This window comes from Callithrix jacchus, chromosome 5, assembly GCF_049354715.1.
Source record: "Callithrix jacchus isolate 240 chromosome 5, calJac240_pri, whole genome shotgun sequence".
NCBI lineage: Eukaryota > Metazoa > Chordata > Mammalia > Primates > Cebidae > Callithrix > Callithrix jacchus.
In genome coordinates this window covers 130943020-131484122 of record NC_133506.1, presented here as the reverse complement: position 1 = coordinate 131484122, position 541103 = coordinate 130943020, and the positions used below count along the sequence as shown (strand labels likewise).

At 48.9% G+C, this 541103-nt stretch overlaps 19 protein-coding genes, 4 long non-coding RNA genes, 5 other non-coding genes and 7 pseudogenes across 133 annotated transcripts; 18 read left to right on the top strand and 17 right to left on the bottom strand.

Moving 5' to 3' along the window:
• Positions 1-10172: 10172 nt before the first annotated feature.
• On the bottom strand, positions 10173-58984 carry LLGL2 (LLGL scribble cell polarity complex component 2). Of its 4 annotated transcripts, none has more exons than XM_035301754.3 (26): positions 58856-58984; positions 41460-41564; positions 28558-28655; positions 26270-26351; positions 25883-25998; positions 25305-25463; positions 21218-21380; positions 20934-21066; positions 20604-20658; positions 19898-20052; positions 16308-16525; positions 16152-16219; positions 15864-16017; positions 15669-15773; positions 14737-15029; positions 14496-14646; positions 13881-14031; positions 13212-13328; positions 12953-13119; positions 12024-12285; positions 11732-11882; positions 11390-11418; positions 11116-11163; positions 10884-10926; positions 10709-10770; positions 10173-10506 (listed from the first exon to the last, which is right to left on the bottom strand). In XM_035301754.3, exons 2-26 carry the CDS (start codon positions 41532-41534, stop codon positions 10499-10501), a joined length of 3063 nt encoding a protein of 1020 aa, XP_035157645.1. In that variant the 5' UTR covers positions 41535-41564; positions 58856-58984; the 3' UTR covers positions 10173-10498. The 4 variants fall into 4 exon arrangements, with proteins under 4 accessions (XP_035157645.1, XP_035157644.1, XP_054112468.1 ...); XM_035301753.3 differs by lacking the exon at positions 58856-58984 and adding an exon at positions 42065-42306; XM_054256493.2 differs by lacking the exon at positions 10884-10926.
• Positions 58985-59895: 911 nt separating this feature from the next.
• TSEN54 (tRNA splicing endonuclease subunit 54) lies at positions 59896-68743 on the bottom strand. Of its 4 annotated transcripts, none has more exons than XM_078374658.1 (11): positions 68628-68743; positions 68324-68488; positions 68159-68222; positions 67993-68076; positions 67590-67688; positions 65902-65954; positions 63106-63207; positions 62274-62902; positions 61283-61343; positions 60651-60967; positions 59896-60367 (listed from the first exon to the last, which is right to left on the bottom strand). In XM_078374658.1, the coding sequence occupies exons 1-10, from the start codon at positions 68693-68695 to the stop codon at positions 60652-60654; spliced, it is 1641 nt and encodes a 546-aa protein (XP_078230784.1). In that variant the 5' UTR covers positions 68696-68743; the 3' UTR covers positions 59896-60367; position 60651. The 4 variants fall into 4 exon arrangements, 3 of the variants coding, with proteins under 3 accessions (XP_078230784.1, XP_002748826.1, XP_017828327.1); XM_002748780.6 differs by having other exon boundaries at positions 60851-60967; XR_013535991.1 differs by lacking the exon at positions 61283-61343.
• A 968-nt stretch (positions 68744-69711) lies between these two features.
• CASKIN2 (CASK interacting protein 2) lies at positions 69712-84956 on the top strand. Of its 5 annotated transcripts, XM_054256492.2 has the most exons (21): positions 69712-69848; positions 71011-71499; positions 71797-71894; positions 77137-77188; positions 77692-77789; positions 78234-78379; positions 78470-78565; positions 78652-78782; positions 78951-79059; positions 79424-79532; positions 79677-79771; positions 80252-80513; positions 80633-80754; positions 80843-80903; positions 81017-81108; positions 81266-81376; positions 81468-81569; positions 81677-81815; positions 81949-83427; positions 83516-83738; positions 84044-84956. In XM_054256492.2, the coding sequence occupies exons 6-21, from the start codon at positions 78236-78238 to the stop codon at positions 84132-84134; spliced, it is 3366 nt and encodes a 1121-aa protein (XP_054112467.1). In that variant the 5' UTR covers positions 69712-69848; positions 71011-71499; positions 71797-71894; positions 77137-77188; positions 77692-77789; positions 78234-78235; the 3' UTR covers positions 84135-84956. The 5 variants fall into 5 exon arrangements, with proteins under 5 accessions (XP_054112467.1, XP_008995995.2, XP_035157642.1 ...); XM_008997747.3 differs by lacking the exon at positions 71797-71894; XM_035301751.2 differs by lacking the exon at positions 71797-71894 and having other exon boundaries at positions 69712-70290.
• LOC144582712 (uncharacterized) lies at positions 79827-82079 on the bottom strand. Its single transcript, XR_013535992.1, has 2 exons — positions 81924-82079; positions 79827-81787 (listed from the first exon to the last, which is right to left on the bottom strand). It is a non-coding gene; the product is annotated as an uncharacterized LOC144582712 (long non-coding RNA).
• A 172-nt stretch (positions 84957-85128) lies between the features above and the next one.
• TMEM94 (transmembrane protein 94) lies at positions 85129-134596 on the bottom strand. 50 transcript variants are annotated; one of them, XM_078374632.1, is made up of 35 exons: positions 134480-134596; positions 120688-120778; positions 114152-114248; positions 112260-112321; positions 111033-111162; positions 100238-100357; positions 99792-99919; positions 99385-99521; positions 97333-97535; positions 96528-96679; positions 96064-96166; positions 95763-95849; positions 95405-95521; positions 95002-95058; positions 94608-94712; positions 94294-94458; positions 93856-94065; positions 93036-93351; positions 92725-92898; positions 92222-92324; positions 91899-92116; positions 90996-91177; positions 90769-90907; positions 90395-90510; positions 90150-90249; positions 89721-89829; positions 89330-89519; positions 88998-89075; positions 88609-88694; positions 87361-87442; positions 86892-87040; positions 86679-86773; positions 86497-86590; positions 86140-86310; positions 85129-85960 (listed from the first exon to the last, which is right to left on the bottom strand). In XM_078374632.1, exons 5-35 carry the CDS (start codon positions 111054-111056, stop codon positions 85888-85890), a joined length of 4083 nt encoding a protein of 1360 aa, XP_078230758.1. In that variant the 5' UTR covers positions 111057-111162; positions 112260-112321; positions 114152-114248; positions 120688-120778; positions 134480-134596; the 3' UTR covers positions 85129-85887. The 50 variants fall into 50 exon arrangements, with proteins under 50 accessions (XP_078230758.1, XP_078230759.1, XP_078230763.1 ...); XM_078374633.1 differs by lacking the exon at positions 120688-120778 and having other exon boundaries at positions 114152-114349; XM_078374637.1 differs by lacking the exon at positions 120688-120778 and having other exon boundaries at positions 90996-91174; positions 114152-114349.
• Positions 116698-118700, bottom strand: LOC100396540 (protein fem-1 homolog B pseudogene; annotated as a pseudogene).
• A 9743-nt stretch (positions 134597-144339) lies between the features above and the next one.
• On the top strand, positions 144340-144446 carry LOC118154213 (U6 spliceosomal RNA). Its single transcript, XR_004744105.1, has one exon. It is a non-coding gene; the product is annotated as a U6 spliceosomal RNA (small nuclear RNA).
• Positions 144447-177529: 33083 nt separating this feature from the next.
• Positions 177530-262344, top strand: GRB2 (growth factor receptor bound protein 2). Its single transcript, XM_002748733.6, has 6 exons — positions 177530-177743; positions 191590-191798; positions 250490-250587; positions 255569-255691; positions 258215-258383; positions 259900-262344. Exons 2-6 carry the CDS (start codon positions 191721-191723, stop codon positions 260083-260085), a joined length of 654 nt encoding a protein of 217 aa, XP_002748779.1. The 5' UTR covers positions 177530-177743; positions 191590-191720; the 3' UTR covers positions 260086-262344.
• Positions 195344-206694, top strand: LOC144582914 (uncharacterized protein C9orf85-like; annotated as a pseudogene).
• LOC118154147 (U4 spliceosomal RNA) lies at positions 205134-205274 on the bottom strand. The gene has a single exon (XR_004744044.1). It is a non-coding gene; the product is annotated as a U4 spliceosomal RNA (small nuclear RNA).
• A 13958-nt stretch (positions 262345-276302) lies between the features above and the next one.
• SLC25A19 (solute carrier family 25 member 19) lies at positions 276303-291313 on the top strand. Of its 2 annotated transcripts, XM_002748730.5 has the most exons (8): positions 276303-276338; positions 277233-277306; positions 278275-278444; positions 278618-278773; positions 282020-282190; positions 286030-286213; positions 286874-287004; positions 290659-291313. In XM_002748730.5, the coding sequence occupies exons 3-8, from the start codon at positions 278313-278315 to the stop codon at positions 290845-290847; spliced, it is 963 nt and encodes a 320-aa protein (XP_002748776.1). In that variant the 5' UTR covers positions 276303-276338; positions 277233-277306; positions 278275-278312; the 3' UTR covers positions 290848-291313. The 2 variants fall into 2 exon arrangements, with proteins under 2 accessions (XP_002748776.1, XP_002748777.1); XM_002748731.5 differs by lacking the exon at positions 282020-282190.
• Positions 291253-292194, bottom strand: LOC100387966 (uncharacterized; annotated as a pseudogene).
• Positions 292195-293359: 1165 nt separating this feature from the next.
• Positions 293360-298245, top strand: MIF4GD (MIF4G domain containing). Of its 8 annotated transcripts, XM_078374623.1 has the most exons (7): positions 293360-293408; positions 294307-294438; positions 295043-295168; positions 296323-296432; positions 296583-296738; positions 296853-296945; positions 297511-298245. In XM_078374623.1, exons 2-7 carry the CDS (start codon positions 294357-294359, stop codon positions 297736-297738), a joined length of 795 nt encoding a protein of 264 aa, XP_078230749.1. In that variant the 5' UTR covers positions 293360-293408; positions 294307-294356; the 3' UTR covers positions 297739-298245. The 8 variants fall into 8 exon arrangements, with proteins under 8 accessions (XP_078230749.1, XP_002748775.2, XP_008995990.2 ...); XM_002748729.6 differs by lacking the exon at positions 295043-295168; XM_008997742.4 differs by lacking the exon at positions 295043-295168 and having other exon boundaries at positions 293360-293463.
• Positions 298091-302826, bottom strand: MRPS7 (mitochondrial ribosomal protein S7). Its single transcript, XM_035301746.3, has 5 exons — positions 302487-302826; positions 301761-301952; positions 301582-301645; positions 300919-301086; positions 298091-298762 (listed from the first exon to the last, which is right to left on the bottom strand). The coding sequence occupies exons 1-5, from the start codon at positions 302567-302569 to the stop codon at positions 298541-298543; spliced, it is 729 nt and encodes a 242-aa protein (XP_035157637.3). The 5' UTR covers positions 302570-302826; the 3' UTR covers positions 298091-298540.
• Positions 302827-302853: 27 nt separating this feature from the next.
• Positions 302854-321642, top strand: GGA3 (golgi associated, gamma adaptin ear containing, ARF binding protein 3). Of its 9 annotated transcripts, none has more exons than XM_078374613.1 (18): positions 302854-302925; positions 311336-311420; positions 311539-311614; positions 313351-313432; positions 313928-314026; positions 314772-314895; positions 315176-315279; positions 315427-315507; positions 315844-315981; positions 316602-316683; positions 316782-316898; positions 317237-317482; positions 317881-317951; positions 318183-318490; positions 318710-318906; positions 319193-319362; positions 319537-319647; positions 319892-321642. In XM_078374613.1, exons 5-18 carry the CDS (start codon positions 313943-313945, stop codon positions 320000-320002), a joined length of 1944 nt encoding a protein of 647 aa, XP_078230739.1. In that variant the 5' UTR covers positions 302854-302925; positions 311336-311420; positions 311539-311614; positions 313351-313432; positions 313928-313942; the 3' UTR covers positions 320003-321642. The 9 variants fall into 9 exon arrangements, with proteins under 9 accessions (XP_078230739.1, XP_078230740.1, XP_002748770.1 ...); XM_078374614.1 differs by having other exon boundaries at positions 302854-303579; XM_002748724.6 differs by lacking the exon at positions 313351-313432.
• Positions 321643-322258: 616 nt separating this feature from the next.
• Positions 322259-360770, bottom strand: NUP85 (nucleoporin 85). Of its 6 annotated transcripts, XM_054256472.2 has the most exons (20): positions 360662-360770; positions 352479-352576; positions 350235-350328; positions 345399-345561; positions 343276-343346; positions 341139-341182; positions 338458-338527; positions 336353-336474; positions 329973-330107; positions 329744-329866; positions 329377-329508; positions 329063-329169; positions 326111-326194; positions 325917-325982; positions 325578-325729; positions 324644-324761; positions 324454-324554; positions 323191-323342; positions 322798-322899; positions 322259-322436 (listed from the first exon to the last, which is right to left on the bottom strand). In XM_054256472.2, exons 3-20 carry the CDS (start codon positions 350293-350295, stop codon positions 322335-322337), a joined length of 1905 nt encoding a protein of 634 aa, XP_054112447.2. In that variant the 5' UTR covers positions 350296-350328; positions 352479-352576; positions 360662-360770; the 3' UTR covers positions 322259-322334. The 6 variants fall into 6 exon arrangements, with proteins under 6 accessions (XP_054112447.2, XP_078230745.1, XP_002748772.2 ...); XM_078374619.1 differs by lacking the exon at positions 343276-343346; XM_002748726.7 differs by lacking the exon at positions 352479-352576.
• Positions 360771-364236: 3466 nt separating this feature from the next.
• Positions 364237-365240, top strand: LOC144582711 (prohibitin 1 pseudogene; annotated as a pseudogene). Its single transcript, XR_013535990.1, has one exon. The product of XR_013535990.1 is annotated as a prohibitin 1 pseudogene (transcript).
• An 18095-nt stretch (positions 365241-383335) lies between these two features.
• On the top strand, positions 383336-397118 carry SUMO2 (small ubiquitin like modifier 2). The gene is made up of 4 exons (XM_035301742.3): positions 383336-383491; positions 385101-385232; positions 390744-390815; positions 396466-397118. Exons 1-4 carry the CDS (start codon positions 383471-383473, stop codon positions 396526-396528), a joined length of 288 nt encoding a protein of 95 aa, XP_035157633.1. The 5' UTR covers positions 383336-383470; the 3' UTR covers positions 396529-397118.
• Positions 397119-415941: 18823 nt separating this feature from the next.
• On the top strand, positions 415942-431406 carry JPT1 (Jupiter microtubule associated homolog 1). 3 transcript variants are annotated; one of them, XM_002748723.5, is made up of 5 exons: positions 415942-416124; positions 421349-421491; positions 422508-422605; positions 423460-423478; positions 430093-431406. In XM_002748723.5, exons 1-5 carry the CDS (start codon positions 416069-416071, stop codon positions 430239-430241), a joined length of 465 nt encoding a protein of 154 aa, XP_002748769.1. In that variant the 5' UTR covers positions 415942-416068; the 3' UTR covers positions 430242-431406. The 3 variants fall into 3 exon arrangements, with proteins under 3 accessions (XP_002748769.1, XP_054112444.1, XP_078230738.1); XM_054256469.2 differs by lacking the exon at positions 430093-431406 and adding an exon at positions 428822-428976; XM_078374612.1 differs by lacking the exon at positions 415942-416124 and adding an exon at positions 416239-416453.
• Positions 431407-433897: 2491 nt separating this feature from the next.
• Positions 433898-435457, top strand: NT5C (5', 3'-nucleotidase, cytosolic). Its single transcript, XM_002748722.6, has 5 exons — positions 433898-434135; positions 434402-434502; positions 434587-434647; positions 434828-434942; positions 435047-435457. The coding sequence occupies exons 1-5, from the start codon at positions 433962-433964 to the stop codon at positions 435199-435201; spliced, it is 606 nt and encodes a 201-aa protein (XP_002748768.1). The 5' UTR covers positions 433898-433961; the 3' UTR covers positions 435202-435457.
• On the bottom strand, positions 435449-449634 carry ARMC7 (armadillo repeat containing 7). Of its 2 annotated transcripts, none has more exons than XM_002748721.6 (3): positions 449134-449634; positions 448906-449049; positions 435449-437288 (listed from the first exon to the last, which is right to left on the bottom strand). In XM_002748721.6, exons 1-3 carry the CDS (start codon positions 449222-449224, stop codon positions 436927-436929), a joined length of 597 nt encoding a protein of 198 aa, XP_002748767.1. In that variant the 5' UTR covers positions 449225-449634; the 3' UTR covers positions 435449-436926. The 2 variants fall into 2 exon arrangements, with proteins under 2 accessions (XP_002748767.1, XP_035157631.1); XM_035301740.3 differs by having other exon boundaries at positions 436509-437288; positions 448970-449049; positions 449134-449628.
• On the top strand, positions 445555-445879 carry LOC118153877 (large ribosomal subunit protein P1 pseudogene; annotated as a pseudogene).
• Positions 449635-453407: 3773 nt separating the features above from the next.
• SLC16A5 (solute carrier family 16 member 5) lies at positions 453408-469677 on the bottom strand. 11 transcript variants are annotated; one of them, XM_017972823.4, is made up of 6 exons: positions 469392-469677; positions 468144-468297; positions 463854-464100; positions 459285-459428; positions 456748-457557; positions 453408-455591 (listed from the first exon to the last, which is right to left on the bottom strand). In XM_017972823.4, exons 3-6 carry the CDS (start codon positions 464050-464052, stop codon positions 455359-455361), a joined length of 1386 nt encoding a protein of 461 aa, XP_017828312.2. In that variant the 5' UTR covers positions 464053-464100; positions 468144-468297; positions 469392-469677; the 3' UTR covers positions 453408-455358. The 11 variants fall into 11 exon arrangements, with proteins under 11 accessions (XP_017828312.2, XP_017828311.2, XP_017828313.2 ...); XM_017972822.4 differs by having other exon boundaries at positions 468144-468334; positions 469539-469677; XM_017972824.4 differs by having other exon boundaries at positions 469539-469677.
• Positions 469678-477570: 7893 nt separating this feature from the next.
• Positions 477571-487093, bottom strand: LOC100386533 (tripartite motif-containing protein 16). 6 transcript variants are annotated; one of them, XM_035301735.3, is made up of 8 exons: positions 487021-487093; positions 486826-486870; positions 485588-486264; positions 483090-483179; positions 482658-482891; positions 480584-480746; positions 480317-480379; positions 477571-478164 (listed from the first exon to the last, which is right to left on the bottom strand). In XM_035301735.3, the coding sequence occupies exons 3-8, from the start codon at positions 486074-486076 to the stop codon at positions 477734-477736; spliced, it is 1470 nt and encodes a 489-aa protein (XP_035157626.2). In that variant the 5' UTR covers positions 486077-486264; positions 486826-486870; positions 487021-487093; the 3' UTR covers positions 477571-477733. The 6 variants fall into 6 exon arrangements, with proteins under 6 accessions (XP_035157626.2, XP_078230733.1, XP_035157625.2 ...); XM_078374607.1 differs by having other exon boundaries at positions 477596-478164; positions 483090-483416; XM_035301734.3 differs by having other exon boundaries at positions 477596-478164; positions 483090-483185.
• Positions 477815-495520, top strand: LOC103793376 (uncharacterized). Its single transcript, XR_620384.5, has 3 exons — positions 477815-477931; positions 488651-488784; positions 494943-495520. It is a non-coding gene; the product is annotated as an uncharacterized LOC103793376 (long non-coding RNA).
• LOC144582710 (small ribosomal subunit protein uS11 pseudogene) lies at positions 491938-492749 on the top strand (annotated as a pseudogene).
• A 300-nt stretch (positions 495521-495820) lies between the features above and the next one.
• Positions 495821-511193, bottom strand: KCTD2 (potassium channel tetramerization domain containing 2). The gene is made up of 6 exons (XM_035301739.3): positions 510816-511193; positions 509097-509205; positions 505613-505704; positions 501919-502014; positions 499416-499541; positions 495821-498663 (listed from the first exon to the last, which is right to left on the bottom strand). Exons 1-6 carry the CDS (start codon positions 511152-511154, stop codon positions 498634-498636), a joined length of 792 nt encoding a protein of 263 aa, XP_035157630.1. The 5' UTR covers positions 511155-511193; the 3' UTR covers positions 495821-498633.
• On the top strand, positions 510807-516976 carry ATP5PD (ATP synthase peripheral stalk subunit d). Of its 6 annotated transcripts, none has more exons than XM_054256464.2 (7): positions 511427-511483; positions 512024-512098; positions 512542-512672; positions 513545-513641; positions 515632-515703; positions 516564-516626; positions 516771-516976. In XM_054256464.2, the coding sequence occupies exons 2-7, from the start codon at positions 512060-512062 to the stop codon at positions 516900-516902; spliced, it is 534 nt and encodes a 177-aa protein (XP_054112439.1). In that variant the 5' UTR covers positions 511427-511483; positions 512024-512059; the 3' UTR covers positions 516903-516976. The 6 variants fall into 6 exon arrangements, with proteins under 6 accessions (XP_008995981.1, XP_054112439.1, XP_078230737.1 ...); XM_078374611.1 differs by having other exon boundaries at positions 512024-512146; XM_078374610.1 differs by having other exon boundaries at positions 512024-512238.
• Positions 516977-522070: 5094 nt separating this feature from the next.
• Positions 522071-523671, bottom strand: LOC108591864 (uncharacterized). Its single transcript, XR_004743548.3, has 3 exons — positions 523538-523671; positions 523334-523418; positions 522071-522209 (listed from the first exon to the last, which is right to left on the bottom strand). It is a non-coding gene; the product is annotated as an uncharacterized LOC108591864 (long non-coding RNA).
• On the bottom strand, positions 522264-522336 carry TRNAR-UCG (transfer RNA arginine (anticodon UCG)). Its single transcript has one exon. It is a non-coding gene; the product is annotated as a tRNA-Arg (tRNA).
• On the top strand, positions 522951-523023 carry TRNAR-CCU (transfer RNA arginine (anticodon CCU)). The gene has a single exon. It is a non-coding gene; the product is annotated as a tRNA-Arg (tRNA).
• A 107-nt stretch (positions 523672-523778) lies between the features above and the next one.
• Positions 523779-523851, bottom strand: TRNAR-CCU (transfer RNA arginine (anticodon CCU)). Its single transcript has one exon. It is a non-coding gene; the product is annotated as a tRNA-Arg (tRNA).
• Positions 523852-524661: 810 nt separating this feature from the next.
• Positions 524662-525520, top strand: LOC108591863 (zinc finger CCHC-type and RNA-binding motif-containing protein 1 pseudogene; annotated as a pseudogene).
• A 4018-nt stretch (positions 525521-529538) lies between these two features.
• On the bottom strand, positions 529539-539358 carry MRPL58 (mitochondrial ribosomal protein L58). 2 transcript variants are annotated; one of them, XM_002748718.5, is made up of 6 exons: positions 539156-539358; positions 535856-535892; positions 531029-531088; positions 530405-530487; positions 530143-530312; positions 529539-529881 (listed from the first exon to the last, which is right to left on the bottom strand). In XM_002748718.5, the coding sequence occupies exons 1-6, from the start codon at positions 539339-539341 to the stop codon at positions 529797-529799; spliced, it is 621 nt and encodes a 206-aa protein (XP_002748764.1). In that variant the 5' UTR covers positions 539342-539358; the 3' UTR covers positions 529539-529796. The 2 variants fall into 2 exon arrangements, with proteins under 2 accessions (XP_002748764.1, XP_008995976.1); XM_008997728.2 differs by having other exon boundaries at positions 539243-539358.
• On the top strand, positions 538793-540678 carry LOC118153876 (uncharacterized). The gene is made up of 3 exons (XR_013535989.1): positions 538793-539008; positions 539826-539949; positions 540483-540678. It is a non-coding gene; the product is annotated as an uncharacterized LOC118153876 (long non-coding RNA).
• The last annotated feature ends 425 nt before the right edge of the window (positions 540679-541103 follow it).

Genomic DNA, 541103 nt, shown 5'->3' with positions numbered 1-541103 from the left:
GCCTTTTTTGCTTAACAGCGTAACCTGGTGATTTCAAAATAGTACCATAAAGACCCAGTCTGCTTTCCTCCCTCCTCCCTTGCAAATAAATGCACCATGGTTGAACCAATTCCTTATTGATAAGTTTTTACATCCAAAGTGGATCCTGACCGGGCGAGGTGGCTCATACCTTAATCCCAGCACTTTGGGAGGCCAGGGTGGGTGGATCACCTGATGTCAAGAGTTCTAGATCAGCCTGGCCAACATGGTGAAACCCCGTCTCTACTAAAAATGCAAAAATTAGCCAGGTGTGGTTGCGCATGCCTGTAATCCCAGCTACTCAGGAGGCTGAGTCAGGAGAATCGCTTGAACCCGGGAGGCGGAGGTTGCAGTGAGCTGAGATTGCATCACAGCACTCCAGCCTGGCACCTGGTGACAGAGTGAGACTCTGTCTCAAAAAAAATAAAAATAAAAACTCAGCGCCTCTTCAAATTCATTTCTCTTTGAAAATAAGCAGCTCTCCAGCTCTGAGAGTCACTTTGCTTCCGTTTCTAAAACCTGTCTTTTCTCACCCTTCCCTGTCTTTCTATTGGATGTGAGCAGGTCTGTTTCTTTTCTGAGACAGAGTCTCCTTCTGTTGCCCAGGCTGGAGTAAGTGGCACAATCTCAGCTCACTGCCACTTCTGCCTCCAGGTTCAAGCGATCCTCCTATTTCAGCAGCCTGTAGCTGGGATTACAGGCCTGCACCACCATGCCCTGATAGTTTCGTATGTTTAGTAGAGACGGGGTTTCACCATGTTGTCCAGGCTGGTCTTGAACTCCTGGCCTCAAGTGATCCACCCACCTTGGCTTCCCAGAGTGGTGGGATTTCAGGTGTGAGCCACCTTGCCCATTCAGGATGGTTTTTTGGTGGTTAGACTGTTAAACCTGGGCAGGATTTATGAGGCTACTCGAGGACCCTGGGACAAGGCAGCTGTGCAGGGGCAGGCTCAGGGGACCACGATGGAGCCAGATGGGTTGTCCAGACTGGGCCTGTGACCTACCCCACAGGGACTCCCATGCCCCCACTGACCAGCTTGCTGTGGACTTTCCTCACCAGGAGCAGCAATCAGCACAGAGCAGAGGAAACGATGTTCCACACTGCAGCATTTCCCTGGGAATGTTCTCATCAGCCTATGCCTGCCTTACACCCATCTCTCTGCACACCTCCTAGAACCAGCCTCAGACCTGGGTGCAGCTGTTGCCAGTGCCCACGTTGCCCAAGAGGGCTGTTCACAGCCCAGAGGCCTGGTTTGAGCAACAAGTTGACAGTGACTTGGCCTTTGCAGTCTGCGTTCTCAAGGAAGCAGCTTTCTGGAGAGGGAGGCAGCTGTTACACCAAGCTCAAGGGTAACCTCAGTCTGTAGATGTCCTCAAGCTGTTCACCCCCATCACCAGCTCTACAGAGAGCAAAGGATGATGACATTCTGAGCACTCGTTTCTCCTGCAAGAAGCAGAACGTGGGCAAAGTATTCACCCAGTGGATTAGTGCACAGCACCGAGAACTGTCTACAGCTGTCAGCAACAACGTGGATAATCATGCAAGCGTGGCGGTGAGTGAAGGAAGCCAGGCATGAAAGAGCCTCCACTGCCTTCTACTTATATAAAGTGCAAAAACAGGCAAAGTGATTTACAGAGTGGTCTCCCCAGGGTCAGTAGTGACTCAAAGGGGACACAGGGAACCCCTGAGATATGGGTGATGCTGTTTCTTCAGTTTTTTTTTTTTTTGAGACAAGAGTCTTGCTCTGTCACTCAGGCTGGATGGAGTGCAGTGGCATGATCTCAGCCTACTGCAACCTCTGCCTCCCAGGTTCAAGCAATTCTGCCTCAGCCTCCTGAGTAGCTGGGACTACAGGCTCATGCCACCATGCCCAGCTAATTTTTTAAAAAAATTGTAGTAGAGATGGGTTTTCACCATGTTAGCCAGGGTGGTCTCAATCTCCTGACCTCGTGATCCGCCCGCCACAGCCTCGAAAAATATGCTGGGATTATAGGTGTGAGCCACCTCGCCCAGCTTTTGTGTGTGTGTGTGTGTGTGTGTGTGTGTGTGTTGGGGGGGCGGGATCTAGCTTTGTTGCCAAGCTAGAGTGCAGTGGTGAGATCTCGACTCACTGTAACTTGGCCTCCCAGGTTCAAGCAATTCTCCTGCCTCAGCTTCCCGAGTAGCTGAGATTACAGGCACACTCCACCATGCCTAGCTAATTTTCGTATTTTTAGTAGAGATGCGGTTTCACCATGTTGGCCAGGCTGGTCTCAATCTCCTGACCTCGTGATCCATCCACCTCGACCTCCCAAAGTGCCGGGATTACAGGCATGAGACACCGCGCTTGGCCTGTTTGTTCAGTGTGTGTGGATTTGCTGAGTTGTTCTCCTGTGACTTGTGCACAATTGGTTCGTATCTTTTTGTTTGTTTGTTTTGTTTTGAGATGGAGTTTCACTCTTGTTACCCAGGCTGGAGTGCAATGGCTCGATCTCGGCTCACTGCAACCTCTGCCTCCTGGGTTCAAGCAATTCTCCTGCCTCAGCCTCCCGAGTAGTTGGGACTACAGGCGTGTGCCACCACGCCCAGCTAATTTTTGTATTTTTAGTAGAGACAGGGTTTCACCATGTTGACCAGGATGGTCTCGATCTCTTGGCCTCGTGATCCACCCGCCTCGGCCTCCCAAAGTGCTGGGATTATAGGCGTGAGCCACCGCGCCTGCCCAATTGGTTTGTATCTTATAGCACAGTGGGTGGGGCATGGAGGCTCACAAATGTAATCCCAGCATTGGAGAAGCCAAAGATTGCTTGATCCCAGGAGTTTCAGACCAGCCAGAGCAACACAGCAAGACCCCCTCTCTATAAAAAATTCTTAAAAATTAGCTGGAGGCCACGCGCAGTGGTTCACGCTTGTAATCCCAGCACTTTGGAAGACCAAGGTGGGTGAATCACCTGAGGTCAGGAGTTCGAGACCGGCCTTGCTAGCATGGTAAAACCCTATCTCTACTAAAAATACAAAAATTAGCCGGGTGTGGTGGCACATGTCTGTAATCCCAGCTACTTGGGAGGCTGAGGCAGGAGAATCGCTTGAACCTGGGAGGCAGAGATTACAGTGAGCTGAGATCATGCCACTGCACTCCAGCCTGATTGACAGACTGAGACTCCCATCTGAAAAAAAGAAAAAAAAAAAAAAGAAAGAAAATTAGCTGAGCATGGTGGAACATACCTGTAGTCCCAGCTACTTGAGAGACTGAGGTGGGAGGATCACTTGACTGGGCGGTAGAGGCTGCAGAGAGCTGTGATTGTGCTACTGCCCTCCAGCCTGGGCAACAGAGCAAGATCCTATCTCAAAAAAACAAAACCCACAAAAAAAAAAAAAATTAAGGTAGCATAGAGAAAGAGCTCACTGTTTTGCCCTGGATAAATGATGACAATACTAGTAGCAGTTAGCTAGCACCTTAGCATTCTTATGTGCCACACATGTCCTAAGCACTTTTCTATGAATTCATTTAATGCTGAAAGCACTGTAAGAGGAAGGTGCTATCAGGATGTTCATTCTAGGGATGATACATTCCATGGAGGCACACAGCTAGGGGGGTGTCAGAGCTGGGATGCCAGCTCAGGCAGTCTGGCTCCAAAGGCCCACTTGGAGAATGGGTGTGAGAGAAGTGTCAACAAAATTACAACACATTTAAAAGATCTTCACTGGCAGGCTGGGTGTGGTGGCTCACGCCTATAATCACAGCACTTTGGGAGGCCAAGGCGGGAGGATCACAAGGTCTGGAGTTCAAGACCAGCCTGACCAACATCTCTAGTAAAAATACAAAAATTAGCTGGGTGTGGTGGTGTGCACCTATAATCCCAGCTACTCAGGAGGGTGAGGCAGGAGAATCCCTTGATCCCAGGCAGTGTACGTTGCAGTGAGCTGAGATTGCACCACTGCATTCCAGCCTAGGTGACAGAGGAAGATTCTATCTCAAAAGAAAAGATATTCACTGGCTTTTACTTCTGATTCTAGAATCAGGCAACACCTCATTCTATAAAATAGAATTCTAGGCAGTGGTGTGTGTTGTGGAAAAAAAAAATAGAATTCTATGAAATAGAATGAGCATTCTCATGAGCCAAGCAGAAGAAGCTGTCTGGAGTGCAGTGGTGCGATCTCAGCTCACTGCAACCTCTGCCTCCTGGGTTCAAACAGTTTTCCCGCTTCAGCCTCCCGAGTAGCTGGGACTACAGGCGTGTGCCATCACACCCAGCTAATTTTTTTACTTTTAGTAGAGATGGGTTTCACCATGTTGGCCAGGCTGGTCTTGATCTCTTGACCTCATGATCCGCCTGCCTTGGCCTCACAAAGTGCTGGGATTATAGGCATGAGCCACCACGCCCGGCCTGAGGCTGGCTTTATAGACAGAAAAGTCTGGCTTTATAGAAAGAAAAGGGGTGAGGGAAGCAGACACAGAGAACAGAAAGCAGACGGGTGGCTTCCTTTTTATTTATTTATTTTCAGATGTAGTCACTCTCTGTTGCCAGACTGGAGTGCAGTGGCACGATCACCACTCACTGCAATCTCTGCCTCCTGGGTTCAAATTGTTCTCCTGCCTCAGCCTCCCAATTAGCTGGGATTATAGGCGCATGCCACCACACCCAGCTAATTTTTGTATTTTTAGTAGAGATGGGGTTTCAACATGTCGGCCAGGATGATCTTCATCTCCTGACCTTGTGAGCCACCCACCTCGGCCACCCAACTGGGCTGGGTGAGGTGGCTCATGCGTGTAATCCCAGCACGTTGGGAGGCCGAGGTGGGTGGTTTCAAAGTAACTTTCCTTGTAAATGTTAACACAGGGGACTTCCTTATCATGCTGTCTAAAACTGGCCTGTTTGGGGATTTGACTGCTATCTCTCTTGATTTCTTGGCAGGTCAAATAAACAACTTAATTTCGGTTTGGTGGTGTGGAACTTGAGCAAGAGTGACTCCATTTTGGTTTGGTTTATTGGGTCTAGTGCAGGAGCTCAGTACAAATCAATGGTTAAAAGTTTTATTTAAAAGGAGCTAATAGCCAGGTGCAGAGGCTCACACCTGTAATCCCAGCACTTTGGGAGGCTGAGGCGAGTAGATAGCCTGAGGTCAGGAGTTGGAGACCAGTCTGGCCAACTTGGTGAAACCCCATCTCTACTAAAATACAAAACTGGCAGGGCACGGTGGTGCATGCCTGTAATCCCAGCTACAGGCTGAGGTGGGAGGATCACTTGAACCCAGGCAGTGGAGGTTGCAGTGAGTCGAGATCGCCCATGGCACTCCAGCCTGGGCAACAGAGTGAAACTGTGGCTCAAAAAAGAAAAAAGGAGCTGACATCACTGCAAACAGAGCTCCAGTTTCTCAGTGGCCCCAATATCATGCTCACAGGGTAAGAAGCCTGCCATGCCCACTGAGCTGAGTGAGATACAAGCCTCAGCCTGGGTTAGCAGAAAGAAGAGGAGGCACCCAGGATAGGCGCAGTAGCTCACGCCTGTAATCCCAGCACTTTGGGAGGCTGAGGTGGGTAGATCAAGTTCAAGACCAGCCTGGCCAGCATGGTGAAACCCCCAACTCTACTAAAAATACAAAAATTAGCTGGGCGTGGTGGCACACACCTGTAGTTCCAGCTACTTGAGGCTGAGGCAGGAGAATCTCTTGAACCTGGGAGGTGGATGTTGCAGTGAGCGGAGATTGCGCTGCTCCACTGTAGCCTAGGTGACAGAGCAAGACTCTGTCTCAAAAAAAAAAAATTATCTGGGTGCGGTTGCACACACCTGTAGTCCCAGCTACTCGACGGGCTGAAGAGGAGAATTGCTTGAACCGGGAGACGGAGGTTGCAGGGGGCCAAGATCACTGCTACTGCACTCCAGCTTGGGTGAGAGTAAGACTGCTCAAAAAAACCCCAATAGCTTAAGGACACATAACCAGTAAATAAGAAATTGTGGATCAACCCCAGGCCCTCTGGCTTTTAATACCCACTCTTCTTGTGTTTTTTGTTTTTTTTTTTTTTTTTTTTTTTGAGATGGAGTTTCGTTGTTGTTACCCAGACTGGAGTGCAATGGCACGATCTCGGCTCACTGCAACCTCCGCCTCCTGGGTTCAAGCAATTCTCCTGCCTCAGCCTCCTGAGTAGCTGGGACTACAGGCGTGCACCACCATGCCCAGCTAATTTTTGTATTTTTAGTAGAGATGGGGTTTCACCTTGTTGACCAGGATGGTCTCGATCTCTTGACCTCATGATCCACCTGCTTTGGCCTCCCAAAGTGCTGGGATTATAGGCTGAACCCACACTGTGGAGCTCCGAAGCGCTGCTGCTGGAATCAACTTCATCCCCTATCACAGCTGCACTGCTCCACCTCCTGGCTCTATGACCTTCAGGGAACAGCTTGGCTAATCTTGACATGGGTGAGGGGGAGATCAGCCTCTGCTTCCCCACTGCCTTCCTTTGCCTGCTTTGCTCACCAGTATATAGTGAGCTCTTCCCTGGGTCTGTGTGCCAAGTCCTCTTTAGACTTCCTTCCATCCCCCTCCTCTGGAGCCCTCTCCTTCTCTCTTGGCCTCACTCACCATCCACATTAACTTTCACCTCCTAGGGTTGGGTGTTAACTAGGAGTCAGGTGTGATTTTACGGGCTCTCATTTAATTCTTTACAACCCTCTGAGGTAGTTCCTATTATTATCCGTCACTTTACAGTTAAGTCAACTAGGAACAAGGTCATGCACCCAAGGTCATGCAGCCAGTCACCGGAAAGCCAGTGTTCAAGGGCTGGATCTGCCTGGCTTCAAAGGCTTAATGAACACCAGGTCTCCACCACTTTGAATGCCAGAGACCCTCATGTCTGAATCTCCAGACTGGTCGGGTGTGGCAGCTCCTGCCTATGATCTCAACACTTTGGGAGGCTGAGGCAGGATTGTCACTTGAGACCAGGAATTTGAGACCAGCCTGGGCAATATAGGGAGTTCCTGTCTCTACAAAAAATTTAAAAACAAAAAATTGGCCAGGGACGGTGGCTCATGCCTGTAATTCCAGCATTTTGGGAGGCTGAGACTAGTGGATCACGAGGTCAGGAGTTCAAGACCAGCCTGGCCAACAAGGTGAAACCCTGTCTCTACTGTAAATACAAAATTAGTGGGGCATAGTGGTGTGTGCCCATAATCCCAGCTAATTGCTTGAACTGGGACCCAAGAGGTGGAGGGTACAGTGAGCCGAGGTCGTGCCACTGCACTCTAGCCTGGGCTACAGAGCAAGATTCCATCTCAAAACTAATAATAATAATAAAATTAAAAATTAAGACAGGTGCAGTGGCTCATGCCTGTAATCCCAGCACTTTGGGAGGCCGAGGCAGACAGATCACGAGGTCAGGAGATTGAGACCAGCCTTGCCAATACGGTAAAACACCATCTCTACTAAAAATACAAAAATGAGCTAGGCATAGTGGTGTGTGCCTGTAGTCCTAGCTACTCAGGAGGCTGAGGCAGGAGAATTGCTTGGATCTGGGAGGCGGAGGTTGCATTGCACCAAGATCATGCCACTGCACTCCAGCCTGGGTGACAGTGAGACTCTGTCTTGAAAAAAAAAAATTAGGCCTGGTGGCATGCACCTGTGGGCCCAGCTACTGGGGTGATTTGCTCCAACCCAAGAGTTCCAGACTACAGTGAGCTGTGATCACACCACTGCACTCCAGCCTGGGCAACAGAGCAAGACTGTCTCTAAAATCAATCTCCATGGCCAGCCTCAGTGGCTTATGACTGTAATCATTTTGGACAACTGAGGCAGGAGGATTGCCTGAGCCTTGAAGGTCAAGTTTGTAGTGAGCCATGATCATGCCACTGTACTCCAGCCTAGGTGATAGAGACCCTGTCTCTAAAAAACCAATAAATAAAAATAAATAAAGCTCCAGACCATGAATCCAGTTACCTGCTTTACACCTCCCAGCCCTTGGAGGCAACGGGTAGCGCTCACACTCACTCGCCTCCTCCCATCTGGCAGCCAAACTGGTCAAGACAACCCTCGATGCCTCTATTTCGCCACCACCATCACCTTGCCCCTGGGTGGCTGTGTGGACCCCAGCCTCCTCCAGTTCACTTTCGAGAGAGGAGGACGCCACGTCTTTCCATTTGTGCACATCCATCAATAAAAATTGTTCATCTCACACTCCCGGTAAGAGAATGTTTTCTTAAACTGAAATATGCAAACCAACATTAGCTAATACTTCAAAGCACAGCTTACTTACAGCAAAGCTCAAAGCTCAGCCGGAATGAGCATGGAAGTAAGTCCATGTTCGGAGTCGTCCTGATATTTTCAGGGCTGTGTGTTTTGGACCTCTTGTTCAATCTCATCAGCGAGACCTGTGTTGTGGCCACCAGGCTCCTCTGTGCCACAGAAATGCAGGTTCTGCCGTTTTCTTCTGATTCACTGGTACTTGCATTATCACCATTATCTTTTTTTTAATTTTTGAGACGGAGTCTCACTCTGTTGCCCAACCTAGAGTGCAGTGGTGTGATCTTGGCTCACTGCAACCTCCACCTCCCAGGTTTGTGATTCTCCTACCTCAGCTTCCCAAGTTCCTGGGGTTACAGGCACCTGCCACCATGCCCAGCTAATTTTTGTATTTTTAGAGGAAACAGGGTTTCACTATGTTGGCCAGGCTGGAATTGAACTCCTGACCTCCAGTGATCCGGCCTCCCAAAGTGCTGGGATTACAGAAATGCACCATTATGCCCAGCCAATTGTATTTTTAGTAGAGACAGGTTTTCACCATGTTGACCAGGTTGGTCGTTTTTATTTATTTTTTTATTTTCCAGACAGAGTCTTACTCTGTTGCCCAGGCTGGAGTGCAGTGGCGTGATCTTGGCTCACTGCAACCTCTGCCTTCCAGGTTCAAGCGATTCTCCTGCCTCAGCCTCCTGAGTAGCTGGGACTACTGGGGCATGCCACCACACCCAGCTAATTTTTGTATTTTTAGTAAAAACGGGGTTTCACAATGTTGGTCAGGCCGGTCTCAAAACTTCTGACCTTGTGATTCCCCCAGCCTCCGCCTCCCAAAGTGCTGGAATTACAGGTGAACGCCACCACGCCCAGCTAATTTTTTTTTTTTTTTGAGACTCTATCACCCAGGCTGGAGTGCAGTGGCTTGATCTCGGCTCACTGCAATGTATGCCTCCCAGGTTCAAGTGAGTCTCCTGCCCCAGCCCTCTGAGTAGCTGAAATACAGGCACGCAATGCCACAGCCCAACTAAATTTTGTACTTTTAGTAGTGACGGGGTTTCACCATATTGGTCAGGCTGGTCTCGAACTCCTGACCTCAGGTGATCTGCTCACTGTGGCCTCCCAAAGTGTTGGGATTACAGGTGTGCGTCACCATGCCCAGCGATTTTTGTATTTTTAGTAGAGACAGGGTTTCACCATATTGGCCAGGCTGGTCTCAAACTCCTGACCTGGTGATCCACCCACCTCCGCCCTCCAAAGTGTTGAGATTACAAGCGTGAGCTACCGCGCCCAGCTTACCTCTTGTTCATTATAGCAGTATGGGAAGGGACTAATACAGGTGTCTCAGGTGTCCCCCACCCCTGTGGCTGGTCTCTGCCAGGCATCATCCCTTCCCTACTTCCAGCACGGCACTCCTCTCTCTTTGGGGAACTGCTCCCCCACATCCTCATAGTCCTCGAGTTGGTCATCGCAGAACTCCTTCTGCACCCTCCCAAGGGGACACAAGGGGTGGTTACCTGGCCATCTGGAGCTGGACATGGCCAGATGGAACACCTGGTGCCCAGCTCCTCTTGATGGCCCTTTCCCCCCTTAGGCTGGGCAGTCACTTGTCACACACATGACAGCACCTGACTCTCAATGGACCTCTGTAGTCTTGGCTCTTTTTCAGCCCTGCCTGCCAGCCGCCTTCAGCTCTCCACCGCCTCCCAGGGCAAGCGAGTTCCTGGAGTGCTGCTGACCCCTCTTGTCCTTTCTCTGGACCAGTCTGCCTGCCTGCCATACTCCCTGTCAATCCGTGGTTCTCTCTCAGGTCACCCCCCAGGTGCTTTTCTCCTGACGTGGCCCAGGCCAGGGCTGGAACCTCGGGGGACAGGCAAGGTACTGGCTCCCACTTTCCACTCACATGGAAAATCTACACGATTGAAATATTAAAGTAGGTGGACCAGTCGAGTCAAGAGGTAATAGGTGTTTATTAAAAACGTTTTCACCCAGAGGCAGTTAAAATTTATAACTTAAAACCCAGCCCACTACAAAAAGGGATGGGAGCCATAAAAACTGTGCAACATTGACTGAAGGATCCAGACAGACAGGCCTGGAGGGGCAGCCCCAGAGGCCGGGGTCTCTCCTCTCCCAAGGCCCAGAGCAGCTGCAGAGTGGAAGCCGGGGTGCCCCCAGCCCCTGGTGGGGCCCTGTGCACCAGCCTCTCCTGTTGGGCAGGGACCCCGAAGGCCACCAGTAGTAGTGTGTGCTCACCACGCAGCCCGGATGCCCAGCTACTCACTCTGCTAAAGGACAGAGAGGGACAGCTCAGGATCACCCTGGGCAGGACGGGGTGCCCCAGTTGCCCACCCTGAGCCCAGACATGGTGCCTTCCAGGTCATCAGGGCACACATCAGGCCTGTGGGACCCAGGGGAGGTGGGGCAGGGTTCTTTCTCCCATCCCTTCCCAGCACATCCAGCAGCTGCACCGGAGCCCAGAGCTCCCACCTCCGCCATTGCTGAGGCTGCACTCCACGGCCGCTCGAGGCGAGCACCAATTGCCACAGCTCCTGCAGGGCAAAGGCAGAGGAGTCACAACCTCAGGGGACCTCCACTCTCAGCACTCCCCTGGGCCCCTCGAAGAGCCTTGGGCCCACCCCAGCCGGCCTGGGCGGTGCCTCACCCTCGGTCTCCCTCCAGTGTGCTCTGGATTTCCTTCAGGACTCCTGCAGGCCGGGTGGGAACAGAGGCCCACTGAGGCCCTTGGGCAGCCAGCCATAGCCCTTCCACCCACTTTCACCAAGGGAGTGGGATAGATCAGCCCCCACCTCAGAGCAATGGCCTGTCCAGCCTCCCTGACCCTGACCCCTTTCCCCACTCCTTCTGCCAGCCCCACCCTCTTCCACCCGACTCACTCTCATCACTCAGTAGAGCTCGCTCCATTCCTAGGCCCGGCAGCTTCTCTGGAAGGTAGAGGTAGGTCAGGGAGCCCCGCCTAGGCCCTCCTTGGCCCAGCTCTCTCCTCACTGAGGTCAGGATTTGGAAGCCCAGGGTGCAGGGCTGGAAGAAATCCTGTCTCTACTCCCAGCCTGAACACTACCTGCTCACTTGGGACCCCTCCCGTCCCGTCCAGCCGGAGGACTGGCCTGGGTGTGGCCAAGGAGTGCATGGGCCCAGGAGGCCTCTTACCTTCGCCATCACTCTGGGTTCCTGAGATCCTGTGGGGGAGAGACAGTGAGGATCAGGGCCCCTGGGCTCCCTGCCCGGCTCTGAAAGCCCTGCTCCCGTGAAGAACAAAGTCAACTGCCGCGACCTGCCCTGAGCAGCAGCGCCTGGGAGGTAAACTGAGCCCAGCCCTGGACTGCCAGCTTGCATGGAGGCGTGGGGCACGCAAAGAGGTACAAAGAGCTGGGGCCTGGGAGGGTGGACTGAGCTGTGGGGAGATGCCTCCGGCCAGGTAGCGCTGGGAGCCTCAGGGTATCTCAGAGAGGGCAGGGAGGGGCGGGAGAAGCCTCCAGCCCTTTCACTCACCTGGCTCGGCTCGGGGCCTTCTTGGGGCCTGCCCTGTTACCAGGGCAGCGGTTCTTGGTTTCTGCTGAATCCACTAGACACCGGGGCTCCACCAGCCACTTGGTGGAGAGAGAGAAGCGCTCGAACTCAGAGGGAGAGATCAGGTAGAAGCCTGGGGAGTGGGGGCAGCGCTAGCAGCCTGGCTTCCGCTTAAGGCCCATCCAGTCTGTCTGTGGCCACAATAACCCTGGCCACCTTCCGCCCTGCCCCTGCAGTGTCTGGGCCCCCACCCCGCCCAGCCCGGCTCAAACACCTTGGCCGTATTTGGTGAAGACGCAGGAGGCGATGCCGCTGACGTCCTCCCGGCGGATGCAGCTGTAGCGCACCTGGGGCTTGAGATGGGGCAGCGAGACCACCTGGATGTCGCCCAGGTTGGTGAGGACTGCTAGGTGATGCTCCCCGTCCTCGGCTCGACGGCTGCCGAAGTGGGCCACGCTGACCCGCCGCACCCGTGAGCCCTCTAGGGCTGTCAGCTTCAGCTTCAGCTTGGCACTCACTTTGGGCAGTGTGAACACCTGTGGGCACAGGATGGTCGTTCATGCCCATGGCCAAACCACAGTTCTCCTGCCCCATGCTGCTGTTGCTGCTGCTGGGCCCTGCCCTCCCCCATGCCTCCCGGTATCCTGGCAAACCTGGCTCTCAGATGCACAGTCTAGGAGGATGCCGAGGTCACTGAATTTCCTGTCTGAATTTTATTTTCCGAGACAGAGTCTTGCTCTGTTGCCCAGGCTGGAGTGCAATGGCATGATCTCAGCTCACTGCAACCTCTGCTTCCAGGGTTCAAGCAATTCTCCTGCCTCAGCCTCACAAGTAGCTGGGATTACAGGTACCCACCACCATGCTGGGCTAATTTTTTTGTATTTTTGGTAGAGACAGGGTTTCACCATGTTGGCCAGGCTGGTCTCGAACTTTTGACATTGTGATCTGGCCTCCCAAAGTGTTGGGATTATAGGTGTGAGCCACTGCGCCTGGGCCCCTGTCTGGATTTTAACCCTTCCACAGACATAGGTCCTGCCTCAGTGTCCTCATACAAGCCCTCCCCGCCTTATTTCCTGAGTTTCTGCGGCCCCTCAGACACCAACTGCAAACAAGCCTGAGTCCCAGCCATCATTTGTGCCCAAGGTCCAAGTCTCCTGGATGTCCTGAGAGTCCCAGGGAGTCCCGCCGCTGCCAGTGTGGCACCTTGAACTGCTCCTCTGACACGACGAGCAGCTGGTGGCTCCCCTGCATGTCTGGACTCTTCGACAGATCATGGGCCACTTCTAGGGGCTCGGGAAGGGGTACGCTGTGTCCGTCGAGCACCAGAATGCCTACCACTGGCGCACGGTGCATCAGCTGGATCTCCTTGGCTATGGGAAGGAGGGGGTTGTGGGGCTGGAGCCACTCCCGGCCCCAGTCCAGGCAGCCCAAGCACCCTCTGCTCTCCCTGCCCAGCACTCACCCTGCTCTGCCCGCACAGGCTCATCCATTCTCCGCTCGGCAGGGGGCACACGTAGGGAGAAGGCATAGATGGTGCCCCCGTTGGTGCCAGCCCACAGTGAGGGGCAGTGACGGGAGCCTGCCGAGAAGCCACGTGTGAGTGTCTGACCCTTGGGAGGCAGGTGGAGCTGAGCAACCAGGGCTTATTCCCAGGTTTTCCCTCCTGGGAGAGGCTGGAAGGCTCTTTGACAACCACACAGGCCCCAACATAGGACCCCAATCCTGGGTCAGCTCAGCCCTTGCTGAGATACAGCAGGGGAGAACCCACCAGGGAAAGGCACACCCTCTGGGGACCAGCAGGCTCTGTTATCCCTGATTGTCACAACTGCTTTAGGAGGAAGCTATCATTCCCTCATTTTACAGAGGGGCAAGCTGAGGCCCTGAAAGGCTGAGTGACGGGTCTGAGGCCATGCTTCTAAAGGATGCTATAGCCTGGATAGGAAGCCAAAGCAAGCTGACTCCAAGGCCCAGGCAGGGGAGGGGAGGAGGCAGGCAGAGGCTGCAGTCTGCCCCTGCTCACAAGGGAAAACCGTCTTAGGCCCCACCACCCATGCAGGCAGCGGCCCCTGCATGCCCCCAGGTCAGGAGGTGTCTGCTGCTCCCCCCTCCCAACTGCAGGCTGGCCACTCACTGTCCCTCAGGTAGGTGTCAGCAAAGTACAGGGTCCTCACGAAGCCTGTGAAGGAGTCCTCTGCCGAGCGAGCCTCAATCTTGCGCTGCACAGGCGCCAGCTCCATGTTCTGCAGGCCTGGACGCTCAGCCTTGGCGCTCCCCTCCTGTACCTGTGGGGGGTGGCTGTCCTGAGGGTCAGCTCCAGCCTCCCCTCCCCAGGGACAGTGCTTTGGTCAATGCCGATCCTTGCATCGGAAGGCTGGCCACAGCCATGCCAGCCACCTGCCAGGCCTGCGTCTAGGGGGACCCTTGTCCAAGTGGGAGATGCCCTGGGGGGAGCCTGCTTGGGCCCCCAGCATGTCGTAGAGAGAAAAAGAAAATCACTAATGCTTACTGGGGATTGCCTCTAGGGTAAGTGTTACAGTTACTGCCTTTCTGCTCCGGAAGCTGAGGCACAGAGAAACAGCGGGACTTGTCTGAGGTCACACATGGTGGCAAACTCATGCTGTTTGGATCCTGAGTCTTGTTTGTAGCCCCACAAGCCTGGGGAGCAGGGGCTGTGTAGCCCTCCCTGCTGGCTACTCTAAGCTGAACCTGGGCCTATGGCTGCTCGCAGCCTCGCCGAGGGCCTCACCTCTCCTGGGGTGCCAGCAGGGAGTCGCTTCCGGCTGGATACCCGGCTCCGTCGCATCCGGCGGAATGACTGGCGCAAGGACTTCTTGAGGGACTTGACGCGGGACAGTGGGCCCTCCAAGGCCAGCTGGTCACTGGGGTGCAATGTGCACCTTGGGGAGATGGCAGGCTATCAGTGTGGCCAGGTCCTGGGGGTCCTCGTGGGCCCCTCTCCCAGCCCCGGGTCCCAGCGCCCTGCTCACTTAACAAAGACCTGCCGCTGCTGCTGGTGGTCGAAGAGGCCAAAGCCATGGCTGGTGCCGAAGGCCACGAGCCGCCACTCAGAGTGCAGGGCCAAGGAGGTGACCACAGCCGGGGGCTGGCACTGCACCAACACGAAGGGCTGAAAGCCAGGCTCGAAGTGCACAGGCCCTGAGCGGGCTGTCAGGCGCTCGTGGCCCTTCCAGCGGTAGCCCTCCTGGTCCTGCAGCAGGTCAGCCTCCACCTGCTCTACAGTCTGCTCTGCTGCCTCATCATTCAGCTCCAGCACCAGCACCTGGGCAGGGCGGCAGGCAGCTCAGCAAACCCTCAGCAAAGGGATGGCAGGGCCGCAGGGTGCTACCCGTGGGGACAGCAGAGGAGCGGGGACCCAGGCCAAGGCCCTGGGCTCAAGCAGGGCCAGAGGCCTCTGTCCAACCCCAGCCCTTAATTCTTTTTTTTTGAGACGGTCTTTCTCTGTTGCCCAGGCTGGAACACAGTGTTGCCATCTGGGCTCACTGAAACCTCTACCTCCCAGGTTCAAGTAATTCTTCTGTCTCAGCCTTCCAGTGGCTGGGATTACAGGCGTGAGCCACCATGCCTGGCTAACTTTTGTATTTTTAGTAGAAATGAGGTTTCACCAGGTTGGTCAGGCTGGTCTCAAACTCCTGACCTCAGGTGATCCACCTGCCTTGGTCTCCCAAAGGGCTGGGATTACAGGCGTGAGTCACGGTGCCTGGCCCAGCCCTTAATTCTGATTTCTGCAGAAGAAAAAACCATCCCAGGGACTTCCTGCCAAGAGGACTAAGCCACCTCCATCCACTGGAAGAGCACAGGACACAGAATGTGTGTCAGGCAGGTGGCTGGCTCCTGTCCCTGCTGTCCCCAGTTACCCATCACTCCTCCCTGAGTCCCCTTCCCCGGCCTAGCCTGCTACCTGCCCTGCCGTGCCTGCCACAGCCAGGTAGCCACTGTACTTGCAGAGGAAGATCTTCTGGATGCCCAGCCGGGGGTCATCACTGTAGGGGTCAAAGGAGCCCACCTGGCAAAGGAGAGGGGCCCTGTGAGCGGCCATGGGGAGCGGGACCCAGCTGGTCTCTGCCCTTCCTCGTTCCCAGGCTCCTGGCCTCACCTTGCGGAGTGGAGGCCACTCATCCTCGCCCTGGGTATTAAGGTTCTCGTTGGGGTCCGTGTCGGTGAGGAACACGTGCACCGTGCTGAGTTTGTAAAGCAGCCGCAAGCAGACACCCGAGGCATCCCAGAACCTCACCGTGCCATCCTCATGCCTGTGAGCAGAGCCCACCTGCCAGATGTGAGAGGGATGCCAGCCGGGGCACCCAGGGGCTGGCTTGTCCACCTCAGGGCTCTGCTCCCACCCCACATATCCTGCTGGGAAGAGGAAGGCATCAAAGTCCCTTACCCTGTGAGCAGCAGGTCCCTCTGGGGTGGGGCTGGGGTTAGACTGGTGCCACCGTCAATCGGCCACTCCTAGAGAAAGAGACCAAGAAGTCCATGGAGAGTTTGGCCTGGGGTGGGGGTGGGCTGGGCCTGGGGCTGGGGCCAGGGTCGGACCTACCATGGTGGAGAAGTGTGAATTCTGCCGGCTGCCAGCGGCGATGATCCGCTCCCACAGCTTCAGGGGGATGTTGGAGACGTGGTGGGAGCAGGTGATGGCGGAACAGTGCAGGGAAGCCAGGTAGGGCAGCTGGACCGGTGGCCAGCCTGCTGTCTGCAGGTCAATCACCACCAGCTCCTCCTCAGCCAGCACCACCAGCACGTAGGGGTCGTCAAAGGCTGGGGTACAGGCCAAGGATCAGGAGCTGGGGCTAGGAGGAAGCAGCCCAGCCCTGTGGAATCAGAAGCTCCAGGGTGGGAGCCAGGGCATCTGCAGACCCAGAAAGCCCTGTTCTTGGCTGCTTGAACAAAGCCTTTCCACTCCAGGAGGGCAGGAGGTGTGGGCAGCAGCCCTACCTCTGTGTGCAAAGTGGCTGAGAGCTACCTGGCACAGGGCTCTTGAGGGGGGGGCATACCTGGCTGGAAGGCAGGGTTCCAACCAGGACAGGCAATGGAGCTGTCCTGCCAACCCTCTTCCCTGGTTCCTCCTCCACGGGGCCTGCTCCCTGCTCAGATGTGCCTGCCCAGCCTCTCCCCACAGGCAGCAGCAAACCTGGTCTTCAGCACACCAGCTGCTAAGGGTGGCATTTTCTTACTGCACGCAATCACCTTACCTCATTCAGGCCTGGCTCCAGCTAGCACTCAATAAACGTGCACTGGATGATAACATGATTTCTCTTTTTTTTTTTTTTTTTAGACAGGGTCTTGCTCTGTTGCCCAGGCTGGAGTACGACCAGCTAATTTTTTTTTTTTTTTTTTTTGTAGAGATGGGGTTTCACCATATTGGCCAGATGTTCTCCATCTCTTGACCTTGTGATCCACCCACCTCAGCCTCCCAAAGTGCTGGGATTACAGGCATGAGCCACCACACCTGGCCTCCTTTCTTTTCTCTCTCTCTCTCTTTTTTTTTGAGACAGGATCTCACTGTTGCCCAGGCTGGAGTACAGTCGTGCGATCTCGGCTCACTGCAATCTCCACCTCCCCATTCAAGTGATCCTCCTGCCTCAGCCTCCCGAGTAGCTGAGATTACAGGTGTGAGCCACTATACTTGGTTAATTTTTATATTTTTGGTAGAGATAGGGTTTTGCCATGTTGCTCAGCCTTCCCGTGGCTTCTCTTCTGTGTTCCTCACCACCTGGGAAGCCTCATCAGGGCCCCTGGTCTCACATCTCTCTCTAACACTCTTTTCTTTAAACCTCAAAATCACTGAGAGCCTTCACACATCTCTGCGTGGAAGACTCCAAACAGACACCTTCCCAATTTCTCCTCTGAACTCCAGAGCCATAGACCCCAGTTGTGTATTCAGCATCTCCCTCATGCCTCTGGAGTTCGGAGGAGAGATTAAGTTCCCAAACCTGACTCCCACCCAGCTGAGCTTGCCACACCCTCTCACCACTGCCTTCTCCGGGATTCCTGGTGCTCCCAGCAAGATCTCACATCATCCTTGAGTGATCTCTCCTCCCTTCACTCATCTCTCCCTAGACAAGGGGCCAAGAAATTACAGCCCGAGGGCCAAATCTGGCCTCCTGCCTATTGTCAATACGGTTGTCCTGAAACACAGATCCGCCCCTTGTCTTGGCTGTGGCTACATTTGCTCTGCAATGGCATTAGACTGAGTAGCTGTGGTGAAAAAAGCTACCCGGCCCTTTACAGAAACAGTCTATGAGCCCTGACCTGGCCCCTCAATGCTGAATGTCAGAAAAGACAGTATAACCCCAGCCACTCTCACTGGGCCCTGTCTGCTCCACTCCATGTTCCTCACACCGCAGCCAGACACATCGTTTTGGAGCAGAGGCTAGGTCATGGCACCCCTGCTGGGGGCTCTCATCTCCCTCAAATTAAACAGCAAGTCCTGACCGTGCTTCCTCAGCTCTATATGATCCAGCGCTGGCCACAACTGGCATCATCTCCGCAGCCATTCTGCTTCTTCCGCCCCTACCTCAATGGAGCAAGCCAAGAGCTCTCCCAGCTCAATCTGCACTCCAGGTCCCTACAGGATGAGCCCTCTCTCAGATTGTTCCTGTGTCTATGCAAATATGTCCCCTTATCAGGGAGGCCTTGCTAATGCTCGTCTAAACCAGTGCTGCTGTCCTCTGCCTGGCTTTTTTCTTACCTCTGATGTTATTTGGCAACCTGGTCACTCTCTCCCCAAATCAGATCTAAGTTTCATGGGAACAGGAACCTCATCTGTTTCTAGAATAGGGCGTGGCACGTAGCAGGTGCTCTTTAAACAGGAAAGCCTTCCAGGGACAGCTGGGTCAGAACCTGGCAAGCCAGACCACTATGTGGGAGCCTAAGGGTGCCCATGTCTCATCTGAGGGAAGCACCCCTCATCAGGTACCCATCTTCTGGCCTGTGGGACTGTGGGGAGTTAGGTACACAGAGGGATAATTGCAGGAAGGTGGCCTGTCCTAGAAAGCCCAGCAGTCTTGAATTTGTAGCTCAGCAAGTTTCTCCCCTCCCTTCCTGACCTTTCCCCTGGGAATCTGGTTAACTCAGCCCAGGGAGTGTGGCCACCATAGCCCAGGAGGCCCCCGCTCTGTGCTGGCATGGCCTGAGTGCTGTGGAAAGAGTGGAGCTGGGCTCTGCTCTTAGCATCCAGGGTGTGAGGAGGGAAGAGAGGCTAAGAAAGAAGGAAAAGCAGGTTTGGGGTTCCCCTGAACAGGGTAGAGGCTGTGAGAACACAGAGCAGGTGTCCTGAGCAGCCCCGCCCCCTCACCTTTCAGCCTCAGGCCCTTTCAGGCTGACATCCTTAGGAGAGGGCCCTCCCTCCTGGAGCTCCTGCAGGCCTCCTCTCCAGGTTTCGACATCAGCCCTTTCTGGTCTTGCCTGTCACACTATTTACGAGGCTGACTCAGGGATCTGCCGGTCATGCTGGAGCTCCAGGAGGCCACACAGTCACTTTCTGCCCTGACCAGAAGGCAGTCTTTGCCATCCCTAAGCCAGGACCCTCTTGCCTCAGCCAGGTGGGTATTAAATCTAACAGTCCAGATCAGCCCCCTGTGGGCTAAGTTCCATTCCAGTCTGGAAAGGGCAGAGAGCCCAGGGCAGGCAGGAGATATGGCTGGTCTGAGTCTCCAGCTGGGGAGGGTGGCAGGGAGGCAGAGAAAGGAACTGCAGGCCTTGGTGACACTCCACCTTGGGGTGTAGTGAGGCTAAGGGACTCAGGACAGTGGCAGGCTTAGGAACAACTGTGCACAGCCCATCATTGTTTTTTTAAGACTCGGTCTGGCTCTAACACCCAGGCTGAATGCAGTGGCATGAACTTGGCTCACTGCAACCTCCACCTCCCAGGCTCAAGTGATCCTCCCATCAGCCTCCTGAGTAGCTGGGACTACAGGTGTGTGCCACAATACCTGGCTAATTTTTTTTGTTTTTTGTAGAGACAGGGGTCTCCCTACGTTGCCCAGGCTGGACTTGAATGACTGGGCTAAAGCAATCCTCCTACCTTGGCTTCCCAAAGTGCTGGGATTACAGGCAAGAGCCACTGCACCTGGCCCTTTCTTTACTGATGGACCTGCCCCATGCCTCCCACACTCGAAGCTCTCCTACCGGCTGTGGGGTCTGCCTCTGTGAGGACAGTGAAGTCGATGACCCGGGAGGTGAAGTCAAAAGCTGTCTGCTGGCTGTCGTGGACCACCGAGATGCAGTGGCGGTCCCCGTAGCTGGCCCGAGGCATGCCGCCCTGGAAGATGATGAAGGGCAACCTGGCAGGCACAGAGGAGCAGGGGTGGGCTGGGTCTCCCGGCATGGCCTCAAAGTCACAGGTTGGTGATCAAAGAGATCACTCAGTCAAGTTCCCCAGGAGCAGATGGAGCTGGACCCCATCTCCTTCCAAATGCAACAGCCCAGGAGAACTTGGGGGCAAGGTGGGAGCATCCAGGCTGGGGGCTCGGAGTCTCGGCAGCCACTCCTGCCTCAAGCTGGGTACTCCCCCCAAATCCGTTTAAACATCATCCAGAGTGATTTTCGAGAAACAGGGCTGCCAGTAAAGGGGGTTGAGACCTGCAGCTCAATATGGTCTCTCTGGGAGGGTGGAAGGAAGGAGCGGGAATGAACTTGGCAAAAACTGGGCTGCTGACAGACATGAACAGCATCCACCTACTCTCCCCTCCCTGGCATCCAAGACCCCAACGTGGGACCCGAGAGTGTTCACTAGGCACTGTCTTCCCAAGCAGAGGCCTAAGTGACCTTTCCAGCCTTTTCCAGCTCTCCAGGAAGGCTCTGGAGAGGGAAAAGGACCAGCACAGATACCTACCCCTGCCTGCTGGTCAGCCAGAGGATTTTGGTAATAGCTTTGCAAGGAAAGGGACCTGCAAGGAAACAGATTGGCTTGAATGGATCCTCCAGCTCTCAGACAAGCGTCAGTCCCCACGGGCACAGATCCCTCAAGCTCATGCCCACACCCACATGGCAGACCTGCTTGGGACTCTTGCTCTGAGAAATTCCCCAAGAAACTGGGTGACAGGAACCCTGCTGTGTGGCTTTGGACAAAGCCTTTCCCTTTCTGGCCCCAGAGTTTGCTTGAGTTGAGCATCCTGCACCTGAATCCAGGGGGTGGGCCCTGCCTGGCGGGTGCAACACTGACCATAAGGCACGAGGCTGCGGAGGGGCTCTGGTTGCTGGGCATCGCTGGACACGAGCCACTGGCAGTAGCTGCCGTCGGAGTGGCAGCTGACCAGCAGGAGGCCATCCCGCTGCCAGCAGATGTTCTCCAGTTGCTATGGAGGAGGAGAGGGAGAGAGGGCAGCAGGCTGGGACTGAGGCAGAGTTCCCATCGCCTGCAGCCCATGCCTCTGCACAGAGCATGTACATGCCATGTGGGGCCCGGGAGAGCAACATGGCACCTGCCATGTCCCGGGCACTGCCTACCTGGCTGCTGAGGAAGTGGTAGAGCACACGGCTGCCCTGCAGGTCCCAGATAACAACGAGGCCTCGGCTATAGCCGATCAGGATCTGGTTGGGATCTCGAGGGTGCTCCTGCAGCGCCTCCACCATCTCAAACACCCTCCGGTGGCGGGCCTCCTCTGGCAACCTGGGTTGTCATAGAGGGGAGTGCTATGAGCCTCTGATGCCACCGCCAGGGGTATGGCCCCAGCATGGCACAGCCCCGGGGTTCCCCATGCAGAGGTGTCTGCTCCATATGCCTGCACGGAAAGATGGCTACGGACTGGGCGAGGTGGATGGCCAGGTACAGTGGCTCATGCCTATAATCCCAGCACTTTGGGAGCCTGAGGTGGATCACTTGAGGTCAGGAGTTTGAAACCAGCCTGGCCAACATGGTGAAATCCTGTCTCTATTAAAAATAAAAAAAGTTAGCTGGGCATGGTGGCATGTGCCTGTAATCCCAGCTACTCGGGAGGCTGGGGCAGGAGAATCGCTTGAACTTGGGAGGTGGAGGTTGCGGTGAGCCGAGATCACACCACTGCTCTCCAGCCTGGGTGACAGAGAGAGACTCTGTCTCAAAAAAGAAAAAAGAAGGATGGCTAGGACAGGTCACCAAGAGAAGAGGAACAGCATGTAGAACAAGGCAGCGACATGGAAACAACCCTAGTGATGTGAACACAAGCGGTACAACTGTAAGGCAAGGCAAGGCAGTGACTTCCGGAAAAGTCAACGTGGGGGCCGGAGGGAGCCTTGACTAAGAAGGTGTTGGGCGTCAGTGTTCTATTTCTATGCCTAAAGTGTGGCTGCAAGGATGCTCTACAAGAACTGTTCTACTGTACATTCATATTCAGTGCATTTTTGCAAAAGGGGATATTTCATAAGAAGCAAATTTTTTAGCCCTATCAAACAAAACTCTATATGAGTTGGCCTGGCCCTGGAACCTTGACCCTTCCCCCATCTCCAGGCCAGGAATGCTGACATGAGGGCTGGAGGTGTTGCAGCTAACAAAAACCACAAGGCAGCAGGCACGGGACCAACAGCCAACAGCAAGGATATGGGGTGGGAAGTGGACCCAGCCTGGACCCGAGCCACACTAAACCCAAGTTCTCCGCATTATCTGTACCCGGCACATCCACTACTGGCACTGACCTCAATGACATTCGAATTTGAATTGAGAGTGAGAGTTGAAGGGGCCTTTAACCACATCAGTAAAGCTGCATTTAATTTTTAATGTTTTTCTTTGAGACAGTCTCGCTCTGCCCCCCAGGCTGGAGTGCAGTGGTTCGATCGAGGCTCACTATAACCTCCACCTCCCGGCTTCAAGTGATTCTCCTGCCTCAGCCTTCTGAGTAGCTGGGATTACAGGTGCACGCCACCATGCCTGGCTAATTTTTTTTTTTTTTTTTGAGACAGAGTCACCCAGGCTTGAGTGCAGTGGCACGGTCTCAGCTCATTGCAATTTCCGCCTCCTGGGTTCAAGACATTCTCCTGCCTCAGCCTCCCGAGTAGCTGAGATTACAGGCATGTGCCATCACGCCCCGCTAATTTTTAGTAGAGATGGAGTTTCACCATATTGGTCAGGCTCATCTCAAACACCTGACTTCATGATCCACCCGTCTCTGCCTCCCAAAGTACTGGGATTACAGGTGTGAGCCACCTCACCCGGCCTAATTTTTAATTTTTTTAAAAGACAGGCTCTCACTCTGTCACCTAGGCTGTAGGGTAATGACCTGATCGTGGCTCACTGCAGCCTCCAATTCCTGGCTCAAGTGATCTTCCCACCTCCCAAGTAGATGAGACCACAGGTGAGTGCCACCTTGCCCAATTAATTTTTATTTTTTGTTGGGGGAGATGGAATCTTGCTATGTTGCCCAGGCTGGTCTCGAATTCCTGGCCTCAGGCAACCCTCCCACTTCAGCCTCCCAAAGGGCTGAGATTACTAATCCCAGCCCTTTGGGAGGCCGAGGCAGGCAGATTACCTGAAGTTGGGAGTTCAAGACCAGCCTGACCAACATAGAGAAACCCCCTCTCTACTAAAAATACAAAATTAGCTGGTGTGATGGTACATGCCTGCAATCCCAGCTACTCGGGAGTCTGAGGCAGAAGAATTGCTTGAGCCCGGGAGGTGAAGGTTGCAGTGAACTGAGATAATATCACAGCAGTTCTGCCTGGGCAACAAGAACAAAACTCCGTCTCAAAAAAAAAAAAAAAAAAAAAAAATACAAATACTATGCTTACACAGATGAAATTGTTAGACAATTAGTCAGCTTCCAACTTTTTGCCATTAAAAACAGCCCTACAATGATCTTTTTTTTTTTTTTTTGAGATGGAGTCTCACTCTGTCACCCAGAGACTGGGGTCCAGTGGCACATTCTGGCTCACTGCAAACTCTGCCTACTGGGTTGAAGCAATTCTCCTGCCTCAGCCTCTCTAGTAGCTGGGATTACAGGTACCCGCCACCATGCCTAGCTAATTTTTTTGTATTTTTAGTAGAGATGGGGTTTCTCCATGTTGGCCAGGCTGGTCTCAAACTCCTGACCTCAAGTGATTCTCCTGCCTCAGCCTCCCAAAGTGCTGGGATTGTAAGCCACTGTGACTGGCAGATCATTCTTATTCTGTATCTTTAGGACAGAGACTTCTCAGAGACAGAGTTGTGAGACTAAGGGATTAGATGTTTTAAAAACTCAGATAAGTGTCATCAAGTGGACAAGAACTGGCGAAAGGGGCTGGGCGTGGTGGCTCACACCTGTAACCCCAACACTTTGGGAAGCTGAGGTGGGTGGATTACCTGAAGTCAGGAGTTCGAGACCTGCCTGGCCAACATGGTAAAACCCTATCTCTACTAAAAAAAAAAAAAAAAAAAAATTAGCCGGGTGCGGGTACCCGTAATCCCAGATACTGAGGAGGCTGAGACAGGAGAATTGCTTGAGCTGGGGAGGTTAAGGTTGCAGTGAGTGGAGATCCCGCCATTGCAGTCCAGCATGGGACAGAGGGAAACTCTCTCTCAATAAACAAATAAACAAACTGGCAGGAGGGGCTCTCAGGACACTTGGATCTCCCTGCTGCCCTGCAACTAGACTCCTACCAGCTAGCTACAGGGTGAAGCTGGGTGCTGGTATGGCCGTCTGCTGGGGTGCAGGTCTTCCTGCCATCCTGCCCACAGGCTGTAACCCACTGTGCCACCTGTAATCCTGCAAAGTGTTCTGCTCTGACCTTGGGCTCACTGCCCCAACCCTGCCCTGCTGAACAGGAAAGGAAGAGGTATGCACTCGGAGGGACACAGCTGCAAGTGGGAGTCCTCCCAGCCCAGCAATGCGCTGCCCTAGGCAGACAGGCCCTGCTTCATCACCACCACCCATGGTTGGCCAGCCCGCTGGCCAGTTGCAGGAGTGTATCCTGGGCCCAGTCCAAAGCCCTGCAGGGCCAGGGGCCTAGCACCCTGGCCTCCTCCTGCCCCTTGGAACCACAGATCACTCTACCACGACTGACCCGGCCCCCACATGCTCCTGTCAGACGCTGTCTCCTCTCTTTCTTTGGGCCCCCCGTCCCCCACTTCCACACCTGAACCTGCTCTGACTCCCTCTCAATAAGGAGCAAAGCCTCCAAAATGATCTCCACAGACCCACGCACCTGTGGTGGTCAAGGCTTTTTAGCCATGGAGCCTTCGAGCAAATGGAAGCTAGGCAAAGTGCCCACAGCTCAGGGCAGCACCAGGAGCTGCCCCAGCGATGTAGGGAGGTTTGAGCCCAACTCCCCCACTGCGTAGTCCATGGGGTCTTTAAACCCATAGTGCAAAGGACACTGGACTGAGTCAGTGATATCACACAGTCATTTGGGGTCTTTAGATGAGGGGCCCCTACATCCCCCTTTTCAGTTATATGATGCTAACCTACGATAAGGTGTTAGATTCTCAGGAGGGGACAGGTAGGAAGCCAAGAGTCTCCCCTGGTAGCCCCATGGAATTCCCAGCAGAAAAATTACAGCTCCTGAGAGACTCCTGGGGACCAAGGGGAGAAACCATGCCTAACTCGAGGGGCTGAGGTTTCTAATAGCAGCCGGGCTCTGGGCTTACCGCTGCAGCACCGCGTCCGAGCTGATGGTCCGGTCTTCCAGCACACGGAAAGCTGGCAGCTGCACCACAAACACATTGCCACTCTCGGTGCCCAGGTAGAGCAGTTCGCAGGAGGAGTGTGGCAGGACCACAGTGATCTGTGTGGCACTGGGGGCAGCCCTGTGACGAGAACAGCTGCCTGTGAGCTGACTGCTGCCTGAGAGGGGAGACCCCATGGTCGGGGTCCCCTGACTCCTCAGAAAATAAGCCCATAAGGCCTTTTAATGGGGTTCACAGCATTTCGGGCCAAACATTGGTCACTTTATGCCAAGACAGGAGACTGATAGCAGAGAGCCTGGGCTAGGAGGCAGGAAAGACACCAGGGACCCTCCAGTGTGACCTGGGGTGTGGATGGGGAAGGCGGGCTGCAGCCCTACCCACTCCACTCAGAGCACCTGAGCATGGCGATGCGTCAGCTCAAATGCATGCCAGGCACTGCCAGGGGCACAACAGGGCCCACAAAGGGTGAGTCCACTCCAGAGGTGGGGCAAAGGTCAGGCTGGGCCGGGAGTGGAAGGGGATAGGGATTGAGCCCTTACCCTGGGGGCCCACGAAGTGTGAAGCTCTCATCCTCCTGCAGCTCCGAAGCCCCACCCTTGATCTTCAGGCTCCAAAGGTGCAGGCTGTTGTCATCCAGTAGGGTGACCAGTTGGCACTAGCAAGGGAATAGGGATGGGAGCATGTGGTCTTGCTACCCGGGAAAGGCCTTTACATACTGGGGCCACCCAGCCTGGGCTGGTTGTTTAAAGACCCCTGGCCACTACCAGGGTGGCCCATGAGCCCCAACTGTGGAAAGGGAGGGGGCCCCAGGTTTTCCCATAAGCACCAAACCGAGGGCCAGTGAATGCTCCACAATAGCCCTGCTGGAAGCAGTGTGGGCAAGGAGGGCATGGAGGTGGCTTCCTGTCCCATACCAGGCCCCTCACCTGGCCGGGCAGGAGGTGGATCTGCGTCACGGTGTTGTTCTCCCGGTGCAGCCCCATGAACTCCACGCCTGGGGCTCCGTAGCTAGGAGTAGGCTCAGGAAATCTCTGGGAGGCCAGACACCATTCCCTGCCCACCTCGGGGCCCATGTGCAAGGAACACAAACACAGAGGGGTGCTGGGGTGGGGAAGAGTTACAGCAGCCCTGGCCCCAGGGCACCAGGCTAGTGACCGGACCCCTGGGAGATTTTTCCCAGTCAGGCCAGTGGGAGCAACTCCACAGAAAGGTGAGGCCCAGCCGGGCACGGTGGCTCACGCTTATAATCCCAACACTTTGGGAGGCTGAGGTGGGCGGATCACAAGGTCAGGAGATTGAGATCATTCTGGCTAACAGGGCGAAACCCATCTCTATTAAAAATACAAAAAAACAGGGCATAGTGGCAAGCACCTGTAGTCCTAGCTACATGGGAGGCTGAGGCAGGAGAATCACTTGAACCCAGGAAATGGAGGTTGCAGTGAGCTGAGATCGTGCCATTGCACTTCAGCCTGGGCAACAGAGTAAGACTCTGTCTCCAAAAAAAAAAAAAAAAAAAAGATGAAGCCCTACCATGGCAACTGTCAGGTTGCTACCCTGAATCTGAGCTGCAAGAGACACATCGGCTGTGGCTTGGTGGCACCTGTGAGAACACACAGCACCCGCCAGCCTGTCCCCAGCAGCCTCTGCCCATGAGTCTCAGCACCAGGGTTTGGTAACCAGAGTCTGGCTGTGGCCTGGCAATGATTAACCAGCCGAGGGAAGGCTGAGCCAGCAGCAAGGCCCTGGGCCCCTGTGTACATCAGCCCAGCCTGGAATTCCAGTGCTCCATACCCCTCCCCCACACTGGGCAGAAGGGAAGAGGGAGGTTGGGTTCTGCTGGAGGTGCCAACCAAGCTATTGGAGGTGGTCCCCCATCTCTCAACTCCTTTTGGGCCCTGGCTTGGGAGCACAGATTGGATTGGCAGGGTGCCCAACCTGATCTGGTTTTTCATCTCTGAAAACACCAGGAGCCCCCAGTTGGCCAGAACCAGTGCTTTGGATAAAAGATGACCCAACTGGACGACGTTCAGCCTCAGGCTGGGGAAAGCTGTCCCTGCCAGGCGGAGCCCTCTCTACTATCTGCTGCCTGTGGGGGTGGGGATGGAATTTGGAAGGTGGCTACCTGACCCCCATCTCTGCTTGTGGCTAGGGCCCTGGGGCCAGTCCACCTCTGATTGTTATCGGGGAAGAAGGTTTAAAAACAAAACTGCGGCTGGGAGTGGAGTGGCTCACGCCTGTAACCCTAGCATTTTCAGAGGCCAAGGCCAGAGGGTTGCTTGAGCCCAGGAGTTCATGACCAGGCTGGGCAAGATGACAAGACCCTGTTTCTACAAAAAAAATTTTTTTCTTTTGATACGGAGTCTTGCTCTGTTGCTCAGGCTGGAGCGCAGTGGCGCGATCTCGGCTCACTGCAACCTCTGCCTCCCTCTGCCTCCCAGGTTCAAACGATTCTCCCATCTCAGCCTCCCAAGTAGCTGGGATTACAGGTATGTGCCACCATGCCTTGTTATCTTTTTTGTACTTTTAATAGAGACGGGGTTTCACCATGTTGACCAGGCTGGTCTTGAACTCCTGACTTTAAGTGATTCACCCTCCCAAAGTGCTGAAAAAAATTTTTTGTAACTACAAACATCCCCAACGACAAGACGGGTCCCTGTAACTTGCTTTTCTTGTGGGGAGATGGGGAGCTGAGGGAAGCAGGGGCACAGAAGGGCCAGGCCTTGCTACGGACCCACCAGCCAGCCACTCATTTACTGAGCAATGGCTGAGACTGGCGTCAGGTCCTTCCCCCTGGATCCCCCAACACAGCTCCTGCAAAACAGGTTCCTGATCCCCGAAGTGGCCTTTCCCCCTGCCCAGGGAGTCCTGAAACTTCCAGCAACAGGTGAGAAGGGGAAACTGAGTACAGGGAGGAGACCACATGAACCGTCGTGAAAGGACACAGGGGATGAAATAAACCTGTACCTCTTCGGTCAGTTTCAACCTCACTGTCCTCCTGCAAAGGACAGGGTCACATCCCACCATGACCAGGTCCCTGTCCTGCCATAAACCATACCTTCCTCACTTTGGAATAAAATCATGTCCAGAGCTAGAAATTCAGGAAAGTCCCTCATTTTATCCCAGCAGCCCTGGGCAAGGAGGGAAAAGATGTCCTTCCCCAAATCTCATCCACCCCGAGGCCCCACCCAGTTGGGAGTGAGGGGACGGAGGATACAGCTTGATGGCTCCAGAACGGGTGCCAATGGCCAGGATGCGCAGAGATGGGCTATAGCCGAGGGCGCTGGGCTGGTGCGGGAAGCCATGCTCCACGGTCTGCAATGAGAACCACGTGGTGTGAGCCTGTAGACCTGTCCCCTTCACACCACCATGGCTGGGGGAGCTGCAGCACCGGACCACCCCAGCAGGAAGCAGGGATTCCATACCTTTCAGGTTCCTCCCAGACACCTGAGTGTTGAAGCCTAACCCAAATTTATCAGGCCCCACCCCCAGTCCCTTTGTGACTCTGCCCTTGGCCTCATGGCCACCTCTGCAAGCTCATCCTCCCCAACACCACGCCAGCCTCGTGATGCTCTCCAGGCATGGACTCGGTGCCTCTACCACATGTGCCCTGCATGATGGACCCTGCCCTCCTCAGTGGCATGGGGGCCTTATGGGATGGGGAAAGTAGGGGAAGTCTGGCACAGTGAGGCACTGGTCCCTCAGGGGAAAAGCCTGGTGGTACCGCAGCTCCGGGCCCACCCAGAGGCCTAGAGTACTCAGAATACCACAGAGGCCCTGTCTGGCTCCGGGCTCCTCCAGGCCCCTGTCAGCTGCATCTCACAGGCTCTCACTGCCACGTTTCAACCATCTTCCCAGAAAGGGAATTCCTGGAGCGTTGTTGCAGATACAGGCTTTTTCATTTCTTTTTTTTTTTTTTTTTTCCTTTTTTGAGACGGAGTTTCACTCTTGTTACCCAGGCTGGAGTGCAATGGCACAATCTCGTCTCACCCGCAACCTCCGCCTCCTGGGCTCAGGCAATTCTCCTGCCTCAGCCTCCTGAGTAGCTGGGACTACAGGCACGTGCCACCATGCCCAGCTAATTTTTTGTATTTTTAGTAGAGATGGGGTTTCACCATGTTGACCAGGATGGTCTCGATCTCTTGACCTCGTGATCCACCCGCCTCGGCCTCCCAAAGTGCTGGGATTACAAGCGTGAGCCACTGCGCCCGGTGCTTTTTCATTTCTTATAACAGAATACACACACATTGTGAAGAACTTGGGAGGTATAAAGATGTTTAAGAACAAAAATTACCCAGACTCCCACAACCAGAAGTAACCCTTGCTAACACCTCAGCGTACGTCCTTTGAGTCTTCTCGCTTGTGAATGTTTGCACGTGTCTATATTTAAAAAGACATAATTGGGATCATGCCACATGGATATACGTATATAAGATCATGTACAGGTATAGCTTTGTAGCCTGGTTTCCTACTTACAGCCAGCCCAGGTTGTTAAAAGCTTGAAAATGACTTTTTAAAAATTTTTAATTAATATATATGTATTTTTTGAGACAGGGTCCCACTCTGTTCCCCTGGTTGAGTGCTGTGGAGTGATTTTGGCGCACTGTAGCCTCGGCCTCCCAGGCTCAAAGGATCCTCCCACCTCAGCCTCCCAGGTAGCTGGAACTACAGGCACACGCCACCATGCCTGGTAATTTTTTGTAGAGACAGGAATTCGTCATGTTGCCCAGCCTGGTCTTGACCTCCTGGACTCAAGCAATCCTCCTGCCTTGGCCTTCCAAAGTGCTGGGATTACAGGCGTGAGGTCACTGCCACCTGCCTAAAATGACTTTTTGTTTTGTTTTGAGTCTGAGTTTCACTCTTGTAGCCCAGCCTGGAGCGCAATGGTGCCATCTCAGCTCACTGCAAACTCCACCTCCCAGATTCAAGCAATTCTCCTGCCTCAGTCTCCCCAGTAGCTAGGATTACAGGTGCCCACCACCACACGTAGCTAATTTTTGTATTTTTAGTAGAGATGGGGTTTCACCATGTCCTGACCTCAGGTGCTCTGCCCGCCTCGGCCTCCCAAAGTGGTAGGATTACAGGCGTGAGCCACCACATGAGCCTAAAATAACTTTAAAAACAGGGCTGGGTGCGGTGGCTCACGCCTATAATCCCAGCACTTTGGGAGGCCGAGGCGGGTGGATCACAAGGTCAAGAGATCAAGACCATCCTGGTCAACATGGTGAAACCCTGTCTCTACTAAAAATACAAAAATTAGCTGGGCATGGTGGTGCGCGCCTGTAGTCCCAGCTACTCGGGAGGCTGAGGCAGGAGAATTGCTTGAACGCAGGAGGCGGAGGTTGCGGTGAGCCGAGATCATGCCATTGCACTCCAGTCTGGGTAACAAGAGCGAAACTCCGCCTCAAAATAAATAAATAAATAAAATAACTTTAAAAACAGCAAAAGAATGTTCTTTACCTGGAGGTGCCCTAACTCACCAGGGCTTCATTGTTTGAGCATTTACTTGGTTGCTAGAGGGTTTGCAACTGACAACCATGTTGATGGCATTCTTGGACTCCTATCTTTGTCTACAACACTTGAGTATTTCCTGGGGCAGATGTCCCAGGGATAGAATTGTGGGTTAAGAAAGGTATGAACGTAAACGCTACAAATTTAGAGTGACAAACCATCTTCAAGAAGGTTTTTGGTTCAGTTACTTAATCAGTTATCCCAATCTGACCCCCACCTCCCACTGCAGGGGATACCGGCTCTGCAGAGCTGGGTGAGAACAGCACAGAGCAATGCCATGTCAACTGGTTGCTTTAAAGACTTAAAACAAAAAACAACCACAGAGACTCTGCCCTGCAGAAAAAGGCCCCAGCAATGAGGCAGCCTCCTTAGGCCCTGGGCTCTCCTACTTTGCAGCCCTGCAACCTCAAAGCAGCAGATTGGGAGAAGTCCCTGGTGAGATCTGGCAATGATAGCTTAGTGAATCCAATTGCTACCTGCCTCCCCCATGTTAGTCTAGTCTGATGGCTCTCACAAGGAATCCCATGCTGAGATCAGACAGGGAGGAGAGCTCCAAGTGTCTATTTGGGGGTACACCTGGGGATAAAAAGGTTGGGGGGGGTGCCTCAGGCCTGGCTCTTTGCCAGGAACACATCTGCCCTGCAAATGGTCATACCTGAATGGGATAGCCAGGGGGAGACAGATGGGGCCCAGCAGCGGCCCCCAGGCCAGCCCAGGTCCCTGTTCAGCTATGTGAAAAATGCAGAGCCTGGAGAAGCCCTGGGTAGAGATAGCTGAGTGTCTGGAATGTAAACATTTCCCAGGAAAAGGGGAGTAGACTACCGGATAGGATGTGAAGGACAAGCTCCCCCAGGGGCCCCACCAGACCTCAGCCAGCCCCAGGTTGCTGGGGCCTCAGGATCCACAGCCAGAGCGGCCCCCTGGGACAGCAGCACTTTCCCAGCAGCAGAGGCAGCTCAGGGAACAGCCTCTGGAATTTGGAGGACTCTGGCAGAAATGCCCCACAGGAGCCTGCTGGCCTGGCCAGGAACAGGCCCCACGCCCCAGGCTGCACGGAATGGTGGCCATGAGCCCCAGGTAGCCACCAAGCGCTTTCAGTATGGCTCATGTCACCAAGGAGGATTAATTCAGTTCTTGGAAACTCTTCCAGGTATGTCTGGAACAACTTGCGTTCTAGAAGAACAGGGGCTGGACTCAGGCAGACCATGCTTCAAATCCCCTTTTTCTACTATAAATCATCCAAATTCCAAATACAGATCTAGTACTTCCAAAAAAGACTGAATGTCTGAATTGAGATGTGCTCTAAGTGTAAAATACACCTGGACTTCACAGACTCAGCATTCGAAAAAACAAACTGAGAAAATATCACTAGTAGTTTAAATTAGCTACATGTCAAAATAGTTTGCATATGTTGGATTAAAGGGAATATATGATTATGATGATTATGATTATTTTTGAGACAGGGTTGCGCCCATCACCCAGACCGGAGTGCAGTGGCACCATCTTGGCTCACTGCAACCTCCGCCTCCCCAGTTCAAGTGATGCTCCTGCCTCAGCCTCCAGAGAAGCTGGGATTATAGGCGTGAGCTACCGTGCCCGATCAGAATATATGATTAAAATTAATTTCACTTGTTTAAATAATTTTATAATGCAGCTTCTAGAATTTTTTTTTTAAGCTGGAGTCTCACTCTGTCATCCAATTGGAGTGCAGTGGTGAGATCTCAGCTCAGTTCCACCTCCCGGTTCAAGCAACTCTCCTGTCTCAGCCTTCCCAAGTAGCTGGGACTACAGGCATGCACCATCATGCCCTGCTAATTTTTGTATTTTTAGTAGAGATGAGGCTTCATCACGTTGGCCAGGTTGATTTCAAACTCCTGACTTAAAGTGATCAACCTGCCTTAGCCTCCCAAAGTGCTGGGATTACATGTGTGAGCCACGGCACTGGGCCAGAATATATAATTAAAATTAATTTCACGTGTTTAAATAATTTTATAATGCAGCTTCTTGAAAACTTTAAATTACATACGTGGCTCATATTATATTCCTACTGGCCTCAACAATTCTGCACATCAGCAGGAAAGTCAGGCCACAGAGAAAACAGCCTGCAACTTTTTGCTGGGCTCTCAGGCCACATGTCATGGGCAGTTCTAACATTTCACCTGAGTCTCTCCTGCTTTGGCTCCATATCTTTCCTCTAAGCCAGAGGAAGACAAAGAGGATGAGCCCTTCCTTCAATCACCCACATTCATTCCTCATTCCCTTCTAGCCTTGGAGATACTGTGGCCACCCCTCCCTCCCATCTCTACTTTCTTTTCCAAAGGCTGATTTAGAACAGGGGCTGAGTCAGACCCACTAAGCTCTGAATTCCTTCCTGCCATGTATGAGGCATCTGGTAGTGGGTGAGCCACTGGGCCTCCCTGAGCTTCGTTTCTCAGGTAATAAATGGGATGGTACTGGTGACTGTGCTGAGCAGGGCTGTCCTTGGATTAAACCTGATGGACCTGAGGCCACCTGGTGCGGCTGGAAGGCTCAGCCACCCCACAGCACACACGGGCCTCTGCTTCCTTCCAAGCCTTGAACTGTTCCATGGTATCCCCTTGGGCACTTCTCCAAGTTAGCAACTCTAGAGGGACCAGGGCTCCCCAAAAAACCGAAATAAAGGCAGTGACCTTCACAGGGACTCTGCCTGGGCAGGCCCAAGAGAGTCAGTTCACCTGTAAATGGCATGGTTCCCCAGGGACTCCCCAGGTTGAGGAGGGGAGGCATTGCTTCAACAGGCAGCATCCAGCCCACCAGGCCCCACCCATAGATGACACCTGGCTCAGGTTACCTCTGCCAAGGGAGAACAGAACAAGGAACTCTTTTGACAGGGGTCTGGGCAGTCCTATGAGGACAGGGACTCGGGCTGGGCAGAGAGGCATGGGAGCCCTAGCTTAGTTATGAGAAGCTAAAGGGATCTTTTTGGAAACAGGGAAGGGATTGAGATTTGGGAACAGGACTAAGAGCAGCTGATGAAGGGACAGGGAGGAGCTAGAAACCCAGGATCCAGTGTCCTGAGGAAACCAGTCAGGGAAAGAACCATGGGCACCTCTGGTGTGCCCCAGTTGCCCCCTACTTTGTGTGTGTGTGTGTGTGTGTGTGTGTGTGTGTGTGCTTGAGACAGGGTCTCACTCTGTTGCCCAGGCTGGAGTGCAGTAGTGTGATCTTAGCTCACTGTAACTTCCACCTCCCAGGCTCAAGTGATACACCTCAGTCTCCCAAGTAGCTGGAATTATAGGCATGCGCCACCATGCCTGGCTGATTTTTGTATTTTTTTTGTAGAGATGAGGTGTCACTATGTTGGCCAGGCTGGTCTTGAACTCCTGGACTCAAGTGATCCACCTGCCTCGGCCTTTCAATGTGCTGGGATTACAGGTGTGAGCCACTGTGCCTGGCCTGCCCCTGACTTCGGTGCCCTTCCCACCCCCAACTCCTACCAGCCTTATAAGGCTCAGCTTCCCTGCTGGTGAATAAGGTCTAAATCACATGGGTGGTGACTCCCCCTTGTTAAGGGTTCAGGAACAGTTCCAGGTCCCTGTTAGAGGGAGTGCCTATGGCCTCCCTGAAAGGAGGCACCCACCTGAGCACAGAAGGTTGGGCTCAACCCTGGGGCTGTGTTCCTGCAAAGGCACACACAGCAACCCTGAATCATGGCTCTATTCAGAACACACGGTGGGACAGGGCGCAGCCCCTGGGAGGTCAGGGAATTCCAAGACCAGTCCTCCCAGCTATTCTAAGACCACAGCTATCTATCTTCGGATTCAAACTAGGAGGCTGACCAAAGCCTGGCAGCCACTGGGGCCTCCTGAGCACAGCATCCAGCCTACCTGGCCCCGCCCACATCTGATACCTGGCTCAGGTGACCTCTGCCAAGGGAGGAAAGAACAATGAACTCCTTTAACGGGGGAGGGGGGGTTGGGAAAGGAGAGCAAAGATTTGCAGAAGCCGCCAGACTGCAACATTAGCCTAGAGTGGGAGAGAAGGCCCTCTCCAGGTCCCAGAAGGGGAGGGAGTGAGGTAAGGCTGGTTGTCAGAGACAGTGGGGCCTTCATCCTGCTCACAGCCAGGGAGGACCCTGCCTGAGGGTTAGAACCGAGGAGTCCCTGGCACTCCCCAGGAGGTGGGAAGGAGGGAATGCCAGGAACCAGGTCCTTGGAGGCTGCACAGGGCGGGGTGGGGGGCACACCCGCCTAGCTGGGCCGCTCTGCCCGATACTGGCTGGGTGTGGCCAGCTCAGATTCCTGGCAGTGGCAGCAACCTGGCCCTCCCAGTGTGGCTGCTATCACCTGACACCAGGGACCCAGCCATGCAAAAGTCAATACAGAACAACCTGGCCCTCCGCAGGGGCTGCTGGGTCAGAAACACACTGTTTGTTCAGGACCTAAGGGGACAGGGAGAGTGGGCATGGGAAGGGAGGGCCCAGGTAGGTGCTTCTGCGGCAGCCCTGGCAAGTGCAGCGGCCTGTTTGCCCTTATGGGTGCGGCTGCTTGGGGTGTGCCTGGGATTGGCCGTGGCGGGGCAAGGAGACTGCGGGCAGTTGTCTAGGAACGGGTTTTACCCTGACTTTTCCTCCAGCAGCACTCCCTCCCTACTGAAGTCCCATGGTCCCCTCCCCTTGGTCCTCAGTGGCCCTCTCCTGGCGCTGCAGCTGACTTGTCTGTCTGTCCATCCCTCCACTGGCCTCAAGGGCCCACCACATACAGCAAACAGTTACTTCGCTGGTGAAAGAAACTGAGGTGTGAAGAGAGGTGAAGCCACCACCCTAAGGCCACACAGCCAGACAGCAGGTGGAACCAGGACATCCTCATCCCCAGCCTGTGCCCCCCATGATATGCTCCAGCTGTGCAGGCCCTGGAGGCCTTAGTCTCCTCCCTGGCAGAATGGGAGCAACACCCATCCTGAGTTGTGGTGAGGATGACGCCATGACAAGGCAAGGCCTGGTAAGGCATCCACCTGCGCCAGGCACCATTTGAAGCAATTACACTCCCGTAAGGACCTTTATGATGCTATTGGGGCTCAGGACATACCACTCCAAAACAACACTGTAAGAGACCAGAATGTGCTACCCCAAAATATACTTTGTCTGGCCTACTATTTTTTTTTTTTTTCCAGACAGAGTCGCTCTGTCGCCCAGGCTGGAGTGCACTAGTGCCATCTCAAGTCACTGCAACCTCCACCTCCCAGTTCAAGCAGTTCTCCTACCTCAGGCTCCTGAGTAGCTGGGATTACAGGCACCCACCACCATGCCCAGCTAATTTTTTAAATTTTTAGTAGAGATGGGGTTTCACCATGTTGGCCAGGCTGGTCTCAAACTCCTGATCTCAGGTGATCCACCTGCCTTGTCCTCCCAAAGTGCTGGGATTATAGGCATGAGCCACGTCGCCCAGCCACTTCTTTGGCATAATTTGAGCTAGTTATTCTTAGAAAGTGCAGACATGAGAGTAGTTCTGGAAAGCTGTCCTTTTGTTAAAGAAATTTACATCCACAAAGGAAATCTACATTAGTCAAGTACAGGCTGAATATCCCTCATCTAAAATGCTTGGGACTTCAGTGATGGGCAGCTATTAAAACAAACAAAAAACGAAATTAAAGAAATAAAATGCTTGGGACTAGAGCATTTTGGATTTCAGAACCTTTTGCTTTTGTAATATTTGCACTATACTTACTGGTTGACCATCCCAAATCCTAAATTTCAAAATCTGAAATGCTCCAGTGAGCATTTCCTTTCAGAGTCATGTTGGCACTTCAAAAACTCAGACTTTGGAGCATTTTGGATTTCAGATTTTCTGATCATGGATGCTCAACCCATATTTGTATCAGGAAGAGGGCTGCTCTAAGGCAACTTTTATTACCCAGGAGACCGTCTCTGCATACATAAGACAAGCTTCATTCACCACACACTTCCTCCCCTCACTTTCCCACAACCTGGTCAACCTGGTCACAGCCTATCCCAGTCCCCCCGCCTTTTCTTTTGAGACAAGGTCTCACTCTGTCACCCAGGCTAGAGTGCAGTGGCATGATCTTGGCTCACTGCATCCTTCACCTCCCCGGTTCAACATTCTCCTGTCCCAGCCTCCTGAGTAGCTGGGACTACAGGTGTGCATCACCACACGAGGCTAATTTTTATATTTTTAGTAGAGATGAGGTTTTGCCATGTTGGCCAGGCTGGTCAGTCTCTAACTGCTGACCTCAAATGATCCACCCACCTCAGCCTTCCAAAGTGCTGGGAATACAGGCGTGAGCCACTGTGCCCAGCCTCATGTCAATTCAATTCCTGGCTCAGCCAAAGAACCTAGAAGGCTGGAGGGAAGCCAGTTTTGCTCCCCTACAACGCCCATTTTACGGATGAGGAAACTAAAGAACAGAGAGGCTAAGTAACATGTCTGCTGTGTCTTACACAGCAAGGAAGCAACAGAGCCAGGATCTAGACCCAGTGCCAGCATCTAGACCCAGGCCATGTGGCTGCAAAGTCCCTGCCCCTAACCACTACCCAGGCCCTCTGATGCCTGGCACGTAGCCCTCAGTGAACTGGAGTTACTGCTCTGACAGCCAGCCCTTGGCAGAGTTCAGAGACTGTTCGCAATCACAGATCCTCTGCAGGTACTGAAGCCAAAGAAACAGGACGTCTCATTCTCGGGGCCCCCAGGGCGATGTCCTTGCTCTCTTTGAAACATCGGGCTTGGTGTGGGTATAAGATAGTTGAGCTGGAAGGTGTTGGAGAAAAAGGCTGGGACTGGTTCGGAAGCCAGCGTCTACAAGCAACCTGGGGTCAAGCTGTGATTGACTGTACTGTGTCCCAGCACAGTACCCAGCAGACTGGCCTTCCAGGACCACTGGAAAAAACATAACCTGAGAACTGCCAGATGTGAACACTCTCTGGGGCTGACCCTCTCCTATACCAACAGCCCACATGCCACTCCAGGCTCTAGCCCGGGTATCACACCATCTGCTGGAGCTGTCCCAAGGCTCCCCAGCTCAACCTCAAGCCACAGATGCTGCAGTCACCAGGTGTGGCCTTCAAATCACACAGAAACTCATGTAGTCCTCATATCAACAGCACGGATGGAATGGCTATGAGTATCATGTCTATCTCTGAGGCATGTAACCTGCTCAAGGTCACACAGCTGGTGAGCCCAGCAGTTAGCACCACTTACCACTGGGCAAGCTACCTCTCCATAAATGGAGAGCACTGTTGTTGTGATTGTGTGCAAATCAAAACAATAAAAAAATACTACTTTTCCCCAAATCTGCTCTTCGCCACTCCTGGCCTGGGCTCCCCCTCCCAAGGCCTGGCACCACCACCCACCCAGGTCAGAGACTCCATGGTCATCCTGGACACCCATCTTCCCTCCCATCCCCCCCACTTTTTTTTTTCCCCAAGATGAAGTGTTGCTCTGTCACCCAGACTGGAGCGCAGTTGCACCATTCCAGCTCACTGCAACCTCTGCCTCCCGGGTTCAAGCAAATCTCCTGCCTTAGCCTCCTGAGTAGCTGGGACTACAGGTGTGCACCACCATGCCTGGCTAATTTTTGTATTTTTAGTAGAGACGGGGTTCTACCATGTTGTTCAAGCTGGTCTCTAACTGATAACCTTGTGATCTGCTGGCCTTAGCCTCCCAAAGTGCTGGGATGACAGGCATGAGCCATCGCCTCCGGCCCTTTCTCTCTTTACTGCCCCATCAGCAGGTCTCTGCAATCGGATGCCCTGAATAGTTCTCTATTCAATGGGTCTCAAACCAGGAGCGATTTTACCCCTCAGGAGACACTCTGCAATGTCTGGAGACATTTTTGGTATCACATCTTGGCAGGCTGTGTATATAGGACCAGGGACACTGATAAATAGTCTACAGTGCACAGGACCACCTCCACAGCACAGCCAGCCTCAAGTATCATCCGTGAGTGCCGAAGCTGAGAAACCGTGCGCAACTCATGCCTTGTCTCCTAGCCCCTTCCTTCTGGGCTCTATCTAGTCACTGCAATGTCTCCTAATTGCTCTGAGCTTACCTGCTTTGCCCAAAGAGTAAAAATATCTCCAGGTTTATCTTTCCTACATTGTTAATGGGACCATTACTCACTCCCTTGCTCATAACCCCCCAGGGCTGCAGGGTCAGTCAGTTCAGGCCCAGATGCCAGCATCCAGCATCCTCCCTGCCTCCTCAGCCTAGGCTGTGGAGGGGCAGACCATCTGGGATCCCAAATCCTCTGGGATCTGGTCTCATCCTTCAATCCCACCCTGCTCCACAACACTCCCCGAGCCTGGATGAGTCTACAGGTGGCTTCTGAGTCCCCCAGGCTCTCCCCTTCCTTCTCTCTACTCCCAAGGCCTGAAATTTCAGGCCATAAGCCTCCTCCTTCCTGCAGACTATAAAAGTGAAGGGAAGAGGCCTAATCAGATTCCCACAGCCATGGGCTGTGGATCTAGTAAGTACTCAATGCATGCTTCTTGCATATGAATGCAAAGAGGAAGGCAGGGGAGGAGGAGACCCAGGAGCCTCCCTCTGCCACCCCCAGGCCTGGGAGTGGGCCAATCAAGTTTAGGAACCACTGCTGGAGAACAGGGGAAAGAGGGAGGGACAATTCCTCACCCCAGCTCCACCCCAGTTGCACAGAAAGAACTTTGGGAGCAGGGGAGGAGTTCAGCCCCGTTTGCTGAGCCTGTGGGTCAGGTTTCTGCCACCTTTTCAGAGTGAGAGACTGAAGGCAGATAGGGGTCACCCAGCTCCCTTCCATCCCCTGTGGACACTGAAGCTTTGAGACCCAGCACCCATAGGCTACTCCCTCCAGAACAAGAGTAGCAGGCTCTAGGGGTCCTGAGATCTCCCATTCCCAACACCTGCACCCCCAAAAGCGAGCTGGTGGGAGGTACGCTGGTATAGGAAAGCCCTAACTCCGGAGGCAAATGTCCTTGTGGCAAAGCTCCATCAGGGACACCAGCTTCTCCCACAGGCTAAGAAACCCAGAAGAAAATGGCAGGGCACGTGGGGAGCGCTGACCCACCTCTCCCAACAGGGAGGTCAGGGAGGTCCCCTCCACCCCACAGCAGCAGCCAACCTTCCTGGGCCACTATCCTGGCACTTGTTACCTCATCCCACGTAAGCCCTTAACAAGCCTATAGGTTGGGTGACAGGCACACGATCATCCAGCTCCTACGTGGCAAAGTTGAGTACGCACCTGGACAAGCTGACTTCTGCACTTCTCAAATCAACAAACAAAATACAACCAGGTGGGTGCTGTGGCTTATGCCTGTAATCCCAGCACTTTGGGAGGCCCCGAGGTGGGCAGATCACGAGGTCAGGAATTCAAGACCAGTCTGGTCAACATGGTGAAACCTCATCTCTACTAAAAATACAAAAAAAATTAGCTAGGCGTGGTGGTGAGTGCCTGTAATCCCAGCTACTCGGGAGGCTAAGGCAGAAGAATCCCATGAACCCAGGAGTCAGAGGTTGCAGTGAGCCGAGATTTCGCCACTGCACTCCAGCCTGGGCAAAACAGCGAGACTCTATCTCAAAAATAAATAAATAGGCCAGGCATGGTGGCTCACGCCTGTAATCTAAGCACTTTGGAGGCCAAAGCGGGCGGATCACCTGAGGTCGGGTGTTCGAGACCAGCCTGACCAACACGGTGAAACCCCATCTTAAAAAATAAATAAATACAACCAAAGAGAATTCCTCATTCATCACAGGGAGACATCCCTTTTCCAGACTGCCTGGTCTTACATGCACTGCTTCCTTTTAGGGGCAAGGGAGCCCAAACAGAAGCCCCCAACAAGAGCCAGACGTCCAGCCCTCAGCATGCTGGGAGGCTCCTGGATCCCCGGGGCAAGAGCAACACAGTGTCCTGGTCCCTGCAGCCCACCTTCCCAGCAGAGTGAATCAAAGCACAGGCGATAAGGCCCCACACTGGTCGGTGGCCCAGGAGCTGAAAAGCCACATTATACACCTCCTGTGCACTAAGGCCTGTCCTGACCTTCTCAGGCCCCAGGCCCCTGAGGGGAAGCCCCATGGGGCTTCTGCTGCCCCAGGTACAGGTTTGGGATTGTAGTCCGAGGCCAGTTCTGGCTCATTCTCCTGGCACCTCTCCCCACTCACCCAGCTGGAGCCTGCCAGAACGAATCACGTGCTCAGACTGCAGGGGAGCTGCATTTTCCTTCAGGGGCAATTTGAGAAGGGATAAACAGCCATGGCCTGTGACTCCAGGGCCCCAAGGGACACTGTTACCCCCTTCAGAGTTCATCTTTTCATCACGCACATCCCCAAGCCTCCTTGACAACCCTGTGCCAAGGCAGGCAGGGCAGATCGTTTTATTCCCATGATACAGGTAGGGAAACTGAGGCTCGATGAGGTGGGGTGACTTGCAGAGGTCACATAGCCAGTGAAAGACTTGGGATGAGGAGTCATGAGGGCATCCAATTCCTCTTTCCTATAAAAACCCTTTCACCGGGCCCCATTTCCAAAGTCAGAGTCCCAGGAGGCATTGCAGGCACCATGTAAGAGCTATACCTTAATCCAGCCCCAGCCTGAGCTCCCCAGCCCAAAACCCAGGTCGCCTCCCCTGCTCTCCTTAACTTACCTTGTTAAACTGAAACAGGTCCCGCTTGAGCCTCTCCCGCACAGGGTCATGCCCTGGCCTCAAGAACCGCCTCATTCTGCTTGGTCTGCAGCCCCCACCGGAAACCTGGAGAAACAGGAGGAGCTGTAGGGGCCTGTCCTGGCACTCAGGTATCGATGAGGCCCGGCCCAAACAGGTGGAGCGGCCCTCTCTCTCCAAGTCTAGTAGGCAGCCACCCCGGGGCCAGGCCGGCTTCACAGTGACCGCCCAGGTACCCTGGCTTCCCCACGCTCAGATCTAGAGGCCGGACCACCTCAGGGCTGAAGGCTCTCACCACCTGTGGCCTTATAATGGGGAAGGAAAAGCTGGGGGAGGAAGCCATTTAGCCTGGCTTTATGAGCACAAGGAGGGCCTGCCAGCCCTGAGGTTAATTAGCTTAATTGTTAACCTGTATTCTGAGAAACCATGGAACTCCAGCAAAGCAGAAAGGAAACCTCACAAGCCTCTTCCTCCAAAGTCGGGTGGAAGGTGGAAACACCAAGGCTGTTCCCCAATCAGAGCCCAAATCGGGGTGGCCCAAGGGATTCCAGGCCAGGGCCCCAGCGCAGATGCCTCTTCCTTCTAACCTCGGGCATGGCTGTCCATGGGCTCTCGCCTCAGCCTCTCCAATCAGCCACAGCCAGGAGGAACTCGAGTGGGCACGGATGGCACAGGACACTCAGTCAGAGTGCTGGCCCATCCCACTGTGCCCGGGGTCTCTGCGGGTCCCCTCCCCTCTCTCTGGCTAGCCCCAGTCCAACCTTCCTGTGGTCTATTGGGGTGTGCTCAGAAAGGTTCTCTTTCCCATGGGCCCAAGTGGAGAATAATCAGGAGAAATCTGCTCCCAATAAAGAAACCAGCTTGAGGCCCCCAAACTCTCCGCCCACCACAGAATCCATTCCCAGCCCAAGGGGAAACTATTTCTGGATTATCCTTGGGGGAAGGGGAAGGAGCCTCTGTGCTCCAGCTTCTGGCTTCTAGTAGCTCAGCCTCCTCGTGACTACAGGACAGCAAGGCCCATCCTTGGGAAGCCCAGACACAGGCCCACCTGGGGCACAGCTCTGCTCACTCCCAGCAGGGTGAGGAAGGAAGCAGATCTAATCCCCACCCTGGAGGCTGCACTCCGGGCAGGGGCAGGTAGAGACAACACCTGGCCTGAAGTGGGGAGGGCAGCTCATATTTGAGAAGAAGGTATCTAAGTCCGGGCACAGTGGCTCACGCCTATAATCCCAGCACTTTGGGAGGCAGAGCCAGGTGGATCACAAGGTCAAGAGATGGAGACCATCCTGACCAACACGGTGAAAGTCCTGTCTCTACTAAAAATACAAAAATTAGCTGGGCGTGGTGATGGGCGCCTGTAGTCCCAGCACTTTGGGAGGCCACGGCAGGTAGATCACCTGAGGTCAGGGGTTTGAGACCAGCCTGGCCAATGTGGTGAAACAACAAAGAAAAGAAGAAAATCTAAACTGAGGCTTGAAGGATTTCGGGTTCTTGGGAGGTGGCAAAAATTAATTATCAGGTCAGGACTTTGCATATGATAGGATCCCTTGTGATGTGGGTCGAGTGGGAGAAGGTAGGTAATGTGCGTGGCAGAATTGGGGGTGTCTTCTGGCAGAGGGCTTGCCATGCTGGGAGGGTGACCCGATTCTGCAAAATCACACTGTAAAAAAGAGGCAGTTCTGTAATCTCAGCACTTTGGGAGGCCAAGGCAGGTGGATCACCTGAGGTCAAGAGTTCAAGACCAGCCTGGCCAACATGGGGAAACCTCATCTCTACTAAAAATACAAAAATTAGCCAGGTGTGGTGGCAGACTCTGTAATCCCAGCTACTCAGCAGGCTGAGGCAGGAGAATCACTTGAACCTGGGAGGCGGAGGTTGCAGAGCAGAGATCAGGCCATTGCAATTCAGCCTGGGCACCAGAATAAAAACAACCTCTGAAAAAAAAAAAAAAAGAGGCAGAGCCACATCCTCCTTGAGTGAAAGGATCTGAAGGGTCAGTTACCTCTAAACCGAACACCAGGAACCAGCCCCCTTCTGGGGAAACTGAAAAGGTGGGTCAAGGTCAGTATGAGATATGCCTTTATATTTTGGAGGAGTCAGCCCAAAGGTGGGGCCCCCACTTTGCTGGGGAAGAGCAGGTGGCCGGGAAACTCCTAGGGTCCACTTGATCCAAGGCCCTGAGGGGGTTCAGAGAATAGGCACTGGCTGGGAAAGCCCCTGGGGCTTCTGGGAGTGGAAGTGAGAGGACACTGGGATCTGCCGGCCCAGCATTCCAGCCTGGGGAGGGTTCCAGCCTGGGGGAGGGTTCCAGCCTGGGAGAGGGCAGTTCACGTTCATAAACCAGTTGGACTCCTGGGGGCTCACACCCCAACCCAGGGCCCAGGCCGAGGTCACTGGGTCAGAAGTCAGAGGAAGCTTGATGGGGGCTCCCTGGAGAGTGACCACCACCTGCAGACTCCAGGGAGGGGAGAAGAGGGCACAGGGCCATCTGTGCCAAAGACTCCACACAGGCTCAAAGGTGACAAGGCAGAACTGGGGGCTGGGAGGAGATGCTGGTAGGAAGGAGGGAGGCAGGGTATAGCAATGTCATCAGGAGGGGGCCCCACTGAGTCAGGGGGGTGAGGACACTGAGCACCTGCTGTGCACCCAGGAATGAGTGTACCAAACCCTCTGCAGCCTATTGCATTTAAACAATTTTGCTCAAGTAGTCTGTGCCCATTGTCGAAAAAGCAAATACAGAGGAGAAAATCCTCCCTAAACCCCAGTACCCAGAGAGCCACTGTCATGGGTCACTGAATGTCCTGGCCACCTCCTTTCCTTGGCGCTGAGTATGTTTGTGAGCGTGGAGCTCCTCAACAACACCCTGATCTCGGAAGCCACCTGAAAGGTAAGTGGAATGTCCCCACTCGACAGGTGAGGAAACAGATCACAGCAGCGAAACACCTTGTCCAAGGTCACCAAGTAGGAAGCGGCAGAACTCAGACTGGATCCCAAGTCAGAAGGGCTTTGGGCAGCGTGAAGGATGGATAATATGGGAGGAGGATGCCCAACAATGCCCCTGCAGTTAAAAGGCAGAAACACGGCCGGGCACTGTAGCTCACACCTGTAAATCCCAGCACTTTGGAAGGCTGAGGCAGGTAGATCACGAGGTCAGAAGATCAAGACCATCCTGGCTAACACAATGAAACCCTGTCTCTACTAAAAATACAAAAAATTATCCCGGCATGGTGGCAGGAACCTGTAGTCCCAACTCGGGAGGCTGAGGCAGGAGGCTTGAATCCAGGAGGTGGAGGTTGCAGTGAGCCAAGATTGTGCCACTGCACTTCAGCCTGGGGGACAGAGCAAGACTCATCTCAAAAAAAAAAAAAAAAAGTCAGGGACACATGCAGACATACCCCAACATGTGCCGCTCAGAGCCAACCCAGCAATCTGGGCCTGGGGACTGGCTGCTGCTGACAGAGTGCTGGTGAGGTCTGGCTGGGCAGGGCTGGTGGTTTTTCGTGGACCTGCTGCTCTTCCCACAGGGGGCTGGGACCTCATGGTCGTGGGGTGATGTGGCCAGGAGGACCAAGGCAGGGTGAGCATGGCATTCCCTCACTTCAACCCACTGCCCAGGTCAAAGCATGGGAAAGCGCCACTTTCTTGAAGAGGGGGCTGGTCTGGGCCTGGCTGGGCTCACCTCCAGGTGGCCCCTCAGCTCCCCACGGTAGACAAGCAGATTCTCTGCAGAGAAGCTTCAGGAAGCCGGGCCTAGCGCTGCCCAGTATAAACAGATCCTACCTACTTAACCCATTCTTGGAGGGAGCCAGGGGTTGTAAGGGAAAGAGCCTTGCACCATACAGCTCCTCTGAGCCGCGTGGCCTCTGCAGACAGCTCCTCTGTAAAGGGAGATGGCATTCCCTTCCACACAGGTCCCCTAGAAGGAGCAGGAGCTTGGCATGGAGCAGATACTGTCCTAGGCCAGGGATACAGCAGTGACAGGGGAGCGACAGACACTTCACAGGACACAAATCAGAAAATGGGATGATTTTCAGCCAGGCAGGGTAACTCATGCCTGTAATCCCAGCACTCTGGGAGGCTGAGGTGGGTGGATCACTTGAGGTGAGGAGTTTGAGACCAGCCTGGCCAACATGGCGAAACCCTGTCTCTACTAAAAATACAAAAATTAGCCGAGCGTAGTGGCGCACACCTGTAGTTACAGCTACTCAGGAGGCTGAGGCAGGAGAATGGCTTGAACCCAGGAGATACAGGTTGCAGTGAGCTGAGATTGCACCCCTGCACTTCAGCCTGGGGACAGAGCGAGGCTCCATATGAAAAAAAAAAAAAAGTAACCAAAAAGTGGGATGATTTCTGACAGAGATCAGGCCTATGTCTGATCAAAAAGAGAGATGGGCCGGGCTCAGTGGCTCATAACTGTAATCCCAGCACTTTGGGAGGCCGAGGCAGGTGGATCATGAGGTCAGGAGATCAAGACCATCCTGGCCAACATGGTGAAACCCTGTCTCTACTAAAAATACAAAAATTAGCCAGGCATGGTGGCATGCACCTGTAGTCCCAGCTACTCAGGAGGCTGAGACAGGAGAATTGCTTGAACCCAGGAGGTGGCAGTTGCAGTGAGCTGAGATTGTGCCACTGCCTGGGTAACAGAGCGAGACCGTCTCAGAAAAAAAGAAAGGAGGATGTTAAGATCCAGCAACTAGGCTTTAGTGGCCGAAAGGTCTCAGACCATTCCTTTGTCAGGGTCTGTGCGCTCCCTGTTCCTTCTGCTTGGGCCACTTTCTCTAGATGTCTTCATGCCCTCCCCTACCTGAAGGTGCAACCTCCCGGGACGTTCTCTCTCCTTCCCTGCACTGCTTTTCTCCTTAGCCCCGGGCACACTTGGACACACGGAATAGCTTACTTATTAATCTTGTTGAGTACCTGTGTAATCCTCCACAAGCAGTAGCTTTCTTTTTCCTATTCAAGGCCTTCTGTCCTTTTATTCACTGCTGTATCTGAGTGCACACAGTGTGTGCTCACTCATTATCTGTTGAATGAATGAATGAACAGAGGTGGCGAGATCTCCACCGAGACTGAATGATGGGAAGGGGCCAGCCACAGACAACTTGGGGCACAGTGTGTCAGGCAGAAGGAACAACAGCTGCAAAGCCTCGGGATGAGAAAGGCTTGTATGTTTCACGATGAAGACAAGTGGAGGGCCCAACACAGAGATCTGTGCAGATGACATGAGAGAGATGATAAAGTGGGCCTCCTGGGCTGTCCTGATCAGGGACCTGATGGGGCCTGCCCTCCCACTCCTCCCCTCCTCCATGCCACTGGCCCTCTCCTTGACCGTGCATTGGCTGCTCCATCCACTCAGCCCCACCCCAACCCCATTCACTATGGTCCCTGCCACTCTCTGTCTGAAATACCTTCTTGCCCCCTCATACAGCCCAGTCCCCTTCCAAGCCAGGTGCCATGGCTCATACCTGTAATCCCAGCAGTTTAGGAGGCTGAGGCAGGTGGACCACTTGAGGCCAGGAGTTCAAGACCAGGTTGGCCAACACAGAGAAACCTCATCTCTACTAAAAAGACAAAAAATTAGCCGGGCATGGTGGCGGGTGCCCTCTGGTCCCAGCTACTTGGGAGGCTTAGGCAGGAGAATCGCTGGAACCCAGGAGGCAGAGGTTGCAGTGAACCAAGACTGCACCACTGCACTGGAGCCTGGGCAACAGAGCAAGACTCTGTCTTATAAAAAAAAAAAAAAAAAAAAGTCACCTTCGAAAAAGCCTTCCCATCCGAACCCATCCTGACCATTCTTAGAGTCCTGAGAGCCTGTCCCTGTCCATCATGGTTTTAACGAATCTTTTTTTGTTTGTTTGTTTGTTTTTGAGACGGAGTCTTGCTCTGTCACCCAAGCTGGAGTGCAGTGGCACGATCTCAGCTCACTGCAACCTCCACCTCCCAGGTTCAAGCAATTCTCCTGCCTCAACCTCCTCAGTAGCTGGGATTATAGGTGCGCATCACCACGCCTGGCTAATTTTTGTATTTTTAGTAGAGACAGGGTTTCACCATGTTGGTCAGGCTGGTCTCGAACTCCCAACCTCATAATCTGCCTGCCTCGGCCACCCAAAGTCCTGGGATTACAGACAGGAGCCACCACGCCCATCCTGGATCATTTTATCTTAAAGGGTAAAGAGACAATTTATCTTAGAGTCCTGAGAATGGTCAGGATGGGTTCAGATGGGGAAGGACTGCACCTCAGGATTAAATGATCCATTAAAATCATGGTGGACAGGGACAGCCTCCCAGCCTCATGCATGTCTCCCAGTCTTGATGTGCTGTTTATTAAGCTGTCAGAAAAAATTAGGAGCAACCTAAATGACCCACATCAAGGGACAAGTGAAGTGTGCTCAGGCCCATAACAAAATACTGGCAGTCATTAAAGAGACCAAAAGGGCCAGATGTGGTGGCTCATGCCTGCAATCCCAGCACTTTGGGAGGCCCAGGCGGGCAGATCACTTGAGGTCATGAGCTTGGGACCAGCCTGACCAACATGGTGAAACCCCATCTCTACTAAAAATAAAAAATTAGCTGGGCCTAGTGGTGGGTGCCTATAACCTCAGCTACTCAGGAGGCTGAGGTGGGAGAACTGCTTGAACCCGAGAGGTGGAGGCTGCAGTGAGCCCAGATCACGCCACTACACTCCAGCCTGGGTGGCAGAGTGAGACTCCTCTTAAAAAAATAAAAGAATAAAAGGACAAAAGACTAATTCATGACATGGGACCATATGTACAAAGCATCTGAGAGTCAGGTAGAATCTATTAAAAATCTCTACCCATATTTCACAAAGTACTTGGAAGAGTCATGGGATTAGTGGTGATTCTTTTTTCTTCTTTTTGTTTATCTGCCTCCTAGGCAGGGTGGATAAGAGGATCAAACAAGAGAAAGGATGAGGCCCCAGGCATGGTCAAGTGGGAGGGTGGGTCCAGCCCCATCCTGCAGAATGAATGTTCTTGTGCTCACCAGGTGTGGGCTCCGCTCCAGTCACTCCAACCTGAGTGGGGAGAGGTGCCCCCTACAGACACCCAATACTTAGGCCCAGAAAGCCAGGGAGACAGGCAGGTGGGACTAGCTATGTGGGCTTGGGCTTCAGAGTAGAAAAGACTTTTCTTTTCTTTTTGTGACAGAGTCTTGCTCTGTCACCAAGGCTGGAGGGCAGTGTTGCTATCTCGGCTCGCTGCAACCTCTGCCTTCCAGGTTCAAGCGATTCTCCTGCCTCAGCCTCCTGAGTAGCTGGGACTAGAGGCATGTGCCAGCATGCCTGGCTAATTTTTTGTATTTTTAGTAGAGATGGAGTTTCATCATGTTTGCCAGGTTAGTCTCAAACTCTTGACCTCGTGATCCACCTGCCTCGGCCTCCCAAAGTGCTGGGATTACAGGCGTGAGCCACCACACCAGGCTAGAAAGGACTTTTCTATTCCATTGTCTTGAAGTGTTAAAGTGGGGCCAAGGATTGGGCTTGGTGAACTCTCAGGTGCTGTGCACTTAAGTGACATCCCTGAGAAGAACGTGGAAAAGAGGCAAGTTCAGGAGCCCCACAGGCTGAGGAGCCCCCAAGTCCTCAAGTCTAACACCTGAAATGGTCTAGGGCAGTCACTGGGGTTGCCACCAAGCCAGCGCAACCTCTGAGATGAGGCTTCTTAGGAAAACCTTCTCCACCCCCCTAACTTCTAAAGGCCATCTAACCTCAGACTCTACTCCTGCCTGTCACCAGACCAGCCTCTGAGCCACCCTCCCTGCTCTGCCCATCTCTGTTCCTTGCAGTGGGCGCCAGGGTTTAGGGCTGGCCCTCAGGAGGCTTGCTGCCCTGTGGTTGATTCCCATCCATTTCTCCCTAAGTCTGTGCCTTGCAAATGGAACTAGCTGAGAGCTCCCTGTGGGCAGATGATCAACCAGTTTCCTTCCCTCCTCACTGTTCCAATAACCCACCTCTGCAGCTGGCCAGCAAAACATTTCTGCGTCTAGGATGGGTGTCCCGACACCCTGACACCTATCTGGAGAAAAATAGGAGAGCTCTCTACTTGGTGACAGCCCAGAAAATCCACACTCTGGCCCACCTTCCATCTCAGGAGCTCAAGAGCCCAGCGGAGGCAGAGAGAGAATAACTGCAGAGTGGGCTTGTCTGGACCCCCACTCCTTGCTTTAAGGGGCAGATGTGATTGTGCCCTAGAGAAGAGAGAGGGGTGCTGAAAAACTGAAGACATCAACTTGATAAAAAAGAGAAGAGAGGGGACTCCAAGGCCAGACTGCTTCTCCTGCCCTGCCACTGTTTGGGGCACCTGGGCTAATTTGTCCCTGTGAGACCAAGGCTTGGCCAAGCCCATCCGAGGCAGCCTTCTGGCCTGGAGATGTGGGAGGGGCCAGCCCTCAAGAAGGTCCTAGCCCTTAAGAAGGTCCCTCATAGCTCAGAAAGTTCCATTGATCTCATTTATCTGCTGGGAGAGTCCACACCCAGCGGCAGGACTCCAGACCCAGCCCAAACCAGAGAGGATCCAGGGGCTGCACCCAGTGTCAGCTGCCTGCTCTCAGGGTGTACCTCCTGATGTCCCATGCTCTCCTCTCCCTTTGCTCTGCTCCTCACAGTCTGCTGTTGATTAAAAAGCTGCCTTCCCCTCTTCAACATCCTGTGTGAGGCCTGCGTGTGGCTGTGGCCTCCTGTTTGACGGATGTGAATCCGCCCCTGCACCTCCTACTCTGATGGCAGTGGTGGGCAGGGATCTAAACCACAGAGGCAGCTGCTGACCCCTGCAATACCTGTGCCAGCTCAGATGCCTGTAGCCACTTTATAAGTGCCCATGTCGCCCTGGGAAACCCAATCTCTCAGAGGCACCAGGCAGGTCCCTGGCCAGCAGCTTGGCAACCAAACCTTGGCTCAAGGGCAGTTCCATGGAGTAGGACCTAGGAGAGCACAAACCAGAGGGAATGGGGACAAGGCCAGAGGACTGTAGTCCCAGCGGTTGTTAGGTAATAAAGGGATTGAGAGCTAGCTAGAGCTGGATATGACTTTAAGCACTTTACGTGCACCTCATTTAATTCTTACAATTACTTATGAAATGATCGATGATTCAGAGTGGCCCCAAGCCCTAACAGTTAATAAAAGACCAAGTCCTTTCCCAAGCTCAGTGGCTTATGCCTGTAATACCAGCACTTTGGGAGGTTGAGGCAGGAGGATCTGTTGAACCCAGGAGTTCAAGACCAGTCTGGGCAACTTAGGGAGACCTTGTCTCAGCAAAAAATTTAAAAATTAGCAAGCCATGGTGGCACACACTTGTCTAACTTAAAAATTACCCAGCCATAGTGATCCCAGCTATGCAGGAGGCTGAGGTGGGAAGATCACTTGAGCCCAAGAGGTTGAGGCTGCAGTGAGCTATGATGGCACCACTGCAGTCCAGCTTGGGTGACAGAGCAAGACCCTGTCTCGAAAAAAGAAAAAAAAAATCCAAGTCCCAATTTGCATTCCAATCTGACTCCAGAATCTTCTGCTCAGGTCAGGCCTCTCTCCCAGGACAAGGGGATTCCCTACCTGCAGGTTGGATGGGCCCCATTTGGGGTCAGCCTCCACCACCCCCACCATGTATCCTACAGAAGCATAACCATCCCACAACCCCAAGAGGATCCTCCCACTGTGCCCAGGCTCCTCCTGAAGTTTCCTTTCTGTTGCCCCTCCTGGGCCCGTGAGGATGGGGTGAAAGGTGGAAATGCACCCCCATTTTGGGAGCCTTGGCCCCCTTTCACAATCCAACACCAGACTCTCCAAGGAAGTGACTGGAAGAAAGTCAAGTACAAGAAGACAGACCCTGGGGCAGGGGTGGGCAGGCCGCTCATCCCATCCAATCAAGCCCCTTTCTGGGGCCTCCTACCTGCCCTAAGACTGGAACAACTGTCTCAAGAAGCTTCCAGAAGACGTCAGCTCCAGGAGGTGGGGATGGTGCTGGCCTCATCCATGACTGCATCCCCAGTGCCTCATGGGAAGCACTCAATTTTTCTTTTTTTGAGATGGAGTCTCACTCTTGTCACCCGGGCTGGAGTGCACTGGCACGATCTTGGCTTCCTGTACCTCTGCCTCCTGATTTTAAGCGATTCTCCTGCCTCAGCCTCCCAAGTAGCTGGGATTACAGGCACGCACCACCAGGCCTGGCTAATTTTTGTATTTTTAGTAGAGACGGGGTTTCACCATGCTGTCAGACTGATCTAGAACTCCTGAACTTGTGATTCACCCACTTCAGCCTCCCAAAGTGCTGGGATGGCAGGCATGAGCCACCGCACCCACAGCACTCGAATTTTATTTAAACAGCTCCCTCACTTCCTTCAAGGTTTTGCTCAAATGTCACTTTCTGGCAGAGGGCCACTCTAACCACCTGTTAAAGCTGCAACCTGCCCCCCAACCATGGGGGTTCCCAATTGCTGCTCTAGTTCTTTTTGTCATATAGCCCCATCGCTTTTTCACACGTAATTTATTACTTATTCTTACTTTCTGTTACTCAGGCTTCCCACCCTTGAGAAAGAATTTTCTATGGCTGGGCGCAGTGGCTCACGCTTGTAATCCCAGCACTTTGGGAGGCCGAGATGGGTAGATCACCTGAGGTCGGGAGTTCGAGAACAGCCTGACCAACATGGAAAAACCCTGACTCTACTAAAATGCAAAATTAGCAGGGCGTAGTGGTGTATGCCTGTAATCCCAGCTACTCAGGAGGCTGAGACAGGAGTACTGCTTGAACCCAGGAGGTGGAGTTTGTGGTAAACTGAGGTCGTGCCATTGTATTCCAGCCTGGGCAACAAGATCGAGACTCTGTTTCAAAAAAAAGAAAAAAGAAAGAACTTCCTATGATGGCAGAGATCTTTGCTTTAAGGATCACATTCAACATCTAGAACTACACAAGAGGCATCAGAAAGTATCTGAATGAATGAACAGTTAGGACTGACTAGGGATTAACTAGGCAAGGTATCTGCCAATCACTGGCCCCATGAAACACTGAGGTGGGGCCTCATAGGGTCCTCAGGGAACTTCCCTATCCTGTTCTCAAGTCTCCAGCCAAGGCCAGGGCCCTGTGGGCATCATGCCCTGCAGAACACTCTTGTGGGCCCTGCCTTATACCCAAGTTTCAGGACCCCCAGAGATTCCAGAATTATATTAAATGCTAATATTATTTACTAGAAGGCCAAGTGCAGTGGCTCATGCCTGTAATCCCAGAACTTTGGGAGGTGGAGGTGGGCAGATCACTTGAGGTCAGGAGTTTGAGACCCCCCTGGCCAACATGGTGAAAGCCATCTCTACGAAAATACAAAAATTAGCCAGGCATGGTGGCGGGTGCCTGTAATCCCAGCTACTGGGGAGGCTGAGGTAGGAGAATCGCTTGAACCTGGGAGGCGGAGATTTCAGCCAAGATCGCGCCATTGCACTCCAGCCTGGGCCACAGAGCAAGACTCTGTCTCAAAAAAAAAAAAAAATTTACTAGAGTCAAATGGTCCTGTGCCCAGATGTCTCTCTTGTCAAACCCTGGGAACACTGAGTCAGGTATCTCGAGAGAAGACTCCAGTTTCTGCCGAATTCCTGAAGGGTAGAGTCAGGTGCCTTGCAGCCTCCTTGTCCCCATGCCCAGAGGAGCCTCTCCTAGCTCAAGAATTCACTGTGGTTCCTGGGAAGAAGAGCAGGGTGAGAATTCAAAGCCACTTTCCTCTGAGAGGCAGGGCTTGGGGGAGGGCCACCTCAAAGGGACCTGGGCAAAGCCATGGCCATGGGCACAGAGAGGGAGGGTCTCCTTGGAATTCCTAGAGAGCCAGGGCTAGGAGGGCAAGCAGGGCTGGTGGCCCCACTGAGGGATACCCACCTCCTGCCCTGTCCCCAATTTTCTCCCTGCAAACTGCTCCTGACAGAGGAAAGCAGCGTTGCTAAGCAGACCTGGCATGCCTCGCCCAAGAGGAGCCCTGAGAATGATATCACCTGAGAAAGGTAAGAGGGCCTCTCAGAGCTGAGGACTGAGGACAAATTAGTCCAGTCTGCCAGTGCTGCTCAAAGCAGCCGGCCCAGGAGAGACGACATCCGTCTCTTGGGCCACCATCCTGGCCCCCAACTCAGGCGTCTCAACAGCTGCTTCTGACTCATCTGGAAAGACCAGGAAGGCCGAATAACCACCAGGGAAACTAAATTCCTTAGATGGCTCCTGGAGGCTCTTGCCAGAGATGGGCAGGTCTCCCACAGTGCAGGCAGGGGAACACGGGCCATCCAGCCCCCTGCAGCAGTCTGTCTTCCGAAGGGAGAGTCCCAGGCCCGGAAAGTCCTGACAGAAGAGGACATCCTCTCCTCAAGTAAGGTTGAAAGGGGACACAATGGCATTCCTAGAAAGTCTCCTTAATGCCAACAGAGCCGAACAGCCTGCCCTGCCGCCCAGTAGGGTGAGGAGCGTGTACCCAGCAAGCACTCCCCAGCTGGAGCAGAAGGCAGAGCAGGTTCAGTCCTGCACTCTCCGATATCCCCACCCCAGGAAAGAGTCCTAGGCAATCAGCTCTGATTCCTGGGCCTCCCAAGGAGCAAGGGAAGCACCAAGGGCCACTGGAACGAAAGGTCAGTTAAGGAGAGGCCACGCCCTCCACTGCTGCCCCCAACTCCTGAAAAGGGTCTTCGCTGAAAAACTTCTGACCCCCAGAGACTTTTTCTTTTTTTTTTGAGTTAGGGGGTCTCACTGTCACCCAGATTGGAGTACAGTGGTTCCATCATAGTTCACTGCAGCCTTAAACTCCTGGGCTCAAGTGATCCTCCTGCTTAAGCCTCCCATGTAGCTGGGACAACAGGTGCACACCACTATGCCCAGCTAATTTTTAAAAAAAAATTTGTAGAGACGCAATCTCACTGTTGCCTAGGCTGGTCCTAAACTCCTGGGCTCAAGCAATCCCCCCTTCTCAGCCTCCCAAGCACTGGAATTACAAGCATAGCCAAAACGCCCAGCCAGAGACTTCAAAATATCACAAATTCATGAGCTGTCAGCTGATTTCCAGAAAAGACAAATTATCTAGACCCATCAGGCATTTCCAATAAGCCCAAGTGCCCACCCAAAGGCCCCAGAGTGACTGATGCTTCTTCTTTTTTTTTTTTTTTGACTGATGCTTCTTATACTTCATGGAAGCTGAGTCCACCCTCACTGGGCGCCTGCTGTGTGGCAGACTACACGTGCTGGTGACCTTTCTCATACTGGAATCTCATTAAAGCTCAGCATGGGCCAGTGACCACACTAAGGTCATACAGCAAGAATGTAGCAAGGAATAAGTCAAAACTACACCTGATGCCTAGAAAGACACTAAAAATCTTTTTATTTATTATTATTATTTTTTTAGATGGAGTTTCACTCTTATTGCCTAGGCTGGAGTGCAATGCATTCTCGGCTCACTGAAACCTCTGCCTACTGGGTTCAGGTGATTCTCCTGCCTCAGCCTCCCAAGTAGCTGGGATTACAGGCATGTGCCACCACGTCCGGCTAATGGGTTTCACCGTGTTGGCCAGGATGATCTTGATCTCTTGACCTAGTGATCCACCCGCCTCGGACTTCCAAAGTGCTGGGATTACAGGCGTGAGCCACCGCACCCTTTTTTTTTTAATTAAAAAAAATTTTTTTTTGAGGCCAGGCATGGTGGCTCACGCCTGTAATCCCAGCACTTTGGGAGGCCGAGGCGGATGGATCATGAGGTCAAGAGATTGAGACCATCCTGGTCAACACGGTGAAACCCCGTCTCTACTAAAAATACAAAAATTAGCTGGGCATGGTGGCACATGCCTGTAGTCCCAGCTACTCGGGAGGCTAAGGCAGGAGAATGGCTTGAACCCAGGAGGCAGAGGTTTCGGTGAGCCAAGATCACGCCATTGCATTCCAGCCTGGGTAGCAAGAGTGAAAATCCATCGTAAAAAAAAAAAGATTTGTTTTTGGAGAGATGAAGGATAGAAAGATGAAAGATGGGCCGGGCGCGGTGGCTCAAGCCTGTAATCCCAGCACTTTGGGAGGCTGAGGTGGGTGGATCACGAGGTCATGAGATCGAGACCATCCTGGTCAAAATGGTGAAACCCCGTCTCTACTACAAAAAATTAGCTGGGCATGGTGGCACATGCCTGTAATCTCAGCTACTTGGGAGGCTGAGGCAGGAGAATTGCCTAAACCCAGGAGGCGGAGGTTGCGGTGAGCCGAGATCGTGCCATTGCACTCCAGCCTGGGTAACAAGAGTGAAACTCCGTCTCAAAAAAAAAAAAAAAAAAAGAAAGATGAAAGATGAAGATAAAGGACTGTCAGGGGCCAGGCGTGGTGGCTCACTGTAATCCCTGCTCTTCAGGAGGCCAAGGCAGACAGATCACCTGAAGTTAGGAGTTCGAGACCAGCCTGGCCAACATAGTGAAACCCAGTCTCTACTACAAATACAAAAACTAGCCGGGCGTGGTGATGTCTGCCTGTAATCCCAGCTACTCGGGAGGCTGAGGCAAGAGAATCGCTTGAACCCAGGAGGCGGAGGCTGTAGTGAGCTGAGATGCGCCACTGCACTCCAGCCTGGGTGACGGAGGAGATTTCATCTCAAAAGAAAAAAAGAAGAAGAAAAGGACTGTCTGGCAGGAAGGATAATTTTTTGCTCTAATTTTACACTTTCTACAATGTTTCCTCTTTCCCACTGTAGGATTCTTCTATTGCCTTTTCTATCTTTAAATGAAGAGCAATCACCTGAGATTATGGGCTGGTTTTTTTCTCCTTTTAATATTGTGGCATATTTTAAAGTTATTTATACTAACAGGTCCAGCATGGGGGTTCACACCAATAATCCCAATACTTTGGGAGGCAGGAGGATCGCTTGAGCCTAGGAGTTCGAGACTAGCCTGGGCAACATGGCAAAACCCCCTTTCTACAAAAAATACCAAAATCAGCTGTGCATGGTGCTGCCCACTTGTAGTCCCAGTTACTAAGAAGGCTGAGGTGGGAGGATCACTTGAGCCCAGGAGGTCGAGGCTGCACTGAGCCTCCATCTCCCAGTAATTATACCACTGAACTCCAGTCTGAGTGACAGAGCAGGACCCTGTCTCAAAAAAAGAAAAAAAAAAGTTAATAACCGCTGGGCACAGTGGCTCAAGCCTGTAATCCCAACACTTTGGGAGGCTGAAGTGGGATGATCACTTAAGTCCAGGAGTTTGAAACCAGCCTAGAGATCCCATCTCTATAAATTAAAAAATATATTATTAAAAAGAAAAAAAGTTTGGCCAACTTAGTTTAAAAAAAAGAAAGAGAAAAAAATTACTTTTTTCTATTTTATTTTTATGAATGTAGTGTCATTTTAATATAATTAAAAGTATATTGGCCGGGTGTGGTGGCTCACACCTGTAATCCCAGCACTTTGGGAGGCCGAGGCAGGTGGATCACGAGATCAAGAGATGGAGACCATCCTGGTCAACATGGTGAAACCCCGTCTCTACTAAAAATACAAAAAATTAGCTGGGCATGGTGGCGCGTGTCTGTAATCCCAGCTACTCAGGAGGCTGAGGCAGGAGAATTGCCTGAACCCAGGAGGCGGAGGTTGCAGTGAGCTGAGATTGCACCATTGCACTCCAGCCTGGGTAACAAGAGCGAAACTCCGTCTCAAAAAAAAAAGTATATTAATGTAACACCAAAGGGGAAACTGCATTGCCTCAAGGAAGAATGGGGATGCTGAATGACTCCAGAGCCCTGAAACCCTGTCCAGGGGCCCCCGCAAAAACAGGCCCAGTCTAACATCAGAGTAAAGGAGTAAACTCTGATTAGAAGCCCAGGAGCTGAGCTTGAGTCCTGACTGCCACAGCTAGCACTGTGGGAAGATCACCTAAGAAAACTAAACCCCAAATCCCAGTTCATAAAATAAAAAAGTTGAGACATCTCTCCCACAATTCTCCGTGTGCCTCTGCTCACACAGACCCACAAAGTGTTCCTCAAATGCCACTGTGTGTGTGTGTGTGTGTGTGTGTGTGTGTGTGTGTGAGATAGAGAGATAGAGAGAGAGAGAGAGAGAGAGACAGGGTCTCATGTTGTCCCCAGGCTGGAGTATGGTGGCGCCATCAAGACTCACTGCAACCTCCACCTCCTGGGCTCAGAAAATTCTCCCACCTCAGTCTCCTGAGTGACTGAAACCTTCGGTGCGCACCACCAAGCCTGGCTAACTTTTGTTATTATAGAGACAAGGTCTTACTACGTTGCTCAGGCTGGTCTCAAATTCTTGGGCTCAGGTGATCCTCCTGGCCTCAGCTTCCCAAATTGCTGGGATTACAGGTGTGAGCCACTGTGCCCAGCCTCAAATACCACTTCTAACCTTGGCTTCCCCGGGGTTGGGCCACAGCTCTTCTGTGGCAGCTTTGCTCTTCCTACCAGGGTTTCCTTGTCACCTTGGCACACCCATTCCTCCCTGCTCAGAATCCCCTCTGCAGCCCCTTCAAGAGAACTCAAGGTTCTCTTGAGTTACAAACTCCTGCATGGGGTCCCTGGAGCCCAGGTTAAGGCCTTCAGCAGCCGCCTACGGATCCCCAGGGGAAGGAGTGTCCTCCTCACTCAAAGCTCACCTATTCAGGTGAGACCTCAAAGGGCCACTCTGCAGCTCCCCTGGTTATGGTCAGTTCTCCCCACAGCCAAGGCCCTGTGTGTCCACCAATCGTCCAGCCGGAGCAAACTAAGACACACTTTCTTTAACAAGACAGAATTTTTCACTTCTCGCCAAATCCCACAGCGCAAACCCCACCCGTCAGCATGGAGGGCAGACTGGGTCTCCGCACCGTCGTGTGAGGGTGTCCAAAGCCGCCCCGGTTGGAGAAAGGCCCGAGACCGAAGTCCCTCCCGCGGGCTTCCTGCGTCCGGGGATTAGGAGGCACAAAGGGCCGGCAGGGACACAGCCCAGATGGCAGGGGCAGGGGCTAAGCTGCCGGGGCACCGCGCTCCGGCCGCCGCCCGTGGGGAGGGGGGTCACTGCAGATATGTGGTCGCCGGCCTCGCTGGCCTCCTGCCTGCATGTGGGCCCGGGGACTCCGTCTCCGCCCGCGGTGCCCCCAGAACCCAGCCGTGCCGGGCACCTGTTCTCCGGCTCCCCTAAGCCAACAGTGTTGTGCAAGCCCAAGCCCAAGTTTCAGTCATCGCGCGGATCAGGCAGAGAGAAGTTCCCCGCGGAACTTTCCACAGGTGTCTTTCTCCCAGGCCAGCCCAGCGACGCGGACAGGGGCGAGGCGCGTGGACCTGAGCGGAGCTCTCCCGCCCCGGCCGGGAGGCCCAGGGGTCCCGGCTCTCCCCGGCCTCCCCGCCACGGGTGGGCGCCCCAAGGGGGCGGGACCGGCTGAGCGAGTCCGGCGCGCACCTCACCTGGAACCCTGGCCCGGCCCCCGCCCGAGGCCTCGGCGTCCCTCGGCGCCCGCCACCGGCCCCGCTCGCTCTGCCGCGCCGGCCCACCGGCTGCTGGGAGTCCGTCTCCTTCCTGCTCACCTCCGGCGCGGCGAGCCTGGGGCGGAGCCGCGTTATTTACATAAAGGGCGAGCCGGCCGGGCCCAGGGCCCCGCCCCTGGCCCGGGCCCGCCCTCCAGCTCGGCGCCGACGGGGCGGGGGCGCCCTCGGGGGCGGGGACCGAACTCGAGCCAATCCGAGGTCCGGGGTAGCGTGAGGCGGGGCCTTGCGAACAAGCTCGGGGCTCCGCGGGCCCGCCCCGGCCTCACCTGCGCGCACCTGGACGCAGGACCAAGCGCTGCGCCCAGAGTTCCGCCGCCTCCCGCAGGCGGAAGTAGTTCCTGGAACCCCCGCGGCCCGGGGCTGCCCCCCAGACTCCAGAGGAGCCGTCCCTCCAACTCCCCGGAGTTGCCGAAGGAAGGGCGGAGCCGGGCTAGCTCCTCTGCGAGCGCCCAGCCCCGAGAGGGTGACAGGGGGACGAAGGACCGGGTTTCCAGCCACACGAGAGGGGTGGTGTGGGAACCGGGGCGTCTCGACGAGACGCCTTTCTTCAGGGGCGGGAACCCCACCGCCTCGGTGTCGACCCGAGAGTCTGCAACAGCGGCTGGAGTTTTTAGCACAAGCAAGGGAGGGCGTCGGAGCAAGGCGGGAGCAGAGGCCCGGGTTGCAGCGGGCTCCACCGCCCAGCTGCAGGTGGCGCCTCTCGCCACCCGCACCCCGCTGCGCCCAGGTAAGGGCCTTGGGCGAGCCGTCCTCCCTCCAGCAGCCCTGTGATGTCTCATCTCCTCCGCCGCAGGCCCGGGAAAGGCTCAAAAGGTTCGAGGTCGCGTTCCTGCCCTCCCGCAGGCTTCCCTCACTCTTAGGTCCCGCACCAGAGGAAGCCGATCTCCTGGAGTGAATAAATCAGGGGTGAGGGGCTGGGGCTAGAGGGGTTTACCTAGTATATACAGAAACAGCAGAAAAGAGATTTATTTTTTAATGGCTTTGGCTTTATGGCACGGAAGCAGGCACCCTCTCGTTAAAGGCACAGAGTCCTCTCTTCTGCCCCACCTCCTGGGTCCTTAAAATCTAATCCTGAGTTCCAGGGGGGGTCACTGCAAGGCAGCAGGGAAGGGGAAAGGGTCACAGTTTCACTCTTCATATCAGACACCCAGGGCCAAGGCCCAGACTGGCCCCTGAAGCTACAGGTTAGAGTCTGGGTAAAGGAGGCAGCCAAGATGGTCCCTGAGAACAAACAGTCCCGGTCCCCTGGAGCAAGCTCCATCCCCTGCAGAACTGTGAGGTCAGTGCTCCACATCCTGGGGCAATGTGAAGTCCCTGAAGCTGTAGAAGGAGATGTCACCATGATCCACCAGGGCAAAGATCAGAGGGACATCCCCACTCTGGTAAGACAACCGCTTGAGGCTGCAGAGGTCTGGGACAGGCTCATCAAATCTGCAGGGATAAAGGGTTAGAGTGAGACCCAGCCATAACCCACTCCTAAGCTCTATGGCTCTCAGAGAAGGGAGATTCTAAGGCAGGAGCTGGGGTGCAAGAATTCTGGCCCAGGATTTCCTGTGTCTGTAAAACATAGGACTCTGATGAAGAGAGCCCCAGAACCCTGGTTGGGGAGGTGCTAAGAACAAGGTGCCCACCACTCTCAGCCTGTAAATCCCCCCAATCCACATCTCTTCTGCTGGGTGAGCCCTAGACTAAAATGGAACTGGTGAGAGACTACCCTAAAATGCCAGCAATGAGGCGCTCAGAGGAAGGCAGCACAAACTGGCTGTGTGGCCTTGTGTGGGTTGCGTAGCCTCTCTGGACCTCAGGTTCCTCTCAGAGATTGGCACACCGGCCAGGGGAGTGCAGAGGAGTCCCACTGGGTTCACAAGAGAACTGGCACCAGCTGGGGGAGGGCAGTGCTGGCTCACTGCATACCCACTAATGCACATCCGGGCATAGGGTTTGCCAGGGTTATTCTTTCGGAATGTGGCCACAGCGTCCGCCTGGTAAACATCAAAGCTGATTTCCAAGCCCCCAGAATTCTCCGGCAGCCTGATGACACAGTGAGAAATGTTAGGACATGAACTCTTCTTCCCAACCTTTCTTTTCCACCCTACCCTTTCCCACCACTAATTCCTGGAAGCAGCCACTTGAGGGTGGGGGACTCTGAACCCTTGGGCTAACCCACTAGTTGTTTCTCTCTCTTCCCTAGACACACATGAACGTTAGTTATGGCTCAGAGCTAGGCATGGGGGTAGAGGTCCCTAGAACAGTCCTCTAGCTCACACCCTATTTCAGGAGGCAAATCCTAACCACCAACTCTTGGTGGCCAAGGTACTGTGGAGATGTCACTGCTTGGAAACTTACCAGGCACCTCCATCAGCAAGGTGTGTGGTCTGCAGCACAGAGATATGCTGAAGGACCATGGCTACAAGGACAGAGAAAACAAGGTACTGGGGAGGGAGTCACACTTCTCAGTCCACCATCTAGTTTAGGATTGCCAGATGTACCAACTTTTTTTTTTTTTTTTGAGATGGAGTCTTGCAGAGCCGTGATCTCAGCTCATTGCAACCTCTGCCTCCCAAGTTCAAGCAATTCTCCTGTCTCAGCCTCAGCCTCCCAAGTAGCTGGGATTACAGGTGTGTACCACCATGCCTGGCTCATTTTTGTACTTTTAGTAGAGACAGGGTATCACCATGTTGGCCAGGTTGGTCTCAAACTTCTAACCTCAGGTGATCTCCCCACCTCGGCATCCCAAAGTGCTGGAATTACAGTCATGAGCCACAGCGCTTGGCCTAGCAACATTTTTTTTAGTATAAGCATATCCCATGCAAGTTTTGGAACATACTTATACTAAGAAATTAGTTGTTTACCTGAAAGTCAAATTGAACTGATCTGGCAATCCTATCTAGTTATCTACAATCTACCATGTTCCCATGAAAGCTTTAAGTAGTTTGGAATCCGTTAATACATTAGTTTTTTCTTTCCCCACTGGTTCCCTGTGCTTAGAGCAGACAGCAAGCCTTCCTTTCACTTGGCCAAGAAGGCACCTCCTTCTTCCATCTAATAGGTTGGGATCACAGCTAGATGGTGGCAAAGCCATCCACATGCATGTTATGATTTTAAGGATATGGTCATAGTTTCCACCCCTCCTTACCCCTCCTGACTCACCATCTCTAAGCTTTCCCACACAGGCCCTGCTGCTCCCTGGGAGAACGGACCTCCCTTGTGGGTCCACTCCCTCCTCCCACATCTTTCTTAAGCCTCAATCTGTCCCAGTTCATCTGTGCCCCTTCCAAAGTCCTGTGATTCCTCAGCTGCCAGTGGCCCTCGAGGATGTGGCAGGCTGAGGGGGTACCTGGGGAGCTGGCCTGGCCTGGACTCAGCAGGGGTGTGACGGCCTGGCCCCACAGGTGAGGGGCCTGGCTCTGGTCCCTCTGCAGCTGCCTTCGCTGCAACAGCTCCTTGTACTCTCGCCAGCTAGAGCAGCGCTGCACCTCGGGATCGGCATTGACATCCTCCCGGAAGTGCGTGGCCTCCATGTGGTGCTCCCGTTCCCATCTGGAGAGCTTCTCCTTGCGCTGGTTCAGCTTCTGGCACCATGACTCTGCATCTGTCTCCCGCCCAGCCACATTGGCTGGGAGCAGCTCTGGGGCTGGGGCGCACAGGAGGGTGTGGCAGTTGTCTGAAGCCATGTTGGGGAAGGAGATCTGCTCGAAGTTCCAGCGTGGCTTGCCAGCCCCCGTGACTCCTTTCTCAGCTCTGCCATTCTCCCAGCTGCACCCCACCCCCTTCCTGGCCAGGCCAGGGCTGGGCCCCAGGGACCCCAGAAGCTGAAAGGGGCCACCTGGGCCCTTCATGGGGCTTGACTCCTGGGGTTTCTCCTCTGGGCATTGGCTGGGCTGGCTGGAGGGAGGTGGGCTGGAGGCTGCCAGATTCTCAGGTTGCAGGGAGTTCTCCAGGGCCTTGGCCTTCTTATTAATGGACCTGAGGGACGTGGGGGGAAAAGCAGCACATCTGCCCCTGGGTGCTAAGGTGCACAAGTCCCATGGGAGATGAAGACAGGTCCCCTAGTGTCTTCCTGAGCCTGCATGGGAGCTGCCCAAGCCTAGTTCTTAGAAAAGCCTGTGCATTTTCCAAGGTCCCAGACACCAGCACTCCCTGGGGGGTGCCCTTGATGTGGGCTTTACCGAGGGCTGGAGCTGCTTCTCTTTCTTTTGCCATCTCCATCCTCCAGGTGCTGCATGCTGCCGTCCAAGTTAAGCTGCCTCTCATACGGGAACAGGACAGAGCTGTGGGGTGAGAAGAGCATGTGGGCCACTGACCCACCTCCTCAGCCTGGGGATCTGGTGTGATACGTGAGGAAATGGGTCAAGGGGACAGTCGGTGGGCCAGGATCGGAGCCATACCCAAGGGCTAAGGCCCCAGACCTGCAGGAGGGGTACAGGCCCAGCCACACGGCCCAGCCACGTTCCTCTGCCTAGGCAATGGCCCAGAGGAGCTGGCAAACTTGGAAAATACAGAAAAATAAAAACCTTGGATAACTGCTATTAACACTTTTTTCTTTTATGTAATCTCTCTCCATATACATACATACATATATATACATACATATATATATGTATGTATGTATTTTCTGAATGAGACTCAATGTTCATATATTTTTGTCTAACAAAAATGGCATTGTACTAGTATACTGTTTTGTGATCTTTTTTTCACTCAGTAATATATTATGGACACAGACCCCTGTCACTGCGGCATTCTTCCCTGCTGTGAATTTTCTTTGTTTTGAGATGGAATCTCGCTATGTCACCAGGCTGGAGTGTAGTGGTGTGATCTTGGCTCACTGCAACCTCCCCTTCCCAGGTTCAAGCAATTCTCCTTCCTCAGCCTCCCAAGTAGCTGGGACTACAGGCATCTGCCACCACGCCCAGGTAATTTTTGTATTTTTAGTAGAGACGGGGTTTCACCACGTTGGCCAGGATGGCTCTATCTCTTGACCTCGTGATCTGCCTGCCTCAGCCTCCCAAAGTGCTGGGGTTACAGGTGTGAACCACTGCCCACTGCACCCGACCCCTGCTGTGAATTTTTAAGGCTCTAAGATTATGATGTTCAATACAGGAGCCACTAGCGACAGGTGACTATTTAACTTTTCTTTTTTTTTTTTTTTTTGAGACACAGTTTCACTTTGTCGCCCAGGCTGGAGTGCACTGGCACTATCTTGGCTCACTGCAACCTCTGCTGCCTGGGTTCAAGCAATTCTCATGCCTTGGCCTCCTGAGTAGCTGGGACTACAGGTACCCGCCATCACGCCCAGCTGATTTTTTTTTTTTTGTATTAATATAGATGAGGTTTCACCATGTTGCAAGGCTGGTGTTGAACTCCTGAGCTCAGGTGATCTACTCGCTTCAGCCTCCCGAAGTGCTGGGATTACAGGTGTGAGCCACCATGCCCGGCCTATTTAAGTTAATTTAGATAAATTTAAATTAAATGAAAATAAACACTCAGTCCCACAGTTGCTCTAGCCCCATGTACTGGACAACACCGACACAGAACATTTTCATCACTACAGAAAGTTCCACTGCACAGAGCTGCTCTAAAAGAACACCTCTAATATGTGTGAGCCTGACTCTTGTTCTGCTCTTGTTTGCAAGTACACTGATTTTGCACAGTAAGGGTGTTCTGTGTGACTCCTCACTAAATGCAAGCTCTGTGAGGGCAGTGATTTTGCTCTTCTGTTCTCAGCAATGTGTACCGGGCTTGGCCCCCAGCTAACAGTCAACAAATATTGTTGATCATTCTCACAGGTGAACCACTGTACACCTCTACGATTATTTCCTTAGGATAGATTCCACTTTCAGAAAAGACAAGACATAAACCTGAGCATGGTGGCTCACGCCTGTAATCCCAGCACTTTGGGAGGCTGAGGCACCTGGGCAACATGGTGAAACCCCATATCTACTAAAAATTTTTTTAAAAATTAGCAGTGCGTGGTGGCACCTGCCTATAATCCCAACTACTTGGGAGGCTGAGGCAAGACAATCACTTGAACCCAGAAGGCAGAAGCTGCAGTGAGCTGAGATCATACCACTAAACTCCAGCCTGGGTGACAGAGACTCCGTCTCAAAAGGAAAAAAAAAAAAAAAGAAAAGAAAAGAAAAAAATGGGCTGGGCAAGGTGGCTCACACCTGTAATTCCAGCACTTTGGGAGGCCAAGGCGGGCGGATCACGAGGTCAGGAGTTCGAGACCATCCTGGCCAACATAGTGAAACCCCATCTCGACTAAAAATACAAAAATCAGCCCGTGGTGGCGGGTGCCTGTAATCCCAGCTACTCAGAAGACTGAGGCAGGAGTATTGCTTGAAACCTGGAGGCAGATGTTGCAGTGAGCCGAGATCACACCGCTGCACTCTAGCCTGGGTGAAAGGGCGACCGACACTCAGTCTCAAAAAAAAAAAAGAAAAGAAAAAAAGATGTCCCTGCTTTAGAGCTTTTGTGACATACCGTAACTGCAAAAGCTGTACCCATTTTCATTCCAAGTCTGAAGGTCTCTGCCTCTTAGCAATGCTGAATTACTAAGCTGATGAAAGAAAAAACATTTAACCTGGCATTAAAAAGGCGAAACCCTACTAACTATAAATTCCTCACACAGTCCTTCATTTAAGCATACACTCTACGTATCTGCCTGTGCACCTACTAAGTGTCGGACACTGTTCCAACCCTGTCTCTCAGTGCTCACACTCAGATGCAGGCGCAGGTCACCTGAAGATGGGGCTCAATTTCATAACCCAGAATAAAGTGCAATGACCTGGATTCCTCCCAACCTGCCTCTCTCAGAACGCTTCCAGCAGAGGCTCCCAGTCCATGTCTAAGGAGCTGCACTCCAGCCAAGGGTCCCAGGTAAGGAGAGACCATTTTCTACCAGAGACCAGTCAGCCAGGTCCCTGGACTAGAATATGTGGAAGAGAAACAGGAAGGGGATTTACCTTGGTTGAAATCGCCGAACCACATAACCCAACCTCTTCAGGTGGCTGAAGACCTCAAAAGAAAAAAAAAGGAAGCTCAGATGGCCACTTCTGGAAACACCAATTGCTTTCTCCAGACACAGGCCATCCCCAAGCCCTCCCTGCCCCTCCTGTACGCCCCCAGCTTCCAAACCCTGCAACTAAGGTTGGAGCATGCTCCATTACGAGCACCACCCCCAAAGATCTCAGGCTCAGAATTCCTATGTCCTCCCACTTACCTTACTCAGCACAAATGACATTTAGCCATTTCTTGACTTAAATGCAAATCCCAAAAAACTGATAGCCGTGAAACCAGAAAACCACCACGCCCTGAAATACTTGAGTATTCTGATACCAAAACTCCTGAGAGTGAAGCTGCTGACCACCATGGGAACAAAAAGATGGTAGAAGGTGGTGGGCATCTCCCCAGCCCCACACCTCCACAGATACAGGTAGGGTGTCCCTGCATTCATATCAGAAGGACGTACACAAGAACGTCCCCCATCCTGCCTGATCTCTCAGCAGCCTTCAGCATAGCTAACTCCACTTCCTCTTTGAATGACCTTCCCTTGGCTTCTGTGATGTGACTTTGGTTTTCCTATTTTGTTTTTTTTTTTGAGACAGAGTCTCGCTGTGTTGCCCAGGTTGGAGTACAGTGGCTCGATCTTGGCTCACTGCAACCTCTGCCCCCCAGGTTTAAGAGATTCTCCTGCCTCAGCCTCCTGAGTAGCTGGGACTACAGGCTCATGCCACCACACCCAGCTAATTTTTGTATTTTTAGTAGAGATGAGGTTTCACCATGTTGGCCAGGATGGTCTCAATCTCTTGACTTCCGCCTGCTTTGGCCTCCCGAAGTGCTGGGATTACAGGTGTGAGCCACTATGCCTGGCTGCAACTTTGCTTTTTTCCTGTATCACCAGACACTCCTCAGTCTGTTTCTGCCTCTTATCTGCCCCCTAACCTACTCACAGAGCCCCAGGGCTCAGACCCAGCCCTCTTCTCTGATGGCAGTCTCATACTGTCCAGTAGTTCTAATACCATCCAGGTGCTCATGGCGCCCATACTGACATGTAGCCTTGACATCTCCCCATGCTCCAGACTTGGAATCCAATTGTCCATCTGCTTAACATTCACTAGGATGTCCAAGAAGCTCCTCAAAATTAACTTATCCGAAATAGAGCTCCTTTGTCTAGTCTTATCCTCCCAAATCTCCTCTTCATTCTTCACAGTCAGAATACGATAGTACCCTTCACCCACTTGCACATGCCCAAATCATGGATGGTAATCCTGGGTTCTCTCTCCTTAATCCTGACATGTAATCCATTGGCAAAGTCCTATCCATTCTTTCTCTAAAATATTTCTGAGATTCATCTATTTTTCACTCACTGCAACCCCACCCACCCCAAACCTGGGACAAGCCCCCACCTTCTCTCACCTCAATGAACAGCCCAGTCTCTTCCAATTCTCCTCCCCCACCTTATCTTCTGCCAGCACTGGGTTCTACCTGAAGCCAACAGGCCACCACTGCAATGTAAGCCTCTTGACCGCACAGCTCTCGTCTGCTCTGCAGTCCCAGCATGTGACATTGTGCCAGGCACCTCATGGGTACTTGTCCATACTCACGGATTCAGTGGATGGGTGGCTCCTGGGGGTGCGGTGGGGATAGATACCTGGTACTGCAGGAAGGTCACAGTGTCATCGGTTAGCAGCAGCTGGTAAGCTTCCTGGATAGACAGTGGCAGGTCTTGGTGGAAGAGTTGGATGGAGCCCTGGAAGTGGGGCCAACAGCTCAGCTTATGAGCCCTCTCTGCATTGCCACAAACTAGTGGGGCAACTTCCTGGCTCTGAAACCTCCCCCCCTACCTCCCAGCAGCACATCAAAAATGTGGCCAACCAGAAAAGCGAAGCAGCGTCACTAATTTGGACTGGAATCCCTGCTCCCTGCAAAGTACTACCTCCTGCTCTAGAAGTTCGGTTATCCGTTCACTAAAGACCGGGTTGTGTGTGCTTTTTCTCCGATAAAACGTGTCCTTCCCATTCTTCGGTCCCCACCCCTTCCCGGGCCCCACTCACACACTCCAGGAGATATAAGGCCTCTTCCGGGTGAAGCCGCTGCCGGCCCTGCTCTGAGAAGCCCATGGTCTGCCAGAATTTGCCCTGTGTGGGGCCCAGAGCAAGTGTCACAGGGGAGGGAGGAGGGCAGGGAAGGCGGTTCCCGAGCTTGGAGCCCGCCGCTCACCGCAGGAGACTTCAACTCCACGAAGCCCTCTTCCGGCCTCCACTCGGCAGCCACCAAGCTGCCCCTGGCGAGGAGTGGGGAAGGGTCCGCGTCAGTTCACGCGGGAGGTTCCCGCGGCCCGTCTCCGCCCCTGCTCCTCCCATTCCCCGGGCCCGCCCCTCTCACAGGCGCTCTACGCGCTGCTCCGCCAGCAGCTGCCAGAGATCCTCCCGGCACCTGCGCAGCCGCTCGGCTTGGGCCGCGGAGCCGTCGGGCAGAAAGTCCTTGGGGCCATGCGAGCGCTGGGGCAGCTTCTGCGACCGCGAGCGGGCGGCAAAGAGCTCCCGGGCGCTGTGGGAAAAGGGGACTCAGGATCAGCGCCACCCATCGGGGGCCGCTCGGCCCGGTCTGGGAGCTGGTTTTCCTACCCGCGCTGGTCTAGCGCCCTCCCCCGCACATCCCCCTCGGGCCGGGCCGCGCTGCGCCGCACCTGAGCACGCGTCCCGCAGGAACCTCCACTGCCGCCGGCTGGGGTTCGGGCTCGCGCTCAGGCTCCATCCCGCCGCCGCCTGCCGCTGCGCGCGCTGCCACGCCCCGCCCACCACTGGAGCTCCGCGCTGCCCTAGCGCCCGCCGATCCGTGCCGCCGCGGCAGCCCGCCCCTTTCCCCGCCCGCTCGGCGCCCTCCTGACTGTCCCGGGTCCTAGTGCCCGCACTGAGGCACGCGCCCCGACGCCGAGGCTCGGAGCTCAGCCCGCAGGTTGCTGGAGGTGCAGGATTCCCTTCTCCTCTTCCCAGCCCTCCTCGGGGCTTCTCTCCAGTAAAGCCTCAGGAGCCGGAGGCTGGGAGGGCAGTACGAATGGTCACACGTGTTACCGCCCCTGTGCAGCCCCGCGCTGCTTAGTCCCCACCGTCCGGGCTGGGCAAGAAGGGCAGAAGGGCGAGCAGAGGGTGCGCAAATTCCGACTTTGCAGGCCAAAGGACACCCGGGGACTGTCAGGAGTGGTCCGGGGAGGTTTGCCATTCCTTCGGGATCTTCCGTCGGGTCCCTCCGGCTGAGCTGGGAAGCCAGGTTTCAAGGGGCAAGGGCGGGAGGCGCTGTCCGGCACGCGACGGTGCTGAAGCGCCACCTCCGCCCGGCACGAGCGCCTCCTAGAGGCTGGGGTCCCCGCGCCGCCCCCCGCGGGCCGCTCGGGCGCCGTCCGCTAGGTGGTGCTATTGCCCGGCCAGCAGCCACGGGTGGACGACACCGGCCGCGGGCGGAGAGTACTGCAAGTGGGATCCCGCGTTTTGGTTGCCAACCCCCTTCACCTTACGTCTTCTCTCCCACCAGTCTGACCCGGAGTGTCTCGCCCTTGAGTCTAACTCCAGGGCCCCAGCTCCACCACCCGCCGCCTCTCCCTTTTACCTGGGCGCATGCGCTGATCCGGTCAGCGCCCCCGGTGCGGGCGGACGAAAATGGGGGCGGGACCTGGCACGGATGGGGGCGGAGCCGCCGCAGGTGACTGACAGCCTTACTGCGCGGCCGGGACGGTCCCTCCGCTCCCGATCCGGCGGGAGGGAGGGGGGAGGGGCGGGATTTCCTGCGGGAGGCGCCGAGCCGGCCTTGGAAAAGGAGAAGGAGAAAGCGGGGCGGGGGGGTGTGGGAGCCACCGTCCTGAGTGCCAGGGACCGAGCAGGGCCAGCCGGACCCCGGCGGGCGGCCGGGAAAGGTGAGGCCCGCGCTGGGGGTCAGCGGCCCTGGGGGCGGGCGCAAACTAACTTTCCTTGCGGGATTCGCGGGCGCCTCCACTTCCCCGCTCCTTCCGCCCTCCTCGCGCCCCTTTTTCCATCCTCCGCGTTTATACCTCGGGGCTTGGCCCGCCCGGCTTCTCCCGCCGCTTTGTTCCCCGGGTGGGCCTGGGCTGGGCTGGGCTGGGCTGGGGGGTTGCGCGGCGCTGGAGGGACATTCCGGGGGGCGGGGGAGCCAGCCCGACCCCAGGCACTGCCAAGGGCGCCCTCCGCCTGTGTCGGCAACGGTCCCCGAGTGGGAGTGCCCCTGGGCTGGGCTTGGGACATTTGGGGACTGAGGGGTTCCCGGCTAGGGCCCCAGGCCTGCGAGGATCTCATGCCACAAGACTTTGGCAACAAATTCGCTGCCACCGAGAAACTGACGTAAGCTTCTTTGCAGTGGAGTCCAGGGTTTGGGCTTCAGGTTCAGGCCTGGGGGGCTTGGGAGCCCGTTTATCAGCCGTGCCCCAGCTCTGTGTTCGTTGCCCAGCTGCTCCTCCACCCGACACAAGGGGCGAGGACAGGTCAGCAACAGGTGCTGTGAGCTTCGCTCTCCAGCAGAGCCCCCAGAAACGGGGGGCCAGAAGCACTTCATGCCCTCCGTTCACAATGAGCCCTAGGGCTAGGGCATTCAGCCTTTACTCCTCCGTAGGGAGGAGTCCGGGGGTTGGCGCCTTTGACAGGGAGTGACCCCTGCCCGCCTGCCTGTGTCTGACCCTCCCGGCCCCACCTCCTGGCCCGCCAGTTGTCTGTGGGTGTCGGAGCCTCGGGCCGTGGAGAACAGGCTGCTGGCCCGGCCTGCCCCAGTATGTCATGCTGCCAGGGCCCCTCCTGCCCAAGGTTGAGGTACTGCCAGGTGCCCTGGGGCCCCAGTGACTCAGCCTCCCCCTCCCAGAATGCCACCTCCCCCCCACCAATACTCCTCTCAAGCATGGCAGCTTCCTCCGAACTTGAAGTGGCTCAGCTTCTCCATCAACTCTGAGTGGAGCCAGAGGGGCTTTGGGGCTTCCTTAAGGTCCTGTCCTGCTCATCCTCTGCACCCCGCTTCTGGAAGCCTTCCAGGCTGTGGCCCAGCATTCAACAGACACACTGCCCCTTTTCCAGACCCCTGGGACCCGTGCTGCCTGAGGCCCAAGGGAATGCTGGCTGCTCTCTGGGTGGGCACTGGTGTTCCCCAGCCAAGCCGGGAAGATTGGTGTGCCCGGTCCCGGCCCATCCTGGAGCTGTCGGAAGCCACAAGCTGATATCCATCCAGATTTCCACGTAACCTCCACCCCCACAAAGATTGGCTTTCCTTCCTGTGGTGGCAGTTCACATAGCACCTTTGGGAGTGTCCCTCAGCACCTGACGAGGAGCCCGCTGCCTGGGACACCACACTTGCTCCCCCAGAACCGGGAGCCCTCCAAGGAGCTGCGGCATGGTGCCCTGACACCCCAGCTTGGACCCTTGCCTGCCTTTGCCCTGGACTCCTGAGCGCAGAGCTCAGACCAGGAGCCAGGATGGGTCGTGAACAGGACCTGATCCTCGCTGTCAAGAATGGAGATGTGACCGGTGTGCAGAAACTGGTGGCTAAGGTCAAGGCCACAAAGACAAGTGAGTGCTTGGTGGGGTGAGCATCTAGCTGAGGCCCTCTGAGTGTTCAAGTCACAGAGGTTTGGGGCATGGGGGTGGGTCACTGTGATCTGCATACTTGAGGAGGGTGGACTGTCTTGTTCTCAATAAGAAGGACCTCTGTGTGTGAGAGCCAGAGAGAAAGTTGGGTTCCCCTTGCTGTGTGTCCTTAGGCAAGTCACTTAACCTCTCTGGGCTGCAGTTTCCTTGCTTGAAAAATGAGAGGGTTGAAGTACATTCATTCACGTTGTTATTGAGTGCCTATTGCTTGTCACCCAGGCTGGAGTGTAGTGGCATGATCTTGGCTCACTGGAACCTCCAACTTCTGGATTTAAGCCATTCTCCTGCCTCAGCCTCCTGAGTAGTTGGGATTACAGGTGTGTACCACCATACCTGGCTAATTTTTTTAAACACATTTTTGGTAGAGGTGGAGTTTCACCATGTTGACCATGCTGGTCTCGAACTCCAGACCTCAAGTGATCCACCCACGTAGGCCTCCCAAAGTGCTGGAATTATAGGCATGAGTCACGGCGTCCAGCTCAGGCTCTGTTCTAAGCGCTGGACCATAGTAGTGAACAAAACAGACCCAGATTCCTGTCCTCATGGAGTCGCTTTCTAGCAGGTGGTCTTTCTGATGTGTTCTTTGGAGCCATGGGGTTTCTTACAGTGGGTTGGAGAAGACTGAATAGATAGAACATCCCTACCCCCAACCTCAAACACACACATTTCAACCAGAGCATCTCTGTGTTTGTGAAGATATCTGTAAGATAGCTTTTTTTTTTTTCTTCTTGAGATAGAGTCTCTATTTCTCACCCAGGCTGGAGTGCAGTGGTGCAATCTCGGCTCACTGCAACCTCCGCCTCCCGGGTTCAAGTGGTTCTCCTGCCTGAGCCTCCCAAGTAGCTGGGATTACAGGTGCCTCCCACCATGCCTGGCTAATTTTTGTATTTTTAATAGAGACAGGGTTTCACCATGTTGGTCAGGCTGGTCTCGAACTCCTGACCTCAGGTGATCCACGTGCCTCGGCCTCCCAGAGTGCTGGATTACAGGCATGAGCTACCGCACCTGGCGGCAAGACTGCTTTTAAAAAGGGAGTTCTACTGCTTAGAAAAAGTTCAGAACTTTTTAAGCAGTTGCTAAAGTCCCTCTTACCCTGACATGTGTGCTCTCTGGGGCGGGGAGGGGGCACGGTGGCCAGAGCTAGTTTGCTGGAGGTTTTCACATAGCCTGGAAGCACGATGCACTAGTGGACACACCTGAGCCCCATGTCTTGGGTTCCTCTGTGGTGAGACCCCCCTACAGGGAGAATAGACCCCTGGGCTTCAGGGAGAGCTCTCTGGGCTGTCCCAGGAGGCCACTGGACTTGTCACCTTGAGATCCTAGATCAGCATGGGCAGGAGGTGGGTCCTACCACCAGACTGAGGCAGGAGGAGTTTCCTGGATGGGAGGGCCTCCTCTGGAGTACAGGGGCTCTAGCCCCAAGACACACCTTGGCCATGTGCACTGGAAGAGTCCCCCAGGCTACCTGAACACCTGGGGTCTGGGTACCAGAGGAAGGGCTTTAACCTCATGCATCCACTGGCATATCAGAGTGGGGCAGGAGACCCGGGGCCCGGAGAGGTGGTGATGTGGGGTGGTCTCTGTGCCTAGGGAAGTGGACACAGGGTGAGTGCCACAGGGGAGGTGCTAAGGAGGTCCCAGGGGAGGGCCCTAAGGTCCAACAGTGCAGCCACTCCCCTCAACTGTCACCTCTTTGTTGTTTTTGGCAACCTGCCCAGTGGGGCCTTGGTCAAGCTGCTGCTGGCCTTGCAGCTCTGGGGCCTCAAAGTGAGGCCCTCAGGAGGGAAGGCAGGAGGGGTCTGGAGACCAGTGGCTGGAACTGCAGATCCAGGCTTTTAGGCTCTGAGAAGGTCCCTTGTGCCCAGTGGGAAATGTCTGTGGGGAAAGAGGTTTTCCTTTGGTCCTATAGGGGAGAATTCACCCTGTGCAGGGTACAGGCACAGTCACAGCATGACTGGGGCCTGGGATTCCTTGTGAGGCCCTGGCACTGTGCCTCCTCCCAAGTCCTCTGAGAAGCTGGTGACAAAAGTGAGATTACAAGACAACATTTGCAAACCTTATAGTTTATGAAATATTATAATTTCCTTACTTGCCTCTGAGATAGGTATTTCAATATTCATTCTGCAGATAAGGAAAGTGATGCTCAGAGAGGGTTAGTGACTTGCCTAAAGTCACACAGCCATAGCATGGGAGAGCAGAGGCAAAGTTGCACCCTGTTCCCTGTGCTCTGCACTCAGCTGCCCATCAGAATTCCCTGTTCTTTTCAGAGATGGAGGTCTCACTTTGGGAGGTCGAGGTGGGCAGATCACTTGAGGTCAGGAATTCGAGACCAGCCTGGGCAACATGGTGAAACCCTATCTCTACTAAAAATATAAAAATTAGCCAGGCATGGTGGACCCAGCTACTCCAGAGGATGCGGCAGGAGGATCTCTGGAATCAGGGAGGCAGAGGTTGCAGTGAGCTGAGATCACACCACTGCACTCCAGCCTGCGCAACTCATCAAGAGTCAGTCTCAAAAACAAAACAAAATATAGGGAAAGAGATGGGGTCTCACTATGTTGCCCAGCCTTGAACTCCTGGGCTCAAGTGATCCCCCCACTTCAGCCTCCTGAGTGGCAAGCACTGCAGGCAATGCCACCATGCTGGCCTAGGGATTGTTTTAAAAGTACAGACTGAGCCAGATGCAGTGGCTCATGCCTGTAATCCCAGCACTTTGGGAGGTCAAGGCACGTGGATCACCTAAGGTCAGGAGTTTGAGACCAGCCAGACCAAAATGGAGAAACTCCATATTAGCCAAGTGTGGTGGCACACACCTGTAATCCCAGCTACTTGGGAGGCTGAGGCAGGAGAATTGCTTGAACCCAGGAGGTGGAGGTTGGGGTGAGCCTAGATCACACCATTGCACTCTAGCCTGGGCAACAAAAGCAAATCTTCGTCTCAAAAAAAAAATAAAAAATAATAGAAGTACAGACTGGGCCAGCTATGATAGCACACACCTATAGTCCCGGCTACTCAGGAGGCTGACACGGGAGGATAACTTTAGCCTAGGAGTTTGAGACTGGCCTGGGCAACATAGTAAGATGCTGTCTCTACAAAAAATTATGAAATTATCTGGGCATGGTGGTGCATTCCTGTAGTCCCAGCTACTCAGGAGGCTGAGGTGGGAGGATTGCTTGAGCCTGGGAGGTCAAGGCTGCAGTGAGCCGAGATCATGCCATTACACTCCAACCAGAGCAACAGAACAAGACCCTGTCTCAAAAAATTAAACAAATAGAAGTGCAGACTCCTTGGATTCCCCTGAAAATCAGACTCATCAGAGGACCTGGGACTCTGAATCAGGACGTTCTCCTGGTGATTCTAATGCAGTTCTCAGAAGTGGGGCTGGGGTCTCTTGCTCCATATCACAAGAAAGCAAAGGAAACTGCTACAAGGGAGGTGTCAGGACTCCCCTTTTTCCTTCTGAGGGGTAGCTGGAGCTTTATAGCTATCCAGAGAGAGAGAGAACAGAGAGGCGGGAGATGCTCCCTCAGCCTCCTCCCTTTGATATCTGGCTGATTCTCTGCCCTCACCCAGGTCCCCTTCAGGGAGCAGGTGGCTGAGAGAAGAGGGATACAATTATCCTGCCCCTGCCCCCCCATACCACTCCCTTTTCCGAACAATCTCCTTCTTTGGCCAGAGGAAATGGGGTGTGCTGGGGCGGCCGGCTGAGCTCACATCCTCTGCCCGGGAGCCTAAATCAGGAGCCACCCTTCCACCCCCAGCGCCAGGCCCGGGAAGTAGGTTGTACCGCAGAGGAAGTGCCTGGAACTGGGACCCTCTGCCCTACCGCCAAGGTCCCCAGCCTGGTCATTCTGGGCCTCTCCCCCACCGCCTTTCCGGCCATTGTTCTGGAAAGAACAGAGCCACCCAGCCTGGCCCTTGCCCTGTTCCTGTCCCGCCTGTCACATTGTCCTGCCCCTCCCTGGAGGAACTGCATCCCGCCACCCAGCTGCCTCATCCAAAACTGTCCAGGCTGTTGGAGGAGGAGGGCTGATGGAAGAGGAGGCAGCTTGAAGGGCGCTCTGTGACTCTTCCCTGCTGACCTTGTATTCACTGGGACTCAGAGAGGTATGGTGGCAGGCCGAGGTCACACAGCCAGAGTGAGCATTTGAACTGTACACTTCCGCGTCTAGAGTCCCTCTTCTTTCTACTGCCTCAAATAGTTCTGTATGAAAAGGGGAAATGGTTCTTTCCAAGGGGACTGGAGAAAAATGGAGTCTGTGTTTCTTCCCAGTGGCTGCAGCCCCTTTAGCTCTTTGTCCCTCCTTGGCTGTCCTTACCTTTGTGGCACAGTGTCCTTCAGCTTGGCCCTCAGTGTAGCTGTCCCCTGCCTCCCCGTGCCATGCTTCCCACTGCAAGGTTGGTCCCTCCCCTCCCTGTTGGAATGATTCCCTGTCCTGCCCAGGCTACTGGGGTATTGAGGGGCCCACCGGAGCCTGGGGGGGCAGGCCTGGGCCAGCACGCTTGGCACTCCGCCCAGCCTCGTTGAGCCAGGCTCACTCCTTCCCTGCAGGGTTCTAGCAGGAGGCAGGGGCCGCCCGGGACAGGCCTTCCTTCCCTCCCCAGTGCTTCAAGAACCACTCCCACAAGTTCCCTGGATCACTCAGGGAGCACACCTGCCTGAACCCTGCCCCGAGGGGTTGGCCCCAGCGCCTCTTACCACCGACCTGCAGAGTTCTTGTCCAGGCCACGGACATCTCAGCTGAGACCCTGTCGGTGCGGAGTCAGCAGTAGCAGGGACTCCCCAGTCTGAGAACCCATTGGGATCCCAGTGGGAACAGTGCGGCTCCTGTGCCAGCTCTTGTTGGAGGACCATCACCCTAACATCGGGATGGTACTGACCAACACATCAGGAGGGCTAGATGGCGAGAGCACCTCTCTTTGCATATGACAAGGTCAGGCACTGTACTCACAGCCCCTAAGAGAAGGTTCTGATCAGCTCATTTTACAGTTGAGGACACTGAGCCTGGGAGGTTAAATGACTTGTCACAGTCACACAGCTAGCCCCTGGCAGAGCCGGGGTGGGGTAGAGGCCTGACTGATGTCACCTTCCCCTGGAATGCCCCAGGACTGGGCATAGTGGCGCTTCAGGCAGCATCTATCCTGCCCTTGAACACCTAGTGCCTCTTTCCTTCTCTTCCCCCGCCCCTCGGCCCAATAGGACAACGTGACTCACTGCCTGGCCCATTCAGGCAGGAATGCTAACCATCCACACCGTGGGCCTGTCCGCTGAGGGCACATCATGCCAGTCCCACCCCCTGCCCCCTTTGGCTCTATAAACAAGTGGGGCTGGGGCAAGGGGAAGCCAGGCACTGCTGCAGCAGCATCCTGCCCTGGCTGCCCTCACGCTGACAGGCTGGTGGGCCAGGGTGGGAGCCACAGGGACAGGACAGGCAAAAGGCCATGGGGCAGGTGCTTTCCTGCACACCAAGAGGTCAGCTGGGCTGTGACAGGAGGGAGGAGGGATGCTGGGTGAGGGCAGATCATCTGATGGCCCTGATACCTCCTCTCCTGACCCAGAGCTCCTGGGATCCACAAAGAGGCTCAACGTGAACTACCAGGATGCTGATGGGTGAGTGGGAGCCCCCTTCCCTCTGCAGAGCTGCTGGGTGGGAGCAGTAGAGCCCCAGGGGTGGGACTAGAAGGAAAGATCCTGAGGCCCAGGGTCCTTTTGGCCTCATTTGCTTCAAGTTGTGGGTCCTATCCCTAGGGCCAGAGGGAGGGGGCACCTGCCCGCCTGTGGAGTTAGCCCAGAATGAGGGGCCTTCTGGGGTCAGATTCCTTTGGGGCCCCCTTTTCTCCCTGGAGGGTAGGAGCCCTCAGGCTCCTGCTCCCACGGCCCCCTCCCCTGGGCCAGCTGGGAATTGGGGGCCAGACAAACAGGCCTCTCAGTGCAGACACAGAGCCCTTTCATGCTGTGGCCCAGCCACTGCGCTCCCACGGCAGGGCTGGCAGGGTGGAGTGGCCAGTAACCCATCCCTGCCAGCCCCCAGGAGAGGTTTGGGTATGGAAGACCAGGATTTGGGGGTGAGGGCTGCCCACCAATACCCCCAACTTTGTGTCCCCCCACACCAGATTCTCTGCCCTCCACCACGCCGCTTTGGGGGGCAGCCTAGAGCTCATAGCCTTGCTGCTAGAGGCTCAGGCCACTGTTGACATCAAGGACAGCAATGGTGAGACCCCCATGTGGCCCTGACCCCCACCCTGGGCAGGTGGGGGCCCTACCCAGACCCTGGGACCAGAGCTTGCTCCCGTTACAACATAGCAGTGCTAATAGATGGTAGCACAGCTTCTCCAGGCTTGCAAGTGGCTTTTCCCTGTTTAATCTTCACAGTCTTCCTGCATAGAGGGTGGTACTAACATCCCATTATTCAGATGAGTAGGTTGAGGCTCAGTGAGGTCTTGTCGCTGTCCTGGGGTCATCATCATCTGAGGTGGGCACAGTGGGACTCTGGCTTCAGCCCCGTCGAGCCGGACCTCTTCCTGAACACATGCAGGTGGAGCTGGCATTGCATCCCCTGGTCCCCCCAGCTGGCCTGGCTCCATCCTCTGCTCATTCCCTTTCCACCCCCAACGCCACCCCAGGACCTTCCTTAGAACCCCTTTCCTCCTGCCAGGCATGCGCCCGCTGCACTATGCAGCCTGGCAGGGCCGGCTGGAGCCTGTGAGGCTGCTGCTGCGTGCCTCCGCAGCCGTCAATGCCGCCTCACTGGATGGGCAGATCCCCCTGCACCTGGCCGCGCAGTATGGACACTATGAGGTGGTATGTGAGGCTGCCCACAGGGACTTGACACAGGGCACAGTAGGGTGCTGGACAAGCCAGGCCCCCTCACTTGCCTCCCCTTGACCCTAGTCAGAAATGCTCCTCCAGCATCAGTCCAACCCATGCCTGGTCAACAAGGCCAAGAAGACACCCCTGGATCTGGCCTGTGAATTTGGCCGACTCAAGGTGAGGCCCATAGCCTTGGTGTGCTGGGTCCTAGATGTGTACAAGGTCTGAGGAAGAGGCTTTAACTGGGTACTGGGTTGCTGTAGGTGGCCCAGCTGCTATTGAACAGCCACTTATGTGTGGCACTACTGGAGGGTGAGGCCAAGGACCCGTGTGACCCCAACTACACCACACCCCTGCATTTGGCTGCCAAGAATGGCCACAGAGAAGTCATCAGGTACCCTTGGGGCACCCCCTGCTTCTTCATCACCTTCCTGTGGGACCATCGGTGCCCCTCAGTGCCCTCCCCCACTGCCCTCTTTACCCAGGCTCTCCATCTCCCAGCCCCCAGCAGCCAGTGTCCCCTTCTGCCCCACCTCCCCATGACTCCTCCGGCCCACTGCAGGCAGCTCCTGAGAGCCGGGATAGAGATCAACCGCCAAACCAAGACAGGCACAGCACTCCACGAGGCCGCACTGTATGGCAAGACCGAGGTGGTGCGGCTTCTCCTGGAGGTGGGTGTAGGCCCCTGCTCCCTCCCAGGGGTCTCTGGAGCCTCTGCCTTGGGCTCTGACTGGCTGGGGAGGTCCGGGAGGGAGGACTCCAGCATGGCTTTTGCATGGGCGTGAGGGAAGAGGCCTGATTTCCTTCTGAACGATGCTGAGGCAGTAGAGATGGATCAGGAGCAGACCAGCCCAATTCGCTCTCCCTTACTAGCTGAGTGAACTTAAGCTTGTCCTTGATTGAGTCCCTGAGCTTCTATTTCCTCGTCTGTAATACCTGAAAATGATAATAGTACCTACATCCCGGGTAGCTGAGAGAAGTCGGGGAGAGGTGTCAAAGTGCCTAGCGTGTGCTCATGCGTTACTGTGCACCCAGGGAGGTGTGGACGTAAACATCCGGAATACATATAACCAGACAGCGCTGGACATAGTGAATCAGTTCACCACCTCCCAGGCCAGCCGGGAAATCAAGCAGCTACTTCGGGGTGAGTGCAGGGAGGAGACCCTGCCCAGGAGGCCTGGTGGAGGGGGAGTGGATGTCCCTGGGGAAGGGTTGTCAAGGGGATATGGGCTGGGAAGGTGCCCTAAGGACCCTTAGATGACACCTTTCCCCGACCCCGTTCTCTTAGAGGCCTCAGGGATTCTGAAGGTCCGAGCACTCAAAGATTTCTGGAACCTCCACGATCCCACTGCTCTGAATGTCCGGGCAGGGGATGTCATTACGGTGAGGGGCCCCAGGCAGACATTCCTTGGCACATACAAATGATTGCGGTTACTGATTTGGGTACCTGGCTATGTTACCAGGTTCTGCTCTGAGGTTTCTATATTCACCCTCATTTAACTCTTCCCAAAGCCAGGGAAGGTGGTATGATTAGCATTTCTTATTTAGAGATTACAAACTTGAAAATTAAACAAAATAAAATTAAGAGAAATTAAAGTGACCTGCCAAAGGCACACAGCTAGCAAGTAGTGGAGCTGTGATTTGACCCCAGGCTGCCACCAGGGCTCATCCTGGAGGCACAGGGGAGATTGGTCTGGCTGCTGGCAGCAGGGGCAGAATGTGGGCCAGTGTGGGCATCAGAGGCCAGGTCCTTGGGGGCAGGGGAAGAGCTGGACCCCAGTGGCTGCAACTGCAGGAACAGCTATTTGCCGCTTGCCTGGTGCTGGAAGTGACCAGGTCCCTGCCCCCGACCTCTGGCTACAGGTACTAGAACAGCATCCCGATGGCCGCTGGAAGGGCCACATCCATGAGAGCCAAAGGGGCACAGACCGCATAGGCTACTTCCCCCCAGGCATCGTCGAGGTGGTCAGCAAGCGGGTGGGTGTTCCTGCAGCCCGCCTTCCCTCTGCACCCACCCCCCTGCGCCCAGGCTTCTCCCGGACACCGCAGCCTCCTGCTGATGACCCCTTGCACCCTCTTACCTGTGGCCAGCTTCCTCGGATGGGCCTCAGCCCAGACAGCCCAGGTACATCCTCCCAGCGGGCAGTGCTGGGCACTGTGTGGGTGTGTGGCCTGGGCAAGCTGCCAGTCAGCTGTTGGCAGTGTCCCCTGGGGCTCTGACCCCGTGGCTTCTCCCCCCCACAGCAGGTGACAGGAATAGCGTGGGCAGCGAGGGCAGTGTGGGCAGTATCCGCAGTGCTGGCAGTGGGCAGAGCTCCGAGGGCACTAATGGCCACGGCCCTGGCCTCCTGATTGAGAACGCCCAGGTAGGATGGTGAGGTCACGAACCAGGGCAGGGCTCACTTCCCACTGCCAGCTCCTCAAATGCTAAGTTAGCTCCTGCTCTGTCTCCAGCCACTGCCCTCAGCCGGAGAGGACCCGGTGCTGCCGGGACTCCACCCACCATCCCTGGCAGGTAGGAAGGGTCAGGGGAGCTGGGTTGGCTAGGAGAGGTGCAGGTAAGGAGGCCGAGGGTGGGTACCCCTTCTTCCTGCCACCTCTCCATTCCATGTGTCTCCTTCCTTGAAGACAACCTGAGCCACCGCCCTCTGGCCAACTGCCGCTCTGGGGAGCAGATCTTCACCCAGGACATGCGGCCGGAACAGCTGCTGGAGGGGAAGGTGTGACCTCCCCTGGGGCCCTGGGACTGGGGTGGGTAGGGCAGGGAGATGCAAGGGCCTGGGTATGGACTGAAGTCCTGCTCAGGCAGGCCCCTGGGGGAAGGCTGGGGGCTTGGCCCAGTTCCTGCTAATTCTGCCCCCTTCCCCCACCCCACAGGATGCACAGGCCATTTATAACTGGCTGAGTGAGTTCCAGCTGGAGGGCTACACTGCCCACTTTCTGCAGGCCGGCTATGACGTGCCTACCATCAGCCGCATGACGCCTGAGGTGGGTGCTGCAGCCTGGGAGCAGTGCCCCGTGGGCCGGGGAGGGCCCAGCAGGCAGGGGAAGGGCCTGATGGCCAGACTCTTTATGGCAGGATCTGACAGCCATCGGGGTGACCAAGCCTGGCCACAGGAAGAAGATCGCCTCAGAGATTGCTCAGCTCAGCATTGCTGAGTGGCTGCCCACCTATATCCCGGTGAGCCATCAGGGTGGCTGGGGAGTAGGGCATGTGCTGGTGCCTTTTCCTCTCTGGCTGGGGGCGGAGGCTGGCCAGGAGCTGTTTTGAGGATGGTGCTCTTCCAGACGGACCTGCTGGAGTGGCTGTGTGCACTGGGGCTGCCACAGTACCACAAGCAGCTGGTGAGCAGCGGCTACGATTCCATGGGGTTGGTGACCGACCTCACCTGGGAGGAGCTGCAGGAGATCGGGGTCAACAAGCTCGGTGAGGACTGCCCTGAGGCCTGGCTGGGTCCCCACCCACCTCTGGGGTCTCCAAGAAAAGAGAGAATGGGGCCCAGTCATGACCAGGACAACCCCAGCCCCAGCTAACCTTGCCACTTCTGTTTCCATCTCAGGGCATCAGAAGAAGCTTATGTTGGGGGTGAAGCGGCTGGCAGAGCTTCGGCGGGGCTTGCTGCAGGGAGAGGCCCTCGGTGAAGGCGGGCGCCGGCTGGCCAAGGGTCCAGAGCTGATGGCCATCGAGGGGCTGGAGAATGGAGAAGGCCCAACTACTGCCGGCCCGCGGCTTCTCACCTTCCAGGGCAGCGAGCTGAGCCCAGAGCTACAGGCAGCCATGGCAGGGGGTGGCCCTGAGCCACTCCCCCTCCCACCTGCCCGCTCTCCCAGTCAGGAGAGCATCGGGGCTCGCTCACGGGGGTCTGGCCATTCACAGGAACAGCCTGCCCTACAGCCCAGTGGTGGAGATCCTAGCACCCCCCAGGAGAGGAACCTTCCAGAGGGCACAGAGCGGCCCCCTAAGCTTTGTACCCTACTTCCTGGCCAAGGACCCCCACCCTATGTTTTTATGAGCCCCCAGGGCTCCCCCTCCAGCCCGGCCCCAGGGCCACCTCCTGGCGCACCCTGGGCCTTCTCCTACTTGGCTGGGCCCCCTGCCACTCCCCCAGACCCGCCTCGACCTAAGCGCCGGTCCCACAGCCTGAGCCGCCCTGGCCCCGAGGAGGGGGATGCCTCGGGGGAGGCCGAAGGGCCAGTGGGCAGTGCCCTGGGCAGTTATGCCACCCTTACCCGGCGGCCAGGACGTAGCGCCCTTGCCCGGACCAGTCCTAGCACTACCCCGACCTCAGCTCGGGGGACTCCTCGCAGCCAGTCCTTTGCCCTGCGGGCTCGGCGCAAAGGCCCCCCACCCCCACCCCCTAAGCGCCTCAGCTCTGTCTCTGGCCCTACCCCAGAGCCACCACCCCTAGACGGGAGCCCAGGGCCCAAGGAGGGGTCCTCAGGGCCCCGAAGGCGAACACTGAGTGAACCTGCTGGTCCCTCAGAGCCCCCTGGCCCACCTGCCCCATCGGGGCCCTCGTCGGACACAGAGGAGGAGGAGCCAGGCCCCGAGGGGACGCCCCCATCTCGGGGCAGCTCAGGGGAAGGGCTGCCGTTTGCAGAGGAGGGGAACCTGACCATCAAACAACGACCTAAGCCCGCTGGTCCCCCACCCCGAGAGACACCCATGCCCCCGGGCCTCGATTTCAACCTCACGGAATCAGACACTGTTAAGAGGAGGCCCAAGTGCCGGGAGAGAGAGCCGTTGCAGACTGCCCTGCTGGCCTTCGGAGTGGTCAGCGCCACACCTGACCCTGCTGCCCCCCTGCCCTCTCCAGCTCCTGGCAAGTCTCCTTCAGCTTCTCCTAGCCCTCCTCAGCCTGAGCCCAACAGCCTTCCAGCCCAAGGAGCCCCAGCTCCCCTTGTTCCCAGCCCCACCACACAGCCCTCAGTTCTGCCCTGCCCAGAGCCAGGTCTGGAGAGCTCAGTGGCTAGTCAGCGGAATGGGGAGACAGAACCCCCAGCCACCCCTGCTGCCCTCCTCAAGGTTCCTGGAGCAGGTAAGAGGCAAGGCCTGTGGGAGAGGCACCACTGGCAGGGTTACGTCCGGCCCAGCCAAGACCCAAGCCAACCTTTTTGTTTCTGCAGGAACAGCCCCCAAGCCTGTATCGGTGGCCTGCACCCAGCTGGCATTTTCTGGCCCAAAGCTAGCGCCCCGGCTCGGCCCCCGTCCAGTGCCTCCTCCACGGCCTGAGAGCACGGGGACTGTGGGCCCAGGCCAGGCCCAGCAGAGACTGGAGCAGACCAGCTCGTCCCTGGCAGCTGCGCTGAGAGCTGCGGAGAAGAGCATTGGCACTGAAGAGCAAGAGGGGTGAGGGGGGCTGGCAGGGGAGGGTGAGAAGGCTTCGGAGAAATAGCGGTCCCTGCGCCCTCTGCCCAGAGCTCCTGGGGATGTTGGAGGGGAACATTGCAGGCACCAATGGGATAAGAGGCCAGGTGTTGGAGTCACCCAGATCTGACCTTCAGGGAATCCTAGTGGCTGCCATTTAAGAGGCATATGAGTCGGAGCTGTCCCTTGCCTCCCTAAACCTCCAGGAGCTATGACAGCCCCCTGCCCCAGGGCCATTGGGGTGCAGGTCACTGGCTGACCTGACCGCGTCCTTCCCCTTGCTGCAGTGCCCCCAGTGCCTCCACCAAGCACATTCTGGATGACATCAGCACCATGTTCGACGCCCTGGCAGACCAGCTGGACGCCATGCTGGACTGAGCCCTCCAGCAGAGCCCACTATGACCTGCCGACATCCACTGCCTTTGCCCCAGCACAGAAGAGGCCCCTGTCCTCTAAAAAAAAAAATCCTAGGGATGGGCCAAGGGCTGGTTAGGCTAAAGTGCCCCTTCTAACAGAGCCCCTTCCCACTGTAAGCCAGCAGCTGTGGGTGTCGCAGCTCTTGTGGGACAGGCCCACCTTATCAGAACCTGACTAGCCAGGGACCTCCACTGCATCTCAGCTAAGTCCCTCCCAGGGTGAGGCCATACATTCAAGAGTCCTGCTCCTGGACAGGGGCCCTGGTAAGAGCTATCTCCTCAGGGAGGAAGGGGGGATGGTAAGGCTTTGGGGGTGCTTTCTCTGTAACCCCCAGCCTGTGTCCCAAGTCACTGTGCCAAGGGAAGCCTCTTTCCACCCACCGTGCTGCCCAGGCCCTCAGAGGCCAAAGGAGACATGTGTCTGGCCGGGCCCCCCCTCCATAGGTGTACAGAGGACATGTAAATACACAGCTTCTGCCCCCGCCTTCCCTCGCTGAGGCAGAGCTGGCAGGGGTGGGAGGCAGTGGGGTTAACAGATCCCACAAGTCCAACTTTTCAATTGTAAATGTTATTTTTTAAGCAGAGAGAAATGCATATATTTTAAATGGAATTTATTCTATTAACTACCTGAGAGGATGCAATGGGAGAGGGGCCTCAGACCACAGCAGAAGCCCCCACTGCCCACCTGAGGGCTGGGAGCCTGACCCCGTTGGCCCAGGCCCTGGCTCTGTAACCATTAACCTCTTGCCCTAACTAACACCAATGAAAACACCATTCCACGTGACCGGGCTGTGTGTTTGCCTCTGTGACACGGGGAACCCTGACCCCATGGGTCTCAGCTGAGCCAGACCTGAGAGACCTGCCAGTGCAGATGGAGGAAGGCTTACGCCTCCCTTTGCCAGCCACTGCCATGGGTGAGCAGACCCTGGAGTGGCCTTACGGACCAGCCACAGGTGTTTCTTAAGCAATTGACACATTTTAATACAAACCAGTCTACATTCATTCCTAAAAGGCTCATTTCCAGTAAAAAATATACACCAGTAGAAACTTCTCCCAGAATTGGGGCAGGGGCTGAGGAGACCTAGGCCAGATTCCCTAAGACAGAGGCAGGCAGCTTGAGCCAGGCACAGAATAGGCTCCAGGGCGAAGTGGGGGCCCTGCTCCATCTTCATCAGGTGGGAGACTCCCCCACAGAGGGAGGGAGGGGAGGCAGTCAGGGCCACATCCAGGCCCCTGCCCCAGGAGGATGGGATGAGGAGCATGCAGCACCACCCTGCCCTCCACAGCAGCCTTGGGAGTTGGACACATCGGCCAAGGTTGCTGCTGCTGTTGCTCCTCCAAAGAAGGTTCACTTCAAGGCCATGTCCAGGGACCCACAGCAGAGGCACTGGGGGGCAAGGGGTCCCCAAGGGGGCAGCCCACAGGTGAGGGGGTGAGGGCCCCTCTAGGGAGCACCTGAGGCCATACATTCAAGAGTTCCTCTGGTGAGGCCCACGTAAGAGCCAGGACTGGCCAAGGGCCCAACCCGTCAGCTCCTCCACAGTAAGCCCCAGGGCTCAGGAAGACAGCGGGGTCTGATGCGGGGAGCTGGGCTTCCAGTGCCATGGGGGTAGGAGCAAACCCGGAAACATTCATGATACCAACTCCCAGACCCAGAAATGGGTCTGGCTTTTGCCCCAGGGATGGAGGCAACTGTGGCCACCACAGCCAGTGGCTCAGAAGGGAGAGTTCATGCCCAGCTTAGTTTCAAACTGCAGCTTCTGTCGCTTCTGGTAGCGGACTCGGACCCTGGTAGGGCAGGAGATTAAAGTACAGGTTGGCAAAGATCCTTAGACCAGGGGCCTGGGCAGGTCAGCAGAGGAGGAGGGAGGGACGGGTAGCAGAAAGGTGGGTGAGTGTCGCCAAAGGAGTGACGGGTTTATGGAACATGGTTGAGCCCAGAGGGAGGCGCCCTGCTGGCAGCTCACCGAATCTCATGTAGCTTCACGACCTCATTGGTGACCACCACAAGGACCAGGGACAGGCAGCCCAGGAGCCATGTCAGCAGGGGCACATCCTCCAGGCCAAAGTGGACATGGCTGTCCCTGTGTGTCCACAGCTGCAGGTCCACAGCTGTCTGGACCACCTGACCCAGCAGCCTGCGCGAGGTAGAGGCCCTGTGTGAACCCTGACACTGCCTTCGTCCTTCCCTGCTCTTCCCAGTACAATTGGCTCAAGCAGGGCATGGTTAAACCCCTGGCCCCAGTCCCACCCTCCAGTCCTTGCCCTGCAGAGCCCCTCTCCTCCCCAGCCCCACTCCACCCCTCCATTCTAGCAGTACTCACACCACAGGCACTGTCACGGCCCACCAGAGGTTGGTCAAGGGGCTCTTTCTCCACAGGGGCTTGGTGCGATGCACGTGGGTGATAGAAATGAAGACTGCGGAAAGTGGGGCAATGTGGGGTCAGACTTCCACAGTGGGGCCCCTCCCCACCATCATCTGCACCCTCCCAGAGAGCCCCCTCACCAGTGTGCAGGACAATCAGGGCGGCCGTGAGCTTCTGAGCCGACAGCAGTCCGTTGGCAAAGTCCTCAAACCAGGATGGAGCCCTGTCGTTGTTGCTGCCAAAGCGAGGTGTGGGCTCAGCCCCTCTGGGGCCGCAGGGAGGTAGGTTGGGGTGGGGAGGGAGGAAGCCTAAAGGTGAGGCAGGCAATGATGGCTCTCCAGGCTGGGACTCACCTGGGCAGCATGATGGATGAGCAGTTGGTAAGGTTGTGGGCCCGGGAGCTGTCACAGAAGCTCTGCAGCGTGAAGCCAAAACAGATGAGGCATGAGCTGATGGTGAGGCTGAACTTGAGTAGGAAGCAGAGCAGGAAGTAGTGCTGAGTCTGCCAGGGAACAAGGCCGGGTCACTCCTGGGGCACATGGCCCCTTTACCAGCTGCTCCTGGCTCTTCCACATATTCAACAGGTGCTTAGTAAATGGTCGGGCCTGGGGGGATAGAGAGCTCACACCCCACCAAGGATCCTTCCCAGCTCTGTGCCACCACCTCCTCTTTGATCTGGGGAATGACTAGGAACCGAGTGCTGGCCTCCCAGTTCTGCAGGAGTCCCCATCCAGAGCCTTCCAGATTAGTCCCTCTCTCCTCCCACACCCCTCGGTCCCTTCCATGCTCACCTGCAAGGCTCACAGGGTCTGCTTCGCTTACCTTCTTAGGAATGGACTGAAGGTTTTTCCCTGTTGCCATAGACATGATGGAGCTATGGGGGGGCTTCCCCAGCAGTGAGATGCTGAAAAGCAGAGATAAGGTACAGGGATGGTGACAGTGATCCTCTGTCCCCCAGTTCTCACAGAGGGAGCTTCTAGGGAGTCTTGAGCATGAGGTCAAGTCTGGTGAGGGGATGGAATAAGACAAAGGCCAGGCGCAGTGCTCACACCTGTAATCCCAGCACTTTGGGAGGCCAAGACAGGTAGATCATCTGAAGTCAGGATTTTGGGGCCGGGCACGGTGGCTCACGCCTGTAATCCCAGCACTTTGGGAGGCTGAGACGGGTAGATCATGAGGTCAAGAGATCGAGACCATCCTGGTCAACATGGTGAAACCCCGTCTCTACTAAAAATACAAAAAATTAGCTGGGCATGGTGGCGCGTGCCTATAATCCCAGATACTCAGGAGGCTGAGGCAGGAGAATTGCTTGAACCCAGGAGGTGGAAGTGGAGGTAAGCCGAGATGGTGCCATTGCACTCCAGCCTGGGTAACAAGAGCGAAACTCCATCTCAAAAAAAAAAAAAGGAGTTTGAAACCAGCCTGGCCAACATGGCAAAACCCCATCTCTACTAAAAATACAAAACTTAGTTGGGCGTGGCTGTGAGCACGTGTAATCCCAGCTACTTGGGAGGCTGAGGCAGGAGAATGACTTGAGCCCAGGAGGCAGAGGTTGCAGTGAACAGAGATTGTGCCATTGCACTCCAGCCTGGGCAACAGAGTAAGACTCCATCTCAAAAAAAGTTTGGATGTGGTGGCTCATGCTTAAAATCCCTCCACTTTGGGAGGCCAAGGCAGGTGGATCATGAGGTGGGAAGTTTGAGACCAGCCTGGCCAACACAGTGAAATACCCCATCTCTACTAAAATACAAAAGTTAGCTGGGTGTGGTGGTGGGTGCCTGTAATCCCAGCTACTCAGGAGGCTGAGACAGGAGAACTGTTTGAACCTGGGAGGCAGAGGATGCAGTGCGCTGAGATCACACCACTGCACTCCAGACTGGGCCACAGAGCAAGACTCTTGTCTCAAAAAAAAAAAAAAAAAAAAGGCAAAGGAGGTTCCCTCTGTGCCTCCTGTACCAGAGGAGGTGAGCCCTGAGCAGTTCCAGAATCCTAGGCTCCTGGGGCTGCACAGTGACATCCAGACCCCTCCTGCTTGGGCGTGGGGAGTGGGGGAGCTGCATGGCCTCTCACCTGAGCAGAGGGTAGCAAAAGCAGGACAGCCACAGGATGTCAGTAGTACTCAGGAGTGGTGGCAGCTGGACCAAGCAAGAAAGGAACTAGAGTAGCAAAGAAGCCAAGAGCCACAGTTCAATTCAGGCACAAAATAAGGGCACAGGAGCCCCCGAGCTGCCTTGCCCTGGGCCCAGATAGATGCTCACATCCTGCCAGAGGGAACTGGGGCCAGAGGGAATACTCTTCTGCCAATGAGGTCATCTTGGAAAGCCCAGGAGCTTCACAGAGGCTCTAGGGGACCCCTGGACTGTGCTGTTACCCCCAGCCTCCCTCCTCAGATTCTCAGCTGGCCCCTGAGTAAAGTGGTGAGTGGCACAGGGGCAATGCCTATTCGGGCCCCACCTCACCTGGATAACCACGAGAGTCAGCTGGCACTGCAGCAAGAAGAGGAAGCACTTACGGATGCCATAGGTGGCGTGCCGAGCCTGTGGACCGAGAGGAACACATTATGGCCTGGGTCTGCCTGGCCTCTCCCAGGCCCAACAACTGACACACTTCAGCCAAGAGCCAGACGCCCAGGATGCTCCTATGAGGGGAGCAGAGGCTAATGTAACTGCCTGAAAAGGCCCCGCTCAGAAGGCTGGGGTATGAGGTCCCTGGGTCCAAACAGGTCCTGTGCCACTACTCCCACCCCAGGCGGGCCCTGTGTTCTTCCTCCTTCGCCTGCTGAAGCTCCCACCTGTTCAATGAGCCGGATGATGCTAATAGTCTCCTCCTGGCGAAAGGTCAGGGAGCAGGGCAGGCTATTGAGCTGCCCCGACAGCTGCAGGGGAGAAAGGCCATCCGAGGCCTGGGCCATGCTGGTGCTGGTGGCGTAGCCGAAGGTCTCCCAGGAGCAACGGGATGGGTACAGAGGATCCAGGGCAATGCTGCTCAGGATGGGGGACACACACCCTTCAGCTGCATCTCCCACAGGACTGGGCACCCCCTCCTTCATCTCCCACCATGCCCAGGTGCGTTGGTCTCAGCTAGGGTGAGGTCAGCCATGGTACACACCCCCGGCCCCATGCAGGCCCATTGCAGTCTGGGAAGTAGAGGCTGGCCCACAGGCTCCAGGGTCCTGCCCTGACCTGATGTCGCTCTGGAGGAAGAGGCAGCTATTCCGCAGGTTGGCAGAGCTGCCCAGGCAACAGGTCACCTCCCCGTACTCTTGCATGATCTTTATCATCTCACACATGGCTGAGGACGGCATATGAGAGCACAAGAGTCAGGCAGGCAGAGCGCCATGTGGGCGCTGGGTCTCTACCCACAGGACGAGAGTGGGAGGCAACAGGAGGCGGCCCCTCTTTGAAACAATCCCAACCTCCAGCAGTGGGATCATGTGAATGTCGGCACTTTTGACTCCAACCCACAGGATTCCCCAGCTGATCCCAACCCAGGTTCCTTCACTCCCAGCATGGGAAACCTACATCTCTCCAGAGCCCACAGGGTGCCCAGACCCAGGCAGAGCTCAGCCGAAGAGATCAGGCTGCCCAAGTACCCTTGGCCACAGTACTCACTCTCCGGGGTGCAGTCGGTGAAGAGGGGCACTAGCAGGGGCACGTTGTCAATGTTCTGCAGGTGGGGCCGCACTTGGTGGATACCCCGGGGTAGCTTGGCCTGGAGAAAGCAGAGATGCCAGTGGCTTCAGGATGGGGACCAGCATCCCTCCCCTTCACATGCCCACCCACTACCTCTCTACCTCTCCCCTCGACCAGCTATGGGGCCACTACAAGGACATGTGAGACAGATGCTGCCATCGTACCCGGTTGGAGTCCTCCAGGAAGCTGGGGATGTCGCTGTCCGTAGGCTGGAAGCTGATGAGGTCCGAGTGGCCCTCCTCCTCCATGAGGAGGAGACCTTCTGCATCATCTCGAGACACTGTGGGGACAAGAGCCTCTCCCTCACCTTGGGGCCAGCTTTCGGTGGGCCTGTCCTTGCCCCGCAGATGGCAAAGAATTTCCTGCCTCCACCTCCACTACTCCCTGCTGACTGCCATTTCCTGCAGGGACATCAGAGCCATTTCCCAAGGGAATGTACTTATCCGGAAGGCTCTCTGGAGGCTCTTCCTGGCTGTGGCTCTGAGGAGGGGAAACTTCCCATCCCCACCCCATCCCCACCCCACGCCTTTGCCCTTACCCTGATTCAGGTCATCATGCAGGGAGCCTGCATGGCTGGGGCTAGAAGGGGGGATCTCAGAGCCAGGCATGTCACCAGTGGGCGTGAGGGAGATGTGGCAGTTCCAGCCTGTCTCCAGGCCCATTTTTTCTGCAAACACCTGTGAAAGGCAGACGGCCTTGAACATACAGGCCCAAAAGCCCGTGGGAAACAGAGTTGGTGGTGGCAGAGGGGATGGCTCTCCCCACCTTGCTTTTCAGCTCATCCTCCAAAGAGAAGTAGACAAAGCGGATGCAGGCATTGACCAGCCCATCAATGAGGCGCACGATGTCCAGCCGGGCCTGGTACTGGGAGGACACCATGCCCATGAAGATCTGGCCGCTGAGGGCCTGCATGCAGTCTTCCTTCTCCAGCACCTCCCCGATCCCTTCTTCAGGCAGGCACGAGGCACAAAGCCCAGCCAGGACACACAGGACACAGCCCATCCAGGAACCAGCAGATTCCAGGAGGCAGCCAGGGCCACACACACAGATGCCACACCCAAATCAAAGAGCACGCAGGCCCCAGGGGACCACACACAACCGCACACACACACACACACACACACACACACAGCCAAGACACAGAAGGCGCCAACAGACACAGGAGGAAAGACAATGAAAAGTAGGCATCAGTCAGGTGGATGGGAGCCACAGGGCATGGCTTTAGTTCCTGCTCAGTCCTGTTCGAGGACTGAGGTACTGGCCCCACCCTCAGCAACTGCTTCAGTTCACAGTCTCTTGGGTTCTGGGGGCCCCCTCTGCACCAACAAGGTGAGAGACGTGGTCTCCTGTCTGATTCTGCCAAGCCTAATGCTGCATGAATGCTGGTTGGTAACTTCCCAGGAAAGCACTCTGATGCATGCTATACATTTGAGCATCATGACCAACCAGAGAGGCAGGCAAAATGAGCATCTCTGGGTAAGGGAGAAAACTAAGGGACTCCCCATGTCACTGGATAGTGTCGCACTAACGTCCCAGCCTGGGGCTGTGGCCACTGCACCCTTTGCTGTGGTGGGTGCCAGGGCCTTCCAGAAACCCTCCCTGCCTCCAGGGCTTCTGCAGTCCAGGGGAGCCCCAGCACTGGCCCTGCTAGACAGACACACGAGGTACCATCAGAGCTCCAGCTGCTTCGGCGTGCATTCTGCTTGATGGGGATGGTGCTGGGCAGCTCGCACGTAGTGAAGATGCTGCTCTGGCCGGGCACCTGTACCAGCTCAATGCACTTGCCATTGAGCTGAGAGGACAGGGCACAGTTCATGGGCTTGTAGGCGAAGGCGGAGCAATACCCAGACAGGCAGGCTCGCTGGTAGAAATCCAGCACTTTCTTTCTGCCAGGGAAGCAGGCAGAGGTGAGGTGAGTGGTCCTGCCTGTGAAGGGTAGGGGCACCAGCAGAGCGGCTGCTCTTACTGCTGGCCTGCACTTCCTCACCCACCTGTCTGATCCCGAGAGAGGATAGATGTCAGCTCCATCCCAGAAGTCTGTGCAGGCCTCCAAGACCACGTCAGCAGTGCCATGGGACAGCATCTGTTCTGTGCCTGAGGGGAGAGAGGTCAGACCCTGAGTGTCGCTAAGCAGCCCCCCACCCTCGCTCTGACCTGACAGGCTGCATGCTGTCCTCCTGGACAAGGGCACTGAGGAGCCCCTGACAGTGGAGGAGACTCCCTGGGACTCACGATCAGGCAGGCTCTGCAAGGCTACTGGGCTTGGAATGCAGACACCATATTCCCATCCTCTGGACAATCCCAGCCTCTGCAGCCAACACCATCCCAGCCCTGGTCCCCAAGTCCAGCCCCTGCCACAGCAAAGCACTTTGGAAGCAGCCCACTGTTCCTCTGCCCAGGCCTCCCTAGCAATGGGCAGGGATGGACAGAGCCCCCCTGACAAGCAGGTTCTGGAAAGTCTGGCCTGGTGCTGGCCGAGGTGGGCGGAACTCACTGGTGGTGGTGTCTTTAATGAAGAGGCTGATCATGTGGCTGAGGGGAGGGCGCCGCTTGGTAACACAGGAGAGCCGCCCCAGCGAGGTCTCCTTCACTGTCTCGGCACTGGGGAGGCGGTACAGTGCCAAGTGGTTTTCCTGCTTGAAGAGTTCCTTGGCCCCAGGAGTGAAGCCTGTAGGGCAGGGGACAGGAACTCAGGGCCAGGCCCTGGCAATGCCCAGCCAGGTCCATGAAGTCCTGTGACAAGTCGGTGCTGGGCCTCTTCTGGGGGCAGGTCTAGCCAACCATCTCCACCAGGGGGGCCCGTACCAATGAGGCGGGCGAGCTCGCAGAGGCCCCAGGGCACATGCACGGGCAGCACAGCACTGTGGCTCTCTTGCAGGGCGATGTTGCACAGGTGGTCGGAGAACCGGCACAGTCGCTCGGTGACGCTGGCGTTACACAGGTTCAGCAGCACATTGAGGCCGAGGGGTTTGAGGGACGTGAGGTGCAGCTGCCAGTTGGAGTCATCAAACTGAATGCAGGAAGGGTTCTGCTGGTCCTGGGACAGGCTCAGCATTTCCAGGTGGTAGTCGCACACAAAGTCCTCTGCTTCATAGGGGTCGCCCTCCATCCCAGGCTGGGTCTAGAGGAGACATGGAGGGGAGCCTCAGCCCGGGAGGGGCTGTGGGGAAGCCAACAGTGGCTCCACCTGCCTCCCAAGGCTGGGGAGGACTCCTGTCCCTGAAGGCACCCTTCCCAGGAGACAGCTCCTGCCTACTCTCTCCCCCTTCCCTCCCTCCTGAAATCAGCTTCCTGTCCTTCTTGAGCTCCTGTCTGCTTCTAGGAACTTATTAATATATCTCATGATACTGGCAGGAGCCAAAAAGAGGGGTGGCCAGACCAAAGAGGACACAGTTGAGGGGTCTTTTGTGGCCAGAGAACATCTCTGAGAGGGAGCCTGATGTGTGTTTGGAAGGTTCCAATAGGGACACCAGAATGGAAGGGAGGCTCTGTCTACTTCGCAGCAGGGACCAGGAGAGAGGGCAGGGACCTGCTCTTTCAGACCCTATGGGGCCAGGCTGGCCAGGGAGGCCAGGACGGCCTGTGGCTGAGGGCACGGCTGCCCCGTGCTACCTCCTCCCCTCACCTTGCTGGGCTCTTCTTCACCACCCTCGGTGTCCCTGCTGAAGCTCACGTTGGAGCCGGATGGGTGTTTGCTGCGGCTGTGCACTTTGTGGTAAGAATAGGGCTCAGAGGGCTTGGGAGTCTCCCCAGGCCAGTCACCGCGCTCCTGCTCATTGGAAAGGTGCAGGGTGTTGTTCAGGGAGCCAGCCAGGAGGGCGTCTCGTTCATGGGGCTGCAGAGAATGAGGAGCACAGGCCTAGGACTGGTGGTTCCCTCGGACCAGTGAGGCAGAATGCTTCTAGGTCCCCTCGCTGCCTTGTGCTGTGGCTTCACCTCACCTGCCCAGCAGATCCTAATGGTGCCCAAACCCTCCTTTGCCCTCCTAAACCTCACCCTCCCTGGCCAGGCTCCAAGGCTAAACAGCCTGGCCCAGAGTAGGGCCCACAGGAGCCGGCCGTACCTCCTCCTCTACCTCGGGATGGCAGAAGGAACGGGTGGACAGGCCATCCGTGAGGTCCTCGTGGCTGCTGTGAGGGGGCTCCACCTTCCCACTAAAGAATAGCACAGTCTCTGGGCTGGGATTTGGCCATGACAGGATCCCCTGTTTGTCCACACAGCACAGGACCTGCATGGAAAGTGGTTGAGATAGGAAAGGGGCCTGGCATTAGCCCACCCTGCCCAGGGGCCACTCAAGTGGCAGGTGGACAGCCCAGGCCCAGCCAGAGAGCAGGACAGGCACAACAGGTGCCTCCCCGCCGCACAGCCCACCCTCACCGTGACAGAGCCTAGGCTGTGCAGCAGGCTGGAACTGTGGCTCAGAGTGGGTGACGTTCCCCGGAGCACCCTCAGGAAGTGGCCCCAAATGCAGCGCAGCATTTCCTGGTGGGAGAGGGCAAGTCTGCAAGGCCATTCAGGGCTCAGCCTCATTTCCCTGGAGACAGCCTCCAGGTGGAAATCCAGGGGAGCCCCATAAATTGGGGTGGAGAGGCACTTCTCTGGGGCAGGGCGTGGATGTGTAACGGGAACAAGCCCAGGTTATGTCCACATGTATCGGGTGGACATGGGGTTCCAAGAGCCTGGCTGGAGGCTTTGCAGCCATAAATAGGAAAGTCCCAGGGTTACAGCTCTAGAGACCTGTGGGAGAAGCCATCCTGGGTCAGTGTTGTACCTGAGAGGAGACGGCCTCCGTATAGCTGCTGAGAGTGTCCTCTGAGAACTTAGCCAGCTGCATGGAGAGAAGGTGAGAGCCTCAGTGAGGAAAAAGCCAGCTTCACACAGGCGTCTCCAACCTGGCAGAGGTGAGGGCCCACACCAGCGGGACTCCCAACCCCTTCGGTAAAGGGCCCAGTCATCCTGACTCTCCATCTGGTGGAAGCCAGGGTAGGTGCTCACCCTCACCCAGGGCCTGGCTTGGAGGCCCTTCTGGAATAGAGAGGGACTGAGCCCTGGAGAGCTGCCCGGGCCGATCAACACGCCGAGCCCAAGGTGGGGCTGGACTTCTGCCCCGTCCTCTGGCATAGCTAACTCTTTCTGTTCCTGTCACTTCCCCCAGACGCCTTGGAAGAACCTACCAGGGAGCTGGGCGAGGCCTTGCTCATCTGGGCCAGGACACGGGCCTCTCCACAGGCAGTTGCCAGAACCCAGAGGACTGGAAAGAGCAGGGGGAGGATGGGCAGGACACCATTCACCTGGGAAGGAGCAGACCACACAGATGGCTCCTGAGCTCTGAGCCTGGGGAGGAGGGAAGGGAAGGGCTGCCCTGGCCCCATGGCCATTCCCTGGGCAGGAAGGGCCAGGTCTCTCAGGGGCAGGAAGGGAAAGAAGGGTTCTTAAGCTGAAGCTTGAGGGGACCTCTGGGCTGCAGAGAGGGAGGGACGGCTAGGGTACTGGAAGAGGGAAGCATGACAGAGAGGATAGGGTGGTCCTTGCCTGGAGCTGGAGGAGGGTGTACTGCCAGGAAGTGAGCCCCGGGGCACTGAAGATGAAGCGCAGGGCATTGGTGATGAGGAAGCCAGCCTGTCGGGAACAGCAGAAGCACAGCCTGGACCCCTTGGACCCCCTCCCCTGCCTCAAGGGGGACCCAGGCACTGCCACTCCCCTTCCTTTGCTAATCCACAGGCCAGCTTGCCCTGGGGCCCTCTGTGTTCACTCCCACTCATGTGAGTGGCCTGAGACCCCCCCACATCCAGCCCTCTCCCCTGCCCCCGATGCACAGCCCCACCGCACACACCAGGACCACGGGCACAGCATAGTGTAGCATCACCGACTGCACTGTGAACCGCTCATTGTCCAGGGCAGTGACTGGACGGGACAGGGCCATGTCCAGGCACCATCTGCAGAAAGAAGTGACTGTCAGTCCCACTCAGTGGAGAGGCCAGAAACCTGCACCTTGGGAGGATTCTGGGCCTCTCTGCCAGAAACCGCTTCTTCGAGCACCATGAGTCCTGCCGTTTCACACTCTGCCCTGGCCCTGGCCCTGGCCTGCATTCACCTCCAGAGCTGTCCCCTCAGAGTAGAGATTGGGAGAGGGCCCCACCTAGTCTAAGGATTCTCACAAGAGGCTAAGGACAGGAGCCTAAGGAGATGTCAGCCCTCAAGAGAACCTTGAGATGAACAGAACCCCTTCCTTGTCAGTCCCATCCCCCTCTTCACGGAAGGTACCAGGGACAGGAGGAGGTGGGGTGGCATCCCTACCTGACATTGTCAATCACAGGGGTCTCAAGGACACGGAAAAGCCGGTGCTGCTGGGGGCTCTGTGGCCCTCTCTCCACTTCTCCCCGGGGTGAGGGTGGAGGGGAGAAGGGGGGGAAGAGGTCTCCCGGCTCCAGGACAATGTGCTCGTCATCCTGCCGGCAGCAAGTGGGAAGGTGGGGGCAACGAGAGGGTCCTATCAGAGGCCACTCTTCCTGGACAATTCAGCTAAGTACAGACCTCCCCTGGGGTTAGGGACCATCAGTTAGTCCAGAGTCCACTGGGGCAGGGCCTGCAGGACTGGATTCTTAGCTAGAATAAAGAACAGTACAGGGGACCAGGCGTGGTGGCTCACGCCTATAATCCCAGCATTTTGGGAGGCTGAGGCAGGTGGATCACCTGAGGTCAGGAGTTTGAGACCAGCCTGGCCAACATGGCAAAACCCTGTCTCTACCAAAAAAACATAAAAATTAGCCAGGTGAGGCGTGATGGCGGGGTGCCTGTAATCCTAGCTACTGGGGAGGCTGAGGTGGGAGAATCACTTGAACCCAGGAGGCAGAGGTCAGTGAACTGAGATTGTACCACTGCACTCCAGCCTGGGCGACAGGGTGAGACCCTATTTCAAAAAAAATAAATAAATGTAAATAAAAATAAATAAAAAACAAACAAAAGAACAGCAGGGTGATGGAAGATGTTCCGGGGCCTCTGCCAAAAAGCCAGTGAGCTGGCCGGGAAGCTGCAGGGTGGAGCCCCTCCCGCCATCGCCTGTGGACCACACATCCAGGGGAACAGGAAAGCCTCAAGCTACCTTGATCCCCCTCAGAGAAGCAAAGGATTCCTGGCCAGGCCTCAAAGCTATGATGTCTCCTTCAACCAGCAGGCTGACTGGCAGGTTGACCAGGTGTCCGTCTCTGTAGGCCCAGTGCAGGGACCAGGATGGCGCAAAGGGCATGTGGAGGTCTGGATACATGGCACTGGGCCACTTGATCTCCCTGCCATCCCTGAGGGCATCTGAGGGAAATGGAAAGGGGGAAACAACCCTCTCAGCCTCAGCCCTGCTTCCCAGTCAGATACAGCAACACCTCCAAGCACTGCCTGCTACCCAGTCAGATACAGCAGCATCTCCGAGCACTGTCTGCCCACTTCCTGTCCCAAGAGGTCTGTTCCAACACTTCTCTGCTTTCAAGGACACCTCCTTTATAAAGCTCTACCCAACCACTCCAGCCCCAGCACCTCTACCTCCTCTCAATAACTGGAGCTGTCATTTCTCTGTACCCATATCCCATTCAGATACACTTCACAAACAGTGTGGAGGACCTGTGAGAGGTGCAAGGTGGAGACAACATGGTCTCTGGCCTCAAGGAGCCATGACCCAGTGGGGGAGATGAGACATGTGGACAGATAACTCCAAACAAGACAAACATGGCCAAGTGTTAACAAAGATCCCGTGCTGCAGGAGTCCAGAAGAGTGAGCAAACCGACTTGCTGGAGCAACCAGAGGTGGCTTCCTGGAAGAGTAAGCATTGGGGATGGGCCTGGAAAATGGGTGAGAGTTTGTCAGCTGGAGACAAGGGAGGGAGAAGCTCACCAGCAAAGAACAGGGGATAAAGGCACAGAGGCAGGTTGATACATAGTGGGTCTAAGACTGGTGAGTAGTTCTAACATGAGAATGAGGAGAAAGAGACGAGGCTGGAGAGGAAGGTGAGCGTGCGTTGGAGGCTCTGGGAGGCCACGTGTGCATGTGGGATGGCTTCCATAAGCAGGAGGGAGCCACTGATGCTCCCAGGCAGGAGACTAAGCTCTGGAAAGCAGGATCCATTTTTTGCTGTTACCATTGCACTCCCAGTGCCTGGCACGTGGTTGCAATTAGCCATCTCAGAATGAAAAGACAAATTCTCACTTAGTACCTGAACATCCACTGCCCAGTTCTGTCAGAGGAAGGTCTCATGAGCGGCGCTGCTTCTCAAGAGCACCACATGCCCCTGAACAGCAGGAGCCACAGTCCCTCAAAAGTGCCTAAACAACCCTCAATCCACAGCCAAGCTTCATGAATACCACCTGAATGAAAGGCCAAGCAGAAATCCAAGCAACTCCTGGCCGAGCGAGGTAGCTCACGCCTGTAATCCCAGCACTTTGGGAGGCCGTGGCGGGCGGATCACCTGAGGTCAGGAGTTCAAGACCAGCCCAACCAACATGGAGAAATCGCATCTCTACCAAAAATACAAAATTAGCCGGGCGTGGTGGGGCATGCCTGTAATCCCAGCTACTCACAAGGCTGAGGCAGGAGAATCACTTGAACCCAGGAGGCAGAGGTTGCAGTGAGCCAAGATCACACTATTGCACTCCAGCCTGGGCAACAAGAGTAAAACTTCATCTCAAAAAAAAAAAAAGAAAGAAAGAAATCCAAGCCACTCCCTTCCCTTTTGGAACTGAGCTGCTCTACCTCAGGCTCCTGGTCCCCTACCCTGCCCCGATTCCTGCAGGTATCTCTGTCCACCCCCACGTCTCCCAGCACAGAACACCAGACAAGATGGACTTGAACGAGAAAACCCCAACCATCCTCCTGCCATGTGGGGGTCTTCCCTGTAAGTTTCCCAACATGAGCCAGCCCAGAAACCCACCTGGTACCCCTAGCCTTCCTGCCTGCCCAGCCCTCTGCCTGGGCACCCAAGACCGTCCCACAACACTCACTGCTCTGCTCAAAAGAGGGTGGGCATCCTTCTAACTCCCCAGATGACACGAGCCCCTGCAATGCTGGCCACAGGCAACCCGTCTGTGCTGGGGTGCAGGAGGGGAGTCCTCAGGGCTCTGATATGTCTGGGTCATCTTTTCCCACCAACATGCCTGCCCTTGATGTCACCTTGGATTTGGTCAATGATCCCGCGCAGCCTCCGCTCTACCTCCCGACGCTTCAGCCGGTCTTGCCGCCCAATGAGCACAAGGTTGAGAAGCAGCAACAGGAACAAGGCCGAGGCATTCACCAGCCCCACCCCACGGCTGGCGGGAGGAAAGAAAGGCTCACCCACCCAGCAGCCCCCAGGCCACCGCTCCCCTTCCCACCCCAGTCCCTTGTGGAAAGAGTATCCCATTCTGGTGCCCTGACACCAGCTAGGCCTCTGACCCCAGTCAAGGGACTGAGGAGGTTCCCTTACATCCCAGGAGCAGCTTGGAGATGGCAGCCCCCTTGGAGCCCTGGGCTGTCCCGAGTGCTGCAGCAGGATGGAAGGGAGAGCTGGAGAGGTTGGGGAGCAGCCCCTGGGTGCGTACCTCCCGGCCGGCTGCCCCCCGAAGCAGCCCAGCAGCAGCAGCACTGCCAGCAGCATGAGTGAGGCCCCTGGCCAGTGGAAGCAGGAGCAGCGGTTACTGTGGTGGAGGAAGCTGCTTCTCCACACCTCCTGGGGAGGAACAGGGCGGGGCAGTGAGAGGCCAGTCCTACTCCAATCTGGCTGCCTCCCCTCACACCCTCCCCAGCCCCCATGGGCACCTTGGTCCCCTCCCTTTGACCTCGGCTGTGTTCCAGCCTATTGAGCTCCTGCAGCAAGCAGGCGCGGGAGCCACTTGAGGGGAACCCCAGCTGCTTTCGGATACTTCATGAGGCCTCAGTTGGGTCACACCACCCAGGGTGACAGGGTGCATCACAGCCCTGAGTAGGGGCCTCCCCCACTGCTCTGCCATCCCAGCCAGGCCCTGGTGGCCCCAAGAAGAAACTTCACCTTCCAGGTCAGACACTTCTTCCGCTCCCTGAGATGTCCCTCCAGCACTGCCTCCAGCTGCTCCTTCAGGACGCTGAGGGCCTTCCTTGTGGACAGGCCCAGGGCCGAGGGAGGCTCGCCCTGCAGGCAAGCAGGAGGCGCTCGGTGTCACTGCCAAGCCGAGGCTGTGCAAGGCAGGCAGGCCCCAACCCTCCCCTTCCCAGGCCCTTCATCCTTCCCCTCCTCTGGGATCCTCACATCTCTTCCCCTACCAGCTCTGGCCTCTCAAGGTATGACCAGGTCCATCTCTACCAAATTACAAAGTGTTCAAGTGCACAGCCTCCTACCCTACTCTCTAAAGCCAAGTTAAAAAAACAAAACGTCTTTCTATATTCCATGTTCCCCAACTCACTTTCCCCACTGCCACCACCAGGCTCCCTGCCCACCCAGGCTGTGCTCCCCACTGATCTCCTAATTTATTGCAACAGGCAAGTCTTTGATTGCACGGTTGAGACAGCGTCTCGCTTTGTCTCCCAGGCTGGAGTGCAGTGGTGCAATCTCAGTTCACTGCAACCTCTGCCTCCCAGGTTCTGGTGATTCTCCCGCCTCAGCCTCCCGAGTAGCTGAGATTACAGGTGCACATGACCATGCCCAGCTAATTTTTTGTATTTTTAGTAGAGACAAGGTGTCGTCATGTTGGCCAGGCTGGCCTTGAACTCCTGACCTCAAGTGATCTGCCCACCTCGACAGACAACTCTTGCTTCTCCTTCAATACTCAGTTCAAACATCACCTCCTCTGGGACATTTTCCCAAAACCCAGGGCTACACCCAGGGGAGGTTTATATGTCAGCGTCCTGGGCAAACTGGCCTGCAGCCTACACCTTAGAGAACTGTAATCATAGATATACATGTCTGGCTCTCCCGCCAGACTGCAAATTCCTTAAAAACAGGCATTGAATTCTTCCATTTCTACACACCCTCACCATCCAACTGCTAAAACAATGCATAGCACACACAAGCTCAATGAATACTTGCTGAGAGAATGAATGAATGAATGAATGCACTGATCCCAATGACGTAGCAACAGGAACAACCCAAGTCATTCTGCAGCTTAGTCAAGGTTTCACCTTAATCAGGGAATGTCAGCCCAAAATCTGGAGCTGAGACATGCAGCTTTTAAAAATGTGGATGTCTAGGCTCCACTCTGGACCTAATGAACCAAAATTTCTGGGGATGAAGCCAATCCCAGGTTAGACTTTTTTTTCTTTTTTTAGCCATGCATGAGCAAAAAAATTTGTATTTTAATTTTGCTTACACTTTTCTTTGCCTTTTTTTTTTTCCTTTTTGTGGAGAATGGGGTCTTGCTATATTGCCCAGGCAGGTCTCGAACTCCTGGGCTCTAGCTATCCTCCCACCTCTGCCTCCCTAAGAGCTAGGATTACAGGCGTGAGCCACTGCGCCCAGCCTAGTTTCTTTGTTGGTTTTTTTAATTGAGACAAGGTCTTGCTCTGTTGCCCAGGCTGGATGCAGTGGCGTGGACATGGTTCACTGCAGCTCACACCTCTCAGTCTCCAGCAATCCTCCCGCCTCAGCCTGCAGAGCAGCTGGGACTACAGACGCGAACCACCACACCCAGTTAATTTTCTTTGCATATTTTTTGTAGAGATGGGAGCTCAATATGTTGCCCAGGCTGGTCTTGAACTCCTGACCTCAAGCAATCCTCCCTCCTCAGCCTGCTGAAGTGTTGTGACAGCAGGCATGAGCCACCACACCCCAGCTCTGAGGCCCTGGGACAAAGAAGAGCTCCAGGAAAGGCAATGCCTGAAGGAGGAATGTCTTTCCAGGGCCACCTGAGGAGCACTCATGTGAGCTTCCATCCAGAAAACCTGAGCAAGAGGAGCGAATCCCTAGACCTCAGGCACCAGGAAAGGACTTGGGGCAGCCATAGAGGAGTCTTGGCCATGGGCTGTGGGGCTGGTGACCCCTGGCTGCCTTGTCTCACTGCCCTCCCCACCCCCCACGTGGCCCACAGCTCCATCTTCCAGAGTCCTGCCCTGGCTGTGCCCCCTAGCCTTCTGGACTTCCTTTTTTCCACCTGTCTCCACACACACACCCCCTCTTCGTCAACCTAGCCTCAGCCCTGGCAGGAACACATTCCATAACCACAAGTGGCTGCTGGGCCAGGGGATGCTGTCCCGCTGCCACAGCCTGGCATCACGGGATGCGCCTGAGTGGAGCCCCCAGTGCTGGCCTGAGGGATGGGCTCAGCTTCCAGAGTGGGCCCAGCCCCAGGATTCCCCAGCTCCCTTGCCTAAATCTCACCTAATCCCTGCTCTCCACAGTGGCTTTGGGGGATTATAAAGATAAGAACTGCCTCTTCCCAAAGGGGATAAACTGGTTATTTCAACTCAGGAAGAAATGGTCCTCTGGGCAGGGGCCTCATACCCCCACATGGGTAAATACTGTGCCCCAACCCACCCACCTCCCTTTGGCAAGGATCTTGAGGCCTCCCAAAGAGGCCACAGTCCAGGGCAAATGAATGTCTATACCCGTCCTACTGCCTCCCAGAGTTCCTGACATGGAGAGAAAGAAAGCTTCAGGGAGGGTTGTAAGAGAAGAACAGAAACAGGAAGAGGAGCCCATAGGCCTTCTGTCTGAGGGGCTAGATGTCTGTTCCTCCCACCCCAGGGAAAGGGAGGATCTAGGAGACACAGAGGCTGTACACAGAGACCCCTGGCCTCCCTGTGCCTTTCCTTCAGGCTCAGCCTTCTGAGCTTCCTTGCCACCGAGAGGGAAGTGAGTGTTCCCAGGACACATGTGCCTGTGCCAGGCCTCCAGAAATGATCGAGTGAGAAATACAATGGAGCCTGCAGAGGGGAGGCTGTCTGTCAAGATATGGGGACGGGAAGGGAGGAGGAGAGGAAGGACCAGGCAACCCTACATGGCTGGGAAGATGCTCTGCCTAGAATGAGGACCACACTCAGGAAGGCAACAGTTTCCAGCAAGGCAGAGAAAAGGCTAAGAGGAGTCGTCAGAGAGCCAGGGAAGTGTCCCTCCTCTGGACGGGCCTGAAGATCTTGGACATTCATCGATTCCTGTGGGCCACATGGTGGCTGTCCTGACACCTGCTGCCTCATTCCAAGCAGCCCTAAATCAGGATCTCCTCACCCTGCAAGGCCATCATCTGCTCTCTTGCTGTCTCTACCCCCAGGTACCTTGAAGCTGTACTCTGCTCCCCTCCAGGTGTGGGAGGTAGGGGTAAGAGGGTGGTAGACGCTCCCGGGCAGGGCGCCCGCAGGACTGTCTTTGTGCATCTGCCCCCGCATGTTATGTCTGGTCGGGGACACCAGCTCCAGACTGGCAATTAAAGAGAGCACAGTAGAGGAAAAATAAGCCATTCTGTAATTACATGCTGCCCAAAGGAAGCGCTTGCCCGCACAGGCCAGCCCTGTGGTGAGGACCCGGCCTTCTGGGCCAGTCTGCTCTTTGTAGCCTTCAACTGAGCTTATTCAACTGCCCAGGCATTCACCTCTTCCCTCTCCAGCAGGGGGTCTGAGTTAAGGGACAACTCACTACTCTCTCTCTCTCTCATTTTCTTTTTTTTTTGAGGCAGGGTCTTGCTCTGTTGCCCGGGCTGGATGGAGTACAATGGCACAACCTCGCTCCCTGCAGCCCCCGCCTCCTGGGCTCAAGCAGTTCTCCCACCTCAGCCTCTAAGCAGCTAAGACCACATGTGTGTACCACCATGACCAGCTAGGTTTTTTTTTTTAATCTTTTTTTTGAGATGGTCTCGCTCCTATTGTCCAGGTGGGAATGTAGTGGCGCCATCACAGGTCACTGCAGCCTTGACTTCCCAGGCTCAGGTAATTCTCCCACATCAGCTTCCGGAGTAGCTGGGACTGTAGGTGATGCCACCACACCTGGCTAATTTTTTGTATTTTTAGTAGAGATGGAGTTTCATCATGTTGCCCAGGCTGGTCTTGAGTTCCTGGGCTCAAGTAATCTGCCCACCTCAGCCTCCCAGAGTGCTGGGATTACAGGTGGGAACCACTGCACATGGCCTTTTAAAAATTATTTTGTAGAGACGAGGTCTCACTATGTTGCCCAGGCTTGTCTCGAACTCCCAGGTTCAAGCAATCTTCCTGCCTCCCATATTGCTGGGATTACAAGCATGAGACACCGTGCCTGGCCTGCTTTCTTGGTCATTGTGCCTCAGCTTTGACATGTGACATAAGAGCGCAAGACCTTCGTACTTTCTGAAGGAAGTTCATGATGGATTGGTGGGTGAGTGGGCTCTACCAGCCTTTCCCAAAGCATGGATTAGGCTGCGTACCCGACCTGCCTGGGCACCAATGGCAGGGCATAGCAAGGGAACAGGTGCAGTTCTTATGATCTGAGAAACAGAAATACAGGTTGACACACACAAGCTGAGGTCGCCTTTTCTTGCCTCCTGGGGCTGAGATGGCTGAGAAAAAAATCTAACCTGGCCTTAAGTACCCAAGGGTGACATGAGATTCTCAGAGCTTCCCACCTGCTAAAAACTCTCACCATGCCAAGGGGAAGGGAGGCCCTGCTTCTCAAATTACATGGATGCTTTTCAGGCAGAACTAACCCCATTCCACTGCACTGCTCAGGCTTAACTGGAGCAAGAGCAGAAAATAACACAGCTGTAAGGAAGTCCTGACTCGGGAGAGGCAGGCAGCAAACAAACGCCCATCACAGGGCTTGCTGTTTCTGTTCTATCATCAAAGGGACGCTGACAGAGCTTGGGGATTTGGAGGAACAGCCGGGTGGTGAAAGAACTCTATCCATCAAATCAGAACCACAAGGAGCTGCCACTGAACAGGCCCAGCTTTGGAGGTCTGAGGCTGAGCACCTGCATAGGCTAAGGCGCCTTCAAGAGCTGACATACCTGAGCTCTCCTGCACCGCTTCTGTCGAGTTTCTCACTCAGGTAACCCAGAGCCTGGGCCCCGTCCCCTCCTTTTTTTTTTTTTTTGATACAGAGTCTTGCTCTGTTGCCCAGGCTAGAGTGTAATGGCTCAATCTCAGCTCACCACAACCTCCGCCTCCTGGGTTCAAGTGATTTTCCTGCCTCAGCCTCCCAAGTAGCTGAAACTACAGGCATGCACCACTATGCCCTGCTGATTTTGGTATTTTTAGTAGAGACAGGGTTTCACTATGCTGGCCAGGTTGGTCTCGAACTCCTGACCTCATGATCTGCCCTCCTCAGCCTCCCAAAGTGCTGGGATTACAGGCGTTCGACACTGCATCCAGCCGCCCTGTTCCCTTTCAGGGATCCTGCATGATGTTCTGGGCACAGCAGCTGCTCTCCTTCCTATTCCAGCTGTTTCAGGAGCAACAGAATCAAGGTCCCCTAGGCTCAGGTAGGCAGGTTATGAATTTAGACCTTGACCTTCAGCCTTGACAACCACAGGTAACTGTTAATTAGAACTAGCTGGCTGGGCATGGTGGCTCATGCCTGTAACCCCAGCACTTTGGGAAGCAAGAGGATCACCTGAGCCCAGGAGTTCGAGACCAGCCTGGGCAACATAGTGAGACCCTGTCTCAGGCTTGGCCCCGTCTCTGGGTCCCCACTATCTTTGTCAGTGCAGGTATAGAACGGCTACAAAGCTGGACTCCACACAATGCCCGAATCACGGAAGCCAAGATTCAGCCACTATACGCTCTTCTGAGTTGGGCCAGACACAGATGGACTCTGTCTGCAGCCAGGCAAATCAGAGCCTGGAGCAGAGCTGCTTCCTCTTCCTGGCTCATGCTGACCTTAGCACTTTCACCCACATCCTTCCCCACCTCCTGTAGCCACCAGGGCCTAGGAAAAAATCCTCCCTGCCCTGGTGGTTCCTATCTTAGTTCCCCACGTGGTCCAGCAAAAAATGTGCCTTCATTGGCCCTGAGGAGGGCTGGCATCCCAGCCCTGAGCTTCTGTCACCTGCACATGGAAACCCAGGTCCTCACATGCCTTGGCAGGGTGTACCCTGGGAAGCTTGGGTCCAGTCCTGCTCTTGGGGACTCGGGCACCTGGCTGGCAGCTCCCCAGGCACACTGGCCTTCTGGCTCTCATTCCCAATCCCCTTCCCAGGTCCCGGCTATTCAGGCTCACTCAAGCAGCCTCCCATTTTGCATTATCTTCAGTACTCTCACAGCAACTGCTACCCCAGAGACTCCCACACAAAGCAGGGAACATGGCATTTTTAAGAGAAGCGTTAAAGCCCCGCTAGCATACTCACTTTGCTGCCTTTGCCCTGATGGGGCATCCATAGCTCTGTCTGCTTAAAGAGCATGGGCCAGAGCCTGAGCCACAAGCAGTCAGCTGCAGGAACTTCCAACACCTCCCTCAAAGAGGGGAGGGTGAAGAGAGAAAGAGAGAAGAGGAGAGAAGAGACGGAGAGAGCTGAGAGCATGCGAGTAAGGAGCTGGGTGCTGCGGAGAATCAGGCGCAGCAGAGCAGAGCTTCAATCTGCTGATTAATTCAGCCTATTTCCAGTCACGCTGCAGATTCAGGGAGGGAGGAGGAGGCAGCAGCCCTGGAGGGGCGGGAGGGAGGAGAGGAGAGGAAAGAGAAGGAGGGAGGAAACAGGAGCATTGAGAAGAGAAAGTTTGTCTGATGCTCTGCCAAATGTCCAGGAGCTTGGCCTGATTTTCAGAGGAAGCCACTGTAGGGTGAGCTGAGGGGCACCGTGCAGCCAGGATATAGACAGAGAGAGAGGGACAGATGGAGGAGAAACTTCCCATCCCAGAAACCTGAGGACAACTGCCGGTATCAAGGGGAACACTGGGATACACAAATCCCAGCTCTCTTCCCAAACTACCTGTCCTTTGCCCCCAAGTCACTAGGTGAGCCCATCATCCATGAGAGTCCCCCAAATCACATGGCAACCCCCCAGCATGGAGTCAAGCCAACAGCCCTTTCCACAGTTACAGCTGCAGGAAGGAGGGGAAGGGGGACTTGTGGGTTATTAATAGCAGCACATCCTGTGTGGAGAGGGCGGGATGGACTGGCCACTGAGAAGACTTGAGCAGTGACTTCTAGGAAGGCAAAGCCCAAGGCCAGGCAGCTGGCAGAAGGAAGGATCCAGCAGGGAGGGAAGAGCCAGCCCAAAGGGCCTCTGAAGACTCTAACACCTTCCTGCCAGGTAGCATGGAGACCCCGACAACCACGCAGGGAAGAGCCAGGCCAGAGCCAGTGACGTCCCAGTGCACTCAGACACACCTGCCCATGTGCCCGGGAACACCCAGGCCCCAAATCACCCAGGCCCTGCATCCCCCAGGCAGAGAGGACCCCAGATAGCTGGGGCTCCTGACTCAGCATATGCCAGAGCATCAGGCAGAGCCTGAGTGAGTCATGGCTTGAGAGGCATCGTTCAGGGACCCCGAGTTTGACATACAGGATGCTCTCAGCACAGGCACCCTGGGTGAAGGAGGGGCCAAGGCAAGGGGAGTAGATGGGACACTTCTCCGCCTAAAGCCATCCTTATAATGGGGTTACACGCCCCAGAGGAGAGGAAACAGCCTAACAGGTCCCAGAGCTGGAGAGTGTGAGCTGGAGGCTGAGTATGTTTCTCCAGGGCCCTCCGTTTCCTAGACAACACCATCTCCAGCTGCAGGGAAGAAGGAGCCTCAACAGCCCAAGCCAGCCTCCCCCTCCCCTTTCACAAGTGCAGCTCCCTGTGGGGCCCCCAAACAGAGTGCTGAGTGAGAACAGAAGGGAGGGCCTGGGCAGTCCAGAGGTTAAGAACAGGAAGACTCCATGGAGAGCAGGAAAGGTTGGCAGTGGGGGTCAGCTTCCACGCCAGCCACTGTGAGGATGCTGCTGCTCTGCAATCTGGCTGTAGCAAAGAGAAAGACTCCTATCCCCTCTCTCCTGTTCCCAGAGGCACTGCTCAGGTGGGAGCTACAAGTCCACAAACACTGTCCCTTCTATGAGACAGGCCCCAGAAAGAACAGCACGCAGGGGCTGGCCCATGTGCTGTGCAGGCCCCAGTGTAGCCCTCACTGGGCCCTGCCTCCCTTCCTACACTGCCCACTTCAGTAAATGGAGAAGGGAGCCCTGCACCCAAGCAGCAGGAAGCCGGGCTGTCACTGCTACAGCAGCCACTGTGGGCTGGAGGACCAGGGACAGGGTTGAGGGATTTGAAGGAAAGACAGAACTGATGGGTCAGAAAGAGAAGGGCAGGAAACAGAATCATCTAGCAAGAGCCAAACCACTCCTGGGCTAAGCCAGGGTCAACCACCCTCTTACCATCAATGACCACCATGCCAGATCCTCCAAAGCCTACTTCTCCAAGACACCTTCTGACTGGTGTTTTAGACTCTGCTCTGTTCCCCAGGCTGGAACGTGGTGGCATGATCCCAATCTCAGCTCACTGCAACCTCCGCCTCCTGGGTTCAAGCAATTCTCCTGCTCTAGCCTCCCAAATAGCTGGGATTACACGCGCTGCCATGCCCAGCTAATTTTTATATTTTTAGTAGAGACAGTGTTTCTCCATGTTGGCCAGGCTAGTCTTGAACTCCTGACCTTAGGTGATCTGCCCACCTCAGCCTCCCAAAGTGCTGGGATTACAGGCGTGAGCCACTGCCCCTGGCCAAGATCATCTTTAGAAGTCCATTTATACAACTCATGAGTTACCTCAGCCAGAGGCCCTACTAGGTGTTATTACTTAACTGCTTGTACTAGCCATTTCATTTGTTTGTTGTTGTTTTGAGATGGAATCTCGCTCTGTCACCCAAGCTGAAGTGCAGTGGTGTAGTCTCTGCTCACTGCAACCTCTGCCACCTGGGTTCAACCAATTCTCTTGCCTCAGCCTCCCAAATAGCTGGGATTAGAGCCATGCGCCATCACGCCTAGCTAATTTTTGTATTTTTAATAATAGAGATGGGGTTTCGCCATGTCGGCCAGGCTGGTCTCAAACACCTGGACTCAAGTGATCCACCCACCTTGGCCTCACAAAGTCCTGAGATTAAAGGCATGATCCCAGCCTGCTTGTACTGTCAACTCCTCTACTAGGCGTCAACTCTCTTTCTAAGCCATGGGCCACCTTTCTGGTGCCCAGAGCTCTATCAACCCAAAGCTGCCATTCCACAATATGGACTGCCCATGATGACAATCCTTTCCAGGTCAGGGCTCACCTATCCAGAAAGAGGAGGTGGAAGAGAACAAAGAGAAATCCTCCAGGAAAAATGGTCCCTGAGAGCTATCCAACCTGGGTCCTCAAGTCTTCTCCCTCAGGCTGGAGAGAGAAGCCAGCCCCTCCATACAGAACTTTGTTTCCCCCATACACTAGGTACCAGTGTAGTGGTTCCAGTTCAGTGGTTCTGGCTAGAACCAGAAGACAATACCAACCCCTGTTTGGGGGACATTCAGCCTCATCCAAGCAGGCCACTGCATTACATAACAGCAGAGCCTCTGGGGACCTGCTCCTTGGAACTCAGCAGTGTAGAGCACTTGCGGCTGCTTGCAGCAGCCTTCCTCCCAGCGAGGAGACAGGCAGGCACGGCTTTCCCTCCATGCCAATCACTGCTAGGATGGGTATCTGCTGAGCACCCAGAGGTGGCTGTGAGCCAAAGGCCAAACATGCCTGCTTCAAGTTCAATTACAGAAGCCTATTGCACTAGCTGGTCCAGAGACACAGGAAGCCTGGAGCTGAACAGGTGGCAGCAGCCAGCCAGCCAGCCAGCCAGCCAGGTGCCAACAGAGGCCCGGGGAATGAACCCACAGCCCCCTGTCCAGACCACTCCAAGATCTCTTCGGAAGGAAGATCACTATTCAGAAGTTCAGGTCAATAAGTATTTACTAAGCCCTTGCTATATGCCAGGCTGGGTGCTGTAAACTAGAGATATTGAGATTAAGTAGAAGAGATGAATTATTTCAATAGAATAGGGACTACAATAGTGGAGGTACTATGAATGCTGAAAAGAAAGATTCTGGAAAGAAGGAGGTCTTAACTGGAGAAGATGATGTCAAAACTGGGTCTTGAAGGAAGAATAGAAGAAGTTTCCAGGAAGAGGGGTGGGAAGCATTTTAGAGGTAATTACTAGTGCTAAAGGCAAGGCAAGGAGGCTAGGGACACCGATCCATGGGCAGGAGCAGGATTCTAGAGGGCTATGTACACACTGAAGGTTAAGTAAGTGGTTTGGAACCACTGATTAGTTTTGTGGCAGCCATGTGGAGGCTGGTGAGCAGAGACAGAAAGATCTATTAGGAAGGTGTGGCAGAAGCCAGGCAAGAGACAAAAGGACTTCCTCTGGAGCAGTCTTTGTCAAGGGAGAGGAGTTTTCTGATTAACAACTCTACCTCCAAAGATGGTATACATGGAGGCTGTGCCAAGCCAGGCTGGGAGGAGAAGGCCAATCTTACATATGGCCCGGGCCACCTGCCTGCTCACCACCAGCTGATTAGGCAGCTGTATTTGGAGTCTGATTGGGGAGCTCTTCCCTAACCACAGAGAGGGTGCCCAACAGCCCTCAACATGGCTCAGCAGGTTAGGACATTGCCCTAGCAAAGGGGAAACAAACTAAATTACACACCCCTGGGCAAGAAGTGGAAGACTGGCTTAGAGCCAGTCTAATTCAGAAAACCTGCTCCCACGCAGGTGTGTTAACAGGTCCTCCTTCATCCTTTATTCACAGTTCCCTGAGTCTGTACTTTTCAGCCTCGAGGTCACAGTTGCATCCCCTAAAACTCAGAACCACGCCTCCCTTCTCAACTTTGGTTCAAAGCCCCCAGGAAATATAAGTAGGGAGAATTCAACAGAGACACATGGACAATACCTATAAGGTAATGGGATATGGCCTACCAGGTGCTTCTCCTTCAGGTCCATGGAACAAGACTACTGCAGGCATGCCCAGATTAATGTGGTCACTCCCGAAAGGAAGGCTCCTCCCCAACATGTACAAACCCCAGTCAGTCTGTCACAGTCACAGCATCTGGGGGAAAAGAAGAAAGAAATCATCATCCAGGTTGCTGGAACAGGCAGTTACTGTAAAACACGATAGTATCATCTTTTTTTCTTTTTTTTTTTTTTTTGAGATGGAATCTCACTCTGTCACCCAGGCTGGAGTGCAGTGGCACGATCTCAGCTGACTGCAACCTCTGTTTCCTGGGTTCAAGCGATTCTCTTGCCTTAGCCTCTGAGTCTCTGAGTAGCTGAGATTATAGGTGTGTACCACCACACCCAGCTAATTTTGTATTTTTCAGTAGAGATGGGGTTTCACCATGTTGGCCAGGCTGGTCTCGAACTCCTGACCTCAAGTGATCCGCCCGCCTCAGCCTCCCAACACAACAGTATCATCTAAACAATAGTGTGGTATGTGGAAAAGAACTGGACTCACTGACTATCAGTGCCCTGGTCAGCCCCAGCGAGCAGCAGAGCTTCCCCCAACCAGCCCTCTGGATGAATTCCACTCTCTGAGGCCAGGCAGGAGAGGGCTAGAGATTATTCTGGAGGGGTGCAAACTTTCTGTCTTTCACCCTTCATTTTTTAAATTATTATTTTCTTTTTTTTTTTTGAGACAATGTCTCACTCTGTTGCCCAGGCTAGAGTTCAGTGGTACGATATCGGCTCACTGCAACCTCCATCTCCCAGGCTCAAGTGATTCTCCTACCTCAGCCTCCCGAGTAGCTGGGATTACAGGGATCTACCACCATGCCTAGCTAATTTTTGTATTTTTAGTTGAGACGGGCTTTCACCATGTTGGTCAGGCTGGTCTCGAACTTCTGACCCGAAGTGATCCCCCTGTTTCGGCCTCTCAAAGTGCTGGGATTACAGGCACGAAGCACTGCACCCTGCCTATTATTGTTTTTTTTAATTTTTTTTTTCCAGTTTACTGTGTTTATTAAAGTCACATAAATGGTTTGACAAAAGTGCACAATAGAATGACGTCACTGGTTTGTTATAACTCACAGCGAATTACTAGAATACAACAATGTAGCTCCTCTACACGGAGGACTGCAGGATGGGGTGAAAAGGACAGGGTCTTTTCCATCGATTAGGCCAGTCAGATTTTACTCCCCAGCTACGTACCTCTGAAAAGACTGGTAAGGAAAGCTGAGTTTCTTTCCTCATCTTTTCTTCTCTACTAGTTACTAAGCAACAACAAAAAAAGCCATGCATAAGTTTTATAACACCTGATAAAAAATAGATACAAAATCTTCTTCATTTCATCACTTGGCAAGCTTGCATCTTCGCTCTTTCATTTTTCTGATTAGGCCATTCATCACATGACTCACCCCAGATAAAAGCCATAATAATTTAGCAATACTCACCCCTGTATGGACATCAAGATACACTCCCCATAACCATCAAGTCACCATCCCTTCCCTACAAATTAACACAAAGGTACACACCACAAACCTAGAGACCACATTTACTTAACAGTTTAAAAAATGAATGTATCTCCACTATCAATAGTGTAGTATGTATTTCAGATCCCATATTTGGGGGAGGGCATGCTGTACAACTCAGCCCATCTAAAGATTTGGGCAAGTCTGCCAGAAATACGTAAGAAAGTCCTGCAATGTGATATACACATAGGAGTTTTCTACTTTCAAGAGATGACATCCAGAATGAAGCTATGCATTTTCAGAGTAGGAATGGACACACAGCTTAAAACCTCTGGACTAAATGTTTCGTAGCACAAAAGGCAGAGTTTTGTTTTCTTTAACCCCTTTTTAATGTTATAGTATAGTCAGTCAGAAAAGCAGAATAGTCGTGTGTACATCAACACATCTGACTAACCTGAAAAGGAACATTTAAGATTCTTACAGAAAATCTACCATAAAAACAAGTCCTTTATACTTTCATCCATGTACTCACTAATTCAGCTACAGGCTGTTTCTAAACCAGCAAACTGTAACCAAAGGTCTAACAACTTACTCCTCACCCCACCCCATTCCAAAAAAAAAAAAAATGCTTCTGCTTCAATAACCCAAAGTGGTCTTATTCATAAAGTAGCTGCCTCCACTATGGTGGAAACTCTTAACAGGGTGTTGCTCCCTTAAAATTTTAATTTTCAAAACATTTGTCAAATAGAGTTGGTATTTAGAAAGTTGCTGCCCCCAAATCAAACGTTACTTCAAACAGTGCTATCATACTTAAGTTCTCACAATTACCAGTTTAGTCCACTATTAGTATGATGAAATAAAACCCTTCTCAGAAACAAGCAAGACCAAAGCTTCCAGCTGGTCTGCTTTGGAGTTTTGTTTATGTAAAATTCCCACAGCAAAGAACCTTAACGTGGTTGGGCTGTGGCCTACTAGAGCAACCAAGGTAGACTGAAAAAAGCTATGTTGTCAGTGTCAATTCTACTGTAAAGAATATTCCCCCTTCTTTATCAATTGAGGGGATGGGTTTGCTGCCCATTTCTTGAGTTTAATTGTTAACCTAAACTCAATAGTTGTTTTGCCAACTCTATCAAGAGCATAAAACCCACTTAAGTTTCTCATGATTTGCAAATGAAAACATCCACCTGGGCCTCTCTAGCTCATCCAGATTTATATGACAATTACTAAACAGGACAGAGAAGTTTTGGGTGAATCTGTAATACCATCAATGAAGTTACAATTCAAAGCATACGTATATCAACAGCAAACATCAAATGACCAAAGTGGCTGCAAAATGGAGACAGCCTGAGTTCATGGAGGGCTGAGATACAGAACTATCATTTTCTTACCTATTTTCCTTTTAAAAAAAAAAAATAAGTTTGGGAAGGGTCTGGCTAAACACAGTATTTTAAAACAATTCTACTAAAAACATTAAAAAAAAAAAACAGGCATGTAGATTACTTATTTCAAGAATGATTTTATACAGGTGTTTCACAATACACATTTGGATTGATTTTACAAGATAGAATTAGATTCTCAGCAAGATACTACACAATTTACTACTATACTAAACAAATGAAAAAATCTAATTACCATTAGCATAGTTCATAGTTTATTCCACTGTCTTCAAATTTGTCCTCCAACCTGTCAGCATTTCAGTCAAGTTTTACTTTCTCCGGCATTGTCTTCCCTTCTCAAAAACAGAATGTCATTAAATTTTGATGTCTGAATATGTACATATAGTCATTATCCTCATTTTGTAAATAAGCAGTGTCTTAAATGGTGCTGGTCCTGGATAGCCAAAGGGATGAAATGTGTTTTTAAAACATGCAACATTATCTGATATTTTAAGTTTTGATGTTTAAATAAAAATAATATACATTAATAATGGAACCAACTGAATACCAAGTATCAAAGCTATTCCTCAGACTGTCCAATAAGTAGGCCTTATAGTTTGAAAAACAAAGGGTCTGATCTGAACCATGGAAAAAGCATGATTCACTCACCTTGAAGAAGTACATTTTCTCTTGCAGGCCACAGAGAGTTGCCAAGAGCAAGGTACAAGTTTGGTAATTTTCAAATTAGGGCTCACTCAAATACCTCCCTTTAAGCCATCCTAAAAACCTTCCTTGTAAAATCTCAGGTTAGGAAAATAGAAATCTATTACCGTGACAGAATTTACCACCAAAACATTCCTAACTGAAGCAAGAAGACACACAAAGTATAACAACAACTGTAAAAAGTATCTTGCATCCTTGGGGAAAAGTCCCCCCTTCTGTCCCCTCCCACCCTTCAAAATATTTCATTTTGTGGAGTATTTGTAGGTGCTGATTTTGGCTTGGTCATTGTTTCATACTGATCCAACTGCAGCCTTTCTCTTATACTTTACAAAGCATTATCCATAGACAAAATGTTAATTAAAACCTTATTTTTTTTTAAGTTTATATCTGATGCTGCTACCTCATTATAATGCTTTTCATTAAAGAAAGAAAAAAAAAGCTGCAGGTCTTCACTTACAGTACCATGCACTATGAGTAGCTAAGGCATTCATTTGGCACTAGACAGAAAATTACAGATACAGCTAGTTTTGCTTTCATTATCATTCTTAACATCAATAGAAATAAGTGTGTAACTTTCACTTGAATTTCTGCTATGCTTAAAAGATAATCACAGAATACCCTTTTAGTTTGACAGTTAAAATGTTGCCATTAAAACAAAACAAAGCAAAAAACCATAAAGACCTCTGTATAGCCTGTTGGAATAAGTGACATTTTGTGGTTGAAAAATTTGCAGCTCTCCGACAAAATTACCTTTCAAGTGGCATTGAGAATTATTTATATCATAAAATATACATAAGTTCCTATACCACACTGGTGATATTTCTACTTCTTGTCACAGACTTAGAAAGTGAAAAAATTAAAAAATATCCAGGTTCCTTTTCATCACAAATAAAATACCTTCTTAGGGAGGCATAAATAATGCCTTCTGGAAAAGTAGTTTCCAAATTTTAAAAGATAAGATACAGGAGGAAAAGGAAGAAGGGACAAAAATAAAATGTATAACTATACTGTGACAGTTTGTTTCATAAGAAAACAGCATTCATGGGCCGGGTACGGTGGCTCAAGCCTGTAATCCCAGCACTTTGGGAGGCCGAGGCGGGTGGATCACGAGGTAAAAAGATCCAGACCATCCTGGTCAACATGGTGAAACCCCATCTCTACTAAAGATACAGAAAATTAGCTGGGCACGGTGGTGCGTGCCTGTAATCCCAGCTACTCAGGAGGCTGAGGCAGGAGAATTGCCTGAACCCAGGAGGCGGAGGTTGCGGTGAGCTGAGATCCTGCCATTGCATTCCAGCCTGGGTAACAAGAGTGAAACTCCGTATCAAAAAAAAAAAAAAAAAAGAAAACAGCATTCATATGTTTTACATGTCTATGCGCTGAATCAAATAGACTGTTGCAATTTAGATAAATTTCATTAAAATAGACTTTGAAGAATTCAAGCCTAAAGACAGAGTCCATCAAGATTCTCTGAAAAGTTGATTTACGATAATAACCATTTTGTATATACTACCCAGCATAATGAGACAATTTCAAATGGATTTAACTTTACAAATGTGTAACTATTATTAAATTAGCACATTTTCCAGATTAATCTGCAGCTATTTTTTTTTAAATCCTCCTGAATGCTAAAATGTGCTGCATTACTCCATATAAATAATGGAAGAGTAAAAACTACAGCAGTTTGGCATGTGCAGAACACCTGGATATCCCATTCCTTTTAATGTTCCTTTTTAGATTTTTCTTCATGAAATCCTCAAAACTGCTGCATGGGTAATACACTGACATCAGCTTAACAAAAATACTTTCGTAAGGAGCTGTTTAAAACATTATCAACTCGAAATTATAAATGTCCCTTGTTACATAAACATTTTATATCTGTTCCTTTAAGAAAAGAAAGACAAATAGGTGACCAATATCCAAATACCTTATAGTTAACACCAAAACAATGATGTGGCTTTGTTTAAAGTGTCTGAAATCAATTACCATGAGGCAAGAAAAACAAATACAGAACTAAGGAAGGATGGGATGGGAGGAAGGGTAGTGGAAAGAAAAGCAGAATTTATGAACACATAATTCTATTGTGTGTGATTCAAGTCCTTTACTTTTTAGCGCCACATTAAATGATTTTACATATCCAGTCACTTAATGAAATCCAACAAACTCTTCAAGAGTTCTGGGGATCTGGTCTTGGTGGTTAATGTCATCCGCCCGAACTGCTCGGGCAGCCAGGCCCTTGAGACTCATCTTCATTTGAGTTTTAAGTAGTATTTCAGATACCCTAGTTGTACTTTTGTCTAGTGGAGTTTTATTCTGTTTATTTGTCATGTCAGTGTGAGCTCCAGCTTCAACTAGACTAATGATGATAGAGTGCAAGGTCAAAAAATCACTGATGGGCCTGTTGTACTGCACGATAATATGAAGGGCACTGTTTCCCTCACTGTCCACGGCATTCACCCCAGCACCACAGTTCAGCAGGAGCTTTGTGACAAGTGCATTTGGAAAGCTGCAGATGTCATTGGTGTAGAAATCATCAACTGGAGTATTGGAGTTGACAGCTAGATGCAGCAAGGTAAAACCTTCACGAGTTCTAGGATCAAGGTGAATCAGGTTGTAGATCTGCTTGTTAATTTTGCACTGATCTTCTTCGCTGCACTGTGTTTTGGTAGAGAGGCACACTAAATACAGAAAGGTATAGAGATTACATTCATAATTGTCCATAGCATTGTGGACATCAGCATCTGAAATATTTTTCACTCTGTTCATACTTTGTTCTATTTCCAAAACACTGCATCTCAAAACACATTCTATTTCTGGGGATTTCACAGTTTCATTCAAATGTATCATTTTTGAGAAAACTTGAGCAAATCGAAGATCTTCGTGGGTGTTCCTGTTACCTTTCTGTTTAAGATGCAGGGCATGAAGCCACAACTTGGTACACTGCTCAAATTGCATGTTTTCCGCATAAACAGCCCCCCCTGTAAATGATGGCATGAGAGACATCAATATTGTCAGCACCTAAAATCCGTTCCCGAACTATAAGGCCTCCCATGTGAAGAGCACCTCTGTCTTGCCAAATGGATTCCAGTTCCTGAGGATTTCTACATTCAGTTCTATTCCCATAAGCATGGATTGGTGGAAGAACCTCTTTTTCAAGAATGTTATCACCGTCTTGAAACCACTCTAACATGGCTAAATATAGATAGTGGTACGTCTTCATGATGTCATATTTCTTATGGTCATTTGCAAAGGAGGCACCCAAGAGCTCCAAAGCTTCGATTCGACTTCATCACAATCAGCATGAGAGAGTAACAGTTCAACAACATCTGCTTTACAGCTTTTGGCAGCTACTTTCAATGGCGTCATCCCATGGCCATTCACTACTATAGCAGCACGCCATTTTATCAGCTCTTTCACAATATCTATGTGCCCAGCTTCAGCTGCAAAGTGCAATGCTGTGGCTCCACAATGTGCTTTAGCATTAGGATCAGCACGCTGTTCTAAAAGGTATCTGACCACATCAGTGTGTCCCTTATATGCTGCAATCATTAGGCAGGTGCTGTCATATTTGTTGGCAATGCTGATGTTGGCATTATTTTCAGCCAGGTATTTCACAATGTCCAGTCTGCCATCAAAGCACGCTGCCCGTAGGGGGGTTGAATTAGTTACTGTGGTATGGTTCACGTTGGCTCCATGGCTGACTAGAAGTTTAACAACTTCAAAATTTCCTGCTCCAGCGGCACACCAAAGAGCAGTGGCACTATCAATGATATACCCGTCGAAGCGGACGGTGCCAGTCTGCTGAGTCTGCACCCAGTAATGTTCTAACAGCAAGAGTACCACCTTTGCGTGTCCATTGCGGGCTGCGATGATGAGGGGCGTGGAGCGCTGCCCTCCCTGCTGGCTGACATAGCCCAGCAGATAGCGGATGTCGCTTTCAGACCGGTTGAGAAGCAAGGCGGCCAGAGTCAGCACCTTGCCCTCGCTGGCCGCTTTGTATACATAGCCAGCCAGGCCCTCCATGGCCGCCGCCAACTCTAACACCCGTTTGGTCGCCACCGCTGCTGCTGCCGTGCGCCCCCGGAGGCTGCGTTCACCAGCGCTTCAAACCTGGGCCCTCACAGCACATTCAACGGGGCGCCGCCACGCCCAGGCAGCACTGCGGCCCGGGGAAGGCGGAGATGCGGGGGAGGCCAAGTGCCGCGGGGGGTGACCCAGCCCGGGCAGGGAGGAGAGAGGTCTGTGCCGCCCGCCAGGTCCCAGGCACCGGCCGTGAGCCGAGGGGATCTCCATAGCGGCCGCCGCCCCGGGCCTCAGGCCGGACCCCTCCTTTCTGCGGGATGCGACAGGCTCGTGCCCGAGCCTACAGGTCGCCAGCAGGGTCCCGAGAGGGCCACGCGCTCCCCGGATGGCGAAAAGATGGGCGCGCCTCACGTGATCCGGCCTACCCAGCCTGAGGCCTAACACGGCCTCCGCCTGCGCTTTCCCTCTTCGCTGTCCCCAGCTGGAGGAAACCTGCAGGCTTTCGTTCCCCACGCTCAGAAGTGACGGACGCTGCCAGCAGCTTCGGAGATCCTCGCGTGGGGGCCCCCGGGGCGGTGCAGAACTCCCCTGCAGGAGCGGCGCCCTGCTGTTTTTAATTTTGCGTGGAAAAAGGTTCTTGCTATGTTACCCAGGTTGGTCTTGACCTCCTGGCCTCAAGCAATCCTCCCCACCTCAGCCTCTCAAAGTTCTGGGACTACAGGTTACAGGTGTGAATCACTGTGCCCAGCCTCAAAGGCACACTGTGTTCATTTTCAAAGGCACACTGTGTTTCGTTTCATACATACTCTGTTTATCACTGAGTTACAGCATGCAGAAAAAGCCTTGATTTATTAGCCTTTTTATTTCTTCTTATTATTTTTGGTAGACATGGGATCTTGCTATGTTGCCCAGGCTGTTCACAAACTCCTGACCTCAAGTGATCTGCCCACCTCAGCCTCCCAAAGTGCTGGGATTTCAGGCATGAGCCACTGCATCTAGCCAGCATTTAAAAAATTTAGGGTTGTGGGGCATGGTGGCTCACACCTGTAACTTTGGGAGGCTAAGGCGGGCAGATCACGAGGTCAAGAGATCAAGACCATCCTGGCCAACATGGTAAAACCCCGGCTTTACTAAAAATACAAAAAAAAAAAAAAAAAAAAAAATAGCTGGGTGTGGTGGCATGCGCCCGTAGTCCCAGCTACTCAGGAGGCTGAGGTAGGAGAATTGCTTGAACCCAGTTGCAGTGAGCCAAGATCGCGCCACTGCACTCCAGGCTGGCGCATGATGACAGAGCAAGACTGTCTCAAAAAAATAAAAAATTTAGGGTTAAGGCTAGGCACAGATCACTTGAGGTCAGGAGTTCCAGACCAGCCTGGCCAACATGGTAAACATGATAAAACCCCATCTCTACTAAAAATACAAAATTTAGCCAGGCATGGTCATTGGCACCTGTAATCCCAGCTACTCAGGAGGCTGAGGCAGGAGAATCACTTGAACCTGGGAGGCGGAGGTTACAGTGAGCCGAGATGGCGCCACTGTACTCCAGCCTGGGTGACAGAGTGAGACTCAGTCTAAAAAATAAATAAATAAATAAAATTAAGTTTAGGTTGTCCTTAACATCAGCTGAAATCTAGATATGAAAGTTGGATAATAAGGGGCAGCCAGGACAGCAGCAGGGAGGACGTCCACTACATCCCTAGGATGAGGCACTATTTCTTTCCATGTGCTGGCAGTCAGATGCCACACTCACCAGCACATGCAAGCCCCCAGCCCTTTGTGTGGCTGAGTGCAGTGCTCAACAGGCACCTGGGCAGACGAACACAGGATGAGCAACCCAATCTGACCACATGTCTGACAAAAGCGGGCTAGTTACCTGGAAAATGAAGGTTAGCTCTCCCTCCCCACCTACCCTCACCAGCCTCACCCTCCCGTCCTGGCAGCCATCACAACTCTATTGATCTCAGACCAGGGCGTGCTTAAGTACAAAAAGGGACACTGAGTAATCTGGTTTGATGCCAAGCAACTCCTCTGGGAGAAAGCACTCACCTGCTGACTAGGACAGTTATTTTGGGGGCCAGCAGCAAGCCTTGTCAAGGGATGCCAGAGAGAAACCCAGGAGAACTGACCCAGAAAAAAGCTGTCAAGAAACAATAAAAGCTGTGTCTGGAGGACCCAACCAGAAGGTCCAGGTTCTGCCACCAACTCTACTCCAAAACCCCACCCAATTCCTCTCAAGGTAGCACCCATGCTGGTGCCTCAGGCTGAGCAACCAAGTCTCTCCCACCCCTGCCTTTCACAGCTGAGCCAGCCTCAAAGAGTCAGATACAAACAGTGACACTGGAAGTGGCCTTGCAATGCGGTGGAATTTAGTCTTTGCAGCCAACTGAAATGGGATCCTGAGGGACCAAATCCATTCCTCCCCAAGGCCACTGTCTGACTCAGGCTGCCCCAGTCCTGTTTACGACTGCAGCTGGAGGTCCCCATGACACCCCATCCCAGCAGAGGCTGGCACCAGGAGCCAGATGGGGATTGTGCCTGTTAACTCCTTCTGCCAACGCTGCAAAAGCAAGATCACTCTGTGGCCAGCTGGAACCACAGCAGTACAGAGAGGGCAGCCAGGAACAGGATATTTTTCTAAGAGTCTCTGTTTTCCCATCATTCCAAACATGGGATTCTGGGAGACAGCTATTCTTAACGGTCTGATCTGAAACCAGCAGCAGGATCCTTAAAGGGCCAGTTCTGCTCCTAGCCCATTTTGAAAAAAAGCACAAGATTCAAAGCCAAATATCCCTGGGTTCAAACCCCAGCTTCACTATGTCTCAAACACCAATGACCTTGGCAAATTATTTGTCCCTCTGAGCCTCAGTGTCTTTGTTCATGGAATGGAAATGACAATACCTATTTCACAGAGGAGCTATAGAATTATGAAAAATACTATATGCAGGGGATCTAGTATATTTGACATATAGTAGGTACTCAATAAACAATTGTCATTACTGTAAGCAGCAAGCAAAAAATCTGAACCAAGTGCCACTTAGTTGAAGAATAAGGACTCAAAAGTAAGGTGGAAGAAAAAGAAATGGATGGTATAATGACGGGAAAGAAAAAGTAAAACTGTCTTTATTTGCAGAAGACAAGATCAATTGTATATAGAGAAAATCCTAAGGAATCTACAAATAAAGATACTAGAACAAGTAAGGGTGCAAAGTTGCAGGATATTAGGTCAAAATACAAAATATAAATCTATTTCTGGCTGGGCGCAGTGGCTCACGCAGCCTGGCGAACATGGTGAAACCCTGTCTCTACAAAAATAAATAAATAAAGACTAAATAAATGGGGAAATATACTATGCTCGTGGATTGGAAGGCTCAGTATTAAGATGGTAATTATCCCCTAATTTATCTATAGATTCAATTCAATCTTTATTTTTTTTCCACTCTTGTTGCCCAGGCTGGAGTGCAATGGCATGATCACAGCTCACTGCAACCTCCACCTCCTGGGTTCAAGTGATTCTTCTGCCTCAGCCTCCTAAGTAGCTGAGATTACAGGCTCCTGCCACCACACCTGGCCCATTTTTTGTATTTTTAGTAGGGACAGGGTTTCACCATGTTGGCCAGGCTGGTCTTGAACTCCTGACCTCAGGTAATCCACCCACCTCAGCCTCCCAAAGTGCTGGGATTACAGGAGTGAGCCACCATGCCCAGCCCCTCGATACGATCTTAATTTAAGTCCCAGCTGGGACTTTCATAGAAATTGGCAAGCTGATTCTAAAATGTATATGGAAAGATAAATGACTTAGAATAGGCAAAACAATTTTGAAAAGAAAAACAAATTCTGAGGACTTACACTAACTGATTTGAAGATTTAATAAACAGCTATAGTAATCAAAACATGTGGTACTGATACAAGGAGAGGCATACAAATCAATGGGACAGCACAGAGTCTAGCAATAGAGTTACACATATTGGCCCTTACTTCATACCATATACAAAAATTAAAGTAGATCACATATCTAAACATAAAAGTTAAAACTATAGGCCAGGCATGGTGGCTCACGCCTGTAATACCAACACTTTGGGAGGCTGAGGCGGGTGGATCACAAGGTCAAGAGATCAAGACCATCCTGGTCAACACGGTGAAACCCCGTCTCTACTGAAAATACAAAAATTAGCTGGGCATGGTGGCACAAGCCTGTAGTCCCAGATACTCGGGAGGCTGAGGCAGGAGAATTGCCTGAACCCAGGAGGTGGAGGTTGCGGTGAGCCAAGATCATGCCATTGCACTCCAGCCTGGGTAACAAGAGCGAAACTCCATCTAAAAATAAGTTATAACAATAATACTTCCAGAAGAAAACATGCAGGAGGGATGGGGGCAAGAATCTTTGTAACTTGGGATAAGCAAAGATTGCTTAAAAAACATAAATCATAAAAGAAGAATTTTAACCAGGTCTGGTGGAGCATGCCTATAGTCCTAACTGCTTGGGAGGCTAAGGTAGAAGAATCACTTGAGCCCAGGAGTTCAAAGTTACAGTGAACTATGATTGTGCCACTTCACTTCAGCCTAGGCAACAGAGTGAGCCCCTGCCTCTAAAAAACAAACAAATTAAAGAAAACAACTGATAAACCGCTCCATAAAAATAAAAAATTTTCCATTCTTTAATGCCATAAAGAAATTGAGGCTGGACACAGTGGCTCATGCCTGTAATCCCGGCACTTTGGGAGGCCAAGGCAGACGGATCACTTGAGGTCAGAAGTTCAAGTCTAGCCTGAGCAACATAACAATATCATGTCTCATAAAGCAAAAGTAGTTTTGAAGTCTTTGGGATTAAAATATATATATATTATATATATGTATATATAATATAAATGTGTGTATATATATGATACACACACACACACACACACACACACACACACACACAATTCTTACAGCTCAGTAGCAAAATCAACAACTCAATTTTAAAATGAGCAAAGATTTCAGCCAGGCATGGTGGCACACACTGCAGTCCCAGCTACTTGGGAGGCTGAGGCAGGAGGATCACTTGGGCTCAAGAGTTGGAGGTTGTAGTGAGCCATGATCTCGCCGGTGCACTCTAGCCTGGGCAACAGAGTGAGACCTTGTCTTAAAAAATAAATAGGCCGGGCGCGGTGGCTCATGCCTATAATCCGAGCACTTTGGGAGGCCGAGGCAGGTGGATCACGAGGTCAAGAGATCGAGACCATCTGGTCAACAAGGTGAAACCCCGTCTCTACTAAAAATACAAAAAAAATTAGCTGGGCGTGGTGGTGCACGCCTGTAATCCTAGCTACTCGGGAGGCTGAGGCAGGAGAATTGCTTGGACCCAGAAGGCAGAGGTTGCGGTGAGCCGAGATCGTGCCATTGCACTCCAATCTGGGTAACAACAGCAAAACTCCATCTCAAAATAAATAAATAATAAACAGGCAAAGATTTGAATAGACATTTCATAATACACAAACAACCAATATGAATATGAAAATATGGTCAGCATTAATCATTAGGGAAACAAAAATTAAAAGCACAATGAGAAGGTCAGGCATGGTGGCTCACTCTGTAATTTCCACACTTTTGGGAGGCTGATGGGAGAGGATCACTTGAGGCCAAGAGTTGGAGACTAGCCTGGGTAACAGAGCAAGACCCTGTCTCTACAAAGAAATTTAAAACCACAATGAGAGACCAATACACACCCATTAGAATGACTAAAATGAAAAAAACTGAGATATAGCCAAGGCAGGAGGACCCTTGAGACCAGGAGTTCAAGGCTGCAGGGAGCTATGATCATACCACTGCACTCCAGCCTGGGCAACAGAGTGAGACCCTGTCTCTAAAGAAAAAATAAAACAAACAAAAAAAAGGAAGAAAATGAAAGAATACACCGGGATAAGGAGCCAAAATGTAGAGGCTCTGAGGAGTCACTGAAGAGCCTGGGTTTCTGAGTAGGCCCCAGGTTCGTTTGTTTTTTTCGAGACAGGGCCTCACCCTATTGCCCAGGCTGGAGTACAGTGATGCAATCACAGCTCACTGCACCTCAACTTCCCCGGCTCAAGCAATCCTCCCACCTCAGCCTCCCAAGTAGCTAGGATCACAGGCATTGCACCACACCTGGGAAATTTTTTATTTTTTTTTTTTGAGACAGGGTCTCACTCTGTTGCCCAGGCTGTTTCCAGTATTTTAAGAGGGTAGAAAATAGATCAGAGGGAAAAGGAAAGAAATTACAGGCAGAAGAGTTAGAAGAAAAGGATGATAATCTTGGTTTGCTGTGCCGAGTATCTAGACAAAGGAGGCAATAGTAGCCATGAAAACAAAGGGGTGGATGCTTCCTGCTGCCAAGCTCAGAAACAAGGTCAAAAAGAGCTAAGTGGCATACAAATCAATCAATCGATAAATAGAGCTAAGTGGGAGCCTGAGGCTCAGGTTGAAGGTGGGATGAGGAGCTGGCTGCCCTTGTAATTGCTTCTAGCACAATCTTCACTAGCTGTGCTTGTACGCTAGCCATCCCCAACACACCAAAAACAGTTTGGTGGATTTGTATTCAGTTTAATAGCTGTATTCATGGGGTACTAATTGATAGATCTGTGTTAAGCTGGAGGGAAGATTTTAATAACAAGCTGTAGGATTCTATCCTTGGTGGCATTATAGTCAATATTTTTATCAATGACTTGGGTGAGGAAACAGATGGTATGCTAATCAAATTCTTGGATAGCATAAACCTGGAAAGGAGATCAAAGTCAAAATCCAAGAAGCTCTCAACAGGCTGAAATGATGGGCCAGATCAAATGGGTTCAGTTTAACTGGAAAAAATATTAAGTCCTGCATGTAGGTTCAAAAACTACTGTATAAAATTACCACAAATGGCTTAGTTAGATGCAATTTCAATATAAGTGTATGCTCACTCAAAGTTCATTCACATTTAGGCTGCATTAACAAACAACCCATGTCCCTAACAAGAGACGGGGAAGTCTGATTTCTGTACATATCGGAGCATACCTGGAATATTTTGTTCGGTTGTACATCACACACTTTAAGAAGGACGCTAACCAAACTGGAAGGCTTCCAGAGAGCAGCAACCAGGTTGGAGAAACCAAGACATGAGAAATGGTAGAAAGAATTGAAGATGCTTAGCCAGGACACCAAAAACACACTTTGGGTGCAAGCAGGACTAGAAAGGTATAATGGCTACAAGGAGTGAGAAGGGCCAGGCTTACTCTGGGAGATCCCAAAACAGAAACTAGGACCAGCGGGAGGATGCTATAAGAGGTAGACTGAGACTTAAAATGCACCGTATCGGCTAAGCACGGTGGCTCACCCCTGTAATCCCAACACTTTGAGAAGCCGAGGCAGGCGGATGACCTGAAGTTGGGAGTTCAAGACCAGCCTGACCAACATGGAGAAACCCTGTCTCTACTAAAGATACCAAATTAGCTGGGCATGGTGGCATATGCCTGTAATCCCAACTACTTGGGAGGTTGAGACAGAATTGCTTGAACCCGGGAGGCAGAGGTTGTGGTGAGCCAAGATCACGTCATTGTACTCCAGCTTGGGCAACAAAAGCGAAATTCCGTCTCGAAAAATTTCAAATGTTTTTATTTTGGAGACAGGTTCTCATTCTGTTGCCCAGGCTGGAGTACAGTGGCGTGATCATGGCTCATTGTAACTGCAGCCTGAAACTCCTGGGCTCAAACAATCTTTCCACCTCAGCCTCCCAAGTAGCTGGGACCACAGATACATGCCACCATGACCAATTTTTTTTTTTTTTTTATAGAAACAAGGTCTTGCTATATCGCCCAGGCTGGTCTAGAACTCTGGGGCTCAAGCAAATCCTCCCACCTCAGTCTCCCAAAGTGCTGGAATTACAGATGTGAGCCACTGAGTCAAGCCTAGAACTGTATTATTTTTAAAAAAAAATTTTTTTTAGAGATAGGGTCTCACTTTGTTGACGAGGCTGGTCTTGAACTCCTGGCCTCAAGTAATCCTCCCATCTCAGTCTCCCAAAGTGCTGGGATTACAGGTATGAGCCACCATGCCCAATCTTAGAACTGTATATTTTTTAAAATGGAACAGGCTGCCCTGTGAAGCAATGAGTTCCCCATCACTAACCAAGGGAACCAAGCAGAGGCTCAGAAATTATGGAGATAATTAATACATGAAGTGGAGGTTAAGAAGACAATTCCAACCCTGAGAGAATGTAAAATCAAGAAATCCAATAGCGGCTGGGCGCGGTGGCTCACGCCTGTAATCCCAACACTTTGGAAGGCTGAGGCGGGCAGATCACCTGAGGTCAGAAGTTCGAGACCAGTCTGGCCAACGTGGTGAAGCCCTGTCTCTAAAAAAAAAAAAAAAAAAGAAAAGAAAAGAAATCCAATAGCTTTTATATACGCAAAGATGCTCAACTCTGCTCATAAGAGACATTCAGCATTACAGGCTCACGCCTGTAATCCCAGCACTCCAGGAGGCCAAGGCGACAGATCACGAAGTCAAGAGATCAAGACCATCCTGGCCAAATGGTGAAACTCTGTTTCTACTAAAAATTCAAAAATTAGCCAAGCGTGGTAGCACACATCTATAATCCCAGCTACTCGAGAGGCTGAGGCAGGAGAATCACTTGAACTGGGAAGGCGGAGGTTGCAATGAGCTGAGATCATGCCACTATACTCGAACCTGGCAACAGAGCAAGAGTCTGTGTCAAAAAAGAAAGAGAAGGGCCAGGCTCGGTGACTCACGCCTGTAATCCCAGCATTTTGGGAGGCTGAGGTGGGTCGATCACAAGGTCAAGAGATCGAGACCACCCTGGTTGTTATTCAATAACAATAGGTTGTTATTCACCACCTATTGTTATATGTTTCAGTGGGACTGACAGAAAAATGGGGCCTTGGTTACAGTGGCTGCTCTGGTCTACTATTTTAAGAGAAAATATCTTCCGGCAAAGAAACTTTGAAGAATTACAGTATCCCCACAGTGATTCCAAGCCTTCCCAATCGCTACTTTTTTGACCTCACGAAGTATAAACAAAACAAAACCCCACAGGCTTTTAATCTGCCAGCAAACATTAAGATCAGGTATCGTGAGTTCTGAAGGCCCTGGGTTCCAGTGCGTGCTCCTTTGCTGATCAAACCAAGCGAACTATTTACGTATGACGTCTTCTGAGGCCAGGCTTCTTGGGCGTCTGCTCCAAATGCAAAAATACAAAAATTTTAAAATACAAAAAATTAGCTGGGCATGGTGGCACATGCCTGTAATACCAGCTATTCAGGAGGCTGAGGCAGGAGAATTGCCTGAACCCAGGAGGCGGAGGTTGCGGTGAGCCGAGATTGCGCCATTGCACTCCAGCCTGGGTAACAAGAGCGAAACTCCGTCTCAAAAAAAAAAAGAGAGAGAGAGAGAGACATTCAAGTCAGACTCTACCAAGATAACAAAATTGGAAGACTTTCACCACCTAACTTCAAGCCTTATAAAGCTATAGTAATTAAAACAACGTGGAGCTGGGCATGGTGGCTCATGCCTGTAATCCCAGAACTTTAGGAGGCCAAGGTGGGCAGACCAGTTGAAGTAAAGATTTCGAGACCAGTCTGGCCATCATGGTGAAACCCTGTCTCTACTACAAATACAAAAAATTAGTTGGGCATGGTGACACACACCTGTAATCCCAACTACTCAGAGGCTGAGGCAGGAGGATCCCTTGAACCCAGGAGGTGGAGGTTGCAGTGAGCCGAGATCACACCACTGCACGCCAGCCTGGCGACAGAGCAAGACTCTCTCAAAACAACAACAACAATAAAGCAATGTTGTATTACAGTCTGGTATTAGAGAGTGCCAAAAATAGGTCCAGGCATGTATGTTTAATTTATTTTTGAGAAAGATGAAAGGCAGTTCAGTGGAGAAAGGATAATCTTTTCAACAAACAGTGCTGGAACAATTGAATATTCAGATGCAAAAAAAAAGAAGAGAGAACTTGGAAATATTGCTTGCGCCATATATAAAAAATAACTCAAAATGGATCATACACCTAATTGTAAAATTGTAAAACTTACATAGGAGAAAGGAGAAAATCTTTGTGACCGTGGGTTATGTTTCTTAGATTCAGTACCAAAAGCATAATCCATAAAAGAAAAAATTAACAAATTGGAACTCAGCGCCTAGGGAGTGGTTGGGAGCAGGAGGGAGAATTTTTACTATATATACTTTTTTCTTTTTAATTACTTTTTTACTTTTTCCTGCCCTTGAATACATATACTTTTGTGCCTTTTGATTTTGAAACCATGTGAATGTATCCAATATATCTTCAAAAGATCAGCAACTTCTCACTTCTGGGTATATGCCCAAAAGAAGTGGAAACAGGGACTCAAAGAGATCTTTGTTCGCCCATGTTCATAAGAGTGTTATACATTCACAACAGCTAAAAGGTGGAAGCAACCCAAGTGTCCACTGACAGATGGATGAATAAACGAAATGAAGTCGATCCCTACAAGAAAATATTATTCAGTCTTAAAAAGGAAGGAAATTTTGACACATGCTACAACATGAATGAAACCTGAAGACATTACAGGGCTGGGCGTGGTGGCTCATGCCTGTAATCTCAGCTCTTTGGGAGGCCAAGGCAGGTAGATCATCTGAGGTCAGGAGTTCGAGACCAGCCTGGCCAACATGGCGAAACCCCGGCTCTTCTAAAAATACAAAAATAGCCGAGCATGGTGGTACATGCCTGTAATCCCAGCTACTCAGGAGGCTAAGGCAGGAGAATTGCTTGAACCTGGGAGGCGGAGGTTACAGTGAGCCGAGATTGCACCACTAAACTCCAGCCTGGGCGACAGAGTAAAACTCTGTCTCAAAAACACAAAAGCCAATCACAAAAGGACAAATGTGAGATTCCTCTTATATGAGGAATCATATAAGATTATGTCTAGAATAGTCAAAATCACAGAGACAGACGGTAGAAAGATGGTTGCCAAGGGGTGGGAGTAGGGGGGAATGGGGAGTTAAATGTTTAATGGGGACAAAGTTTCAGTGTGGGAAAATGAGAAAGTTCTGGAAATGGATGATGATGAGGGTTGTTCAACAATGCAAATGTACTTAATCCCACAGAACTGGATACAGTGGAAAATGTTATGCTATGCATATTTTTCCATAATCTTAAAAATCAGCAACTTCTGGCCAGGCATAGTGGTTCATGCCTGTAATTCAACACTTTGGGAGACTAAGGCAGGCAGATCTCTTGAACACAGGAGTACAAGACCAGCCTGGACAACATGGCAAGAACCTGTCTCTACAAAAAATAGAAAAATTAAGGCCGGGCGCGGTGGCTCAAGCCTGTAATCCCAGCACTTTGGGAGGCCCAGGCGGGTGGATCACAAGGTCAAGAGATCAAGACCATCCTGGTCAACATGGTGAAACCCTGTCTCTACTAAAAATACAAAAAATTAGCTGGGCGTTGTGGCGCGCGCCTGTAATCCCAGCTACTCAGGAGGCTGAGGCAGGAGAATTGCCTGAACCCAGAAGGCGGAGGTAGCGGTGAGCCGAGATTGCGCCATTGCACTCCAGCCTGGGTAACGAGAGCGAAACTCTGTCTCAAAAAAAAAAAAATTAATTAATTAAAAAATAGAAAAATTAGCCAGGTGAGGTGGCGTGTGCCTGTGGTCCCAGCTACTCAGGGGGCTAAGGCGGGAGGATCACCTGAGCCTGGGAGATCAAGGCTGCAGTAAGCCATAATCACACCACTGCACTCCAGCATGGGCAACAGAGCAAGTTCTGTCTCAAAAAAAAGAAAAAAGGCTGGGCATGGTGGCTCATGCCTGTAATCCCAGCACTTTGGGAGGCCAAGGTAGGTGGATCACAAGGTCAGGAGTTCAAGACCAGCCTGGCCAAGATGGTGAAAACCCGTCTCTACTAAAAATGCAAAAAAAGAAAAATTAGACAGGCGTGGTGGTGGGCACCTGCAATTCCAGCTACTCCGGAGGCTGAAGCAAACAACTGCTTGAACCCGGGAGCTGGAGGCTGTAGCGAGACAAGATCGAGCCACTGCAATCCAGCCTGGCAGCAGATCAAGACTTCATCTCAACTAAAAAAAAAATCAGCAACTCCTGATTCTGATTTTGCCATAGGCTCTGCCTAATATCTAAGCAATATTCCCCACTTGGCTTCCACGTCAGCTTTCTAAAGGTTTACACTCTTTGAGTCCACCTTTGAGTCTTTCTCCAGCACACATCTTTCCTAAGTGTTTCCCAGTAATTTTCTGTTCACCTCCCTACTAAGCAAGACTGGTACCATGAACTTCTTTTTCAAGAAGCCCTTGCAGTTATGATAATTGGGTTCATTTAATTATAGTACAGTAACATTTCTGGTTTCTCAAATACCACTCTAAGCCTTGCAAGGTTCTCCTCTTTGACATCCCTTACCCCTCTCCCAGCACTTCTGGCCTTCAGAGCTAGAGAAACCCAAAGCAAGCAGTGTATAGTTTGTTCTACCTTACGCAGGCATCAGTGCTGGGTCTAAATCTGGCCCTTAACCTACTTGTCATGCCATGTGACCCATACTGTTTACTACCGTCTCAGCAGCCACAGGCAGAGCTTATTATTACACAAACCCCTGATCACCAAACCACACATTCTTGTGGGTCTGCTCTGAAGAAAAAGCATTCCTGATTCGGCCATGGCCTACCCTCTAGTTCACCTGTGCTACTGCTATAAACAAATCCAGGCTTGCTTAGAAACAGGCTTTAAACAATAGTTTTAAATCCTATCATTTCAGTAAAGAAAGACTCCATCGTATAAACAACACTAACACAATAATAAGAAATACTGACACATATTTACCAACCAGTGCCAAGTCTGACCCCAAACCTTCTCACTGGAACACCAGGAATGGACTTAAAGGCTTTGTGTCATTCAGGCTTGGATCGCTATAGTAAGAGCTCAACTTGATTCATTAGAGCTAAATACATAGTCTTGGGTGTGGGTAGTATTTACATTACGGCTCTTTCCTCTCCCAACTTAGGGAGAAAGCAGGAGGGAGGAACGGAAAGATCACAACCTTCATTTCTCATTAGTTTCTATAGGTTTCTAAAAGGCTGATTCTCAGCACTAGGAACTGGCACTCCCTAGCAACTTCTCAAAATAGAAATGTCAATGAGTTTCTGTTCTCTTCCATTTCACTGTCCATGCCTGGCTCTCCCAGTCTCATCTGATGTCAAGTCACCACAAACAAGGGGCATGGTGGTCTGGGGGTTCAAGGGCAGTTAACTCTCAGTTATTTACAGGCTGATAATCAAGAGGATGATTTGCACTTAAATCTTCCCGGTCAATGCACTACTCCACAGTATCCACCAGTTTCCCTGTTTGCTGTTTTGACAAAGAGAACCAGTGAGCAAGTAAGATAGAGCTAACACAGCAGCTAAGACTTCCAACATCTGAGGATTTTATCTAAACTTGCTGTTTCTCGTTCTAAGGTTAATCGTAGTCTGCATTCTAATGTGCTCTGATCTTTACAGTGATTTTCAAACTTTTTGACTCCATGGATCACTTTTATTTGACTCTTTGTTGTTGTTGTTGTTGTTTTTGGATACAGAGTCTTGCTATGTTGCCCAGGCTGAAGTGAGTGCAGTGGTATGACCACAGCTCATGGCAGCCTCAACCTTCTGGGCTCAAGGGATCCTCTGGGCTCAAGCAATTCTCTGGCCTCAACCTCCCAAGTAGCTGGAAACACAGGCAGATGCCACCACGCCCAGCAAATTTTTTTGTTTTCTTGTCACTATGTTGCCCAAGTTGATCTCAAACTCCTGGGCTCAAGCTATCCTCCCATCTCAGCCTCCCAAAGTGCTGGGATTACAAGTGTTATTTTGACTCTTTTGAACCTTACTAGTGACATTGATTTAAATGTATTTATTTATTTGTATTCTTTTAGTTCTGCCTGAGAATCTAAATTATTTCTTTTTAACTACCTCTTTAGAATTCCAAGATGGGCTCTTCTTTTGCCAAAAGTACTATAAAGAGATACCACAGTGGTATCTTCTTCCCTCCTCAGTGGATCTCAATCTTTGCCTCCACGCTGTTCTTGTACCCAAGCATTCCTGGTAGTACATCTCTAATGACACTATAATGGTTCCCAAACACCAAGGAAGAGGCACACCTTCCTCCTACTCTGCCTCTCGCTGCCCTGAGAATCATTGAAATAATATATGCTTCCAATATAGACAGAGACCATAAATATTAATACAAGAAGCCACCAGGGAACTACCTGTTTGCTTCTTAAAATTAATGAATGCAGGCTGGGTGCACTAGCTCAAGCCTGAAATCCCAGCACTTTGGGAGGCCGAGGCGGGTGAATCACAAGGTCAGGAGTTCAAGACCAGCCTGACCAACATGGCGAAACCCTGTCTCTACTAAAAATACCAAATTAGCTGGGTGTGGTGGCACCTGCCTGTAATCCCAGCTACTCTGGAGTCTGAGGCAGGAGACCCCTTGAAGTCAGGAGGCGGAGGTTGCGGTGAGCCAAGATTGTGCCACTGCACTTTAGCCTGGGAGACAGAGCAAGGCAGTCTCGAAAAAACAAATAATAATTAATTCATGCAAACCAGGCATGAAGAGCCTGGTAAGTACCAGACAGCATAAGAGGATCCCACACACATCATCACTTTTAATGCCCACAACCGCCCTGCAAGAGGCTGGGTGGGGGTGGGGGGCGGAGGTCAGGGAAGTCAATTTTCTCAGGTCACACCTAGGCAACAATGGGCTGTAGCGGATACCTGGACTTTCAGATTCTAGTCTGGCTCTAGGTGACCCTGGCCTTGCCTCTACAAACAATCTCCACATCTGCAAAATGAAAATGTTAAAACTGCTCCCCACCACCCCGCTTCCATCTTCTAAGATTACCTACGGAATAACTCACCTATATCACTAAAGCTGAGCATCTTGGATAATTCATGAGAAACTATCCTCTCCAATGCATACACCCATATACCAGAAGGAAAACCGATTCCTTAGAGAGAGCTCCCTCCTTTTTCCCCCCAAGAGCCACAAAAAAACTCAGGGGAGGGGTGGGATGTAGCAGCACGTGATCACGGCAACGCCAAAGTGCAGCCCTCAGTGACACACCAATGAAAGAAAGAGCGGGGCTTTGCTTGCAGGGCAAGCAGGGCAGGGGCCGCATCGTGGTATAAAAGGGACCGGAAGACCTGGGCTCCAGGGGGGTGCGGCACAGGAACGAAGACATACATAGCACAGGAGTCACTTTATCCGATAGTGATGATGGTGTGCCTGTGGTTGCTTCTGAGGAGCCTGAAAACGCTTCTGGAAAGGCGGAAGAAAAAGAAAGCACGCTCCAAACTGCAGGATCAGGGAGGGCTACCAGGAGCCCCTGGGCTGGCTCCATCCAGCTGAGGACCGCCGCGCGAGGACCCCGGGCGGCTACGGAGAGCGCGCACAGGCGGGACAACGGTCTTTATTTGGGTCGGGAGATGAGGTCTCCCAGGAGCCTCAAAATAAATACTTAGGTCGTCGGCGCTGGTAGCCCTCTGGGCCAGGGCCCAGGCACGGCAGACCTGGGTCAGGGATTCTTTGTTGGCAAGAGGCTTTATTTCTGGCGAAAACCCTACAATGGACCAAGCCAGGGATGAGAGCAAGAGTCTGAAGACTCGGGGGAAGGCAATGGTCAAGAGCTGGAGACCAGAGCCAGTCCCTGGACACCGCCTCAGGAGGCATCCCCTGAGGCCGTTCTCTGGGTGCAGACCCCAGACTCCCCTCTCCTTGACCAAGAATCCAAAGGACACTCAAGGCCTAGCCCCACGCCCCCTTGCTCCCCACTTTCGGGCCACGGGCTTTCTTGTACTTACCGGGGCCCGGGGGCCTGTCTTCCTCGCCCGCGTCCTCTCCCCTCCCAGCCCCCTCCTCACTTCACGTCCCCTCCTCCGGGGGCCGCAGCCATGTCCGTTACTGGCGACTCTAAGACTGCTTGCCTCCCTTCCGGACAACGGAGGCCCGGGCCAGAGAGCTAAAGTTCAGGCCATCGATTGGTCAGAATTTGAGACTGGGAGGGAATTCTGGCTTATTATTGGCTACACGGCATGCTAGAGTGTAGCTGCACCCGCCCCTCTGGGAGCCTGGCGGAATTAGGTGCCGAAACGTGCGGCGGGGTGGGTGAAGAGTCACTGTCTTTTTCTGGGCGTAGTGGGCAGGCACTTTCCAGTCCAGAAGCGCTGAAGAGAGGGTACGGCTTTTCGCTCCGATTTATTTTCTTACATAATTATTCTAAAAAGCTAGACGGCACGCCTCCCCTTTTTTCCTTTCTTTTTAAAATAAGCCCTTTGCAGAGCTCCCCGCCTCTCTTAAGTTCTTCTAAGCGCTCACCTTAGAAGCGCTTGTTACCAGGAACAAATGCCTGGAGACGCCTTGCTCCTAGGGGCCTTGGAGGGACTCCCTCAGGACGAATATTGCATTCAAACCAAAGCTAGAAAATGTAAAGCAATACTGCATTTCCTTCCTCCCACTTCCAGCTCGGCTGAAATTTAAAGGGAAAAACAAGTTTAAATTTTTTTTCTAGATAATTAGAGAAATCGCCTGGGAGACCTCTCTTGGGAAAACAAAGCAAGTCTGTATCAGTATTTACTTCTCTTTTCCCAGAGATCTAAGTCTAGAAGCCTTATTAAAAAAAAAAAAAAGTTTATAAAATTGGGAAAAACCTGAGATTGGCCCTGTGAAGTAAGAGCTCCTTCCTGCCCACATTCATGAATTTAATTATGTAATTAAAATCCCTTTCTCAGCTGGACAAGAAGATGGCATTTTAGTACCTAACTTTGTATGACCCAATTTAGCTGTTGCCTAAAACACCATTAGAATCAAGTTACTACTCCACACAAAAATCTATAGCTCACCTTTGCAAATAGGCAGGTCCAAATCTCTCTGCCTGATGTTCAGAGCCCTTCATAAATTGACTCAGATCTCAGACATACATTTACAGGTCTCACTACCCACAGGCTAAACTATCTCTGCAGCCACATAGATTCACCACCATTCTTTAAACATGCCAGGCCTGACCAGCCTGGCCAACATGGTGAAACTAAACATGTAGGAGACCTCTCCACCTCTGCTCCTTTGTAAGGTGGTTCTCTATGCTTTGCAGGTTCTTTCTTTCCTTTTTTTTTTTTTGGTTTGTTTTTAGACAGAGTTTTGCTCTTGTTGCCTAGTCTGGAGTGCAATGGCATGATCCCGGCTCACTGCAACCGTCACCTCCCAGGTTTAAGTGATTCTCTTGCCTCAGCCTCCTGAGTGGCTGGGATTACAGGTGCCCGCCACCATGCCCTGCTAATTTATGTATTTTTAGTAGAGACAGGGTTTCACCATGTTGGCCAGGCTTGTCTTGAACTCCTGACCTCAAGTGATCCACCCACCTCGGCCTCCCAAAGTGCTGGAATTACAGGCATGAGCCACTGTGCCCGGCCTGATGGTTCTTATCAGTAAAGCCAGCATGCAAATAAATACTTGTTCATCCTAAAGGCTCACCTCAAATGCTACCTTCATTGACTTTTTTTTTTCTTGTATTTATGTATGTATGCATATATTTTTAGAACAGGGTCTCACTCTGTCACTCAGGCTGGCAAGTGCAGTGGTGCCATCATAGCTCACTGCAGCCTCAAACACCTGGGCTTAAGCAATCCTCCCACCTCAGCCTTCTGAGTAGCTAGGCCTACAGATGTGAACCACCACACCCAGCTAACTTTTTTATTTTTTCTAGAAATGGGTTCTTGCTATGTTGTTCAGCCTAGTCTCAAACTCCTGGCCTCAAGCGATCCTCCTGCCTCAGCCTCCCAAAGTGCTGGAATCACAAGTGTGAGCCACCACTCCCAGCCTTTCCCTGGCTTTTAGTCATTGACTCTCTTTACAATCGGTGCCTCGGCTGGGCACGGTGGCTCATGCCTGTGATCCGAGCACTTTGGGAGGCCGAGGCAGGTGGATCACAACGTTAGGAGTTCAAGACCAGCCTGGCCAACATGGTGAAACTAAAAATACAAAAATTAGCTGGGCATGGTGGCATGTGCCTGTAATCCTAGCTACTCAGGAGACTGAAGCAGGAGAATTGCTTGAACCAGGACCCAGGAGGCTGGGGTTGCAGTGAGCCAAGAACACACCACTGCACTCTAACCTCGGCTACAGAGCAAGACTTCATCTCAAAAAAAAAAAAAAAAAAAAAAAAAGCTGTGCCTCCTTCTCTGTGTCTGCATTGCCACCTTTGCAAAAGTCTGCCTTGTACAGCACGGTTCTCAAACTCCCTGCAGGCAGCTGGCTTGTCTTGGCAGTTTCCACAGCACCTTACTTGCTGCCTTTTGTCTGGGCACGGTGGCTCACGCCTGTAATCTGAGCACTTTGGGAGGCTGAGGCAGGTAGATCACAAAGTCAGGAGTTCAGGACCAGCCTGGCCAAGATGGTGAAACCCCGTCTCTACAAAAATAATAACAATGAAAAAAAATTAGCTGGGCATGGTGGTGGGCACCTGTAGTCCCATCTACTCAGGAGGCTGAGGCAGGGAAATCTCTTGAACCCAGGAGGCAGAGGTTACAGTGAGCTGAGATGGTGCCATTGCACTCCAGCCTGGCGACAGAGCAAGACTCCGTCTTAAACATAAATAAATAAATGAAATACACTAATGATAGCTGATGGGCTAGAAAAAAATAGCAAAATAAATCTCATAGTGTTTTAAGAAAGTTTACAAATTTGTGTTGGGCCGTGTTCAAAGCTGTCCTGGGCTGCATGTGGCCCTCGGGCCTCGGGTCAGACAAGCTTGCCTTAGCTGATGCTGTTTTTTGAGCCTGAAATGCCCTTCTTGCCTTCTTCCTTCCTGGTTGACTGCGTAGCATCTTTTAAGATCAGGTTGTCTTTGCCCTGCTCTGTTTTCTTATAACTACCTGTGAATATCTGCATCACCTTGCTTACCACATTGTTTTATATCTTTGACAGAAAAATAATTATTAATAACACATGAGTATCCACAGTCTCTTTTCCTCCTCCCACCTGCTAAAGAGGATTCTGTTAGGATCTGTGATTCTCCCAGATCATTGCACAGTATCAGAATAATAGGTGAAAGGTAGGATTGAGAAAGGCTGAGACTTGGGTAATTTGGCTTATTTTAGATGGCATGGGCAGTTACCAGCAGATGAGAGAAGATGTGTTTTAAAAGAGGGCAGAGAAGCCGGGTGCAGTGACTCACTCCTATAATCCCAGCACTTTGGGACGCCATGGCGGGTGGATCACCTGAGGTCAGGAGTTTGAGACCAGCCAGGTCAACATGGTAAAATCCTGTCACTACTAAAAATACAAAAATTAGCCAGGCATGGTGGTAAGAACCTGTAATCCCAACTACTCAGGAGGCTGAGGCAGGAGAATTGCTTGTGAGGTTGCAGTGAGCTGAGATAGCGCCATTGCACTCCAGCCTGGGCAAAAGAGCAAGACTTCGTCTCAGAAAATAAATAAATAAATAAATAGAATAATGAAAGAGGGCAGAGAGAAGAGTGAAGAAAGAAGAGCTAGGATGGTCTGGATTAGGGAAGAGCTGGAGAAAGTTTGGAGGGAGGGAAAAGAAAGGCTTTAGGGCAGAGTGAGAAATACTTTGGCCACATGGGTAAAATGCCTTTCCCCTGTTGTTCTGATGCTATACAACAATTCGATAACCTGACAGGTAAAAACAGTTGGCCAGGCACAGTGACTCATGCCTGTAATCCCAGCGTTTTGGGAGGCCAAGGCGGGCAGATCACAAGGTCAGGAGTTTAAGACCAGCCTGGCCAACATAATGAAACCCCATCTCTACTAAAAATACAAAAATTAGCCAGGCATGGTGGCATGCACCTGTAATCCCAGCTACTCAGGAGGCTGAGGCAGGAGAATCACACCATTGCACTCCAGCCTAGGCGACAGAGTGAGACTCCATCTCAAAAAAAAAAAGGTCTTCTCCTTTGCAAACAAGACAGGGGAAAGAGAAAGAGAACAATATGATTTTAAGAAAGTTTCTCATAATAATTTATGTAATTCCCCCTTTGACATTTTTCTCAAGAGACTATAATGAGATTTGAAGTTGCTTTGCAGTTATTTTTGGATGCTAACACATGGTTCTTTGTATGTGAGTCCTCCATGATCCTGACTCTAGTTTTTTTTTTTTTTTTTTTGAGATGGAGTCTTGCTCTGTCTCCAGGCTGGAGTGCAGTGGCGTGATTTCAGCTCACCGCAACCTCTGCCTCCCAGGTTCAAGTGATTCTCCTACCTCAACCTCCCAAGTATCTGGAACTACAGGCACGTGCCACCACACGCAGCTAATTTTTTTTTTTTTGAGGAGGGGGATGGAATTTCACTCTTATTGTCCAGGCTAGAGTACAATGGCGCGATCTCGGCTCATGGCAAACTCCACCTTCCAGGTTCAAGCTATTCTCCTGCTTCAGCCTCCTGAGTAGCAGGGATTACAGGCATGTGCCAACACACCCAGCTAATTTTGTACTTTTAGTAGAGACAGGGTTTCACCGTGTTGGTAGGGTTGGTCTCAAACTCTTAACCTCAGGGGATCAGCCTCCCAATGTGCTGGGATTATAGGTGTGAGCGCCAGCCCTGACCAGTATTTTTAGGCACTTCCTTTCTATTGACTCTTTTCCCCTAGCCATATAAATATTCATTGTTCTCCTTTCTAATTAAAACAAAAGGAGGAGGAGGTGGAAGTATCAAGAAGAAAGAGAAGGAAAAGAGAAGAGAGGAAGCAGGAGCAGGAAAAGGTGGAGAAGACCTTCAACATTAGACAAACTGGACCATGCGACACTCCTCTGCCATGTAGCTAATGAATCAATCAGTAAGTGAACCCCTTCAGTGACAAGTCTTGGTTACACCAGCCAATGAATGTATTAACACCCAGTGACTTCAGCTCAGCTGTTACAGTAAACAGAGAATTACTTGTTTCCTTCCGTGACCCTGTGGAATATTTACAAGATGCAGCTGAAAAACTTCATTGTCACATGGTATTAAGATACAGGTTTCGGTAGGGCAGGGTGGCTCACGCCTATAATCCCAGCACTTTGGGAGGCTGAGATGGATGGATCATGAGGTTAGGCATTCAAGACCAGCCTGGCCAACATGGTGAACCCCTGTCTCTACTAAAAAAAAAGTACAAACAAATTAGCTGGGTCTGGTGATGTGCGCCTGTAATCTCAGCTACTCAAGAGACTGAGGCAGGAGAATCACTTGAACCCAGGAGGCAGAGGTTGCAGTGAGCCAGGATCACGACACCGCACTCCAGCCTGGGGGACAGAGGGAGACTCTATCTAAAAAAAAAAAAAAAAACGTATACACGTTTCAAATGTTGCTCAATCAGCCTGTAATAAACCATTTCAAAACTGACCAGGGTTAGGGTGATCAGCCCACCTCAGTCTCCAAAATCCTGGGATTACAGGCATGAGCCACCACACCTAGTCTTATTTTTTAAATGAGTGCAAACAGGGTCTCACTATGTTGACCAGGCTGGTCTTGAATTCCTGGATTCAAGCAATCCTCCCGCCTCAGCCTCCCAAAGTGCTGGGATTATAGACATGAGCCACCCTGCTCAGCCAAGAAAGGAGGCTTTACAGTAATCTCAGCAACCCAGGCCCTGTGCTAAAATGGCAGCACCTAGGTGGCAAGAATAGATATATTCAGGCCGGGCACAGTGGCTAACACCTGTAATGCCAGCACTTTGAGAGGCCGAGGCTGGTGGATCACCTGAGGTCAGGAGTTCAAGACCAGCCTGGACAACATGGTGAAACCCAGTCTCTATTAAAAATACAAAAATTAGCCGGGCCTGGTTGCGGGTGCCTGTAATCTCAGTTACTCAGGAGGCTGAGGCAGGAGAATTGCTTGAACCCAGGAGGTGGAGGTTGCAGTGAGTCCGAGATCATGCCACTGCACTCTGGCAGGGAGGTGGGGAAGGGAGCCAGTGGAGAGGTAAGGAGAGGAGAGGGCAGGGGAGGGGAGGGGAGAGGAGGAAGAGAAGCCAATGCCAGCCATGGTGGTCCAGACACTAGCTGACACTGTAGTGTCACTGTAATCCAAGTAGCCAGCCCCACTCCCACCCCAGGAACCTTATCTGGCGCTTTATTTCCCAAATACCAATCTCAATCATCTCTGCCTGACATTCTGGACTCGTTTTTGTGTGGCTTCTTAGTATTTAAAGTGTAAATATCACTTCATTCACTAAATTTTAAGCTCTTTGAGAGCATGGATAGTGCCTTACTGCTTTTTAATTTCTCCCAGATTATCAGAGGAATTGTTGACATGTACATTTGCGTCCTAACGATGACACCAAAATTCCTCCTGGGGAGGAAACTGTCTTTGTTTAGAAAAATCACTGGTAAATGTTTTAAGAAAAGATGAGACGCAGAGCCCAGGTCAGCATGCATCAAAGCAGTAAGAGAGAATGAGCCCAAATGCTCTACAGTTTATTTATTTATTTTTATTTTATTTTATTTTTTGAGATGGAGTCTCACTTTGTCACCCAGGCTGTAGTGCAGTGGCGTGATCTCGGCTCACTGCAACCTCTGCCTCCTGGGTTCAAGTGATTCTCCTGCCTCAGCCACCTGAGTAGCTGGAGTAGCTGGGACTATAGGCACCCACCACCACACCCAGCTAATTTTTGCATTTTTAGTAGAGATGGGGTTTCATCATGTTGGTTACGCTGGTCTCAAACTCCTGACCTCAAATGATCCACCTGCCTCAGCCTCGCAAAGTACTTGGATTACAGGCGTGAGCCACCGCTCCTGGCCTATTTGTTTATTTAGTTATTTTTTGAGACGGCGTCCCACTCTGTTGCCCAGGCTGGAGTACAGCGGCACAATCTTGTCTCACTGAAACCTCCAACTCCCGGGTTCCAGTGATTCTCCTGCCTCAGCCTCCCAGGTAGCTGAGATTACTACAGGCACTCACCACCACACCTGGCTAATTTTTGTATTTTTAGTAGAGACAGGTTTCACCATGTTGGCCAGGCTGGTCTTGAACTCCTGACCTTAGATGGTCTCCCAAAGTGCTGGGATTACAGGCAAGAGCCACCATGTCTGTCCATAAATGGTTGCCAGGGGCTAGGGTGTGGGAAGAAGAATGAGGAGGGACTGCTTTTTTTTTTTAAGTATCTCTCTGTGTTGCTCAGGCGAGAGTACAGTGGTGCAATCTCGGCCCACTGTAACCTCTACCTTCCTGGTTCAAGCAGTCCTCCCACCTCACTCTTCCAAGTAGCTGGGATCACAGGCATGTGTCACCATGCCCCGCTAATTTTTGTATTTTTAGTACAGACAGGATTTTGCTATGTTGGCCAGGCTGGTCTAAAACTCCTGACCTCAAGTGATCTGCCCGCCTCAGCCTCCCAAAGCACTGGGATTACAGGCATGAGCTCACCCAGCATGCATTTTAAAATGAACCAAAAATTTAGAATTGGAAGAGAGAGGAAAGAGCAGAGAGGAAGGCTGAGCCACGTGTAAGGAAGTTGGAGCCTGAACTGTGGAAAGGGCAGGGGACTTTGGGAGAAAAATCACTGACACTGAATTTCAAGCTGCTCATGTTTCTACAGTATAAATCCCTGCATCTTAACTGTTCTACAGAGATCTCCAAATATATAGAAACCTTGCGTGAGTGGTTGGTTTAGTGACAAGTGGCAAGGGTATGTTTCACACCTCAGTCTGTGCTCTTAGATAAGGAACTAGACCCGTGGGATGGTGGGAGAGTCCCTCAAGTAAACCAGTTCATGGGAACCAGAAGCAACCGTGAGAACATAACATCCTGCAAAGAAGCCTTTTTCTTTTCCCTTTGAGACTAAGCCTCGCTCTGTAGCCCAGGCTGGAGTGCAGTGGCGTGATCTTGGCTCACTGCAACCTCTGCCTTCCAGGTTCAAGTGATTCTCCTGCCTCAGCCTCTCAAGTACCTGGGATTACAGGTGCGTACCACCATGCCCGGCTAATTTTTGTATTTTTTTTAGTAGAGACGGTTTGCCCAATGCGATAGGGCGATCTTGGCTCACAGCAACCTCCGCCTCCCAGGTTCAAGCAACTCTCCTACCTCAGCCCCCTGAGTAGCTGGGATTACAGGCACCCGCCACCATGCCCAGCTGATTTTTGTATTTTTAGTAGAGATGGCATTTTGCCATGTTGGTCAGGCTGGTCTCAAACTCCTGACCTCTGGTGATCCGCCCACCTCGGCAACCCAAAATGCTGGGATTACAGGCGTGAGCCACTATGCCCAGCCCCAGAAGTGTTTCTTTTTTTTTATTTTTTTATTTTTATTTTTTTGAGAAAGTCTCACTCTGTTGCCCAGGCTGGAGTGCAGTGTCACGAGCTCAGCTCACTGCAAGCTCTGCCTCCCAGGTTCCACCAGTTCTCTTGCTCAACCTCCTGAGTAGCTGGGATTACAGGTACACACCACCATGACCAGCTAATTTTTGTATTTTTAGTAGAAATGGGTTTCACCATGTTGGCCAGGCTGGTCTTGAACTCCCAACCTCAGGTGATCTACCCACTTTTGCCTCCAAAACTGCTGGGATTACAGGCATGAGCCACTGTGCTTGGCCTCAAAGAAGTCTTTCGAAGGGGGTTTAAGTAGCATTGTCTAGATCTGTAAGGGCCAAAGAAGTCCCCTGCGGAACCTAAACCACATGTACACAGCTGCCTTTGGGATCCTCTAAAGTTCAGCCTGGTAGCTGATGGGAAGAGGTAGCTGGGTTCCTCCCAGGCCAACAGAACATGGGCTCATCTACAGAGGGAGATACTTTGGTTGAAACAGGATGGAGAGTATTCGGGAAGCAGTAAAACATCGTACAGATGAGCACTCTGTGTCAGTGACAGGTCAGGACCTTGTACGGTAACAGACATGCTTCCTGAAAGTTACAGCTATTTTTGGCTCACCCTTCTCTGCTTTAGAAATACTTTTTCTTGGGGGGAGGGAAAAAAATTTAAAAATAAAAAATAAAATAAATACTTTTTCTTTTGGTCAGGTGCAGTGGTTCACACCTGTAATCCCAGTACTTTGGGAGGCCAAAGGCCTCAGGGGCAGATCACCTGAGGTCGGGAATTCAAGACCAGCCTGACCAACATGGAGAAACCCCATCTCTACTAAAAATATATAATTAGCCAGGCAGGGTGACACATGCCTGTAATCCCAGCTACTCAGGAGGCTGAGGCAGGAGAATCACTTGAACCTGGGAGGCAGAGGTTGTGGTGAGCCAAGATTGCGTCATTGCGCTCCAGCCTGGGCAACAAGAGGGAAACTCCATCTCAAAAAAAAAAAAAAAAAAACAGAAAAAGAAATACTTTTTTCTAAGAGGCTGAGGCAGGAAGATTGCTTGACACCAGGAGTTGGAGGCCACAGTGAGCTATAACAGCTCCAATACACTCCAACCCAGGCAACAGAGCAAGACCCTGTCTTTAAAAAAAAAAAAAAAAAAACAGGCTGGTGTGGTGGCGGCCACCTGTAATCCCAGCTGTCTCTCCTTGGCAGGAAATGGCACTGCTGAATACCCAGTTGCTTCAGCCAAACCTGGCATCTTTGATTTCTTCCCTTGCCTCCCTTATCATATGAAACTGTCAGCAAGTTCTGTGGGCTCTAACTCCAATTACAACCCTAATCTGTCCATTTCTGTCATTTCCAACTCTGCGACCTGGGTCCAGGACATCATCAACACCTGCTGTACTAGTTTAGTAGCTCCTAAGTTGTGCTCACTTCGGCAGCACATATACTAAAATTGGGATGATACAGAGAAGATTAGCATGGCCCCTGCACAAGGATGACACGAAAATTTGTGAAGCGGTCCATGTTACAAAAAAAAAAAATAGCTCCTAAGTAGAACCCTGCTTCTTCTCTAGCTCCCTGTTATCCAGATTTCACCTGTCAGAAGGTGTTTCCACACCAGAAGTCAGGTCATGACCCTCCCCTGCATTCCTTCATACTTAAATGGCATTCCATCATACTTAGACTAAAATCCCCAGTTCTTATGGTATAGTGGTAGTCTATTACTGAATAATAAACTGCCCTGGAATTTGGTGCTTTAAACAATATACATCTATGCCAGGCGCAGTGGTTCATGCCAAAGCAGGTGGATCACCTGAGGTCAGGAGTTCCAGACCAGCCTGGCCAACATGGTAAAATTCCATCTCTGGCCGGGCTCGGTGGCTCACACCTATAATCCCAGCACTTTGGGAGACCGAGGTGGGTGGATCACGAGGTCAAGAGATTGAGACCATCCTGGCCAACATGGTGAAACCCCATCTCTACTAAAAATACAAAAATTAGCTGGGCATGGTGGTACGCGCCTGTAGTCCCAGCTACTCAGCAGGCTGAGACAGGAGAATTGCTTGAACCCAGGAGGCAGAGGTTGCAGTGAGCCGAGATCGGTCCACTGCACTCCAGCCTGGGTAACAGAGTGAGATTATGTCTCAAAAATATAAATAAAGTAGGGATCACTGGGGGCCCTCATGGGGCCAGCTGTCGCATGTGACCTGCAGGCCCTTCCTGTTTCCATCCTTGCTTCCTGCCACTCCTTGCCTGCAGGCTCAACATACTCCAGCCACACTGGCCTTCTCTCTTTTCCCGCAACATACCTCGTGCCTCAGGACCTATGCAGCAGCTATTCCCACAGCCGGAATGCCTTCCCCAGGAGGTTTCCAGAATCAGAATGTCCCCTTCTCTGAGCAGACTCCCTCGACTCTCAAGCTAATATGCTCCCCAGCTTCCATCATACTGACTTTTTATTTTTTCAGAATACTGATCTTTGCCTGCTCCATTTGTTTGTTTATTTGTTCATTTCCAGTCTTCCTCTACTAAGATATAAGCTTCATACGAGCAGGAAATTGTGTCTATTTTGGTCATTGCTGTTTTCCCAGTGCTGAGAGCAGTGCCTGGCATAGATTCATGTAACTGATGGATGAGCGAATGAAGGGCTTTCCAGGGTCTCATGCAGTGTCCCACAAGGTCATCCACATACTTCTGACTTCGTGCTTTCTAAGCATTCTTTTGACTCAGCTTCTTGAGTGCCTTAAAACCACCTAGGGGGTGTCCTATGAGACATTTATCAGTAATAATAATGATACAATAATAATAATATCAATAATAGTTAACCCTTATGTAGGGTTTACTATGTACTACAAACTGTTCTAAGTGCTTTACATAATAACTATTATGAACATTTCAGAAATGAAAAAATTGAGAACACAGTCTTCTTTTTAATTTTAATTTTTTTTTTTTTTTTTGAGGTGGAGTTTTGCTCTTGTTGCCCAGGTTGGAGTGCAATGGCGCGATCTGGGCTCACTGCAACCTCTGCCTCCCGGGTTCAAGTAATTCTCCTACTTCAGCCTCCTGAGTAGCTTGGATTACAGCCATGTGCCGCCATGGCCAGCTAATTTTGTATTTTTAGTACAGACAGGGTTTCACCATGTTGCCCAGGCTGGTCTTGAACTACTGACCTCAGGTGATCCGCCTGCCTCAGCCTCCCACAGTGCTGGGATTACAGGCGTTAGCCACTGCGCCTGGCCTCAGAGTCTTTTTTTTTTTTTAACCCTTTTCCAGTCTAGAAGAAAAAAGGGGGCTGGGTGTGGTGGCTCACATCTGTAATCCCAGCACTTTGGGAAGCCAAGGCAGGCGGATCACAAGGTCAGGAGTTTGAGACTAGCCTGGCCAATATCGTGAAACCCTGTCTCTACTAAAAAAAAAAAAAAAAAAATATGTGGGCGTGGTGGTGGGTACCTGTAATCTCAGCTATTCGGGAGGCTTAGGCTGGAGAATCTTTGAACCCCGGAGGCAGAGGTTGCAGTCAGCTGAGATCATGCTGTTGCACTCCAACCTGGGCAACAGGGCAAGATTCTGTCTCAAAAAAAAAAAAAATGCAGCTTACTACCAGCGCTTATTTAATTTCACTTAAACACGCTCTTTGAGGCTGAAGGATATCTGACTGATTTTCAATGTGAAAATAAAATATAAAATCTGTTCTTGGATTTATTTCTAAACAGAACTAACATCAGAACTATCTGAATCATCCTAATTTCAGGAAAATCAAATTCATCAAATGAATCTTTGGCCAACAACTGTTCAAGAACATGTTAACATCACTTGTAGGAATGCTATTTTTTCTAGGATTTGATGTTTTCAGCTATTGAGAATTTATTTATTTGTTTGTTTTTTTATTTATTTATTTTTGAGACAGCGTTTCACTCTTCTTGCCCAGGCTGGAGTGCAATGGCACAATCTCGGCTCACTGCAACCTCTGCCTCCTGGGTTCAAGCAATCCTCCTGCCTCAGCCTCCCAAGTAGCTAGGATTACAGGCACCCACCAACATGCCCAGCTAATTTCTTGTATTTAGTAGAGCTGGTGTTTCTCTATATTGGCCAGGCTGGTCTCAAACTCCTGACCTCAGGCGATTTACCTGCCTTGGCCTCCCGAGTAGCTGGGATTACAGGCAACTGCCACCATGCCTGGCTAATTTTTGTATTTTTAGTAGAGATGAGGTTTCACCATGTTGGTCAGGCTGGTCTCAAACTCCTGACCTCAGGTGATTTGCCCGCCTTGGCCTCCCAAAGTGCTGGGATTACAGGCATGAGCCACAGTGCCCAGTCTTTTTAATTTTTTTTTTTTTAAGATGTGCCCAGTCTTTTTAATTTTTTTTTTTTTTTTTTCACCATGTTGGTCAGGCTGGTCTTGAACTCCCGACCTCAGGTGATCTGCCTGTCTTGGCCTCCAAAGTGCTTGGATTACAGGCATGAGCCACCACGCCTGGCTGTCTTTTTAATTTTTTTAGAGACAGGGTTTTGCTCTGTCGCTTAGGCTAGAGTGCAGTGGCACAATTGTGGCTCCACTGCATTCGTACATTGGTCTTTCTCTCTCCCTCCCTCCCTCCCTTCCTTCTTCCTTCCTTTGTTTCTTTCTTTATTATATTTTGAGAGGGAGTCTCAATCTGTCGCCCAGACTGGAACGCAGGGGTACAATCTAGGCTTACTGCAATCTCTACCTCCTGGTTCAAGTGATCCTCCCATCTCAGCTTCCTAAGTAGCTGGGATTACAAGTGTGCAGCACCACGTCCATCTAATCTTTGTATTTTTAGTAGAGACGGGGGTTTCACCATGTTAGCCAGGTTGGTCTCGAACTCCTGACCTCATGTGATCTACCCTCCTCAGCCTCCCAAAGTGCTGGGATTACAGGCATGATCATGACTGGCCTACTTTTTGTTTGTTGGTTTTGAGATGGAATTTTTCTCTGTCACTCAGGCTGGAATGTAGTGGCACAATTGCGGCTCCACTGCAGCCTCCTGCTCCTGGGCTCAAGCAATCCTCCCACCTTAGCCTCCCCAGTAACTGGGACTACAGGCAGGTGCCACCACGCCCGGCTAATTTTTTAAATTATTATTTATTTATTTTGAGACAACGTCTTGCTCTTTTGCCCAGGTTGGAGTGCAGTGGCATAATTATGGCTCACTGCAGTCTCAACCTCCCAGGCTCAAGTAATCCTCCTACCTCAGCCTCCCAAGTAGCTGGGACTACAGGTGTGAGCCATCACACTCTACTAACATTTTTTTTAGTTTTTGTAAGAGATGGGGTTTCGCCATTTTGCCCAGGCTGGTCTCGAACTTCTGGGCTCAAGCAATCTGCCCTCCTCAGCCTTCTGAAGTACTGGGATTACAGGCGTGAGCCCTTGTGCCCAGCCTCATGCATCAGTCTTAAGATTCTTGCTTAGCACAGTTATCGCCTGCCTGACCCAATGGGTACACTTCTGGGTACACTCAAATCTGAGAGGTGATGAGTTGCCCCTGAGAAGGAAGATGCCCCCAGAGGAATAACTGTTGCCTGTTGCACTTCCCTATGGAAGGTCATTTCCCCATATGGTTACTCCTCCTTGTGTAAGAGGAGTGATGGGTTTGTATCAGTTCACTTGCAACTTTTTGCCCAGGATCCTTTCAGATCAAGGGCAGGAATTTGCAGTGTGACTGGCTGGTGTTTGGAGGTGCTGTCAATACCTGTGAATATGATATCCCTGTTCAAAACAATTGGTAAGGCTGGGTGTGGTGGCTCACGCCTGTAATCCCAGCACTTTGTGAGGCTGAGGCAGGAGAATCACTTGAACCCAGGAGGCAGAGGTTGCAGTGAGTGAAGATCATGCCATTGTACTCTAGCCTGAGCAAAAAGAGGGAAACTCTGTCTCTCTCTCTCTCTCTTTTTTATAATTTTAAAAATAAAAAATGAAAGGTATACCACCCCAGTCAAACTCCCTACCTGGCACTGTCCCCAGAGCGGGCCAGGTGCTTGGCGCCAGAAGCCTTTTTTATTCAGTCTTCCAACAAAAACTCTGTCTCAAAAAATAAATCAATAAATAAAAATTTTTTAAATAGAGATTTAGTAGTTTTTGTTTGTTTGGTTTTTGAGATAGAGTCTTGCTCTGTTGCCAGGCTGGAGTGCAGTGGCTCTATCTCGGCTTACTACAACCTCTGCCGCTGGGGTTCAAGTGATTCTCCTGCCTCAGCCTCCCAAGTACCTGGGACTACAGGTACCCAACACCATGCCTCGCTAATTTTTGTATTTTCAGTAGAGACAGGATTTCACCATGTTGACCAGGATGGTCTCCAAATCCTGACCCCAAGTGATCTACCTGCCTTGGCCTCCCAAAGTGCTAGGATTACAGGCATGAGCCACCATTCCTGGCCTCTGCTTAGTTTTTGACAATCCCTTGCCAGGTTGGTGGTGTCAGATGTCCAAGTTGTCACTGTTCCTTATTTGCCACCTTCTCCAGGTGAAGGAGTGGGGTCAGGGGTCAGTTGGCATAGCACTGATTGTGTGAGCAATGTCAGTTAATAAATGCAGGTGCCCTCCCTGGGAAAGCAGTTCTCCTCTGCTCAGGAGTAGACAACCCTGTGGCCGAGCAGTTCGTCTTGGAAGAGAAGACCAAGGAACACAAGTTGTTGCCTTGGTTTTGTTTGATTTTATCATGAGGTGTGGTTAGCACGTGGTTTAGAAGTGAATGAACTTTAGAACTCCTTGGAGCCGGGCGCAGTGGCTCATGGGTCAGGTGCAGTGGCTCAGACCTGTAATCCCAGCACTTTGGGAGGCTGAGGCAGGCGAATCACCTGAGGTTAGGAGTTCGAGACCAGCCTGGCCAACAGGGTGAAACCCCATCTCTACTGAAAAAAAAACACGAAAATTAGACAGGCAGGATGTTGCAGGTCTGTAATCCCAGATACTCAGGAGGCTGAGGCAAGAGAATCACTTGAACCCAGGAGGCAGAGGTTGCAGCAAGCTGAGATTGCGCCACTGCACTCCAGCCTGGGCAACGAGAGTGAAACTCCATCTCAGAAAATAAGAGGCTGGGCGTCGTGGCTCACGCCTGTAATCCAAGTACTTTGGAGACCAAGGCGGGTGGATCACCTCAGGTCAGGAGTTCAAGACCAGCCTGACCAACATGGTGAAACCCCGTCTTTATAAAAAAAAAAAAAAAAGAGAGAGAGAGAGAGAGAGAACTCCTTGGATGTCTTTATTAAACTGAAGTTCAGATCTATTTGCCTTTCTAGTAGTAAGCCCTTGAATTCCCACACATTCCCTTTGTGTCCTCACAGGACTTTCTACCACTGACCTCTCTTCCTCTTAAGACATCCCTGCAGATGTAACACCACCATATCTATGTTCTGGAAGGCAGAAATGTGAGACAACCAGGATAAGTGGTTTTACTCAGGATCACACAATAAATGGACTGTGGGTAGAAGCTGAAAATAAACCCTAAGCTTGTCATTCATTATACCCTTTCCACAGTGGGAGAGATTAGGCTGACTTTCCATTGCTGTTTGAGCTGGCAAGAGGAGTGGGCGCCTTATTTAGGGAGCAGAGGCCTGCTTCACACACCCCTGGAGATCCCAGCCGATTTGAACATGCCATTCCAGCTTCTAAACCAGAAGGGAAAAATCTGAGCTTAACTTGAAGGTACAGTATGCAACCTTGTTTTCTTTGTCCTTAATAAACAACCACGCTATTCCAGGGTTGCAGAGGAGCAACTTGGCCAAAGATGTTTTAAAATCTGTGGTCCACAAATGAGGGTAATGGTGATTCCGTGTTGGCACTAACACAAAATGTCGGAGAGAGTTCTCCTGCTCTCCTCTTTAAAGTTTGCATTCATCATGCTATTGAAACTGGCTTATGCCCATAATCCCAGCACTTTGGGAGGCCAAGGCGGGCAGATCACGAGATCAGGAGTTCAAGACCAGCCTGGCCAATTTGAAACCCCATCTCTACTAAAGATACAAAAAATTAGCTGGGTGCGGTGGCGTGCGTCTGTAATCCCAGCTACTTGGGAGGCTGAGGCAGGGGAATCTTGCCTTGCTTGAACCCCAGAGGTGGAGGTTGCAGTGAGCTGAGATTGGGCCATTGCACTCCAGCCTGGGCAACAGGGCAAGACTCCATCTTAAAAAAAAAAAGAGGCTGGGAGAGGTGACTCACACCTGTAATCCCAGCACTTTGGGAGGCTGAGGCGTGCAGATCACGAGGTCAAGAGATTGAGACCATCCTGGCCAACATGGTGAAACCCGTCTCTACTAAAAACTATAAAAATTAGCTGGGCGTGGTGGTGTGCCCCTGTAATCCCAGCTACTTAGGAGGCTGAGGCAGTAGAACTGCTTGAACCTGGGAGGCCAAGGCCGCAGTGAGCCGAGATCACACCACTGTACTCCAGCCTGGCGCCTGGTGACAAAGCAAGATTCTGTCTCAAAAAAAAGAGAAAGAAAGAAAAGAAAGTAAGTAACCAGGCACAAGTATGAGCATCCAGTAGATAATAAAAACCAAATTTATCTGATTGGGAAAAAAACCCAAAGATTTAAAATATAGAAACATACGAAACAGACTTTTTTGTCCTACTTAGCATTGTAATACCAGTTGTATTTAGGAAAGAAAAATTATATTCGTAAAAAATAAACATTTGGCCGGGCACAGTGGCTCATGCCTACAATTCCAGCACTTTGAGAGGCTGAAGCGGGAGGATCACTTGAGCCCAGGAGCTGGCGACCAGCCAGGGCAACATAGGAAGACCTCATTTCTATTTATTTTAAAAATAAATGAATAGGCTGGACACTGTGGCTCATGCCTGTAATCCCAACACTTAGGAAGACGGAGGTGGACGGATCACTTGAGGTCAGAAGTTTGAGACCAGCCTGGCCAACATGGTGAAACCCTGTCTCTACTAAAAATACAAAAATTAGCTAGGCATGGTGGTGCATGCCTATAATCCCAGCTACTGGGGAGGCTAAGGCACGAGAATCGTTTGAACCCCAGAGACGGAGGTTGCAGTGAGCTGAGATTGTGCCACTGCACCCCAGCCCACAAGGCAGAGTGAATGAAACTCCATCTAAAAGTAAATAAATAAAGGGAGGGGATCATGGATGCAAACTTTGAAAGTGGGAGAAATCTGTCTTAGAGTTTGTTCTAGTGCCAATGCTAAATCACCATGACCCTTAGTGTTTGAAATCAAGTCTTTGTCCCCAGATGTTCTACCCCGGTCAGAGCCTGTAGACCTGGAACCCTGCTTGCTGCTGCCTTCCAGGGGCTGCTATTCCAAAGCAGCGCACCTCACTTAGTTACTTATTGGGACATGTAGAGAGAGAGGTTATTGGATACCAGTACTAGAGGAAGACGGCCCCTTGCTCCCTCAGATGGAATCGTGCATGCGGAGGTACTTTTGAACTGCAAAGCATGTCAAAAACACTCTTATAAAATCTCCCTCTAACAGTGGGAATAAGCTACGTAAAGAAGGTAGCTTTATTTAAGGATGATTACCAGATCCCTGCCTTGATTTTCACCACAAAAAGTTGGGGTAATTGATAGCTGTTTGTAAACCCCCTTTTCTATCTTTGGATGACAGAGGCTTTGTGCGGGTGTGTGATGTGTCATCAGCTGTTATTCCACCTGGCCTTCTGTAGCCTCCTCTTGAATTGCGGGCTGCTTGGTTAGTTTTCATTGCAATCCTGTCCTTTCTTCTTGTGTCCATAGAAACTACCAGTAATGCAGGGGCTTGTCCTTTCTTGGAGCCTCTAAGATTCTCACAGCTTTGCTCTGAACCCAAGAGCTTTTCCCCTTAAACCAAGAAATAGGGCTGGTGTGTCTGTTGGTGATGTCTTCTAACTCAAACTAAAGTGTTTCTCTTTCTTTCTCTTTCTTTTTCTTTCTCTTTCTTTCTCTCTTTCTCTTTCTTTCTTCCTTTCTTTCTCTTTCTTTCTCTCTCTCTCTTTCTTTTTTCCTTTTTGAGAGGGAGTTTCACTCTTGTTGCCCAGGCTGGAGTGGGTGGCGGCGATCACGGCTCGCTGCAGCTTCCGCCTCCTGAGTTCTAGCAATTCTCCTGCCTTGGCTTCCCAAGTAGCTGGGATTACAGGCGTGCATCACCATGCCCAGCTAATTTTCACCATGTTGGTTAGGCTGGTCTCAAACTCCTGATCTGCCTGCCTTGAACTTCCCAAGTGCTGAGATTACAGGTATGAGCCACCATGCCAGCCAAGGGTTTCCTTTCCATTTGAATGATGTTTACGATGTGTCCCACTAAGAGGGATCTTGCTCAGGATTTGTTCGTAGGGGACCAGAGACCTTGTACTCATACTTTGATAGACTGGCTAGCCAGTCATCCTGCAGAAATAGTTTGTGTCTCCAGCATGAAAAGACGTGTACTAAAAACCCAGCTTTGTGTCAAAGAGCATGCATTAAATGTGCTTCATTATTTTAGTGTCTTTTAGAGCTTGTTACTTTTTATTTTTATTTTTTGAGATGGAGTTTCACTCTTGTTCCCCAGACTGAAGTGCTAATTTTTTGTATTTTTAATAGAGATGGGGTTTCTCCATGTTGATCAGGATGGTCTCAAACTCCCAACCTCAGGTAAACTACCCGCCTCAGCCTCCCAAAGTGCTGGAATTACAGGTGTGAGCCACTGCACCCAGCTATTTTTATTTTTGAGATGGAGTTTCACTCTGGTTGCCAGACTGGAGTGCAATGGCATGATTTCAGCTCACTGTAACCCCCGCCTCCCGGGTTCAAGTGATTCTCCTGCCTCAACCTCCAGAGTAGCTGGGATTACAGGCGTGCATCACCATGCTCAGCTAATTTTGTATTTTTAGTAGAGATAGGGTTTCTCTATGTTGATCAGGCTGGTCTTGAACTCCTGACCTCAAATGATCTGCCCACCTTGGCCTCCCAAAGTGCTGGGATTACAGGCATGAGCCGCCAAGCCCAGCTGATTGTTTTTCATTATTTATTTTATTTTATTTTTGTTGTTGTTGTTGAGACGGAGTCTCGCTCTTGTCCCCCAGGCTGGAGTGCAGAGGCGTGATCTCGGCTCACTGCAACCTCCACCTCCCAGGTTCAAGCTTCTCTTGCCTCAGCCTCCTGAGTAGCTGGGATTACAGGTGCCTGCCACCATGCCTGGCTAATTTTTGTACTTTTAGTAGAGATGGGGTTTCATCATGTTGTCCACAGTGGTCTCAAATTCCTGACCTCAGGTGATCCACCCACCTCGGCCACCCTAAGTGCTGGGATTACAGGCATGAACCACTGTGCCTGGCCTTATTTATTTATTTTTAAAAGGTAGTCAAGTGAAGCAGTGAGATTGGAGAAGGAATAAAAAAATCTGTAACTGGTTGTGATCAGCTAGCCGTAAACCCCGCTGTGCACAGACCAGCCAGGAAATTGGTTGACTAAGGAACATGTGAGAAAGTTTCTAATGTGTTTGATGCAGTTTTCTTCAGTGTTCTTACAACTACTGAGGCAGAAGGTGTGGGGGTCACAAGCTGTGGCTAGTCAGACAGACCCAAGTTTGAATTCTAGATCTGATACTTAACTGACAAAGGGACTTCTTTCTAAACCTCAGTTTCCTCGTCTGTAGAATTTGAATAATGATGGAACTTTCTCGTTGGCTTGTTAAATGAGATCATGAGCAGATGTGAAGTAAGTGGTAAAACGTAGATGAAGTCATTGTGATGGTTAGTTAAACACAGAGCTGAAAAAGAGAGGGAAATAAACCCCTTAATTGGAAGAGAAGGAGCTAAGTTAAATTGCACACAGCATTTTATAAGCCTTATGTTTAAAATTATTTTGGAAAGCCAGGAACTGTGTCTCATGCCTGTAATCTCAGTACTTTGGGAAGCCAAGGCAGGTGGATCACTTGAGCTCAGGAGTTTGAGACCAGCCTGGGCAACATGGCGAAATTCTGTCTCTACTAAAAAAAACAAAAATTAGCCGGGTGTGGTGGCACACACCTGTAATCCCAGCTACTCGGACTACGAACTGAGGCATAAGAATGGCTTGAACAAGGGAGGCGGAGGCTGCAGTGAGCCAAGATCACACCAGCCTGGGCTACAGAGCAAGACTCTGCCTCAAAAAACATAAGTAAATAAAAAATAATAAAATAAAATTTATTTTGGAGCCCGGGTGCGGTAACTCACACCTATAATCCCAGCACTTTGGGAGGCCAAGGCAAGAGGATTGCTTGAGCCCATGCTTGAGATCACCTCGGGCAATATAGTGAGACCCTGTCTGTACAAACAGTTAAAAAATTATCGGGGTGTGGTGGTGCATACCTGTAGTTCCACCTACTCAGAGGCTGAGGTAGGAGGATCACTTGAGCCTAGGATGCGGAGACTACAGTGAGCCATGACTTCGCCACTGCACTCCAGCCCAGGCAACAGAGCGAGATCCTGTCTCAAATAAATAAAATTTATTTTGGAATAGGTAATACATACACATAAAAAATTCAAAAGATGGCCGGGCACAGTGGCTCATGCCTGTAATCCTTGCACTTCAGGAGACTGAGGTAGGCGGATTACCTGAAGTCAGGAGTTGGAGACCAGCCTGGCCAACATGGTGAAACCCCGTCTCTATAAAAATACAAAAATTAGCCAGGCGTGGTGGTGCATGCCCATAATCCCAACTACCGAGGAGGCTGAAGCAGGAGAATCACTTGGATCTGAGAGGTGGAGGTTGTAGTGAGCTGAGATAATACCACTGCACTCCAGCCTGGGTGACAGAGCAAGACTCCATCTTAAAAAAAAAAAAAAATTCAGGCTGGGCGAGGTTGCTCACACCTGTAATCCCAGCACTGTGGGAGGCTGAGGTGGGTGGATCACCTGAGGTCAGGAGTTCGAGACCAGCCTGACCAATATGGTGAAACCCCGTCTTCAAAAAAAAAATTCAGGCCAGGCGCAGTGGCTCACGCCTATAGTCCCAGCACTTTGGGAGGTCTAGGCGGGTGGATCATGAGGTCAAGAGATCAAGACCATCCTGGTCAACAAAGTGAAACTCCGTCTCTACCAAAAATATAAAAATTAGCTGGGCATGGTGGTGTGCCCCTGTAGTCCCAGCTACTCGGGAGGCTGAGGCAGGAGAATTGCTTGAACCCAGAAAGCAGAGGTTGCGGTGAGCTGAGATCGTGCCATTGCACTCCAGTCTGGGTAACAACAGCGAAACTCCATCTCAAAAAAAAAAGAAAAAAATTCAGAAGACATAAAGAGGTATACAGTGAAAAATATGTCTCTCTCCCACCCTTGTCTCCTACCTCTTGGATTTCCTCCTCTGAGGCAACTAATATATGAGTATCCTCCCAGAATTTCTCTTTGAGTTAAAAAACTACCTCCCAGGGAAATTCATGTCGAAGAGTACCGCGATGGGAGCATTCTCACAAATATTTTGCTAAGTATTAGGAAGAGCAGTGTGATAATAAAGACAGCTGCCTGTGTGGTCTTGTTGGACCCTGAGTTTCAGGAGTATTTTGACAACATATTTAGTTCTCTGCAGCCTGAGCCAGACTGGATGAAGTCTTTCTAGCTATATTAAGACACATAGGCTCAGAAAAGCAATATGATTCAGAAGCAGAATTGACAGCTCCCCAAGCAGAAAGTCCCTCTCCAGGAGCCACCTTGCTTCATCTTTCATGAAGGATATCCGGGCTGGGCGAGCCAGGCTTGGATATCTGCACTGCGGACTGTGGTCTCATTCCCTGCATTCCCCGTTTGCCGAGCCCACATTACTCACATTCCCCTAGGGTTTAGATTATTTTCTTCCCTCCTGGACAGACATACTTGGGGTCACATAGCTTTGCCTTCAGCTGCTAGAGGGTCCCAAGGACAGGTTAGAAGAGACAATGATCAGAGGCTATGTGAAAAGAGCAAGGATTCCTTCCTGCATTCTCCTGCTGGCTGCTGGAGTCCAGCTTCTGTTCTGTAAAATGTACAGATCTTATATTTATCTACGATCGACTTGACCAATTTAAACTCACTGAAGTCCTAGGCACACCTGTTTATTGGATAAACAGGGCCACTTGTGCCACGCTGTTAATAGAGTAACTATATTTATTTCTTTATTTTTTGAGGCAGGTTCTCACTTTATCACCCAGGCTGGAGTCCAGTGACATGATCTTGGCTCACTGAAACCTCCGCCTCCTGGGCTCAAATGATCCTCCAACTTTGGCCTCCCAAGTAGCTAGGACCACAGGCACCACCATGCCTAGCTAATTTTTCTACTTTATGTAGAGACAGGGTTTCGCCACGTTGCCCAGGCTGGTCTCAAACTCCTGGGCTCAAGCGATCCTCCCACCCCTGCCTCCCAAAGTGCTGGGATTTCAGGCATGAGCCTCCATGTCTGGCCACTATGTATTATTATGGATTTACAGAGCTTAGATATGATATATTAAATATATTTAGAGAGTTTATTGCCTTGTCTCTGACCTTCTACCAAACAAACAGGTATCTAATCACCTCAACTGAAAGACATTCTGCAACCTCAGTAACACATTCCAGTATTTAACTCTTATGTCAAAAAGTCCCATTTTTTATATTCCTAGAAACACACAATTGACCAGGACTGAATCATGGGGAAATAGGAAATCTGAATATATTAAAACAGTAATTAAAACCTCCCAAAAAAGAAAATCCAGGACCATATGGCTTCACTAGTGAATTCTTTCAAACATTTAAAGAAAAATGAACACCAATCATTCATAAACTGTCCCCAAAAAATTGAAGAGGAAGAAATACTTCCAAATTCATCTTATAAGACCAGTGCTACCCGAATATCAAAGCCAAAGACACTAACAGAATATAAAACTACAGACCAATATCTGCTGAATACTGATGCAAAAATCTTTTAAAAATACAAATAAACTGAATATAAGAGTATATTAAAAGAATTATACACCATGACCAAGTGGATTTATTCCTGGAATACAAATGACTATTTCCAGTGCATACAGGAGTATACAGAGACGTATTTATGTCTGTTAATGTATCTATTTTATTTCATGTAGATGTTTTGAAACTGGCCCACTTTACTGTTTTACAGTTTTCTAAGTGATTTGCTTAGATTTTCCAAGAAGGCAAGCATACCACTAATAAAAAAGGTAAATTTTTCTCTTAAAAAAAAAAATCAAAAAGGTCCCACTTGGATCTAACCTGAATTTGCTATGCTAGAATTCTTCTGGTTTCCAATAAATAGGGAGAACAACAGTGGTTGTATTTCATCGCACTTTGTACTTTGAGACGTTCACTAAGCCCTTGTCCCCTTAATACTAAATAAAAGCCCATTCAAGTTCTTTCATCTTCTATTTGTGTTTAATTTCTTCTTTTTTTTTTTTTTTTTTTTGAGATAGAGTCTTGCTCTGTCGCCTAGGCTGGAGTGCAGTGGCATGATCTCGCCTCACTGCAACCTCTACCTCCTGGGTTCAAGCGATTCTCATGCCTCAGCCTCCCAAGGAGCTGGGATTACAGGCATGTGCCACCACATCTGGCTAATTTTTGTATTTTTAGTAGACATGGGGTTTCATCATGTTGGCCAGGCTGATCTCAAACTCCTGGCCTCAAGTTATCCAGCCACCTCGGCCTTCCAAAGTGCTGGGATTACAGGTGTGAGCCATGGTGCCTGGCCTCTATTTGTGTTCATTTTCCTTTTTTTGAGACGGAGTTTCGCTCTTGTTACCCCGGCTGGAGTGCGATGGCATGATCTCAGCTCACCGCAACCTCCACCTCCTGGGTTCAGGCAATTCTCCTGCCTCAGCCTCCCGAATAGCTGGGATTACAGGCATGCGCCACCATGCCCAGCTAAATTTTTGTATTTTTAGTAGAGACAGGGTTTCACCATGTTGACCAGGATGGTCTCTCCTTTTTTTTTTTGCTCTGTTGCCCAGCTGGAGTGCAGTGGCACAATCTTGGCTCACTGCAACCTCTGCTGCCCAGTTCAAGCAATTCTCCTGCCTCAGCCTTCTGAGTAGCTGGGACTACAGGTGCATGCCACCACCTCTGGCTAATTTTTTTTTTTTTTTAATTTAGTAGAGATGGGGTTTCACCATGTTGGCCAGGATTGTCTCGATCTTCTGACCTCATGATCCACCAATCTCGGCCTCCCAAAATGCTGGGATTACAGGCATGAGCCACCATGCCTGGACCTATTTGTGTTCAATTTCTAACTCTTCAGTTACCTGGAGGCCAGTGGTTCATAGGCCCCTCCTTTTATGACTTCCAAACCAGGCTGGAAGCTGGTGAAGAATTTTCTCTGCACAGAATATCAGGAAGGATCCCTCCTGTCTTTCACTTGATTTTCCACTTCCCTTGTATCCTACAGGCATTTGGAGTGGCTTCCCTGATTCATCTTCAGCCTGGGTCTATATAAGCGCAGCTATATAAAGCAAAAGGTTTTCCCCATCTGACACAGCTAAATATCAGAGGGAATGAGTAATGACATCCGTTCTGGTTGCTAGGCAGTTCTGGTATTTATATTGATCTTAGCTCAGGATACTTATAGAGATTCAATTTTCCTAAAGACCAAATGCTCGTCTTAATTTGGGAGAAGATGGAGATTTGATTTCTTGAGCAGAGCCAAAGATTCAGGAACGGGTTGATTGTTAGCCCCAGTAAAGCTGCCGGCAGAACTTTGAAGCAAGTTGCTTGATTTCTTTGGAGCTCAGAGCAGAACAGAGGCAGTATTGGTAAGCTTCTGGGGGCTTTGTGACTGAGTGAAGTCTCATAAAGCACTCAGCTAGGCTAAAAAAGAGAGGGAATTGGAAAAGCAGAAAGCATTAGAAGTTATTTGCAAGCAATCCTACCCTGTTTGCAAATGAAACGAGCCTCTAGAAAACAGGAAAATGAACATTATCGATTATTTCTTACACAGTCTACATTATTATAGATAAGGACTCTGAGGTTTGTGGATGTTACTTGAGAAATGCCAAGTATCCAGCACAGGGCCCTAAAACATAGTCAGTATTCTGTATGAGTTAGTTCTCCTCCTAATTGTATTGTTTGTAATAGAAGGGTTAAAGACAGGCTTAATGGAGTGTACATTCTACTTGCCAATTAAAACCCTTAGCTATATTGTCATATAAAACACAGCCAGTAAAGAGTGCCGGTTACCACTAAAATGATTGGTTTTCATTATGCCACACAATCTCACCTTCTCCTGTGGTCAGACTGCTCAGGGAGGGGGTTGTTCCTGGTGACAGCCTGGTTCGGGGTGACTGGATATCTTGGGGGTGGGAACTTGCAACCGATCTTGTTCCTCTAGGTTCTAACTGACAATTATCTTAGTATCACGATCCAGACATATAATAATAATAACAGCAGTAGTAGTAGCTTTTTATTTATTTTTTATTTTATTTCATTTTTATTTTTGAGATGGAGTCTCACTCTGTCACCCAGGGTGGAGTGCTCACTGCAACCTCTGTCTCCTGGGTTCAAGCTATTCTCCTGCCTCAGCCTCCGGAATAGCTGGGACTACAGGCGTGCACCACCACGCCTGATAATTTTTTTTTTTGTATTTTTAGTAAAGACAGGATTTCATGATGTTGGCCAGGCTGGTCTCAAACTCCCGACCTCCTGATCTGCCCATCTCGGCCTCCTAAAGTGCTGGGATTAGAGATGTGAGCTACTGCGCCTGGCTGCTTTTTTTTTTTTTTTTCAGACTAGGTCTTGCTCTGTCGCATAGGCTGGAGTGCAACGCTGCAATCTCAGTTTGCTGCAACTTCCACTCCCCAGTTCAAGCGATTTTCCTGCCTCAGCTTCCTGAATAGCTGGGATTACAGGCGCCTGCCACCATGCATGGCTAATTTTTGTCTTTTTAGTAGAGATGGGGTTTCCCCATGTTGACCAGGCTGGTCTCGAACTTCTGACCTCAGGTGATCCACCTGCCTTGGCCTCCCAAAGTGCTGGGATTACAGGCGTGAGCCACTGCGCTCGGCTGTAGCTAACATTTAAGAGCTCTCTTAGACTCTAAGCTAAACACACTGTGTGCATTATTTCATTTTGGCTCCTAAGACAAAATGTCCATACAGCTAACCAGAGAGGAAGGAAGACATCAGACTTTGCCAATGAGCAATCTAAGTCTGAAAACGTTTTAGAAGTGAAAAGAGAATAAATTCCACAACGTTCTGCCCTTGAGCCATAAAACCAAAAACAGTCTAGCAGAAGTGGAAGATGTGTTTCACACAAGAAGGCAGAGAAAATGCAGTTTCAGAGTTTATTAAATAAATGAGAAAACATTACTTCTTTTCTTTGGTAACCACAAAGAATTGAAACCTGTGGTTAACAGAGATTTAGGGATTGGCAGGGGAGGGAGAAAGCAGTCTTGTTCGGTCGTGAATTCTGATTTGGTTCCAGGGAAATAGGGTTTCCATTGCATAAGGTGCAATAGGATATTTCCCTCCACGCTCCATCAAGCAGCGTTTCCTGGCACTCTTCGTGCGGCGAGTCCCGGCAGCGAGGTCAAATCCATTTTTGGAGCCAAAGGACCGCATTCCTTTACAGTTAGTTCTACGACCGCCTCTGAGGAAGCGCTTGCCTGTCTCGAGTGACATCTAATGGCAACCAAGGGAGCTGCCTGATTTTCCAGCCCATGTAAGGATCACCCTAGAAATGTTGGACTCCTTGTCACCACAGAAGCGGCTTGATCCTTTCCCTCACTAGTTATCCTGCGGTTGATGACGACGGATAGGGCTGACGACGTGAGCAAGTTGAAGTTATTCCACTCGCTAATTAAAACTGTGAAGTATGCTTTCATGTAAAATGAGAAACCACCAGGCTGGGCGCGGTAGCTCACGCCTGTAATCCCAGCACTTTGGGAAGCCGAGGTGGGCGGATCCCTTGAGTCCAGGAGTTCAAGACCAGCCTGGGCAACATGGCGAAACCCCGTTCTCTAAAGAAATACAAAAGCCGGGCCGTGGTGACTCATGCCTGCAATCCCAGCACTTTAGGAGGCTGAGGTGGGCGGATCACAAGTAGCTGGGATTACAGGAGCCCACCACCACACCCAGCTATTTTTTTTTTTTTTTTTTTGTATTTGTAGTAGATATGGGGTTTCACCATTTTGGCACCATGTAGGCCAGGCTGGTGTCGAACTCCTGACCTCGAGTGATCCGTCTGCCTTAGCCTCCCAAAGTGCTGGGATTACAGGCATGAGCCACTGTGCTCAGCCTGTTTTGAGACATATTATTATCCCCACTTTTCCAGATGAGGAAATTAAGTCATAAACAAGTGACAAGATATGTCAGATTCCTCAGTCAGCCATGGAAACTATCTGGCTGGTACTGGAACCATTTCTCCTACATTAAATCCTCTTCTTATTTCACTGTGTCTTTCGGGTCAGTCCTCCACTGCTCAAGCTGTAAACTGGATGTTGTCCTTCTCACTCTCACTCACCTCTCATTCCAATCCTGCCACCTGTTTTCTCCCCACAGTAATATCTCAAGTCCACCCATCCCACGTCACCTCTAGTGCCTCCAACTAGAAGAAGGATCTCCAATCCACCTTCTTGGTTCAAGTTCAGTTAGATGGTTAAAACAGGCTTCTAAATTTGTAATTAGGCTGGGCACAATGGCTCACACATGTAATCCTAGCACTATTGGGGGGCAGAGGTGGGTGAATCACCTGAGGTCAGGAATTGGAGACCAGCCTGGCCAACCTGATGAAACTCCATCTCTACTAAAAATATAAAAACTAGTTGGGCGTGATAGCAGGAGCCTGCAATCCCAACTACTTGTGAGGCTGAGGCAGGAGAATTACTTGAATCTGGGAGGTGGAGGTTACAGGGAGCTGATACTGTTTTATTGCACTCCAGCCTGGGCAACAGAACAAGACTCTGTCTCAAAAAAAAGTAATTAAATCGTATTTGTTTACTGGCTTGTTGCTTGTTGTTCACCTTTCTTCATATGATTGTAAGCTCTGAGAGGGTGGGAACCCCGTCCTTTTATTTATTTATTTATTAGACAGAGTCTCGCTCTGTTGCCCAGGCTGGAGTGCAGTGGTGCAATTTTGGCTCACTGCAGCCTTGACCTCCAGGGCTCAAGTAGTCCTCGTATCTTGGCCTGCTGAGCAGCTACGACTACAGGCACCACCATACTTGTCTAATTTATATATATATATTTTTTGAGACAGAGTCTCACTCTGTCACCAGATTGGAGTGCAGTGGTTCAGTCTCACCTGACTGCAACCTCTGCCTCCTGGGTTCAAACGTCTCAGCCTCCTGAGTAGCTGGGACTACAGGCGCATACCACCATGCCCAGCTAATTTTTGTATTTTTAGTAGAGACAGGATTTCACCATGCTGGCCAGGATGGTCTCAATCTCTTGATCTCGTGATCTGTCTGTCTCAGCCTGCCAAAGTGCTGGAATTATAGGCGTCAGCCACCTTGCCCAGCCTAATTTTTGTATTTTTAGTAGAGATGAAGTTTCACCTTGTTGCCCAGGCTGATCTTAAACTCTTGAGCTAAGGGATCCACCCACCTCAGCTCCCCAAAGTGTTGAGATTACAGGCATGAGTCATTGCGCCCTGGCCCAACCCTGTCCTTTTTAATTCATTCATGCATCCCTGGTGCCTGGTGCTGTGCCTGACTCATAATGCACATTCAGTATGTGTTTGTTGAATCAATGAGTGAAAGAAAATGTACTAATTCAGCAATTCCATAGTCTATTAAAATACTGATGTTAGAAAAAAAAAAGAAAAAAAAATACTGATGTTGAGAGTGTGGTAGCTCATGCCTATAATTCCAGCTAGACAGGAAGCTGAGATGGGAGGATTGCAAGACCAGCCTGAGCAACATAATGAGAACCTGCTGCTACAAATAAAAATAAAATGGACTGGGCACAGTGGCTCATGCCTGTAATCCCAGCACTTTGAGAGGCCGAGGAGGTGGATCACCTGAGGTCAGGAGTTCGAAATCAGCCTGGGCAGCATGGTGAAACTCTGTCTCTACTAAAAATACAAAAAAAATTAGCTGGGCATGGTGGCAGGTGCCTGTAGTCCCAGCTACTTGGGAGGGTGAGTCAGGGAATTGTTTGAACCCAGGAGATGGAGGTTGCAGTGAGCTGAGATTGGTCCACTGCACTCCAGCCTGGGTGACAGAGCGAGACTGTCTCAAAAAAGAAAAAATAAAATAAAACAAATTAGTTGGGTGTGATGGTGCACTCTTATAGTCCTAGCTACTTGGGAAACGAAGGTGAGAGGATCATTTGAGCCCAGGAGTTTGAGGCTTCGGTGAGCTATAATTATACCACTCCACTCCAGCCTGGGCTACAGAGAGAGACACTCATTCCAAAAATAAAAAATAAAATACTGATGTTTAGGCTCCAACCCCAGAGATTTTGATTTATCTGAAATGGACCAGATACCAATATTTTTTTTAAATTTTAATATTGGCTAGGTGTGTTGCTTCACACTTGGATCCCAAGGCAGGTGGATCACTTGAGCTCAGGAGTTCAAAACCAGCCCAGGCAACATGGCAAAACCTCATTCCTACAACAAACACAAAATGATTAGCAGGGCATAATGGTGTGAGCCTGTAGTACCAGCTACTTGGGAGGCTAAAGTGGGAGGATCACCTGAGCCCAGGAGTTCAAGGTTGCAGTGAGCCATGATTGCCACACTGAAGTCCAGCACAAGCAATAGAATGAGGCCCTGTCTCAAAAACAATTTACTAATATTATTTTTTGAGACAGAGTTTCACTCTTATTGCCCAGGCTGGAGTGCAGTGGCACAATCTTAGCTCACTGCAACCTCCACTTCCTGCATTCAAGTGATTCTCCTGCCTGAGCCTCTCGAGCAGCTGGGATTACAGGTATGTGCCACCATGCCCAGCTAATTTTTGTATTTTTAGTAGAGAGTGGATTTTGCTATGTTGGCCAGCTGGTCTCAAGCTCGTGACCTCAGGTGATCTGCCCACCTTGGCCTCCCAAAATGCTGGGCCTCCCTCAGACTTTCTTTGAGCCCCTCCATCTGACTTTCACCCATCAAGCTAGAGACTGTCCTTGTCAGTATCACCAAGAATCTCCATCTTACCAAATTTAATGGTTCATTCTCAATCCTCATTTTTCCCATCCTCTTTAGTAACATTGGACAGAGTTAACTGCGCCCTCCTTGTGGAAACAATTTCCCCATCTGTAAAATGGGCATAAGTCACACTACCAACCACATACTGTATGTTTGTTGTGGGCATTAAGTGAAACAATGGGTATAAAGCCCTTAGACTTTTCCTGTCCTCAAATTGTGCTCAAGACCTGCTGGCTATTCCTAAATATATAGTTTCATCTTCCAAGGAAGAATGGGTTCATGTAATATTTGTTTAATTAAAAATTGGCTGGGCACAATGGCTCACGCCTGTAATCCTAGCACTTTGGGAGGCAGAGGCGAGCAGATTGCCTGAGCTCAGGAGTTTCAGACCAGCCTGGGCCACGTGGTAAAACCCCATCTCTACTAAAAATACAAAAAATTACCCGGGCATAGTGGCAAGTGCCTGTAATCCCACCTACTTTGGGAGGCTGAGGCACAAGAATCACTTGAACCCGGGAGGCGGAGGTTGCAGTGAGCTGAGATCGTGCCACTGCATCCCAGCCTGGGTGAAAGAGGGAGAGTTTCAGAGAGACTTTGTCACAAAAAAAAGTCAATTTGTAAAAAATAAAAAAGTGTGACTGGACATGGCCGGACACCGTGGCTCATGCCTGTAATCCCAGCACTTTGGGAGGCCGAGGCAAATGGATCACGAGATCAGGAGTTCAAGACCACCTGGCTAATATGGTGAAACCCCATCTCTACTAAAAATACAAAAATCAGTCAACATGGTTGTGCACACCTGTAGACCCAGCTACTCAGGAGGCTGAGGCAGAAGAATCGCTTGAATCTGGGAGGCAGAGGCTGCAGTGAGCCAAGATTGTGCCACGGCACTCCAGCCTGGGTGGCAGAGCAAGACTCCATCTCAAAAAACAAACAAACAAACAAATAAATAAATAAATAAGCAAAAGGACATCGGAGGCTCTAATGAATTTTTTTTTTAATGTGAGACGTTAAGGAGAAGAAAAGGGAGAATCTCATAGGTAGAACATTTTACTATTTTAAAGTAAACAAGTTCTGAGGATCTACTGTACAGCGTAGGTGGTGGTGAACGTGTTAATTTGTGATAATCATTACACAAGGTATACATACATCATCAGATCATCGTAACGTACACCATGAATATATACAAACTTTGTCAATGAAATATATTTTTTTTAAAGACGGGGTTTCACCGTGTTGGTCAGGCTGGTCTTGAACTCCCGACCTCAGGTGATCCACCCGCCTTTGCTCCAAAGTGCTTGGATTACAGGCGTGAGCCACCACACCTGGCCATCAATGAAATACTTTTATTTTGCATTAGTTTTTAAACTTTGTGTAGAGACGGGGTCTTGTTATGTTACCCAGGCTGGAGTGCAGTGGTTGCTCACAGGCATGATCATAGCACATTGCAGCCTTGGAATCCTGGACTCAAGTGATCGTCCCACTTCAACCTCCTGAGTAGCTGGGACTACAGGCATGTGCCACCATGCATGGCTACTGAAATTTTTATTCATTTAATTATTTCTTTATTTTTGAGACAAGGTCTTGATCTGTCACCCAGGCAGTGCCGTGATCACAGCTCACTGCAGCCTTAACCTCCCAGGCTCAAGCAATCCTCCCACCTCAGCCTTCTGAGTAGCTGGGACCACAGGTACACGCCACCATACCCGGCCATTTTTTTTTTTTTTTTGAGATGGAGTCTCTTTCTGTCACCCAGGCTGGAATGCAGTGGCATGATCTTGGCTCACTGCAACCTTCACCTCTCAGGTTCAAGCAATTATCCTGCCTCAGCCTCCCGAGTAGCTGGGACTACAGGCGCATGCCACCATGCCTGGCTAATTTTCCCGTATTTTTAGTAGAGACAGGGTTTCACCATGGTAGCCAGGATGGTCTCAATCTCCTGACCTCGTGATCTGTCCGTCTTGGCCTCCCAAAGTGCTGGGATTACAAGCATGAGCCACCTTGCTCGGCAATTTTTTTGATTTTTTTTTTTTTTTTTTTTGAGACGGAGTCTTGCTCTGTTGCCCAGGCTGTAGTGCAGTGGCGTGATCTTGGCTCACTGCAACCTTCACCTCCCAGGTTCAAACAATTTTCCTGCCTCAGCCTTCCAAGTAGCTGGGACTACAGGCGCACGCCACCACACCCAGCTAATTTTTTGTATTTTAGTAGAGACAGGGTTTCACTGTGTTGCCCAGGCTGGTCGTGAACTCCTGAGCTCAGGCAGTCCGCCCGCCTCAGCCTCCCAAAGTGTTCGAATTACAGGCGTGACCCACCACTTCTGGCCTGAAATATTTTTAATTTTACAAAAACCAACATTGGAGAAACTTCCTAGTATTAAGTTGCTAATGCTTCTTTCTTTTAGGCATAAAAACACAGAGGAAATTTCCACCCTTTGGATGCATCACTTGCATTTTAGCTAATGGCCAAAATGGAACTGACTTCATCTCCTTAATGGGCAGAAGGTGTGCTAAGGAAAAAGAGATGTGGAAACTGAAACAGAAGAAAAGGAGAAAGACAGTCTCCTCTGAATTGACCCTGGCATTGCTACAGGGAGCTGTTAGGACCAGAGTCCATTTCCTTATCTGAAGCATTTTTTTTTTTTTTTTGAGACAGAATCTTGCTCTGTCACCCAGGCTGGAGTGTAACAGCACGATCTTGGCTCACTGCAACCTCCACCACCTGGGTTCAAGTAATTCTTCTGTATCAACCTCCCAAGCATCTAGGACTATAGGCATACGCCACCATGCTTAGCTAGTGTGTGTGTGTGTGTGTGTGTGTGTGTGTGTGTGTGTGTCTGTGTGTGTCTGAGATGGAGTCTTTCTCTGCCATCAGGCTGGAGTGCAGTGACGCGATCTGACTGCAATCTCCACCTCCTGTGTTCAAGTGATTCTCCTGCCTCGGCCTCCCGAGTAGCTGGGTTTATAGGTGTGCACCACCACACTCAGCTAATTTTTGTATTTTTCTAGTAGAGATGGGGTTTCACCATGTTGGCCGGGATGGTTTCACTCTCCTGACCTGGTGATCCACCTGCCTCAGCGTCCCAAAGTGCTGGGATTATAGGCGTGAGCCACTGCACCCGGATGATTCAGTCACCTCTTTAAAGGTCCTATCCTCAAATACAGTCACATTCTTAGGTACTGGGGGTAGGGCTTTAATATATGGATTTAGGGGGAAGGATACAATTCAGGCATAACATCAACATATACAGCTATGAAAAGAGCAAAGATGGAGTGTTACCAGAATACACTGGAGGAACCAGATCATCTGGGAAGGCTTCCTGTAGGAGGTGGCTCCTGAGTTGAGAGGTGAAGGACAGATAGGAGCCAGCTAAAAATGGGGAAGGCAAAGAAAGGAGGCATTTGAGCCCAAAGGAGTAGTCTGCACAAGGTAAGAGAGTTACACAGTTATTCAAGAAACTGTAGAGGCTGGGCGCGGTGGCTCAAGCCTGTAATCCCTGCATTTTGGGAGGCCAAGGCGGGTGGATCACGAGGTCAAGAGATCGAGACCATCCAGGTCAACATGGTGAAACCCCATCTCTACTAAAGATACAAAAAATTAGCTGGGCATGGTGGCGCGTGCCTATAATCCCAGCTACTCAGGAGGCTGAGGCAGGAGAATTGCCTGAGTCCAGGAGGCGGAGGTTGCGGTGAGCCGAGATCACGCCATTGCACTCCAGCCTGGGAAACAAGAGCGAAACCCCGCCTCAAAAAAAAAAAAAAAAAGAAACTGTAAATAGTTCAAAAGAGAGGTGACCAAGAATTCAAAAGGAGGTTAGGCTAAGAGTTGAGGTCTTTATAGAAGATATTTACGTTTTAAAAAAGGAGTTGGAGGCCAGGCACAGTGGCTCAGGCCTGTAATCCTAGCACTTTGGGAGGCCGAGGCAGGTGGATTGTCTGAGCTCAGGAGTTTGAGACCAGCCTGGGGAACATGGTCTAAAAATACAAAAAAATTAGCCAGGCATGGTGGCGTGCACCTATAATTCCAGCTACTTGAGAGGTTGAGACAGAAGAATCACTTGAAGCTGGGAGGCAGAGGTTGCAGTGAGCCGAGATCATGCCATTGCACTCCAGCCTGGGCAACAGAGTGAGACTCTGTCTCAAAAAAAAAAAGAGTTGGCCAGGCACGGTGGCTCACGCCTGTAATCTCAGCACTCTGGGAGGCCGAGGCAGGTGGATCACCTGAGGTTGGGAGTTTGAGACCAGCCTGACCAACATAGAGAAACTCGGTCTCTACTAAAAATACAAAATTAACCGGGCATGGTGGCACATGCCTGCAGTCCCAGCTACTCGGGAGGCTGAGGCAGAACTGCTTGAACCCAGGAGGTGGAGGTTGCAGTGAGCCGAGATCATACCATTGCGCTCTGGCCTGGGTGACAAGAGTGAAACTCTGTCTCAAAATTAAAAAAATAAAATAAATAAAGGAGTTGAGGCTGGAGTTTTCATCAGGGGCTAGCCATGGAGGGACATATGGGACATGCTTTGGAAACCTATCTGTGACCCCCCACCCCCATTCTATTTGTGTTTTAGAAAGCCTACTCTGGTTGCAATGTAGATAATGTCTTGGAGGCTGTCAGGATAATTAGTTAGCGGGTTAGAGCCGCCCCCCCAGGAAGGGAGTGGCATGGGTCAGGTGAGGTCATAGAAATGGGGCCAGGAGGCCGGGCACCGTGGCTCCTGTAATCCCAGCAGTTTGGGAGCCTGAGGTGTGAAGATTGCTCGAGCTCAGGAATTCAAGACCAGCCTGAGCAATGCGGCGAAACCCCATCTCTACAAAAAATACGAAAATTGCCAAGTGTGGTGGTGCACACCTGTAGTCACAGCTATTCTAAGGGGCTGAGGTGGGAGGATCACCTGAGCCTGGGGAAGGTTGAGGCTGCAGTGAGGCATGATTGTGCCACTGTGCTCCTTCCTGGGAAACAAAGTGAGACCGTGAGAAATGAGAGAGAGAAAAGAAAGATAAGAAAAGAAAAAGAAAGAGGAGGGAAGGATGGCCTGATGCGGTGGCTCAAGCCTGTAATCCCAGCACTTTGGGAGGCCAAGGCGGGTGGATCACGAGGTCAAGATATTGAGACCATCCTGGTCAACATGGTGAAACCCCGTCTCTACTAAAGATACAAAAAATTAGCTGGGCACGGTGGCGCGTGCCTGTAATCCCAGCTACTCAGGAGGCTGAGGCAGGAGAATTGCCTGAACCCAGGAGGCGGAGGTTGCGGTGAGCAGAGATCGCGCCATTGCACTCCAGCCTGGGTAACAAGAGCAAAACTCCATCTCAAAAAAAAAGAGGAGGGAAGGAGGGAAGTAGAGAAAGAAGAAAGGAAGGAAGAAAGGAAGGAAGGAGGGAGGGAAGGAGGAAGGGAGGGAAGGAAGGATGGGAGAAAAGGGGGAAGGAGGGAAGCAAGGAAAAGGGAGTCAGAATGTTGAAGAGGGGTCACAGCACTTGGTGCTCATCGGTAAGCTCAGCATCAGAGGGAACACTGGAAGCCTGAGAGGAGTGAGTACACAGCCTTGGCTCACAAGGAAAATTCTAAATGAGAACTTCCAAGATCAATTGGGCAAGTGAGCATAGAATTTCAAATGCTCAATTTTAGGCTATTATTGGATATCCAGTGCTTTCCCACTAAAGAGAAGCTTGGAAATACAGGCTCAGGATGACCCTGAGAAGGTCTTGAGCCGGGTCCTAAAGGAGAGAGGCTCCATGTCAGGCCAGGTTTGTATCCAAGGGTTTGTTAAGTTTCAGGGCAATGTCCAGATTTTACCTGCAGGTGGCAGGCCCATAACTAACAGAAAACAAAGCCTGAAGCCCTTTCCAAAGACTAAAAATACCTGCAAACCCCCAAGGAGAAAAGAGACTTTTTGGTGATTAATGGGTGTATTCTGAAGCTACCGATGTGGCTGGTTTGTAATTAGCAAGTTTTGCTACAGTGACAACAGGTTTTCATACAAGGATGTGACTTTTACTTTACAACTTGCCTCTTCCTCCTATTTCTTTCCATTATTTAACACTAGCCTGCACATTTTCAAAACACTGCTGCCTCTAATATGGTTTTTTCTCTGTGTGGAATGATCTTGGATAATGTCGTCTCAAGTTTCTGAGTCTGTGACAGTGAGAAAAAAATTTTTATCAAAAAGACAATATAACAAATGTTGACTTAAAAAAATGTCACCCACGATCCTACCATTTTAACAGAATTATTTTTACTTTTAAATGTTCCCTTCCAAATCTGGTTCCCCTGCATATACTTTTACATACACATACTCAATGTCTGTTTTTATCAATGCTGTATTTTAAAAGGAAATGCATCATTTTTTTTTTCCGGTTCTCTTAGGCATCTACTCTTTTCTGAGATCTCACCCACTTCCTTAGCTTTAAATATCCCACAGCACAGAAAAGCAGCCACATTTCAGTCTCTGGTCAGCCTCCTTCCTTCATTCATCTATCCATTCATTTATTCACTGCATGCACTGTGCTGGGTGTGGGAATAGAAATGTGAAAAGGTGGTCCTGTCTGTTTGGGAGCTTGTAGACCACTGTGCGGGGTGGGGCTCGGGTAGAATGAGCGAATGATTAATGATGCAATAAGATTGAAGGGATGGGCTGAGCTCAGTGGCTTACACCTGTAATCCTAGCACTTTGGGAGGCCGAGTCAGGTGGATCACAAGGTCAAGAGATCGAGACCATCCTGGCCAACATGGTGAAACCCCACCTCTACTAAAAATGCAAAAATTAACTGGGCGTGGTGGCACGTGCCTGTAGTCCCACCCACTCAGCTACTTGGGAGGCTAAGCCAGGAGAATTGCTTGAACCCAGGAGGTGGAGGTTGCAGTGAGCTGAGATTGTGTCACTGTACTCCAGCTTGGAGACAGAGGGAGACTCTGTCTCATTAAAAAAAAAAAAGGTTGGAGGTATGGTGGGAATTCTTTTTTTTTTTTTCTTTAGGGTCTTACTCTGTCACCAGGCTGAATGCAGTGACACAATCATGCCTCACTGTAGCCTCAACCTCCTGGGGTCAGGTGATCCTCCTACCTCAGCCACCTGAGGAGCTCCCAGCTACAGGGGCTCGCCATCCTGCCCAGCTAATTTTTGTATTTTCAGTAGAGATGGGTTTACCATGTTGCTGAGGTTGTTCTTGAACTCCTGGGCCAAACTCATCCACCCACCTCTGCCTCCTAAAATGAGGTGTGAGCCACCATGCCTGACCTACCATGGAAATTTTGAAGAAGCCCTAAAACTGACGTGGGGACCTAGAGGAAGGGGAGAAGGCCAGCTGAACAGTGGAAATTGCATGTATAAAGATATGGACACTCAAAGGATCGTGGTACCTTCCAGAAACCACAAGTGGGTTAGTATCGGTGGAGTGTGTGTTGGCTGGAGACTGAGAAGGTGGGGCTGGCTGGAAGGGACAGATCTTTAAGGGCCTTGAGACAGCAGATGATAAATGTCTTAGTTCCAATTGTTTTTTTTTTTTTCCTTTTCTTTTTTTTTTTTTTTTTGAGATGGAGTTTCGATGTTGTTACTCAGACTGGAGTGCAAAGGCACAATCTCGGCTCACTGCAACCTCCGCCTTCTGGGTTCAAGCAATTCTCCTGCCTCAGCCTCCTGAGTAGCTGGGACTATAGGCACGCACCACCATGCCCAGCTAATTTTTGTATTTTTAGTAGAGACGGGGTTTCACCATGTTGACCAGGATGGTCTCGATCTCCTGACCTCGTGATCCACCCGCCTCAGCCTCCCAAAGTTCTGGGATTACAGGCTTGAGCCACCGCACCCGCCCCTCCTTTTCTTTTTTGAGACAGAGTTTCTCTCTTGTTGCCCAGGCAGGATTGCAATGGCGCCATCCCAGCTAACTGCAACCTCCGCCTCCCGGGTTCAAATGATTCTCCTGCCTCAGCCTCCCAAATAGCTGAGATTACAGGCATGTGCCACCATGCCTGGCTAATTTTGTATTTTTAACAGAGACGGGGTTTCACCATGTTGGTCAGGCTGGTCTCCAACTACTGACCTCAGGTGATCCACCTGTCTTGGCTTCCCAAAGTGCTGGGATTATAAGCATGAGCCACACCACACCTGGCTTCCAGTTGGCTTTCTACTCTGCAGCCAGAGTGACAAAATATTTGGAAGATAAAAATTTGACTGTGGCCTGCTGCTGCTTTAGTATTCAGCAGAGTTGAGGCCCAAGTTTTTAGCAATAATGAAAAGGTGAGTTTGGTGGCTTATGCCTGTAACCTCAGCACCTTAGGATGCTTAGGTGGGAGGATCAAGAGTTCAAGACCAGCCTGGCAACAAAAAACAAAAACTCCTCTATAAAAAAATTTAAAAATTAGGCTGGGCGAGGTGGCTCACACCTGTAATCCCAACACTTTCGGAGGGCAAGAGGGGCAGATCACCCAAGGTCAGGAGTTGGAGACCAGCCTGGCCAACATGCTGAAACCCTATCTCTACTCAAAATACAAAAATTAGCTGGGTGTGGTGGCAGGTACCTGTAGTCTCAGCTACTAGGAAGGCTGAGGCAGGAGAATTGCTTCAACCTGGCAGGCAGAGGTTGTGGTGAGCTGAGATGGTGCCACTGCACTTTAGCCTGGGTGACAGAGAAAGACTCTGTCTAAAAAAAAAAAAAAAAAAAAAAATTAGTCAGGTGTAGTGGCGGCGCGTGCCTATGGTCTCAGCTACGTGGCAGGAGGATTGCTTGAGTTCAGGAGATCAAGGCTGCAGTGAGTTGCAATCAAACCACTGTACTTCAGCCTGGGCAACAGAGCACTTTTGAATGAATTGGAAGGACTTATAAGCTGTCTCAGAACCAAAGACTTTTTAAACTCTTGTCTCATCACCCATGTGCATGCAGGCAGGGCCACGAAAGTTCTGTCTGAAAGTTCCCTTAGCTGACTGAGAAATCAAAATCAAAAGAAATGCAACTGTGTACTTGCTTTGGCCGCAGATATAGTAAAATGAGAATGAAACAGAGATTAGCATAACCCCTATGCAAGAAGAAACGCAAATTTGTGAAGGGATCAAAAAAAAAGGCCAGGCACGGTGGCTCAGTCCTTTGGGAGGCCAAGATGGGTGGGTCACCTGAGGTCAGGAGTTTGAGACCAGCCTGACCAACATGGAGAAAACCCGTCTCCACTAAAAATACAAAATAAGCTGGGTGTGGTGGTGAATGCCTGTTATCCCAGCTACTCGGGAGTCTGAGGCAGAAGAATTGCTTGAACCCAGGAGGCAGAGGTTGCAGTGAGCCAAGAAGGCACCATTGCACTCCAGCTTGAGCAACAAGAGTGAAACTGTCTCAAAAAAAAAAAAAAAAAAAAAGATGCAATCGTCTAAAAACTTCCAACCTAGGAATCTCATCAAATAACCAGGAAAGATTAACTACCAGAGAAAAGACTGAGTTGTCACCACATCCAAACAGGCTTTTCGTCTGTTCTCCTAAGGACAGCGAGATTATCTGGGAGACTTTATCTGCCTAGTAAAGACAACCTTTATTCACAGTGAAGTTCCGCACCTCACCTTCCTGAAATTTGTCACAATCTCTAGCTCCCAGAGCTCAGACGAACTTCGTCCCAGGTCATTGGGCTCATTCCTTTTCCCTAAAAATCATTTACTACCTCTCAATATTGCCGACCTGCCCTCATCTCCCTCTCCTCTATAAAGATGGTGCTCTTTAAGCTTCAGCCACCTAGCTCTTCTCTGAATCTCATATTCTGTATGGTAAATGCGCACACTGCCTGTCAATAAATTTTTATGCATTTTCTCCTGTTAATCTATTGCCAGTTTATTTCAGCAGACTCAAACTGTCTGAGGGGAAGGGAAAAATTCCCTTCACCTCTACAATCATCTCCTCACCTGCCCTTCCCTGTTCTTTGTGCCCGCCCCCTTCAGTCAGCTACACCTCTTGACTGGCAAATTTCTGTGTTCTCCCAGGCCCACTCAAAACAAAAAACTGCAACTCTTCCCTCACGTCTTCCTCTCTGCTTAGCAGCCAAGTCCTTCCCTTTCATTTCTATTCTTTTTCTGCCTGCTATTTTAGAACGAAGTGGCATAGTGGGGGGAAAATGTGGATTTTGGAACAAGACAGGCCTTAGTCCAAATCTTAGGTCTACTATATTTTGGTTTCCTTATGTAAATTACTAACCTCTCTAAGGTTTAGTTTCCAAGTCTGTAAAATGGAGATATTATCCACCCTGTGGAGGCGCTATGACTTAAGTATGCATCAAGTGGTAAATAGAGGGTCCTTTTGTTATTTTTCACCTCACATCAGATATCTCCTGTTCAGAAACCTTCAGAGGTTGCCCATCACTTGACTATGACACCTAAGCCATGCATTTTGCATTTTGGCCTTCTCTCTAATTACTCTTGCCCCCAATTTCTAGGCTCTGACTAATCAAAAACATTGGCTGATGGCTGAGAGTGGTGGCTCACACCTGTAATCTCAGCACTTTGGAAGGCTGATCACCTGAGGTCAGGAGTTTGAGACCAGCTTGGTCAACATGGCAAAACCTCACCTGTACTAAAAATACAAAAATTAGCCAAGTATGGTGGCAGGCACCTGTAATCTCAGCTACTTGGGAGGCTGAGGTGGGAGAATCTCTCTTTTTTTTTTAGAGACAGTCTCGCTATGTTGCCTAGGCTGGAGTGCAGTGGCTATTCACAGGTGCCATCCCACTACTGATCAGCATGGGAGTTTTGACCTGCTCCGTTTCCCACCTGGGCTGGTTCACCCCTCCTTAGGCAAACTCCCGCTCCCGGGAGATCACCATATTGATGCCGAACTTAGTGCGGACACTCGACTCGCATAGTGCACTACAGCCCAGAACTCCTGGGCTCAAGAGGGGAGAATCTCTTGAGTCCAGCAGTCGGAGGTTGCAGTGAGCCGAGATCATGCCACTGCATCTCTAGCCTGGGCAACAGTGCAAGACTCTGTCCCCCCCCCAAAAAAGAAATTGGCAGATTTTTTTCCCTCTTTTCTCTCTGCTGTCACTTTGCCATTCAAACCAAGTCCTTCTTGATTAGCTCAGCACTAAGTACTGGATCCCTCCTCAGCCATCCCTATGTGTAGTTCAGTGGCACTTGGGGTCAACTGCTTGTCTTACAGACTAGGAAACTAGATTACAAAGCACTGAAAGCAGAGGCTTTATCTGGTTGGTCATTTATCCTGCAAAGCCCCTTGCATACAGGTGATGCTCAATAAAAACTTGGTGAAAGAACATTTCAACATTTCATTTTCTGTGTTTCTTTCTTTCTTTTTTGAGACGGAGTTTCGCTCTTGTTACCCAGGCTGGAGTGTAATGGCACGATCTCGGCTCAAGGCAACCTCTGTCTCCTGGGTTCAGGCAATTCTCCTGCCTCAGCCTCCTGAGTAGCTGGGATTACAGGCATGCACCACCATGCCCAGCTAATTTTTTGTATTTTTAGTAGAGACAGGGTTTCACCATGTTGACCAGGATGGTCTCGATCTCTTGACCTCATGATCCACCCGCCTCGGCCTCCCAAAGTGCCGGGATTACAGGCTTGAGCCACCGTGCCCGGCTCATTTTCTGTGTTTCAATGGGCTTGTTTCCTCTGTACAATCAGATGCTTGGTTATTCTCATCTCAACGCTATTTTTTTGGCTTCCAGAAGACACATTAACACTAGGTGTGTTCTGTTCTATCCTTTAATTGGAAAGAGCTTTGATAACTGAAAAACAAGAATTATTTACCGAAGCCTCATCTTCTGCCACTCCCCCATACTCACCGGCCTCATACAGGAATTGAACTACTTAGCACTGCACAGCACACGACTTTCACGCCTCCGTTCCGCTGTACTTAGCCTCTGTACTTACGTGCCATTCCCTTTCCCTGAAATGCCCTTACTCTGGCTTCTCTGCCTGGCAAACTCCTACTCATCCCCCAAGACTCAGCTTAGACATCGCCGCATCACCTCTGTAAAGGCTCTTTTGCAATGGGCAGAGTAGCCATTCTTCTTCCATCTTTTTAGCTTTCTCAGCAAACTCCAAATAACAGTACTTATGGCATTATTTGTTTATTTTTCTCTGCTTCCCTAGACCGTAAATTCCTTAAGGACCAGGATTTCTGTTCTATATCCAGCACAGTGTTCAGCCTATATTAGGCACATAATTAAATAAATGAGTAAACAAACCCACCAATCATTCAACATTGCAGAGTTTGTACGGATTCTCAAATATTTCAAGACCTGGTCTTCTGTTTGGAGTGCTTCAGGCTGGAAACTCTCTTCCTCCCCCCAGCCCCCATCCATATCCAATTGCCTTGGTTTGGTAGAGGAGAAAAGAAAGTGATTAGACGGGGTAAGAATTTATTCCTTCAGGACTAAGCTGTTATTTACCCGCTCTGGTACCGAGAGGGTTACGGCGACCCAGGGGCGGAGCCGTGACGAGGCCACCTGCTGCGGGCGGTCTGGCGCATGCGCCCTGGGGCCTAGCTAGTCACTACCTGCCGGAGCCCGGCCCAGGAGGAGCGCTTGCGCTTTGGGCGTTTTCCGCCGGGGGAAGTCTCGCGGGGGCGGGGCGGGGCGGGGCCTCGTGGAGAAGTTCTCGCGGGACACCCACGGCGAGCGGAAGCGAGGCGGCTCTGCTGCTTCGGCGACCGGGCGGCGGCGGCGGCGGCGGCGGCGGCTGTGGCTGAGGCTGTGTCTGTGTCTGTTTCTGTGTCTGTGACCGTGACGGCGGCGGGAGCAAGCGCCGCCCTCGCGGAGCAGCCTCGGGGTCGGCGGCCGCTCTCAGCGTTGAGGTGGGTCAGGCCCGACGCGGAGCGGACTAGCTGCGCCACGGTGAGTGCGGGCGGCTGCGCTCGGCGCCGCTCCTGTGTCTCTTCCTCTCCGCTCTGCGACGGGAGTGGGCCCTGGGGGAACCGGGACCCCGGCCCTTGGGGTCGGGTCGGGGCGGCGAAGCTCGGGACGCGGAGTGGAATGCCCAAGGCTCTGGACTCTGCGTTTCCCCTTTTGGGGCGCTTCCTTCCTGGGGAACGTCCTCCTCCGGCTCTCGGCTGTCTGTGCAGTGTCCGGGAGCCCGGGGGTAGAAGTCGGGGCTCCCTCGTGAAGTCCCCTGCCTTCGTCGGAAGGGTTTGCACGAAAGGGGCCTGGGAAGCCCGGAAGGGCAAAACCCCGACTGAGTCAGTCCGCCCGATCCCGGCGGCGGGGGACTTGGTGTGGGCTGCAGCTGTGGTGATTGATGCGCCTCCGACCTGCATGACAACCACGTCACCATCTCTTGGCGTCTTTGGGCTTAATTTTGTGCGGGAATCCACGGTGGGGTAGAACGTTCATCTCCCCGGGGGAGATGTCTTTATTCTGAGACTTAAAAAAAAATTATTTGAAAAATTAAGCAGCAGCAGGTTGGACTGCACCGAGGAAACATTGCGGCGAGAGCGGGCGCTGGTAATTTTCATTTGCAGCGCGCCCTCTCTGTGATTGTAAACCACATATGAGTTATGGCTTGTTTGGAAAGTTTTTCAAGCCTGGCTTCAAAGGCTATGAAAGTGCAGTTTGCAGAGGACTGAAGTGCATTTGAGGTGTGTCTCTTCTTGATGCTGTTGACTTTCAGAAATGTCAGACACATGAGAGAAATCAGCATTAGTCCCTGGCTTTCTTAACCCCTCTTTCACTCAGTACTTCTCCAGTTATTTCCTTACCTCTCTATCTACTTCTGTCCATTCCACTAGGGACAAGAAGTGCTTGTGTAATGCAAGTCATTTGCCCCTTCCTTCCCCCACCCCCCTCTTTTTTTTTTCTAATCTACTTCCCCTTCCTCCTTGGTAGTCCCCACTCTGGCGTAATTTTTCGAGGTTTCTTCCCTTTCGCACTGTTAGTTTTCTCTGATTTCAAGATTCCGTCCTTTTTCTCGGGAAGAGATCCTCTTTCCTGCTTTGGTGCCTTTACTTTTGCGCTTTCCCCTGCGTTCGCTAGTCAGCCAGAAGGGTTGCTAGAGAGCCATTGGAGGCTGAGGTTCCCCCGCTGAGAAGGGGGTGGGGGGCTCAAAAGATTGAATTCAGCCGGGTGCGGTGGCTCCCGCCTGTAATCCCAGCACTTTGTCAAGAGATCCAGACCATCCTGGCCAACATGGTGAAATCCCGCCTGTACTAAAAATAAAAAAATTACCTGGGTGTGGTGGCGCGCGCCTGTAGTCCCAGCTACTCGAGGCTGAGGCAGAAAAATCGCTTCAACCCGGGAGACGGAGATTGCAGTGAGCTCAGATCGCACCACTGCACTTCAGCCTGGCGACAGAGCGAGACTCCGTCTCAAAAAAAAGATTGAATTAATCCCTAAGAATTCAGTCCTGCCACTAGGTTACAAGTGTGGTTTGTTTGTTGTTTTGTGTTTTAGTTTTTTAAGATTATGCTTTTGTACCTATTTATGCTTTCTTCCAGTATGTCTTTATAATAGTAAGGAATATTGGGTCAGCTCAGGGCTTATGTGACTTTTTGACTTTTAGTGGGGGGTGTTAATGTTAAAAAGTGAAGGTCAACTATAAGTCTATATTAGGTTAAAATAGTCTGAAAAATGTAAGAGGCTAGAACTGATTTAGACCATCGAATTAGTTGAAGCCTGCGCGTTGTAGTAGTACTAATTTATTCTTTGTTAGGCTTTTAGTTAAAAATCAGGGATCTTTTTTCTGCATCTATTATAACTGGCCTTCGTTGTTGTTTTTGACAAAGAAATCTCTATTTGCTCCTTCCCAAGTTCAAAATGTTCCCAATCTCAAGATTTAAAAGAGTTAATTCTTATGATCAGCTATCTCCTAGTATGTATGTATGTATGTATGTATTTATTTATTTATCTATCTGAGACGAGTCTCACTCTTGCACAGGCTGGAGTGAGTGGTGCTGAGGATCTCGGTTCACTGCAGCCTCCACCTCCTGGGTTCAAGCACTCTTGTGCCTCACCTTCCCAAGTAGCTAGGATTACAGGCTCTCACCACCACACCTGGCTAATTTTTGTATTTGGTGGAGACGGGGTTTCACCATGTTGGCCGCGCTGGTCTCGAACTCCTAACCTCAAGTGATCTGCCTGCCTCAGCCTCCCTAAGTACTGAAATTACAGGTGTGAGCTCCTGTGCGGAGCCTAAACTCAGACATTTAAATGTTTGAGGCACTTAACTTGTCAGCAAGTTATTCCGATTTGAGAGGTTTGCTGGGTTTTAAGTACTACCAGTTGCTGGTACTTAGAGATTCTTTTCAGTAATTCCTGTTATGTTGCATATTGTGCATTGGAGTTCTAATTGTTGCATAGAACAGAAGAGCAAAGGATTTTGGAGAAAGGAAGTAATACAGAATAGAGTCACCATGCTCTCCTGAGAGAAATTAATTCTTAACTGCTTAATTCAGAGGAAGTCTCCGCCATTACCAAGTGGCTTTTGAGAGTGTATTTTTGTGTGTGTGTCAAAGTTGCCTTTTTCCCAGTTGTGCCAAGTGAATATACGTTATTTTCATTTCATGCAAGGACGTTGTAGTGCATTATCTGGAATGCAAATTTTAAAATCTGGTTAAGGCATCCTTATGGTACAGCAGTGATTGAAAATTCAGTATGCATAAAAATCACTGGGGGATCTTTTTAAAATTAGGTTCTGGTAGAACTCCAGGATGTTTCCCTTAGTGAATCAGTCTCTGAATGGAGGGATTTTGATACAGATGGTCTAAGGATCAAAACTGTTGTTAACAAATGCAGCCATAAATAATAAGACTGCTGTGTAGCTTTAAATTATTAAACTTAAAATTACATTTTTTGTGTATACACAAAGTCAGTATTTAGAATAGCCTAATGGAATAAGTGACTATAGGCATGATTCGTTTTTTGAGATGGAGTTTCTCGCTCTTGTAGTCCAGGCTGGAGTGCACTGGTGTGATCTCAGCTCACTGCAACTGACTCCTGGGTTCAAGCCATTCTCCTGTCTCAGGCTCCTGAGTAACTGGGATTACAGGCACCTGTCACCATGGCTGGCTAATTTTTTGTATTTTTAGTGGAGATGGGGTTTTGCCATGTTGGGCAGGCTGGTCTCAAACTTCTGACCTCAGGTGATCTGCTTGTCTTGAAGTGCTGGGATTATAGGCATGAGCCATTGCGCCTCTCCGATTTGTTTTTACATGTGAAAATTTTTTAGCATTCTTAGTACTGTGACGGGGAGTGAATTAACTGGAAGTTTATACTTAATAGGATCATTAATTGCCTACCAGAGAATTTTTCTGAGTCTGTAGACTCAGACTAGACTTTAGATTTTTTAACTCGTGAAGGCAACAGCACTCAGTAAAAACTGTACTTACACATACAACTGTTTTGTTTTTCACTCTTAGTACAATTGTAAATTATAGGAGAGATTTATCACTTGATTATAAAATGGTCTTTGTCTTAGGCGATTTTGCTCAACTGTAGGCTAATGTGTTTGGAGCACATTTAGGGTAAGGTAGGGTAGGCTGAGCTATGGTGTTTGGTAGGTTAGGTGTATTAAAATGCATTTTCACTGGGCAAGGTGCCTCACGCCCATAATCCCAGCACTTTGGGAGGCCGAGGCGGGTGGATCACGATGTCAAGAGATCGAGACCATCCTGGTCAACATGGTGAAACCCCGTCTCTACTAAAAATACAAAAAATTAGCTGGGCATGGTGGCGGGTGCCTGTAATCCCAGCTACTCAGGAGGCTGAGGCAGGAGAATTGCTTGAACCCAGGAGGCGGAGGTTACAGTGAGCCGAGATCGTGCCATTGCACTCCTGCCTGGGTAATGGGTGAAACTCCATCTCAAAAAAAAAAAAAAAAAAATTAGCTGGGCTTGGTGGTGTGTACCTGTAATCCCAGCTACTTGAAAGGCAGCGGTTGCAGTGAGCTGAGATCTTGCCATTGAACTCCAATTTAGGCAACAAGAGCAAAACTTCGTCTTTAGGATCACCAGATCAAGAGATCAAGACCATCCTGATCAACATGGTGAAACCCCGTCTCTACTAAAAATACAAAAAATTAGCTGGGCATGGTGGCGCGTGCCTGTAATCCCAGTTACTCAGGAGGCTGAGGCAGGAGAATTGCCTGAACCCAGGAGGCGGAGGTTGTGGTGAGCCGATATCGCGCCATTGCACTCCAGCCTGGGTAACAAGAGCGAAACTCGTCTCAAAAAAAAAAAAAAAATACATTTTTGATTTAACGATATTTTCACCTTATGATTGCTTCTTCAAGATACCTGCCTATGCAGATGGAAGCTCCAGATTTACTCTTAGAACATGTAGGCTAGTATTTGAAAAGAGAGTGAAAATGCTAGTTAAGATCTCTGGCTTATACTAGATTATAATTAAAAAAATCGTCACAGCCCACACTATAGCAGATAATTAGCTCAGTCTTTTGGAGACAGCCAGAGACTTCTACCAAGCAGTTTCTCTTTTTAATTCTCAAAATGACTTTATAAGGTAGTTGGTGTTATCATTCCCATTTTCCAGTTGAGGGATACTAGGGATTACAGAATGTAAGTTATTTCTCCTTGTTAGTAAGTGGAAAAGTGACATTTGAATCCGGGTCTAACTCCAGGAAGACAGTAAGCTTTTTGGTTTGTGTTCTGACTACAAAAGTAATACGTGTCTGCTGTAAAAATAATGAAAATACAATTGAGGTGTATCATGCAGAAAGTAAAAGTGTTCTGTGATCTTGCTAGCAGAGATAACCATTGTTAGCTTTTTTTTGGAACTAGGAAAAAATAATTTTTATTATTTAAAACTTAATTTATTGGCTGGGCACAGTGGCTCACGCCTGTAATCCCAGCACTTTGGGAGGCCGAGGCGGGCAGATCATGAGGTCAAGAGATAGAGACCATCCTGGACAACATGGTGAAACCCTGTCTTTACTAAAAATACAAAAAAATTAGCTGGGTGTGGTGGCGCATGCCTATAGTCCCAGCTACTCACTCCGGAGGCTGAGGCAGAATTGCTTGAACCCGGGAGGCGGAGGTTGCAGTGAGCCAGGGTCGCGCCACTGCACTCCAGCCTGGCGCCCGGTTACGGAGTTAAACTCTGTCTCAAAAAAAAAAAACAAAAAACTTAATTTATCTTTTTCATGTTTAAAAAAATGGCTAAAGACCTGACTTTCAATGTCTTCTTTTTCTATATCTTTTATTGCTTCTGCCTCTGTTAATTCATGAACTCTGTTGTTTTCTTCTACAGAGAGTAACTCCTTGGCATGCACATTTTCATCTTCATTTTCACCAAATTCTTCAGGGTCTTTTAGTTCATCATTTCCATCTTGCTCATGTGCCTCTTGAGTCTCCAATTCACTGTCCTTGATAAAAGCATCATCTTCCACAGAAGCATCTCCACTCAGCTCATTTGCTGCTTCTTGTTTTTTACCTTTGCCTTTAATTGGTTTCTTGTTAGGAGTGTTAGTTGAAACAGTTAATTCAATATTATCTGGATCGCCTCCTTCCTCTTCAATAATAGCCTGCTTGAGTTGGGAGATGGGTGATGTCTCAGTTCCACTGCTTCAGCTCAGACTTCAGATCGATGACCCGCAAATCAGTGATCCTTTTTTTTTTTTTGAGACGGCGTTTTATTCTTGTCCCCCACGCTGTAGTGCAATGGTGTGATCTCGGCTCACTGCAACCTCCATCTCCCGGGTTCAAGGGATTCTTTTCCCTCAGCCTACCGGGTAGCTGGGACTATAGGTGGCCACCACCACGCCCAGCTAATTTTTTGTATTTTTAGTAGAGACAGGGTTTCACCGTGTTAGCCAGGATAGTCTCAATCTCCTGATCTCGCGATCCGCCCCCCTCAGCCTCCCAAAGTGCTGGGATTATGGGGTGATCTGTGATTTTTTTTTTTTTTTTTTTTTTGAGACGGAGTTTCGCTGTTGTTACCCAGGCTGGAGTGCAATGGCGCGAACTCGGCTCACTGCAACCTCCGCCTCCTGGGTTCAGGCAATTCTCCTGCCTCAGCCTCCTGAGTAGCTGGGATTACAGGCACACGCCAGCATGCCCAGCTAACTTTTTGTATTTTTAGTAGAGATGGGGGTTTCACCATGTTGACCAGGATGGTCTCGATCTCTTGACCTCGTGATCCACCTGCCTCGGCCTCCCAAAGTGCTGGGATTACAGGCTTGAGCCACCGCGCTTGGAGATCTGTGATCTTTTTACCTTCCTCCTGACCCGAGGCCGCCATCACAGGTAGCGGCAGCCATCTTAGAAGAGCAGCGAGCAGCCGAGGCGGTGAGTAGGTTAAGCTTTTTTTATTGAGATGGAGTTTTGCTCTTGTTGCCCAGGCTGGAGTGCAGTGGCGCAATCTCCGCTCACAGCAACCTCTGCCTTCCGTATGCAAGCGATTTGGGATTACAGACATGTGCCACCACGCCCGGATAAATTTTTGTATTTTTATTAGAGACGGGTTTCACCGTGTTAGTCGGTATAGTCTCGATCTCCTGACCTTGCCATCCGCCCGCCTCGGCCTCCCAAAGTGCTGAGATTACAGGCGTGAGCCACCATACCCAGCCAGATCAGTGATCTCTTTACCTTCCACCTGACCCGAGGTGGCCATCACACTGGTAGCGGCGGCTGCCATCAACCAGTAGCGGCGGCCATCTTAGAAGAGCAGCGCGCCGCTGAGGCAGTGAGTTGACTCAGCCTTTTTTTTTTTTTTTTTGAGATGGCGTTTCGCTCTTGTCCCCAGGCTGGAGTGCAATGGCGCGATCTTGGCTCACCGCAACCTCCGCCTCCCGGGTTCAAGTGATTCTCCTGTCTCAGCCTCCCGAGTAGCTGGAATTACAGGCATGCACAACCATGCCTGGCTAATTTTTTTGTATTTTTAGCAGAGACGGGGTTTCACCGTGTTAGCCAGGATAGTCTTGATCTCCTGACCTTGCGATCTACCCGCCTTGGCCTCGCAAAATGCTGGGATTACAGGCGTGAGCCACCGCGCTCGGCCGGATCGGTGATCTTTTTACCTTGCGCTTGTCCTGAGGTGGGCATCACACCGGTAGCGGAGGCCATCTTAGAAGAGCAGCGCGCTGCGGAGGGAGTGGGCTCAGCTTTTTTTTTTTTTTTCCCCTCTTTTTGAGATGGTGTTTGTTCACTCTCGTTGCCCACGCTGCAGTGCAGTGGCGTGATCTTAGCTCACCCCAACCTCTGCCTCCCGAGTTCAAGCGATTCTCCTGCCTCATCCTCCCAAGTAGTTGGGATTATAGGCATGCACCACCACGCCCAGCTAATTTTTTGTATTTTTAGTAGCGACAGGGTTTCACCGTGTTAGGGTGGTCTCGATCTTCTGACCTCGTGATCCGCCCGCCTTGGACTCTCAAAGTTCTGGGAATACAGGGGTGAGCCACCGCGCCCGGCCATATAGGTGATCTTTTTACCTTTTGCCTGACCCAAGGCGGCAGTCACACCGGTAGCAGCAGCCATTTTAGAAGAGCAGCGCACTGCCGAGGCAGCGGGTGGGCTCAGATTTTTTTTTTTTTTTTTTTTAAAGATGGGTTTCACCACTTTGGCCAGGCTGGTCTCAAACTCCTGACCTTAAGTGATAACGGCCTCCCAAAGTGCTGGGATTATAGGCGTGAACCACCGCACCTGGCTTCATTCCCCCACCCCCACCTCTCCACCCCCCACACGGAGTTAACTCTTGTTGCCCAGGCTGGAGTGCAGTGGTGTGATCTTGGCTCACCGCAACCACCGCCTTCTGGGTTCAAGCGATTCTCCTGCCTCAGCCTCTTAAGTAGCTGAGATTACAGGCATGCGCCACCACGCTGGCTAATTTTCTGTTTTTATTAGAGAGGGGTTTTCTCCATGTTGGTTAGCCTTTTTTCGGACTCCTGACCTCGCGTGATCCACCCACCTTGGACTCCCAAAGTGCTAGCATTACAGGCTTGAGCCACAGCGCCCGGCTGCTTTGCTGTTTTTTTTTTTTTTTTTTTAAAGCACATACTGATGTATTATTTTGCTGTAGAGAAATACAATAAACTGTAATTTTTCTGTTAAAAATTTGCGGCCGGGTGTGGTGGCTCAGGCCTATAATCCCAGCACTTTGGGAGGCCAAGGCAGGTGGATCACCTGAAGTCAGGATTTTGAGACCAGCCTGGCCAACATGGTGAAACCTCTTACTCTGCTTAAAATACAAAAATTAGCCAGGGTTGGTGGTGGGCACCTGTAATCCCAGCTACTTGGGAGGCTGAAGCAGGAAAATGGCTTGAACCTGGGAAGTGGAAGTTGCAGTGAGCAGAGATCACACCAGTGTATTCTAGCCTGGGATACGGAGCAGGCCTCCATCTCAAAAAAACAAAACAAAACAAAAATTTAATAACATATCCTGGTATTTATGTAGATACTCCATACACATGCTCATGGATATTGATCGGGGTGTGTGTGTAAATATGTTTTGCCTCATTGTTTCAGTGAGATAAATCTGGGAAGTGAAATTGCTTGGTCAAGAGTATGTATTGGTTGTGCGCAATGGCTCATGCCTGTAACCCCAGAACTTTGGGAGACCGAGGTGGGCGGATCATTTGAGGTCAGGAGTTGGAGACCAGACTGGCCAACATGGTGAAACCCCATCTCTATTTGAAAATACAAACATTAAAAACAACAAAAAATGAAAATACAAAAATTAGCTGGTGATGACCCGACTGTAATCCCACCTCCTTGGGAGGCTGAGGCAGGAGAATCACTTGAACCTGGGAGGCAGAGGTTGCAGTGAGCCAAGATCACACCATTGCACTCCAGCCTGGGCAACAAGAGCAAAATTCTGTCTCAAAAAAAAGAAAAGAAAAAAGAAAAACCAGAGCTTGTTTCAAAGCTTTGCCCAAAATTGTAGCTGTAAGTGTGAAGGGCCTGCTTTTAGAGATTGTGAAGATTCAACACTAAGTTATACTGGGCTGGTGTCATGTATTTTCTGTGAATTTTGGGAAGAAGAGAGTTAAATGGAAGAAAGAAAAAAATCTTACAAATACCTTTAGGATAGTTTTTTGGATACAGTTCATAGTGTTTGAAATAAATAAAGCTATGCTTAAAATTCACTGCTTGGGATGGGCTGGTAACAGTTTTGAGGTTATTCTTAGGCTTCAGTGTTTAGTACACTATACCCCATTTTCTTGGGAAGTGAACAGCAACATTTACTCAGTTAAAATCACTATACATTGTGTCTGCTTTCACATTTCTTCCTTTTAGTAATAGTGTTGTGTGTTAGATTTTTTCTTCTGCCTTTACTGAAACACACCTTTTTGAATTCCTTTAGTAAATACGCTCTTTTGTGCGGATAACCTAATAAACTTTTCTCTTAGAGTTTTCTGTTTTTTTACTCAGCACAGCCATGGAAGCAGGGATTTAATTTTCTGTCAAACTCTGCATCTCACAAAGCAATAGTTACTCGAAACACGATTTTTAAGAAGGTTATTCTTGCCGGGCACGGTGGCTCAAGCCTGTAATCCCAGCACTTTGGGAGGCCAAGGCGGGTGGATCGTGAGGTCAAGAGATCGAGACTATCCTGGTCAACATGGTGAAACCCCGTCTCTACTAAAAATACAAAAAATTAGCTGGGCATGGTGGCGTGTGCCTGTAATCCCAGCTACTCAGGAGGCTGAGGCGGGAGAATTGCTTGAACCCAGGAGGTGGAGGTTGCAGTGAGCCGAGATCGTGCCATTGCACTACAGGCTGGGTAACAAGAACAAAACTCCGTCCCCCCCCCAAAAAAATAAGGTTATTCTTTTTAAGCTTTCTCTCAGCAGATGAGCTGAGTAGCAGCAGGAAAGAAGGTGTTGAGAACTGTCTTGGTTTTTGTGCTATTGCTGTTAACAATGCAGCTGTCTTAAATCTGGAATGACATAGAAACTTATGGCTGGTCTTACTACATAGCACCTTGATAGTGACAGGGCTTTTGGGTTTCTATCCGATTTCTGTTTTTCAAAAATAAAACTCCTTATTATTTTTATATTATTTCAAATATTCTTTAGCTTCTATCACTAACACATAGTTTCAGCAATAGAGACCAGTTAAATAAATAGGCTGAGGAAAGTATCGATAGCATGTAGCAGAGAGTTTGGAGCATTCGTTAAAAGTAAAAATAGGGCTGGGCGGCCGGGCACAGTGGCTCACGCCTGTAATCCCAGCACTTAGGGAGGCCAAGGCAGGAGGATCACAAGGTCAAGAGATTGAGACCATCCTAACCAAAAGGGTGAAACTGTGTCTCTGGCGGGGGGGGGGAAACAGGGCTTGGCATGGTGGCTTACTCTCTCAGTTGTAATGCCAGCATTTTAGGAGGCTGAGGCAGGAGGACTGCGTGAGGCCAGGAGTTTGAGACCAGCCTTGGTCTTTTACAGATGAGAAAAGCTCCGTTTGCCCAGAATTGTAGCTGTTAGTGTGAGGGGCCTGCCTCTAGAGACCATGCAGATTCAACACTAACTGTACTGGACGGGGTCTCACATAATGAGACCCTTCTGTACAAAAAATACAAAAAGTAGCCAGGCATAGTGGCTCACGCTTGTAGTTCCAGCTACTTGGGAAGCTGAGGTATGAAGATTGCTTGAGCCAAGGAGGTCAAAGGTGCAGTAAGCCATGACCATGCCACCGTACTTGTGCCTGGGCAGCAGCGCAAGACCCTGTCAAAAAAAAAAGAGCGAGAGAAAAGAAAAAGTGTAAGTAGATACACAGGGGAATAAAAACAACACTAAGCAGTTGCTAATGCTGGGGAAAATTGAAGGACTGTACAAAAAAGTATGATTGGGCTGGGCACAGTGGCTCCTGCTTACAATCCCAGCACTTTGGGAGGCCAAGGAGGGCAAATCACTTGAGGCCAGGAGTTCAAGACCACCCTGGCCAACATGGTGAAACTCCATCTCTACTAAAAATATAAAAAGCAGCCAGTCATGTTGGCATGTGCCTGTAGTCCCAGCTACAGGCCGAGGTAGGAGGATCACTTGAACCTGGGAGGTGTAGGTTGCAATAAGCCAAGATCGCACCACTGCACTCCAGCCTGGGCAATAGAGACTCTATCTCAAAAAAGTAAAAGTATGATTGGTTGTAGTGCATTACTTAAATTATCATTGAATAGTATTTTATAATAATACCACTGATTAAACCAGAATATGTGATATTACTGGGATAAGGCAGGGGAAAACTGGCTGGTGGAGCAGCTACATCTTCACCTTTCAGGCAATAGATAATGGCTGGAATAAACTAAGAAAGCAGTGAAAGCACAAACTTTAGAAATACTCTATCAGGGCTGGGCGGGCGCGGTGGCTCATGGCTATAATCCCATCACTTTGGGAGGCCGAGGCAGGTGGATCACGAGGTCAAGAGATTGAGACCATCCTGGTCAACAAGGTGAAACCCCATCTACTAAAAATACAAAAATTAGCTGGGCATGGTGGCGTGTGCCTGTAATCCCAGCTACTCGGGAGGCTGAGGCAGGAGAATTGCTTGAACCCAGGAGGCGGAGGTTGCGGTGAGCTGGGATCACGCCATTGCACTCTAGCCTGGGTAACAAGAGCGGAACTCCGTCTCAAAATAAAAAATAAAAATAAAAAAAGGCCGGGCACGGTGGATCACAAGGTCAAGAGATTGAGACCATCCTTGTCAACATGGTGAAACCCCATCTCTACTAAAAATACAAAAATTAGCTGGGCATGGTGGCGGGTGCCTGTAATCCCAGCTACTCAGGAGGCTGAGGCAGGAGAATTGCCTGAACCCAGGAGGCGGAGGTTGCAGTGAGCCGAGATCGTGCCATTGCACTCCAGCCTGGGTAACAAGAGCAAAACTCTGTCTCAAAAAAAAAAAAGAAATACTCTATCCGTTTTGTACATTGACCACAAAATTAAAAAAAAAAAGAAAAAAAAAGAAATGCTCTAGGTAAACACAAAGAGAAAGCAAAAAACAAAATTGAGAGTGATTGCCTATGGGTGTTGTTCGGGAGCATTTCTCATAAGCCTTTTAATACTCTGACTTTTAAAATTATGTATATGGATTAGTTTGATCAAAATAACTACACAGAGTGTAAGTGAAGGGCATTTAAGGATACACAAAAATACTCTCAGATCAACCTCTGTATTTTTTAATATTTGCTGGGACTCTTTCTTTACTTTCCCCTGTTATAGCCAGCACCACATGGAATATCTTGGGTACAGCCTGAAGGAATAAACATTGTTTGGTTTATTAGTTACCTGCAGCAGAATGTTTGGCTTTCAGAATTTGACTGAAGGACTCATTATCAGAGGATTTATTTTCTTTTTTATAGTACTTATCTTGGTCTAATCTTAATATTCCCCACTGGTTTGTTGCTTGGTCCATTTGCAGCTATGCTTGATTAGTGCCCCAATTGTTAACTTTAGAACAAAAGAATAATAATCACTTATGCCCCTCAAATGAGCTGCTAGGTTGTAATTATCTAAGAAAGGTGTCACTATAAATAACCTGTCCCAGTTCTGCTGTTTTCTGCTTTTGTTTAGCAAGTATGAAAACAGTGACCGAGCTAACCAGACGGGTATTTTATTTTTCTTTAGTTATTCAAAGATCTAGGTTGTGTCCTATATTCATGGCTGGAGACGCTTCGCTACACCAGTTATTGTACTGCTGCCAGTTCCTCATTGCCTGATACACTTTCTCAGGGTTCTCTCAGAATCTTTTTTACCTGCAAAATGCAGTTTACATCAGTTTTATATGCTCTTCTTGCTCTAAGAAGCTGTGCTCAGGGTGACTGAGAGAGACTTCAGTTTGACTTTCTTCGGGCAACATCTCCCTGCACTTTGTTTCCCAAAACAAGATACTTGGCAGCTCAGATTCTGAAAAACAGATTCCTTTCAAGTGTAGATTAGGACTTCAGCTCTGCTCCTTAGGCTAGTAAGAAATAATATGGAGCTGTTTCTGGAGTGCTGAGCCTTGGTCATTTATTTCAAGGCCTGGTGGGGACCCCAGAGTCTTGGGGGTCTCCAGGGGAAAGGGAGCCTTATGCAAGAGCGACGTTCCTACCATTTGCACCGGCACACTGCTCGGAGCTGTGGTCTTTCTCTCATTACCTGAGCTTGCCTGTCACATCGGGGAAGTGCTGGGGGAAAGCTGCTGGTGCTCCTAGCAGTAAATGGATTGAAAAAGCAGTTCCTACGTTTACTTTCTTCTGCTCTCCTGGGAGCAGACCATGGTTTAGTTTCGAGAAGAGTGCAGCAGCTCGAGACCAGAGTCTTGCTTTATTTACTTGCTTTTGACTGTGGAATATGGGAGCCAGCATTCTCAGAAGACCAGAAAGGATGGCAGAGGGAAGGGAGGGAGACAGGCCTGTTTAACCGAGGAGAAGACAGGTACCATCCCCAGGGTGAGGCCTTCCTTTCAGTGGACCGTATTTGGTGCTGGAGAAGAGCCTGTGAGGAGTGAAGGAGAAAAGGCGGAGACTGAACGGGACTCCAGCCGGTTCCTGCACGCAGCTCACACCCAGCGGGAAGGAAGAGGAAGTATGTTCAGGAATAGCTCAGGCAGCTGCGCCATTGGCCAGTAGGCCTGTCAGTCGCCTGGGGGCTGAGGCTGAAAAGAGGAAGAAGTGGAGGGGGCTGTTGCCTGGAAGGGAGGGAGGAGGGCTGAGCCAGGCCGAGTCAGGGGGCGTGGGGGCTGGGACCGCAGGCCAATTGGCAGGGCGGGGTTGCCTTCAATCCTGGTCACTTCTCTTAATCGTCCCCCTTCTGCTTCAGGGTGGCATTGTGTGTCCCAGAGTGCCGGAGAGAGTCCCAGAAGAGAGGCGACGCTAAGCCCAGAGTGCTGGGTTGCTTCAGCAGGGAAGACTCCCCCGTTTCAGGCTGCTGAGCACTGAGCAGCGCTCAGAATGGAAGCCATCGCCAAATATGACTTCAAAGCTACTGCAGACGACGAGCTGAGCTTCAAAAGGGGGGACATCCTCAAGGTAAGTGCTGATGCCGAGCACAATGCTGAGATCGCTCTCCTTATGCTCATCCACCTTCTTTCGCCCTGAATGTACACAAAGAAGCTTTGTTTTTCATTGTACACTTTTAACATTTACCATCATATTTGATCTGGAGAGCTTGAGATACATGCTGAGTAGGATACTAAATATGACTTAAGTGAGTTGGTGTGATGTGTGGTCTTTAACTACCTTTGTGTGAATACTTCAAGTATTTGTCTATTGATACTGGTAGTATTTCAAGTAAAGTCAAAGTTTAATGTGATTGTGGAAAGGAAGTATATGAGTAGATTGGTCTGCCCTGTTGAGTTTTATTAGCATTTTTTTAAAAAGACCTAGACTTAAAGTATTTATGTAAAAGCTTTCATTCAGTTAGTCTTATTTTACATAGCCAAAAGAGTTTGCATTCTGGATATGATTTTGGTAGGTTAGCGATTTTCCCAGTTTAGAGAGATTGTTAGAAGTACATACCAAAACTCATTAAAGAACCTCAGTGTATTTTTATTATTTGTGAAAAAAACAAATGGAGTTCTCAATAATAAGGTGCAACTTGCTATTGTACAAGTCAGATTTTGACTTTCTTAAGAGAAACTTGAGGAGCAGTTACCCTGTATTAAACTTTAATTGCACGAAAAGAAACCTGCTGACAGTTTAAAAATCAGCTTCTATACAGTGCACAGCTTATTTTGAGCCCCACTATTTATGTGAGGATTCGCTCTCCCCCAGCACATGTTAATTATGTTGTTTACCCAATTGACTGGAGCAGTTTGCCCTTTTGGATGTGTAATTTATTTTAATAAGGATGAGTGTTATCAAAGAGCATCTTAACTTTAAAAGAGGGAAGCCTGGAGTTTAATGTTTGTATGTTCCCTGTGTCTTAAGTTTTGACATTTTTCCTTCTGAGCCTTAGACTTTTTGTTGGAATTTGCCACTCATTTGTTTTCTACTCCTGAATGAAATTCTTAGCATTTTATAAAGAGAAAGAAAGTGAAGATGTAGAAACATGGTTCTTTTAAAAGGACTTGAGGTTTTTTTACTTTTAAGTTATGTGGACATACTGATAGTCACTATTTTGCCCTCATTGCCCAAGGTGTCATAGAGTTCTACTCTGAAGGTTAACTGCCCAGTAATTTCTTTTTTTTTTTTTTTTTTGCCCGGTAATTTCTTAATGTTAGAAATGTAGGTTGAGTCTCATAGAAGATGATGCTACAGAGCCCTTTAAAGAGAAGAAAACTTTGTGTCTGTGTATTCATTTTAAAGCTGGGTTTGTGACAGCACACTTTTCCCAGGTGTTCTCAAAGTCAACACTAAATTGTCAGAAAGCAGATGGAACCAGCTGTAGATTTCTGCTTTCTTGGACAGCTAGAAATCAGGGCAAAGTTAACTTAGACTACAAAATTGCTCAGTTTCAGTGGTGTATGGGAGAGGTAATTTGATGTTTCTGTAGGTGATTACTAGTTCCTGCAGATAATCCACTTGTGATGGTAGAAGATGGGCTACTCAAATGCCCACATTTATAGCCTGTACAAAAGCCCTTTTGGGCTAGTATTTTGTTTTTTGTTTTTGATACATTCTAGAGCCAGCTTCTTCATAAGTTTACCTTAGAAACTTGAACCTGAGGGCGGCAGTTTCTGTTTTTCTCAAAATCTGTCCCATTGCATGTTAAGCACTGAAGCAACAAATTAAAACTAGGGGCATGCACATGCAGTCTCTAAGAATTTTTAAACAAGAACTTTCCCTGATTTCTGTCTTTGGAATTTGTCCTAGACCTAGATCATGAACAGTTTATAAATTCTTGTAACTTAAATTAGTAAACTCTGCCACAAGTGTAAAAACCATCTCTCCCATGCTATTATTAGGGAAGAAGATATTGTTTAACATTCCCTCAGAAATGTTTAATATGGAGGAGAAAGTGAATTAGAATACTCACATTTACTTTCAGATTTTCTTTGAGGGGAGAGAAAAATACGTATATGTGGTTCTTTTCAATTTGGTAGATAACTGAGATATGAAGTCATAATGCCATTACTGCTTTTGAACGGTGGCCATTAGCTGTTTGTTAGTAACGTTGTGGCTTTACTCCAAAAGAAAAAAAAGAGTGACAATACAGTAGTTGCCCTTTGTCTCATAACGGTGTGAAATGGCTGGGTGAAGAGGAGGGACATACATTCTTAAAAGCTGTTAGTTAAAAAAATGGGGTTTTCCTCATTTGATTTTTCAGGGAGTAAACTGGCTTCATTTGAATAGCTTTAATTTGTTAAGTCTTGAGGGTATTAGTTGTAAGCGAAAACAGTTTTAAAAGTTGCTGGAATAGCATTGACAATTTGATTGAAATAGGCACATATATGTGCTCTCCTGATAAAGGAGATGTGCATATGGTTATTGAGTAAGTTTCATTTCAAGTTAATGAAATAGGGACTTAACCTTCACCTTCTGACTATAGTTCAGAAGGATTACATCTTCTCCTGTCTTGGAGTTCCTGATTAACTTTTAGTTAAAAATGGTGACTCCTCTCCTCCAGCAGACCCCTTCCCTACTTTCTGTATACACATTGACCTGTTACTGTCCTGAGAAAAGGGGGAAAAAATAAAGCATTTTATTGGAAGCCTAAAATGGAGTTGAATGCTTCAATATATCTGCCTTTGTTTCTCTCTCTCATAAAAGCTTATGTTCTTCTTGGGTGGGGGAGGGAGAGGACACTGGGATGTAAAATAGGAGGACTTGCTCTTTCACTGCAGGTTTCAGGCCTAGTGTGGTTGGAATAAATCAGAATTCCCCCACCATGGTAGGGCAGGCTTGAAATAATCCCAGAGGTTCTCCACTGACAAGACCCCTAAATAGTCTACACTAGAGCACGTAAAATTGGATGAGCTTACCTAGGAGTGTCAGCTGCCATTTAGGGGCTTATGTATATGTACTTCAAATTGTGCTGCATAGGAATTAAGAGACCATTTTGAGCTCTCAGATCTGTACTCATTCCATTCTAGAGCAAGCTACTTGCTTTCTTCAGCTCTAGTGAAGAGCCAGCCCTGGATCATCTAGGTGTGTTCTACCCTCTCTGGTATGAACTACCTTTACCAGTTTCTTTTTTTTTTTTTGAGACAGAGTCTTGCGGTGTTGCCAGGTGCCAGGCTGGAGTGCAATGGTGCGATCTCGGCCCACTGCAACCTCTGCCTCCCGGGTTCAAGCAATTCTCCTGCCTCAGCCTCCTGAGTAGCTGGGACTACAGGTGTGTGCCCCCACGCCCAGCTAATTTTTGTATTTTTAGTAAAGACAGGGTTGTGCTATGTTGACCTCATGATCCGCCCACCTCAGCCCCCAAAGTGTTAGGATTACAGGCGTGAGCCACCGTGCCCAGCCACCAGTTTCTTAAACTACTTTAAAAACAGGTCTTGAGTTCACATTCAGATCTTCAAAGCATCCTCTGTCTCAACACTGCCTGGCCTATTTCATTGTCACACTCACTGAGCATCTCTTGAGCCGGGTCCTGGGGTAAGTTGCTTTGAGAGTTGAGAGAAAAATATAAGATGTACAAGTAAGAAAATTGAGATTAAGGCCGGGTGCGGTGGCTCACGTCTGTAATCCCAGTACTTTGGGAGGCTGAGGCGGGCGGATCTGGAGGTCAGGAGACTGAGATCATCCTGGCCAACATGATAAAATCCCGTCTCTACTAAATATACAAAAAAATTAGCTGGGCGTGGTGGTGCACGCCTGTAGTCACAACTATTCAGGAGGCTGAGGCAGGAGAATTGCTTGAACCCAGGAGACGGAGATTGCAGTGAGCTGAGATGGTGCCACTGCACTACAGCCTGGGTGACAGTGCAAGACTCCGTCTCAAAACAAAAAAAAAAGAATTGAGATTAATATGTGAAAGAGTACACAGTGGTATATACAAATTTTTTTAGCAGGAGAAAATTTTTAAAAATTTCTTAAGTTAAACTTACTATTTTACACATGAGGAAATGGTGGCCCATAGAGATTAAATATATATCCAGGATCACACAACTATCATTCTTAGTAGTGATTTGTAGTAGTGATTCTTAATAGTTTTTGATGGAATACTAGAGTCGTGTTGCACACCGTAACCACTAGGGTCATTCAGGAAGGATCAGACTGGCAAGAGTTATGACCTGAACTGAACCTTGTAAGGAGAATAGGTTGTGTAGGTTAAGAGAAGGAGGACATTTCATGGGAGATGGAAGTTGTGCTTGTTGTGTTTGAGATAGAAAGGCTGGAATAAGAATCTAGACTGACGTAGTGTAAAATGAGGTAGAGTTGGAGCAAGGTGAGAAAAGCCCAGTAACAGTTTAATCTGGTCCTTAAGAAGCCTTGGAAGTTTTTTGTTTTATTTTGTTTTGTTTTTTGTTTTCTGAGATGGAGTCTGGCTCTGTCGCCCAGGCTGGAATGCAGTGGTGTGATCTCGGCTCACTGTAGCCTCTGCCTCCCAGGTTCAAGAGATTCTTCTGCCTCAGCCTCCTGAGTAGTTGGGATTACAAGCACGTGCCACCATGCCTGGCTAGTTTTTATATATATATATAATTTTTTTTTTTTTTAAATGAAGACGGGGTTTCACCGTGTTGGTCAGGCTGGTCTCAAACTCCTGACCTCATGAGCCTTGGAAGGTTTTTAAGTGATAAAGAGTGGGGGGTGTGTGTGTGTGTGTGTGTGTGTGTGTGTGTAATGAATTGCAAGGGGCCAAGCCTGGGATCCCAAGCCTGTATGGTTGCAAGTAATCAGGTTGTGTGTCACACATCTGTGCTAGAAATGGAGGGGAGTGGCTTGAAAGATACTGAAAGAAAGAATCATGGGATTTCTGCCTGTCAGTAAGTCTCCTAAGAAAAGAATGTCCTTTGATTATAATTCTCAATGGGAGAAGATCAGTGGAGAGCCATACTAGAGACCAGACTCTAGTGTGGTTGGTTAGAGTTTTCACAAGTTGTAAGTCCTGAGTTTCAGTGCACAAGTCCCATTTTAGGGGTTCGAATTACCTAACCTAAAAAATAAAAAGCCAGGTAAGCTAGTGCAAGCCTTAAGGCCCCACCTCTCATGAAGCTGAGACAAGAAGATTGCTTGAGCCCCGGAGTTGGAGCCCAACCTGGACAACAAAGCAAGACCCCATCTCAAATTAAAAAAAAATAAAAGAGTGTTTTTCTTTTTTTTTTCCCCCACACTATTTTAAAGTCCTGGTATCAGTATACTCTGTAGAAGCATTTATATTTTTCTATCCAAAGTGCTGAGATTACAGGTGTGAGCCATTGCACCCAGCCTTTGCCTTTTGGTAAGAATTCTTATCAATCTTGTTGACTAAACCAGAATATTGCATTTACTCTTTAAGAAGGAGGGCAGTTTGTGGCCAGGCGTGGTGGCTCACGCCTATAATCCCAACACTTTGGGAGGCTGAGGCATGTGGATCATTTGAGGTCAGGAGTTTTAGACCAGCCTAGCCAACATGGTGAAACCCTGTCTCTGCTAAAAATACAAAAAACAGCTGGTATTGGTGGTGCACACCTGTAATCCCAGCTACTTGGGAGGCTGAGGCAGGAGAATTGCTTGAATCCAGGAGGCAGAGGTTATATTGAGCTGAGATTGCACCACTGCGTTCCAGCCTGGGCAACAGAGGGAGGCTCCCATCTCAAAAAAAAAAATAAGGAGAAGGGCAGTTTGTTGTTTAGCTCTCTTAAAGCAAATAATCTGCTTGCCTTTTATTATATTCATTTTGTCAGCTAAATGGACTGTTTCTAAATGGGTGCTGAGAATGAACTTTCACTTCCTATATAAAAGTCTTTTTGGGAGACTGGCTGAAGATCTCTCTTTCCCCTGTTAGGAGAAAGAAATAAGTAAGGAAATGTAGTATTCCTTCAGGATCTTTGAGGTTTCACCTCTAAACCATATGGTTGAACAGCTACAGGTACAAAGTTTTTTGTTTTTTGTTTTTTGAGACGTCTTTTGTCTCAAAAGCCTGGGTTTGTCGCCCAGGCTGGAGTGCAATGGCACAATCTCGGCTCACTGCAAACCTCTGCCTCCTGGGTTCAAGTGATTCTCCTGTCTCAGCCTCCCAAGTAACTGGGGTTACAGGCACCTGCCGCTATGCTTGGCTAATTTTTTGTATTTTTGGTAGAGGTGGGTTTCACCATGTTGGCCCGGCTGGTCTTGAACTCCTGACGTCAAGTGATCCATCTGCCTTGGCCTCCTAGAGTGCAGGGATTAGAGGCGTGACCCACTACTCCTGGCCAAGAATGGCATTCATAACCCCATTTTATAGGTGCAGAAACAGGCTCAGAGCTTAAGAGACTTGCTCAGGTTCACACATCTAGTGAGTGATAGAGATGGACTTTGATCTTAACTCTTGCTGTGGTGTACCCATCCCAATACATGGTGAAACCCCAACTCTACTAAATACAAAAAAATTAGCTGGGCATGGTGGCACATTGCCTGTAATGTCAGCTGCCTGGAAGCCTAAGGCAGGAGAATTGCATGAACTCAGGAGGTAGAGGTTGCAGTGAGTGGAGATGGCACCATTGCACTGTTGCCTGGGGAAGAAGAGAGAAACAACATCTTAAAAAACAAAAACATAAAGTTGGCATGCATCTTGCAGTTGATGAAATTGCCATGCTAGCCAAAAAACAAAACCAATTAGTGGGGTTTACAGAAGGAGATTATGACACCTGTTAAGTGGAATACTGTGACAGTGTTAATAATGTTGATCTGTATCAATGCCAAATAATGCCTACACTTGCACAGAGAAATGTTAAATGGATCCTCTTTTAATAAGTAATAACATAACATATTGAATACTAAGCATGCCCTTGCACTAAGTTTTGGACTTCCCTTCTCTTTTTATTTTTATTTTAAAGATGGGGTTTCACCATGTTGGACAGGCTTGTTTCAAACTCCTGATCTCAAGTGATCCACCTGCCTCGGCCTCCCAGAGTGCTGGGATTACAGGCGTGAGCCACCGTGCCCAGCTTCCCTTCTCTTTTAATCTCACACAAGTCCTGTAAAGGCAGATGCTGTTATTCCCATTTTACTGCAAAAAGTCTGAGGCTTAGATTTAGTAGTTTGCCCAAATTTAGAAGTTAGAAATCAGATTCAATCTGGTTTAGTCCTAATTTCATTCATTCATTCATTCATTCATTCATTCATTCATTCATTCATTCCTGAGACAGAGTTTCACTTTTGTTGCCTAGGCTGGAGTGCAATGGCACGATCTCGGGTCACTGCAACCTCTGCCTCCTGTGTTCAAGTGAGTCTCCTGCCTTACCCTCCTGAGTAACTGGGATTACAGGCGTGGGCTAATCACAGGCAACCACGTCCAGCTAATTTTTTTATATATTTAGTAGAGACAAGGTTTCACCATGTTGACCAGGCTGGTCTAGAACTATGGACCTCGGGTGATCCCCCATACCTCCCAAAGTGCTGGAATTACAGGCGTTAGCCACTGTGCTTGGCTATCAGTTTTCTTAAAAAAGTTACATTCAGATAGTAAGCAGTTAACATTCTGCATCTCAGTTTACCTTGAAGGATATTCTAGGAAGTAAAGTGCTCTGCTAAGGGGTGGTTTTGTGTTTTAAGGGCTGAGGTTTAACCTGATTTTTAATCTTTCAGGCTGAAGTTCACTTTGGCCATGCTCAGTATCATAAAACTTTGAGACACTTGAAAAAGTGACCCAGAATGACTTTTTTGAGGAAAATCTTTGTCCTTTTGGCAGCTACTCCTCTAATTTCACCTCCTCCTGGATGTGGAATGAGAGACATCTGAAGTGTGGTAAAGAATACTGGCTCTAGGCAAGACCTGCCTGCTTGGAATCCCAGCTCTGCCACTGACAGATCTGGCATTGTGATCCTGGGCCATTTACAGAATGGCTTTGTGTTTTGGTAGTGTCATCTGTAAAATGGGAACAACAGTTACCTACCTTTCTAGGGTCACAGTGAAGATTAAAATAGCTAATATTTTGGTGTCGGGGGTTTATTTTTGAGATGGAGTCTCGCTCTGTCACCCAGAGTGGAGTGCAGTGGTGCAGTCTTGGCTCACTGCAACCTCCGCCCCTCAGGTTCAAGCCATTTTCCTGCCTCAGCCTCCTGAGTAGCTGGGATTACAGGTATGCACCACCACATCTAGCTGATTTTGTATTTTTAGTAGAGATGGGGTTTCACCATATTGGCCAGCCTGTTCTCATACTCCTGACCTCATGATCCGACTGCCTCAGCCTCCCAAAGTGTTGAGATTACAGGCGTGAGCCACCACACCTGGCCTATTTTGGTGTTTTTAAAGCAGCCACTAGCATGAAGTAGACAGTAATTGCTAGCTTTTAGTTTTATTAATGCTATTCAGATACACAACATTGATACGAGGTAGTAAATATTAAGTCACATGACTCTACTCATAAAACTGGCCAAAGGTTATCTGTTATTACCTCAAACTCAGAACTCTTCAAACCCTGTCCCAGAGCTCATCTGAAAGCACCGTATCTATGGAGAGTTTTTTCCATTCTTACACATCTGTAACAAAGAGATGGATACCTATGTTGTGCCCTGTAAGTTTCTTTAGTTTACTGAAGCTTTGGGATTATGCAGTTGGCTAACAGTAAGGAATGTAAAAAAAAGCCTTGGGGAAACTCATAGTATCTACTGTAAGGATATTAAGGATGATTTCATTATCTCTAACTGCCCTCCGTGAGAACCCATGGGTAAACATGCTCTCTAGTCTCATAGTGAGAATAGGCATTTTCCCCCCAACAACTTCTAAAAATCTTAAGCATGCCATAGACAATGCTTAATATTTCCTTCTTTACTTGGCTAGAAAGCTTAGCCCACTTTGGTCCAGTTTCTAGCAGTAGTTCTTTTACTTTCTGTCCTAACATTTTTATCAGAAGAGCTACATATTGAGTATCCATAATCCAAAGATCTGAAATCTGAAACTATTTTGAGCACCAACATGGCAATCAAAGGAAATGCTTCTTTTTTTTTTTTTTTTTTTTTTGAGACGGAGTTTCGCTCTTGTTACCCAGGCTGGAGTGCAATGGCGCGATCTCGGCTCACCGCAACCTCCGCCTCCTGGGTTCAGGCAATTCTCCTGCCTCAGACTCCTGAGTAGCTGGGATTACGGGCACGCACCACCATGCCCAGCTAATTTTTTGTATTTTTAGTAGAGACGGGGTTTTACCATGTTGACCAGGATGGTCTCAATCTCTTGACCTCATGATCCACCCGCCTCGGTCTCCCAAAGTGCTGGGATTACAGGCTTGAGCCATGGCGCCTGGCCAGGAAATGCTTCTTGAAGCATTTTGGATTTTCGGATTTAGGGATGCTGAGCCCATATAAATGCAGGTATTCAAAAATCCAAAAGCTGAAATGCTTCTGGTCCCTTATTTCAGATAAGGGATATTCAACCTATATTTATTATTAGCAGTAAAATATTGAAAATTTTTTCCTCATTTCAACAGTGGCTTTTCTTTTCTTTCTTTCTTTCTTTCTTTCTTTCTTTCTTTCTTTCTTTCTTTCTTCCTTTGTTTCTTTCTTTCTTTCTCTCTTTTCTTTCTGTCTGTCTATCCATCTTTCTTTCCGTCTTTCTTTCTGTCTGTCTGTCTTCTGTCTTTCCGTCTTTCTTTCCTTCTTTCTTTCTTTCTCTTTCTTTCCTTCTTTCCTTCCTTCCTTCTTTCTTTCATCTGTCTTTCTTTAGTCTTTTTTCCTTTCGTTCGTTCATTCGTTCGTTCATTCTTTCATTCGTTCTTTCTTTCTTTCGTTCCTCTGTCTTTCTGTTTTGCTCTTGTTGCCCAAGCTGGATTGCAGTGGCGCAGTCTCGGCTCACTGCAGCCTCTGCCTCCTGGGTTCAAGTGCTTATCTTGTCTCAGCCTTCCTGAGTAGCTGGGATTACACCATGCCTGGCTAATTTTTTTAGTTTTAATAGAGACAAAAGACGAGGTTTCATCATATTGGTCAGGCTGATTTCGAACTCCTGACCTCAGGTGATCTGCCCACCTCGGACTCTCGAAGTGCTGGGATTATAGGCATGAGCTACTGTGCCTGGCTGCTTTTTTTTTTTTTTTTTTTTTTTTTAAGTTGGAGTCTTACTCTGTCACCCAGGCTGGAGTGCAGTGGCATGATCTTGGCTCACTACAACCTCTGCCTCCCTGGGTTCAAGAGATTCTTCTGCCTGCCTCAGCCTCCCAAGTAGCTGGGACTACAGGCACCTGCCATCACGCCTGGCTAATTTTTATATTTTAAGTACAGATGGGGTTTCACCATATTGGCCAGGCTCTTCTCAAACTCCTGACCTTGTGATCCACCCACTTTGATCTCCTAAAATGCTGCTAGGATTACAGCCATGAGCCACTGTGCCTGACCTAACAGTGGCTTTTATTTAGTATATTCTTTAGTTTAACAGTGGACTTTTTATTCCTTTTGTTGTTGTTGTTTATTTTATTTTATTTTATTTTTTGAAACAGGGTCTCCATACATCACCCAGGACTTTTTGCTTTTTTGAGGCGGAGTCTCACTCTGTGACCAGGCTGCAAATGCAGTGGCACGATCTTGGCTCATCAGGACCTCTGCCTCCCGGGTTCAAGTGATTCTCTTGCCTCGACCTCCCGAGTAGCTGGGACTCCAGGGATGTACCACCACTCCCAGCTAATTTTTTGTATTTTTAGTAGTGACAGGGTTTCACCATATTGGCCAGGATGGTCTCGATCTCTTGATCTTGTGATCCCCCCACCTTGGCCTCCCAAAGTGCTGGGACTATAGGAACTCAGGACTTTTAAAATCTAGGTTTAACAAAATGGCAAAGGCCCTTGGTAATATTTTTCTTTTGAAAAATGCTAAAATATCAGTTTAGTTATAAAGTGAGAAAAAACGTATTTTGGACCTTGAAACTGTAGGATTCACTGAGAACAAGAAAAGAGTATGTGGTTTTGGAAAATGTTGATTATTTTATGTCTCATTTTGTGTCATTTCATATATCTTTTTTTTTTTTTTGAGACGGAGTCTCGTACTGTCGCCTGGGCTGGAGTGCAAAGGCGTGATGTCAGCTCATTGCAACCTCTGTCTCCCGGGCTCAAGCGATTCTCCTGCCTCAGCCTCCTGAGATAGCTGGGATTACAGGTGCCCACCACCATGCCCAGCTAATATTTTGTATTTTTAGTGGGGATAGGGTTTCACTAGGTTAGCCAGGCTGGTCTCGAACTCCCAAACTCTTGATCCACCTGCTTCAGCCTCCCAAAGTGCTGGGATTACAGGTGTGAGCTACCGCGCCCAGCATATCTCTATTTTCATAGATAACTATGTATGGTTGAAAAGGAGTGCTGGGGAAAAAGAATATATTTAGATTATTTTATTAGCAATATTTCCATTTCACGTTAAAATTTAAAATTACCTTAGTATACACTAATAGATAGGAAACTAAAAATTCTGCATAAGTCCCTCCATTCCAGTATTTTTACTGTTTCAGGTCTCTTTGAAGCTTTATCATTATGTATACGTTTTTATATCCTCAAATTGCAGGGGATTTAAAATATTTTACCATTTTTCATATTAGTTTATTTTCGGTGGTTATATAACATATCAAGGTAATGTTCTGTAATTGACTTAACTATTTGCTATTGCTGTATATTTCACTTGTTTCTGTTAATAATTTAGTTAAAAATTTCAAGGGAGTTTTGATATATGTATTGTCCTATTGTCTGAATGGCTCAACAAATGCTTACCTACTTAAGATAACTTTAAATGACAATGGCCCATAATCCCTAGCCAGAATACATAATATTAGCAGTGCTAAGGTTTGCTTCATTTTCTGGTCTCTTTTAACAATAGGACATTATTTAGAAGTTTGACAGTGTTTTACAGGACTATGTTAACCAGATTTGTGAGATGATTAAACATCTTTTCTTCAGCATGTAAGATGCTTGGCACAGTTTTTCAGAAACACGTTTTATTTTGTGCTGTTCTTTTAGGTGGTTAATTTGTTGTTTTTTTTTTATAGCTTTGTCAGGTTAAATTAATAAGTAATTATGATAGTAGAGAAGTCTGGCATGTATTTATAATTTAATTTGTCTTGTTTAAACTAGATGAATATCTTCTAGAGGGAGACCATACATCCTAACTCATGCTTGGAACAAGATGGGAAGACAGACAAACCAGTCTTTGTTTAGTTTATGCTGCAGATGTTTAGCTTTAAACCCAGGAAGCTCTGCTGAGAGCTTTTGAGAAAAAATATTGGAACCTAATGAAACATGCTCACTCAAACATACTGAAATACAAAGAAAAAAGAAGGGTGTGATCTTGGGTAACAGTTGGTTTTCTCTAGATGAAGTGATAATGGAGAACTTAACTTTCTCTAGTGTGCATTTCTGTAATGGAAATTTCTTACTACAAGCTTATATTAGTTTCGTAATCAGAAAAGGCAGTAAATAACAAAACACTACAGTAGTTTCTAGATGTCAGTTTGCAAGTCAACAAATATTTTAGGGCCTGTTTTGCTTTCTTGTAAGGGAAAAAAAATCACTTTGCACAGCTTCATAGCAAACTCCTTTTATATTAAAATTCTTCTTGGTGTAAGCAGTACATCATCTTCCACATTGTACAAGGCTATTACATAGATGTTTTGATAATCTAAGATGATAAACTAAAAACATAACATGTTCAGCTATTTTCTCTATGGATAAACAGATTAGACCTAAAACTGGTCTTGTTATCTAGATTTCTAGTTATATCTCAATTATCTTTTCCCCACATGGGATGTAAAAGTAATGTTATATGCTTTCTTGTGTACTTACTTTTTGACTTAGGTCAGTTTCCACATTGTATTAAAATTACTGATGCAGACAAATTACAGTTTTCCAGAGGTTCATGTATCTGTTTCTCCTTCCTTGGCTGTCCTGCATTTATTATGTATTAATTTTTATAAAATGTTTGCCATTGAAAAAATATAATTTAAAAACAATGATCTGAAATTAATAATGTGTTTTAGCTATTTGTCATGCATTAAGAAATCAAGTGACCAGGGGAGGTAACCTGTAATTCTAGCACTTTGGGAGGCTAAAGTGGGAGGACCACATGAGCCAAGGAGTTCAAGACCAGCCTGGGCAATATAGCCAGACCTTGTCTCTACTAAAGATTAAAAAAAGAATTAGTCAGGTTTGGTGGTGCAAGCCTGTAGTCCCAGCTGCTTGGGAGGCTAAGGTGGGAAGGTTGCTTGAGCCCAGGAGATGGAGGCTACAGTGAGCTATGTTTGCCCCACTGTACTCCAGCCTGTGTGATAGTGTGACCCTGTTTTTTTTTTTTTTTAAATGAGAAATCAAGTGTCTTTTTTTTTTTTTTAATTGAGTCTCCATAGAGACTGTCAAAAATTGCCAATGCCAACTATCTTTCAAGTTGTCATGGTGGGGTATTGGGAAAAGTTTTCAGTTAGCAATAATCACACCTTGGATAAACCTCATGGGCTATAATACTGCCACTGTGCAAAGCTGAAATCAAATGTCTTTTTAATTTAATTCTTTTAAAATTTTTATTAGAATCATTTAATAGAAAACATGTAAAAGAAGCTTGGTCATATTCCCTCGTGATGCCCAGATAACAATTTTGAAATTAAATAAGCAAATAAATAAATGTCTCAGTCATTATTAGAAAATTTATATGCCAAACCCTCTTCCCAAAAAAAATCACTATTCAGGTTTTCTATAACTTTTCAGACAAAAACATTTAATGCATATAGCCATAGTTACTTCTATTACAGTTCCTGGATACAATGAAACATAATGCATCCATATTCAAAATTTTATAATGAAAGTAAGCAGGTACTTTTCATCTTTAGAGAGAAGAATAAGGTTTCTGTTAAGTGCGCCTCTTTAGAAAATGGTGGTAGCTCAGGATTTCTGTGTCAGGCTCTTAGAGAAAATATAGTGATTAAGACTTTTCTCAAAATATTAAAACTAAGTCAGAACAGATCGTGAACCTGAGATTTGTGTGAATTTTCCAAAACTTTTTGCTAAAGTAGTCTATGTCATATATCCCAGTGAATTTGTAACTAATGGCCTCATTTAATGCCAGAAGTGAGAACTGGTAGACCCTGCAAGCCTTCCCTTAATTAATTGGTTGGTCTCCTTCTGTATTTAGGTTACTGATGGAGAAGACCTAATACTCGAGTTGTTCATAAACTTGGAAAGTCACACTGTATTTGCTTAGAGTCCTGTTATCTGCCTGAACAGTTGTTACCTTTACACTTTTTAGTAGTAATTTTCATATTTAGCTATGAGTTTGTTAGTGTTGTATATTCATGTGTGAAGTTTCTGTATGTATTTCCCTCACTTCATCCCTTCCCTGTTAAGATATTAAAGGCCTGGCAAAAAGGACATGCCTCTCACCTGCATATCCTCAGGTAACCTAATGAAAAATTAATCTTGTATAACTTGCTTCTGCGTTTGGGTTTGGGTTTGTTTTTTGAGACGGAGTCTCACACTGTTGCCCAGACTGGAATGCAGTGGCGAGATATCTGGTCACGGCAACCTCCGCCCTCCAGATTCAGGTGATTCTCCTGCCTCACCCTCCCAAGTAGCAAGCCACCACACCCAGCTAATTTTTGTATTTTTATTAGAGACAGGGTTTCACCATGTTGGCCAGGTTGGTCTCGAACTCCTGTCCTCAGGTGACCCACCTGCCTCGGCCTCCCATAGTGCTGGGATTACAGGCGTGAGCCATTGCACCTGGCCTGGGTTTGGGTTTTATATTGTCAACAGAAATTAAGGCTGTTGAGGCAGAAGTAATTTCATAAAGGTTTATTGGAAAGCCTGGCAAATGAGAATCGACCTGGGAAGACACACCAGCAGACCTGGGGGTTTTTCTGAAGTCTGCCAGAAGGTGAAAGATTTTTTTGTTTTGCTGTTTGTTTCTTTGAGGGTTTTCTTTTTTAGAGTCTTGCTCGCTTTCACCCACACTAGAGTGCAGTGGTGTGATCTTGGCTCAGTGCATTCTCTACCTCCCAGGTTCAAGCAATTCTCCCACCTCAGCCTCCCTAGTAGCTGAGACTATGGACATGTGCCACTACACCTGGCTAATTTTTGTATTTTTAGTAGAGACAGAGTTTCACCATGTTGGCCAGGCTGGTCTAGAACTCCTGACCTCAAGTGATCCACCTGCCTTGGTCTCCCAAAGTGCTGGGATTACAGGCATGAGCCACCACACCTGGCCTTTTTAAATTTTTTTTTTTTTTTTGAGATAGGGTCTTGCACTATTGGCTGGGCCGGAATGCAGCCTCAACTTCCTAGGCTCAAGTGATTCACCCATCTCAGCCTCCTGAATTTCTGGGACTACAGGTAAGCACCACCATGCCCAGCTGACTTTTTATATTTTGTAGAAACAAGATCTCGCCATGTTGCCCAGGCTGGTCTCAAGCACATTGTCTCAAGCAGTCCTCCCACCTTTACCTCCCAAAGTGCTGGGATTACAGGCATGAACCACTGTACCTGGCCACTTGTTTCTAATAGAAATGGGGTCTCATTTTGTTGCCCCTGATTGGAGTACAGCTCACCATAGCTCACTGCAGCCTTGAAATCCTGGGCTCAAGTGATCATCTCACCTCAGCCTCTTGAGTAGCTAGGACTACAGATGTACACCACCATACCCTATATTATATTAAAAAACATAACTTTTAATTTTTTTTGTGGGGGGGGGTCTTACTATGTTGCCCAGGCTAGTCTCAAGTGATCCTCCCACCTCAGCCTCCCAAGTAGCTGGGATTATAGATGTGAGTCACTGGGCCCAGCTGTGAAGGGCTTTCTTTATTTTTTGAGACGGGGTCTAGCTCTGTTACCCAGGCTGGAGTGCAGTGGTTCAATTATGGCTCAGTGCAGCCTCAACATTCCAGGTTCAATTGATCCTCCCACCCTAATCTCTTCATATCAGGAACTACAGGTGTCTGCCACCATGCCCGACTATGTGGGGTTTTTTTTTTTTTTTTTTGAGGGAGGGGTAGGGATTGAGTCTCACTATGTTGCCCAGGCTTGTCTCAAATTTCTGGGCTCAAGCGATCCCTCCTGCCTTTGCCTCCTAGAGTGCTGGGATTACATATTACAAGTGTGAGCCACCTAGCCTGGCCTGTGAAAGGTTTTTATGGGAAAGTTTAAAAGAAGGGAGGGGACTCCTCATGCCAGAGGTATCTTTTTTGCATTGGATGGTATCGTTGGTTACAGATTTCTTTTTTTTTTAATTATTTAAATTCTGACACTATCCACCTGGAGAACAGATTATGTTATATAGGCTACAAATGTCTATGTGCAAGGCAATCAGTGGAAGTTCATGCTTCAGCTAGTCTTTTTTTTTTTTGAGACGGAGTCTTGCTCTGTCGCCCAGGCTAAAATGCAGCGGTGCAATCTCAGCTCACTGCAGCCTCCCCCTCCTGCGTTCAGGAGATTCTCTTGCCTTAGCCTCCTGAGTAGCTGGGATTACAGGTGCATGCCACCAGGCCCAGGTAGTTTTTTTTATCTGAGACAGAGTCTTGCTCTGCCCCCCACCCAGGCTAGAGTGCAGTGGTGCGATCTTGGCTTACTTGGCATGGATCAAACCTCCACCTCGCAGGTTCAAGCAGTTCTCTTGCTTCAGTCTCCCAAGTAGCTGGGACTACGTACAGGTACACACCATCACGCCTGGCTAATTTTTTGTATTTTAGTACAGATGGAGTTTCACTGTGTTGCCCAGGCTGGTTGCGAACTCCTGAGTTCAGGCAATCTGCCTGCCTCGGCCTCCCAAAGTGCTGAGATTATAGGCGTGAGTCCCTGCACTTGGTCAATTTCTGTTTTCATTGTGGTTGTAGAACATACTTTGTATGACTTCAATCCTTTCAGATTTATTGGGGCTTATTTTATGGCCTACCATCTGGTTTGTCCTGGAGAATGTTCTCCTCTGCGCTTGAGATAGATTTTTATTCTGCTGTTGTTGGGTAGTGTCTTCTATAGATGTTGTTAGATCTGTTGGTTAATTATTTTTTTTTTTGAAGGTTGTGTTAAAATGGGCTTAATTACTATGAAATTCATCATAATACATAATCAGCAATTATAGGAAAGAATAAGTGAGCTTTTGTGGATTTGTATCCAATTGAGAACATGAAAGATCAGATATAGAATGTGATGTGATGATTGACATAAGAAGTATAGTGATAGAATTATGTAGGTTAGGCTAACTGGCTCCTACCTGCATTCTCAGCACTTTGGGAGACTGAGGTAGGAATGAATATTCCTTAAAGCCAGGAGTTTGAGACCAGCCTGGGCAGCAAAGTGAGCCTCATCTGTACAAAATGTGTTTAAATTAGCCAGTTGTGGTGGCACACATCTGCAGTCCCAGCTACTCAGGAGGCTGAGGCAGGAGGATGACTTGAGCTCAGGAGTTTGAGGCTGCAGTGAGCCGTGATCGAACCCAGGATCTCAAGTAGTCCTCCCGCCTTGACCTCCCAAAGTGCTGGGATTACAGGCACGAACCACTGCGCCTGGCCACTTTTTGTTTCTAATAGAAATGGGGTTTCATTCCATCGCCCCAGGCTGGAGTATAACCTGAGCAACTGAATGAGATCCCCCCCATCTCAAAAAAAGCAAAAGAAATATAATTATTTAAGTGCATGAATTTGAATGCCATGCAGAGTGTATGCCATATAGAGTTATATGATCTTTTCTTTTTTTTTTTTTTTTTTTTTTTTTGAGATGGAGGGTCTCTCTCTCACCTCGGCTGGAGTGCAATGGCACAATCTTGGCTCACTGCAGCCTCTGCCTCCTAGGTTAAAGTGATTCTCTTGCCTCAACCTCCCGAGTAGCAGGGACTATAGGTGCTGCCACCATGGCTGGCTAATTTTTGCATTTTTAGTAGAAATGGGATTTCATCTTATTGACTAGGCTGATCTTGAACTCCTGACCTTGTGATCCACCTGCCTCGGCCTCCCAAAGTGCTGGGATTATAGGCATGAGCCCCTACTCCTGGCTTTTTTCTTCTTGAGACAGAGTCTTGCTCTGTCACCCAGGTTGGGAATACAGTGGTGTCATCATTGACTCACTGCAGCCTCAGTCTCCTGGCTCCAGCGATCTTCCCCCATCAGCCTCTTGAGTAGCTGGGACTACAGGCATGCACCACCACACCCGGCTATTTTTTTTCTTTTGTGGCTATAGGTTTTTGCCATATTACCAGGCTGATCTCAAACTCCTGAGCTCAAATGATCCACCCACCTTGGCCTTCCCAAATGCTGGGATTACACGTGTCAGCTACCTTGTCCAGCCAAATGTAACATTTTAATGAATTCTTTTTTTTTTTTTAAGACATAGTCTTACTCTTTCGCCCAGATGGAGTTCAGTGGCATGATCCCAGCTCACTGCAACCTCCACATCCCAGTTTCAAGCGATTATCCTGCCTCAGCCTCCTGGGTAGCTGTAATTACAGGCATCCGCCACGATGCCCAGCTAATTTTTGTATTTTTAGTAGAGACAGGGTTTCACCATAATGGCCAGGCTGATCTCAAACTTCTGACCTCAGGTAATGTGCCCACCTCGGCCTCCCAAAGTGCTGGGATTACAAGCATGAACCTCCACACCTGGCTTTGATGAATTCTTAAGACTTCTTGTCTAGTACCTTGATGAATTATAGAACAAATTATTGAGTATCTCCTAAGCAAAGGGTACTGTGTTTAGTGCTAAGGTTGATACTAAGAGAAGAATTAAAGATGTGAAATTGGGCCGGGCGTGGTGGCTCACCCCTGTAATCCCAGCACTTTGGGAGGCCGAGTCAGGTGAATCACGACATCAGGAGTTTGAGACCAGCCTGGCCAACATGGTGAAACCCTGTCTCTACTAAAAACACAACAAAATTAGCCGGACCTGGTGGCATGTGCCTGTAGTCCCAGCTACTCGGGAGGCTGAGGCAGAAGAATCACCTGAACCCAGGAGGTGGAGGTTGCAGTGAGCCAAGATCACACCATTGCACTCCAGCCTGGGCAACAGAATGAGACTCTATCTCAAAAAAAAAAATGTGAAATTTAATAAATACACTGTTTTAAGAGCTTTGCTAAAGATGTATATGGAATGTTCTGAATGAAACAGACTTGGTAAGACATGAGTGTTGAAAAGTTTTCTCAGATAATTTAGCAGCACTCAGGACTGCTTTGTCCATGCAGATATGGCTGACTTACTGAAGACTTTGGTTTCTAACATTAGCCAAGCTTACTGTCAACTCTGAAGAGATGTTGGACTTGTGCTAGAACACTTAAACTTGGAAGTTAAATTGCCTTTGAATGTGTTTGGCAGAGTTATAAAAGTAGATGTGAGCCATATTGATAACGGCGTGGCATGTGCAAGAGCTTCAGAATATGTATGACACTTCTTTTACATTCTGTAAAAGTCTGTAGTTAAGCACCTCCAGACTTCATGCCTCCAATAAACTCTTGTTTAAGGAAATACTCTGTGGAAGTAGACTGACTGATTGACTGACTGACTGACTGACTGACTGACTGACTGACTGTCTGTCTGTCTGTCTGTCTGTCTCTTTGTCCCCCAGGCTAGAGTGCAGTGGCACAATCTTGGTTCACTGTAGTCTCTGCCTCCTGGGTTCAAGCGATTATCCTGCCTCAGCCTCCCAAGAGTAGCTGGGATTACAGGTGCCCACCACCATGCCTGGCTAATTTTTGTTCTTTTAGTAGAGACAGGGATTTGGTTGTACCATATTAGTCAGGTTGTTCTCACAAACTCCTGACCTCAAGTGATCTGCCCACCTCGGCCTCCCAAAGTGCTGGGATACAGGCATGAGTTACTGTGCCTAGCCAAATATCTGTTCTTTTAGCTTTTTGACAGTTCCTATGTAGTGACAAATTATTTTCTAAACGCTTGTAAATTGATGTTTCTGTGGAAGGTTTATTTCTCATCTAATGCATATTAATAGTGTTTTAAGGTTAGACCACAAAGTATTTGTCTTCCATGTGCCTGATAGTTACATAGTACTCTAAGCTGCACTGTTGAGTACTGTAGCCCCTAGCTTAGATGGCTGTTTAAATTTATATTAGTTTAAAAATTCACCAATTTAGCCATATTTCAAGTTCTCAGTGGCTGTGAGTGGCTAGTGGCTCTACTGTATTACACAGTGCAGATACAGGACATATGCAGAAAGTGTCATTGGACAGCCCTGCTGTAGAACATCACCAGGGTTTCTGGTCTGTTTTCATGCTTGAAGTATTTGTGTTCCACTTTGAAATGCCAGGAATCATGTCTTCCCTTCTCTTTATAAACTCTTGGTGATTATTGTCGTTGGAGGTGAGGCCCTTGGGCAGAATTGGGATGGGAGTAGGAAAGTAAAGTGCTGCTATGGACTAGAAGTAGAATTGGGGTGAGGTGTTCCCTTTCTCATGAGCCCCTTCCCTGTCTCCACTGTTCCCTTTCCTTGTGAATGCTTGTTTCCCAAACCCCTTCTTCACTTTTTCCACCTCCAGCCTGTGCAGAGGCAGATAGATACTGGGAACCTGTTGCAGCTAGTTCTGCATCTTCACTCATGGAAATAGTTCTTCTCATATAGGCTTCCTGCTCGGGGGGGTGACCTGTACGATGTTCTTGAGTCTAGTGCTTTCTCTTCTAATTTGGGTGCCTTGTGTCATTGGATGTGTAATGTGGTCTTAGGCTAAATGTGTAGACAGCAGAATCTGAGACATATCCAGAGAGCAGAGGCAGCATTTCTTTGAATTCAGCAAACCATAATTATTGTGTTTTCTTTTCAGAACTCTGTTTTACGCAAATAATCTTCGGCAAAGTCTTACTGTTATTGTAGATAGTCATTTTAATTCTTTGTGTTACTTGCACCAGCATTTTGTGTAATTTGTTATACTCATCCAGAAAGCTCTACAGTGTTTTATTGGTCAACATTTTTTGCTAGTAATGTCAGAAATAATTGGTTGGGTGATCTTAGTTTCTATATTTAAGCAAAATTTTTTCAATTTTCAGTTAGTTGCTTGTTTTCCCTTACCTCTGGGCTATCTCATGTTGTTCCTTTTTGTCTGGTGTAACCTTTAGCATTTACATGCCTTGGCCACCTCTCGTTGCTTAGAACAGACCCAGTCTCCAGGAGGTTTTCTAGGTGTTCTGCTCTTCCCTCAGGTTCCCCTCTGCTGCCCCTGAGCACCATTGTATACCTCTTGCCACAGTGTGTTTTTGTTTCTCCAGTTTGCAGTAGGTTCCTATATCAGCATCTTGCACAGTGCCTAGCAACATAGTACTTTAACGTGTTGGAGGCAGGAAGGGAGGAAATTCACACGATGTTCATCCTACTCAGTGTGAACTAAGTCTATAGTTGATATTTTCTTTGTGTCACTCAGTGTTGTCCTGCCAGAGTTCACCTTTAGTTTCTTACATTGCCTCAGGTCTTTTGCCTTTATTTAGGTGACAGACCAGAAATAGGAACTCTTGAATTTTCTGTGTAGTTTTTTATTCCTTTATTTTTCTTCCTAGCACCTTGTTTAGGTTTCTTAACGTACTTTTTTTTTTGAGTTTTTGTAAAGTATAATTACACTTTACTGTGTTTATGATCTAACGAATATTTAATCAGTGTTATTTTTAATTTTTATTTATTTATTTTTGTAGTGATGAGGTCTCGTCGTGTTGCCCAGACTGGTCTCGGGCTCCTGGACTCAAGTGAGATTCTGCCACCTTGGCCTCCCAAAGTACTGGGATTACAGGCGTGAGCCACCATACTTGGCCTCACTTTTACTTCTTAAAGTCACTACTCAATAAACATTCCAAGTTTCCACCAGTTTTTGTTTTTGGATATTCGTTCCATTCAACAGCATGGCAGCATTATATTTCAGTAGATTGTCGAAACATGAGTGAGAAAGATCAACTATGGGCCGGGCGTGGTGGCTCACGCCTGTAATCCCAGCACTTTGGGAGGCCGAGGCCAGTGGATCACGAGGTCAAGAGATCGAGACCATCCTGGTCAACATGGTGAAACCCCGTCTCTACTAAAAATACAAAAAATTAGCCGGGCACGGTGGCGCGTGCCTGTAATCCCAGCTACTCAGGAGGCTGAGGCAGGAGAATTGCCTGAACCCAGGAGGTGGAGGTTGCGGTGAGCCAAGATCGCACCATTGCACTCCAGCCTGGGTAACAAGAGCGAAACTCTGTCTAAAAAAAAAAAAGATCAACTATGAAAGGAGGTGTTGAACACACTGGCTTTCCCACCTGAATTTGTTCTTTATTTTTTAGATGTATGAAAAAACAAGAATTGCTGGGTGTGGTGGCTCACGCTTGTAATCGCAGCACTGTGGGAGGCCAAGGTGGGCGAATCACAAGGTCAGGAGTTCGAGACCAGCCTGACCAACATGGGGAAACCCTGTCTCTACTAAAAATACAAAAATTAGCCAGGCATGGTGGCAGGCGCCTATAATCCCAGCTGCTTGGGAAACTGAGGCAGGAGGATCACTTGAACCTGGGAGGCAGAGGTTACAGTGAGCCAAGATCACGCCATTGCACTCCAGCCTGACCAATGAAGTGAGACTCCGTCTCAAAAAAAAACAAGAATCAAACTCACGGGGAGAGTTTGAAGGAAGTATGATGATTTGTTCTAATTGACATCGTTTGCACAACCGATAACCCTAGAGAAAGTACCAAAGAACATCTTTGCAGAGGACCAAAGTCCTATAGGGAAGATGAGTCCTTTCTTATCAGATGGCTCTCTTGAGTTTACTTTGCTGCTAAAAAAGCGAGGTGGATTGAGGGGAAGGTTTTCGTTTTTCCAAGTTTGCCAGAGCCGTTGGCTTAACAAACAGCTGTTTGAAGTCTTAATTGTGCCTCTGTATTTCCAGGGATGCATTCTGACCTCTTATTAGCAACACAGCTAGGGCTGGCTGGCATGCTTTGTGGTGCCAAACATAGCTATAGCCGGCCTGGAAGGTGTCCAAACTGAACAAGATATTGAAGTCAGAAGGAACAAGTGGTACAAATTCTCTCTTAGAGTTTGGAAAGTCTTCATATTGAAATTCATGCAGACAGATTTGACACTCTTCTGAAAATTTTTTCATCAACTGACATTTCAGTTCTTCCAGGCCTTGAATAGTGGGTTTCAGTCAACAAGGCACCAATATCTCTCTTTAAATTTGCCCATAGTAGCCAGCTCTTGGGGTATATGAATACTGGTGGCAAACTTGGACCTCTGTTAATATGCTAACCATATAATACTCACAAAATAATGAATTTGCATTTCTTATGGGACCTGGCTTTAGCCATTGCCTCCAGTCTGAGCATCACTTTTAAGCATTCATTCGTTGAGTATCCCTGCCTCTTCAGGAGCATATATGCTTTGAGTTGTTTTTCTAGTAGTGGTAGGTACATTTGCATCAGAGTCGGTAAGTTCTTAAATGCCCATCAGCCAGAGTCAAAAATAGTTTTTATTTTTATTGTATTTATTTATTTATTTTTGAGACAGTCTTTGTTGCCCAGGCTAGAGTGTAATGGCACGATCTTGACTCACTGCAACATCTGCTTCCTGGGTTCAAGTGATTCTCCTGCCTTAGCCTCCCTAGTAGCTATGGGCTTCAAACATGCACCACCATGCCCGGCTAATCTTTTTATTTTTATTTTTTGGTGGAGATGGGGTTTCACCATGTTGCCCAGCCTGGTCTTGAACTCCTGGCCTCAAGTGATCAGCCCACCTCAGCCTCCCAAAGTGCTGGGATTTCAGGCGTGAGCCACCTCACCTAGCCCAGAAACAGTTTTTAACCAGTGCAGCTCATACCCATCCATCCAAAGTCCTTGTCTCAGTCTCACATTCTGACTTAACAGATGAGCTCAGAGCAGCAAAGGAATAAATTTTATAAATTTAATATTTTTCTTATATTTTGCCTTCTTAAATGTTCATATCTTCGGTGCATGGACTGTGGTGTAAATAAACCTTCAGTTTTGCTGGAACATTGTGCAGCTACTCCTGTTCCAGCTAAAATCATTTAAATACGTACTTTTCATATATCCCATTGTGAATCCTAGGTTAGGAATATCTAGTGGTAAGTTGATGTAAAATTAGGACAATCATTAACCAATAAATTTCTAAGATGTTCTCTTTATATACCAAGGCTGTATTTTAGAAAGATGACTTTGAGCAGTATGGATTGAAGTAGGGGAGAAGCCAGATACAGAGGACCCAGACTGGAGCCAAATTATCTCCAGGTTCAAACTTTGGCTGTGTCATTTGCCATGATCATGTTGGGCAAGTTTTTTTTTTTTAAAACTTCTTTGTGTCAAAATTTCCTCATTGAAAAAATGGGGATAATAATGGTCCTTGCCTCATTAGATGTTGTGAGGATTATACAAACTGAAATATGGAAGCACTTAAAACAGCAAGTGTACAAGAAGCCATAGTATGTTAGTGGAAATGGAAAAGAGTCATATTATCTGGGCGCAATGGTTCATACCTATAATCCCAGCACTTTGGGAGACCGAGGCTGGAGAATCATTTTAGCCAAATTCAAGACCAGCCTGTTTCTAAAAAATAAAAATAAAAAAAATGAGCTGGGCATAGTAGCATGGTATGGTCCCACAGTCTTCCTGTACTCAGGAGGCTGCAGTGGGAGGATCTAGGAGGATCACTTGAGCACCCAGGAGGTTGAGACTGCAATGGCCTATGATCTCATCACTGCACTCCAGCCTGAGTGACAGAGCGAGACCCTATCTTTAAAAAAATATTTTTAAAAAGCTGAGCACAGTGTCTCATGTCTTTAATCCTAGTACTTTGGAGGCCAAGGTGAGCAGATCAGTTTAGGTCAGGGGTTTGAGACCAGCCTGACCAATGTGGCAAAACTCCGTCTCTACAAAAAATAGCCAGGCGTGGTGGTGGATGCCTGTAATCCCAGCTGCTCCGGAGGCTGAGGCAGGAGAATTGCTTGAACTTGGGAGGTGGGAGTTGCAGTGAGCTGACATGACCCCACAGCACTCTAGCCTGGGTTACAGAGCGAGACTCCATCTCAAAAAAACAAAAGAACAAAACAAAAAAATCTAGGAGATGTTTCAAGAGAAGAAATAACAGGATTTAATGTTAGATGTGACACTGTTTAGCCAGAGTATTTCAGGGCTTTGAGGCCAAGGAAATACTGATGCCATTAACAGAAATGAGTAAGTTACAAATTTTCTAATTGGGGAAACTAAGAGGCTGAATGCTAAAACCACAGGAAAAAGTTTGACTAAAAATACTGTGGATAGTTTGGAATCTTTGCCCACTACTGTATCAAGTAAACAATAAAGTGCTGAACTCATTTCTTTCAAGGTAACTTCTCTTGCATATTCCTCAGCAAGAAAGAGCCTTAACATTGAGAAACATGAGTCGCTCTGAGACTTTATTGCTCTAGGCAGTTCCTACCTCATGATCTCCCTTAAAAAAAGGGTAATGGCCCAGCTTAGTGGCTCATGTCTGTAATCCCACCACTTTGGGAGGCTGAGATGGGAGGATCACTTGAGCCCAGGAATTCAAAACCAGTGTGAACAACACAGCAAAACTATCTCTACAAAAAGTTTTTTAAAAAATTAGCTGGGTATGTTGGTGCACACCTGTAGTCCCAACTACTCCAAAGACTGAGGTGGGAGGATCCCTTGAGCCAGAGAGGTTAAGGCTGCAGTGAGCCATAATCAAGCTAGGGCACTATAGCCTGGGTGACAGTAAGACCCTGTGCTGGAGAGGGAAAAAAAGAGCAGTGGGTCTGATTATGATCTTTGTGACAAACACTAGATCCCATTACCATAGACTTTCTAAATTGGTTACAGTAAACCTTAATTTTATTTGTGCCTCATAAGAATACTGTGACCCTGGCTGGGCGTGGTGGCTCACGCCTGTAATCCCAGCACTTTGGGAGGCTGAGGCGGGTGTATCACGAGGTCAAGAGATCGAGACCATCCTGGTCAACAAGGTGAAACCCTGTCTCTACTAAAAATACAAAAGTTAGTGGGGCATGGTGGTGCGTGCCTGTAGTCCCAGCTACTCTTAGGAGGCTGAGGCAGGAGAATTGCCTGAACCCAGGAGGCGGAGGTTGCGGTAAGCCGAGATCGTGCCATTGTACTCCAGTCTGTGTAACAACAACGAAACTCCGTCTCAAAAAAAAAAACGAAGAAGAAGAATACTGTGGCCCTATAAATCATAGATTCAAGTGAGAATTTTCACATCTAAATTGTAAGACCCTCATGTACTGAAACCTTGCATATGGTTTTCTTTTTTGAGTTTTTATTAGTATATATCACAGGAAATTTTACCTGAAAATTTTAAGTTTATTGGTGTCTAGTTATTATTGATTTAAGAAGTATTTTTTTTCATTGACTTATTTCAGGGAAAAAATATTTGTTGAATTACTTTCTGGTTTTTTGAGACAGGGTCTCTCTGACACCCAGACTGAAGTGCAGTGATGCGATCTTGGCTCACCTCAGCCTCTTAAGTAGCTGGGATAACAGGCGTGTGCTAATTTTTGTGGGTTTTTTGTTCATTTTGTTTGTTTTTTTTATTTTTTTTTAACATGGGGTTTCACCATGTTGGTCAGGCTGGTCTTGAACTCCCAAACTCAGGTGATCCGCCCACCTTGGCCTCCAAAGTGTTTGGATTACAGGCGTGAGCCACCACACCCCACCTGTTTTTTTTTTAAACAGAGTTGGGGTTTTGCCATGTTGCCCAGGCTGGTTTTGAATTCCTGGGCTCAAGTGATCCATCCACCTCAGCTTCACAAAGTACTGGATTGCAGGTGTGAGCTAGTGCACCTGGCCTTTTTAAAAATTTTTTAATTTTTTTTATTTTTGGAAGCCGATCTCAAACTCCTGGGGTTCAAGTGATCGCCTGTGCTGGCCTCCCAAAGTGCAGGGATTACAGATGTGAGCCATCTTATCTGTCCTGGGCATTTTAAAAGTAGGGATCATACTGTATATAACTTGCCTTTTGAAAAATAAACATTTTCCCATTGTGTTAAGCAACGGTTATTTGCATGTAACAGAATATGCTGCTCATACTGGGCCTATACAATCAAGTTATGTGTGTATTGGCTCACATAATCAAAAAGTTGAAAGGTAGTATAGAGATCAGATGAGATTTGGTCAGGGCTCAAGCTTACCATCTCCATGATTTTTTTCAAGTTCTGCCTTGAAGTAGCATTTGTAATGGCTGCAGGGTATTTCATTATATGAATGCACTATATTTATTTAACTTTTCTACTGCACATTTTAGGATGTTTTCTTTCCACCTCCCACTAATAAAATAATGCTTAGGTAAATGTCCTTGTTATATTTACATGTGCTTTAAAGGAAGAATAAGAATTGGTATATGATTAGGGACGACTGTGAAAGACAGGAAAGAGGAGAAATAGTGTGAAAAGTGACATTTTTACTGATAGAAATGGGCAGTTTCAATAGAAGGGAAACATGGGTAGCTGAATGGTTGGGTTGGGCATGCTGAGTGCGAAATCCATTCCTCTAGCCGTTCTGTTCATCTTTTTGGTGCTCCTGAACAACCCCTGGGCACCCACTGGTTATTAATTGTTTCTAATCACTTCTGTTTTATCTTTTATTATAAGATAATAATATTTTTCCCCTTTCACTCATCATTTTCTTTCTGTCCCCCATAGTTTCATTGTACTTTTTTTTTCTTTGTTGTACTTTAATTTGAACTTTTTCGCTTTGATATAGTTTGTACCAAATGTTCCTTTTCAAGTTAAACCAAGCAATCCATTACTCCCACAGTTGTATAGGGTGGACCTTTTAAGTCATCTTCTTACCAGAATAACCTGTCCGCTCTGTGCCTATCAAATCTTCTGTGTTTCACTTCTATTAAAAATGCAAAACTGATTTTTTTCTGAGTAAGAGAATAGCTTACTTTTCTATACCATTATTTATAGCAAAGTAGAATTGATTAAAGTAGGATTTAGAATTTCTTGGAAATAAGGTTGTTCTGTCCAGGAAGATTTAAATGGTTCTAATTTAGAGGTTTCGGGGGTTTTGTTTTGAAAAAGTTAACCGTAGGAGATCTAGCACAAGATGAGCGGTTCATTTCTGCCTCCCGATGGACTTTTCTTACTGTCAGCATAAGCATCTGGGTGGGCAGCAGATGGAGCTGCAGTGGGGTTGCTGTCCGACACCTGCCAGCTTGCGGAGCTCACATATTCTCGTTATAGCAATCATTTGATACTGGATCTGCCAGAGAATGTCCTAAAAATAAAGATGGGGCCAGTACAAGATTCATTTGATTTTACTCTTCATGGTCTGCCATGAGAAGTTTGGGTTTTAGGCTCAAAACTACCAAATAAAAACAATTTTGATGTTTTCTGCCTTCTGAAAAATGGGAGACTTTTTTCCCTTTGAGGATTGACCTAAGTAAATAAGTAGTTAGTAGATTTTTTTTTTGTAAGTGGACTTCAGCAGACTGCCTTTTTCTGCTTGGCTGTATTTTTATGTTTGGATGAGTGGAAAGATTCGATTGGTACTAGATACTTGTCTTTGAAGCAGTTTAGAGTAATTCTGCTGTTTTTCTGAGTTCATTGTCCATAACATTGTCTTAAATCTGAAGTAACTTCATCTCCTACAGCTGCAGAAAATAGACAACTCTAATAGAAAGCTATTAGATGACTTTCTGTAGAAAATACTGGTCAGAAATAGTATGGATAGTGATCTTTGGGGTTCCATTAAAGATGGTATAAAATAACACAGGGAGGGAAGTTTACATCGTGGTTACAAACATGGACTCTGGAATTGGTTAGACCTGGGTTCCAATCCTGCCTCTTCCGTTTGTAAGCTCTGTCTCCTTGGGCAAGGTATCTGTTCTTTTTGGGTGGACCTTAGATTCTTCATCTGTAAAATGGTATAATACCTATACACCTTACACAGAGTTGTGAGGATGAAATCGCCTAATTTGTCATGAATTCTGGTACATAATAAATCTTTAATAAATGTCAGCTGCTATTGATTAAAGGAGAGACTAACTCATTTCTCGTACATGTTGAGTGTGTCTATATAGGTATGTAATAAAACCACAGCCACTACCGTGAAGGACATGAGCTGGCAATTTAAGCCCTGGGACTGGTGATTTAAGCCCAGGGACTGGTGATTTAAGCCCAGTTGGTTCAAGTTCACTAGTAGAGGCAATGTACAAGGCAACTTGGTGACTGTAGGTGCTATTAATTGGGCAAGGTAATATGGGAGATAGAATATTTTTTGGAATATACTGAATTCCATTTGGCTATGGTTAAGTTGGTGGTTCTTGTGAGACAGGGAAAGAGATGTATTGGGCTGTTGGATATGTTGGTTTGGGCTACAGAGATTTGGGCATATCCAAGTAGAATATAGGCAGTAATGAAGTTTGTGCAGAGGTGGGTTCTTTTCTAAAGTGAAACTGTAGAGTTAGAACAATATCAAAAAGCAAACCTTAAGGAATGGCAAACTTTTCTTTTTTTTAATTTAATTTTTTTTCTTTTAAAGACAGGGTTTCACCATGTTGGTCAGGCTGGTCTTGAACTCCCAACCTCAGGTGATCCACCCGCCTCGGCCACCAAAGTGCTTGGATTACAGGCGTGAACCACCACGCCCGGCCGAGGAATGGCAAACTTTTCAAGAGGAGCCACACTGTGGAAGCAGTCTTACCGCCTCTGAAGCCAAGAGGCCATTGTCAAACTTGACAGGCATATCTTACTGACTTTTTGATGCACACACATTAGCTGTATCTTTGTTCTTTAGCTCGTTTGCTCTTAAGCTCAGTAAAAATTGAGAGTTATTATTTAATAAGGATGAGACTTAGTAAAGCATTTTGCAAATAGAGTATAATGTTCCTTGCATTCGTTGTACTCTTGGGTTCCTGAAATAATAGTCAGATAATACGTCTATCACTGTCCTCTCTACAATCCACATCGCTTTCCAAAATGGAAAAGATACTCCACGGAGAAAGTTTAGAAGAAGAAAATGAAATTGGAATAAGTAGAAGTCAAAGTGGCCTGTCCTCTGTAATTGCTTTTAGAGGTGACCTGGCAGTTCCTTATTTATGGGTGGGTATGGGGTATACATTGACCAAAGAAGATAGTTTAGGTGAGTTGCTGCCCTGTCTTTGAGAAAGGGATTCTTGGCTCTTAAAATTAGAAACAAGGAGATCAATGGGATGAAAAAGTAGCCTTCCCTTTTCCCCAAATTAAACAGATACACATACTTTGTGATAGAAATAGATTATGAAATATGGTGTCCAGATCAAACTGTCTGCTGGGCTTTTAAAAGCGTTTTATACTTTCTCCTGGGCACCTAGATTGCTTATTCTCACTTCTGTCTCCTTTTATTACCCACTTCAAACAGTTGTAATTTTTTTCCTTTCCATTCCTTAGACTTACCCCTGTTCCTTCCTCCACCCCCAAAATGGGAGAAGCCTTTAGCATTTAACTGTAGTACTTTATTTGGCTGTCAGTATTTGTCATATTAGTAATTGGATGAGCTTGGCTGGAGGTAGGGGGCTGTTCTGCCCTTTTTAAGATTGGCCCACACACCATTGTACTTAGCTACCCACACAGGAGCAGAGCAAGCTGGCTAGTTTTGAACACAAAAGCATGACAATTGTGGGTGGCAGCATCTATAGTTTTAGAATTTTTAAAGTAAGACAAATGAGGCCAGTGGAATAAACTTTACAACCGATAGAACTTTTGTTTCTGTTTTTCTTAACACCCAGCAATTAAAAATACTAAGAACAGGGATAAAGTGAAAATTAAGTTCTTGTATCTATTGCTTCTTGGCAAAACAAACACATCAAAAAATATCTGTTGGCTCTCAAATTGTTAATGGTTTCTGACCTGTGTGTTCTGAGTGATTTGGTGGAGTGAATGAGCTAGATCTTGGTTTTTCCACAAAGGATTGAAATTTGGTTCTTGGAGGGTGAAGAAACAAAACTTAACTCTTTATACGTAAAGCACAGATATACAGTATACTACATAAATATATATGTATTTCATCTGTGGTATCCAAATTTCATTGAGAAGTGGTAATTAAGGAAAAAATGTCTACAAGGGCATGGGGGGGGGGTGATGACGATTAATAAAAAGACCAAGACAGTTGGGTCTCTCCCCTTTAAGGAACTGTAGGACCTAAGTGTCTGTGTCGTGGAGAGGCTAGTGCCCCTTCTTTATTTTTCTCATCTCTAAAGCTGGCCTGAGGGTGCTGAATGGTGTTACTATCTGAAGTGCTTCAGGAGTGCCAGCAGATACTCTTAGGATTGTTATGGTACAGTATATGTGGTTCTGACAGTTACCAGGAATATAAGCAATGTTTCGCTTTATATACTTCCCTTATGTTGGAGAGCCTAGCGTTGCATTAAACATGAGGGAAAAATTCTGAAAAAATACCAAGGGTGAGAAGTAATGAATATTATTTTAAGTTTTGTTTTTTTTTTTTAGCTAGAGAACATAGTGAGTTGGCCAGGCTGGTCTCAAACTCCTGGCCTCAAGCGATCCTCCCATCTCTCATTTAATAAGAGTTGCTCAGTTTAGTAATAGGTATCTAATGAGCATAATATATTTTGCTCATGAAATCATAATGTTTTCAGAGACACTAAAACTTAGTAAATTGGCAAAATTTTTCCCCCTAGTTTGGTGGGGAGTTTATTGGCCTGCATGTGTCAACCCCTCCCTGCCCCATGATTTTTAAGGATGGCTCCTTAAACTCTGTGTATGAGTATTTCCTTCATACCTCTGTTCAAGATGTTTGGTATTCTGCAAGTAGATAACTTAGTACTTTTGTAATATGATAAGCCTAGATATATGAGGGAAGTAGTGTTTCCTGATAAATTAAGCAGTTAGTTGTTAAGGAGATGATAGGACTTATGATGACATTTTTAAGAGTCAAGTGTTTGGACCTGTTTTTCTGAGGATTTCCCTGTCCTTCCCACAGCATAGGAGACCATCGTGACCTATTTTTCTGTCCTTAGACTGCCTGAAGGAAAGATGTGTGTTTGTATCTTTGCCACTTTGTGGTTTAGTTTGGTCCCTTGTCCTTGTTTAAGACAGGGTAGCAAAATGTTTTTGAGAATGATACAGATTTGAATTTGAATTGAATTGAATTGCAATTTTGCTCTTTATTAGCTGTATTTGTGGTCAAAACACCTGACCTCTTTGAGCCCTGGTTTGTTCATCTGTAAAATAAAAATACTGTCTCCGGGAAGGGTTGTTTTTAATACACACAGAAAGGATGTGTGATAGGTACACAATATATTATACCTTTTAAAAGTTTGACTTTAGGTTGGGTGTGGTGGCTGATGCCTGAAATCCCAGCACATTGGGAGGCTAAGGTGGGAGAATCACTTGAGGCCAGGAGTTTGAGACCAGGCTGGTCAATAGAGCGAGACTCCATCTCCAAAAAAAAAAAAAAAATTAAAATTAGCTGGGCATGGCAGCATACGCCTGTAGTTCTAACTGCTCCAGAAGCTGAGGTAGGAGTTGAAGGTTGCAATGAACTATTCATGCCACTGCACTCCAGCCTGGGTGAAAGAACAAGACCCTGTCTCAGAAAAACTTGGAAAAAGTTTAAAGTAAAAAAGAACATAGCATTATAGGACTCTTATTTTACAAGGGATTACCTGAGCCCAGAGAAGTCAAGTGGCCAGAGAGCAAGGTTAGCAGGAGCAGCTGGGCCCATGCTGCCAGGTCCCTGTGTGTTTTTTGCCCCACAAACCTTGCTTTTGTATTATTTAGGTCACTCCTTACTATACAGACAAACGTGGTAATGGTGGTGTTTTGCCCTGCTGAGTTTGACCTCAGTTGAATCAGTACAGGATTACATTTCTGTGAGTTCTTTAGTTCTATGGAAGCCTTCTAAAATCAGATGATTACCTTGCCTGCATTTGTGACTTCAGTTACTAGGCTTTATGACAGAAATGTAGATTGGAAAATCTTCTAAAATCCCATCTGGTCCTTTGATTTTTATGTGTGAAGGGCTTAAAATTACCAGGAATTGTTCCAGACACATAGAAAACTAGTCCCTGTTGTCCAGAATTATCTTTCTAAGATAGTAATGGGGGGTACTAAACTTGCAATCTGTTGAAAACATATTTTTGAGATTTCAGTTATTGAAGCATTTGCTTATTGTGAATAAGAAGAAAACTAAGCGGCCAGGCGCGGTGGATCACGAAGTCAAGAGATCGAGACCATCCTGCTCAACATTGTGAAACCCCGTCTCTACTAAAAACACACAAAAAATTAGCTGGGCATGGTGGCACGTGCCTGTAATTCCGGCTACTCAGGAGGCTGAGACAGGAGAATTGCCTAAACCCAGGAGACGGAGGTTGCGGTGAGCCAAGATCACGCCATTGCACTCCAGCCTGGGTAACGAGCGAAACTCCGTCTCAAAAAAAGAAAAAGAAAACTAAGCCTAAAAAATCTTTATAATCACATTTCCACATTTACATTTGGGAGGTCATTTATCATTTCTTCTTAATTTTAATGTTTAAGCATATTAGAGATGAGATCTCACTATGTTGCCCAGGCTGGTCTCTAACCCCTGACCTCAAGCAGTCCTCCCACCTCAGCCTCCCAAATTTCTGGGATTACAGACATGAGCCACCATGCCCAGTCTCTCTCTCCCTTTTTTTTAAAGACAGAAAGAACTAGAATACTTTTGTAAAATACCAGTTTTTCCAACATTTATCTTTCCAAGACAAGTCAAACACTTATTGAATGCCCCTGAGTATATGCCAAGATTAATAGATGAGGCTATTACCCATAAGTAGTTCAATTTAATAGAGAAAAGAGTATATTGAGACAGGTATACAAGGTTCAGTGGTGGAAAGAAAGTGATCCTTAAATTTGGTTTTGAGTTTGCCATTTTAGGCAGAGAGAACAACGTACACAAGTGTGAAAATCATAAAACATTCTTGCAGTTGGGAAACTGCAGGTAGCTTTTGTGTTGTTGAAACTTGGAGTTCAAGGCAGGTGATGACAGAGACGGGCAGGCGAATACTGGGGAGTTAGGCAAGGGCTGGGCTGTGGAAAGCTTTGTGTTCAGTGCTAAACTGCTCACACCAATCTGAAATTCCTTTTTTTTTTTTTTTTTTGAGACAGGGCCTCACTCTGTCACTCAGACTGGAGTGCAGTAGCATGATCATAGCTCACTGCAACCTCAAACTCCTGGACTCAAGTGATCCTCCTGCTTCAGCCTCCCAAGTAGCTGGGATTACAGGCATGTGCCACCATGCCTGGCTAATTTTTGTACTTTTTGTAAAGATGGGTCTTGCTTTTGTTGCCCAGGCTGGTGGTCTTGAGCCCTTGGCTTCAAGCAGTCCTCCTGCCTTGGTAGGAGTGTGCTAGATTACATGTATGAGCCATCAGCTATTTGGAGACAATTTAATCAAAATAGTATTGTCTGGTTTTTTTTTCTTTTTTGGGATGGAGTCTCACTCTGTCACACAGGCTGAAGTGCAGTGGCACAATCTCTACTCACTGCAACCTCTGCCTCCCGGGTTTAAGCAATTCTCCTGCCTTAGCCTCCCAAGTAGTAGCTGGGTTTACAGGCATGTGCCACCACACCCAGCTAATTTTTGCATTTTTTAAAAATAGAGACAGAATTTCACTATGTTGTTCAGGCTAGTCTCGAACTCCTGACCTCAGGTGATCCGCCCACCTCAGCCTCCAGGATTATAGGTGTGAGCCACCGCCCTGGCCTGTTATTCTTAATGACAGTTTGTTGGTGTTAACATGTTTGTCCGTTTTAGGATAATGCCCTGAATATAGAGAACTAAACACTCAGCACTCAAAGGTAATGGAGAATGAGCATGCTACTGATAAACAATGGAAAGAGGCTAGAATGCAGCTTCAATTGGATTTAAAACAAACAAACAACACATTCCACCCATAGTGTAGGAGATATTTAGTAACATGAATTAGATTGTTAAAACTCTAGTCAAAATGTTAAATATTTGAATTTTTTTCTAACAATTTACATAAAATGCAACTCAGAATCAATTTTAACAGGCCTTGTGGCCACATTTTTGGTTTAAATATTTATTTACTTAGCTATTTTCTTCTATACTTGTGTGGGCAGTGAACCTAATAATTAAGTTAAAGGGTAAAAAAAAAATCAATTCCAGAGAGCTCACCTTTGACAAACATAGCAAACCAACACCATCATTTAGATTAAATCAATAGTCATTTCAGGCTAGATGTGCTGGCTCATGCATGTCGTCTGCAGCCCTACCTCCCAGGTTCGAACGAGTCTCTTGCCTCAGCCTTCTGAGTAGCTGGAACTACAGGCATATGCTACCACGCCCGGCTAGTTTTTGTGTTTTTAGTAGAGACGGGGTTTCTCCATATTAGCCAGGCTGGTCTCAAATTCCTGACCTCAGGTGATTTACCTGCCCCAGCTTCTCAAAGTGCTAGGATTACGGGCATGAGCCACGGTACCCAGCCTGCCTCATTTTAAACATGAACAGACCATCAAGGAGCACCAGGTATTTGAGTAATGGAATATTTGGGCCATTGAAGGATTTTAAGCCAAATGATGTGGCAGTCCAACTTTAAAAGAACACAACTTGATTGACTGATTGAGATGGAGTTTCGCTCTTGTTGCCCAAGCTGGAGTGCAATGGCGCAATCTCAGCTCACTGCAACCTCCACCCCCTGGGTTCAAGCAATTTTCCTGCCTCAGCCTCCTGAGTAGCTGGGATTACAGGAGCTTGCCCACCACGCCCGGCCAATTTTTTGTATTTTTAGTAGAGATGGGATTTCATCATGTTGGCCAGGCTGGTCTCGAACTCCTGACCTCAGGAGGCCGTGGCCTCTCAAAGTGCTGGGATTACAGGTGTGAGCCACCGCACCTGGCCAACAACTTAATTTTTTTCAGAACAATTTTAGAGTGATAGAGAAGTTATATGAAGAGTTCTCATATGCTCCACATTCACTTTTCCCTATTACTAACATTATGGCATATTTGTTATAATTAATGAACCAATATTGATACGTTAGTATTAACTAAAGTTCATACTTTATTCGATATTTCCTTAGTTTTTCCCAGTGTCCTTTTCTATTCTAGGGTCCCATCCAGCACACCACATTATACCTAGTTACATGTCTTTCCAGACTTCTCTTGGCTGTGACATTTCTGGCTTACTGCATCAGTGTAGAGTGACAAAATAAAATTTAAAAAAAACAAAAAACATTTCTGGCTTGCATTTTAATGATGCTAATTCTGGTTACAGGATTTAGAAGATTCTGATGGTAGCAAAGTGAAAACAATGAGATGGTTAGGAAGCCCCTGCATTAATCCAAGGAAGAGATAATGATAGGTTGGATCAGACTGATAGTGGTAAAAGTGACAAGTGTTCCATTTGGGGATGTTATAAAAGCCATGAGCCTGGATGGGAAAATTAAAGGAATGAGTATAGATGGAGAAGAAAAGCATTCCAGGGATGGAGCCCTTGGGGCACTTTACGGTTTAAAAGTTAATGAGGTAAGAAACTAGCAAAGGACACCCAACAAGAAGTGGCCAGTTAGGTAGGAAGAAAACCTGGGAAATGATGTGTCTTGGAAGCCAAGAAAGTGTTTCAAGGTGGAGGAAATAATCACTTCTGTTTTGCCCTGCTTATAGGCCAAACCAGATGAGGGCAGTGAATTGATCTCTGGATTTCTCAGCAGCTGATTGGTGGCCTTCAGTAGTTTCAGTAGAGTGGTAGGAGCCGAATCATGCTTGGACCTGGTTCAGAGAGGAGGGTATGCACAGGGAAAGCCGTATGAGGAAACTTGCTATGGTGATAGATATGTTCTGTATCTCAAAGGTAGTAGAAATGCAAATTATATCCGAAAACTAATATTTATGAATGAATGAATGATAGGGTCTTGCCCTGTCACCTAGGCTGGAGTACAGTTATGCAATCGTTGCTCACTGCACGCTTAACCTCCTGGTCTCAAGCGATCCTCCTCACTCAGCCTTCCACGTCCCAAGGTGGGACTGTAATGTTGGGGTTCAGGGGCTTAGGGAGCCCTCAGCTTCCCTGAGAGGATGTTTCTTCAGGTTCTTGGTCTGTCACTCCCCAAGAATGGGAAAGGAGACCACAGCACTGTGCTCAGTAAATTCCAGACTCAGAAGTGTTTGTAGAAAGTGATTTATTTAGCGCCGGGCGCAGTGGCTCACGCCTGTAATCCCAGCACTTTGGGAGGCCGAGGCAGGTGGATCACGAGGTCAAGAGATCGAGACCACCCTGGTCAACATGGTGAAACCCCCGTCTTTACTAAAACTACAAAAAATTAGCTGGGCATGGTGGTGCGTGCCTGTAATCCCAGCTACTCAGGAGGCTGAGGCAGGAGAACTGCCTGAACCCAGGAGGCGGAGGTTGCAGTGAGCCGAGATCGCGCCATTGCACTCCAAGTAACAAGAGCAAAAAACTCCGTCTCAAAAAAAAAGAAGAAAGTGATTTATTTGGATAAAGAGAAAAAGGAGAAGAGAAAAAACTTCCATGAAGAGCATGTGGAAGGAGGACCCCAGAGGGGAAATCCAGGAGGGGAAAGAGAGCTCCCACTGTGTGGGAGGGGATTCCAGAGAGCTGGAAATCCGGTGTGGGTGAAGGAGCAGGGGAATTTATCCTGGGAGAAGTTCCCACCTCCCCAAGTTCCTCTGGCCAATGAAAGGAGTCCTTTAGAACTTCGCTGGAGTGATTGACTTTTTGATATTTCCTGCACCCTCGAAAATTAAAACAGAGACTGTTAAATCTCCTGATGGAGAGTGATGGGAGGGGGACATGGCGCTGGGAAGTTCTTGCCATTAAAACTACGCCCCTTGTGGACCCAGAAAGAGAACACGTTCCGTCAGGACCACAGGCACGAACCACCACACCTAACTAATTTTTAATTTTTTTGTAAGGAACAAGGTTTCACCATGTTGCCTAGGCTGGTCTTGAGTTCCTGGGCTCTAGCGAACCTCCTGCCTTGGCTTCCCAAAGTGTTGGAATCACAGGCATGAACCACTGTACTCAGCGCAAATATTTAACTATAGGTAGTAATATGTATACTGAAGCATTTAGGGGAAAATGCACTCATATCTGTAACTTTGAAATGCATTAAAAATTAAGATAGATTGGACCGGTTGCAGTGGCTCACTCCTGTAATCCTAGCATTTTGGGAGGCTGAGGCGAGTGGATTGCTGAGCTCAGGAGTTCGAGACCAACCTGGGCAACACAGTGAAACCCTGTCTCTACTAAAATACAAAAAAAAAAAAAAAAAAAAAACAGCTGGGTATGACAGCATGCACCTATAGTCCCAGCTACTCAGGAGGTGGAGGTTGCAGTGAGCTGAGAATACATCACTGTACTCCATACTCCAGACTAGGCAACAGAGTAAGGCTCCATCTCTTAAAAAAAAAAAAAAAAAAAGACCAGATTCAGTGGCTCACACCAGTAATCCTAGCACTTTGGGAGGTCCAGGTGGGCGGATCATGAGGTCAGGAGTTCAAGACCAGCCTGGCCAACATGGTGAAACTCCATCTCTACTAAAAATAGAAAAATTAGCTGAGCATGGTGGCAGGCGCCTTAATCCCAGCTACTCTCAGAAGGCTGAAGCAGGAGAATTGCTTGAACCTAGGAGGAGCAGAGATTGCACCATTGTACTCCACTCTGGACAACAAGAGAAAAACTTCATCTCCCCTGCCCCACCCCCAGAAAAAAAAAAAGACTGCAAATAAACTTGGATTGCATAACTCTGAATCCCAGAAAACAATGTCTCTTCCAAGTTCTGAGGGAAAATGCTGTTTAGCCTAGGATTCTGTTGAATTCTATACCCAGATGAACTAGCCTTCAAGTATAAACATAGAATCAAGACATTTCCAGACATGCAAGAACTCAAAACATTTGCCCTTCAAGCACCCTTTGTTTTTTTTTTTTTTTTTTTTTTTGAGACAGAGTCTTGTTCTGTCTCCCAGACTGGAGTGCAATGGCACGATCTCAGTTCACTGCAACCTCTGCCTTCCAGGTTCAAGCAATTCTGCTGCCTCAGCCTCCTGAGTTGCTGGGATTTCAGGTGCATGCCACCACACTCCGCTACTTTTTCTATTTTTAGTAGATGGGGTTTCACCATGTTGGCCAGGCTGGTCTAAAACTCCTGACCTCAGATGATCTGCCCGCCTCAACCTCCCTACAAAGGGTTTGGATTACAGGTGTGGGCCACTTTTGTTTGTTTGTTTTGAGACAGGGTCTAGTTCTGTCTCCCAGGCTGGAGTGCAGTGGCGTGATCACAGCTCACTGTGACCTCTGCCTCCCGGGTTCAAGCAGTTCTCCTGCCTCAGCATCCCAAGTAGGTGGTATTACAGGTGCATGCTACCACACCCAGCTAATTTTTTGTGGTTTTTGTAGAGACAGGGTTTCGCCAGTTGGTCAGGCTGGTCTTGGACTCCTGACCTTAGGTGGTCCACCCGCCTCATGTTCCCAAAGTGCTGGGATTACACGCGTGAGCCACCGCACCCAGCTCAAGCACCCTTTCTTGGAAAAGTTCTTAATGATGCCCTAGTATAAAAACCATGAATGAAAAAGACATGAAATCTAGGAATCAGTACAGGAAGTACAGTTGACCATTGAGCAACAGACGCTTGAGCTGTGTGGTTCTACTTATACACGGATTTTTTTTTCAATCTACCTGTGGGTCAGAAAGGTAGTATTCACAGGATGCACAGCCCAGTTACCCAGAGAGCCAACTGCACAACTTCAGTATGCACAGATTTAGGTATATGCAGGGGTCCTGGAAGCAGTCCCCCATGAATACCAAGGTACAACTCTGTCTTTTTAAAAATAAGCAAGTTAACTTTTTCTCCCAGAGAAGTCTTGTGAGCTTTGATGATGGAAATTCAACTAGAGAAAACTGGAAATTTTGGATCTAGTCAGTTCAGAGTTGATAGCCTTAATCTTTATAGATTTATTTTATATAGACATTCATGATATTAAAACACATTTACTGCATAGAGGGGATGATAAAGGCTGAATGATGCCAGGCTGTAGCTGCAAACAGTAGGGGCATCTTAGTTGTCACGGAATACATCTGAGCGCTTTTCTCCTTTGGGAAACTACTTGTTATCGTGAGCAGGAGAGTGAACCGTTTGTGCCTGGTCACCCCTTTGTTTCCAGGGAGCATGGATGTTCTGTTAGTACTGGTGGCTGACCCGGAATCATGGGATGGTAATGCCTGTTTCTCCATTAAGTACAACATGAAAGCAGGAAGTTGTTCTTGTAACGTGGAGTTGCAGATCTGATAAGCCTGTTGGCATTAATACATCCTATCATTTAGCCCTCTTAGTCCCTCTCTTCTCTGCAGGTTGTGACAGTTGTGTGGGGTGAAAGTGCTGATTTTTCACATGGAGCAGCATGTAGGTGCTTAGGGAGAGAAAACTAGAGGTGGAGCAAGGCGATGGTGCCTGCCAAGAATAGGCTGGGGCTGTGCTGCGGCTGCCCTGCCCCCCAGCCCTCACAGCCAACCTGAACCTGCTTCTCCTGAGCCGTGCAGCTGCCTGAAGGATTCCAAGACCTGGGTAATTAATAACTAGAGAGGCCTCCAGTCCAGCAGCAAAAGGAGGTAGTTAATTTAGTCTGCTGTTAGCAACACTTACATTTGTCTCTGATTCCATTAGAGATGCTTAGGAAAACGTTGTTAGACCCTGATCTCCGATGTCCATTTTCTTAAGGAAAGGGCATGTACTTGGGGTCTTGTAAGCCTCCTAATGTCACTCTTTGAAGTGAAATAACTACGATAGGTGAATAAAATGTGCCAGAGTGTACTAGTTAGAATTTTCATAAGATTGAAAATATTTTCTCTATATTTATTTGAACTGGTAATTGGTTATGAGCGGTTGTGTGTTGCTGTTTTTAATTATCCAGCAATCAAGATACTACCTATATTCTCAAAAAATGAGATCATTCATTCTAGGAGAGGGATTATTCCTTTCGTATATTTTCTTTCTCTTTTTTTGTTTATGGTGGAGAATAATTAAACTTCCTGTTTTTTTTTTTTTTCTTTTTTTTTTTTGAGGCAGGTCTTGCTCTGTTACCCAGATTGGGGTGCAGTAGCATGATCATAACTCACTGTAGCCTCAGCCTTCCACGCTCAACTGATCCTCCCATCACAGACACGGAGTAACTGGGACTATAGCCACACGCCACCACACCCAGGTAGTTTTTTTAAAAAAATTGTAGAGACAGGTCTTGGCTACATCCCCCAGACTGGTCTTGATCTCCTGGGCTCAAGTAATTCTTCTGTCTCAGCCTCTCAAAGTGCTGAGATTACAGGTGTGAGCCACCAGCACTTGGCCATCTTCCTCTAATTTTTAATTTTGTCACCTTGAGAAGCCTATGATATGACATGGAATTTGGTGTCTCATCCTGTATGGTACTGTGCACCCTGCTCCTACAGAAGTACAGAGGGAATCTTTTGGGAAGGAGGGGTAAACTTAGATTCGTAAAATAATGCATGTGGTGGCCAGGCATGGTGGCTCACATCTGTAACCCTAGCACTTTGGGAGGCTGAGGTGGGCAGATCACCTGTGGTCAGAAGTTCAAGACCAGCCTGGCACAAATGGTGAAACCCTGTCTCTACTAAAATTAGCCAGTCATGATGGCAGGTGCCTGTAATCCCAGCTACTTGGGTGGCTGAGACAGGAGAATCACTTGAATCTGGGAAACAGTGGTTGTAGTGAGCTGAGATCTCGCCACTGCAGTCTAGCCTGGACAACTGAGCAAGACTTTGTCTCCAAAAATAGTAATAATAATGCATGTCGGTTTTTCAGTGTTCATTTTTATTCTCCTGAAAACAGAAGTCCCCTACCCTAATCTAAATTCCTGTCTGCTCCCTCCTGGCTCCCTGCGCTAACCCCTTCTCCGCCTGATCTTCCTGCTGCTCATCTTTGTCCCCTCAGAGCTATGTGTGACACAAGCCAGAACCATCATCCTAATGAGCAAATTCCTCAAGTCCTTATTCTGCCCTGTACAGTCCAGCTCAGTTCTCTGTCTGGTCTCCCCTAGACTATGCCACATCCCTTCTTGCCTGAGAACTTTTACACCTGCACCTCCCTCTGCCTGGAATGTTTCCCACTCCTATGTGTCCTCAATGCCCACCCCCAAGCCTCACTAAATCCTACTTACACTCAGAGTTTCCATTTAAATATTACCGCCCAGGTGAGCAGCTTTCGTTGACTCCCATCTGTGCATGTAATTAGATGAGGTCTCCCCAAGATGTGCTCTCTCATACAGAGCACTCTGGACTCAGAATTTACACCTGAAGTTGTAATGAACTTGTTTCCCCTACTGTTGGCTCTTTGAAAGTAAGGCTCATTTTTAAAGTTGTATCCCCAGGACCTAGTGTAGTTCCTAACTCAAAGTAGGCACTCACTCATAGTCGTTTACTCCATCTTTTTTTTTTTTTTTTTTCCTCTTTTTTCCTCAGATGAGATTTTACTATATTGCTTGGGCCAGAGTGCAGTGGCTATTCACAGGTGCAATCATAATGTACTATAGCCTCAAACTGTTGGGCTCAAGGGATCCTCCCGCATAGCTGGGACTGCAGGTACATGCCACTGTGCCCGGCTACTCTCTTAGTCTTGACTATGTCTTGTTTTTTGTTTTTTGTTTTTTGTTAGGATAGCGTCCTAAGAATGGCATTACTGGGTTAATAGGTATGAACATTAGATCTTTAGTACATACAGTTGAATTGCTTTTCATAAAACCATATACCTTTTTATATTCCCACCAATACTGTCTCACTGAGTATTAACTTATTTTCATCTTTGCTAATATGATCATCCAAAGTGTGGGGCAGGGGGTGGCTCAAATGTCTGAGTCATGGAAACAAGGCTAGACCAAGCCCCTTGATCTAGTTATTCCAGGCAAGCCTACATGACATTGTGTACTTGAAGGCTGCTGGGCTCTCAGGTTTTTCAGCCTTAGCAGGCTGAAGACAACAGGGAAGACAGCTTGTCTTATCTGTTAGTAGTTTTCCACACTGGAGTAACATGGCCAGCATGGTACCTGTAAGAGAGGACTCTGCTTGCCGGAGCCACATCCAGCTGTCCAAATGTATGTAATTACCATTTATCATTTAAACATATGACAGCTCCATCAAAGGAGGGCAATGTGTAGTCTGGCAGAGGATAGAATGGGATTAAACAAGAATGGCTTCTTTTATTTAAGATCAATGAAAATACAAGAGGGAAGATTACTTTGCTTACCATACCCTCTCACCTGCTGTAAGTTGTTCTGCCTTTAGGTCCTTGCCCTATTCCTAGACTATTGGAGGTTGTCCTTTTTTCTAGAATCTCCATATATGAGTTGAATTTTTCACATCAGCCATGCAGCTAATTTAGAAACATGTTGCTGGGTTGGGTGCAGTGGCTCATGCCTGAAATCCCAGCATTTTGGGAGGCTAAGGTGGGTGGATTGCTTGAACATAGGACTTCGAAACCAACCTGAACAACATGGCAAAGCCCCATCTTTACAAAAAATACAAAAATTAGGCATGGCAACGTGCACCTGTAGTCCCAGCCACTCAGGAGGCTGATGTGGGCGGATCACTTGAGCCTGGGAGGTAGAGGCTATGGTGAGCAGAGATCGTGCCACTGCACTGTCCAGCCTAGGTGACAGAGTGAGATCCTGTCTCAAAACTAAAAAGTAAATAGAAACATGTTGCTCTGAATTCTGTGTCCAACTCACAATCAGCAATTTCCTTTATCTCACTTTTTAACTTATTTCCTCTTGATTTACATACACAGTTCCCTTAGCTCATAACCATTTCTGAGAGCCAGGACCATGCCTTGTATTCTTATTCCCTTTTCAGCTTCCTAACACAATGCTTTCAGTATAGTAGACACTTGAACATTAACTAAAATGCAATTCAAAGGGGACAGCTACCGCAAATCATTGTGACAGTCTAGTCATAATGATTTAAAAACCTGAGATTACAGATCTTTTAATAGGAAAGAGTAGGACTGGATGTGGTGGCTCATGCCTGTAGTTCCAGCACTTTGGGAGGATGAGATAGAAGGATCCTTGACACCAGGAGTTCCCAGACCATCCTGGGCAACATGGTGAGACCCCGCCTCCACAAAAAATTTAAAAAATAAGCCAGCCATAGTGGCTTGCACCTGTAGTCCCAGCTACCTGTGGGAAAATCTGAGTTGGGAGGATCACTTGAGCCTGGGAAGTCAAGGCTGCAGTGGGCTGTGATTATGCCACTGCACTGCAGCCTGGGCCACAGAGCGAGACCCTGTCTCAAATTTTGAAAAAGTAGTTACCAGAACAATTGTTTGGCTCTTTTATAATTTTATCCTCCCAACTAATTGGTAGAATTTGGATACTTTCTGGCCCATAACAAATGTTATTTTATATAATGGAACATCTCCTTAATGCATTCCAAAGGATATATACAGTTGATTTTAGGCTAATTTCAGTCTGGGTCCTGGTAGAGAACACATGACATACTTAAATTGGCTAATGAGGGGATTTTAACAATGAGATTCTTTGCAAAATGTTGACCTTGACCAGGAACCTCCACAGACGGTGACCCCTCCCAACTCAGCCCACCTGGGATGAGTCTGACTTGTGTCCCAGCCTACCTGTGTTAACTAGCTTGTACCTACATTCGGAAGTTCCCAAACCCCGTCCCGTGTCCAAGAAGAATGAGGTTACACTGACAATTTGAAGGGTAAAGTGGGTGGAGAAGAATTTTACTGAGCGGTGAACAGCTCTCAGAAGGGGAGAGGGTGGTGATTCTCCACCCCTCCAGTCTGGTGGTTTCTCTCCCAGTGTGGCTGGGTCAGGGGTTTTGTGAGCTTGCAAAGAAAGGCTAAAGCAAAGGCACCACTCAAAGGTGGGCATGGCAATGTAGAAAATCAATTAGGGGAAAGGGTAGGTATATGTAAACTAGGTGAAGGGTTGGAATCAATTAGAGCAAAGTGTACCAAATGGGAAGACGGGTTCTCAGTCTGGTCCATGGATTTGACTTTCGGTGTGGCTTTCAGGCTTTAACTTGTCTTTGGCTTAGGGATGGCGTTTCCCTGGGCACCCACTCCTGTGAGGCATTTGTCTCCTGACGCTGTCAGTGTGGGCGAAGTTGCTCTAGAAACCACAGGGGATGGTGCAGTGTCCACAGCTGGTAACCAGGTTACCACCATGAGGCCTAAGATGGGGAGAAGGAAGTGGGAGGAGTTGCCAAAACCTGAAGGAGGAAAAGACTCACTTTCAAGTGGGGGTCCAAGGCAGTCCACAAACACTCCCAGGGTGGGAGCTGGGAGAATGAATGCCCTGACCTGAGCCTCCCTTTCTCTGATCTTTCTGCAGGTCTCCCCATTGATTAACGGCCTTGGGAGCCAGAGAGTGAGGGAGCCTGTTGATATGGTTCTTCAGATCCAGAAAGAGCAGTCCAGACACAGTAGCCCACGCCTGTAATCCCAGCACTTTGGGAGGTCGAGGTGGTTGGGTCACTTGAGGTCAGGCGTTCAAGACCAGCCTGGCCAACATGGTGAAACCCTGGCTCTACTAAAAAATGCAAAAATGACCAAGTGTGGTGGGAAGTGCCTATAATCCCAGCTACTTCGGATGCTGAGACAGGAGAATTGCTTGAACCCGGGAGGCGGAGGTTACAGTAAGGCGAGATTGTATCACTATACTCCAGCCTGGGTGACAGTGTGACTCTGTCTCAAAAAAAAAGGCAAGATGTCAGCAGGATAGGGAGAAACAGGTAGAGGATACCAGCACAAGATTGATGCCTATGTATCTATCTATGTTTTTGGAGACAGAGTCTCACTCTGTCGCCCAGGCTAAAATGCAGTGACACAATTTCGGCTCACTGCAACCTCCCCCTCCCAGCTTGAAGCAATTCTCCTGCCTCCTGAGTAGCTGGGACCACAGGCGCACGCCACCACACCTGGATAATTTTTTGTATTTTTAGTAGAGACAGGGTTTCACCATGTTAGCCAGGCTGGTCTTGAACTCCTGACCTCAAGTGTTCCGCCTACCTTGGCCTCCCAAAGTGCTGGGATTATAGGCATCAGCCACCTTGCCCAGACAGTATGGCAGTTTTTCTAAAGCACTTTTCAGGAAAAAAAAAATCAGTGGCCAAGAGAAAGACAGCTGAGCAGCATCTCATCACCAAGTCCTTTTGATTCTACCTCCAGAAGTACGGACTCTCTTCTCTCTCCTACACTGCCCCACCCACCTGCACCTCCTTGCAGTTCATCTCACAGACAGCCAGAGTAGCATGTGAAAAATGCAAACCTGAATGTCACTCTCAGTGACTTCTGATGATTGTAACATCTAAGTTTGAGCTTCTTGATTTGCATACTGTGGTCTTCTGCCAGACCACCCACTGGAGAGACTTTGATCTCCCTTCAAATGTCACTGGCTTTGGGAGGCTTTCTCTGACAGCCCCCACCTCCAGACTAGTTTAGATCCCTCTGTTTTCTGCTCCCTGACCCTGTCCACTAACTCAAATGCACATTTGCAGTTTGTATTGTGATTACGTGTGGAACTGTCTGCATTCGTCTCCACTCTGGAGATGGGGGTGGGGACTTGCCACTCTACCCCAGTTCCTCTTCCTCTGTCATGTGATTATAGCAGACTTGTCCTGATTTGGAACTAGCTTTTTGAGTTGAAAATTAACAGCATTCTGGTGGAAGGACCCAGCTTTGAGTTTTTCAGTCCTGTATCTATGCACATGTTGGAAATAGCTCTGTGACCATTATTGCTTTTTCTTCTTTCAGTAACATCCTCTGAGGTGGCTCTTGGGTCATAGAACGACTATAAATTGATCAGTCCTTTCAGTCACCTCTTGAATCACAAAGTCTTACGTGGAATTAAATAAACTCTGTTGTCATTAATTTTCAGGGTGGAGGTTTGAACTCCTGTTTTCTGCCTTATGCTGAAGCAGTGGAAAGCGAGTAGACCTTAGAGGCTGGAACTGATGCACAGGAACCGGTTTGCCTGTTGGCATCAGAAAACATGAGTAACGGCTGCTCCCCCAGGCCGGGGGGGGGGGGGGGGCTTTGTGTTGTGTTTTAATTTTTGAAGAGAGGAGTGTAGAATTTCATGTAAGATTAAAAGCCTCTTTTTGTTAGTGAAAGGATGAAAAGGACAGTTGCTAAATATGTGTCAGTAAAGAATTAGCTACAGTTGAGGCGCAGCACCTGTAATCCTGGGACTTTGGGAGGCCAAGGCAGGCAGATAACTTGAGCTCAGGAGTTCGAGACCAGCCTGGAACTTGGTGAAACCCTGTCTGTACTGCAAATACAGAAATTAGCCAACTTGGTGGCAGGCATATGTAATCCCAGCTACTCAGGAGGCTGAGGCAAGAGAATCACTTAAACCTGGGAGGTGGAGGTTGCAGTGAGCCGAGGTTGCACTATTGCACTCCAGCCTGGGCAACAAAAGCAAGACTCTGTCTCAAAAGAGGCCAGGCATGGTGGCTCATGCTGGTAATCCTAGCATTTTGGGAGGCTAAGGCCAGTGGATCACCTGAGGTCAGTAGTTTGAGACCAGCCTGGCCAATATGGGAAAACACTGTCTCTACTAAAAATACAAAAATTAGCCAGGTGTGGTGGTGCACGCCTAGAGTCTCAGCTACTTGAGAGGCTGAAGCAGAAGAATTGCTTGAACCTGGGAGATGGAGGTTGCAGTAAGCAGTGATTGCGCCACTGCACTCCAGCCTGTGCAACAGGAGCAAGACTCCATCTCAAAAAAAAAAAAATGAATTAGCTGCAGTCGAGATTACTTGGGTTATTTCCAGTTAGAAGTTCTGATACCATTAATAAAGATTTTTCTTTTTCTTTTTCTTTTTTTTTTTTTTTGAGATGGAGTTTAGCTCTTGTTGCCCAGGCTGGAGTGCAGTGGTGCATTCTCCGCTCACTGCAACCCCCACCTCCCGGGTTCAAGCAGTTTTCCTGCCTCAGCCACCCAAGTAGCTGGGACTACAGGTGCGCGCCACCACACCCAGCTAATTTTTTTGTATTTTTAGTAGAGACAGGGTTTCATCATGTTAACCAGGCTGGTCTCGATCTCTTGACCTGCCTTGGCCTCCCAAAGTGCTGGGATTATAGGTGTGAGCCACTGTGCCCTGCCAAGATTTTACTTTTAAGCTAAAAGAAGCTTAATTAGTTTTTTAGTTAATAGCAGCGAAATCTGGCCAAGAGAACAATCTGTCCCTCTATTTGCAAGTTGCAGAGTCTGCCATGTTCATTCCACTCACAATCCACACAGACCAAGCAGAGCTACGATGCAGACAGGGAATATAACCAAGTTCACACTTCATCTAGGACATTTTCCTAATATCTGCTAAGCTAGAGTTAAGTCGTTGTCTTTGGTGTTTGGAAGTCAGATATTTTTTGTAGAATTGATTCCTATCGTAGTACCCATAACAGCCCCGCTCCTGACATCCATCATGCTGTGATGCGCTTGGCAGCTTTCTATTCCCTAAGCTCCTTGGAAGGGGTGTCTATTTTACCCTCAGTTCACCTAGCTCAGGGCTTGGTATTTTTCTGGTACAGGTCATCATATGATTGTTGAATTTTTCAAGTATACAGACTTTTCTAGAAACTTCTTGATCTCTCTGTGTATGTGTCGGTCTCTTTCTGCCCCCTGCGCCTTCCTCTTCTCCCTACTTCTGCAGTTGAAATTCTGACATTCCAAGAGCATCAGCTCCGCCAAATAGGACTTTGACTTGTCACAAAACACAAGACAGTAATTTCGAATGGAAACTTTTTGTACCCCTTTGGTAGAAGTTTATTTTGAGGTATTGTCTATGCATTTAGGTTTCACTGCCTCCAGATTTATCTGGGTGGAGTAATAGCACATAAGTGTGAACTACCTTCCTGTTTGTTAAAAATATCATGAGCAATTTTTCTTGATGATAAGAGGTCAACTAAAGAGGTCGATGAGCATATCCTATTTATTTTTTGAGTACTAAAATACCTCTCAGAGAAAGAAATATCCTGTAATTTGGTTAGTAATCTTAATTGTTCATCTTCTAACATGTATGAACATTATAAAGAAATTTTTTTTAATGTGTGAATGGTCCTGGTCTCTTAATGTGATCATTTTTCGCCCTCCATCAACCTAGTTGCTGGTCAGTGGGTGAATCAGAAAGTTCAAGGTCTTCCAGGTGTGTTTCATAAAAATTTTGCTGGAAGAGTTGTAGCTATTAAAATTACCACCCTGCAGAAGTCTGTCACAAGTCAGACAGGCAGACTGAATCAGAATTAGACATCACATTGCCAGGAAGTGCCCCATCCTGAGAGGGATTAGTAGGACATGTATAGAAACAGAATTGCACCTCTTCTCTCCTTAGTCCAGACCCCTTTATCCCTGTCGTACTGAAAGTTCCCTTCTTCACCCACCCACCCCCACTCCTTCCCAAGCTTAGACTTTTTTTTTTTTTTTTTTTTTTTTTGAGACAAGGTCTCTGTCACCCAGGCTGGAGTGCAGTGGTGCAATCACAGCTCACTGCAAGCCTCGACTTCCCAGGTTCAAGCAATCCTCCCACCTCAGCCTCCTGAATAGTTGGGACTACAGGTGCACACCCCCATGCCAGGCTAATTGTTTAATGTTTTGTAGAGACAGGGTCTCCCTGTACCCCCAGGCTGGTCTCAAATTCCTAGGCTCAAGGCATACTCCCACCTTGGCCTCCTAGAGTACTGAAATTACAGGTGTGAGCCATTGTACCCAGCCTACATCTTTTTATCTTACACAGAGAGGTAGGTGGCCTTGTGGAAAGGCACTCCACATATCCTTTAGGCAGGGTGCTTATGTTACAGGAAGACTGTCTAGTTCTGTTACCTCCTTGACTTTGCTTCTCCTTGCTTGGGTCAACAAACTCATGATAGTCTTTCTAGGATCTATTTAAGAGGTCTTGTATATCACCAAGAATGTATATATTGGCTGGGTGCAGTGGCTCACGTCTGTATTCCCAGCACTTTGGGAGGTTGAGTAAGGAGTTTCACTTGAGCCTAGAATTAGAGAACAGCCTGGGCAACATATCAAGACCCCCATCTCAATTTTTTATTTAAAAAAAAAAGAGAGAGAATGTATAAATTGTTCTAGACCCAGATTGCTCTAGGACACCGAATGCATTACTTAGAACACAAGCTCCGACATGTAAGTCAGCTCCCCAACACATGCTAGATTCCATACTAAGAGCTGTGAGGAATACAAGTGAGAACTGGGTGTGGAGCCAGCTTCAGTGCTTGCGGGTTAGTCTGAGAGGGGGCCAAGTCATAGCAGCACATGGTACAAAGTAGTGATAGACGAGATATCATAAGGGATTATATTATTGACAGTAATCCTATATTATTGACAGTAATCCTCCATTAAATACTGTAAGATTGAAGCAGAGGGAAAGGTGACCAGAGTGGTTGTAAGCTCTGAACTGAATCTTGAAAGATCTAAATAGACAATGGAAAGCACAGTCAAGTGGTGGGGAGGAGAACAGTGTGTTTAGAGGTCAGTGACTTGACCAGCTGACTGCACTGCAGGGTTCATTTGGAGAAACAGTGGGTGAACAGGGCAGATAGTCAGTGATGGCCAAATTATGAAAACTGGAACACCAGACTGTATTTGCACTTACAGAAGGATACTTAAGTCTTTTTAACAGAAAAAATGGTGGTGACTAACTTTGGGGCCCTTGAGCCATATTGCTTGGACATTTGGTTGGCCCGTCTCCTGACTCACCAATGTTCCCCTTTCACACTGATCCTCACTTTGAGCAGCTACTTTTCAGAAAAGCAGCAGTTGGAAAGAAAGCAGTATTCCTGGGACACTACCCCTTCCTTCACAGGCAGAGGGAAGTATAAAGTAATGAATGATTTTTACCATGGAAAGTTGGAGTTTGGGCACTCTGTCCTCCTCCTTATCTTCTCTCCTTCTTTTTTCTTCCTTTCCTTTAAAAATATTTAAAAGATGCTAAGCCAAAACCTCTCACCATTCCATCACTAGGGGTCAGGAGATAGACTTAACTAACAAATACTCTTTATTTTTTCTTTTTTGGGTTGTTTTGTTTTTTTGAGACAGAGTGACTCTGTCACCCAGGCTGGAGTGTAGTGGCACTGTCTTTTCTCACTGCAACTTCCACCTCCTGGGTTCCAGCGATTCTCCTGCCTCAGCCTTCCGAGTAGTTGGGATTACCGGCACGGACCACCACACCCAGCTAGTTTTTGTATAGTAGAGATGGGGTTTCACCATGTTGGCCAGGTAATCTGCCTGCCTCGGCCTCCCAAAGCGTTAGGATTATAGGCGTGAGCCACTGTACCTGGCCACAAATACCCTTTGGATTCCTAGAGTTAGGTAAATAAACTCCTTTTTTAAAAGAAAATGACATAAGAAATTAAGGATTTAGGACCCCTGGTGTCCCCACAGAAATGAGGCTTCTGGGCTGGGTGCGGTGGCTCACACCTGTAATCCCAGCACTTTGGGAGGCCAAGGCGGGCAGACCACCTGAGGTCACAAGTTCAAGGCCAGCCTGACCAACATAGAGAAGCCTCATCTCTACTAAAAATACAAAATTGGGCGGCACATGCTTGTAATTCCAGCTACTCAGGAGACTGAGACAGGAGAATCACTTAAACCCAGGAGGCGGAGGTTACAGTGAACTGAGATCATGCCATTGCACCCCAGCCTGGGCAACAAGAACGAAACTCTGCCTTAAAAAGGGGGAAGAAAAGAGGCTTCTGGAAATGTTCATTTGAGATAACTTAAAGTAGCATTTCATGGCACAGATATGCTTTTGCTGAAAAGGGTAATGACATGAGGCAAAATACCCTCTTGATTTGATGCCATTACATAAACACTTTTTAAAATAAATGGGTTTTTAGGCCAGGTGCGGTGTCTCATGGCTGTAATCCCAATACTTTGGAAGGCCAAGGTGGGAGGATCACTTGAGCCCAGGAGTTTGAGACCAGCTCAAACAACATGGCAAAACCCCATCTCTACTAAAAATACAAAAATTAGCCAGGCGTGGTGGTGCACATCTGTTGTAATCCCAGCTACTTGGGAGGCTGAAGCATAAGAATTGCTTGAACTGAGGAGGAGTAGGTTGAAGTGAGCCGAGATCCCGCCACTGCACTCCAACCTGGGTAACAGAGCCAGACTCTGTCTCCAAAAAATTAATTAATTAATTATATTTAATTATTTAATAAAATAGCATTGTTTAAACACAATTTTATAAATCTACCAAAATTAGGAGGTTTGGTTATTTTGTTTTGTTTTGTTTTTTTGAGATGGAGTTTCTCTCTTTTTGCCCAGGCTAGAGTGCAGTGGTGCCATCTCAGCTCACTGTATCTCCTGGGTTCAAGCGATTCTCCTGCCTCAGCCTCTCAAGTAGCTGGGATTACAGGCACATGCCACCAAGCCCAACTAATTTTTTATATTTTTAGTAGAGATGGGGCTTCACCATGTTGGCCAGGCTGGTCTCAAACTCTTGACCTCCGGTGATCCACCTGCCTCAGCCTCCCAAAGTGCTGCGATTATAGGCATGAGCCAATGCATCCAGCCAGGAGAGGTTTTTTTGTTTTGTTTTGTTTTTTGAGATGGAGTCTCACTCTGTAGCCCAGGCTGGACTGCAGTGGCACAATCTCTGCTCACTGCAGCCTCTGCCACCTGGGTCCCTGTTCAAGCAATTCTCCCACCTCAGCTTCCCAGGTAGCTGGGATTACGGGCACAAGCCACCATGCCCAGCTTATTTTTGTGTTTTTTAGTAGAGACGGGGTTTTAGCATGTTGGCCAGTCTGGTCTTGAACTTCTGACCTCATGATCCACCCGCCTCAGCTTCCTGAAGTGCTGGGATTACAGGCGTGAGCCACTGCACCCAGCTGCAAGGAGAGTTTTAAAACTAAATAAATGCATTTCATTTCTTCTCAACTTTCTTGTTGTTAAAAGCCAAGTATATATCACCTGGCCTGGTTGGCAAAGATGCTTTTCAGGTGTTTACTGAGCTGTGGCCTTGCTGTAGTTGCAGTCATTCCAGATGGAGACTGGTCTGCTCAGCAAATATGAGAATTTTCCTCTTTGCGTTCTTGGGTGAGTAATTCAAGGTTTCTGTGGGACCAGGAACTTTAATTATTTACCTTTGCTGGTTATCTCATCACTAAAGTTCTTAATAGTTTAAATACACTGTGGGTGTTTTTTATGGTTTGGCCCATAGTATAACAGGCAGCATTGCCAAGATGTTTTTCATGTTGCAAAAAACTAACAGATGGAGGTGGTGATTGTAAAGCACTTATTTAAAATGTTAGTAATGAATCACTATAGCTTGAAACTGAGTCAGTTACCCATACTAAGGGAGGTTGAAGAGCATTCTAATAGTTTCTAATAAAATACATAATAGGTACCTGAAGAGAACTGACTTTGAGTGGCTCTCCCAATACTGTTAACCTAGCTAGGACCCTTAGAATTTGTTCTTAGGGGTTAAAGTCTTTTAAAAGCACACATGCATGTGTGTTTTCTCTTATAGGAACGTGAATTTATATAGTAGGTGTCACTAGAATTCTTGAAATTTGTCTTGAAATCATGGCAGTATTTCAATATTGCTCCTTTTGGATTGAGTGATTGATACTCAGGAGTTAGACTAGTTTTACCTGGGTTCTTTGAAGAAGTAGGGAAGCTTCACTGGCTTATGTTGCATTTCTGCACTGCAGGGACCAGCTATAACTGGTGTTTTTGTTTTTTTTACGTGTTAAGAGCTTTAAAATGTAATTCTTTCTATCATTTATGCACAAATGGTCTCACACAAATTGCTTCACAGATTGATAAAACTTTGAATAATTTTTCCCTGAAGAAATGTTGAACTTTCTGCAAGCTGTTGGAGTTGGAGCGCATGATGAAAGGCTTGATGGAACCATAACTGTACAGCATATTTCTTTTAAAAAAAGTTATGATTTCTATTTTTTATTTATTTACAGATGACTGAATATGTTAAGGCCAGAAAATATCCCCTTATTTCAAAATGCAGCAGTCTATAAACAAATACTTCCCATTTTGCTAAATGACACCTTTTTCTATAATTTGTATAGAAAATTAAGGGCAAGGGCCAGGTGTGGTGGCTCTTGCCTGTTATCCCAGCACTTTGGGAGGCCGAGGCAGGTGGATCACCTGAGGTCAGGAGTTTGAGACCACCCTGGCCAACATGGCAAAACCTCATCTCTACTAAAAATACAAAAAAATTAACTGTGCCTGATGATGGCCATCTGTAATCCCAGCTACACGGGAGGCTGAGGCAGGAGAATCGCTTGAACCTGGGAGGTGACAGTTGCAGTAAGCCGACATTATGCCATTGTACTCCAGCCTGTGTAACAAGAACAAAACTCGTCTCAAAAAAAAGAAAAATTTAATATCATTATAGTTCAGTGAATTTTCACAAACAGAACACACCCAGGTCAGGAAATGTAAGATATAAACAGTACCTCCAGAGTTCCTTAATGGCCCCTTCCATTGACGTACATATATATATTTTTTGAAATGAATATAAACTCCAAGATTTTATTGTCTTCATAATAAAACTAAAGATGACACGTAGAACTGTATCACTTGGCCCTTCTCTTCTCATCTCCTCCCAGTTCAGAATGCTTGCATCTTTTGTGTGTGTGTGTGTGTGTGTGTGTGTGTGTGTGCGCTTGCATCTTTTAATAGCCAGCATTCTCTTAGATCTGCAGTTGGGCTCAGCGCACTCAAGCTTTTAGCACAAACTTCTTTGTAGTTTTAGCCTTTTTCCGGAAAATCAGCTTAGCCTGCCCACCATAGCCACTCTGCTTCCTGTCATAACACCACTTTCCCTGGTCATACAGAGAATCCTTGCCCTTCTTGTACTATCTCACTTTGTGGGGTTGGTGCTTGCCACACTTCTCACAGAAAGTCTGGTATGTTTTAGGAACGTTGATCATGTTTTCATGAGTGCTATCGTCACAAAAAGGGCTTGTATATTTTTAATTCTTCTGTATAAAGCTCACTTCATTTTTCATCTCTTAAACTTCTTCCTGATTTGGGTTCTTAACATTATTTTCAGTCTCTGCAAAAAAAAGCAAAAAGAACTCGCTGCCCTGAAACTTGTCTCTTCCTTTCATAATCTCATCTCTTGATCAATCTTCCGTTAAACCAAAGTGTCTTGTGTGGCTACAAAGTCATAACTCGAGGGAATATGGGGGTTGGAATAGAAAATGCAGCTGTGGGGTAGTAACTAAAAACATTCCTTGGAGATTTCAAAGCTGAAGGAACTTTGGTTATGAGCTCACCTGTGGGTTTGTGCAGAGGAGTGAATAAGCAAGTGAGGACACAGTGATGGGAGCAGCTTGCTTGTGCTCAGAACTCTGACCAGGCCTTTAACAATTATTTGTTGGCCAGGTGCGGTGGCTCACACCCTTAATCCCAGCACTTTGGGAGGCCAAGACAGGCAGATTACCTGAGGTCGGGAGTTCAAGACCAGTTTGACCAACATGGAGAAACCCCGTATCACTAAAAGTACAAAAATTAACCAGGTGTGGTGGCTGGCATCTGTAATCCCAGCTATTCAGGAGGCTAAGGCGGGAGAATCACTTGAACTCAGGAGGCAGAGGTTGCAGTGAGCCTAGATCATGCCATTGTACTCCAGCATGGGCAATAAGAGTAAAACTACGTCTCAAAAAAAAAAAAAGAAAGAAAGAAAGAAAGAAATTAGCCTAGCATGGTCATTAATGTAGCTTTGCTAGTTGTTGATTATCTGTCATTCTTATCTACCCTTTCTTTTTTTTTTCTTCCGTTTTCAGGATGTTGCATCTCACTTTGAATGGCAGTAAACAGACAATACTCACTTTAGAGCAATCCAGCTTCTAATTGGCTGAGTACAGCATTGTTTAGCATCTTGAATAAATCACTTTGTAAAGAATTTTACCAGTTTCCTTTGAGAACTTTGTTATGTAGTATAGATTACCACTGTACTAGCCAACATTTTCCTGTGCCATTTTGGGTTTGTCTTCACATTTCTGTTTTATCTTTTACCAACTTTCTGCCTTCTGCCCTTTGCATTTTGTGGTAAGTCTTGAATTCGTAGGGAGACTTCCACAGCGTACCTGATTCTGTTCTGCTGTATATACACGAGTTCCCCCTTACCCACGGCCAATTGCAGTCTGACATATAATATATTTCGGCCAACTGCAGTGGCTCACACCTGTAATCTCAACATTTAGGTAAGCTGAGGCAGGAGGATACTTGAGCCAAGGAGTTCAAGACCAGCCTGGGCAACATGGCAAATGCCTGTAGTCCCAGGTACTCAGGAGGCTGAGATGGAAGGATCACTTGAGCCCAGGAAGTCGAGATGCCATGAGCCATGATGGCACCACTGTACTCCAGCCTGGGCAGCACAGCAGGACCCTTTCTCAAGAAAAAAAAGATATTTTGAGAGAGAGAGAACACATTCACATAACTTTTTATTACAGTATATTGTTACAACTTTCATTTTACACTTTTTGAATATAGAGACAGGGTCTCACTATGTTGCCCAGACTGGTCTTAAACTCCTGAGCTAAAGTAATCCTCCCACCTTAGCCTCCCAAACTCTCAGGATTGCAGGTTTGAGCCACCACACATGCTCTGTTACGAGTTTTCTATTTTATCATTAATCTCTTACTGTACCTAATTTATAAATTAAACTTATCGGTAGGACTGGCATGGTGGCTCACACCTATAATTCCAGCACTTTGGGAGGCTGAAGCAGGAAAATCCCTTGAGTTTAGGAGTTCAAGACTAGCCCTGGCGAAATAAATAAAAATCCAAAAAGTAATAAACTTATAGGTATATGTTTAGTGTAGGAAAAAGCACAGCCTATCTAGAGTCTTGTAGTGTCCACAGTTTCAGGCACCCACTGGAGGTCTCGAAATGTATCCATCATGATAAGGAGGACTGCTGTATTCCTCTACACATTACAGTATCATGGCCTGGCCTGGCCGTGTACCATGTTTCAAGAGGCAGCATTGGAAAGAACGATCATTGGGAATATGAAAGTCTGGGTATGATGTTAGCTCTGTGGAGTCACTACCTAGTAACCTGGGGCAGCCATTGGTCTATTTTTACATCAGTTATGGTCATTTTTTTACATCAGTGGTTCAGTTATAGGATTTCAAGGCTTCTGCCTGAATTGTACTGGTTGAGATGCTTCCAGCACTATCTAACTTTTCTCTTCTTTTTCTTGATTTTTGAGATGGAGTTTTGCTTTCGTTGCCCAAGCTAGAGTGCAATGCATGATCTCAGCTCACTGCAGTCTCCACCTCCCAGGTTCAAGTGATTCTCCTGCCTCAGCCTCCCAAGTAGCTGGGATTGCAGGCACACACCACCACGCCCAGCCAATTTTTTGTATTTTTAGTAGAAACAGGGTTTCACCATGTTAGCCAGGCTGGTCTCGAACTCCTGACCTTAGATGATCCACCTGCCTCAGCCTCCCACATTTGGGTTACTGAACTGAGTAGGATTTGCCATGCTTTTTCTTGAAAATAGTTTTTTCATCCAGGGGCATATGGTTGTCCTCACAAGCAACAGTGTTCTGGAGCTGTTTGGTGGTGGGTGACCCATACTTGCAATAATCTAGAGAAGCTATGAGGGGATCGCAGGACTCTATCACTGTAGATTCTGGAGGGTGGTTGGAAGATCTCTAGAAAAGTCTAATAAAAGGTTCTGTTGCTGCTCAGTTCTACTGTGACACCTCTCTCTCCCAGAGAGCAGACTTAGTCTTTGTCAGGTTCCCTTATTCTCCTATTTGCCATTTTTCCAGAACCTCCTCTCCAGGTTTCTTAGAAAAACAAACCAAAAAACTTGGCTGGGCACAGTGGCTCATGGCTGTAATCCCAGCAATTTCGGAGGCCAAGATGGGCAGATAACCTGAGGCCAGGAGTTTGAGACCAGCCTGGCCAACATGGTGAAACCCTGTCTCTACTAAAAATACAGGTGACATGGCATGCATTCTCCGCCTTGTGGTTTCAGGTGATTCTCCCACCTCAGTCTCCCGAGTAGCTGTAATCCCAGCTACTCGGGAGGCTGAGGTGGGAGAATCACTTGAACCCACGAGGCAGAGGTTACAGTGAGCCAAGATTGTGCCACTGCACTCCAGCCTGGGCAACAGAACAAGAGTCTGTCTCAAAAAACAACAAAAACAAAAACTAATACTTGCCATTCTTATTTCTCCTTCCTTACTGAGGATTTCATTTTAGGTGTTTGGGAGCCTGATTTTTCATTTTCAGATAATTTTTTTTTTTAATTTTAACAGAGTTTAACATAATGCCTGTTGTTTGAAGTTACAAGAAGTCATATCCATATAACTGATAATACTTCAAATGAAACCTTTCACAAACAAACTTAAAAGACAGCATAATTGTCTCGTAGCTACCTTTTTAAAGGGAAAAGGAGCCGGGCGCGGTGGCTCACACCTGTAATCCAGCACTTTGGGAGGCTGAGGTGGGCTGATCGCCTGAGGTCAGAAGTTTGAGAACAGGCTGACCAACATGGAGAAACCCCCATCTCTACTAAAAATACAAAATTAGCCAGGCGTGATGGTGGCATGCCTGTAATCCCAGCTACTCGGGAGGCTGAAGCAGGAGAATCGCTTGAACCTGGGAGGCAGAGGTTGCAATGAGCCGAGATCACACCATTGCACTCCAGCCTGGGCAACAAGAATGAAACTCTGTCTCAAAAATAAATAAAATAAAAGGGAAAAGGAAATGATTGGGTTTTTTCCTTATTTCTTTTCAGGTTTTGAATGAAGAATGTGATCAGAACTGGTACAAGGCAGAGCTTAATGGAAAAGACGGCTTCATTCCCAAGAACTACATAGAAATGAAACCACATCCGTAAGTTGAGCTCCATTAGTCTTGCAAGGGTTGGACCCATCTGCTTGTTTCAAACCCTCTTTTTAAATTTGAGATCACTGGGATGGATGTTGTACCTTTTATTCACATTTCTAGGGAATAATAAAGGATATTGATTGTGTATGTTAATAGTACATAATAATAATGTATAATAGTCAATAATATTCTATGTTCTAGATTGGAATGACTGTCAACGATCTTCAAAACTAAAACGGTAGTTTTGCAGGTCCATAATTCTTTTTCTGTTAAATATGTCTCAGGGCCAGATGTGTTTCATCACTCTGTATTTTTTTTTAGTTTTAGAAAAGGTACTTACATGATTTTGTGTTTATTAAGTGCTTTTCCTATGGGACGGCACTTCATATCTTTGTATCCCAGAGCGCAGTGCTTGGCATCTACTAGTTCTCAATAAATGTTTATCCCTCCATCTTAGTGTTCCTACTTAGAAGAGAACAAAATATGCTCTCCTCCCAGCTGCTGCGAGCAGCAAATATTTTTAATTTTTTTTCAGAAGCTACCCCTACTGTGATTTATATTGATCGCGACATAGTGGGACACTGGGAGCCCCTGCAGACCGCTGTCCTCCCACCCTCGCTCACCCCTCATTCACAGGCCCTGCTTTTAGCGCAGAAGCAGTTGTTGGCTTGCCTTGCCAGTATGTCAGGAGCTGAGGCTTTCCACACTCAGACCAGAGTGCCACTGGACGTTGTCTGCTTGCTTTTACACCAGCTGGTAGCAGAGACTTTGAGGTGGCTGGTTGCATCTTGAGTGGGAGGGACCCATTGGATCACAGCACATCCTTCCCAGGTCCCATATAAGCCACATCATTTGTGCACTTCTGTTTCCTTCAGTCATCCGCAAAATAAACTGTAGATCGAGGATTGGCTAAACTTTTTCTGTAGAGAGCCAGATAGCAAGTAATTTCAGCTTCGTGGGCCAAAATACATAATACAAAAACATACAGTCCTGTCAAATATTCCTTGTAAAAATTTTCTTTTAACAACTGATTAAAAATTGTAAAAAACAGTCTTAGGTTGTGGACCATATAGAAACAGATTTAGGCCAAAGGCCATCATTCGCTGGCTCCTTTATTAGATCCAAACACAACATGGACTTCAGTTCCCTTTTACTTTCATATTTTCAGATTGAAAGGGAATTCAGCAGAACATTATGCTGTACTTCTTATATGAAATGCCTGTGGCTCTGTATTCTTATTTTTCTTCAGAGTGTTTCGGGTAAGACAGGCATTTAAATCTGACTGTTGAGGAAAAATAGGAAAGGCCACCACCATCCATGGAAAGTTGTAGTTATTGACAGACTGACTGGGACAGTCACTCCCTTGCCTTGACCTTTTGCTCCCACTGTGAAGAACTTTAGAAGAAGAATTGGTTGAGAAGCGCCCAGCACAGGCTCAGCTGTGTTGTTATATGCAGACTCTGGCCAAAGGGTGAGCCACTCTGAGCTCTGAAAAGGAAAGTTACAACTTAAAACCCCTTATTTATTCAGGTCTGTCTACCATATTGCTAACAAAGACCATGTTTGTGCCTATGTGGGGTATGGCCTTGCAGATGTAGTTCCATTGTATAGGGCTGCTCTTTGGCTGGATGTTCATAGGTATAGGGTCAGGGTCACTACTAGGCCTTTTCTTCCCCATCCTACCACCTCCTGGGGTTTTTCTTGGGGGTGGGGGCGGCAGGGAAAAGGAAAGTCTAAAATGGAGCACCATCTCAACTAATGCAGTATTTGAGTTAAAAAATTAGACACTACGATTGTTGGCATTAGTGCCGTAGCATCAATTGTACATGCTTGAGGAGTGGATCCAAATATGTGCTTTTCATATTAAATGTGTATGGATGGGAGCCTGTGGGATGTAGTAAAGAATTATACTGGAAAATTAGCCTTTTCCCCGCAACCCCTTAGCTTTCTTCCTTGCTATTTCTGTTGTATAAGCCCATCTTTCTTCTTTTTTGTTTATTTTGTTTTGTTTTGTTTTGAGATGGAGTGTTGCCCTGTTGCCCAGGCTGGAGTGCAGTGGTGCGATCTCCGCTCACTGCAACCTCTGCCTCCTGGGTTCAAGTGATTCTCCTGCCTTGGCCTCCTGAGTAGCTGGGAATACAGGCGCACAGCACCACTCCTGGCTAATTTTTGTATTTGTAGTAGAGACAAGATGTCACCATGTTGGCCAGGCTGGTCTCGAACTCCTGGCCTCAAGTGATTCACCCACCTTGGCTTCCCATAGGCGTGCGTGAGCCACTGTGCCTGGCCAAAGCCCATCTTTTTAAAGACTTATAAAACATTTGCCCGTCGGAGATTGCAGCAAGCCAAGATCACACCACTGTACCCCAGCCTAGTCAACAAAGCAAGACTCTGTCTCAAAAAAATAAAAAATAAAACATTTATCCATAAGCATGTAGTCACATGTACATGTCATTTAAAGAAGTTCGTCAAATGTATAAGTGATATTAATGCTATAGAAATGTTTAAGTGTTTTAATAGTGATAGCTGTTCACAGGATCTTGCTCTGTTATCCAGATTGCGCTCAAGTTATCCTCCCACCTCAGTGTCCTAAGTTGCTGGGTCTATAGCTGTACACCACCATGCCAGGCTAATTTTTTATTTTTTGTAGAGGCAGGCAAGGTCTCAGCCTGGGTTGCCCAGACTGGTCTTGATCTACTGGGCTTAAGCAGTCCTCCCACCTTGGCTTCCCAAAGTGCTGGAGTTACAGGTGTGAGCCACCCCACCTGGTCCCAAATTTTATTTTTTGATCTGGGTGCTTGTAACAGGGGTATGTTTTGTTTTGCTTTGTTTTTAAATTCCAATTAGAGTACTTTTTTTTAATATGATTTATACTTCAATTTATTTTTTTAATTGAAAATAAAATTGCATTAATATTAAGCTGGGGGCAAGAAAACACAGCAGCCATATCTATGTATTTGTGTACCAGACAGAAAAGTCTGGAAACCTACGTGCTAGAACCGCCAACAGGTGCTGCCTCTGGGGAGTTTAAGGGAAGGGTGTTGCTTTTTATGTTTGCTTTACGTACATCTAGGCTATTTCAATTTATATTCATTATTTTACACCTTAAAGAGGGAAAAAACCTGCCTAGTGGCAAGATCTTGGGGGTCTAGGAAGAAAGTGAGTTTGGCTGATGAAGAAGCTTCACCCTCTCCCAGCAGTGTGGGTAGTGAAAGCTGAGGCCATCTGTGGATTTTCACTGCTGTTCCCAGTCAGATGCATGCTGCATACACTTATATTAGAAGCTCAAGGCCCCCAATATGAGAAAAGATTTAAATTGTCTCAAAACTGTTAACTGTCCTTTTATGTTTGTTTATTTAGAGATGGAGTTTTGCTCTTATTGCCCAGGCTAGAGTGTAATGGACGATCTGGGCCCACTGCAACTTCTGCCTCCCAGCTTCAAGTGATTCTCCTGCCTCAGTCTCAGGAGGAGCTGGGATTATAGGCGCCCGCCACCATGCCTGGCTAATTTTTTGTCTTTTTGGTAGAGATGAGGTTTCACTGTGTTGGCCAGGCTGGTCTCAAACTCCTGACCTCAAGTGATTCGCCCCACCTCAGTCTCCCAAAGTGCTGGGATTACAGCCTGTCCTTTTATATTTAGAGAGAATTCTGTTCTAGTGATAATGTGATACCTCTTGTGTGGCCTGATTTCTAGGCACTGCAGGCCTTAGCCCTGAGTGATTTGTAGAAGCAGGAGGATCTATGGTCCCCGCTCCTCAACAGCCTGGCAGTAGAGTATGCGAAATGAGAAAGCTTCCAGTAGGCAGACACCGGACTGTTCAGAGTTACTAAGGGCAGCTTCTCAGCATGTCCTTCCTACAGTTCACATCTTTCTGTTTGAATTTGAGTATATTATTTTAGGGACATCTTGAATATGCTTACTTATAAATAAGATATGCAAGTTAGATTTACAACTTTAATGGACTATTTGGTCCATTAAAGGACTTTTTATATTATAATTACCATATTAAATGAATGCCAATTTTCATGTAAATAGGTCTTTATTAGCTGTAAATAACTTTTGCTTTTAAAAATGATAATTAAAGATGATTTTGAGAAGAGAACATGGTTTTCACAGTTTCTCCTTCCTAATTAGTTATAGTTTTCATTTGAAGTAGCCAGGCAGTTTGACTCCAAGCTCATGTAGAAGTGTTCCTCTCCTCTTCTTCTTGATAAGCAACAGCCAGTTGCTTCACAGGTTTTCATGAATTTAGCCACTTTTTCTTCTGGCCAAGGTGAATCAGCAATTGGGAGCGGAAGAGCCTGTAACTTGCTTCAAAATTTTGAATTTTGCAGCTAGCTGCTGCACCTATGGTAAATTACAATATTTCTGGTGGCTTCTGAAAGCTGAACTCTGAGCAGTGACCCCAGAGGCAGGCCTTGAGAGAAATGCTGACCTTAGTTACTGGTGGAGGCCACTCTAAGACAGTCTGAACCTTTTGCCTTTGGGCTATTAGCAGAAGTAACCCTGCCTCCAGATCCTGGGCCTTCCAGTTTTCCTCCCCACTTTCCCTTACTCCCACTGTGGTAAAGCTGCGACCTTATCACATGGCTGCAGGAAGGGGCCAGTCTCTCGTTGGCAGTTCATCTTGTATACCAAACCCAAAGGCCTGGGCCTTTCCCCGGGTGCCTTTCTGATGAGTCAGTAAGAAGTCCAGTGGGCTTTGGCTTGTGAGGCCTGTTTGCAAATGGCTTCCTCTATAAAAAGAGTGACCCACAGTTACTGCCTTGGTGAGTTGCTTTCTGGGAAATAGAGTAGGGTAAAGACATTTGAAGGTCCATCTCTGGGGGACCTGACCAAATGTTGATATTGGGCACTGTGAGGCTGGAGGATGGGGAGGGAGGCCCCTTCCTCTGGCAAGGAGTGTTATGTTCCTCACAGTTCGAAGGCTGGATTTCCCGTTTCTTTGTGGGGAAGCAGATGTTGACCATTGCCTTCCTTCCTTAGGTGGTTTTTTGGCAAAATCCCCAGAGCCAAGGCAGAAGAAATGCTTAGCAAACAGCGGCACGATGGGGCCTTTCTTATCCGAGAGAGTGAGAGCGCTCCTGGGGACTTCTCCCTGTCTGTCAAGTAAGTATTTCCTGCTGTAGTTGCCTGGAATCCTGTCTCTGACTGATGCAAATTGTGACGCCTTCGGACAGGTGGCTGGCTACACAAAATGGTGTAGGCTTAGCCTAAACAGTATCTTCATTTCACATTAAAATCCTCATTTCTGGCTCCTCTCAAATTAGTTCTAGCAGCACTGGATGTATATTCCCCTGTGGACACAGCCTTCAGGAGGTCAGCAGCAGCTCTCTGCAGCCAGCCCAAGCCTGCCAGTTTTCCCTAGTGCGCAGCACTCCCGAGCTGCTGCCCTTCAAGGGATTCCCGCAACTCTTTCTAATGGGATAGCGGAGCGCCTGTTGGCTGCCTTGGCTTGCCTCGCTCAAGTCCACTAGCTTCAATCCACCAGCCCCATCCTAGGCCCTCACAGTCACTTAAGAAGGCTGCCACAGGGGATTTGGGGCTTGGGTTTCCCCTTTGGAAAGTTCAGATGGGTGAAGAAGGAAGTTCTGCCACCTTGGAACAATTTTGGAGAATAGAAATTAGCACTTGAAGGAAACAGTTCACACCTCATCTGTGAAGTAAGAATTTGGAATTAATTTGTTATTTCTGTGTCTTTTACTTTTTTTTTGAGATGGAGTCTCGCTCTGTCATCAGGCTGGATGGAGTACAGTGGCACAATCCCAGCTCACTGCAACCTCCACCTCCCAGGTTCAAGCGATTCTCCTGCCTCAGCCTTCTGTGTAGCTGGGATTACAGACACCCACCACCACACCTGGCTAATTCTGTATTTTTAGTAGACACCCTGTTGGTCAGGCTGGTATCAAACACCTGACCTCGTTATTCACCCACCTCGGCTTCCCAAAGTGCTGGGATTACAGGTGTGAGCCACTGTACCCCCGGATGTGTTCTTTTTCTAAAGGAAGGCATGAGAGATTCCACATGATATTAGTAATACCTTGTAAATATATTTAAGTGGAGTTAGTCTTTATTCCCAACATATGAAAAAGCCAAAATTGATATACTAAAGGGGTCTGATGAAGAGCATCTTGGGGTGGGTTTATGTAACTGAGACTGTATAAGATGAGGGGAACAAGCAGTAAATCGCTGGGTGGCAGCCAGAACCAGGAGGCAGCCACATGCTCGACTGGAGGCTGTTTGCTCAGCAGAAGCTCCCAAGCTTCCATTTGCTCAAGTAGAATCTTACTCTTTTTAATCTTTTTTTTTCTTTTTTCTTTTAATATATATAGAGATGGGGTGTCACCATGTTGGCCAGGCTGGTCTCAAACTTCTGACCTCAGGTGATCCACCCATCTCGGCCTCCCAAAATGCTGGGATTCCAGGCGTGAGCCACCGTGCCCAGCCATCTCAAGCAGAATCTTTTAAGGATTTAGTGTATTTATTGTTTTAGAAACAAAGCAGGTGTCATGACTGTCTTCAGCAACACACACCTTTGTAAAAGAGGTTCAAGAATCAACAGTCTTCAGATGTTTCTTAGTTTTAGGATGTTTTGAGCCTGTGATTTGAAACATAGTAGTTAACATACTGCTCATTATTGGGGCCCTGGGCTCTTTTAGAAACCATCTGCATTGCATGGGTGGAAGTGGGCCTCTGTGGGCCAACAGTACCATGTAAATATACCCTTACTAATGAAGCTTTCTCACCTTCCTCATTTTGTCTTGCATGAAAAAGCAGTCTTTTTTTTTTTTTTTTTTTTTTGAGGGGCATCTTGTACTCAGTGGCTGCCTTGAAGCTCAGTGCTGCCACCTGCCGGATTGATTTTCTGAAGCCTTTAGTTGTAAGACTGAAATTAAGGAGGGACTCATTCATTCATTGAACAAGCACTCCGAGAGTACCTTTTTAGTGCTGGGCAAGGTGAACAGGTTAGGCAGAAGCGCCCTCGCTGGGCTGGTGTTTTAGCCAAATATCCTATGACAGACCCTGTTAGCTACTACCAGACAGTCACGCTCTTGCCAGTTTTGCCAGCCAGTATAAAAGGGTGAAATCTGGTGATGGAAACACTTTTGGGTCTCAAAGCCTGGACCTCTTTTATTGTCCCAGTATGTCCTTTTGCTCAGAGACCTTTTCCCTATGAGTGGAGCTAAAATTCCTGAGCAGAAAACATGACTTTGAAGTATTCCCAGTTACGAGAGAATTGTTGAAAGTATTTCCAGCCCTCCTCACCTTCTTCCAGCCTGCTTTTCTAGTCTTTGAATATCACATGTAAGATACTAATTTTTGATTCAAAGGAAGTTAGGTCACACTCCTTTGTCTTAAGTAAGAACATGGTTTATGTGGTAGGGTGCAGGGCACATGGACTAACCCTACAGACATCTTCAGAAGTAGAGTGAATGGTGGCCTGTCCCTGTCTGGTGAGAGTTTTTCATGTTGTGCTGGTGCCCATCAGTCATAGGAGGTGTCTGTCCCAAGGACACGCAGTGAGGAGATTTGTTGTCTGCTGTCACTGATTGTGAAGACATCTCTTATGTGGGCAGATAGCCCTCGATTTGCCAGGATAGATCCTCACTGTGTGCTCTCTGTTCCTCCAAGGTTTGGAAATGATGTGCAGCACTTCAAGGTGCTCCGAGACGGAGCTGGCAAGTATTTCCTCTGGGTGGTGAAGTTCAATTCTTTGAATGAGCTTGTGGATTATCACAGATCTACATCTGTCTCCAGAAACCAGCAGATATTCCTGCGGGACATAGAACAGGTGCCACAGGTAAGCCTCATCAAGATGAGATGGGTATCATTTTTAGCAATTAAGAATAGCTCCTCAGGCCAGACGTGGTGGCTCACACCTGTAATCCCAGCGCTTTGGGAGGCCGAGGTAGGCAGATCCACGAGGTCAGGAGATCGAGACAAACCTGGTCAACATGGTGAAACCCCGTCTCTACTAAAATACAAAAAATTAGCCGGGCATGTTGGCGCATTCCTGTAGTCCCAGCTACTCAGGAAGCTGAGGCAGGGGAATCACTTGAACCTGGGAGGTGGAGGTTGCAGTGAGCCAAGATTGAGCCACTGCACTCCAGCCTAGCAACAGAGCAAGACTCCATCTCAAAAAAACAACAAAAGAAGGAATAGCTCCTCAGTGTATATTCCTGTAGGAAAAGGTAGGCACTCCTCAACACGCATGCGCCCTTCAAGGATTGCCGCTGGGGCTGTGCTCATTACTGAAAATGTTACCCTCCATTCACACTTAAGATTTGTTGATTCTGGCCCTGCCTAATAGGTCACGCCTGTAATCCCAGCACTTTGGGAGGCCAGGGCAGATGAATCACTTGAGATCAGGAGTTTGAGACCAGCCTGGCCAACATGGTGAAACCCCATCTCTACTAAAAATACAAAAATTGGCTGGATTTGGTGGCTCACACCTATAATCTTGGCACTTTGGGAGGCCGAGGCAGGCGGATCACCTGAGGTCAGGAGTGTGAGACCAGCCTAGCCAACATAGTAGTAACCCATCTCTACTAAAAATACAAAAAATTAGCCAGGCGTGGTAGCACGTGCTTGTAATCCCAGTTACTTGGGAGGCTGAGGCAGGAGAATCACTTGACCCGGAAAGCTGAGGTTTAGTGAGCCTAGATCACACCACTGCACTCCAGCCTGAGTGACAGAGTCTCAAAAAAAAAAAAAAGAGTTGTTGTGTTACATACAAGGTTTTTGCTTTTCCAAAGGCAGTGTGTGGCCAGTTTGCCAGTATCTAGGGAGATGGTCTTTAACATGCCCTCCCAAAGATCCTATCCCTGGAAGCAATTATGAGGAAAACTATGCTTGTGAGGGAGTGGGGCCGGCACCCGTCCCTACCCCTAGTGCCCTGGTTATATGGGTGGTTACAGCCCCTTATGTTTTTTGAGCTCCAGAACTTTAGACTCTAACACCTTAAGGGTGTTGTAGAAGGGATTTCCAAATCCTGGGCTAAACACAGACTGCTGCTTTTGAAGAACTTTCCCCTCCACTCACGGCATGCCCTCTGCTTAATACATCGGCACAGTTGGCCAGTGTCCTCCAGGAGACATACTCCAGTATTTTTTTAGCATTGGGGACAGATCACACTAAATCCACTGAGCTTGTAAACTTAGAATAGTTAAAAATAAACAGGTTGGGAGATGGGAGGTGATTTTAGGAAACGTGGAGAATTTGGCGTGCATTTGTTCCCCCTGGAGCCCATCTGGCCTCGGAGGTGCCGGCCACAGACCAGGAATCCAATGTGGGTTTTCCCTGCTTCTGTTTTGCAGCAGCCGACATACGTCCAGGCCCTCTTTGACTTTGATCCCCAGGAGGACGGAGAGCTGGGCTTCCGCCGGGGAGATTTTATCCACGTCATGGATAACTCAGACCCCAACTGGTGGAAAGGAGCGTGCCACGGCCAGACCGGCATGTTTCCCCGCAACTACGTCACCCCCGTGAACCGGAACGTCTAAGAGTCAAGAAGTGATTATTTAAAGAAAGTGAAAAATGTAAAACACATACAAAAGAATTAAACCCACAAGCTGCCTCTCACGGCAGCCTGCGAGGGAGTGCAGAACACCTGGCCGGGGACCCTGTGACCCTCTCACTTTGGGTGGAACTTTAGGGGTGGGAGGGGGTGTTGGATATAAAAATGCCAAAACTTACCTATAAATTAAGAAGAGTTTTTATTACAAATTTTCACTGCTGCTCCTCTTTCCCCTCCTTTGTCCTTTTTTTCATCCTTTTTTCTCTTCTGTCCATCAGTGCATGACGTTTAAGGCCACGTATAGTCCTAGCTGACGCCAATAATAAAAGACAAGAAACCAAGCGGGCTGGTATTCTCTCTATGCAAAATGTCTGCTTTAGTTGGAATGACTGAAAGAAGAACAGCTGTTTCCATGTTCTTCGTATATACACACAGAAAGGAGCGGGCAGGCGGCTGGATGCCTTTGCTGTTTAGCTTCCTCCAGAGAAGGGAGCTCATAGGAATCTGCCTCCAGCCCAGACCTCCCATGTGTTTTGCCCAAGTTGGATGTAGAGTGGAGTAGAAGGAAAGCATGTTGCTGCCTAAGTGGCTTCCCAAGAAAGCCCACCTGGACCAGGTGTGGTGGCTCACACCTGTAATCCCAGCACTTTGGGAGGCCGTGGCCGGCAGATCACGAGGTCAGGAGTTGGAGACCAGCCTGGCCAACATAGCAAAACCCTGTCTACTAAAAATACAAAAATTAGCTGAGTGTGATGGTGTGTGCCTGTAGTCCCAGCTACTTGGGAGCCTGAGGCAGGAGAATCACTTGAACCTGAGAGGTGGAGGTTGCAGTGAGCCAAGACCACACCATTGTACTGCAGCCTGGGTGACAGAGCGAGACTATCTCAAAAAAAAAAAAAAAAAAAAGTCCACCTTTCCTCTTTGCCCTTCTAATGGTATTATTGAGCATGTTGTTTTTTCATAGTGCCTTTTTCCTTATTTCAAGGGTTGCTTCTGAATGGTGTTTTTTTTTTAATTTGTTTTGTTTTAAAATAAGTTAAAAGACAGTCCAGAGGTTTTCAGCCAATTTGTCTCCTACTCTGTGTAAATATTTTTCCCTTGGGGCAGGGGAACCAGGGTAGAGCAAAGGAGACAAGCAGAAGTGGAAGGTGAGGCATTCTCCTGCTTGTACTAAGCCAGGAGGCTTTAAGCTCCAGCTTTAAGGTTTATGAGCCCTTTGGGGTTCAGGGAGCTGCTTGCCCAAGGTGCACTGTGCAGGGCTTCTGGGGCAAGAGGGAAGGTGACCGCCCAGCCCTCCATATCCCACTTGATCTGGCTTACAGGGAGTCGGAAACCTGTCCTCACCATTTCGGGGGGTTGTGGCCCCCACCCCATCCCTACATGCACCCCTGGAACCAGCAAGTCTCAGACAAGGAGAGAGAAGGAGGAAGTCAATGGAACACGGTCTCCAGTTGTAGCAGGTTTCACCCTATTCCTATGCTGGGGTAAACAATGAGTATTCACTTTTCACTTGTCTTGCTCTTGAGATTCAGTTATGGCTTTCATCCTGTGTCCCCCAACCTGTCCAGGTGAGCATGAGGGCAGCACCGGGAAGCAGCAGGAGGGCAGCTGGTGCCTCCCTTCCTGGGGGCTGTGTTGACCACTGCTCCCCACCCCTACAGATGAAAGGTCAGGAAGCAGGGAGAATTGGAGAAAGCAGGATTGGAAAGCCAGTAAGACCAAGACCGCTGCAGAGCTCTCTGTCCTCTCCACTTCTGGTCCCCTGGAGTGATGTGTCTGTAATCTTTTTCTCCATCCAAACCCCTTCCCACAACAAAAGCAGGACTGCCTCCCTCTCTCCCGGGAGTTAGTGACAGCCTTGGGCCTTTGGGTCCCAAAGCAGCCAATGGGAGTCTCCCTCCAACTCTGGTTATGGACAGGGACTAGGCCTGGATAGCTTGCTGTGTGCCATGGGGCAGCAGCTCTTCTGGGCAGAACCTGTCCCCACCTCCCCTCCCTCCCTCTCATTCTGCTTCTCTCCTGATGATAAAAGGAATCTGGCATTCTACACCTGGACCATTTGATTGTTTTACTTTGGAATTGGTGTATATCATGAAGCCTTGCTGAACTAAGTTTTGTGTGTATATATTTAAAAAAAAATCAGTGTTTAAATAAAAAGACCTATGTACTTAATCCTTTAACTCTGCGGATAGCATTTGGTAGGTAGTGATTAACTGTGAATAATAAACATACAATGAATTCTTCACTTGGAATCTTTTTTTCCCCTTGCCTGCCTTAAAAATTTTAAAACAGCATCAGGGAGTCAGGAATCTTGGTTCCTTATTTCAGAGTCACCCGGCTTACACCCCCTAGGAGAGCATGTGGAGCTCACAGGCCCTCCTGGGAGCGATGCCCACAGTTGACTCTCAGGAACTCCTGGGGAACCTATTAACAGTACAGAATTGGAAACCCCGCCTCACACCCTCGGACACTGCGTTTGAAGACACACTCCTGTTTCTGATGTAGAGAAACCACTGACCATGCTTTGGGAACTCTGGTCTAGACCAAGGGCTTTGGGAGGATAAAGAGGTTGGCTTTGGTTCTCCTGTTCTGTGTTAAAGAAGGACGTATCTGTGAAGAAACGGTTTTAATAGGCTAAGTATTTAAAACGATTGCTCAATAGGCTGCTTTTAGGGTGAGACTAGGCATGTTTACACACACGTTGGCTACAGAGGCAAAGAAGACTGAATAAAAAAGAAGGGGCCGGGCGTGGTGGCTCAAGCCTGTAATCCCAGCACTTTGGGAGGCCGACGCAGGTGGATCACAAGGTCAAGAGATCGAGACCATCCTGGTCAACATGGTGAAACCCCGTCTCTACTAAAAATAAAATTAGCTGGGCATGGTGGCGCGTGCCTGTAATACCAGCTACTCAGGAGGCTGAGGCAGGAGAATTGCATGAACCCAGGAGGTGGAGGTTGCGGTGAGCTGAGATCGCGCCATTGCACTCCAGCCTGGGTAACAAGAGTGAAACTCTGTCTCAAAAAAAAAAAAAAATGAGAGCCAACCGTCTTAGCTCATGCCTGTCATCCCAGCGCTTAGTGAGACTCCCCACCTGTACAAAAGGTAAATTAGCCAGATGCAGTGGTGCATGCTTGCAGTCAAAATTACTTGGGAGGCTGAGGTGGATCCCTTGAGCCCATGAGGTCAAGGCCCTGGTGAGCTGTGGTTGTAGCACTGCACTCCAGCCTGGGTGACAGTGAGGCGTTTCAAAAAGTAATAAAAGGCCAGGCTCAATGGCTTATGCCTGTAATCCCAACACTTTGAGAGGCCGAGGCAGGTGGATTGCTTGAGCTCAAGAATGCCGGACTAGTCGGGCGCAGTGGCTCACACCTGTAATCCCAACACTTTGGGAGGCCGAGGCGGATGGATCACGAGGTCAAGAGATCGAGACCATCCTGGCCAACATGGTGAAACCTCGTCTCTACTAAATATAAAACAAATTGGCCGGGCGTGGTGGCACATGCCTGTAATCCCAGCTACTTGGGAGGCTGAGACAGGAGAATCGTTTGAACCCAGGAGGCGGAGATTGCGGTGAGCCGAGAATGTGCCATTGCACTCTAGCCTGGGTAACGAGTGAAACTCCGTCTCAAAAAAAAAAAAAAAAAGTACCAGACCAGCCTGGGTGACTTGCTGAAATCCCATCTCTACCAAAAATTAGCCAAGTGTGGTGATGCACACCTGTGGTCCCAGCTACTCAGGAGACTGGTGGGAGGATAGCTTGAGCCTGAGAGGTGGAGGCTGCAGTGAACTGAGATCATGCCACTGCACTCCAGCCTGAGAGAGTGAGACTTGTCTCAAAAAAATAATAGCCAAGAAATCTCAACTTGTATTCTTCTTGGTGTAGCCACACTGAGCAGGAGAGTCTCGATCTGCCACCCAGACTGGAGTGCTGTGGTGCATCATAGCTCACTGCAGACCCAGTCTCCTGGGCTCAAGTGATCACCTCAGCCTCCCAAGTTGCTGGGACTACAGGCATACACTACTGCACCTGGCTAATTTCATTTTTTTCTGCAGTGGGGTTTATGTTGCCCAGGCTGGTCTCAGACTCCTGAGCTCAAGAGATCCTGCCATCTTGGCCTCTCAAAGTGCTGGGATTCCAGGCGTAAGCTGTGCCTGGCCTAGGGCATTTTCAACTCTCCCCTGCAGCAGCCTTGTGTGAGAAGAAGCTTGACCCAGCAAGGGTCAAGGCTGCTAGTCCTGCGGTCCACTTGGGCTGGCCTCCTTGAAGCTGAACAGAGGTTTACAAAATGGCGCTATTTAATTGAAAAGGCAGGCATGGTGACTCATTTGAGGCTTTTGGCTCAATTTGTCCCCTCCACTGCATTTGAATAATTGTTTCAGAATTAATGGGAAAACCACTGCTTTTGTGTGATCAGCAGATAGGTCACACATTTGCTTTTTTTTTTTTTTTTTTTTTTTTTTTTTTGAGATGGATTTTTGCTCTTGTTGCCCAGGCTGGAGTACAATGGCTCGATATCGGCTCACCACAACCTCCACCTCCTGGGTTCAAGTGATTCTCCTCCCTCAGCCTACCAAGTAGCTGGGATTACAGGCATGTGCCCCCACGCCTGACTAATTTTTTGTATTTTTAGTAGAGATGGGGTTTCTGCATGTTGGTCAGGCCGGTCTCCAGCTCCTGACCTCAGGTGACCTGCCCACCACAGCCTCCTAAAGTGCTGGGATTACAAGTGTGAGCCACCACCCGCCCGTCTGGTCACAGATTTCTAAATGACTGTATCTCCCTCAGAAATCTGTGATTCCTGGGAAGGCATCTGGGCGGGGCGCCTTGGGAAGCCTCCCAGCATCTTCTAGGAGCCCTCTGGCCGGTGAGTAGAGGGGAGTTGCTCAGTGTGTCAGGAAATGCTAGAGGCGGTCGGATGGCCTCACTCTTTAGGGCACCTGACAGACTTCCCTCCACTCAGTGACCTGGGAGCCTGTGACAGGCTTATCTTCAGACTGTCACTGAGTTTGAAGGAGATGGTGAGCCACAGCGCAGGGCTGTTTAGGTGGTTTCTGAGCCAAGGGCCATGGTGCAGGCTGCCTGCCTTCCCTGGGCACTAGTTCTGCTTAACTGCTCACGGAGTGGGTGACCTTCAGCCCAAAATCCTCGCTTTGGCCAGGCGTGGTGGCTCACACCTGTAATCCAAACACTTTGGAGGCCAAGGCGGGCGGATCACCTGAGGTTGGGAGTTCAAGACCAGCCTGACCAACATGGTGAAACCCCATCTTTAAAAAAAATGAAATTAAATTAAAAAACAAAATGCTCACTTTATGGAAGTTCCTGGATAACTAGAAAAAGAAGAAAGTGGACCTTTTTTATGCATCTTGGAAATACTTTTTTTTTTTGAGATGGAGTCTCCCTCTGTCCCCCAGGCTGCAGTGCAGTGGCATGATCTCAGTTCACTGCAACCTCCATCTCCCGGGTTCAAGCAATTCTCCTGCCTCAGCCTCTTGAGTAATTGGAATTATAGACTCCTGCCACCATGCCCAGCTAATTTTTATATTTTTGGCAGAGACAGGGTTTCACCATGTTGGTCAGGCTGGTCTCGAACCACTGATCTCAGGTGATCCGCCCACCTTGGCCTCCCAAAGTGCTGGGATTATGGGTGTGAGCCACTGTGCCTGGCCCCATTTTGGAAATACCTTAACTCAAGTTATGTGTATGCATAATACAAATTCCCCAGACCAGAGCCCCATTTTACACTCATGAATAAAGAGAAAGATGAGCATGGCCTAAGGTGTTCATTGGGAGCTTCTGAGGCTTAGTCCCAGTCTGGTGGGGTCCTGACTCATCCTTGCAGTCAGCTGTGCCAAGGCAGATGAGTCATGTACTCACCCCCTGGAAGGCTGGCATCATCTTGAATGATGGCTGTCCTTGAGATACAAAACTTGGCCTCCTTACCTGAGGTCAGGAGGTCAAGACCAGCCTGGCCAACATGGAGAAACCCTGACTCTACTAAAAATACAAAAATTAGCCGGGTTTAGTGGCACATGCCTGTAATCCCAGCTACTTGGGAGGCTGAGGCAGAAGAATTGCTTGAACCCAAGAGACAGAGGTTGCAGGGAGTTGCAACTGTGCCATTGTACTCCAGCCTGGGCGACAGAGTGAGACGTCATCTCTAAAAAATAATAAAGAAGGCCGGACACAGTGGCTCACGCCTATAATCCCAGCACTTTGGGAGGCCGAGGAAGGTGGATCATGAGGTCAAGAGCTCAAGACCATCCTGGTCAACATTGTGAAACCCCCTCTCTACTAAAAATACAAAAAATTAGCTGGGCATGGTGGCGCGTGCCTGTAATCCCAGCTACTCAGGAGGCTGAGGCAGGAGAATTGCTTGAACCCAGGAGGTGGAGGTGGAGGTGAGCCGAGATCGCGCCATTGCACTCCAGCCTGGGTAACAAGAGCGAAACTCCATCTCAAAATAATAATAATAATAATAAAGAAGAGTACAATTCTGTGTGCCAACAGCACTGATAGATTGCTATTACATGATAGTGCATTTCAAACACTACTTTTAAAACAAACACTTAAAAGCCATACTATACTCCGTCCAAAAAAGAACCTACTAAGATGTATTTTAAGTCTTGACTTTGGTCCACCCATGAGCAACACTGGTCCTAGATCTCCAAGGACAGCCTGCTTTTTTAACATTCCTGGATTGGGTTGAGAAAGCACAGCAATTGCAGCCTTTCTCTGAATGAATTGTGGTGTCAGCAGTGTTAGCCTCCAAAATAGCAGCTGCCGGGTCCTGAGTGCTCACTTCGTGCTAGCCAAAAGAGACTTTATTTTTTTGAGACAGAATCTCACACTGTCACCCAGGCTGTAGTTCAGTGGCACGATCTTGGCTCACTGCAATCTCCGCCTCCTGGGTTCAAGCAATTCTCCTGCCTCAGCCTCCCAAGTAGCTCCTGCCTCAGCCTCCCGAGGACTACAGGCGTGCACCACCATGCCCAGCTAATTTTTTTTTGTATTTTTAGTAAAGACAGGGTTTCACCATGTTAACCAGGATGGTCTCGATCTCTTGACCTCGTGATCCACCCGCCTCGGCCTCCCAAATTGCTGGGATTACAGGCATGAGCCACCGCGCCCAGCCGAGCTCTGTCACTTTCAGGGCAGCTGAATCTAGTCCTGGTACCCCATCATTCATGACTGCCTACCAAGCAGCCAATCCCTGCAGTCCTGACATCTGCAGAGTCCCCACCACAAAGGGGAGCAGGCCAGGTGCAGTGGCTCATGCCTGTGATCCCAGCAGTTGGGAGGCCAAGGCAGGTGGATCACCTGAGGTCAGGAGTTTGAGACCAGCCTGGCCAACATGGCAACACCCCATCTCTACTAAAAATACAAAAATTAGCCTGGTGTGTGGTGCATGCCTGTAATTCTGGCTACTAGGGGTGCTGAGGGAGGAGGATTGCTTGAACCTGGGAGGCAGAGGTTGCAGTGAGCCAAGATCACGCCACTGCACTCCAGTCTGGGCAACAGAGAGACTCCGCCAAAAAAAAAGGCAGGGGAAGCAAAGAAAAGACTTCTGTGGACATCTCCCATCTTCCTCTACTCAACCCTGCTACGTACATAGTTCTCTGCTCCCACGATTCCCTGTCTATAAATACTTTCATGGGTGGAGGCAGATGCGGATGTGGAAGGGGGAAATCACTTCATTCTGAGCCACTCTGGATGCTGTGTCATCTCCATCCCTGCAAGCTAGTGTCTCCTGAGCCGTCGAACACAGGCCCGAGTGCTGGAGACAGAGATGCATAAGAAAGTTACCAGGCTGGGTGTGGTGGCTCACACCTGTAATCCCAGCGCTTTGGGAGGCCCAGGTGGGTGGATCATGAGGTCAGGAGTTCGAGACCAGCCTGGCCAACATGGTGAATCCCCATCTCTGCTAATAATACAAAAAATTAGCCAGGCTTTGTGGCAGGCACCTGTATCCCAGTTACTCAGGAAGCTGAGGCAGAAGAATTGCTTGAACTCAGCAGGTGGAGGTTGCAGTGAGCCAAAACCTCACCACAGCACTCCAGCCTAGGCAACAGAGCAAGACTCCGTCTCAAAAAAAGAAAGAAAGAAAGTTATTAAACACTGGCCCTCAGGGAGCCGGAGATACCATGGCAGATACTGAGCAGTAATCCACCCTGAATGAAGCTGGAGGAAGGTGAGCAGAGGGACGAAGACGTGGGGTCAGGAGAGACTTCAGAGAGATGGTGACTCCAGCGCTCTTCTCAGATGGGGAAAGGAGGGAAAATCATGAACGGAGAAGCATGTGAGCATCCACCAAAGATAAAACACCGAGTGTTAGCGGGGATGGAGAGGAGCTGGAACCGCAGAACTTGCCTGTAGGAATGTGTTAATAAGATGCTGCTGGCCAGGTACGGTGTCACACCTGTAATCCCAGCAGTTGGGGAGGCCGAGGTGTTCGGATCACTTGAGGTCAGGAGTTCGAGACCAGCCTGGCCAACATGGCAAAACCCTATCTCTACTAAAAAAAAATATGAAAATTAGCCGGGCATGGTGGCACATGCCTGTAATCCCGGATACTCAGGAGGCTGAGGCAGGAGAATCGCTTGAACCTGGGAGACAGAGGTTGCCGTGAGCTGAGATCACGCCATTGCACTTCAGCCTGGGAAACAAGAGCAAAACTCCATCTCAAAAAGAAAAAAAGAAAGAAATCAGCTATTGAAAGTTATTGGACAGTGAATCCTCTTTCTTTCTTTTTTTTTTTTAATTTTTGTTTACTGGTGTTTGAGTCATTTGCTGAGTAAATCTGAAAGAATAGAAAAAAAAAAAGGAACTATTGCAGACGCACCCCATCTCTGGCCCCTGCAGCCTGTCAGAACTTCCTCCAGAACCCTCCAGCAGTGGCTGGTTTCTCACGATATCCTCAGCCTTGTAGCCCTATTACGTTTTAAAATGGACCAGGCATGTTGGCTCACGCCTGTAATCCCAGCACTTTGGAAGGCCAACGTGGGTGAATTGCTTGAGGTCAGGAGTTTGAGACCAGCGTGGGCACACTCTGTCTCACTTAAAAATAAATAAAATGGGCTGGGCGCGGTGGCTCAAGCCTATAATCCCAGCACTTTGGGAGGCTGAGGCAGGTGGATCACGAGGTCAAGAGATCAAAACCATCCTGGTCAACAAGGTGAAACCCCGTCTCTACTAAAAATACAAAAATTAGCTAGGCATGGTGGTGCGCACCTGTAGCTACTCGGGAGGCTGAGGCAGGAGAATTGCTTGAACCCAGGAGGCGGAGGTTTCGGTGAGCCGAGATCGTACCATCGCACTCCGGTATGGGTAACAACAGCAAAACCCCGTCTCTAAATAAATAAATAAATAAAATGGCCAGGCATGGTGGCTCACGCCTGTAATTCCAGCACTTTGGGAGGCAGAGGCAGGTGGATCACCTGAGGTCAGGAGTTCGAGATCAATTTGACCAACATGGAGAAACCATACATCTATTAAAAATACAAAACTAGCCAGGCGTGATGGCGCATACCTGTAATCCCAGCTACTCAGGAGGCTGAGGCAGGAGAATTGCTTGAACCTGGGAGGTGGAGGTTGTGGTAAGCCAAGATCATGCCATTGCACTATGGCCTGGGCAACAAGAGTGAAACTCCATCTCAAAATAAATAAATGAATAAATAAATAAATTAAAATGATGGAGACTTATTTTCATACAAAAAACTTGCACATGAAAGCTTATAGCAATTTTATTCATAAATGCTAAAGCTTGGAAGCAGCTAAGATGTCCTTTAACAGATGAATAGATAAGCAAACTGTGTGCTGCATCCACACCATGAAATGTTATTCAGCACCAAAAAGAAAGGCACTAACAGGCTGGGAGAAATGGAAAACCCTTAGCTGCATATTGCTGAGTGAAAGAAAGTCACATCCAAGAGGGCAAGAATTCTGATTGGGTCACTGCTGAATCTCCAGCATCTAAAACAGTGTCTGGCCAAAACACCCCCTCAATATTTGATATATTTTTTTAAAAGGCCAGGCATGATGGCTCAAATCCTTGATCCCAGCACTTTGGGAGGCTGAAGAGAGACGATTGCTTGAGGCCAGGAGTTCAAGACCAGCCTAGACCACATAGTGAGATTCCATCTCTACTTAAAAAAAAAATAGAGCTGGGTGCAGTGGCTCATGCCTATGATCCCAGCACTTTGGGAGGCTGAGGCAGGCAGATCACCTGAGATCGGGAGCTTGAGAACAGCCTGACCAACATGGTCAGGCTACTAAAAATACAAAAATTAGGCAGGCATGGTGGCACATGCCTATGATACCAGCTACTTTGTTGGTGCCCCACACGTTCAGGAACCAGACTGAACTGGAGAGATCCCAGCTGGTGATCCCAGGATGCCCTTGCTTCTTATACCTTCTCAGGCACCACCCAAGACCTGCTTGAGCAGCATAAGTGTCCCTAGGTAGGAGGTAGTCTGCATTTTAAAATAAGCATCCTGCCAAACACAGTGGCTCACACCTGTAATCCTAACACTTTTGGTGGCTGACCCAGACAGATTGCTTGAGCCCAGGATTTTGAGAACAGCCCGGGGAACATGGTGAAACCCCATGTCTACAAAAGCACAGAAAATTCACTGGGCATTGTGGTGCATACCTGTGGTCCCAGCTACTCAGGATGCTGAGGTAGGAGGATCGCTTGAGCCTTTGAGGTGGAGCTTGCAGTGAGCCCAGATTGGGCCACTGTATTGCAGCCTGAGTAACAGAGTGAGACCCCGTCTCAAACAAAAAATAAATAATAAATAAAATAAAAACAAGCATACTAGTGATTCTTGTAGCAGCTGAAATTGAGAACCACTTGGGATGTTTATTAAAAATGGAGATTAGGGCTGGGCACAGTGGCTCACCCCTGTAATCCCAGCACTTTGGGATGGCAAGGCAGGCAGATCACCTGAGGTCAGGAGTTCAAGACCAGCCTGGCCAACATGGTGAAACCCCATCTCTACTAAAAATACAAAAATTAGTTGGGCATGGTAGCGAGTGCCTGTAGTCCCAGCTACTTAGGAGGCTGAGGCAGGAGAATTGCTTGAACCTGGGAGGTGGAGGTTGCAGTGAGCTGAGATCGCGCCACTGCACTCCAGCATGGGCGATGGAGTGAAACTCCGCCTCAAAAACAAAAATGCAGATTATTTTTTACAACTGTGGAGGTGCAGAGGCAGCAAGGCTTGACCTACCCTGTAGTCCGACTCCTTCATCTGCCCCGATGGAGGAACTGTAGCCCAGAGAAGGAAAGCGACTTGCCAGAGACACACAGCAAGTTGCCTTCTGACTTTCAGGCCTCTCACAGAGAGCTGACCAACTCACTCAGTAAGAGACTCATTTGCCTCAGAAGCATCAGCTCAAGCAGCTGCTAAATACCAACTCTATTTGCTCAATGTCAAGGAGATATTTACTCCTTCTGACGAGGCGGGGGAAGTCCAAAGGAGCTTTTAATAGGCCTCTTTAGGGTAAGTGTTGGTGAGGTCACAAAAGGATACACTTCCCCAAGCTGACAGGAATGGTTTCCTTCTGGTTTCTCTTTTCACATTTACTAAACATATTTAACTTAACATGAAATGGCTACATTTCAAATATGCAAAAACTACATTCTGGGTAAACCCAGGAAAACTAGCATCTACCACCAGTTTCATCTCATTCCAGCCACCAATTTGCCATCTGACCTTGAGGGACTGCAGGCACATCTCCTAGTCCTTCTGGGCCCCGGCCAGATGAAATGACCCCCAGGAATCTTTCCAGTTCTGACGATCTGTGGTGCCCTGCGGCTCAATCACTCCACGATTAGCCTGTAGTCAAAGGTCCTTCCTGGCTTATCTGCTGACTGGCCTTTGAAGAGGCCCATTCTAAAATGTAGGTTTGCTCTAGTTCAGGAAAATAAAGCGGGGCCAAAGATCTCCTGAGCCAAAGAGATGATCTGGAAAGAGGTTAGCAATCAGTCCACAGACTGACCTGAACAACAGACATCAAACATGAAGGCTGCGCTTCCATGGGGAAATAAGGCCAACCCTTAGCGAAGAGACAGAGGAAGAGAGGGAGGACAAAGAAGCCCGAAGGCCACAGTCAGGGACACTTTCAACTAGAACAGGAAGTCACATTTCTTTTTAAGGTTCTGCCCATGATGGGCCACTTTAACATATTTTTTTTTTCAGATGGACTCACTCTGTTGCCCAGGCTGGAGTGGCACGATCTCAGCTCACTGCAACCTCCTTCTCCCAGGTTCAAGTGATTCTCCTGCTTCAGCCTCCTGAGTAGCTGTGATTACAGGCATCCACCACCCCCAGCTAACTTTGGTATTTTTAGTAGAGATGGGGTTTCGCCACGTTGGCCAGGCTGGTCTCAAACTCATGAATTCAAGTGATTCACCCGCCTCTGCCTCCTAAAGTCCTGTAATTATAAGCACAAGCCACCGTGCCCCGTCCACCTTAAGAGCTTTTTTTTTTTTTTTTTGAGACCAGAGTCTGGCTTTCATTGCCCAGGCTGGAGTGCAGTGGCACGATCTCGGCTCACTGCAACCTCTGCCTCCGAGGTTCAAGCGGTTCTCCTGCCTCAGCCTACTGAGTAGCTGGGATTACAGGCTCCCGTCACCATGCCCAACTAATTTTTGCACTTTAGTAGAGAGGGGGTTTTGTCATGTTGGCCAGGTTGGTCTCAAACTACTGACCTCAGGTGATCCACCCACCCCGGCCTCCCAAATTGCCAGGATTACAGGCATGAGCCACCACACCCACCAACATCTTTTAACTGTCCTTTTTCTATGTAGACAATGCTTATCATTACTTGCATTGAATGAACAAGCAAAAGTCAACATTTTGTGTACATATTAACTAATTTTCAACAAACATGAGCAAAGCAATTTAGTGAAGAAAGAATAGGCTTTTAAACAAAAACAGGATTCCATGTACTAGAATGATTAGCCATCCACATGCAGGGAAAAAAGAACCTCAGTATCTCATACCAAACAAAAATTAACTAAAAATGGATCCGAGACCTACATGTAAAACCTAAAACTGTAACATTTCTTTTTCTTTTTGAGATGCAGTCTCACCCTGTTGCCCAGGCTGGAGTGCAATGGCGCAATCTGAGCTCACTGCAACCTCTGCCTCCCGGGTTCAAGCTATTCTCCTGCCTCAGCCTCCCGGGTAGCTGGGATTACAGGCTCGCACCACCACACCTGGCTAATTTTTGCAGTTTTAGTAGAGGTGGGGTTTCACCACATTGGCCAGGCTGGTCTCAAACTCGTGACCTCATGATCTGCCTGCTTTGGCCTCTCAAAGTGCTGGAATTACAGGCATGAGCCACTGTGCCTGGCCAAAGCTGTGAAATTTCTATTAGAAAACATAGGAGAAATTTTTTTTGTTTTTTTTTTGCAATGGACTCTTGCTCTGTCACCCAGGCTGGAGTGCAGTGGCACCATCTTGGCTCACTGCAACCTCTGCTTCCTGGGTTCAAGCTATTCTCCTGCCTCAGCCTCCCAGGTAGCTGGAACTACAGGCACACACCGCCACAACTGGCTAATTTTTTTAGTAGAGTCAGAGTTTCACCAAATTGCCCAGGCTGGGCTTGAACTCCTGAGCTCAGGCAATCCACCTGCTTTGGCATCCCAAAGTGCCAGGATTATAGGCATGAGCCACTGCATCCGGTGAGAAAATCTTTAAGAGCAGGCAAAGATTTCTTCGGTATAGGCCAGCCATAGGTAAAGATGGAGTCTCGCTGTAGTTCCCAGGCTGGAGTACAGCAGCTGTTCACAGCCACTATCATTGTGCACTACAGCTTTGAACTTCTGGGCTCCATGGATTCTCCTGCCTCAGCTTCCCTAGTAGTGGGAATGCAGGTATGTACAGTGGCTCATGCCTGTAATCCCAGCACTTTGGGAGGTTGAGGTGGGTGGTTCACGAGGTCAGGAGTTCAGCCTGACCAATATGGTGAAACCCCATCTCTACTAAAAAAAGAAAACACACACACACACACACACACACACACAACAAAGAATAGAAAGAAAGGAAGAGGAAAGGAAAGGAAATAAAAGAAATTGCATGTAAAAAAAGTAACGTGGAGAAAAATGCTAGATTTTTCTCTTTTTTTTTCTTCAACGAGAAGTTCAGTCCAAAAAAAAAAACACGGTAGATTTTTAAAAGGAGTTCCAGTTGAAATGTATGGTTGAGATCTCAATTCTTTTTTTTTTTGAGACAGAGTCTCACTCACATCCAGGCTGGAGTGCAGTGGCACAATCTCAGCTCACTGTAACTTCTGGCTCCTGGGTTCAAGTGATCCTCCTGCCTCAGCTTCTGAAGTAGTTGAGATTACAGGCGCCTACCACCACACTGCTAACTTTTGTATTTTTAGTAGAGACAGGTTTCACCATGTTGGCCAGGCTGGTCTTGAACTCCTGACCTCAAGTGATTCACCCACCTCAGCCTCTCTAAGTGCTGGGATTACAGGCATGAGCCACTGCACATAACCAAGATCTGAATTCAGACAAACTTTTTTGGTCTTAGGACATTTTGGCTGGGCGGAGTGGCTCATGCCTGTAATCCCAGCACTTTGGAAGGACAAGGTGGGCCAATCATCCGAGGTCAAGAGTTCAAGACCAGCCTTGCCAACATGGTGAAACCCCATCTCTACTAAAAATACAAAATATTAGCTCGGCATGGTGGCACATGCCTGCAATCCCAGCTACTTGGGAGGCTGAGGTAGGAGATTGTGTGAATCCAGGAAGCTGAGGTTGCAGTGAGCCAAGGACATTTGTAGGTCATTCAGAGAAGTGTAAACACTAATTCGTATTTGATATTAGGAAAATATTGTTTTAGGGTCAGAGTGACAGTTTTATATGTGTATGAAACATAATGTATACGTATTAAAAAGGGAATGCTTATCCTTTAAAGACATATACTGAAATGTTTACTGGTGAAAGCACATGATGTCATGATGTCTGGTATTTACTTCAAAATAACGCTGGGCAGTGGGTGTGAGGTAGGTGCAGAAATAGGGGAAACAAGATTGGAAGATTGGCCGTGTGTGGTAACTGCTGAGGTCAGATAGTGACTACGCAATTTCATCGGGTTATTCCGCTTCTGTATATCTTGAAATTTTCTTATTTTATTTTATTTTAATATTTATTTATTTATTTATTTTTTGAGACGGAGTTTCACTCTTTGCTTTTCTTTTGGAGTTTCACTCGTTACCCAGGCTGGAGTGCAATGGCGCTATCTCGGCTCACCGCAACCTCCGCCTCCTGGGTTCAGGCAATTCTCCTGCCTCAGCCTCCTGAGTAGCTGGGATTACAGGCGTGAGCCACCGCGCCCGGCCTATTTTATTTATTTTTTAATAGAGACGGTGTTTTGCCATGTTGGCCAAGCTGGTCTCGAATTCCTGACCTCAGGTGATCCGCCTGCCTTGGCTTCCCAAAGTGCTGGGATTATAGGCGTGAGCCACCACTCCCAGCCAGTATCTTGAAATTTTCTACAATAAAAATGTCTTAAAATTGTGCATCAAAATAATACTAATATTAAAAAATGCAATTAAAAAGTCAGGAGGCAATACTGTCATGCAAAACCATGACGCTGGTTATGTGAGGGCGGTAGGATGAGTCATTTCCTCCAAAACTCGGGGTGAGAGGGGGAACACTCGTGTTTTTGCCCTCTCTGTCCCTGAAGGGACTGTTCTCATCGATTCACTCCCACTCGTCCTCCAGGTTTTTGCTAGGCTTCCTGTCTTCTTATCAAGTTGAGATTATCCGAGTTCTGGCATTAACAGAGTTTGAGGAAAGCGGGTCAAGTTCCCCGAACCCCTAACCCTGGACCCTGCCTTCAGGCTGATTTCCCAGCCACTCGCCAGAGCACGGCGACCCCTAAGGTCGCAGTCCGGCTTCGCAAGCAGCCTCCTTCGGACGCGTTGATTGCCCTTGCGCGCGGGCGCTCCAGCAGTGGGACTACATCTCCCAGGAGGTTGTGCGTCGACCAGCGGACATGCCCTTGGTCGCAAAGGACTACATTACCCAGTGATACCTTGCGGGAGGGGGTAGCTGGACCTCAAGAGCAGAACCGTTGGTTAACGTCAGGCGGAGGGCTGCTCAGTGATTGGCCCAGGAGCCCGCCAGTTTCGGCTGAGCTCAGTGGAGTTTTGCTGTTAAGACTGCTCGAGGAGGGAGAGAGAGCAGAGTGAGCGGAGCCGGGCAGCACACGCCGAGCCGTGTAAGTAACCTCTACTTCCGTCCTTCTCGCCGTCCTCCCGGGGACCTGCACCCTGGCTCCCCAGGGCGGTCGGGAGGGAGCACACGCACCAGGCGCTCACTAGGGGGCGGGGATTGTGCCCACACGTGTCACACCTGACCTGAGAAGCATCTCCTGGGACACCGGCGGCAGAGCCCCCGCGCACGCCCCTGAGCACCTGAGCTCCAGGGCGTCCCCTCGGACTCGGGGAGAAAAAACATACTCCGAGGCACACGTTGACATCTATGTACGCACGCGGGGACATCTGCAGAGCTGCTCAGCTGAACCCTTGGGCACATGGGTACCCGAACGCCGGGAAGAGCCTCCTATTCTCCGGTCTCCTCCTGACAACGATCCAGGACACCTGCCACTCGGGCTTGCTCCTCCTTGCCGCCCAGATGGGCGGGAAACTGACTGCTCAGTGTGACCTGAGCGGTCCCTGGGTAGCCCCTGGAGAGGTTTTGCCTCTCAGTCGCTTGCTGCATGTTTAAACTGCTCATGGGCTCCTGGGGAAGAATTCCAGGGTGGGTGAGAAGAGAAAAGGAATGTCTGTGGTGAAGACTGTCATCCTGTAAGAAGTCTCTCTTACCCCCTCACCGACCCCGTTACCACACGTATCAAGAACTAGGGTAATTCTAAGTTTTAGTTTTAGGGATTTTTTTTTTTTTTGCCGTAACAAATCCAAACATTATAGAATTACATAAACAGGTCCTCCTTCCTTCTTCCCTTCCCAACCCTTCTCCCAGTGATCAGTTACCAACTACCTGTTGGTGCATGTGTGGTTATACACTTCTTTCTATGCATTGTACAACTCAACAGAGCGTATATAGGTATTACTGTTTTTTGTTTTGTTTTGTTTTTTGTTTTTACAAAAAGGAAAAAAGTACATCTCCTGGAAGGGATGCTTTTTAGCTGAGCTCTGGTGGATGAGAGAAGCTAGCCTTGGAAAAGTGAGTAAGGGCTGGGAGTGGGGCTGCATTTCAGATGTGGGGAACTGGAGGAGTGGAGGCAAGGTACTAGATAAGAGCACTTGCCGAGTTTTCCAGGAACTGAGCAGAAGCACTCAGACCACCCTGGTTAAGTAAGGTAAAGGGAAGAATGGTCCAGAGTGAGGCTGAAGACGTCAGTAGGTCTGGGTTGGGGGTGCCCAGGAGTATAATTTTCTTTTTTTTTGAGACAGAGTTTTGCTCTGTCACCAGGCACCAGACTGGAGTGCAGTGGTGTGATCTCAACTCACTGCAACCTCTACCTCCCAGGTTCAGGCAATTCTTCTGCTTCAGCCTTCCGAGTATCTGGGACTACAGGTGCATGCCACCATGCCCAGCTTATTTTTATATTTTAGTAGAGATGGGGTTTCACCATGTTGGCCAGGATGGTTTTGATCCCTTGACTTCTTGATCTGCCCACCTTGGCCTCTCAAAGTGCTGGGATTATAGGCGTGAGCCACCATGCCCAGCCTCTTTCTTTCTTTTTTTAAAGACAGAGTCTTGCTCTTTTCGCCCAGGCTAGAGTGCAATGGTGTGATTTTGGCTCACTGCAACCTCCACCTCCTGGGTTCAAGCAGTTCTCCTGCCTCAGCCTCCCAGGTAGTTGGAACTACAGGTGCCCACCACCACGCCCAGCTAATTTTTGTATTTTTAATAGAGACGGGGTTTCATCATGTTTAAATTTTTGTATTTTTTGTAGAGTTGGGGTTTCGCTATGTTGCCCAGGCTGGTCTTGAACTCCTGAGCTCAAGCAATCCAATCACCTCTGCCTCCCAAAGTACTGGGATTACAGGCATGAGCTGCTGAGCTCAGTCCAAAAATGAGTGCTATTTTAGACAGTCTAGTCAGGGAGGGCTGCTCTGAGGAGGTAATGTTTGAGCAGAGACCCTAAGAAACTTGCCTGGTGTTTACTTCATGTCTCTTGCATTTAGCTTGATACTGATGGACATTGTGTGGGCCAGAGGCAGGGATGGTTGGCTATGACCCCAAACCAGATGGCAGGAATAACACCAGGTTCCAGGTGGCAGTGGCCGGGTCTGTGTCTGGACTTGTCACTCGTGCGCTGATCAGTCCTTTTGATGTCATCAAGATCCGTTTCCAGGTACTCTTCCCCTTTTTCCATGCAATGGACTAGAGGACAAGTTCAGTCTTCCTTGCCAGAGCAGTTCCTAAAACTTGGAATTCTATCCATATGAAGGCCTCACCTTTTCTGAAAGTTCCCCTTCACATTCCAGCCCACCTGACTGTCCTGACCTTTTCAATTTTGATTCCTAGCTTCAGCATGAGCGCCTGTCTCACAAAGACCCCAACGCAAAGTACCATGGCATCCTCCAGGCCATTAGGCGAATTCTTCAGGAGGAGGGGCCAACAGCTTTCTGGAAAGGACACATCCCAGCCCAGATTCTCTCCATAGGCTATGGAGCTGTCCAAGTAGGTGGCAGGGGACCTGGCCAGGCCTCTGGGGTCCCATTGCTCAATGGAGGAGCAGAGGGAGGGTGAGGCACGTGGGAATGGCGTGTAGGGCAGGATGGGGGAGGCAGGCCCCACACTTCCCACTGGCCTCTCCTGACCAGTGGAAAATGTCAGAGTGAGCTGCTATGCCTTAGGCATTCCCCTCCCCCCACATCCCCTCGTCTATCCTGCGTGACTTAGGTGTTGCATCTTGGAGACTGATTTGATGTCATGCCTTCTCTGGGGCTTGGGACAGCATTAATGCATTTGTTTTTGAAGTACCACCTTTACACATGTGGTTCATCTGAACTTCACTGCAGTCTCATGAGGAGGGCAGAGCAGGTGTCATGTGGATCTCAGGGAGGTGAAATCAGCTGTCTGAGGCCACACAGCCTGCACATGGCAGGGCTAGGGTTAGAACTCGGGCTTCACTCAGTGGAGCACCAGTATAGTCATAGTGCACAGCGTGTGGTTTTATGCAATAGACGTGGTAAGAACCAGCCCTGAGCCAGGTGCGGTGGCTCAAGCCTGTAATCCCAGCACTTTGGGAGGCCGAGGCGGGTGGATCATGAGGTCAAGAGATCGAGACCATCCTGGTCAACATGGTGAAACCCCATCGCTACTAAAAATACAAAAAATTAGCTGGGCATGGTGGCGTGTGCCTGTAGTCCCAGCTACTCGGGAGGCTGAGGCAGGAGAATTGTCTGAACCCAGGAGGCGGAGGTTGCGGTGAGCCGAGATCACACCACTGCACTCCAGCCTGGGTAACAAGAGCGCAACTCTGTCTCAAAAAAAAAAAAAAGAACCAGCCCTGAACGGTGCCAGCCATGGGCCAGGCCCCTGTTGGAAGCATTCCATGTACACTCTGTCACAGCAGTCCTTAAGGCAGGGGCTGTGTCACTCCAATTTCACGCATGAGAAGACTGAGGTGGACAGACCCATACCCTGTCTCAACAACAACAAAAAAGGACACTAGGTCATCTTCACTTGGCTGAAGGAAGGTCTGAGCATAGCCCTGGTGCAGTGGCTCATGTCTGTAATCCCATCACTTTGGGAGGCTGACCTGGGAGGATGGCTTGAGCTCAGGAGTTTGAGACCAGCCTGGGCAACACAGCGAGACCTCCTCTCTACGAAAAATTCAAAAAAAAAAAAAGCCAGGTGTGGTGGTACATGCCTGTAGTCCAGCTATTCCAGAGACAGGAGAATCATTTGAGCTAGAGAAGTCAAGGCTGCTATGAACTATGATCGTGCCACTGGACTCCAGCCTGGGCAACTGAGCAAGACCTTGCCTAAAAAAACAAAACAGGGCCAAGCGCAGTGGCTCATGTGTGTAATCCCAGAATTATGGGAGGCCAAGGTGGGCAGATCGCTTGAGCTCAGGAGTTTGAGACCAGCCTTGGCAACATAGTGAAACCCTGACTCTACAAAAAAATACCAAAATTACCTGGACATGGTAGCATGCGCCCGTAGTCCCAGCTCATTGGGGGGCTGAGGTAGGAGGATTGCTTGAGCCCAGGTAGGTTGAAGCTGCAGTGAGCCGTGTTCGTGCCACTGTACTCCAGCCTAGGTAACAGAGCGTTACTTGTCTCTAAAAAAACAAAAGTCCAGGCCAGGCGCAGTGGCTCACGCCTATAATCTCAGCACTTTGGAAGGCCGAGACGGGTGGATCACGAGGTCAAGAGATCGAGACCATCCTGGTCAACATGGTGAAACCCCGTCTCTACTAAAAATACAAAAATTAGCTGGGCATGGTGGCGCATGCCTGTAGTCCCAGCTACTCGGGAGGCTAAGGCAGGAGAATTGCATGAACCCAGGAGATGGAGGTTGCGGTGAGCCGAGATCACGCCATTGCACTCCAGCCTGGGTAACAAGCAAAAACTCCATCTCAAAAAAAAAAAAAAGGCCAGGCGCAGAGGCTCATACCTGTAATCCCAGCACTTTGGAAGGCCAAGGTGGGCGGATCACCAGGTCAAGAGTTCAAGACCAGCTTGGCCAACATAGTGAAACCCTATCTCTACTAAAAAATACAAAAATTAAGCCGGGCACACTGGCTCACCCCTGTAATTCCAGCACTGTGGGAGGCTGAGGTGGGTCGATCACCTTAGGTCGGGAATTCAAGACCAGCCTAACCAACATGGAGAAACCCCATCTCTACTAAAAATATAAAATTAGCTGGGCATGGTGGCACATGCCTGTAATCACAGCTACTTGGGAGGCTGAGGCAGGAGAATCGCTTGAGCCCAGGAGGCAGAGGTTGCGGTGAGCTGAGATCACGCCATTGCACTCCAGCCTGGGCAACAAGAGCAAAACTCCGTCTCAAAAAAAAAAAAAAATTAGCTGGGCTTGGTGGCAGGCGCCTGTAATCCCAGCTACTCGGGAAGCTGAGGCAGGAGAATCACTTGAACCCAGGAGGCAGAGGTTGCAGTGAGCTGAGATTGTGCCGCTACATTCCAGCCTGGGCGACAGAGCAACACTCTGTCTCAAAAAACAAAACAAAACAATGATCTGAATGTAAGGGAGTCACCCTGTGGAACATGCTCCTGACAGAACCTGCCCCAGAAAAGAGTGCTTCTCAGACAGCGCCATTGCAAGCTGCACTGAAGTGGGTTCCTGCAGGAATCGGAACATGGTTGTCTTTCCCAGTTCTCAGAAAACTAGCCAGTGACATTTCCTGATGTACATTTTTCCATCATGTATCTTTTTTTTTTTTTTGAGATGGAGTCTTGCTCTGTCACCCAGGCTGTAGTATGATCTTGGCCCAGTGCAACCCCCACCTCCTGGGTTCATGCGATTCTCCTGCCTCAGCTTCCGGAGTAGCTGGGATTACAGGCACCCACAACCATGCCCAGTTAATTTTTGTATTTTTAGTAGAGATGGGGTTTCGCTATGTTGGCCAGGCTAGTTTCGAACTTCTGACCTTGTGATCCGCCCACCTTGGCCTCCCAAAGTGCTGGGATTACCGGCATGAGCCACTGCGCCCAGCCCCCATATATCTTCTTAACCCTTTGGGAATCTGGCTCTACTCAGAGTATCAAATGGCATCTGAGTTTTGCATAGAGTTTTATGTTTATCACATGCTGTCACTGCTCAGGAAGAACATTTCCTGACCTTTCCCTCGCCCCTACACCTGGGCCCCAGCCAGGTCACAGGTGATGCATTTGGGGAGTATTTGGCCCTTGCCCTCATCCTTTTGGCTATCAGTGACTTCTTCATTTGCTGTTACAGTTCTTGTCATTTGAAATGCTGACGGAGCTGGTCCACAGAGGCAGCTTGTACGACGCCCAGGAGTTCTCAGTGCACTTTGTGTGTGGTGGCCTGTCTGCCTGTATGGCCACCCTCACTGTGCACCCTGTGGATGTTCTGCGTACCCGCTTTGCAGCTCAGGGTGAGCCCAAGGTGAGTGGCCAGGGGCCTGACCAGGGGAGCCCATATAGGAAGGTATCACAGGGGTTGTGTTATTTTTTATCTTTTATTTGATAAGCATGTTCTTTTTTTTTTTTTTGTATATTTTATATATAGATATACGTTTTTCTTTTTGTAACGGAATCTCGCTCTGTCACCTAGGCTGCAGTGCAAAGGCGTGATCTTGGCTCACTTTAACCTCCACCTCCTGGGTTCAAGCGATTCTCCTACCTCAGCCTCCCAAGTAGCTGGGATTACAGGTGCCCGCCACTACACCCAGCTAATTTTTTGTATTTTTAGTAGAGACAGGTTTCACCATGTTGGCCAGGCTGGTTTCAAACTTCTGACCTCAGGCAATTTGCCCACCTTCGCCTCTCAAAGTGCCGGGATTACAGGTGTGAGCCACTGCACCCAGCCTATATATATATATACAGGGTCTTGTTTTATTGCTCAGGCTAAAGTGCAGTGAAACAATCACTGCTCACTGCAGCGACACAATCACTGCTCACTGCAGCCTCAACCTCCTGGGATCCAGTGATCCTCCTGCCTCAGCCTCCCCAGTAGCTGAGACTAAATCTAGCTAAGTTTTGTATTTTTTTAGAGACAGGGTTTCGTCATGTTGCCCAGACTGGTCTCAAACTCTTGAGCTCAAGCAGTCTACCCACCTCAGCCTCCCAAAATGCTGGGATACAAGCGTGAGCCACTGCACTTGGTAAAGGATGAGTTCTTATCCTTGCAGAAGGCAAAGCTGGGAGAGGTTTGGGTTTTCAGTTAGTGGCAGTCAGTCTATAAAACCCATGACCGTGGGCAGCACTGTGCAGGGTGCCCTGTGTCCCTGCCTCGAAAGAGTGCACAGCCTCCCTGGGGAGACAGAACCTACCAGTGTGAAACAGAACAAATGAAATACCCAGCAGTGGGCTGGATCAAGGACTGCATCTGGGGAAGTGAGACCCAAGAACTTATTGCTGGATTATTATGAGAGCGTCTTTGGTGTTTTGTTTGTTTGTTTGAGACAGAGTCTTACTTTGTTGCCCAGGCTGGAATCCAGTGGCACAATCTCAGCTCACTGCAACTTCTGCCTCCTGGGTTCAAGTGTTTCTCCTCCCTCAGCCTTCTGAGGAGCTGGGATTATAGGCATGTGCCACTGCACCCAGCTTATTTTTATATTTTTAATAGAGATGGGGTTCGTCGCCAAGGCTGGTCATGAACTCTTGATCTCAGGTGATCCACCCGCCTTGGCCTCCCAAAGTGCTGGGATTACTGGTGTGAGCCACTGCACCCAGCCAATTGCCAGAGTGTGTCTTTGGTTTCCACAAACAATGGGGTGGTGGAAATGGGATAGTTAGACTCAAGGAAGAATTTACTGAGTGAAAGCAAGGGATTAAATCCTGAAATAGACTTTCCCACCATAATCTCTGTTTCCTGGACATGTTTAAGAATAGTATCGTGTGTGTGTGTGTGTGTGTGTGTGTGTGTGTGTGTGTGTGTCTGTCCTCAACCAAGAAAGAATAATTTTATTATTTTTTTGAGACAGAGTCTTGCTCTGTTGTCCAGGCTGGAGTGCAGTGGCGTGATTCAGCTCACTGCAACCTCCGGTTCTTGGGTTCAAGCAATTCTCCTGCCTCAGCCTCCTGAATAGTTGGGATTACAGGTCCACACCACCACACCTGGCTAATTTTTTTTTGTATTTTTAGTAGAGATGGGGTTTCACGATGGTGGTCAGGCTGGTCTTGAACTCCTGACCTCATGATCTACCCGCCTTGGCCTCCCAAAGTGCTGGGATTACAGGTGTGAGCCACTGCGCCCTACTGTCATTATTATTTATATTTATTTTTTGAGACAGGGTCTTGTCACCCAGGCTGGAGTACAGTGGATACAATAGCTCACTATAGCTTCGAACTCCTAAGCTCAAGCAATCTTCCTGCCTCAACCTTTCAAGTAGCTAAGACCACAGGCATGTGCCACCATAACTAATTTTTAATTTTTTATTTTTGTAGGGGCAAGGTCTCGTTATATTGCTCATGTTCAGGCTGGTCTTGAACTTCTGGTTGTTTTTTGTTTTTTTGTTTGTTTGAGATGGAGTCTCGTTCTGTCACCCAGGCTGGAGTGCAGTGGTGAAATCTCAGCTCACTGTGACCTCTGGCTCCCATATTTAAGCAATTGGGGACTGGGCGTGGTGGGGCATGCCTGTAATCCTAATACTTTGGGAGGCTGGACCAGCCCATTCCCGGATCAGTCCACACACCTGTGGCTATAACAACGGTATACATGTGTAGAAGGGGGAGTTTCTGGAAAATGCCATCCTCTGAATCTCTCTCCAGCATTTCTTTTGACTGTCTTTCTTGCAGGAGGAGTTTCGCTCCTGGTAGCTGGGTTTTTAGGCCAGGGGACATAGCTGTGATGGACTGTTCCAGGGCTAAAACCACCTCACTGAGCTCATTCAAGGTGCGTGTGTGTAGGCAACATAGCAAGGTCAAGAGATCCAGACCATCCTGGCCAACATGGTGAAACCGTGTCTCTACTAAAAATATAAAAATTAGCCAGGTGTGGTGGCACACGCTTGTAGTCCCAGCTATTTGGGAGGCTGAGGCAGGAGATTCGCTTGAGCCTGGGAAGCAGAGATTGCAGTGAGCTGAGCTCATGCCACTGCACTCCAGCCTTGTAACAGAGTGAGACTCTGTCTCAAAAAAAAAAAAAAAAAGTCAGTAGCATATTACCTCTAGCTTAAACTATTGGCATGTTGGATTTTAGAGTCTAGAATGATCAGAGAATATCTAGTCATGAAATTGAGGGGAAGAGACCTGGTAAAACCTGCAGAACTCTCCACCTGCCTTAGTCACAACAACATTGTAAACCTCACCTTGAACAATAAAACATTTTATAACATATAAGGTATATCAAGGTTACAAAGACAGTTCTTCATGAATTACAATTTTAAAAAATATCAGCTGCTTCCTGATTCCAATCCCCAGAGGTTACCATTTTTAATACTTAGAGCTGTTTCTTTATTTCCTTCCACAATGCTAAGTAACATGCTTGGCTGGTTGCGGTGGCTCAAGCCTGTAATTCCAGCACTTTGGGAGGCCAAGGAGGGAGGATCACTTGAGGTCAGGAGTTCAAGACCAGTCTGGGCAACATAGCAAGACCTCCTCTCTATTTTTATTATTTATTTGTTTTTGTTTCTGAGACAGAGTCTCCACCTGTCACCCAGATTGGAGTACCGTGGTGCAGTCTCAGTTTACCACAACTTCCGCCTCCCAGGTTCAAGCAATTCCTGTGCCTTAGCCTCCCAAGAAGCTAGAATTACAGGCATGAGCCACTAGGCCTGGTTAATTTTTGTATTTTTAGTAGAGATGGGGTTTCACCATGTTGTCCAGGCTGGTCTCAAACTCCTGGCCTCAAGTGATCCACCCAACTTGGCCTCTCCAAAGTGCTGGGATTACAGGCGTGAGCCACTGCACTCAGCTGCACCTTCCTATTTGAACAGCTGCACTATGTTCTTGTGAGCTGGTGTCCCATAATTTATGTAACCATCACCCACAGATGGACATCGAACCTTTAGCCCCTCCCCAGGACACTGCAGTGACTCTTGGACACATACTTTTGTGCACACCTGTGGATATAACAGCGGTATACATGTGTAGAAGGGGGAGTTTCTGGAAAATGCCACCCTTTGAATCTCTGTCCAGCATTTCCTTTGACTGTCTTTCTCACAGGAGGACTTACGCTCCTGGTAGCTGAGTTTTTAGGCGAGGGGACATAGCTCTGATGGGCTGTTCCAGGGCTAAAACCACCTCACTGAGCTCATTCAAGGTGGGTGTCTGTGTGTCCAGGTTTATAACACACTGCGCCATGCCGTGGGGACCATGTATAGGAACGAGGGCCCCTTGGTCTTCTACAAAGGCTTGACCCCTACCGTGATCGCCATCTTCCCCTACGCCGGGCTGCAGTTCTCCTGCTACAGTTCTTTGAAGCACATGTACGAGTGGGCCATGCCAACCGAAGGAAAGAAAAATGGTGAGGCAGCCCTCACATGAGAGGGAACCCTCCCACCCCAGCCGCCAGAACGCTCCTTTCCATCCAAATCACGAAGGAGCTAAAATTCTCCTGTCCGAAGGGAAGACCCTGCGGGTCCCTGTGCCCGGTTCTGTAATGTGGCAAACAAAACTGCAACTGCTTGCAGAGGACTTGATTTCTTCCAACTCCTGCCACACCTATCACTGGCATGACTGAAATTTACTTCCAGTGACTGGTTATGGTTTTCATTTTTGTCAGAAGTCCAAATTGCAAACTGCTTGTTTTTTCGTTGCTTTTTGTGGGCAGGGGGAGTTGGGGGTTGGGGGTAAGGGGAGGCTGGGGAGAGGTGGGGCATCCTGGTCCCTTTCCAGCCCTAAACTGAGTCACACTGCAGAAGCTGAGGCCCACATTGCCTCCAGCTGGGGGAACAGCCACCACCAGCCCATCCAGCCCAGATCACTCTGCCAGAAGTGGCTGTGTCTGGCTGTCTTCCCCGTAGATTACATTCCTCTTTGGAATGAGAGGACCAGTGGAAGTCAGGCTGAAGTGCTGGCCTTGGGTTTGGTTTGTGGTGGGGGCTCAGCCCTGGCACCTTTCAAGTTGTGCCTCATAGACTGCATTTCTCTCATCCATTCTCCCCACCCCACTTTTCCGGTTCAGAGAACCTCAAAAACCTGCTTTGTGGCAGTGGAGCTGGTATCATCAGCAAGACCCTGACATATCCCCTGGACCTTTTCAAGAAGCGGCTACAGGTTGGAGGGTTCGAGCACGCCAGAGCTGCCTTTGGCCAGGTGAGCCATTCATTCCTGGGCAGACAGCTCTGACCCTTGCCATCACTGGGCACATGAGGGAACCAGTAGTCAGCTCCTACCCATTGGGCAGCTTGGCCCTTGGCCATGGACCTTTCACCTCCAGTCCATCCCTGGAGATCCCCAAATATGTGGGAAAGCTGCACACAAGCCCTGGGTCCTGTGCACTGTGGAAGGATCTGGGCCAAGTATATAAAGTGTCTGCTCTTTTTTTCTTCTTTAAAATAGAGGCAGGGTCGGTGGGGTGCGGTGGCTCAGGCCTGTAATCCCAGCACTTTGGGAGGCCGAGGCGGGCAGATCACAAGGTCATCCTGGCCAATGTGGTAAAACCCCGTCTACTAAAAATACAAAAATTAGCTGGGCATGGTGGCACACGTCTGTAGACCCAGCTACTTGGTAGGCTGAGGCAGGAGAATCACTTGAACCTGGGAGGTGGAGGTTGCAGTGAGCCAAGATTGCATTTCTCTCATCCTCACCATGCCACTGCACTCCAGCCTGGTGACAGAAGACTCCACCTCAAAAAAAAAAAAAGATAGAAGCAGGGTCTCACTCTGTTTCCTAGGCTGGTCTTGAACACTCCTGACTCCACCTCCCAAAGTGCTGGGATTACAGACATGAGCCACTGCACCTAGCCCAGTTTCTGCTTAAAATATGTCCAGAGGCTGGATGTAGTGACTCACACCTATAACCCCAGCACTTTGGAAGGCCGAGGCAGGTGGATCTCCTGAGGTCAGGAGTTCAAGACCAGCCTGATCAACATGGTAAAACCCTGTCTCTACAAAAATATAAAAATTAGCCAGGAGTAGTGGCAGACACCTATAGTTCCAGCTACTCAGGAGGCTGAGACAAGAGATTTGCTTGAACCCGGGAGGCAGAGGTTGCAGTGAGATAGTGCCACTGCACTCCAGCCTGGGCAACAGAGCAAGACTCCATCTCAAAACAAATAAACATGTCCGTACAGTGTCAACACAGAATATGTTCACATAAGGAAGTTCCTCAAATATTAAAAAACAGAGGAGTTTTGCTGTAGCTATTCTGGAATGGGGTGAATTGAATTTGAACAGCATATCTATCTATCGATCGATGATAGATAGATAAGTATTTTTTTTTTCCTGGATGGTCAGTCTTCCTAGTACACGGAAAGTACAACTGAGGGCCAGGCATGATCCCAGCACTTTGTGAGGCCAAGGTAGGCAGTTCACCTGAGGTCCGGAGTTCAAGACCACCCTGGCCAACATGGTAAAACCATGTCTCACATGGTGAAACTCCGGCATCTCTACTAAAAATATATAGTAGAGATGAGTCTTCTAAAAATTTTTTTTCAAGACTGAGTCTTGGGCCAGGTGCGGTGGCTCACACCTATAATCCCAGCACTTTGGGAGGCTGAGGCGGGTGGATCACGAGGTCAAGAGATCGAGACCATCCTGGTCAACAAGGTGAAACCCCGTCTCTACTAAAAATACAAAAATTAGCTGGGCATGGTGGTGCGTGCCTGTAGTCCCAGCTTCTCGGGAGGCTGAGACAGGAGAATTGCCTGAACCTAGGAGGCGGAGGCTGCGGTGAGCCAAGATCGTGCCATTGCACTCCAACCTGGGTAACAAGAGCGAAACTCCGTCTCAAAAAAAAAAAAAGAAGACTGAGTCTCACTCTGTCACCTAGGCTGGAGTGCAGAGGCACAATTTTGGCTCACTGCAGCCTCTACCTCCCAGATTCAAGCAATTCTCCTGCCTCAGTCTCCAGAGTAGCTGGGATTACAGGTGCCCACCACCACGCCTGGCTAATTTTTGTATTTTTAGTAGAGACAGGGTTTCACCATATTGGCCAGGGTGGTCTCAAACTCCTGACCTCAGGTGATCCGCCTGCCTCAGCCTCCCAAAGTATTACAGGCATAAGCCGCTGCACCTGGCATTCTTTTTTTTTTGAAATGGAGTTTTGCTCTTGTTGCCCAGGCTGGAGTGCAATGGCATGATCTCAGCTCACTGCAACTTCCACTTCCCAGGTTCAAGCAATTCTCCTACCTCAGCCTCCCGAGTAGCTGAGATTACAGGCATGCACCACTGTGCCTGGCTAATTTTGTGTTTTTAGTAGAGATGGGGTTTCTCCATGTTGATCAGGCTGTTCTTAAACTCCTGACCTCAGGTGATCCATCCGCCTCTGCCTCCCAAAGTGCTGGGATTACACATGTGAGCCACCGCACCCGGCCCTTTGTTTGTTTTAAGATGTGATATTACTCTGTTGCCTAGGCTGGTCTTGAACTCCTGGGCTCAAGCAAACCTCTGGGCTCAGTGTCCCAAGTAGCTAGATCTGCAGGCATGCACCACTGCACCAGTATGAAGGGACAGTTTGAATTTGGACAGGGAGCAATGGCGAGAGCCCAGCATGGCAGAGGGAGGCCTTGCTGCTAACGAAGACTAGTGTATTTCCAGTTTGGCCAGAGGTGGGAAGGGCACGTGGGAAGACCAGTGATGGTCAGATCAGGGAAGGAAGTCAAGGCCAAACGGTGGAGTGACTTGAACAGCAGGTCTTGGGGTTTGGACCTGATTTCTCATGATGTCCTTGTCACTAGGAGTTACTGCAGCTTTTGGAGGGGAAGCTAGGCCTGAGGACTGTGCCTTGGGTTGAAAGGCTGGCAGCAGTGTGTGAAGTCAGCTGGAGAGGGTGAGGCTGAAGGCAGGGAAGCCCGGCTGAGAGCTACGGAGGGCCAGGTTCAGGTCTCCTGCCCAAGAAGGATCAGGTAGGATGGGATAAAGGGTCAGAGACACCTCTGGGAAGAGGTTTCCGAGCCATTGCTGGATTCTTTGTCATAGGCAGCCATTCTTCCTGGGCAGGAAGAAGCTCTGTCTAGCTGCTAACTTCTAGGCCTGTCATCCATTCAGTCTTAACCCAATTGCAATAGAAAGAATGAGGTTACCTGTAATCCCACACTTTGGGAGGCCGACGCAGGTGGATCACGAGGTCAAGAGATCGAGACAATCCTAGTCAACATGGTGAAACCCCGTCTCTACTAAAAATACAAAAAATTAGCTGGGCATGGTGGTGCGTGCCTATAGTCCCAGCTACTCTGGAGGCTGAGGGAGAACTGCCTGAACACAGGAGGTGGAGGCTGCGGTGAGCTGAGATCATGCCATTGCACTCCAGCCTGGGGAATGAGCGAAACTCCATCTCAAAAAAAAAAAAAAAAGGAAGAATGAGGTTAATTTATTTGCTATTTTGAGCCAGGTATGGTTGCCTGCACCTGTAATCCCAGCACTTTGGGAGGCTGAGGCCGGTAGATCACCTGAGGTCAGGAGTTCAAGACCAGCCTGCCCAACATGGTGAAACCCTGTCTCTACTAAAAATACAAAAAATTAGCCAGGCGTGGTGGTGTGTGCTTGTAATCCCAGCTACTATGAAGGATGAGGCAGGAGAATTGCTTGAACCTGGGAGGCAGAGGCTGTAGTGAGCCAAGACTGTGCCACTGTACTCCAGCCTGGGCAACAGAGTGAGACTCTGCCTCAACAAAAAATAAAAATAAAAATATTTGCTATTTTGCATTCATTGCTTTGTCCAAGTACTTCTTGAGAGCTGTGGCGTGCCAGGGCCTATGTTGACGGCAGCAGAGTGGACATCCATCTCTCGCCCCTTTCCTTTCCCCAGGTGCGGAAATACAAGGGCCTGGTGGACTGTACCAAGCAGGTGCTGCAAGAGGAAGGTACCCTGGGCTTCTTCAAGGGCCTGTCCCCCAGCCTGCTCAAGGCTGCCCTCTCCACTGGCTTCATGTTCTTCTGGTATGAATTCTTCTGTAACGTCTTCCACTGCATGAACAAGACAACCAGCCAGCGCTGAGGCCAGGAAGGACCCCAAGGTCTTCCCTGGAGGCAGCCTCCTGAAGGAAGGCAGACTCAGTCTCCACTGAGAGGTGCTACCTGGCCCTTCCCTGCAGGCTAGCTGCCCTGAGCAGGGTGACAGCCTTGAACCCACCCAGCTGGGACACCACCAGAAGGTCCAGGGCATTCCCAGTGAGACAATCAGAGGGAATGCAGGACGTGGTCTGTGGTGAACCAACGATGTAGTGAGAAGGAGCATGAAGTTGCTGTTTCTCCTCTGACCAGCCCACACTCCAAAGGAAACAGACGCCATCCTACACCCGTCAGCCAGAACACAACGCTCCTGGTCTGGATGGGGCTGCAGCTGGAGTGCAGAGGGCTGTGCTAGGGCCTCTGCAGGAGTCAAGTCCCGACACTTGGCCTGTTTTTCTCAACCTATTTAATAGACATTAAAGCTAAACGCACATTCCTTATCTTATTCCTCCACCTCCTCTGGCCCATCTCCTTCCTGCTCACAAAGTTTGAGGGAAGGAACTCTTGCCTTCCTCAAATCCCTTGTTCTCCATAGCTGCAGCCCTTGGCAGCTTTGCTAGTGCCGGTGGATACTCCAGGCTGAGCCAGTCACTTCCTGAGCCCCGTGCCCAGATCTTGGTGTCTGCAGACACACCACCACCCAGGCTGTCCTCTCCCAGGACCAGGCTGGCCTTGGCCCTGGGGCTCAGTGGGACTCCATGGGAAGCAGATCTCAGTGCCTGTGCAGGAAGCAGAGAAGCCATGCCATAGGCAGGTGTGGGTGAAGGTGCAGCCTTTCCCCAGTCTACAGGCTCCTCTTTCACCCTGGGCTGGGTCAGCCTTGCTGGGTGAGGAGCTGTTGGCAGGACAAGTGGCATCAGCACTCACTGCCTGCTTGGGTGCCTCCTCCCCTGTAGCCCCAGAAGGGCGGGGGCTCTGAAGCAGCCCCCTGATGGGGATGGCAGAAGGAAGGGGCGGGTGGGCAGCCTGGTGAGGGCACAACTGGGGCCTAGGGTGTTACCAAAGCACAGGGACACCCACAGGTGGAGAGGCAGAGGAGATACCAGTTCCAGGCTGAGGGGAGGTCTCCAGAATACGACCTTCACCCTTCCCTCCACCTGCCTGGCCTGTGGGGTTGCTTTCACCTGGGGGGAGCTCTCCATTCTGCCTCCCTCTCCAGCCCTGTGTCTGGTGTGGGTCCTGGGCTCCTTTTAGCACCATCCTTCCCTGCCTCTGGTCTGGGATTTTTGGGTCTGTCTGGGCCCTGAATGCTGGGGCTTCTTGGCTCTGTGCTGCTGGTTCCCAAGGTCCAGGCTGTGGTGGAGTCCGCGGGGATGCAGCTGCCTGAATGTATTTTTTATCTTTATTTTTGATACAGAGTCTCGCTCTTGTTGCCCAAGCTGGAGTGTAATGGCGCAATCTCGGCTCACCAAAACCTCCGCCTCCCGGGTTCAAGCGATTCTCCGGCCTCAGTCTCCTGAGTAGCTGGGATTACAGGCATGTGCTACCATGCTCGGCCACTTTTTTTATATTTTTAGTAGAGATGGGGTTTCTCCATGTTGGTCAGGTTGGTCTCAACCTCAGGTGATCTGCCCACCTCGGCCTCCCAAAGTGCTGGGATTACAGGTGTAAGCCGCTGTACCAGGCCGGAATGTATTTTTTATGAAATTCCGTTAAGTTTATTATCTTCCTTTCTCCTGGCCATTAGTTTCTTTTGCTGCAGCTGAGCATTCTTCTCCTCGTCCGTTTTCGGTGACCACTTTGGCGGTTCTTTTAACTGGAGGCCGCAACGCGGGCAGCGCCGGCGGCGCTTCTCCCAGTCCCGCGGCAGGAGCGGCGGCAGTTCTTCCCGCCTTCTAGGTGCCCTCCTGTCACCCAGAGCAGACGCGCCCCTTCAGGGGCACTCCCAACACCCGACGGCCGCGAGTTGCCCACGGGGCCCCCTTCTCGGGGCTGCCCCTCTGACCTGCAACTCGCTACGCCCACGTCCTCCTTGGAGAGGGAGGGGGTCGTGGCTGGCCCCGGCCCTGCAGCCCCTGCCTTCTCTACCTGGTTTGGAGGAGCGGGAAACGTGGTGTGACCAGGGCAGATACCGTCTCTCCTGCCACCGGGTCCCCACCACACTGTCTGCAGGCTTCTTCCACGCCGCGCGGCCCAGCGGTGTCTCCCGCCGCCTCACCCCCGTGCACCTGAGCTCGGGGAGGGCTGGGTGCGGGGCCACGCGCAAGACTGAGGAGCTGGCGGGTCCGGCGTGGGCCCGGGCAGGGCCGGGGCGCACCGGGTGAGGAGGGTACGGACCCAGCGAGCTCCACCTGGCTGGGGGTGGCAGCGTCGCAGGGTCCCCCGCGTCTCCGCCGGGGCCCCACGCGGGCGACTCGGCTTCCGGGGCGGCCGGGCGGCCAGAGCAGTGCCACCGGGGGCCGGCAGGTGGCGCGGACGAGCCGGCCCTTCCCCGGCGCCGCGCGAGGAGATGAGATCACGGCGGCCCCCGCAGCGCCTGACGCGAGTCGCGCGCTTTCAGCCGATAGGCGGCCCCGGGCACGCGCGCGCGCGCCGCCGGTCCGGCAGGTGGGTCCAGCTGCCCACGCCGCCTCTCCAGCCTGCAGGGACTCTGGACCTTGAGGTCCGCAGTCCGCCCTGTGCCGCCGGGAGGGGAGTTCCGGGCTCGTGGGGAGGGCTGGAGACCCCGACGGCGCCTCCTATGGCCAGAGGGGAGCCTCCGGCGGGAGCCACCTCTCGAGGGCGCATCATCCTGTGCCCCCAACCCCCGTAAGAGGAAGGATCCAGAATGGAGCTCAGGAATTAGGAGTCTCGAGTGGGTAGGGCCTGGTTGCCGCCACTTTGGGGCCGGTCCGACCAGTCTGTCCCGGGGAGAAGCTGGCAGGGTCGGGGAGTTCAGGCTGCGCCTGGCCGAGGCGGCGGACAGGGCAACCTGTCCCCATCCGCGCAGGCCGGCCCCACCCGGGAGATGCAGCAGCGGGTGTTTAGACCGAAGGACTCGGCGAAAGCCGGGAAGAGAGGGTTGGAGAGAGAGGTTTGGAGCCCTGCTGGGGACAGAGCCGCGCCGCTTGGAGTTCCCAGCCTGACCCTCACCCGGCATCATGCCGGGCCAGCAGCGTCAGGCCGGTGTCTTTAAGCAACTCTAACGTCCGCCCGCACACACCCTGCCCCAGTCCACCCCTGCCTCCTGCTGGGACTAGAGGGTGGGCGCTTTTCTGCTTCAGCTTCTCGCTCTTGTGTAATCCCACAAGCGTGGAGTTTCTAAACTGAGCAGCAGGTACCTGGCTGATGCCCAGTCCCCGCCAGAAGCCAAGCCTGGTGGGCCCTCAACCAACCACAACCATTGCACGCCACGGACTGCACAGAGCCCCTGTCCCGAGCATCGTCAGCCCTGCCCAGGGCCTGTAGGACAGAACCCTCCCTGTGCTCCACACCTGAGGTCGTTCCCTTCGCCTCTTCTCCCCAGGTGCTGTCCTTAGTCCCAGCCCGGTCAAGAGCTACCAGGGCTGGCAGGTCATGGGGGAGCCCAGTAGAGAGGAGTATAAAATCCAGTCCTTTGATGCAGAGACCCAGCAGCTGCTGAAGACAGCACTCAAAGGTGAGCACGGGAGCCCCTCCTGAGCTGGGATCAGGAGCCACAGAGAAGGGCCCCTGTGGGCAGCACCAGAGGGCTGAGCCTGGTGAATGCCTCCATCATTCTGTGATGATAGGAGTCGGCAGTGTAATTGTTGAACTGGAAGACAAGCTACATTTTAGGTCGTTATTCTGGAGTATGAGTCACAGTCACCTTTCAGACTGTAAAGACTTTTTAAAAAGCTTAACCATAGGGCCAGGCGCAGTGGCTCATGCCTGTAGTTCCAGCACTTTGGAAGGCCAACGTGGGTGGATTGCTTGAGTCCAGTAGTTCAAGAGCAGTCTGGGAAACATGGGGCAAACCCCACCTCTACAAAAAAAAAAAATTGAAAAATGAGGCCGGCATGGTGGCACATACCTGTGGTCCCAGATACTTAAGATGCTGAGGTAGGAGGACTGATTGAGCCTGGGAGGGTGAGGGTATAGGTTCCATGAGCCTGCCACTGCACTCCAGCCTGGCTAACAGAGCGAGACCCTGTCTCAAATTTTTAAAAGTTCAACCATAAAAAAAGAACACAGCTCCTACCCTTGAAGCGCTTACATTTGAATTGGCTGTTTCTGCATTGCAGTAGCCCCCTCTCTTGAATGCACAGCTGCCTGCTTTGAGACAGAAGATGGAGAATATTCCATTTGCCAGAGGAGGTATAGTTATTCCCCTGGCCCGATGCCTTCCTGCTGTAACACTCAGGACAGAAGTTTGTCTTCAACAATTAGCAAGACCCATCAAGTGCCAAGCCGAGCCTGTTGGGAGGCCCTGTGTGGCCCTCTCTAGTTGGGGATTCGTGTATGTATAGTATAAGAACACTTTTTCTTGTGAAATTGCTGTTGGAGACGTGTCCTGGTCAGTATTCCTTCCTCAGCCTAGTGCCAGGAAAAGATGCATTTCCTGAAAAACGATATTCTTATTTTGATTGGTCCCTTCCAGCCACATACCCTCCTCATTTTCTCTGACTGGGCAACCAGAAGACAGACAGCTAAAGCTGTTCATTTGTAAGGTTACTGTCTTCTATATGATTTTTTTTTTTGAGACAGTTTCGCCCTTGTTGCCCAGGCTGGAGTGCAGTAGCACGATCTCAACTCCCTGCAACCTCTGCCTCCCAGGTTTAAGTGATTCTCCTGCCTCAGCCTCCCAAGTAGCTGGGACACAGGCCCTTGCCACCATGCCTGGCCCATATTGGCCAGGCTGATCTTGAACTCCTGACCTTGTGATCCACCCGCCTCAGCCTCCCAAAGTGTTGGGATTATAGGCGTGAGCCACCGTGCCCAGCCAACTTTTTGTATTTTTGTAGAGACGGGGTTTCAAAATGTTGGCCAGGTTTCAAAATGCTGGCTCTCTGTATGAAATTCCTTTTTTTTTTTTTTTTTTCCCGAGACGGTGTCTTGCTTTGTTGCCAAGGCTGGAGTGCAGTGGTGCCATCTTGGATCACTGCAACCTCCGACTCCTGGGTTCAAGCAATTCTCCTGCCCCAGCCTCCTGAATAGCTGGGATAACATGAGATGACAGGCACAAGCCACCATGCCCAGCTAATTTTTGTAGTTTTAGTAGAGATGGGGTTTCACCATGTCAGCCAGGCTGGTATCAAACTCCTGACCTCAGGTAATCCACCCACCTCAGTCTCCCAAAATTGCTAGAATTACAGTTGTGAGTCATCGCACCTGGCCATGATTTCTAAGTACCATGCGCTAACCGATTGCACCACTGGAGCCACTGTCCTTGGTATGATTTCTGATCTTTCACTTCAAGCAGATGAGAATGCTCTCCTATAAATATCTCAACTTCTTCTTAGAAGTGGGTGGAGGCAAATGTGATAGCAGCAGCTCTAGACTCCCCTCCTATCTCTACCCCTAGATCCAGGTGCTGTGGACTTGGAGAAAGTAGCCAATGTGATTGTGGACCATTCTCTGCAGGACTCTGTGTTCAGCAAGGAAGCAGGACGCATGTGCTACGCCATCATTCAGGTTGGGGGTTGGGAGAGTAAAGGAAGTTGCTTTGAGGAAGGTGCTTCAGGAGTGGGCAGAAGGCCTGGCCTGCAGGACAGAGACAGGCATAGGATGGGTGGGGTTGCCACCCACCCCACCCCCCTTCACCTTCCTCTCCCTGGCTCACAGGCAGAGAGTAAACAAGCAGGCCAGAGTGTCTTCCGGCGCGGACTCCTCAACCGACTGCAGCAGGAGTACCAGGCTCGGGAGCAGCTGCGAGCACGCTCCCTGCAGGGCTGGGTCTGCTATGTCACCTTTATCTGCAACATCTTTGACTACCTGAGGGTGAGGCCTTGGCAGCCACTCTGGGAGGCAGACATGGCCGTCTCCTGAGGCCCAGGTTGGCCTGCTCCCCTTGGTCACTAAGCCCAGTGCTCTGGCCCCTCCTCCCCCTCACAGGTGAACAACATGCCCATGATGGCCCTGGTGAACCCCGTCTATGACTGCCTCTTCCGGCTGGCCCAGCCAGACAGTTTGAGCAAGGAGGAGGAGGTGGGTGGCCCCAATCCCAGCATAGGCACGGAAGGCTGCGGGATGAACGGTCTGGCTCAGCTGAGTGCCAGCCCACTGCTCAGTGAAGCCTTTGAGGCCGTCACTTCTGGGGCAGGAGTGTGGGGGTGTTTAAGGCCTGTCCGAGTTACACGACCAGCTGTCAGGTCTGGAATTTATCCAGAACAGAAAGTAGCCAAAACCTACTGGTCAGCAGCTTCCTTCCCAGTCAGAAAGCCAACCTATGATGGTGGCCATGTGAGCCATGGCCAGCTGTGGTTACAGATGGCTCTGAAGCCAAACCAGGTTCAGGCAATTTGGGGGAGGCAGGAGAGGGGGATGGAGAAGTGGTTTGGAGACAGGCATTGAGTGGAGCCTGGCTACACGAGGGACCTCAGTCAAGTTCCTGAACTTGTTTCTTTCTCCATAAGAAATACCCACTGGATGAGGAGGAGGGAGCAAGAGAACAAGTGTAAAGGCAAAGCACAGCGCCTGGCACTCAGCAAATGCTGTGTGAGAAGCTGGCCCTGCCCTGGTTCACTCGCGTCACTCCCACTGTACCCTACAGGTGGACTGTTTGGTGTTGCAGCTGCACCGGGTTGGGGAGCAGCTGGAGAAAATGAACGGGCAGCGCATGGATGAGCTCTTTGTGCTGATCCGGGATGGCTTCCTGCTTCCAACCAGCCTAAGCTCCCTGGCCCAGCTGCTGCTGCTGGAGATCATTGAGTTCCGGGCAGCCGGCTGGAAGACGACACCAGCTGCCCATAAGTATTACTACAGCGAAGTCTCTGACTAGGCCACCAGATCAGGGCTAACCTGCCAGCACCAGCCTTTCTTCTGTCCACCTCTGAAGCTGGCAGTGGAGTCTCTGCCCCTCCCAAAGACCTTCCAGACTTTGAGCTTCTTCTCTTCTAGACTTTCTCATCTCCTGGGGAGATGTTTCCCACTTATGCCGTGGTCCTGCCCTGGGCCCCTTCCCCACCACCTCCCACCAGGGCCAGGCAGAGAAGGGTAGCTCCTAAGAGCCACTACACTGTAACCATTACTGTAACAGCTACCTTGGTGCCTCAGTTTATCTATCTGTAAAACGGGTAAGCATAGCCATTGGTAGGATGCATTGGGATATCAAGGGGCAGAGGCAGAGCACGTCACACCAGAAACTACTTTTTATACATTTTGTACAAGGACAACTCGGGAAACAAGCCTATTTCCTCCAGCGAGTTTCAATGAATGCTGGCACTGCACCACATGCTATACCAGGTCAGCGTGAGAATTTTCCAATAAATCTTTGCTGATACTAAAACTGCTTCCTTTTATATCCAAAAGTCCACCTCAAGCTGAGGGAAGAGAAGACTGGGGACCTGAGTTTCCTGCATGAAATCCCCAAGTCAGTGAGGGATCTTTACAAGGCAATGGGGGCAGAGAGAGCAAGTTCTAGCCTCAAAGAAAGGATTCCTGGACAGTAAATGTGCTGCTCTATCTTTCTTCTGAGGCTTGCCCACCCTTACAAAGCAGCTACATCTTTAATCACAGATATTTTACAGTATGCAGTGGCTCACACTGTTGCTTGCGGCAGAGCCCCTGGGCTCCTGGAGCCTCTACCACCAGCGGTAGTGGGCCAGGGCACGGTTGGCCTCAGCCATCTTGTGCATGTCGTGCTTCCTCTTGATCACGGGGCCCTGGTTATGAAAAGCCTCCAGCAGCTCATGTGACAGTTTCTCCGGCATCAGCATCCGCCGATGCTTGTTCTCCCGGCACTCAGTGATCATCCACTTCATGGCCAGGAAGCGGCGACGTCGGTCTGGTAGGGATGTAGGAACCTGGGTGAGAGAACATAGCCAAGTTTGTCCAAGAGTCTGCCAGGCTTGGGGCTTACACATTACCTTTGGGTCAGGCCTGGGGAAAAGGGCCTGTCTTTTCTTCTCTGAGCTTCCCTCACCTTCAGGTGAGCTCAATGTAGCAGACACAAGAGGCATTCATTCAGCAAACACTCATTAAGCACTGGCTTCTCCAGGCACAGTGGCTCACACCTATAATCCCAGCACTTTAGGAGGCTGAGGCAGGAGGATGGCTTGAATCCAGGAGTTCAAGATCAGCCTGGTCAGAATAACAAGACCCTGTCTCCATATATATTAAAAGGAAAAAAAAAGCACTGGCCTTTTCCTCTCCTAAATGGTAGTCCTGCCAAGTTGTTATAAGAACCAAATGGGAAAAGCCCCATTAGCTGGGGTGACTTACCTCAGACCATAGGTAACTAAAAACAAGACTCCTTCAGTATCTATGAAAACAGTTAAAGAAGGCCAAAGCCGGTGGATCGCCAGAGGCCAGGAGTTCCAGACCAGGCTGGCCAAGAAGGCAAAACACCATCTCTACTAAAAATACAAAAAAATTAGGTGTGGTGGTGGATACCTGTAATCCCAGCTACTGGGCGGGGGAAGTTGGGGGCTGTGGCAGGAGAATCACTTGAACCCGGGAGGTGGAGGCTGCAGAGAGCTGCGATCACACCACTGCACTCCAGCCTGGACAAGAAGAGTGAAACTCCACCTCAAAAAATTAAAAAGAACAAAAAGCAAGACGCTGTGCCCAAAAATTATTTGCCAGGCCCTCACTATGTGTCAGGTACCATGCTAGACACTAGAGGGCAGACAATAATGAGGAAGTCCCTATGGAGTTTTTGTTTTCTCCCCAAAGTTTCGCTCATGTTGCCCAGGCTGGAGTGCAATGGCACAGTCTTGGCTCACTGCAACCTCCACCTCCAGGGTTCAAGTGATTCTCCTGCCTCAGCCTCCCAAGTAGCTAGGATTATAGGCATGTGCCAGAATACTCAGCTAATTTTTTTGTGTTTTTAGTAAAAACGGGGTTTCTCCATGTTGGCCAGGCCAGTCTCGAACTCCCCACCTCAGGTGATCTGCCCACCTCAGCCTCCCAAAGTGCTGGGATTACAGGTGTGAGCCACCAGGCCTGTCCCCTATGGAGTTTATATCGAAAAAGAACACAAGAAAACTCACTTATGACAATAAAATATAATGAAATGCTATGAAAAGAGATACCTAGTACCATTCAGCAAACAGTGATGAAACATCAGTTATGGGTCAAGCACTATGCTAAGCACTGGTATAGAAAGAGAGGATATGAATAGTCCCTCATCATGAGAATTTTACAGGTTAGGACACACAGAAGGCTTGACAGAAAGGCCAGATGGTGGACTCCCAGCTGTCATGCATTTAGAAACTTTTTTGCTCTCTTCCAACTTCTGCCTACTTCCTATAATTTTTATACTGCAGGACTCAGAGGAGTGGATCATGACATAACAGCCTCAACCTTTTTTTTTTGGAGACAAGGCCTCTCTCTCTTGCCCAGGCGGAATGCAGTAGCACAATCACAACCTCCTGGACTAAAGTGATCCTCCCACCTCAGCCTCCTAATTGGGACCACAGGTGCACACCACCACATCTGGCTAAGTTTTTTGTTTTTTTGTAGAGACAGGGTCTCCATATGTTGTTCTGCTGGTCTCTAACTCTTGAGCTCAAGCTATCCTGCATTAGGCTCCCAAAGTGCTGAGATTACAGGTGTAATCCCACTGTACCAGCTAGAGAGCTACCAATCTTGACCCAACTCCCAAGTACCACCTATGTGGGGAGTCCAGCTTTTTTTTTTTTTGAGACAAAGTCTCACTCTGTCGCCCAGGCTGGTACAGTGGCACGATCTCAGCTCACTGCAACCTCTGCCTCCCATGTTCAAGCAATTCTGTCTCAGTCTCCTATGTATCTGGATTATAGGCATGTGCCACCAAGTCTGGCTAATTTTTATGCTTTTAGTAGAGACAAGGTTTCACCATGTTGGCCAGGCTGGTCTCAAACTCCTGACCTCAGGTGATCTACCCTCCTTGGCCTCCCAAAGTGCCGGGACTACAGGTGTGCACCACCGCAGCTGGCCTGTGGGTAGTTCTGCTTTCTTGCCCTGTCCGTTCATTCACCTGATATATACGGCCTCCTCTGAGGATCGGTACCAGCCCAATCATAGGTTCACAGTTTCTCAGTGCTTGGTGGAAGATGATGTAGGGGTTCCGTTCAATGGTTGCCTGTTCCTCTGCAGAAGCGGCATGGTACTTCTCAAACTGCTTCCTTTTCACAGATTCCAGAGTCTGCAAAGGAATACAGTGGAAGAGGCTGCCCTAGGTTCCCTAAAGGGTTTAGCTAGCCAACCTAGTACCTTGCCCTTTACTCTCATCCTCTGGTTCTGCTATGGCAAAGCAGCTCCTCTCACAGCACATCCAAAACGAAGTTTTTAAGTGCCTCTCTCTTTGCTAGACTAGGACAAAAAGAGTGGATTGAGATTTGTGGCATGGGAGGTGGGGTGGAGAATGGCAGTTCTATTTTTTCCTTTTTTTTTTTTAACTGTGTGTCTCAGGGATTCCTTTCTAGTTAAAAAAAAAAAAAAATCGTGTGTTTATTTCCGAAACACCAAGGAATGGCAGTTGTTGACTCCTACAGGCCTTTGTTAAAGCCCCTACACATGCAGGGAAGTTAATCTTAATAATAGGTATATGAATCCATTTGCTCTTAAGCTACATTGCAAATACCAAGTACAAGGGTATGGGGAGAACAGAAAGATGACTGAGGAGGGAGGTGCTGTTTACCTGAGTCATGAGGGATCTGGCCAGTATTTTGTTTCCTCCTTTCATCATCATGTTGGTGAATTTACTTAAAAGAGAAAAGCAACATGTTTAGCTCTCCAAGGCTGTATCACGGAATCCTCAACAGAGGCCCTCCCTGGGATAGTCCCAGTCCATGGAACAAGTGTTTGTTTCCGTCTAACCTGACGACTGGGTCTTCAAACACAGAACTTGTTTTCGCTGCTGGAGCAGCTTTGATGAGCTGAGTCTTCTTGAGTTCCCGATCATACTTTTCCTCCTCAGTTAGCTTCTCCATAGGCTTGCGATAATGTTCCTTGTCTATCAGGGGATCCTTGAATTCAGCACTATAGCGGCTCCACCTCACCTGAGTTAGCCTGGGAGAGGGAAAAGGAGGAGGCAAGCAAAAGCTTACTCCATAAGCGAGTAGGTTTTACTTAACAATAGGCATGATTGCCAACGCGCGGACGAGGGAGAGCGGCGCGGAGACGGCGAGCTAAACCTGAGCCACAACAATTTAGGCCCTTGTCCCAAGAAGGAGGACATCCCCCAAGCAGGCGGTAAAGTGTCCTCCTGGTCAAGTGCTAACAGCAAGGATGGGCTCCGCGCCTACGCACCTCCTCCAACCCCTCCCAATTCATAGGTGATCCCAGCTCTGAACTCTTTAGCTGAACCGCACTTTCAGCTCTGCGTTCGAACCCTAGATCAGCCAGACCCCTTAGGCAAGAGGTAGTCACTAAGCCTTCGGATTAACCCAAAGTCACGTAGCTAGTTTAGAAGCTTGAATCGAGATACTACGGCCCACAGGGCAATGCTCTCTCCAGAGCCCCAAGTGGCCTGCTTGTGGTCCCCCTCCTTCCACGGAGGTCCCTCCGTGTAGAACCACTCGGCGCCCCCCGCTGCCCTCTCACCCTGGATGCTGCCAGACAGCCCGCCGCACGATCGGCGCCAGGCCCGACCAACCTCGGGAAACCTTCACTGCGGGGGCAGCCATCTTGGCTGGCTACGAGGACCCCACAAAGACTGCCCTCGGCGCGCCTAAGCAAGTGACGGAAAACGAGTGAAAAAAACTCCTCGGGGTCCTAAGTCTGAGTTTCACCACTGATCTGGACGTTAGAGTTCCTCACTCCAGGGTCCAAAGGGAAGAGCCAAAAGGAAACACTTGCCCTTCCAATATTCGTCGCAGTCTGGCGCGGTACTCGGTGACGGCACTTGCTTCCCTCAGGCCCCCATGCAGGCGCCGCCCCGCCTTAGCTCGTTCAGACTCTCGCGAGTTTTGAGGCCGCGGGGCCGGCCCGGGCGGCTGCAATATGGCGGAGACGGAAGGGGAGAGCCTGGAGTCCTGGCTGAGTGAGTAGCCGCGGCCGCTTCTGCCTGCCCTCGAGCCGCTGGGCTGCTCATTTCTTCACCCCCACCTCCCCTCCCCGGGCTCCACGGCGTCGCTTCTTCGCAGCCCACGCCCGGGCTCGCCCTCGCCGCGAGCAGCCCGCGATCACGCCCCTTCCCGAGCAGGGCGCCCGGGCCCATGCCCGGCCCTCGCTTCACTCGCTGCGGCGCGTGAACTCGGGGTCTCATACGGCCCCGCAGGCTCGGAACAGGCGACAGCCAAGATCTTCGGGCTGACATGCATCGACTCTTTGGGGAGATTGTGGTGGGGCGGCCGCCCGGCTGTGACTCTGGGACCCCAGCGCCCCAATCCCTGACTAAGGGAAAAGCTTCAGATTGGGGCTGAATTTCCGGGCGTGGTGGGTGCTGCCGACTGCGTTCACTCGCCTGGCAGCTTCAGAATTGTGACCATGTGTTCGAGAAGTGACCTCTTCGCTCAGGCAGAATGCTTGAAGTGAAAATAATTTTCCAAAGAGAGCGACCATAGAGAACAGAGAGCTACCTTTTTCTTCCAGTGACCAAAGCAGCATGGTGAAATCGGTGTCGGGGACTCCCCTGACACATACATACACCCCCGCTTGAACATCCTAACGAGTCACTGTTGACAATCTATTCTGAGTAAGGCTGAGAAGCACAGTCTGAAGCTGTAGTTCTAGAGGCATACTGCTGTCATTCCACTGTGAATTAGAGTGCTACGAAGGAAATGTGTGTTAACCTGGTTAGCAGATAGTACTCTGCCTGAGGGTTAATAAGTGAACTTTCCTATAGGCTAAACCTGGAAGCCTCTTTTAAGTAGAGGGGAAATTGGATTGGTGATGGGACATGTGAGATACCTAGTACTGCCTTGTTCTGAGGTCTCTTATTTAGTACTGCTTCCGGGGTGTTCGATGTGATAGCTATTTCCTCAAGTTGTCTGATTTTTCTTATTAAGAAACCCCCTTCAGGGGGTTGAGTTTCAGTTTAAAGGGGAGCATTTCCCAAAAGAGAAATTATATTTGCAAAATCTGCAGTTGCAGGCAGGTCATAAAGGCTTCTCTATGTATGGAACTGTTCTCCAAGGAGCTCAGAGTACTCTACAGATAATCATTAAATTCGTTTACCAAGTATCCTAGCAAAGCAGGTACTACTGCCATAATTTCACAAAAAGAGGACATCCTGATTCCAATCAAACCACTTGCCCAGAAATGCCTCACTTGCTATAACCAAAGTCGAATTAGTTTGCTTTGAAGATATTAATATGGATATTGAATAACTTAAATGACCTCAGCTGAGTTTAATACGCTAGATTTAGAGTTACATTTTGTTACTTGTTTTTGAGACAATGGGTCTTGTCCAGACTGCAGTGCAGGGGCACGATTATATCTCACTGTAGCCTTGAACCCCTATGCTCAAGTGAGTCTCCTGCCTCAGCCTCCTGCGTAGCTGGGACTATAGGCACATACTACCATGCTTGGCTAATTATTTTGATTTTTAGTAGAGATGAAGTCTTGGAAATTAAGACCAAATTTTACAAAGAGATGAGGTCCTGCTATTTTGCCCAGGCTGGTCTCGAACTCCTGAGTTTGAGCGATCCTCCCACCTTTACCTTCCAAAGTGCTGGGATTACATGCATGAGCCACTGCACCCAGCTTAGAGTCACGTTATGAAATGAGAGGGACATGCTTGTTTTTGAGGGAGAGTGAAGAAGGTGGGGGGGGGGCGTCACATGATAACTGTAGAGACACAAGCTTCACAGTTGTTATGACTTAATGATGTGAACTGTACCAGTTGAACAAACCAGCAGTTGGGGTTCAGCATCATTTCAGGGTCCTCGTCACCCCTTGTTTGCCTGAATTGTTGCAAAGGCCTCTGCTTGGCCCAGGGTCTCAGGTCTCTCCCATCCTAACTTCTCCTCAGTCCATTCTGCTCCCAGAAGCGTACTTCCGTTGAATCAAGCCATTCCACTGTTGCCTTGGTTGTTCCAGGCCTTTTTCTCTGTGGCTTCCACATACATTTTTGTGTTCTGCTCAGTCTGATGTTCTTGGCTTACCAATACCCATTGCTATCCTTACCTGGAAGCCCTACTTCCCTTTCCTCAACTAAATGCTTGAAAACTTCTCAGATTCTGTTTCCTCACAAACCATCTCTTGATGACTTCAGTCTTCTCTCAGGTCCCACCATGATCGATCAATCAGTGTTTAATGAGTACCTGCTGTGTGAGGCATTAAAGCAATTAGAAAGTTCAAGAAGATTTTGCCTTTAGTTGGATGGAGGTGATGCTGGAGTAGATAAAGAACTCTTAAAAGATAAAGATACAAGGCAGTGCTAAAATGCAGACATTCTCTTTAAGGAACTGGGGATGGGAGAAGAGATGATTCAATGAGGATACTGCATTTGAGCCAGCCATTAAAGAATGGGAAAAAATTGGCTGAAAAAACATTAGGTGGTGATGTGGAGAGAGCAAACCTGCTTGGGGCACACAGTAACAGAGGTGTTTGGAAATGAGGGAAGATAAGGCTGGGAAATTAAGACCAAATTCTACAGGGTTTCCAATTTCCAGCCCAATAAGTTTATTTATTTAGTTATCTTTTTGAAATGGAGTCTCACTCTGTCACCCAGGCTGGAGGGCAGTGGCACAGTATTGGCTCACTGCAACCTCCGTTGCTTGTGTTCAAGTGATTCTCCAGCCTCAGCTTCCCAAGTAGCTGAGACTACCAGTGTGTGTCACTATGCCAGGCTAATTTTTGTATTTTTAGTAGAGACGGGGTTTCACCATGTTTACCAGGCTGGTGTTGAACTCCTGACCTCAATTGATCCACCCGCCTCAGCATCCCAAAGTGCTGAGATTATAGGTGAGCCACCACGCCCATTTCTGCCATTATTAGGTCCTCATTCCTCATGTACTAGATGGAATTGGTATTTTAAGAAGCTTAATTTGAGGCCAGGCATTGTGGCTCACACTTGTAATCCCAGCACTTTGGGAGGCCAAGGCGGGTGGATCACTTTGAGGTCAGGAGTTCAAGACCAGCCTGGCCAACGCATGAAACCCTGTCTACAAAAATACAAAATTTAGCCAGGCATGATGGCAGGTACCTGTAATCCCAGCTCCTGAGGAGGCTGAGACAAGAGAATTGCTTGAACCCAGGAGGTGGAGGTTGTAGTGAGCCGAGATTGTGCCATTGTACACCAGCATGGGGAACAGAGTGAGACTCAGTCTCCAAAAAAAAAAAAAGAGGCTTGATTTGGTATAGAGACTTTACGTAGAATTAGGATGGATTAGAACAGAAGTTCTAGAAGCAGGTGAGAAGGAGTGGAGAGTAGGGATAAGAAAGGAAGGGAGGTATTTAAAAAGACATCGAGAAAGAAAGGACCACAGGACTGAGAGGAATGGTAAAGGAGAGAGGAAAGAAGGAGTCAAAAAAGATGGGGGCAAAGGGGACTTTTGGAAGGTGGCACCATTTATAGAAATAGTGACTTAATAGGCCACATGTAGTGGTTCATTCCTGTGGTCCCAGCTACTCAGGAGGCTGAGGCGGGAGGATTGCTTGAATCCAAGAGTTGGAGGCTACCATGAGCCATGATCACCTACTCCAGCCTGGGCAATGGAGTGAGACCCCCATCTCTAAAAATAGAATGAGTGTACACCTGTGACGCCAGCTACTCGGGAAGCTGAGGTGGGAGGATCACTTGAGCCTGGGAGGCAGAGGCTGCAGTGAGCCATGACCGAGCCACTGCACTCCAACCTGGGTAACAGAATGAGACCCTATTTCAAACAACAACCAAAAAAAAGGCCAATCACCAGGGCTCACACCTGTAATCCCAGCACCTTGGGAGTTCGAGGCAGGCAGATTGCTTGAGCCTAGGAGTTTAAGACCAGCCTGAGCAACATGGCAAAATCCTGTCTCTACCAAAAATACAAAAAAATCAGCTGGGCATGGTGTGAGTGCCTGTGGTCCCAGCTATGCTGGGGGAGGAGAATCATCTGAGCCTAGGAAGTTGAGGCTACTGTAAGCCATGATTGCACCACTGCATTCTTGCCTGAGTGACAGAGTGAGACCTGTCTCAAAAATAAAAATAGGGAAGTAAGGAAAGAAAAGTGATATTTCTCCCCTGCCTGCCCCACTCCTCCACCCCCACCACTTGCCCGCTGATGGAGTCTCACTCTGTCACCCAGGCTGTAGTGCAGTGGCGCAATCTCAGCTCATTGCAACCTTGACCTCCCAGGTTCAAGTGATTCTCCTGCCTCAGCCTCTCGAGTATCTGGGATTACAGGCTCCTGCCACTGCACCTGGCTAATGTTTGTAGTTTTAATAGATACAGGGTTTCACCATCTTGGCCAGGCTGGTGTCGAACTCCTGACCTCATGATCTGCCCTCCTTGACTCCCAGAGTGCTGGGATTATGGGTGTGAGTCACCAAGCCCAGCCAATGCATTTGTTTTGACACTCATTTCTATACCGAATTAGCCCAGTTATCTACTGTCATGTTTTATGAACTGATTTTTTTTTTTTTTTTTTTCATATATTGAACTAGGAGAGCACAGCCTCCTCGGGGGTAAAATCTGTGTTTGAACTTTTTCTGTAGTCCTTCCAGGGTCTGGCATGCTGACATGCTGTTTCCTTCATTGTCTGTGGGTGCCCAACAAAGACTTAGTCATTGACTAAGTTTCTGTTTCAATTCAGGACCCTAGCATTGAAGGTTGACCTTTACTCCCTTTCCAGCCCATGTTTTTGTCTCTGCTTATTTGTAAGTCATTTGTTACATAGTTTGTTTGTTTGTTTGTTTTTTTGGAGAGGGTGTCTCACTCTGTGGCCCAGGCTGAAGTGCAATGGTGCGATCTCAGCTCACTGCAACCTCTGCCTCCCAGGTTCTAGTGACTCTCCTGCCCCAGCCTTCCGAGTAGCTGGGATTACAGGCACGTGCAACCATGCCAAACTAATTTTGTATTTTTAGTAGATACAGGGTTTCACCATGTTGGTCAAGCTGGTCTCAAACTCCCAACCTCAGGCGATCCGCCTGCCTCAGCCTCCCAAAGTGCTAGGATTATAGGTGTGAGCCATAGTGTCCAGTCTGCTATGTAAATCTTGTTTTCCCTGGAATGTCTGAGCTGTGCTGGAATCGGGTAGCCAGTGCTGCTGTTTCCATTCCCACATAATGTTTTAAGTCCCACGAGAGTCTAGGCTAGTGATGGAATGAAGCTGAAAATGAGAGCAGGAAGGAAATCCAGAGACACAGAAACAGATGAAGCTTTCAGCAGAGACCCGAAAATAGACAGAAACCGTGAGTCAGAGCAGAGCCTGGCGGGGTGGTTCAGGAAGGCAGGGTCTGTAGGGGAACTCGGGTGTCATCTCTGTGCCAGGTGAAGGAGAATGTTGAGTGGGTGGAAGGCTGCGTGCATCTGCTGGGGGAGGCAGTAGGCAGATGGAGAGATCAAGTCACCCAGAATTATCCCCAGAGGTTCCTTTCCATTTCTGTTGGTGGGTGAGCTCTGCTTTCTGAGCTGCTTAGAGGGCTGGAGGAGACACTCGGACATGGAACTGACCCTTGCAGAAACCAGGGCTTTTTGTGCCCTGAGTAGGCAAAGAGCTCCCTGTTGATTTGCAGTAAAAAGCTATCAAGGTGGAAGAAAGTGAGATTCCAGAGAAGTTAATACAAGTGAAAAGTGGGCAGAAATGTTCTTGGAAGTAGAAGTGCTATTGGAATTCTAATAGGCTTGGGAAGAATAGATTGTGTGGTGAATGCCCTTTGCCTCTGGGGTGGAGGAGTCCATATTTTACTCTGCACTTGGAAGATGCTTTTCCCCAGCAAAAAGTGGAAGTGAGTGGGCCAGTTTTTCTTCTGTCACTAAGTGTATGACTGTTCCCAAAATGATAGTATCACTGGGGGATGGGAATGGCTCCTGAGACCATTTAATTTTTTCGTCCTGCAGCCTTTTGGTGTTACGTGAGAATTTTAAGCATCTCAAATGATAGGAATTAGTAACAGCCACGCTAACACCTGAGAAGTTTTCAGACAATTGGTGGGAGAGACTCGGCATTTGGAAGATGATAGTGGTAGCTTACTGTGGCAGTAATGCAGGATTGTCAAATGTTTCTTTCCAGATGGCCACCCTTGATTAGATTCAGCTCTCTTTCAAGCTTGACATTTTTAAGGACCTGCTACTTCTCTTTCAAGATTGAAGACAGACACCTTGTTTTCATCTAAATAGGAACCTAGGTTGGTTGCAGTGGCTCATGCCTATAATCCCAGGACTTTGGGAGGCCGAGACTGGTCTTGACCTCCTAACCTGAAGTCAAGACTATCCTGGCCAACATGGTGAAAGCCCATATCTACTAAAAATACAAAAATTAGCCAGGTGCAGTGGTGCATGCCTGTAATCCCAGCTACTCAGTATGGTGAGGCAAGAGACTCACTTGAACCCAGGAGATGGAGGTTGCAGTGAGCCCAGATTGCGCCACTGCACTCCAGCCTGGGTGAGAGAGCAAGACTTTGTCTCAAAGAAAAAAAGTAAATAAATAAATATGAACCTAAACCATCAGCATCTTTCCCTTGCAGTTAGAACAGAAACACTGCCGTGGAGGCCAAGCCCACACCTGGGAAGCAGGATGCTGAACTGGGTGCCACGGGCCTTTTCTCTGCCTGGCAGTTGTCTCTACTCAGAGCCCTGGGGCCCTGTTACCAGTGAAGGGGCTGGAGTCTCTGTTAGGATTTGCTCATCCAGTTGATGATTCTTTTTTCTTTTTGAGACAGGATTTTCGCTCTTGTTGCCCAGGCCAGAGTACAATGGCGCAATCTCTGCCCACTACAAACCTCTGCCTCCTAAGTTCAAGTGATTCTCCTGCCTCAGCCTCCCAAGTAGCTGGGATTACAGGCATTCGCCATCACACCTGACTAATTTTGTATTTTTAGTAGATACGGGGTTTCTCCCTGTTGGTCAGGCTGATCTTGAACTCTCAGCCTCAGGGGATCCGCTTGCCTTGGCCTCCCAAAGTGCTGGGATTACAGGTGTGAGCCACTGTGCCCAGCCCAGCTGGTGATTTTTAGAGTTAACAAAATATAGTTGTGATAAATCAGAATTCAGAAACTTCTGACAGGATCCCTTGTCGGGAGGGGCTCTGACACTCTGCTTTGGGCTCTCGTGGAGCTCTGGGGAGGGAGCAAGAATGTTTTAAAGGGTGTGCGTCTTCAGCCCTCCATTTGTCTTTGGAACCTGAAGCCCTAAATTTAGCAAACAGCTTGAGAGTGCTTTCTGCAAGAGGTAGCCTCTGGATCTGAATCAGAGATGGGAACCAGTTTAACTACCCTCAGCTGGGCTCTTGGCTGTAATCACAGGTTTGGGAAGGAAACGGAGGATAGCCCATACCAAACATCAGAACTGCACTGAGTGCCTGGATTTTCAATCCCAGTGGCCCTCTGAGAACTCTAGTGCTTGTGATTGTGATTGGTCACGGAAGTCCATTAAAGCCTGAGGGTGCTAGATACTCAGGCTGCAGTCTTAGGCAGATTGCACAGTGATCAGGACTCAGTAGGGGCTAAGTAAATATTGCTGGCTTGACAATGATGAGCATTATGTGCAATTTCAAAAACACTTAAAGCATTATGGAAGGCTAGGTCTGGAAAAATCTTTTGAGAGGTATGTAGAAAATATTCATGGTTTGGCGGGGTGCGGTGGCTCACGCCTATAATTACAGCACTTTGGGAGGCCAAGGCGGGTGGATCACGAGGTCAAGAGATCAAGACCATCCTGGTCAACAAGCTGAAACCCTGTCTCTACTAAAACTACAAAAATTAGCTGGGCATGGTGGTGTGCGCCTGTAGTCCCAGCTACTCGGGAGGCTTTGGCAGGAGAATTGCTTGAACCCAGAAGGCAGAGGTTGCAGTGAGCCGAGATCGCGCCATTGCACTCCAGTCTGGGTAACAAAGTGAAATTCCATCTCAAAAAAAAAAAAGAAAATATTCATGGTTTGTAAATATGTATATTTGTTATCTAGTTCACTCTGGTATCAGTTCCCTCAAAAAACTTTCTCAACCATCTCTACTTAACACAGAGCTCATTTTTAGATAGCTGGGTTCCCTTTACTTGTTATAGTTACATGTTTTATGTAGGTATTTATTTGGGAATATTTTAATTACTTGTGTTTTCCTTTTGACCTTGATCCACTCTAAGCTCCACAAGACTGAGAATTTGTTTTCTCTTTTATTTGTGAGTTTAAAAATACTGGACAGAAAGCAGTGTTTGTATTTGCTCTCTGACTGAACTTTTTTTTTCTGTCTCCTTGCTACTTGACTGAGCTATTGAGGCTTCTCTATTAGAGAGTAAAACTTGTGCCGAAAACCTTCCATTGCATCCTCCTTTCTCTTCGTAACAATTGTCCTCTTTTTTGTTCTGTCTCAAGATAAAGCCACCAATCCTTCCAACCGCCAGGAGGACTGGGAATACATAATTGGCTTCTGTGATCAGATCAACAAGGAGCTGGAAGGGTGAGTCTCAGCACTGCAGGGGCAGCTGAGAGGGAGCGGACTGGGAAGGGGAACAACTGTGGCCAAGGAGGGCAGTCCCAGGCTTAGTGCGCCGAAGTGTGCTCTGCTTGTTCCCCAGGCCACAGATCGCTGTCCGCCTGCTGGCCCACAAGATCCAGTCCCCACAGGAATGGGAAGCACTTCAGGCCCTGACGGTAGGTTCTTCACCTGCCCAGGCCATTCCTTATGCCCCCTGGTGGTTCTCAGGGCTCATGCCAAAAGCCAGCAGAAAGTCCTTGATACAAACTTAGGCAGATCTTGAATCTGTTCAGTTAGCTGTTTCACAAATGTGTGTGCATTGTGCCAGACCCCGAGGCCTCAGGGGTGACTGCAGTGCCATCCCTGCCAGCCACATGGTTAGTGTGCAAGGCAGAGGGGCTAAGGAAAGCAGCCTAGAGTTCGGGCCCTGAGCCCCATGTAGGGCAAGAGAAGGCTTCGTGAAGAGATGCTGAAAGGGTTGTGTTGACAGTTCAGAGTTGGCCAGCTGAAGAAAAGAGAGGTGAGTCCAGTTCATTCTGTAGTTAAACATAATGCCAGTCACTAGCGAAGGTGTGGTGCTGGCAGCTGAGGCCCCTGGGGCAGAACTTGGTGTCTGTTCAGATTGAGAGAATTTAAGGCACAGAATGGTGCCTGGCCCTCAGTGCCTCCACATGCCCCTAAACCAAAGAGCAGCCGAGATGTCAGGAATCCAGGGCTGACTCAGGTCCTAGAAAGAGAAAAGAGGAAATATCATTTAGCTTATGTGCACCCCTCAGTCATGTTTGGTGTTGAATGAGTTCCTTAAACAGTGATTCTCGGCTGGGCGCAGTGGCTCATGCCTGTAATCCTAGCAGTTTGGGAGGCCGAGGCGGGTGGATCACCTGAGGTCAGGAGTTTGAGACCAACATGGAGAACCCCGTCTTTACTAAAGATACAAAATTAGCCAGGCGTGGTGGCGCATGCCTGTAATCCCAGCTACTTGGGAGGCTGAGGCAGGAGAATCGCTTAGATCTGGGAGGTGGAGGTTGCACTAGGCCAGCATTGTGCCATTGTACTCCAGCCTGAACGAAATTCATCTCAAAAAATAAAAATAAATACTTTGGGAGGCCGAGGCGGGTGGATCACGAGGTCAAGAGATCGAGACCATCTTGGTCAACATGGTGAGACCCCATCTCTACTAAAAATACAAAAAATTAGCTGGGCATGGTGGCGCGTGCCTGTAATCCCAGCTACTCGGGAGGCTGAGGCAGGAGAATTGCCTGAACCCAGGAGGCAGAGGTTGTGGTGAGCCAAGATTGCGCCATTGCACTCCAGCCTGGGTCACGAGAGCGAAACTCCGTCTCAAAAAAAAAAATTAAATAAATAAATAAATAAATAAGTGGTTCTCAGCAGGGCATGGTGGCTTGTACCTATAGTCAGTTTTGGGGGCACCTAGGCTGGGAGAATCACTTAAGCCTGGGAATTCAAGACCAGCCTAGGCAACATAGTGAGACCCTGCCTCTACAAAAATTGTAAAAAGTAGCCAGGCATGGTGGCACATATCTGTGGTCCCAGCTTCTCAAGAGGCTGAGGTTGGAGGATGGCTTGAGCCCAGGAAGTTGAGGCTAAAGTGAGTGGTGATCACACCACTGGACTCTAGCCGGAGTGACACAGTGAGACTCTGTCTCCAAGAAAAGAAAACCCAGTGATTCCCAACAGGGTATGATTTGACCCTCCAGGGAACATTTGGCAATGTCTGGAAACATTTTTAGTTGTCACACATCAGGGTGGGGATCCTCCTGGCATCTAGTAGGCAGAGGCCAGGGATACTGGTCAACACCCTACAGAGTGCAGAATGGCCCCCCACAACCAAGAGTGACTGGCCCAAAATGTCAGCTAGGCCTCATTTAAGAAACCCTGCTTTAAAATGCAGAAGCCAAGAAAGAGAGCCTGGACGGTGCACTCCTTAGAAACCGCAGTGCCAGGGACCACAGGCAGCACAGGAAAGCAAAAGCGTAAGTTAGGGAGATCAATGGAGGGAGGAGGGAGGAGAAGTATCCTGTCATCTTCATCAAAGATAACAGGTTAAGCATCCTTCCCACCCTCTGCACAACTGTTGGTGAGCTTGTGGAAAGAACCCTGGATACTGAGTCAGAGAAACTTTGTCCCTGGACCTCACTTCCCTCACGTGTAAAACACGAAGCCAGAATCTTTAAGGAAGACAGCTTCCAGGATTGGCATCCAGGCCATCTTGGAGTCGGGATCTCTCAGAGTTTCTTGCTTTAGTCCCTGTCCAGCTTCCCCAGCAGAGGTTTGCAGTTAGAGGGACATGGTCTGTGAGTGATCCTGTTGCTTAACTGTACTGTCCCTGGGCAGTGCACACCGCTTTTTGTGACAAGCTCCTTCCTGTGGGCATGGGTGCCAAGATTCCCTGGGTGCCGGGGTCTTGCCAGTGTCAGGTCCCAGCCCAGAGTGTGCCCTCACTGAGTGTGTCTCCTCTGCTACTGCAGGTGCTGGAGGCGTGCATGAAGAACTGTGGGAGGAGATTTCATAACGAAGTGGGGAAGTTCCGCTTTCTGAATGAGTTAATCAAAGTCGTCTCTCCAAAGGTCAGTCAGTGGCAGATTCCTCGCTTCTAGGAACTTTTGTGTTCATTCCTGTCTCTCACTGTACTGGCTTTCACTGCCCATCAAGCATCTCCAGGGAGCTGAGGTTCTCCGTGTCTTGTCCTTAAAGAGCTAGGGCCTTGGAGGTAATGGGATGACCAAACAGACCACAAGACTGGCAACTTTCTCTGGAAAGTGCCCTCAGCCTAAATGTGCCAGGTGATGTAGCAGTGGCTGTGTGTGTGTTCAGGGTGAGGGCCCATGGAGTGTGGGACTCTAGGCTCCTAGCATACGGCAGTTGTGGGTTTTCTGGATTTTCTTGGCCTGTCTTACGTGGATACAGGGAGCTGGCCTCTGTCATTTGCTCTGATGCTCAGCTGGCCAGGTTCTGTTACACACTGGTGTTGCACAGCTCTGGGCCCCCACTTAAAGCAGAAGGAATACTTTTTCATGCTAAAGACATTCTCATGAACACCCTCAAGATGCAGTTTTGTTTCTGGCAGCCTGTGTGTGAAAATGCAGCGATGACCTCCTGCCTATCCACAGATTATATCCAGATGGACACAGCCACACCACAGGGAGGTCCTTCCCTCTCCACACTCACACACATTTGGACACCTGCAGATTTTGAGTAGGCTTGAGGACTGTAGCTCCTAAGCAGCCACACCATTGCTGTGAAGGGAGCCTTACATTTTCTTTGCCTCCAAACTGCAGATACTAGGTCCTCTTATTTTCTTTTGCCACGTAGTACCTGGGGGACAGGGTGTCTGAGAAAGTGAAAACCAAGGTTATTGAGCTGCTGTACAGCTGGACCATGGCCCTGCCAGAAGAAGCAAAGATCAAAGACGCCTACCACATGCTGAAGAGACAGGGTATGTGTCTGCCTGCCTGCAGCCTCCCGGCAGCCCTTGAAGGCTGGCCCAGGCAAGGAGAGAAGGAAAGGTTTGGGGTCCCCAGAGTCCCTCCCAAAGAGAACAACATTTGTCCCCAGGCAAGGCTGAGTGGGGGTTGGATGGAATAAGGTGTGATTAGCCTGCCCTCTACCCTGCTACCCCTTCCAGGCCTTGATCACAGGGATGTGGCCCTTGGTATGTGACGGGGGGTGCAAGGTGACCAAAGCCTGAGTGCATATGCCGCCATGTCCCCTTTCAGGCATAGTGCAGTCTGACCCACCCATCCCTATGGACAGGATGCTGATCCCCTCTCCACCACCTCGTCCCAAAAACCCCGTTTTTGATGATGAAGAGAAGTCCAAGGTAAAGGATGCCCCAGGCCTGGGATTTTCTCGGATGAGAGGTGGTGGCAGCAGGGGAATGTGGTTTGCACGGTGTGGGGAGCTCTCTACAGTCTCCCTGGGGTAGGGGCACTACCTCTTCCCTTCTCCTCTGATTTCTTCCTCTCAGCTGTTAGCCAAGCTGCTGAAAAGCAAAAACCCAGATGACTTGCAAGAGGCCAACAAGCTCATCAAGTCCATGGTGAAGGAAGTGAGTGGGCCCTGGTCCTTCGGGCACAGGGTGGAAAAGCCCATGACCACACAGCAGAAGCCTCTGCTGCCAGCTGCCCCGCCTCTGCTCCAGAATCTGAGAGTAGTAGGAGGAGCACAATAGCTTCCAAGGGAGGGAGCATGGAAGAGAGGAGCATGAGTGAGTCGGGAGTGGGTATGTGAAAGCAGAAGTGTAGACTGTGCCCCAAGCACCCCACGCTGTAAGAAGCTTCTGAGGCACAGCCTCTGCGCTCGTGTCGTGGGGTAAGGTATGACCTGGCAGAAGTGGGAAGACATTCGAGTTAAGCTCTCTTTTTTCCGATCTTCACTGGGGCAGGATGAGGCACGAATCCAGAAGGTGACCAAGCGTCTGCACACGTTAGAGGAAGTTAACAACAACGTGAGACTGCTCAATGAGATGCTGCTTCATTACAGCCAGGAGGACTCTTCGGACGGGGACAGAGAGCTGATGAAGGTGGGCCGCCGGCAGCAAAGGCTGCCTCCTGGGGCCATGCCGCCCTGCAGGAGTTCAGTCAGCATTTGCTGCATACCTGCCTTGTCAAAGACACAGGCTGTGCCCTTGGCAGCATATTCACGACCTTACGCATCGCAGCCACATCAGTAGAGGGTGGCGTCCCCATTTGCCACCGGGATCAGCTGACTTGCCCAGGGTGTAAGGGCTGGATGGAAACCTGAGTTGGACTCCAGAGACCATGCCCTCGGTGCTCACCCCTGCTCTCTGCCTTTTCTTACTGCCTTGGGGACACTGGGACCAAGAGGCTTCCTTGTGACCTTGATGGCCTTGTGGTCCAGGCCATGGTTGGGTGGATAGAGAGTTCAGAGGCACATGCCAGCCCGGAAGGCAGGAAGGAACTGACTTTTCCTCATCCATCCTGGTCACTGCTACCTAAACAAACATCCTGGGTGACATGGTATGGTGGTGGCAAGAAGATGTGCACTGAGGTCCCGGCTCTGTTGGTAACTGCCCGTGGCAATTGGTGGATCCTTGTCATTTTCTGGCCATGAACTCTGAATGAATCAGATGATCTTTAAAGGCCTTTGTGGTTGTGATTTTTATGTCTGAGTCTCTTTCAGGAGCTGTTTGATCGGTGTGAGAACAAGAGGCGGACATTATTTAAACTTGCCAGCGAGACTGAGGACAATGATAACAGTCTGGGTGAGTGAAAGAGCTATTGGCAGAGATGAGCCAGGCATTTGGATATGTGGGTGGGAACTATCACAACAGGAGTCAGAAGTCTCTCTTTCCTGCTCCAGGGGACATCCTGCAGGCCAGTGACAATCTCTCCCGGGTCATCAACTCTTATAAAACAATTATTGAAGGGCAGGTCATCAATGGTGAGGTGGCCACCTTAACCCTGCCTGACTCAGAAGGTGAGATGCTGTGGTCCCCAGCTCTGGACTCCTCCAGACCAGCCTTAGGTCCCTACCACGAGGCTGTGGGTGCAGGCTGGCCAGCATGGTGCTGCACAGGACCTGATGGGGTTCTCTGCCATTCCAAGCAGTCCTCCAGCTTCCCAGAGGCCTGGAGATGTGGGTGGGAATTTCCCAGCCTGCCTTCTCAGGCTTGCTTTGCAGCACCCCCTGGCAGAAATGCCAGTGGATTAGGCCAGAAACTGGAGCAGTAACCACTGTGCCTAGGGCGTTGCCTCCTGCCACACAGCCACTAGAAGACCCCTAATTATTCCTGTCCTGTTCTGTTGACCATCCAGGAAACAGTCACTGCAATAACCAAGGCACACTCATCGACCTTGCTGAGTTGGACATGACGAACAGTTTGTCCCCCATGTCAGACCCAGCACCAACTCCACCCTCGTCAGGCATCCCAGTTCTCCCTCCACCACCCCAGGCCTCAGGACCTCCACGCAGCCGCTCATCCAGCCAGGCCGAGGCCACCCCCGGGCCCAACAGCACAAGCAACGCCCTCTCCTTGCTGGATGAGGAGCTGCTCTGTTTGGGTATGGCCCACAGGGGGCTGTCAGGGGTGTCCCCTGGTAGGGCTCTTGGACGAAGACGGGTGCACAGAATCAGGAGGAACCTTGAGCAGGACCCCAGTCTGGCTGTTGGGTGGGCAGAGAGCCCTAAACTGTAGTCATTAAAGCTCAGTGACCCTTGGGGCCCCCAGGGGCATCCTCTTGGTGGACTGTGCCTCCTGCCCTGCACCCCTCCCCACAGGCCCCCCACTTCTGCATGTGTGGACTGGAGAGCTCCCCTTTGGAGGTTGCCTGCAGAACAGCTTCTCCCTGCACCTTCACTCATTGATGTCACTTGTCACCTGACCCTTCCTCGGGCAAGGCAGAGCTAGGGCTGCCCCAGCTCAGTCCTCTTCTCATCTGGTTTTCTTCTCTGTTGTCAGGCCTTGCCGACCCAGCCCCAAATGTTCCTCCCAAAGAGTCAGTTGGGAACAGCCAGTGGCACCTGCTTCAGGTAGGGGCACAGGAACAGTGACAGCACTACTGTGCTGAGCACCTCCGCTTTCCAGAGTCATCTCTCCTGGGCTGCAGTTAGCTGTCCCCTCCAGAGCGTGCCAGCTACAGTGGGGAACAATGAGTGCCTCTGGAGCTGCCTTCTGTGTGATTCTCAGAGGGCTGCACCCTGTCCCAGTGGCAGGTCTTCCCCACCCCGCCCTCAGCTCACCACCCTTTCCATTGCTCATAGAGGGAACAGTCCGACCTGGCTTTCTTCAGCCCCAGGCCGGGGACTGCTGCCTGCGGTACCTCCGACACTCCTCTGCTCCAGCCCTCAGTCCCCTCCTCAAGCAGCTCCCAAGCTCCACTGCCGCCTCCCTTCCCAGCTCCTGTGGTCCCAGCCAGTGTTCCTGCCCCCAGTGTGGGCTCCTTCTTGTTCTCTACTGGAGTGGCCCCAAAAGTTGAGCCCACAGTCCCTGGGCACCATGGCTTGGCGTTGGGCGACAGTACGCTGCACCACCTGGATGCCCTCGATCAGCTTCTAGAAGAGGCCAAAGTGTAATGAGTGGAAAGAGATGGGGGGTTGCTGAGGGTTGGGCCTGAATGTGTCAGAACCAGAGCTAACTTGGAAGGGATGGGGGGGCCTTGCAGTCCCATCAGTCAGACTGGAAGGTGAGGGGTGGGCTTGGGTAAGAGCATGGCCAGGGGCCTTAGGTGAGAGTCAGCCCTGCAGCTCTGGCCAGCTCTGATGTGCCTTCCATCCTTCCTGCCTCCCAGGACCTCAGGCTTGGTGAAACCTGCTGCCTCCCCTCTCATCCCCACCACCACCCCAGCCAGGCCTCTCCTGCCCTTCTCCACAGGGCCTGGCAGCCCACTCTTCCAACCACTTACTTTCCAGGGCCAGGGCAGCCCCCTGAAGGGGCCTGAGCTCTCCCTGGCCAGCATCCACGTGCCCCTGGAATCAATCAAGCCTAGTAAGTGTTGGAGGCATGAGGTGGGATGGGGTGGTGGGGCTCACAGCCACAGAGCTGTAGGACATTCGACATGGGTGGATCCAGGCACTTCTTGTAGGTGGTCCGTTAGAGCTGAGCAGGCCTGCATGCCATTCTCGGCCTTAAGCTCCTCACCAGTGCCTCTCCCAGAGTCTATAAAGCACAGGACTTGTCACACCTCAGTGTATTCCTTTTCTCCTCACTGCTGGGGCTCTGTTGGGTGTGTCTGGTGCCACTGCTCCCACACCCATGTTCTGCTTTCTTGCAGGTAGTGCCCTTCCCGTGACAGCGTATGATAAAAACGGCTTCCGCATCCTCTTCCACTTTGCCAAGGAGTGTCCCCCAGGACGGCCTGACGTGCTGGTGGTGGTGGTGTCCATGCTGAACACAGCTCCCTTACCTGTCAAGAGCATCGTGCTGCAAGCTGCAGTGCCCAAGGTACCAGTGTCTCCCTGGGGCCAAAATGGCCATATCTTGACCCTACTGTGTGGAGGCCTTTGCAGCCAGCAGGTGGCAGAGTGTGTGTGTGTGTGTGTATGTGTACACTGCAGGTTCCATCTGGGGCACCTGCCAGCTCTCAATTCCCTTCAAAGGAACTTTCTCTCTCTTTAGTCAATGAAAGTGAAGTTGCAGCCACCCTCTGGGACAGAACTCTCTCCATTTAGCCCCATCCAGCCACCTGCAGCCATCACCCAGGTCATGTTGCTGGCCAATCCACTGAAGGTGAGCAGCACAGAACCCAAGGGTCCCAGCCTGAGGCCCCAGATTAGGACCTCAGGACCACCACCTCCTAGCTGGAAGTGTTGTGACATATATAATCGACACATCCCTTTGCTGTCTTAGGTTAAGCGGCTGAGCATGGTTGGGGGTTTTGGGGAAAAGGGACCATACCTCTAGCAAAGAGGGAGTAGCAGAGAAGAGAGTATCTTGCCGAGGGGTGGATCTCACTTGCTGCCCTCTGTCACAGGAGAAGGTGCGGCTTCGGTATAAGCTGACCTTCGCCCTGGGGGAGCAGCTGAGCACAGAGGTGGGCGAGGTGGACCAGTTCCCTCCTGTGGAGCAGTGGGGAAACCTATGACCCCAGAGGATGCTGTGATCTCCACTTTGAAGCCAGGCAGGCTGCCCTGAGCCAGGGAGGGCTCTGGTCCCGTCACTCTCCACGCCCTGACGACAGTGCTTGTAGCTTTGATGTGGAACAGGGGCCCTGGATATTTCTGCTGGGAACCAAACTGCTGCTGTGATAACCTCTCCTCTGGCCCCTAAAAGGACCTGTTTTATCTACCTGTGTGACTTGAAGTGGCCATGTGCTGTCGGGGGTGGGGAGTGGCCCCTAACTTCACTGCTGTCCTGGATCCTGGGAACATGGACCCCAGGCTTGGCATACTTGTTTTTCTTCTTTCTACTGGCATTTACTGAAGCCACCAGCGGTGGGGGGGTGGGGGTCTCTAAAGAGAGACTGTCACGGCTCACTCCCCACATGAGCCACATCCTCACACGCTGCAGCCCAAGAGGCCACAGCCCCATTGTGATCCCATGCTCCCCCTGCTGGCCAGCTCCTGCTACCACCCCCAGGGAGGTACCTGGCCCCAGAATAAGGAACTGGCATACTGCAGAGTCCCCAGCCCTGCCTCTGGTGGGCAGCAGCATTGTGGAATGGCCACTGAGTGGTGAGTTGTGTGCTTGTCCCCAGCAGTGGCAGGCTGTGTCCTATGGACATCTTGGCAGGACATGGACTTTGGCCTCATGACAGGCCCAACTAGGGATAGGAAAGAAAATGAAGAGAGCCAGTGTCTCCCCTTCTCCAGAAGCAGGTACTCAGCCTTCTGGGAAAAGCGTGCCTCCAGCAGTGGGGACAGGCCATCCTATTGACTACCTCTTGCTTGGCATGAAATAAACTGCTATCTTCCCCTTAGAATCTCCCGCCACTCAGCGTCCTCCTGCTTTGGCCAACCTCTCCTCTCACCAGATGGCATGTGGTGTGGCACCTGTGGCTGGACACAGGAGGCCTCAGGATCACAAACGTTGCACTAAACATATGTCCTAATGTGCTGCCCAGAAACCTTGACTGTTCCCCAGCTACTGAGGGGCACTGTCAGCGAGATGCTGGGTCTGGAAGTGATGAGATCATGGGCCACTCTTAAACTGAGTCACCAGACCCTATTGCTTCAACAGTGCTTGGCCCCAGCCACCTTGTCCTGGTCACTCTAGCTGCTGGATGTGATGCTGGGACAGGGACTCCAAGCCTCCCTCACAAAACAAAAGGAAACAATCACCAGCAGCCATAGATGCAGGGAAGTGTGCAAAGCTCAGGTGAACAGCCTCAGCAACTGGACATTTCTAGGAAAAGGTGGCACAGACCACGTTCCCTGGTTCCTCCCAGCCCCTTGCCAGCCTTTGTTATTCATTACTCTAGATCAAGAGGTCATATCCCTTCCCCAGCCCTCGCTGTCTTTAGCAAGCAGGTTTCACTGCTTCATTAGGACAGGACAGGTCAAAAGTGAATCATTTTTCACAAGGAATAAATCCAAGAGCCTTCCAGAGACTGGCTGCTGCAGCCCTGGGAATGTCTATATAATGACTCTGTGGAAATGTAACTTTCTATTAAGCTCAATTACTTATTATTATTGAGGTCAATGCTTCATGGCAAATAGCTGTACTGGATATACAAACCCTGCTGCCCTTGTTTGCTGCATGTTAAATAAAACCATTTTCACTGTACTCAGAATCTTCCTAATATAGATGTCATTCACCCTGATGGAGGAAAGGTACCGCCTATGAATTCCAGATGTAGGTGAGTAAATAGCCTGTGACAGAACTGCCTAAGGTTTTGTTACAAGTACAGGTTTCTGAATACTTGTAATTTAAGGGAAATAAAAAATTGTTAAGTGTTCCAGAAGATTGAGGTGAGGCAAGATTTCAGAAGCACAAGTCTACCACACCAAGGGCTCTTGTTCAAATTTTCAAGACACTGCAGTCACCATAACTTTTTTTTTTTTTTTTTTGAGACAGACTCGCTCTATTGCCAGGCTAGAGTGCAATGGTGCAACCTCAGCTCACTGCAACTCTCCACCTCCTGGGTTCTTGCCTCAGCCTCTGAGTAGCTGGGATTACAGGTGCACACCACCATGCCTGGCTAATTTTTGTAATTTTAGTAGAGATGGGGTTTTACCATGTTGGTCAGGCTGGTCTTAAACTCCTGACCTTGTGATCCGCCTGCCTCAGCCTCCCAAAGTGCTAGGATTACATGTGTTTCATACCATTGCACTCCAGCCTGGGCAACAAGAGGGAAACTCCATCTAAAAAAAACCTCCCTGGGTAGACTCTTAAGAACCTACATTTGCAAAAGAACATTTATTCTTTTTAAAAAATTATATACATTGTCATACAAAGTTACCACATTGAAGCAGCTCTCAGAAGCCTTCCAGTGAGCCTTCTCTTACAATTGCCCGAGCAAGATTTCGTGCAAGAGCAAGCCTCAGCATTTCCACCTTGGTAGTCTCTATGTCATCATCCTGCAAAGCAGAGAGTGCCAGCTTGAGATACAGCAGGAAGGAGCCCTGTCACACTCCCAAGGGTTCTAACTAATCTAAAGGTGGAGGGCATTTAACATTCATAGTAGCTTTCAGAAAATTATCAGTATAAAACAAAACAGTACCAAAGGGCCACACTGGAAATGAACAGGAAAGAACAAAATGTAGAGATGAGAACACTGGAACCCCTCATTTTCTCCTAAAAGTTGGTGTGTGAATTACACAGGTTAAGGGAAAGAGGCACGTGTCCATAGAATCCAGTGTTTCTGGAAGAAGGGGAGCCTGAGATACAGAGAGCCTTTTCCCACCTCCAAGTGGAACCATCAACCCAAAAGTTAATGACCTGGCACTGCTGGGTGTCGGGTCCTCCATGCACTGGTCTTCCTGAAGTCAAGTCCTCCAGACACTGCATCAGCTCATACGTCTGTTCTGCTGAAAAAATCACCTAGGGAAGAGAAACTGCCTTGCTTGGCTGCTCCCCAGCCAGGGGCCCACGTTCGCATGTTCAGACGTTCTTCCTTTCATGCCCTTTGGAAAGAGTGCGCTTTGTATAGGAAGACCTCATTTCAAACTAAGCGATATTTCCCATGTGAGTATGGAATTCCAGAGGGTGCTGAGGGGAATACATGCATGCAGGCAGAACGACTGGGAGAAACATGCATGTCGGCAAGAGCTACACACTAAGCTCCAGCAGGGACTGACAAGCAAAGCAAACCAGCGCTGCTGCAACCTTCACCTGTTTCTGTTCCAAAAGGGGCAGGGCATCTGTCAGCAGAGTCATCCAGAAAGACCGAGGGGCAATCTGAGACGTCATCAAGGACAGAAGGAGTGAAGCTGCATCGGCAAAACGCTTCTCCCCATACACACGGTGGAACTCGCGATACTTTCCTATAGCAAAACAAGAGCGCTAGATCACCTGCATATTCCCCCAAATCGCTCAAGTGACACCTACAAAAGTCGCCCTGGCCCTAACGATTTGAAAAACCCCAGACAAGCCACTCCAGCAAGCAAGAGATATTTCCAGAGCTGTCTCTGAACAGGCCAATGAGATGCAGACCAAGAGTGTTCAAAACAGACTTCGAATGAAATGCAAAGAGTCAAATCTGGGGAAACGTCAGTGTCAAAATACGTAACGAGTCATGGGTTAAGAGACTGACAACTGGGCGCAATGGCTGACACCTGTAATCCAGCACACTGGGAGGTCAAGGCGGGCAGATTACGAGGTCAGGAGTTCTGAGACCAGCCTGGCCAACATAGTCAAACCTCGTTGCTACTAAAAATACAAAAATTAGCTCAGCATGGTGGCATGTGCTTGCTGTAGTCTCAGATACTCAGGAGGCTGAGGCAGGAGAATCACTTGAACCTGGGAAGCAGAGGTCGTGGTGAGCCAAGATCATGTCACTGCACTCCAGCCTGGGCAACAGAGCAAGACTCCATCTCAAAAAAAAAAAAAAAAAAAAAAGGCGGGGATTGGCTAGGCCAGGTGCAGTGGCTCATGCCTGTAATCCTAGCACTTTGGGAGGCTGAGGTGGGCAGATCAGCTGAGATCTGGAGTTTGAGATCAGCCTGGCCAACATGGTGAAACCCCATCTCTACTAAAATACAAAAATTAGCCAAGTGTGATGCCACATGCCTGTAGTCCCAGCTAGTGGGGAGGAGGGGGGCTGAGGCACAAGAATTGCTTGAAGTTGGGAGGTGGAGGTTGCAGTGAGCTGAGATCACACCACTGTACTCCAGCCTGGCAGCCTGGGTCACAGTGTAAGAAAGGAAGTAAGGAAAGAGAACAGAAAAGAAAGGGAAGGGAGGGAGGGGAAAAGAGGCACTAAGGAGATACTACAGCCAAACTCATGATCCTAGGCATGATGGAGGACATTTCTGGGACCACCGAAGCAATGGGAATATAGGAAGGAAGTGCTGGGAGAAGTCTGGTGTGATCCCTCCAATCTCCCCAACTACCCACTTTTACCCAAAGCATGGGGCACAAAACCCAGACACTCACCCAGGAATGTCAGTCGGTCACTGAGCATCATGGCTGGCCCCAGGTTGTCGATGAGATCCAAATCAGAAAAGCAGCCTCGCTCACAGTAATCCCTGAGGAACCTGCAAGGCCCGGCCCAGAGATCAGAGCAGTAGTCTCAAGCCTACCTCACCTGCCCAGTCCCTGGGAAGCTAACACCAGTGGCACCCACCGGTCTGACACAAGCGTGGCAAAGGCGGCATCCTTAGCGCGGATGCTCCAAGAGAGGGCAGAACCCAGGCGATTGTTGCGGACGGCTTTCATGGCTAAGATCTTACAAATGCTGCGAACTTTGCAGGGGAAAAGAGAAAAGGTGAATACTTTCACCCCACAAATCCATTCCTGAGCCCTGTGGGGACTGGAGTGGCCTCACAGCCTCACTCCACCCCAAGCCTCTCTGTGGGCTCTAAACACAGCTGAGTCAGCAGAGCTGGAAACTCAGGGGCTGATTAATAGTGTTGGTGCCCATCACAGCAGGACTGGCCCTGTAAGTGTGTGGCTTCAGGGGTAGCAAAGGACGATTTCTGTTTCTCTCTACAAGTCAGCCCTTTTGTTACCTCTTTAGATACCTCAAATCCCATCTTCCTGTGGGTCATGAAAACCATATGCTTTCAGAAATGGTCTCGAACATACAACTGCCTCTCTGTAGGGTAGTAACTCATGTTTTTATCAACAGTGAGGGGAGAAAGGAAGGGGCAGACTTGGTCATCCTCATTCCACTCTCTATGCTTTTCTGAAGCCACCTCCAGCACTGTTCCCCACTGAGTCAGGCTGAGCTAGCAACAGCAACCCACCTGGACGGGGAAACAGTTACCAACCCTAGCTTTGACATCGTGGAATCAAGTGTGTGAGAGAAGAGGCAGCTCAGGCCTTTGCAGGTGGCGTGTAGATTTTGTCTGGGTTCCAGTGGATCCCTACCTTTCTTGTCCCTCCCAAATAATGATCCTATCTCCCAGCTTACCTCTTGGCATCCATAGCCCCACCTCTCCCATGTGGCTGGGGAAGAGGGGGATGGCGCGGGGTAGGCAGGGTAGGCACAAAGTATGACCTCAGGGTCTCCTGACTTCCGTGTCCCACACAGTAGGCTGGGAGTTGGGCCAGCTCACCTTGTTCAGTCATCTGCCGCTGCTCACAGATCCGCAGCACCTTGAGGGCTTTCTGCTCGGTGTTCAGAGGTATCCGCTCAATGTGCAACTCCAAGGAGACTCGGCCCAGCTCAGGGCAGTAATCAAAGTAATCCACTCCCAGCTGCCACAGGCTGCAGAGGTCCAGGAGGACAAACATGAAGTGCTACTTTGGCTCTGGGGACTGTCACCTGAGGCTCCCCTCCACTGACCCTTCCAGAGCCTTTACGGAGCCAACTGGGAGAGAATAGTCCAAGCTCCAATGACACCCACATGCTGAAGAGCACCCAGCACAGTACACACCCATGGGTTCCTTCCTACCTGGGATGAGCGAACAGTCCCGAGGCGTACTCCAGCAGGAGGCACTCTCTCATGTTGGAACCAAAACTGAAATAAAATGTAACAAAAGACCAAGACTCCTGGCCTGGCCTGTTCAGGGCCGCCTTCCTCAGCCCAACCTCCCTTCTAGGCATTGGTGGTGAGGAGAGGAGGATCCACGCTGCCAGGCCACTTACTAGAGGTTGTGTGACTGGAGGAGTTTGCAGTGGTCCAGCAGGTCCGTCAGGTGGGCCACAAACCACCAGTTGCTCAGGGCGATGCTGCGGATTCAGACACCAAGGCAAGAAGGAAAGTTAGGCCAGAGGTGGTATCCCATAAGAGTGGGGGTGAGCAATAACCCCACATGTCCTATCCCTCAAAGAGATGGGGCCAGGCATGATGGTAGCTCATGCCTGTGATCACAGCACTTTGGGAGGCCAAGGCAGGCACATCACTTAAGCCCAGGAGATCAAGATCTCAGTCTGGGGAACATGGCAAAACCCCATCTCTACAAAAAATATAAAAATTAGCCAGGCGTGGTGGCACACACCTGCACTCCCAGCTACTCGAGAAGCTGAGATGGGAGGACTGCTTGAGCTTGGGAAGCAGAGGCTACAGTGAGCCGAGATCACGCCACTGCACTCCAAATTGGAGGAGAGAGAACAAACATATCTCCAAAAAAAAAAAAAAAATGCTCAGAAAGTAGTTTGGTTTCTTTAATTTTTTGAGACAGAATCTTGCTCTGTCACCTAGGCTGGAGTGCAGTGGCGAGATCTCGGCTCACTGCAACTTCTACCTCCCAGCTTCAAGTAATTCTCATGCCTCTGCCTTGCGAGTAGCTGGGATTACAGGCGTGCACTGCCACTCCCAGCTAGAAAGTAGCCTTTAAATGTTCTCACCACACGAAAAGGGTCAATATGTGAGGTGACAGGTGTGCTCACTAGCTTAATTTCACAATGTCTATCAAAACATGTTGTAAACCTTGGCTAGGCGCAGTGGCTCATGCCTGTAATCCTAACACTTTGGGAGGCTGAGGCAGGTGGATCACTTGGCTTAGGAGTTCGAGACCAGCCTGGCCAACATGGCAAAACCCTGTCTCCACCAAAATACAAAAATTAGCTGGGCGTGGTGGCGCGTGCCTATGGTTCCAGCTACTCAGGAGGCTGAGGCAGAAGGATCGCTTGAGCTCAGGAGGCGGAGGTTGCAATGAGCCGAGATCACGCCACTGCACTCCAGCCCGAGTAACAGGGTGAGACTGTCTTAAGAAAAAAAAAAGTTGTACACCTTAAATATATACTGCTTTATTTGTTAATCACACCTCAATAAAGCCAGGAAAAATGGGAGTCAGTCAGCTGGGTCAGGGGAAAGGAAACTCAGCTTCCCAAAACAGCTGTGGCTACCCAGATTTCTAATGGGGAAACCATTAGAGAAGCCCGTGAAAAGGCTATAGGGGACTCAAGCTAAGGGAGCCAAAGCCTCAGCCTGCACAAAAGCTACCTGCAAGTGGAAGGAAGGCCTGAGACAGCACCCGGTGTCTTCCCAAAGGGATCCAGTATCCAGCAGCCTATAGTCCCAGCTACTTGGGAGGGTGAGGCAAGAGGATCACTTGAACCCAGGAGGTTGAGGCTGCAAATCCAGTGGAGCCAAGATCACGCTACTGCACTCCAGCCTGGGTGACAAAGTGACTCTTTCTCAAACAAAACAAAAAACTTGGCAGGACGTGGTGGCTTACACCTGTTATCCCAGCACTTTGGGAGGCCAAGGTGGACAGATCACCTGAGGTCAGGAGTTGCAGACCAGCCTGGCCAACATGGTGAAACCCTGTCTCTATTGAAAAATGCAAAACTGTAGCTGGGCATGGTGATGGGCACCTGTAATCCCAGCTACTCGGAAGGCTGAGGCAGAGGTTGCAGTGAGCCAAGATTGCGCCATTGCACTCCAGCCTGGGCATAAAGAGCAAAACTCCATCTCAAAACAACAACAAAAAAACAGAAACAAACACACACAAAAAACTTGTTTTTTATTCCCCAAATCTAATAACATTTTCTCAAAGTCCTGGCTTTCTTTTGCCCAACACAAGAAGACCAGATAGGGCGAAGGAAACTCTTCCCATGCCCAGATTTACAAAAGAGCCAGTTGGGGTTGGTGAATCTGACATCCGATCATGGCCATCTTCTGCCATTACCCACTTCCAGCAGTCTTCAGTGCACTGCCCACCATCCAGGGTACACAAGAAGGAAGGGGATATTCTTTCCGACTTACCATATATGGAGAGTTCTGGAAAGGTTTACCTTTGATTCATTATGTTTGACACACCCTTTCCTGCCTTGTTAAAGATTCAGTGCAATGATAAAACACCCTCTTTTGGAGAGAGGGCTGGGAATTCTGAATGATACCTAGCCTGATGGTTCGGGTAGCTCGCATCACTGGAGTGGAACTATTGGAACATGCCATCCCATGAGGTGACTACGTGTCCATTAGGCGTCACGAAACAGGCTTGCTGGCTTTTTCTAGATTTTAAATGTCAAAGTAATTTCCTGCAATGTTATTTTAAATAAACATCCCTGAAATGGAAACAGTTATGTATATGGTAGCCCTCAAGCCTCCAGAAAGTCCCCAAGCTCATCCAGAGAGAAGCCATTATCTACCTGTGTCAGGCCAAGCAAGGGAGCACGTTCTAGGGTTTGAAGGGATCCCCTCTAAAACCCATTTTGCCAATGTGATACTGTTAAGAGGTAGGAACTCTTAAGAGGTGATTAGGCCAGGAGGACTCCTCCCTCATGAATGAGATTAGGTACCCTTACAAAGGTACTTGATGAAGGGAGTTTGTCCCGTTTTTGTCCTAACACCACATGAGAGAGAACAGTGTTCAAGGTGCCATCTTGGAAGCAGAGAGCAGCCCTCACCAGCAAGCAACAGTGCCAATGCCTTGACCTTGGACTTCCAGCTTCCAGAACTGTGAGAAAATAATCTTTTTCTTTATAAATTACCTGGTCTCAGGTATTCTGCAAGAGCAGCGTGAGTTGGACTAAGATAGCAGGTCTGAGGGAAAAAGGGTAAGGAAGGAACAGGCCACTCTAGAAACGGATGGTGGTGATATGTATGTGTACAACTAAAAATGGTTACAGCATAGCAGGGAGAGACCCTACCTGCATTCTTTTATCACTTGATGGATGTCAAACTCAAAGGCCGCCATCAAGATGTTGTCCAGGGGTTCTGGGCTGCTCTCACCTCCCAGAAACAGGTCTAGGCTGGACTGTGGAAAGGTGATGAGACACTCAGTCCCAAGGATGGAAACAGACTCAGGGAGTAGGTAGGGCTTCTGTATAAGAAAACCCAGAACTGCCACGTTCTTTCACTAAGGGCCAAAGGAAAGGGTCTTCCTGTTCCTCAGGGAGGAATTAAAAGAGGATGACACATCAGGGTGCCACCAGGACTCCTACCCCCACCCTTGCCCACTCACCTGGGCGTAGTACTGCAGATTAATGGGTTTTACTGTGGGATTAGAGTACAAGAGCCGAGTCACTAGGAAATGGTACCAGTTACTCAGAAGCTCCTTCTGCTCTAACAAGGCAGCTTCGTCTCCCAGCATGATCTGAGGAGAGAGACATTTGTGCTGAACTCTGTCCTGTTCTCAGGGGTAACTTCTTCATAATGCTCCTGCTCTCAGCTAAGGCACTGGATTTCAACTAGTCTGAAAGCTCTTGCCATCATGGCAGAGCGATGGACAGCCCTATCCAAGGAGGACCAAGCTCTTGCCATTGCAGCATTGGATGCCACAGCCCCCCACAAAAAGCCAATGTGGATGCAACCTGAACTGCTTCCCACACCTTGCAAAGAGACTCCAGGTGAGGGTTGCTGGCAAACGTGCAGTCCTGGAGGTACCGCTCACACTCCTCGTGCCAGTGCTGCCACTTCAGCTCCAGCTCTGTCAGTGTCTGGGTGTTCCCAGGCTAAGGAGAGAGACCAGCCATGAGGCGTCATCTCACTCAAACCCTTTACATTTATAGTGAATCACCCATCTCCTGTGACCCAGCAGAGCAGAGTGCCCCCACATACACTGAGAATGGGCATTGTCCTCATCAGTTCCCCCATGATTCGGCACATGCCTGCAGAGGTGGGGCTGGTGTCAGCTTCCTTGGAGAGCATCTGTCGGGCCTCATCCAGCCGGCCCTGCAGCACCAAGATGGTCACCTGGGAGGAGATCAGGGCCCATGAGCACTGGCAGGAGGCCTGGCCCTGCCGAGGCATGAGGCCAGTCCCTTCATCCCACACTTTGGCTATCTAACTCCTTAGACATAAGCTTCTTTCTGCCTGAGTCTCTCTGGAAAGAATGAGGCTCTTCTTTTTGAAGTAATCTATCACATTCAATTTCATGGCTTTCAAACAGCCAGCAGTAGTCCATTATACCCTGTGACCAGCTTTTTAAAAATAAATAAAGCAGGCCAGGTGTGGTGGCTCATGCCTGTAATCCCAGCGTTTTGGGAGGCTGAGGTGGGCAGATGACAAGGTCAGGAGTTTGAGACCAACCTGGCCAGTATGGTAAAACCCTGTCTCTACTAAAAATACAAAAAAATTAGCCTGGTCTGGTGGTGGGCGCCTGTAGTCCCACCTCCTCGGGAGGCTGAGGCAGAGAACTGCTTGAACCTGGGAGGCGGAGGCTGTAGTGAGCCAAGACTACACCCCTGCACTCTAGCCTGGGCAACAGAGTGAGACTGTCTCAAAACCCGGGCCGGGCCCGGTGGCTCAAGACTGTAATCCCAGCACTTTGGGAGGCCGAGGCGGGTGGATCACGAGGTTAAGAGATCGAGACCATCCTGGTCAACATGGTGAAACCCCATCTCTACTAAAGATACAAAAAATTAGCTGGGCATGGTGGCGTGTGCCTGTAATCCCAGCTACTCGGGAGGCTGAGGCAGGAGAATTGCCTGAACCCAGGAGGTGGAGGTTGCGGTGAGCCAAGATCGCACCATTGCACTCCAGCCTGGGTAAAAAGAGCAAAACTCCGTCTCAAAAAACAAAAAAAAAAACAGAAAAACATGTTCCTCTACCCGCTTCCCCTCACCCCTTTTCCATGATCATGGTGTGTACTATTGATTCTTTCTCCCACAGTCTTCTCAAAAAACATTCAGGATCATGCAATTCCTGGCCAAGAAACAAAACCAAAATCGTCCCATTACCCAGTGAAGTCAGATTAAAACTGGTAATACAGGGCGAGGCACGGTGGCTCACGCCTGTAATCCCAGCGCTTTGGGAGGCTGAGGCGGGCGGATCATGAGATAAGAAATTGAGAGTATCCTGGTTAACATGGTGAAACCCCATCTCTACTAAAAATACAAAAAATTAGCCAGGCATGGTGGCACTTGCTGTTTGTAGTCTCAGCTACTCAGGAGGCTGAGGCAGGAGAATCATTTGAACCCAGGAGGCCGAGATCACGCCACTGCACTCCAGCCTGGGCAACAGAATGAGACTCCGTCTCAAAACAAAAAAAACAAAAAAACTGGTAATACAATTAGCTACAACTCCAAGAGGAGACTGGAGAAGAACCAAGCTGTGTCCATGAGGAATTACACATGAGATGCGGCACGTAAGACTACCATCACAGCAAACTGAAACTGTCACCACTATTTGGAGAGGTGGACATATTTTGTTGAAAAAGTGATTTTTCTCTGATTACAAGCTCCGCACTGCTCAGCTGGTTCAATAATAAATATGTGAGAAGTTTTATTTGAAAAAATTCAAATGAAGTAATAGAAAATATCAGAATGCATTAAATAAAATGGTTCATAAAAGTTTCAGTTCAAATATAAATATGTATGACTATAAATAAATACACTCAATGCAAACAGTCCTCAATATTCAGTCGGGGTTTTTTTTGTTTTTGTTTTTGAGATGAGGTTTAGCTCTTGTTGCCCAGGCTGGAGTGCAATAACATGATCTTGGCTCACCGCAACCTCTGCCTCCAGGGTTCACGCAATTCTCCTATCTCAGCCTCCCAAGAAGCTAGGATTATAGGCATGTGCCACCATGCCCCGCTAATTTTGTACTTTTAGTAGAGAGGGGTTTCTCCATGTTGGTCAAGCTGGTCTCAAATTCCCAACCTGAGGTGATCCACCCACCTTGGCCTCCCAAAGTGCAGGGATTATAGGGATGAGCCACCACACCCAGCACTATTCAGTCTTTATCTATAAATCTGCCTGTTCACTAAAATTTATTTTTAATCCCCAAATCAATATTTGTGGGTACTTTCAAATCAAAATTTGCAGACATGTACAGAGTGGCAAGAATTTTGAGTTGCTTGATACACACTAAACAAAGTTTTACTGTGATGCAGTTAGTGCCACATTTTTTTCATTTCTGTAAATATTGTTGGACCCCCAAAAGCAGTACTGAAGTGCTTTCTAGTGTTGCTAAGTGCAAGAACTATGGGAGGTGTTATGTAAGCTTGATTCAGGCACAAATTATAGTTCTGTTGGCCCTGAGTTCACTGTTGATGAATCAACAATATATGTCAAATAAGTTGTCTCTAAACAGATTCACACATAAAACAAGTGATCAGTTATATGTTGATTGGTGGAACAAAATGTGACCAGAGGCTTGCAGAAACCTAACCCGGTATTCCCCTAGGAACAATGGTTCGATGTTTGCTAATTCAGTATTCAAGGCAAGTTCATAAGCCGTAACTACCACAAATAAAACATTTGCCTACACAACGATACACACATACATATATATATATATATATATGTATAGTGTATACAACTATATATATATATATATATATACACACCCATATATATACACACACACATATATGTAAAATATACAAAGTACAATTTTACTACAAAACATACTAAAAAAAATAAATCACAAATAGGCCAGGCATGGTGGCTCACGCCTATAATCCCAGCACTCTGGGAAGCCAAGGCAGGCCGATCACCTAAGGACAGCAGTTTGAGACCACCCCGGCCAACATGGTGAAACCCTGTCTCTACTAATACTACAAAAGAAATTAGCTGGGCATGGTGGTAGGAGCCTGTAATCCCAGCTACTTGGGAAGTTGAGGCAGGAGAATCACTTGAACCCAGGAAGTATCAGTTGCAGTGAGCTGAGGCTGTGCCATTGCACTCCAGCCTGGGCAACAGCAAAAGTCTGTCTCAAAAAAAAAAATCATAAATACATATACATACACATACTGGTAACTCCCAACTTTTCCACTCTAGCCCAAACTTCCTTCTCTGAATTCCAGCCTTGTATATCCAAGTACTAGTCAACATCTCCACTTGGATCTCGAGTAGGCTTGTTTTTTTTTTTTTGGAGATGGAGTCTTACTCTGTTGCCAGGTTCGAGTGCATTGGCATGATCTTCACTCACTGCAACCTCTATGTCCCGGGTTCAAGTGATTCTCCTGCCTCAGCTTCCCAAGTAGCTTGAACTTAAGAGTTTGAGACCAGCCTGAACAACATGGCAAAACCCTGTTTCATTAAAAATACAAAAATTAGCCAGGCATGGTAGCATGCCCTTGTAGTCCTAGTGACTTGGAAGGCTGAGTTGGGAGGATCACCTGAGCCTAGGAGGTCAAGGCTACAGTGGGCTTGCACTGCATTCCAGCCTGGGCAAGAGGCTCTGTCTCAAAAAAAAAAAAAAAAAAAAAAACACACACACATGACAGAGAAGCATTAACATGTCTAAAATTAAACACGTTTGCCTCCAACTCACCAACCTCATCTTCCCACATTCTTCTATTTCTTGCATACCCACATCAAATCAATCCATCAGCAAACCATAAACTCTCTTCAAACATATCTACCCTCCACAACCACCATCTTTTGCCTGGCTTAGTACAGCAGTATCCAGACTGGCCTGTTTCCATCCTCACTGTATTCTCAACATGGAAGCCAGGACAGCCTTTGGGAACCTATGTAACATCCCAGAATTCCTTTGTTCAGCTCTCCAATGCCCCCTCAGCCATCTGGCTTAGAAGTTAAAGATTAGCAGCCTGGCGCGGTGGCTCACACCTGTAATCCCAGCACTTTGGGAGGCAGCGGTGGGTGGATCACCTGAAGTCGAGAGTTCGAGACTAATCTGACTGACATGGAGAAACCCCATCTCTACTAAAAACACAAAATGAACAGCATGGTGGCGCACGCCTGTAATCCCAGCTACTTGAGAGGCGGAGGCAGGAGAATCGTTTGAACCCAGGAGGTGGAGGTTGCAGTGAACCGAGATCACGCCATTGCACTCCAGCCTGGACAACAAGAGCAAAACTGTCAAAAAAAAAAAAAAAAAATGAGGTCAGGAGTTCGAGACCAGCCTGGCCAATACGGGGAGAAAAAAAAAAAAAAAAAAGGCCAGGCTCAGTGGCTCATGCTTGTAATCCCAGCACTTTGGGAGGCCTTCGCAGGCAGATCACCAGGTCAGGAGTTTGAGACCAGCCTGACCAACACAGTGAAACCTCCTCTCTACTTTACACAAAAATTAGCTGGGCATGGTGGCGGGCGCCTGTACTCCCACCCACTCAGGAGGCTGAGGTGTGAGGATCACTTGAGCCCAGGAAATCAAAGCTGCAATGTGCCATGATAGAACCACTGCACTCCAGCCCAGGGCACAAGTGAGAGAGACCCTGTCTCTAAACAACAACAAACCTTAGCAAATCAATCAGGGTCAAACATTCGGCCCAATACTTCCTGAATGAAGGAACTCCCCTTACCTGCACTGATCTCCCAGCACCATAAGGCCTAGAAACAGCCCCAAAGGTAACAACTCCTTACTTGAATTCCAGGTTTTCTTTTCTTTTCGTCCTTACAATCTGTTCCCAATTTCAGGGTTTTTTTGTTTTGTTTTTCTTAAGATGGAGTCTCGCTCTGTCACCCAGCTGGAATGCAGTGGCATGACCTCAGCTCAATGCAACCTCCCCCTCCCAGATTCAAGTGATTCTCCTGCCTCAGCCTCCCAAGGAGCTGGGACTACAGGCATGTGCCACCATGCCCAGCTAATTTTTTTTTTTTTCCCCGAGACAGAGTTCCGCTCTTGTTACCCAGCCTGGAGTGCAATGGCGCGTTCTTGGCTCACCGCAACCTCCGCCTCCTGAGTTCAGGCAATTCTCCTGCCTCAGCCTCCTGAGTAGCTGGGATTACAGGCACGCGCCACCATGCCCAGCTAATTTTTTGTATTTTTAGTAGAGACGGGGTTTCACCGTGTTGACCAGGATGGTATCAATCTGTTGACCTTGTGATCCACCTGCCTCGGCCTCCCAAAGTGCTGGGATTACAGGCTTGAGCCACCGCGCCCGGCCCTAATTTATTTTTTTGAGAAAGAGTTTCTTTTGAGACGGAGTTTCGCTCTTGTTACCCAGGCTGGAGTGCAATGGCGCGATCTCGGCTCACCGCAACCTCCACCTCCTGGGTTCAGGCAATTCTCCTGCCTCAGCCTCCTGAGTAGCTGGGATTACAGGCACGAGCCACCATGCCCAGCTAATTTTTTGTATTTTTAGTAGAGACGGGGTTTCACCATGTTGACCAGGATGGTCTCGATCTCTTGACCTCATGATCCACCCACCTCGGCCTCCCAAAGTGCTGGGATTACAGGTTTGAGCCACCACGCCTGGCCCCCAATTTCAGGTTTTATAAATTTAGTCAACCTTCCATTAGCCCAGTCAGCTAGTAATCTCCTCCCTGCTACCTTCCAATTGGGGCAGTAAGCAAAGGTGAATGGAAATAACTAACACATAGATAATATATCCATATACATATATACCACACAGTGACTTCCAAATTGACAATCCAAAGTAACTTGCAAGCTCATTTACATCAAACCCCCCCATGCACCCCAGCCCCTATCAACTGGTTTTCTATGATTAGCCAGGCATGGTGGCTTGCACCTGTGGTCCCAGCTACTTGGGAAGCTGAGGTGGTAGGATCACACAGGAGGCAGAGGTTGCAGTGAGAAAGATCACAGCACTACACAACAGCCTGGGCAACAGAGTGAGACTATTTTTTCTTTCATATTAGTCTCACTTTATTGCCCAGTCTAATCTCAAACTCCTGGGCGCACGTGATTCCTGACTTGGCCTCCCAAAGTGCTGGCTGCAATTACAGGCATTTACAGGCAATTACTGCACCCAGCCGAGACTCTGTCTCAAAAAAAAAAAAAAAAAAAAAAGTTTTCTATTACTTTTTGTGTCTTCTCTTCCGTAGATCCACAAAGAAATCAAATTTCCTTTTACCCTGGAAAGTCTTCAAAGCATTATTTTTCTTATATGGTACCTCAGTTTTAGACTCTCCCATACAGCAGAGAAGAAAAAATTCGAGAGAGTCTCCATAGTAACAGATCCAAAAGCCAGCCTACTGCTGGAGGCTCAATGGGTGTCCTCAGACCCACCCGACAGCACCGGGGACAGGAGGACACACGGTGGGAGGTGGGGGCCCAGCCTGTCTTACCAAGTTCCAGAAGCTCTCGTGTTTGCTTGGATTCTCACTGCCCAGAACATCCGCCGACAAACTGTCCACCTCACACACATGGAGCCGGACCCAGTCAAGGAGGTGGAGGAGGAGAGGGCCAGCTGGGAGGAGAGACTCTCATCACACACAAAAGCCTCAGCTTCATGTGCAGCGAGTTCCACTTTATCCAAAGAACAGAGAATGTTAAGGCAGACAAGCTGACTACATAGGTTTATCCCTTTTAAGCAGTCACACACATGGTCCTGAATGAAGGACTATGCTAGGAAAAAGCAAATGCACTTTCACCAAATACTCCCTCTGTGTCAGGCAGCTCCAACTTTGACCCCAGAAAGGGGTGAACATGGAATGCAGACTTTACCACCGCACACTCCAGATTCTTCCCAAATACTCAATGGCTACACAAGTAAGGGCTGTTTAGGAACCAATACTGACTAGCAAACAGCTAGGTATGCAATGATGATGAAAACATATGACGGGGGGCTGGGGGCACACACCTGTAATGCTAGCACTTTGGGAGGCTAAGGCGGGTGGATCGTTTGAGCTCAGGAGTTCAAGATCAGCCTGGCCAACATGGTGAAACCCTGTCTCTACTAAAAATACAAAAATTATCCGGGTGTGATGGTGCATGCCTATAATTAAAATTACTCAGGAGGCTGAAGCATGCCTGTAATTAAAGTTACTCAGGAGGCTGTTTGAACCAGCGAGGCAGAGGTTGCAGTGAGCAGAGATTGCACCACTGCACTCCGGCCCGGTAGACAAAGTGAGACTCTGTCTCAAAACACAAAACAAACAAACAAAAAAACAGATGACCAGGCAGGGTGGCTCTTGTCTATAATCCCAGCACTTTGGGAGGCTGAGGCAAGCAGATGGCTTGAGCCCAGGAGTTTTAGACTAGCCTGGGCAACATAGGGAGACCCCATCTCTACAAAAAAATTTAAAAATTGGCAGAACCAGGCATGGTGAGTCATGCCTATAATCCCAGCATTTTTCAAGGCCAAGGTAGGCAGATTGCTCAAGTGTTCAAGAACAGCCGGGGCAACATGGAGAAACTTCCTCTCTACAAGGTCAGTGTTGATCTCCTGACCTCGTGATCCACCTGCCTCAGCCTCCCAAAGTGCTGGGAATACAGGCATGAGCCACCGTGCCTAGCCTTAAGTTCCTCAGTTCTTTAGCAAGAGTATGAGTAAAATACTGGGGCTGCACTGGTATTACTACTCATTTATGGAAAAGAGCAAACATAAATCCTTAAAAGAAATGTAAAAAAAGCTGCAGCAGATTCACAGAAAGGTCATTCAGACCATGACACTACACTGACCACAATTAAATTCAAGATCAACAGAAGGTGGGGCTCAGTGGCTCATGCCTATAATCCCAGCCTTTTGGGAGGCCAAGGTAGGCAGATCATCTGAAGTCAGGAGTTCAAGACCAGCCTGGCCAACATGGTGAAACCCCATCTCTACTAAAAGTACAAAAAAAAATTAGCCAGGTGTGGTGGGGTGTGCCTGTAATTCTGGCTACTCAGGAGGCTGAGCCAGCAGAATGGCTTAAACCCGGGAGGCAGAGGTTGCAGTGAGCTGAGATCGAGCCACTGCACTCCAGCAAGGCCAACAGAGCAAGACTCTGTCTCAAAAGAGAGAGAAAAAAAAGATCAACAGAAAAATTCCCATTGTCGGAGTTAACATACAGAGTTGCCCTATCCCAATTATTAGTGACAGAATTCCCAACGTAACTTTGCATCCCACAACCTAATCCCATCCCATATCCATAAAACTTTCTTAAGCTTGGCCAGTCCATGATACACCGACCACCCCTTTCACACACTAGTTTAGTATTTCTCAGTACTTGTCAGGGGTAATCTGCCTAATGTTTTATGTTTCTAGGAGGCACTCTGCATGCTGCTTGGACAAAATGTCAGGTTTCTTTGGGAGTTTTCTGATGATTTCAGGTGGTTATAATGATGAAAAGCACTGGAAAGAACATTCTCAGGAATAAAACACTCATCACCACTCACAGGAAAGATGAGGAAAGAGCAGAAGATGGCAGGGGACACCTCTGATGTTATGGCGAGATTATTTTATGCTTACCTGGGGCCACTTCAATAAAAAGAATCTCACACAGGTTCCAGATGAGCTCCATTGCTGACAAAATGGAGACCTAAGTAAGGAAGAAATGGAGACAGGTCTCACCTGAAATCATTCCTGAGCTTTGCTCTCAGAGACAAGGGATGAAGCAGGCCTTGACTCTCATGACAGTTATTCCTTCACCCTACAGTTACTGGAATCCTCCAGGAGGATTTCCCACATGGAAGCCAGTGCGAGGATGTTAGGTGGTGGGATGGAAACTAACATTATTTTGTTTTAGTGGTTGTGATTGTATTTTACTGTGCATTACAAAAATAACTTGGCCAGGTACAGTGGCTCAGGCCTGTAATCCCAGCACTTTGGGAGGCCAAGGAAGGTGGAATATAGAGTCTAAGAGTTCAAGACCAGCCTGAGCCTCAGGAGGCTGAGATGGGAGGATCACTTGAGCCCAGGAAGTTAAGTCTGCAGTGAGCCGTAATCATGCCACTGCATTCCAGCCTGGGCAAGAGTGAGACCCTGTCTCAAAATTTAAAAAGAGAAAAAAAATATAACTCACATGTCACCAATGACTTTTTTTGCAGGGGGGCGGGGGGAGATGGAGTTTCGCTCTTGTTGCCCAGGCTAGAATGCAATGGTGCAATCTCGGCTCACTGCAACCTTCGCCTCCTGGGTTCAAGTGATTCTCCTGCCACACCCTCCTGAATAACTGGGATTACAGGTATCCACCATCACGCCCAGCTAATTTTTTGTATGTATTTTCAGTAGAGATGGGGTTTCACCATGTTGGCCAGGCTGGTCTTGAACTCCTGGCCTTACGTGATCCACCCTCCTCAGCCTCCCAAAGTGCTAGGGTTAGAGGGGTGAGTCACCCTGCCCAGCTTTTTTTTTTCTTTTTTTTTAAAGACTGAGTCTCGCTCTGTGGCCTAGGCTGGAGTGCATGGTGTGATTACTCACTGCCACTTCCGCCTCCGGGATTCAGGCAGTTCTCCTGCCTTAGTCTCCCAAGTAGCTGGGATTACAGGCACATGTCACCACTCCTGGCTAAATTTTGTATTTTTAAGAGAGATGGGGTTTCACCACATTGGCCAGGCTGGTCTCGAACTCCTGACCTCAAGTGATCTGCCCACCTCGGTCACCCAAAGTGCTGGGATTACAGGCGTGAGCTACTGTGCCCAGCCAATCTTGATGAACTCATGGTTTAGGAAGGGGCTTCCTTTGAGTAAAAGGAAGAGACAAGATTTAGAAAAATATTCAGAGGATGACACGAAACATGTAGCAGAGCAAGAATTGTGAAGTTGGTATTCCAAGGACTGAAGTTTAGGAAACAATCTATTAATGGGAAAGCCCAATACAAGACCCCAAAATAAATCAGACTTGGACCTTGCCCTTAGAATATGCAGGCTTCCCTTCCCCACCATCCTTCAGTCCAGAGACACCATGATGACTTGTTCATAAGGGGAAAATACTTCAGAGACAGTAAATTACTGCCTAGTCACCACTGACTTTGTAAAGTATTAAGCATCTAGTAAGGAAAAAGATACAGCAGCCGGGTGTGGTGCCTCACACCTGTAATCCAAGCACTTCTGAGGCCAAGGCGGGCAGATCACCTGAGGTTGTGAGTTCAAGAGCAGCCTGACCAACATGGTGAAACCCCGCCTATTTATAAATAAATAAAATAAATAAATAAGGAAAAAGATACTGAAGTCATCTTCCAACTAAAGCAGAGAAACTTGCAACTCAGTAAAAATGTTGAGTTCGGCCAGGCCTGGCAGCCCACACCTATAATCCCCACACTTTGGGACACCAAGGCAGGAGGATCACTTGAGCCCAGGAGTTAAAGACCAGCTTTGACAACACAGAAACCCTGTCTTTAAAACAAAAAAATGTTGAGTTCAAGAAGTGAGTAGTGTTTATGAGACTGAGCAGTGATATCTCAAGATTAGCTCTCCATTTCGGGTGACAACCCCTCAACTCAATGTGGTCAGGACATATAGGTTCCATAAGAACTGAACATTCAGGCTGGGCGCAGTGGCTCACACCTGTAATCCTAGCACTTTGAGAGGCCGAGGTGGGTGGATCACCAGAGGTCAGGAGTTCAAGACCAGCTTGGCCATCAGGGTGAAACCCCATCTTTATTTAAAAATATTTTAAAATTAAAAAAAAAAAAAAAAACGAACTGAACATTCAGGGTTGGCATGGTGGCTCATGTCTGTAATCCCAGCACTATGGGAGGTCGAGGCGGGTGGATCATCTGAGGTCAGGAGTTCAAGACCAGCCTGGCCAATGGCGAAACCCCATCTCCACTAAACATACAAAAATTAGCTGAGCTTGGTGGCGCACACCTGTAATCCCAGCTACTTGGGTGGCTGAGGCAGGAGAATTGCTTGAACTTAGGAGGCGGAGGTTGCAATGAGCAGAGTTTGTACCACTACACTCCAGCTTGGGTGACAAAGCGATACTCTCTGTCTCAAAAAAAAAAGTAACCAAAAATTCACTCAAGTATTTAACAAGCATTTTCTTGTGGGCTAGACCTTGAAGGGGACAAGACAATCACTGTCACCCAAAGGAGCTGCCTGTCTACCTGAAGAGACTTCTGCCGTAACAGGAACTGCAAAGCCACCCCAGGTGAGTGCCCAAGACATAGGAAACAGTGGTGCTAAAACAACAGTAGTGACTCCCCTTACCTGGCTGCTAAACTGGCGGCCACTGGCTGGATCTTTAGCAGCAACTAACAAAACACAAAACATTTTAAGTGAGCAATGGAACACCCAGGCTTATTGTCACAGCTGAATATTCCAGGATCTAGAGCTTGAACCTTTGTTTCTTTTAATGGTAAAAATTAAAAGAAATTATAATTTCTTCTAATTATGGATTTTTTTTGTTAATGCTTCATATCCTTTCAAATCTCAAACCAAAGGCCTTCAAGTTACAAGTGGCACTTTCTTCATTTTTTTTTTGAGGAGTCTCGCTCTGTCTCAGGCTGGAGTGCAGTGATCCTATCTTGGCTCACTGCAAACTCCACCTTCCGGATTCAAGGGATTCTCCTGCCTCAGCCTCCTGAGTAGCTGGGATTACAGGAGGACGCCACCACACCCAGCTAATTTTTATTTATTTAGTAGAGATGGGGTTTAACCATGTTTGTCAGGCTGGTCTCAAACTCCTGAGCTTGTGATCTGCCCGCCTCAGCCTCCCAAAGTGCTGGGATTACAGGTATGAGCTACCACACGTGGCACAACTGGAACTTTCAACTGTAACACAGACAACATAAAGGTCTCTCACATGCCAAGTACAGTGGATCACAGCTGTAATCCCAACATTTGGGAGGCTGATGTGAAAGGACTGCTTGAGCCCAGGAGTTCAAGACCAGTCTGGGCAAAATTACGTAGACCGTGCATGTCGCTACAAAAAAATTTAAAAATTATCAGAACATGCAAATCAACAGGAAGTAAAGAAAAATGATGAAAATATATAATAAAATTTTTTTAATTATCAGAACAAAGTCTCTGAGGAAAAGAGGGAAAAAATTTTTCTTTAATTAGCCAGGCATGGTGGTGCACACCCATAGTCCGAACTACTTGGGAGGCTTAGGTGGGAAGATCACATGAGGACAGGTGGTCACGGCTGCAGTGAGCCGTAATTGTGTCTTCACACTCCAGCCTGGGCAACCTTGTCTCAAAAAAAATAAAGTCCAGGCACTGTGGCTCATGCCTGTAATCACAGCACTCTGGGAGGCCAAGGCAGGCAGATCACTTGAGGCCAGGAGTTCAAGACCACCTGGCCAAAATGGTGAAACCCCATCTCTACTAAAAATACAAAACTTAGCTGGGGTTGGTGGTATGCACCTGTAATCCCAGCTATTCAGGAGGCTGAGGCAGGAGAATTGCCTGAACCCAGGAGGCGGAGGTTGCAGTGAGCCGAGATCGCGCCATTGCACTCCAGCCTGGGTAACAAGAGAGAAACTCCGTCTCAAAAAAAAAAAAAAAAAAAAACTCAAGACAAAAAAAAAAAAATCAAAATGATTACCAGGCCAAGCGCAGTGACTCATGCCTGTAATCCCAGCACTTTGGGAGGTCAAGCCGGGCAGATCATGAAGTCAGGAGATCGAGACCATTCTGGCTAACATGGTGAAACCCCGTCTCTGCTAAAAATACAAAAAGTTAGCTGGGCATGGTGGCACGTGCCTGTAGTCCCAGCTACTTGGAAGGCTAAGGCTACTTGGGAGGCTAATTACTTGAACCCAGAAGTTGGAGGTGGCAGTGAGCCTAGATCGCGCCACTGCATTCCAGCCTGGGAGACAGAGCAAGACTTCATCTGGAAAAAAAAAAAAAACAAGCCTGGGTGTGGTAGCTCATGCCTATTATCCCAGCACTTTGGGGGGCCAAAGCAGGTGGACCACCTGAGGTCAGGAGTTTGAGACCAGCCTGAACAACATGGAGAAACTCCATCTCTACTAAAAATACAAAATTAGCTGAGTGTGGGGGCGCATGCCTGTAATCCCAGTTACTTGGGAGGCTGAGGCAGAAGAATCGCTTGAACCAGGGAGGCAGAGATTGTAGGGAGCCGAGATTATGCCATTGCACTCCTGCCTGGACAAAAAGAGTGAAACTCTGTGTCAAAGCAAAACAAAACATTATTACCAGAAGAGTAAGGATTGTGAAAGACAGAAAAGTAAATTTTGGACTGGAAGATCAATCCAACTTTACCTCACACTACTTATATTTACTTAAAATACTGCCACACACACATATACATTTGCACACACATGCATGCACACACACATGCATGCACACACACACACACACACACACACAAAATCCTTACTTGCAACCTGGTGCATTTCCTCCATACACGCTCTTATGACTGATCGGTAGTTTTTACTCACTCGAACCAATCTACAAAAAATGAAATGACACACAAGATGAGCCTGGAACATCTTGTGGTGCCACAAAGGAAGGAAACACTCAAGTAAATACAGGAATTTGCTGAAAGAAAGAAGCCATTGTGAAGGAGCCCCTTTCGAAGCTGGAACACCTTGAGCAACAAAATGAAACACCACAAAACAACCCATGGACTAAAGTTAACATCCACAAATCCATACTGACATTAACTGTTGCAGATGAAATCTACTGGTTACAACTTGTCTCAAAAAAGTAAAAAAGATACATAAAGATATTTACTGGCTGGGTCTACTGGATCATGCCTGTAATCCCAGAACTTTGGGAGGTGGAAGCCGGTGGATCACCTGAGGTTCAGGAGTTCCAGACCAGCCTGACCAACCTGCTGAAACTCCGTCTCTACTAAAAATACAAAAATTGGCCAGGAGCAGTAGCTCATGCCTGTAATTCCAGCACTTCGGAAGGCTGAGGCGGGTGGATCACAAGGTCAAGAGATTGAGACCATCCTGGCCAACATGGTGAAACCCCATTTCTATTAAAAAAAAATACAGAAATTAGCTGAGTGTGGTGGCACGTGTCTGTAATCCCAGCTACTCGGGAGGCGGAGGCAGAATTGTTTGAACCCAGGAGGCAGAGGTGGCAGTGAGCCGAGATCGTGGCATAGCACTCTAGCCTGGGCAACAGAGTGAGACTTCGTCTCAAAAAAAAAAAGAAAATTAGCTGGGTATGGTGGCGGGCACCTGTAATCCCAGCTACTCAGGAGGTTGAGGCAGGTGAATCACCTGAACCTAGGAAGTGGTGGTTGCAGTGAGCTGAGATCATGCCATTGCACTCCACATGGGTGACAGTGAGACCCCGTCTCACAAAAAAAAAAAACAGTAAGACAAGATCCCCTGCCTTGAAGGCATTACAGGACTTTTGACATGTTTTTTTCTAGAAGTGACAATAGATTTCTCAGACTCACCAGTATTCTCCACCAGAGTCCTTAAAACCAATAATCAGGCCAGGTGCAGTGGCTCACACCTATAATCCCAGCACTCTGGGAGGCTGAGGCAGGCACATCACTTGAGGTCAGGAGTTCAAGACCAGCCTGGCCAACACGGTGAAATCCCATCCCTATTACACATGCAAAAATTAGCCAGATGTGGTGGCACACACCTGTAATCCTAGCTACTCAGGAGGCTGAGGTAGAATGACTTGAACCTGGGAGGCAGAGGCTGCAGTGAGCCAAGATTGTACCACTGCACTCCAGCCTAGGTGACAGAGTGAGACTGTCTCAAAAAAACAAACAAAAAAAAACAGTATGTTTTGAATGTTGAACACTTGTTCAATTAAAAAAAAACAAAATCAAAACAATAATCACTCTCACACACACTCACAGAGAAGCTGACCTGACCTGAGTACTGTCCAGAATGATTCATTTGTGAAAAGCTTATCAAGGAAGTAATATACCAACACTGCCATGTGCTAGCTGTGTGAAGGGACACTGACAAAAATCTAACACAGGAGTTCTCAAGCTCCAGTGAGCTGGAGATTTTAAGATTTTAAGATTTTGATTTTAATGATCTGAAGTGGGTCCCAAAAGTTTACAATTAACAAGTACCACTCTAAAAATGATGAAGTTTTGAATTCACCAATTCAAGAAAATCCTAATCTATAAATAGTACAAGAGTTTTCTGGTCTATTGTCAACATCTCAACCGTAATTTTTTAGAGAAAAAACTATTACATTTATATTAATTTTCAAATCTCCAAACAATGGGACCCCATTCAATGACTCGCACATGCTTTAGTGGCCTAAATTTTCTTCTTTAGAGAGTAAGTAAAATAGGAATATAAAAGCTTGTCAAGCCAGCCAATCAACAGCATTTGTACATTCCCGCTAAGACTTCCCATCACTGCTGATATACACTGTCCAGTACTATGGCTTCAAACTACAATTAGGAGTCTCTTAAGGCAACTCATAAAACAAAGAAAAAGACAACAATGTGCTTTATTTGGCTTTTCACAAGGTAGCCTGGGCTTCAACAGCAAATAGCAACCAACTTACTGAGATTTTCTGGATTTTCCAGTCAATTCTTCTTCAATTCTCTGGAGGCCCACAAAGATTCCATGAGATTCATTGAAGAGTTTTCTCAATACTTGAGAGTAAACATCTACATCCTTCCGGATGATATAGATAAAGGGGCAACTTGGCACCACCTCTGATTTTTCTGAAACAAAACAGAAACAAAAAATTTAACGTTTATTATGATCATCCCCAAGAGTGAATCCACTCTAAAAAATATTTTTTTTTTTTTTTTTTTTTTTTTGAGGGAAGCTTCACTCTTACTGCCCAGGCTGGAGTGCAATGGCAAAATCTCGACTGACTGCACCCTCCACCAACTGGGTTCAAACAATTCTCCAGCCTCAGCCTCTGGAGTAGCTGGGATTACAGATGCTCACCACCACGCCGGGCTAATGTCTGCATTTTTAGTAGAGATGGGATTTTGCCATTTTGGTCAGGCTGGACTCAAACTGCTGACCTCAGGTGATCCGCCCGCATTGGTCTCCCAAAGCACTGAGATTACAGGTGTTAAGCCATCAAAGCTGGCCAAAACTTTTTTTTTTTTTTTTTTGGAGATTGAGTCTCACTCTGTCACCCAGGCTGGAGTGCAGTGCCACGATCTCGGATCACTGCCACCTCCGCCTCCTGGGTTCAAGTGACTCTCCCGCCTCAGCCTCCTGAGTAACTGAAACTACCAGGCATATGCCACCACATCTAGATAATTTTGTTATTTTTTTTTTCTTTCTTTGAGACGAAGTCTCTGTCGCCCAGGCTGGAGTGCAGTGGTGCTGTCTGGCTCACTATAACCTCCACCTCCTGTGTTCAAGCGATACTCCTGTCTCAGCCTCCCAAAGAGCTGGAAACTACAGGCGCATGACACCATACCCGGCTAATTTTTGTATTTTTAGTAGAGGTGGGATTTCACTATGTTGGCCAGGCTGGTCTTGAACTCCTGACCTCATAATCCATCCACCTCGGCCTCCCAAAGTGCTGGAATTTTTGTATTTTTAGTAAAGATGGGGTTTCACCATGTTGGCCAGGCTGGTCTCAAACTCCTGACCTCAGGTGATCCGGCCACCTCAGCCGCCCAAAGTGCTGTGATTACAGATGTCAGCCACCTCGCCTGGCAGCAAAGTACATATTGTTATTTATTTATTTGTTTGTTTATTTTATTTTTTGAGATGGAGTGTCTCTCTGTCACCTAGGCTGAACTGCAGCGGTACAATCTTGGCTCATTGCAACCTCTGCCTCCTGGGTTCAAGCGATTCTCTTGCCTCAGCCTCCTAAGTAGCTGGGATTACAGGCACGCACCACCATGCCAGACTAATTTTTTGTCTTTTTAGTAACTTAGGGTTTCACCATATTAGCCAGGATGGTCCTGATCTCCTGACCTCATGATCTGCCTACTGCAGCCTCCCAAAGTGCTGGAATTACAAGTGTGAGCCACCATGCCTACATTGTTTTTTTTTTCTTTCTTTTTTTTATTTTTTATTTTTCAGGCATATTCCAGCAGGCATGTTTTTCATATTACTTTGTTTGTTTTGTTTTGTTTGAGATGGAGTTTCGACAGTGTTACCCAGACTGGAGAGCAAAGGCAGGATCTTGGCTCACTGCAACCTCTGCCTTCTGGGTTCAAGCAATTCTCCTGCCTCAGCCTCCCAAGTAGCTGGGACTGCAGGTGCACACCACCATGCCCAGCTAATTTTTGTATTTTTTTTTTTAGTAGAGACAGGGTTTCACCTTGTTGACCACGATGGTCTCGATCTCTTGACCTCGTGATCCACCTGCCTCGGCCTCCCAAAGTGCTGGGATTATAGGTGTGAGCCACCGCGCCTGGCCTTCATATTACTTTTATAGTATCATTACTCCAAAGCAAAAAATCAAAAATTGACTAAGGGCTGGGAGTGGTGGGAGGCTGAGGCCCATGGATCACCTGAGATCAGGAGTTAGAGACCAGCCTGGCCTACATGGTGAAACCCCGTCTCTATTAAAAATACAAAAATTAGCCAGGCACGATGGCAAATGCCTATAGTCCCAGCTACTTGGAGGCCAAGACATGAGAATTGCTTGAACCCAAGAGGTGGAGTTTGCAGTGAGACAAGATCACACCACTGCACTTCAGCCTGGGCAACAGAGCAAGACTCCACCTCAAAAAAATAAATAAGTAAAATTGACTAAGTCGGCCAGGTGCCATGGCTCATCCCAACACTTTGCAAGGCCATGGCAGGGGAGGATTGCTTGAGGCCAAGATTGTTCAAGACTACCTTGGCCAACATGGCAATATCCTGTCCGTAAAAAAAAATTTTTTTTTTTTTGAGATGGAGTCTTGCTCTGTCACCAGACTGCAGTGCAGTGGCGGGACCTCACTCATTGCAATGTCTACCTCTCCTGGGTTCAAGCTATTCTGCCTCAGCCTCCTGAGTAGCTGGGACTACAGGCATGCGCCACCATGCCCAGCTAATTTTTGTATTTTTAGTAGAGATGGGGTTTCACCACATTGGCCAGGATGGTCTCGATCTCTTGACCGTATAATCTGCCTGCCTTGGTCTCTGAAATGTTGGGATGACAGGTGTGAGCCACCATGCCCGGCCACTGTCCCTAAATATTAAAGAAAAAAAAACTGACTAAGCAGGCATGGTGGCCCATGCCTGTAGACCTTGCTACTTGGGGGACTGAGGAATGAGGATCATTTGAGCCTCAGGAGTTTGAGGCTACAATGAGTCATGATTCTACCACTGCACTCAGGCCTGGGTGACAAAGTGAGAGCCCATCAAAAACACTTATAGAAATAAATTGTGTGTGTATGTATGTATATGTATGTATATATATATATATATATATATATATATATATATATATGAAAAAAGTGGACTAAATTATTTTGCAAACACAATGAAAGGCTCTACTATGACAAATTATAAACCACCATGAGTTTCTTCTTTTTTTTTTTTTAGATCAAGATTTGCTCTTGTTGCCCAGGCTGGAGTGCAATGGCCAATCTCCGTTCACAGCAAACTCTGCCACCCAGGTTCAAGCAATTCTCCTGCCTCAGCCTTCGGAGTAGCTGAGATTACAGGCATGTGCCACCACGGCTAATTTTGTATTTTTAGTAGAGATGGGGTTTCTCCCTGTTGGTCAGGCTGGTCTTGAACTCCCAACCTCAGGTGATCCACCCACCTCGGCCTCCCAAAGTGCTGCGATTACAGGCGTGAGCCACTGCACCCGGCCGACCTCGCATCTTTTTTAAAAAAAGAAAAACAGAAGAAAACTTTCCTTGTGCTTCCAACAATGTAGACTAGGTCAAACTAGAAATGCTGATCGACTTTCTCATTCAAGCTGAAAAGAAGCCATTTGAACACATTCACAGAATATGCTCTTCTGAGCAACACCCCTTTGGCAGATTCTATTTGTCTGTGAAGTTTGGGCTCTTTAATATCCACATATCCCAAAATAATTTAGCAACAGAGGAGACATAAAATCAACTATAAAATCAAGAAAACTACATCACTTAAAAATTATATAAACTGCACTTTGGGAGGCCTAGGCAGGCAGATCACAAGGTCAAGAGATCAAAACCATCCTGGCCAACACGGTGAAACCCCATCTATTAAAAATACAAAAAAAATTGGCTGGGCATGGTGGTGCATGCCTGTGGTCCCAGCTACTCGGGAGGCTGAGGCAGAAGAATCACTTGAACCCAGGAGGCGGAGGTTGCAGTGAGCCGAGATTGCGTCACTGCACTACAGCCTGGTTGCAGAGCAAGACTCCATCTCAAAAAAAAAAAAATTATATAAACTGGACCTGGCTCAGTGGCTCACGCCTGTAATCCCACCACTTGGGGAGGCCGAGGTAGGAGGATCGCTTGAACCCAGGGATTTGAGGCCAGCCTGGGCAACACAGTGAAACCCCATCTCTACAAAAAAATACCAAAAAAGAATTAGACAGGTATGGTAGTACTTGCCTATACTCCCAGCTACTAGGGAGGCTGAGATGGGAAGATCCCTTGAGCTCACCCGGTCCAGGCTGCAGTGAGCCATGATCACATCACTGCACTCCAGCCTGTTTTATCTTTTGACTGGAGGGAGGCTGAATCAGGAAAAGAAAAAGATTCATATCCAATAGCTGACAGAACTTAGGAAAACCAAGCCGCAGACAAGCCATGTCACGCTCCAGCTCTATCTGTACCCTGGATGCTACAGCTCAGCTCAGTCTACAGAATTATTATTCTGTTAAATCCCTGCTGTGGACACAAAAGATGGCCAAGCATCTGCAAGGTTTCACAATAAGGGAGCTACTGACAGGAATTTGGCCACTTTGGACAAGGAAAAAGGGATAAAAAGCTTGACATTTTAAATATGAAGAAAATTTTTCATGAAGACTATTGTTAATTTTATCCAGGATTCAACATCTTCAAGATTTCAAAAATCAATGCAAATCTAAAATAGCTAACATGTCAAAAATAAAAATGCTAAAATGAAGCAGGATTGCTTGAGGCCAGGCGTGTGAGTCCAGCCTAGACAACAAAACGAGACTCCCGTCTCCACAAAGAAAAAAAAATTAGCCAGGTGTGGTGGCATGGTGACCTGTAGTCCCAGCTACCAAGACGACTGAGGCAGGAGATCGCTTGAGCCCAGGAGGTAGAGGCTGCAGTGAGCCATGATCACACTGTACTCCAGCCTGGGTGACACAACAAAACACTGTTGTGTCAAAGGAAAGAAAATTAAAACAGTACAAAATAAATTCAACCATCTCAGTCCACAGCTAGTCAAATCTGGGGTAACAAACAGAAAAACCACCAAATGTCCCAAGATGGATAATTTGGAAGAAAAAAAACCCTACCTTTTTTGTTGAAGGAAGTTTCACACACCAGCATTTCCCCTGGACCCCAGTCAAAACACATTTGGTGCTTCTTGGAATTCACACCTGGAATCAACTAGTAAAAAATAAGACAAAGAAATCTAAAATGAACAACACTCTTCTGACTGAAGTCGTTCTAGCCTTCTTTTTTTGAGACAATGTCTCACTGTGTCTCCCAGCCTGGAGTACAGTGGCACAACTTCAGCTCACCTGCTACAGTCTCTACCTCCTGAGTTCAAGGGATTTTCCTGCCTCAACCTCCAGAGTTGCTAGGACTATAGGTTTGTGCCACCACACCTGGCTATTTTTTGTATTTGTAGTAGAGATGGAGCTTCACCATATTGCCCAGCTGGTCACAAACTACTGAGCTCAACTGATCCGTCCACCTCAGCCTCCCAAAATACTAGGACTATAGGCAGAAGTCACCATACCCTGGCACCTATTACTATCGTCTTTCAAGCCTTTCAACTGACTTGCAACTAGAGTATGGCCTGTCTTAAGTTCTATGGAAACTGTGGCTTTCAGCCAAACCCTAAAGGGAGACATTTTGAAACACTTTAAGCAAAACACTTTTTTTTTTTTTTTCAAGACAGTCTGGGGGAGTGCAGTGGCAGGATCTCGGCTAGCTGCAACCTCTGCCTCTCAGGTTCCAGTTCAAGCTCTTCGCCCAGCCTTTTTTTTTTTTTTTTTTTTTTTTAAGATGGAGTTTTGTGGCCGGGCACGGTGGCTCACGCCTGTAATCCTAGCACTTTGGGAGGCCGAGGCGGGTGGATCACGAGGTCAAGAGATCGAGACCATCCTGGTCAACATGGTGAAACCCCATCTCTACTAAAAATACAAAAAATTAGCTGGGCATGGTGGCGTGTGCCTGTAATCCCAGCTACTCAGAAGGCTGAGGCAGGAGAACTGCCTGAACCCAGGAGGCAGAGGTTGCGGTGAGCCAGATCACACTATTGTACTCCAGCCTGGGTAACAAGAGCAAAACTCTGTCTCAAAAAAAGAAAAAAAAAAAAAAGATGGAGTTTTGCTCATGTTGCCCAGGCTGGAATGCAATGGTGCAATCTTGGCTCACTGCAACCTCCGCCTCCCAGGTCCAAGTGATTCTCTTGCCTCAGCCTCCTAAGTAGCTGGGATAACAGGCATGTTCCACCACACTCCGCTAATTTTGTACTTTAGTAGAGACAAGTTTTCCCCATGTTGGTCAGGCTGGTCTTGAATTCCTGACCTCAGGTGATTGACCTGCCTTGGCCTCCTGAAGTGCTGGGATTGCAGGCATTAGCCACGGCACCCTGCTGAAAAACACTTTTAAGAGCACAGCTGGTCCTCTAGTAACATTGCATCCTTCAATAACATCTCCTCATAACACAGGTAAGAAAAATTCATTTTGGGCCAGGTGTGGTGTCTCACACCTGTAATCCCAGCACATTGGGAGGCTAACTAAGGTGGGCAGATCATCCGAGGTCAGGAGTTTGAGACAAGCCTGGCCAACATGGTGAAACCCTGTCTCTACTAATAAAATACAAAAATTAGCCTGGCATGGTGGCAGGCACCTGTAATCCTACCTACCCAGGAGGCTGAGACAGGAGAATCACTTGAACCATGGAGGCAGAGATTGCAGTGAGCCGAGACTGCACCACTGCACTCTAGCTTGGGCAACAAGAAACTCCATCTTAAAAAAAAAAAAAAAAAGAAAAAAAGAAAAAATCATTTTATTAGGCTGAGCCAGTAGCTACACCTGTGATTCTAGCACTTGGGAGGCTTAGGCAGGAGGATCACCCAAAAGTCAGGAGCTCAAGACCAGCCCAGCCAACATGGTGAAACCCCATCTCTATTGAAAACATGAAAAAATTAGCAAGGCATGGTGGCACAACACTGTAATCCCAGCTACTCGGGAGGCTGAGGCAGGAGAATTGCTCAAACCTGGGAGGCAGAGGTTGCAGTGAGCCGAGATCGAGCCACTGCACTGCAGCCTGGGGGCCAAGAGTGAAACTCCATCTCAAAAAAAAAAGGAAAAGAAAAATTCATCTTTTAATACTTCATTTCACTTGAAGTCACCGTTTCCAAGAACCTATCCATAACTTTAAGGACTTGGTGTAATCCTGGAAAAAAGTAGTCATGAAAGTTATTAAGTAGTGATCTGTGTCTCACATCTGTAATCCCAGACCTGCCTGCGCAACATAGGGATACCCCATCTCTACAAAAAATACAAAAATTAGCCAGGCATACCTGTGGTCCCAGCTACTCCAGTGGCTGAGACAGGAGGATGGCATGAGCCTGCCAAGTCAAGGCTGCAGTAAACCATGATGGCACCACTGCACTCCAGCCTGGTCAACAGAGCAAAACCCTGTCATTCACTTATTCACTGATTCATTCATAAGTGAATGTACTGATCTATGTGCTCAGCTGTGTGTGGTAGAGATCAGCCCAATCTGTTGGACCACTAACAATCCCTGAATAAGCCAGTGAGCTTTGCTAGGCTCCTCAACCCAGCCTGCCATCTCTCAAGTACTGATGAACAGGCAATGTACACCCTAATCAATTCTTATAATTTAGTGATCTGTGGTTCAGAAAAATAAGTCAAAATATAACAAATAATAACTGAACCATTAATCACTGCAAAAAGACAGAGGCCTTGAATCCTACAGCTTCTGTGCCATCTATATAATGGTGATAAATTTTTCTCTCTAATGCTCAATCCTTTGAACCCCAGCTTCACACATCCAACAGCCTAATACTCACTGCTGTAGGCTACCCAACCTATAGAGTTTTATCTATAACATCAATAGCCAAAACAAAACTCTTGATGCCCATCCTCATCCTCAAACTTTAGCCCACACTGGTACTGGGACAAAGCCTTCCCCAATTGTTAGGAGCAATCCTTCACTCTTCCTTTTCTTCACCATCCCCATCTAATCTAGTAAATCCTGTTCTACTTTGAAATAAGCCTGATCTGACCACTTACTACCTCTACTAATATAATCCAACCCACCAGCATCAACCCTTCTCTGGACCACAACAGCATGACTCTCGTACATGGGTATCATCTGCCCTGTCAACAGATGAACGCTCACAAGGGCAGTAGACTCCAGTACACAGTTGGCACTCTATTAAAATATTTTTGGCAGACAATAAATTTGCATGGCACTAGTGTGGTCTCAAGACAAGTGCATAAGTACATTCGGTTCTTTTTTTTTTTTTTTTTGAGATGGAGTCTCACTCTGTTGCCTAGGCTGGACTGCAATGATGCAATCTGGACTCACTGCAACCTCCACCTCCCAAGTTCAAGTGAATTCTCCTGCCTCAGTCTCCCAAGTAGCTGGGATTACAGGTACACGCCACTGTGCCCTGTAAAGATAAACCCTATCTTTAGTAGAGACAGGGTTTCACCATGTTAGCCAGGATGGTCTCCATCTCCTGACCTCGTGATACACCTGCCTCGGCCTCCTAAAGTACCAGGATTACAGGCGTTAGCCACTGTACCCGGCCAACTGTATTCAGTAAGAAGGCCTACCGACGTCATTTGCCAACAAAGCAATGCTTATTGGACCATTGTTCTGTGCTGGGCTCTAGAATGCACATTTGGCTTAGCATTTCCTCACTTTTCTGAAGAAAAGAGAAGCCAGAAAAGTGAGGAAATGCTAAGCCAAATGTGTATACACAGAAGAGGATCTGGCTTAACCAACTCTTTTTTTTAAGACAGGGTCAGCGGGGTAGGGCCTGGTTAGTACTTGGATGGGAGACTGCCTGGGAATGCTGGGTGCTGTAGGCTTTTTAAAAATATAAACAAATAGGCCGGGCGCGGTGGCTCATGCCTATAATCCCAGCACTTTGGGAGGCCAAGGCTGGTGGATCACGAAGTCAAGAGATCGAGACCATCCTGGTCAACAAGGTGAAACCCCGTCTCTACTAAAAATACAAAAATTAGCTGGGTACGGTGGCAAGCATCTGTAGTCCCAGCTACTTCGGAGGCTGAGGCAGGAGAATTGCTTGAACCCAGAAGGTGGAGGTTGCGGTGAGCCGAGATTATGCCATTGCACTCCAGTCTGGGTAACAACAGCAAAACTCCGTCTCAAAAAAAAAAAAAAAATGCGTGTGTATAAGTATGTATGTGTGTATATATATAGATATATAAATAAAAATGTTTAAAAAGACAGGGTCTTACTCTGTCACCCAGGCTGGAATGCAGTGGCTGATCTCAGCTCACTGCAACCTGCACCTCCAGGGGTCAAGACATTCTCCTACCACAGACTCCCAAGTAGCTGGGACTACAGGCATGTGCCACAACACCCAGCTAATTTTTGGCATTTTTAGTAGAGATGGGGTTTTTGTCATGTTGGCTAGGCTTGTCTCAAACTCCTGGGGTCAAGCGATCTGCCCGCCTCAGCCTCTCAAAGTGCTGGGATTACAAGCGTGAGCCACTGTACCCAGCCAACTCTTAATAGATGATAAGCCAGGCAAGGGAAAAGCATTGCCCACAATGGCACTGGAACAACTGAGTATCCACATGCAAAAAATGAACTTCACATCACACACAAAAATTAATTTAAAATGAATCAAAAGGCTGGGCGCAGTGGTTCATGCCTGTAATCCCAGCACTTTGGGAGGCAGAGGTGGGTGGATCACCTGAGGTTAACAGTTCGAGGCCAGCCTGGCCAACACGGTGAAACCCTGTCTCTACTAAAAATACAAAATTAGCTGGGTGTGGTAGCACACACCTGTAGTCCCAGCTACTCCTGGGGCTGAGGCAGGAAAATCATTCAGACCTGGGAGGCAGAGGCTGCAGTGAGCCGAGATCGGCACCAATGCATTTTTTAATATATAGTTTTAATATATTTAAACACTCTACAGATGTAAGCTACATAAAGAGTAACAAACCTACATTAACTGCAACTTAAGACCCCATGTCTCATTTTGTCTAGTTAGCTTTGAAATGACCCCTATTTCCAACTTTTGGTTTTGTCATCGACTGCTTTACAATCTGATGGCTCTAACTGAAACTTTAGGCATCTCAACTTTCTAAAAAGCAAAAACTCAAGGTCGGGTAACTTACACTTTACTGGGACCTAGAGGTTACCAAGAACTAAGAGAGAGAATTTTGAAAGCCTATAATGGCTAGATATCTCACCTAGTTAGAAAGGTCAGGAAAGGCTTTCCTGAGAAAAGAGCTTGCTAGAACTTGCATTTGTACAATGACCAGGAGACTGTGAAGAAAAAAACAGCATTTGGAGATCCCAAACTTACTATGCTAAAGGGAAAGTTAAGCTAGGGAATTGTATCACACAATATTGCCTTCCTTTTGTTCCTAGAGGGCTATTATTTCAAACCCTATGTCACAGCTTCATCCACAAGCCAGTTTCCCACTTTATAAGGCCACGTATCTCCCCAGATAGCCTCCCTAAGAAATTGCTCACAAGGAAATTCCTTGTGAGCCTTAACATTTTTCAGGAGAAACCTCCTCCTATAAACTAGTCCTAAAAATGAGGGCTGTTGATTCTCACCCTGACAACGTCAGCTACCAGCTTATCTTCACAAGTACAAGACCAGAAATCAACCAGATGCGGTGGCTCACACCTGTAATCCCAGCACTTTGGGAGGCTGAGATAGGCAGATCACAAAGTCAGGAGTTAAAGACCAGCCTGGTCAACATGGTGAAACCCTGTCTCAACTAAAAAAAAAAAAAAAAAAAAAAAAAAAAATTAGCTGGGCATGGTGCCACACACCTGTAATCCCAGCTACTCAGGAGGCTGAGGCAGAATTGCTTGAACAGCAGAGGTGGCAGAGAGCTGAGATCGCACCAATGCACTCCAGCCTAGGCAAGAGAGCAAGACTGTCCCAATAAAAAAAGAAAAGATAAGAAATCATCCCTCTACCTACCTAAGATGAATGCATAAATGTTTTGTCTACTCCCTCTTTTCACAGGTAAAATGCAAATTTACTGAGGCTAATCAGAGACTCACAAGAATGTAACCATTTGCCTCCTCATTGCCTAGCCTCCCATATTTTCCCCCTCCTGCTAGCTCCTTCCTCTTTTTTTTTTTTTTTTTTTTTTTTTTTAAGAGATGGGGTTTCACCATGTTAGCCAGGCTGGTCTTGAACTCCTGACCTCATGATCCACCCATCTCGGCCTCCCAAAGTGCTGGGATTACAGGCATGAGTCATCGCGCCCAGCTGCTCCTTCCTCTTTAAGGAATGATGTTCCCAAACCTATCTTTGGCAAAAGCACAAGTCACACATTCTCCTGTGACCTGTGTTTTTTCCTGGTTGGATTCTCAACCTTAGCTAAATAAACCTTTACTGATTGAGGCTTGCCTCAGTCACTTTTCAGTTAACAAAAAAAAGAGGGAAGAGAAGAGCATTCCAAGTAGCGAAAACAGTAGGTATCTCCTACATAAAGCCCATGAATTTCTGTATACACATCACAGATTATCCATATTTGACATGCTCTCTTCAAAGTTCAAATGGAATTGAATGCACAGCGATAAAACGGGAATAGTCTGTAAGGTCTTTTAGGCTGACTGACAGCGCCATGGATGCCATGTTAACCTCTGTGACTCCAGATGAGTTCCTGGAAAATCTGAAATAACTGGAAAACCATGAAAAGAAGAAGAAATGATCAACCCCTTTGAGACATTCTGTATTGTTCCTTATTCCTGCCCCAACTGATAAGGCCATTGGATTTTGTAACCAACCTTGGTCAGCCTGGTCTAGGTCAACCTGGACTCCGCACTCTACAACCTCCTCGCAGCTTGCAAACTTAAGACCCCCATCTCAGCTTGCAAAAACCCCGCCCTAAACTGTAACTTCTGTAACTTTCCACTGCTGACCCCAAACCTATAAAACCAACTCCTCTCCCACAGCCCTTAACTGACTCTTTTCGGACTCAGCCTGCCCACACCCAGGTGAATAAATAGCCATGCTGCTCACACACTAAGGCTGTTTTGGGGGGCGGGGTCCCTTCATTCAGAGTGCACATTTTAACATTTGGTGCCAGAAACCTGGGATGGGGGAACTACTACAGGAGACCAAACCCCGGTCCTGTTCTCCTTGGGCTCCCTCCATGGAGAGACCTACCTATGACCTAGATTCATCAGACCAGCCCACAGATCTACTCACCATCCTCTCAGCTCAGGTAAGTGGTTTGCCTCAACTTTTCTCTTTAGCCCTTCATGCTACCTGTCAAGCTTTGTCTCCCCTCAGTTTCATTTTTCTCTCCCTTTCATCAGAGACAAGAAAGACAGGACTTTCTGTGAGGTTCATGACCAGAAAAAAATCCTACGTAGGTCACGGAACTGGGAAGACAGTCTTCCATCAGTGACTGATCATTGCGGAGACATCTGCTCTGGTCACTCACTCACACTCACAGGTGATAGATCAATACGGGGGACGCCCCCTTTGACCGATTCACCCCAGGTTCAGACCAAGATTTAGTCTGGGATGTCTGCTAAACTGCTTGGTCATGCATTCACTTTCCTTGTCTCCACCGCTCGTCTTTTTTGTTGTTTTTTTTTTTTAATTTTTAATTTTTTATTTTTTCCGCCGCTCTTTTCTTTTTTAGACAGAGTTTCGCTCTTGTTACCCAGGCTGGAGTGCAATGGTGCGATCTCGGCTCACCACAACCTCCACCTCCTGAGGCAATTCTCCTGCCTCAGCCTCCTGAGTAGCTGGGATTACAGGCACGCACCACCATGCCCAGCTTATTTTTTGTTTTTAGTAGAGATGGGGTTTCAGCATGTTGACCAGGATGGTCTCAATCTCTTGACCTCGTGATCCACCTGCCTCGGCCTCCCAAAGCGCTGGGATTACAGGCATGAGCCACCGCGCCGAGCCCCGCTCTTCTTAAACTATGGGCAAACTCCTACCCTCCATTCCTCCCTCCTCTCCCTTAGCCTACGTTCTAAAAAACCTCAAACTTCTCCGGCTATCACCTGACCTAAAACCTAAGCATCTTATTTTCTTCTGCAATACTGCTTGACCATGATATAAATTGGACAATGGCTCTAAATGTCCATTGTCCATTTAGAAAATGGTACCTTCAATTTCTCTATCCTACAGGATCTAGATAACTTTCGTAGTAAAATGGGCAAATTCTCTACGTCCAGGCATTTTTTTTTACACACCAATCTCTCCCTAATCTCTGTTCTCAATGCAACCCATCCCAAATTTTCCTTCTCTCCCTTCCATCTGCCCCTCCTGCCTCTGCCAGCAACCTAGAATTCTCCTTGTCCATCGACCCTTCCGACCTTTCTCCTCCCTGCCTGTCGGAACCAGGCCCTAATCCAGGACCTAAGCCCAACCCCTAGAGCTTTCCTCCTCTTCCTCTGCCCACAACCCATTTCCTTATGCCCCTCCTGTCACCTCGCCACCTCATAAGTGCCCCAGCTTGCAGTTTAGTCCTGTGGCTACCTCCTCCACCCCTGTCTGACAATTCCCTCTTCGAGAGGTGGCTGGAGCCAAAGGCATAGTTAGGGTGCAGGTTCCTTTCTCTTTATCCGACCTTTCCCAAATCAGCCAATGGTTAGGCTCTTTTACATCAGATCCTCCAATACTTAACCCAGGCCTGTAATCTCGCCTGGAGTGACTTAAATGTCATCCTTACTTCTACTCTCACCCCTGAAGAATGCTTGATATGCATTTTATCACCCATTGAGTCCCTAACATTACAAAAAGCCACAGAAATTAGAATCTGGCCCTCAAACCCCACAACAGGAATTAATTGACCTCACCTTTAAGGTGTTAAATAATAGGGAAAAAGCTACCCAGGGGCAGCGTATTTCGGAATTACAAATGCTTGCCTCCTCTGTAAGATAGACCACAGCTACTTCTTCTTCGGCTCACAGAAGTTTCAGACCACCAAACCCACAGCGTCCAGACTTCTCTTCAGGACCTCCTTCCCCAAAGCCTTGCTTCAAATGCCGAGAACCTGGCCACTGAGCCAAGGAATGCCTGCAGCCCGGATTTTTTTTTTTTTTTTTTTGAGACAGAGTCTTACTCTGTCGCCAGTCTGGAGTGCAGTGGCGGGATCTCGACTCACTGCAGCCTCCGCCTCCTGGGTTCAAGCAATTCTCTTGCCTCAGCCACCCAAGCAGCTGGGACTACAGGCGCGCGCCACCATGCCCAGCTAATTTTTGTATTTAAGTAGAGACGGAGTTTCAACATGTTGGCTAGGCTGGTCTGGATCTCTTGACCTCGTGATCCGCCCGCCTCAGCCTCCCAACCGGGATTCTTCCTAAGCCATGTCCTGTCTGTGTGGGACCCCAATGGAGGTAGGACTGCCAGACTCAAACTGCTGTCTTTAAGTCTCCAGGAGCCCAACCCGGGAGCCCTCAGGCTGACTCTTTCCCTGATCTCCTTGGCTTGGTGGCTGAAGACTGATGCTGCCTGAACATCTCAGAGGCTCCCTGGAACATCACAAACACTGCGCTTCGAGTAACTGGTGGAGGTCAAGTCCATCCCCTTCTTAATCAACCCGGAGCCACACACTCCACACTGCCTTCTTTTCAAGGACCTGTCTCCTTGGCCTCCATAACTGTTGTGGGAATTGACGGCAAGGTCTCCAGGCCTCTCAAAACTCCCCAAGTCTGGTGTCAATTAGGCCAGCACCACTTTCCATATTCTTTCCTAATCAGTCCCACTTGTCCAATTCCTCTGTTAGGCCAAGATATCCTAGCAAAATTGTCTGCCTCCTTAACTATTCCTGGGCTATAGCCACACCTCACTGGCGCCCTCCTCCCCGAACCCATACCTCCTGAATAGCTCCTCTTATGTCCCCCTACCTTAACCCTAGGGTGAGGGACACCGCCTCCCCATCCGTGGCTACAAGTCACTCTAACTTTCCACTGCCCACCCCAAACCTATAAAACCAACTCCTATCTCACCGCCCTTCGCTGACTCTTTTCGGATTCAGCCCGCCCACACCCAGGTGAATAAACAGCCATGTTGCTCACACAAAGTCTGGGTGTATCTTCATTCAAAGCGCACGTTTTAACAGTCTCCCCAGAGAATAAATACGTTCAATAAACCTTAGACCACACAGGCAGAAGCTCAATGTACCGCTTGCAAAGCTTAACATAGCTAGAAGAAAAACATCAATACTTCTGCTCGGGCTGAACCCACTCTACTGCCCAAGAGGAAAAGCGAGGGAAATAGAAAGGCCAGGAAGACAAAGGAGGGAAAGGGATGGAGTGGGACCTTCGGGGCCAGGACTTGTGACTGGTGGCAGAAACCCTGCAACCACTGCAACTCGAGGGCGGGCACTTCGTTAACACTGCGACCTTCGGACAGTGGCAACTGAGTCAAGGGTAGGGGACGAGCGCCTAGCGGCCAGGAGGGAAGCAGACAAGCCTGAACTAACGAAGCAGACGCAGTTCTGGAGCCGCAAGGACGAACAAGCCTTTTCGGGGCGCCCTTACAGTGACTGTTGGCTCGCCATCAAGCTCCTCCATAGCGCTACACTCCAGCCTCCTGGAAGTCGCCCCACCGCCAATGCTTCCCGCTCAGGCCTCCAGCTCAGAGCTGGCTAAGAGAGGACCCCGCTGGGCGCCTCCTGCAGCGCCTGCAAGCCCAAACCCTCAATGCTGCGGGGGCCTCTCCTCTCAGCCACCCGTCTGCGGTCCTCTGAGCGGGTCCTTCCTTTCTGGCCTCGACAGCACGTCAGGGAGAAGAGCGCCGAGGGCAGACTGCATTCACGGTACCGCGCTCACAGGATCAGGCGGCACCGCGGACATCCCCGCGCCGGGCGGAGAAAAGGCCCCCGGAGACGGCGGGAGGGGCGGGAGGACCCTGGGGCCAGAGACGGTGCGACTGCGCGTGCGTGAGCTTTGCGGCGCTGGTGCGAACTCGGGCAGCGCTAGGGCCCCAGTGAGCGTACAACCTCTACCAACGCTGGGAGTCCTCGCCCCATCCTGGTCTCCACTTTAGTGTCGTCGCAGCTGCTTGTCCAAACCCCGACAGTCAAACGGATTTGTGCTGGAAAGCAATCGCCGCCACTCCCACACTAGAACACATACAAGAAGCACCCGGACAAAATCGACACCACTGAAGGCTGGGCGCGGTGGCTCACTCCTCTAATCTCCGCACTTTGGCAGGCCTAGGTGGGCGGATCACTGGAGGTCAGGGGTTCGAGACCAGCCTGGCCAACATGAGGAAACCTCGTCTCTACTTAGAATACAGGCCGGGCGCAGTGGCTCACGCCTGTACTCCTAGCACTTTGGGAGGGCTAGGCGGGCGGATTACGTGAGGTCCGGGACTTCGAGACCAGCCTGACCAACATGAAGAAACCCTGTCTCTACTAAAAATACAAATTAGCCGGGCATGGTGGCGCATGCCTGTAATCCCAGCTCCTCGGGAGGCTGAAACAGGAGAATCGCTTGAACCCGGGAGGTGGAGGTTGCAGTGAGCCAAGATCTCGACACTGCACTCCAGCCTGGGCAACACAGTGAGACTCCATCTCAAAAAAAACAAATCTTGGCTGGGCGCGGTGGCTCACGCCTATAATCCCAGCACTTTGTGAGGCCGAGACGAGTGGATCACAAGGTCAAGAGATCGAGACCATCCTGGTCAACATGGTGAAACCCCGTCTCTACTAAAAACACAAAAATTAGCTGGGCATGGTGGTGCACGCCTGTAGTCCCAGCTACTCGGGAGGCTGAGGCAGGAGAATTGCCTGAACCCAGGAGGCGGAGGTTGCGATGAGCCGAGATCCGCCACTGCACTCCAGCCTGGGTAACAAGAGCAAAACTCCGTCTCAAAAAAAAAAAAAACAAATCTTAGTGCTATACTTCCTTTATTATTTTTCTTTTAAGGCTGACAAAATGACATTTGAAGATAACAAAAGTACTTAGATTGTCTGACCAAGAGCTAGGTAACATTGAGGAAAATGTATTGGCAATATTCTTTGGTCTAAGACTGATATATACCAGTCATTTTACCCAATCATTCAAATAGGCTTATTAATAGAATAGTGAAAAAGGAAAACTACAGCTAACAGAGCTATCCTTGTTCTGTATTTTGACTACATATACTATATATGGACCTTTTCCTTCCTCAACCTCTCTATAGATTTCAAAGAATAAGGTTTTGATGAAATCGTTTATGTATCCTTTTTCAGATAATCCTAATGGAATACCATTGGAAAAACAATTCGTTTACAAATTATTTTTCTCTTTTCACTCTTCCATCAGTGGCTCCTTGCCCTCTCTTTTCCTCCTCCTCTCTCTAGAGTGGTTAACTCTCAAATTGTATTTAACTCTGGAAAAGTCTTCAATTATGCAGGCGATACTCCAACTTGAGGTATAATAGAAACTTATTAAGAGAAAAAGAGCAAAGTATTTCTAGAATTAAAAATCATCTAAAATAAAGCATACCTGTTGCACAAGAATCAAACCAGAAATCATTTTTAAGTCACTCCAAAGTCAGGCTTAGAATCCATCTCAGATCGGCTGGGCACAGCAGCTCATGCCAGTAATCCTGGCATTTTGGAAGGCCGAGGCCAGTGAATCACTCAAAGTGATGAGGAGATTGAGGCCAGCAAGCCTAACCAACATGGTGAAACTCTGTCTGTACTAAAAATACAAAATTAGCTAGATGTGGTGGCCCATGCCTGTAATCCCAGCTATTTGGGAGGCTAAGGGAGAAGAATTGCTTTAACCTTGGAGGCAAAGGGTGCAGTTGGCTGATTGCTCCACAGCACTCCAGCCTTGGTGACAAGAGTGAAGCTCTGTCTCTTTTTTTTGTTTGTTTTGTTTTGTTTTTTAGAAACTCTGTCTCAGGAAAGAAGAATCCATCTCAGATCAAGCCAGAGGCAATGTGCTGAAGATGTGGCCTAAGTTTTTTTTGTGTATGAGACATAGTCTTGCTCTGTCACCCAGGCTGGAGTGCAGTGGTATGATCATGGCTCACTGCAACCTCTGCTTCCCAGGTTCAACTGATTCTCCTGCCTCAGCCCCTTGAGTACTGGTTGGTATGTGTACTGGTTGGTGGCATGTGCCACCGCATCCAGCTAATTTTTATATTTTTAGTAGAGACCGGGGTTTCACCATATTGGCCAGGCTGGTCTTAAACTCCTGACCTTGTGATCCACACACCTCGCTCTCCCAAAGTGCTGGGATTACAGGCATGATCCATGGTTCCAGGCCTTTTGTTTTTTTTTTTTTTTTTACCTTGAGACAGAGTCTCACTCTGCTGCCCAGGCTGGAGTACAGTGAAGTGATGTTGGCTCACTGCAACCTCTACCTCCTGAGTTCAAGTGATTCTGCTGCCTCAGCCTCCCAAGTAGCTGGGGCTACAGGCACACACCACTAAGCCTGGCTACTTTTTTATTTTTTAGTAGAGACAGGGTTTCACCACATTGGTCAAGCTGGACTTGAACTCCTGACTTCAGGTGATCCACCCACCTCAGCCTCCCAAAGTGCTGGGATTACAGGTATGAGCCACCGCATCTGGGCTGGTAAAGTCTTAAGTATATACATTTTAATGCATCCTAATAAAACTAATGCTCCATAGTCTGCTAAAGAAATAAATACACAATCATTTCAAGAGACGTAATTATTTTGGAAAACAAGGTAGAAATCTATTATCAGCAGCCACACAAATATTTATGTACTTTTTTTTTTTTTGAGACGGAGTTTCGCTTTTGTTACCCAGGCTGCAGTGCGATGGTGCGATCTCGGCTCACCACGACCTCCACCTCCTGGGTTCAGGCAATTCTCCTGCCTCAGCCTCCTGAGTAGCTGGGATTACAGGCACGCACCACCGTGCCCAGCTAATTTTTTGTATTTTTAGTAGAGACAGGGTTTCAGCATGTTGACCAGGATGGTCTCAATCTCTTCACCTCGTGATCCACCCGCCTCGGCCTCCCAAAGTGCTGGGATTACAGGCTTGAGCCACCGTGCCGGGCCATATTTATGTACTTTGAACCAGGAAGTCCTCTTTTGAAAATTTATTTCAAATAATTTAAAATACACAAGCAGGGGAAATTTATGTGGTCAGAGTGGAAGCAGGTGTGAGAGGGTCCAGCAGAAGAGAACATGGCTGCCAAAGTGTTTGAGTCCATTGGCAAGTTTGGCCTGGCCTTAGCTCTTGCAGGAGGCGTGGTGAACTCGGCCTTATATAATGTGGATGCTGGGCACAGAGCTGTCATCTTTGACTGATTCCGTGGAGTACAGGACATTGTGGTAGGGGAAGGGACTCACTTTCTCATCCCATGGGTACAGAAACCAATTATCTTTGACTGCGGTTCTCGGCCACGTAATGTGCCAGTCATCACTGGTAGCAAAGATTTACAGAATGTCAACATCACACTGCGCATCCTCTTCCGGCCCGTTGCTAGCCAGCTGCCTCGCATCTTCACCAGCATCGGAGAGGACTATGATGAGCGCATGCTGCCGTCCATCACCACTGAGATCCTCAAGTCAGTGGTGGTTCGCTTTGATGCTGGAGAACTAATCACCCAGAGAGAGCTGTTCTCCAGGCAGGTGAGCGACGACCTTACGGAGCGAGCAGCCACCTTTGGGCTCATCCTGGACGATGTGTCCTTGACACATCTGACCTTCGGGAAGGAGTTCACAGAAGCAGTGGAAGCCAAAGGGGTGGTTCAGCAGGAAGCAGAGACAGCCAGATTTGTGGTGGAAAAGGCTGAGCAGCAGAAAAAGGCGGCTATCATCTCTGCTGAGGGCGACTCCAAGGCAGCTGAGCTGATTGCCAACTCACTGGCCACTGCAGGGGATGGCCTGATCGAGCTGCGCAAGCTGGAAGCTGTGGAGGACATCACGTACCAGCTGTCACGCTCTCGGAACATCACCTACCTGCTGGCGGGGCAATCCGAGCTCCTCCAGCTGCCCCAGTGAGGGCCCACCCTACCTGCACCTTCACGGGCCTACTGGGCCACAGCCCCAGTGATTCTTGACACCGCCTTCCTTCTGCCCTCACCCCAGAAATCACTGTGAAATTTCATGATTGGCTTGAAGTGAAGGAAATAAAGGTAAAATCACTTCAGATCTCTTTTTTTTTGAGACGGAGTTTCACTCTTGTTACCCAGGCTGGAGTGCAATGGCGCGATCTCGGCTCACCGCAACCTCCGCCTCCTGGGTTCAAGCAATTCTCCTGCCTCAGCCTCTTGAGTAGCTGGGATTACAGGCATGCACCACCATGCCCAGCTAATATTTTGTATTTTTAGTATTTTTAGTAGAGATGGGGTTTCACCATGTTGACCAGGATGGTCTTGATCTCTTGACCTCGTGATCCACCCGCCTCGGCCTCCCAAAGTGCTGGGATTACAGGCGTGAGCCACTGTGCCCGGCCCCAGATCTCTAATTAGTCTATCAGATGAAACACTTTCATTCTTCTCATGTCCATCTACTTTTTTATCCACCTCCCTACCAAAAATTGCTAAGTGCCTATGCAAACTGGCTTTAGGTCCCAATTCGGGGCCTGCTGGAGCTCTGGCCTGGGCACCAGCATTTGAGAGCATGCAGGTAGGGCAGTGCGTGATGGACTGGGGAGCACAGGTGTCTGCTGAGGTCCACGGGTGGCCTCCATCCTGTCACTGATGCTGCAAGATTTGCGGATGTGGCTGAACTGAGAAGACAGGCCTCCATCTTCCCAGCAGTTCCTGCGCAGATGCCGCTGAAGAGAGGTGCTGGGGAAGGGCAGAGAGGAAGCCATCTATCTCTTCCCGTAAGGCTGATTCTCTTTAACTATGGGACCAGCGGAAGCAGGTGTGTGTGAACTGGGCACAGATTGAAGAATCTGCCCCTCTTCAATGGTGGGTGGGCCTGATTGTTGCCCACTAGGGTCCTATAACTTGGATGGACTTGGATAGTGAGAGAAGAGGCCTGGACTGAGATGAGTCCTGTCGAAGACTACCTCTCTACCCCGCACCTTGGTCCCTCTCAAATACCCAGTGGAATTCCAACTTGAAGGATTGCATCCTGTTGGGGCTGAACATGCCTGCCAAAGACATGTCCGACCTGCGTTCCTGGCTCCCCCATTCAGAGACTGCCCTTCTTAAGGGCTCTGTGCCTGTGCTGGGAAGGAAATAAATGTGTGTAAACTGCTGTCAATAAATGACACCCAGACCTTCTGGCTCAAAAAAAAAAAACAAATACACAAGCAACATGAACTTTGGTGTCTGTTATGTATAACAAGAAAAAAATTATCACCGGGCACAGTGGCTCATGACTGTAATCCCAGCACTTTGGGAGGCAGAGGCAGGCAGATCACCCGAAGATGGGAGTTGAAGACTAGCCTGACCAACATGGAGAAACTCTGTCTCTACTAAAAATACAAATATTAGCTGGGCGTGGTAGTGCGTGCCTATAATCCCAACTACTCAGGAGGCTGAGGCAGGAGAATTGCTTGAACCCAGGCGGGGGAGGTTGCAGTGAGCTGAGATTGTGTCACTGCACTCCAGCTTGGGCGACAGAGCTAGACTCCATCTCAAAAACAAAAGATAAGAAAATAAAAGGTGGGCCGGGCGCGGTGGCTCACGCCTGTAATCCCAGCACTTTGGGAGGACGAGGCGGGTGGATCACAAGGTCAAGAGATCAAGACCATCCTGGTCAACATGGTGAAACCCCGTTTCTACTAAAAATACAAAAAAATTAGCTGGGCATGGTGGCATGTGCCTGTAATCCTAGCTACTCAGGAGGCTGAGGCAGGAGAATTGCCTGAACCCAGGAGGCGGAGGTTGCGGTGAGCTGAGATCGCACCATTGCACTCCAGCCTGGGTAACAAGAGCAAAACCCCGTCTCAAAAAAAAAAAGAAAAGGTGGGCTAGGTGCAGTGGCTCATACCTGTAATCCCAGCACTTTGGGAGACTGAGGCAGGAGGATCACTTGAGCCCAGAAGCTTGAGATCAGCCTGGGCAACATAGTGAGACTTTTTATCTACAAAAAATATAAATAAATAAATAAGAAAAACAAAGAAAATAAAAAATTGGCTGAGCAGGGTGGTGCATGCTTGTGGTCCTAGCTACTTAGGAGGTTGAGGTTGGAGGATTGTTTGAGCCCAGGAGGTTAAGGCTACAGTTAGCCATGATGGTGTCACTACATGCCAGCCTGGGCCAAAAAGTGAGGCTCTGTCTCAATAAAAAATTAAATTAAATTAAATTTTAAAAAACGTAATTAAGGCCAGGCGCAGTGGCTTATGCCTGTAATCCCAGAACTTTGGGAGGCCAAGGTGGGTGGATCATGAGGTCAGGAGTTCAAGACTACTCTGACTGACATGGTGAAACCCCGTCTCTAGTAAAAAATACAAAAATTAGCCAGGTGTGGTGGTGCATGCCTGTAATCCCAGCTACTAGGGAGGCTGAAGCAGTAGAATCACTTGAACCCAGGAGGCAGAGGTTGCAGTGAGCCAAGATTGCGCCACTGCACTCCAGCCTGGGCAACAGAGCAAGACTCTGTCTCAAAAAAACACAACAACCTTGCCCAGTTGCGGTGGCTCACACCTGTAATACCAGTACTTTGGGAGGCTGAGGTGGGCAGATCACAAGGTCAGGAGACCGACACCATTCTGGCTAACATGGTGAAATCCAGTCTCTACTAAAAATACAAAAAATTAGCCGGGCATGGTGGTGTGCGCCTGTAGTCCCAGCTACTCCAGAGGCTGACGCAGGAGAATCGCTTGAACCCAGGAGGCTGCAGTGAGCAGAGAGATCTCACCACTGAACTCCAGCCTGAGTGACAGAGCAAGACTCTGTCTAAAAAAAAAAAATTAATTAAAAATAAAATTCAAGGCTGGGCACGGTGGCTCACATCTGTGGTTCCAGCACTTTGGGAGGCCGAGATAGGTGGATCACGAGGTCAAGAGATCGAGACCATCCTGGTCAAGATGGTGAAACCCCATCTCTACTAAAAATACAAAAAATTAACTGGGCATGGTGGCGCATGCCTGTAATCCCAGCTACTCAGGAGGCTGAGGCAGAATTGCCTGAACCCAGGAGGTGGAGGTTGCGGTGAGCCGAGATCACGCCATTGCACTCCAGCCTGGGTAACAAGAGCGAAACTCCGTCTCAAAATAAATAAATAAATAAAATAAAATAAAATAAAATTAATATATGTATTTTGTCTACTAATAATACAATAATTAAAAAAAGAAATAAAGAAAAAGGCCAGGGGCGGTGGCTCATGCCTGTAATCCAGCACTTTGGGAGGCCGAGGCGGGAGGATCACAAGGTCAGGAGATCGAGACCATCCTGGCCAATATGGTGAAACCTCGTCTCAAAAAAATAAATAAGTAAAATAAAATAAAAATACAAAAATTAGCCAGGTATGGTGCGGGCGCCTGTCATTCCAGCTACTCGAGAGGCTGAGGCAGAAGTATCCCTTGAATACAGGAGGCAGAATTTGTAGTGAGCCATGATCACTCTACTGCACTCCAGCCTAGGCTACAAAGTGAGACTCTGTCTCAAAAAAAAAAAAAAAGCCAAGGTATTGAGTGTGGAATTTTCCACTTGTGGCATCATGTTGGCACTCAGAACGTTTTGGAATTTGGAATATTTCCCATTTCAGATTTTCATATTAGAGATACTAAGCCTGTAGTAGGTTCTTGGCATTCACTGGGGGTATAATTAATCTTGGGTCAAAAAGAAAAGAAAAATCTTGGGTCCCATCTTTTTGCCATGACACAGGTAGAAAGGGTTTCTTTTTTTTTTTTTTTTTCAGACAGGGTGTCTCTCTCTCTCTTTATTACTCAGGTTGAAGTGCAGTGGCCTGATCTTGGTTCACTGCAACCTCCAGCTACCAGTTCAAGGAATTCTCCTGCCTCAGCCTCCCAAGTAGCTGGTTTTACAGATGCCTGCCACCACACTCGGCTAATTTTTATATTTAGTAGAGACATGGTTTCACCATATTGGCCAGGCTGGTCTCGAACTCCTGGCCTTCCAGTGATCCACCCACCTCAGCCTTCCAAAGTGTTGGGATCACAGGCATGAGCCACCGCACTGGGCCTTTTTTTTTTTTTTTGACAGAGTCTTGCAGTCACCTGGGCTGGAGTGCAGTGGCATGATCTTGGATCACTGCAACCTCTGCCTCTTGGGTTCAAGCGATTCTTCTGCCTCAGCCTCCCAAGTAGCTGGGATTACAGGAGCAATCCCAATTTTTTGTATTTTTAGTAGAAACAGGGTTTCACCATGTTAGCCAGGTTGGTCTCGAACTCCTGACCTCAGATGATCCATCTGCCGTAGCCTCCCAAATTGCTGGGATTACAGGTGTGATCCACTGCGCCTGGGCTTTTTTATTTTAATTACTTTATTTTTTTTTTTTTTATAAACGGCATCTCTCTCTGTTGCCCAGGCTGGAATGCAGTGGCATGATCTCGGCTCACTACAGCCTCTTCTTCCCATTTTCCCAGGTTCAAGCGATTCTCCTGCCTCAGCCTCCCAAGTAGATGAGACTACAAGCGCATACCACCATGCTCAGCTAATTTTTGTGTTTTTAGTAGAGACGAGGTTTCACCATGTTGGGCAGGCTGGTCTTAATTAAACTCCTGACCTCAAGTTATCTCCCACCCTGGCCTTCCAAAGTGCTGAAATTACAATTGTGAGCCCCAAACCCCAGCCAATAGTGTTTCTACAGTATCATCATCATTCTGCCTCCAGACTTCCTGCAGTATTGAGGAAATCAGGGGTTTTTTTTGTTTTGTTTTCTTGGGACAGGGTTTCACTCTGTCACCCAGACTGGAGTGCAGTGGCAGGATCTTGGCTCACCACAACTTCTACCTCCCAGGCTCAAATGATTCTCCCGGCTCAGCCTCTCAAGTAACTGGGATTACAGGCATGCACCACTACTGCCTGGCTAATTTTTTTCTTTTTTTTTTTTTTTTTTAGACAGAGTTTTGCTCTTGTTGCCCAGGCTGGAGTGCAGTGGCGTGATCTTGGGTCACTGTAACCTCCACCTCCTGACTTCAAGCAGTTCTCTTGGCTCAGCCTTCCCAGTAGCTGGGATTACAGGCATATGCCAACATGCTAGGCTAATTTTTGTATTTTTGGTAAAGATGGGGTTTCATCATGTTGTCCAGGCAGGTCTCGAACTCCTGACCTCAAGTGAGCCACCTGCCTCAGCCTCCCAAAGTGCTGGGATTACAGGTGTGAGCCACTACACCTGGTACGTACTCTGTATTTCTTTCTTTCTTTTTTTTTTGAGACAGAGTTTCACTCTTGTTACCCAGGCTGGAGTGCAATGGCGTGATCTCGGCTCACCGCAACCTCTGCTTCCTGGGTTCAGGCAATTCTCCTGCCTCAGACTCCTGAGTAGCTGGAATTACAGGCACGCGCCACCATGCCCAGCTATTTTTTTGTATTTTTAATACAGACGGGGTTTCACCACGTTGACCAGATGGTCTCGATCTCTTGACCTCCTGATCCACCCGCCTCGGCCTCCCAAAGTGCTGGGATTACAGGCATGAACCACCGCACCTGGCCCTCTTTCTTTTTTCTTTGAGACAGAGTTTCACTCTTGTTGCCCAGGCTGGACTCTAACGGCTTGATCTCAGTTCACTGCAACCTCTGCCTCCCAGATTCAAGAGATTCTCTTGCCTCAGCCTCCCGAGTATCTGGAATCAGAGGCATGTACCACCACGCCTGGCTAATTTTGTATTTTTAGTAAAAATGGGGTTTCTCCACATTGGTCAAGCTGGTCTCAAACTCCCACCCTCAGGTGATTCACCCGCCTCAGCCTCCAAAGATGCTGATTACAGGCTCGAGCTACCGTGCCTGGCCCTACTCTATTTCCAACACTAATTATTTGTTGGGTTTTTTTTGGAGATGTGGTCTTGCTCTATTGTCCAGTTTGGACTGCAGCCTTAACCTCTTGGGTCAAACAATCCTCTAGCTTCCCAAAGTGCTGGGACTACACTATAGGTGTGAGCCACCTCATCTGGCCTCTAACACCATTTTGCTTCTTTGTTTGGTCTCACTCTGTCCCTCAGGCTGGAGTTGAGTGGTATGACCACAGCTTACTGTCTATGCTCAAGCAATCCTCCTCTCTCAGCCTCCAGAGTAGCTGGGACTACAGGCATGTACACTCAGGCCTTTTTTTTTTTATTCTTCATAGAGACAGACTCTCACTATGTTCACTAGGCTGGTCTCAAACTCCTGAGCTCAAACAGTCCTCCCAATTCAGCTTCCCAAAGTTGTGGGATTACACAGTTGAGTCACCATACCCAGCCACTAACACAAATTATAGCTATCATTAGGTTCCCAAAGGAATTATTAAGCCTTTCTTACCCAAGTTTATAGTTCACCGATAATGGTAAAAAATGCTCACTAAACAATCTCTCCTCGTTAACTATTGTACTTGCCTAGAAGGACTCAAAACCTGTGCTTTCTGCTGGGAATAAAAGTGTGACAAAACGTACCTCTGCTTCCATGCAAGTTCTATTCTGCTGGAGGAGACAAAAAAAAAAAGAAAATAGGCTAGGAGCAGTGGCTCACACCTATAATCCCAGCCCTTTGGGAGGCTGGAGAGGGCAGATCACGAGGTCAGGAGTTCGAGGCCAGCCTGACCAACATGGTGAAACCTGTCTCTACTAAAAATACAAAAATTAGCCAGGCATGGTGGCACACATCTGTAATTCCAGCTACTCTGGAAGCTGAGGCAGGAGAATGGTTTGAACCCAGGAGGCAGAGGTTGCAGTGAGCCAAGATCACACCATTGCACTCCAGCCTGGACATCAGAGTGAGACTCCATCTGAATAAAAAAAAAAAAAAAAAAAAACTTAGATGACAACAACTTGATTGGTGCTCCTGGATCTATTCCAGGATTTTTTTTTTCTTTTGGTATGTTTGCTCTCTGTGGCTCTCCACAGCAGCCTTGGTGCAATTCTACAATAACTGAGCACCAGGCTCTGAGTCAAAAGGTCTAAGATCCATACTGGCTCTGCCACTTTAAGCTGGGCGACCAAGTAATCCAACCTCTGTCTCGCTTTTTTAATCTGTAAAATGGAGATAATTATAATAAAGGCTTTGTGAGGGTTAAGGGTTTAGCCTAGAGTCCCACTTAATAATTACTCAGTTCTGGCTGTGTGCGGTGACTCATGCCTGTAATCCCAGCACTTTGGGAGGCCAAGGTCGGTGGATCACAAGGTCAGGAGTTTGAGACCAGCCTGGCCAACATGGAGAAACCCTGTCGATACTAGAAATACAAAAATTAGCCAGACGTGGTGGCACACACCTGTAATCCCAGCTACTTGGGAGGCTGAGGCAGGAGGATCGCTTGAACTTGGGAGGTGGAGGCTGCAGTGAGCCGAGATTGTGCCATTGCACTCCAGCCTGGGTGACAAGAACAAGACTCCATCTCAAAAAAGAAAAAAATTACTCAGTTCTGGGTTACAGGTGGGGTGGTGTGTGCCTGTAGTTCCAGCTAATCCACTTTAACCTCCTCCAGAGGTTACAGTGAGGTATGATCACTGCACTTTAGCCTGGGCAACAAAGCAAAAAAATCTGTCGGGGGCCGAGGTGGCTCCAGCCAGTTGTCCTGGCGCTTGAGGAGGCAAGGCCATGAGTTCAAGGCCAACCTGAGCAACGTTACAAGCTCTCATTGATTAACAACAACAAAAAAAATTTTAGGCCGGGCGCGGTGGCTCAAGCCTGTAATCCCAGCACTTTGGGAGGTGGATCACAAGGTCAAGAGATGGAGACCATCCTGGTCAACATGGTGAAACCCCATCTCTACTAAAAATACAAAAAATTAGCTGGGCATGGTGGTCCGTGCCTGTAATCCCAGCTACTCAGGAGGCTGAGGCAGGAGAATTGCCTGAACCCAGGAGGCAGAGATTGTGGTGAGCTGAGATCACGCCATTGCACTCCAGCCTGGGTAACAAGAGCAAAACTCTGTCTCAAAAAAGAAAAAAAAAAAACTGTCTCTTAAAAAACAATAAAATTACTCAGTTAATATCTGCCACTGTTATTTTTTTCCATGTATACCTCTCCTTGCTCAGATGAATTTTGAACTCCTGGCGTCAAGTGACCCTCCTGCCTCAGCCTCTCAAAGTTTCGGGATTATAGATGTAAACTATCTTCCTTGTACTTTCTTTTTTTTTTCTATTATTCTTATTTATTCTTATTATTATTATTTTTTAAAGATGGGGTTTCACCATGTTGGTCAGGCTGGTCTTGAACTCCCGACCTCAGGTGATCTGCCCGCCTTGCCCTCCAAAGTGCTTGGATTACAGGTGTGAGCCACTACACCTGGCCCCTTGTACTTTCTTCTCCTTAAAAAAAAAAAAATTTTGGGGGGGCTGTGCACAGATGCTTACACCTGTAATCCCAGCACTTTGGGAAGCCAAGACAAGCAGATTACTTGAGGTCAGGCATTCAAGACCAGTCTGGCTGACATGGTGAAACCCCTATCTACTAAAAATATGAAAATTAGCCAGGCATGGTGGTTCACACCTGTAACCCCAGCACTATTGGAGGCTGAGGATGATGAATTACCAGAGGTTGGGAGCTCGTGACCAGCCCAGTGAACACCGTGAAACCCCATCTCTACTAAAAATACAAAAAAATTAGCCAAGCATGGTGACATGCACCTGTAATCCCAGCTACTCAGGGGCTGAGGCTGGAGAATTGCTTGAACCCAGGAAGTGAAGGTTGCAATGAGTTGAGATCGTGCTATTGTATTCCAGCATGGTTAAAAAAAAAAAAAAAAAAAAAAAGAGTGAAACTCTGTCTTTTTCTTTTTTTTTTTGTTTTTGAGATGGAGTCTTGCTCTGTCACCAGGCTGGAGGGCAGTGGCGAGATCTTGGCTCACTGAAACTTTCACTGCCTGGGTTCAAGCAGTTCTCCCACCTCAGCCCCCTGAGTAGCTGGGACTTGGGAGCTACTCGTGGGACTCACCACACCCAGCTCATTTTTGTATTTTTAGTAGAGATGGGGTTTCACCATGTTGTCCAGGATGATCTCATCTCTTGACCTCGTGATCTGCCCATCTTGGTCTCCCAAAGTGCTGGGATTACAGGTGTGGCCACTGTGCCCAGCAGAAACTCTGTCTTAAAAAAAAAAAAAAAAGGCCGGGCGTGGTGGCTCATGCCTGTTATCCTAGCACTTTGAGAGGCCAAGGCGGGTGGATCACCTGAGGTCAGGAGTTCGAGACCAGCCTGGCCAACATGGTAAAACCCCATCTCTCAAAAAAAAAAAAAAAAAAAAAAAAAAGCTGGGCACGGTGGCTCACATCTGTAATCCCAGCACTTTGGGAGGCTGAGGCAAGTGGATCACAAGGTAAGGAGTTCAAGACCAGCCTGGCTAACATAGTGAAACCCTGTCTCTACTAAAAATACAGAAAATTAGTCAGGCAAGGTGGCAGGCACATGTAATCCCAGTTACCTGGAAGGCTGAGGTAGGAGAATTATTTGAACCGGGGAGGGGGAGGTTCCACTGAGCCGAGATCACGCCTTTGCACTCCAGCCTAGGCAACAGTGCAAGACACCATCTCAAGAAAAAAAATTAGCTGGTCATGGTGGCATACGCCTGTAATCCCAGCTACTCAGGAGGCTGAAGTGAGAGAGTCACTTGAACCCAGGAGGCGGAGGTTGCAGTGAACCAAGATTGCACCATTGCACTCCAGCCTGGGTGACAGATCAAAACTCTGTTTCAAAAGAAATTTTTTTTCTCTCATTTACTTTTTTTTGAGACAAAGTCTTGCTCTGTCACCCAGGCTGGAGTGCAATGGCACAATCTGAGCTCACTGCAACACCTGCCTCCTCAGTTCAAGCGATTCTCCTTCTTCAGCCTGATGAGTAGCTGGGATTATAGCTACTAATTTGTTGGTCAGGCTGGTCTCGAACTCCTGACCTTGTGATCCACCTGTCTCAGGCTCCCTAAATGCTGGGATTACAGGTGTGAGGCACCACGCCAAGCCCCGTTTTTTTTTTAATGGTGGAGTTTTACTCTTGTTGCCTAGGCTGAAATACAATGGTGTGATATGGACTCACTGCAACCTCCACCTCCTAGGTTCAAGCAATTCTCCTGCCTCAGTCTCCTGAGTAGCTGGGATTACAGGCATGCATTACCACACCCAGATAATTTTTTCTGTTTTTAGTACAGATGGGATTTCACCGTATTGGCCAAGCTGGTCTTGAACTCCTAACCTCAAGTGACCCACCCGCCCTGGCCCCCCAAAGTGCTGGGATTAGAGGTGTGAGCCACTGCGCCTGGCCTTTTTTTTTAGATGGTGGAGTTTTACTCTTGTTGCCTAGGCTGGAGTGCAATGGCATGATATGGGCTCACTGCAACCTCTGCTTCCCAGGTTCAAGCAATTCTCCTGCCTCAGCCTCCTGAGTAGCTGGGATTACAGGCATGTTACCACACCCAGATAATTTTTTTTTTTTTGAGACGGAGTTTCGCTGTTGTTACCCAGACTGGAGTGCAATGGCACAATCTCGGCTCACCGCAACCTCCGCCTTCTGGGTTCAAGCAATTCTCCTGCCTCACCCTCCCGAGTAGCTGGGATTACAGGCATGCGCCACCATGCCCAGCTAATTTTTGTATTTTTAGTAGAGACGGGGTTTCACCTCGTTGACCAGGATGGTCTCAATCTCTTGACCTTGTGATCCACCCACCTCGGCTTCCCAAAGTGCTGGGATTATAGGCGTGAGCCACCGTGCCGGCCAATTTTTTTTTGTTTGTTTTTTTGAGACGGAGTCTCACTCTGTCACTCAGGCTGGAGTGCAATGGCATGATCTTGGCTCACTGCAACCTCCACCTCCCAGGTTCAAGCGATTCTCCTGCCTCAGCCTCCTGAGTAGCTGGGATTATAGGCGTGTGCCACCGCGCCCAGCTAATTTTTGTATTTTTAGTAGAGACGGGGTTTCAACATCTTGGCCAGGCTGGTCTCAAACTCCTGACCTTGTGATACACTTGCCTCGGCCTCCCAAAGTGCAGGGATTACAGGCGTGAGCCACTGCGCCCGGCCAATTTTTGTATTTTTAGTAGAGATGAGGTTTCACCATGTTCGCCAGGCTGGTCTCAAATTCCGGACCTCAGGTAATCCACCCTCCTCGGCCCTCCAAAGTGTTGGCTTTACAGGTGTGAGACATTGCACCTGGCCTAGTAATAGATTTTTTATCTTTTTTTTTTTTTTGAGATAGGGTCTCGCTCTGTCACCCAGGCTGGAGTGCAGGGGCAAGATCATAGCTTATTGTAGCCATGATCTCCTGGGCTCAATCAGTCCTCCCACCTTGGCCTCCCAAAGTGCTGGAATTACAGACATCAGCTACTGCGTCCAGCTGATAGTTTCAATTCATTCATTCAGTGAATCCTCGAATGCCTACAATGTACAAAAGCTTAAAGTTGAGAGAGATCATCCAGGAACCCCAAGTAATTGAATATGACTGAAGCAGAGGCTTCAAGATAAGAAACAAGGCTAGAGTGGTTAGTTTAGATTAGTTCTCAAAGGGCATGTAGGTCTTATCCTGTGAAGCAGATGATTAGTGAGGAACCATGGAGTGTCAGGAACATCTTTTTTTGAGACAGAATCTCACTTTGTCACTCAGGCTGGAATGCAGTGGCATGATCTCGGCTCACTACAACCTCTGCCTCTTGGGTCCAAGCAATTCTTCTGCCTCAGCCTCCTGAGTAGCTGGAAATATAGACATGTGCCGCCACACTCAACTAATTTTGTTATTTTTAGTAGAGAAGTGTTTCACCATGTTGGCCAGGATGGTTTTGATCTGAACTTGTGATCCATCTGCCTTTGCCTCCTAAAGTGCTGGGATTATAAGTATGAGGCCGAACCTGACCAGGAACTTCTTTTGGCTTATTTTTAAAAATTATACATATATATATTTTTGAGACACGATCTTGCTCTGTTGCCCAGGCTTGAGTGCACTGGCACAATCTTGGCTCACTGCAACCTCTGCCTCCCAGGTTCAAGGGATTCTCTTGCCTTAGCCTCCTGAGTAGCTAGGACTGCAGGTAGGCTGTCGCCACACCTGGCTAATTTTTGTATTTTTACTTTTATGTTATTTATTAATATTTATTTATGTATGTATTTATTTATTTAGAGATGGAGTCTTGCTCTGTTGCCTAGGCTGGAGTTCGGTGGCTGGATCTTGCCTCACTGCAACCTCTGCCTCCTGGATTCAAGCGATTCTCCTGCCTCAGCCTCCCAAGAAGCTGGGATTAAAGGTGCCTGCCACCATACCTGCCTAATTTTAATATTTTTAGTAGAGACGGAGTTTCACTATGTTCGCCAGGCTGATCTCAAAGTCCTGGCTTCAAGTGATCCACCTGCCTCAGCCTTCCAAAATGCTAGAATTCCAAGCATGAGCCACAGTGCCCGACTCTTTTGGTTTATATTTATTTTACAATGGCTTATGTTTTTCAAACTTTATTATTTATTACTTTTTTTTTTGAGACAGAGTCTTATTCTGTCACCCACGCTGGAATGCAATGGCGCAATCTTGGCTCACTGCAACTGTGCCTCCTGGGTTCAAGCAATTATCCTGCCTCAGCGTGCCACCACACCCGGCTAAGTTTTGTATTTTTAGTAGACACGGGGTTTCACCATGTCACCCAGGCTGCTCTTGAACTCCTGAGCTCAAGTGATCCACTCGCCCTGGCCTACCAAAGTGCTGAGACTACAGGCATGAGTTACCATGCTCAGCCTCAAACTTTAGTGTGTTTAAGAATCACCAAACTGGGCACGGTAGCTCTCACCTATAATCCTATCACTTTGGGAAGCTGAGGTGGGAGGATCTTGAGCTCACGGGTTTTGAGACCAGTCTGAGGAACATAGTAAGAGCCCCATCTGTACAAAATAATAAAGAAAAGTTAGCCTGGTGTGATGGCGTGTGCCTGTCATTCCAGCTACTCGGGAGGCTGAGGCAGGAAGATCCTTTGAGCCCAAGAGGCAGAGGTGCAGTGAGTTGACATCACACCAATGCACTCCAGTCTGGACAACAGAGAGAGACCCTGCCTCAAAAAAAAAAAAAAAAAAAAGAAGGCAGATTTGGTAGTGTATAGTGGCTCATGCCTGTAATCCCAGCATTTTGGGAGGCTGAGACTGAGGCTGGAGGATCACTTGAGCCCAGAATCTATCCAGCCAGCCTTCCTTCCTTCCTTCCTTCCTTCCTTCCTTCCTTCCTTCCTTCCTTCCCTCTTTCTCTGTTTCTTTCATGACAGAGTCTTACTCTGTTGCCAGGTTGGAATGCAGTGGCCTGATCTCAGCTCACTGCAACCTCCATCTCCCGGGTTCAGGTGATTCTCCTGCCTCAGCCTCCCAAGTAGCTGGGATTACAAGAATCTGCACACCTGGCTAATTTTTGTATTTTTAGTAGAGATGGTGTTTCACCATGTTGGCCAGGATAGTCTCGACCTCTTGACCTCGTAATCTGCCCTCCTCAGCCTCCCAAGTATTGGGATTACATGAGCCACAATGCCTGGCCAGGAGATGCCATTTCTATAAAAAATAATAATAAGTTAGCTGTGCATGATGGTGCAAGTCTGTAGTCCTAGCTACTCAGGAGGCTGAGGCGAGAGGATGGCTTAAGCCCAGGAGTTCGAGGCTGCGGTGAGCTATGACTGTGGCACTGAACTCTAGCCTGGGCAGAAAGCAAGACCTGTCTTGAAAAAAACAGCAGGATGTGGTAGATCATGCCTGTAATCCCAGAAGTTTGGGAGGCTGAGGCAGGTGGATCACCTGTCAGGAGTTTGAGACCAGCGTGACCAATATAGTAAAACCCTATCTCTACCGAAAATACAAAAATTAGCCAAGCGTGATGGTGTGTGCCTGTAGTCCCAGCTACTTGGGAGGCTGAGACAGGAGAATTGCTTGAACCCAGAAGGTAGAAATTGTAGTGAGCTGAGATCGCACCACTGCACTCCAGCCTGGGCGACAGAGAGAGACTCCGTCTCAAAGAAAAAAAAATTAGGTGAACTCCAGAGCCATCCTTTCAAGGGGTCCAAAAAAATCTTTATTTAAACCAGCCCTTTAGATGATTCTGATTCAAATATCCAGGCATAATGGAGGTACCTTAAAACAGATAGGTTAAGGCTAGACACGGTGGCTCATGCCAGTAATCCCATCACTTTGGGAGACCAAGGTGGGTGGATCACCTGAGGTCTAGAGTTCCAGACCAGCCTGGCCAACATGGTTAAACCCCATTTCTAGCTGGGCACGGTGGCACGTGCCTATGGTCCCAGCTACTCGGGAGGCTGAGGTGGGAGGATCGCTCGAGCCCAGGAGTTCTGGGCTGTAGTGTGCTATGCCAATCGGGTGTCCGCACTAAGTTTGGCATCAATATGGTGACCTCCCGGGAGCGGGGGACCACCAGGTTGCCTAAGGAGGCGTGAACTGGTCCAGGTCGGAAACGGAGCAGGTCAAAACTCCTGTGCTGATCAGCAGTGGGATTGTGCCTGTGAATAGCCACTGCACTCCAGCCTGGGCAACATAGCAAAACCCCATCTCTTTAAAAAAAAAAATTAAAATTAAAAAAAAAAAAAAAAGGAACCCCATCTCTACTAAAAATACAAAAAAATTAGCCAGGTGTGATGGCAGATGCCTGTAATCCCAGGTACTTGGGAGGCTCAGGCAGGAGAACTGCTTGAACCTGGGAGGTGGAGGTTGCAGTAAGCTAAGATCGCACTGCACTTCAGCCTAGGTGGCAAGAGCAAAACTCCATCTCAAAAAAAAAAAAAACCACACACACACACACACACACACACACACACACACACACAAAAGCCAGATGGGTTAGGAGGGTATTTCCATATTGCAGTATCATTGTGTTTTTTTGTTTTTGTTTTTCGAGATGGAGTCTTGCTCTGTTGCCTAGGCCGGAGTACAGTGAGTGGTGTGATCTTGGATCACTGCAACCTTTACTTCGTGGGTTCAAGCGATTCTCCTGCCTCAGCCTCCTGAGTAGCTGAGATTACATGCACCCGCCACCATGCCCAGCTAATTTTTGTATATTTAGTAGAGATGGCATTTTACCATGTTAGCCAGGCTGGTCTCTAACTCCTGACCTCAGGCAATCTACCCGCCTCGGCCTCCCAAAGTGCTAGGATTATAAACGTGAGCCACCACAGGGTTTCACCATATTGGCCAGGCTGGTCTCAAACTCCTGACCTCAGATGATCTGCCTGCCTCAGCCCCTCAAAGTGCTGAGATTACAGGTGTGAGCCACCGTGCCTGGCTGATACTGCAGTATCTTCAGAGAGTGTTGATCTGAACTAGATAGAGTTAGTCTTCCTACTTTGCCCTATCACACATCTAAGGACTTAAGCCTCTTCCTCCCAAAGAAGACCTACAGAAGCCCAACAAATCCAGCTCCATCCAGAGGCCGAAAAAAGTAGATGTGGTAGGCATTTAGAAGGTGGAATACACAAGACTTGGCGACTGATTGTATGGGGAGTGTGTGAAGGAGAAGAGGAAGTGAGGAATGTCCCTCGCCTTTCTACCTTGGGGCAGCTGCTGTAGTGGTGTGTCACTCAGTCTAAGAGTGGTAGGTTGGCCAGGTACAGCGGCTCACGCCTGTAATCCCAAGCACTTTGGGAAGCTGAGGTGGGGGTGGGGGGGCTGAGGGGGAAGGGATCATGAGGTCAGGAGTTCAAGATCAGCTTGGCCAATATGGTGAAATCCTGTCTCTACAAAAAATAGAAAAATTAGCCAGGCATGGTGGTACACTCCTATAGTCCCAGCTACTCAGGAGGCTGAGGCAGAAGAATCACTTGAACTCAGGAGGCAGAAGTTGTCATGAGCCAAGATCGCACCACTACACTCCAGCCTGGGTGACAGAGCAAGGCTCTGTTTCAAAAAAAAAAAAAAAAAAGGCCAGGTACGGGGGCTCATGCCTGTAATCCCAGCACTCTGGGAGGCTGAGGCGGGTGGATCACAAGGTCAGGAGTTCAAAACCAGCCTGGCCGCCGGGCGCGGTGGCTCAAGCCTGTAATCCCAGCACTTTGGGAGGCCGAGGCGGGTGGATCACGAGGTCAACAGATCGAGACCATCCTGGTCAACATGGTGAAACCCCGTCTCTACTAAAAATTACAAAAAAAAAATTAACTGGGCACGGTGGCGCGTGCCTGTAGTCCCAGCTACTCGGGAGGCTGAGGCAAGAGAATTGCCTGAACCCAGGGGGCGGAGGTTGCGGTGAGCCGAGATTGAGCCATTGCACTCCAGCCTGGGTAACAAGAGCGAAACTCCGTCTCAAAAAAAAAAAAAAAAAAAAAAACCAGCCTGGCCAACATGGTGAAACCCTGTCTGTATTAAAAACACAAAAATTAGCTGGGCCTGGTGGCACATGCCTGTAATCCCAGCTACTTGGGAGGCTGAGGCAGGAGAATTGCTTGAACCCGTACCCAGGAGGCGGAGGTTGCAGTGAGCCAAGATTGCACCACTGCACTGCAGCCTGGGTTACAGAGCAAGACTCTGTCTAAAACAGAGTGGTAGTTCAGGAAGAAGGACCCCTGAGGAAGGTCAAGTGAGGAGTTTTAGTTGAGAGTTGCTGAGTTTGAGGTGCCTCTGGGACATCCAAGTAGAGATGTTCAGAAATCAACTGAAAACTCAGAAGAAAGATATGGACTAGAAAGAATAGATTGGAGGATCATTAGCAAATAGACGGTAACAAAAGTAGGTGAAATCATCCTCGGAAAAGGAACAGAGTGGTAAAAGGATCTTGACGAAAACCCTAAGGAACAGTCAAAGGAAGGACTGAGTAAGAAAAAAATTACAGAAAGAACAAAGGACAGGCTAGTGATGAGAGGAAAACTTACCTCCTGCAAAGTTCAAGAGAAGGAGTGACAAACTGTGAAACATTCTGGATTCAGCAAAGAAGTCTGTGGTGACCTTGTGGAGAGCAGTTTTAGTGGAACTTTGGGGACAGCACCAGATTGCAGTGGGTTGAGGAGTGAGTGGGAGGGGAGGGGTTGGAGACAGCTGGCAGGGACATTTTTTTTCAAGCTGTTTGGCCAAGAATGGAGAGAGATAGGATGGTAACTTAATAGAATTGAAAGCTTTTTTTTTTTTTCTGTGCTAACGGAGGAGAGGAAGAAGATTCAGGGACAAAAGGAAATTATAAAGCTCATGGGGAGGAACAAGGCAGTGTACACGTATTGCGACTGTTCTTCAGACAGGAGGGATGCATGTCTAAGTTTTAGCTGCATGAAAGGAGGAAAAGATGAATTGGCTGGAAGCTCAATTGTTGGGTAGTTCTTGCTTATGGATTGCTTCCTCTTGGAAGACAGGCCATGAGTAAGGAGTTCGTTCAATGAATACATGCATATTTTCTCCCAGCTAGTCAAAGTCTAGGGTTACCAGCAGGAGAGAAGAAGACACTGCAGGCCGGGCGCGGTGGCTCACACCAGTAATCCCAGCACTTTGGGAGTCTGAGGCGGGCCGATCACAAGGTCAGGAGATCGAAACCATGCTGGCTAACACGATGAAACCCTAGCTCTACTAAAAATACAAAAAATTAGTCAGGGGTGGTAGCACACGCATGTAGTCCCAGCTACTTGGGGAGGCTGAGGCAGGAGAATCGCTTGAACCCAGGAGGTGGAGGTTGCAGTGAGCTGAGATCAGACCACTGCACTCCAGCGTGGGCGACAGAGCGAGACTCTGTCAAACAAAATAAAAAATAAAAAAAGTAAGGCACTGCACTTGAGGCAAAAGTCGGGTTGGAAGCAGGTTGAGGCTGACTGAGAGGAAGTATGATGTTCCTCTAACCATGGGAGGGCTGCTGGTCCATTGAAGGAGAGAGATTTTTTCCAGAACCGCATGCTGGGGCTTTGATTTAGGATCCTCCTTCCTCCTCTAGTCAGTCTACTTTCCCTGGCCTACGGCTCACGTCTAAGGCCTAGAGCCTACTGGTTCCCACCGAGGACCAGCTGGAAGCCATTTTGATTATGCTCCACCACGAAGGAGGACAATACAGCCCCGCCCAGAGCCGGGCGCGCCCCCGCGGCGGGTCGGGTGCGCGTGTCCGCGTCTCTTCCCGCCAGCTGGGCGGGCGCCTGGCCCAGGACGCGGTGGCGCGGGGCGGGGGGCGGGGGTGGTTATGTAAGCGTTGCGCGCTCCCGCGAGGCGACAGCCAATGGGAGGCTCCGGCGGCTCGTGCTCGCGCACGTAGGGTGGGGGGAGGGAGCGCACGACGTGCGCGCACCCTCTCCCTCGTCCACCGCTGCCGCCTCCTTCTTCTGCCGCTCTTGGTGCTGCTTGTGTGCTCGTTCGGTGCGGACCTGGTACCTCTTTTGTGAAGCCGCAGCTGAAGAGACTCCGGCGCTCGCCATGGCCGACGAAAAGCCCAAGGTGAGCTCGGCGCCGGCCTCTTCGCCTCGACGCGCGGTTGGGGTTACGGCGCGGGCCGGGGTCCGGCCGGAGCCCGCCGCTGGTTCCCAGTGCTTTCCCGGGCCCCCCACGGGGCCGGCCGCGGCTCAGGCCCCGGCGCTCCGCGCCATTTTCTTCCCTCCCTCTCTTCCTCCCTCCCGCGCTGGAGGAGGCCCCGCCGCCCTCCCCCGCCCCCGGCGGCCTCCGAGTGCGCGCGGGGCGCGAGTTGGGCGGGCAGATCGCGGACGCCCGCGGGCCCACCAGCTCGGAGCCGGGTTTCTCGGCCCGGCCAGCCGGCGCGCGTGAGGAGGGGCATTGGGTCGCTCGGGGTCTCCACCCTCCGCCGACCTCGCGTCGGGTGTTGCAGTCTCTGAGGCGGCGGGGAGTCCCCTGGGCTAGGGGCTTCACGTCTTAGGGGTGGGGGCCGCGGGCATCTGAGGACTCCTGCCCGATGCCGCGGCGGCGGGGCGAGAGTTCAGGGCGAATCAATGGGTTGCTGATGGGCAGGATCCTGGATGCCCGCTTGCCGCCGTCCTGAGCGTGGGGATTGGGGGATTCCTGAGGAGTATTTCCCACTTTAACGGCCTCAGGGGCCTGAGGGGGGAGGGGGAGCGGCTTTTCCTCGGTGCCAGCGAACCCGTAATCCGCGAAGACCATGTGGTTTCGTGAAGTTGGAGGCACAGGTACGAGCAGAGAGACTTTGTGGGGCTTAACTTTTGAACGCGACTTTTGAGGCGCCCGGAGACTTCCCGGGAGGACTGGGAACACCCATCATCGGGGCACACGGGACTTGCTGTTTTTAGTTGGTGACACCCCCGGCCTCCCTCGCCTTTACTTTCTGGAGCGATTTAGGGCTACAGAATTCCTTCTACACTCGATTTTGGACAACTTCAGGTTGGGTCGAAATCTACAAGAAACACTTGGAATAAAACTGTGTATTTGACCCATGACAACAAAGGGGAGGGGAGAATAAGTGCATTAACCGAAAATAAAAATGAAGCTGCTAATAGAGGAGAATGTTGACCGTGGTCCTGAGTATTAGTGCTGTTCCGGGGGAAATCAGGATCTTCTTCGGTTGTTTTTTTGTTTGTTTGTGTGTGGATTTAGGTTATTAAACTGAGTTTGGTAACTTGAACGGTAATGAGTTTTGAATGGCAGGCTCTAGATTTATTGTTTTGTTTCTTGCAGTTGTACTTAAAGTGCTTGGAAAAGAGAAAGTACTCTTATTTTTAACTTTTTTAGGGGGGAGATATATATATTTTGGGAGTGATATGAAGTATATCATTTTGGAAAATTTTGCTCTAAGAAAACGTTGCAATACCCTGAATAGGACCCAACTTTAAACATATATTGTTGTTACTGATAGTATTGCATGTAGGCTTTTCTGTATCTGTGACAGCTGTCTGATACTTTTGCTGCAGGATTTTTCCTCTTTCACATTGATTTCAGCAGCTCAAAACAGCTGTATGCCGTTTTAGCATACGGTATGGGAAACCTGTTGATTTTTGAAGCAACTAGGGTTGCTGCTGCTTTATAAAACATGTTTGTTGATCACATTTCCCAAATTATACTTTTATTTTTCTTTTAACAGGAAGGAGTCAAGACTGAGAACAACGATCATATTAATTTGAAAGTGGCGGGGCAGGATGGTTCTGTGGTGCAGTTTAAGATTAAGAGGCATACACCACTTAGTAAACTAATGAAAGCCTATTGCGAACGACAGGTGAGGAATTCATATGTGTACTTCCACTGAATAAAACTATTTGTAAAAATCTTATGGAAACAAAAACTAGATGAGCATACTACTGCAATGACTTTCTGATGGGATGAATATGCACTTGGCATATCAATTTTCTTGCACACTTGGTATATCGATTACTCATGAAAACCCTTAAGATGATTTGGTTAGTATTATATGTGGTTCCAGTCCTGTGCCAGAAATGCATCAAATTATATTTACAATACTTGGTTTTTTACCAAGGAAATGTGTTTATAAGAAAATAAGAATGAACTTGATAAAATTACTTAGCAGGCTTTTATTATCTTATATTTTTGAGAGGAGTTTGATTCTTGTTGCCCAGGCTGTAGTACTAAGGCACAATCTTAGCTCACTGCAACCTTCACCTCCTGGGTTCAAGTGATTCTTTTGCCTCAGCCTCCCAAGTAGCTGGGATTACAGGTGCCCACCATCATGCCCGGCTGATTTTTTTTTTGTATTTTTAGTAGAAACTGTTTTTCACCATATTGGCCAGACTGGTCTCAAACTCCTGACCTCAGGTGATCCACCCGCCTCAACCTTCCAAAGTGCTGGGATTACAGAAGTCATTTTTTTTAAGCTAGAACTTACCTGCTGTGTAATTTTTTTGCTTTTTTTTTTTTTTTAGATGGGAGTCTTGCTTTGTCCCCCAGGCTGGAGTGCATTGGTGCGACCTTGGCTCACTGCAACCTCTGCCTCCTGAGTGGCTGGGATTTCAGGCGTGCACGCTGGGCTAATTTTATATTTTTAATAGAGACAGGGTTTTGCCGTGTTTGTCAGGACGGTCTTGAACTGACCTCAAGTGATCTGCTCACCTTGGCCTCTCAAAGTGCTGAGATTACAGCCATGAGGCACCAGGCCTGGCCCCTTGAGATTGTTTTAAATGGGTTCAAAATAGAATAAGGCTTAAACTTATGTAAATTGGGAAATGTAGTTTGAGTTGATACTTAAAAGATGAGTGAAATTAAAAACTTGCTTTAGGCTGGGTACAGTGGCTCATGCCTGTAATCCCAGCACTTTGGGAGGCTGGGGCGGTTGGATCAGTTAAGACCAGCCTGGCCACTGTGGTAAAATCCCATCTCTACTAAAAATATAAAAAAAGTATCTGGTTGTGGTGGTACACGCCCATAATCCCAGCTATGGCAGAGGCTGAGGCTGAGAATTGAATCTGGGAGGTGGAGGCTACAGTGAGCCAAGATGATGCCACTGCACTCTAGCCTGGGTGATAGAGCGAAACCATTTCAAAGGAGGGAGAAAAAAAGAAACTTCCATTAGAATGTTTAAAGTGTTTTTATGCCTAGTGTATTTATATAATAAGAGAATACCTTTGGGAGGCCAAGGCGGGTGGATCACAAGGTCAGGAGTTTGAGACCAGCCTGGCCAAGGTGGTGAAACCCTGTCTCTACTAAAAATAGAAAAAAGAGCTGGGCGTGGTCATGGGCACCTGTAATCCCAGTTACTCAGGAGGCTGAGGCAGGAAAACCGCTTCAACCCAGGAGGCAGAGGTTGCAGTGAGCCGAGATCATGCCACTCCACTCTAGTCTGGACAACAGAGCAAGATTCTATCTCAAAAAGAAAAAAGAAGGCCGGGCGCGGTGGCTCAAGCCTGTAATCGCAGCACTTTGCGAGGCCGAGGCGGGTGGATCACGAGGTCAAGAGATTGAGACCATCCTGGTCAACATGGTGAAACCCTGTCTCTACTAAAAATACAAAAAATTAGCTGGGCATGGTGGCGTGTGCCTGTAATCCCAGCTACTCAGGAGGCTGAGGCAAGAGAATTGCCTGAACCTAAGAGGCAGAGGTTGCACCATTGCACTCCAGCCTGGGTAACGAGCGAAACTCTGTCTCAAAAAAAAAAAGAAAAGAAAAGAAAAAAGAAATTCCTCTGACAGTGGAAGTAAAAGGAAAAAAGGTAAAAAAAGAAAAAAAATACTGTGCTCCTAATTCTTTATCATTATATGTAAACCTTCTTATAGTTCCTTATAAAGATAACCATCTTTTTGTTTTTTTTTGACATAGAGTCTCACTCTCATCCAGGCTGGAGTGCAGTGGTGTAATCTTGGCTCACTGCAAACTCTGACTCCCAGGTTGAAGTGATTCTCCTGTCCCGGCCTCCAGAATAGCTGGTATTACAGGCACATGCCATGGCTAATTTTTGTGTTTTTAGTAGACAGGGTTTTATTGTATTGGTCAGGCTGGTCTCAAACTCATGACCAGGCGTAAGCCACCACGCCCAGCAATATAACATCTTACCTTTAATATATTCTTACTTAAAAATTTTTGCTGAAATTACCCTACATGAACTTACTAATTGTGCTAAATAATTTATATATTGGCATCTACTATATTTGAACACTAGTGCCCCTTCAGGATACAGGGGAATTTTAAAAGGTAATCATTTTGGAGAACTAATGTAGCAAATCTGCATACAAAATAGAAAATCATAGTCTGGGTGCCGTAATCCAGCACTTTGAGGGGCCAAGGCTGGAAGACCAGTCTGGACAACATAGTAAGACCTGATCTCTTAAAAAAACACATTATCTGGGTGTGGTGGTACATGTCTGTTGTCCAGGCTATTTTAGAGGCAGAATTGGGAGGATTGCTTGAGCCTGGGAGGTGTAGGCTGCAGTGAGCCGTGATCGCATTACTGCACTCCAATATGGGCAACAGAGTGAGACCGTCTCAAAACCACAAACAGAATCATGCTTCAGCTTCAGTTTGGTGGTTTTGAATAGGATTCTCTCTTTTTTTTGAGACAGTCTCGCCCTGTCACCCAGGCTGGACTGCAATGGCTTGATCTTGGCTCACTGCAACCTCTGCCTCCCAGGTTCAAGCGGTTCTCCTGCCTCAGACTCCTGAGTAGCTGGGATTACAAACATCTTTTTTTTTTTTTGAGACGGAGTTCAGGCAATTCTCCTGCCTCAGCCTCCTGAGAAGCTGGGATTGCAGGCATGCACCACCATGCCCAGCTAATTTTTTGTATTTTTAGTAGAGACAGGGTTTCACCATGTTGACCAGGATGGTCTCGATCTCTTGACCTCGTGATTCACCCGCCTCGGCCTCCAAAGTGCTGGGATTACAGGCTTGAGCCACCGCGGCCAGCCCTACAGACATCTTGACCAGTATTCTTATGCATGTCTTATTTAACTTTTCTGCAATTACAAAATTTTGCCCTTTTTTCTTTTAAGACAGGGTTTTGCCCTGTTGCCCTTACTCTGCAGTGCAGTGGCAGGATTCTGATTATGGCTCACTGCAGCCTCTGCCTCCCAGGCTCTAGCAGTCTGCTCCCCTCAGGCTCCCAGGTAGTTGGAACTATAGGTTTGTGCTACCATGTAAATTTTTTATTTTTTTTTTGGGACGGGGTCTTGTGCTGTCTGTCACCCAGGCTGGAGTGCAGTTGCGTGACCTCAGCCCACTGCAACCTCTGTCTCCTGGGTTCAAGCAGTTCTGCCTCCAAGTAGCTGGGATTACAGATGCCCACCACCATGCTCAACTAATTTTTGTATTTTTAGTAGAGATGGGGTTTCACCATGTTGGCCAGATTGGCCTGAAACTCCTGTCCTCAGGTGATCTGCCTGCCTGGGATCCGAAAGTACTGGGATTACAGGTCTGAGCCACCACACCTGGCCTTTTTTTTTTTTTTTTTTTTTTTGGTCTTAATCTTGGTTTACTGCAACCTCTGCTTACCAGGTTCAAGTGATTTTCCTGGCCCAGCCTCACGAGTAGCTGGAATTACAGGCATATGCCACCACACCTGGCTAATTTCGTATTTTTAGTGGAGACAGGGTTTCACCATGTTGATCAGGTTAGCTGGTCTCGATCTCCTGACCTCAGGTGATCTGCCCGCCTCTCAGCTTCTCAAAGTCCTGGGATTACAGGTATGAGCCACCTCACCTGGCCTGGAGAGATTTTCTTCTCTTTTTTTTTTTTTTGAGGCGGAGTCTCGCCCTGTTGCCCAGGATGGAGTGCAGTGGTGCAATCTCGGCTCATACTGCAATCTCTGTCTCTCAGGTTCCTAAGTAGCTGGGATTTCAGGTGTCCACCACCACACCCGTCTAATTTTTTGTATTTTTAGTAGAGACAGGGTTTCATCATGTTGGCCAGGCTGGTCTCAAAGTCCTCCCAAAGTGCTGGGATTACAGGTGTGAGCCCCTAACCCAGTCCTGGAGAGACTTTAAATGGGCATTTTTACTTTAAATTTCCCTTCAGTGTCTAACATATTTAAATGTTTGTCTCAAGGTATGTTCTATTAACTTTGTAGCTGTGGTCTGAAAAGCAGTAAAGCTTTTTAAGAGAATGATTTATTGGCCGAGCATGGTGGCTCACACCTGTAATCCTGGCACTTTGGGAGGCCGAGGCTGGTGGATCACTTGAGGTCAGGAGTTTGAGACCAGCCTGGCCAACATGGTAAAACCTTGTCTCTACTAAAAATGTGGGTGTGGTGGCAGGTGTCTAATCCCAGGTACTCTGGAGCCTGAGGCAGGAGAATCACTTGAACTCGGGAGCGGACGTTGCAGTGAGCTGAGATCTCGTCACTGCACTCTGGCCTGGATGAAAGTGAAACTCTAAAAAAAAAGAAAAAAACTTTGGGAGGCCAGGTTGGGTGGATCACCTGAGGTCAGGTGGCAAAACTATCTCTATTAAAAAATACAAAAATTAGCCAGGCGTGGTGGCAGGTGCCTATAATCCTAGCTACCCAGGAGGTGGAGGTGGGAGAATCGCTTGAACCCAGGAGGTGGAAGTTGCAGTGAGCCAAGATCGAGCCACTGCACTCCGGCCTGGGCGACAGAGCAAAGCTCTGTCTCAAATAAATAAATAATGATTTACTGATTTTCAAAAATCTAAGCATACTATATCTTAGAGTTCAAGGAAAATGAGAGGCTGTATGTCGTGGCTCACTCCTGTAATACCAGCACTTTGGGAGGCCGAGGTGGACTGATTCACCTTAGGTCAGGAGTTAGAGACCAGCCTAACCAACATGGTGAAACCCAGTTTCTTCTAAAACTATAATAATTTTCTGGTCATGGTGGCAGGGGCCTCTAATCCTAGCTACTTGGGAGGCTACGGCAGGAGAATCGCTTGAAACTTGAGATGAAGAGTGCAGTGAGCGGAGATTACGCCACTGTACTTCAGCCTTGACAGCAGAGCAAAACTCCATCTCAAAAAGAAAATGAGAATCACCCCAAATCTTTTTACCTACAGCATATGTTAACATGTGTTGATTGTTTATTTAGGTATCTCTTAATATATTCATGGCTAAATATGCGTGTAGTTGTATCTAAATATAATGTGTTGATTGTTTATTTAGGTATCTCTTAATATATTCATGGCTAAATATGCATGTAGTTGTATCTAAATATAATGTGTTGATTGTTTATTTAGGTATCTCTTAATATATTCATGGCTAAATACGCATGTAGTTGTATCTAAATATAATTGTTTTAATGCTGTTGATTGCTTTTAAATTCTCTTGTTCAGGGATTGTCAATGAGGCAGATCAGATTCCGATTTGACGGGCAACCAATCAATGAAACAGACACACCTGCACAGGTAAAAATTCTCTCCTAATTAGAAAAACTACTGTTTGTAATTTTTTTCTTCTCTCTTTTGAGACAGAGTCTCGTTGCCCGGGATGGAATGCAGTGGCGCAATCTTGGCTCATTGCAACCTCTACCTCCTGGGTTCAGGCGATTCTCCTGCCTCAGCCTCCTGAGTAGCTGGGATTACAGGTGCCCGCCACCACACCTGGCTAATTTTTTGTATTTTTAATAGTCTGTGTTTCACTGTGTTGGCCAAGCTTGTCTCAAACTCTTGACCTTGTGAGCTGCCCACCTTGGCTTCCCAAAGTGTTGGGATTACAGGCGTGAGCCACTACACCTGGCCTACTGTTTGCAATTTTTTGAACAGCTTTGTTGATGTATTTGAACATTTGAACATTGTAATGTAATTCTTGTAGAGTTCAAAGCAGTAGGCTCAGGAAATGCCAATGGGTTTTATTTATTTTTAATTTTCATTTAATTATTTTTTTAGTGACAAGGTCTCTCTGTTGCCCAGGTTGAAGTGCAGTGGTCTCATTATAGCTCATTGCTGCCTTGGCCTCCCAAAGTGATGGGATTATAGGCAGGTATCAATGTGCCCAACCCACCATTGGTTTGTGGTTTTTTTTTGGTTTTTTGAGATGGAGTCTCACTTGATTGCCTAGGCTGGAGTGCAGTGGCATGATCTTGGCTCACTGCAGCCCTCGCCTCCCGTGCTTAAGCGATTCTCCTGCCTCAGCCTTCCAGAATAGCTGGGATTACAGTCATGCATCACCACACCCAGCTAATTTTTGTATTTTTAGTAGGGATATGGTTTCACGATGTTGGCCAGGCTGGTCTTGAACTCCCCTGCCTGGCTCAGCCTCCCAAAGTGTTGGGATTACAGGCATGAACCACTGCACTTGGCCAGATTCTCAGCATTTTAGTTCTACATGCTGAATTGAATTTTCTTTTATATGTCTTTGTGAATGAAAGGAACTAATGGCCTTCAACTGCCATGTCCCATAGCTTGTTTGACAGGGAGAGCACCTGGTAACAGGTGATTTTTTCCAAACCCTTGCTACAAAATGTGATGTTCTCTGATTCTGTAAATCTTTTTACATACCACTTCATTTTGTTCTGTCACTTTTTTTTTGAGACAGAGTCTCACTTTGTTTCTATGCTGGAGTGCAGTGGTGCGATTCTCTTGCCTCAGCCTCCCGAGTAGCTGGGACTGCAGACGCACACCACCACACCCAGCTAATTTTTGTATTTTTAGTAGAGACAGGGTTTCACCATGTTGGCTAGGATGGTCTCAATCTCTTGACCTTGTGGTTAACCCACCTTGGCCTCCCAAAGTGCTGGGATTACAGGCATGAGCCAATGCACCTGGCCTGTTTCTGTCACTTTTTGTAGGATCAGCTGGGTTGTCTCCTGTGGCAGAGCTCTTAGTGTTTCTTTCTTTTTACCTTCTCAAAGTTCCATTTAAGACTTCCAGTTTTGACCTGGCAAGGTGGCTCACGAGAGCCATTTGCAAGATTACAAAGTGCTTGTAATGCCAGCACTGTGAGGCCGAGGCAGGCGGACTGCTTGAGTCCAGGAGTTCAAGACCAGCTTGGCAACATGGCAAAACCCTATCTGTACAAAAAAATACAAAAATTAGCCAGGGTGTGGTGATATGTGCCTGTAGTACCAGCTACTTCTTGGGGTGAGGCAGAAGGATTGCTTGAGCCCAGGAAGTGGAGACTGCAGTGAACCAAGATTGCCCCACTGCACTTTAGCCTGGATGACAAAGTGAGGCCCTATCTCAAAAAAAAGACTTCCAGTTTTGTCCTGGCTTGGTGGTTCATACCTGTAACCCAAGCACTTTAGGGAACTGACAGAGGCAGGAGTGTTGCTTGAGGCCAGAAATTTAAGACCAGCCTGGGCAACATAGCAAGACCCAGTCTCTACTGGAAAGAAGAAAAAAATAGCTGGGCATGGTAGCATGGTCCAGCCTGGGTAACAGACCCCGTCTCCAGAAAAAAAAAGGCCAGGCACAGTGGCTCACACCTATAATCCCAGCACTTTGGGAGGCCGAGGCGGGTGGATTACCTGAGGTCAGGAGTTCCGGACCAGCCTGGCCAACATAGTGAAACTACCCCGTCTCTACTAAAAATAAAAAATTACTTGGATGTGTTGATGCTCACCTGTAATCCCATCCGAGGTACTCAGGAGGCTGAGGCAGGAGAATCCCTTAAACTAGGGGGAGCTGTAGAGTGTGGTAAAGGGCGGAGGTTGCAGTGAGCTGAGATCATGCCACTTGACTCCAGTCTGGGCAAAAGAGTGAAAGTCCGTCTCAAACAAAACAAAACAAAAACCGCAATTACGGTATGTAGCCACAAGGAGGAGCTAAATTCTATTGATAAATGAGGCTGGGACAGGAACTTCATTTTTTTTTTTTTATTTTTTTGAGACGGAGTTTCGCTCTTGTTAACCAGGCTGGAGTGCAATGGCACAATCTCGGCTCACCGCAACCTCAGCATCCTGGGTTTAGGCAATTCTTCTGCCTCAGCCTCCTAAGTAGCTGGGATTATAGGCACACGCCACCATGTCCAGCTAATTTTTTGTATGTTTAGTAGAGACCTGGTTTCACCATGTTGACCAGGATGGTCTCGATCTCTTGACCTCGTGATCCACCCGCCTCGGCCTCCCAAAGTGTTGGGATTACAGGCGTGAGCCACCGCACCCGGACCAGGAACTTCATTTATTACAGGCGTTAAAAGTTTCACTGTAAAACTTTACATTTTGATAATTTTGTTTTAGTAAATACGTTGACAGACTTGCTTGGGTTTAAAATAAATAGTAAAAGGTAAAAACTTTATTTATTTATTTTACTATTTCTTTTATTTATTTATTTATTTTGAGATGGAGTCTTGCTCTGTTGCCCAGGCAAGAGTGCAATGCCGTGCTCTTGGCTCACCGCAACCTCTGACTCCCAGGTTCAAGTGATTCTCTGCCTCAGCCTCTCAAGTAGCTGGGATTACAGGTGTCCATCACCATGCCTGGCTAATTTTTGTATTTTTAAGTAGAAATGGGGGTTTCACCATGTTGGTCAGGCTGGTCTCGAACCCCTGATCTTGTGATCCACTGACTTCAACCTCCCAAAGTGCTGGGATTACAGGTGTATACCATTGTGCTACACTCTCAGTTATGAGAATATATTTCCTGTCTTTTTTTGAGATGGAGTCTTGCTCTTTCACCAGGTTGGAGCTCAGTGGCCCAATCTTGGCTCACTGCAACATCCACCTCCCTGGTTCAAGAGATTCTTCCACCTCAGCCTCCTGAGAAGCTGGGACTACAGGTGCAGGCCACCATGCCCAGCTAGTTTTTTGTATTTTTAGTAGAGGCTGGGTTTCACCATGTTGGCCAGAATGGTCTCGATCTCTTGACCTTGTGATCCACCCACCTCGGCCTCTCAGCGTGCTGGGGTTACAGGCATGAGCCACCACGCTTGGCCCTATTTCCTGTAAGCCCTCCTTACCCACCACTAAAACGGGATTATCTGCTGTTCTGGTTACAAATATTAAACAAGGAGTATTTGTTTGGCTCCATGACCTTGAGGCGTTTTAAAATCTTCAGGTTGAATTTGGAATTGATTCATTTTAGAATTGTTCTCCCAATATTTGTTAGATAGCAGGACTGTGATAGATTAAAACATCTTAGCAGGCCTCCTGCTCTCCCTCTCCCAGCTTAAAAATAATTTTTTTTTTTTTTTTGGAGATGGAGTCTTCCTCTGTTGCCCAGACTGGAGTGCGGTGGCACAATCTCAGCTCACTGTAACCTCTGCCTCCCAGGTTCAAGGAATTCTCCTGCCTCAGCCTCCCAAATAGCTGGGATTATAGTCATCTGCCACCACACCCGGCTAATACTGGTATTTATTTATTTATCCATTTATTTTTTGAGATGGAGTCTTGTTCTTTCGCTCAGGCTGGAGTGCAGTGGCACAATCTTGGCTTACTGCAATCTCTGTCTCCCAGGTTCAGATGATTCTCCTGCCTCAGCCTCCTGAGTAGCTGGTATTACAGGTGTGTGCCTCCATACCTAGCAATTTTTTTTTTCATTTTTAGTAGAAACATAGTCTCCCTTTGTTGGTCCCTAGACTGGTCTAGGTCTTCTGGGCTCAAGCAATCCTTCAACCTCATCCTCCCGTAGTACTGGGATTACAGGTGTGAGCCTCCACACCTGGCTAATATTCTGCTTTTTTTCTTAAAAACTACGTTTTAGGTGGGTGCAGTGGCTAGTGCCTGTAATTCCAGCACTTTGGGAGGCTGAGGCAGGCAGATTCTTTGAGCTCAGGAGTTTGAGACCAGCTTGGCCAATGTGACAAAATCCCATTTCTATTAAAAATACAAAAAGAGGCTGGGTGTGGTGGCTCAAGCCTGTAATCCCAGCACTTTGGGAGGCCGAGGAGGGTGGATCATGAGGTCAAGAGATCAAGACCATCCTCGTCAACATGGTGAAACCCCGTCTCTACTAAAAATACAAAAAATTAGCTGGGCATGGTGGCACGTGCCTGTAATCCCAGCTACTCAGGAGGCTGAGGCAGGAGAATTACTTGAACCCTGGAGGCGGAGGTTGCGGTGAGCTGAGATTGCACCATTGCACTCCAGCCTGGGTAACAAGAGCGAAACTCTGTCTCAAAAAAAAAAAAATACAAAAAGATTAGCTGGGCATGGTGGGGGTTACCTGTAATCTCAGCTACTTGGGAGGCTGAGGCAGGAGAATTGCTTGAACCTGGGAAGTGGAGGTTGCAGTGAGCTGAGGTCACGCCATTGCACTCCAGCCTGGGTGACAGAAACTCTGTCTCAAAACAACAACAACAACTAAGTTTTATTTAATAGTTATAAAGGAAGCCAAGTGAAAAATTACTTAAACCAAGTGTGTAGTACATTAAGTTATGAGGCATCTATAATAATGAAACTTGGAATTTAGGGGAGCATATGCATGTTTTCAGCATATTTAAACCTGAAAATCGTTCATTTGAAGAACTTAATGCTGGGTGCAGTGGCGTGTGCCTGTAGTCCCAGCTACTCGGGAGGCTGAGGTGGGAGGAGTTCTGGGCTGTAGTGTGCTGTGCCGATATGGTGTCCGTACTAAGTTTGGCATCAATATGGTAATCTCCCGGGAGCAGGGGACCACGAGGTTGCTTAAGGAGGGATGAACTGGCCAAGGTCAGAAATGGAGCAGGTCAAAACTCCCATGCTGATCAGTAGTGGGATTGTACCTATGAATAGCCACTGTGCTCCACCCTGGGCAACATAGCAAGACCTCGTCTCTTTAAAAAAAAAAAAAAAAAGGAACTGGCCGGGCGTGGTGGCTCACGCCTATAATCCCAGCACCTTTGGGAGGCTGAGGCGGGTGGGTCAAGAGATCGAGACCATCATGGTCAACAAGGTGAAACCCCGTCTCTACTAAAAATACAAAAATTAGCTGGGCATGGTGGTGCGTGCCTGTAGTCCCAGCTACTCGGGACGCTGAGGCAGGAGAATTGCTTGAACCCAGAAGGCGGAGGTTGCGGTGAGCCGAGATCGTGCCATTGCACTCCAGCCTGGGTAACAAGAGCAAAACTCTGTCTCAAAAAAAAAAAAAAAAAAGGAACTTGATAATCAGTGCTCTTAAATTTGTTTTTTCCTTTATGCTAGTTGGAAATGGAGGATGAAGATACAATTGATGTGTTCCAACAGCAGACGGGAGGTGTCTACTGAAAAGGGAATCTGCTTCTTTACTTCAGAACTCTGTTCTATAAAGACCAAGATTACATTCTCAATTAGAAAACTGCAATTTGGTTCCACCACATCCTGACTACTACAGTATAGTTTTCTCTATTCTTTCATTTTCCCCTTCCCCATTCCTTTATTGTACATAAAGTAACTGGTATATGTGCACAAGCATATTGCTTTTTTTTTTTTTTAACAGCCAATGATATGTTTTGATTGACATCAAGTGGAGATGGGATGGGGAAAAATACTGATTCTGTGAAAATACCCCCTTTCTCCATTAGTGGCATGCTCATTCAGCTCTTATCTTTATATTCCAGTAAGTTATTTTGCTCTCACTGTTTTAACAAAAAAACAACATAAAAATCCTTGCATACCTTGTTTGATTGGAGACTTTTAATGTTTTTCATTTATCATTGTAAAACCAAGGACAATTTTATAACTTTTTTGTACGTAGCTGTTACATGTAGGGCAATCTGTCTTTAAGTAGGGATAAATTACTTAAAACAAAAAGAATCCTAGATAGTTTTCCCTTCAAGTCAAGCGTCTCGTTGTTTAAATAAACTTCTTGTTTAAAATGAGCTGTTTTCTTTATTCTGAGAAATATTAAATAGAAAATTGAGGCTTAGAAAAAACATAAATAGGGCTGCTTAGGAGTAACATTTCAAGAAGGAAGTAAAGCTACTTGGTATTTCTGACAGACTGATACTAAACAAAGAATAACCTATAAATGACTATCAGCAGAAGTTTTTGCTTTCACTTTGCTCCAAAACTTTCTCTAGATCCCATGTTAATATGCAAGTATACTAGCAGAAAAATTGGGTCATAATATTGTGGATTTCCGGGTATTTTTTGCATATTAAATGAGGCAGAGTATAGAGTATAGGGTAGCACATGTGGCAAGGAAAAAGTTCTAATTTGGCCTTTGTTGCTGACAAAACACTGAACCATTCTAGCCCTCACTTTAATAAGTAGATATTCCCTAACTAAAATAAAGTTTTTGTTCCTTATTTAAGGATTTTTTTGAGATGGAGTTTTGCTCTTACTGCCCAGGCAGAAGTACAGTGGAGTGATCCCCATTCGCTGCAACCTCCTCTCGGGTTCAAGTGATTCTCCTGCCTCAGCCTCCTGAGTAGCTGGGATTATAGGCGTGCACCACCACACCCAGCTAATACATTTTTTTTTCAAGTCCATATTTTTTGTAATTTTAGTACAAATAGGGTTTCATCATGTTGGCAAGGCTGGTTTTGAATTCCTGATCCACTCACCTCGGCCTCCCAAAGCTCAGGGCTTAGAAGCGTAAGCTACAGCTCCCGGCTTATTGTTTCTTTTTTTTTTTTTAATTGCCCTCTCAACCCAGCTTTTCCCGACTCCAGGAAGAACGGGGAAGAGAAAGCCCATCAGGTTCTTCTTTTCCCTTTTATTTATTTATTTATTTATTTTTTAAATTTTTTATTGGATTATAGGTTTTGGGGTACATGAGCAGAGCATGCAAGACAGTTGCGTAGGTACACACATGGCAGTGTGCTTTGCTTTTCTTCTCCCCTTAACCCACATTTGGCATTTCCCCTTTTATTTATTTATTGTTTTAATAAAGATGGGGTTTCACCATGTTGGTCAGGCTGGTTTTGAACTCCCGACCTCAGGTGATCCACCTGCCTTGGCCTCCAAAGTGCTTGGATTACAGGCGTGAGCCACCATGCCCGGCTCTTTCTTGGATTTTTTTTTTTTTGAGAGGGTATGCCGTTGTTGGCTAGTCTGGAATGGTGCAGTGGCATGATCTCAGCTCACTGTGACCTCCACCTCTGGGGCTTAAGAAATCCTCCCCGCTCAGCATACTGAGTAGCTGTGCATGCCACCATAGCTGATTAATTTCTGTATCTTTTATAGAGATGGAGTTTCGTTTGGGCCGTTCTTAAACCCCTGATCTCAAATGATCCGCCTGCCTTGGCCTCCTAATGTGCTGGGATTACAGGCATAAGCCACTATGCCCAGTCCCTTTTAACTGTATTTTTTAATTTTTGAGACAGCGTTTTGTTCTTGTTGCCCAGGCTGGAATGCAATGGGATCATCTCAACTTACTGCAACCTCCACCTCCCAGGTTCAAGCTGTTCTGCCTTACCCTCTAGAGTAGCTGGGACTAAAAATGTGCGCCACCATGCCTGGCTAATTTTGTGTTTTTAGTGGAGATGGGGTTTCACCATGTTGGTCAGGCTGATCTGAAACTCCTGACCTCAGGTCATCCACCTGCCTCAGCCTCCCAAAGTGCTAGGGTTACAGGCGTGAGCCACCATGCCTGGCCTCACTGCCATTTTATAGATGAGGAAGCCAAGTTCTTGAAGAGTAAAATAGATGGTGACAAACTATAAACCTGGGACCAGAGACAGTATCCTGATGCTTGTTGATGGTTTTTGTCCATATTGATTGTCTTCTACCAGTATGATCTGCCGTCAAGTCACCATGTAGTATGTGTTGGATTCCTTAATCCACTGTATCTTTGTTTACATAACAGCCTTTACATTCCCTGCATCTATAGCAAATGAGCATTGCCAGTGACAACAGGAATTCAGGATTTTTCTTACATTTGTATATGTATGAATTTTACTCTTGAATCAGCTAGACTTGTTTTCCTATATGTACAAGCAATTCCCTGCCTCAGCCTGAGTAGCTGAGATTACAGGCACACGCCAGCATGCCTGACTAATTTTTGTATTTGTAGTAGCAACAGAGTTTCACCATCTTGGCCAGGCTGGTCTTGAGCTCCTGACCTCGTGATCCATCCACCTTGCCCTCCCAAATTGCTGGGATTACAGGTGTGAGCCACCGTGCCCGGCCAACTAATTGATTCTGGATTGTGGTTTTGAATTAGAATCCTCTGGCAAGTTTTTAAAAAATACCAAAGCCTGGACTCTACCCCCAAAAATGTATTTTCAAAGCAATATGGAATTGAAAATCACCTCTGGGAGGCATCCTCAGAAGTTAAGCACTTTATGGTGAAGATTAAATGAGAGAATGTGTTTTTTTTTTTAACATTGCTGTGAAAATATTAATGTATGCTTTTATCTTTGTTTTTGAGATGGAGTTTCGCTCTGGTTGCTCATGCTGGGGTGCAATGGCATGATTGCGACTCACTGCAACCTCCACCTCCTGGGTTCAAGTGATTCTTCTGCCTCAGTCTCCCAAGTAGCTGGGATTATAGGCATGCACCACCATGCCTGGCTAATTTTTTGTGTTTTTAGTAGAGACGGAGTTTCTGCACCTTGGTCAGGCTGGTCTTGACCTCCCGACCTCAGGTAATCTGCCTGCCTTGGCCTCCCAAAATGTTGTGATTACAGGTGTGAGCCACTGTACATGTTTTTTGTTTTTGTTTTTTTTTTGAAACAGGATCTCACGCTTGCCCAGACTGGACTACAGTGGAGTGATCTCAGCTCACTGTGGCTTTTGCCTCCCGGGCTCAAACGATTCTCCTGCCTCAGCCTCCTGAGTAGCTGGGATTACAGGAGTTGTCCACTACTGCCTGGCTAATTTTTTGTATTTTAGTAGAGATGGGGTTTTACCATGTTGGGCAGGCAGGTCTTGAACTCCTGACCTCAAGTGATCCACCCACCTCAGCCTCTCAAAGTACTGGGATTATAGGCATGAGCCACCATGCCCAGGTAATGTGTGTTTTAGATGCCTAACATGGTGTCCCCATGTAAGCTTTTTTTAAAATTCTGTTTCTGAAACGAGTCTCACCCTGTCTTTGGTATCCTAAGGAGCAAATCATCCAACCACAGGATGCATTAGATTTCTGATTACCTAAATGGTGACTTGAAAGTTCTGGATGTGGTAAGAAATAGAGGCTTACCTCCTGGGGACTACGGGCTTGGTCCAGACTGCAGCACTACGGTAAAACAGATAATAAAAAGAGTCACAAATTTTTTGGTGTTTCAGTGTGTATAAAAGTTATGTTCACCATGCATGGTGGCTCACACCTGTAATCCCAGCACTTTGGGAGGCCAAAGTGGGCAGATCACCTAAAGTTGGGAGTTCTAGACCAGCCTGATCATCATGGAGAAACCCTCTCTACTAAAAATACAGAATTAGCCAGGTGCAGTGGCTCATGCCTGTAATACCAGCACTTTGGGAGGCCAAGGCAGGCGGATCACAAGGTTAAGAGATCAAGACCATCCTGGCCAACATAGTGAAACCCTGTCTACTAAAATCCGAAAATTAGCTGGGCATGGTGGCATGCCCTGTATTCCTAGCTGCTTGGGAGGCTGAGGCAGGAGAATTGCTTGAACCTGGGAGGCAGAGGTTGTAGTAAACCAAGATTGAGCCATTGCATTCCAGCCTGACCCCTGGCAACAGAGCCAGACTGTCTCAAAAAAAAAATACAAAATTAGGTGTGGTGGTTTATGCCTATAATCCCAACTAGTCAGGAGGCTGAGGCAGAATTGCTTGAACCTGGGAGACAGGTTGTGGTAAGCCGAGATCACGCCATTACACTCCAGCCAGGGTAACAACAGCGAAACTCCGTCTCAAAAAAAAAGAAAAAGAAAAGAAGTACGTAGATTAGCTGCCTGTAATCCCAACTACTTGGGAAGCTGAGGCAGGAAAATTGCTCAAACTTGGGAGGTGGAGGTTGCAGCGAGCCACTATTGTGCCACTTCACTCCAGCCTGGGCAATAGAGCATGACTCCATCTCAAAAAAAAAAAAATGTTATATTCAGCTTTGGCAATATAGTGAGACCCTGTCTGTGCAAAAAACAAAAGCCAGGTATAATGTTGCACGCCTGTAGTTCCAGCTACTCTGAAAGCTGGTGAGAAGATTACCTGAACCCAGGAGATCAAGGTGGCAGTGAGCTGTGATTGTGCCATAGTAGTCCAGCTTGGTTGATAGGATAAGATCCTGTCTCAGAAAAAAAAAGCTTATGCTGTAATTAGGTGTTCAATAGCATTATGTCTTTAAAAAGTAATACATATGACCGGGCACAGTGGTTCACGCCTGTAATCCCAGCACTTTGGGAGGCCAAGGTGGGCGGATCATGAGGTCAGGAGATCTGAGACCATCCTGGCCAACATGGTGAAACCTTGTCTCTACTAAAAATACAAAAGAATTAGTTGGGTGTGGTGTCACACAGCTGTAGTCCCAGCTACTCGGGAGGCTGAGGCAGGAGAATTGCTTGAACCCAGGAGGTGGAGAGTGCAGTGAGCCGAGATCGTGTCACTGCACTACAGCCTGGGCGACAGTGCGAGACTCCATCTCAAAAAGTAAAAAAGCGGCTGGGCGTGGTGGCTCACGCCTGTAATCCCAGCACTTTGGGAGGCCAAGGCAGGTGGATCATGAGGTCAAGAGATCGAGACCATCCGGGTCAACATGGTGAAACCCCGTCTCTACTAAAAACACAAAAAATCAGCTGGGGCGTGGTAGTGCGTGCCTGTAATCCCAGCTATTCAGGAGGCTGAGGCAGGAGAATTGCCTGAACCCAGGAGGCGGAGGTTGCGGTGAGCTGAGATCGCGCCATTGCACTCCAGCCTGGGAAACAAGAGCGAAACTCCATCTCAAAAAAAAAAAAAGTAAAAAAGCAATACATACTTTAATTTTTATTTTTTTTGGAGGAGGTGACAGGACCTTACTTTCTGTGTTCCCCAGACTAGAGTGCAGTGGTGCAGGTATAGCTTAGTGCAGCCTCAAACTCCTGGGCTCAAGCAATCCTCCTCCCTCAGCCTCCCAAAGTGTTGGGATATAGGCATGACCCACTGTGCCTGACCCATATCTAAAAGTACTTTTTTGTTTGTTTTGAGATAGGATCTTGTTCTGTCACCCACCCTGGATTGCACTGGTGTGATCACTGTTTAATGCAGTTTAGACATCTTGGTCTTTTTTTTGTTTTTGTTTTTTTTGAGACAAAGTTTCGCTGTTTTTACCCAGACTGGAGTGCAATGGCACGATCTCGGCTCACCGCAACCTCCACCTTCTGGGTTCAAGCAATTCTCCTGCCTCAGCCTCCCGAGTAGCTGGGACTACAGGCACGCACCACCATGCCCAGCTAGTTTTTGTATTTTTAGTGGAGACAGGGTTTCACCTTGTTGACCATGATGGTCTCGATCTCTTGACCTCGTGATCCACCCACCTCGGCCTCCCTAAGTGCTGGGATTATAGGCGTAAGCCACTGCGCCCGGCCCTTTTTTTTTTTTGAGACGGAGTTTTGCTCTTGTTACCCAGGCTGGAGTGCAATGGCACGATCTCAGCTCACTGCAACCTCCACCTCCTGGATTCAGGCAATTCTCCTGCCTCAGCCTCCTGAGTAGCTGGGATTACAGGCACGTGCCACCGTGCCCAGCTAATTTTTTTTTTGTATTTTTAGTAGAGATGGGGTTTCACCATGTTGACCAGGATGGTCTTGATCTCTTGACCTCGTGATCCACCCACCTCGGCCTCCCAAAGTGCTGGGATTATAGGCATGAGCCACAGCGCCTGGCCTGACATCTTGGTCTTAAATGATTCTCCCCCCTCAGCCTCCGGAATGCCTGGGACTAAAATGATACATGACCACACTGAGCTACATTTTTCTTTGTAGAGACAGGCTCTCTCCATGTTGCCCAAGCTGGTCTCCAACTCCTGATCTCAAGCGATCTCCGTGCCTTGACCTCCCAAAGTGCTGGGATTATAGGTGTGAGCCACTGTGCCTGGCCGCAATATTCTTTTTTTTTTTTTTTTTTTAGATGGCGTCTCACTCTGTTGCCCAAACTGTAGTGCAGTGATGCAATCTCAGTTCAATACAACCTCCGCCTCTCAGTTCAAGTGATTCTCCTGCCTTAGCATCCTGAGTAGCTGGAACCACAGGTGTGTGCCACCATGCCCGGATATTTTTGTATTTTTAGTACAGATGGGGTTTTGCTGTGTTGGCCAGGCTGGTCTCGAACTCCTGACCTTGTCATCTGCCCACCTCAGCCTCCTAAAGTGCTGGGATTACAAGCATGAGTGACTGTGCCTGGCCTTACTAATGTTCTTAATGGTATACAGAATGTTGAATGCTTTCCAACAGGTTTTCTTTTTATTTTATGTATTTATTCATTTATTTTGAGACGTAGTTTTGCTGTCGTTACCCAGGCTGGAGTGCAATGGCACGATCTCAGCTCACCGCAACCTCGGCCTTCTGGGTTCAAGCAATTCTCCTGCCTCAGCCTCCCGAGTAGCTGGGACTACAGGCGCGCACCATCATGCCCAGCTAATTTTTGTATTTTTAGTAGAGACCGAGTTTCACCTTGTTGACCAGGATGGTCTCGATCTCTTGACCTCATGATCCACCTGCCTCGGCCTCCCAAAGTGCTGGGATTATAGGCGTGAGCCACCGCACCCAGCCTCCAAAAGGTTTTCAATTTACTTTGCCCAGATTCAGGGGATGATTCTATTATTCTTTTTTTTTTTTTGAGATGGAGTTTCACTCTTGTTACCCAGGCTGGAGTGCAATGGCGCGCCTCAGCCTCCTGAGTAGCTGGGATTACAGGCACACGCCACTATGCCCAGCTAATTTTTGTATTTTTAGTAGAGACGGGGTTTCACCATGTTGCCCAGGATGGTCTCGATCTCTTGACCTCGTGATCCACCTGCCTCGGCCTCCCAAAGTGCTGGGATTACAGGCTTGAGCCACTGCGCCCAGCCTGATTCTATTATTCTTATTGAGACTCTCGCCTAGGCCAAAGTGCAGTGGTGCGATTATGATTTAACCTCCTGGGCTCAAACAGTCCATTCCCTTAGGACTCCCAAATAGCTGGAACTACGGCCCCTGCCACCATGTGAGGCTAATTTTTTTTTTTTTTTTTTTGAGACAGAGTCTAACTGTGTCACCCAGCCTGGACTGCGGTGGTGTGATCTCAGTTTACGCCGACCTCTGCCTCTCAAAGTCAAACAATTCTTGTGCCTCAGGCTCCAGAGTAGCTGTGATTACAGGCATGCACCACCATCCCCAGCTAATTTTTGTATTTTTAGTAGAGTCGGGGTTTTGCCATGTTGGTCAGGCTGATCTTGGACTCCTGATCTGCCCATCTCAGCCTCCCAAAGTGCTGGGATTACAGGTGTGAGCCACCGTGCCTGGCTGCTAGGTTAATTTTTTTTTTTTTTTGAGATGGAGTCTCGCTGTTGTTACCCAGACTGGAGTGCAGTGGCATGATCTCAGCTCACTGCAACCTCCGCCTCCTGGGTTCAAGCAATTCTCCTGCTTCAGCCTCCCGAGTAGCTGGGACTACAGGCATGTGCCACCATGCCCAGCTAATTTTTGTATATTTAATAGAGACGGGGTTTCATCATGTTGACCAGGATGGTCTCGAACTCTTGACCTTGTGATCCACCCGCCTCGGCCCCCCAAAGTGCTAGGATTACAGGCGTGAGCCACCTTATAATGTGAGACCTTTTTTACAATGTGTTTTTCTTTAGTTTTTTCTTTTTAAAGATGGGATCTTCCTCTCTGTCATCCAGTCTCAACTTTCAGAGTTCAGGGGATCCCCCTCCCTCAGCCTCTTAAGTAACTATGGCTACACGTATGTGTTACCATACCTGGCTAATTTAAATTTCTTTTTTTTTAGATAATGGGGTCTCACGGTGTTGCCCAGGCTGGTGTCAACTGATCTTGGACTCAAGTGATCTGCCTACCTAGGCCTCCCAGAGTTTTGGGATTACACTGTCCCTGGTCTGTCTTTGCTTTCTTTTTTTTTTATTATTTTATTTTTTGTGGAGACTTGGTTTCACTATGTTGCCCAGGCTGGTCTGGAATTCTGACCTCAGGTGATCCACCCACCTCGGCTTCCCAAAGTGCTGGGATTACAGGCATGAACCACCTCGCTCAGCCCTGTTTTGCTTTCTTATAATTTTTGTGTTCACTGAAGTAGCATTTCTAATTTCCTTCAATAACTTTTCCTTTGCATTCACAACTTGGCTAACTGGTGCAAGAAGCTTAGTTTTTGGTTTGTCTCAGCTTTCCACATGCCTTCCTCACTAGGCTAAATAATTTCTAGCTTTTGACTTTAAGTGACAGATGTTCTGTTCTTTCTCTTGAAAGGTCACTATAGGTTTATTAATTGGCCTAATTTCAGCATTGTGTCTCTGGAAATAGGTAGGCTGGAGGTATGGTGCAGTTGGTGGAGCAGTCAGAACACACATTTATCAAATAAGTTAGCAGTCATATATGGGCACGGTTTGTTGTGCCCCAAATAATTACAGTAGTAACAGTAAATCACTGATCACAGATCATTAAAACAGATAGAATGAAAAAGTTTGAAATATTGGAAGACTTTCCAAAATGTGATATAGATACACAAAGTGAACACGTGCTGTTGGAAAGTGGCACCGATAGACTTCCTTGATACGAGGTAGCCACAAACCTTCAATTTAAAAAAAACAATATTGCCTAGCACGCTGGTGCATACCTGTAGTCCCAGCTACTCGGGAGGCTGATGTGTGAGGATTGCTTGAGCCCAGGAGTTCTGGTCTGTAGTGCACTATGCCGATCAGCTGTCCGTACTAAGTTCAGCATCAATATGGTGACCTCCCAGGAGCGGGAGACCACCAGGTTGCCTAAGGAGGGGTGAACCGGCCCAGGTCAGAAAAGGAGCAGGTCAAAACTCCTGTGCTGATCGGTAGTGGGATTGCGCCTGTGAATAGCCACTGCACTCCAGCCAGGGCAACATAGTGAGACCCTGTCTTTAAAAAATAAATAAATAATAAAAATAAAAAACACAGTATTGGCTGGGTGCAAGGTTACGCCTGTAATCCCAGAATTTTGGGAGGCTGAGGCGGGTGGATCATGAGGTCAGGAGTTCAAGGCCAGATGGTGAACTAACATTTCTACTAAAAATACAAAAATCAGCCAGGTATGGTGGCAGGCACCTGTAATCCCAGCTACTCAGGATGCTGAGGCAGAGAATTGCTTGAACTTGGGAAGCAGAGATGGCAGTGAGCCGAGATCGCACTACTGCAAAGTGCAATAAAATGAAGCATGCCTGTATGCACATGTTTTACGATGAGACTTTGGTCTTTATAGTGGTTAGCTAATTTTAAAAGTTCCTCAGGGTAGCTGGGCGCGGTGGCTCAAGCCTGTAATCCCAGCACTTTGGGAGGCCGGGGCGGGTGGATCATGAGGTCAAGAGATCAAGACCATCCTGGTCAACATGGTGAAATCCCGTCTCTACTAAAAATACGAAAAATTAGCTGGGCGTGGTGGCGCGTGCCTGTAATCCCAGCTACTCAGGAGGCTGAGGCAGGAGAATTGCCTGAACTCAGGAGGCGAGGTTGCGGTGAGCCGAGATCTCGCCATTGCACTCCAGCCTGGGTAACAAGAGTGAAAGTCCATCTCAAAAAAAAAAAAAGTTCCTGAGGGTAAAACATAATTAGAACAGAAAATATAAACAATTTTGAAATTAATCTGTTATTTGGATTGTAGATTGTTATTTCCCTGGAAGCGGTGATGTGACTATATAAGGCACTTTTAGGATTTCCTAGACCCTGAGGGCTATGTGAAATAGTTTAAAGTCCAAGAATTATCATTTAATATTTATTTTCTTTACTATTCATATTTTGAAGGCATATTATGTGGCTAAATTTACCACAAGTTAGAGAATTTAGAATATTAAGGGAAGAATTTTTCCATATTTTTTTCTGGGGATACCCTTTGAAGTTATATATTTATCATTTTATTTTATTTATTTATTTATTTTGAGACGGAGTTTCACGCTTGTTACCCAAGCTGGAGTGCAATGGCGCAATCTCAGCTCACTGCAACCTCCGCCTCCTGGGTTCAGGCAATTCTCCTGCCTCAGCCTCCTGAGTAGCTGGGATTACAGGCACGAGCCACCATGCCCAGCTAATTTTTTGTATTTTTAGTAGAGACGGAGTTTCACCACATTGACCAGGATGGTCTCAATCTCTTGACCTCATGATCCACCCGCCCCGGCCTCCCAAAGTGCTGGGATTACAGGCGTGAGCCACCGCGCCTGGCCTGTATTTATAATTTTAAGAAATATCTTTGCAAAGGAGGCTAAATTCATCTCTAGGAGAACAGGACAGATGAGTAATGGGTTTTTTTGGTTTGTTTTTTATTTTTTTGTGACAGCATCTTGTTCTGTCACCCAGGCTGGAAGTGCAGTGGTGTGATCATGGCCCACTGCAGCCTAAATTAAACCTTCTGGGCTTAAGCAATCCTGCCTCAGCCTCTTGAGTAATGTGACCACAGGCACACACCACCATGCATACAAAAATACAAAAAATTGGCCGAGCATAGTGGCGGCTCAAATCTGTAATCCCAGCACTTTAGAAGATCAAGGTCAGGAGTTCAGCCTAGCCAACATGGCTAAACCTTGTCTCTATTGAAACTACAAAAATTAGCTGGGCATTGGTAGTGGGTACCTGTAATCCCAGTTACTCAGGAGGCTGAGGCAAGAGAATCGCATGAACCCGGGAGGCAGAGGCTGCAGTGAGCCGAGATTGTGCCATTACACTCCAGCCTGAGTGACAGAGGGAGATTCCATCTCAATATAAAAAAAGTTTGGGCCAGGTGTGGTGGCTCATACCTGTAATCCCAGCACTTTGGGAGGCCAAGGCAGGCAGATCACAAGGTCAGGAGATCGAGACCATCCTGGCTAACACAGTGAAAACCCATCTCTACCAAAAATACAAAAAATTAGCCAGGTGTGATGGCACGTGCCTGTAGTCCCAGCTACTTGGGAGGCTAAGGCAGGACAGTCGCTTGAACCTAGAAGGCAGAGGTTTCAGTAAGCCGAGATCATACCACTGCACTCTAGCCTGAGCAACAGAGCAAGACTTCATCTCAAATAATAAAAAAAAAATTTGGCTGGGCATGGTGGCTCCCACCTGTAATCCCAGCAGTTTGGGAGGGATTACAAAGGCATGGTAGTGCATGCCTCTAGTCCTAGCTATTCAGAAGGCTGATGCAGAAGAATCACTTGAACCCAGGAGGTAGAGGTTGCAGTGAGCCAAGATTGTGTCACTGCACTCCAACCTGGGTGACAGAACAAGACTCTGTCTCAAAAAAAAAGTTTCTGTATTTTTTGTAGAGGTGGGATCTTGCCACATTGCCCAGGCTGGTCTTGAACTCCTGGGCTCAAGCAGTTCTCCTGCCTTGGCCTCTCAAAGTGCTGGGCTTCTGCTTTTTTAAAAAAATAGAGAAATAGGAGCATAGTATTGGGACGAAGAGGACAAACTTAAACCACATAATTTTATTCAGCTCTAACTCTGAGGAGGAGGAAATACGAATTTCCTCTTGAGGAGGACAATTTAGGAATCATGCTCTCCATCTCTACACTTTAGAGAGGTTAAAAAGGACGAAGAGGGGCATGTCAGATCTTAGTAGGGTGTGTGTGCTGTTCTGTTAACCTTAACTTTGAATAAAGGGAAGACATAAACTTGACAAAACCATTTTCCACATTTGAGAACTCTTAGTTTATTTGTTTAATAGCAGATGAGTTTTAAACGGAAATAAAATCCTTGAGCTGTCTCTTCCAGTACATTGATCTGTCTTTTTTTGTAAGGATACAGCTAAGAAAAGAATGGACAGATGCATACTAAATTTGGCTTTTGGAGTAATGGATGCAGAATGTATCTGTGAAGATGTGTGGTTAAGTCACAAGTGATCCACTTAAGGGATACCCTGAGATGTTGGTTGGGACTGAGAAGTCCCTGGATGATTTTGTGAGTTCAGTCACTTAATCAAGTTCAAAAGCACATGACTAGCATTTTCTTTTAATAATGAAATAAAGTGGAATAGAAAATACGTAAGAATGGGCTCAGTGTGGTGACTCACACCTGTAATCTGAGCACTTTGGGAGGCTGAGATGCGTAGATCGCTTTGAACTTAGGAGTTCAAGGACAGCCTGGCTAACATGGCGCAACCCCATTTCTACCAAAAATACAAAAATGATCCTGGCACGATGGCGTGTGCCTGTAGTCCCTGCTACTTGGGAGGCTCAGACAGGAGAATTACTTGAACCTAGAAGGCGAGGTCCCAGTGAGCCGAGATTGCACCACTGCACTCCAGCCTGGGCGACAGGTGAGTGAGACTCCCAAAAGCAAAACAAAACAAAAACAAACTCATGAAGAAAATCCTAAGAGTGCATATTAAACGTGTCTACTGGATCATACTGAAAGACACCATCTGAGATTGGTTCAATCTAGATTGCAGAATCTAGGGAGAGTAAATCTCAAGAAGGAGGCCAGTGTAGATTGCCCATTTCCTTTGTCATTCTGGGATACATTGGGACTGGTTAAAATTATAGAGACACCAGGTGCAGTGGCTCATGCCTGTAATCTCAGCACTTTGGGAGGCTGAGGTGGATGGATCATGGGGTCAGGAATTCCAGGTCAGGAAATCTTGTCTCACTGCAACCTCTGCCTCCTAGGTTCAAGTGATTCTCCCATCTCAGCCTCCCGAGTAGCTGGGACTACAGGCACATGCCACCACACCCAGCTAATTTTTTTTTTTTTTTTTTTTTGAGACAGAGTTTTGCTCTTGTTGCCCAGGCTGGAGTCGTGATCTCAGCTCGCTGCAACCTCCACCTCCCGGGTTCAAACGATTCTCCTGCCTTAGCCCCCCTAGTAGCTGGGACTACAGGCGAGCACCACCATGCCCAGCTAATTTTTTTTTGTATTTTTAGTAGAGATGGGGTTTCACCTTGTTGACCAGGATGGTCTCGATCTCTTGACCTCATGATCCACCTGCCTCGGCCTCCCAAAGTGCTGGGATTATAGGCATGAGCCACCGCGCCCGGCCCCCTAAATTTATTTTTTAATAAGGGTAGTTACGGAGTCTTGCCCAGTTGCCCAGGGTGGTCTTGAACTTCAGGGCTCCAGCAATCCTCCTGCCTTGGCCTCCCAAAATGCCATGATTACAGGTATGAAACACTGTGCCTAGTCCGTTCTCCTCTTATCTGCATTTTAAAAGCAGGTGAAATTGACAAGTATATAGGGCAGTGGGTTTTTGTTAATTTTTTGAGAAGGATTCTTACTTTTTCACCTAGGCTGGAGTGCAGTGGCTCGATCTTGGCTCAATACAACCTCCTCCTCCCTGTTACAACAATTATCCTGCCTCAGCCTCCCCAGTAGTTGGGATTACAGGCATGTACCACCAAGCCCGGCTAATTTTTGTATTTGTTTTTTTTTTTATTTTGAGAAGGAGTTTCGCTCTTGTTACCCAGGCTGGAGTGCAATGGCGCGATCTTGGCTCACCGCAACCTCCGCCCCCTGGGTTCAGGCAATTCTCCTGCCTCAGCCTCCTGAGTAGCTGGGATTACAGGCACATGCCACCATGCCCAGCTAATTTTTTGTAATTTTTAGTAGAGACGGGGTTTCAGCATGTTGACCAGGATGGTCTCGATCTGCCGACCTCGTGATCCACCCGCCTCGGCCTCCCAAAGTGCTGGGATTACAGGCTTGAGCCACTGCGCCCGGCCTTAATTTTTGTATTTGTATTTGTATTTTCATTTTTTTCTTTATAGTAGTGTGAAATGTATTTTTATTTTTATTTATTTTAAAATTATTATTACTTTTTTTTTTCTTTTTTTTGAGACTGAGTCTCGTTTTGTCGCCAGGCTGGAGTGCAGTGGCGCGATCTCCGCTCACTGCAACCTCCACCTCCCGGGTTCAAGCAATTCTCCTGCCTCAGCCTCCCAAGCAGCTGGGACTACAGATGCGCACCACCACGCCCAGCTAATTTTTTATATTTTAGTAGAGACAGGGTTTCACTGTGTTGGCCAGGATGGTCTTGATCTCTTGACCTTGTGATCCACCCACCTCGGCCTCCCAAAGTGCTGGGATTACAGGCGTGAGCCACCGTGCCCGGCCTATTATTACTTTTTTAAGAGATGGGGTTTCACTATGTTGCCTAGGCTAGTCATGAACTCCTGACCTCAGGTGATCCATTTACCTCAGCCTCCCAAAGTGCTGGAATTACAGACGTGAGTCACCACGCCCAGCCTAATTTTTGTGTTTTTAGTACAGACAGGTTTTCACCATATTAGCCAAGCTGGTCTCCAACTCCTGATCTTAGGTAATCCACCTGCCTTGGCCTCCCAAAGTGGTGGGCTTACAGGCATAAGCCACTGCACTTATGCAGTGGTTTTATTTTTATTTTATGTTTTTTTTTGAGACGGAGTTTCACTCTTGTTACCCAGGCTGGAGTGCAATGGTGCAATCTCAGCTCACCGCAACCTCCGCCTCCTGGGTTCAAGCAATTCTCCTGCCTCAGCCTCCCGAGTAGCTGGGACTACAGGCGCACGCCACCACGCCCACCTAAGTTTCATATATTTTTAGTAGAGACGGAGTTTCACCATGTTGACCAGGATGGTCTCGATCTCTTGACCTTGTGATCCACCTGCCTTGGCCTCCCAAAGTGCTGGGATTATAGGCGTGAGCCACTGCGCCTGGCCAGCAGTGGTTTTAAAGTAAAATCTTGGCTGGGCATGTGGCTCAAACCTGTAATCCCAGCACTTTGGGAGGCCGAGGCGGGTGGATCACGAGGTCAGGAGTTCAAGATCAGACTGGCCAACATGAGGAAACCCGTTCTCTAATAAAAAATACAAAAATTAGCTGGGCATGGTGGCTTGTGCCTGTAATCCCAGCTACTCGGGAGGCTGAAGTAGGAGAATTGCTTGAACTAGGACCCGGGAGGTGGAGGTTGCAGTTAGCCAAGATCGCACCACTGCACTCCAGCCTGGGCTACAGAGTGAGACTCTATCTCAAAAATAAAATAAAATAAAGTGAAATCTTAGGGAAACCTGCGATTGTTTTAGGAGGACAGTCAAGAAAAAGGCGACAGAGGACAGAGGGAGAGAGAGGGCCAGGATCTGGGACCCTCTGTCCATTTGTAATCACAGCTGCTTTGCTATTAATCTATTTTATATATGTGGGTTTTGCTTTCATTAGAAGTTCAAGGCCGGGTGTGGTGGCTCACGCCTGTAATCCAAGTACTTTGGAGGCCAAGGCGGGCGGATCACCTGAGGTCAGGAGTTCAAGATCAGCCTGGCCAACGTGATGAAACCCCGTCTTTATTTATAAAAAAAAAAAAAGAAGTTCAAGAGGGTGGGTTCAGTGACTCATGCCTGTAATATCAACACATTGGAAGGCAGAGGTGGGAGGATTATTTGGAGCCAGGAGTTTGAGAGCTGCCTGAGCAACATAGCAAGACTGCCTCAACAACAAAAAAAGCCAGGTGTGTTGGCATGTGCCTGTAGTCCAAGCTACTCAGGAGGCTGATGTGGGAGAATTCCTTGAGGCCAGGAAGTGGAGGCTGCAGTGAACTGAAATCGTGCCACTGCACTTCAGCCTGGGCAATAGAGCAAAACTGTCTCAAAAAAAAGTTTGAGAAACACTGCTATAGGTCATGAAGTAGCTGTCAGACCATTCCTTATCATCAGAATTAATCTTTCTTCTGTTTCCTTAGATGTTTTTTGGTTAACTTGAGAACTTAAACAAATATGCCAAATAGGCCAACAGCCTTACTGACTTGTTTGTTTTACATACATTTGCTCTTATTCATAAATCAGATTAGATTAGAAGCATTCTCCAAGGACCGATTCCTTACCTTTGTAGCAAAGATTCTCAGCCCAAGCTGTGAGAATTACCTGTGTAACATTTTAAAGATATTCATGACTAAACCGTCACCCCAGAAATTGCAATTTAGTGGATCTTGGGCTGAGACCTGGTATTCATTTGTATCCTCCAAAAATCTCATAGCTGATTCTGATGTGTAGATAGGATGGGGCACCTCTAATAGAAAGTTTTATTTGAGCATATACATTCTTGTGTGTGTGTGTGTGTGTGTGTGTGAGATAGTGTCTCACTGTGTCACTCAGGCTAGAGTGCAGTGGTGTTAGCTCACTGCAACCTCCGTCTCCCGGGTTCAAGCAATTCTTCTGCCTCAGCCTACTGAGCAGCAGGGACTACAAGCACACGCCACCATGCCCAGCTAATTTTTGTATTTTTAGTTGAAACAAGGTGTCATCATATTGGCCAGGCTGGTCTCTGAATTCCTGACCTCGTGGTCCACAAGCCTCAACCTCCCAAAGTTCTGGGATTACAGGCGTGAGGCACTGTGCCTAGCCGGCAATCCCATTTTATAGATAGGAAAATTGAAGCTTGAGAGCATAAATGACGTACCAGTGTCTTATATTGGGAAAGGGCAAAACCAGAATTTAGGTCTTTTGACTTCTAGTCTATTGCAGCATTGCCGCACCAAGCTGTTTTCTACTAGACTGCAGGGAAATAAGTACATGAAAATGTAAGCAAAAGGACCCTGGGAGTCAAGTCCAAACCCCTCATTTAACATACAAACAAGTATGTGATTACTTTCTAGATAAGTCTGATAATGTATGAACTCATTTAGTTTTCAAAACTCTATGGAGCCCAGGTACTATTGTGTGTTTATTTCAGAAAGGAGGAAATTAGTGCTTAGAAAGGGTAAGGGTCGACATTCCAATCCAAATTTCTCCCATGAGAGTCGGAGCTAGCAACCACTAGACTCCACTACCTCCTAGTTGATAATTGTATGATTTCTGAGGAGGGCATGCACCCTGGCTACATTGGTCTGATTTTGTTTTGTTTTAAGGTTTTGGAAAATTTATGCTCAGCATTTAAGAATGGGAAGATTTGGCTGGGCGTGGTGGCTCATGCCTGTAATCCCAGCACTTTGGGAGGCTGAGGTGGGCGGGTCATCCGAGGTCAGGAGTTCGAGAGCAGCCTGACCAGCAAGGAGAAACCCCATCTCTGCTAAAAATACAAAATTAGCTGGGCGTGGTGGCACTTGTCTGTAATGTAATCCCAGCTATTTAGGAAGCCGAGGCAGGAGAATCCCTTGAACCTGGGAGGCGGAGGTGGCAGTGAGCTGAGATTGCGCCATTGCACTCCAGCCTGGGCAAGAAGAGCCAAACTCCATCTAAAAAAAAAAAATGGGAAGATTTTGACCAGGCGCAGTGGCTCATGCCTGTAATGCCAGCACTTTGGGAGGCTGAGGAGGGTGAATTACCTGAGGTCAGGAGTTTGAGACCAGTCTGGCCAACATGGTCAAACCTTATCTCTACTAAAAATACAAAAATTAGCCAGATGCGGTGGTGCACGGCTATAGTTCCAGCTACTCGAGAGGCTGGAATCACTTGAACCTGGGAGGCGGAGGTTGCAGTGAGCGCCATTGCACTCCAGCCTGGGCAACAAGAGTGAAACTCCATCTCGAAAACAAAAGAAAAAAAAAGGGAAGATTCTAACACAAACAAGTGGTGTGCTTCATGCTGTTGTGGTAAGCACATAACATGCAAGACCCATGCTTTCTAGAAGAGAACCTCTCACTGCCTTTTCATGAAAGCCCAGGGAAAGGGTGGTTAACCTAGACTGCCCAGAATACAAAGTTCCAACTACCTGGAAGGTGGCTTTGCAAAGAGGAATATAGTTCAGTTATTATGGAAATATTGAGACAAACAAAGACATCTGCCTTGAGGAAATATGCAAGACATGAGAGGGGCTTATCTATCAACTGCCTGCCCTCTTTCGCCCAAGGCTTTCCTATTATGATCTTGTAAACCATCATTCCTGAGCCCTCCAAGTGTGTCCGCATTTGTTGCATAGATAGATTTACCCAGACAGGTGGAAGAGTCATGACTTAAGGGTTATAAACAGCTGCAGAGGACTGAGCTGCTCCCATAGTCTTGGTAGCAGGGAATGAAGCCATTCCTGCTGCCAGGCATTAACCAGCCTTATAATAGGCCCCCAAATAGGAGCGACTGTAATTTTCGTCCAGTACAGGCACCACCCATTACAGCTAAACAGTAATATTAAAATGTAAAGAATTTCCAGTCCTTTTAAAAGGGATCATCTTAGTGTGCTCTCTGTTGCTGACTCATACTGCTGCTGCTTTGAGACTATTAGGTTTCTAAATGGGACCCACAGTAGGTATTCAATAAATAAATGTCAACTTGTTGCAGTACTTTTCATCCTTTAAGGAGGATGTCCTTACTATCCTACCATCAGTAAAACAATGTGAGAATAGTAATAGTGACAAATCTCCCTTCTGCTTGCCGAGGTTGTAACTCCCCAAGAAAGAGCTTCCCCCTGTGAACAGGTAACGTTTTAAAGTGACAGTCAGCACGACTTGTACCCAGCGCGAGGCAGATTCGCCTTCTGTCCAATCATCGCCGAGATTTTGGAGTGGGGGAGGGGAGAGCGTCCCAAGGCGTCCCTGCCCAGGAAGGGGGCGGGGTTAGGCTGAGCCTTGCCCGCCACTACCCATCGTAATGTCACACGGTGCTTGGCACTCCAGAGAGCCAATAGGAACGAAGGGAGCCATTTGAACCGGCCAATTCCGGCGGATGGGGGAGGACGGGGCTTAAAATCCTATAAAGCCGTCGATCCGCGGGACAGGCGGCGGCGGTGGCTCCGGCGGCTTCTCGTGAAGCGGTGGCCGGCTGTTGGGTGTGGAGTTACCCTGCGCCCCTAGGGTCCGACCCTCTGAGCGTTCTGCTCCCGCGCCAGCCTACCTCGCTTCTTGGCGCCATGACCACAACCACCACCTTCAAGGGAGTCGACCCCAACAGCAGGAATAGCTCCCGGTGAGGCGATCCGACCGCGCCCGACCCGCGCGGGGCTGAGGGGCTGGGAGGGCCGCTGCCGGCGGGGCCGGGCGCCGGTCGTTGCGGCCAAGCCCCGTGCGCTGCGCTCGCGCCGGGGCGGGCGGCAGGGATCTGCTACCGGCGCTGCCTTTGTGCCGCCTGGCGAGCCCTGAGCGCCGGCCCCGCCCGGGTCCCTGCTGCTCTCCATTCATTCCTCCCACGGAGCCAGAGGCTTGGGAGGCCGGTGCTGGTCGCCCCTCGGTTCACGGCCGGTTTTGGTTAATCGGAACTTGCGGGGAGGACTTCCCTTTTTTCCTGTGTGCGTCCAGGTTGGTCCATACCCAGGATGGTGGGCTTGGCCTCGCAGGTGCCCTGGGAGCCTTTAGGGCCCCGTGGTCAGACCCTATTGTCCCATCGCCGGGCCACGCGCTCCTTCTGCCTCTGACCCAGGGCATGCGGCTGGTCTGGCGCTCGGGCGCAGCGATCGGATCTGGAGACCTTATCGGTCAGGTCCGGTGGCTCCTTACCCTCGCCGTGCCCCTACTCTTTATTCGGATCTACCTGGCAGGTGAATTTGTGGTCGGGCGGGGCTGATTATTGCGACCCTTTACTCCCATTTAGGACCCAATCGTTCGTCCCCTCTTTGAAGTGCCTCCCCTCTTCCAAGTGCCTCCTCTTTCCTAACAAAGGAAAGACCCCTTCTCCCCCTCCCTGCGCCCATTTCTAAGAGGGAGGGCGAACGAGCCAACCCGAGTGGGTTTTCTGCGCTTAAACCTTCGGACCCTGGTCTTTGCATCCCACCTTCTTTGCTTCCTCGTTTGACGTTTGACCAATGAGTTCATCCCTGGCCCCGGTTCCCTTGCAGGAGGAGGTTTCTTGTTCTTGGGCGGGGCCGGAGACATCCATTGTCTCTAACATAGTATCTCTACCTGGGAAGCGGGGGATTTTTCTTGCCCTTCATCCCACTGCTTTTTGGGCTTGAGGCACTGGGCACAGTGTTTGGACAGGAACCCTTTTGCAAGTGCTTGCTTAACTTGGTGGAAGGGTTTCGATTCTGTGGAAGGTGTGTGTCCACATTGTCTCACACACTGTTCTTTAAGGTGGGTTACAGGCATATCTGGGATCCTCCTCAAGGCTTGGAGGAAGCTTCGATTCCACTTTATTGAGCATGTATTTACATTGATTATGACCTGCATTCATGTGTGGCTAGCCTCGGGGTCTTGACCAAGTGGCACAAAGGGAGCCATTTTGTGGGGCTAAGAAGACACGTGAAATAGCAATATCTCACAGGGGTTAGAGAACTTGGGAACAAAAAGCACGCCTCACTCAGCAACTGAGCCTTAGGAGAAAAGCATGGGAAATGACATTCCTTTGCAACTCATTTCTTTCAGGTTTACAATGTCAAAAAGACTGGGTAAGATTCAAAAAAATAAATTGGTGATTACTGGGAGGAGGAGGAACTTGAGTAGCATAGACACAGGAAAACTGGTCGCTCCCTTTCTGTTATATTTCTAGTGAGATAATGTTTTCAGAGGACAGGAACAGATTGAGCCTTGGCTTTCATTTTATGTTGCGAGGGCAACTTACTGCTGATGAGACCTCAGTTGTTGGAATGATACTGTGTAATCTGGGGTTTTATTCTTTGGGGTTGAGTTCATATTAGTGTTTTGTAAAGAATTTCAGTAATCAGGTCAAATGAATCCTCACACTTGCAATGTGAGACAAATGAGTTTTGATCCTGCGAAATAAATATTTTAGTTCACCTCTTGTCATCAGTTTCCTCCCAACACTGTGCTGTAGGGACTGTAGTAGCATCGTCATCTTATTGTTTCTCTACCTTCCCTTTTCTATAATTTCACCTAATTCTCATAAACGTATTTTCTCTAATAATGTTCTCCTGCCTCCATAAATTTGTTATAAATTTAGTCTGGTAGGGAATGAGCTGCAAAGATATTCAGAAACTTTGAGATTTAAAGAGAGAAGAAAGAAAATGAGTGATTTTTAAAAAATTGCTATCTATAGTACTTGGACACATTTTTGGTCAGTCTTAAATATATAATCCTGATTTAGTTGTTGTGTGTGGTTCTGAAAGAATGGTAGGATGCTAAAACATTGAGATACTTTCTGCCTTATGATCTACATCCTTTGTTTGGGGATGTGTCGCTATTACAAATGGTCTCTACAACACTGACGTCATTCGAGTTGGTTAGTACCTGCTATTGCAGGAGGCACACAGACCTTTAAAAAGTTGGACTGGTTAGAGTTTAGATTTGCTCTTAAGCTGGTGTTTGGGTACTAGTGTCTTTTTCTTGATTTTTGTTTTTTTTTTTTTTTGAGACGGAGTTGTGCTCTTGTTGCCCAGGCTAGAGTGAAAAGCTGCTGTCTCCACTCACCGCAACCTCTTGCTTCTGGGTTCAAACGATTCTCCTCCCTCAGCCTCCCTAGCTGAGATTACAGGCATGTGCCACCACGCATGGCTAATTTTTTATTTTTAGTAGAGATGGGATTTCTCCATGTTGGTCAGGCTGGTCTCAAATTCCCAACCTTAGGTGATCTGCCCACCTCAGCCTCCCAGAGTGTTGGGATTACAGGCATGAGCCACCTCACCTGGCCTTTTATTTATTTATTGAATTTTTTGAACAGAGTCTCACTTTGTTGCCAGGCTGGAGTGCAGTGGCGGGATCTCGGCTCACTGCAACCTCCGCCTCCTGAGCTCAAGTGATTCTCCTGCCTCAGCCTCCCCAGTAACTGGGACTACAGGTGCGTGCCACCACGCCTAACTAATTTTTGTACTTTTTTAGTAGAGACGGGTTTCATGTTCGACCTCATGATCTGCCCACCGCAGGATTACAGGCATGAGCCACCTTGTCTGGCCTTAATTGTATTTTTATTATTACTGCTATTTTTTGAGACGGAGTCTGGCTCTTTTGCCCAGGCTGGCGCGCAGAGGCAAGATCGCAGCTCACTTGTATAACCTCTTCCTCCTGGGTTCAAGCAATTCTCCTGCCTCAGCCTCCCGAGTAGCTGGGATTATAGGTGAACACCACACCTGGCTAGAGGTTCTATATGTTCTTAGAAAAATATTTCTTATGGCCTAGTGTGGTGGCTCACACCTGTAATCCCAGCACTTTGGGAGGCCGAGTGGGGCGGATCATGAGGTCAGGAGTTCAAGACTAGCCTGGCCCACATGGCAAAACCCCGTCTCTACTAAAAATACGAAAATACTAGCTGGGCCTGGTGGTGCATGCCTGTAATCCCAGCTCCTCTGGAGGCTGAGGCAGGAGAGTCTCTTGAATCCGGGAGGCAGAGGTTGCGGTGAGCCGAGATCGTGCCATTGCACTTCAGCCTCGGCAACAAGAGTGAAACTCCATCTCAAAAAAAAAAAAAAAGAAAAATGTTTCTTACTCAAACTGCTTTATAAAGAAACAAACTAGACCACTCATCAGCAATAAAGGAATTGAATCAGTAGTTAAAAGTTTTCCCATATTCTGTAAATTACATAGGCAGTAGGAAAACACAAAGTTAAAAGAAAAAGTCAGCTGGGTTCGGTGGCTTATGCCTGTAATCTCAGCACTTTGAGAGGCTGAGGCCGGTGGATCACCTGAGGTCAGGAGTTCAAGACCAGCCTGACCAACATGGTGAAACCCTGTCTTTACCATATTACCAAAATTAGGCTGGGCATGGTGGCTCACGCCTGTAGTTCCAGCACTTTGAGAGGCTGAGGTGAACAGACTGCCAGAGGTCAGGAGGTCCAGACCAGTCTACCCAACATGGTAAAAACCTGACTCTACTAAAAATACACACAAAAAAATTAGCTGGGTGTGGTGGCACATGCCTGTAATCCCAGCTACTCTGGAGGTTGAGGCAGGAGAATTGCTTGAATCCAGGAGGCGGAGGTTGCAGTGAGCCATGATTTCACCACTGCACTCCAGCCTGGGTGGTAAGAGGCAAGACTCAATCTCAAAAAGTATTCCCATAAAACCACCTGGATTTTCTGTTTTGAGAGGTGGCAAGAGGAGTTAAATTGAGTTTTCCAAGGAGACAAATTGGTCAACCTATGGCAGGAAGATTTGGAAATGTTAAAAAATATATTTCCATGTTGAACAAAAAGCTATAGATGATGTCCAAAGGAACACAGACCTAGACCATGATGTGGAACCTTATACTTAATTTCTCATTCTGACTTTGCCCTAATGGCTAGTCACTCATGTTTACTGTGAGAATGGTGAGGTACAAGGCTTATTAGTGAGGTTGATATAGAAGAAACTATTATCAGCTCTTCTTGGGCTTCTAAATTGGTCCAGCCAACTTGAGTGTGTGTGTGTGTGTGTGTGTGTGTGTGTGTGTAAGTAAGTAAGTAAGTAATTTAGAGACGGGGATCTCACTATGTTGCCTAGGCTGGCCTTGAACTCCTGGGCTCAAGCAATCCTCCTGCCTCAGCTTCTAGAATGGCTGGGACTACAGGGGCCTGCCACTGACCCAGCCCAAGTTATTTATGTAGTTAAAAATAAGGAAGTGATTTTAAAAATTTTATTTACTTTTTGCATTTTGATACAGTTTTGCTCTGTCACACAGGCTGGAGTTCAGTGGTGTGAGCACAGCTCACTGCAGTCTTGACCTCCTGGGCCGAAGCGATCCTTCTGTCTCAGACTCTGGTGTAGCTGGGACTACAGGCATGCACCACCACGCTCGGCTAATTTTTATTTTTTATAGAGACGGGGTCTTGCCATTTTGCCCAGGCTGGTCTTGAACTCCTAGGCTCAAGTGATGATCCTGCCTTGGCCTCCTAGAGTGCTGGGATTACAGGTGTGTTCCAGTGCCTGGAAGTGATTTTTAAATGAATAATAACAAGAAATGTTTCTAAAACTTCTTTGCAAATATATTCCACCAGCTCCAGTAGAGTAAAGTCCAGTAGGTCTTTTGCCATTTCTGAAAAGGTGACACCAACCAGGCTGTTAATTGTGATGAGTTCCACCCTGTTTCAGCTGCCTCGTGTTGTCCATTACTGCATTACAAGCATTATAAAGCAGTATTTAGTATCTTCACATCCAGCATTGAATGTACACGCTGATGAAGTTGATTCCTTTTTTCTGTTAGCAGCTGTCTGTTGTAGGGGTGAGGGAAATGAATGGGTGAGGAAAGTGAAATGAAGGTTGTCTGAAAAGATTTATGCCAAGAAATGTTTCAGTATGATCTGAAGTTGATGTTTTGCCATTATTTGTAGGGTTTTGCGGCCTCCAGGTGGTGGATCCAATTTTTCATTAGGTTTTGATGAACCAACAGAACAACCTGTGAGGAAGAACAAAATGGCCTCTAATATCTTTGGGACACCTGAGGAAAATCAGGCTTCTTGGGCCAAGTCGGCAGGTATTCTTGTTATCTGTGCTCACTGTTCAAAGGTATGGGCCCAGGATCAACAGCCACAGATGCAGCCTGGGAATCAAAGTGTGCCCCCATCTCTATAAAACAAAACAAAAATTAGCTGGTGGTAGGGGCAGTGTGGATGTAGTTTCTAATACTTGGGAGGCTGAGGTGGGAGGATCACTTGAGCCTGGGAGGTAGAGGTTACAGTGAGTTGTGATTGAGCCACTGCCCCCCAGCCTAGGTGACAGAGTGAAACCCTGTGTCAAAAACAAACAAAAGAGAAATTAACTACAGCTGGATTTGAACTAATAACAAAATCTTGCTTAATAATAATAAAACATCAGTTTAGATTTAACATGCGAGGAAAGAGATGGGAAATACTAGGAGGCTGTGTGATGGATCAGAGTTGGTACTGAAGTCAGACTGGGTTAACATTTAAGTAATTAGCTTAACTTCCTTAAGACTGTTTTCTTGGCTGGGCGCGGTGTCTCACACCTGTAATCCCAGCACTTTGGGAGGCCGAGGTGGGTGGATCACAAGGTCAAGAGATTGAGACCATCCTGGTCAACACGGTGAAACCCCGTCTCTACTAAAGATACAAAAAATTAGCTGGGCATGGTGGCACGTGCCTGTAATCCTAGCTACTCAGGAGGCTGAGGCAGGAGAATTGCCTGAACCCAGGAGGCGGAGGTTGCAGTAGCCGAGGTTGCGCCATTGCACTCCAGCCTGGGTAACAAGAGCGAAACTCCGTCTCAAAAAAAAAAAAAAGACTGTTTTCTTGGCCAGCTGTGGTGGCTTACACCTGTAATCCAAGCACTTTGGAGGCCAAGGCGGGCGGATCACCTGAGGTCCAGAGTTCAAGACCAGCCTGACCAACACGGTGAAACCCCATCTTAAAAAAAAAAAACAGACTTTTCTCATTTTGTAATATGAGACTGACACATAACGTCAATTGCTGAACTGTTTTGTTTTAGATTTTTTCTGTTGTATTTCTGAAGAAAGTATATTTTGAATTTTAGGTGCCAAGTCTAGTGGTGGCAGGGAAGACTTAGAGTCATCTGGACTGCAGAGAAGGAACTCCTCAGAAGCAAGCTCCGGAGACTTCTTAGATCTGAAGGTCAGTGTGACAGCATGAGGACAGAAAGTCTTCGAGGTCAATACGATTCTGAAATTTGTACTAAGTTTTCAGTTCTGCCACTGGAATTTTACATTGAGGTAGTTAGGAAAGGGACTGGGCCGTGTTGATAATGGAAGATTGAGAGAGTAAAAGCAGAGAAGTGCATTAACATGATCTCAGTCTGTTTCTGTCTCTCTTACCATTAGGATTTGTTTTATCTCCTATATTGATTTTTGGAACTTGTGGATCTTTCTTACTTCCTGTGTGTCACATATATAGAAACATTTCTGGGTTTAGGGACTGTTTTTTGCTAATATGGCTTTGCCTGGAACTCCAGGAGACTAGTGCTGGCATGACCACTAGTTGTGTCTGGAGTTGAGTACTGCCACCAAGCGCCCTATGGTGTGTGTTGGAAAGACCTCCCCACTAAATCCCTTAGAGCACATTGAGGCATCACCTGTCTGAGTGTGAAGAGAACTGGAGAAGGGCTTTGGAACCGATAGGGGTCCTTCCACAACTAGATAAGGGGAAAGGAGAGAGACAAATGAAAGGATAGATTTACCAGTTTTCCATTCTAATGCAAGATCTCTGAAATGCTCATTGGTATAGGGTCATCAGAGTAAATGTTTAGGTTTTTTGCTTTAGATGTGTTCCTGGCACCAGGGCAATTTCTCATGCAGAATATTTGCTTGTTCTAAGTTGGACAGAGGTAGCAGACTGGCCCTGGGCTTAATTGCATCAAAATGAAGTGTCACATTTGGTGTCAAATAAATGTTAGCTGCTATGAACTATGACTTTTTTTGTGTTCCAAAATTAAAGTAGGAAGTAAATTTTTGAATTTTTTTCTTTTCTAGGGAGAAGCTGATATTCATGGTGAGTACTTCTGAAGACCAAATTTCTGGCTCTGTCAGTGGTTTTAGGACAGATCTGAATTTTGATTTAAATCATGTCGGCTGGGCGCAGTGGCTCACACCTGTAATCCCAGCACTTTGGGAGGCCAAAGCAGGTGGATCTCGTGGTCAGCAGTTCAAGACCAGCCTGGCCAAGATGGTGAAACTCCGTCTCTATTAGAAATATAAAAATTAGCCAGGTGTGGTGACAGGCGCCTGTAATCCCAGCTGCTCTGGAGGCTGAGGTAGGAGACTTGAACCTGAGGGGCGGAGTGAGCTGAGATGGCACCACAGCACTCCAGCCTGGGTGACAAAGCAAGACCCCATCTCTAAATAAATAAACAAAATCATGTCTTGGGGAAAGAGACTGGGGAGTGAAACCTGGCTGTGCCCCAAGTGCTGCTACCCTTTCGTTTCCTGGGAGAGGAAACGAAAATGAAACTGGACAGTTAGTAAACATGGCCACATTCTTAATCTGCCAGTAATGCGATCAATGCTAGAAATGTAATAGAGAAAAACCGGAGAATCCTTTAAAATTACATATAGAGACTGGGCGTGGTGGCTCACGCCTGTAATCTCAACACTTTGGGAGGCTGAGGCAGGCAGATTGCTTGAGCCCAGGAGTTCAAGACTAGCCTAGGAAGCATGGTGAAACCCCATCTCTATAAAAAAGTATAAAATAGCCTGGCATGGTGGCACATGCCTGTAGTCCAACTACTCAGGAGGCTCAGGTGGGAGGATTGCTTGAGCCCAGGATGTGGAGGTTGCAGTGAGCAGAGATCACACCATTATACTCCAGTCTGGGTGACAGAGTGAGACCTTGCCTCAAAAAAATAAACCCAAATATATCTATACTCAAACACATACACCCACATTTAATCAGGTCAGTATTTGTTACACTTAATGAGAGCTTTTTTTTTTTTTTTTTTTTTTTTAAATAGACGGAGTTTCGCTCGTTACCCAGGCAGGAGTGCAATGGTGTGATCTCGGCTCACTGCAACCTCCGCCTCCTGGGTTCAGGCAATTCTCCTGCCTCAGCCTCCCGAGTAGCTGGAACTACAGGCACGCACCACCATGCCCAGCTAATTTTTGTATTTCTAGTAGAGGCAGGGTTTCACTTTGTTGACCAGGATGGTCTCGATCTCTTTGACCTCGTGATCCACCTGCCTCGGCCTCCCAAAGTGCTGGGATTATAGGTGTGAGCCACCGTGCCCGGCCCTGTATTTTTATTAGAGATAGGGTTTCACCATGTTGGTCTAGTCTCTTAGATTAGACCTTGCCAGGATGGTCTCAATCTCTTGATCTCGTGAACCACTGTGCCCAGCCTCATTTTTTAAATTTATTATTTACTTTTTTTTTTTTTTTGAGACAGAGTCTTGCTCTGTTGCCCAGGCTGGAGTGCAGTGGTGTGATCTCCACCTCCTGGGTTCAAGCAATTCTCCTCAGCCTCTGAGTAGCTGGGTCTACAGGCATGTGCCACCACACCTGGTTACTTTTTGTATTTCTAGTAGAGATACGGTTTCACTATGTTAACCAGGCTGGTCTCGAACTCCTGACCTTAGATAATCCGCCCACCTCGGCCTCCCTAAGTGCTGGGATTACTGGAGTGAGCCACTGCACCTGGCCTCTCTCAGCTGATTGTTAAATTTTTTTGTATTTTTAGTAGACACAGACTTTTTGCCATGTTGGCCAGGCTGGTCATAAACTCCTACATCCTTCCTTTCTTTTCTCTCCCAGTGGTCACCTGTTGTTGTTTTAAACAATTCATTCAAGAAAAGAAACTTTTTTTTTTGAGATGGAGTCTCGCTCTGTCACCAGGCTGGAGTGCAGTGGCAAGATCTCAGCTCACTGTAACCTCTGCCTCTCAGGTTCAAGCGATTCCCCTGCCTCAGCTTCCTGAGTATCTGGGACTATAGGCGCGTGCCATCACGCCTGGCTAACTTTTTTTATTTTAGTAGAGATGGGGTTTCACCATGTTAGCCAGGATAATCTTGATCTCCTGACCTTGTGATCCACTTGCCTTGGTCTCCCAAAGTGCTAGGATTACAGGTGTGAGCCACCGAACCCAGCCTTTTTTTTTTTTTAATTGAGCCAGATCTCTGTCCCCCATTCTGAAGTACAGTGGCACGATCTTAGGTCACTGCAACTTCCACCTCCTGGGTTTCAGTGATTCTTCTCCTTCAGCTTCTCGAGTGATTGGGACTACAGGTGTGTGCTACCACGCCTGGCTAATTTTTCTATTTTTAGTAGAGATGGTGTTTCGCCATGTTGGCCAGGCTGGTCTCAAACTCCTGACCGCAGGTGATCCTCACCTTGGCCTTTCCAAGTGCTGGGATTATGGACATGACTGCGCCAGCCAATTTTTGTAGTTTTTGTAGAGACAGGGTTTTGCCAGGTTTCCCAGGCTGGTCCTAGGTTCCTGTTGATCTTCCTGCCTTGGCCTTCCAAAATCCTGGGATTATTGGTGTGAGCCACCATGCCTGGCTGGAGTACGGTAATAAGATACATCTGGAGGATTAAACGTCAACCCCAATTCAGTTTAAATAAGATGGACTCCCTTTGGATATAAGGGAGATTGCTTTTACCTCCACAGGAATGACTTTGGAGTTTCCGTCCTGAGAAATCTTTAAGAGGGAGAAAGTCCAGGAATTTCAGGTAGAAAAGTCTTTCCCTAACTGCAGGCAGGTTGATGGTCTGCTCCTTTTCTTCAGGTCCTGATTCTTTGATGCTTACAATGAGTCATTTTCTTCTATTCAGATAGAGGTGTCTTTGTTCAGTTATCTTATTGATGTGCCGAAGAAGAGAGACAAGTCAGGAGTCGCTAAAATGTATATTTTGGTAGAAATAATTTCATTTAAATATTCAACAGACAAAAGCTTTCTGTGTCAAATTGGTATAAAAATTTCTAAACAATCCCAATTCCTGTACTTATCTCATTATAGGCTAGTAACAAACTAACCTCCCTCTTCTGTGGCTGGACTATTTGTAACTGGACATTTATTTTATTTATTTTGAGACAAAGTCTTGCTCTTGTCCACCAGACTGGAGTGCAGTGGTGTGATCTCGGCTCACTGCAACCCCCACCTCCCAGGTTCAAGCCATTCTCCTGCCTCAGCCTCCCTAGGAGCTGGGATTACAGGCACTGGTCACCATGCCCAGCTAATTTTTGCATTTGTAGTAGAGACGGTTTTCACCATGTTGGCCAGGCTGGTCTGGAACTCCTGACCTCAGGTTATCTGCTTGCCTGGGCTTCTAAAAGTGCTGGGATTACAGGCGTGAGTCACGCCCAGCCTGGACAGACATTTTAATTTAATTAAGGACCTGCTGCTGCTTGTTTAGGCTCCCTGTGTGCTTTTTTGTTCTTTATTGGTATGTTATGTATTTGTGAAAAACAAAACAGTTCTATTAATAACGTAAGACAAATATAAGATTAGTAGGATTGAACTTGATTCATCCAAAGAGCATTTTGTGAAAATAAACCACCATGGGAGGGCTGTAAGATTATGTTTTGTTCTTCAGAGTATTCATTAACTGCTTGATTCAGACAGAGAATGAAGAATTCAGTCAGATCCTATATGTATAGCAGGAGGCCATGTCCCACCAGCAGAAATGAAACTACCTGAACTAATAAGTTGTCTTAGTCTGAATTCTAGTGTTTTTTTTTTTTAATGTGGAGTTTTGTTTTTCTTTTATATTTACAATTTAGGTTATTTTAGGGACATTTATTGCAGGACTTGTGTGTCTGATCGAGTGCATTTGATCTTGCTGCTTTTTACAATGGATGTAACCATAGGAAACTAACAGGTGACCCTCTCTGAGTTATAGTTGATAATTGTGATGGCTGTCATCCTGGAAAGCTTTTGCTTGTAGTCACATTGTATAGAGCATTTTATATGTTATTTCCATAGAATATCCCAGAAATTCATGAAATGTTAAAAGGAGCATATTCCTGAGATTTTGTTGTGTTTTGGATCTAAGAATATATATTTTTAGTTCAAAGACTTCTTGGCTGGGCGAGGTGGCTCACGCCTGTAGTAGCAGCCCTTTGGGAGGCCGAGGCGGGTAGATCACCTGAGGTCAGGAGTTCAAGACCAGCCTAGCCAACACAGTGAAACCCTGTCTCTATTAAAAATACAAAAAATTAGTCAAGCGTTGTGGGGTTACCTGTAATCCCAGCTACTTGGGAGGCTGAGGCAGGAGAAATCACTTGAACCTGGAAGGCATAGCTTTCGGTGAGCCGAGATTGTGCTACTGCATTCCAGCCTGGAAAACAAGAGTGAAACTCTGTCTGAAAAAAATGGAAGAAAAAAAGGCCAGGCGTGGTGGCTCACGCCTGTATTCCCAGCACTCTGGGAGGCCTAGGTGGGCAGATCACAAGGTCAGGAGTTCGAGACCAGCCTGGCCAATATGGTGAAACCTCATCTCTACTAAAAATAGAAAAATTAGCTGGGCATGGTGGCTCAGGCTTGTAGTCCCAGATGCTTGGGAAGCTGAGGCAGAAGAATCGCTTGAACCCCAGAGACAGAGGTTGCAGCGAGCTGAGATTGTGCCACTGCACTCTAGCCTGCGCGACAGAGCGAGACTCCATCTCAAAAAGAAAAAATTAAAAAGAAAACTAGGCCAGGTGCAGTGGCTTAATGCCTATAATCCCAGCACTTTGGGAGGCCAAAGTGGGCAGATCAGTTAAGGCCAGGAGTTCGAGACCAGCCTGGCCAACATGGCAAAACCCTGTCTCTACTAAAGATATGAAAATTAATCTGGCATGGTGGTACGCAACTGTAATCCCAGTTTGGGAGGCTGAGGTAGGAGAATCGCTGGAAGCTGAGAGGCAGAGGTTAAAGACCCTGTCTCAAAAAAAAAACAAAAACACCTAAGAAAGAAAAGAAAACTAGGCTGGGTGAAGGGTGAAGGGGCCTCATGCCTGTAATCCCAGCATGTAGGGAAGCTGAGATGGAAGATCACTTGAGCCAGGAATTCAAGACCAGCCTGGGCAAGATCAGGAGACCCTATCTCTTAAAAAGAAAGAAAGAAAAAAAAAAAACAGCCAGGTGTGGTGTTGTGCAACTGTTTTAGTCCCAGCTATTTGGGAGACTGATGTAGGATTGCTTGAGCCCAGGAGTTTGAGGCTACAGTGGTGTCTGTGATTGAGCCACTGCACTGCAGCCTGGGCCACAGTGTGAGACCCTGCCTCAATATCCATCCCCCTACCCCCCAAAAAAACTAAACTAAAAGTAATTCAACTATTAAGCTCTCAGTAAAAATTTCTTTTCACAGAAAATACAGAATTTTTGCATTCATTCTTCACTTTGTTATTTATATTTTTTAGACGGAGTCTCTGTTGCCCAGGCTGGAGTCGCAGTGGTGGATCTCAGCTCACTGCAATTCCACCTCCTGGGTTCAGGCAATTCTCCTGCTTCAGCCTCCCAAGTAGCTGGGACTAAGGTGCGTGCCACCATGCCCCGCTAATTTTTGTATTTTTAGTAGAGGTGGGGTTTCACCATGTTAACCTGGATGGTCTTGATCTCCTGACCTCATGATCTGCCTGCCTTGGCCTCCCAAAGTGCTGGGATTACAGGCATGAGCCACTGTGCCCGGCCTCATTCTTCTGTTTGAATCAGTGTTTTTTCTTTTCTTACTTTTTTTTTAGACAGAGTCTTGCTTTGGCGCCAGGCGCCAGGCTGGAGTGCAGTGGCACGATCTTGGCTCACTGCAATCTCCACTTCACAGATTCAAGCAATTCTCCTGCCTCAGCCTCCTGAGTAGCTGGAACTATAGGTGTGTGCCACCATGCCCAGCTAATTTTTGTATTTTTTAGTAGAGATGGGTGTCACCATGTTGGCCAGGATGGTCTCTATCTCTTGACCTTGTGATCTGCCCTCCCAAAGTGCTGGGATTACAGGCATGAGCCACCACACACCCTGCTTGAATCAGTGTTTTTTCTAGTTTTGGAGACAACCCTAATGAGAGTTCGTTTGGAAAGGTCAGATTGGTTTGTTTTTTTGCTGTCAGAAAATTGGATAAATAGACTGTATCATGTGGTAATTGCTATAAAATAGCAGTTAAGCTTGATAGTGAAGTGAGGGATTTGAAAAAAATGCAGTTAATGAGCAAGGTGAATTACAACCATGTGTAAGTATTGGAATACTTCTCCTAGAGTAAAAACAAAGGAAACTGATACCATTTATGCAAATGTAACCAAAACAGTGTTACGTGTTACCTGGCTACATATAAATAAATGTCCATGAAACAAGTGAACTAGAAGGATGCTGAGGACTTGCAGTGGGACCTCTGGGAATGGCCAGAGCAGGATCCATCCGGAGGTGGAAGGGGCCGGAGAGTTAGAGTTCCCTGTTCTTATTAAAAATCTTCATCTTCATGTATTCATGTAATTTAGAAAAGAAGGTAACCAACAAATATGGGAAAACATGAACAATGGTTAATTTTGTGGAGTTGGGAACATGGCAGATGATTATTTTCTTTATACTTTGAGGTATGTTTCCAACCATCAAACAAAAATTAAAACAAAAAAAACCAGACCCTTAATCTTAACAGGAAATACCTGTGGTTATGAGCGTTATTTCTATTCTGTTTTCATAGAAAATGTGGACACAGATTTGCAAGGCAGCCTGGGGCAGAGTGAAGAGAAGCCTGTGCCTGCCGCGCCTGTGCCCAGCCCGGTGGCCCCGGCCCCAGTGCCATCCAGGAGAAATCCCCCTGGTGGCAAGTCCAGCCTTGTCTTGGGTTAACTCTTTACTGTCCTGAACGCTGTCGTTTTGTTTGTTTCCTTCATGCTTGTGAACTGCACAACTTGAGCCTGACTGTACATCTCTTGGATTTGTTTCATTAAAAAGAAGCACTTTATGTACTGCTGTCTTTTTTTTTTTGAATAACAGGTTTCTCTCTGTCTTGACTCCTGGGTCTGTGGGCCATGGCATGAGTGTTTTCTAGTAGTAGATTGGAGGGAAAGCTTTGTGACACTTAGTACTGTGTTTTTAAAAACAAATTAATTTGGTTCCAGATGTGTTAGAGGATCTTTTGTACTGGGGTTTTAACACTTTACTTGGGTTTACCAAGCCTCAGCCGGACAGACCATAGCCAGTCCACAGGCACTGTTCCCGCCAGGCCCCAGCACACAGGGTGTCTCTCCGCAGAGCCTTCTTGGTGTTGCCCTAACTTGCCAGTGGCCTTTGCTCGGAGCCTCCTCCTGTACCATGTGGAACAATGAAGAGGCCTGTGCCTCATGCCTTGCCGCCTGCAAAGCAAAGAAACTGCCCTTTATTTTTTAACCTTTTTTTTTTTTTTTTTTTTTTTGAGATGGAGTCTCGCTCTGTTGCCTAGGCTGGAGTGCAGTGGCACAATCTTGGCTTACTGCAACCTCGGTCTCCCGGATTCAAGCGATTCTCCTGCCTCAGCCTCCCAAGTAGCTGGGATTACACACCCCTGCCACCACACTCGGCTAATTTTTTTGTATATATAGTAGAGACAGGGTTTCACCATGTTGGCTAGGCTGGTCTCAATGACCTCATATGATCCACCCGCATTGGCCTCCTAAAGTGTTGAGACTATAGGCTTGAGCCACCACACTAGCCTATTTCTTAACCTTAAGAAGTAGCCAGATAGTAACGTGGCTGGCTGATGAGCAAAGCTTGTTGCTCTCATGCAGAAGGTGGCTTGGATGTACAATGAAACTGACTGGAACTAAAAGCAGTGAAGCAAGGGAGGCAGTCACACCAAAGTGGGTCTTCATTTAGGAACGGGGTCCCATGGGGGCGAGGGGTGTTTTAAATAACTTGATGCTGTGTGCATGATGCTGGTGCTTGACCATGAAAGGAAAGTCTCATCCTTAAAATGTGTGTTGTACTTCACAATCCTGGACTGTTGCTTCAAGTAAACAATATCCACATTTTGAAACATTGTGTACTGTGTCTTCTTTTTGAGATGGTTTCAGTGTTCTCCCTGGTTAGATGCTTTTCTTGTTGTCACAAAAAATCCTGCCCACTGATTGGATGAGTCATTTGAAGTTAAAACAGCTGGGTGTGCCTGTAATTAGCTACTTGGGATGCTGAGGCAAGAGGATACCTGAGCCCAGGGGTTTGAGATTATCCTTAAATAGATGAAGACCCAGAGAGAAGTGGGTTTCTCTCGGAAAAAGTCTCTAAAGAGAAGCAGGTTAGACTCTTCTGCTACCTCCCCTTTGTTCTGGGGTAACATTTTAAAGTGTTCTCCAAGCCTGGGCAACACGGTGAAACCTCGCCTCTACCAAAAAATAAAAAAAAAATTAAAATTATTCATAAAAGAAAAAAAATTAGGCGGGTGTGATGATACACACCTGTAGTCCCAGATACTCGAGAGGCTGAGGTGGGAGGATCACTTGAGCTCACGAGATGGACGCCACAGGGAACCAAGATCATACCTGCTGCACTCCAGCCTGGGTGACAGAGCAAGATCCTATCTCAGAGTCTTCTCCAACTTACATATGTGGGGATTTCTCCCCACCAGCAGCAATTCTGCAGTGGATACCAGCTAGTGTCCTCAATTTTTTTTTCTTTTAAGATGTTATCTCACTCTGTCACCCAGGCTGAAGTGTAGTGGCATGATCTCCACTCACTGCCACCTCTGCCTCTCAGGGTCTAGCGATTCTCCTGCCTCAGCCGCCCAAGTAGCTGGGACTATAGGCACCTGCCGCCACACCCAGCTAATTTCTGTATTTTTAGTAGAGATGGGATTTTGCCATGTTGCCCAGGCTGGTGTTGAACTCCTGACCTCAAGTGATCCACCTGCCTGGACTTCCCAAAGTGCTGGGAGTACAGGCATGAGCCACCAACCCGGCCCTCCAATTCAATTCTGACAGTCATCTACCTGGACATAGCTTAGATTCCACAGGTTCAGGGCTCAGCCCCCAAGAATGCTTCCCCTTGAAATAAATCGCAAATCTGGAAATGTCTGCGTATCTATGAGTTGTATACATGTTGACTTGAGACCCTCTTAAGACTGTTTTTGCGATGCTTCTGTTACATGTATGTGGAAGCAGTGGGCTGGTGAGATGGGCCACTTAAATCTGTGTTTATAATTTTGGCTCCTCCTCCCCTGACACCCAGGCTGGACTGCAGTGGCAGGATGAAGGCTCAGTGTAGCCTCAACTTCCTGGTCTCAAGGGATCCTCCCGCCTCAGGCTCATGAGTAGCAAGGACCACAGGCATGCACCACCACATTCAGCTTATTGATTTATCGTAGCGGCAGGGTCTCCCTATGTTGCTCAGGCTGGTCTTGAACTCCTGGGCTCAAGTGATCTGCCTGGGCCTCCCAGAATGCTGGGATTACTAGCCTGGATTTATAGTTTGTAGGTAAATAGATTTGGGTAGAGTCAGGAAGTTTCATGAAATCCACAAAAAGGAGTCAAATTAATCACAGTTAAGCATTTTCTACATGGGAGTAGAAAATGCCAGTTCTAGGCCGGGCGCGGTGGCTCAAGCCTGTAATCCCAGCACTTTGGGAGGCCGAGGTGGGTGGATCACGAGGTCAAGAGATTGAGACCATCCTGGTCAACATGGTGAAACCCCGTCTCTAATAAAAATACAAAAAAATTAGTTGGGCATGGTGGCGCGTGCCTGTAATCCCAGCTACTCAGGAGGCTGAGGCAGGAGAATTGCCTGAATCCAGGAGGCGGAGGTTACGGTGAGCCGAGATTGCGCCATTGCACTCCAGCCTGGGTAACGAGCGAAACTCCGTCTCAAAAAGAAAGAAAGAAAGAAAGAAAATGCCAGTAAGCAATGTTAGTTCTACATAAAGTCCTGAGGACAGTCCTGATTACTTGTACCTGATCAAAATCATCTTTACAGGATCAAGCTTGAAACTCCCATTTTATTTTTTGTTTTGAGATGGAGTCTCTCTCTGTCTGCCAGACTGGCAATTCTCCTGCCTCAGCCTCCCGAGTGGCTGGGATTACATGCATGCGCCACCGTGCCCAGCTAATTTTTGTATTTTAGTAAATGGGAGTTTCTTCTTATCGGTCAGGCTGGTCTCGAACTCCCGACTTAAGGTGATCAGTCCGCCTCGGCCTACCAAAGTGCTGGATTACAAGCGTGAACCACCGCGCTCGGCGCTTCCCAGTATTTCAGGGCACCCCTTTGTTGCACCCCTGGAAGGTCGGTCCCCTACTAGTAATGTGGGGAACATTTGCTGTAAACTGGGAGGCGGCTGATGGGGACAAAGGCTGAGTACGAGAATCGCAGGGTCAGAAAAAGACCCCTCAGAGCCGTCCCTGCACCCTGGCCCTAGGAAGGCCTCACGTAACTTTAAGGCCACCTGCAATGGCACCAGTCTACGAGGGCCCAGCGTTCTATGCAAATAAACTCGGCGGCCCCGCCTAGCGTCGCGGCTCCGGAAGCTGCTCTCCCTCCCCCTTCCTCCCCGCGCTTCCGGCCGGGCTGGTGCCCCTACGAGCCCGCAGTCCCTGCCTGGCGGCGATGGCGCGGCGCGTACGCGTGCTGGTGGACATGGACGGCGTCCTGGCTGACTTCGAGACCGGCCTCCTGCGGGGCTTTCGCGACCGTTTCCCCGGGGAGCCGCACGTGCCGCTGGAGCAGCGCCGCGGCTTCCTGGCCCGCGAGCAGTACCGCGCCCTGCGGCCCGACCTGGCGGTAGGGGGCGCGGGGTCCCCACCCGGGCAGGGCCGGCTACCACCGTTCGCGGGGCCACCTCTTCTGTGTGAATGGAGCAGAGCTCTCACCCCAGAACCCGCGGGCAGCGCACCCTGGGGAGGAGTCTTTGGGCGCGTGCCCCTGAGCGAAGCCCCCTCCGCAGCCCTGAGCCGGAGCCCGGAGCCCCTAGGAAGCTCCCTGCGAGTCCTCGCTGGAGCTGGCTCTGTCAGAGGCAGAAACCGGGACTCAGATCTCTTGTCTTTCAGGACAAAGTGGCCAGTGTGTACGAAGCCCCAGGCTTTTTCCTGGACCTGGAGCCCATCCCGGGGGCCTTGGACGCCGTGCGGGAGATGAACGACCTGCCGGAGTAAGGAGGGCGAGGGCGGGCGGAGGCCTGGGTGGGCTTCGGACTCCCGGCTCCCAGCAGTGACCACGTCCTCCTCCTCCGTAGCACGGAGGTCTTCATCTGCACCAGTCCCCTGCTGAAGTACGACCACTGTGTGGGTGAGAAGGTGTGGCTGCCCGGCCCCCCACCGCACATGGAGCTGCCTAAATCCTGATTTTAAAAAGAAACCACTAGAACTAGAAGGTTGGGGGTGGGGGGCGGGCTCTCAAGGGCTTAGGCCCCACTCCTTGCCCCTGAATTCCGGCTCCCATCAGGCCCTACTGATAGACCTGTGTCTCTTACACAGTACCGCTGGGTGGAGCAGCACCTGGGGCCCCAGTTCCTAGAGCGAATTATCCTGACAAGGGACAAGACGGTGGTCTTGGGGGACCTGCTCATTGATGACAAGGACACAATTCGAGGTTGGATCCGTCATCTTTGGCAGCCTTCAGGCCTCTGGCCTACCCGGAGTAGGGAGGGGGAGTAAAAATAACCAGATGACAGCGGGCTGCCTTTCCTGTCCTAGGCCATGAGGAGACCCCAAGCTGGGAGCACATCTTGTTCACCTGCTGCCACAATCGGCACCTGGTCCTGCCCCCAACAAGGAGACGGCTGCTCTCCTGGAGTGACAACTGGAGGGAGATCTTAGACAGCAAGCGAGGAGCTGCGCAGAGGGAATGAGAGGGATGCCGCGGGCAGCGGCTGAAGCTGAAGGGCAGGCCCGCAGGGGCCACCGCAGAGCCGAGTCAGGGTGGCATTGTGCTGGTCGCTGGCCCCGTGGAATGGAGCAGGTAGACACCATAACCTCTGTGTTGCCAGGCCACAGGCCCAGCCCCTGGTACCTCCCGAGAGGCTGCCCCTGGACCCTGGCTGGCATGCAAATAGGGTGGGAAAACTAGTCAGGACCCTTTTAATAAAAGACCTTGGCTTTCTAGTCTTCTAGGATGCTTTATTTGGGAGTGTAAAGGGACAGGTTCCCTGGGTGGATGCTGATGAGCCCTGCCCTTCCCTCTGAGTCCAGTGGCCCCCGAATCTACCCCATTTCCACCCCCATTGTGGATACCATTCCTGTAGCACTTGCCAGTCCTGGGCCATCTAAGGGGTCAGCCTTGAAGGGGTACACAAGAGGCAAGAACCCCCCATTTTCCCTGAGCTCCAGCTTTCCATCGGGTCCCACGTACCTTCTGTTGACCAGGGCACATCGCGCACATGGAGCCACATCCTTTATGTTGCTGTCTCTTCCTGTCTCCCTTGAGCACCACTCTTTCACTGCGTCCCTGATGCCCTCACGAGATGTACTTCTGGGGTAGGGGCTCCCCATCACTGAGTATGACAGCGTAGGAGGAGGGTGAGGGGGAAAGATGCAGCTCCCCAGGGTTATGCCTCCATTCCGATGTGTCATCACTCCCATGGCCTTTTCTTGATGCCTGATGGCCACATGAAGTCACTGGGCCATGTCACTCAAGGGCAGGGACCCCCATCATCTTGGAGTCCCTTATGTGGTGCCTGGCAGAAAGCAGGACTGGGCAGATGATTCATGCTGGGCCACAGGTTATCCAGGTTGGCATCCCCACACCCAAATGCCCGGCCTGGAGAGCCCCTGGGGGAGGTATCCGTCCTCCACAGCCCTCAAGGGAGGCACCACACCTTCCCAGGGTGAGATCCTTTCACCGTGAGGCATCTCATTCCTGTCCCTGAGAACTACTCCGGACACTTCTGTTAAGGTTAATCCCCTATTTTCTGTTATGAAGGTAGCTCTCTTAAGCGTCAGTCCCAGTTGCTGAGAACACTGTCCTGCAAAGCCTCTGGGTCTGGGCATGTGGCTGCTTTTTTTTTTTTTGAGATACAGTCTTGTTCTATCACCAGGCGCCAGGCTGGAGTGCAGTGGCGCAATCTCAGCTCACTGCAACCTCTGCCTACCGGGTTCAAGCATTTCTCCTGCCTCAGCCTCCCGAGTAGTTGGGACTGTAGGCGTGTGCCACCATGCCTGGTTAATTCTTTTATTTTAGTAGAGACAGGGTTTCACCATGTTGGCCAGGATGGTCTCAATCTCTTGACCTCATGATCCGCCTGCCTCGGCCTCCCAAAGTGCTGAGATTACTGGCGTGAGCCACTGCACCACGTAGCTGCTGCTTACACTACCGCCTGGCAGTGGTGGCACTGGACATAGGGTTGAGTGCAGGCCTATGGAAGCAGCTCCAGTTTCTTCATGTGTCTCTGAGTCTGGCTTCCTTAACTGAATGGCATTTCATCACAGTGTAAATACCTGTCCTGCTGAAAGAACTCGCCTTTCCAATGGCCGAAAAGGCACCACTTGGGCAGCATGTCCTCCCCCTGTGCCCTGTGTCCACACCAGGCCCGTGGTCTCCAGCAGTAGGAGTGCTATAGTCTCAAGGTCTCCATGGATCAGCGCTGCTGTGGGGACACGCTCCTAGGCAGTGGGATACCCAGGGCAGAGTGCGCTTGCCGGCTGTGGGCCTCGGCCACCTGGCTAGGGGAGCAATAGTCCTCCAGGAAGATCTGCGCCAGGTTCCGGAGCCTGGCACTGGCTGAGAGGGAGAAGCGCAGCATGCACTGCACCACGGGTGCGGCAGTCAGCTCTGGGGGGCGGCTGGGGCCCAGTGTGCTCAGGTGTATGAGCGTGGTGATGGCAGACAGTACCGTCTCCTCGTTGGGGCTGGACAGGCAGTTGATGATGAGAGGGATGCCTCCTGCCTGCAGGATGTGTTCCTTGTTGGCCCTGTCTGGGCACAGGTTGCACAGGCCTCCTGTGGGAGAATAAGGAAGAATCTGTATGCTGCAGCCTCAGCCTTCCTCCCAGCTCCCCAGCCCATGAGCCCCAGGAAGGGACCCAGGCCAGAGAGAAGCTTGCCCCAGTACAAGGGATCCAAAGCCCATTCCAGCTTCCTGCCCTCTCAAGCTTTCAGAAAGGCCTTCCTGCCTGCTCCAGCCTGCCACAGCCCAGCTTTCTGAAAGTGGGCACAAATCCCTTTCCTTCTCAGTTCAATGGCTAATGTGCTTTTTTCCATTTCTTAAATGTAAAAAAGTAAAACAAAGCTGGGCACGGTGGCTCATGCTTGTAATCCCAGCACTTTGGGAGGCTGAGGTGGGTGGATCATCTGAGGTCAGGAGTTCAAGACCAGCCTGGCCAACATGGTGAAACTCCATCTCTACTAAAAATACAAAAATGAGTTGGACGTCGTGGTACGTGCCTGTAATCCCAGCTACTTGGGAGGCTGAGGAAGGAGAATCTCTTGAACCGGGGAGGCAGAGGTTGCAGTGAGCTGAGATTGTGCCACTGCACTCCAGCCTGGGTAACAGAGCAAGACTGTTTCAAAAACAAATAAATAAAATAAAAAACTAAAACAAAATCTGTAATACATCGTCGTCACCTTAGAACAATTTTTTTTGAGACAGTCTCTCTCTGTAGCCCAGGTTGGAGTGCAGTGGTGCGATCTCAGCTCACTGCAACCCTGCCTCCCGGTTTCAAGCAATTCTTCTTCCTCAGCCTCCCGAGCATCTGGGACTACAGGTGCTTACCATCATACCCAGCTAACTTTTTGTATTTTTTAGTAGAGACAGGGTTTTACCATGTTAGCCAGGATGGTCTCAATCTCCTGACCTCGTGATCTGCCCGCCTCGACCTCCCAAAGTGCCGGGATTGAGCCACAGCACTTTGGGATGAGCCACAGTGCCTGGCCAAGCAGAATTTCTAAGCAGAAAGACATGACCCAGGATCGGTAAGAGGAGGAGATACGGTGTAGCCACCCAGCGCTCTGTGCCAGGCAGATCCAGTGAGGATCTCAGCACTGCCACTGAGGACCAGGTGACCAGAGCCAGCTACTCAATTTCTCTAAGCCTTGGTTTCTTCACCAGTAAAACTAGCACAGAAATGAAATGATGTGATTAGCGCATCTTGTTTGGACACACAGGTGATGTGGAGTAAGAATCCACCTGTTCAGAGCCCAGAGGTTGGCAGTACCAGACTTGTAGCCCTCACATACGGAATAGTACCAGCACATACACACAGTTTATCAATGAGAAAGCAAGTGCCCGTGTAGCCAGTATCGAGGTGATCCATAAGCCTTCACATGTGCCTTTCTGATCCAATCCTCTCCCTCCCTCAGAGACACACACCTTGCTGGTTATACTGTATTACTATGTGTCTAGCATCATTTGCTAAATATGTTTGTAAGATTGCTGCATGCAACTGTAGATCTCAGTTTCGTTGCTAAATAGTAGAAGTATCCCATGATGTCAGTATCCATTCTCCTGCTGACCATCTTGGGTTTGGGACTGTTACAGACAGTACTGCTAGTGGCGTTTCACTGCATGTGCATGTCCCCTAGCCCTGTGGATTGAAGTGCTGGATCATGGAGTGTGCCTACTATCTTCAACTTTTTTGAGATGGAGTCTCGCTCTGTCGCCAGGCTGGAGTGCAGTGGTGTGATCTCAGCTCACTGCAACCTCTGCCTCCCAGGTTCAAGCAATTCTCCTGCCTCAGCCTCCCTAGTAACTGGGACTAGAGGCGCGCACCACCACTCCCAGCTAATTTTTGTATTTTTTAGTAGAGATGGCGTTTCACCATGTTGGCCAGGATGGTCTCGATCTCTTGACCTCGTGATCTGCCCGCCTTGGTCTCCCAAAGTGCTGGGATTACAGGCGTGAGCCACCGCACCTGGCCTGTCTTCAACTTTACAAAATATTGGTTTTCTTATTTAAAAAATGTTTACTATTATTATTGAGATAAGAGTTTCACTCTGTCCCTTAGGCTGGAAGTGCAGTAGCACGATCTTGGCTCACTGCAACCTCCACTGTTGAGCTCAAGCAATTTTCCTGCCTCAGCCTCCCAAGTAGCTGGGATTACTACACACATGCACCACCACACCTGGCTAATTTTTTTTTCGTATTTTTAGTAGAGATGGGTTTCACCATGTTAGTAAGGCTGGTTTCAACTCCTGACCTCAAATGATCCATCCACCTTGACCTCCCAAAGTGCTGGGATTACAGGCACGAGCCCACCGCGCCCAGCCCAAAGTACTGTTTTCCAAAGAGGCTGATAAGGAATTATTTACCAGCCTTTATCGGAACACCACTACCATCTGGTGGCAGCTACATGTATTGCAGGAAATAGAACACAGGAAAGAGATTAACCTGAATTCTGGGAGGCCACCTTCTTAAACTCTGTTTTAGTAACAAAACTGCTAAATATTCTATAATATTCTAGGATTCAACCAGTTTTCATGAAAGTAGAAAATTATCTCCTGATTCCTTCATATCTTCATACAGCATCTATGCTGGATGGTGCAGGTAGGTACACAGGACATCTGAGAGTCAGTCAATGGCGCTGTGGGCAGACCCTCCATACTTTCATTTAGGACTTGAACTCTGAATTATTTCATTCAATGACTATTTACTGAGACCCTGGCTTTACATCTGGTTTCCATAATTCATCCACCTCCCATCCATCATCCCAAACAAGGGCAGCTCTGGCCTGACCAAGGACGCCTCCTGGGGTCAGTTCCTTCTTTTTTTGTTTGTGTTTTTCTTTGAGACAGGGTCTTGCTCTATCACCCAGGCTGGAGTGCAGTGTTGTGATCACGGCTCACTGCAGCCTCAACCTTCTGGACTCAAGTGATCCTTCTGACTCAGCCTCCTAAGTAGCTGGGACTACAGACATGCACTACCATGCCTTGTTAATTTTTTATATTTTTTTTGTAGAGGTGGGGTCTCACTATGTTTCCCAGGCTGGCCTCAAACTCCTGGGCTCAAGTGATCCTCCTACCTTGGCCTCCCAAAATGCCAGAATTACAGGCATGAGCCACTGCACCCAGCCCCAGTGACAGCTCCTCTATGACACTGGTAACACATGGCCGGGCGCGGTGGCTCATGCCTTAATCCCAGCACTTTGCGAGGCTGAGGTGGGTGGATCACTGAGGTCAGGAGTTCGAGACCATCCTGGCCAACATCACAAAACCCCGTCTCTACTAAAATATAAAAATTAGCAGGGCGTGGTGACAGGTACCTGTAATCCCAGCTACTTGGGAGGCCGAGGCCGGATAACTGCTTGAACCCGGGAGGCAGAAGTTGTAGGTGAGCCGAGATTACACCACTGCACTACAGCCTGGGTGACAGGGCAAGACTCCATCTCAAAAAAAAAAAAGTGGCCCCAAACCATGGGCACTATCAGTTGCGGCAGAAATGTCTTCCCGCCAGAACTCACTCAGGAATGTGGCAGAGGCAGCAAGGTGCAGTAGAGACAAAGAACAAGGGAAGAAAATGTCCTGGAGGCTGAGCCTGAGCCTGGACAGAAAAGGCAGCCAGAAGCACAGGGAAAGGGTCAATAAGCTGGTTCCACAATTGTTCTAAACGGACAAACCCACCAGAGGCCAAGAAAGGGGCTGGAGACAACATGCATGTTCTCCACGATTGCTGTAAACTGATCCTTCCTCATGGCTGTGGCTGTGCCTATGGGGGCAACTGAGAGGATGCCAGAGGAGAAAGGGACCCCCGCATAGAGATGATGGTTAGCGAAGCCAGGCTGCTGCTGGTGAGTGGACGCTGCCACTGCAGGTCTACTGCCACTGCTGATGGGAACACCTGGGTCCAGACTGAAGCCCTGGCTGACATCGAGTCAGAGCGGGGGTCTTTCTGGAGGCCTGCAGGGCCCTAAGCATGGAAATAAAGGAAACTCTTGAGTCCCTTCAAGAAATTCCAGGCACCTAGCTAGCCCTGAGAAGCAAATGAGTAACTTGATAAGCAAGAAGGTCATAGTTAGCTTAAAACAATAGCCAAGGAAGTCAGGATCAGAGAATGTCTTCTTTCCCCAGAGAAACTAACATCCTTTTTTTTTTTGAGACAGTCTCACTCTGTTGCCCAAGCTGGATGCAGTGGCGTGATCTTGGCTCATTGTAACCTCTGCCTCATGGGTTCAAGCAATTCTCCTGCCTCACCCTCCCGAGTAGCTGGGATTACAGCTGCCACTATGCCTGGCTTATTTTTCTATTTTTAGTAGAGACGGGGTTTCACCATGTTGGCCAGGCTAGTCTTGAACTTTTGAGCTCAATTGATCCACCTGCCTCAGCCTCTCAAAGTGCTGGGATTACAGGCCTGAGCCACAGCGCCCAGCCTAAAGATAACATATTAACATAAGCCCCAAGAGTTGCTTTTCAGAAACCTAGATCCCCACCAAACGGTTCCCCTGGCACTGAGACTGCGGATAAGGGGAACTGAAATGGGCACTCTGACCACTCTTTAGATCAATTTTTTGTTCTGAATTTTTCCCTGAAGGGCCTGGAGGACACGCCCACAGAATGGCTAGCATTCTTTTTTGCTGACTGCAAATTTGTAGACAAAGCTTCACCTCCTTAACCAATCGCAAATCAGAAAATCTTTGAAGTCACCTGTGATCTGTGCCCCCATCCCTTGGAGACATCCTGCCTTTTTAGGCCAATATAGCCTCCGTGTGTTGATTTAAAACTTTGCCTATAATCTCTGGCTCCCTGCCTTTAAATACCCTTTACCCATAAGACACCTGGGAGTTTGGGTCTTAAGCATGAGCTGCCGGATTCTTCTTGCTTGGTACCCTGCAATAAAGGCCTCATTTGCAGCCGGGCGGTGGCTCATGCCAGTAATTTCAGCACTTAGGGAGGCTGAGATGAGCAGATCACCTTAGGTCAGGAGTTCAAGACCAGCCTGGCCAACATGGTGAAACCCTGTCTCTACTAAAAACACAAAAATTAGCTGGGTGTGGTGGCAGGTGCCTTTAATTCCAGCTACTCAGGAGGCTGAGGCAGGAGAACTGCTTGAACCTGGAGGCAGAGGTTCCAGTGAGACGAGATCACGCCATTGCACTCCAGCCCGGGCAACAGGGTGAGACTCAGTCTCAAAAAAAAAAAAAAGGCCTCACTTTCTCTCACTGCAATTCCATCAGTAATTGCCTTAGTGTGCAGGGTGAGCAAATCATTTAGTTAGATAACATCGGGCTTCCAACACTCACAGAGGAGGCAAAAGTCCTGGGCCAAAGAGCAGACCTCATTCAGAGCTGCTGCAGCAAAGCCAGCATGGAAGGATGACTGTGGTGGCTGCAGGGACAGACGGAAGGAAGCCTGCATTCTCACCCTGGGCTGCCATAGCCAGACAAGGGGCAGCTGTCTGCAGGGCAGTTTCCTTATTGATAAAATGAGCAATTTGAAGTAAACTTTCTAGCTTTCATGCCACAATCCTAGGAATGAGAACTCCTCTGAGGCAAGGAATGGGCCAAGGGAATAGCTGCTAGACTCTGAGTGCTTTGGGTTTCAGTGTCAGGTCTGGAACTCTTTAAACCTTTGGCCAGCCCGCTGAACCTCCCTAAGCTTCAGTAACCTTAGGCGGTGTAAGCACATCACTTCAGTACTATCTCTGGTGCACAGGAAGCAAGCGCCTGGTACCCAGTGGGAGCTCCTAAGTGTGAGCTAGTGCCATCCATGTTGGGGGCACAATAGCAGCACCAGGCCTGCAGCCAGGTTCTCCCCACCTAACACTGCCTGGGCACGCTCTGGGAGGCTGAGGATAGGCGTTCCTGTCATTCCGTGATGTTTTTCTGTGATGAAGTAAGAATCTCTGGAGCAGACTATCTGATCCTACTTCACCTCTCTGGGAGAAGGGGCGACTGCTCACCCTCAAAGGGTTTTGGGTATCATCTGTCTTTGGGTGGCAACCAAGGGGACCCTGTCTACGGCTGCAGACACTAACCCTAAAAAAGCACTGGGTATAATCCCAGCACTTTGGGAGGCTGAGGAGGGCGGATCACCAGGTCAGGAGTTCGAGACCAACCTGGCCAACATGGTGAAACCCAATCTCTACTAAAAACACAAAAATTAGCTGGGTGTGGTTGTAAGCGCCTGTAGTCCCAGCTACTTGGGACGCTAAGGCAGGAGAATCACTTGAACCAAGGTTGCAGTGAGCTGAGATCATGCCACTGCACCCTAGCCTGAGCAACAGAGGAAGACTCTGTCAAAACAAAAAAAGAGCACTGTGGTGTTTCATTTAATTCTCAACTGAAGTGAGGCAGCTGCTGGCACTGTCCTCATTTGACAGATTATTGGAGGAGAGAACGCCCACAGACAGATGCCTGCCTGACCCCAAAGCCCAGCTCTCATCCCATTCACTATTCTGCTTGCCAACAAGCAGATACTCATTTTGCTTGTTTTTGTAGGGACAGGGTCTTGCTATGTTGCCCAGGCTGCTCTCTCCAATTCCTGGGAGCTCAAGTGATCCTCCTGCTTCAGGTTCCCAGAATGCTGGGATTATAGACATAAATCACCAAGCCCAATCAAGCAGACGCTGGTTTTGGTTCTTTTTTTTTTTTTTTTTTTTTTTGAGATGGAGTCTCACTCTGTTGCCCAGGCTGGAGTGCAGTGGAGTGATCTTGGCTCACTGCAACCTCTGTCTCCTGGGTTCAAGTGATTCTTCTGCCTCAGCCTCCGAGTAGCTGGGATTACAGGTGTGTGCCACCACGCCCAGCTAATTTTTGTATTTTTGGTAGAGACAGGGCTTCACCATGTTGGTCAGGCTGGTCTCGAACTCCTGACTTCAAGGGATTCAACTGCCTCAGCCTCCCAAAGTGCTGGGATTGCAGGCATGAACCACTGCACCCAGCCTGGTTTTGGATCTGTGAGCCACTGCCATGGGCAATCTGACCCAGCTCTCCACTCCGCCACTGCAGAACAAACCCTGCTTGGGGTGCTGCATTATGTCATGGCCGAGACTCCACACCTATGAAATGAAGTTTCCCTACCTTTCCTTCCCTTTCTCTCCTCCTCCCTAGGCCAAAAGGCCTAAGCACTCAAGCCACGCAGACAGAAGCAAGGCTGGGTGCTGCCCTCAGGGAGATCACAATCTCAGGGCTGCCACAGGGGATAAAAGACTCAATGCTCCACAGTGCAGCACAGCACAGAGCCCTCTCCAGAAGCAGCAGAGTAAGTGCCTGTCAGGGATCCCCACTCCAAGACACTAAGAGAAAAAGAGGGCACCAGCTCTCCTTCTCAGTCATGCATAATAAATGCAAGAGAAACTTCCTCTGCAGAGGGTCCCACTGAGGGATTCGATGCTGAGAAAACCACTGTGCTTGGGACTGGGGATCTTGCTCTGGCAGAAGAAGGAAGAGAAAAAAAGGAGGAAAAAACGGTTGGGAAAAGTAAAGCTGGTGATAATGATCCTAAGAATTCTAGATAAAGTGCCTGCACAGAGACACAGATGCACAGACACACACCCATACTTCTGCTCCCACAGCAGCCTGCAAGGCAGGTCAGCAAACAATGCTCGGAGAAGGGACGGGACTCAGATGCTAGGAATCAGCTGAGAAGTAGAGACGCTGGGACCGCGGACACCAGGACCGGGGCTTAGTCCCCAACGTGGGGAAGCTGCCTAGGGTAGCAAGAACCTACGTCAGGGCCACGCCGCCCCCATAGCTCAGTGGACCCGGACCTCAGGGTGCCCCTGTCCTGGGAAAGTTGCTTCCTGACAATTTCCTGAGAAATGACAGCACAAAAGACTCCAATTGGTAAACACTTTTTGGGGCGACTGCTCTTTGACTTTCGCCAATTTTTCTCTAGGGTCAGCGGCTTGATTTGGAGGAGCTCTATCGCCCCCTGGTGGAGGTTTAGCCACATGCTTCTGCAGGGGCCGCAGTCACCATTCAGATGGCAGCAGCTGTGGGGCAGAGGCACAAAAAGAGAGGGGATGGAAGACCAATCTGGGTAATACAGTGAGACCCTGTCTTGACAGAAATTAAAAAAAAAAAAAAAAATTAGCCGGGCATGGTGGTATACACCTGCAGTCACAGCTACTCGGGAGTCTAAGGCGGGAAGATTGCTTGAGCCCAGGAGTTCAAGTTTATGGTGAGCTATGATCATACCACTGCACTCCAGCCTGGGTGACAGAGGGAGACCCTATCTCAAAAAAAAAAAAAAAAAAAAAAGCAAAAAATAAAAAAAGCCCTCACTTCATCTGGCAATTAGCACCACATCTCGCAGCGCCAGCCCCACACTCAGCCACACCATGGCCTCTGACTCTGAGCTCACCTGCATCTACTTGGCCCTCATTCTGCACGATGATGAGGTGACCATCATGGAGGATAAGATCAATACCTTCATTAAAGCAGCCAGTGTAAATGTTAAACCTTTTTGGCCTGGCTTGTTTGCAAAGGCCATGGCCAAGGTCAACACTGGGAGCCTCATCTGCAATGTAGGGGCTGGTGGACCTGCTCCAGCAGGAGGTCCTGCCCCTCTACTGCTGCTGCTCCAGCTGAGAAGAAAGTGGAAGCAAAGAAGAATCTGAGGAGTATGATGATGACATGGGCTTTGGTCTTTTTGACTAAACCTCATTTATATTATGTTCAATAAAAAGCTGAACTAAAAAAGAAAAATAAACAAATAAAAAGTTTTTTTTTTTTTTGAGATGGAGTCTCACTCTGTCACCCAGGTTGGAGTGCAGTGGCACGATCTTGGCTCACTGCAACCTCCGCCTTCTGGGTTCCTGTCTCAGCCTCCCAAGTAGCTGGGACTACAGGCATGTGCCACGATGCCCAGTTAATTTTTTATTTTTAGTAGAGACAGGGTTTCACGATGTTGGTCAGGCTGGTCTCGAACTCTTGACCTCATGTGATCCTCCCTCCTCAGCCTTCCAAATTGCTGAGATTATAGGCATGAGCCACAGCCCGTCCTAAAGAGATTTAAGATAATGTAGTGACTTCCTTCCAATGAGTATAATATGTAAAGAGGGGAAAGAAAGTAATTTCACAGTGGAGAAGCCTGGTGACAACACTTCAGGCAGGTGATCATGCACATAGTGCCCAGGCTGGAGTGCAGTGGCTATTCACAGGTGCAATCGGAGCACACTACAGCATACTACACCTAGGCTCCAGGGATCCTCCTATCTGGGACTACAGGTGGGCACTGTGTATGGCTTTAAAAACTTTGTTCTCTCTCAAAGTTTTGTTTGCTTAAACTATTTCCCACGGCCTAGATCTAAGCCCCTGCAACCTCCGGTGCCACTGAGCTCTCTAAACTCTTTTTGTGCCATTCTCCACTTCACTACAATGATCCTGCCACATCAGCTTTCCTTCTGGTTCTTTCCTGTTTTAAGGCCTTTGCCCATGCCGTGTCCCCACTAAAATGCCTTTCCCATGATGGCCAAGACTGAAGTAGCCCCCATCTTCCGCTGCTGTCTCTCATTACTCTATTTATTTCCTTCTGAGCATCAGCTTTTTTGTTTGCTGACCAGCTGTTCCCCCACTACTAGAATGTAAGCTCCAGGAGGGAAAAGACCTTCCCCTAACTTGTTCACCATACCCCAGCATTTAGAACAGTAGCTTGCTTATACAGTACGTGCCCAATAAATATTGCCCAGTGAATCACTCAGTAGGTCTTAAGATCACAACTACAGAAGCTATAAGTTACAGATTGCCATCTCTACTTCTCTTGATATGAAAACACTAAATATGAGTTACTTTTATTTTTGAGACAGGATCTTGTTCTGTCACCCAGGCTAGAGTGCAGTGACCCAATCCTAGCTCACTGCAGCCTCAAGCTCCCAGGCTCAAGCAGTCCTCCCACCTCTGCCTCCTGAGTAGCTGTGACACCATGCCAGGTTAATTTTTTTTCTTTGAGACAGAGTTTCACTTTTGTTGCCCAGGCTGGAGCTGGAGTGCAATGGTGTGATCTTGGCTCACTGCAACCTCTACCTCTGGGGTTCAAGTGATTCTCCTGTCTCAGCCTCCAGAGTAGCTGAGATTACAGGTGCCCCCCGCCATGTCCAGCTAATTTTTGTGTTTTTAGTAGAGATGGGGGTTTCACAGTGTTGGCCAGGCTGGTCTCAAACTTCCGACCTCGTGATCTGCCCGCCTCAGCCTCCCAAAGTGCTGTGATTACAAGTGTGAGCCACCACAACCGGCCGACAGGCTAATTTTTGTAATTTTTTTTAATAGCAGAGACGGGATTTTGCCATGTTGCCCAGGCTGGCCTTGAACTCAGGGACTCAAGTTATCTGCCTGCTTCAGCCTCCCAGAGTGCTGAGATTACAGGTTTGAGCCACCTCTCCTGCCTGAAATTGTTGGGGATTTTTTTGGTTTTGTTTCCGTTTTTTTTTTCCAGATGGAGTCTCGTAGTTGCCCAGGCTGGAGAGCAGTGGTGCCATCTGGGCTCACTGCAACCTCCACCTACTGGGTTCAAGCGATTCTCCTGCCTCAGCCTCTCAAGTAGCTGGGATTACAGGTGCCCGCCACCATGCCCAGCTAACTTTTGTATTTTTAGTTACCTATAGGGTTTCATCATGTTGGCCAGGCTGGTCTCAAACTCCTGACCTCAGGTGATCTGTCCACCTCAGCTTCCCAAAGTGCTGGGATTACAGGTGTGAGCCACTGTGCCTGGTCAAAAAATTGCTTTTATTTTTTATTTTATTTTTTTGAAATGGAGTCTTGCTCCCATTGGGCAGGCTGGAGTGCAATGGCATGATCTCAGCTCACTGCAACCTCCACCTCCAGGGTTCAAGGCATTCTCCTTTTTCAGCCTCCCAAGTAGCTGGGATTACAGGATACGCCACTACGCCCAGCTAATTTTTGTATTTTTAGTAGAGACAGGGTTTCACCATGTTGGCCAGGCTACTGAACTCCTGAGCTCAGGTGATCCTCCAGCCTCAGCCTCCCAAAGTGCTAGGATAGGTGTGAGCCACTGTGCAGTGGCTGAAATTGCTCTTTTTAAGACATCTTTTTTTGGGCTGGGCATGGTGGCTCATGCCTGTAATCCCAGCACTTTGGGAAACCAAGGCAGGTGGATCACCTGAGCTCAGGAGTTCAAAGCCTCATCTCTTCTAAAAATACAAAAATTAGCCAGGCATGGTAGTGGGCACCTGTAATCCCAGCTACTCAGGAGGCTGAGATAGGAGAATCACTTGAACCTGGGAGGCGGAGGTTGCAGTGAGCCGAGATCTTGCCATTGCACTCCAGCCTGAGGAAAAAAAGTGAAACTGTCTCAAAACAAAACAAAACATCTTTTTTTTGAGACATGGTCTCGCTCTGTTGTCCAGGTTAGAGTGCAGTGGAGCAATCTCAGCTCACTTTGGCCTCTGCCTCCCAGACTCACGCAATCCTCCTGCTTCAGTCTCCATGGGCCTATAGGTGCACACAACTGTGAGCGGCTAAGTTCTGTATTTTTAGTAGAGACGGGATTTTGCCATGTTGCCCAGGCTGGTCTCAAACTCCTCAGCTCAAGTGATCCGTTTGCCTCAGCCTCCCAAAGTGCTGGGATTACAGGCGTGAGCCACCACGCCCGGCCCCAACGACTCACTTCTAACTCACCTATCTCACCCCGGCCCATTAGACCTTTAGGGAACCGACCCCGCCCTTACCAATAGCAAACTCCACGAGGGTCTCATTCTCCTCCGACAGCGAATCGAGAAATAAATCCAGGACCTGCAGCTGCCGCAGATACTCGTAGTTGTTGGGGTCATAAGCGAAGTTGGCGAGGTTGGCGAGGACTTGCTCCTTGGCGTCTGCAACGGGAAAGCGGCACTGGAGCCAGGTCCGAGCGGCGGTCACAGCAGACCCTGCCCCCCTGGCCCCACCGTGGCTCTCACCTTGGCTCTGGGTCTCCTGGAATTCCGTGACCAGCGCCTGCAGGAATCCCAGCCGCCCGACGTGAGGGTCCACCTTCGGCTTCTGGGCCATGGCCGGTGTGGCAGAGGACCCCCAGGGACGGACGGGAGGGTGGGAAAGGTGCAGGGGAAAGCCGAGCGAGACCTTCACCTGCCCTCCACCTGTGTGGAGAGGGAAGATGGGGGGCGGCAAACGGGTTTCTTTCTAGAGTTCAGATTCTACAGTAATTTGCCGCTGAAAATGGGACGTGGGAGATGGGGCGTGGTCTCAGAATCCTGTGGGAGTTGGGTTTGAAAATCGAAATTGGGGCGCGGGCGACGAGGAACAGTCTACGAGTTGGGGCTTGCAGAGGGGGCACCAGCGCCGTGTGCCGGGTGCCGGGTGCCGGATCCCGGATCCCGGGTCCCGGATCCCGGATCCCGGATCCCGGATCCCGGGATCTGTTCCGAGCTCCCAGCGGAAGCCGCGCTGTCTCCGCCCTTAATATAGCGGAAGGAGCGGGCACGAGGAGGAAAGGGCGGGACAGGGGCGGGGCCGTCGACGAACTCCTTGGCGCACGTACTCCGCGCGGTTACGTTTTTTCTGGATGCGGAAGCCCTTCAGCCTGGGCTGCAGCCCGCTGCTAGCGGATTCCCTGAGACAGGTGCGGGCGTGGGTGGGTTTACTGCGAGGAGCAGCCTGGTTTCCCTTATCTCGTTTCCAGCTGCAAATTACTGCAAAATCTGAACGCAAGAAAGAAACCCACTTGCTGCCCCGGCCGATAGGAGGGCGGGTTAGGGCCTCGCTCGGCTTTCCCGCCCCACCTTTCCCACTCTCCCGCCCATTCCCCGGGGCCCTCAGCCGCCCCGACGTGGCCCAGAAGGTAAGACGCCCACGTCAGGCGGCTGGATTTCCGCGAGGAGCAGCGGAGTCTGCCAGAACCCATGTGGCAGGACGTCGAGGGAGAAGCACCTCCAGGACCCCCACGGCTGGCGGGGGCGTGGCCCAGCCTCCTTGACCCGGACGGCCCTTCGGAGCGCGGGCGTCAGCTCTCTGTGCCCCCCATCGGTCCTTTGCCCCTTTTGCAAAAAGCCTGGCGACCCCGATACGCCCTCCATCCCAGCCCGAGGTGGGTCCGCCACCTCTGGACAGAAATCAAGGGGACTGGCTTATGTCCTGGGGCTTTTCGTCAGTCGGGTGGACGGCGCGCGCCCGGGGAAGCACCGGGGAGCCGGAGGAGGAGCCTTGGATGTGGCCCTTTCAGGGCTTTCTGGATGCTGAAGCCCTTCGGCCGGTTCCCTGTCGGGGATTCTCAGGAAGCAGGTGTGTGCTGCATTAACTCGTGGTCACAGGGAACAAAGCACCAGGGAAGGAGGTGGCCTTGCCACTCTCCGATCGTGTTTGACAATGTGGTATAGGTGGCTTAGGCTGTGCATGTCCTGAGAGTACAAAAGTGGAGTCACTTGCGTTAAAAAACAAACAAGGCCGGGAGCAGTGGCTCACGCCTGTAATTCCTGCACTTTGGGAGGCCGAGGCGGGTGGATCACGAAGTCAAGAAATCGAGACCATCCTGGTCAACATGGTGAAACCCCGTCTCTACTAAAAATACAAAAAATTAGCTGGGCATGGTGGCTCGTGCCTGTAATCCCAGCTACTCAGGAGGCTGAGGCAGGAGAATTGCCTGAACCCAGGAGGCGGAGGTTGCGGTGAGCCAAGATCGCGCCATTGCATTCCAGCCTGGGTAACAAGAGCCAAACTCCCGTCTCAAAAAAACAAAACAAAAGAAAAAAACCAACAAAATCCCGACAGAGTTCAAGAAATCCAGGACGAGAGAGTTCTCATGCATAAATATCTGATAAAACTATCACAAAGACTGCAAAAACCACCACGTTGCACAAAGGCCATCACAAACTTGCACAAAACCACTTCTGCACGGCCATCTGCCCAGCAACTGCCTGTCCAACTTTGAACTGGTCACCCTTGTTATGAATCCTTCTACCTAGCGATAATTATCTCAAAACAAGTAGGTAATCCTAATTTTTCCCTTAAAGCCTTTGTCTTCCTTTACCTCCCTGAATACCCATATAGTTTACTATGCCATGCATATTACCATTGCAATGCCCTATGCCCAAAGAGATGGCATTTTCTTTGAGAGAGCCTCTGTGTTATTTAGGTTGACAAAGGCAAGGACCTGAAGCCCTGGGCCTGGATGAAGGCAGAGTGGCTGTCACAGTCCAGCCAGCTGCACCCCCATTGGAAGCAGGCCCCACCTCTGAGGCTTCAGGTCTTTGCCATCAGCCCCTGCCCTATGCACACCCTCGGAGGCAGGAGTTTCAACCATAGTCTGGGTGCTTAGACTCCAGGACCCTCCCCAAAGCCCCTTGGCTTCTGTTGGGAGCCTCTGCAGCCTGGGAAGTACATCTTACCATACCAAGGTGCCCAAGGGGTTCTTTGCCTCTTGCTGGACAGAGCAGCAAAGGAGAGCCCATAAACGGAGGCAAGGATGGAAATAAGTTCCATTCCTCCCTGCCCAGGAACTGCCCCAGACCTCTAGAGGTTCGCAGGCAATCAGCTAAGTGGGGGCTGCAGACTCAGATGGGACTCCACCCCCATCCTCCTCCCTCATTGGTCTTCTCCCTTCTTAAGGTCTCAGGGAGGGGTCCTCCTTGGGGTAGAATTCTCACCCTTAGTAGGTCTTACCTCTGCCTAGTCTCTTGCACACAGTAGATACTTAATAAATATTTATTGAAGGAATTCTGCCCAGAGATGATTGCCACTCTTGCCTAGGAGCGGGTGAGGTCAAAGTTTCCTATGCAGAACATTCAGTGATAGCTTTTTTTTTTTTTGGCAGGGGAACAAAGTCTCATCACCCAGGGTGGAGTGCAGTGGTGTGATCACAGCTCACTGTGACCTTGAACTTCTTGGCTCAAGGGATCCTCCCACCTCTGCCTCCTGAGTAGCTTGGACTACAGGCCTGTGCTACCATGTCCAGCTAATTTTAAAACTTTTTGTAGAGATGGAAGTTTCCTTAATGTTGCCCAGGCTGGCCTCTCAAGTGATCTCCCATCTTGGCCTTCCAAAGTGTTGGGATTATAAGCATGATCCACCACACTCAGCTTTCCCCCCTACTTTCCTTAATTTTTTTGTAGAGATGGGGTCTCTATGTTGCCTAGGCTGGTCTTCAAGTCCTGGCCTCCCAAAATGTTTTTATTGTCTTTTTTTTTGAGACTGAGTCTCATTCTGTCACCCTGGCTGAAGTACCGTGGCATGATCCCAGCTTGTCACAACCTCTGCCTCTTGGGTTCAAGCAATTCTCCTGCCTCAGCCTCCCAAGTAGCTGGGATTAGAGGTGCCTGCCATCACACCTGGCTAATTTTTGTTTTTTTTTTTTTTGAGACAGAGTTTTGCTCTTGTTTACCCAGGCTGGAGTGCAATGGCGCGATCTCAGCTCACCACAACCTCCGCCTCCTGGGTTCAGGCAATCCTCTTGCCTCAGCCTCCTGAGTAGCTGGGATTACAGGCACGTGCCACTATGCCCAGCTAGTTTTTTGTATTTTTAGTAGAGACAGGGTTTCATCATGTTGACCAGGATGGTCTCGATCTCTTGACCTTGTGATTCGCCCTCCTCGGCCTCCTAAAGTGCTGGGTTTACAGGTGTGAGCCACTGCGCCCGGCCTGTTTTTGTATTTTTAGTAGAGTTGTGGTTTTCCCATCTCGAACTCCTGACCTCAAGTGATCCACCCGCCTTGGCCTCCCAAAGTGCTGAGATTACAGGCGTGAGCCACTATGCCTGGCCTTGTTTTTCTGTTTTTTTTTTTTTGAGGCGAAGTCTTGCTTCGCCGTGTCGCCAGGTTGGAGTGCAGTGGCGTTATCTCAGCTCACTTGCAACCTCCACCTCCCAGGTTCAAGCAGTTCTCCTGCCTCAGCCTCCTGAGTAGCTGGGATTACATGTGCACATTACCATCTCCAGCTGATACCGGTTTTAAATGTTTTCAGGAAGTGGGCCCTTTACAGGATGCACTCAAAACCTGGTGGATACTAGCACCAAAAGCACCTATCTACCAGCCCCAACTTCCTCCTTTCCCATTCCATTGAGATGGAGGAGACAGGATCTGGAGAAGCACATGCAAGCACTCTCCCTTCAGAGCACGTGCTATTGATGGCAGCCAAGTGTAAGACTGGGTGGGGAGCCGGAAGGCAATGGGGTGGTCAGGACAATCACCGAGTCAGCCTTTTCAACTGGAAGAGCAGAACTCATCCAGGCGAACCTCCTATGTTTCCTTTTTTAAAATTAAATTTTATTTTGTCATAACAAAGTAACTTCCTACTTTTTCAAGGCTCAGAGGTGGTCAACAATTTGCCCAAAATCACATGGCATATAGTGGCAGGCTATTCCCGCCCAAGGCACTTTGCTTTGCCTGCAGTACCGCCTTTAGTCACAAGAGACACTCATGGCTGCTCCCGGAGGAAGCAGGACATCCCCAAGGATACTTATTCACACCAGCTGGACATGGGGGGCGGGAAGACTGGCACCAGCTCATGAAAATAAAATCTCCTGATAAGGTTTTCTTGTCAGAGCCTGGTTGAGCCTGAATCAACAAACAACATCCTGAACCTGAGCACCCCTTGCTGAGGGGGGAGGAAAGGAAGGAGGGTGGGGAGAGTACTCCAGCCCTGTTTTCCAGTTTTATTAGTTCACAGAGTTTATGACCTGCTGCAGGGAACATTTTTGTGTATAATTCAAACACATTCTGTTTTCTCATTCTCTCGGTACCCTGCTGGGACAAGAGTGGGCTGACGACAGCTAGCCCCTGGATGATGATCTCAGGGAAAGGCACCAGCAAAATGTGTTTGTGGGGAGCTTGGATCTCCATGTCACAGGCACAGGTATACAGGTAGCAGGGGTGAACTGGCAGCTGGATCAGCCAGCTACTTACCCCAGGGTCGACACCTCTAACACAGCAGGGGGAAGGGGGGTCTCCAGAGGACAGGAATGGGGAGAAGAAGAACTTCTCTTGCAGAAGCAGTTCCATTTTCACAGCAGTCTTCGGGCTGCCTGGCAAGCCCTCCTCTCCCCTGGTCAAATGTCTGGCTTCCCCCACCCAGCAATAATCCTCCCTGCCAAGGAGACAGGGTGGGGAAAGGAAGGAGGAAGTCCCTAGATAGAGTAGGTCCTGCTGAGACTGCAGGGGGGGCCCTCAGACTTCCCCGATTGTAGGATCCAAGCCAGGGGCCCCCCTCCTGTTTTCTGCACAGGCGCCAGGATGGGCACGCCACTCAAACCTTTAATCTGTCCCTATCCAGCCAGCCACCAACTCCTCAGCCTGGCCCTCTGCACTGCCTCTCACCGTTGGTGCGAGGCCCAGTGACCTTCGTGGGGGCAGCTGCACCACCAGCCTTGGCTGCCCTACAGGTGAGGGCTGAGTCACTTGGAAAGAGCAGGGCAGGAGGAGCCTGGAGGAAGGTGAGCTCTTCAGAACTGTTTGGAGGCCGGAGAAAGTCAAAGGGAAATGATGGAGGCATCTAGGCTGGACGTGAAGGTCAAGTGCGTTGAGTTGTAGGAGCAGCAACACATAGCCAGCTGTGCTGAGCCAGCCAGAACAGACCTGAGCAGGGCTCAGATGTGGCTTCCTGGGCCCTGAGTACTCTGATGCCCAAGGAAAAAAGTCGGGAGGGCCTGCTCCTGTATTCTGCTAGTTATTAGAAAAGGGTTCCTCTAGGCCGGGCGCAGTGGCTCACGCCTGTAATCCCAGCACTTTGGGAGGCCAAGGCAGGCGGATCATGAGGTCAGGAGTTCGAGACCAGCCTGACCAACATGGAGAAAACCCATCTGTACTAAAAATACAAAATTGGCCAGGCGTGGTGGCATGTGCCTATAATCCCAGCTACTCGGGAGGCTGAGGTAGGCGAATTGCTTGAACCCAGGAGGTGGAGGTTGTAGTGAGCTGAGATTGCACCACTGCACTCCAGCCTGGGTGACAGAACAAGACTCCATCTCAAAAAAAGAAAAAAAGAAAATGGTTCCTCAGGGCATCTTCAGAGGCCAGGCTCCAAGGTTCCAGCTCCTGGTAGAGCACCAGCTTGCAGAGCCTTGACAACCCGAGCTTCCTGGGCTGCTCTTCACCAGAGCCCCTGGTCAGGGAGCTGGAGGTCCCCCTCCTGGGCTGAGACTGTTCACTCAGTAACCTCAGGACTCAGACACTGGTCACATAGGTGACCCCTGGGTCTTAGACGCTGGTCACATACATGATCTCAGGGCACCGTTGCTTCCCAGAACCATCTTTGCCTTCCAAGAAAAGATCCTGCTCCAAGGCATCCGTCGCGACAGCCTGCTTGCCTTGCTGCTCCTTCTTCTGCAGGGAATAGAAGCTACTGCCCATGAAGAGGGCAGCTGAGATGAGGAAGAAGCTGGACATGTAGAAAACATAGCTGAAGTTGTTGGTGCTGTCCAGCAGGAGCCCTGGCGGATAGAGATCAAGTTAGGCCAGTGCTACCGGGCCTCCCCCCAACCAAACTGTGTGTTCCCTGACAGCGGGGATTTTATTTTTATCTCTGCTGTACTAGGAATTGTGGCTGACACCCAGTAGACACGCAACAGATACTTGTTGAATGAAAGGAGGGGAAGAAACACTAAACCCTCCTGGCCTGTGCAGGAAGAGTCCTCAGGCTGCAAGATAACTCAGGGACATGACCTGCTGACCCTTGGTGGCAGGGAACTAGTGGAATCTTTGCTCAGCCACCCTCCAGATCTCTCCTATGCCTCCTTCTGGAGAGCTCTCCCAACTCGTTTGCTTAAAGAATTCCCTTGTGGCCAGGCACAGTGGCTCATGCCTATAATCCCAGCACTTTGGGAGGCTGAGGTGGGTGGATCACGAAGTCAGGAGTTCAAGACCAGCCTGGCCAAGATGATGAAACCCCATCTCTACTAAAACTGTAAAAATTAGCCAGGTGTGATGGTAGGCGCCTGTAATCCCAGCTACTCAGGAGGCTGAGGCAGGAGAATCACTTGAACCTGGGCAACAGCAATTGCAGTGAGCTGAGATCACACCACTGCACTCCAGCCTGGGTGACAGAGTGAGACTCCATCTCAAAAAAAAAAAAAAAAGAAAAAAATTCCCTTGGATGCACCGAGCACAGTGGCTCATGCCTGTAATCGTAGCACTTTGGGAGGCCAAGGTGGGTGGATCATGAAGTCAGGAGATTGAGACCATCCTGGCTAACATGGTGAAACCCCTTCTCTACTAAAAATACAAAAAAATTAGCTGGGCATTGTGGCACACACCTGTAGTCCTAGCTACTCAGGAGGCTGATGCAGGAGAATCACTTGAACCCGGGAGGCAGAGGTTGTGGTGAGCTGAGATTGTGCCACTGCACTCCAGCCTGGGTGACAGTGAGCCTCCACATCTCAAAAAAAAAAAAAAAAAGGCAGTACAGGGAGGATGATGGAGGACTGAGGTCTGGTAGACAAAGCCATGCTTTCAGCTGCTCATACCCTGAGTGCCAGGTGGAAAACCAGCTGTAGCACACACTCTGGAGATGCTAGACTGGGCCCAGAGCTGTCTGGTCTGTTCCCCTTTTACTACACTACCTGGCTGCCCTCCTTCCCAGCTCCTCACCGGCCAGTGGCGGGGAGATGAGGAAAGCAAGACCATCCAGGACGGTGAAGAGTCCCAGGGCGCTGGGGAAGCGATCCATAGGGACGATGTCCATGAGGACCTGGAAGACGAGGGCGCCGATGCCACTCATGGACACGCTGTACACCAGGCAGTAGCCCACAAGCACCCAGAAGTTGGCTGATGCCGCGCACACCAGATTAGTGAGCCCGTTGAGCAGGACCGCCAGGCTGAACAGGTACTTGCGATGGCTGGCAAAGGCCCGCCGTCCTGCCACCAGCCCGGCTAGGGGCCGCAGGAAGATGTTGCTGAAGCCGATGATGGAGATGAGGAGGGCTGCCTGCTGCTCGTCCACTCTGTGCCGCATGGCATATGGCACCAGGAAGACATGTGGCAGTGGGAAGCCCAGGAGTGACCACATCACACCCAGGGTGTACACGCGATAGCCTGTGTTGTGCCGCAGGATGTCGAAGGCCAGGTGGCGCTGGATGGTCTGGCCACAGGCAGCCAGGCAGCCGAGCACAGGTGTCTTGGGAGGTGGCGGGGGACATTCTTTGGTCTCAGGGGCCACGCTGGTGGCCACAGGCCTCATGACGGCCCCACAGATGCAGCAGTGGAGAAAGACCCCACCAAAGACAAGGAAGGCACCCCTCCAGCCCAGATCCTCCAGGAGGTAGCGGGAGAGCAGCGGCCAGAGCGTGATGCCCAGGGAGACGCCCATAGAGGCCAGTGCGTTGGCCAGCACCCGCCGGCGGACAAAGTAGAAGCCCAGCACCGTGATGCTTGATTGGAAGCTGAAGCACATGCCCAGGCCTGCAGGGCAAGAGGGAAAACCAGCCTGGAGGCATGCAGGGGCATTCCACCTGCACCCAGGGGTGGTGTCGGCCCATTCCACACACCTGCCCTCCTCTGGGGCTAGTCCATACCCAGGTCTAAGTCCCCGAGGACTGAAGATGGAATCAGCTGGCCTCACCACCTCCCTGTAAGGACCCCTTCCCAGATCTGCCTTCCCAAGGCTGCCAGGGCATTCCTGTTCCCCTTTGTGTAGCACGAGAGTTATCTTGTAAAAACCCAAATTGGGCTGGGCCTGGTGGCTCACTCCTGTAATCACAGCACTTTGGGAGGCTGGAGCTGGTGGATCACTTGGGCTCAGGAGTTTGAGACCACCCTGGTCAACATAGTGAAACCCCCTGTCTGCTAAAAATACAAAAATTAGCTGAGCATAATGGGAGGTGCCTGTAGTTTCAGCTACTTGGGAGGCTGAGTCAGGAGAATTGCTTGAACCTGGGAAGTGGAGGTTGCAGTGAGCCAAGACATTGCCACTGCACTCCAGCCTGGGCAACAGAGAAAGATTCTGTCTCAAAACCAAACAAGCCCCCAAATCGGATTAGGTTCTCTCTTGGCTTAACACCTTCCAAACACTTCCCATCCCACTGGAAAACAGATCCAGTGTCCACGATGCTCTGGAAGGCTCTCTGCGGTCTGGCTCCAGCCCACCTCTCAGATGCCATCTCAGGCCACTCCCTGTCACTCACTATGATCAAGCCACAGTAGCTTCTTTCTCTGCCTCTGGACATGAAGCTGCCCCTACCTTGGGACATTTGTAGCTACTGTTCCTTCTGCTTGGAATCTGCTTCCTCCAGACTTTCCACGATCCTCTCAATTCAGCTCCCACCTCTCCAGAGGGACCTTCCCAGCTCCCCACCCACTCAGTGTCTGCACCTGCACACCTGAGCATGCTGGAGAGAAAGCTCTCAATCATGTGTGACCATGGCCTCAGGCTGCCTGTGCTGCCAGTACAGCTCCCTCGGCCACCCCTTGCCTACCCTGCTAGGTGAATACTGGGTCTCTTCCTCTCTGCATCCCAACACCTCCTCCCTATCCTCATGCTCAGCTGTCTACATGCCCAGTGGTTACAATGGCCTGTCCATGCCCCAGTGGCTGTCCCTCCCTTCTGCCCTGCATTCTCTCCACTCAGAGGCATCTCTCTAGCAAGTCCCTTCTCTCCTGCATCATCCTTTTTCTCTTTCCTTGATCATTTTCCTTCATTATTTCTCCCATTAAAAAAAAAACAACCCTCTCTTGACCTCATAACCACTTCCGGATATAGTCCGTTTCTCCGGTCTCCTTACAACAAAATGCTGTGGAAGGGCTGGGTGTGATGTGCTCACATCTGTAATCCCAGCATGTTGTCTTTTGTTTTTTTGAGATGGAGTCTTGTTCTGTTGCCAAGGCTGGAGTGCAGTGCTGTGATCTTGGCTCACTGCAACCTCTGCTTTCCAGGTTCAAGTGATTCTCCTGCCTCAGCCTCCCAAGTAGCTGGGACTATAGGGACTCACCACCACGCCTGGCTAACTTTTGTATTTTTAGTTGAGATGGGGTTTCTCCATGTTGGCCAGGCTAGTCTCAAACTCCTGACCTTGTGATCTGCCTGCCTTGGCCTCCCAAAGTGCTGGGATTACAGACATGAGCCACCATGCTTATGTGCCTGGCACTTTCTAGCAGGTGCCTATAAATTCTGGAGATGGAGTGATGGTCACCTGTGATGAATCCTGATGTGAAGTAGAGCTGGCTGAGGCTTCGGGAGAAGGAGCCAGCCACCATGCCCAGGCTGGCCAGCACGCCTCCCAGCATCGCAGTCACTCGGCAGCCGAAGCGTACCACCAGGATGCTGCACAAGGGCCCTGTGGGACAAGACAGCCAGCAGGTGGCAGCTGAATGAGGAGGGGGCAGGGGATGAGGAGGAGAATGGGGCAGCAGGACGGCAGTTCCAGCAGGAAATAGCCAGGTGGTTTCAAGGAACAGGCCTGGATTCTGATCCACCTGCCACGGACTGGCCATGTGGCCTGAGCAAGGCCTGATCCCTCTCTGTGCTTCAGTGTTCTCCCACACAGAGTGAGGATTCAGACTGGATGATGTTTGACCCTGATGAGGATTCCCAGAAAGGTGAACCAAGGCCCTGCATGACACCGCCCTGAGGCTGCTCATTGTTTCTTTCTTTCTTTTTTTTTTTTTTTTTTTGAGACAGTCTCCCTCTGTTGCACAGGCTGGAGTGCAGTGGCATGATCTTGGCTCACTGCAACCTCTGCATCCAGGTTTAAACAATTCTCCTGCCTCAGCCTCCTGAGTAGCTGGGACTGCAGGTGTGCACCACCATGCTGGGCGAATTTCTTTTGTATTTTTAGTAGAGACAGGGTTTCACTGTTAGCCAGGATGGTCTCCATCTCCTGACCTCTTGATCCACCCGCCTCGACCTCCCAAAGTGCTGGGATTACAGGCATGAGCCACTGCATCCAGCTGAGACTGCTCATTCTATCTAGCTGAAACAGGATTGGTTCATGACTTCACCACCACCCTGACTTCACTGGGGGTCTGCTGGTGGGAGGAGTTGGGGCAGTGTTCTAGGACATCTAGATCACAGTGTCCACCTGTTTTACCTGCCCCACCTCCCTGCCTTCAACCTCAGGAAGACTGGCCACCACCTTCCCAGACCTACAGTTTGGGGACCCCTGGGCCTCTTCACACCTCCTTGGTCCCTGTGCTGCAGAAAATCAGGCAGAGTACTTTCTCCCCTCCCACACCACCTCCAGCACCACCAAAGTCTGCACCTAGAGGTTTGGCTGCATGTGGAGAGGGGCCTGTTCCTTGCCCGGCTCCCAGATGCTCTCTCACCAATCCACACTCCAAAAAAGTAAAAAAGCTGGGGACTGCTCCTTGGCACCTCACAGGAGCCGCATTCACCCAAGCACGTGTGGAGCTTCTCTAACTCATTCTCCGAGAGTGCAACTAAAAGGACGGGGGAAGTATGTGTGCATGAGGTATCTGTGTGTGTTTGGGGTGGAGGGGGATGGGTAGTGTGAGCCAGTGTGAGTATAAAAGTGACAGAGTGGGCTGGGCGTGGTAGCTCACACCTGTAACCCCAGCACTTTGGGAGGCAGAGGTGGGGGATTATCTGAGGTCAGGTATTCGAGACCAGCCTGGCCAACATGGTGAAATCCCGTCTCTACTAAAAATACAAAATTCAGCTGGGTCTGGTGGCACATGCCTGTAGTCCCAGCTACTAGAGGGGCTGAGGCAGGAGAATCGCTTGAACCCGGGAGGTGGAACCCCCCGTGCACTCCAGCCTGGGCAACAGAGTGAAACTATGTCTCTAAAAAAAAAAAAAAAAAAAGTGACTGGCCAGGCATGGTGGTTCACACCTGTAATCCATCCCAGCACTTTGGGAGGCCAAGGTGGGCAGATCACCTGAGGTCAGGAGTTCAAGACCAGCCTAAGTAACATGGTGAAATCCTATCTCCACTAAAAATACAAAAATGAGGCTGGGCAAGGTCCCAGAACTTTGGGAGGCCAAGGCGGGCAGATCACGAGGTCAGGAGTTCGAGACCATCCTGGTCAACATGGTGAAACCCTGTCTCTACTAAAAATACAAAAATTAGCTGGGCCTGGTGGTATGTGCCTACAGTCCCAGCAACTTGGCAGGCTGAGGTAGGAGGATCACTTGAACCCAGAGGGGGAGGCTGCAGTGGGCCAAGATCATGCCACTGCACTCCAGCCTGGCGACAGAGCGAGACGCCATCTCAAAAAAAAAAAAAAAAAAAAATTAGTTGGGTGTGGTGGCACGTGCCTGTAGTCCCAACTACTTGGGAGGCTCAGGCAGGAGAATCACTTGAACCCAGGAGGTGGAGGTTGCAGTGAGCCGAGATCAGGCCACTATACTCCAGCCTGGGCAACAGAGCAAGACTCTGTCTCCCAAAAAAAAAGCTACGGAATAAGTGAGCAGCCCGTCCTCAGACATAATCAAGCAGAGGCTGGTGGCCCAGCATCTCTGCCCCAGTAGAGGGGGAGGCAGCTCTGAAGAGGACCGACCCACAGATCTTCCCCACACCAGAGACTCTGGCCTGACTTAAGGGAAGGTGACATTGGGGAAAGCCCTGAGTCATCAGGTTGGGGGTGGGGACGGGGCTGCTGGCCAGCTGTATAGCTGAGGGTGTAGTGGCTAGGTGGGTGGAGGCAGGGCGTTTCCTCTGCAGGGCAGTGAACTCACTTGGCAGCCTTGGGCAGGTCTTTTACTTTGTGCCTGCTCGCTTTCCTTACCTCTAAAAGGTGTAGGGGCAGGGGCAGTGGAAGTATCCATGATTCATCATGTTTAAAAATTTCTGGCCGGGCGCGGTGGCTCACGCCTATAATCCCAGCACTTTGGGAGGCCAAGGCGGGTGGATCACGAGGTCAAGAGATTGACACCATTCTGGTCAACAAGGTGAAACCCCGTCTCTACTAAAAATACAAAAAATTAGCTGGGCATGGTGGCACGTGCCTGTAGTCCCAGCTATTCGGGAGGCTGAGGCAGGAGACTTGCTTGAACCCAGAAGGTGGAGGTTGCGGTGAGCCGAGATCGTACCATTGCACTCTGGTCTGCGTAACAACAGCGAAACCCCGTCTCAAAAAAAAAAAAAAAAATTTCTACAATACTGTGGTCAGGTGCCATGCCTTATGCCCATAATTCTAGCACTTGGAGAGGCCCAGGCAGGTAAATCACTTGAGCTCAGGAGTTTGAGACCAGACTAAGCTACATAGTGAGACCCTGTCTCTGCGGAAAGTAAAAACATTAGTTGATTAGTTGGGTATGGTGGTGCACACCTGTAGTCCCAGCTACTTGGGAGGCTAAGGTGGGAGGATTGCTTGAGCCTGGGAGGTCAAGGCTGCAATGAGCTGTGATCACACCACTGCACTCCAACACGGGTGACAGAGAGACCCTGTCTCAAAATAAGCAAATAAATAAACAAAATGTCTGCAGTGCTCTGAATGAGCACGGGCTCCTGCACATGCATGTGTATATGAGAGCTGTCCAGCCAGGAATCCCACGACGATGGAGATGCTGAGATGCCTGCTAGGGGGTGGTGAGCCCAGAGTCGGCTGGGGAGTAGGTTCCCCACGGATGCCCAGTTCCTAGCCCCTGGCCCACGCCCTGCTCTGCCTGTGTGAGAAGACACCCTCTGGGATTCCCACTCCCTGCCCCAACCCTGCAGGCCAGAGGCCATGAGGCAGCTTCAGAGCTCACCCAGGTGGTGCTCTCTCCCAGCCTGACCTCCCTCCTGGTTTGAGGGCAGGACCTGGAATAACAAGCAGGCTGCTTGTGGCAAGTGGAGAGAGTGGCCGGGAGGTAGCTGGGGAGATGGGCAGCTGTGGCTAGCAGACACACGCCTGCAGAGAGCTGTGGGCCATCAGCTCAGGCTCCTGTCCACTGGGCCCCTCCAAGGCCAGGGTCTGTGCAGTCTCCCTGGAGAGCTCCTAGGAGCTGAGGGCAGGTCCCTGGGTCCAGGGCTACTGCAGAGAACCCTCCCTCTGCCCCGCTCCCAACACTGGGGTCAGGGTGAGGCAGTTAGGCTCCTGAAAAGCCAGCCAGGAACAGGACCCTCTGAGGCCTGTGGTGACAGAACCAGGAAAAGAGGCAGGCAGGGGCTGCCTTCCTCCATCACCCCGACTCTGCAACCTCCTCCCCACAGGGAATCCCCGGAGAAATGGGGCTTTTGCCTCTTGTTTCTGATATCTTCCTTTCATCCCCTTTCCTATCCTGAAGTCACTCCCTGCCCCAGAGAGGGTCTGCAAAATACTAACCATTCACAGCTGCCTACATTTCCCAGCTGCCAGCACCTCCAGGGAAGACAGTGGTCTTCCCTGCTATTCCATGTGGAGCTGGGCAGGATGACGGGCATTACCCTTAGATCGCAGAGGAAGCAACAGAGGTTCAGAGAGATAGCCCAGCTGGAAAGGAGAGTCTTGGTTGGCTGATCCCAGCGCTCCTCCCAGCCTGGCACTGAGCACTCCAGCCCACCTATGTCTATGTCTGGATGGATCCCAAAGAAAGGACACAAGGCTCTGCCTGTCTTTGCTTCCCAGGCACCTCCCCCGTCTCTCCACACTCTCCTGAGCTCCAGCCCAGTCCAGCTGGATTCCAGCCAGGGGCCCCACTGAAATCAGGTGAAATCTTAGGAATTCACCCAGGAGGCAAAGACTGTGGCCTCAGAGAGAGGAAACCAGGAGGCCAGGGAGGCTGTGGCTTCCTCCCCACCCCTAGACCTTTCTCATCGGCCCCTCCCCAGGCCACTCACCTGCCATGTGGACCACAGCCGTGAGGATGGAGGGGAACCAAGAGGTCTCGCTGTTGCTGGCCTGGAACTCCCATTGCAGTTCAGTGAAGAAGATGCCAATACATGTGGGGAAGCCCAGGGTGAGGCCCTGGCTCACCATGGTGGCCAGCAGCACCACCCAGGCCCAGCTGCCATCTGCATGCTCCAGGGCCTGGGACATCCTCTGCTGCTGATGCTGCCACGGCCTCACTGCCACTATGACCGCTGCCTGGGGAGGGGACAGAATGGAGCCTGATGTAGGCTGCCCGTCTCTCCTGGCCCACCTGCCACCCTCTCTGGGCAGCTGAGGCCATCCCTTATGCCCCAGTACCAGGTGTCACAGAGGGGCACCGCCCCTGGGAGGTGGCCAGAGGCCCACGCATTGGCCTTGGCATCTCCTTTCACCCACTTCCCAGAGCCAGCCTGGCAGGAGGTGGCAGGAAGGACAGGAGGTACAGGATGGGGCAGGGCAGGTGGCACCAGGCAATGGGGTGCAATTGTTTCTAATTGTCACATCACTTAGAAGTCAGCAGGGGACCTCCTGGCCCACTCAGTCACTGCTTGTAGAATGCAGCACACCTCTGGGATAAGTGTGGTCCCAGCGTCCCCAAATGCACACACGGTTACGTTTCAGACACTCATGCCCAGGCTTCCTGCATACAAACACAGACTTTTGCAATGTCTCAGAAGCAGTGAAGTTACTATTGGTGCCTTTGTGAAGGCCCGAGTGAGCAGGCCGGTGCTGGGTGCAGCCAGAGTATACACAAAAGAGTTTAACAAACACCCAACCAGCAGCTTTGGTGAAGGCTTGGGTCTCATCCACACCCTCAAGTCTTTCCCACTGGCCCCTTTGCAATCACCCTGCAACACAGGGCTCAAGGCTAAGACTCAAGTTCAGCGATCACACTGAACAATGATCAACTGCCTGCAAGGGCTTCTCTGTGTACCCCCGCCACACACACACACACCCACACACACACACAGTCACACACGGACACAGTCATACACGGACACAGTCACAGCACACACTCAGACAAGCACAGAGACATACAGACACATGCACACAGAGACACACAGATAGTCACACAGATATCCACTGACCCACACAAAGACCACACAGGCACACAAACTCATATAAAGACACACACTTACATAAACACAAAAAAAGTCCAGAGACACGAAGAGACAGGGACAGACATGTACTACACAGACACGTAGACACTTACGCAAACACAGATATACGCCGTCACACACGATGCAAGCAGATGAACTCACACACAGAGGCATACAAGCAGGTACACAAGGCACATTAGACACACAGTTACACACAAACACAGAGACCCACACACATGTACACACATACAGACATACCCAGAGTCACACACGCTAGACAAAGACACACACAAACACACAGTCACACACTATGCAAACATGCACATGTGGGAACACACACACACGTCTCACATCTTTGGCTTGGCAAGGTGCAGCTGGTCCTATCTTCGTTGAATACCAGCCAGGCCACGCTCATCACAGAAGCTGCCATCACCTGGCCTCCAAGGCCCAAGGTCCCCTCCCAAGTTTGGACCCCTTTTTCTTTTTTTTTTTTTTTTTTGAGACGGAGTTTCGCTCTTTTTACCCAGGCTTGGAGTGCAATGGCGCGATCTCGGCTCACCGCAACCTCCGCCTCCTGGGTTCAAGCAATTCTCCTGCCTCAGCCTCCTGAGTAGCTGGGATTACAGGCACGCGCCACCATGCCCAGCTAATTTTTTGCATTTTTAGTAGAGACGGGGTTTCACCAAATTGACCAGGATGGTCTCGATCTCTTGACCTCGTGATCCACCCGCCTCGGCCTCCCAAAGTGCTGGGATTACAGGCTTGAGCCACCGCGCCCGGCCTGGACCCCTTTTTCAACCCCCTCGAGTCCTGCCTCCTGTGCCCTGGCCCCCTGCACCCCCTCAGACCTCATTGCCTGGGGGCTCTAGGCTGCAGCAAGCGCTAGCTACCCGGAGCAGCCTCCACCTCAGTGAAGGCATGCATCCCAGAGCTGCTGTTCCACAGCCTCCCTCCCTTTCACCCCAGGTCCTGGGAAGATCCAGAGGAACTTGGAAATCTACCAGAAATATGAAACCCCCTCTTCCTGCCAAGCCCAGCGCCTCACTACTTCCCGCAGGCCCAGGAGTTTTAAAGCAGCACCTAAGCCGGCTCCACCCTGAACTGCCTCCTTCTTGGTCTTCAATCCTTGGCCCTCCCAGAGGAGCATGGGAGCCCTGCCAAGGTGACTGTCTCATTCATCACAGCCTGGGGTGAGAGGGTGTGTGACCCTTGTGCAGGGTGCAGCACCGTGTGTCCTCTTGCCCTCTGCATGGGACGTCTGGCTAGAGATCCTCCCAGCCTGGCCCTCCTCCTGGCCTAGCTTCAGATGGGGCTTCTCCAGCAAACTAGCCCTTGCCTCTCCCAGAATTTCTGTTATCTCAGCAAAGGGAAAGGCCACAGGCGCCACCGGATCTTGTGTGTTGCCCCAATGTCAAGTTTCCAGCCCTGCTCCCTAGCTTGCCCCTCCTCCCCAGCTCTTCCGCTCTCCCATTTGACACTTTCACCTCTTCCTCCAGGAAAGGCCACAGCCTTCCTGGCTTTCTCCTGCCTTTCCCTGTTCCCCGACACCCAGCTCTGGCATTCCCAGGCCCCGAGGCCCTGGCGGCATTCGGGAGGCCTGGAGGCTGGACCCCAGCCCCGCTCCCTCTCCCCACTGCCCAGGTCTTGGTCCATGTCCTGGTCCATGTCCTGGTCTTGCTCCACCGTGTCCTGCCCTGGCGGGAAGTCAGTGGAGAAGTCTCTTTCTCTGAGAAGAGCTTTTCTCAGCATCCATTTTTTGGGGCACTGTTTTTGGGGACTTTGCCCAGGCTCCTGTGACCTTAACTCTGAATTCCACCTTCCCTCCAGAACCTTTCAGTGGGGCTGGCTGTTCCTGAACAAGTCCTCTCTCCAGGCCCCAGGCCAATCTGAGCCCAGGAAACCCTAGGCACTTTTGCACATTAGAAGCCCTGCCACTAGGCCGAGCATGGTGGTTCACGCCTGTAATCCCAGCACCCTGGGAGGATGAGGCAGGCGGATCATGAGGTCACAAGTTCGAGACCAGCCTGGTCAACATAGTGAAACGCCGCTTCTACTAAAAATACAAAAATTAACCTGGCTTGGTGGCACATATCTGTAGGCCCAGCTACTTGGGAGGCTATGGCAGGAGAATTGCTTGAACCTGGGAGGTAGGTTGTGGTGAGCTGAGATGGTGCCACTCCAGCCTGGGCAACAGAGAGAGACTCTGTCTCAAAAAACAAAAAAAAAAAAAAAAAAAAAAAGCCCTTATACCAAGGTCTGAGGACTCCCCTCCCCACCTCCCTCTGGGATCCCCCTTGCAGACTTGGCCTTCCTGGTCTCCTCTCCCACTCCCAGCAAGTCCCAGGTCAGATACATGGTGTAGATGCCCAAATGGCTCTCCAGCCTCCCCTCCCAGCAAGCGGTTTCTCCTGCTGACCTTGGCTGCTATGGCTCCGGAATCCTTAGCCAGAGAGAAGCCGATTGGTCCTTCAAAATTCAGCCCTTAGGCTTGTCTGGTAGTGAGTTATTTCAGTTGACTGTTCACAGGCAGGTACAGATGAAACTCCTTGTTCTACTCTTCCCCTGCTTCCCACTACTGCTCCTGAGTAGTCTTAAAAGAAGATTCAGCCCTAGCAGCATCCCTGGGAGGCTACCCTGAAACCTACCCCAGGCTGGGCTACGCCCCTTTCCTGTTTTCTTTTCTTTTTTTTTTGAGATGGCATCTCGCTCTGTCTCCCAGGCTGGAGTGCAGTGGTGCAATCTCAGTTCACTGCAATCTCTGCCTCCCGGATTCAAGCAATTCTCCTGCCTCAGCCTCCGGAGTAGCTGGGATTACAGGTGCAAGTGACTGTATAAAGGCAGGTGCCACTATGCCAGGCTAATTTTGTATTTTTAGTAGAGACGGGATTTCGCCATGTCCACCAGGCTGGTCTTGAACTGCTGACTCAAGTGATCCACCTGCCTTGGCCTCTCAAAGTGTTGGGATTACAGGCGTGAGCCACTGTGCCTGGCCTGTTTTCTCACTTTAATAGTGGTCTCCACACCACACTGGAGTGGATCATCCCCTGTTTATTGTCGTCCCCACCCCTCCCACTCCCATCCACACTATGAGCAGAACCTGTTCATGAACCCCCACCCACACTCTGGCTGAGCACAAAAGAGGAGATGAATGTGACCCACCTGTGTTCCCCAGGGGGCGGGCAGGCCCAGGACCAAGGGCAATGCAGCTTCCAGGTAGGCAGGTCCATTCCAGACTCAAGCAGGGCAGAGAAGCAATGGGGTTGGGGCTCTGACTTGGCCTCTGCCCCAGCTGGGAAGTGGTCTTTTCTTTGTACTGGGAACCATGAGTCATGGTCACTGCCTGGTATGTGCTTTGGGCAAGGAGGGACACAGTGCAAGATGCTTCACTCTCACTTCTGGGACTAGGGGGTGAGGCTGGGCCCCAGGGACTGCCAAGCTCAGCTCTCAGAGACCCTTAGGCCCAATGAGACCAGCTTCATAGCCAAGTGCCATCAAGCTGGGTGTGTGAGCAGGGTGAAATTTAAATCATATTTCTGGTCCTTCTCCCATCTCACAGAAGCCCAGCCTATGTTTTCAGGGTGCCTCATCTGATGGGCCCTGGGAATCCTTTCTTTGTTCCTGGAGCTCGAAAGCCTCGTCACAGGGGAGAGCTGATGCTCTCATGCAGAGGTCTGGGGCTAGGGGCCTGGTGTCTAGAATAGAGGGGACTTCCTCTTCCTCTTCCCTGCTCTCCTCCCATGGTGAAAGAGCCCAAGGCTGGAAATGAGGCAGGCCCTGGGGACCCCTCCCTCCCCAGATCCCGTATCAAGCAGGCTCCTGAGCTGGAGCCCAGGACCCAGGCTGGCAGCAGAAGGGCTTCTGCTCAGCAGAGAGCACCAAGGGCAGGCTTGACCTTGGGACTGAGGAACCCTCAACCCTGTGGCTTGCTGGGGGAGGAGGGAGGCAGCCCCAGAGGTGGGCTGGCTGGGGCAAGTCACTCTCTCCCTTTCCCTTGACCCCCTTCATTCCCTGAGGAACCAGCAAGGGTTTGGGACACGCAACCTAGACCTCATGCCATACTCTCGCCCTGCTCATCCCCGCAGTCCGTCCCTGGACTCTGGTTTCCACTCGGGTGTTCCACCCACCCTGGGGCAGAGCTCCTCTAAGTGGGGCTGCTGGGATACCCAGCTGCGCCTGCCTTGAAATGTCGAGCCAGGAGTCCGAGCACCCTTGGGCGTGGGGGTCATCACCCAGGCCCCGGGTAGACCAGGACTGGGACAGGAAGACTTTTCTAGATCCTCACCGCCACTGAGCCTGCCCAGGCGGGAAGGGTTCAGGGGCCCCGGCAGGGGGTCTGCGACGGCGCTAGAGGGGACCGGGCGAGGAGGGGACCCCTCCGAGGCAGTGGGACCCGGGGAGCCCGCTCACCCTCTCGCATGGGCCCGGCGGAGTCGCGGCTCCGCTCCCCCAGGCGCCGCGTCCTGCGGCCCGGGCCGGTCGCGACGAGGATGTCGGGATTGGGCCGAGCGCCGTGGCCCGGGAGGGCGGGCCCAGGGCGGCGCGGGCGGGACCCACCTTCCAGCCTCCCCGGAATTCCGTCGGGTGGGGAAGGGGCCAGGCCGGGGACCGTCCAGCACCCGGGCCGGGCTCCTGCCGCAGGCGCCGCGGGACATTCGGGTGTCTGAGATTTGCACAGCCCGGATGCCCTCTTTCCGGGTTCTGGTTTCCCCGCTCAGGGTCTAGGGCCCCGGGCGTGGGGCGGAGATAACTTGCCATAAAGAGACCACACCTCCCAGGAAATGGGGTGGGGAAGGAGCAGAGGCCGAGGCTGAAAATCCCTTCTTTTTGCCCTTTCCCAGCTCAGGAACCCTTCCAATGAAAGTCTCAAGCTTTGAGGGCTGCGTCTGCGAGTGGGAATCCAGGCAGTCCGATGTAGGGGAGCAGGCCGACCCCTCAGCCCTGGGAGCCGGTTAGAGAACACCCAGCACCTCTGCATGAGGTCCTCACAACTACAGGCCCTTTTCAGGTTTCTCACCCTTCCCCTACCTGGGAGGCCCTTGTGCATTAGTTAAAATGTACTCAGTTGGCCGGGTGCTGTGGGCACGTCAGTAATCCCAGCACTTTGGGAGGCCGAGGCAGCAGATCACGAGGTTAAGAGATCGAGACCATCCTGGCCAACATGGTGAAAACCTGTCTCTACTAAAAGTACAAAAATTATCTGGGTGTGGTGGCGGGTGCCTGTAGTCCCAGCTACTTGGGAGGCTAAGGCAGGAAAATCGCTTGAACCCGTGAGGCAGAGGTTGCAGTGAGCCGAGATCATGCCACTGCACTCCAACCTGGGTGACAGCATGACTCCATCTCAAAAAAAAAAAAAAAAAAAAATGTACTGAGTTACTACAAAGGTATAGGAAATCAAGACAGTGTGGTACTGGCATAAGGCTAGATATAGAGACCAATGGAACAGAAGTGACATCAGCCCCTTACATTTATGGTCAATTGCTTTTCCAGAGGGTCCTGAGACCATTCGATGTGGAAACGAGGTGTTTAGCAAAATTGTGCTGGAATAAAGACATCCATGTAAAAGAATGGGGTTGAAGGCCAGGCTCGGTGGCTCACGCCTATAATCCTAGCACTTTGGGAGGCTGAGGTGGGTGGATCACGAGGTCAAGAGATCGAGACCATCCTGGTCAACAAGGTGAAACCCTGTCTCTACTAAAAATACAAAAATTAGCTGGGCATGGTGGTGCCCGCCTGTAGTCCCACCTACTCGGGAGGCTGAGGCAGGAGAATTGCTTGAACCCAGGAGGCGGAGGTTGTGGTGAGCTGAGATCATGCCATTGCACTCCAGTCTGGGTAACAAGAGCGAAACTCCATCTCAAAAAAAAAAAAAAAAAAAAAAAAAAAAGAATGAGGTTAAACGCCCACCTCTTGCTAGCTACAAACATCATTTTCTAGGCCATAAGTAAGACCTAAAACATCAAAGCTCCTAGAATGCATAGGGCAAAGGCCAGGTGCAGTGGCTCATGCCTGTAATCCCAGCACTTTGGGAGGCCAAGGTGGGCAAATCACAGTCAGGAGTTTGAGACCAGCCTGACCAACATGGTGAAACCCCGTCTCTACTAAAAACACAAAAAAATTAGCCAGGTGTGGTGGCGTGTGCCTGTAATCCCAGTTACTTGGGAGGCTGAGACAGGAGAATCGCTTGAACCTGAAGGCAGAGTTTGCAGTGAGCCCAGATCGTGCCACTGCACTCCAGCCTGGGCAACAGAGCACAACAGAGCAAGACTCCATCTCAAAAAAAAAAAAAAAAAAAAAAAATTAGCTGGGTGCAGTGGTGCTCACCTGTAGTCCCAGCTACTTGGGAGGCTGAGGCCGGAGAATCACTTGAACCTGGGAAGCAGAGGTTGCAGTGAGCACTGCACTCCAGTGAGACTCCGTCTCAAAAAAAAAACCTAACTCTTACAACTCAATAAAAAGACAAATAACCCCATTAAAAATGGTCAAAGGGGGCGGGAGCAGTAGTGGCTCATGCCTGTAATCCCAGCACTTGGGAAGGCCAAGGCAGGTGGATCACGAGGTCAGGAGTTCGAGACTAGCCTGACCAACATGGTGAAATCCGTCTCTACTAAAAATACAAAAATTAGGCTGGGTGCGGTGGCTCACGCCTGTAATCTCAGCACTTTGGGAGGCCGAGGCAGGTGGATCATGAGGTCAGGAGATCGAGACCATCCTGGTCAACATGGTGAAACCCCTAAAAATACAAAAAATTAGCTGGGCGTGGTGGCGCATGCCTGTAATCCCAGCTATTCAGGAGGCTGAGGCAGGAGAATCGCTTGAACCAGGGAGTCGGAGGTTGCAGTGAGCCAAGATTGCCCCACTGCACTCCAGCCTGGAGACAGAGCGAAACTCCATCTCAAAAAAATAAAAACAAAAACAAGACAAAACAAAACACAAGAAGACACCACCTTTTTTTTTTTTTTTTTTTTTTTGAGACGGAGTCTTGCTCTATCGCCAGGCAGTGGCACAATCTTGGCTCACTGCAACCTCTGCCTCCTGGATTCAAGTGATTCTTCCGCCTCAGCCTCCCGAGTAGCTGGGACCACAGGCACATGCCACCATCCCCGGCTATTTTTTGTATTTTTAGTAGAGACGGGGTTTCACCATGTTGGCCAGGATGGTCTCTATCTCTTGACCTCATGATCTGCCCGCCTCAGCCTCCCAAAGTGCTGGGATTACAGGCGTGAGCCACCGCACCCAGCCGCAAGAAGACACCACTTCACAGCCACCGGGATGGCTTCGCTTCTGGGTGACTTACACAGGAGACAGCAGTGTCAGGTTGTAAGAACATTGAGACAGATGTCACTGCGGTGCTCATGGCTTATTCTCTTGCCTGTAGAGTGGGTCTTTATTGCCAGGGAAAGGTCAGGCTTTGACAAAGGGGACATTTGGCTCAGTCTGAGGTTCACTGGAGAGAAATGGGAGGAGGGGACAGGACCCAGTAAGATTGGCCCCATGGGACCAGGCACGGTGGCTCACATCTGTAAACATCTGTAATCCAGCACTTCAGGTGGCTGAGGAGGGTGGATCACTTGAGGTTAGGAGTTTGAGACCAGCCTGACCAGCATGGTGAAACCCCATCTCTACTTAAAAAAAAAAAAATTAGCTGGGTATAGTGGCACATGCCTGTAGTCCCAGCTACCTGGGAGGCTGAGGTAGGAGATTGGCTTGAACCCGGGAGGCAGAGATTGCAGTGAGCCAAGCTCTCACCATTGCACTCCAGCTTGGGCGACAGAGCAAGACTGTCTCAAAAAAAAAAAGATTTGCCCCATGGGCCTATAAGGATGATCCCAGGCCTGTCCTGTCTGGGGGACAGAGGGTCACATTTGCAGCATCTCGGCACCAGTTTTCTCACCTGGTTCAGTCCCTGTGAATGGCAGTACCTTCAGAGCAGACTGGATACAGCCACCTCCTTTCCCATTCCTGGGTACTCTGGCAGGACCCTGGGACTCACACTGTGGAGGCTCCTCTACCTTTCTGAAAAGTTCAAAACACAAAGGTTTCCCAGGATCTTGCTGTCCTCTGGGAAGCACCACCCAAAACTTGACCTTTACTTCATCAAGATGAAGTTGGTAGTGCTCTGGGGCACCCTTGCCAGGGTGAGGCTCTCACTGGGCTGAGGGCATGGTTACTGTGACTGCAGTGCAGAGCCAGCATTCTCTGGCCTTCCCCGGGCCTCTTCTGTGACCCTGTACCTTAAGTGCAGGGCTGAGTTCACATCCTAATCACCAAGCCCAGTTTTAGTTTTGTTTTTTTTTTTGGGACAGAGTCTCACTCTGTCACCCACGCTGGAGTGCGGTGGCATGATCTCAGTTCACTGCCACCTCCATCTCCTGGGTTCAAGTGATTTTCCTGCCTTAGCCTCCTGAGTAGCTATGATTACAGGCATGTGCCACCGTGACCGGCTAATTTTTGTATTTTTAGTAGAGATGGGTTTTCACCATGTTGGCCAAGATGGTCTCGAACTCCTGACCTCAGGTGATCTGCCCGCCTCGGCCTCCCAAAGTGTTGGGATTACCAGCCAGGTGTGAGACACCGTGCCTGGCTAGTTTGTTCTTTTTGTGTCCATCTTTGTTTACTTTAAGGTCAGAAAGTTTTTTTGTTTTGTTTTTTAGATAGTATCTCACTCTGTTGCCCCGGCTGGAGTGCAATGGCACAATCTTAGCTCATTGCAACCTCTGCCTCCTAGGTTCAAGTGATTCTCCTGCCTCCGCCTCCTGAGTAGCTGGGATTACAGGTGCCCACCAAAACGCCCAGCTAATTTTTGTATTTTTAGTAGAGATGGGGTTTCACCATGTTGGTCAGTCTGATCTTGAACTTCTGGCCTCAAGTGATCTGCCTGCCTTGGCCTCCCAAAGTGCTGAGATTTCAGGTGTGAGCCACTGTGCCCAGCCCCAACAAGCCTTTATCTCAGTATGTAGCTCGGTGTGGGCACCACTGTGACCAAACTGAGGGTCTGTTCTCCCAAACTCCTGAGCTATGGTGGGGCAGGGACTGGGTCTACGTTGCTCCCCACCGCATCTGCCCTGCAGAACCTTGCGCCTGGCCCCCAGCAGCCACTCACGGGACACTCATGGAGCACTGAAGTAAACCAGGCAGAGATGGAACCATCTCCAGCTGTGTAGCTGGCTGTGTAAAACACAGAAGCAACAAGGCCTTTGACCTCCAGGCAGGAAACATCAATGAGAAAGATGCAACTTCCAGAAACATTTGGCAGGGAATCAAAAACCAGTGCCCCGGGTTTCTGACACTTTGATTCTTATTTATTTTGGCAAGAGTGAGTGACTGGCTACACAACTGTGATTTCACTTTTTATCTTTTCTTTTTTTTTTTTTTTTGAGACGGAGTCTCACTCTGTCACCCAGGCTGGAGTGCCGTGGCTCCATCTCTCTGCTGCCCTGGTTCAAGCGATTCTTAAACCTCAGCCTCCCAATAGCTGGGATTACAGCTATTGTAATCCCATTACTGCCATTGTGTCTGGCTAATTTTTGCATTTTTAGTAGAGACAGGGTTTCACCATCTTGGCCAGGCTGGTCTCAAACTCCTGACCTCAGGTGATTTGCCTGCCTCAGCCTCCCAAAGTGCTGGGATTACAGGCATGCGCCACTGTGCCCAGCCTATTTTATTATTATTATTATTATTTTGAGACAGGGTCTTGCTCTGTCACCCAAGCTGGAGTGCAGTGAAGTGATCTTGGCTCACTGCAACCTCCACCTCCCGAGTTTAAGCAATTCTCCTACCTTAGCCTTCTGAGTAGCTGAGATTACAGGCACGCGCCACCATGCCTGGGTAATTTTTGTTATTTTTAGTAGAGGTAGGGTTTCATCGTGTTGGCCAGGGAAGTCTCAAACTCCTGACCTCAGGTGATCTGCCCGTCTTGGCCTCCCAAAGTGCTGGGATTATAGGCATCAGCCACCTCTTCTGGCAACTTCATACTTATTAACATGTCATTTACAATGGGAATGAGATCCTGTTTCAAAAAAGGAAAAGCAGGCTGGGTGCGACGGCTCACGCCAGTAATCCTAGCACTTTGGGAGGCCGAGGGGGGCAGATCACAACATCAGGAGATAGAGACCATCCTGGCCAACATGGTGAAATCCAGTCTCTACTAAAATACAAAAAATTAGCCGGGCATGGTGGTGCGTGCCTTTAGTCCCACCTACTAGGGAAGTTGAGGCAGGGGAATCGCTTGAACCCAGGAGGCAGAGGTTGCAGTGAGCTGAGATCACACCACTGCACTCCAGCCTGGTGACGAAGTAAGACTCCATCTCAAAACAAACAAATCAACAAACAAAAAACCCTACAAGGTTTTGTCAATAATTACTCAAGTAATATATGAACACAATCTTTAACAGGAGTAATATAAAAGCAGAAACCTTTTTCAAATAATCTGTGGAGGCAGATTTGTTTATAGCCTGTTTGGATTTAGCCTGAGTGCTAAAGCAGGATGGGAAGAGTGAGTGGGTGGCATTCAGGGACAGTCCCTGCCCTGGGCCTCAGTGGGGGAAAAGGGAGGGACAGGGCCCACTGATATGGGTCATTCATGAGCACTGGCTGAACTTGCTTCCCCCCAAAGGGCCCCTCTGTGATTTTTGAGGCAGGATGTCTCTCTGTCACCCAGGCTGGAGTGCAGTGGTGTGATCACAGCTCAACCTCCTGGGTTCAAGCAATCCTCCAACCTCAGCCTCCTGAATAACTGGGACCACAGATGTGTGCCACCACACCCAGCTGATTGCCCAGGCTGGTCTGGAACTCACAGGCTCAAGTGATCCTCTTGCATTGGCTTCTCAAAATGCTGAGATGAGAGGCATGCACCGCCGTGCCTGGCCCCCCTGTTATGTTTCCCCCCGTGAGGCACAGGCTGAAACCTGGGTCACTAATTTCTCCAGGAACAGTCCAGGCAGAGATCAGACACCCTGACGTTCGGTTTGCTGACAGACCTCCTTGAAAGTGTGGGCCTACTTGCCATCTGGCTCGTGGGAATGCCAAAAAGAGTTTCAGGTCCCTCAGAACTACCATTGTGGACCTATGGGGGCCCAGGACTCCCCCAAATAAGGAATAGCTGTTTGAGAGCAAGTAGCATCCCTAGGACATTTGGATGTGTGCCTGAGGGTGTTGCCTACTATCCTGCCACCAAGTGTCTTTCAGAGCTGGGAGGACTTGGCGAGGAAGCTCCCATCCTCGCCAGCCCTGTGACGTGGGAAGACTGAGATGTAGCTGGTGCTATCCACTTGGGTCATGCATTCACCTTTTCAGCATTTCCTGACCTGAGCCCTCTTCTGCAGAAGCCTGCGGCCACTGGGGCCAGGAGGAAGACTAGGGTGGGGAGGTAAGATGTGGGTTTTGGATAAAAGGTCTCTCAATAAGGCAGAAAGAATTTGAACTCATTCCTTACTTCATAGGGGCAGCAGCCTTCAGCGAATGAGTCACTGGGATTGGTGCTGGGCGAAGACTCCAGGGAGAAAGGCCACCACGAAGTTACAGCCAGGGCTTCCTCAGAGGAGCCCACCCCTCCCCCACAACTTTCAGAGCATACTCTGCCCTCCCTGTGCCCTCCTGGCTCCAAAATGACCACTTCAAAGGAAAAACCCGGGTCACTAATTTCTCCAGGAACAGGCCAGGTGGAGACGCAATTCAGGAACACGCTGGGGGCACCGTGCAGCCTGGTTCGGAATGCGTTGCTCTTGGGATTTTTTTTCTCCCGTGATTGGTATCAGTTCCTCTTCAGAGCCAATCATTAACCTCACTGAGAGCTCTCGCTTGAGAAGCCACAGGAACAAGTGGCTGGTTGTGGCTGGAAATGCAGAGGGACTCCATGGTGTGCCCAGATCTTCAGCTTCCCCAGACAGACAGTAGTGTCTCAGCCTGGATTCAGCCTCTGGTCGGATGGCAGAGGCCTGAATGTGGACATGGCCCCTTTGCTGTGGGCAGTGCTACCTTCTGGGAGCTGAGTGGGTTGGTGATGGCTGGGGATGGGGGTGCCGCTTTCAGCAGCATTCAGCGGGGTGGAGGGGGTTTAAGGTTTACTCACCCATGACAGCATCACGCCATCTCCAGGCTGTAAAACACCAGATGAGTGAGCAGCTCTGCTCTGGGCAGCAGGGACAGCAGCGCCACCCCTGCCTGGGCTTGGGTCCCCAGCCTATCATTTTTGGATGTGAGGGAGGCCTGGGCTCCTCCAGTTTGACCTCCCAGCCGACAATGAAGCCAGTCAGATAGTCTACGCGTACCCCAATCTATCCAGTGCTACCTCTCAGTCTGACCACCTGGCCCAAGCTTTGCCCACTCTCAGACGACAAGACCTTTGGGACAGGCCCCAGCGCCGAGTGGCCAAGAGCAGCCTGGAGAACCAAGGCCGGGCCTCTGCTGGGATGAGGGTTGGGAGCGGGCTGTGGAACCCCCCGACCCACATGGCCACAAGACTGCCTCCCCTCCCCGTCCCGCGCTGTGACTTGAGGAACTCCAGCCAGATTCAGAGCCCTCCTGTGGCTGTGGCGAGGAAGGGTCGGCTGCGTTTTGGGAGGTGGGACCGCGCAGGGCCGGCGACTTCCCTAGCGCGCCAGCCTGCGCTTAGTTAAGTCCAGCTTTATTTATGGACGGCCGCCTGTGGCTCGGGGTCCGGGCGCTGCTTCAGAGTGGCCGAGTTGCCGCTGCTGACCATGACCGCGGGGTAGAGCGGCTCGAGGAAGGCGGCCAGGAAGCGGTAGAGGAGGCTAGCGCCACCCGCCAGGCCGTAGGACAGGCAGCCACGCCCAGCGTGCGCGGTGGTAGGCGCCGCGCAGCACCATCTGTTCGTTGTGCCACGCCGAGAACTTGAGCGTGAACCACTCCAGGCACCATGAGTAGGGGTTGCGGCCCAGCAGATAGACCACGCTGCAGCACAGGAGGCCGCGGAGCGGGGAGCGGGAGCGGTAGGTGATGCCCAGGCACACCCACGAGTTGGACACCTCCACCTCCCAGTAGTGGCGGCCCTCGGACAGGCCGCGCGAGCACAGCACCTGCGGCCACTGGTTGAAGCCCGAGAAGGGGCCATCCTGTCTCGGGGGCTCCAGGTGGATGCCCAGGTTCAGCACCGAGTGGGTCTCCTTGAGGAGGAACAGCTCCTCGCTGGCTACGGTGGGGTCGAAGTTCAGGTTGCGGTAACCTAGAGGGTGGAGGTGGGGAAGCCGGTTCAGCAGCCCCCAGGGCAGGGCGCTGGGTTGCTAAGCATTTTTTGAATTTTTAAAAATTTTTAATTGTTTTTTTTTTTTTAAGAGACGGGGTTTCACTATGTTGGCCAGGATGGTTTTGGTCTCTTAACCTCTTGATCCGCCTGTCTCGGCCTCCCAAAGTGCTGGGATTACAGGCGTGAGCCACCACACCCGGCCTTTATATATATATTTGTTGTTGTTGCCGCCAAACATTTGCATGGAAGTCAGGGAATGTTTCCACCCAGGCTCCTGGGAGCCATCCCTGACCCACTCACCCCTTCCAACCCTGAACTTGCCTCCTGCCTCAGCCTGTAGGGTGAGTGAGTGCTGCGCTAGGTCATCCCCCTCCCCCTGCCATCAGACACTAACATCAATCTCCCTTTCTTTTTTTTTTTTGAGACGGAGTTTCACTGTTGTTACCCAGACTGGAGTGCAGTGGCACAATCTCAGCTCACCGCAACCTCCGCCTTCTGGGTTCAAGCAATTCTCCTGCCTCAGCCTCCCGAGTAGCTGGGACTACAGGCATGCACCACCATGCCCAGCTAATTTTTGTATTTTTAGTAGAAACGGGGTTTCACCTTGTTGACCAGGATGGTCTCCATCTCTTGACCTCGTGATCCACCTGCCTTGGCCTCCCAAAGTGCTGGGATTATAGGCCTGAGCCACTGCACCTGGCCTCATCAATCTCCCTTTCTGTTTGTTCAGGGAAACAAGACTGAGTTGGGGCTTGGCGAATTGGCTCATGCCTGTAATCCCAGCATTTTGGGAGGCCAAGGTGGGCAGATCACCTGAGGTTATGAGTTTGAGACCAGCCTGGCCAGCATGGTGAAACTCCATCTGTACTAAAAATACAAAAATTAGCTGGGTGTGGTGGCGAGTGCCTGTAATCCCAGCTACTCAGGAGGCTGAGGCAGAAGAATCGCTTGAACCCGGGAGGTGGAGGTTGCAGTGATTGTGTCATTGCACTCCAGCCTGGGCGACGGGGCAAGACTTCCTCTCAAAGAAAGAAAAAGAAAAGGAAAGAAAGAAAGAAAGAAAGAGAAAGAAAAGAAAGAAAGAAAGAAAGAGAAAGAAAAGAAAGAAAGAAAAAGAAAGAAAGAAAAGAAAGAAAGAAATGGACAGAGCCCACCAGCTTGGTGCGGTGGCTCATACCTGTAATCCCAGCACTTTGGGCGGCCAAGGAGGGGGGATCACGAGGTCAGGAGTTTGAGACCAGCCTGGCCAATATGGTGAAACCCTGTCTTTACTAAAAATACAAAAATTAGTTGGGCGTGGTGGCAGGTGCCTGTAATCCCAGCTACTTGGGAGGCGGAGACAGGAGAATCGCTTGAACATGTGGGGCAGAGGTTGCAGTGAGCCAGAATCCCGCCACTGCACTCCAGCCTGGGTGACAGAGTGAGACTCCATTTTTTAAAAAAACAATGGACAGAGCCCACCAGCCGGGCATGGTGGCTCATGCCTGTAATCCCAGCACTTCGGGAGGCCGAGGCAGGTGGATCATGAGGTCAGGAATCCAAGACCAGACTGGCCAATATGGTGAAACCCCATCTCTACTAAAAATCCAAAAATTAGCTGGGTATGGTGGCGTTTGCCTGCAGTGCCAGTTACTGGGAGACTGAGGCAGAAGAATTGCTTGAACCGGGGAGCAGAGGTTACAGTGAGCCGAGATCACGCCACTGCACTCCAGCCTGGGTGATAGAGCAAAACTCTGTCTCAAAAAAAAGAAAGAAAGAAAGAAAGAAATGGACGGAGCCCATCCAAATCCAAGCTGACTTGGGTGAAGCCCAAGGGAGGTTGGCAGGCATCTGACTGAGGGCAGGCGTTGTGCCACACATGGGCCAAGGAGCCGCTGGGGAAGTGAGTCCTTGCTTCGCCCTTGAGCGTAGGATGGGACAGCGTCTCCTCCTTTTCCTACCAGGGGCCTGAGGTTGAGACCAAGTCCTTCTGAGGTCTCCAGTTCAAAGGGAGAGGTCAGGGCAAGAGAGAGCTGGCAGCTCCCTGGAGGCCCTGGCCTGAGTAGAGGAGGGGCTGGGGAAGACAAGTCAACCATGACTCAGCTCCTTTCCTTCCCATCCTGGAGACTAGATCCCAGGACCCAGAACTCACACTTGAGGAGTGTCTTCCTGTCCACAGCTGTGGGCAGCACCTCATAGGAGCTCATCTTAATGCCTAGGGGAGATGGAAGGGCTTTGCTGAGGACATTCTCATAGCCCCATATCCTCCTGGAGAGAGGCATGGGCATCCAGGGGGCTTTTGCACCTGGGGATGGTGCACACAGCAGGCAGGGCTCTCCCAGTGCTCAGAACCCCAACCACTGCCCTGCAGGGCCATCCTAGCCCCTGAAATGCAGGCCCCAGGCTGCCAGGGACTCACCCTTCAGAAGGAGCTGGTTGAAGAAGCTGAGGCCCATGTCCAGCATCTGGGTCCAGAGCTCAGCCAGGGTCTCTGGCAGCTGGGAGAAGCTCTGCGTTTCCTCACAATTGATGCCCATCAGGGGTTCCATATGGGCTGAGAACTGCTTCAGCCTGGGGAACTCCTGGATGCAGGGAGGTGCCAGAGGTACCACCTGTTAGCCAGGGTCTAGACAGATGCCAGGGGCCCAGAGGCCCCCCAAACTACGGACTGGTGGAGTGGAAGTTCCCCCTTTTCAAACCTGGGCATCTCCTTTCCCTCCTCCCAGCTGTTTGGACATCAGAGGTCAGGGCTTTGCCAAGGGCTTAGGCACTGTGGCCTAGTGTGCATTATTAGGCAAAGGAGATTTTCAGAAAATGATGGGAGGATTTCTGTTGCGCCTTGAACTTCTTAGTAAAAGCCATTGCCAAATGCTTCCTATTGTGTACAGGGGCTAAGGTGAGCAGTTGCCCTAGACGTCTGCCCAGGGTGTGTTGGCAGCTTAAGAAAGGAAGCTGGGGCTGGGCGCAGTGGCTCACACCTGTAATCCTAGCACTTTGAGAGGCCAAGGCAGGCAGATCACCTGAGGTTGGGAGTTCGAGACCAGCCTGACCACCATGGAGAAATCTCGTCTCTACTAAAAATGCAAAATTAGCTGGATGGGTATGGTGGCGCATGCCTGTAATCCCAGCTACTTGGGAGGCTGAGGCAGGGAATCGCTTGAACCTGGGAGGCAGAGGTTTTGGTGAACTGAGATTGTGCCATTGCACTCCAGCCTGGGCAATAAGAGCGAGACTCCGTCTCAAAAAAGAAAGGAAGGCCGGGCGTGGTGGCTTATGCCTATAATCCCAGCACTTTGGGAGGCCGAGGCAGGTGGATCACGAGGTCAAGAGATTGAGACCATCCTGGTCAACAAGATGAAACCCCGTCTCTACTAAAAATATATGAAAATTAGCTGGGCATGGTGGTGTGCGCCTGTAGTCCCAGCTACTCGGGAGGCTGAGGCAGGAGAATTGCTTGAACCCAGGAGGTGGAGGTTGTGGTGAGCCGAGATCGTGCCTTTGCACTCCAGTCTGGGTAACAAGAGTGAAACTCCGTCTTAAAAAAAAAAAAAAAGAAAAGAAAGAAAGGAAGCTGGAGTTCCCAACCACCACAGGTTTTGGGCAGCTCCAGGCCTCATCCAAAAACTGCGGCTTGGTCCCACCTGCTACATACAGCAGCAGCATTCCAGGCTTCGGGGCCAGACCAGGACTGGGGAAGGAAAAGGCATTTCACAATTATTATTATTTTCTTTTTTTGAGACAGGGTCTTCGTTTGTTGCCCAGGCTGCAGTCCAGTGGTGCAATCCTTGCTCACTACAACCTCCACCTCCTGGGCTGGAAAAGGGGTTTCAATCCAGGCTATAGTGATTGTTCTGGCCTCACTTTTAGCTGTGATCCAGGGAAATCTGAAGAAACTTAGACTGTGTCAGATGCCTGGAATCCCATGTGGTCCAGGGAAACCAAGGCAGGAAAGCTGGGGTAAGGCTGAGCGCTGAAGTGGAGAAAGACAAGGGTGTTGGTGCAAGCCCAAGACAGATGGCCTGGAATGGGAAGGCTCACTGAGGTGGGGGGATGGACACAGTGATGTACCCTAAAGGCTGATCACTCATCCAAAGTCTGGGCCAGATATGCTGTGTGTGTTTTTTTTTCTGAGACAGAGTTTTGCTCTTGTCTCCCAGGCTGGAGTGCAATAGCACGATCTTGGCTCACTGCAACCTCTGCCTCCCAGGTTCAAGTGATTCTCCTGCCTCAGCCTCCCGAGTAGCTGGGATTACAGTCGCCTGCCACCATGCCTAGCTAATTTTTGTATTTTTAGTAGAGACAGGGATTCACCATGTTGGCCAGGCTGGTCTTGAACTCCTGACCTCAGGTGATCTGCCCACCTCAGCCTCCCAAAGTGCTGGGATTACAGGCATCAGTCACCATGCCCGGCCGAGATCTGGTATGTTTGTGGGTGGAGGGAGAGTGGAGGCTGCGATGGGGCCTGAGCCAGAGGTTGCGGGGTGGGACCTTGCCTGCAGAAGCTGCTGGTTGCTCTGGTTGATGAGCAGGGTGTGGAGCCAGACGCTGTCTCCCTTCAGCTTGAGGAGCCGGTTGTGGCTCTGCTGTATGGAGCTGCTCAGCTTCTCCAGGGCGGCTGCCTCCTCCTTCTCCATGAAATCCAAGATCCTCACCTGCAGCTGTTTGACCTCCTGGATGATCTCCGAGAAGCAGGTGTTCACCTCATCTCTCATTGTCTGGATCAGTTTCTGGGGATTGGGGCGTATGTAGAGAGTCGTCTGTGAGTTCCAGTCCAGCACCCCCACTGTCACAGCCCGGAGCCTGCCTAGGCATCCTGTCTCTGCCTGCCCAGTCCCACGTCAACCACTCCAAGTCCTAAGAGGTCTCTGCAGCCCAGTGCAGGGCCTGGGGAAGTCTGGGCCTTGGGTGGGGCGGGCCAACCTTACCGAGAGAAAGGCCACCCGGCCCTGGTGCTTCCAGCTGTCAGCAGTGATGATCAGCATCTGGTTCTCCATAGTGTCCTGGACATTTTGAACCTGGACCTCGGGTGGGGAGTAGGGGGGAGAGGTAGGTGGGAGAGGAGGAGGGTCCTCTGATTTAGAGAGGTGGCCTTGGAGAAGCCCTTCTGCAGATAGGCCCATGTCTGAGCCCAGAAGAGACATACCTTGTGCATTCATCTGCTCAGCTTCAGTGACAATGAGAGAGCAGTGCTGGATGGCCCATGGTCCAAACCTCTGCTTGGAGGGCTGCTCTCGCTCTCTGAACGCCTGTCTCTATTTGAAGGAATCAGGTTATTTGCTCCTAACAGTGATGACCATAGAGTTTCAGGCCACAGGAAAGGGTCTTGGAGAGCTTGGGAGGTGGTGGGGCAGGAGGGGCTTAGCAGGTACACAGCCATGTGGGCTCCCTGGGGCAGTGCTGCCAGGCCCAAGTCCCACATAAGCCTTTAGTCTCCACCTATCCCAGCATTTTTCACTGTTATAAAATAGTGCGATTCCAAGTGCTGTCCATGAACCACTGCTGGTCCTTAGCAAAGTAAGAAGCTCATGCAAGGTTGTAAATCAGGGTAATCAATGTAGTCTGTCCTTCACTGACAAGTCTTTTTTTTTTTTTTTTAAATCAGAGTCTAAATTTGTCTCCCAGGCTGGAGCACAGTGGTGCAATCTCAGCTCACCGAAACCTCCGCCTCCCCGGCTCAAGCCATCTTTCCACCTCAGCCTCCTGACCATCACACCAGGCTAATTTTTCTACTTTTTGTAGAGATGGAGTCTTGCCATGTTGCCCAGGCTGGTCTCAAACTCCTGAGCTCAAGTGATTTTCCTGCCTTGGCCTCCCAAAGTGCTGGGATTACAGGAGTGAGTCACCACGCCCAGCTGTTTTACAAAATCTTGCAATGTAAAAAGTATTGGCTGGGGCCGGCCAATCCCAGCACTTTGGGAGCCTGAGGCCAGTGGATCACGAGGGTAGAAGTTTGAGACCAGCCTGGCCAACACGGTGAAACCCTGTCTCTATTAAAAATACAAAAATTAGCCAGGCATGGTGGCGAATGCCTACAGTCCCAGCTACTTGGAGGCTAAGGCAGGAGAATCGCTTGAACCCAAGAGGTGGAGATTGCAGTGAGCCCAGATCACGCCACTGCCCTCCGGCCTGGGCAAAGGAGCGAGACTCCATCTCAAAAAAACAGAAAAAAAAAAAGAAAAGAAAAGAAAAGAAAAACATGTCAGCCGGATGCAGTGGATCACACCTGTAATCCCAGCACTTTGGGAGGCTGAGGCAGGCATATCATGAGGTTAAGTGTTTGAAACCCTCCTGGCCAACATGATGAAGCCCTGTTTCTACTGAAAATACAAAAATTAGCCAAGTGTGGTGATGTGTGCTTGTAATCCCAGCTACTTGGGAGGCTGAGGCAGGAGAATTGCTTGAACCTGGGAGGCAGAGGTTGCAGTGAGCAGAGATTGAGCCACTGTACTCCAGCCTGGGGGACAGAGCAATATATTGACATGGAAACACACACACACACAGAACAGAAAAAAGTGTCAATCGAACTAATTCTGCTTAGTGAAGTTGGTTTAGGTTCTGGCACAAGTTCCTTATCTTGCTATGAATCACTGACAGGGCTATGTTAGAATAGCACTGTTAATGGAATATACATGATAGGAAATCTAAAATATAAGAATTCCACTATTAAAAAATACAGTCACAGAAACACTCAGAGTAGTAAAAAAACAAAAACAAAAACAAATAGGCCAGGAGCAGTGGCTCAGGCCTGTAATTCCAGCACTTTGGGAGGCCGAGGTGGGTGGATCATCCGAGGTCCAGAATTCGAGATCAGCCTGGTTAACATGGTGAGGTCAACCCCATCTCTACTGAAAATGCAAAATATAGCTGGGTGTAGTGGCTAACACTTCTAATCCCAGCTACTTGGGAGGCTGAGGCAGGAGAATCGCTTAAACGCAGGAGGCAGAGGTTGCAATGAGTCGAGATCGTGCCATTACACTCCAGCCTGGTCTACAAGAGCAAAACTCCGTCTCAAAAAAAAAAAGAAAAAAAAGAAAGAAAAGAAAATGGAGGAAATGGTTCACACAACCTAAGGTGATACGCTTGTATTTTGATATGTGGATATAGGCTCCATACATAGAATTCTGAATCCTTACTCATTTAACTCACTAGTACATTTTTATGCCACAACATGACCCCAGTGACCATGACTTTAATAGCCTGTTAGATTTTCTTTTTCTTTTTTTTTTTTTTTAATAGAGATGGGGTTTTACCATCTTGGCCAGGCTGGTCTTGAACTCCTGACCTCGTGATCCACCCATCTCGGCCTCTCATAGTGCTGGAATTACAGGCATGAGCCACCGCGCCTGGACAACTGCTTGATTTTCTTCCAAGGAAACATGAAAGACCCCGAGAACTGAGAGTCCCCCATCTTCTCCCACCTCACCTCCTTGTGTGCACGCTCCTCCTCCAGCGAGGTGATGTCGTCGTTCTTGTGCTCCTCCAGTAGACAGACCCCACACACGCAGCAGCCTTCTGCGCGACAGTACGTCTGCCGCAGACTGTGGTGCTTCCAGCACAAGCAGTTCTTGAGATCCCACACGGGCTCCAGCAGCTGGTAATCCTTGAACATCTGGTCCTCGAAGTGGCTGCGCAGGTGTTTCTTGCACAGGGAGGCCACACACTGCAGGCATGACTTGACAGATTTGAGCTTCGGGGTGGAACAGAAGTCGCAGGCCACGTCCTGGGACTGAGCCAGGGGCCACAAGGACCCTGAGGCCTGGCCTTTGGCCTGGATGAAGCTGGCCACCATCTCCCCTCGAATGACATTCTTACAGAGGCAGGGCCTGGAGGGGTAGCCCTCTTGGCACTGGGGGCAATAGAGCTTCTCGCCCATGGCAGCCTGGTGGTTCCAGAAACCTTGGAGGCAGTTCATGCAGAAGTTGTGACTTCAGGCGGTGGTGACCAGGTTGCAGAACACCTCTCGGCAAAAGGGACAGAGGAGTTGGTCCTCTAGCATGTGGAGATTGCTGTTGTTCCTCATCAGGAGCCGGACTTGGGGAGGTCTCGAGGGCTGGACAGGGGGCTGCAGTGCTGGGCCTTGGTCCTCGTTCTGTAGTGGCCCTGGGAAGACAGAGCAAAGCCATGCAGAAGCTGAGACGGGGTTGGGGCATTGAGAAAGTTCTCCTGTCTTCCTCTTAGTAGCAGCTGTCTGCCCATTGCAGGCAGGGACTGTCATTTATCAACCCACTTGGGGGACATAAATTGAAGATTGTGGGCTGGGTGCAGTGGCTCACACCTGTAATCCCAGCACTTTGGGAGACCGAGGTGGGCCGATCACCCGAGGTTAGGAGTCCGAGACCAGCCTGGCCAGCATGGTGAAACTCTGTCTCTACTAAAAATACAAAAATTAGCTAGGTGCCTGTAATCCCAGCTACTCAGGAGGCTGGAGCAGGAGAATCACTTGAGTCTGGGAGGCGGAGGCTGCAGGGAGCTGACATTGTGCCACTGCACTCCAGCCTGGGCCACAGAGCAAGACTCAGTTTCAAAAACAAAGAAGACTGTTCTTCTCCTTCCAGTCTTGGTTTCTGGAACACAAGAGCGCTGACAGGCAGAAGGAGCTACATTGTGACAAGGGAAAGGAGCTGCTTCCTTGGAGGAAGAGTTAGGAGCCTAAGTACTTACGTGAAACTCTCTGCTTTGTCAGGGAGAGCTGGATGCTTGGCTGCCCTGTGACAACAGGAAAAAGAACCTTGGGCACTCAGGCACTGGCCCTTGTCCCAGCCCCACTCTCCAGATGCTGGAAGGGTCCCCATCAGTCCATTGTGCCCGCACCCCAAGCTTTTTGCATCTTTTGGGGTCTGACAGCCGCCTCCTCACCTTTCCCTTTGGCTGATGTTTTCCTATCTCCCTATCCAGGCATCTTCCCTTCTTGAAGGTTGCCTGCAGTTTTGCTCCCTGAGGTCATAATTCAAGCTTGACCAGCCCCAGCATTCCGCTTGTGATGTCAGCAGGGCAGGGGGTGCCACTGGAGGGCTGTGATGCTGATTTAGTCTGCCTCTCTAGGAGCAGTTTGTCCCAGAGCCTTTGTCCCGGGAGACAGTAGCTGCTGACAGTTCATTTAATCTCTCTGGATCATGGGTCTTCTTCCTTGCTTTCTTTCTTGCTTGCTTGTTTGCTTCTCTTTTTGTGAGATGGAGTCTCACTGTGTCGCCCAGGCTGGAGTGCAGTGGCAGCTCACTGCAACCTCTGCCTCCCAGGTTCAAGTGATTTTCCTGCTTCAGCCTCGTGAGTAGCTGGGATTACAGGTGTCCACCACCACGTCTGGCTAATTATTTGTATTTTTAGTAGAGATGGGGTTTCACCATGTTGGCCTGGCTGGTCTCAAACTCCTGACCCCAGGTGATCTACCTGCCTCGGCTTCCCAAAGTGCTAGGATTACAGATGTGAGCCACCTTGCCTGGCCTGATTTTCAGCCTTTCTTACTTAGGAATACACACAATTTTCCCTTCTAAGTATGGCTTTTGCTACTTAGAAATGATAAAGCAGTATTATCATTTTTACTAAATTAAAAACACATTTTTTTTTTGAGACGAAGTCTTTCTCTGTTGCCCAGGCTGGAGTGCAGTGGCACAATCTCTGCTCCCTTCAACCTCCGTCTCCCGGGTTCAAGTGATTCTCCTGCCTCAGCCTCCCGAGTAGTTGGGACTACAGATTCATGCCACCACATCTAGCTAATTTTTTGTATATATATTTTTTAAGACGGGGTTTCACCATGTTGGTCAGGCTGGTCTTGAACTCCCAACCTCAGATGATCCACCCGCCTTGGCCTCCAGAGTGCTTGGATTACAGGCATGAGCCACCACGCCTAGCCAATTTTTTGTATTTTTAGTAGAAATGGGGTTTCACTGTGTTAGCCAGGATGGTCTCGATCTCCTGACCTCATGATCTGCCTGAGTCAGTCTCCCAAGGTGCTGGGATTACAGGTGTGAGCCACCACGCCCAGACATTAAAAACATTTTCTAATTTCTATTGTGATTTATTATTTGACCTCCTATTTATTTATTTATGTATTTATTTATTGAGACAGAGTCTTGCTCTGTCACCCAGGCTGGCATGCGGTGGCGTGATCTCTGCTCACTGCAACCTCTGCCTCCCAGATTCAAGCGATCCTTCTGCCTCTCAAGTAGCTAGGACTACAGGTGTGTGCCGCCACACCCAGCTAATTTTTGTATTTTTTTGTAGAGGTGGGGTTTTACCATGTTGCCCAGACTGGTTTTGAACTCCTGGGCTCTAGTGATCCTTCCACCTTGACCTCCCAAAGTACTGGGATTACAGGCATGAACCACTGCACCCAGCCCTAATTGTATTTTTTAGTTCTAGAATTTCTACTTGCCTCTTCTTCTTTTTCTTCTCCAAGGCTTATCACAGCTTATTGTTTTGAGAATGCTTTCTAAGCAGCAATAGACTTGAGAATGTTATTAGCTGCTACTGTTTGTTTTCCTTCTAGGGTCCTAAGTCAGCCAAAACCAAAATGGAACAAACAGAAAAATCTCAAGGGTATATCACTTTCAAGGCCTCGCTGGCAAACAGCGAAATTGGGACATCAAATAGATTCTGGAGTGATCTTCAGTGGTTACCCAGGTAAGACATTTCTTTGCACTTTTCCTTTTGAAATGTTGAGGTTGACATACACAGAAGTACAGAGGGGAAAAAACCCCAAGTCTTTTAAAAATAATGTCTTCATTTAGAAATATGACTGATGGGGGCTTGGCAGGGGTTACTAGGATCTGAAAGAGGCTGAGTTTCATCTTCCAGCCCAACTGTCCACATTTAGAACTGACAACATTCATGAACTAAGTCAACATCCACCAAAAATAACATAAGATAATGCTCACTGTTTTGGAAGATGAGAATGACACACACAGACCTCACCCACAAATCTCTAAGCTGGGACAACAAACGCTTGCATTTAAACTTCTCTAAAATGTCAAATTAGCATATTCTTTCCCTCAATGTAAAGTTTCAATAAACTTGACTAAATCTCCTTTATTTTAAAAACCTTACAAAACATGTATTTAAATGCTTGAAGAAATTAACTTTAGGCCGGGTGTGGTGGCTGTGGCTCTCGCCTGTAATCCCAGCACTTTGGGAGGCCAAGGCAGGCAGATCACCTGAGGTCAGGAGTTGGAGACCAGCCTGACCAACATGGTGAAACCCCGTCTCTACTAAAAATACAAAATTAGGCAGGTATGATGGCACATGTCTGTAATCTCCAGGTAGTCGGGAGGCTGAGGCAGGAGAATTCCTTGAACCTGGAAGGTGGAGGTTGCAGTGAGATGAGATTGTGCCATTGCACTCCAGCCTGGACGACAGAGTGAGACTCTGTCTCAAAAAAAAAAAAAAAAAAATCTTGTTTCACTATTATCTACTTTCATTTCTCCTTCCCTCACTGGAGTATTTAAAGCAAATGCCAAACATGAATTTTCATCCACAAACACGAATATCCTTACTTTTAAGAGATAAGAATGATCTCTTTTGAAAACCAAACTTCACTCAGTAGAAAAAGAAGAAAATTGCATGAAAAAGAAAAGGAAAAGAAAACCAACCCTTAACAACATTATTCTCTCACACACACACATAATCCTTTATTTTTATTTATTTATTCTTTTTTTGTTTTTTTTGGAGACAGAGTCTCACTCTGTTACCCAGGCTGGAGTGCAGTGGAACAATCTTGGCTCACTGCAACTTCCTCCTCCTAGGTCCAAGCGATTCTCCTGCCTCAGCCTCCCAAGTAGCTGAGACTACAGGAGTGCACCACCACGCCCAGGTAATTTTGTATTTTTAGTAGAGATGAAGCTTCACCCTGTTGGCCAGGCCGGTCTTGATCTCTTGACCAGTGTGAGGCACTGCGCCTGGCCCACATATTTCTTTATATCTGTCAATGTTTAAATGTCTCTAATTGTCATATAAATGTGTTTTTTTAGCTTTGCAGTAGCTGCCGATATAAATGCATTTTTACTGTTAGAATCTGGATCTAACAAAAAATACAAAACAAAGGCCAGGCGTGGTGGCTCACTCCTGTAATCCCAGCACTTTGGGAGGCCAAAGTGGGCAGATTGCCTGACCTCAGGAGTTCAAGACCAGCCTGGGCAACACAGTGAAACCCCGTCTCTCCAAAAAAAAAATTAGCCAGGCATGGTGGCACCCTCCTCGGTCCCAGCTACGGGAGGCTGGTGTGGGAGGATCGCTTGGGCCTCAGAGGTTGAGGCTACAATGAGTGGAGATTGTATCAGTGCACACTCTAGCCTGGGCAATGGAGTAAGACCCTGTCTCAAAAATAATGATAAAAATAACTGGGCTAGATGCAGTGGCTCATGCCTCTAATCCCAGAACTTTGGGAGGCCAAGGCAGGTGGATCAACGGAGATCAGGAGTTCAAGACCAGTCTGGCCAACATGGTCAAACTCCGACTCTACTAAGAATACAAAAATTAGCCGGGTGTGGTGGCGTGTAGCTGTAGTCCCGGGGCTGGGGAGCCTGAGGCAGGAGAATCACTTGAACCCAGGAGGTGGAGCTTTCAGTGAGCTGAGATCTCACCACTGCAATCTAGCCTGAGTGACACAGCAGGACTTCAACTCAAAAAATAATAACAGCTCCGTCTCCCATGATTTCCCCCTTGCCACTTTTTTTGTTGAAGAAACAGAGTCGTTTGCCCTTTGCAGTTTCTCCTTTCTGGGCATGGCTGGTTGGATATCCATGTACCATTTCACCTGTTCCTGTATTCTCAGCATTTCCCATAAGCTGCTGGGATTCAGGTTCGGTTTTTGGCGAGCATCTTTCATACGTGGTGTCGTGTATTTCTGATTGCTTAAAATCAGGAGGCACAAATGTTTGGCTCTCACTGCCTGGTTTGTGTTGATTGTGTACTGAACATTATGTATAAGGAACTGGAGTGGTGACTGAAGGCTAAGGATGATACTATATTCCTTCAGAACGGATTTATGACTGTTACTGGCAGGAGGCTAGAAACACCAGCAGTCCTAAATCACCTTAGTCCAATCAGGGACTAGATGATTGAAAGCTGGACTCCAAGAACCACATACCAATCAAATAGATATTCCAGAAAAAAAAAAAAAAAAAAAAGAAAGCTGGACTCCAGTCCTTTCAGAGGTCGGGTCTATTTTGGCTTGTCCTGCCTCCCGGGGATCCCAACCCTAAGCACAGAGGCTTTACCTGGGCCTTTCCCTGGCACAGCCTGATCTCCAATATTTGTTCCATATCCCTGTGAGTCAGGAGCAGCTTTGACAGCTTCTCATATGCCTCTACCAGAATCAGCAGATCCACCAAGGAAAAAATGCTGGGTCACTTCCCTGGGTTTCCCTCTTCTACTGATCTTGGTCCTGTAATTCTTTACTAGAATTCACCGGCATGCATATGCGCACACATGCGCACGCACACACACACATGCACGCACACACACGCACGCGCACACACACATCACATATATATGTGTCTCTTTTTCTAGCTCTTTTCAGGGAGAATGTTGGTCAGAATTATGTGGTCCACAATTCTCAGAAATTCAGTATCATTTGCCTTTTTTTTTTTTTTTTTTTGAGACAGAGTCTTGCTCTGTTGCCAGGCTGGAGTGCAGTAGTGCAATCTTGGCTCACTGCAACTTCTGCCTCCTGGGTTCAAGCAATTCTTCTGCCTAGCCTCCCAAGTAGCTGGCACTACAGGCACACACTGCCATGCCCAGCTAATTTTTGTATTTTTAGTAAAGACAGCGTTGCTCACTGCAAACTCCGCCTCCTGGAGTTCAAGTTATTCTCCTGCTTCAGCCTCCTGACAAGGTCTGGCTGGGCATAGTGGCTCACATCTGTAATCCCAGTACTTTGGGAGGCCGAGGCGGGGAGATCACGAGGTCAGGAGATCGAGACCATCCTGGCAAACATGGTGAAACCCCGTCTCTACTAAAAATACAAAACTTAGCTTTCTGGTGTGGAGTGTGGAGATGGTGTGCAGAAATGGCACCTTAAAAGGGGAAGGAAAAGAAGGAAGAACAGGTTGTCAGCCTCAAACCTCAGGTGGCTGAAGGAGAGAATGTATTTGGTGTCTGCCATATCTTTGCATCTTTCAATGACACTGATCTTTCTGGCAAAGAAATCATCTGCCGTGTCACTGGTGGGATGAAGGTGAAGGCAGACCGAGATGAATCCTCGCCATATGGTGCTATGCTGGCTGCCCAGGATGTGGCCCAGAGGTGCAAGGAGCTGAGTATCACTGCCCTACACATCAAACTCCAGGCCACAGGAGAAAATAGGACCAAGACCCCTGGATCTGGTGCCCAGTTGGCTCTTAGAGCCCTTGCCGGCTCTGATATAACATCAGGCAGATTGAGGACGTCACCCCCATCCCCTCTGACAGCACCTACAGTCAGGGGGATCGCCATGGTAGTCATCTGTGAACAAGACTTCTCAAAATATTTTGTTAATAAATTGCCTTCATGTAAAAAAAAAAAAGCCAAAAATTAGCTGGGCATGGTGGCGCATGCATGTAATTCCAGCTACTCAGGAGGCTGAGGCAGGAGAATCACTTGAACCCAGGAGGCAGAGGTTGCAGTGAGCCGAGATCACACCATTGCACTCCAGCCTGGGCAATAAGAGCAAAACTCTGTCTTGGATAAAAAAAAAGGATGGTGAAAAACAACTTCATGCCTCCATGGATACAACAAGATACAACTACTCTTGTATAAGCAAAACTAATCCCTCCCTCCCTCCAAAATAGACATGAAATGTCAAATCATTATGTCCCTGTCTCAGAGACAGTATTTCTAGGCTATGTTAATTGCTCCTAATTGCCAGCCACAGTGGCTTATGCCTACAATCTCAGTACTTTGGGAGGCTGAGGTGGGAGGATTGCTTGAGACCAGGAGTTCAAGACCAGGCTGGGCTACATAGTGAGGCCGCATCTATATACAAATTTTTTTTTAAATTAGCCAGGCATAATGACACGCCTGCAGTTCCAGCTACTCAGGAAGCTGAGGTGGGATGACCACTTGAGTCCAGGATTTCAAAGCTGCAGTGAGCTATGCTCTCTAGTGTGAGAGACAGAGTGAGACCCTGTTTTTTTGTTTGTTTGTTTTTGTTTGTTTTTTTTTTTTTAGACAGTTTTGCTCTTGCCCAGGCTGGAGTGCAATGGCATGATCTCGGATCCCTGCAACCTCCACCTCCCTAGTTCAAGCTGGGATTACAGGCGCCCACCACTACGCCTGGCTAATTTTTTGTATTTTTAGTAGAGACGGGGTTTCACCATGTTGGCCAGGCTGGTCTCAAACTCCTGACCTGAGGTGATCTGCCTGTCTTGGCCTCCCAAAGTGCTGAGATTTCAGGTGTGAGCCATGACACCTGGCATTTTTCACCATCCTATGCAAGCTAAGTGTGTGCAGAAGTGTGTACACATGAGGGGAATCAAAGGCGGGCTGAGCCAGTTAGCCCTTCATCATCTCAGCCCCAATCCCACCCTCTGAACTCTGCCCCAAGCCCCGTGTCCCCCTCCTACCTCACCCTGGTAGGACAGGCTGAGGGAGACTGCCAGGCAAGAGAAAAAAAGAAGGGACAGTGTGTTTCCTGCTGTCAGCCAGACCACAGAACACTGCTGCGTGCTGGCATAGCTGATTCCAGGAGTGGTGCTGGTTTCTTGGTGGTTTCTCTACCCTCTGAGAGGCAGCAGCTGCCGCTGACCAGCACCTCCTTCTCCACTGGGCCCCTCCTCTTGAGTCTCCATTTTATTTTATTTTTTGAGACAGTCTCTCTCTGTTGCCCAGGCTGGAGTGTAGTAGTTCACTCTCGGCCCACTGCAACTTCCACCTCCCAGGTTCAAGCGATTCTTGTGCCTCAGCTCCCCAAGTAGTTGGGATTACAGGCGTGTACCACCACGCCTGGCTGATTTTTGTATTTTTAGTAGAGACAGGGTTTCACCATTATGGCAAGGCCATTCTTAAATGTCTGACCTCAAGTGATGTGCCTCGGCCTCCCAAAGTGCTGAGATTACAGGTGTGAGCTGCTGTGCTTGACCTTATTTTATTTTAAATTTAATTTTATGTAGAGACAGGGGTCTCACCATGATGCCCAGGCTGATGGCAAACTCCTGGGCTTAAGAAATCCTCCCAGGTCGGTTCCCAAAGTGCAGGTGAATCTCCTTTTTTTTTGTTTGAGAGGTTGTTTCACTTGTTGCCCTGGCTGGAGTGCAATGGCGTAGTCTCCGCTCACAGCAACCTCCACCTCCTGGGTTCAAGTGATTCTCCTGCCTCAGCCTCCCGAATAGCTGGGATTACAGGCACATGGCACTACGCCCAGCTAATTTTGTATTTTTTAGTACAGGTTTTCTCCATATTGGTTAGGCTGGTCTCAAACACCTGACCTCAGGTAATCCACCCACCTCGGCCTCCCAAAGTGGTGGGAGACACTACAGGTGTGAGCCACCACGCCCAGCTGAATCTCCATTTTTTTTTTTTTTTTTGAGACGAGTCTTGCTCTGTCACCCAGGCTGGAGTGCAGTGGCACAATTTTGTATTTTTAGTAGAGATGGGGTTTCACAATGTTGGTTGGGCTTGTCTCAAACTCCTGACCTCGTGATCTGCCTGCCTCGGCCTCCCAAAGTGCTGAGATTACGGGCGTGAGCCACCGCGCCTAGCCTGAATCTCCTAAGTTCACAGGTCCCAGGAGTGAGAACTGCACCCTGCAATCCGTACATCTGTGATGCCTCAGTGCCCACCCCTCCCTTTCCTTTCTCTACTACCAGGCAACTGCACGTGGTCTCCCAGTTGGACCCTGATGGATGCACCCACATACTCTGTTCACTAAGCTGTGAGTCCATCTTGTCTCCACATCTGAAAGTGCTCTCCGGAAGGGACTAACACCTTCTAAGGATCCCACGCCCTGCCTGATGCTAAAGTGATCAATACTTGTTTGCCAATTACTTGTCACCAAATGTTTCTCACTCATCCTCTTCCTTGTCTTCTTTGTACCTAGTCACTCACTCTCTTTCAGAAAGAATTGTCCTTAAAAACCAGCTCACAGCCAGGCATGGTGACTCACGCCTGTAATCCCAGCACATTGGGAGGCTGAGGCAGGCGGATCACCTGAGGTCAGGAGTTCAAGACCAGCCTGGCCAACATGACAAAATCACGTGTCTACTAAAAATACAAAAATTAGCCAGGCATGCAGGCAGGCACCTTTAATCCCAGCTACTCAGGAGGTGAGGCTGGAGAACTGCTTGAACCCGGGAGGCAGAGGTTGGAGTGAGCCAAGACTGTACCACTGCACTCCAGCCTTGGTGACTGAGCAAAACTCCATCTCAAAAAAAAAAAAAAAAAAACATACCACATCTCACACTCCTCCCCTTGCCTCTTTCCAGCGCTCTGGTGGGCAGCCCATCTGTCCCACCTTCTGTTTCTCTGCACTCTCTCGGTCTTTTCAGATTCAGTAAAATGGAAGGGAGGAGAGAGAAGGCTCAACACCCTCTTCGGCGGTTTCAGTAGCAGGAGAAAAGGACTTGGTCAGCTGCCCTGGTGGGAAAGGTGAAGTCATCTCCTGAGACCCCTGAGGGTCCTGTGAGAACCCTCGACAGGAAGTGATGGTGGGAACCCAGAGCCTGCAGTGATGGAAAACACACCAGAGTTCTCGAGATTCACAAGTTTATTTCCTATCTGTATTGACAAAAAAAAAAAAAAAAAAAAAAAAAAAAGTCACAGCATTTCAGACTATTTAAACACACAAATAGGAACAGAGGGTACCCACCAGTGACAGCCTCATCCCAAAGGTCCGGATCAAAGGCCACACTGGAGGGTGCGGGTGTCCTCTTGGGCCTCCTCCTCAGCATTCTGTGGCTCCCCACCCCTGGCCTTGCTGACACCCCCAGAGCAGTTATAACTGTGCAGAAAGGAAGCCACTTTAGAGGAGGCCAGGCCCCACCTCACTGTCATGGAAAAAGGCCAGATTCTGAGGAAAAGACAGAATCAGTGCTACTGTGTCATTGCTTGAGGGGTGCTGGGCGCTCCTGGACCTGGCTGGCATCACCTGCGTCCCAGACCTAGGGCAGAGAAAAAGGCAGGCCCCTCCCCGCTTGGCAATACAGGGCAGCACAGAGTGTGGGTCACTGGTCACATGACAGCCCCAGACTGCCACGCAGACCTCTCTGACATGATTAGCCAGACACTCTGAGGGCACAAGGCTTTCAAGCAAGAACACCAGCTTGGTTCCTAAAGGGTGTGGGTGAACAATGCTCCCAGAAATCTGAAAAAAAACAATCGGCCTCAGAATCTTGGAGCGCTGGAACAATACAGTTGTCATTGGGTTGCAGCGAGGAGGGAAACTTGGTGAACACCAGCCCCCCAGAGGGCGGAAATATCACTCCCATTGCCCAGAGTGTGTGGCTTGGGGCTCAATTGCAGTCTTTTCACAGGGGCAAATGGGGAATCTGAGAAGAGGAACGAAGGAAATGGCGCCCTTAGGAGGTTCTGGACATTAGTGTCTGTCTGTCCACCAGGCCTCCTTGCTGAACCTGGTGAGAAAGCTGGGGTTGGGACTAGGAGCCCCAGCCCGCTGATGATCAGGCATGTCCCAGGAAAGCAGACAGGCACAAGACCCCAATGCAAGCTGCTTTCCTCCTGTCAGTCTGATGTTACTCACTGGACCTGGCCAAGGAGCACCTCTTCCAAAGTCCTCCCTCCTCCTCGGCTCAGAGCAGTCCTTCCCGCAATTACTACTTTCCTTGGCTACATCTAAATCGCTAAATCTTTTTTTTTTTCCCTGAAAGATATGACTGTATGGATGCCTGTGACTCTTTTGAAGGGGTGGCTGCTTTTACTGATGGCGGCAGTTCATCTAACATTTGCTGTAAAATGTGGCACACAGGTGTGTAGACACTGATGTGTCAGCAGAAACCCCTGTATACTGGGTTCTGTGCTATGCTACAGATACAGAGAAACAAGGACAGTGAGGTCCTAGGGAAAAGTTAAGCCATCTGGGCATGGTTAGGTCAGAAGCTAAAAACATTTGGCATAGTCTACAGTCATTTCCAGAAATTACTACCCAGACGCACCTGGCAAGCAGGTGCACTGTGGAGCAGAGGAAGGTGGGCAGGAGAGCCTGGCTCGAGGCGGCTTTCACAGGAGCAGTTCCCAGAGCCCCTTCCCCGTGCCATCTGCTATGCTACTGAGTTATCAGGGTCAGACAGGGTCCCCTGGCTTCACTGCATTCCATGACTGCTCAGCAAGACCCGGACGCTCGGAGAGAAAAGTGTGGACACAAGCTCTGCAGACACAGCCCAAAGGAGAGCGCTGCTGCCCTGGATCCTCGCCAGTGTGGCATTCCAGAATAGGAAGTAATGGTGAGGGAAGGTCAGAGACACAGGGGGTCCTCAGGCTGTCTAGCACACATATACACACCACTGGGTACAGCACAGAGGGGAGCAGGTTTGTCAAGGTCAGAAACCAAGAAGACACAAATATTGCACATCCAGTCAAGGCATTTCCAAGAGACAGTCACAGAAATAACTCTTTGAGATACAACAACGTAACACATTTGGCAACTTTCAAAGAAATAGCCTTCCCCACCCCAAGCCATCAAAAGGTCCGTTAAGTCCCTTCATCTTTGGTCCAGTAGAAAAAGCCAGGGAAGGTAACAGGGTCAATGGGGGCAAGAGGAGGCTGCAGGTGCAGTTCCATCAGCTCCCTAAAGCTCCCACTTGGCTGGCTGACTCAGGGCAGGATGCTGCCTGTCTCAAACCTCCTACCGGAGGGAAAGCAAGCTCTCCGGAGGGTCCCGGCAGCTGGAGAAAACTGAGGCAAAGCTGCACGTGGTGGCAGCTGAGAGCCCCAAATCCAGAGAAATGATCAACACAATAAAGGACACCCCATCCTCCCTTTCCTTGGAGACTCTATTCATGGGAATGTGGTGTGCTATGGCATCTCTATGCTTTACCTAAAACCTCAACTCAACAAATTGCAGCTAGAACCCTTTGCATCTGCTGCAGGTCTTTGAGGGTGCACAGGAGGGGCAGTGTTCCAAAGCAGCTGCTAACATCCAATGTGGCACACATCGGGTGAAACCATGGCACGGGCAGGAACAATCCTCTTTCCTTTGCTCCACCTTCCTAAAAGTACAGGCCATTTCCCTCATCCCCCAGATTCCCAAAAGGCTCTGACTGGGAACCCAGCCCAGCCGCTGTTGTAAAGATCTGTTCTAACACTGGCTAAGAAAATGAAAACAGGTTTCTGAAAAGGTATTCTGCAGCCAGAAATCGCATCTGTCTTCGGAGTCCTGTGGGTGGGGAGGGAGTTCCTTTAGTTTTGACCAGAACACTTCTTTATAGGGGGCCAGGCTCAGCAGTGCTTTGCAGTGGCTCAGTCACTGGACAGGAGCAAGGTTTCACTTCACAGAGGGGCTCTGCTGACTGCTCTCCTGAAGGTCTGGAGTTTCAGGGTCTTAGTTTACATCCGTGATCCTCTCTCCTGCAGAATCTGAAAGTTGGAGACAGGGGAGAGGCTGAGGCAGCTGAGGGAAAAGAGAGAGACGTTGGGGGCTGCTTTCCACTGGACCCAGTGAGCGGCATGACAGTCCTGTCATCCCAGGAAGCGAGCAGGGGTGCAGCCTCAGCCTCACCCGCAGTGCTTTGGTGCGAAACACTCTCTTGCTGGACACAGCTGGGTCTGAAGCTTATGTGCTGCTGGACCAAAGCTTTGCCAGCCTAAAGGGAGTGGTTCCAGTTTACCTGGTATCCGCCATTTAGAAGCTGCGCGCGCGCGTGTGTGTGTGGTGAGGCGGGTGCATGGTGGAGGGAAAAGAAACAGTGTCAAACAATTTTCCAGGAACTTAAGGAAGGTAAAGGTCACAAAGGTAAGAAAACACCCTTTTTCTCCTGAGGCAGTGAAAAAACAACAGTTTTAAAGAATAAAGGCAAAATTCTTTCCAAGTCTGAGTTCAGAATTCCTACCCTGTAGTAATTAGTGGTAACCAGCTTTTCTTTTCATTGATTTGGCAGAGGATGGAGAAAGCCTATCCTTTTTAGGTTCCTATTTCCTAACTAAAAACCCGTCAGTGCTCTGTAAATCCCAATTTCAATTACACAGTCAAAACCAACAAAACGAGGGGAAAACACCACGCTGGCTCTAGAAGGCCAGGGAAGAAGTAAGGAGCAAGAGTTCAGGAAAAGGCCACAGAGGGGCTGCGAACAAGCAGGCCAGAGGCAGCTGCCTGGAGAGGGGTTCCTTACCTTCGCCTTTTCACTCGGCTCTATGACGATGCCATTGGTAGAGTTATTTAGTTCTCTGGAGACAACACAGAGGAATTCTGCCTGATCCTCATTGCCATAGTTATAGGAAGATCCGATGCTGATGAGCTGATGAGCCAAGAATACAGTGAACATGCACACAGCGATCTTACCATAGTAAAGTGCTACACGAATCACTCTTCCTCCAACCGAACTTTTGTTTTACTTCTCAAAGGATAAAGAATTCTCTGGGACCACCAAAGCCCCAGGGTGTAAATGGGCCTGTTCTTCATCAGGGCATCCTCAGTGAGGCTTCCCCCAGGGAAAAGTATGAGCTCCAGTACTGTCCCTTCACCCAAGTTCTGAAGTCCCCCCACAGGCATCGGCCGGATTAACACACGCATGCTCCCTTCATCACACCAAGGGGAAAGACTACGCATCTGTGAACAAAATGGACACGTGTTTCAGTCACACACAGAGCTGGCTCCTCTAGCAGAAGCCGTAGACAGGAGACTGGCACTCAGAAGGCTCTGGAAAGCACCAAGTGAATCACTGATCAGCTACTGGAAGTCATATGGTGCTGGTACTTTTTTTTTTCCAGACAGGGTCTTGCTCTGTCACCCAAGCTGGAGTGCAATGGTGCAATCACAGTTCACTGCAGCCTCTACCTCCTGGGCTCAAGTGATCCTCCCACCTCAGCCTCCTGAGTAGCTGGGACTACAGGTGTGTGCCATGCCTGGCTAATTCTTTTATTTTTCATAAAGAAGGGGTGGGGTCTCACTATGTTGCCCAGGCTGGCCTCCGAACTCCAGGACTCAAGCGATCCTCCCACCATGGCCTCCCAAAGTGCTGAGATTACAGATGTGAGCCACCGCGTGGTACTTTTAACCTTTTTTGGAAAATTAAATTCAGTACTTAATTCTAAAGGGGAAATATACACGCAGGGGAGCAGCTTGGACAGAGAGTGAGGGTATCCCAGTGAGCAGGCGAAGCCCCATGTGGGTGGCATGGCTGACTGCGGTAAGATGGGGCTCGGGGCACTTCCGCCTAGCTGAAACTGACTTCCTCATCCAGAAGGGAGGCAATGAGAACACCCTCTGTCCTCCCACAGGTCAGTAATAAGATGAGAAATGTAACAAGAAATTATTCATTAGTTTCACAAAGAATCATTTTTAAAAAATCATTTGCTTAAGACCTAATATCAGGAAAGACACTTCTGCAGTGGAGGGCATTAAACTCTTGGCAATGTTTTACAACCCATGCCCAGTAAGAACCAAGCTAACAGCATAGGCAGAGTGGATTTCATGGTGGAAGCTAAGCATGAGGAATAATCAGCACTGGCTCTGAAGGCAGAGACAGCTTTGCACTTGATCTGTAAGATAATACCATTAATGCAAAGTGTGAGTTTTCTTTTAGAAGGTAAGCATCTGGTGAGACAGCTGCTGACCTCTTAAAACTCTACACGTAAGTAGGCATAATCCATATAAAATCATATTTACTCTATTTGCTCTGGCCTTCCTGTGTTTTGAAGGCAACAAGACAACTGAACAAGTCTGCCATCTAATGGAGGAAAACAGTGAAGCTCCTACTGTCAGCTTTGGTTTGATAGCTTAATCATTAACTGGAAGTGGGGAGAAGTGGGGGAAACGGCCGCACCACACTTCCCACGGTGCCCGATCCCTTCCTAGCACAGCTGTTCACCAAGCTCTTCGTGGTGGATTACACAGACATTCAGAACCGAAAAGTTCTGATCCTGGGAAAAGAAATGGAAGGCTTGTTGTTGAATCCCAGTCTCCTTTAGGGACTCATTCTAGAATCCCTGTGAGGGAACACAAACCACCAAAGGGAGGCACTTTGAAGCCTCAAGTGCTCGCTGACTCCCCTGCAAAGTCTGGATGTGAAGCTAAAACATGATGCTCCTCTGCTCCCCCCAATCCTCGTGTGCCACAGAGCAGCAGCGGCCACTGAATCTCTGTTCCCTACTCCTCATGTGCCACGGAGCAGCAGTGCCCATCGAATCTGTTCCCTACTCCTCATGTGCCACGGAGCAGCAGTGCCCACCGAATCTCTGTTCCCTACTCCTCATGTGCCACGGAGCAGCAGCGCCCACCGAATCTCTGTTCCCTACTCCTCATGTGCCACGGAGCAGCAGCGCCCACCGAATCTCTGTTCTCTACCCCTCATGTGCCACGGAGCAGCAGCGCCCACTGAATCTCTGTTCCCTACTCCTCATGTGCCACGGAGCAGCAGTGCCCACTGAATCTCTGTTCCCTACTCCTCATGTGCCACAGAGCAGCAGCGCCCACTGAATCTCTGTTCCCCCAACTCCTCATATACCACTGACCAGCAGTGCCCACTGAATGGCTCTTTGCCCATGTTTTGGAAAATAATCCCACCTGGCCCTACCCATCTCCCAGGGTTATTAACTGGCTGTTCACGGTGACTGTTCAAAGAGCTGAAGACCTGGTGAATGGGGTCTGGGGTGGCTGCTCTGTAAGAGATGTACCTGTTCGAATTTCCAACCGTCGGACATTGTGGAGACCATCTGTGTGAGCTCTTCTTCTTGACACTGCAGGACTCTGTACACATGTTTCACGGGGCCCTGCAACGACCAGGCATAGACTGAGAACATCAAGGGCACCACAGTTTGCAGGTGCCCCGAGGGGCTCTTCAAATGAATCAACATTGGAAAGGAGTTTGCTTGGAAATCTTTTCTTGGCAGCCACCCACTTACCCCTTTTACAAATAGTACTGTGGCATTTCTATTCCCCCCACTCTTTAAAAAATGTTTTTCTTTTTAAATGACCACAAGCCAGGATACTGTGGCTTTTCAATAAAAAGTTGTCCAAGGAAAGAAAGGAAAAAAAGGTAAAATAATTCTGTTCTTCAGAGGGATGAATGATTGAGCAACTATGCTGATGAACTTAGATTTAATCCATTTCCCCAAGTCAAAAATAAGGTAAAATTAGTATTATTATTATTAGTTTTTGAGATGGAGTCTTGCTTTGTCACCCAGGCTGGAGTGCAACAGTGTGATCTCGGCTCACTGCAACCTCTGCCTCCTGGGCTCAAGAGATTCTCCTGCCTCAGCCTCCCGAGTAGCTGCGATTACAGGCGCCCACCACCATGCCCGGCTAATTTTTGTATTTTTGGTATAGAGACGGGCTTTCACCACATTAGTCAAGCTGGTCTCGAACTCTTGATCTCAGGTGATCTGCCTGCCTCAGCCTCCCAAAGTGCTGGGATTACAGGTGTGAGCCACTGCGCCCAGCCCAATTGTTTTATAGTACAAAATGTAGAGTATCACAAAAGATCTGTGATGTTGGCCACAGTTGTCAAAGTCCCAGTTATTTAAGATGCCATTATATTGCCTCTTTTCTTCTCTCTTCCAAAGTAAACCACTGGTGCTCTCAAATGCACCAAGAGCAATCACCTGAAAAAAATACTATTATAAGAAATAGAAGGTTGGGTATGGTGATTCATGCTTGTAATTCCAGCACTTCCGGAGGCTGAGGCAGGTGGATCACCTGAGGTCAGGAGTTCGAGACCAGCCTGGCCAACACAGGGAAATCCTGTACCTGGTAAATATACAAAAATTAGCCCACCTAATGTAGAGCCTGCAGTGAGCTGAGATTACACCACTGCATTCCAGCCTGGGCAACACAGCGAGACTCCATCTCAAAAAAAAAAAGGAAAAAGAAATAGGAAAGTAGTTAGGTGGCAGCCACTAAGAGCTAAGAACAAAGGTGGGGTCGAGGCCCACATCTTGGGCTTGGCTTGAATGCTGCATGTGTGAAGGGCTACAGGTAAATTCAAAGAGATAACGTGTCTGAAAATCCACACACACAAAATAAAATAAAATTAAAAAAGGAAACAAAATGATAATCCACACATGGCCAACTTCACCTTACAGCCATGTACGACAAGTGCCAAAGAGGGTGTCTTTGAACAATATCAAATTCATTTTCAGTTTCATTACATAAAAAGAACAAATGGAAAGATCAGCTAAGATCAAAAAGGTCTTGACATTCCTAGAACAAAAAGCTTCCAAAGGGGTATGAATCCACAAGGCTTCAGAATCTACAAGAAGAATAAATTTAATTGTGGTTATCAAATAGAAATCTTACAATGTTCTCTAGGAATTAGCTGATGACGAGGAAGGGAGAATGTTCAGGTACCACGATTTGAATCATTTCAAATTACAAAATTCAAATCCATCAAAATTTACAGTAAGCAGTCATTTTTTAGAATGTGGAAAATTGAAGATAAGACTAGATTACCAAAATGTCTAAACTATTAAATATCTACAATAGTAAAAGATACCACATAAATGTAAGATACCAAAGAGACTGGTGACAGTGGATCACATTTCAAGTAATAATCTGCAAACCAACTACAAAGCCACCTTTGAACATCAAAAAGGAGCCTTTCAGCTGTAAGCCAGATGGAAGAACTCAATAAATGAATGAGCCCTTCTCTTCACCTTTGCAAACTGCTGGAGAAAGTGGATAAGAAAGTTAATTTTTCATCTTTAGTGTCAGTTACTCATCCAGATATTCCATTTAGAGCCAGAAAACTTTTTTTTTTTTTTTTGAGATGAAGTCTCACTCTGTTGCCCAGGCTGGAGTACAGTGGTGCCATCTCAGTTCATTGCAACCTCCACTATCTTGGTTCAAGTGGTTCTCCTGCTTTATCCTCTAGAGTAGCTGGAATTACATGTGTCCGCTACCACAGCCGGCCAATTTTTGGTAGAGACACGGTTTCACCATGTTGGCCGGCTGGTCTTGAACTTCTGACATCAAGTGATCCACTTGCCTCAGCCTCTCAGAGTGCTGGGGTTACAGGCGTGAGCCACCGCACCTGGCCTAGAGCCAGAAAACTTTGAAACATGAAATCTAACACAAAAAGAACAGGCATTATTTTTTACTTTTAAAAAGAAATTTATGCCAGGCATGGTGGCTCATGCCTGTAATCCCAGCACTTTGGGAGGCCCAGGTGGATCACTTGAGCTCAAGGAGTTTAACACCAGCCTGGCCAATACGGTGAAACTCCATCTCTATGCACTCTAGCCTGGGTGACAGACGGAGGCTTTGTCTCAAAAATAAAAAAGAAAAAAATTAAAGAAATGTACTGCCTTCTTAATGGCAGGAAAATTCTGTGCTGCAATGGATTACACCTAAAGCATCTACCACCAGTATCTCATAGGATAAGAGGCAATTATGCTACAAGACAGGCAGTCATGGTGGAGTAAGACTCTGCCCTCTCTTACTGTTAATCTGTAGCTGCAGTTTCTTTCTTTTTTTTTTTTTTCCTAATTTTCCCAAGACCTCTTAATTCCAAAGTTGTAGTTTCTTAAAACAGAGTTTAAACGCATGAAAGAGAGGGTCTATTCTTCTGGCTAGACTTCAAGCTTCTTGAGGGCAAGGACTTTCAATTACTTACAGAATCCCAAGGGCCTAATAGAAGCTATTATGGCCATTCAAACACATGATGAATGGCAAGATGTAAAATAGGTATGCCCTAACACCTTTCCTCTAAATAGGTGGGCAAATTCCCTTTCACTCTTGTTACTAAATGTGAGTTAATATAAAAATCAAGGCCAGGCACAGCTCACACCTGTAATCCCAATAACTTGGGAGGACAAGGTGGGTGGACTACTGGAGTCCAGGAGTTTGAGATCAGCCTGGTCAACAAAGCGCAACCTCCTCTCTACCAAAAATACAAAAAATTGGCCAGGCATGGTGGCTTGCACCTGTAGTCCCAGTTACTCAGGAGGCTGTGGTGGGAGAATCACCTGAGCCTGCAAAGTAGGAGCTGTATGTGACTCCATCATGTGCTAAAGGCTTGTCTCCATAGAGAGTGGCCAAGAGGTGGAACCAAGACCTCTACAGTCTTTAGGAGGGAGACCTACTCGATCAGAGAGAATAGGTTGTGGACCTTAAGTGCCCTGGGCGCCTCCTCCTGCCATCTGGTGAGCAGCCACAATCTTCTCATTCTACTGGGACATAGGCCTATTCTGTTTTCTTTGCTGTTTCTTCTTTCCTGTTTTCTCCTGTGCAGTTTGGCTGAGTGTGCATTCCCTGCATTGCGAACAGACAGTGCTCCACACAGATAAGGGGAAAGGCATCCTTTTCAAATCACAGACAACCAACAGAGGGCCACTTGAGACATCCCCCCCTTAACAGGTCCAAACACATTACTTGTGAAGTTCTGTTCTCATTGTCCCGTATCCTTTCCTTAACCAGCCGCACAAGGGATGCAATGTTGTAAAACTCCGCTTCCTCCAGCACACCTGGAACAAGGACCAAACCGCAGTCAGACAGGTGTGTGAGTTTGCAGGAAAGCACCAAGGAGAGGCTGAAGGTTACATGCTTGCTAAAAACTGCTTTATTTATTTATTTACTTACTTACTTATTTTTTGAGACAGAGTCTCACTGTCACCCAAGCTGGAGTGCAGTGGTGGGATCTCGGCTCACTGCAACCTCCGCCTCCTGGGTTCAAACGATTCTCTTGCCTCAGCCTCCTGAGTAAGTGGGACTACAGGTGCGAGCCACCATGTCAGGCTAATTTTTTTATGTTTTTCTCCCCTAGATGGAGTTTCACTCTTGTTGCCCAGGCTGGAGTGCAATGGCGTAATCTCGGCTAACCATAGCCTTCACCTCATGGGTTCAAGCGATTCTCCTGCCTCAGCCTCCCGAGTAGCTGGGAGTACAGGTGCCCACCACCAGCTAATTTTTTAAATTTTTAGTAGAGATGGGGTTTCATCATGTTGGCCAGGCTGGTCTCAAACTCCTGACCACAGGTGATCTGCCTGCCTTGGCCTCCCAAAGTGCTAGGATTACAGATGTGAGCCACTGCGCCTGGCCAATTTTTGTATTTACAGTAGAGCTGGGGTTTTGTCACATTGGCCAGGCTGGTCTCAAACCCTCGACCTCGGGTGATCCGCCCATCTTGACCTGCCAAAGTGCTGGGATTACAGGCACGAGCCACAGCTCCTGGCCTAAAAACAGCATTATTTAAATGCAAATCTAATCTCTCTCCTTCTGCCTAGGAAATCTCTCTTTGCTATTTTCGGTATGCCCATGACCTTTTCTCCAACATAAATTAGTCAAACGCCAGGGTATGCTCTGCTCACTCCATTTCAACCCTCTTTCCTCTACCTGGCACCTGGTAGCTGCAGGATACCTTTCCCATATGTCACTTAGTTCCTGGAGCTAGTCATGTTGGACACCTCCTGAACTTGATATTTATGCCCAATTTGCCTTCAAGAAAACTGGGGTGGTGGGGGTGGAGGTGTGTGTACAAATTTATGTGGACCAAAATTAATAGGATCCTAATCATTTAAACAACATAAGCTGGGTGCGGTGGTGCACACCTGTAATCCCAGCACTTTGGGAGGCCGAAGTGGGTGGATCATGAGGTCAGAAGTTCAAGACTAGCCTGGCCAACATGGTGAAACTCCGTTTCTTCTAAAAAAAATAATAAATAAATAAACAAAACATAAAAGGCAATCACTGAAAGACTCCCATGCAAAATTAATTCAAAGACCTTAGGATAACTATAAGATGTGTGATCTCACAGGAACAAATTTGATATAAAGGCCATTATTAGGACAACTAACAAAATAAGCTGTATATAAAAGTATCAATATTAAATTTCCTGAGTTTGATAACTGTACTGTCTGTGGTTATATAAGAGAATATCCTTGTTCTTGGGAAATCATACAAATATTAAGGGGTAAAATCTGCAATTTATTCTTAAATGGTTTAGAAATAAGACTTGTGGGCTGGGCGCAGTGGCTCATGTCTATAATCCTAGCATTTTGGGAGGCTGAGGTGGGTGGATCACCTGAGGTCAAGAGTTCAAGACCAGCCTGGTCAACATGGCGAAACGCCATCTTTAAAGAAAAAAGAATTGTGGTGGGAGAGGTAAGAGGATGGGGGAGTAAGAGGAGAAAAGAGAGGACGAAGGACAATGAAAATATGATTTAAAAAAAAAAAGCTGGGTATGATGGCTCTCACCTGTAATCCCAGCTACTCAGGAGACTGAGGCAGGAGGATCACGTGAGGCCAGAAGTTTGAGACCAGCCTGGGCAAGACAGCAAGACTCTGACTCTTAAACAAACAAACAAACAAAATTTCTCCAAACCCCAAATATGACAAAAATAACATAGAAAATTGGTTAATCTGGGATAAAGGGAGTTCTCTGTGTTATTCTTACTCTTTTCTCTAAGTTTTAAATTACTTCAAACTACAGTTTTTTAATTAAAGGCATTAGAAAAGATATTTAACTAAAAGAGGATAATTGAATTGTTTGTAATACAAAGGATAGATGCTTGAGGGGATGAATACTTCATTTTCCATGATGTGCTTATTTCACACAGCATGCTTGTATCAAAACATCTCAGGTTGGGCAATGGAGGCTCAGGCCTGTAATCCCAGCACTCTGGGAGGCTGAGGTGGGTGCATCACCTGAGGTCAGGAGTTGGAGACCAGCCTGGCCAACATGGTGAAATCCTGTCTCTATTAAAAATACAACAAATTAGCCAGGCATGGTGGCACATGCCTATAGTCCCAGCTACTTAGGGGGCTGAGGTAGGAGAATTTCTTGAACCCAGAGGCAGAGGTTGCAGTGAGCTGACATCATGCCAGTGCACTCCAGCCTGGGAAACAGAGGGAGAGTCCATCTCGAAAAGAAAAAAGAAAAGAAAAGAAAAGAAAAATCTCACATACTCCATAAATATATGTACCTACTATATACCCCCCAAAATTAAAAATTCTTTTAAAAAAAAGAAAGAAGATTGCCCACGAGTTGGTAATTGTTGAAGCTGGATAGTGGATGCACGGAATTCACTGTAATATTCCCATTACTTTTGTATGCATTTGAAATATTGTTTAAAAAAAGACATTTAAAAAAAGAGAGGGCAATTTCTCTTTTTACTGGCTGAAACAGAGTTGTTTTGCAGTCACTTCATTAATTAGTACAGCCATTACAAGCTTTCTTACTCAGAGCCAAAGCTCCCAGATCAGGGTGCCCTGGATTTAGGGACAGTCCCCTTTACAACTGAATGCCTTCAGTGGGACCATGCCAAGCCTTGTAGAACGTGGACTAGACCCACTTAGGGTCCCGATGCCCTACAAACCAAAAGATGAGGCAACTGATGATACACCTGACAATGAACTAGAGAATGAATTAGGTCAGCTGCAAACATTTACAGGGAAGCATGAGGCCAGAGTCTTAAAAGAAATGAGGCCAAGCCTTTATTATTTTTGTACAACTGCGAGTTCAAACCAAAATTTAAACTATAAATAACTGAATGTCAGAGAAGTCTTGGTTTTTCCGACTACAGACACTCACTGCTAGCAAACAAATAAATGTAAAAAAAAAAAAAAAAAGGATTGTGACAATTCTAGAGATTTGGAAAGAACCCCTGAAGTTATCCGCAAAGCTGAGCTACCTATCTTCCTTCTCACCAAGAAGCTGAACAGAGCCTAAGGAGGCTTCCTTAAACATGACTCCCTCAGACAAGCCTGGTAACTGGAGGCTTCCTGTGCAGTTTCATAAACCCGAAACTATACCTGCACGTGAGCTTGATGAAACTCTCAAACGAAATTTAAATCAGTAAAACAACTTTAAAGATTCGACTTGAATTTTGAAAACCCCCATTGCAAACAGTCCTCTTACCTTCTTCTGCCAACTCCTTAGTAATGATGAGTTTCCCATGGCGGAGGTAGTTTAGGATAGGACCAAAGTAGGTGGGGTCCCTGTCAATCAGATATGCCCCCGTCTCATCCTGTCAACCAAACACAAGGGTATCATTGTAGAGCTTTGAGGAGCATTTTAAACAAAGGCAGGACAGGGTTTCACCATCTTTGTCAGCGCTCCAAGACAACAATTCATTCCATCAGCTAAAAAAATTTTAGTGATGGCAAGTTTTGCTACACATTTGCTTATCACAAAATATTGGTAAGAAAGCCAGCTTTATACATCTTGTACATGAACATCATCTTAGGTAGGGTGTTACAGACACACGGTCATACTCATTTAGGTGTTTACTTACTGGCTGGAATTCGAAAATCTTTGCCTGGACAATAATTACAATGACAAACATTGTTCTGTAGAGTGTCTGTTATTAAGAAAGGGGGAAATGTCAGAGCTGTGTAATTGAAGTCTTTGCTTGAAATGGACATTCTGACTTCTCCACTGCCCCTGAACTGCATTCCTAATTCTAAGAAAACCTCTGTGTAGCTGGCAATGCTCCTGAGCTCAAGGCCAACATCAGTGGGAGTTTGCACTGCCAGCTGTAATCTCACACACCCCAGCTCTGTGCCCAGAGGAAGCTTGGTACTGCCAGGACTTGGCTCTGAGTAGCTTTAATCCTACTCATCTTTACAGTAAAAGGAACAAGAAGAAACTGCTTCTATTACCACAAGGAAGATATAGGGTAGATAAAAATAATTCCTTTATCAGCAAGGGTTTTGAAGTCTCTTTAAAGTTAGGGCAGTATAGGTTTCCATCAATCTGAGATTTCTTAGAGGACAGATGGGAGAGGAATAAACGAAAACAACGGATGTTTATGCAACCCCAGCTCGGTTTTGAGGGGTGACCAGCCGAGTGCTATATGAGAACTTCAAGGTGAACACGTAAAGTTAAAAATAAATAGACACAGTTCAAACTGGAAATGATTTAAGTGTCTTGTCATCTCTCAACCCTTTGGTTAGCAGCCATGCATCTTGCCCACCACCACTCTGAGATTTTCATTTTCCTTCTGTCTTAGCCGGTTAGCCTAGATTTGCAACGGCAAACGGTAACCTCTTTCCAAAAAACGCATTTGATCTAAATATGGACCTAAACCAGTCACTGTTACCAGACAAAAGTTCTGCGACCAGGACTATAGGAAAGCAGTATGGTATCACAAGAAGCACTTCCTGCAGCTGTCGAAGCCCAACTTGGCAGAGGGGTCCGAGAGGAAGTCTGAAAAAGCTACAAGGATGCCTGAGCTCAACCTGACCCAGTTCTGGATGCATCTGGCACCGGCAGTGGGGGGCTGAAGAAGAGCCAGGGAAAACTCAGGCAGATCTCAGTGGGATGTCAGGGGCAGAGAATATGGAGAAGGGGTGTGGAGTGCGTTCTTGTGGGTGCGAGTGGGGGCAGTGTGGGAAGGAGTCTCAGAGAACGAACGGTGGGGTCAGGGAGAAAGCCGGAATGTGCCTGAACAGGGGAGAGAATGGGAAGAGGGAGGTCCCTCTGAGGCCCCTGCGCGTAGCGTGGGAGGCAGGCGGAGGTGGGGGTCCAGGCCTGAGGGGGCTGCCTGTGAGGAGCGTGTCTCAGGCCTCTGGGGACGGATCTAGGAGGAATGACGGGGTTCAAAGGCCCGGGGGCGCGCCCGAGGGCGGGGCACACCTTGTCTGAGTCCAGCTCCGGGTCCTCCTGGCAGCAGAGGCGGCAGAGGAAAGACTTGGGTTCCCGGCCTAAGGTCTGTCTGGTGGTCACGAAGTAGGTGCCTCCCACGTTCAGCCTGACCCAGCGGGCCGCGCCGCCGCCCCCTACCCGCTCTGGGGGTCCGGGACCTGGCTCCAGTGGCTGCGCGACGGCGGCGGCCGGGCGGCCGTGCCCGCGGGGCGTGGGGCCAGCCTGGCGTGGGCTGGGAGGCCCGCGGACTGGGCCGCCTCCGTCGCCCACCCCACTCCCGCCGCCCCCTCCCAGCCCCGCCATCGCCGGGTCCAGCTGCAGCTCCGCCATCTTGGGCCACCGCCGCCGCCGTCGCCGCTGCCCGCGCGCAGCCGGGCTGGCCCATTTCTCGGCAGGGAGAGCCGGGCCGGCCCATCGGCGGGGGTGGGGCAGGGGGGAGAGGGACGGGAGCGCCCCCAACCAGCGCCCGGGGACCCGCGCGGCGGAGGCGCTCTGCCCGCCCCCGGGGCGAGACTTCCGAAACCAGCCCTCATTTCTATTGGCTGATATGCGAAATAAGGCCCACCCCCTTGGCTTTGGGGTTGGCTGAGGGAAGACCTTCCGGTGACCCACTTCCGTTACTTGCTGCTGTGGACGATAGGCAGCTGGGGTCGGTGAAGGTGAGTGGGGCTGCGGGCGTTGGATCCCATCCCTGGAGTTCTCCTTTGCTCTGCCCCCTCCAAGCCTCACACTGACCCTTGTCATACATACCTCGTCAGGGACGCCGGGCCCTCGGGTTGCTCCGCTGGCAGAGTGCCCTTTGTGTAGCTGCCGCGCCTCTCCTCGCTATCCCTTCCTCACCCCTCCCGGGCGCGGGGTCACCGGGGCCCGGCTGTGTCCCGGGCGCCGCTGATTTAGGCTTTGCCATAAGTCGTGGCTCGCGCAGTCCGCTCCCAGCGCGGCAGACTTCAATAGTCTTGTTGGGGGACTGGGGAAACGTTACGCAGGTGTTGACTTGCCAAGGGACGCTCAGCGGGCTGCAGGGCTGCGCACTTCCCCATCCTCCGGTGGCTTCCAGGATTCGAACGGGTAGAGCGTTCAGGGCTTCTCAAATGCAGGGTTCAGTTACTCATTCAGGAAAGATTTATTGAGCATCTCCTATGCTCATGACCTGTTCTAGGTGCTGGGGATTAAGCAATAGATTTTCTTTTTTTTTTCAGACGGAGTTTCGCTCCTGTTGCCCAGGCTGGAGTGCCATGGTGCGATCTCCGCTCACCGCAACCTCCGCCTCCCAGGTTCAAGCGATTCTCCTGCCTCAACCTCCCCAGTAGCTGGGATTACAGGCATGCGCCACCACACCCAGCTAATTTTGTATTTTTAGTAGACATGGCGTTTCTCCATATTGGTCAGGCTGGTCTCGAACTCCTAACCCCAGGTGATCCACCCAACTGGGCCTCCCAAAGTGCTAGGATTACAGGCGTGAGCCACCTCACCTGGTCTTTTATTTGTTTAATTTTTTGAGACGGGGTCTCACTCTGTTGCCAGGCTGGAGTGCAGTGCTATGATCTCGGCTCACTGGAACCTCCGCCTCCCGGGTTCAAGTGATTCATGTGAAGGCTTGGATGTTCTGAGATTTAAAAGATTCTCTCTAAGAGCTCTTATTTTGTTACTTATTATTTTTCCCAACTGAAAATTCACCTTGAAAAAAAGCCTTGTTTTGATCTGACTTATTTTTCAGGATTCCAAGATGGCTGGGCGAAAACTTGCTCTAAAAACCATTGACTGGATAGCTTTTTGGGAGATCATACCCCAAAACCAAAAGGCCATTGCTAATTCCCTGAAATCCTGGAATGAGATCCTAACCTCCAGGTCAGTATGTTTCTGAGAGGGAACCCCATACTTGCCACTGGATCTAGAAAGGAAACAGTATTGGCCGGGCGCGGTTGCTCATGCTTGTAATCCCAGCATTTTGGGAGGCCAAGGCGGGTAGATCACGAGGTCAAGAGATTGAGACCATCCTGGCCAACATGGTGAAACCCTGACTCTACTAAAAATACAAAATAATTAGCGGGGTGTTGTGGCATGTGCCTGTGGTCCTAGCTACTCGGGAGGCTGAGGTGGAAGAATCGCATGACCTCAGGAGGCGGAGGTTGCAGTGAGCCGAGATTGCACCACTGCACTCCAGCCTGGCAACAGAGCAAGACTCCACCTCAAAAAAAAAGAAAAGAAAAGAAAACAGTATTAAGGAATTACAAATGAATTCTTGAGGCCCTTCTGACAACATATAAAGAAATTCTTGGATTTTTTTTTTTTTGAGAAAGAGTTTCACTCTTGTTGCCCAGGCTGGAGTGCAATGGTGTAATCTTAGCTCACCACAACCTCTGCCTCACGGGTTCAAGCAATTCTCCTGCCTCAGCCTCCTGAGTAGCTGGGATTACAGGCATGGGCCACCATGACCAGCTAATTTTTTTGTATTTTTAGTGGAGATAGGGTTTTTGTGGGTTTCTTCGTGTTGGTCAGGGTAGTCTCGAACTCCCGACCTCAGGTGATCCACCTGCCCCAGCCTCCCAAAGGGCCAGGATTACAGGCGTGAGCCACCATGCCTGGCCAATCCTTGCATTTTCATTATGATCCTAGGAGAGGAAAGTGATGACTCTCCAGGCCATAGAAAGAAGGGATGGGAAATAGTGAATTTTCTACTGCTTATGAACAATCTTAACTTTGCTTTTCCTTGTGAGCAGGTTGGCTGCTTTACCTGAGAATCCACCATCTATTGACTGGGCTTACTACAAGGCCAATGTGGCCAAAGCAGGCTTGGTGGATGACTTTGAGAAGAAGGTGAGACTTCAGATCTCTAAAGCACTGAGCTTGTAATATGCCTGTGTGTGAGGGGGAGCAGGAATGTGAATAATTACATACGCATGACAGTCAGACCCCTAAGGAAGCTTGGGAAAGATGGCAATGGCCAAAGGCCTTGTGGTAGATTTAACTGTAAATAGGTGCAGCGATTTAGACTCTGTCCATTCAGCAGTACAGTGTAGCCTTAATCTGGGAGCCAGAGGGCTTTCTGATTAGAACAGGAGTTTTGACCTGCTCTGTTTCTGACCTGGGCTGGTTCACACCCTCCTTAGGCAACCTGGTGGTCCCTCACTCCCTGGAGGTCACCATATTGATGCCGAAGTTAGTGCAGACACCTGAACGATATCAGAACTCCTGGGCTCAAGCGATCCTCCTGCCTCAGTCTTCCGAGTAGCTGGGACTACAGGCATGTGCCACCATGCCCCAGAGGGCTTTCAAGTTAAATGTTTGCCCACCTCTTGGGTTCCTTTTAGCTTCCTACCTGACTCCCTTTGTAACAAACTAATGTTTCTTCCACTCTTTTCCTGTCCTTTTTCTTTTTTCTTTTTTTTGGAGATGGAGTCTTGCTCTGTTGCCCAGGCTGGAGTGCAGTGGCGTGATCTCAGCTTACTGCAATCTCTGCCTCCCAAGTTCAAGCGATTCTTCTGCCTCAGCCTCCTGAGTAGCTGGAACTAAAGGTATACACCACCACACCCAGCTAATTTTTGGTATTTTTAGTAGAGACTGGGTTTCACCATGTTGGCCAGGCTGGTCTCAAACTCCTAACCTCAAGTGATCTGCCTGCCTCAGCCTCCCAAAGTGCTAGGATCACAGGTGTGAGCCACTGCGCCCAGCCTCCTGTTTGGTTTTTTGAGACAGGGTCTGGCTCTGTTGCCTGGGCTGGAGTGCAGTAGCGCAGTCTTGGCTCACTGCAACCTCTGCCTCCCAAGCTCAAGCCATCGTTTTACCTTAGCTTCCTGAGTAGCTGGGACTACAGGTGCGTGCTGCCACCACACCTGGCCAATTTTTGTAGTTTTTTCTTTTTTGGTAGAGACAGGGTTTTGTCATGTTACCCAGGCTGGTCTCAAACTCCTGGGCTCAGGTGATCCATCTCTCTGCTCCGTTTTTTATTTATTTATTTTTTTTTTGAGTTAGAGTTTCACTCTGTCATTCAGATTGGAGGTAGTGGCGCCATCTCGGCTAACAGCAACCTCTTTCTCCTGGGCTGAAGGCATTCTCCCACCTCAGCCTCCCAAGTAACTAGGACCACAGCACCACCATGCCCAGCTAATTTTTTGTATTTTTGGTGGAGACGGGGTTTCACCATGTTGCCCAGGCTGGTCTTGAACTCCTGAGCTCAGGTGATCCACCCTCCTTGGCCTCCCAAAGTGCTGGTAGTACAGGTGTGAGCCACCACGCCCAGCCTCTGCTCTGTCTTTTTAACTGTCCCTTATAGCTGTAATTTCTCATCCACCTATCCTCCTCTGATACACATCTCAATATCCAGAGTTCATTTGCTTATTCATTCAAAGATGCTTATGGAGGGCCTGCTCTGTGCCAGGCAGTGTTAAGTGCTGGAGCCATAACACTAGGAAGTCTTCTAAGGAGACCAGCCATTATGCAGCGCTGCTTCCACCAGTCAGCCCTCTAGGATTTCATGCAGAAGAGAAATCAGAATTTTTTTTACAATTCAAGGTGCTAAGAGGTCATTTATTTTGGTCATTAAATCCAGCTGTCCTTTTCACAGGAAAAAAATGAAGCTCATTTTAATAAAGAATTGTCTAGGGTTCCCAGTTTGTGATAGGGCTGAGGAGACCCTTGAGTTCCTGTTCCCAGTCTAATATTCTTTCCAATACAATACTTGAGATGCATGCTGGTATCCGCTTGGGACACAGTATGTCTTTCAGTATGGTCTCTAAGGATTAGTAGCTTCCAGCCCTCTTGGGCTCCTGGGTGTGTTGGCGATGACTCACTGTCCTTGTGTTTGTAGTTTAATGCCCTGAAGGTTCCTATACCAGAGGATCCATATACTGCCCTGGTGGATGCTGAAGAAAAAGAAGATGTAAGTAGTTGAGGCTCTTGCTTATTCTGAAATTCTCTTGATCCTCGCAGCTCTATATTATAGCTGGGTTAAGGTGGAGTGAGTTAAATGGAAAAAGAGTTAACAGCCATAAAAAGAAATGGCTTGTCAGTAAATGCAGCAACAGGGACGAATTTCAAAATAATTATGCTGAGTGAAAGAAGCCAACAAGAAAAAGAAGAGTACAGCATATGATTCCATCTTTATAAAACTCAATTCCACAGAAAACTGAATTAAAAAAAAAACAATTCTAGAAAATGCAGCTAATCTACAGTGGCTGCCTGGGGATCGTTGAGAGGAGACACTGCTGGTTTCACAGGTGGATACAAACATCAAAACTTAGCAATGTGTTCTTTAATTATGTGCATTTTATCATACTTCAGATATACCTCAACAAAGCTGTTAAAAACAAGGAGATGGAATTAGAAAATTTATCCAAGTACTATTCAAATACCTAATTGTTTGCTTGAAAGTGCTGAAGGCCAGACTTTGGAACTCAGTGGCTTCACCAGAGATAAATCTGGCTAGGTGCTCAGGTGGCTTGTCCTGACCATTCAGTGACTGGGCCCTATGAAAACACATTCTGTAGGTCTTCTGGGTGAGGAACTTGGAGAAGCAGCCTGGTGCTGCCATCCTAAGCTGGTTTCTTGTATGGGCTTCTGTGTGTTAGGAAAGCTGTGGGTTGCCTCTCAGAGTGAGCGCCCCCTAGTAGTCAGGGTAACCACGGATTCTCCATAGAGCAGTGGGAAAGCAGGAGTGGGTCTTGGGAGGACTCCTACCTTAGCAGCCACTGGGATAGAAGGCAGCCTGGTTTCAGAACTGAATTTCTTTTTTTCTTAAAGGTGAAGTCTTGTGCTGAGTGGGTGTCTCTCTCAAAGGCCAGGGTTGTAGAATATGAGAAAAAGGTAAGGATGATGGGTAGCCATTGCCTATAATACTGTTTCTCTCTTTCATGGTCACACATCTTTCACCTGGTGGCAGGAGCCCGCCTTGGATATTCTGCTTTCCATCTCTGTTTACTTTAACTAACACATTTCCCCTCTTTCCAGATGGAGAAGTATAAGAACTTAATTCCATTTGAACAGATGACCATTGAGGACTTGAACGAAGCTTTCCCAGAAACCAAATTGGACAAGCAAAAGTATCCCTATTGGCCTCACCAACCAATTGAGAATTTATAAAATTGAGTCCAGGAGGAGGCTCTGGCCCTTATATTACACATTCTGGACATTAAAAATAAAAGTAATTATACAGTTCTGGGTATGTCTTCTGTGTGAGTGAGATAGTTTAGCCTCTCTTCTGAGGTGGCGTCACTGGATTTGGGTTTTGTTAAAATGGAAACATGAGCCTAGGGAGGTTTGTTGGGCTGTTTTTCTGACAGACTATGTAGGCACCACTTAGGGAGGCCCCAGGACTACTGAAATGGCAACAGATAACACCAGGGCCTATGGCAGTGTATTTCACTGTGATGTGATAAGGAATTGTTACCTGCTGATTCTCTTCAACTTCCTCTTTGCTTTCAAACCCCTGGTTCCAAGGGAGTGCTCCTGCTTGTCATTATTAAGTCGCAAGAACAGCTGGTCTAAATGGCTAGCTGTAAGAGCAGCTGTTTCGTTTTCTGTGTTCCAGCTTTTGAACATGAAAGTGGTATTAGAAAAGGAAACTTTGGACAGGCACGGTGGCTTATGCCTGTAATCCCAGCACTTTGGGAGACTCAGGCAGGTGGATCACCTGAGGTCAGGAATTGTACACTAACCTGGCCAACATGTGGAAACCCCATCTCTACTAAAAATACAAAAATTAGCCAGGCATAGTGGCTCATGCCCATAATTCCAGCACTTTGGGATGCTGAGGTGGGCGGATCCCCAGGTCAGGAGTTCAAGACTAGCCTGACCAACGTGGTGAAACCTTGTCTCTGATCATCACAGTTCCATTGGGGAGAAAAAAAAAGAAACCTCATCTCTGCTAAAGATACAAAAATTACTCAGACGTGGTGGTGCACACTTGTAATCCCAGCTACTGAGGAGGCTGAGGCAGGAGAATCGCTTGAACCTGGAAGGCAGAGTGAGACTGTCTCAAAAGGGAAACTTTTATGTTGTGAAGTTAACATGCAGCTTTTTGTATTTGAATGTGGAAAATTATTTTAACTTCATCAGTTAAGTTTATTTTATTTATTTATTTCTTTTGAGACGGAGTTTCGCTCTTGTTGCCCAGGCTGGAGTGCAATGGCGCGATCTCAGCTCATGGCAACCTCCGCCTCCTGGGTTCAGGCAATTCTCCTGCCTCAGCCTCCTCAGTAGTTGGGATTACAGGCATGCGCCACCGTGCCCAGCTAATTTTTTGTATTTTTAGTAGAGACGGGGTTTCACCATGTTGACCAGGATGGTCTCGATCTCTTGACCTCCCAAAGTGCTGGGATTACAGGCGTGGGCCACCACGCCTGGCAAGTTTTAAAAAGAAAGAGTTGTCCTTAAAGTCAGAGGACCTGTTATGCCTACCACCTAATTGCTGATTTTAAATTAATCGTTTACTGGCTTGAGACTTTCGTTTTCTCATTTACAAATATCAGGATTGTAATGAGAATTAAATGAGATAACCTGGGAAGTTTCTAGGTAAGAAAGTGAGCAGCCGGGCGTGGTGGCTCATGCCTAATCCCAACACCTGAGGCCGAGGTGGGCGATCACCCAAGGTCGGGAGTTTGAGACTGGCCTGACCAACATGGAGAAACCCCATCTCTACTAAAACTACAAAATTAGCAGGGCATGATGGCACATGCCTGTAATCTGCTCCAGAGGCTGAGGGAGTAGCTTGAACCCAGGAGGCAGAGATTGCAATGAGCCGAGATGATGCCACTGCATTCCAGCCTGGGCAACAAGAGCAAAACTCTCTCAAAAAAAGGTAAGCAAAGGCCGAGTTGATATGGCTTAAATCCTGCATAGGAAAGGGTAGCACACACAGGGGAGATGGGACATTTCTGCCAAATACTGCAGGCGGACTGTATTAGAGAAGAGCAACAATGCCTGAGAAATCTGTAGTCTTATAGAATGTAAGCAGAGGTGAGCCTAGGGGCGTTGCTCCTGATTGGTAGGAATAAGGCTGGGTTGAAGATGGAAGGCACCGGATGGGTGGCGTCTACTCCCCCTGGAACGACTCGAATCAACAATCAGACTGGCCAGAGATGAGAAGCAGTAGCTGTGCAAGGCCTTTAATGTGCACGATGAGTACTACACCCTTCCCCTGCCAGGCTGCAGAGTCACTGAACTGGTAGCCATACAGCTAAGGATCTGAGGATGCAGACGACAGCCAAGTGACAGCTAGGGGATTTGAGAAAAATCCACAGTTCAGAGCATGATTAGAGCTTGCACTGTTCAAGGAGAGCAATGTGAGTCCCTAGAAGGTGTTAGGATGTGAAGGGGACATCCCCAGCATTCGAGGAAGCCCTTTGGGAGATTTCCTGTGCTAAATAACAGTGAACAAACTAGGAACAGGCTCAGCCAAAGGCACGTGGGCGGGAAGGGGGTACTTTTAAGCACCATGGCTCTTACCTGTAATCCCGGCACTTTGGGAGCCCGAAGCAGGTGAATCACCTGAGGTCAGGAATTTGAGACCAGCCTGGCCAATATGGCAAATTTCCATCTACTAAAAATACTAAAATTAGCCGGATGTGGTGGTAGGCGCCTGTAATTCCAGCTACTCGGGACCTTGCAGGCATCTTTGACTTAGGGCAACCAGCTCTAAACCCCTCTCCTTCCCTATCTGTCTGCGGATGTGACATCACCTCCCTCCAGAATCCTAGGAAAACGTCTCAGGCTCCTCCTAGGCTCTTTAATCCCCCTCAGTCAAGCACCACCCCCCACAGTCCACTTGATAAGAATCTCCTCTTTTACTTTCCTCTGGGTGTCACTGCTGTCACCTGTGTTCAGGCCTTGGTAATTTCCTCCTGAAGCCATCATGCCTCACCCTAAAAGTGGCCTCACTGCCTGTACTCTCACCCACCTTCAATCCATTCTTCATATTGCCGCCAAGGGGAGCTTTTCCAAAAGCAAATTCGTGCACTTGACTCCTCGAGTAAAACCCTCCCCTGGCTCCACACTGCCTACAGGATCAAATGCAGTCTCTCTACCTTGGAGGTAAGGCTCTTAGGCCCTCTCTTATGCACTGTTCTCCTCCCATTATAACCTCAGCAAATTGCTAACTGTACCTCCTACTCCACACTTCCCATCAAGCATTTGCAATTCCTGCTCACACTAAAAGATTAGAAAGATCTAGAGGCTTCTAGAGCATTCTTTGTTGAGTGCTGGCACTGTACCTTAGTCATACATTCCTCAGGGACTAACACTGTGCTTGACACTTAGAAGAATTTTAATGTAAATTTATTATGAATAAAAGAGAAGAGGCTGGGTATGGTTGCTCACATCCGTAATCCCGGCACTTTGGGAGGCCAGTGTGGGAGAATGGCTTGAGCTCAGGAGTTTGAAACCAGGCTGGCCAACATGGCGAAACCCCATCTCTACTAAAAATACAAAAATTAGCTGGGTGTGGTGGTGGGCATCTGTAATCCCAGCTACATAGGAGGCTGAGGCATGAGAATCACCTGAACCCAGGAGGTGGAGGTTTCAGTGAGCCGAGATCTTGCCATTGCACTCTAGCCTGGGTGACAAGAGCGAGACTCACAAAAACAAAACAAAGCAGTTTACTAAAGTATAATAAAATGCATACATTATTGAGAACATCATTTCAGAGCTCTGATGTTTTACAAGGGAACAGACCCATTCCCGTGGGAAACAATTGAGCAGCTCCCCAAAGCGCTTCTGAAGTTCCCCCAACACAGGGTAGCACCATTGTCACTTCTTTTCCCCTACTCCCTCCACTCCTTCCTCCCATCCATCAACCCCCTTCCTCCCTCTCAGGGTTGCTGTGAGGGTTATGAGTAAAATGAAGGCTTTTTTTGGGCAAACTCTGAATGCCTGATGACATCTCTTTGACCCAGCAGCCCGACTCTCCGCTCTTCCTTAGCTCCTCTGCCCGAGTCTGAGAGGCCCCACCAAGCTCCCACTGGCTTCAGGCCAAGCCTCAGCAGCAGGATAGTGGAGGGAAAAAGGAAGATGAAGGTGGGCATTTATTCCCTCGGCTCCCTCCCTGTGATATCAAGGTAGCCGTGGGCTCTCTGCATCTCTGGACTCTTAGCTCCTGGGGGCGACTCTCAATACCCAATCTCCAGGTTCCAGGAGCTGCTGCCTTTTGTGACCCTTCAGGCCTGGTGATGAGGACAGCTCATCACTAATGCCCATCCTGGAGTCCTCACGTTTCCTTACACCTGCCCGTACGAAACGGGACTCCTTTAAACGCTCCTTGGATTACCCAGTGGGAATGTGCCATCTTCTTCATGCCAGACTCTGGTACAAAGATTGGCATTTATTCTGCCCGATGTCCAAATACCCTTGCACACACATGCATCCTGGCACCCTCTTCCAAGCATAGGGCAGTGGGGTGGTGGGTGCCGTATCACTGTAGACAGAGCCACTAGCAGGACTGAGGCCACAGAGTTGGGCTGCACCCCCATTGCCCTTGAGTCCAGGGACTGAGTTCTGTCTGCTGTTTAACTGCAATACAATAGATTGAAACATAACCTGCTCCATTTCAGTTGCTTGTGGGTTTGTAGCTTGTAGAACACATTCAGGAGGTGAATGTTTGAATGTTGAACTCATTCCAGGTACCAGCTAAGAGAGGCAAAAAGAAATGGGGCCCGACTTGCTCTCACGTTGGTTTGAAGTCTGGCTTCATACAGAAGAAAAGGAAAATTAATTGAAATAGACATATGCACAAAATGTAGCTAAGTATTATTAAAAAGACAAAATGTGCCAGTTGGTTTTTGTTTTTTACATTACAGATTTTTTTTCTTTTGAGACAGTCTTTTTCTGTCGCCAGGATGGAGTGCAGTGGCATGATACTGGCTCACTGCAACCTCCAACCCCCTGGTTCAAGTGATTCTTCTGCCTCAGTCTCCCAAGTAGTTGGGATTACAGGCACAGGCCATCATGCCCTGATAATTTTTGTACTTTTATTAGAGACGGGGTTTTACCATGTTGGCCAGGATAGTCTCAATCTCCTGACCTTGTGATCTGCCCACCTCGGCTTCCCAAAGTGCTGGGATTACAGGTGTGAGCCACTGTGCCCAGCCTAGATTTTTTTTTTTTTTTTTTAAGAATTACTTTTATTAAAGTGGGTTTTAAAAACAGCGCCAGCAACACAACCCCAGGTGAGTTTCAAACTCCAAACAGCCAATTTCAGAGGTCAGTGCTTAACCATTAGACCACCAGAGATTCACAATGTAGATAACTGATCACATGTGTCTTAGATGGAGACGCCACAGGCTGATCAATGACGTAGTAAGCAGAAGGGTCCCGGGTGCAAAGCCTGATTGGACAGAAGCAGCTTCCCAGCTTCGGATCGCGAGAACCGCGGTGTGGAGGGATCGGGAGGCATTTCTGGGTCCAAAAAAGAAGAGACGGAAATTATAGTTGCATGGATTAAAACATTTCCGACCACGAAGGGACTCGAACCCTCAATCTTCTGATCCGAAGTCAGACGCCTTATCCATTAGGCCACGCGGTCTCCTATGGTGCATACCTGCCCAGGAGACTAATTTGGTGATTGTTAAACGCTCCCGCGTGACGCGACTACCGCCCTTACAACCCTGGCCGCCTATAGCGAAGCGCTGGCTCTCTTCTCCGGCCCCAGCTGCTCAAGCAGCCACCCCCGAGCGACGCAGCACCCGTCCCAGTTTCTAAGCCTCGCTAGGCACTGTGGCTGCGTCACCTAACGGATAAGGCGTCTGACTTCAGATCAGAAGATTGAGGATTCCAATACCCGCGTGGTGGCGCTCCTTTTGAGCGAGCAGCCCGTGCCCCAACCCCAGCATAGTTTGCAGGTTTGTTCTTCCCTCTGTCCTCGTCCCTGCGTATTCCTCACAGCTGCGCTCCACTGTGTTGGGCGCTTGCCGAGCACTTCCTCTGGGCTATGGCGCATTGCAGGCTCCTGGTCCCCGCGCGTCACCGCCGCGTGGAGCTCTTTAGTAGCTTGGTGGGGATGACGCGCCCGGCGAGCAGCCCATCCGGTTGTCCGGATGGCTTCTCGAGCTTGCAGCGCGGTTACCCACGGCAAGGCCGTGTTTGGGCACGTGCTGTTGAACACCTATCACGGAGCACGTGGGTCAGGCGTCTTACCGCGCCCCAGTGGCCTAATGGATAAGGCACTGGCCTCCTAAGCCAGGGATTGTGGGTTCGAGTCCCACCTGGGGTGGTGAGGGGGCTGTGCTCCCAAAGTCGCTTTTGGTACGGGGAACCAGTGACCTCCACCACCATCCGCTGGCTTCCTGCTTGCATCTGCCCTGTCTACGTCCCACGCCTTCTCCTGCAGGACCCTTTCTTTGCAGCCGCCGTAGTCAGTCATTGACCCCTGGTTCTCCGGGGCTGCCCCACCAGGTAGAATTGAGGTATCCTGGGAACCCTCTGAGCAACTTTATTCTCCCGAGTTCCCCCAGATTCAAAATTGTGGCGCCCTGCCCTGACGAAAGCTGTACATTCGAGGGCTTGGCGTGACCCGCGCTTACCGGCTTTAGGTGCTTGGAGGAGGTGGCTCCACCTCAACGCGTTGCACGGGAGTCGAACCAGAGACCCAGGTCAATTCCAGCGTCCCTGAGAAGGAAAGAAAAAGGAAATAAAAGATCCTTCAAAAAGTTGTCACTTTTTGGCCGGGCGCGGTGGCTCACGCCTGTAATTCCCAGCACTTTGGGAGGCCGAGGCGGGCGGATCACCTGAGGTCAGAAGTTTGAGACCAGCCTGGCCAATATGGTGAAACCTGCTCTACTAAAAATACAAAAATTAGCTGGACGTGCTGGCGTATGCCTGTAATCCCAGCTACTCTGGAGGCTGAGGCAGAAGAATCGCTTGAACTCGGGAGACGGAGGTTGCTGTGATCCGAGATGTGCTCGCTGGATCACTCCAGCCTGGGCAACAGAGAGAGACTCCGTCTCAAAAGAAACTATTCGTTAGTTTTACCCCAGGTGGGACTCGAACCCACAATCCCTGGCTTAGGAGGCCAGTGCCTTATCCATTAGGCCACTGGGGCTTGTGGCACGTGACTGCAACATTCCTTACTTTCATAAGCGGGTGGCCCCTTCTAGACAAGGCCTGAGAGAGGCGCGATCCATCGAGTGGGCTCCGTCCCTGTGGCACGCACGTTTGGTGAGCGGGCTGGAGGATACCGCAGTGTGCGGGGACCTGCCCCCCCACCTCCCCGTTTAGCAAGCACCAGACCCCTCCCGTCCCCGCTTGCCTCCCCCACCCCTACACTGGACGCTCCATGGAGTCTGGAGGGTCCCCTCGGAGGTTGCTTGCACACCCGGACCATGGGGTATGAAGACTGAGGTTTGGAGGGGTCTCCTTCCTACTGCCCTGGGCCTTTCTGTCCACCTCTACAGAACTGATTAAAAAATCCAGGAATTTTAGGAAAAAGTAGCATAGGAAGTGAAGGAGAACAGAGAAGTATTAATCACGAATATTGAAACATAAACACTGAAAATCTTGCTTACCATGAGGGAATGTACAACGGGGGGAGCAAGTCCTTCCAGTTATAATAGAAATACATAGTTGGAAGGGAAAATCAGCCAAGTAGCCATTTCACCCTAATTCTAATAAAGAATAAGCAGATTTTAAAATGTTACACACATTTAAAATCCATTATTAAAGGCTACAGGCCGGGTGCTGTGGCTCACACCTGTAATCTCAGCACTTTGGAAAGCCGAGGTGGGCGGATTGCTTGACCCCAGGAGTTCAAAACCAGCCTGGCAACATAGCGAGACACCGTCTCATTAAAAAATAATAATAAAAAATAAAAAATAGGGCTGCTACCGTCTCGTTTCCGCACTTGACCTCTCCCAGGACTCGTGATGCCAAGGCAGCTGCGAGTGGCTACCAAGAGTCGGGGTTGAGCCCCAGCTGAGCCAAGGGCCCCCCCCACCTGAAGAAATGAGTGGTGGATTGGCTCCAAGTAAGAGCACCGTGTATGTATCCAACTTGCCTTTTTCCCTGACAATGACTTGTACCAGATATTTTCCAAGTATGGCAAAGTTGTAAAGGTTACCATAATGAAAGATAAAGATACCAGTAAGAGTAAAGGGGTTGCATTCATTTTATTTTTGGATAAAGACTGCACAAAACTGTACCAGGGGAATAAACAGCAAACAGTTATTACGTAGCGTGATAAAAGCAAGCATTGCTATTGACAATGGAAGAGCAGCTGAGTTCATCCCAAGGCGAAACTACTTTGATAGATTTAAGTGTTATGAATGTGGGGAAAGTGGACACTTAAGTTATGCCTGTCCGAAAAATATGCTTGGAGAACGTGAGCCACCAAAGAAGAAAGAAAAAAAAAAAGAAAGCTCCTGAACCAGAAGAAGAAATTGAGGAAGTAGCAGAAAGTGAAGATAAAGGGGAGGATCCTGCTCTTGACAACCTCAGTCGGGCTGTAGCATTCCAATAAGCCAAAATTGAAGAAGAACAAAAATGGAAACCCAGTTCAGGAGGCCTTTCAACATCAGATGATTCAAGATGCCCAGGGATAAAGAAAAGCACATATTTCAGTGATGAGGAAGAACTGAGTGACTAAAATCTTACCCTAGCACAGTAATAAAAATCAAGATTCCTTAGTAACAATCTTGAAGAGCTAATTTTAGTAAAAGGAAGAAAAGTTAATACTATCATGTTAATACTATTGTCATCTTAAGAAAAAAGATATTTTAAAAATTTATTTGAGAAGTTCATCATAAGGGCCTTATCCATATCTGATTTGTTTACATGAGGACTTCTGAAATTTAATCCTTAAAAACTTCCTGAAGACCAAAAAGTTGAATGATTTATTGTTACTTATGTTAATAAACATTTCAAGAGAATTTTGTCTTTAAATATGGGTGGTTTTTTTTGTCATATTTCTTGTAGCCTTATCCCAATCTGGATAAATTATAAATACCTATAAAATATAAAGTAACATAGCTCTAAAAGGGTTAAAATCAAACACAGGTATGATTTGTCTGCCTTACCCACAGCACCAAATTCCATTCCCTAGAAGAAACTACTCATATGTGCACACATTGCTAAATAAAATACATATATTTCTGTCACTTAATAAAAGAATAAAGGAGAAAAAAATTAAAAAATAAAAAAAGTCTTACGCACAGCTGAAGGATTTAACAGTTCAGCTGAGGGCAGCATCTGTCCCCATTGTGCTTGTCTTGGGACCTTGCCCATCTGCTCCAGCATCGCAGGGCAAAGGAGACGTGGGGACATTCTTTTTTGTTTCTCTCCAAAATAGTCTGCAGAAACCTGTCTCCTCCCCTTAATATCATCAGCAAGAAGGATTTAACCCACCTGGCTCCAGTTTACTGCCTTGAGGATGCCCTCATTTAAGTTAACTAACTTGTCCATTGCTGGAACGCAGCACTCTGTTCCAGGGTCAACCTGCAGGGATGCCTTCTCTGCTTTCCCACCACCACCCTCTAGCCAGGCGTCCGTCCCCCCGACCCCAGCCCCCACTCAGCCTTGCCTCGCTCAGCTGCTCCTGTTCATCCCCAGGAGTCCACTTGTCTCCCTGGGTCTTGGATCTTCCAGCTCCAGCCTCACGCCCGGCTCCAGCACTCCATTCCCTCTCCTGGGTATCACCACTGGGCACTCCTCCTCACAGGCAAAATCACGCTGATCCAGCTGTCCTCCCAAGGCCACTCCCCTTCATGATGTTCATGTGTGAGTGCACAGCATCACCCATGTCACGCCCCTCACTCCCACACCACCCAGGCCAATTTTCTGTCCTCATAATCCTCCAGCATCTGGTATTTCCTCCCCACCGCTGCTGCTGCCGCCCTAGTTCCAGAGCGTTTCCCTGACTGTTCACGTGAGGTCAGTTGCCATCCATGCACACCTTCGTACAGCCTCTCTTCATTCTGTCATGGGCAGAGCAGCCTTCCTGCCACAGCCTCTGTAGGGGAAAGACTAAATGTCTCAGCTATCACTTTTAAGTCCTTTCTAGACCTGGATCCCAGTCAATTGGCAGACTTATCTTTCACAGCTCCTTGTCCTCTGGGTTCCAGCCAAACTGGGCTAGAAATCCTGGCAGACATTCCCCCCCAGGTACCAGCTCAGTGCCACTAACCATGTAGTTATTCACTGAAATCCCACAATAACCCTAAGAGGTAGGTGCTAATAACATAACCCCTAGTTTAGGCTGAGCTCAGTTGCTCATGCCTGTAATCCCAAGGCAGGCTGATCACTTGAGGTCAGGAGTTTGGGACCAGCCTGGCCAACATGGCGAAAACCCATCTCTACTAAAAAAAAATACAAAAATTAGCTGGGTGTGTTGGTGGGTGTTTGAGATCCCAGCTACTTGAGGGTGTTTGAGATCCCAGGCTGAGGCAGGAGAATTGCTTGAATCCAGGAGGTGAAGGTTGCAGTGAGCTGAGATTGTTGCCATTGCACTCCAGCCTGGGTGACGGAGTGAGATTATGTCTCAAAAAAAAACCAAAAAACAAAAACCCTAGTTTATAGGTGGGGAAACGTAAGGTTCAGAGAGGTTAGGTAGCGGCTGGGGCGGTGGACGGGTGAGCGCTGACCCATGCAGTCCACTTCAGGGCCCATTCTGTCAATCACAAATTTCCTGTCCAGCCATAGGCAGGCCTTGGAGTTGCCATTTTCCTAGCCTTTGCCGTTGGCCACCACTGGAGCCTCCAAGTGACATGCTCTTACCCTGCCAGTTCCTCCCCTCCCTTCAGGCCCATCTCAAGCACATCCTCTCCCACCCTCCAGCTGAGCTAGTCACTCCTCTGCCTCCTGCAATCTACTGAGACCTTTCTTTTGTCATTCATCATGCTTTGGGTCTTGCTACTGGAACGGGAATCCACTTTTCCTCTCAGCTTTTACTATCACCTGATCGAATGTCAGTTCTCTGGGAGAAAGCACTTCTGCTTTGTTGGCTTCTGACTCCTCCCCACCTCATGCTGTGAGTGCCTGGTATTCACTTAGCGCTTACTGAATTACGGAATGAACTGGTAAATGTATATCCTGCATACGAGCCTCGGTCCCCTCCCAGGCTCTGAGTCCCTTGAGGACAGGGACCACGTCTTACACATTTTTAATTTACATTAAAGGAGCCATGCTGATATCTGTATCATTCTAATTTTAGTACATGTGCTGCTGAAGTGAGCAAATGTTTGTATTTTGTAAGTCATTTATAAATGATTTTTCCTCTTGTTTAGGCTCATGTGCTCACATAAACTAGATCAAAAGCATATAGAACAGTTTAAGAAATTCATACATGCTAGAGCAATCTACTAGTGCAATGCTAGCCTGAGGGGATTGTAAAAATCTCCTTCCAGTTCCAACTTAATTCTTCTTGCCTCTAAAACCCACTGCCTAACACGGCACCTGACACACAATACTTCTCATTCAAGACACCCGGTGGTTTTTTTACCCATGTCTCTTAAAACCTAAATGCCTTGGCCTGGCACAGTGGCTCACACCTGTGATCCCAGCACTTTGGGAGGCTGAGGTGGGCAGATCACCTAAGGTCAGGAGTTCAAGACCAGTCTGGCCAACATGGTGAAACCCTGTCTCTACAAAATACAAAAATTAGCCGAGTGTGGTGGCAGGCGCCTGTAATCCCAGCTACTCAGGAGGCTGAGATGGAAGAATCGCTTGAACCTGGGAGGTGGAAGTTGCAACAAGTTGAGATAGTGATGTTGCACGCCAGCCTGGGCCACAGAGCGGGACTCTGTCTCAAAAACAAAAACCCTAAACTCTTTAACTTGAATTCAAACCTCTCCAGGCTCACTTCCCAGAATCGCCCTGCACGAATCCACCATTCAGTGTCTCTACCTTCCTCGACACCTCCTCCACCCCTGCCTCTTCTCTGTCTCCTGTGTTCATAGTGTCCCCTTCAAATGTATGTCCTCCTCCACTCTACTGATGAAAGTCCTGTACCTTTTCCACAGCCAAGCTCAAATGCCCACTTGCCTGTCTCAGCCCTCCTACCTGGCTGTATGTGTGGTTTTTGTGTTTTTTTTGAGATGAAGTCTTGCTCTGTGGCCCAGGCTGGAGTTCGGTGGTGTGATCTCGGTTCACTGTAAACTCTGCCTCCTGGGTTCAAAGGATTCTCCTGCCTCAGCCCCTGAGTAGCTGAGATTACAGGTGCCTGCCACCATACCCAGCTAATTTTTGTATTTTAGTGGAGACAGGGTTTCATCATGTTGGCGAGGCTGGTCTTGAATTCCTGACCTCAGGTGATCTGCCTGCCTCAGCCTCCCAAAGTGCTGGGATTACAGGCGTGAGCCACTGTGCCCAGTGGGTCATTATTATTATTATTTTTTGAGACACGGTCTTGCTCTGTGTCTGAAGTGCAGTGGTGCCATTATTGCTCACTGCAACCTTAAACTCCTGGGCTCAAGTGATTCTCCTGCCTCAGCCTCCCGAGTAGTTGGGACTATGGACATGTGCCACCATGCCCGGCTAATTTTTGTATTTTTCTGTAGAGATGAGGTCTCACTATGTTGCTCAGGCTGATTTTAAACTCCTGACCTCGTGTGATCCTCCTGCCTTGGCCTCCAAAGTGTTTAGATTACAGGCGTGAGCCACCACGCCTGGCCCGTGTGTTTCACAGCAGACACCAGAACCCTTTCCTGTTCCTGGGTGCTGGGTCAACAACTGAGGCTAATTCAACTGAGAGAGAAGGTAGGAATTGCTTTCTGAAGCATTCTAAGTGAGAAGGGAATGCTATGAGTTTTGAGTTTTATTGTGGCTAATACATCAGATGCATTATTAAGGTTGGACAACATGGTGACTGCCTGGAAAGACCTTTGCAACCAGTGCCTGCAACCTTCATTCCCAATGAACATTCTTGTGATGGCTCCAATGTTATCAACAAGCATTAACAGTCAACAAGAGAAAAGGAAATCTCCTTATGGTGTGAAAGGCCTCTCAGCTGCAGCTGCCGGGATGCCCAGAAGTGCCTTCCAGCTGCAGAGGGTGATTTCAGTCCATGTCGACCCTCCTGCTTGTCTTTATGGCAGAATGAATTCTCTTTTGTCTCAGCCTTTCCCGATTCATGCTTTCTATCCTGAAAACAAAAAGACTGCAATTAGGCCCAGATGCCCAATCAGTGCTTTTCAAAGTGGTGAGAGGAGTTGGAAGCTCAACGGGAAGCTGAGCAGTTTACCAGCAGGCACTAGAGCCGGGCCTGCGTCCCAAGTCAGCGTCCCCTCCTCTTCCTAGAGCTTCTCTCAGGGCACGTCCTGGACTTTCCTCTGCCCCTTTCTTACCTGTGTAGACTATCGTCCACACAAATCAGTGTATAGCAGCTTAGGACATTTCCCGGTACCTGAGTCTCTGAAGTTTATTATCTTCTTTCGATGGCTCCTTGGGTGTCTGGCTGGCCTCAGTGATCATGTCTCGAATTTTCTGCAGGCAATCTGCCAGATTCCGGAACTGATAGCGGCTGCTCTCAGAGGTGAGGATCAACTCTCCTGACCTGTTGATCTTGTTTTTGTGCTGCAGAGAACAAAGGAAAAACCGCATTCCTACAGAGTAAAGGTTTAAAAGCCACTGAGGGATTTCTAGAGAAAGAAAGGGATGGTGGTTACCATGATGGCTATCTTCTGCCTCACAGGCTCTGCGATCCAGTCAGCGGTTGCCAAGTGGAACCTGACTTCCGCCTTGGAATTCACTGTGGATGAAAGGGAGAAGGGAGCATGGGTGCCTGAGACTTCCGGGAAGGATCAACCCCTGGATGACCAGTGACCATCCTGAAACAAAGGGATGCCAGACACCCAACCATGTACATTCTAGCTTACGTCCAAGTTGGCTATGAACAAGCCTGCGAAGACAGTGAGGCACTTCTGTACAAAAATAGACTTCCAGTAACTAAGTGTCTAGTGCTTCTCTTACAGTTTAACTGGGTCCAAAAAAAAATGGAGGGAATGGATTTCACCAGAATGAAGGAAAGCTGTTCTTGGAGCTGGCTGCCACCTCACACTGTGATTTCCCTTTGTTTAGACTCACAAGCCAATCCTAGTCCTAGCAACCCACAGCTGAACGTCTGAGAATCAGACCACATTCAAAAGAATAAAGAGGATTATTATAAACTGGCAGTACTTAAGCTTCTGCTGAAAATTCCCTTTATTCCATACAATCATAAACACAGGGCTCCTGAAGCCCATCTCCCAACTACATTTGAAAGCAAAAGAAAGCAACGAGGCACCCCGTACCTTTGTTCACATTCTGCCCCCCAGGACCACTACTCCGACAATAAGATATTGTCAAGCGATCTGTAAAATAGAAGAAAGTACACACGCAAAACTGATTACCTCCTGGCAAACGTGCAAACCACTAATTTACTATCAACATCATTATCCCTATTATGTATCTTTCTCTTTCAATGACTTTTATATACAGTCATCCCTCAGTAGCTGTAGGCGATTGGTTCTAGCAACCCTGTGGATACCAAAATCCACGAATGCACAGTCCGTGATATAAAATAATGTAGTATTTGCAAATAACCGGTACACATCCTCCTGCATACTTACAACTAGATCACTTATAACACCTAATACAGGCCAGGTGCGGTGGCTCACGCCTATAATGCCAGCACTTTGGGAGGCTGAGGCGGGTGGATCACGAGGTCAAGAGATCGAGACCATTCTGGTCAACAAGGTGAAACCCTGTCTCTACTAAAAATACAAAAATTAGCTGGGCATGGTGACGCATGCCTGTAGTCCCAGCTACTCGGGAGGCTGAGGCAGGAGAATTGCTTGAACCCAGAAGGCGGAGGTTGTGGTGAGCCGAGATCGTGCCATTGCACTCCAGTCTGGGTAACAACAGCGAAACTCCGTCTCAAAAAAAAAAAAACAAAAAACACCTAATACAATATAAACACTATGTAAATAGTTGTTACACTGTATTGTTTAGGGAATAATGAGAAAAAAAATTCTGCATAAGCTGCAAACATCTTTTTTCTTTTTCAGTTTTTTTTTTTTTTTTTACAGACAGGATTTCACTCTGTCACCCAGGATGGAGTGCAGTGACATGATCATAGCTCACTGCAGCCTCAAACTCCTGAGCTCAAGTGATCCTCCTGCCTCAGCCTCCCAAGTAGCTAGGACTTCAGGCATGTGCCACCATACCCTGCTGATTATTTTTTACGTTTTTTTTTTTTTTTTTTTTGTAGTTATAGGGTCTTGCTATGTTGCCCAGGCTGTTCTTGAACTTCTGGGCTAAAATGATCCTCCCAAAGTGTTGGGATTACAGGTGCGAGCCACTGTGCCCAGCCTCTTTTTCAAATATTTTTGATTGACAGTTGGTGGAATCCATAGACGTAGAACTCCCAGATGTTACTTTTATATATACCCAACTGTATATATAAAACTAACATTCAGATCAGTGAAGCTGGAAGTTATTCACAGATGTCAAAACTGAAATCAGAGCAAGTGACTTTCCCAAGGTCACAAGACAGTAAAGAAAGTAAAATCAGGACTTGGTTGTATGCTTCTACTCCCATACATTCCCCCTGATCTGCTGCCCTCGCTTTTTCCTGCTTGTTTTCTGTTTGTTTCCAAGCAAGGATCATTTCAAAAGTTCAAACTAAGGGACAGAGTTAGTTTCATCCCAGATGTGGCGGATGTGGAATCTCAATAGATTATAAGCTCCAAGAGGGCAGAACTGTACCTAATTCATGTGTGTTCATGGGTGTTCCCCAGGCCTAGATCATAGTTAGTGTTAAAACATCTGTTGGAGGCCGGGTGCAGTGGCTCATGCCTGTAATCCCAGCACTTTGGGAGGCTGAGGCGGGTGGATCACGAGGTCAAGAAATCGAGACCATCCTGGTCAACACGGTGAAACCCCGTCTCTACTAAAAATACAAAAAATTAGCTGGGCTTGGTGGCACGTGCCTGTAATCCCAGCTACTCAGGAGGCTGAGGCAGGAGAATTGCTTGAACCTGGGAGGCGGAGGTTGCAGTGAGCTGAGATCGCGCCATTGCACTTCAGCCTGGGTAACAAGAGCGAAACTCCGTATCAAAAAAAAATCTGTTGGATGAATGAGGAGCTGGGAGCTCTAGCTTCAAACACTGGCTTGATCATGAAGTGACCATGATCTTGGCAAAGTCTCACTGTTTTTTCTGGGTCTCATTTTTGTTTGTTTGTTTTAAATTTAAAAATTTTTTTTAGAGACGGGGTTTCACCATGTTGGCCAGGTTGGTCTTGAACTGCTGACCTCAGGTAATCTACCCGCCTCAGCCTCCCAAAGTGCTGGGATTACAAGCGTGAGCCACCACGCTTAGCCTTGTTTGTTTTTAGTCTGTAAAATGAGGTTTCATCCTTCCCCTTTAATAATTAATGAAAAGCAGTCTTGTCATGTCTGAGGAATGTAAGGAAGGCATGATATTGGGAAGATTTCAGAGGACTGGATGGTAAATCGCAAGAATTTTGCATGGCAAAGAACTGTGGCACCATGGTGGTAGAGAGCTGGCCTCCGTGAGGGGTAGTGACTTATCTTGGGACTGCTTTTAAGAGGATTTACTTCTTTGAAAATCAAGTTTTATTTCTGAGAGAGGGTCTCACTCTGGCATTGAGGCTGGAGTCCAGTGGCACAATGACGGCTCACTGCAGCCTCAACATCTTGGGCTCAAGCGATCTCCTGGCTTCAAGGGATCCTTCCGCCTCAGCCTCCCAAGTAGCTGAGACTACAGGCAGGCATGGCTTCAAGCTATAAAACTGCTTCGCTGCAGTGTGTAGTGGCTCCTCAGCCACAGGGTGTCCAGTGGGTTGCAGTCACCTGGCCTCTGTTTTAGAGTCACTCTGTCAAGCATCACAGGCAACCAGCATCTTTGGCTGCTCTTCCTTGCACTGTCTATGGAAGTCATACACTCTCTGAGTCTAAAAAAGGCTCATTGTTTCTTTATAGGCTATAACTGTTAGGCTATAAACTTGCTTATGGTTGACAGCTACAGATTTTTTTTTTTTAATATTTAAAACATATTCTATCATAGCTACAATATTTTAAAGTTATGCAAATGGTTTATTTACATGGAAATGTCTCTCACTCCTGTCTTTTGTTTTTTGAGATGGAGTTTCCCTATTGTTACCCAGGCTGGAGTGCAATGGCACGATCTCGGCTCACTGCAACCTCCGCCTCCTGGGTTCAAGCAATTCTCCTGCCTCAGCCTCCCGAGTAGCTGGGACTACAGGCACGCACCACCATGCCCAGCTAATTTTTGTATTTTTAGTAGAGACAGGGTTTCACTATGTTGACCAGGATGGTCTCGATCTCTTGACCAGGATGGTCTCGATCCACCCGCCTCAGCCTCCCAAAGACTCCTGTCTTCTTATCTCTCTATTCCTCAAGGCAGTCACAGTATCCAGGGTGTTCCTTTCAAATGTGTGACACACACACACACACGCCTCCACACAGATATAGATAAAAATATAGATACACAAATATTGATACAGATATTTAGAAATAGATATGTCAGGCTGGGCACAGTGGCTCACACCTGTAATTCCAGCGCTTTGGGAGGCTGAGGCGGGCAGATCATGAGGTCAGGAGTTTGAGGCCAGCTGGCCAACATGGTGAAACACCATCTCTACTAAAGATGCAAAATTAGCTGGGCATGGTGGCATGTGCCTGTAATCCCAGCTACTCGGAAAGATGAGACAGGAAAATTGCTTGAACCCGGGAGGTGGAGGTTGCAGTGAGTTGAGGTTTTGCCATTTCACTCCAGCCTGAGCGATAGGGCAAGACTGTGTCTCAAAAACAAACAAACAAAAAAGAAATAGACATTTCAGAGGTATAGATACGTAAAACACAAATGGTAGCTTATAAATTCTCCCGCGTCTTTCTTGTTTAGTTCATCTATCGTGGAGAGTGCTCCAGGTCATGAGAACATTAAGAGCTCTCCACTCATGCAGTACATTGAGTACATTGCAGAGTACGATGTGAGTGGCCACGCTCGAATGAATCATGATTCATTTCTTATTCTAAATAATGTTGCAAAGATTCTACTTTTCACACCCAGAGATAGGCACTTTACTTTAATTGGGATGGAGAAATCTGGAAGGAATGTGTGAGAGATGCTCTGAAATGACTGATTTCTTTTTTTTCTGAGACAGAGTCTCGCTGTCTCGCCTAGACTGGAGTGCAGCGGTGCAATTTCAGCTCACTGCAACCTATGCCCCCCAAGCTCAAGTGATTCTTGTGCCTCAGCTTCCCGAGTAGCTGGGATCACAGGCACCCACCACCATACCTGGCTAATTTTCGAATTTGATTAAATCAATCAATCTATTTATTTATTTTCTTCTTCTTTTTTTAATATAAAGATGGGGTTTCACCATGTTGGTCAGGCTGGTCTTGAACCCCTGACCTCAGGTGATCTGCCCACCTTGACCTCCAGAGTGCTTGGGTTACAGAAGTGAGCCACCACGCCCGGTCTATTTATTTTTGAGACAGAGTCTCATTCTGTTGCTCAGGCTGGAGTGCAATGGCAGGATCTTGGCTCACTGCATCCTCTGCCTCTGGGTTCAAGTGATTCTCCTGCCTCAGCCTCCCAAGTAGCTGGGATTACAGGCACTTGCCTCACACCTGGCTAATTTTATATTTTTAGTAGAGATAGGGTTTCACCCTGTTGGCCAGGATGATCTCAAACTCCTGACTTCAGATGATCCACTCGCCTCCGTCTCCCAAATTGTTGGGATTACAGGTGTGAGCCACTGTGCCTGGCCTAATTTTTGTATTTTTAGTAGTGATGGGGTTTCACCATGGTGGCCTGGATGATCTTGATCTCCTGACCTCAGATGATCTACTCGCCTTAGCCTCCCAAACTGTTGGGATTACAGGTGTGAGCCACCATGCCTGGCCAACTGACTTTTTTTTTTTCAGACAGAGTTTCACTTTTGTCGCCAGGCTGGCATGATCTTGGCTCACTGCAACCTCCACCTCCTGGGTTCAAGCGATTCTCCTGCCTCAGCCTCCTGAGTAGCTGAGATTACAGACACATGCTACCACACGGCCAACTGATTTTTAAGAAAACAAAATTACTTACCTAGAGGGATGTCATTGTCGGCTTGCTTTGCACCATCCTGTAACGTAACGTACACAGTGTCAAATAAATAATTATTATCTGCTGCGTGACTCCTAACTGGTCCAAGGCAACAACAACAAAAAAGATGTAAAGCAACGACGCAAATATTAAACATTAGTAGTTTCACCGCAAAATCGTATCACAATGACAGAAAAAGCATTCTCAGACTCCAGGGGTAACACCTCAGAAACATTCCTCCAGGAAAAAGGAACCGATGTCTCCAGCCTTCCCTGTCCTGGCCGTAGCTATATCAGGCACCATCAGAGGCCTGGCTCCAGGGGGAGGGGGAGCCACAGTGCACATGCATCAGGGAGCCTTCCAAAGAATGCCCTCTGTCAACCTGGAGCAACAAGCCCAGTGGGCCACCCTGTTCTTCCTGGGCCACAGGAGGCTCCCACATGAGGCAGTCCACCTTGGACAGTGACTCTAAATGCACCCTGGGGGTTTCTGTCAAATTAACTACTCACTCCAAGACTTCTCACCTCCACGTCTCTCTCTCCCTTGCTGTTCCTCAAGCAGCAATGCCCTTCAGCCTTAAATCTTTGTATCTACAAGGCCCAGTGCAAACACTACCCACTCCGAGGCTTTTCTGGCCCTTTAAGCTCAAAGCATCAGTATCCTTAGGGGCACTCCCACTGACTACCTTCCTTTCTTTTTTTTTGAGATGGAGTCTTGCTCTGTAGCCCAGGTTGGAGTGAAATGGTGCGATTTCAGCTCACTGCAATCTCTGCCTCTCTGGTTCAAGCGATTCTCCTGCCTCAGCCTCCTGAGTAGCTGGGATTACAGGCACGCGCCACCATGCCCAGCTAATTTTTTGTGTTTTTAGTAGAGATGGGGTTTCACCATGTTAACCAGGATGGTCTCGATCTCTTGACCTCGTGATCCACCTCGGCCTCCCAAAGTGCTGGGATTACAGGCGTGAGCCACTGCGCCTGGCCTATTTTTTTGGGGGGAGAAAGAGCCTCATTCTATCACCCAGGCTGGAGTGCAGTGGCACGATCTTGGTTCACTGCAATCTCCACCTTCTGGGTTCAAGTGATTTTCCTGCCTCAGCCTCCTGAGTAGCTGGGACTACAGCTGTGTGCCACCATGTCCGGCTAATTTTTGTATGTTTAGTAGAGATGGCGTTCACCATGTTGGCCAGGTTGCTCTGGAATTCCTGACCTCAAGTGATCCCCCCACATCTTCGTCTCCCAAAGTGCTGGGATTACAGTGAGCCACTGTGCTTGGCCAGAAAATAGCCTGTTTTTGACAGCCAACTTTTTGGCTCAAACTCAAACTTCTCTCCTCAACCCCATACTCATATACCCAACTCAATGTCTCTTCTCAGATGTCTAATGGACTCAAACCTCCTCAGAGGACTTCCCTTACTAACAGTCTGAGGTAGCCTCAGCACTCTGTTGCAGTATCCTGGCCTATTCATTACACTACTTCTCACTACCTGATGTTTTCCCTGTGTTTACTGTCTGTTCCTTCCACTAGAATTAAGCTCCATGAAGGAGAGATCCTGTCTATTTTGTTTATCATGGCCATATATGCTAGACTGAAGTAGTGCCTGACACAGTAGGTATACAATTGAATGAATGAACAAACAAATGAATGCTATTGCCACTCTCTCATCTCAGTGAATAGCAACTCAAGCCTTTCTTTGCTCAAGGCCCTAGTCCTGGCTGGGCATGGTAGCTCACGCCTGTAATCCCAGCACTTTGAGTAGCTGAGGCAGGCAGATCACTTGAGGTCAGGAGTTCAAGACCAGCCTGTTGGCTGACATGGTGAAACCCTGTCTCTACTAAAAATACAAAAAAAAAAAAAAAAAAAAAAAAGAGCTGGGCGTGGTGGTACATGCCTATAATCCCAGCTACTCAGGAGGCTGAGGCATAAGAATCACTTGGACCCAGGAGGCAGAGGTTACAGTGAGTTGAGATCATGCCACTGAACTCTAGCCTGGATGACAGAGTGAGACCCTGTCTCAAAAAAAAAAAAAAAAGCCCCAGACTTCAATTTCTCTTTTATTCTCACTTTTTACACCCAGTTAGTGAATCTTGCAGGCTTTCTCTCCAAAATATGTCTAGGATCTGACCAATTCTCATGACTCCTACTGCTTCCACCCTGCTGATCATCTCTTGCCTATATATTGCAATCTCCTTTCCTGTCTCCATGATCTTGGCATCCTCTATCTGTTCTCTGTAAGGCTATCTGAGTGATCCTTGTAAAACTAAGATAATTCTATTCCCCTGCCTCAAGTTCTCCAAAAGGTCTCCCTTGCATTCAGAGGAAAAGTTGGAGGCCAGTAAGTTCTAGAAACAGGCCTTTCCCAGCCATCCCTCTGTAGCTTTCCCTCCTGACTCCACTGCTGAGCCGCAGCTGGGATCTGCTACTGCCTCCAGGTTGTTGCACTTGCTCTTCCCTCTGCCTGGGATGCTCATCTCTCCACGATGCTCATGACTTGCTGTCTGGCTTCTTCCAGGTCTTCACTCAAATGTCACCTCATTGAGGGCCTTCCCAGACAATCCTACTCAAAATTGCAACCCTACTCCCTACCTCTGGCACTACTTCTTCCTTCTTGGCTTTATTTTCTCCAAAGTACCACCTCACACATTCTATACTAGTTATTTATTGCCTGTCTCCCTCCACTAGAATATAAGCTCCACAAGCTGTAAAATTGTTTGCTACTCCATGCCCCAGACTAGCACAGTGCGCACCAGCTTTCGTTGAGTGAATGAATGAACGAATATTGTCTTCCAGTCCTGTAAGTGGAAGCTCAGTGGATTTGGGTGGGTCTTATCTTTCTTGCTCCGGGGCTTGCTATAATGCCTGCACACAGCGGGCTAAATAAATGCATCCTGAAGGAACGAACGTGAAGCCGTTTTATTCACGTGCCCCGGGGTTACTAAAGGCAATGGACCGTGTAACGTCCCAAAGGGTAGCAAACATCTTGGCAGCCTCTTGCCTTTATGTGCGCTTTGAAGAGCCAGAATGCTATTACCCCTTGGGACTGGAATTTGGTCTTGAAGGCCTGGAAACGAACGTGGAAAAGCTGGCGGCCCCCAAGGAAGCATATCCAGGCGGCCTTCCAGGCTCCCGCGTCACAGCGAGCACCCCACTCCCGGCCAGGTTTGCGCGGCCAGCCAGCCCCCTCTCGCGGCGACCATCACGTAGCCCCCCGACATAACTCCACATCCGGCCAATGGGGCCTGGGGTTCCTAACGTCACCCAACAGCCGGACAAAACGCCCCTTCCGTCCAGTCCTTCCTGGCTCACCGGGACCCTCCAGGCGGTCTCCGAGCCCTGAGATTCGGGGTAGAGCTTGTCCAGGCTGTAGATGCTCTTGAACTCAGTGCCGTCTACCTGCTTGTGCAGCGCCCGGCGTGGGCACCCTGCGGTCGGTGGGAGCCTCCAGACTCCGGCTCGGCTCAGGCCCCAGCGTAGACACCTGGTGGCCGCCATGCTCGGGCTCTACGACTGTTTCCGGCAGGCGCTTCCTCCCCGCACTCCGCAAGCTCGCGCTGCTCTCAAGATTTGGTTCCGCGCAGCTTCTAGGGCCCGCCAAGGGGAGGCGGCAAGCTAGGGTCCGGGCGATGCTCCCGGGCCGGCAGCATCGGGAAGGCCTGGTTGGCTGGGGGAGACGGTAGCCAGACCGCGAGCTCCTACGGGAAGAGTGCCCCGATCTCGTGTCCCCCAGAAACACCACTTCTTTCCCTGTCAGAGTCTGTGCCGCCCGCCTGGACCGCCCACCGTCGGTCAAACATCAGCGAGGTCTGCCGGTCCAGCCTGGGGCACCTCTCGCCCGCCCGCTCCGTGCTTCCCAGCCCCTTTACTCTGCTCTACTTTCTTTTTTCTCTTCCTTTAAAAAAAATCTAGTCTGAGTGGTAGTTCTAAATTTTAATTAAAAATAACACTCAGTCCTAATTGTCTTATTGCTATCTCCTAGCCGGAATGTGAGCTCCAGGAGGGCACCAGCTCACTGCTGTATCCCCAACACCCAGAACGTGGCACATTGTGGGCACCCCATGAGTATTGATAAAATGAATTCTGTGGGAATGTGTTTTTGAAAGGTGAGCTCCGGTAGAGCTGAGTTTTAGGGAACACTAGGCTCTTTTTACATGTCAGCCTATGAGCAAACTCCCCGCCGAGCACCTGTGTGTAAAATGCCTTATATCTAGCTGCTCTGCAGGACAAATACCAGATGGGAGGAGGAGGCAGGTCACCGAAAGAAATGTTTCCAAAACGTTGAACATCATCCCCCGCTCCCCAGCTTTATGGAGCAAGATGGTGCTTTTTTCCAGCCAGGAGAGAGGGGGAGCCTGGGGAGGCAGGGAGAGAATTCAGAGAACTGCCCGCCAACTAGAGCCCTTTCATAGGTCTGTTAAGGGATGAACTCCAGACAAGCTCTAATTCTGAAAAAGGTCCAAAGTAGAGAGCAGTGTTTGAAAGCAACTAAACCTTAGTTAAGTTACTTTGTTGAAAGGCAATGTGGTAAGCGGAAACAGACCTAAATAAATGTTCGTAATTATTAGTAAAGCTAGCGGTGGTTTCTTAACAAAGAGTTCTATATTTAGGAAAAATCATAATTATGTTCTATTTTTAGGAAAAAGCTAAATAAATGCATCCTGAAGGAACAAACGAGAAGCCGTTTTATAACAACAACAACAACAACAAAAATACAAAAGCCAGGCGTGGTGGCTCACACCTGTAATCCTAGCACTTTGGGAGGCTGAGGTGGGTGGATCACCTGAGGTCAGGAGTTCAAGACCAGCCTGGCCATCATGGTGAAACCTCATCTTAAAAAAAAAAAAAAAAAAGTAAAAAAAAAAAAAAATACAAAAAACAAAACAAAACGAAAGAAGCCATTTTATTTGCATGTCCTGGGGTTAGTAGAGGCAATGGACAGTGTAACGTCTCAAAGCGTAGCAAACAACTTAGCAGCCTGGGAATGCTGGCTGATTGAAAGAGGAGACTGTCATCAAACCAAGCCTTTACCATCTTGGCATCATTGCTACAGCAAATCTTTAAGATGGAATAAACCACTTTCCAAGCAATGGCTTTATAAGCTTAGACCAGGAAGGGGTGGCAATTGGTTGGAAGGAGTCTCCGGGGTCCCTTCCTATCTGACTTAGTCCCAAGACCTCAAAGGGAATAGAGGTGTCTCCATGGCAACTGGAATAACTGCTCAGGGGAGCAAAATCAGACATTCACTCAGATCGGGGGC

Coding starts and splice junctions, on each gene's coding strand:
- LLGL2 (XM_035301753.3), bottom strand. Junction 16,220..16,307: donor ATTCACACTTCTCCACCATG/GTAGGTCCGACC, acceptor CTCTTTCTCTAG/GAGTGGCCGATTGACGGTGG. Junction 14,647..14,736: donor CAGCGGCAGGTCTTTGTTAA/GTGAGCAGGGCG, acceptor CATCTCCCCAAG/GTGCACATTGCACCCCAGTG.
- TSEN54 (XM_078374658.1), bottom strand. CDS start 68,695: ATGGAGCCTGAGCGCGAGCCCGAACCCCAGCCGGCGGCAGTGGAGGTT. Junction 62,903..63,105: donor AGAAGCAGCTCCAGCCCTCG/GTAAAGCCCACA, acceptor CACGTCCCTCAG/GTCCATTAATAAGAAGGCCA. Junction 61,344..62,273: donor AGGCCAGGCCAGCTCCCCAG/GTACCCCCTCAG, acceptor CTGTCCTTGTAG/CCATGGTCCTTCAGCATATC.
- CASKIN2 (XM_008997747.3), top strand. CDS start 71,406: ATGGGTCGTGAACAGGACCTGATCCTCGCTGTCAAGAATGGAGATGTG. Junction 77,790..78,233: donor TGACATCAAGGACAGCAATG/GTGAGACCCCCA, acceptor TCCTCCTGCCAG/GCATGCGCCCGCTGCACTAT. Junction 80,755..80,842: donor TCCTGATTGAGAACGCCCAG/GTAGGATGGTGA, acceptor CTCTGTCTCCAG/CCACTGCCCTCAGCCGGAGA.
- TMEM94 (XM_078374624.1), bottom strand. CDS start 106,640: ATGCTCTCAGCTCTCTCCGTCTCTTCTCTCCTCTTCTCTCTTTCTCTC. Junction 96,680..97,332: donor CTTCTCTGAGGGGGATCAAG/GTAGCTTGAGGC, acceptor TGCTGCCGGCAG/GATGACGAGCACATTGTCCT. Junction 90,908..90,995: donor AGGATGAGCTGAAAAGCAAG/GTGGGGAGAGCC, acceptor TGCCTTTCACAG/GTGTTTGCAGAAAAAATGGG.
- GRB2 (XM_002748733.6), top strand. CDS start 191,721: ATGGAAGCCATCGCCAAATATGACTTCAAAGCTACTGCAGACGACGAG. Junction 250,588..255,568: donor ATAGAAATGAAACCACATCC/GTAAGTTGAGCT, acceptor TTCCTTCCTTAG/GTGGTTTTTTGGCAAAATCC. Junction 255,692..258,214: donor GACTTCTCCCTGTCTGTCAA/GTAAGTATTTCC, acceptor TGTTCCTCCAAG/GTTTGGAAATGATGTGCAGC.
- SLC25A19 (XM_002748730.5), top strand. CDS start 278,313: ATGGTTGGCTATGACCCCAAACCAGATGGCAGGAATAACACCAGGTTC. Junction 282,191..286,029: donor CAGCTCAGGGTGAGCCCAAG/GTGAGTGGCCAG, acceptor CTGTGTGTCCAG/GTTTATAACACACTGCGCCA. Junction 286,214..286,873: donor AACCGAAGGAAAGAAAAATG/GTGAGGCAGCCC, acceptor TTTCCGGTTCAG/AGAACCTCAAAAACCTGCTT.
- MIF4GD (XM_078374623.1), top strand. CDS start 294,357: ATGGGGGAGCCCAGTAGAGAGGAGTATAAAATCCAGTCCTTTGATGCA. Junction 294,439..295,042: donor GCTGAAGACAGCACTCAAAG/GTGAGCACGGGA, acceptor TCTGCATTGCAG/TAGCCCCCTCTCTTGAATGC. Junction 296,739..296,852: donor ACATCTTTGACTACCTGAGG/GTGAGGCCTTGG, acceptor TCCCCCTCACAG/GTGAACAACATGCCCATGAT.
- MRPS7 (XM_035301746.3), bottom strand. CDS start 302,569: ATGGCTGCCCCCGCAGTGAAGGTTTCCCGAGGTTGGTCGGGCCTGGCG. Junction 301,646..301,760: donor TTTGAAGACCCAGTCGTCAG/GTTAGACGGAAA, acceptor TTCTCTTTTAAG/TAAATTCACCAACATGATGA. Junction 301,087..301,581: donor CCAGATCCCTCATGACTCAG/GTAAACAGCACC, acceptor ATTCCTTTGCAG/ACTCTGGAATCTGTGAAAAG.
- GGA3 (XM_002748724.6), top strand. CDS start 302,886: ATGGCGGAGACGGAAGGGGAGAGCCTGGAGTCCTGGCTGA. Junction 314,896..315,175: donor CCACATGCTGAAGAGACAGG/GTATGTGTCTGC, acceptor GTCCCCTTTCAG/GCATAGTGCAGTCTGACCCA. Junction 316,899..317,236: donor AACCCTGCCTGACTCAGAAG/GTGAGATGCTGT, acceptor TTGACCATCCAG/GAAACAGTCACTGCAATAAC.
- NUP85 (XM_002748726.7), bottom strand. CDS start 360,694: ATGGAGGAGCTTGATGGCGAGCCAACAGTCACT. Junction 329,170..329,376: donor ATCTGCAGTACTACGCCCAG/GTGAGTGGGCAA, acceptor ACCTTTCCACAG/TCCAGCCTAGACCTGTTTCT. Junction 322,437..322,797: donor CCGACACCCAGCAGTGCCAG/GTCATTAACTTT, acceptor TCTGCTTTGCAG/GATGATGACATAGAGACTAC.
- SUMO2 (XM_035301742.3), top strand. CDS start 383,471: ATGGCCGACGAAAAGCCCAAG. Junction 385,233..390,743: donor AAGCCTATTGCGAACGACAG/GTGAGGAATTCA, acceptor TCTCTTGTTCAG/GGATTGTCAATGAGGCAGAT. Junction 390,816..396,465: donor AAACAGACACACCTGCACAG/GTAAAAATTCTC, acceptor CCTTTATGCTAG/TTGGAAATGGAGGATGAAGA.
- JPT1 (XM_002748723.5), top strand. CDS start 416,069: ATGACCACAACCACCACCTTCAAGGGAGTCGACCCCAACAGCAGGAAT. Junction 416,125..421,348: donor AACAGCAGGAATAGCTCCCG/GTGAGGCGATCC, acceptor CATTATTTGTAG/GGTTTTGCGGCCTCCAGGTG. Junction 421,492..422,507: donor TTCTTGGGCCAAGTCGGCAG/GTATTCTTGTTA, acceptor TTTGAATTTTAG/GTGCCAAGTCTAGTGGTGGC.
- NT5C (XM_002748722.6), top strand. CDS start 433,962: ATGGCGCGGCGCGTACGCGTGCTGGTGGACATGGACGGCGTCCTGGCT. Junction 434,648..434,827: donor ACCACTGTGTGGGTGAGAAG/GTGTGGCTGCCC, acceptor TCTCTTACACAG/TACCGCTGGGTGGAGCAGCA. Junction 434,943..435,046: donor TGACAAGGACACAATTCGAG/GTTGGATCCGTC, acceptor TTCCTGTCCTAG/GCCATGAGGAGACCCCAAGC.
- ARMC7 (XM_002748721.6), bottom strand. CDS start 449,224: ATGGCCCAGAAGCCGAAGGTGGACCCTCACGTCGGGCGGCTGGGATTC. Junction 449,050..449,133: donor CCAGGAGACCCAGAGCCAAG/GTGAGAGCCACG, acceptor TTCCCGTTGCAG/ACGCCAAGGAGCAAGTCCTC. Junction 437,289..448,905: donor CCTCGTGGAGTTTGCTATTG/GTAAGGGCGGGG, acceptor ATTCTCCCACAG/GAGGCCTGTGCAACCTGTGC.
- SLC16A5 (XM_017972823.4), bottom strand. CDS start 464,052: ATGTCCCAGGCCCTGGAGCATGCAGATGGCAGCTGGGCCTGGGTGGTG. Junction 457,558..459,284: donor CACATCAGGATTCATCACAG/GTGACCATCACT, acceptor CTTGCCCTGCAG/GCCTGGGCATGTGCTTCAGC. Junction 455,592..456,747: donor CATCTCCCCGCCACTGGCCG/GTGAGGAGCTGG, acceptor TCTATCCGCCAG/GGCTCCTGCTGGACAGCACC.
- LOC100386533 (XM_078374607.1), bottom strand. CDS start 486,076: ATGAACTGCCTCCAAGGTTTCTGGAACCACCAGGCTGCCATGGGCGAG. Junction 482,892..483,089: donor GCCGGGTGGCCTTTCTCTCG/GTAAGGTTGGCC, acceptor CCCAATCCCCAG/AAACTGATCCAGACAATGAG. Junction 478,165..480,316: donor CAGGAAGACACTCCTCAAGT/GTGAGTTCTGGG, acceptor TCCACCCTCTAG/GTTACCGCAACCTGAACTTC.
- KCTD2 (XM_035301739.3), bottom strand. CDS start 511,154: ATGGCGGAGCTGCAGCTGGACCCGGCGATGGCGGGGCTGGGAGGGGGC. Junction 509,206..510,815: donor CGGAGCTGGACTCAGACAAG/GTGTGCCCCGCC, acceptor TTTGGTTGACAG/GATGAGACGGGGGCATATCT. Junction 499,542..501,918: donor ACGGTTGGAAATTCGAACAG/GTACATCTCTTA, acceptor TTGGCTCATCAG/CTCATCAGCATCGGATCTTC.
- ATP5PD (XM_054256464.2), top strand. CDS start 512,060: ATGGTGCGATCTCCGCTCACCGCAACCTCCGCCTCCCAG. Junction 512,673..513,544: donor AATGAGATCCTAACCTCCAG/GTCAGTATGTTT, acceptor CCTTGTGAGCAG/GTTGGCTGCTTTACCTGAGA. Junction 513,642..515,631: donor TGGATGACTTTGAGAAGAAG/GTGAGACTTCAG, acceptor TTGTGTTTGTAG/TTTAATGCCCTGAAGGTTCC.
- MRPL58 (XM_002748718.5), bottom strand. CDS start 539,341: ATGGCGGCCACCAGGTGTCTACGCTGGGGCCTGAGCCGAGCCGGAGTC. Junction 535,893..539,155: donor AGACCGCCTGGAGGGTCCCG/GTGAGCCAGGAA, acceptor GTTACGTTACAG/GATGGTGCAAAGCAAGCCGA. Junction 529,882..530,142: donor AATAAACTTCAGAGACTCAG/GTACCGGGAAAT, acceptor TTTTGTTTTCAG/GATAGAAAGCATGAATCGGG.